At 31.4% G+C, this 557353-nt stretch overlaps 3 protein-coding genes across 3 annotated transcripts; 2 read left to right on the top strand and 1 right to left on the bottom strand.

Annotated features, from left to right (window-relative positions):
* The first annotated feature begins 24324 nt into the window (after positions 1 to 24324).
* On the top strand, positions 24325 to 30346 carry LOC143195260 (uncharacterized). Its single transcript, XM_076402253.1, has 4 exons — positions 24325 to 24465; positions 25984 to 26162; positions 29067 to 29168; positions 30191 to 30346. Exons 1-4 carry the CDS (start codon positions 24399 to 24401, stop codon positions 30251 to 30253), a joined length of 411 nt encoding a protein of 136 aa, XP_076258368.1. The 5' UTR covers positions 24325 to 24398; the 3' UTR covers positions 30254 to 30346.
* A 2125-nt stretch (positions 30347 to 32471) lies between these two features.
* On the top strand, positions 32472 to 34427 carry LOC143196686 (uncharacterized). The gene is made up of 4 exons (XM_076404573.1): positions 32472 to 32633; positions 33815 to 33993; positions 34093 to 34194; positions 34257 to 34427. Exons 1-4 carry the CDS (start codon positions 32567 to 32569, stop codon positions 34317 to 34319), a joined length of 411 nt encoding a protein of 136 aa, XP_076260688.1. The 5' UTR covers positions 32472 to 32566; the 3' UTR covers positions 34320 to 34427.
* A 132880-nt stretch (positions 34428 to 167307) lies between these two features.
* On the bottom strand, positions 167308 to 393399 carry LOC143196091 (lachesin). The gene is made up of 6 exons (XM_076403678.1): positions 393224 to 393399; positions 361553 to 361853; positions 309772 to 309992; positions 268652 to 268862; positions 199358 to 199645; positions 167308 to 168617 (listed from the first exon to the last, which is right to left on the bottom strand). Exons 2-6 carry the CDS (start codon positions 361656 to 361658, stop codon positions 168499 to 168501), a joined length of 945 nt encoding a protein of 314 aa, XP_076259793.1. The 5' UTR covers positions 361659 to 361853; positions 393224 to 393399; the 3' UTR covers positions 167308 to 168498.
* Positions 393400 to 557353: the final 163954 nt, after the last annotated feature.

Genomic DNA, 557353 nt, shown 5'->3' with positions numbered 1-557353 from the left:
TTTAATATGATTAACTTTATAATTTGTAGTGGAATTTAGACTACAGACCGATCAATAATAATATATTTTTATCTCATTTTATACTTCGAGAAATGTCATTTAGAAAGTAATGGTAATAAAATAGCTTTCAGCTAAATTTAAAGTTAATTTCGAGATGGTTAGTTGCCAGAACAAACTGAGAAAGGTCCAACACGTGACTGATATTCCATGTTTCGTTCGTGATGAACAAGTTATTCAAGATAAACATCTGATGTATAACGTTCGATTTTAGCTACGAAATATTTATAGCATTAGTAACACAATATCAAAACTGATAAGCTTATTGTTATTGTCTTCCTCTTAAAATTCTGATGAAAATTCCTCGAATATTCCATTTATGCTCTCATACCCAATGAGCAATCAATATTTTATCGTCGAATACTCGCTAACTTCAAGTGCTTAGTAAACAGTGTCGAGCATCTGTTGCCGTTACGAACCATTAAATATTCACAAATAGATACAAGATTATTGTATGTTGTAGACAGGCAAAAATGTTGTATTTCACTATATTAAGAATGTTGGAGAATATATAGTGGATTGTAACAGATTTTAAATTAAATTTGATTAGTGAGTATTACGATTCTAAGATTTACACAACTTAAAATCGAAACTTATTCTTAATTATATTTAAAACAGTTAATACATGTTGTATAATAGCTCCTTGCATTGATACTTCAGCTTTTCTACTAACATATACTAATATATTACTATGACTATCACAGTAGAAATGTCTTTCAATTAGTTGAATATAGAAGATAAAAAAATATTTTCCTTATACGTCTATTAACATACATTTTGTCAGTTTATAGTTATCTTATTTTGATAATCAAGACAAAGCTAAAAGTATTTTTGGTAAACATAGATAAATTTATGTTATCTTTAGCAGACCTTTTACAATAAGACCAATCACGGGAAGCTTTCGTTGGGCTTTAAACACGTATGATAAAGTTACAATGTTTTCTACACAGTGACTTTGAACATGAATAATTGGAAACATTATTTTATCTCAACTGGCTGCGGCTGTAGATCTTACTATACCAAGCCAAATCATTAAATATTCACAGACATTTTAAAAACACAAAAAATAAGCACAACTCTTTTATGGTTTCGTTTTGATAAACCTATGACAAAAATGCTGACGAAAAATATCTCCTAAGTCGTGACATTGTTTTGTCAGCATACCAAAATACATATAAATCAATAGAAAATACTCAGTTTTTGTGATGGAAGGAAAATTTTGTGTAATGTAAGAAGACATTAAATTAGCAGGACGGGTGTTTTTATTTGATAGAGTTTCCCTTTTCTCAGATCTAAATCCGGCAGGCCCTCGTCCCCTCCCCGTCGCTCCAACTTCAACCGGCCCATTTCCCGATTTCGAAAGAAGCAGAAAACATTGCATAATTAATCTTATTTGTTTTTCATTTAAGGCAATCCTTCAGCATCTACGCGAGTATGCTTTTAACCGAAATTGTTCCATCAATCAGGGTTGTTAATTATGGTCGGAATATTAAAAAGCGGTTTTTCTAATTAACGGGAAATTCGGGTTTAATTTATTATCTCGCCGGAGGCAATAACTTATCCGCTGCCGGTGTTTCTTTTCATTTTTCCCGTTCTTTTGTCTGTTTTATCTCGCGTTTTTCATGTACGGTGTACTGTAGGTGAATTTTAACATATTTTTGTCATTTCTTTTATAAGACTGCGAATATTAGTCTTAACATTGTTTTAACTTGGTACAAATGAATCTGTTTCTTCCAATGTTGTACAGTTTTTCTAATTTTTTTGAGATAATATCCAAATATGATAATATAAAAATTGTTATTTGTAGGCCACCAACGCATCAACGGCGATTAATAACATTTGTCGCCCCTAATTGGCTTTATAGAATTGGGTAAAATCATCATGTTATCAGATCGTCATATTTCATGTCTGTATGCCACTAAAGTATATTCCAGGTTGTTCCTCGCAGGCTCTCTAGGATATGTTACTCCTCAGTCATCTCCGGTTTTGAGCACTAACCTGCATATATAATAAACCATAGAAAAGAATAAATCATATTGTCTTCCTGTTCTAATGACGGTAGATTCTTTTCCGTTTTGATCGGTACAGTCAATCAAGTCAAAACAACAACAAAAACTGAATATTTAGATATTGTGTTACATTAATAATTCTTTGGTAATAATAATTAAATAATTTTTTAAGTAAAACGTGTTATTTTAAAAATTGTTCAATACTTATTTCCCCCCTTATATATAGTTTAAAAATTAAACCAACTATTTATCAATTTCAATCAACAAAAATGTATGCAAATAAAGCTGTATGTACGCATGCGTCAAATTCGGAGATAACTGAGGAGTAATGTATCCTGGCAACTCTTATGTCCAAATATTTTGTGAAACTATTATTAAAATGTGTTAAATCTCTTATAAATATATCATATTTTTAGTTCGGATTTTGAGATCACTATTCAACAATCCATCAAAATCGTAAAGTACCGGCGGCTATTGAAAAGGCGTTTGAAGAAAATAAATATTGTCCAGCAATAAACCTGGACGTCTTATATGCATTTGACCAAGGACAAGAATAATAACAAGGAACCGAGATAATAAATGGTAACTTATAGAAAGCAGTTAGTAGTTATTACAATATTTTGTTGAAATTAATTTACGTAGAAATATCATAATAATTATACTTAAAAATCTTTAAACTATACAAATTGCAGAATATCACCAATATCTCAATTTTCATTCCCCCTTTTCCTATTTTCTGTTTCCTTTGTTATATGTAGTATGTGTACAGAATAGATAAATAATAGTTTATTGAATAGACTGTATTGAGATCAAAAATATTAGTTTGTTTTGTTTTGTATTTTATTGACTATTCGTTGTGAAACAACGAAACCATATATGTCACGCAGGAAGAATACTGTAAGTATCACTACATAGTATAAAACAAAGTCGCCTTTTCTGTCCCTATATCCCTATGTGCGCTTAAATCTTTAAAACTACGCAACGGATTTTGATGCGGTTTTTTTCAATAGATAGAGTGATTCAAGAGGAAGGTTTATATGTATAATACATGCATAATATACTAAGGCAACATTGCTAATTTCTTCATGCTAATTCGAGGTTTCTAACGTGATGTCGTAAATTAACCTATTTTTTTAGGCTTATTTAACAATTAGCAAAAACGCTGCCTAACCCTACGAGTTAGATCAAATTAATGTACTACAGTATTGTACACCATAAAAAGGTCTACAAAAAAGTCCGCGATGGTATATGTTTATCTTTTAGGGATAACCCACATTAACCATTTTTATTGTTTACTTTTTACGTGAGAAAATGGCTTATTTACGAAGCTATTTTAAGCAATACGGCATTAATCCTTATCGAATTAAGTACCTTAAATACAGTGTGCAATTAATATAGATCAATATGGTTCCTTACAGCATGTAAATTAAACAAATATTTTCGGAGATATTACAAATTTAAAATTTGCGCTTAAAAATATGTAATGTAATAAAAATTGTATGAATTTAGATATTCCAAAGATAGCAGGAAATCTTCATAGTAAGTATAGGGGAAGAGGAATTGTTTTACTCCAAATTTAATGCGTGCAGACCAAGGGCAGTAATGAATGAACCAAAAATACTGGATCGATTTTAATCATGTTTTCATTGAGTGACATAGGCATATATATTTTATGCCCGCGCAAAGTCGGAGCGGGCCGCTATGTTTTTATATACAACGTTCATATTTTTTCTGTAGTGTATTTAATTTAGTATCAGCATTGCACCCGTGCGAAGCCGGGGCGGGTCGCTAGTGTATAGATATTCTTAGATTTTGTTCTCTGTCACATTTTTATGCGGCTAAAAAGTTTTCGTTTAATAAAATGACAGGTTGTAATTGTTGTACAATTTAAACCTTAAGCGTTGTCTCTTTGTAAAGTGTTGGATTTCTATGATTCTTGTTCTTAATGAAATAATGATTCAACCCAAAACTCTAAAAAAATAGAGAAAAAAATATACAGATGTAAAATTCCCAGTTTTTCAACTTTTCTTTTGAACAGATGTTTAGACGAATCAATCTTATGATATGGCCTTTTCAGTTACAACATTCACTTGATGAGTGTTATTGTGCGAACGGCGGTTACTTATTTGTACATCTAATAGTAACGAGAGTATAACCTATATTAGAAATAAAGATTGCCCGGGATTTGTAAAAAGAATTGAGGTATCAAAGAAAGTCATTGTGGAATCGAGAGACTAATACTGTTTTAGTACTGTTTAACTTGTACTTCTTATCTCACTACCGAGACGAGTTTAACAAAACGCTCTTTAGATTACTTTTATCTTGGAACATATTTGTTTAAGATTATTTATTAACATAGTCATGCCTGTTTTTAATATTGAAATATATTTAAAATAATTTTATTTTGAGATGATTGTTAAGTTTAATGCTTTCAAGGAAGGTGATGGGCTATTATAGGGTCGACGACAAAATAAGTACGGTTTTTTTGCAGTTTCATGTTTTCTATTTTGTGTAGTGATTTTAGAGGATATTGTGGAACAGTAATCACAGCATTATTATAAAATGTTGGGATTACGTAGGGATAATTTAGACTTTCTTTGAAATAACAAATACAATTTTTGTATTATAATTCGGGTTGTGTTCTTTTATAATATGCCCTTTTTAATGAGATTTTGTGTCAAGATTCACCCCAAGGTACTTAGCATTGTTATTGTATTTCATACTATAATTGAAGATACTGTGTGCTTCGCAGTTATTGTAACATTTTCTATTTTTGGTATGTGACATGTTTAGAGTAGGTAACGAACACAACTCAAAACACTGCTGGGCTTGTTTTTGTTTCTTTCGTTGTCGAATAAGCTTCTTCTTGTTTAACTATAAACATCTTGGCTGATATCTACGAGTTTAAGAGTTCGGTTATATTTTGTGTACTTTACATATGTACTATACATGAGTACCTTATGCCAGATTTTGTCGAAGGCTTACACCACGCCCAAGAATATAACTCAGCAAAATAATTTCTCTTCTTAGGTTGTCTCAGTAATAACTGTGATTCTATGTATCAATTGTTGTAGTTAATTGTTGAATTTTTTCTCATAAAATTAAACTGATGTACAGGAGAAATCGCAATTAAACAATTTCGTTACTTTTAAAAATTGTGATAATAATATATGATATAAAGATAAATCTTTTCCAACTTTACATAGTTAATTGGTGCTAAAGTATATAAGTTCAAAGAAAGTAGTAAAGTAAAAGTAGTATCAATACTTAAGAGTAATAAGTTGATGGTTAATTTACAAAAAAAACGTCTTAGAAAAAGGGTTTTTAAGAAAGTTTTTTGATTTATCTCGAGTTGTTTAAGTAAGTCTAAGAAGAAGAGAGGTCTAAGTAAGTAACCAAAATGTTTTAAAGAATAATAGGATCTTTCAGTTATACCAGGTATACCGGTAAGTTATTACCATTCTTCTTTCGAAAAAAAGTTTTTCGAAAAAAAAGAAATTCGAATTTTGAACGGGAAAAGAAGAAAAGAAAATGAGAAAATGGGAAAAGGTATTTATTTATTATGTATTGGGGTTTGATTCCATACATCTTGCCCATCTTTCAGGCTATTCATGGATAGTCTCAAGAAAAGTGTGTTCTTTGATCAAAACCATTCATCGAGCCGTTTTCTAACGAAATTGGCGAATTGCTGGTCTCTAAGGGGGAGTTATATCGACATGAAAAGTTGATATTGATTATATGTCCCATTCAAGTACTTTCAACGTTTCCTTGGTCGGTTAGCTTTATGGGACTGCCCGTTATTTTGCTGTAAAATCATTTCACCTTGCCCTCGGGCCCATTTTGGATGTTTTTTCGATCAATGTTTGATTTAAATTGATCATTTGTTACCGGTAGCGATCACTATTAATTGTTTCACTAGCTTTTAACAGTTAGTAATACATCACGCCACTCTGGATCAAACAGAGAGCATTGTCTTGCGACCAAAACGATTTGGCATTAGACTCGATCGGCCGGCTGGGCCAAATTGTAATTATGTTTATTTTTATCAAAATAAATCAACTTTTCACCACCATTCAATATTCGATGCAGAAAGGACTTCCGATCATACCTTTGAAGTAGCATTTCCCAACTTCTCATCTCTTGAAATGTCTCCATTGTTCGTAATCGGTTTCTAATCATTTCTTGGGCCACATTTAACGTTTTGGTAAATCGTTTCTGAGTGTGGGTTGGGTCTTCATTCAACAGCTCTTGCAGTTTCGCACCTTCGAACTTTTTTGGTCTACCAAAACGTTCTTTGTCTTGCACATCTATATCACCACTTTGGAATTTTACAAACCACGCCTCACATGCTTGAAAATATTTAGAGCATGCTGCATGCATGTTTATTCCTGCAAACTATGACTTTCACCATTTTTTTTTGATTAAATAAGGAATGTAAAGTAAACCTACGACGATCTTAGTTCCGCAAAACATAACATGTAGGGCTATTAAGGCAGAAGTTAGTCAAGTAAAATTACTAGCGACATTTTTTGGATAAATCGGTAATTACTTTCCTGTACACCTGGTGCATCCGATTCTGAATCTTTGGCATTAGATTGAGATTAGAGCAAAAATATACGTAGTTTTGGATCTTAAGAAAAGCTGTTGTTCATAAGACAAATTGTGTAAGTTACTAAAAGTAATCGCTCCTCATACATTCGTCCCAAAATCCTTGTATACATTTTCGTTTGTGAGCAAATATGAAGTTGTAAACGCGGAAAGTATATTTTGAGGCATTAGAGCTCCAATCTTATGATAATTATGTAAAAAATTGTAGATTATATGTTTGTAATCCAGTGATCTTGAGAAAGATTTGAGGTCAGAAGAGGTGGCAATTTAAATATATATTATGCTAATTTTTTGCATTTATACCGACAACATTCATGAAGTAAATGTCCTACAGGAATTTCAAAGATTGGCAACGCTGGTGGATTAATGCCATGCGATTCCCGGCTGTAAAAGGCCGTGTAAGACTCTTGTAACAGTATCACTTCCACAGCGCTACCGTCCTTCCTTTACATTAACCTAATATCCTGTCCATTCAACCGTCGACCACATGCATTAATTTAAATTGAAACAGACAAGTATTTTTCAACCAGTGTTTTCAGTTCTCGTGTAAATTCCTTCCACAAAATAGTAGTAAGTGTTCGGCTAAACAAACGCATCGATAGCCACACATTCCCACCGACCAGACGAATATTCCTGAAAAAGCATACATATTCACCAAATGAGCACTTGTACAGCTTTAGTCTGTACGCGCCACAAAAAATTTTCGGTATCTTGCCTCTGTTTACTATAGAAAGGCCAAAGTACTTCATATATGTGTTTGTTGTTCACGTTTACCAAGTTTATAACGTCCACAAATGTAATCAGAATACTTTAAATCTACTTTGCCACGTTATATGGGTATTTTCACATTTTCACGGCAGCATATTGATATCGAAAAACAAGTTCCAAATGATGTTTAATGCAACGTTGTCAGCTGTAACAAGACCGCAGTGCTACTATGCATCGAAATCGAAAACTAGAACCAAACTTGACACACGGATGGAAGATTTGAGTAAGGGCTTAAATAACGTTAAGAATCGGAGTTCAAAAGAAGCTAGTTTGAAGATTTGAGGTTGAGGCCACCTGGAAAGAAATATTTTCCGGATATTATCATATCGAGGAAGTGCCAGGTAGGAAAAAAACACGGAGCCTCTCAAAATGATTAAACGAGAAATAGGAAGTGTGCCCCGGCGTCGCTTCATAGCCGCTCTAGCTTTATCCGGTAAGACAAGATAAAGCAATTAAGCCTCGCCCTCGAACAGGGCGGAGGAGTGACACCTAAGATAGATAGAACGCGAGTGTTTTTATCTGGGAAAACGAACGAGCCGAGATGGGAAAAAATCGAGACGAACCGACTAATCAATCAGTGAATTACAAGTTTTCTCCGATATTAGAAGAGTGTTTAGTTTTTGTCGGTTAATAGCTTCTTAATGATCGTCTTACTAGAAGAAGCAATTACCGATGAGAAACGACGGCAGGCAATGGCCGTCGCGGCGCGGGGAGGTGTGAATCCGTATCGATCCGATCACATTAACAACCCATAACTGCAGCCGAAAGACCGAGTCCTTCTAATTTAGTCTTAATCGATTTACTGTTTTATGTTTATTTATGAGTTGTTCGGTTTTTGTGGACAATAGAGGGCACTCATCGTTAATGGCCCGTGCACTTCATCAATGGTTACACCGGTGGCTTGTAAATATTCCTCGCTGAATTTCCCTCTTCCATGGTGTTTTATGTTTTCGCTGATGATTATAGATGTTCCTTCATCTATTCTTAGTTCGTTTATCATCTGGGTGTTTTGTGTGATACAGCTTGTATTTCGGAATCCGTAAATAATTTCTATCCGTGAAATGTGTTTCGGATACTATCGTGATATCAATATTTTGTTCATATAGAATATTTTAAGCTCCCTGGCATATCGCTGGAGTCCATTAGTATTCCAGATGGACATCTTGTATTTGCTTTAATGGCTATCAGTTGTAGTCATTTGTTCCTTAAGTTTACTCATAATATCTTATAATTTACTAATAGTATTTACAGCTTCAGTGGTGACTGGCGTTGTCTGCGTATTAAGTTAGATTCCGCAGGGCAGTATTCTTGACCCATTGTTATATATATATTGTATACAGCTGACCAACCAACCTCAAGAAACACTACTGTTGTCACCTTTGCTGACGATATAGCAGTTTTATCATCACACAAATATCCAATATTCGGCACAAGAAACCTCCAACTTCATCTTAACAAAGCAAAATTGAATAATCACGAACTTCCGCAGGCAGACAACGTTAAATATCTGGGAATGCATCTCGATCGACGTTTGACATGGAAAAAATATAGTGACAAAACGCAAACAATTTGGCTTAAACTAAATGTTTTGGCTGATAGGGCGTAAATCTAAATTATCATTAGATAACAAGGTTTAGCTGTATAAGTTAATACTTAGGCCTATTTGGACCCATGGTATTAAACTGTAGGGCACAACATAGTTATCCTCCAGACGTTCTAGAATAAAATGTTGCGAGTCATCGTCGATGCCCCACATTACGTCTCCAACAAACTGATTTCGCGTGATTTTCCTTTAGAACCCATAACGAGTGTGATTCAAAGTGTTGATGCAAATACTCTGAAAGATTATTAGTGCCTCCCAATGCACTCGCCAGACAGTTACATGTGAGCGATGACAGTCTAGTGCATATGCTTAAACACAAACTACCATACCAACTGATTAATAGACACATAAAATGAGATTTAATAATCTCTAGAACAAGTTAGAATAGTTCTTAGAATAAGTTAGAATAATATATAGAATAAGATTTAGATTATAAGTTGGTAAAGCAGGTCACTTACTGAAACAATCTTCTACATATCAGGGTATATTACATTATAGTCGGACAGATTGTTGCAGTTATAAGAGATTAATAAAAAATCATCACTCATGTATGAAACTACATCTCACAATTGTTTGGTGCGATTTGTACAGATCGCTAATCAATGAGCGTGTATTTTGATAATATTTCTCATTTGGTCAATTTCGTAAAAATAGTATAATCAATAAAATAGTGAACTGATAGTTCAAAACAGTGAAGAGTGATCTGAATCGATGACGTCAAAACGTCGCAATGTTACGACATCAACTCTGAGTTTTAGTTCATTTTGGCTTTGACATACAACAAAATTCTAATCTAAATACAATAATGAAACAAAAATTATGTTATCAAATATCATTTATTTTAACATTATGCACATATTGTCGAGAAAACGATATTTCTTTAGCCGCAATTCAATAATCAATCAATTTCCGCTTTTACACAGCATTTCGAAATCCTGGATAGCTTGACTACTGCATTCATCTGAAGAAGTGGTAGTCAAAAGGCGCTATGATTGGTGAGTACATTGGACTCGAACTAGTTACCTTCGAAGAAGTAACTGAAGGGAAAATAATACATCTAAATCCAAAGAAATTACCGGACTTTGATCTAATCACTGAAGAAATAAAACAACATTCTAGAGAAGCCTACATTTATAATAAAGCTTACAAATTTTTTAAGGCAACAGCTAGGTTCAAATATCTACTTGTATTTTGGAAAGTTGTGTTAGCAAACATGATAACAAAACCTGGGAGATAACACAGGTCTGCAAGCACAAAACTACTTAATCTATGATAAAATGAAAGTCATGTTCGGGTTCAATATTCCCAAAAACAGAAAGATTACAACACAAAATCTACAAAACAGTTATTAGATCTGTTTTGTAGACTTACGTAACTGATATTAATCATCATTATGATACTAAAATTGCCTCGATTTTTTTAAAGGAAATATTGGTCAAGTGTTAAGCTCTCACACTGCTTAGGGGATATAAAAAATGTCCTGCCGATAAATATCTATATCTCTATTATGTATTCATAATGACACGTGTGAAGAGAAAATATTCTATTACGTGTGTAAACATAATAATTATATTTTAAATAACCCAGTTAGAACGTATTTTTCCAGTTTTATCTAATAATACGGTAATTTTTATGGTTGTTAAGAAGAAATTCAGTTTAATATTTAATTTATTTTTTACACCGGTGGGATTATTTTATTATTTAAGTCCGTTAGAGAGCATTTTAAGATTTAAACCGACAAGTTATGAATAATAAATTGCGAGCGTTTTAGCTTTTGCCCGTAATTGCCGGCAGGATCAATAATAGAGTCTTGTTTCTAAAATATTGTGAATGGAGAGATAAAAATGGCAACGTACAACATATATATTTCCAGGAAATATATCTAGCTGGGTTATATCTAAAAATAGTTCGACATCAACTTTTTATGTTCACGGACTTGTAATTAGTTAAAATAGGCTATTTTTATAACAGGTTGTTTAGTATATTTGGAAAAGCAGGACAGGAAAAAAATACTTTATTTTTCATTATAATTTCGCTCAACAATAATGCATTTATTCTACTGATTTATGGATTTTAGAATATTAATACAAGAATATAACAGTGTAGTGATTTGTGAGAAGAGTCAGAAGACAATAAGAACTAAATCTGGTGAATAAACTGGATACCGAAACAATATTCGTATATATTTACTGTTTTAGGCGCAATAGACCTGAACGGATGGACTTCGTAAGGATAGAAAGAGATTACAACTTCTACTAAGTGGTTATGTATAATAATAACAGAGGCTTATAATAAAACAGTGTTTATTCCGAAAGGTGGAATCAATTTATTTTAACATCTTAACATTTCGATATTAACATCTAAGAATATTGTTATTATATATTATATAGTTATATATTGTTACATAGTGGAAATACTTATGTTTCATTCCTGTTTCCCATTCAGTCTATGTGATCGGAAACACATTAGAAAACCATAATATTATAATTTTTCAGAAATTTAACTATTCAATTTAAATTTTGAATTTTGAGTATTCTTAAGGTTCCTTTATAAAAGACGGATATATAAATCTCCATGATATCTACCACTAAGAAGAGAAATACTAAATATTTTTAACAACAAAATTGAACCGACTTCAAAGAATCCATAAGGAGCTCTTTAAAAATTAAAAAATAATCATACTTTTATTTTTAACACAAAAAACATTTTAACATAAAATATGTGCATTATAATCGTTGTAATAACTATATAAACATAAACAAAAACCTTATTTAGCCTGCCTACTACGCATATTTTATATTTGACTATATACAAACAATTCAGCTTAATACAATTGAAGTCAGTGCCGAGCCGAAAAAATGCACAAATAATAATATAATTTTTTGACATATACACAAAATTAAATTACGAACAAAACAAATCTAATTTGTTGCTCGACATTGACTTAAAAGTCGTCAGTTGGTAGTAGTTAAAATAATATTGTAAAGAGATAAATAGGTTTAGGTAGGTATTAAGCTAAATTGTGTGTATATAGTAGAATATAAAATATATGTAGTAAATAGATAAACAAAATTATAAAAAAATTAAATAGAAAAAGGTTTTTGTTTATTTTTATATAGTTATTACAACGATTATTATGTACATATTTTATATTAAAATGATTATAAGTTTGATTAATTTTTAATTTTTAGTGAGCTTCTTATTTATTTTTTGAAGTTGGTGCAATATTTATAATAAATGTGTCTTAATAAATTTCAGTGATGTATCAAAAATCTGAGACGGTAATATAAAAAAAAGAGGACATTTATATCAAACAAGGGTTTATGTCTGGGAGAAAAATAATAACCTCCCACCGCAAAACATTGTTTTTTGTCAAATACGAATTTATGTGCACCGAGGCATTTTTTGTCGCTTTTTCTTTTCATCAATATTTTATATTGCCGACTCCTAGACCTTTTATGTAGACATTTTTGTTTCACGACTCTTATATAAAAGAACTTTTAATATTAAGCTCGGTCTTTTTATTATGCAAGTGCGAAGTCATATTTTGGAGAAGTTTATTAGAAAATTTGCCCTTGCGACTATGCGGCGTTCAATATGACGGTTAGAACAGAAGGATGATTAAGCGATGAAAAAAGTTTTAGAACTTCACTTTTTGATTTGATAGTTATAGCCTGGAGGGTATTTTTTGTGTACCACAGCATTTGTTTTCTCTTCCATAGAGGAACTAATAGAGAGACAATTAAATATTGAGAATAATACTATGACAAAGCAATACAACTTTTGAAGTAAACTGCTTGTATTTCTTTTTCAAATATATGTGTTTAGATTTCGAAACTGTCATTTAGTTTGATTTCTGGAATTGTCCCAGTTTCAGTCTTACCATTCTAGCATTTTAAGATGACAAAACTCGATTAATATTCATTGTTGACAGGTTGATCGTGCATTTGGTCTTTTATATAGTCAATTTAAAATACCTCTCAACTTACTCCATTTAAATTTATGACATCAATACTGCTTTCTGTTTATTTTGGCTTTGATATATAACAATATTTTAATGTAAATAAATTAATACATTAATTGTTTTATAAAATATAATTTATTTTAACAATATAGTACATCTAATGCATACATTATCGAAGGATTTAACTACAACTAATCTACAGCTACAATAATTTGTAGGCAAGAGTTGTTCCATTATATTTACATTGAGCTCTTTTCGAAATCACTTGTGGTATCCTCAGGAGACCTATTCCATCTAATTTATGATTTAATCCCAGCGTTCTCCATAATGTATTCACTATTCTGCAAAATGGTTAGTATTCAGTCATCACTATTCATTATTTTGTCTTGCTAATTGTTAACATTCAATAGTAATCCAACATCCAAAAAGTTTCATTGTGTCAGTGTCAATTTGTAAGCCGCTATACAAGTCAATAACTACACTGTTCACAATTCCACCATTTGTCAATTTCCAGTGAACCGAAAAGTGTTATTGTAGACAATTGCTATTTCCTCATGGTAGTTTATGGTAGTCGCTCTTGGATATGTAGGAAAACATTAACTTAAGGCTTATAATCATTCCTATTTCTATCACGAAGAACAATATATCTTTAACTAATTATTAAACAAATATTATAGATTAGCAAAACCTAATCAAATGTTATACTCTCACTCTACTCTTACTATCTCTTTCGTCTTTTCCAGTAATTATTTTTGTCTTTATACTCTTTTTATTAAGGTATTTATAAGGGTGGCCTAACAAGTTGAATAATAATTTAGAAATATCTATGTTACAGTATAAATTGGAAAATGAATATAACAGGCAATACAAACTTAAAATATGTATATAGTCAATTTAGAACAGCAGTGAACCCAGGTGATCTGTCAAAACCTAGCAATATTGCCGCAGCAACTTCGAGTTTTAGTACATTTTGACTTTGACACAACAAAACTTTAATCTACATAAAATAATCAAACAAAAATATTATGTACTCTAATTTATTTTAACATTGTAGTACATCTAATGCATATATTATCGAAGGACTTTTAATCATATCAATATATCTTATCAATTCTATATCTGAGTAATATATTACTGGTAGAGTAGTATTTTATTTTCATTAGAGAGCATATTTACCTTACGCTTAGTTCTTGATTCCTCCGATGCAATGTTTCCTTGTAATGTTAGTCTTATATTAATATAATTCTGTTTACTCTGTTCTGTTACTACCTGTATACATCTCTCTTGAACTACATTTAATCGCTGTATTCTCCTTAATGCATTTGCCATATCTGCAAAATAGTTAGTATTATTTCTCTCCTCATACATGTTAACCAAACATTCATGTATATTCCGAACAATAACACACATGCCCATAAAGCTTTCATACTTTATAATACAATTTCCTACAGTTAATATATATTGATTATATAGTGACTTTTCGTTATTTCCTCTTTCATCACCCTGTCTTGGTAATAGTCATAAACCAACATTCATAAAGTTATATTCAATCACTGTCACTTTTAGAAACAGTAATAAAGTGGACAACTAAGTTGTTTATTTTTAATCTATCAAAAACTTGCTCTAGATTCTACCATTGGTCAATTTCTTCTTCAATCAATCGAGCTCATCTAAACCGAAGGTGTTATTTTCGACAATGTCTCTTTCTATAAATCCAGACAGTTTTGCTTTGTATATCCACATGTCTACTGTAATAATTCTTTGTAATATCCCATTTCAACTCAATCGGATTAAATATGTAGGGATAGGCAGGAACATGTAACACTCTGTGGCCATAACGTTCAGTAATCTGATCTATCATGTATCTTTTCTCAGGCTTATTTCTAAAAAAGTCTATTACATAATATGCAATTAAATATTTCATTTATATTTACCGAGTAACAATTTGAAATAGTTCATTCTTTAATATGATTTTTTTCAGAACTTTTTCAAGTACTTTAAGTCATTCCTTAATTCAAGCCTTTGGTGGTTGCTTCGAGTTTCTTCATAAGCTGATTTTCAAACTACCGCAAAAACAAATTATGATTAATTTTTCCATGATAGTCACCCTTGAACTTAGATGCAAATACCAAGTTTTCACCAGAAATTAAACTATTCCTGTTCCCAGCATGAAGAAATGTTATGACTAACAACACTTAATCGATAGTTATGTTGACGATGTTGACCTTCTTCCATGAACTTTTTTTATCATTATCCTATACTAACTATCATCTTGCCATGAGATGATGACCTTGCCATCTTGCACCGCGTAAATAAAATCTTCAATAAAAACCGCGGAGATTTGAAATATATCAAAAAAAGTATGAAATGCATTAAAATAATTTTGCAGACGTTTGTCACACGGACAACTTTTGCAGACTCTTTCGGTTACATGTTCGAACTTCTCAAACAGCATTCAATCTCTTTTTAAATAGAATAAATTGAGAAGGAAAATATTGCCTGACTGTAAAACGAATTTACAATTTTCGAGAGCCACATGTTGATGACGTGCCTCACTACTGTTTTGAATACAATATATTTACTACATATATAAACGACCAGCAAGGAAACGACGATTAAAAAGATAACAGCTACTTGTCCGAGTTTAACCCCAAAATTAGGCAACCGCCCGCTCGTTCGTAAAAACAACTCCTAATAAACTCCGCCGAAACTGTAATCTTGTATTTGTATAATGAAATGACCTTGTTTTATGTCAAAACTTATCTCTTTCCGTTTTACGGGTCCCATATTAAAGAGTTAAAGGACCTCGGAGTCGAAATTGCCTTTACGACAAAAAGATGCAAATAAGAGAAAGTTGTCCGGGGGGCTACGGGATAAAAACGAACGCGAAAAAGACCAGTGGAAAAATAAAACTCCGCTGCGAAGCTGTAAAGCTAAAAAGCGAGATCCTTTTTATTCATTTTAACAGTTATAAAATTTATTTTACTTATAACGGAAATATCTATTATGACGAGGTGAACATTTAATTGTAATTTTTGTTTATTAGTATTATATCAAGTATTCTGATTCTAATAAAAATCTGAACTAGATAATTGTCAATGTATTGCTTATAACTTTTGTATAAAAGCTCATATGGAGGAAGAATTTTTAGGCCTAAATGACTGTCATATAAGTAAATTCAATTGAAACGAAATAACATGATTAACTTAAATTGTGGTTTAATTTCGACCACAAGACGATCACTAATTTACGTTATTAATTTAAAGAATTAGTTTGGTAATTAAGGTATAATGTATGATATTTAAGAACGCGGAACCTTTTATGTCGACGAAGCAAATGTTAATGCTAATTAAATTCTATTTTTGTCTTCTTTTTTGTGGATTTATACACTAGTAGATTGGAAGTTGACAGCTTGGTTATTGACTTGAATATTGGGTCAGAATTTGACAGTGAATGAATGAAACTCTCTGGATGTGGGATTACGATTCAATGTTTACAATAACTTAATAATATAATAAGTTGAAATAACTAAAAGTATATTATATAAGAATATTATATATATATATATATATATATATAATTATATATATTATATATAATTATATATATTATATATAATTATATAATTATAATTATATATAAGATTTATGTAGATAGATATGTGTGTCAATCTTCACAATATATTATTACAATATGTATTATTATTATTATTATAAAGAGCGTTTGGTTAAATGTTCGGGGAAAGAATGAATACTAACTGTTTTGAAGATATGGTAATATATTAAGGACAATTCAGTGATTTATTGTAGAGAAATGTAAAAAGAAAATGTAAATATACACGGCTACTAACAGAAGAAACCATGGAGAAATGAAGGATATCATAATAATTTTACAAGAAAGTAACAAGTCAATTGAAAAGTTCCCGGCCTGACATAGAGATGGCGCTATTAGAATTAAATACATATATTTTTGAGTTAGCCCTAATCCTCACAAGATATCTATAAATAATGTCGGATCATTAGTTTGTGAAATGTAGCATTTTGGGTGAGGCAATTTTTGTTATTATGAAAAAAAAATGGATAAAAAAGATTTTTGCGTGTTGATGAAATATTGCTTTTTGAAGGGAAAAAATACAGTTGATGCAAAAACTTGGGTTGATTCCGAGTGTTCGGACACTGTCCCAGGATAATTAACCATCAAGGATTGGTATGCTAAGTTTAGACTTGGTAAAATAAGCACCGAAGACTGTGAACGCAGTGGTAAGTCCATCATTTCACACCAAAGTCCAATCGACAGTCATCCGCGTGGACTGTACACGATGAACCCGCTCCAAAGCGTTTGAAAACGCAATAATGTGCTGGCAAGGTTATGGTGTCTGTATTTTAGGATGCCCATGGAATAATTTTCATTGGCTACCTTGAAAAAGGAAGGATAATCAACAGCGACTGAATTGGACCGTTTGAAGGACAAAACGGTCGCATTTGAAGAAAAGAAAGGGCTGCTTCACCAAGACAATGCACCGTGTCAAAAATCCATGAATTGGGCTTTTCCTGTTCTCAGATCTCAAAAGAATGCTCGTTGAGAAGAAATGTTTGTTGAATGAAGATGTGATCGCCGAAACTGAGGCCTGTTTCGAAGCAAAGGGCAAATCTTACTACAAAAATGCCATCGAAAAGTTGGAGGGTCGCTATAATCAGTGTATCACCTTCGAAGGGAATTATGTTGAACTAAAAAAAATAATTTTGCCCTCTCTTTTCATTTGACCTGTTATAAGTTCACTACTACTTTGGATAAACTATAAATTAATGATAATATTTATGAGATACATTATTAAAATCAACTCGAGAGACAATTTTATTAAACTTATATTTTCGTATACACGACCAGAAGGAAATCTTTTATAGGGTGTCGGTTTGTTCTGCTAACTGGTAAGGGAATTATCCTGGCCGAACTCTGGCAAACAGTGCTTCGTGTTAGCCGTTGCCTTAATAACTTACCAAATAACTGTTTGTCTTTCGAGTTAAGGACCTCCAAATATCGCGAACGCGAATCGTTTTGTTACGGATTAAATTACTGCACAGTTTACGGAGCGGCCGGCTACTCCCTTTCGAAATTTATAATCCGCCGGATTTCCTAATTAGAAACTGAATTTTCACTGTGTGCAACCGCTTCCGCCAACCGAAAACCTTCAGCAGTTTCTAATAATTTATTATCTTTAACGAAATGCCATTGGTTATAATCGTAGAATCGACACCACGAATTAAAAGTGCGATTTTTAGTAAAAAACATATTTTTTATGTATATTTTTAACGCATAACAATCCAGAGCATCTCGAGGAAGCTGTCTGCTTACGAATCTGCCACAGTTGAAATTTTATGATAGCTCCAATTATGGGGAAACAATATTCCCTTTTCTATTAAACGTGAAATTCGTATTAAAAATGGCTTATGCGAGCTAATGCATTCACCGTTGACGCCGAAGATAAAATGGAGGCGAACAGAGCATGCAAGAGAGTCAGGGAAGCCATCTAAATCTGGCGAGTGATGCAATGGAATTCGTTTCTAACCGACCAAAGTCTGGACTGTTCTCCTTCCTTCTGTAGTGTGTCCACATACCTCGTGGGGAATGCGCACAATGTTACCTTGCCATGAAGTAAGCGGCTATAAGAAATTTCACGACTACTGACCTAGAAAACGTCGAGCTTCTCGCTGAGACCTACCACGACCAGATGAAATGCCCCCCTCTCGCCAAAAACAAAAGCCTAAAAAGAGCGATCCTGTTATTAACGATTCTAACTCCATCAAAGCCTCGGAAACTTCAAACAAAAAATCTTTGTTTTTCGACGGAATATGCCGGCCACACATCCATCACGCTCTTACTAACGTGAACGTGACGTGCCATTACTAACGTGAAAAACTTGAAACAACCTTCCTAAACCCAACCAAAGCTTTTGAAAAGGCACGACGGCTTGATCGCAAGATACGTGAAGTTAAATCTCCAAAAAGACCTAACCATTCTCATCAAGTCCTATCTATCGGACAGATCTTTCCAGATCAAGATTAGAAAAACTCTTTTCTGTTGAAAATCAATTAACGCTAGCGTACCTCAAGGTTCCCCGGTGATCCAAGTAATAATGTATTTCTGCCTATGATTTTCCAGTTTTCGCAAAAATTATTTAATTAAGTTTCTGGACTGGCCTCTACAGCCTTCCTCAATTTTTAATTTATGGAATAACTAGTCTTCACAGAATTATTTGAGAATTAATCAGATCACTAAGACTGTTAAAGTAGAGGAAAGTCCAATGTATAGCACCGAAATCACAGATTGAATAACTGTAAGTATAAATTACTACTGTAAGGCTTAGGCTATGCATGTTTAGTCGACGGTGGACATGATATCCCAAATTCTACTTAACCGATTGAACTTTTGAGTATCACTTTTCTAGATTAAAAACTTTCTCTTTTCCTCATTTCAGATTACTAGGATGGTTGAGATCATGTTAGCAACAACAGCAACAATGTCATCAGCCTATAGCTCTTTGGATTTTTCATTCTTCATTTTTTTCATGCTTCTAGACTAAAGTAACTCCGGAAGGTTTTTTCCAAATTTTTTCTGTCACTCATTGTCATTTTTTTAAACAAATTATGCATTCGAACGAATAAATTGTAAATATCAATTCTTAGTCTCAATAGTTTTAGTAAGATTTAAGGGAATTTCACGTGTTTTGAATAGATATTGATAAAAGAGATTTTTTAGTGAATTGTAAAATCGAATTGTTAGATTTCCTAATCCAAGATTCGGTGTAATTTTAAGTGCCATCGATTAGTGGAATGCCAAAACGACCTGGCGAAGTTGCCGGTTGTAAAATGGCGCTCGACGAAAGCAAGCCTTTCGCGCTCATTAACAAGCCTTGGCGGATTTTGTTAGAAGCGCACCTCGGGGACCTCTACACAAACTTTCCGGAACCGGAGTCTCAAATTCGAACATAAAACGTAAATTATTACGTGAATCTTACATCAAATTTGATACGTTACTAGTTTGAAAATAAACTTTACTGTTGTATTAAACGGCTTTTAAATAACTGGCGGAAAAAATATAATCCTTTCAGGTATGGTTTATATATGTTAAAAGCCAAACTCCACTTTTTATTAATATTGCGTAAATTTAATGTTCTGAGAATTACGAATGGTCTACTGTATTAATTTGGATTTTAAGAAAACTGCTATCCAACATTTGAGGAAAGTTACGGTGATATTCGAAACAACCAATGACAAGAAGCAGTTGATTTAGTTTTCTGGTAATACACCGGCACGTTTTTTGACAATTTGAGCAACTATGATAAACAAGTTTTTACGCTAAATCAAACAACAGAAAATCATAGAGAAATTGAGAGACAACTCAATAGGGTGTTATGGAGAAGACGCAGATGCGGCACGTGATAGCCCGGACACGTTTAATTGACCAATAAAATTTAAATAAAATTCATTGAATGCAATAAATATAATATTATGTATAAAATATAAATATAGTATAAAAATAAATATATCTATAATATATAAATATTATCATAAACAAAAAATTTTGGAAATTATCTCTTCTGTTTTTTCCGTTTTTCATATTTTTATGGGGCCATCAATTTAAAAGGATCTATTAGAGTTCTGGCTTTTTGTTTTCTTGTTCTGAAAGCAAACTTTGAGTCTTTCTCTGTTAAAATTCTGTTTACCTGTTTCATCCAAAAGTGTATTGTGCGTGTTGTTTTTAACATTCTATCTGGAAGATCATCAAATAGTGAACAATTAAAAGGTATCAAATTTACTTTTTTTTTAAAGACGTTTGGCAATAAATATGTTATATTATCAACGTGGCAATATCGTGAGGTAAAATCAAAAAATTATTCAAAAAACTACGGACGTGTGATATTACCTTGCCCCGTTTGTTCATATAGGAGCATTTGCAATTGAAGGTATAAAGTGAAGTTACAGTTTCTCAACTGCTGGTAGTTTGGAATTAATCATCTTCACAATTTCCTAAAGGCAAATCAGATGAAAAAAATTAACTTGTGAACGCTTTAAATGATATTCGGTATGTCGTATGTTGTACGTCTGATATTCTTCAATCCATGAACTCTAATAGACCCAAACGAACATTCCAAATTATCTTGATTATGTAGCCTTAAGCCAATCTATTTAATCGGATAATTACACAGTTTTTTAACACAAATTCTCTGTGCTTCTGAGTACACAACACTTTCTAGAGAATTCAGTTTACTTATTGTACTACCGTCTTGTAAATACTATTGAATTAATAATCTAAACTCTAAGCGTTATAAAAATTTAAATGCACTGCTTCTTAGCTAAGGCATACTAAAATGGCGGCAGAAACAAATAAACAATAAATGCGCTATAGAGTTAAAGTGAAAAAAACGGATCCCGTCGCGGCTCATAGCATAGCGATTAAAATAAGTAACATGTTAAAAGTAGCGACATCTACATGTTGGACGTCGCGAAACATTTCCCCAATATTTCCTATAAAGTTAAATCTCTATTTCTCAGAAATTCAGATAATTCATTTGAAAAGTATTATTTTATATAAAAACCATTAATGATACATATCTTTTAATCTAATATATATTCAGTAGCATACAGTAAAATATTTTCTTTTTCCCAATGGGGCTTCATTTTGTACTTTTTTCCTTATGGGAACAATTTGGAAGGTATCTTTGAAGCGTCTAAAAGTATTCTGATATTGTTGAGACGATTCATTTTTCTTGGTATCCTTTCTGCATCTCTTTAATGTCCTGGTGAAATCGTTAATATTGCTCCTCGTTGATATCTCCCAAATTTTCCCGAAGATAGTTGAGGTCGGAATGAATAAAATGTTTTTTTAGTCTCATTAAGCTACCTGAAGCTTGAAATACCTTTTGTATTCTTCTGACGATTTGTTAATGGTTATCTATCGGTCTTTATCGACATTAAACATTTGTCTTAATTTTGCTCAGCAGCCAATTCTTTTTTCGGCAATTTCCTCCACTTTTGCTATCTGATACTTACAAAAATAAGGCTACTTAGTAAGTCCAGCTTATTGTCCGAATAACAAGAATACTATGCCAATTCTGATACTCATATTTTAAGATGTAAATAATCAATTTCAAGTTCTTTTAGATTTCTTTGAATTGTGTGAAATGGTTTTAAGGTAAAAGTGACTTCACTAAAGATATCTCTAAAAATATTTTCAGTGCTTGAGTTGAAGTCTTCATTATTATTAATTACTATTGGTATATCTAAGATTTTGACTCATAAATTATTAACTTTATGTTAATATGTTGCCAATTTGACGAATGATATCCAACACATACCGTAGTTCATAATTATAGTTTTTTGTCTTGATCTTCAGTCCTACAGAATTTTATATTTAAGTAGGAACCGTTTCAAAAGTGTAGAGTTTGTATGTTATATTTTCCAGATAACTTTATCTGAAACATATTACTTAATGTTTTAAAATAAGGATGGAAATATAACCAAATTCATCAATCGACTGATAAAATACGATAATGGGTTAGGTCAAACAATATATGAGATCATTCCGTATGAAAATTTCCAGCGACTAATTTGTGATATATTGAAGAACGAACGAAACAATCGTGTATATAAGAGCCTCATTAATTCGTAGCAATTAAATGGCAGTGTATGTCATTTTGATCGCAAAATTATAATCAGTAATGCTAGCCGTCAATTAAATTTTCACCACTCAATAGACATTTCGAACTTGGCAATGCCGCTGCATTAGCTTTAATATTACTCTGATGATTGTACGTAAATATTTAGTTGAATAGACGAGTTCAGTTAGACGCAAATTTATAGAATATATATAATAATATTATTAAAAATAAAGCAAAAATAAACATTGCAATTAGTAGTCTACAGAATACTAAATGTTTACATAGTAGTAAAAATATACAAAAGTAGTAAGTAAATAAATCACAAGCAGATAGGTAGCAGTCATTTTATACTATGCTTTGTATACTTCATAAGGAATACATAAAACTGAACACTACATTACATAAATGGGACCAGAAACAGAACAAAAATATATACAGGACGGGGAAAAAGTCCCGCTACCATTTTAACGTTTAGCTCAATTTCGCTTTAACCATTGTATTGTGTAGACGTCCAAATTTTATTACTGATAAATATACTCTGCAAGAACGAGTAGAAATGGTGACAATATTTATTGAAAATAATTGTACCATTATTGCCACCCAGCGAAAATTGCGTCAATGGTAGCTGGACTTTTGCCCCATCATATACATGGAATAAAATTTAGGAAAACCGAACACATAACCTGCTAAAATGCACAAGAAATAATGATAGCTAAAGCAAAGATTTCTTTCAAAAAGTAGAATAGAATAGAAAGTTAGATTTTAAACAACTGACTGCTTATAGTTGCAACATTTCATTAACGATCCAAAATGGATTTTAATGATTAAAGTGGGATGAATCATGGCTTTCTCTGAAATGTTAAATATGATAAATATCTTTGATTAATATTTGAATTGTATATGAACTTCAAAATTCTTTCAAAAATAATGAATAATAAAAATAATAATGACGTATTAACATTTTTGAATTAGAGTTAATGCCCTAATAATGTAATTATTATTACTCTCATTGTCTGGAAAACAATGAAACCAGAATGTAGAAATAGGTTGAGATGGTATTTTTAGTCAATTCGTATGAAATCCAATTTCCGTCCTTATCAATCAATTCTGGGATCAATCCCATCGCATTTAAAAGCCTGGAAATAGACGAATCAATAGTTTTGGAGTTTCAAACGAATTTTGACACAATAAGTCTTACAATACATTGTTTTATAGCATATTTGGTTCCTCAGGTCGTTATTTCCCCTTGATATCAAAATAAGAATTTTTATAACATGGTTACAAAATTAACCAGTCGAAATAGTAAAGAGCAGCGTCATCTTAAGTTTATAAAAGTATTCAATGAGCAGATTTCTTCAAATAATATCAAAAAATTAATGTGAATGTTTCATTAGAACTAAATGTAGAAAGTATTATCATCACTGAACATTGCTGATCAAGATACATACAATCATTGAAACGTGGAAAAATGAAAACTGTGTTTTTCATTTCGAGTAAAATAATAATGAAACAACAAAACAAAATGCACACTCATGATCAAACGAAATCATTGTGAGGCTTCATTAACTTAATGCTATTTTAAGATAAACAGATATTTGTCAGAGTCATTATTTGTTTTTAAATTTAGTTTATTTGTTGGATATGACTTTAGAAAATATGGATTATGTAGTTACTTGATACTTTTCATATATAAGACGGTAGGTCGATCTTAAATGTTAAATCAGACCAAACATGTCACTAGCTGGAACTTACGAATTGGTTAGAAACGAAGGTGTTGAAGCCCATTACAAGGCTTTGGGTAAGTAAATTTGTTTTTAGCATATAAAGTTTCTAATAAAATATAATAATTAATAATTTCATGGAAATTTTAAAATTTCTCACATATATGAGAAACTTTTGATAATGGACTATTGTATAGATACTTGTAGAAATTAATTTTTATTGAACCTTAAATAAATAAAAGTATATAAGCTTTGTTTAATGCAGTATATGGAAAGATTTCAAATAATTATAGAGGATGATTGATTGATAACAAATGATTCAAATTACAACTTTATCGCTGTAACTTCATTCATGCCATTCTATAGAAATGCATATAGGTTCGCTCAGGTAACTTAAATTGAACTTAGTTTAATAATTGACGTCATTCGAAGTACCAATAGATGGAAATAACACTCGTATTTGATCCTGCTAAAAAAATATTTGTGATGTGATATATATGATTACAAAATATTTGAGCATTTTGTGACTGTAGTTTATTTAGTTTAAAATTTCGAATATCGACGATGAGGACTTGTATAACACATTCTATCGAAGTTTCTTTCAATTATTCTTGTTTTCAAAATGATTATCTTATGTACCTGATTTATAGCTGATTTTCTCTAAATTCGAACGTAATTAAGTAAGTTCCTTTTCTTCAATAATGTAACCAAGGGGAAATATTGTTTAAACCTAATAAACAAATCTATTGCACGACAATTTTCCAAATGAATCCAATGAAGCTTTATTTAATTGTGATTACTATTAGATTATGCACATTTGGCAAAACAATTTTCTCAAAAACATACAACAATTTATTTGTCAATAATAAAAAAAGATAAGCAGAAATATACACACAAGCCGTTCTGGGAAGAGTATATTTTGAAACAATATTATTACAATTTAAAATTGAAAAGATTTAATTAAAAATAGCATCATTTCAATTTAGTTACTATTAGATTATTTAAATTTCAAGTTTCAAAGTCAGAGTAAATATAATGGTAAAAAAATTAACTCATGTAACAACTTATTTAACAATATTAGATAAATATACAGTATATTTTGTAACAATATTATTATAATTAAAATTAATATAATTAATTTATTAAAATCCCAATTGTATAAATTGTTTTGTTTATTTGTTCAAATACTCATTCGCTACCGTGTTACCAAGTAGTTTAGTAGCTTCACTTAATTTGCTTAATTATCTGTTTTGTTTACATTTTGATAACATTAAGTAAGATAGTTAATTAAATTAAAAACAATTTTAGGCAGCATACATTTATATATTTTGTACTGATTTACAATATTTAAAAATGTAAATTTAAATAATTAATATAAATTGAATAATAACTGATACAATAGGATTCAAATTATAAGTGGTTGATCCATAAATAATTATAATCTTAAGTGTTTTATTTTGATTAAAGAATTACATCATGATAGAGTATGTGTTGCTCTTTATATATTATTATAAATAATAATTAAAAGAAAATTTGATGAGTTAATTATTCTCTTACAATTTATTAAGTTAAGTAAAATGTACTTATTGTCGCAGCTGAGTCCTACAAATCAGTAAGTGAAAAATATGGTTCATCACTACCTCAGTCGAAGACTTTAATCATTTCCCTTGACGGAGATAAAGTGAAGATTGATCGTGGGGATCCGAAGTTCTCTTCAGAGTATATGTTGAATCAAGAGACAGAGGAAACGATTTTCCAAGGATATACCAGGAAGGTTGGTCTTTTGTTCTAAAAATTAATAGTTACAATAATATAGAGAACAGAATATTTCGATTTTAGTGCTCTATTCCTAACTGGTATTTTATATAGTAAAAGTTAAAATAAAAATTTTTATCTAAAAGTTTGTTCTTTATATCTTACTGTAATTATTTTACTCTTGCTTAGTTTGTTTTCAAATTTCAGTGGCACTTCCTTTCAGGACCATACAATTGTTTCTTAGAAAAATATATAGAATTAGTTCAGGGCTAGATTTGTCGCAAATGAACAATTTTTAAAACATAATGTGTTCATATTTCTATTTCCAAGACATAAAATGACACAACAACAATATAAAGATATCTTTTCAAAATTAGGCCCACGGTTTATTATTGGTGGAGACTTTAATGTTAAACATACAGCTTGGGGGTTCACGAATAATAACACCTGGAAAAGGAAACGAATTACTCAAAGCCATTAACCTTACAAATTGTAATTATCATTCAGGGCGCCCACTTACTGGCCCACAGACAGTAACAAAGTCCCAGACCTGCTGGATTTCTACATTACAAAAGGCATTTCATTAAATTAAATTAGTACAGAAAGCTTGTGCGATTTAACATCTGATCACACTCCAGTATTGTTAACACTGGGCGCGACAATCCTAAGAAAAGCAAAAAAGCCTAATCTTACCAACAAATATACTGACTGGGACAAATTCAGATTAATACTGCAGGAACAAATCAGTTTAAAAGTAAGACTTAAAACTATAGATGATCTTGAGCAACAAACCAAACATATAACTGAACAAATTCGGTCAGCTGCAAAAGATGCTACCCCAATAGCAAGAGAGAATTCAGAATATGAAGTACTTTACCCCCTCGAAATTAGAGAAATGAAAAAAGAAAGGCGAAAAGCTAGAAGAGTATGGCACAGGACCAGAAATGCTGCTGACAAAACTACGTTTAATAGAATTAGTAATCAGACGAATCAAAAGATCAAAGAATATAAACAGAATTGCTTTCAAAAGTATTTATGTGAATTAAGCCCACAAGCGGACAAAGATTATTCGCTATGGAAAGCAACTCGAAGATTTAAAAGACCAATTATTCGAGTACCGCCAATTAAAATGATCGAAATGAATGGATTCGACGCGACAATGAAAAAGCTGTATTGTTTGCACAATAGTTAGCTAACATTTTTCGGCCTAATGATATAGAATCTACCATGGATACATCTCCTATTTATCAACCCGATGTAGATCTAAATTTAGTTTCTCCACTGGAAGTTGCCACTGAAATTGATAACCTTCCTAAAAAGGCACCTGGTATAGATGACAGTTCACCTGGATTATTGAAAGAACTGTCACGAAAAGCAATCATCATGTTGACATATATATTTAATGCCTGTTTAAGGCTGAAGCATCTCCCGGAATGTTTTAAAGTTGCATAAATAATTATGCTCAAAAAACCTGACAAACCTGCAGAACAAGTCGAATCTTACAGGCCTATTTCGCTACTACCTGCAATATCAAAGCTATATTGAAAAGCTGATATATAAACGTGTTAAACATTTGGTAATAATACCAGATTTCCAGTTTGGTTTTCGAAATCACCATTCAACTATCGATCAAGTGCACAGAGTAACTGCGGCTATTGAAAGAGTGTTTGAAGAAAAGAAATACTGCCCTGCAATATTCCTGGATGTCTCACAAGCTTTTGGTCGGCTTTGGCATTTGGGATTAATCTGTAAGATGAGCAAATTGTTACCGCGTAACTATTGTCAATTGCTGGAGTCATATTTATTCGGAAGAAAATTTGGAGTATCGCATGAAATGGCGTTCTCGACATTTAAAAATATCTCGGTTGGAGTTCCACAAGGTAGCGTCTTAGGACCTCTCCTGTATCTGCTCTACACTGCTGACATTCCAACAACAAAAGAAACACTTCTTGGAACCTTTGCTGATGACACAGTTATTATGGCAAAAGATATATCTCTGCCTAGGGCAATAGAAAAAGTGCAAGTGGCAGTCAACAAAATCAACAAATGGACAAAAGATTGGAAAATTCAACTTAATAGCTTCAAATCTGTCCACATTAATTTTGTATTAAGGAGAAATAATAAAAACTTAATTATATCACTCAATGGATGCCCGATTCCTGATGCAGAATCAGCAAAATACCTTGGAATCCATCTTGACGGTAGATTAAATTGGAAGCATCACGTTAGACAAAAAGCAAAACACATTAGAACCAAAATAAAACAACTATACTGGTTAGTCGGAAGATACTCTCAACTTGATCTAAAATCAAAGAGGTTGATCTATAATACAATTATAAAGCCAATTTGGACCTATGGGGTCCAAATATGGGGTTGCACTAAAAATGCAAATCAGTTAGTCATACAGCGCTGTCAAAACAAGATTCTTCGATTGATTACCAATGCCTATCGCTATGTAACCAATGAAGAACTGCACGATGACCTGGAAATCAAATGGATTTGCGAAGTTGTGCAGGATTTCGCCTTGAAACACGAAAGAAGATTACTAAATCATACTAACGTGGAAGCAATACAACTGCTGGACAGCGCACAGGATGTCAGGAGACTGAAACGAACAAAACCATACGAACTTGTGTGAACATTTAGTGTGTATTATTAGTGTAAACTATAGCTATACGTTAATAATTAATAAATAATTATAATTTTATAATTGTGGAATACATACTGATGTATTTTCTGGTACTCGTCTTGCTTGTTAATTAATCCAAGCACATAGGAAAAGTAGTAATAAATTAATTGTAATAATAATAATTAAGATTGTACTAAGCGTATCTAATAAAGATGTTATAAAAAATATTTCTATTTGCAACTGATTGAAATATATTTCCTATCGAACAAGGCTTTAAGTTTTTTTATTTTTTAGGTAAAAGCTACACTGTCTGATAATGTGCTGACCATTGAAACGTATGGTGAAAACAGTACTTCTAAAAGAGTTTTCACACTTTCCGGTTCTGAGCTTGTTGTGGTGAGTTTCTATATTCGCATTTTTATGTTTATATTGGTTGTATAAATATGTTAAATGAAAGAAATATTGGACAAAGGCGTAAGAAGTAGCAAAATTGTATTTTTCGTGGAGTTAATTTATTTTTGTTTTTCAACTAATTGAAATATGTTTCCTATCAAACAAGGATACAAAGATTTAATACATTAAATACCATTACATAACATTATATAATATTTACATTATATACGTAATATGTTTTGCATATGTAGGAACTAATCATCATCACTATAATCATCAATATATTGCTGTTTGTACCGCAGAGAATGGAATATTTGTATCTATTTTTCAGATCACTGTCTTTAATTTGGACCCATTTCGTTCGCCATATCAAAATCGTTGCGTCCCTGTGTCTTCCTCAAATGTTCACTAATTGCAGCATCTTAAACGAATGACTTCATAGAAAAATATAGAGAATTGGTTTTAAGCATTGCTTCTGAAATACCTGAAGCTTGCAGATATCAATATGTAGTAGTCTCCATTTTAGAACTTTTAAACCATTATCTCCTACAGATTGGTCAATCCAGATTGTTATTTCTAAATGATACTGGGATATTCAATAAATTTGATGGTGTTAATATAGCTAGAAGAGGAGTAATGGGGATCAAAAGTCCAGACTCGTATCGTATAATTTGTTTTAAAACATCCTAGGATAGGAGTAATAGTATGTTATGTTATACTAGTTCGATTCAACAGATAGTATAGCTTTAGATTTTTACTTATTTTAATCAATGCTGTCAATTTTTAAAGCAATATATCTTTACAGAGAATTCTCAAATTTGATTAAAAATAAGACAAACTAGCTTCGGATGAAAATATGTATATAGGTGCTTTTATGAATCATAAATCATCTTACACATAACACTACATTACCATAAAATACTACATTTTTGACCCACCCAATAAAATGTGGACCGACAATTTAAATATGTTATGTTAATCTATAAATAATATATTAATAATATTTTGTTTTGTTTTGTTTTTAGAGTCTTTCAAGCACCAAACCTGGAATACCGGAAGCCAAAAGAGTATACAAGAAGTTGAATTAATTAAGTTTAAATTCTAACCTTAAAATCATGAAAAAAATATTTATGTGATCGGTACTGGATTACAAAATAAATGTTATTTATGAAATATTTCAATATTATTGTACTTATCTTTCATATAGAGCCCACTTTTCAATTTTAAGAAGCAAAAAAAAATAGTTACATAAAACTAAGCAATACAAATAAATTAATACAAAACTTAAATAAACCATATGTGACAAAAAGAAGCTAACGCTTAACACGATAACTTTCTTCAATATAAGTTTTCTCTAGCAAATGATCAGAACTAGAAATTAATTGACTATTAGTTTTGATGTATTTGATGAATAAAATCATTGAATTCTATAGAAAGATTGTAATTTCTCCTGTGTTATTATGAAGAAATAAAACATATACTCAGTTTATTTATTATGAATAGTTTTTTGTAAGTGCTAAACTGCGTCAATTTAGGCAGAAATGACTTGAAAATAATGATTTTACTATGCGACAAAAATGTCTATTTGCAATATACCGTTAGTAATGCAAGAATTCTAATAAACATAAAATTAGAGGCAAACAATTCAGTTTTGATTTGACTCAGAATTTGAATTTCTTCATTTTTTATTTGATTTATTGGCAACAAGTGTTTCCAAATATAAGAAACGCTTAAAATAAAGATTATACGGGACCATATTTGTACAGTTAATGTAGTAGGGTGTTAATTTCAGTAGAATAGTATGACCTATGTATCAAATCATGTATTATGAATACTGAAATCTGTTACAAATACTGGAAAGTAGTTACTGACACATTGGTATATTGCATGTTTAAAACACACGTTAACATATCAGTAGAATATCTCAAATTTATTTTTCAAAGCCAAAGTCAAATTATGTCTTTAATTGTATAGAAGATGTGAGTAAAATCAAATAATAGCTGTAACTGCGATGACGCCCACGTTGGTCATACTTGCCTATAGAAAATTTATCGGAAACTAGGGTCCTAGAAGTTCGATAAAACATAGAAGTACTTTTGAAATAATAATTTAATTAATTGAAATAATTTATAACAGTTTGTTTAGAAAATTAAATACAATGATATAAATTCAACACAATATACCGTATATACCGTTTTGTTACTTCAACGATTCCCACAGGATATGCAACATGCTGCTACTAACGTCTTATAAAAATTGAATGTCCGATAGCCTTAGTGCAGTTGGCAATCGATTCCATATAAAGTTGTACAAATTTTATCTAACAGTCAATTTAATTGTATCATAGTATCAAAATAAGCTTGATAATGTATTAGTATAATTAATAATGATGAGACCCTTCGTTATAAGAGACTTCTTGAGATATCCAAAGAGTCCAAAAGCATATAGACAAACTTTATTATTCATTAATTATACCGGAAATATCTTCAAGCACATGAGGCCAATTACCAGAATAGAGTACACAACTCTGTCAGGCTCCCAAAGGCACCAAGGCTTATCAGATTTTATAAAATAATATTGTAAAAATAGTTTTCAATGAGGTTATAAAATGCTTTCTATTTTTGTCTACATTTTGAATAAAACTTAATAATTTTGGTTTAATATTTTTGGATTTTATGAATTAAGAAACGTAAGAGCCAAGATAATTTGAGAATTAGCTACTTCACAAACTGTTTGCATTATATTACAAGATTAGATCTTTTGGTTCACATATTTCAGACTGATCAATATTTTTTGTGACATTCGATAGTTAAAAATAATTATAAAAAATAGGAGATATTAGTAACTTAAACAACTAAAAAAGATAAAATAATGTATAACGCAATTTTTTTCTTTGGCGATCGACATTGTATACGTTTTTAAAAATAAAACAAATTATGCTTAAAATTCAAATATTGCGTGTGACATTTCTAAATGTAGTTTTGTGCATTTGCATCGAGGTTTCATCATCAGAAATATGTGCGTTATTATTTTAGCATATCACGTCTTCTATTTTAAAAAATTGTAAGTACTAACACAACTTACGTCAGACTTAATACATCTTGCAATCTCCAATGTAAATTACACCAAAAAATATATTTATCAATGAGTAATAGAATGAATTATCATTATTTTTAAACCTTTTTTATAACAGCACAATTGAATCAACAAAATCTCAAGTAAACTGAAATTATTTAGATTACATTCATTCCGACGTGTATCTGAATGAAATTGTTTAGTCATATATTAAATTATTAAACAATTTGCCTTGTTTGAACTTGACTGTATCCTTGAATGTTATCGATATATACATGTATAGTGCATATAAATGGCAATACTTCACTCGCTGACAGTCACACAACATGTCTCTCAACGGTAGTTACGAATTGGTGAAATCCGAAGGCTTGGAGGAGCATTTCAAGGCTCTGGGTGAGTGATTATTGTTGTTTTTATTTAATTTTAGCGTTACTTGATATACATTAAAGTAGATAGCATTGTCGAGTTATGTAACTAAATTAAGCGAAGGTATTTATTTGTTAATTATTTTAATGAATTATTTTTGTGTTTAGCAATTTAATTAACAAATTATAGTTAGAGAACAGTTATTTAGACATAAAAAAGGTGACTCGATTATCAATATTAAACTGGCTAGTAGTATGAGAACGTGGTTGTGATGAAGATGATTGAGATTGTTCATTGTTTTTCAATATTAATGTACTGTACCGTAATTATACGCTGGGTTTTTAATTAATATTTTAACTTAATAGTTTAACTAGTTAACAATTGTTTGTAGTTTTTATATTACATACACTTTAATACACAACTATAAAAGATTTTTTCATTTTGTATTTTCTTCGGTGTTGTTAATGTATTTCTGTGATTCTGACAGGGGTGTGGATAATTTTTTTAAATCTTGAAGTTTTATTTATTTCGTTAATTATATTATGAATTCGAAATGATATTTCGTGCATTATTTAGGCGCATCTGTATTCTGAAATACATGTATTTCTTTGGATACTCATAGAACATCCCCATTAGCTAGGTTCTCTAGATCCATATAGGTTTTAGTATGTGCCTGTACAGCAGTAACTAATATATGGTTAATATATATGGTATATATGAGTATGTATCTAAAATATATAATTGAATTTGAAATAAAATTTCCACAATGTTAGTACCATAACTGTTTAAAATTGGTAATTAATACACTTTTATGTCATAGTTTCGTAGTTTAGAGGCTCATTTGTGAATAAAATTCCTAAAAAACTTACTCCAACCTTTTCTAGTTGATTTCTATTTTTGAATTCCTTTAAGACCTGATAAGCTGAGTTCACATTATTTTCAACCATTTGTTTTTGATAATGGCGATAGCCAGGTTTCATCGATAGTGAACAAATAATGAACAACCTGATTGTTGAGACGCTGAATTACTGAAATGTGATACAAATTTCTTAATTTTCGGTGGAATATCATTAAAACTGATATTGCAATACTGTAAAATGGTGCAGAATAGGACCTAGGGTCACCTCATAAAAACATTAAAACTGAAATGTACATATTATTGTGGTACTCGGTTTTGAGACATTTTACAATTAAATGATATCCTCTAGCCCCTGAGCACAAAGGACCACAAGGTGAAAGAAAAGGACCCCCACCACAACAAGGAAAAAACATTAGCATCAGCATCTCTGGTAACAAAGTGAAGATTGACCGTGGAGACCCGAAATTCTCACCCGAATATATACTAGGCGAAGAAGTTGATGAACAAGGATTTGGTTCAACAAGAAAGGTCAGTATTATCATCTGTTTTGTTATGTTAATTAATTCAAATTCGTTTAGCGGTCTTAGGTTTTGTTTTATCAAAATAATTTGACAATTTTCATTTTAGGCAAAAGCTACTTTGGCTGATAATGTCCTGACGATCGAATCCAGAGGCGACAAAGATACAACCAAAAGAGTTTATGCTCTCTCAGGTTCCGAACTCGTTGTTGTAAGTTATTTGTATATTATTTTCGCACCAATATCAATAAAACTCAATTACCTTGTTTACAGACACTCTCCAGCAGCAAACCAGGAGTACCAGAAGCCAGAAGAATATATAAGAAAGTCAACTAAACCTTTCAAAAAGATCCACTATTATGCATAGTCTGACTGTCACTGAAATCTGATGCCTTAGAATTAAATAGAATAAAAATATTCAATAAAATGTTAAAACGAGTAAAACTGAGTTTTCTTTGTATATTATTATTATTATTATTATTATTAAGTTAGTATTATTAACTAACTTAATTAAGAAGAATTAAAAGATGTTTTATCTTAAAATCTATGCCGTTTATAAAAAGAAAATTAATTTTAACACAAATATTCTCGTCTTTATTGCATAGAATAAAGGTTTCCTGATCCTGTTCAATAAATTGATTCTGTTGTAAATGCTTTAAAACAATTCATTTCGATATTCTACTTGTTTTTCAATATTCTTGAGAAAAAAACGATAATTATGGTTAAATAGTAATAGGCTCTTCCTTGTATTCTGATAATTTTTTCGCTAGGATAAAGTTTGTCTTGAATATTATCATATAAAATTAACAAGTCAATTGAAAAATCCCCAGCCTGACACATAGATGGCGCTACTAGAATTAAATCTATATGTTTTCTAGATAGCCTACCCTTAAAAGATGCTTGTATAAATTTGACAGCTGTCGGATTATTAGTTTGTGAATTATAGTATTTTAGGTGAAGCAACTTTTGTTATTGTTAAAAAAATGGATAAAAAGAAAGTTTATGTATTGATAAAATATTGCTTTTTGGAGGGGAAAAAACAGTTGAAGCAAAAACTTCGATTAATGCCGAGTTTCCGGACATTGCTAAATTTAGACATAAGCACCGAAGACGGTGAAGGCAGTGGACGCCCAAAACCGACGAAAACATTAAAAAATTATTCTGAATGACCGTAAATTGAAATTGAATGAAATAGCAAACATTCTAAAGATATAAACCGAACGTGTACATCATATCATTCACCAATATTTGGGTATGATAAAGCTTTGTGTAAAGTGGGTGCAGCGCTTGAGCTCAGTTTTGACCAAAAAACAACGACGAGTTGATGATTCGGAGTAGTGTTTGAAGATGATCAAGCGTAATAAACCCGAGTTTTTGCATCGATATATGACAATGGATGGAACGTGGCTCTATCATTTCATTCCGAAGTCCAATCGGCAGTCATCTGAGTGGTGCACACGATGAACCCGCTCCAAAGTGTGGAAAAACGCAACAGTCGGCTGGCAATGTTATAGCGTCTGTATTTTGGGATACACATGGAATAATTTTCATTGACTACCCTGGAAAAGGAAGGACCAGGAGGATCAACAGTGACTATTACATAGCTTTATTGGACCGTTTGAAGGACGAAATTGCCGAAAAGCGGCCGCATTTGAAGAAACAGAAAGTGATATTTCACCAAGACAATGCACCGTGTCACAAGTCAGTGAAAACGATGGCAAAAATCTATCCATTGGGCTTCGAATTGTTTCCTCAGTCACTGTATTGTCCAGATCTGGCCCCAGCGACTATTTTCTGTTCTTAGATCTCAAAAGAATGCTTGCTGGGAAGAAATTTTCGTCGAATGAAGAAGTAATTGCCGAAACTAAGGAAAATGGTATCGAAAAGTTGGAGGGTCTCTATAATCAGTGTATCACCTTTACAGGGAGTTATATTGAATAAAATATAGCTAATTTTGCCAAAAAATATGTTTTACTATTATACTTTATACTCTATGGTATAAACCTATGACAGTGCCACTTTCACAAAATATAACATGTATAACTTTGAAGCTTGGTGTCAGTAGAATAAATGGCATATGTGTCAAGTCATGACACTGTATATTTAAACCTGGTGATATCTGTTAGAAAAACCGTTAATTATATTCTGGTACACCTGGTTTTTTTAGTCATTACTGAAGAACATTGAAGAGATAAGTTATTATTATTAATATTCTCGTAGTTATTGATATCTTTACAAATACAACAACACAACACTATACAACTCTATTACATAAAATTAAAGAAGTTATGTGTTGGGTATAACAAACACACACTGTATATATCGTCACTGTCCAATTTCTTGTAAAATATGTGATAAATAATCTAAAGGTATTTGTATGTATGTTCTCTTTCCGATGCTGTCGATCGCCGAGAAAATCCTCAAGGTCTGCCGAGGCAATAAATAAAAACGTCGGACGTCATTTGTCCGAACTAAACGTCGGGGAATTTAAAATTGGCAGCTCTGATAAAGGCAAGCCCCAAACCGCAACCGACTCCGCCGGAGTTTATTTAGTATGTCCGAATTCGTTTAACGATTTAAAAGACCGCAAAATCCCAAACGAAGACAGCCAACCCTTTTTATCGTGCTTCAGTGGTGCTATTTTTCAATATAAGTCAATATAGTGGATCTATTTGTTGTAGGATATGTTCGAGACTTTAACATAACTTTTAAATACCGTTGTATTTAATGTAGTAATAAAGGAAACAAAAACTTGAAATACAAACAGCCTACATTACACATTAGGTCTAATAAACACAGTAAATATAAGGAACAAAGAAGGAAACTACCATATAATAATCTTGCCAAACGACAGTCCGCCATATATGAATTCCGGGGAAATTAAAATATAACTATATAATAACTATTGTAATAAAATTATAAAAATAATAATAAAATTAAAAAAAAATAGTGAAAGTAATAAAATACCTTTTATTTTTGTATTATTCAAGTTTTAACTGAATATTTTCCAAATAAATGACAAATGAGCAAATATGACTTTTTTCATTACCACAGCAGAATCATTTTAAATGTTTAAATTTTAGAATTTGATATATTTTTTCGATATTAAATAACATTTTGGGATCTGCACCATGTAAATTAATTCTAGTTTATTTCTACAATAGTAACATTTCGTACGATTTTCTATTGTTACATTGTGGTCTTAAATATAACATACATGTACTACTAACATGTCTTTGGTTTTTCATCGAGTCAAGAATATGTTTTTTGAAAGCATTTTCAACTAAATCCAAGTTATATAGATATTGTAAAGAACTACTACAATGGCCATGCAGGTCGAGACGGATATATAAGTAACAACTGTTGGGATTTGTGGAAAAATGCATTTTCCACAATAACCCCCTTAGGCTGAAACTCTATTAGACACATAGAAGAAGTTGACAAATAGTGGAATCGTGAACAACTATTATATACGTTAGAAATTAAAAGTTTTGTAATTAACGTGAATAGTGACTCAGAAATTCAGTAAAACAGTTAATGAATGAAACTTTCGAAATGTTCAGTTAAGATCCTCAGTATTGGATCAGTTAAAAAGACAAGATGGTGAGAGGGGAAACAACCAAAGGTGAGTATACAATTAATATATATATTTGTGGGTTTAGATATATGTGTAAATGTTCAGAATATACATGAGTTTTTGGTGAGAGTGTATGAGGAAAGAATTAATACCAACTGTTTGGCAGATGAACTTACTGATTGTTCACTGTTCAGGACTGGCCATATATTCTCAAAACATGAAGAAAAATATGAACTAAATTCGGGCCTTCAACAAGTTTTCAGTCAAGTTTCATCATGGTTAGATTAAGACAGCGCCAATATCAAATATACGTATTTTTGTAAATCAATAAATTCATTAGATTAAGGGTGAGTGACATATACTTGATTGAACAATGTTATTTTAACACGTTTTTATAGCCTGGTATGTGCGTTATAGTAAATATCACCGTTGATAACATTTGAGGTATATGAGTCCCTAATAATTTTGTTCGACTATATAAAATTAATATTTTGGCATACCTGTATATACTACCATTGGAGAATGGCTTATACTACCATGTGTGCACTACTACCATATGTGTACCTGTATCTTTAAATTATCACCAGAAAATTCCAGTTCCAATTGGCGATTGTGCTGTAATTGCCTACTCTTTAGATTTATTACCACCTTTTATTAGTTTTCTTGCCAAATGTTACGGTAATAGTATTCTAATTAAATGGACTTTAATATCCTACCACATTTCATAAAGTAGCGTCAAGGTTTTGTAGCTTTTTGATGGGTAACTTGAAAATGCGAATTTTAAAATTTTGCGTTTTTTTATGGTAAACTCTTAGTAGTCCTAGCTGTAATTTTAAAATAAATGTATTTTCGTCTAGCTTATTCTTAGCGTTGGTAACTATAGACTGAAAACAGTCGAAACAGTCGATAGTCGCAAAACAGTCGAAACAGTCGATAGTTAAAAAATAGCGCGGTTCGACTGTTTTTTTCCATTCGTGATGCCAGACGAAGATGTACGAATTCTTGTCTGTATAAAATGTGAGAGAGGAAAGTACGGAGATAAATGCTTGGAGCAGTTAATTTTAAATGCCTTTATATTCTACAATGGTAGTATAAGCGAGACAGAGATGTATATATTCATCATTCACGTGATAACTATAAAAAAGGAAAGGAAAAAAAATACTAATTTCTATTATCATATAATAAATAATATAATTTTAAAGGAAGTAGGATTACTTTTATACTGAATGTTCTGTGGATGTGTAAAAAGGAATGGAATAATAACACCTCAAATGTTTTATCGTGTTTTAATATATTAATTGCTATTTTTAAATAACATAGCATAATAAATATAAATAGTACAATACAACTTAAATAAAACCTAAAAACTCAAGACATTCAATAACCATAACTACTAAATAAAATGTAAACGTATACCTAATCATATAATTATATAATTCAGGTAGTTTCATTTTATGGGTTCGCCAAAAATCCAATGGGTTTTCTAAACGCCCAACAAATTGAATTTCCAAATACTGCTAAATCTCTAAAGTTGCTGCAGTACTTGGAGTAATTACTTCTTTCATTATAGCCATTTTTTTATCAAAATATCTCCAGATGTCAGTACATTCTTGGTCAGTAGTTTTGTCTTGAATTTCGAGTTGTGGAACCATATTTATAATTTTTGATGTTAGAATGGAAGACACCTCTTTTGTTACAACTTTTTGTATGGCCTCAGCATTATTTACAATACCAAATCCTGCTTTTTTAAATCTAGGATCTAAAAATGTGGATTTCCCGCATATCGTATTCATTTCTAAAATTGCCAGTCTTCCATTGATAACATCTAATAGACAATTTTGCCATTTTTTCCCTATTCACCAGATAACTCGTTGGTCATTATTTCAATGGGCTTTAAAAGTTGAACAGATTCTGTTAAGATAGTTCATTCGTTAACAAATAAAGACTGTGGTGCTCTTCTTAAGAGCCAATAAAATAAATTGTTGAATATTAAAGTAGACTTATCCTATCAGAAAATGTATTTATTATAAATTTTTAGTATACTTTATTCACCTCTTTACTGTTAAAATTTTTAAAAGAAATTAAAAAACTGTTACTGCAAGAAATTTTTCAAATCTTTTGGATCGATGCAATTTCTGAAACCTTTGGAACCTAATTTTAGTTTTCAAGATTATAGGAAAAAACTTTCGACAAACAAGACGCTTGGACAAAAATCGTGAAAGTTTATCAAAAAAGTATTACTTATTATACCAGTTCAAAGTATTACCTATTATGCCAGTCAAAAGCATTTTACTATTTATCATTTATAATTTAATTTTTTTGCCCTCGAAAACCAGCGTTCCAAAATGCTGCTATATTAAAAATATAAAACCAAATATATTACATATAAATCTATATAAGCATAAATTCGGCGCATTACTTTCAAGGTCGCGGCTAGGACGGAATGTAAAAATCAGTCCAATGAACTAGTAGAACCGAAAATAGTAACTAAAAGTAAACGACTGAAACAGTCGATAGTAAATAGTAATAAAATCAGTCCGACCGAAAATAGCGACTGAAAACAGTTACTAGTAAAAACAGTCGAACCAAAAAGAGCGACTGAAATAGTCGATAGTAAAAAGTAGTTAATTACTGAACAGTCGATAGTCGATTTCAGTCGATTGTTCCCAACACTACTTATTATTAAATATTTATGTTATCGAGTATTGTATGCATTTTTATTTCCTCCAACAGGAGAGACTTTTGCTGAGCTTTGTAAGCCTAATATGTTATCTCAAAAGCGAAAATAAAAAAGTCCCATTCCAGAAACCCTCAGCCGGGACATTTATGTTGCTGATTAAAAGTTCCCTTTGACCTACATCGATTAGCCCGAGCCTCTGTACCGGTTTTATTTTTCGGGAATGGTCTTACGCATGGCCTACCGATAATAAATTTCCGTTTGCCCGTCACCCCCTTCTTTCGCCCTTAGAGCGTGATTAATTAGCTTGATTATGTTCGAGGCATTTAATTTGCTACGGTTTACATTTTTCCATTCAATTTAAGCGGTCCGATGCGGCGCGAACGTTTATCTCTTATCCGTGCGGTCGAGGATGCCTTCCTTCGCTTGATCTCGACCCCCAAACAACGACCGATCGGTTTTATCGCGATGACTTAATCGCATCTACGATGATTGATTCGCCAATGATACGTGCTTCATCAAGTGGGTTTTCATTATGAACGGAACATAATACACCCAGTATTTCATGAATCGGAAAAATAGAAAATTATATACACACTTTTTTCAAAATAATGTTGACAGATGTTGAAAAAAAAGTCACATAGTCACACAGTGGCACAAACGCTACTTGCGAACTCTGAGAATAGTGTTATTGAAATTAAGTGCTCTATATTTGCTAAGAAGAATCAAAGTCACAGTATTTCATGAATCGCAAAAATAGAAAATTATGTACACACATTTTTCAAAAAAATGTTGACAGAAAAAAAAAGTCACATAGTCACACAGTGGCACAATCGCTACTTGCGGACTCTGAGAATAGTATTATTGAAATCAAGTGCTCTATATTTGCTAAGAAGAATCAAAATCAAATCTGCCAAACTATTTTATGATTATAATGTGAAGATATATATGCAAATTTATTTGACAGGGCTACCAAAATGTTCGTTTTATATAGTTGAACCAAATTATTAGAGACTTATATGCAAAAGATACAAAACAAATGAACCCCACGTCAAATGTTATCAACAGTGATAATTACTCCAATACAAAAAAGGTTTAAATTATATACGTTTGATGATGCAGCTCTATTTTGTGTTAAATTATCTTGTAATATTAATAAAAATAAATAAAATGCACAAATAGAAATTTTGGTGTTACAGTGTTAATGTTAATATTAATGTTATGATGTTGTAATGTTATAATATATAGTTGATGTGATAGTACTTCATCAGGTACTTATACATTCAGCTACTACAGTATTATTCGAAATATTTGATATTGTTGTTGTTGAACACTTGTTGAAAGCTTGAATTAATATTTTCTTTGTATTTGGGGTATATATGGCCAGTAATTAACAACAGTGAACGTTCAGTTTCAGCCCATTTTCTTCTGTCTAGTTGGCATTCGAATCATATGACGTTACCTCAACGGCATCAGGTTAGAGCAAACTCAGCAGTATTTAAGCGCCTAATATGCGATGTATAAAATCAGCATGATAAGGCAAGTTAAAGGACCTAATCTTGCTATTTAAAAGTAATTGAAAAAACACAGGTTGCTAACGTTTTAACGTTCGATAAATAATTCATAATCGTATATATACTTTTTCCCCTTGTCAAATTGTCTTTTTAATTATTTAATCATTAAATAAATGTATACAAACAGTCTATAATACTTTATTTTGATCATCTAAAACTAAACATCATTCTTAAATATTCCGTTCTGGCGATACAAGCAAAGCGACCAACCGATGGTAGGTAGATTGGAATAGCAAATCCTGCCGCCATTGTATAAAAATCAGTTTGAGAGCCTCATAATATCGCGTAGCAGGATGAATGACGACGATTTAGTTCGGTGCTCTGAGCTATGTCAACTTCGAAGTAATCACGCCAATAATGGCGGCAATTTGTTATGTGATGTTTGCTTTTTGGATAAAGTCATTTTTATTCCGAAAGGAGCGACGGCAAAATCGGACAAATATCGACGGTAATCTGTAAAATTGAATATTACGCTCGATTGGTTCATTATTCCTGGTAGATTTATCAAATTCGATTTATATTATGTATTTCTTTTTTGTTTAGCTGTAATATTTTATTATTTTTTTATTATTTAATTAATATATTGTTACTAGTCGTTTCCGTCTAACCTACAATTTGTCCTTATGCTAACTTAAATCTAGGTATATAACTAGGAGGACCCATCGGCCCTAACTCAATCTCTGGTGAAATAATGTTTATATATGTCACTGCTGAATTTTTTAATATATTCACCTCACTACACAACACCACACAAGATCAGATGGTTTGATTCTTTTGAGTCTGTGTCCTGTTTTGGTGGTATCCAAAAGTTGCAATATTTCAATATTAGTATGAGAATGGAGTCTTTCCTCATGCCCCCTTGCAATTCTCTCGATTTCTTAACTGACTGTGGGTATCTGAAGGTCTCGATGTAGGTAATCAGTCCTATAGTATTTGGGTGCATCCACAATACCTCTCAGGACTTTGTTCTGAAAAATTTGTATTTTATTAATGTTATTTTTTGCAAAACATCCCCATAATTGAACTCCGTAGGTCCATATAGGCTTCAATATTTGCTTATATTATAGCAATTTATTATGCACTGATAATTGTGATTTTCTTCCAATTAGCCCAGCAATTAGTACATTTTCCTATATTTCAATTCCAGTTCTTTTCTTTGCTTCTTTATATGTTCCTTCCAGCGAAGTTTTGCATCGATTCATTCCGAGATATTTAGCGTTGTTGCTATATGGAATGATAGTATTATTTAGTGTTATTGGTGCTTGTATGGTCTGTTTATAGGTGAAATGCACATGTACATATTTACTTTCATTAATTCTTATTTTAAAAACTTCCAATTATTTATATTGTCACTTGCCTGTTGTAATTTTCGTGAGGCTTCTTCACTATTGTCTTCGACAGCTATAATCGCAGTATCATCAGCAAATGTATTTTATGTATACTTTCCAGAGAGATAATTTGCTCTAAAATTATTGAACAAATACTCTATTAAATATAATTTATTTTAACATTATAGTACGTCAAATGCATTTATAATCGAAGAACCTAAAACTACAATTAATTTTACAGCCACAATAATTTATCGTTTAGAGTTGTTTATAGGTTACGTTTAGTTCTTGTTTCTTTCGATGCAATGTATTCTTGTAAAGTCATATTGATATTATTACATTTCATTTTAGTTTGACCTGTTACTCCCTGTATACATCTTTCTTAATAAAGCTACATTTAATCACTGCATCGTCCTGAATGCATTTGCCATATCTGCAAAGCAGTAAATTACATAAAATGAAATTAAATATTTCATTTATATTTACCCAGTAATAGTTTGAAATAGCTTATTTTTTAACATGATTTCATCGAAACTTATTTTATTTACTTTAAGCCATTCCTTAATTGCATCCTTTGTGGATGAACTTGTTAGGATTTTCTCCGGTGTACTATATATATGGTAGATATGGTGCATTGTACAAAACAATAACTGATAGTTCCTCCAAGTTCTTTAAAAGCTGATTTTCAAACTACTGCAAAGACAAGTTATGATTCATTTCTTCATGGTAGTCACCCTTGGACTTAGAGAAACACTAATGCTTCACCAGGAATAAAATCATTCCTGTTTCCAGCATGAAGAACTATATGTCATAAATGTTATGATGAAAGAAAAAAACTTAACAATAGTTATTCGAACGCTTACCTTTCTCCATGGAAATGTGTTGATTTTATGATATATTTATTATCATCTTCTCATGAGGAACCCAATGTACCATTTTGAGATATTCATGGCTCTTTTAAATATATAAATTGATATAATTCTTCCTTGATTTTATTATATGTTTTGAAAAATTGTATTCTTTTAAAAGCAATCTCTGGATGATCCATTAAACCCCTTCTTGTGTTATCTTTACACCATTTAAATCCTATCTTACCCAACAATGTATGAACGGATGTTCTACATCTCTCAAAGAGCTGTATATCTTTTGGATCTTTTTAGATACTTTCCAGACTCAATTCAAGACCAATTTTCTCTGAAATAATTGTATCAAATTATGTTTCGATTGAAAAAACTACTTACTGTTTTATACATTTCGTATATTTGATCTCTGAAACATCTACTAATATAAAGTGCAGCTGCAAGGTGTAAAGAAATATTTTCAGTAAAAACCGCAGCGATTTCAAATTTATTAAAACAAAGCGTTAAAACGTTTGCCAGTTTATAACCCGTAATTATAATATTTTGAAGAATTTTCAGAACTCTGGCCACGGACAACTTTTGCTGGCTCATTCCGTTACCTGTTCGAACTACTCTATCAGCATTCTATTTCTTTTTAAATAGAATAAAACGACAACGGTAATATTGTCTGACTGTAAAATGAAATTACAACTTTAGACAGACATATATTGACACTCGTGTCACTGCCCTTTTGAATTGACTATAGATTATGTTCGAATTTCGACTACAGTGTGATCCTATATATTAAATGTTAGAATAAGCATGTATTTATAAATTTGCTGAATAAAACAATATAATGATATTTCACAATTATAAATTTCTTGATTTTCAAGAATCACGTTAAAGAATTTGATGAAATCTTAATATGAATTATGTTAATATGTTGACAATACGCATTAGTTTTTCACATATTTGATTTAAATATATCCGATTTTAAGGCGTTATTATGGCTCTTTGTTCGGATTTAATTAATATTCAAGAACCTGCTACTATTTTAATAAGACATTTAACAGAGCTCTTATCTACACATACTACGCCATAAAAACAAATTCACAATCTCAGAACTACAACATTTACGAAGTTAACATGACCGTAGGAACTAAATTCGTTTTTTTTACAAACAACAAACTGCATCATCTCGGTGTCTAGACGAAATTGTCTAAACCTAAATCCCTTGTAGGTGTTACAGTATTAAAAAAGTGCAACGTTGGGATCTACGTTGACATAAGTCTTGGAAATGAACCCGCGGCTTAGACAATACGTTTAATAAACCGGTTTACGTTGTTTTAAGTTCTCAAAATACGCGTCTGCTTTTATATTACCATCGTTCCGACATTTTTATTTGTTTTCCGCAAATTATTCCAGAAAGAATATTTCACCGCTTGTAATTTTACGTACATTTTCGTTCAGCGAGAAATATAATTACGTTCATAAAAATCATAAAATCGTTATGACCGACGTAAAATTTATATTTATTAACGACAACAATGGAACTACCGAAAAAACTTCTGTCATTATTTAAATAACAAATTGCCGTAACAATAAAAATAATTAGAAACTTGGATCAGAATAACTGTAACTTTTTTAATGTCGATTTCGAACACAGAAGAATATAATAAACGTTAATTGTGCAAAAGTGAACAGAAGGAAAAAACACTAATGACTCAAGTTCTTAGGGAAAATATAAAATATTGTTTGAATATAAAAACTTTGGTTATTTAGCTAAAGTTTGGGCCAAAAATATATAATTATTAATTTATATTAATTACAAATTTGAGTAATAATGTAGATTTACGGTATAAAAGTTTACACATAACAGGTCAATTGAAAAGTAACCACGGCCTACCATAGTAAAACACATTTTTTTGACAATTTTTTTTTATATTCAACATAATTCCCTTCAAGGGTGATCCACTGACAATAGCGACTCTCCAACTTTTCATAGTACGATTTGTCCTTTGCTTCAAAAAAGGCCTCAGTTTCGGCGGTTACCTCTTCTTTCGACGAAAATTTCTTCCCAGTGAGCATTCTTATGAGATCTGAGAACAGGAACTAGACGCTGGGGCCAGATCTGTAGGATATGATGGATGAGGAAGCAATTGTGCTTCGAATGCACAATCCATGGATTTTAGCCATCGTTCTCACTGACTAGTGACACGGTGCATTGTTTTGGTGAAGCAGCACTTTTTTTTTCTTCAAATGCGGCCGTATTTCGGCGATTTCGTCCTTCAAAAGGTGCAGTAACGCTATGCAATAGTCGCTGTTGATGGTCCATCCTTTCTCAAGATAGTCAATGAAAATTATTCCATGCGCATCCCAAACGTCATAACTTTTTTTTTGGTTTACCACGCTTTGGAGCGGATTTATGATGTGCAGTCCACTCGAATGACTGTCGATTGGACTTCGGAGTGAAATGATGGATCCATGTTTCATTCGTTGTCACATATCGACGCAAAAACTCGGGTTTATTCAAATACTGCTCCGAATCATTAACTCGTCGTTGTTTTTGCTCAAAAGTGAGCTCACGGAGCACTCTCCTGGGAAAGAGCTTTCTCATGCCCAAATGTTGGTGAATGATATGATCTACATGTTCAGTTGATATCTTTACAGTGTCTGTTATTTCATTCAATTTCAATTTACGGCCATTCAAAATCATTTTGTGGATTTTTTAAATGTTTTCGTGGGTAACAACCTCTTTTGGGCGTCCACTGCGTTCACCGTCTTCGGTGCTCGTTTCACCACATCTAAACTTAGCATACCAATCCTTGATGGTTGATTTTCCTGTATTTTTCCCCTCCAAAAGCAATATTTTGTCAATGCGCGAAATTCATTTTTATCGATTATTTTCACAATAATAAAAGTTCCTTCTCTCAGAATGCTATAATTAACAAACTAATAATTCCACAGCTGTGAAATTTATACATACATCTTTTGAGGGTTATGGCTAACTAAAACTATATGGCTATAATTCTAGTGGCGACATCTATGTGCTCAACATTTTTTACATTTAATATTCACAGTATCTAATTTAGTTATCTAATTTTATATTGGTATTTAATTTTAGTATCTAATTTATAATTTTTATCATATTTTATGTTTACACATCATTTTCCACCAAATAAAAAAATTATTTTCAATACCTCCTTTAACTGAATTGAGCTAATTTCCTATTGTTAGTGTTGGAACTGTGGTTGTCATCATCGTATCCCCACCAACTATAGTTCGTCCAAAATAAGAGTGTATAACGTAATAGCGTCACAATGTTGGCGCATAAATTTTGACTTTTAGTGTATTTCGGATTTGATATTCAATAAATATCTAATAATGATATGAAATATAATTTATTTTAACATTATGATTCATCTAATGACGTAAGATTCAGTTAATTAAAGAGCCACTATAATTTCTCGGTTAAAGTTGTATATTAAGCGATATTCGTTGGATCTTAATCTACTTAATTAACAATTTTATATTCAAGTAATGTATTGTAATACTAAGTAATGTAATACTGTAATTTTATTAGAGAGCATATTTGCCTTTTAGGTTTCTCTTTAGCGTTTCCATGTCAAGTCATTTTGAAATGAACATATTTCTCCTCATTTTCCTACCTGTATTATAGCAAATCGCAATTGCACCGATCTCCATTATATATTCTGATTTAATTTAATACATTTACAACATATTCTCTAAAAGATTTGGTATCAATTCTCTCCTCTTTTGTTTCAACCAAATGCCTATATATATTTTATCCAACTTCATCTTAACAAGGTCTAATTGTGGTCGAAAACATAACGTATCAGGGCAAACGAAACAACAGAAGTTGTGTATTTTCGTTCCAAAGCTGAAACATATTATAAGGCGGGAACCAGTCAATATAGTTTGAACATCGATAATTTATTCATAACACTAATATAGTGCTAATGTAAGTATTTGCTATTTTAAGTATTATTAATTATGTCTAAAGTTTTATTATCATAATATTGAGGTAAATAATAGTGTTTTATTTACTGTGTATATGAACCCCCAATAATTTTGTTCTTTCTTCAGTTACCAAATAACGAAAAATTATATTGAAGAATTAAATATTTGTTAATGTGACTGGTTTAGTGGTACAGGTATATGCAGCCAGTATATATTTCTACAAGGTTTGAATGCCAACAAGATCAAGAAAAATGGGCTACTAATGGAACTCACTGAATATTTACAGTTGATAACTATTGGCCCTATAATTTCAAAATACAAAGAAAAATATTAATTAAATTCCTTCAACAAGTACCGATTAGATCTCATCATGTAACCGAACTCATGTTTAATTGGGGAATACATATTGATGTATTTATCTCGCATTCGTCTTGCTTGTAAATTATTACAAGTACAAATCAAATGTAGTAATTAATTAATTATGTCTAAATTAAGATTGTACTAAGCATATCTAATAAAGATGTTATCAAAAAAAAACTGAAGTCAAGTAAATTAAAAGAACTTAAGCATATAATTAATAAGTAATGCTAAAGCATGTTTAAACCTGGATTTTATAAAATATTTGAAGTATTTTATATACATGACTATGATATTATTAGGCTATTATTAAAATGAACTTCCAGATTAGAATATATGCATTATATTTATCAGCCACAAGAAACCTCCAACTTTATCTTAACAAAGTTGAATTATGGTTGAAAACATGGCGTGTCAGAGCAAATTAAACTAAATCTGTCCATGTAACATTCACCCTTAGTAGAAGACCATCCCCTCGGTAAAATTGAATAATAATGCAACTTCCGCAACGTTAAATATCTGGGAATGTGTTTCGATCGACGTTACTAGCTGATAGGGCGTAAATCTAAATTATTATTAGATAACAAGGTTTTGCTGTATAAGTCAATACTTAAGCCCATTTGGACCTATGGTATTGAAATGTAGGGTACTACTAACAAATCTAACATAGATATCCTCCAGAGGTTCCAGAATAAAGTATTGCGAGTCATCCAGCGCGATATCCTCATAGAACCCATAACGAGTGTGATCGGAGTGTTAGTGCGAAGTACTCTGAAAGACTATTAGTGCATCCCAATGCACTCGCCAAACAGTTAAATGTGCGCGTGACAGTGAAATGCGTAGGCTCACACGCATAGACACATAGAGTGAGATTTAATAATCTCTAGAATAATCTCGAATACTTATTGCCCACGGGCAGATTGTTGATGTTCTAGGAGATAAAAAAATTCATTATATTTACCCAAATTTTACAAATTAATTTGACTCAACACAGAGCTGCATTATCAAATTTATATAATTTAAACCTTTTTTAAATACCTAACACTGTTGGTTGTTGCGAATATGAATCACTAATAATTTTGTTTAGCTATGTATATTGAATAGTTTGGTAGCCTTATCAAATACATTTGTATCCCTATCTTCAATTTATCATCATACATTTTTTCAGTAGGTCTGCCATCAAAACTTAATAATAATTTTTTGCCACCCTCCATAAAATTCAGTGCAGCTGCAACACGCCAAAAATATTTCCAATAAGACCGCAGCAACTTAATATTTAAGAGCATCAATAGTGACCTCTCTAATGCAATTTGCTGTAACTGGTTGAAGACTCAATGGATTTATGACTCTGACTATTTCTTGACGATATTTTCATTCAATATTTTGAAGAATTTTCCAGCCAATTTGACAGCTAGGCGAATTTTATATATAGCATGATTCACTTACAATGTAGAATAAAATAATGAATGAAAGAAAAACATATTATAGGAAATTTGTGCCTCTCTGCGGTTAAAATCTAAGTTTAATAATTTTTTAACTTTTAGTGAGTTCCTTATTTATTTTTTGAAGTCGTTTCAATTTTTTTTTGTTTAAAAAAAATAGTTTATTTTGTAATACTGTTTAGAATATTTCGTAAACTTTTCGTAGTTAGGCCTACAGCAGATATCCAAAAACCACAAGGTGCTCTTTGAGCAAGAGTTCTTCAAAAAACTCTGTGTTAATCCAACCCACGACCTATTGATGACTGGACATAGAGTGGCGTTCATGTGATTTATTTACCTCATCAGCTGAATACCATATGACAAAAAATAAATAAAATTAGATATTTTTAAACAATATACATAATATTAATATAAATATTCGAGAATTGACTAACGGCATGATATAATTACAGAAACAGTGTTCACTATATAACATTTACAAATCTTTTAAATTCATATTCATGAAACAACACATTAAAAGAATGTATGAATCTCATTGTACGAATATAGAGCGCAGCTTTCAGGTTGTCATTCTGATAGAACAATATAGCGCCAGTATATTTGTGTTGCGTATGTATTTAAATTTGATTATGACAACCGAAAATTCCCAGTGGATTTACATTTAATTCAATAAATCCACTACGTAGTAAATTACATACGTTTGGCTTCTACTATTTCCGTTTTTTTTTAACATTTCTTTGAACGCAAAATACATTTCAATTAAAATTTAATATATTACTTTAATAGTGTAATATTATTATTGAATGTATATATATATATATATTTATAGATATATATATATATATATATATATATTAGGTTCACGCATGTATTATGACATTTTACTGACTTTAAAGGCCCTTATTGAGCTAAACTCATATAATATTAATTAATCCATATATAGTCTAACGTGACAAATCATTTGTTGTGACTTTTTCTCATCTTTTTGGTTTTATGGCTACCTGATATATTTTAAAGATCTTCAATTATTGTCAAAAAATCAGTAACTGGTACAATATATCAGATCCAGAGGTACAAGATATCATGTCAAAACCAAACTGAACTAAAAATTGATGCGGCAACATTGATATGTAGTGACGTCACAAATATCCATGACGCATTACTAAAAAAACTTTGAATAGACCATAGAATTAAATCCGTTTGTTTTTGCATAAATAATTTATATTTTATGTAAAGTAAGAGGTCGTAAATTAGTTTTTCAAAAATAATTATCTAACCAACTGCATATTAATCTATGTATTGTAACAATTTTTCTCAGAGAATTGTTTTTTTAAAGCGAACAACTAATTAGAATATTTGTAAAACGATTTTAGAACGTTACAATAACGAAAACACCCGACCATCTCAAGCAGTAATCATATAGCTGCATTTAGTGGATCTTCAGAGGCTCCAGAATAGGTTGTCGTGTTGTAATTTTACTGATATTCGGCGACAGGGTTATGGAAATTTTTTCCCCAGATAGACGAACTTCCGCTATGGATCGTATAAAATTTCCCGGGTTACATAAATGCCTTTTTTTTGTTGGCCCGCTGTCCCCTCTTCTCCTCTCTGGCCAACATTCGCTCCCGCTCTATCTATTTTTTGTGGCAAAGTTTAAGGAATTATTTAAAAATATGCAAATGGTTTTTTTCTTCTCTGGAGGGGCTTATGAAATATATGTCTCCCGGGGTATATGGGGAGAAAAATATTAAATACGTTATATTACAACTTGCCTAAATGGGTTTCCTGGGTTCTGTGACACGTTTTATCTTTTGCTAGTCGTGGAATATCGTTGATAGTTAATTACTGCTTATAATATTAATGATTCCTCTTTAATTTATATAATTTTTAGCAGATACTTATATCAAATAACTGTTTACTTCATACTATACGTCAATTTTTACATGTTGAAAAACTGCCCATATTTCCTTGTACACCTCAATGACAGAAATAACCTAATAATCTCAAGGTCTAGTTATATGTTAATTAGCGTTGGGAACTTCCCACTGAAAATGACTACCGACTACTTTTGACTAACTCTCAGTCGTGTAGTATGCGTGATAAATAGTAAAATACTTTTGACTGTTTTCATGGCAATAATAGGTAATGGTTTTTATTGACTCTTTTGTTTCGATCTAACTCTCGATTTTTGTTCGTCTTTTGGTTGCCAAGACTCCTTTCCTAAAATGTTGAAAACTGAATTTAGATTCGGATGATTCGAGAAATTGCATTTATTCGAAAGAATTATTACAATTGCAGTTAAATTTCTTATAAAAATATTAACCTTAAAGAAGTGATAAACTATATTCAGTATTTATAAAAATATCTAAAAAATAAATTTTGTAATTGGAAAAATCTGTTTTAATATTCAACAATTTATTTTCTTGGCTGTTAAAGAATACAAGAAAATAATGATGGTCGTGACAATTTTTGGTTAAGATTTATTTTATCAGCAGGTATGACAGTGCAATTTTTTGCAATCTATTTCTATTACTTTGTAACTTTTCAGTAGAATGATGCATTCGGCGAGACCTTCTATGGTTTGAGAATATTTCTAAATATAATCCTCAGCTTCTGCTATCTGTAATCTTCGATTGAAAAAATCAGTAGTTTGTATTACAAGCAATCCTGAGGCGATACAAAACATTATCACAAAAGGGAGATATTCGATATTATCTTCAAAAAATACAAATACATTACTACAACTAGAAATTCAAGACACAAATACTGACAATGAATGGATTACATATTAAGACATTTTGATAAAAAATTAGAAAGAACGAAAGCTACAATTACACCACGTTATGTTTTTGTCAACTTCATAAAATGATACATCTTGTATTATGTCAGTTACATTTCAAATATTCTGCTATACCGTCAATATATATCTCCTTGGAACGATCTTTTTACAAAATTTGCCCAAATTATTAACAAACGAAGAAATCACATCACGGGAGAAAAGCTGAACAAGTATATTATATTTTTGATTAGTGATTAAAAATATTTGCGTTCAGTAATAAATGGGTATTTTTTAAGGCTTTGGTAGTTATTGTAAGTTCAATGAAATATTTGGGGTGTCATTATTTCATTGCATTTTACAGATCCACAGAAGATTTTAATATACAAAAGTAATTCTACTTTCTTTAAAATGTAATTATTCACTGCATTATTTGCTGAACATGTATATTATAATTTTGAATAATGATTACAAAATATTTCCGTTCAATAATAAATGAAACATTTATTTTATTTAAAAAGGCTCCGGTAGTTATTGTGCCACCAATTTTAGTTTTGTTATGGATTAGTTTTTTTCTATGATTGGGTATATCTTTTATTTTTATATTGATTATAGTATGTTATTGAAAAAAGTAATTAACGTATTATCAAAATACGATAAACCATTTGTGGTGGTATTATTCCATACCTTTTTACGGATCCACAGAAAATTCAGATATAAAAGTAATTCTACTTCCTTTAAAATGAAATTATTTGTTCCATGCTATATATATATATATATATATATATATATATATATATATATATATATATATATATTATTCCATAGTACATATATATGTTTTATGGTATTGGTACTATCGATATTGGGAACTATAGAATTATCGCTAGTTATTATCAATAAAGCATAATCAATTTAAAAGTCAGAATTAAATAAATTATTGAATTCTTTATTTATTAGAGAAAGTATAGATCATATCCAAATTTAAAACAGAACCTCATGGTGTCTCCTGGTTATCTTCTTAGGATCCCTCGATAGGACAGTTAAGTGAAAAATTGGTAGCATAGTATTTTTCCTCCTCATTTGCTTTTAGGGGATAATTTGGTATATTATTTAACAGTAATAACAGTATTATGGAAGTTCTATTAGGACATTATTTACCTAATAATCAAATACATACCTATTTCCAAATTATGAATAGAATATTTGCGATTACAAAATCATTGTCATATCTTGTCATCCAATTTCGAACAATTAAAATCAACAAGGATATTAAAGTTTTTACATGAGCGCCAATTTCTTGCTTTTACTATTGTCGTTGGCTAAATTTTCTCTGACCAATTAGCATTAGTACAAGCTAGAAAGTTTATTCGTTGTTGCAGTTATTTTTTGGCCATTTTTTTACACAGCATTTGTTTTTCTCTGGTAATATTTTCCAAGTAAGACTATTTTCATCGGCCCTATAAATTTGTTTCATTCATTAGTCAATATAATTACACGTTGTCAGCAATTTTATTTGAACGAATATATGAATTCAGATTGTTCTGAGAATGTCTCACCAGATATAGGCAGCAATCGAAATTCCTATATCGTTTTGAATAGCTATGGTTCGCTGTTACCATATTTAAATTAATTTATTTCGATAAAAACTTTGTACATATTCTGTAATTCCGATGAAATATATAACCAATTATTTTCTTTTATTATTTATGAGTGAATTATCTGCTTCCTTATTAATTAACTGAAACAAAAGCCAATTTATATATGTTCGTATCGTATGTTATCAATTTAATTCATACACTCTATACTAAAAATTTTTCATCGATATTTAAAAAATTTGCAAATTCACAAAGGTATAAACATAAATGTATAAAATAACAGGGGGTGGATAAAATAATATGAACGCTTGATATATAATCAATATTTATTTATCAGTAAGGTCTTGAGAAACCATTATCTTTACAATAGCGGTAATGCTTCGGAACAGACTTGAACTATTGTCACATTTTATTCTAAATATAAACCACTTTATAAATAATATCATTGCGTTCGCCAAAACACACAATCACTGACATTTTTATTTTGGGGTTCCAAAATACGATCATCTTCATGGTCCCGTGAGGCATTAGGTAAAAATGATATATTTGGACTTGTTAGCCCCGACATATTTGGAAAGAAAATTCTAGGGTCTATAAAAAATTCCGGATTATGAGAGACCCAAGCATTAACATCTTCATGGTCCCCAGAACTAGGACCTGGCCTGGGGAAAATTTCTGAAGCAACCGATATATACTGATTTGTTTCATCAGAAATATTTGACGTGTAAACTCTAGAATAAGTTGTATACATTTGATTGTCAGCTTGAGAGTCAGAAGTACTATCTTCATGACTCGGAGTACTAGGTTCTGGCCTGGGGGATGTTCTCGACACAACGATTATATCCGGACTTGTTTCGGCAGAAATATTTGACGTATACAATCTAGGATAAGTTGTATACATTTGATTGTCAGCTTGAGATTCAGAAGTACTATCTTCATGACTCGGAGTACTAGGTTCTGGCCTGGGGGATGTTCTCGACACAACGGTTATATCCGGACTTGTTTCGGCAGAAATATTTGACGTATAAAATCTAGGATAAGTTGTATACATTTGATTGTCAACTTGAGAGTCAGAAGTACTATCTTCATAACTCGGAGTACTAGGTTCTGGCCTGGGCGATGTTCTCGACACAACGATTATATCCGGACTTGTTTCGGCAGAAATATTTGACGTATAAAATCTAGGATAAGTTGTATACATTTGATTGTCAGCTTGAGATTCAGAAGTACTATCTTCATGACTCGGAGTACTAGGTTCTGGCCTGGGGGATCTTCTCGACACAACGATTATATCCGGACTTGTTTCGGCAGAAATATTTGACGTATAAAATCTAGGATAAGTTGTATACATTTGATTGTCAGCTTGAGAGTCAGAAGTACTATCTTCATAACTCGGAGTACTAGGTTCTGGCCTGGACGATGTTCTCGACACAACGGTTATATCCGGACTTGTTTCGGCAGAAATATTTGACGTATAAAATCTAGGATAAGTTGTATACATTTGATTGTCAACTTGAGAGTCAGAAGTACTATCTTCATAACTCGGAGTACTAGGTTCTGGCCTGGACGATGTTCTCGACACAACGGTTATATCCGGACTTGTTTCGGCAGAAATATTTGACGTATAAAATCTAGGATAAGTTGTATACATTTGATTGTCAGCTTGAGATTCAGAAGTACTATCTTCATGACTCGGAGTACTAGGTTCTGGCCTGGGCGATGTTCTCGACACAACGATTATATCCGGACTTGTTTCGGCAGAAATGTTTGACGTATAAAATCTAGGATAAGTTGTATACATTTGATTGTCAGAGAGTCAGAAGTACTATCTTCATAACTCGGAGTACTAGGTTCTGGCCTGGACGATGTTCTCGACACAACGGTTATATCCGGACTTGTTTCGGCAGAAATATTTGACGTATAAAATCTAGGATAAGTTCTATACATTTGATTGTCAACTTGAGAGTCAGAAGTACTATCTTCATGACCCGGAGTACTAGGACCTGGCTTGGGGGAAGTTCTCGACGCAACAGAAACTAAGGATATCTCCGGACTTGTTTCACCAGAATTATTTGACCTGTAAACTCTAGAATCTTCTGAAAATATCTGAAGGTCAGATTGAGACTCCCTGGTATTTATTTCTTCGTGGTACGGAGTATTAACGCTTGACATGTGGAAAATTCCTGACGCATTGTCTACAACTGATGAATCTTGACTTGTTGCCGCATACATATTTGATCCATATATTCTAGGGAATGCCGGGTTTATGTGTGCGTGTGTACATGGCAACATATTCATGCAAGAACTGGCCGAGTAGTTTGATCTATATGAATTTCTGTAAGGCACCTGTGGATTCGTTCTAGCGATCGGTTGATATATAATATTTGAAGTCGGTACTCGTCGGCCATAGGGTGTATAATGAATGCGTGCTTCATTATGATGACTTTGCCACGAAGCCACATACCGGTGATTGGTTAGAATTCTGCTCAAAAAATCTACAGTCATCTCCAGAATGTCAGCTTTGTCTAACTCGGTTCCATGCGGTGAAGTCCTGACGGTGAATTGCGGATCACGTTCTCTTAAAATTGTCTTCAAGGCCTCCACACTTTGATTGATTCGGGTCCGCCTCCGCTCTTCCATTACTTGTTGGCGGATATTCTGAATTTGCACCAACGCCAACAACTGTTCTAGATTACGAGACGAATCAAAAGACTCCATAATTTTTGGCTATCACTTGCTTGTTGTCACTTACTCAGCTCACTGACGAATGGATGGATATCGAGTAACCTCTAGTTTTGTTCAGTTTCTGTAACTAATAGCCCTTCCACCAATATAATAATTAACACGCCCTTTCAATTTCTACCTGTCGCTAATGATACGTTTTATTTATTTATATTTAACGAATTTATAGCATATAATAAACACTCTAATATAATAATAAAATTATGTTAATTTTATTGTGACAAAACCATTAATTATATATAATCGATAAATAATTAAAGTTAGGAATAAAAATAAAATATATATAAATATGTATAAAATACCATAATTATTTACACACATATTTATTATCCATTATCTAATAAGGAGACTGGAAGTATCATGAACCATAATTTCTTTAAATTTCTGAATCAGTCTGTTCTAAACCTTAAAATAATTCAAAAGTCTGGTCTTAATCTGAGATCTTCTCGTAAAATTAATGACACAAACGGGAAAATAATGAGAACCACAAGACTTAAATAAAACGATCAACATATTTAATAAGTTTTTATTTGAATATAAGATTGGTTAACGTGAGAAATCACTACATAGTATAAAACAAAGTCGCCTTTTCTGTCCCTATATCCCTATGTGCGCTTAAATCTTTAAAACTACGCAACGGATTTTGATGCGGTTTTTTTCAGTGGATAGAGTGATTCAAGAGGAAGGTTTATATGTATAATACATGCATAATATACTAAGGCAACATTGCTAATTTTAGAGGTTTCTAACGTGATGTCGTAAATTAACCTATTTTTTTAGGCTTATTTAGCAATTAGCAAAAACGCTGCCTAACCCTACGAGTTAGATCAAATTAATGTACTACAGTATTGTACACCATAAAAAGGTCTACAAAAAAGTCCGCGATGGTATATGTTTATCTTTTAGGGATAACCCACATTAACCATTTTTATTGTTTACTTTTTACGTGAGAAAATGGCTTATTTACGAAGCTATTTTAAGCAATACGGCATTAATCCTTATCGAATTAAGTACCTTAAATACAGTGTGCAATTAATATAGATCAATATGGTTCCTTACAACAAGTAAATTAAACAAATATTTTCGGAGATATTACAAATTTAAAATTTGCGTTTAAAAATGTGTAATGTAATAAAAATTGTATGAATTTAGATATTCCAAAGATAGCAGGAAATCTTCATAGTAAGTATAGGGGAAGAGGAATTGTTTTACTCCAAATTTAATGCGTGCAGGCCAAGGGCAGTAATGAATGAACCAAAAATACTGGATCGATTTTAATCATGTTTTCATTGAGTGACATAGGCATATATATTTTATGCCCGTGCAAAGTCGGAGCGGGCCGCTATGTTTTTATATACAACGTTCATATTTTTTCTGTAGTGTATTTAATTTAGTATCAGCATTGCACCCGTGCGAAGCCGGGGCGGGTCGCTAGTACTACAATAATAATTAGATTATTGGTATATTGGCTTTTAACGCTCCATCAGTGCAAAAGAGTAAATAATATATAAATTACCTTAATTAAGACTAGTCCTATTATCAGACACGCCTATAAACATCAAACAAACGGTACTAGTTTATTATAAGTAGAGTACCTATATATTATGTTTATTTCAACAGGATATTAAATGTTATAAAAAGTGAATATGCTATAGTTTTATTGTTTACTACAGTATTGTTTTACAGTTTTTTATTATGAGACGTTAGAAGCAGTCTCAAAACATGTGGGGAATGTAAAAGAATGTCTGCATTCCAAGCTGATTATAATTTAATAATCTTCAATTAAAATACTACATGCGGCTATTCCCCATGACTATACTCGCTGTAAAACAACAAACAAAAGGAAACCGAAAATAGGGGAAATACCATTTTGAAACAGAAAACCATTACAATTCCAACGAATAAACACTTTTAGCAGTAGAGTTAGTATATTACGTTCAAACCTACAAAAGGAGGCACCGAATTATAATTTAATATCCAGACAAGTGTTCTAAGATATGCTTAATACTAGATCGATTAATGCAGCAATACAACTAAAGTAAGTTTCAGGTCAGAAACAGCACATTATAACTTGATTTAAAATATAAAAATATGTATTGTTTAATTCGAAGAAAATCTTGATTATAGTGGTGTGGCCACATGAATTAAGTGATAGGCAAAAGGAAAATCGAATACGTAAATTCCAAAGGCACGTAGAAAGTTTTCTCCTATTTTTAATCTAAAATAATCTGATATCTGGGTATAATGTCATTGGTGAGCTGATGTGACAGAAAATCGGAAGTTATTCAGGGCAAAAGCCATTTAGTTTGTCTTTTAAGCACTAACTCATTTTAAATAATACCTCGTAGAAATAATGTTGGCAACTGTATCTATTGTGTAATAGTTAGAGCGTTTAGCTCCCAAACGGATGTTACGGGTTCGATTCCCGGGGTGGACGATTACTATTGTTCTAGTTTACTTAAAACATTTGTCAAATCCCCTGGGCTAGGTATTGGACCTCGGGGCTTATTACGTTACCTTATACGAGCTGCACCTTTACTTGGCCTACCCATTGAAATATTGAATGAAATAACTGCGTAATTTATTGAGTAAATATATAACACTAAAAAGAGATACACAAAATATTTTTGATAAAAAGTTGAATCGGTTTCGAAAAATAAATACGGAATTCACTAAGAACTAACAGATAATCAAACTTAATAAAAATAAACACCCACCTTTTTCAACCATTCTATTACACGTATTTTATATTCCACTATGTACACATAATTTAACTTAATACCTATTGAAACTTATTTATCTATTAATATTATTTTAGCTGCGTCCAATTGATCAATTTGAAGTTGGTGCCGAGTCCAAACAATACAAAACCGACTTCAAAGGAATCTATTGGTAGTAGTTATATTAGTATTGCAAATATATAAATAGGTCTCGGTAGGTCATGAGCTAAATTGTGTGTATTTATTAGAATAAAAAATACGTATTGTATACGTATAGTGAGTTGCGTACTTATTTTTTGAAATCGGTTAAATTTTTTTGTTAAAGATATTTTATCTTTATTAAATGATACTATTATGTTTGCAAATATATAAATAGGTCTCGGTAGGTTATGAGCTAAATTGTGTGTATACATTAGAATATAAAATACGTATTGTATACGTATAGTGAGTTGCCTATTTATTTTTTGAAGTCGGTTCAATTTTTTTGTTAAAGATATTTTATCTTTATTAAATTATACTATTATGTTTGCAAATATATAAATAGGTCTCGGTAGGTTATGAGCTAAATTGTGCGTATATATTAGAATATAAAATACGTATAGTGAGTTGCCTATTTATTTTTTGACGTCGGTTCAATTTTTTTATTAAAGATATTTTATCTTTATTAAATGATACTATTATGTTTGCAAATATATAAATAGGTTTCGGTAGGTTATGAGCTAAATTGTGTGTATATATTAGAATATAAAATACGTATAGTGAGTTGCCTATATATTTTTTGAAGTCGGTTCAATTTTTTTGTTAAAGATATTTTATCTTTATTAAATGATACTATTATGTTTGCAAATATATAAATAGGTCTCGGTAGATTATGAGCTAAATTGTGTGTATATATTAGAATATAAAATACGTATAGAATACGTATAGTGAGTTGCCTATCTATTTTTTGAAGTCGGTTCAATTTTTTTGTTAAAGATATTTTATCTTTATTAAATGATACTATTATGTTTGCAAATATATAAATAGGTCTCGGTAGATTATGAGCTAAATTGTGTATATATATTAGAATATAAAATACGTATAGTATACGTATAGTGAGTTGCCTATTTATTTTTTGAAGTCGGTTCAATTTTTTTGTTAAAGATATTTTATCTTTATTAAATTATACTATTATGTTTGCAAATATATAAATAGGTCTCGGTAGATTATGAGCTAAATTGTGTGTATATATTAGAATATAAAATACGTATAGTATACGTATAGTGAGTTGCCTATTTATTTTTTGAAGTCGGTTCAATTTTTTTGTTAAAGATATTTTGTCTTTATTAAATTATACTATTATGTTTGCAAATATATAAATAGGTCTCGGTAGATTATGAGCTAAATTGTGTGTATATATTAGAATATAAAATACGTATAGTATACGTATAGTGAGTTGCCTATTTATTTTTTGAGGTCGGTTCAATTTTTTTGTTAAAGATATTTTATCTTTATTAAATGATACTATTATGTTTGCAAATATATAAATAGGTCTCGGTAGATTATGAGCTAAATTGTGTGTATATATTAGAATATAAAATACGTATAGTATACGTATAGTGAGTTGCCTATCTATTTTTTGAAGTCGGTTCAATTTTTTTGTTAAAGATATTTTATCTTTATTAAATGATACTATTATGGTTGCAAATATATAAATAGGTCTCGGTAGATTATGAGCTAAATTGTGTGTATATATTAGAATATAAAATACGTATAGTATACGTATAGTGAGTTGCCTATTTATTTTTTGAAGTCGGTTCAATTTTTTTGTTAAAGATATTTTATCTTTATTAAATGATACTATTATGTTTGCAAATATATAAATAGGTCTCGGTAGATTATGAGCTAAATTGTGTGTATATATTAGAATATAAAATACGTATAGTATACGTATAGTGAGTTGCCTATTTATTTTTTGAAGTCGGTTCAATTTTTTTGTTAAAGGTATTTTGTCTTTATTAAATTATACTATTATGTTTGCAAATATATAAATAGGTCTCGGTAGATTATGAGCTAAATTGTGTGTATATATTAGAATATAAAATACGTATAGAATACGTATAGTGAGTTGCCTATCTATTTTTTGAAGTCGGTTCAATTTTTTTGTTAAAGATATTTTATCTTTATTAAATGATACTATTATGTTTGCAAATATATAAATAGGTCTCGGTAGATTATGAGCTAAATTGTGTGTATATATTAGAATATAAAATACGTATAGAATACGTATAGTGAGTTGCCTATCTATTTTTTGAAGTCGGTTCAATTTTTTTGTTAAAGATATTTTATCTTTATTAAATGATACTATTATGTTTGCAAATATATAAATAGGTCTCGGTAGATTATGAGCTAAATTGTGTGTATATATTAGAATATAAAATACGTATAGTATACGTATAGTGAGTTGCCTATCTATTTTTTGACGTCGGTTCAATTTTTTTGTTAAAGATATTTTATCTTTATTAAATGATACTATTATGTTTGCAAATATATAAATAGGTCTCGGTAGATTATGAGCTAAATTGTGTGTATATATTAGAATATAAAATACGTATAGAATACGTATAGTGAGTTGCCTATCTATTTTTTGAAGTCGGTTCAATTTTTTTGTTAAAGATATTTTATCTTTATTAAATGATACTATTATGTTTGCAAATATATAAATAGGTCTCGGTAGATTATGAGCTAAATTGTGTGTATATATTAGAATATAAAATACGTATAGAATACGTATAGTGAGTTGCCTATCTATTTTTTGAAGTCGGTTCAATTTTTTTGTTAAAGATATTTTATCTTTATTAAATGATACTATTATGTTTGCAAATATATAAATAGGTCTCGGTAGATTATGAGCTAAATTGTGTGTATATATTAGAATATAAAATACGTATAGAATACGTATAGTGAGTTGCCTATCTATTTTTTGAAGTCGGTTCAATTTTTTTGTTAAAGATATTTTATCTTTATTAAATGATACTATTATGTTTGCAAATATATAAATAGGTCTCGGTAGATTATGAGCTAAATTGTGTGTATATATTAGAATATAAAATACGTATAGTATACGTATAGTGAGTTGCCTATTTATTTTTTGACGTCGGTTCAATTTTTTTGTTAAAGATATTTTATCTTTATTAAATGATACTATTATGTTTGCAAATATATAAATAGGTCTCGGTAGATTATGAGCTAAATTGTGTGTATATATTAGAATATAAAATACGTATAGAATACGTATAGTGAGTTGCCTATCTATTTTTTGAAGTCGGTTCAATTTTTTTGTTAAAGATATTTTATCTTTATTAAATGATACTATTATGTTTGCAAATATATAAATAGGTCTCGGTAGATTATGAGCTAAATTGTGTGTATATATTAGAATATAAAATACGTATAGAATACGTATAGTGAGTTGCCTATCTATTTTTTGAAGTCGGTTCAATTTTTTTGTTAAAGATATTTTATCTTTATTAAATGATACTATTATGTTTGCAAATATATAAATAGGTCTCGGTAGGTTCTGAGCTTAATTGTGTGTATATATTAGAATATAAAATACGTATAGTATACGTATAGCAAGTTACCTATATAGTTTTTGAAATTGGTTCAATTTTTTTGTTAAAGATATTTTATCTTTATTAAATGATACTATTAATTTTGTAGACAAGATGAAGAATATTACGACCATAGAATTTTAAACCATGTAACCATTATTCTCATAAACAATAACACATAAGGACTCTTTTAACTAAAATGGCATTTAGGAATTTTCGGATGGCACTGGCATGCTACTGGTTCAACCGCCACAGCCGGTGTTTTATTTGAAATCAGACCAAATCAACTCTGCTATCTATATATAAATATTCTAGACATACTTAAAATTTCGACTGCAAAAGAGCTAATTTCCATTAGTTTCAAGCAGAGTCAACAGAAACATGCGCAATTTTACGGCGCGAATCTTTCCGATTCACTAATTAAAGCCCCCTTCTTCTTTACGCGCTCCAGAAAAAAGTCGTATCAGTCCGGGAACGCCGCAGAGTTTCATTTCCCATTGGCCGCCGCCATCCCGTCCGCTAGTTTTAATGATGGCCTCCAGTCTTGTTACGAGTGAAAAAGTGCAGAACGTTACGACTTTTATAATGTTTCCTCTGTAAAATTAGACTCGATATTTTTCCAGTTTTACGCGATCATTGGAAACCGTGTTTATACTCTTAAGTTAACAAACGATTGGGCTTAATTAAATTTCGCGATATTCAACGAGAAAGACAAGAAGGAAGGAGTTTTTGGAATGTATTTGTTTGTTTGTTTTGGCGCTATTATTGTCCAATAAATTAGTTTCAAAGGATTTTAAAGAAAAAATCAGTAAAATGTTTTATTCAAAAGAACAGAAAGAATGATGTATATTTTGAGGCTCTCCACGAATCGACTCACTTTTTGGAATCTTCATAAGAAGTGTTGCTCAGACAGGTCACGACTCATTTGTCGGAACATATAGTAATCAGAAGGGCAAGGTCCGGAGTATACGGCGTGTAGGTTACCATTTCCCATATAATTATTTACAGCTATGTTTTCGTCTACATTGCAATATGTGGTCGGAGATTGACATGCTGAAGAATAACATTATTGTGTCCTAGTTCGTATTCTTAGTTTTTAAAACAGCTAAATGTTGAAAAGACTATGAACGAATTTTCGAGGAACGACCAATTTCTATGAGATATTTCCGTATTTTTTCCATCCGAAATGTCTACTTAGAAATCTTGTAATCTAACTATGTTTTATTTGTCCTCTTGTTTTTGAATTATTTAGAATTAATGTTTTATAACTTTAGCAGTGTTCCTTTGTTACTGTGCAATACATGTTCTTATAAACTATTTCTTGTGTGTACGTCTGTTTTCCTCAATAAAAAAATTATACGAGCAACAAGTCTGAAGTGTTCTGTACTTCTGTAACGGTTACCTACGTTAAATTTTGACTATAAAATTGTTTTCTTTTTTCTGATCGATAGTTTCTATTTCCCCATTTATATTTAGAAGGTATTTTACGAATCGATCTACTTTTTGGTATCTTCATAAGAAATGAAGCGCTGCTCAGACAGGTCACGGCTCATTTGTCGGAACATATAGTAATCAGAAGGGTAAGGCCTGGAGTATACGGCGTGTAGGGTACCACTTCCCATATAATTATTTCCAACTTTGTTTTCGCCTATTTTGCAATATTGACTGTTTCTACTATTTTCATTCGATAGTGCTTAACGCTAATATAATTGTGAACTTATATAGTGTTTTTCGTATATTTTCGAAATATTTAGTTAAAATGGTAATCATGTTTAAATATAATGCATTTCATTACTTTTGCTGTGTCTTTATTTTTATTATTATTATTATAATTACTTTATTATTATATTTTAGTTCCCCAGATATTCAAATTTTACTAAAAATCTTTGTCTCAATTAATATATATCACATTTTCTGTCATATTCTACATGTTTTGTGAGTTAATTCGGTGAATTGAGTCACCGACGATAAAGCTATATTTAAAATACATCCCTGGCAAACTTATTCTTGTGAGATTGGTGAATTTTTCCACGTCTTTCACCGATAAAAGGAAATCGGACACAATGGAACTGTTCTGGTCGTCGGATAAGATCAGTTACTAGGACGGCAGCGCAGAGACCCGGACGAAAATGTTTTCCGAAAGTTTTCCAATTAGATAGACGTAAAGTACCTCCAAGTTACGATTGAGAGAATTAAAGTGCAAACACCTTTTTTCTTTCAGTTTGAAATGGCCTATCTCATTAATGGAAAGTGGGGAGTAAAATATAGCGAGGGAACGTGCAATTTCGCAGAGTTTGACTTTCAAAAATTCGTAATATTTCTACTAAATTTCTAGGTTATAGCGAAAAGCTAAGTTTGAAGGAAATTAAAATGAATTCTTTATATAGTGTGTCTTGAGAATGAAGAAAGATCTTTTAATAATTTTCTTCATAATGTCTTATTCTTATATGCCCACATTTATATCATGAAAATTTGTTTTTACGTCGTGTTTAGATTGCTGTTCGTAATGTAGAGGCTCTGCTCTGATATACTTAGACGAATTTTGTTTTTATATAATCTATACATTCTATATATATATATATATATATATATATATATATATATATTATATCATCTATCTATATAAATATAATATCTTATATTATTATTAATTATTATTTAACGACCGTTGACATCTTTAGTAAAATCTCTTTGCAAATTCCCCAACGCCTTCTTCGTGGACTCGCTCCCTCCCCCTCTCGCTCCACTCAACAGCGCCACTGATCACATTCGGCTCTCCGTACGAAGTAGATTTATTGTGTCCGATTTCCTTTCGTCGATCTCGAATATGAAAAAACTTACGGGGCAGCGAGGCATAACTTTCCGAACGATGTAACTCGGACGAGGGAGACTTGGGGGGAGATCCTTTAACGACGACCCGAATGATCGGATTAGCTCGTGAGCAAGACGTGTGGGGTGGGGGCGTAGGGGCGATAGCGTCAGCTATGTCGGGTAGGTATATTAAAAAAGTTTCTGTAGGTAAATAAGCTCGTCCGTTACGGGGGGTTGAGGATTTCTAAAGTTGCTATGCATCGCCGGAAAAAGAGCTCTGAGCTTTGTATGATTGTATCGAGTTCCATATATATGAAAAAGAACGATATGCATTTTCTTCAGTTATATTATTGTATATTATTGCGATAAAAAATAGAAGAACTTTCTTTAGCTAATATGTAAATGAATTAATTTTGAAAATTTATATAACATAAATTAACCGAAACCGGTTTGTTTGCCGCTGGATATGCTGGCAGAATGAGTTTACGTCTATTATTCGCTACTATTTGGAGCAATACGTTGTTCAATTTGTTCAATTGACGTCGGAAGATATCTGAAATAATACAGTTTACCTAGCTGATGCTCGTGAACATTCTACTTTAGTTTTTATTTCGATGGATTTCCGTGACTAACCGATGACATTTTACGCTTGGTATATTCATTGTACATCCATTTTCATCATTGCTAATTACAAAAAACCACAATAAACTCTTCTTTCTTGCCTTACAGGCGCGATGTTTATACTTTTCGGCCATTCTCTCCCGTTCTCTCATCACATGTAATCTTTAGACAACAGTGAACTCATCAACATATGAACTGTTTGGAAGTTATTTGAGATCTTGAGATGAATTTTCGTACAATAGATTTTTCAGTTAATTGTTTTGGATGTTTTTGCTTCTTCAGACTGTTTCTTGTCATTAATATCAAAATTGTCACTTCGAGACCTTGAAACCAAAAACGATATTTGGAATATAATACTGTAGCATCACTACAAGTTTTTAAAGAGGTTGTAATGGGCTTTGATGAGTTTAACATAATAAATTCTTCAAGATGTTAATTTGTAGATATTTTATGTGATCTTTCGTTTGAACAAAAATACCTTCTTGTTGTGATTCAGATACTTTTGGGACAGGATATGGGTGCTCTTTTAATTTCTGGTGAATTTTGTTTGCGTTCTTAGAACACCAATAAATAACTTGCAAATAAATGAATATAGCAAAAACGGTTTTCAGTTTTTTATCCTACTAGGAAGTCACCGAATATGTCAATAACTAAACCCACTAATTGAGCAGTAATTATCTTCTTCAAAACTACTTCTATCCATCTCAAAATCAATTAAATATTTACATTAATTGGAAATTTTAATCACTTTCAGCTTCTTTCGTGGTCAAGGAAAGAGGCCAGTGTGGTAATTCATTGACGGAAAATGTAAAATATAAGGGCCATAAAATATATTTCAAATGGAAACACAATTGTCTATAGTTTATTATAAAGCTAACAGATATGTAAATAAATAAGTCATAGAACGATAATAATTTGAAATATAAATATAGAGCATGAACAGTCATTTAAAGTTAAACGTTTTCTCTCAGAATAAAATTGAAAAATAACGTTAAACATCAAACGCATAGCTATAAAAACTTAAATACAAAAATGTCAACGACAGAACTATTATTTTAAACCCTACAAAAAGATAAGACTACATTTTTGTCTAGACATCATGTAATCGAGCAATACAAGTTTGTTAGTTTGTTAGTTTTTAAACCGATTAGAATAGGATTCGGTGCAAAAACTACAACTGTGTAACGTTAAATAGAAATGTTAAAGGTATGAGAGGCAACACCACAGTAAAAAAAGGACAGAGTGACAACAAAAAGGACAGAGGGACAAGGAGAGACAACTAGTTTGCCGACACCTACGACAGTCTAGTTGGATGTGCTGAGAGATATGGCAAAAACAGTAATTTTGCCATTCGTGGAGATAATTTAAAGTTATATAAAATTTTGATTAAATTGTTGTACTTATATATGTACTTAAAGAACCTCTGGATAATGTTAAATAGCGCTCCCAATAACTGTAAACTAAAATTCGAACGCTTATCTTACTAATCCTTTTGTATGGGCCCAAGATTTGGACACCTGTAACCTTGAGGGTTTCTTAAGTTCTACGTATTTCTCTCCAAAATCATATTAGAAATGAGACTATTCGTTTAACATACGATAATGAGTGCACAATAGAAGAAAATATTCAGAGAGGCAAATTACAATTCTCTGGATATGTTCCTTGAATGAATAGCTCCTCAAGTCCCAAAGAGTTCCTCACTTGATTCTTCGTATGGAAGATACAGTAAACAGACATGGTGAACAGAATCCAAAAAGGACATGGACAAAAATCATAGAAAGGGATCTAAAAATTAGAGAAAAAGTAGAGACTTCTTCAAGCTCCAGCTACCGATGATGGTTGTTATTGATTAACGTTATGCTGATCTTCTTTATCTCTCGTTTCTCTACTCAGCACATCTATTCACCTTTGTTCTTATAGTTTAAACTGCAACCTTTTTCTTGTTTTTCTGTTTCCAAAATGACCAACTACAACCAAATAGTCTTTTCAGTCTAATTCAGTGTATTTATGCCAAGCTTTCCAGAAGATGCCAACTCCTACCGGCCTAAAATTTATTAGCGATAATATCGAAAGTTTTTGAGAAACTATACATAAAGAAGCTAAACTATATAATAGAAAAAAGAAAAATTATTCCAGAAGATCAGTTTGTGTTTCGAAGAAAGTCCCTCATCCGGACTATCAGTTACTAAAATCGTATCTCACTGATAGGCATTTCACTGTAAAACAAGGCGATGAACATACCGAATTACATCCAATACATGCAGTAGTTCCGTAAAGTAGTGTACTGGGTCCAATACTATCGATCTACCCACCACAAAAATAATTACTGTGGCAACATACGCAAACGACACAGCAATCTTAGCATGTCGTGAGTATGTATTTAGAAGTATCTTGGTATGCATTTAGATCGACGCCTAACCTGGAAGAAGCACTTACTCTCTGAACGGAAACAAGTTGGACACAAAATTATATCAAATGTATTGGCTCATCGAGCGCAAATCCAAGTTATCATTAGAGAACAAGCTATTGTTGAGTGCTACTGTATGATCTATACTGAAGCCTATTTGGTCATATGGAATTCAACTATGGGGTACCGCTAGTAAATCTAATATATCCATCGTTCAACGGTTCCAAAATAAAGTGTTGCGTGCCATTGTTGATGCTCCGTACGATATTTCAAATAAAGTGATACAACTCGATATTCCTCTAGAACATATAACGAGTGTAATTCAACATGTTTGTGTGATGTACTTCGAAAGAGTGTCAGTAGATCCTAGTGTGTTCGCTAATCAACTAATTATGCAACGTGACAGTGAAGTGGGTGGACTAAAACGTTTAACACCATCTGATCTGATCATTGGACATATATAGTCTTTATAATAAGCTTTAAAATAAGACTAATTAATTAAGATAGCATTTTATACAGAATATTATTTATTGAAGTGATTTTCTACATGCCATGTATATGTTGAGCAGATTGTGGAACCAGTAAGAGTAATCAAAAAATACACATACAGTTTTCGTAGCTTCGGGCGATTTAACATTTATCCATATATTTTACGGGAGGTAGCCCGTATTTTTATTATATCCACCATTGGAAAATGACCATGGACCATGAACTTATCATGGAGAATTGTTGTATTTTCTTGTGATATTTTATCAAATAATACACCGTTATTTCCGCGTATTTTGACTCGTGATTTCTACGACACCTATGAAAATGCATTTCGTTCGAAATACTTTGTAAATTTTTCCCACAATCCATATATAGATGATAACACACGAAATCGTAAAAGTTGTTTTACTAGTAACTTTGCTATATTTTCGGTATTCGTAAACGTTATGACACATAATAGAAGATGATAAATTACGAGATAGTGCCAAACTGAAACTGTTCTCTATAAATTTCAAACGCTCGCTTTCGTAATAAAAAAGATATATTTTTCAGAACAGTGCTTTTTACTAAGTAAGTTAAACAATTTCATGAGCCGTATATGTTTATCCGTCGTAAACATTTCGTTTAGTCGGTAAAATTTGCGTTTGAAACCGACTAATACTAATAATAAAGAATGCGCTTTGGTGTAATTTATTTTAGTTATGACTCTAACATAAACGGATATAGGATATCAAAAAACATTGATATAAAAAAGTTTCATCGTATAAGGATAAGTTATTTATTCCGAGTTTAATATATGAACAAGTAACTGTTAAATTTAGAACACTGGCAGAGTAGTAAAACTTTTGATATAAAATGTAATTAGGTTACATATTTTCTCCATTCTGTTAACCGACTTCGAAGGAGGAGGAGGTTCTATGTTCGGCTGTATATATATTTTTTTAATGAATGTTTTTAGTGAAATGTTCGCCAAGTGGAGAAATCCTCCATCAATTATGGATCGATTTCAAAATTCTTTCTTTATTAGAAAGAGTGCGCGTTTATAACGTTATTTCTGAGCTGATGTGACGAAAAATCGGAAGTAACTTAGTGTAAACACTATTCAGTTCACTTTTTAAACACTAACCTTCTGATATAAGATGCCGTTGAAACACAAAACTGGCGTTTTGAATGGTGTATCAATTAGATTGTTATGCTGACAAGCGGAGGTCGCGGTCTCGATTCTCGACAGGGACACCAACTTTTTTTGTTCTAGTTTGGTAGGAAATTTTGTCAAAACACCTAGACTAGGTAGCGGACGCCGGGTTCTGAAGCGTTCCTTATTTTTAACCGATTTCGGAAAAGCAGGAGGTTCTATGTAGGGCTCTATATATTTTTTAAGGTATATTCACCGATTTCTCCGTCAATTGTGGGCCGATTTCAAAATTCTTTCTCTATTAGAAAGAGTGCGCGTTTATAACGTTATTTCTGAGCTGATGTGACGAAAAATCGGAAGTAACTTAGTGTGAACACTATTCAGTTCACTTTTTAAGCACTAACCTTCTGATATAAGATGCCGTTGAAACACAAAACTGGCGTTTTGAATGGTGTATCAATTAGACTGTTATGCTGACAAGCGGAGGTCGCGGTCTCGATTCTCGACAGGGATACCAACTTTTTTTGTTCTAGTTTGGTAGGAAATTTTGTCAGAACACCTAGACTAGGTAGCGGACGCCGGGTCCTAAAGCGTTCCTTATTCTTAACCGATTTCGGAAAAGCAGGAGGTTCTATGTACGGCTGTATATATTTTTTAATGTATATTCACCGATTTCTCCGTCAATTGTGGGCCGATTTCAAAATTCTTTTTTTGTTCGAAAGAGTGCCCTTCCGAGGTAGTCCCATTGAAATCAAATCAAGATCTGTTGGCGACAGGGGTAGAAATCTAAGGAAACGCCCAAATTTCAAAGGAACATACAAAGTTTTCAAATATTTTTATCTAAAATAATCAGATATTTGTGTATAATGTTATCGCTGAGCTGATGCACCGGAAAATCCATTCAGGTTGCTTTTTAATCACTAACTCTAGCATATAAGACCTCATAGAAATACTGTACTACTGCCTCTATTTTGTAAAGGTTAAAGCGATTAACTTCCAAACGGAGGTCCTGGATTCGACCCCCAGCATGAAGAACAGTTTTTTGCTGTTTAGTTAGAACATTTGTCGAATCACCTAGGCTAGGCAGGTGACCCCATGGCCTGAAGCGTTCCTTATTTTCAATCATTGTTAATACATAATTCAAATAAGTTTTTTGTTTACATTTATTTAGTTATGACAACAAAAACTGTGGACATATTTTATTTTAAAACGTTTTTTTGTGTTAAAAATGTAAGTTTGATTTTTTTTAATGAGTTCTTTATATATTTTTTGAATTTGGATCATCTTTTTTTTGTTAAAAATCGAATCGTATTTTGGAAGGACCTTTTAAGTCTTCTACGGAGCGATGTTTACAGTTGTCGACACTTTGGTTTGTTGAGCATTCATAATGAAACTGTATATATGTAACCGCATATAATCGAATATGTGATTTAGCAACCTTATTTCATTCATTTGAATACGAGGTCATCGTGAAGCTCTTCGTTGGTTACGTAACGATAAACATTGGTAATTAATCGTAGAGCTTTGTTTTGGGTGCGTCGGATTACTGGCTGGTTTGCTGTTTTAGTGCCATAGGTCCAAATTGGCATTATGAATACCTGATAAACCAATCTTCACACTAACCAGTACACTTTCTTGACTTTGAGTCTAATCTGTTCCGCTTTTTTTCTAACATGCTATTTCTAATTTAACCCACCATCGAAATGTTAAGGAATCGTACATCCGTCAAGTTATTTAATTAGGTTTTAGTCATTTCGCCGCAATGCATATATAAGCTGTATTTTCCAGTCTCTAGCCGACTTGTAGATCTTGTTGACGGACACTTGGATTTTTTTACAGCCTTAAACAGTTAGTTACATCTTTTGACATAATAACTGTGTCGTTGTCAATTGTTCCAAGTACTGTTTCTTTTGCTGTTGGGATATCAACAGTATAAATCAAATATAGCAGTGGTCCTAACATTCTACCTTGTGGAACTCCAGCCGAAATAGGTTAAAGTGTTGAGAATTCCCCTACATGCGAGACTCTTTCGAAAAGATATGATTCTAAAAGTCGCGAATACAATTTGCTCATTTTGTAGATTAATCCCAAGTGCCATTTGATGAAAATGAAGAACATTTAGATTACGTATAAAAATTCAATGAAGATTTTTGAACAGGCATTCGGAAAAAATGAATGCTGTCCTGCAATATTCCTGGACATGTCACAAGCTTTGGATTAGGTATGCTATTTGGGATTAATTTACAAAATGAACACTTTACTCATACCTTATCATCAGTAATGGAAATTCCACTCCAAATGTTATCACTTATTGTTATTAGAACAGCTTTTTGGGCTTGTATATTATCCAGTCAGACGTGTGTTTACCTTTGTCCGAATAAAAAATAATTAGGTTTCGTTTATTCCGGTACATATACCCGACAACAGTTCCCCAATTCTCGACTCCCTCCTACACCGATAACGTTTCCGAATAAGAAAAAAACCTCTTGAAATATGCAAAAGGCGTATTTTTACGAGCACTCGAACTTCTTGGTTTCAATTTTCCAGCGACTCGGCGCGAAATAATTTAATTTGCATGAAAATTATACGTCGTCTAATAGGTTATGTGTCTGCTGAATATTTAAGCGAATGTTATTGTATATCTGCGGTACGCATGCAAACAAGGAACGTCGCTAACCAACCCCACCGTTCCCCGTCGCCGCACCGTCCCCTCAACCACTCGTGTTGACGTGACAATAAGAACATACCCATCCGATGCTGTTCTAATCATTTCGAGTAGCGTCATGTAACGTACATTCTCTATCGGTTAGATTGGGAATTCGTAATTAACCAGTGACGTGGTGGCGTGGATTTTCATGTAATTTACCTGTTAAATAATTTAAATTTTATTAGAGTTAATTAGCGAGGTTCATAAAGTATTCATAAACGCAACACGAACATCTTGTTGAATTAATTCAATATCCACTTGATATCCACAGAAACAAAATATTTTTTATATTTATGTTTTTATTCTTACAATGTAGATTAAATATTTATAACCTATACAAATGTGGTCTAGTAAAATAAATCCATTATTTGTCGAGTGTATGGCGCCAAATATCATAAAATTATAAATACATTTCCAGAGACAAGCTACCTTACGCATTTATTCTTAAAAATAACGAAGAAAATTTTAACTCAGTTACAACTTCTGTAAATAATATTTTAACAGCAAAGTATAAAATATACAATATATTATTATTTAGCTTCAAACAAAGAAGCTTTCCTACGCACTAATTTTTTAAAAAATGTTTTGAACATATTTGTCAATCTTTATTAAGGTCATTTTTTTATAACTTATGATAAAAAAAGAACAAAAATAAGAAGTTCTATAGAAACATCAAGCAAATTTGTTTCACTAAATCGATACATCAAGGAAAGTTGATTTATGCAAAATTATATAGTAATATAATGTGATAATATAATAGAATAATAAATTAACAATTATCCAAATATATATTTCTGAACTGTTTGATCAATTTCTTAAATAACTAGTGACCTAGTTATAACAGATCAATTGAAATGTCCCCGGCGTATCATAGTAAAATATATTTTTTTGGCAAAATTAGTTTTTTTATTCGACAGAATTTCCTTTAAGGGTGATACACAGATTATAGCAACGCTCCAACTTTTCGATACCGTTTTTGTAGTACGGTTTGTCCTTTGCTTCAAAATAGGCTTCAGTTTTGTAAATTAAAATTGAATCAAATAGCAGACACTGTAAAGATATCACTGAATGTGTACATCATATCATTCACGAAGAAAGCTCTGTGCAAAGTGGGTGCCGCGCGAGCTCACTTTTGACCAGAAACAACGACGAGTTGATGATTCGGAGCAGAGTTAAAGATTATCAAGCGTAATAAACCCGAGTTTTTGCGTCGATATGTGACAATGGATGAAATATGACTCCATCAATCAAAAGTCATCCGTGTGGTCTGTACGCGATAAACCCGCTCCAAAGCGTGGGAAAACGCAACAGTCGGCTGGCAAGGTTAAGGCGTCTGTTTTCAGATGCGCATGGAATAATTTTCATTGTCTACCTCGGAAAAGGAAGGACCATCAACATTGACTATTGAGTAGCGTCATTGGAGAGTTTGAAGAACGAAATTACCTAAAAATGGCCGCATTTGAAGAAAACCAAAGTACTGCTTCATCAAGATAGTGCATCGTGTCATAAGTCAGTGAAAACGATGGCAAAAATCTATGAATTGGGCTTCGAATTGCTTCCTCATCCACGGTATTTTCTAGATCTGCCCCCTAGCGACTATTTCCTGTTCTCAGATCTCATAAGAATGCTCGCTGGGAAAAAAATTTTGTCGAATGAAGAGGTGATCGCCGAAACTGAGGCCTATTTTCAAGCAGAGGACAAATTGTCCTACAAAAATGGTATCGAAAAGTTGGACGGTCACTATAGTCAGTGTATCACCCTTGAAGGGAATTATGTTAAATAAAAAAAAACTAATTTTGCAAAAAAAATGTGTTTTACAATGGTAGGACGGGGACTTTTCAACTGACCTGTTATTATAGTATTACTATTACCTTATTCATTTCAAAAAGCCGTAGGAGTATTGTTGTAAATTTTGTTTTGATTTTGTTTGTATTTTTGATGGTCCATAAAATAAGTTACGCCAGTAACCAGGCTGGGTAAATCCGGATGACCAGTCGGTAGACATAATGCTGAGGATAGTGGTTCGGAGCCCAGTTGTTTCAGTCTAGATAATAGGGAACTCTTCTACTTATCATGACTTTTTCTACTTATTTCGAAGCATTTATTTTGTTAATTTACTCATTTTTTTATAAATTATTACAACATTTAACGATTAATAATAATTAAAACGATCTACTTCCTAAGGAGTCCTTTCTTTATGTACATAAATATAGATAAATTTAATAATTATAAAAGTGTACCGTCATATTTCCCTAACCGTATGGGACTCCGAATTCATGGCGAAACAGAAAAGGAACCGTTACTGATTTTTGTTCCCTTTCACTGAAATTTCGTTCTTTCCTGCGTCTGTAAACAAAAGTCGAAAAAGGTTGTTTATTCGAGTCAAACAATTCTGCGCTTGCCTTAAAAGGCAACAAGTTTTTCGGTAAACATTTTGGGGGACGCTTTCGGGCATGTGGGCCAACAAAACTTATTGAATCGACTTTTTTCCGGGGTGTTTTTTTTATTAATATGTCGTGCGTCCTGCTGCTTTATGTCAGCGTTGCTGATTTCAGGTATACGATGCAGAATTTCTAATAGATGGGACACTTTTATATTGTAAAAACAAATATTTTAATATCTCCTTTTTACCAACGAGGGGTTTATCTGAATTGGACCTACAGTTTAACATGGCTTCTGAACCACGGTTCTCGGCAAAAAGCCTACCGACTGGCGAGTGACCAACTTAGAAACCATCCCAGAAGACATACCATACCCAGTCTCGTTACTGGCGTGATTGGGATCATTTTCCTTGTCGGATTTTGCACTCATGCCTAAGGCAATCACAAACATAAAATTACGACCATGCTCCAGCAGGATCGAACCCGCGATTATCATAGCAACCTATGAAGAGTTGTGTACCTGAATGCACAGATATCAAAAAATTACTTTTTTAATTTTAGAAATTAATCCGCTTCTGAAAGAAGCTATGCTAACGGTTATATACTTTTTGATTGAATCGATAGTTGCAGCTGCAATAAAATACTAGCTCTTGAATACAAATTTGTTAAGAGAGGATTAACCGAAATTCAATACATGAAGAATTTATGTGCAAAATTTATTATCCAAGCAAAAACCAATTTTGTTAAAGTGTCATCAATTTAATTACTCCTTTGAGAGGTTCATTTCATTGAAAAAAAAAAAGCGTAATTATCCAAATACATTAACAAAGACAGTTTTTTTTGGACGTATGTTTTAGAAATTGGTCTCATTGGTCTTTAGAAGTGTCTTTAGAATTGTGAAGAGGATGAAAATGAGGGCTCTTTAAATAATTTACATTCTGTACTAATGGGAGATGACTCTATGAATTCAATTCCCGATGTCCCTCAGAAAATTGTTTTATTATCCTATCAGCATATCTCTTTATTTTACAATCCTTTGTTTTATCCTGCGATATTGCCACATCTATAATATAAACAATTTTTGTCAAATATCTTTAAAAAATGTAAATTTAAACCTTTTTAATTGTACACTACATAATGATTTTGCAGAACAAATATTAGAAATAATAAGGAGTACTATATAATTTTGGATAAACCCATAATATATCTCTAATAGATCAAATTGATGGCACTAAACAAATATAGAAAAGGGAAATGTTTGAAAAAGGAATTTTTATTTGTTCCAAAGTTCCTACATGGCAAACTTTATTGAAGAACCAATCAAATGTCTTTACAGCGAAAGGTTTTTTACAGGTCCCTATAGTGTGGATTTGAATTGGCCAATCATATTACTTGAATAGCCGATATAACCCTATCTGGATCTTGGGCAAAGCAAAACTTTTCGCTAGAGATCCCTATTGAGCTGACTCTATTGCTCTATGCAATAAACGCACCATAGGAAGGAAGTGAGGCAATCGGATATTGCGCGACTATTAACATTAAATTAATCTCGATTAAAGCAAGTAATAAGTTAAAAGTAGCCACTTTTAGGTGTTAGGTGTTGCCAAACATTTCCTCAAAATTTCCTATAAATTATAATAATAACTTATAACTCCCTATTATTCTCTCTTTCTCTCTATTATAAAACTTATAATGCTCTATTTCTCTGTGGGTATCTTTCCCTTATTATTTGTGTCATGTTGACTAACACATGACACTTGTCAAAATTACAAACATATAAAAGACATAACAGTAGAGTAATATATAGAGAGTTAACTTAATACATTTAATTTCAGAATTATTTTGCTTGGTCTCAGCAGGAAGGCTGGTTAGTTAGTTTAAATGATTAGTTAAAATTACCATTACAGGCACCTGTAACGAAAATACTTTATAAGGCAGCATTTCATTGGTCGAAAATTTAAAGCGCATTACGTGACTATCCTCTGGCGTCACACTCTACTGACCAATTAAATTTAAAATAAAACCAAAATGTAATTTTTCAAAACGATTTATTAATATAAAATTTTATATAAATACAAATATTATACGATATCCAAAAGCTAAAACTTAAGAATATATATATATATATATATATATATATATATATATATATATATATATATATATATATATATATATATATATATAAATTCCAATAAGATATATGTATTAAAGTTTCTATATTTTTTACTAAACTGTTACTAAAAGCAAAGCACCACAGCTGAAAGTCTGTATTTGTTAATATTTTACTTACTTTTTCAACACAAAAATGAGGCAAATTAGTTCCCGCGCAAATTCCTTCCAAAAATAGTAGTGAGTGTTCTGATAAATAATCGCAGCGGCAGCCACACATTTCGACCGATTGACCAAACCGACCAACATTCCTACAATATAGATCAGAATGGAGAAAGCACATCAAAAAGCAATGCTTTAAAGAAGAGCAACAAAAAATTGAAACATATGATATATTTCAAAATTACTACTGTGTTCTTATTATGATAAAATCGAGGAGTTAAAAAGACAGCTTAAGCATCTATTTACAATATAATAAAAATAAGCATGATAATCTCTTGTCTATAAAATCAAGCTCATCTTGTTGGTTTGCAAATTATAATATATTATTTTGTATTAATGTATTTTATTAACGTCCTTGTTGAACAGGTTATCTCGGTTAAGGAGCCTAAAGCCGAAAGTTAATTATAAATATCTTAACCAATATACATTTGTTTCAAGTAAATGAACACGATTAAAACAATTAAGCTTTAAATTGATGCCACTGTACAAGCTTTTTAAAGGATAACAAAACTTTTCATGTAGTATAATGACATTTATTTATTACACTACAGAAAAAATATGAACGTTGTATATAAAAACATAGCGGCCCGCTCCGACTTTGCACGGGCATAAAATATATATGCCTATGTCACTCAATGAAAACATGATTAAAATCGATCCAGTATTTTTGGTTCATTCATTACTGCCCTTGGCCTGCACGCATTAAATTTGGAGTAAAACAATTCCTCTTCCCCTATACTTACTATGAAGATTTCCTGCTATCTTTGGAATATCTAAATTCATACAATTTTTATTACATTACACATTTTTAAACGCAAATTTTAAATTTGTAATATCTCCGAAAATATTTGTTTAATTTACATGCTGTAAGGAACCATATTGATCTATATTGCGCACTGTATTTAAGGTACTTAATTCGATAAGGATTAATGCCGTATTGCTTAAAATAGCTTCGTATAATAAGTCATTTTCTCACGTAAAAAGTAAACAATAAAAATGGTTAATGTGGGTTATCCCTAAAAGATAAACATATACCATCGCGGACTTTTTTGTAGACCTTTTTATGGTGTACAATACTGTAGTACATTAATTTGATCTAACTCGTAGGGTTAGGCAGCGTTTTTGCTAATTGCTAAATAAGCCTAAAAAAATAGGTTAATTTACGACATCACGTTAGAAACCTCTAAAATTAGCAATGTTGCCTTAGTATATTATGCATGTATTATACATATAAACCATCCTCTTGAATCACTCTATCTATTGAAAAAAACATACACATAGGGATATAGGGACAGAAAAGGCGACTTTGTTTTATACTATGTAGTGAAGTAATTTTATCCTTGCCTCACTAGGACACATCGTGATTTTAAAGTTTGGGTAATATTTTCATGATTTCTTAGTACCAGACAAAAGCAATGCTAAGTCACACATATCCTTAATCTAGCTAACTTGGGGTGTTTCTTCCAAGGAAAACTACGTCTGGTTTTTTATTTCCGCACATACACTGGATACACAACACTTTTGAGAAGGAAGATACATTAAAATAAAATAATAGTAATTATATTTCAGACACAAGAATTCTGATAGTACTTTATGTCAGATTGAAACAAAAAATCGCGTTGTAGAAATGAACCAATCAAATGCCTTGTAGGCCAATTCAAATGAACCAATCAAAAAGTGGTCTCAGTACCACCATTGAATAAACAACGCAAAACATTTCCTCGATTTCGCCTGTTTAAGTAAAACCTTTTTATATACTCTATGGACATAACATATTTCAAACTTATGCAAAATACCGAATATATGTTGTTTAAATTTAACTATTAACGTAAATGGTAATAAAATCTTGTAATATCGGAGTTAAATAATGCTCTATATCACTCACTCCATTAATTACAAAACTTTTATACGTAAATAGTAATTTCGTAATGGCGTCTTTTACCACTACGCTCCAATGAACTGAAATCCGGCCAGAGCTATAAACCAAATAGGCGCATAGACTAAAGCTAAACTTTTACAGTGTTGTCTAGCACAACAGCATTAAAAGTAAAGACCCAATTTAAGGAAACTGTTTCATTTAAGGCATATTGCTCTATAGTTTGTGCTTCCGTTGTTATATGTGTTTTTGTTGTGCTATTGAATATCTCCTACGATTTATTGAATTAGAACGAAATTAGTTAAACTAAATTATGAATTAATTGTGTCAATTTAAAATATTTCTGGTGGTTTATGAACTATACTAACCAAATCTAAACCAAAATAAGCTCCAAGGGCCTGTACAGATTGGCGTAAGTAGTAACATTAACATGATACATTTCTCCACAACATCTTCAGTTCTTCCGCATGCGTATACTGGCTTTTATTTTAAACACAGAGAATAATCTGAGTTTGGCGCATGCGTATATGCAGCTTAATTTTAATCATTTTTTTAGCCGACTTCGAAGAAAGAAGAGGTTCTATGTTCCGCTGTATACTTTTTTTTATCGTGATTATTAGATTTACTGTCGAATATATCAAGCAGGTAAATAGGTTCAGGAGATAAATAAAAATGGTGAACTTTTTTGAAAAACACATTTTTATATTTTTAAATGCCTTTCTGTTTTTATAAAAACATCATATTTGAACAATTAACAAGAACTATAACAACCATATAAATAAATATTACCACGAAAAGGCCAAAATCGTTTAGATTAAACGCAGCCAATATAGTTAAAACCAAACGAAAAAGCCACTACTATATATGAAAGCAGTAAAATTTCCTAAAAACATTCCAAATATTATCGCCACTATTATTACCTCGAGCTTTCGATTAATATATTGTACATTTACTAGCTAAAAATATCTCAGCCAACAAAACAATAATTTATTTAGCTATACTCTTAAATAATAATGCATTGTGTTTTCCTTGTCATTAGATCATTAGGATGTCGTTGATAGTTTTATATTTTCTTTGTTTGATCCAGGTCTGCTATTGTTAACAAATTTCATTATTTCAAAATATCAATGTACACTGCTCTTACATATTAGCAAAATGCGTTCTAATTTCTTCTTCTCTGATTCTCTGAATTCTACATCCTTCGACTTTTACTTCCAACAAATTCTAGCTACATCTTAGCTCTAAAATAAGATTTAAATCATTACTAAAATATATTACGTTTAAAATAAATGTCTAATTATTTCGAGTTACTGCAGTTTTTGCTACTATTCTTAATGGACAAACTTTATTAATGACTTGACTACTTCCAACACGATAGGAATCATTTTCTTCTCTGTTCTTGTTATCAAGTTGTTGTTATCCAGGTCGTTGAAAATGTTGTGTTGTAAATTTAGTAGCTAAAATTCCCACTATAAATATAATCGATGCTGTTTGGATTTTACATCTTTTAAAAATTTAACCTTACATTCTGCCATTATTATATTAGATAAAATGATTTTTAGCATTGATAATATAAACTCTTAAATGAATAAGCAGCATAGTGACATAGAACAGATGAAGAACGGACCCAAATATTCCAAATATAAATATTAATACTAAAATTTTGAATTATTAGAAGGAAAGAATAGGCCATAACACGAACAAATAGAAAATAAACGAGAGGAAGGACGAATTATGGAAAGGAATAACATTTTGTAGTATTAATAAACTTTTGAGACGCCAAAATTTAATTCGTTAATTGACCATGTATATTTAAGAACCAAAAATCTAATTTAAAAGGTTTATGAAAAATATAAAGTGGCAGAGAAGGAAAATATATATATTTGGAGTTTTTTTTCCTTTATTAATATCTTATTTCATTGATCACATGCTTTTGTCCAAAGCTGGCCATTAAGATAGCGCAAACGATATGCTATGTCTCGTTGGTAGACTTCGTGCTCAAGGAAAACATAAAATATCAATCCCCCTTTTTGTGACTATGGCTCGGCTGCAATCCCTAATTTCTCTAAAAGCCACTCCTTAATTAAGAGACACTCTCTGGTGAAAGAAGGTCCGCTTATCGTAAGGATTTTCTCCGCTTCATAGATTAATGCCTAGATTGACGTGCGGTGGTATTATTTGGCAGGAAAGTAATTTTTACGAGTGAGGCTTATTAAGGGCCGGGAAATTAGACGGACTACAGCTCCGAAATTCTAAATGAAAATGGTTACATTATGCTTTCTATTAGGAGTCATTTTATTGATGTGTAAATATATGTTTTCGAAATATCAGTTGTTTTTTAGTTTTTGTGTTAAATTTAACTACTACGGCTCCTGAGAACATAAATAATAATCTGGTTGAACTCAGAGTGTCAAAGATCGGGAGTTAAGAACTCAAACCGAATCAAGTAATCAGTGTGCAAACAAAAAATCGACAAAATTATAACTCTTATTTTAATTTCTTTTGAACTTCTAATAATTAATTTTCTATTGCATTGTGCACAAAATGATACCAAAACATTAGTAAAAACGTCAAATATAACTAAAAGTTTATCAAATTGTGTAGAAACGTGAAATCGTATGTAATATAAATATAAAAATCGACTGATAATAGATAAGAGGTTGATTATAATTCAAGAATTAAAATTGTGAGGAAAGAATTTACAGGGAATCAGAGAGGGGTAAAGGGGGTACAGGGAAGAGGAAAAAATGGCAGAAATATAGTCCATCAACTTTAAGGAGTTTTTAAGGTCAAATCATATAAATAATAAATAAAATAATAAAATAAGTATATCTAAATTTTGATGGCAGTTATATAGATTCCGATAGACTATTTTTTTGAATAAAAACCTACCGTCATCAGGAATACTAATACTTTTGAATAATCTCTTAGTGTTTTTATTGCAGAAATATAGCTCCAGATTATGTTCAGCTGGTATCTGAACTATTGGAATACCCTAGAATCGATTAACGTATGTTTACAGTAAGTTTTTCACCACATCTTGACAAGATACCAGGAGTTTCCTTTTTAGAATATGTTCATAAGTCAGCTTAAAGTATCCCAGTCTTAAGCGACTAAGCCATGGTGTTGCTCTTGTGATATTTTCTTAATATACTAGAGCATATTCTTTCTTTAAATTTCAGTTTAAGATTATCTTTGATATACATGTATTCGGTCTCTGTTTTTAATCCATCCACTTGTTGATTCTGTCATATATCGATGTGAGAAGCGATCAGTCCCTTCAATTTGCTTCAATGAGCCCAGTTTTTACTTGTTGATCCAATACCAACATTTTGAATTATTTGAAGGTAAAGAAATATACGATAATAAATGAAATATTAACGATCCAAGAGGATATAAGAAAGGCGAAGGACGAAGTAGAGAAAGGGAACGAAATCAAAGGAATAAAAAAGGAAGAAGATCATCTAAGGGAGAAAAATGTGGAGAAAACTCTATGAACAACTCAATAACCGAAAAACCCAGAGTACATTAGTTTCCTATTAAAACGTACCTCTAACTCTTATGGTTTTTAAATTGATAGGGATTATGGGAAATTAAAATCTAAGACTCATATTAATTTGTAACATTATTTTAGATAAAATATTTGAAATACTTTAATTACAGTTTATGTTGTGCAGCTAAGTGGCAAAGAAACTTAACTTCATCAAGGTAGACCAACCTACCAGGCAGTAGAACCTGATGCGAACTTTGCAGGAGGAAAATTCCAACGGTTTCGACCTTCTTATCCCGCATATTTTGATAAAGTATTCGAGCGTATATGCAAAGTTGTCGGCCGTATCACATTTTCAAGTTTGTTCGTTGCTATCTGTCCCCCCTGGTCGTCCTAATTAGGACCCACGGCCCAAAGGGAAAGCGAGAGTCTTCCCATTTGGCGTCTTTACAAACATTGTTGTTGTTTGTTCGCTGTATTTAATCTTGTATATGTACGTATCGCGTATTAAAATATAATATTATATTTCGAGCTTGTCATGTTTTATATTCATACGATTGTAAGTAATATGTTTTATGTTATATATAAACTTTAAGAAATTTCGAAAGGCTTTGAAATATCAGGATCTTGTGGAGAATGTTCAGTTAAGGTATTTAGAAAATTATTTTTAAATAGAGTTAGTGTAAACACGATTATACGTTAATATGATTAAAACATTACGGGTAAATTTTGCGTATTTCAAATAAAGTGTGGTAAAGAGTGCACAATTGAGAGACTAATTCCCCGCAGTATTTGGAAGCAAAACTGTTTCAATCGATGGAAGATGCAGGATATTGATTAAGTGTATGAAGATCCATTTGAAAAGTTGACGAGCAAGATTTTCCAGCCACTGGGTCGGGTCAGTGTTGACGAATATACACTATGATGATGGATAAGTAGATTTGAATTAAATAACAAGTGTGTCTGTAATTGATAATGCTTCTCTGTTTTCTGTCTTTTCGCTAAAGGTAACATGTTATTTAAAACGGATGTCTAAAATGTATTCTTGAAAACAATGGCCTTTTATTTTTATATATATGGCTCATCTGTCAGCCCTTAAATGGATATCATGCCCAAAGACCAATTTCTCATTTGAGCTAAAGTATTTATCGACCTATTTTTAACATGTTCGAGACCGGCCCAGGGTTGTTCTCAAGCTCGTGCCCCATCGGCGCGAATAGGTGATAGTCGGATGAAACCGGGTCTGGATAGTATGATAAAACTTACCACCCAAGTGATTTTAACACTTCGTTGATCTGTTTCGCTCTATGGGACTCTATGTATGTTGTCATGCTAAAAAATAACCGCATCATGTCTTTGAGCTATTGTGAACATTTTTCGATCAATTCACCACAGTTCACTCTGAACACTTAGGGCTTTGTCTAAGATTCATCAGTTCAGAATATGCGACACCAACTTAGTCTTACCAGACCAATAGCGTAATCTTGGGACCATGACTGGTTTTTCATTGTACTCAAGAACTTTCAATGTGTCATATTATTATATCAAACAGGAAAAGGAAAGATGTCTAAGAAGTGGTGTTTGCTAGCAGATTTACATTTTATCAGGGTGCAGGTTTATGTTTCGAGCTATGAGAAACTATTAACGAAAATTATAATAAATTATCAATCAAGTTGATAAAAGCTCAGTAAAGTAAATGTCTAAGAAACATGTATGTATGTCTAAATGTACATGTATTAGTGACATTTTAAATGTTATTTTTCTAAAAATACTGTTACATGTACTCTATTTAGAACTTAATAGTACCTGGAAAAAGTTTCTTTTTGAGATACGAATAATGTTAGAACACATTTTCAAACCTATACTCATAATTTCATTCTGTAATTTTCTATAAATTCATCGTTTCGTCATCACCTACCCATCATACAACACCATGATCTCATTCTTCTACATCTATTAAAGTCTTATATAATATTGAAATTAATATTAAGTAGCTTATTAAGTTAAACTAATATTAAGTATGCTAAGTTTAGACGGGGTGAAATGAGCATCGAAGACGGTGAACGCAGTAGACGCCCAAAAGAGGTTGTTACCGACGAAAACATTAAAAAATCCACAAAATGATTTTGAAGGACCATAAATTGAAATTGAATGAAATATCAGACACTCTAAAAATATCAACTGCACTTGTACATCATATCATTTACGACTATTTGGGTATGAGAAAGCTTTGTGCAAAGTGTTCACTGCGTTTACTGCGTCTGTATTTTAGGATTCGCATGGTATAATTTTCATTGACTACCTTGAAAAAGGAGGGTCTATCAACAGCGACTATTACATAGGGTTATTGGATCGTTTGAGGACGAAATCGCCAAAAAATGGCCGCATTTGAAGAAAAAGAAAGTGCTGCTTCACTAAGACAATGCACCGTGTCACAAGTCAGTGAAAACGATGGCAAATATCTATGATTTGGGCTTCGAATTGCTTCCTCATCTACCATATTCTCCAGATCTGGCCACCAGCAACTCTTTCCTGTTCTCAGATCTCAAAAGTATGCTCGCTGGGAAGACATTTTCGTTGAATGAAGAGATAATCGCCAAAACTGAGGCCTATTTTGAAGCAAAGAACAAATCGTACTACAAAAATAGTATCGAAAAGTTGGAGTGGCGCTATAATCAGTGTATCACACTTGTAGGGAATTACGTTGAATAAAAAAAAACTAATTTTGCCAAAAAGATATATTTTACTATGGTAGGTCGGGGACTTTCAATTGACCTATTATGTTCTAAATTTGAATAATTGGGCTTGTTTGGTGCAACGGTCAAGGCTACAGGTTTTCTACTTTTGTGATAGTGACGATTACGAATCCTGATGGGTCATGGTTGTAAATTTATAGTTCACAAGGCAAGAGTGTAAAATCTGACCAAGAAAATTATCCAAATCACGCCAGTAACTTGAGCAAGACCGAATATTTCTGGGATGTTGTTAAATATCTAAGGAAATATGGTAAAATAAATGCTCCTATCGTGCTTCAAACGCTAATACAAGAAAACAGTTTAAATATTCGTAAATATAAAATAATACTGCCTTAAAGAGGAAATATGTAGTATTTTACAAGTTTTTATTCATCGGAATTTAGTACTTTTTCTTAACTTTCAAAAATTATACGATGATTTTAGAAAAACCCTTTCCCCATACTTGTATCATCACTATTTTCTGAGAGTAGATAATTAAAAATAAGAAAATTAGAGAACAATACAATATCAAATTGTATCACAATACTTTTTTTTCCTTAACACGATATTTTACGAGATATTTACCAGTTAATAAATCTTTTCTTGAATTACAACCATAAAAATTAATTGTAAAGTGCGGGGACCGACAGGACCCAACACTATAAAAAAATACATCTAATACATCTTAATTTTACTCGTATATATTTTTATATATATATATCCAGAAGCAGCAAGAGAGCAGTTGCTGCTTATCGTTTAATAAATTCTTGTTTGTTCCGCAACATTTTTCTCTCTTAATGCCTGGAAATCTCCGTCCAGATTTATATTTCTAAAAGAAAATGGGAATCTGGGCTAATACATTTTATATTAATGAACCTTTATACACTGCGTTCCTTTGCTTTATACACGAAATGAAATAAAAGGTTTAGTTGGACTGTGCGCAGAATACTATACTAAATGATTTAAGACCTTTTATAGAAATTGCTCCGCTTGTAGATCGGGCGACAATAGCGTTTGTTACCGATCTGCAGTTCTTTTAAGGGAAGAATTATTTCTTATTCAGAAAGATGATAATTAATAAACTTGTTGAGGATTTATTAACTTCTGCCTAGATTTTAACCTTTTAACCTATCATTTTTATAGTTTTTGTTTTTTTGTTTCTAATGTTACTTATAAACTATAATAGATCTATTCTATAGGTCTATATTCTAGTACAGCACTTGTACAGAAGTTTTATATTTTAAGATTATGTTGGCACTAATATTATAACAACAGCAAGGTTAATACCTTTCACAGTACAATCTATTTTGGTTTTAACATAAAATAAAGCTTTAATTATCTTTTAATTTGACTGAAATTGACTATCGAGTGTTTAGTAATTGACTACTTTTTGATATCGATTGTTTCACTGGCTATTTTTATTGATTTTTTGATTTTATTAATTTTTACTAATGACTCTTTCAGTCACTATTCTCGGTCCGACATATCTTATTGCTATTTGCTATTGACTGTTCCATTCGTATACTTTTAGTTACTATTTTCGGTTCTGGTAGCTTCATTCGACTGATTTTTAACATTCTGGCTCTGTCTTTCTAGCCGTGACCTTAATAAAAAAGGATTTATATATAATATATACAGTTTAAAAAAATTTTTGGTAATTTGGTTATAAATAACAATATATTGTATATTATAGCAGCATTTTGGAACATATTTATTAATATTTTTCAAAATATAAATAGTAAATAACTTTTAATTAATATTCAATTATTTATTTTCTTGGTTTTTGAAAAATATAAGAAAATAATGATGGTCGCGACGCTTTTTGCTTTAGATGTATTTTATCAGCATGTAAGGCAGAGAGATCTATTTTATAATCTGTTTTCATTATTTTATAATTTTTAGTAGAATCATGCATTCTGGTTATCTATTCTAGTTATCTGCAATTAGATGTCATCACGAAAAGAATATCGATATTTTTAGATTCTCGTTTTAAAAACCAGTATTTGGCATTACAAATAATGCTGACGCGATACAAGAAATTATCACAAAAGAGATAAAAATACAGTTCTGCAACTTGAAATTTGGGATAGAAATACTGATGAAGAATATATTACATCTGAAGATATTTAGCAAAAATCTAGCTGGAATGAAATAAATAATTACAGCAGGTCTTACAACAAGTTTACAAATTAAGCAGTATTTGGAATGACCAGTTATTGGGCGTTTAGAAAACACATTAGATTTTTGGCAAGTTCATAAAATGATATTACTTGAATTATGTCAGATTCGTTTAAAATATTCTGCTAGAGCTGCAACATCTATCCCATCGGAACGAATTTTTGTTCAAATCTGGCCAAATTATTAATAATCCAAGAAATCGCATCACGGGAGAAAAGCTGAACATGTATATTATATTTTTGAATAGTGATTAAAAATATGTACGTTCAATAATAAATGAGTATTTTTTAAGGCTTTGGTAGTTATTGTTAGTTCAATAAAATATTTGGGCTGTCATTATTTCATTCAATTTTACAGATTCACAGAAGATTCTAATATACAAAAGTAATACTACTTTCTTTAAAATGTAATTATTCTATTAATTCTCTTAACTATTTTGTTATCTTTTTTAAATTTAGTACAATAATATGTATATTTCCGTCTCGCTTATACTACAATTGGAAAATAAGCACGTTTAACTCCTTGCTTTCCTCTCTTATAATTTTAACAAGTACGAATTTGTACATATTCGTCTGCTATCACGAATAGAAAAATACAGTCGGACCGTGCATTTGACAGAAAATAATAATTGCAATTTTCAGTCGCTAATTTTTTGACTATCGACTGTTTCAACTATTTTGCGACAATCGACTGTTTCGACTATTTTCAGTCAATAGTTCCCAACGCTAGCTGAAATATAATTATGACTAGCATTCATTCATAGTTACAAGGTTGATATAGGGGAATCAATGAACGTTAAATATGGTTCATTACCAAAACACGGTCACTTTAAAAACTTGTGATTATTTGTGAACTTAATATGCACTAATTTGCAGTCGTTAGTTGTTATTCTCCATGTCTGAATGTAGTTATTTATATTGTCACTCGCGTATTGTAATTTTCTAGTTGGTTCTTCGCTATTGTCCCCAACAACAAGTATCGCAGTTCAAAGTGTCGTATCAGAAAATGTAGCCATGGCAGTTTTTTCCATTTGTAGTATACCACAAGTTTGAATTCGGTGAGAAATTTTAGCTATAAAGATAATAGTTAATTTTGCAGTTCCTACTTCTTTTTATAAGATATTTGGGATTAAAGTTCTGATTGTTGAAAGAACAGATTAATTTTAAAAAAGCCTTTCGTTAAATTCACTTTACTCTTAAAAAATATTTTGTATTTTCATAACCATGACATGTCGTTTTATTATGGACAAAAAAAACTAAATAAAAAAATGATAATTCTGCGAATAAATATTTATTTCCACCGGGACCGTAAGGAGAAACGTGGTTCAGTGCACGATATTCGGTTCTTCGAGGTGGACTTTTCAAAACCCCATTCCGGGTAAATAACCTCAATTACTGTTGAGATAAAAACACGGGCTACCGATTCGGGCGTGGTCAGTAAGATGTCCTTTCTGGGACGTCTCGTTCGTTTCCAGTCGGATTCGGAAAGATAATTAAAAGGGCTTCTTCCAGCACCCCCGACCACCCCCCGCCACCGAAAATAAATGGACAAAGGGGAACAGGAGATAAGGCCCAATATTGGTCGTATAATTCTGGAAATTGCGGAAGAATAAATGACGTCCTTTCGGCGGGAAGATCTCTGTCTCCCCTTTCGCTCGTCCTCGGTCCTTACGTGTGACAGAACGACATTTAGATGTGTGACCCTTAAAATATGCCATTATATTCGGATTATGTGTCTCAACGTTTCCAGCGGCCCGACAACAATATGTTTTTGTTTTGTTTTCGGCGAAATAAATAGAAAATTCCAATTATTTTCGGAATCAAGGTATATATAGCCTTGCGGAAAAAGTAATTTCGATTTTTTTTTGAATTTATTTGATTGATTGTAATCGAAAAAGGAACACATTATTAAGAAAAATGAGACAGGTTGACGTAGGATGGGCAATCCATTCGCAATTACTCGAAGCACTTCATGGCATATTTAAGTTCGGTTTGGACAAAGGAATCGCAGATGAAGCAGTAAGGTAACAAAAGGCGGATTGAAGGTTATCAGGGTTCCCCAAACATAAACTGTCACAATTATACTATCAACCAAGAATAGTTATCAGATTAGTGACATCAAATATATAAGCCTTAGGCTCTGGCCAATGTGCTGTCAGCTCCAACTGTTTTCTGGTGGATTATTCGTCATTTCTGTTGTGCGTAAATCAATCGAAGACGCGTAATTTTTAAAATCAAAACATGGCAGGGTTGTACTTCAAAATGCCAGTAGGCAATTTGGAATCGAAAGATGAGTTATTTGATATTACGCAGTGTTATATAAGATTTTGTGTTATTTTGAGTTATTAACGTACTGTCGGAATAATTAAAGGTTTATGGCAATTTTCGATAAAAAAACGATTAAGAATAGTGCGATAATGTAAAGTTGTATTTTACAATTTGTCGTAGAAACAATAAATTAATGTGTTCGCTTTGTTTGAAGGTGTATACGGCGGTGAAAGAAAAACTTGATTTTTGGAAATACTTCATCCAATCATAGATTAACAAAAAAAATCGAGAATAAGAATTTCTGTCCTCTTTGTTTCAAGATATTTACATTTTTAAAATCAACATTTCATTTAATTTAATCTCTAGTGCACACAGAAGACTTAAGAAAAATTGTTCTTGCGTAAAGACTTATAGTAATCTATCAATCAAGTAATTATCAATGATCTATATCTGGTTCTGGATATAATATCATATTACTAGATGCAATTCTAAAGTCTATTAAGATTTTTCTCTAAGTTTTAGTGGTATTAATGTCTGAGTCATTCGAAGTTATATTAGTGAACGCATTTATAACAAAGCACTAACCGAATATTGCAGGCAAAACGTTAATTTATACATCAAATGTTAATATGAAAGTTGGAAATAATAATAATAATTATAAAATAGCATCATAGAATTCTTATTCCTCATTTATTTGATGACTTGTTAGTTCTCACGTGGGATATAAGACAGAGTACAAAGGAGCAACGAAGTTCCTTTTTTAATCGCTTAAATTTTTAAGCCTCTCCTATTTATTTTTTATGTAATATATATTTTAGTTGAAGGTATATTGCAAAATATTAACAAAATATGAAAACTATATGAATGCTTAAATAAGGTAATGAAAATATGCAGCAGTTAAAGTGAAAATAACTGCAGAATTTGTAATGATGGAACCCATAGGACAAATTGAGAAAATTGTCAATTATTAACAGATTACAGTCGACAATTAAAGTGTCAAGATTATATGGTTCTTTATTGTTTAATCAATGCTTTAATTAAATAGCTCTTTATTTTTTAACTTTTATATCAGCTATTTCAATGACTTGCTTTAGATACCAAAATTTTACAAAATCAGTAGTTAATTCAGTGAATGTAAATACACTTCTTTATACATATGCATATATAGATTATTTATGCAATATTTATAAATATATATTTATGTCTATAACATAAAACAAAGAAAGAGCGCCACAAGTACGAGCAGAAATAATGACAATATATATTGAAAGTAATCGTTCCATTATTGCCACTCGGCGGAAATTGCCTCAATGGTAGTGGGACTATTGTCCCACCCTATATTTGACACTTTGAAGTTGTTAGTTCTTAAAATAATTGTACCTTTGATACTTTATTCTAATGTTAAGTAAGTAATTTCAATTTATCCATACTTTGTTGATTATTGTAAATTAATGGGCATTATATTTTATTAAATTCCATTTAACAATATTAGTAAGTCCTAGCTCTTGAGGTGGTTATTTTAATCTGCTGTATTATACTAAAACTTATTATTTTAATTGATGTTATATATCATAAATATATCTGATCTGATATTGGAACTACTATACAAAAAGTAAGTTTTAGTAACATATTGTTTTTAAATTATTCCCTTTACTTTCTTATCGACTGTTTAGTAATTGACTACTTTTTACTATCGACTGTTTCAGTCGCTGTCTTTGGTTCGACTGATTTTCCTACTTTTTACCAGTGACTATTTCAGTCGCTATTTTCGGCTCCGACTGATTTTGTTACTATCTACTATCGATTGCTTTAGTCGTGTAGTTTTAGTTACTATTTTTGGTTCTACTAGTTTCATTTGACTGATGTTTAACGTTCTGGCTCTGTCGTCCTAGCCTTGACCTTGACAAAAATTTACCCAATTTATGCTTACGTAGATTTATATGTAGTATATACAGTTTCATGATTTTTTGGTGGTTTGCTTGTAAAAAAAATACATTGTATATTAATATAGCAGCATTTTGGAACGATATTTTTCAAGATTGTTAATGTAATATGGTAAAAATATTAAAATTGTGAATGATAAATAGTAAAATACTTTTGACTGTTTTTATAGCAATAATAGCAATATTTCGATTACTCTCTCGATTGTTGTTAACAGATATTTCCCTTCCGTAATAAATATATCATTTACTTAATTTTAAAAAGCTCCAGTATGTCATGGATTAGTTTATCTTTTCTATGATTATATGTTGTTTTTTTAATTTAGTATTTATGGTTATTGTACATCTTCAGTTCTTAGTTCTATTCTATTGTTTATATTTATTATAGTATATTATAAAATATTTGTTGGGTATTGCTGCGTTCCATAGAAAAATTCCATTCCTTTTTACAGATCCACAGAACATTCAAATATAAAAGTAATTCTACTTCGTTTAAAATGAAATTATTAATTGCATGTTAATAGTATTCAGTAATTGTTTTTTTTTCCTTTTCTTTTTTAAAGTTAGTACGTGAGGAATATGTACATCTCCATCTCGCTTATACTACCGTTTGAAAATATAAGTACATATAAAATTAACTGCTCCGACCAATTATCTCCGTCCTTTCCTCTCTCGCAATTTAAAAAGGGAAGGGTTCGTACATCTTCGTCTGACATCACGAATTGAAAAAAATACTCGAACAGTACATTTGACGCTAGGTTTTTGACTATCGACTGTTTCGACTGTTTTGCTACTATCGACTGTTTTCAGACGATAGTTCCCTATTTGTTATTAATATAAAAACGTATAAATCTTACATGGAATGATGACAGTTTAAAACCTACAATTCCATTGTATGATCGATTCCGACATCTAATTAAGAAAACTAATGCAGGTTGACTGATGTATCGGTCTATACCATGCATCAATCAACGGTACAGAACCGACGGCTTATGCAATTTTTCCTGCTGTTATTGACATCAAAGCCGACTCTCAATACAGGAGCGATTTTGCTTCTGTTAACAAACCGTTCCCATTGTGTGTCGCTCGTGATGCCGTTCCGTGTTCGGTATTCATTTAATAATGACGCTTTAAAAGGGAACAGATTTCGCATGTTTTCGTGGGTGGATGTTAAAAATGGAGCCGCAGAGTGACATATTTGTTTACGCGAGTAAATTGGCGGTTCGCGAATGAATAATAAATATCATTCAGATACGCGTTTGAAGATATTTGTTATTTTTGGGGAGGCGTTTATGTCTACCCCTCATTTACCTCCTCCGTCCGGTTATTTTTACGTTTCTGCCCGTAAATGTTTTTACGGAAGGTAATTAAAAAATAATAAAGGTTTTTATGCAAAAAAACATTGTTCTTTAATGTTAAATATTAAGGCAATTTAATTAACAAATATGAATATACACATTCTTTTATTTATTTATTTATTTCTTTATGAAAGCATAATTTGAGTTATTGAAATTATCCAAGTGTTTCAAAAATTGATTCGTTTTTTTTGTTAATGCAATATATACTATGTTTACTCTCTGTATCTCGCAACCTATCCTACAGACATTATCTTCAAAACTATAGTCTAGTCAAAATAACAGTGAACTCACGTTATCAAGATGTCGATTGTCTTACCTATCGCAATTTGTAAATTTATATTAAAATGAGACAATATTTTCTTGTACATTTTAATCTAGTTAAAAAAAATACAATGCTGTCTGATACGTTCGAACATATAGTCAATCCTAAACAGTAGAGACACCTGTGTCAATATGTGTCAATAAATTGCAAATTCGTTTTACAGTCAGACAATATTATCCTTCTCATTTTATACTATTTAAAAAGAGTTAGAATGCTGTTCGCCGCGGTTTTTATTGAATATATTTTTTTGGGCGTTGCAACTGCACTGAATGGACACGGTCACTAAAACATCTCAAAAATTAAAAAACAATTAACCCCAAAATCACCAAAAAGAAACAGTATTTATGCGAAACAGGTGAGGAATCAAAATCAGCTTGATGTTTCAGTGGTCAAGTATACGAAATGTATAAAAGCAATAAGTAATTTTATTTAATCGAAACATAATTTAATACAATTATTTCAGAGAAAATTGTTAGTCTGAAAAGTATCCATAGAAACCAAAAGATATACAAGCTATTTGAGGGATGTGGAACATACCTTCATACACTTGGGTAATATAGTATTTAAGAGGTGTAAAGATAACCTATGAAGGGGTTTAATGGAATTTCTAGAGATTGCTTTTAAAAGAATACAATAACAAAAATTTTTGTTTTTATTTTTAAAAACATATAAGAAATTTAAGGAAGAATTACTATATAAATTTATATATTTAAATGAGACATAAATATTTCAGAATGGTACATTGGGTTGCTTATGGGAAGATTATAATAAATATAGTGTAAAGCAACAAAAGTTGATGGAAAAAGGTAAACGTTGAAATAACTATAGACTAGTTTTTGTTAGTCATAACATTTATTAATAATTCATTGCAGACATATAGTTCTTCATGCTTCCTCTAAGTCCAAGGGTGACTACCATGGAGAAATGAACCATAACTTGTCTTTGCAGTAGTTTGAAAATCAGCATTTAAAGAACTTGTAGGAACCATCAGTTATTGTTTGGTACCATATCTACCATATATATATAGTACACTGGTGGAGCAAATCCCAACAAGTGCTTCAAAAAAGGCTGCAATTAAGGAATGGCTTATAGTACATAAAATAAGTTTCGAGGAAACCATGTTAAAGAAAGAACTATTTGAAATTGTTACTCGGTAAATACAAATTAAATCTGTAATTGCATTTTATGTAATTTACTTTTTTATAAATAAGCAGGATATTCAAACCAGAAGTATCTGGATTTATGGAAAGAGACATTGTCGAAAATAACACCTTGGGTTTGTGTGCGCTCGACCAGACACATTGAAGAAGAGATTGGCAAATGGTAGCATCTTGAGCAAGTTTTTGATAGATTGGAAGTAAACAGGTTGGTTATTGACTTGATTAGTGTTTCTGAAAGTGGCAGTGATTGAATAACACTTTGTGAATGTTGGTTTATGGTTCAATGCTGACAATTACTAAAATATGGTGATGAAAAAGGAAACAACTAAAGTTCAGTATACAATTAATAGTATACTGTTAATATTGTGTTTTATTTGTAGGAAATTGTATTATAGAGTGTGAAATCTTTATGAGCATGTATGTTATTGTTCAGAATATACATGTACGTTTGGGTAAATTTTATGAGGAGAGAGATAATACTGTTTTCCAGATACGGCAAATGTCTTAAAAAGAATGCAGTTATTTTAATAAAAAAGAAGTTGAACGTGAGCCATTAGAAGCAAAAAACACAAAAAATGTTTCAAAATAAAATAAGTACATAATAATCGTTGTAATAACTAAATAAAAATAAACAAAACCTTATTTAATCTATTTACTACATGTATTTTATATTCTACTATATACACACAGTTTAGCTTAATACCTACCCAAATTTATTTATCTATTTACAATATAATTTTAACTACTTCTAACTGATCACTTTGATATCGGTACTAGCAACGAATTAGATTTGTTTTCTTCGTAATTTAATTTTGTGTATATGTCACAGTATTATATTATATATACAGGTATTATTATATACAGGTCCATAATTTAACTTTCTTATATAACTTTCTATAAAACACCTTTGGTCAGGAGGTAGTAATTTATGAATGAATGTATCAACAATATAATGAATTTTAAATCATTATGTGGTTTTATCACAGTTTTATTAACTACTTTAAAATTATCAGATGTATTAATAAAAGAAACTTATAGTTATATAGATTTGAGAATGAACTGATATAGGTAGCATTCATAGAAGTATTTCCGGAAAAGAAACGATGCGGCTCATCCGTTAATTCAGAACGGTGGACGATACAGTCTCAGTGGAATTTCGCTTGTCTGTCACACAAAATCATTAATTATGTTACACGACATTGAGATTGATTAGTTCCGTAAGGTCGGAATGACTTGTACGCAGGCAGCTTTGGCGATGAGCTGGATCCTTCCACATGACTTAAGGATTTTCAGTTGTTTTTTTACATGCTCAATGTAATGTTCTTTGATTAAATTGTAGTAATGGTAATATCACTTAAATACAATTATAGGAAATTTTTCGTATAAAATACAAAATGAAACGTCCTAATTGCTAGAGTAAAATAATTTAATCATTCTAAAAGTTGTGTATATAATTTCCATAGAAACTATAATATACAAAAGTAGTATAACGCATCAATAAGTCTTACATTTAGTTTACAAGTTAAAGCAGTGTCAGAAAGTTAATTTTTGTAGTACTCAAAACAATATAGATTAAAATAAGTCCATGTGTTGAATAAATAATGTCTTTGGATCGACAGAAGATCTGTTAAATCAAAACAGTGTCATGTTAGAAGCTTACCGAAATACAATCATTTACACCAATGATACTGATAGATTTTATTAAATTATAAAAATCGTCTACGAGAATATGTTGTCGAATAGTTACGAATTATATTTTCATACATTGTTTTTGGCCACCAAGTAGGTTTATGTCTAACATAACGATAAGTTTAACAACTTTTGGATCTGTCACATATTTCAAATATATTGTTATCAATTTTTGCAAAAGTTATCAAGGTTCTTTAAATATTATTCGATAATAGAAACAATTATAACATAAGCTTCCAATCGAAGCAGGAAGAATTAGGTAAAACGGCGCACACTTAACGAGAATAAGGACTCTTTCATAATACCACCTGATAGAGGAAACGATATACTGTTCCTCTATATATCTATTTGATTATTCCCTGTAAACTAGCGGAAATTCATTATTCTTCTGAGAATTTTACTCTGAAAGGCTTGAAGACGTTCCACCAAAGGTAGTTCACTAGGTGAGACATATCAAAGATTGACACTGGAGCCGTATATAACGACTGATCGAACCAGCATTTATGCAGGAGATATTTTATGGAAAGAGGAAACCTGTTGGTCTTCTTCTGATGCATTTTTTCTCAGTGTCTCCTTCCATAAGTCGAGCTTTTATTACATCATCATATTTTTTACTATCATCATTGTCATCACATTCAAAGCAGATTGCGGGATGGTTGATGGCTGTTGATGACCCTTATTTTTTCAAGGTAATTATAATTATTCCATGCGCATCCCAAAATACAGATGCCATAACCTTGCCAACCGACTGTTGGTTATTCCCACGCTTTGGAGCTTGTTCATCGTGTGCAGTTCACTTGGATGACTGTAGATTCGACTTCGGAGTGAAATAGTGGAGCCAAGTTTCATCCGTTGTCATATATCGATGCAAAAATTCGGGTTTATTACGCTTGATCATCTTCAAACACTGCTCCGAATTATCAACTCTTCTTTGTTTTTGGTCAAAAGTGAGCTCATGAGGCCCTCACTTTGCAAATATTCGTAAATGATATGATATACACGTTCAGTTGATATCTTTAGAGTGTCTGATATTTCATTCAATTTCAGTTTACGGACATTCAAAATTATTTTGTGGATTTTTTAAATGTTTTTGTCGTAACAACCTCTTTTGGGCATCCACTGCGTTCGCCATCTTCAGTGCTCATTTCACCACGTCTAAACTTAGAATCCTTGATGGTTGATTTTCCTGTGGCAGTGGCCGGAAACTCGGCATCAAGCCAAGTTTTTACTTCAACTGTATTTTTTCCTTTCATAAAGCAATATTTTATCAACTCGCGAAATTCCTTTTTATCCATTTATTTTTCGCAATAACAAAAGTTGCTTCAGTCAAAATTCCATAATTCACAAACTAATAATTCGACTGTCAAATTTATACATGCATCTTTCGAGGATTAGGGCTAACTAAAAAACATATGGATTTAATTCTAGTAGTGGCATCTATGTGTTAGTATCCTGCATATCATCTTCCCGATTTGTTAATTATTCATGAGCTTCCAGGATTTACTAGTTGTAGCATAAGGTTGACTAAATTATATTTAATTACGTATACACTTTCATTAGTAACCCAACCCATATAAATTTAATTGCTGTCTCATAATATAGCTAGAAAATATATATTTTTAATGCAAGCTCCGTTAAATATTTTAGTCGCCCCACTAATGGAAATTTCGCAAAGTCTGCAAACGACGTTTATCTTGTAAATACCCTCAATTAAATGCTCTCTAGCCAAATCCAAAAAAATATTGGTTTAATGCCAAGTAAGCCTCCTATATGCCCATGAAAAGGAAAAGGAAAAAGTGGTCAAGTAATTACTGAGACTGGAAATGAAAATATTTACAACTAATGGTACATTTTACTGAATAGAAGTTATTGTAATTAAAAGATAATCATTATAGTAATTAACAAATTTACCACCAGTAAAACATTAGATAAAAATTGGGACGCATTAAATCATCGGTCAACTTCAAAACGTCCCGCGCAGCTTTGTTTTTGACAAATTAAGAGTTTAACCCCCCAATTCCCAATTTGTCATGCCCCGGGTACAAAAGGTGAAATTTATGAAGTTTCGGCAATAAATCGATGACCCGCTTACCCAAAAAAATAACCGTTCACTTAATGGTCCGAATGTTTTATATACCCTGTAATGACATAATGATTAACACGCAGACGCGCACACACATGTATCAAATAAATAAAATCATTATAAAATATTTCCAAGATATTAATGTCAGCGGCGATTCCCATGTTTATAAATTCAATTTTTGTTGATCGATATTATGAAAAAGCCGGCTTGGTTGGCGCAGTGGCAGAGGCGACAGGACAGTCCACTTACTGTAGCGATTCTTGCGGGTTCGAATCGTCGTAAATTTATGTTTGTGATTTTTTAATACCTGTGATCGTCCTAGGCAAGACTGTAAAATTGGACATGGAAAATTATACCAGTAACGTCAGTAACCAGACTGGGTAAGACCGGATGTTTTCTGGAATGGTCTCTAAGTCGGTAGGTTTAATGCCGAGTATCATGGTTCGGAGCCCACGTTAGGCAGTAGGTCCAGTCCAGATAAAACTTCGTTGTTAAAAAAGATACTTAAATTTATACTCTATCTTAGTTAGTTCAGTAATTATGAAGTAGGAAACATTGAATTTGTAAAACCGAATTTTCTTGATATGCCAAGGAGAAGGGAAAAAAGCAAAACGAGAGCAAATGATACAAAATAAAAAATTAAGAAGACATATATTCTATCATAAATTCTTGTACTATTGCTAGCATAGTTTCATATATAAAACGTAGACACAGAGAGTCACCATAGGACGCGAAGTAAGAAATTAAAAAAAGAATTTTATTCAAACATTTCATTTAAATATTAGATAGCCACCACATTCTCCTATCCACATTTCATCACTTATTGCTTTGAGCATAAAATCTTTCCAGACAATTATGTCAATTTCGTTAAATTAATTATTGTACATAATTTTGATACGTCATTATTCTAATAATACCACATGTATTCATAATTTTTGAATAATACTAATTTTGATATACAAACAAATACAAACAAATTAAGTGCTAAATCAAAATCCTTTGGAGTATAACTCATACTGTTTAAGTTCCACATGTATGGAAAACATCCAAGAGGTCTACATAAATTAGGACTACGAATAAATCTGTTCTTTTTTAAATGATGATATAATTGGTGTTTCAATTCACTTCAATAATAACAATTTCTTGAAAATTGTTTTAATCGCCAACGTAGCTTAGCAATTTTTGGTATTTTAATATGTTATAAAATACTACATAGACAGGATATATGTTTTCGCTCCAAGTAATTGGTAATCAGATTGATCATATTCTAGATAACATGGCAGGTAGATTTAAGCGTTTTTTTTTTTAATTAAAACACAACTCAATGGTATTAAATGATTTTACCAATTTTATGTTACAACTTTAAACTTTGTCACGGTAGATGGCGTATTTATCGAAACATGACGGTGTCTTGACGTCTTGAAAGTTGTTAATGAAAAAACAGAAACAACTTTATCCTTAGTCTAATATTTTAATATGATTTATCAGTTCTTTGATTCATTAAACGTGCATAACTTCTTTATATAACAAATACGAAGCAAACTATAGTATATCCTGTACGGAAACATCCGTAATGGAAATAAACTAACGGAGGACAAGCTTTAGCTCTAACACTACCCTTATCAAGATAACTTTGGAATGATTTGGTCGAAAGGAAAATTAAGTTGGTACATTCCGCAACGTCCCTCAGGGTCATTGCCTGTGTCAGGTCAGGGCGTGAACATTCTGTTAAGGGCCATTCAACCTATTAACGGAAAAATTCCCCTTCAAAGGGTCCGAGCTTAAATAGCGTATTTTATGTTTTTAACAATGAGGAGTCGAGAGGGACGTTCTCCAGTAAACATTTTGTTCTTGTTAAGCCATGCTCAATGGGGGCATCAAATAAATTGGTGCTATTTTTAGTTAAGTATCTTACATAATTTTAGAATCTTAACAACATTTTTAATAGTTTATAACTAATTTGATTTTAATGGTATTATTTGGAAAATATGAAGGTAATATGATAATAAAATTGTTATTTTTTAGTTTATGTGTTATTTTTGAAAGTGCATCAGTAATGTTCATTTAAAACAGATAAATATTCTATTGTTAAACTTAAATGAGGTTTATTAGAATGATTTATGTTGGGTCTTGTTGAACATCTGTTGAACATTTGTTATGTTGTGTCCAGCTAAAAAGCACTAACAGTAGAAGATATAAAAATATAGAGGATTGAACTGATATTATGATTAGGTTTTATGTTATTATGAATAAATATTATTTTAAATCAACACAAGTGTAGTGTAGTGTAGTGTGTATTCGGAATTTCGACCCTAGAGTGTGTTAGGGTCTAGAAGGGCTAGTTGTTTGAAATAAAAAAGGATTTTTTCTGAGACTGTTAATGTATTCCTCTGGATTAGCTGAGTGTAAAGTCTGACAAAATTTTTTTATCAACATAATATATTATTTTTAGGTTTCATTGACATTAACATAAAAACTACCACTTTGGAATCATTGAAACCAAACCCAATAATTATAAATGTCTTATAGGCTTCAGAAGTATACATTAATACAATTAGAACTACAAAAGTAATGCATTTTGAAAGATTTTTTTGTTTATGATATTTGGTATTTTCAACAGTAGATATAACTGATCGAAATACGTACGTATTCTAATTCATCGTGAATTGCAAAATGTTATATATACAATATGATACATATTGCCTGTTGTTTTAAGCGGATGTCATAATTATTGAAAAATATTATTATTTTTATTTATTTTACGTTGAGTATCGTTAGCGATAAAAAGGTGGGAAGAAAATTAAACATAATATTGAAAACTAGTAGCAATCATTGGCTTTTCTTATAATTGGAAGGAGTTTAGAAGAGAGGTTAAAAGAAAAAAAGGAAATGGGACAAATGTATATTAAAAGACAATTTTTACCTATAGTGAAAAGGAATTATTGATTGCCTTTATATAACTCCATACATGTAATAAAAAGAATCTGTAAACAATAGACACTGAGATTGAAGGATAATCTGCAGTATTAGACAATTCATAGCTATAGCCTATCCGAAATAAATATAAATCTCACGTCATTTAAATTTGTAAAGTCAAAATGTCGCAATTTTGGATATTAGTTTATTATGGTTTTGATATATACCAAAATTCTAATCTATATAATGTAATTGAACGAAAAATGTTATAAAATATAATTTAATTTAGCATTATATTATACTAATGCATATATTATAGACCTAACCTATAAAGTATAGACTTAACCTATAGTTAATTAAATAAACCCAATATTTTGTAGGTTAGAGTTATTATATTACATTTACATTATTACTTATTTTATTACATTTTCACTATGAACTACTGACACTAATTCACTATTTCTGCACTTGTCAACTTCTTCTTCTGTGTGTATGATGGAGTTCATCTAAACTGAGAGGTGTAGAAAATCCTTTCCACACATCCAAACAGTTCTTGTAAGTATGTTTCACACATTTTGTGTTGTTTGTTCTTGGATGTAACAATGATGTAAGCCATTCTTTAATTACAGCATTTGCCAATCCACTTATTGCGACCTTTTTCGCTATGGCATGCAATAACTGAAAGTTCCGCAACAGTTGATTTTCAAACCAGAGAAAAAGGTATGTCCATTTCTATATGTATGTTGCCGAGGGTAGCATGGTGTTGTATTTCTTTTAAAATCAATCTCTGGAAGCTTCGTTAGAAATCATCGTGGGTTATTTTTGCATTATTTAAATACTACGTTTCTTAATAAGGTGTGAAGGGATGCCTTACGTCCCTAAAAGAATACCTTCTAGGCTAACAATTATCTCCGCTATGATTTGATTAAATTATTTTTATATTGAAGAAATTTCTTAATATTTTCATACATTTTATAAATTTAAACTCAAGTAGAACTAACATCAAGGTAGTCTTGATTCGTCACCCGCTTCGTACGTAAAAGCTTTCTTTACGGCGAATCCAACATTATGTTGCTTTTCTTCTTTTTTCAGAGATCTTATTTACAGCGCCCATATTAACATTCCGTGCAGCTGCAATATGCTAAAATTATTTCCAATAAAAACCTCAGCAACTTGATATTTAATAGTATCAATATTTACCTCTCCAACGCATTTTACCCATAATAAAAATGAGTTAGAATCCCCATTACGTCGCTCATGGTCGAAGTTTTTGTTTAGTGACGTAATGTGTTTCTGATGTAATGGTATTTTCAATCAGAGTAATCGTATATATTAAGCAGCAATTTGAAATTAATCTAAACAAGCAAAGCCCCATAATAATGTTTGTCAGTTTATAACCTCTTATTATCACTAATATTTTGAAGAATTTTACGGACAATTGATAACGAACGGAATGTTTTAGGTTGATTCGGTTGTATGTTCGGACGCGTCAGACTGCACTGTGTCTCTTTTTAGCTAAAAAAAATACGAAATAAAGAAGATATTGTTTGATATTGAAATGGCTTTACAACTTGCGATTCGCAATATATTGGACATCTTGATGACGTGAGTTCATCGGTTATTTCGGATACACTATAGTTAAGGGTGTGCCATGTTAGGGAACTACATAGGCTAATTTATTTACCGCCATACGGCTTGTTTAATAGTCACATAAAATAGTCACTAGAATAAAATAGAATAAGACTTAAAACATTAGTCGCCAATAACGCGCTAGTGCGTATTGTATTGAATTATGCTCCAGCGCGTTATATGTGGTCTTTCTGAGCTTTGTATTTAGTTCGATATTAGCAGTGTACCCGTGCAGTCGTATATCGACATTATTTGAAGGCTATAGTTGGGTTATTTACGTACTTGGTTTCGATTTTTCCTTTTTGGTCTATATGTATTACAGAATTGCGGGAAGAAACATCGATATGTTAGGGCTCTCTTATCCTAAAAGTGGAAAAATATTCCAATTTACGACTTTTCGCCATAAAAAGGTTACTAAAGGCTCCGTCCAAACCTACTTACAGAGCGATTATCAGCGAACATGTTTTGAAAATACGAGAGGAGAAGAAAGCAGGTAACGTAATGAAATAGCAATGTAAAAATTGTTATTTACAAAAAAAAGACACTATTTATGTATGCACTGCATGTCCTGGATATCCTGGTTACTGTTTAAACTGCGCAAAAACTAGTATGCGTGATATTTTATGATTTATCTGAATAAGGTTTTTTGTGAGTTTTAGTGAAAATTTGTATTAGCTTATGATCGTTCATTTATTTCTAATGACGTCTCACTTTACTTAGTTAATTTTTTCTCGTTTTTCTACTAAATGTTTGCTCTCTTATTTACTAGGCTGGATAGACGTTAAAAACGTTATTAGGAATATTTTACTATTGTAATCAGAAAAAAAACGTAGTTGGATTCTAGGGTAAGTGTTTGATCGCCAGCGAACGTATTAAGTTCAAATTTCTAAGTTTTGTTCAGGAGATAACTTAGCATTTTCTTCGGTCTTTTAATTTTATTATTAGATATTCCAAGACAATTAAAGATACTGGATTAATGCATATCATTTCAACCAATAACAGATTTAGGATGCCAATTAAAATATTGTAATTTTTACGATAAACTCCGTCGGCTGGTCCATCAATCGAATCCCCCTATCCAAACAAAATCCGAGCCTGTTCGAGTCGATAAATTGTTTGGAATCGCGAGCGAGTATCGGAAAGAAACGCTCGGGGTTCGTAACTTGAACGGTATCTCGTCCAAACGTCGCGCGACGGATGTGTTTGCATTCGTTTTGCGGCCGTTATTGCTTTCCGAATTTATATTGTCGCTTTATTGCCTATTGAAATCTGCCGAATTAAATGAACGGTTATTTATATAAGTTTTTGTTGCGGAGCCCGCCCGTCCTGTTTAATATTGATCAGGAAACTGTCGGGTTCGCGATACCGGATTTTGTTTCTGAATAGAACTTATTGTAATTAAATAATAATCATTATAGTAATTAACAAATTTACCACTAAAACATTAGATAAAAATTGGGACGCATTAAATCATCGGTCAACTTCAAAACGTCCCGCGCAGCTTTGTTTTTGACAAATTAAGAGTTTAACCCCCCAATTCCCAATTTGTTATGCCCCGGGTACAAAAGGTGAAATTTATGAAGTTTCGGCAATAAATCGATGACCCGCTTACCCAAAAAAATAACCGTTCACTTAATGGTCCGAATGTTTTATATACCCTGTAATGACATAATGATTAACACGCAGACGCGCACACACATGTATCAAATAAATAAAATCATTATAAAATATTTCCAAGATATTAATGTCAGCGGCGATTCCCATGTTTATAAATTCAATTTTTGTTGATTGATATTATGAAAAAGTCGGCTTGGTTGGCGCAGTGATAAAGGCGACAGGACAATCCAGCTACTGTAGCGATACTTGCGGGTTCGAATCGTCGTAAACTTATGTTTGTGATTGTTTAATACTTGTGATCGTCCTAGGCAAGAGTGTAAAATCCGATATGGAAAATGATACCAGTTATGCCAGAAACTAGGCTGGGTAAGACCGGATATTTTCTGGGATGGTCTCTAAGTTGGTTACTGGTTAGTCGGTAGGTTTAATGCCGAGGATCATGGTTGGGAGCCCACGTTAGGCAATAGGTCCAGTCCAGATAAAATATCATTGCTAAAAAAGAGACTTACATTTATACTCTATCGTAGTTACTTCAGTAATTATAAGTAGGAAACATTGAATTTCTACAACCGCAAATTTCCACCAAATTTTCTTGATATGCCAAAGAGAAGGGAAAACGAGAGCAAATGATACAAGATTTTTTTTCTCTTACGGGTATCGTATACGTTTGTTTTTTCCTTTGTTTGCTTTTTTTGTTTCTTTAACGTAAACATTGTCTACAAACCACAGAACAAATAGGGTAGATATCTATATTAAATAATAAAAGCTTTTTTTCTAAGTTTCTTTTTATCAACGAACTGATTGAAATATTATGCGAGTCGTTCTGTAAAGAAAGCCGTCCTATTTATTAACCGTCCTCGAGGAGGAGGAGGAGGTTCTATGTTCGGCTGTATATATTTTTTTAATGTATATTCGTCGATTTCTCCGCCAATTACGGACCGATATTCGTGTCGGTTCAATTTTTGTCGATAACATCATGTGAGATGAAAATTTGATATAACAGTAATATTATAAGAAAAATTTGGACTCAGGTGCTGCAAATATAGAACCGTGCTAAAAAACAAAACCTACTAGTAATACAACAAATTAATTATAGTATCAGATATGAAGATATTCTAAGTGTGAGGGTTGTTTTTTAATATCTACAAAACAGTTAGTATTATTCCTTTCCTCATAAATTTTAACCAAATGTTCATATATATTCTGAACAAGAACACACATGTTCATAAATACAATTTCCCACAAATAAAGTATATTAAAAATATGCTGACCTTCAGTTGTCTCCTCTTTCATCACCTTGTCTTGGTAATTGTCAGCATTGAATCATAAACCAACATTCACAAAGATTTATTCAATTATTACCACTTTCAGAAATACTAATCAAGTGAATAACTAAGCTGTTTATTTCCAGTATATCAAAAACTTGCTCAAGATTCTACCATTTGTCAATTTCTTCTTCAATGTGTGATCGACCTGACACAAACCGAAGGTGTTATTTTCGACTATGCCTCTTTCCTTAAAAACAGACAGTTCTTGTTTCAATATCCTCCTCGACCTGATTCTGTCTATTGTAATAATTCCTTGCAATACCCCATATCAACTTAATTAAATTAAATATGCAGTGATAGGGAGGAAGACTTAGGGGCTTATTTCTAAAAAAGTAAATTACATAAAATGCAATTAAATTTTTCATTTATAATTACGGAGTAACAATTTCAAATAGTTTATTCTTTATCATGGCTTCCTAGAAACTTATTTTATGTACTTTTTGCAGATTTTTTATATATATATTTGAAAGTGTCCTTTTACCAACTATGGGTTTATCTGGACTGGGCCTAAAGTTTAATGTGGGCTCCGAAGCACGGTCCTCAGCCTCATCCCAGAAGATATCCGGTCTTACCCAGCCTGGTTACTGGCGTGACTGGGATCATTTTCCTTGTCGGATTTTACACTCTTGTCTAGAACATTCACAAATTTTAAACAACCACAAACCTAAATTTACGACCATGCCCCAGCAGGATTCTGACCCGCGGCTATCGCAACAGTAGGAGGACCGTCCCATCTCTTTTCCCACTGCGCCACCAAGCCGGCTTTTTGCAGATTTGTTGATGCACTTGTTGGAATTTTCTCCACCAGTATACTATATATATGGTAGATATGGTGCATGGTACATAACAATAACTGATCGTTCATCCTTGATCTTTTAAAGCTGATTTTCAAACTACTGCAAACAAAAATTATGGTTCATTTCTCCATGGTAGTTACCTTTGGACTTTTCTGTGAAATAATTGTATTAAATTATCTCTCGATTGAAAAAACTACTTGCTGTTTTTAAACATTTCGTATATTTGATCTCTGAAACACCAAGATTAATCTTGATTCGTCACCTGTTTCGCATAAACACGGTTTGTTTTTGGTGAATTTAAGGTAATATTGTTTATTATTTTTTGAGATATTTTAGTGACCGTGTCCATACTAATATTCAGTGCAGCTGCAACGCGCAAAAAAATATATTCAATAAAAACCGCGGCGACTGGAAATTTATTAAAACAAAGCGTTAAAACGTTTGACGTTTTATAACCCGCAATTATAATATTTTGAATAGTTTTTCAGGCTCTTTCTGTTACATGTTCAAACTTCTCCAACAGCATTCAATCTCTTTTTAAATAGAATAAAATGAGAGGGAAAATATTGTCTGACTGTAAAACTAATTTTCAACTTTCGACAGACACATATTGGTCACTTGTCCCACTACTGTTTTGAATAGACTCTACATAACATTTATTCTTCTGAATGCTCAGTATATATCATACAACCCCCGTAGAATATCAGAAATTCATCTATATCTGTCAGCGATCCATCCGTCATACCAGATTCATTGCAATTGTTTCTCGGTTTCGATTTTCCACTACAGCAGATAGGGCGTATTAGTTGGTATTTGCTTAATGTTTATTGGTGTTTGTCATTACTGGTTACCGACGCTGTTTGCTCGATGGTTTAAACTTCGGGGGGGATTCGACGACACCGATATATCGGATGATTAACGATGACAGTGCAAGTCGGAGAACGTAAATGCGATTTATATAAATAATGGTTGAAAACTGTAATTAATAAAGTCAACCGTGATGGAGTGGAGGCACAGTATCAGTTACTTCGCCGGTATCGATATTGTAACGTTCGCTGTTCGTTACGTTTGAGAAAATCTATATTTTAACGTCAAATTATAAGCATTTATTTTAATATTTTATCAGTAGTGTCTGTGAATTAACGCTGAAGGTTTTATTTTATAAATTCAAAGGTTTAATGAAAATGAAATCAATTAAAAGAAATTCCGGTAGAATTTGAATTCCTCTTGGTAAATATGATCGAAGTTCTTTATTACATTTCGGGCTTTTTTATACATATTTTATATTTTCCTTTTTACCAATAAGGGTACCGAACGTGGGCTCCAAACCACCGTCCTCGGTGTTAAGCCAAACCAACTCAGAAATCATCCCAGAAGATAACCGGTTTTACCCAGCCTGGTTACTGGCGTGACTGGGATCAATTTCCTGGTCGGATTATACATTCTTTACTAGGACAACAACACATTTTAAACAATTGCAAACATAAATTTACGACCATGTCTGTCGCCTTTACCATTGCATCAACCAAGCAGGTATTTTCGGATTTAAATTTATATTATTAATTGTAGTGTAAGTTATCGAAATATACTGAGTGTGATAGTTGTTTTTTTTATGTTCAGAGTTTAAAAAAGTTATTGTCAAAATGTTCTAAATATGAAGGTTATTTTTTATATTTATGGCTTTGAAACAGGATGCATTAAAAATCATCGTGGCCCGACAGTTTGACTATACTGCCCTGGCGTGCGCGTCCCCAGTGTTAGAAATATTTGAATATTCTCAGCATTGCTTGAGACGTAATGAGTAGGACTGTGTTATCTATAACCAAACTTCTGATATTGGAATAGGTGTTAGGCAAACTTGAAGGCGTAACATATAATATGTATTAGTTACTAAAATAAAGGGTAATGTTCATAAGTTTTATATTAACCTATATATACCATAAATATGTATATGTAGTAATATCATAAATAGTTTAATATCAATAATAAAGAACGGCCTGTAGGATTAAATAAATTCGCCGCCAATGAATTTCAAAACTTTGTATAGGAATAGCTGGCAACCACGAGACGTTTATCTGGGATATTATTGAAGGATATTTCCGATCATTCAGTAACTGAGAGTCGTTTGGTTTAGACGTGCCACCATCGACTGTCCAAGCCTCGTTACCAGGTAACACCGCTACCATCCGTTTTATATATTTTGTATTTATTGTGTCACATAATATAAACACCACTGTTTAATTTCGTTTTACCTCCATTCACCGAGCCATATTAACTTACCCTAAAACTTATTGGGCAAAATAAATCTATTTCAAACTTGCAGTGAACCTTCAGACATCTTAGTAGTTGATGAATCGACTGTTTCCAGATGTATAGAATGAGAAAACTACGATGTCACGACATGTTATGGAAAACTCTTTTTATTGGCCAGTAGGCAAAAAAAAATATCTGGGCCCTCTAGAGGCATCAGACGATATCGCTGATCAAAATAAATTCAAGAACCTAACGGTATAGAAATTACTATTTGAACTTGAAACCTAGAAATTATCACTCACTTAAACTAATTTGGTTACACTCCACAATATTATAATAAGTAGCCACAAAAGTTATGATATTGATGGGGTTTGGTATATTATCAATAATGGTCTCTATTTGAAACTTTAGATGGAGGTTTTACGAAGAAAAATCCTAATTTACAGCTTCAACAATATGCTAGTGTTGAAATTTTCGAGTTTTGAAGAACATCAATCTAATAAAAACGCTAAAGAATATGAAACGTTTTGAGTCAATGACACATTAAGAACACATCAAAACCATTGCGCACTAATGAACACTTTTCAAAGACAAAAATAGATTATCTTTATCGAATATAACCAACTCTAGTTTATAAAAGTCAGTCAGCAAGAGTTTTTCTTAGAAGCTATCTAACATATTAAATAATTTAAATTTAATTTTGTGCTCTGACTTGGCTGTGTAAAAAAATTTTATTACGAAAATGATTTCCATAGTGCAGGGAGGGTATATTGTACATTTAATATACTTCTTAGTTAATTTCAAACTTCCTTTACTGAGCGACAAAATTTATTGAACAACCTAATAAAAACGTTTTCTGTATGCGGAAACAAATTTATCCCTTTTTGTGTATAATAAAAATACCATTAGTATGATCGTAAATTGGAAAAGTATTTTCTTTTCTAACGGGACGACACTGACTGACAGTGGGAGATATAGGAATTTAGGGAACAGATTGCTGTAGAAAGAAATGTCAGGGCGAAATTGCAAAAACACGCAATCGTAAGATAGGAAGGATTATCTTGCTTTCGTCCTTTATATTAACATTTTAATATTAACTTTGATCCCTTTAGAAACAATGTTTATGTAAACAGCTAGTTGATACGAGTATTTAGGTTATACTACATTATTTTATAGCAATGATATAACGTGGAAAAGTAGGTGTTCATTTCAGCAAGGATATCTAGACCCCTTCTTGTCGAGTCTTTTATTGTCATATGTGTAAGTAGACAATAATCGATACATGCTAAATTTGGTAAGTAGGATATTTTGTTTTTATAATCATCAGTGCTAAAAATGTTTAATAAAGCTAGTTGCTCCAAATCTCTAATATCTACTTGAAAAAAGTCTATTGAGAAAATGGTGGATAGAAACATATTAAAAATATTATCTAAAAAATTAAAAATTTTATTTTAACCTTAAATATATGATGTTAGAAGAAGTATTTATTGATTGAAGTAATATTATTTTTCATTATTCCTTTACAAGCTATAAGAGAAGGAACACAACATAAAGGGCAAAAATATATAAATAAAAGAACAAAATAATGAATAAGCTTTACAAGGTTTTTACATAAATGAGAAAAGGAAAAGAAACGAGAGGGATTTTATCTTCAAATATCTTCAAATCAATTTCGCTGCATTCCATAATGTATTATTGAATTTATTCCTAAGCAGTGCAGTATTTTTCCTGGGTACAGATTCGCCTCTTTCAAATTGTTGGGTTAATATTTCTGCATATTTTTGCTTATAATTTAATTCTGTAGCTTATAAGCTCTTACAATTTCCAACTATGTACTTTTAGTGGTTGAATATTTTTATTGCGTAAACTCATTGACTTCTCTTGTTATCAGTATTGATAAGTAGATATCACTCTAGTTCTACTCTACATCTCACTTATCTCCTCTATATCCATATATTTTCTCCTGTTGCCACTTTCTACCTATTATATTGTATATCGTATATTGTATATTGTATATATAAATTATACTGCAATTAATGTATACATCCAAATAGTCCTAATATATATTCCAAACCCGTTATGAATAATAGTAATAACAATTCCTCAGCAGATAAGCCCCAGACAATTTCCTCCGAAATCCTCAGAGATATGTCGTAAATTTCGCCACAAAAAGAAAAATAGTATTTTATCAGGCGATGTATATTTTCCCGTCCAATAAAAAGACCGCGAAAACATATTTCGTTTTCATTTTTTCTTTATTGTTTCTTGTAACGGGTCAAAGATCGCAAACCGGCAAAAGTTACTACTTAGATATCGTATCAGAAAATATTAATGCATGATTAATACATGAAAAAATATTATCGGAAGAGTTTGAGACTTGAGTAATCTCGTAAGAGGACGAGGCAAAAGCGGCGAAAAACCCCAGAAACTGCAAAGAGCGGTTCGTAAAAATCGAGTAAAAAGAAACCAGCGTCGAGAACTTGGCCAACCTACCCCCTCCCCCAGCCGTATGCGGTAACTATTTTCTGATTCAGCAACATTGAATAATAGGCCGCTGGCTTGCCGAAACCGCAGCCCGACTGGAAACTTCCGAACGACAGATGTTGACGCAGATAAGTCGCCGGAAAATCGAGGGAAAAGTTACGGTTGGCGGCGCAAACTAGTTTTAAAATCGGCCCAGGGAAAAGTCGACTGCCGGCCGGTGCCATCGTTCAGCGATCGGTCGTATCTCTTTTCTAGGAGGCGAAAAGTATTGCGGAAAAAGGGACGAGACCTTTTCGAGGGTTGAAATTCTAATTCTATTTTTCGCTGTGAATATTTTCGGCCCAATTTTGATGTAAATTCCAGAGCATTCGTAAAAGGATTGGCATTTCAGTTCATTCTGCACAGTCTTAATTTGGGTCCTTTTTGATTTTTTTAAATATTGCAGACGCTCTTTCAAACCGTTGTTTACATTATCGAAATACTTAAATCATACATATCATATATTTAATATACATCATATACATAATATGATATGTTGTATATGTATATATATCACATGTATCATATATATATCACATATATCATATATATCATATATATCATATATATATCACATATATCATATATATGATATATATCATATATATCATATATCATATATATATCATATATATCATATGTATCATATATATCACATATATCATATATATCATATATATCATATATATCATATATATCATATATATCATATATATCATATATATCATATATATCATATATATCATATATATCATATATATCATATATATCATATATATCATATATATCATATATATCATATATATCATATATATCATATATATCAATTTTTCAAATGCTTTTTAAAATAATCGGAATATATGCAAGAATTTTATAGGTTTAGTATCACGGTATGACACTAAATATCGTCCTGATATAGGAAAAAGGAACTCGTACATTATGCTGAAGAATCATCATACAAAAATGGCAAGTATACCTTTTTCAAGGTTTTCCAATATTCACAAGAAAGGTTCCCATTAGCAATATTTTAAAACTTAGAGCTTAAACTAATTCTTAAACCAAATTCTAGTTTGAATCCATCAAAACTATACAAAACTTTATACGTATATCCTTTACAGTTATATAGTCCTTCTAACCGAATGTAGATATCAACTTAATGTTTCAAAATTTAAGGTTATGAACAAGGCTAATCAAGGAAGGAAGAACAAGAAAGGTTCGCATTAGCAATATTTTAAAACTTAGAGCTTAAACTAATTCTTAAACCAAATTCCAGTTTAAATCCATCAAAACAATACAAAACTTTATACTTATATCCTTTACAATTACATAGTCCTTCTAACCGAATGTAGATATCAACTTAATGTTTCAAAATTTAAGGTTATGAACAAGGCTAATCTTTTCAATTACCCGATATTTTTCTCTTACTCATACTTCAACATAACCTACATTCCAACAAAATTAACGATCTAAACTACACAATGATATCGTTACCAATAGTTATTTTAATATATGGCTGCTTTACACATATAATTTTTTTGTTGATGCTTGTTTTTGATATAATGAGCATTCCGCTAACATTCCGGCTTATATTAACCATTATCATATGTAATTGGTGTTGTAATTTAGGGTAGGCCGTACATTATTTATTGACGGGTCGCTCTATAAGCCTTCTGGCGATCACGTTTGCCGGAAAACCGTAACCGACAAAAAATTATCCCATCCGAAATAATTCATATGGTAAATAAAATAAATTTATTTATATCTGGAACATATTGGTTGCGTGGTTTAAAACAACTATTGTTTATTAATGATTTTATTTATATAATTACATGTTTATTTTAAACCGTCGATTACATATCATAGTTATTAGTATAAATATATCTATTAAAAATCTTTATAGACTATTTTTCGTTTTAGTTTGTGTCTCATGGCCTCCCGAGAATACTAAAACGAAACAGTGTTTCTAAAGAGTTCTTGAAATCACCAAATTTAAAAAACAAGTTTCATATTTCGAATACATCATAGTGCAATTAATAATTTAGACCTTAATACCGAAATATAAAATACATATAATATTTTGAGTACCGATTAGATTTCAATTCTTGAAATAAAAGAATAGTTTTCATGCATAAAATACTTCAGAGTCAGTTTTCAACTTTCGAAATATAAAGAACAACTCTCACCCTCAGAAGGCTATCTCGTATTGTGATCAATAATTTAGCAGTAAATCCTGAAATATATGAAAAGGCTTCATACTAATAATATTTTGCAGAATAATAGAATTACAAATTATAAATTAAAAAAAAAACCTTTATAATTATAATACTTTGCCTTTTAAGCCTCAAATCACGAAGGAACTGTTGGGGCAAAACTCCCGCTACCATTTTGATTGCTCGCCATCTGGGTCACGTGACGTTTAGCTCAGTTTTACTTTAACCAATGTGTTGTGTAGATGTTAAAATTTTATTGTAGGTAAATATACGCCACAAGAACGAGCACAAATAGTGACAATATTTATTTAAAATAATCATTCCATTATTGTCACTTGGTGGAAATTGCGTCAGAAATAACCTAATCGTTCAGTGACTCACAAAACCACAATTTATCGTTTACAGTACGTACGAATTTTCGACAGTACGGTACGACAGCAGACAGGCTTCGTTCTGGAAGACAAAGGACGTCTCGTAACGTTGAAAATATTGCTCTTGTGCGCGATAGGGTTGCAGAGTCTCCAAAAACATCAATTCGGAGACGTGGTTCCCAGTTCACATTTCTGCACGCAGTTTAAGGTGAATTTTGACAACTGATTTGAAAATATTCAAAATTCAATTAGTCCAAAAATTGATACCGAGAGATCCTTATCTGATGAGTTGAGAACCGTAATGCGATCCTAAGGATCAAACTGGTAGCAGGACTTTTACCCCACGCTGCCCAAAAAAATCCGTCAAACTTTGAACAGTTCGATACTTAGCGAACCAAAATTTCCACTTTATATTCTGAAATATAATAATCAACATTTCTAATAATTATGTTTGAGTAGTAATACGATTTCAAATTCCGAAATATTAGACTAATAGACACATAGAGTGAGATTTAATAATCTCTAGAATAAGTTAGAATAGTCTTTAGAATAAGTTAGGATAGACTTTATTGTTAGTTATAATAGTATCTAAAATAAGATTTAGATTATAAGTTGTACAGCAGATCACTTAATGAAGTGATCTTCTACATGATAGGATGATTATATTATATAACGGAAACCATACAATAATACTTATTGCCCACGTTCTGTTCGTTGACGTTCTAAGAGATTAATAAAAAAACTATAATTAATAAATCTTGATATTTATAATAAAATGTATTCAAAACGCCATCTATTTTTTTTGATAGTCTTCGTCTAAATAGCTCTAAATAAAGCTGGACCGTACCGGTCTTATTACAACATATTTGCTCTAATAAAAAGAGCAGATACAAAGTCAAAACGATATATTTGATGGAAATGCCGATTTATAGTCTGGAACAAACAGCGTTAATGTACTGACATTAGTCGGGAACTTTGGTACAGGCGAAGTGCAGCTGGTTGATGACCAAAGTTTCAGCGCATTAATTACCCGACTATTAAGGAAATAGTGCTGGAGTGAACTAGGAGCCAGTAAAAACGGCGAGAACGACAAAACGCCCTGCAATTATTCGAGCTCTTAAGATTTTCCTCGCACGTCATTCGTCTTAATTATTGCCGATTTTTACGCCAAATGAATACGTAAATATTTGTGACATCAATTAGTTTTTAATTGATGTCTTAATGACCGTACATTCGTCCATATTATCACTAAATCATTAGAAATAATCCTCCTCAAAATTTTTAATAAATAATACTGTTTATTATAAATTTACTACATCAAAGTCTAATGTAGAAAATTAATAGAGTTTACAGAGATGTGACTAATTTTTTAACAAACCAATTGCATCCCACAGTATTGTTCATTGAAGCTCGATTAATTGATGCAAAAAATACGTTGACCGACCGTTGACCGTAAATCTACTCGTGGTTATTTTAGCGTGCGATTCGCGTGCTTTTCAGAGCACCAGTTGATTTTTTGCTCAAAAGCAACGAAAAGAAATAAAAAACAACGTTAGTGGTAACATTCCAGAAACTACAAAAATATTCGAAAAATGTGTATTTGCAAATTGATACGTTTTTGTACAACAAACTGTTTATCACGATTCTAGCTTATGTTTGTTGTCAGTAAAGACTATTTTTATTTTATTTAACAAAACAATTCTGTTTTCTCGAACAAATTCTAATGCTTTTTTATTTTAATAAATTTATAATTATATATAATATAATTAAAAATAAATCCAAATAATATCTCAAACTATAATAAGTATAAGGGTTGTTTCTTATATTTCAGGATTTCAAAATAATTGCTAAGTAGGAAGCTTACTTTTTATATTTCGGGATTTGAAATCCAAATAATATCTCAAACTATAATAAGTATAAGGGTTGTTTCTTATATTTCAGGATTTCAAAATAATTGCTAAGTAGGAAGCTTACTTTTTATATTTCGGGATTTGAAATCCAAATATTATTTCAAACTATAATAAGTATGAGGGTTGTTTCTTATATATCAGGATTTAAAAATAATTGCTAAGTAGGAAGCTTACTTTTTATATTTCGGGATTTGAAATTCAAATGTTATTTCAGACTATAATAAGTATGAGGGTTGTTTCTTATATTTCAGGATTTCAAAATAATTGCTAAGTAGGAAGCTTACTTTTTATATTTCGGGATTTGAAATCCAAATAATATGTCAAACTATAATAAGTTTGATGGTTGTTTCTTATATTTCAGGATTTTAAAGTAATTGCTAAGTAGGAAGCTTACTTTTTATATTTCGGGATTTCAAAACCAAATAGTATGCCAAACTATAATAAGTATGAGGGTTGTTTCTTATATTTCAGGATTTTAAAGTAATTGCTAAGTAGGAAGCTTACTTTTTATATTTCGGGATTTGAAATCCAAATAATATGTCAAACTATAATAAGTATGAGGGTTGTTTCTTATATTTCAGGATTTTAAAGTAATTGCTAAGTAGGAAGCTTACTTTTTATATTTCGGGATTTCAAAACCAAATAATATGCCAAACTATAATAAGTATGAGGGTTGTTTCTTATATTTCAGGAATTGAAATTAATTCTTGTGGTGATGGTTGGTTTTTATGTTTCGGAATTCGAAATCTTAATATTATTTCAAACTGTAATTAGTGTTAAGGTTGTTTCTTATATTTCAGGATCTCAAAATAATATCTAAGTATGATGGCTATTTTTTGTATTCCGGGATTGGAACACTTTTTATGTTCCAGGCTTCAAAACTAGAATATTATGAACAAAACTATTACAATTAAGAGTGTCTTTCATGTAGATTTGGGATTGGGAATAGAATTATTTAAATAAATATAATATTAACATATCTATGGCTTACTATATACGTTACTGTATTAATTAATTAAATCAAATGTCGGGAAAAATTTTTAGTTTCAGGAACAGGAAAAAATATATTGCCTATTATTAGCCATTGTTATGATAAATCCATAATTTAGACTACACAATTGACTGTAAATAATGTTTAAGAACTACAGTTAATATAACAAAGAAGTGTTATAATGTTAACTTAACGGTAATTAGGAAATGTTTCATGATATGATTACCTTATAAACATAATGGTTTGGACAATAGGCTTACGCTGGCTGTGCTCTGCTTCAAACAAGCAAAATATCAGTATTGCTCCTAATCAAGTCAACAATTTAGCTTTGGGCCTGGCGTTTGTGATATAATATTCAGAAATGCATTGTAATAGTCAGGAGGTATATGGTATGGTATTAAGCTGTAACGGATTTGAGTTAATAGCATTTATTGATAACTAATAATGTATGAATTATGTGAACGTATTTACATTACAGTTCTGAAACCTTTAAGGACATCTTAGGTTATATTTGATTTTTCGCTAATTTTATGTATAATTTTAAGAAAATTGTAACTAATTCTTTAAATGTAATAACAGAAGCTTTTTGTGCATGGCTGTGAATGTTATGAAAGTTCATATGGTATGAACGGATTGTACTCCATTGCAGAATATGTTATGATAACTTCTACATCAAGGTTCTAGATACAAAAGCTTGTTTTTAGCATCTCAGGCCATGTGATTCTGCACTCAAATGTAATAAAACATTGCTTAACTAACATAAAATTCCTAATATAAGTTGTAAGAGTTTCATTAAATCCTATATCGGAAATTGAATGAAAATACATAATATATGTGTATTCACAGATCCTTTGTCTTAACCTATTTAAAAGAAAAAGTAGCTGTAAGTTAAATGTTTGATCAGCACTACTTCAGCTCACACAAACTATAACCTACAGAAATAATAACAAGTTAGAACGAACATATTGTTCATTTCAATTTAACATGTGTTTCTCCGCAGATTCTTTTGAAATAGAGAATCTGTAGCGTCGAATTCATATATGTGAGCATACGCTATTTATTAGCCGCAAGTAGTTGGGATCAAGCCTCTTTTGGATATTCCAAGAAATACGGACAACGTTCCATACACCTAATAACAGTGAAGCGACAGCAAAATCAGGGCTGTCTTGGCATGATTGTGGCCTGATGAAGAAGGAAGAATTCGAGGACAATTGTATGAGCTTCTGAGCATAGTAGAATCCAGTAGTTTTATTATAAAACCACCTGCCCGTCCTCCATTCTCACATACACATAAGAAACAGGGAGTAAAACACCAGAAATACTAAGAATATAGTGAATATGTGCTAATATTTGAAGTACGATTTGTTAGATATATTTTTATTATTCTGCTATTATGGCTTTGTTCTATTATCTAAATGTGATCAGAAACCTATTTTAATTCTTTAGTGAACAATGCTATATCTTGATATCACTTAATTTGACATATATTTATTGCAATAGGAAAATAACAATTAAGCCTATTCTTGATTTGTAAGATGTCAATATAATTTTAAAAGGCCATTTTAGGTATATTTTCATTTTAAATATCTAATGTTCATTAAAGTTTACGTTATCGGGTGAATTATTTTTTGTGCTTTGAAAATCTTTCGAGTGTTTAGGAGAAAATCAGGATCCTACTTTTTAATGAAGTACTTGAATTTAAGGAGTTGCTTAAGTCTGCCTCCTAACACAGTGTTGTCCAAAAGTTGCAGAACTACGGTGATTATATGGGAACGGAGATATCCTTCTAAATAATCAATATATTTTGTATTTCAATTCGTTTTGATATATTAGTTCATTGTAACTGTAAGGGATAATAGTATTATTCATGTATATGTATATATATATATATATATATATATATATATATATATATATATATATATTTCAGCGTAAATTAACCTCGACGAAACAGTATCTAAAAGAGATAAAAAACTGTAAATAAAAGAAACATAATTCTTTAACCGTGAGATATCATTTTCGCCTACGAGACGAAATGTTTTCGGCAGATATAGTAAGCATAAATACGAAACGAAAATATTTCTATGGAGAAGTGTCTGTCAGTGCCGCCAGTAATGACCTTAAAGTAACGTTTTTCCTTTTTCGCCCTTTGTATTATCGCGCAATTTATATATACAACTTCAAACGAGCGGACGGGAAAAAAGGGGCGACTTCAGCTATTAGGTTTCTGTTTTTGTATTGTTGCAGAAATTGGAAGGTTCAATTTATTTACTCCGGTCGGGGCGGAGAGAGAAAGAGAGCGAGAGAGAGAGAGAGAGAGAGAGGTCGGAAAGGAAAATTGTTGTGAGTGACGATTATTTGAGGAAAACTGCAAATAAATGAGGTCGAGACGCTTTGTGCGAGTATGTTTTTTGATCTTTGGGTGACGCGAAAGGAATTTTTATATAAAAAGGTATTTAAATTTCAGATTAAACTAATGTGTTGTTAGATTAGTAGCACTACTAGGAGGCCCCATAGAGAAATAGTTGCTACTTTCGACTTATCACTTGTTTCAATAGCTATGTTATGAAACGCGATGGGATCCGATTGGTTCACTTTGTCTCAATAGCGCTTTTATTGTTTATTTATTTTGGGGGCCATTTTCAGGCTACCCAACCTAAGGAGCATTATCATAAGTATACTGAATGCTCGATCTAGAAAGTGTTGTGTACCCGGGTACACTGATAGTAAAGAACTGCAGAATGGTTTTACTTCGGATAAGTAATTAGCTGTCTTTAAAAAGTGGCTGATAATATATAAAATTCCAAACTGACAGGATTAACCATCAAAGAAATTTATAATCATTACAGTGTGTTTTGTGTGTTTATTTGTGAACTTTTTTATTTTATCTCACGATATTGCCACGTCGATAATATAACATATATTTTGTCAAACTTCTTTTAAAAAATGTAAATTTAAAACCTTTTAATTGTACACTTTTTAATGATCTTTGAGATAGAATGTTAAATATAATATGAACCATATACTTTTGTATAAAACAGGTAAACAGAATTTTAACAGAGAAAGACTCAAAGTTTGCTTTCAGTATAAGAAAATAAAAAGCCAGAACTTTAATAGATCCCTTTAAATTGATGGAATTGATATAAAAAAATATGATAAAAGGGGGAAAACAGAAGAGATAATTTTGATTTGTTCCAAAGTTCTTTGTTTATGATAATATTTATATTTTATAGGTATATTTATTTCTATACTATATTTATATTTATAATTAATTTGCAGTTTTTAGATTATATTTATTTGATTCATTGAATTTTATTTAATAAATTTATTTCTAAACGTGATCTGGAGGGACCATCAGTTATTATTTCAAACAGTGCACTATATCATAGCACACTAGTGGAAATAATCTCAACAATGATATAAATAGGTTTTCAAAACATGAATTGAGTTTTGAAGAGACTGTACTAAAAACTGAACTATTTCAAATTGTTGCTAGGTAAATATAAATGAAATGTACCCTTGCGTTTTTTTGCAATTTAATTTTTTTTAGAAATAAGCCCGAAAAAATATATATAGTAGATGATATGGCTGAACAATATGGTCACATAGTATTACGACTTCCTCCCTATCACTGTATATTCAATAATATCGAGATGTTATGAGAGTAGCAAGGGTTTATTATAATAAACATGCTGATCGAGAAGAATATATCAAGAAGTGTTTGGATATGTGGAAGGAAGCATTGTCGATCATAACACCTTCAGTTTGGATGAACTCGATGAGCCATATAGAGGATGTAATTGATAAATGGTGGAGCGTGGACATGTTTTAGACAGATTGGAAATTAACAGTTTAGTGATTGAGTTGGACAGTGACTCAGAAGATGAAAGTGATTAAAGGAAACTTTCAGGATATGTGATAATGTTCAATGCTGGAAATTCCTAATGGAGAGTGATGAGAAAGGAAACAACTAAAGGTATGCACATAATTAATGTGTGCATCAATATGATTGTAAATGTTCAGAATTAAACATGAGCATTAGGTTAGAATGTATGTGGGAGAATGAATACTAACTGTTTTGTAGATATGGTAAATGCATTAGGCAGAATTCAGTGATTAATTTTATCTAGAATGGTGTACATAGGTAGTAACAGAAGAAATAAAACATATAATTATATCAGCATGTCTTGATAAGTAAACATACAATCGAAGGAAACCAGAACTAAACGTAAAAAGGTAAATATGCTCTCGAATGAAAGTAAAGTAGATTACTTTAATATATAATTGTTAATTAGGTGGATTAGGCTTCCAGGGGGATACCGCTACTTAAAAAGATGTGCCTAGAACTCTACCTCATGGGTGGTGTGGGAAAGAGTTCAATGTAAATATAATAAATCAACTCTAACCTACAAACCATTATACTTGAGTCCTTAATTGTAGTTTTAAATCCTTCGATAGTATATGCATTAGATGTACTATAACGTTAAAAGAAATTATATTTGGTAACAGTAATTTTGTCTATTTATTTTATTTAGATTAGAATTTTGTTGTATGTCAAAGCCAAACTGAACTAAAACTTTATTGTTGATGTTGCAACATTGCGACGTTTTGACGTCACAACTTTCAATGACGTTTATACAAACAAATTTTGAATTCTTTTAAATCTTTTTTTGTTTAAAGTAGGCGGTCATGATATCAATGGTATGCAGAAGGTTTTAATCAAAATTTTCCAACTAAAAGTAGCGAACATAATCTAACGCCCGCCATAATTATTCGGATAGTCTAATCTCACCGACTAAGACCGAGACGACGGTCTCTTTATAAATGACGAGAACATCCGAAATTCAATCGAAACTAAATCTTCTATCAGGAACAATATAATCTAATAGAGGGCAACTGAATGCTATTCCGTCGCGGCATATTAAGATCGTCCCAGTAAATCTTGGCTCTTTTCGCTCGCTATCGGAGTTTTTCGTAATTAATGCGTTATTAAGACGACTGCTTTTGGCAAAATGCACCATGATTCACCCAATTGCCGAATAATGTCTTTCTTCGGTCGCCATTTGTTCTCCGGTTCTCGAACGCGACCAGACACAGAGATTTATAAGAAGGTCGTTTACGAGACGTCTAGAAAAACGACCACGTAGACAATGAGGCTCATTAATTTTATCGAAAATACTCATTGTTTTCGACGTTTTTTGTTCGGCAACGTTATACGTGCAGTATCTTTTAGCTTGTGGGTTGATATTTTCGCAAAAGTATTATATCATGCTATTGATATTGGCATATTCGTACGAAAATTCGACTTAGAAGTGTAGGAATGTTCGTCTGGTCGGTCGGAATGTGTGGCTGTCTATGCGATTGTTTGTCCGAACACTCACTACTATCTTGTGGAAGGAATTCAATAACTTAAGGAATAAAAAGGAATAAAACTGAAGGAATAAAAACTTGTTTATTTCGATGTTAAATGATACATGTTGTCGACGGAAGAATAGAAAGAATATTAGGTTAGATAAAGGAAGTACGGTAGCGCTGTGGAAGTGGTACTGTTACAAGGGGATAGAGAAAAGAACAGAGAGCGAGACGTCGCCGTGGTGGCCTTTTATAGCCCGGAACCGCATGATACCAATACACCTAAAAGTTGTTGCCTACCTCCATGTGGTGCAGGTTCCTGACTGCACTCACAATCACGCAATCAAACGCCCAGGGACTGCTTATGAGATGGGGATCCCAACCTTATTCAGGAGTTTTACGGGATCAGTTGCCATCGAAGGTGTAGCAGGATGTCCTTCGTCTTCGGGCGTTCCAATTTGTTTTAGGGTACATATAACTGTGGTGCCTTACGTGTCTCGTTTCCTGCTGCGAGGGTGTTCATGCGTTGATGTCATGCATGATAGGTTTCTGTGGTCTTCGTCCATCGCGTTAGTCTCGTTGGATAACGTCGATTATGTGATGTTAATGTGTTTCTCGTGCTATCCTTCCATGAACGTGTCGAGTGGCTTATGTTGAGATGGTTTATTTGTTAGGCACCTCGATTACGTCGAGGTCGCCAATTGTAGGAATGTTCGTCTTGTCGGTCGGAATGTGTGGCTGTCGATGCGGTCGTTTATCGGAACGCTCTCCACTATTTTGTGGAAGGAATTCGCACGGAAACTGAAAACACTGATTGAATAAAAACGCGTTTATTTCGGTATTGAATGATACATGTGATCGATGGGGGAATAGACAGGATATTAGGTTAAGTAAAGGACGTACGGTAGCGCTGTGGAAGTGGTACTGTTACAAGGGGATAGAGAAAAGGAAAGAGAGCGGGAGATGGTAGTGGTAGTCTTTAATAGCCGGGAACCGCATGGTACCAATCCACCACCATTAGCAACCTTTGACTTTGATGTAGGTAAATGCGTAAATATATAAACAAATAAATAACGTAAGTAAACAGCGTTTTGTACCTAAGCAATTAAAAGCCCTTTTCAAAGTAACCTCCAAGTTACCAACTCCAAATCAACAGTCCGTTTTCTAAAATTCGTTCTAATTTTCGAAATGTTCAATTAATTCATATTTTACTGTTTTTTAATATTTTCACTATTTTTTTAAATTCCTGTATTTTTTTAATATATATATTTATATATATATATATATATATATTATAGTTTCCTTTTACCACCTATGGGTATATCTGCACTCGATCTAAAGTTTAACGTGGGCTCCGAACCACGATCCTCAGCATTAAGCCTACCGATTGGCAAATGACCAATTTAGAAATCATCCCAGAAGGTATCCGGTCTTACCCAGCCTGGTTACTGGCGTGACTGGGACCATTTTCGTTGTCGGATGTTACACTTTTGTTTGGAACAATCACAAATTTTAAACAATCACAAACATAAATTCACGACCATGCCGCAGCAGGATTTGAACCCGCGGCTATCGCAACAGTAGGAGGACCGTCCTATCGCCTTTATCACTGCGCCACCAAGCCGGCAAATTTCTGTTAAGGGTTATACAACGATCATATACATTAAGATTGTGGAGAAATTAACTTAAACTTTTCACCACATGAGTTATTTCAATCCCAGTCATTACAAGCCCAGACAGTTATTTGCCGTTTTTTTGAATGCCAACTAATGAATAATAACCGCTTTATTGTTCACTAAATATGACCACAGTTAGAAATCGACCGCGACTGTTCTGGGCCCGAAGCTGTTCTTTGCACCTTCCACCCAAAATATAGATAGAACCATAAAATTCTATGACGATTTTGCTCAGCGTTCATTAGAAAGACTTGTGTAAACATTTATAAAGTAACCCTGTATTCTGCCTTCCTGACTTTGATAATCAACTGTGCACTGATTATCCTGTTCTAATCTAATTACTTCATGTGTTAAACAATATCAGGGAAAAATATGTAGTACTTGCATTACGCATTATATTTTCCTGAATTTTTGATTAATTAAAATAACCGCAACTAAAACATATTAGTTACTGTAACATTAGGTGCTATTCATTTAGTTATAAAACGTGGGGTAAAAGATTCCTATTCTTTTGATTTCCTATAACTTTGCTCAAAGAAAATATAAGTAGGTCTGGTTGTCACAATAAGTTTATTTGTTAGAATTTTTTTGCTATGATTGAAAAATTATATCGGCCAAATGGTCATCGCGATTCGCTATGCAAATTTCAGCTTTTTCTAAAGCATTTTTCATGACATCCTGCAACATCTGAAGCTGAATTTTTTCAATTTCGTGACGAATATTGTCTTATTCATGTAAATTTTTGATTTTAAAAGTTCCATAAGAAAAAGTCTGATGTTGTTATATTCGGAGATCTGGCTGGCTATTCTAAATCGTCACTTCGCCAAATAAGTCTTTGTGGAAAAACGTCATCCAATAATTGAATTGTTGAACGAGCCGTGTCTGCTGTGGCCCCATTTTCTAAAACCACATGTCCTCCATTTCAAGCACAAGAAAATTTCGAATCATATTTTGGTACCATTCAGCAGTAACAGTAACTGTAACACCTTGGTCATTTTCAAAAACATAGGGATCAATGATGTTTCCAGCAAAAATACCACATACAGTTGTTTTTAGTGGATGCAATGATGTTTCATAAATTAATTGAGGTAAATGTTACATAACCAAGATGGCACGCAATCCAAATGGTTGTGGGACTTTTGTCCCATATGTTACTTAAATAAAAACATTATATATTTATGAATTTTGAAATATTTTATATTAATTTAGACATTTAATACACACATAAATTAGACATTTTTTAAAACTTGATCACTTGTGTCATATTAAAGGACGTATTTGAATAATTAACGAAGCAGAATTAAATTGGCAGCATCTAAGGCTTAAGATTGTTGTTTAAGGTAGTTCTATTGCAGTAATGATGGGATGACTTGTTTTTTTTATCAATAATAAAGGAAGTTGAAAATGTTTTACTCTTAATAACAATTTATATTGTATAAAACACTAGTTTTTCATCCTAATTCTCACACGATTATTTATTTCACAGAACTAATAAATTAGCTTTGATTGTATTTCAGCTATTTTCTTTATTCAGTAAAGTTATCGCTAAGCTGCAAGATGATATTACCTACTGTGTTTTGAGAGCTTTTACTCTTTTAAGTCCAAAACTTGATGAAACTGCACATTAATTATTTTTTCGTAAACAATTGACTTTATCAGTTGCCCATATAAAATATAATGTTATACTTTTGGTAACAATCTATGATATATAATAGGTATAATTGTTTTTACTGGTGCTATTTGAAATAAATAGAAATTTTAAGGGGATTTACTCTCGGAAATTGTTCGACAAATAAAAATCCCCGTGCTCGATGCCGGCGTTAATATTAAAAGTTTAAAGAACCCATATAGGTAGAAAGGGCTCATAAATCATTCTGACAGACTTATTAAAAGTTTCCAGTAAAAATGCGAAGCTAAATGCATAGTTTTCGTTGAACTTATCGATTCTGATGTGTGTCAAAGTTCGTTTTGGGGCGTCTTAGTTCGGAATTTATGTAAATTTGACGGGCGAACACTCTAATCGATTCATCAAAAATCACTGCTATAATTTATATTGTGGAATTTCCAACGTCAAGGAAATTTGAAATGCACAATATGCGAAGAAAAACGAACGAACGCTGTAGCTTTGCGGTTTGATATATTGGATGTTCGACTAGGTTTAATATAATATATTTGAAATAAGTGTCGTTTAAAATCGTATTAGGGATGTCTTGTATATGGTTAAGATTAATAATATCTCTATCAACTATTTATATGCGGAAATTGGGTTTCAAACAGTTTTAGTAATACGTTATGACGCATTGTCATACTAAAGATCAATTATCCATGTTATGTAACTCATTAAGTCTGTATTATAATCAAATAGCGACTTAGTCTGTATATAATATATAACATTATCTTCATTCCATAGACAATATTTGGTCTTGCCTTTTTCGGATTTTCGAAACCCCGAAAACCAACAGCAATTTCTATATACCATCAATTATAATATTGGAACAAGAGAAATGAGCAAATAAACTCAAAAGAAAGATATATCTAGCTTTTATTGATTTGCAAAAGGCAGTTGACAGGACAAGGAGAGAAAAACACTTGTAAGAATAATTATATCAATATAAACATAAATATCAGGGCCCTCATTGCAGATAACATGAAATGGAAAATATAGATGGAATAATAGACAAAACAGAACTATATAATGGGTTTAAAAATATTGAAGAAATATCTGATATCTTTAAAAAGCTAGACTATATCTACAAAACAAGATAAACAGATCGGATATAGAGATAAAAGTAAGATACATGCAACAGAAATTAATTATATTGTATCAGCAACATACAAAAAGAAAACAACTCAGTTGATAGGAATACTTATAGTACATGGGCAACCCAAGACTATTAAGTTCGGATACATTACTTAACAAATGTTACCGGATTTGGCGCATGCGCACTATCATGCATAAAAACTATAGAAAAGAATAAACTATACTGCCTTCCTTTTCTAATGGCGGAACATTCGTTTTGAGTGGATTCATACAGTCGATCAAATCTAAACAACAACAAAATCTAGAATATTTAGATTTTGTGTTACATAATTCTATAGTAAAAATATTTTAAATTGTTGTGTTAATCTTGATGGTTTAACATACTTTGGTTTTAAAATATGGAAGAACAAGGGCAAGTGCAGAATGTAAAGCTAAATTTTTAAAAATAATAAAATACAAACAGCATCAATTTTATTTATGGTGGCAATGTTAGCCAAATTTATAAACATCATGTTCAATGACATCGAATAGGTATCAACATATGCAAAAATTTAATGATAACAATAACAGAGAAGAAAATGATTTTTATTGTGTTGGAAATAGTCAATTCATTAATGAGGTTTATTCATCAAGAATAGTAGCAAAGACTGGATAATCTGGTAATAATTAGACATTTGTTTTAAACATGATATGTTTTAGTAATGATTTTATTTTTATTTATATTTTATTTTTTTATTTAATGTCGAAGAATGTGAAATTCAGAGAAGAAGACATTAGACAGGATTTTGCTAGGATGCAAGAACAGTGGAGAGTGATGCTATGAAATAATTAAATTTGCTAAAAAGTAGACCTGGATCAAATAAAAAAAAAATACTAACAACGAGACTCTAATGATCTAATGAGGAACAAGGAAACAACAACGCATTATTATATAAGAGTATAGCTGAATAAATTATTGTTTTGTAAAAATAACGATGTATTGACTGGAGATTTCTTTCAGTTTTCGGCTAGTAAATGTACATTATGTTAGGGAAAGCTCCAGGTAGTGAATTCATTGATGGGGTTTGAGGACGAAGAATAGTAGAAAAATTACAGTGGCGATCATAGTTCATAGCTTTCATATATAGTGGTGACTTTTTCGTTTGGTTTTAACTCTACTGGCTGGATTTGATCTAAACGATTTTGGTCTTGTTCGTGTTAATGTTTATGGTTCTTGGAGTTCATGTTAATTGTCCAAATAAGTAAATTGATTTAAATTTGATGTTATTATAAAAATAGAAAGGCTGGACATATAGTAATTATATTTTTATTATTTCATTTTATTCAATAATTTTTTAAATACATTGTGTTATTTCAAAAAAATTTCAATATTTATTTCTCACATATATAGTATCAACATTGAATCAAATATTAATCAAATTTCTGTATATTTATTTATAAAATATAATTTATATATCAAGAAAAGGTAAGAAAATGAAGCTGTATATCGCAAGCCTGTTCCGTGAAAAATGGAAAAGAGTCGTAGCTAATGGCGGATAATATTTAGAATGAAGTATATTGTACCAATTTCACTGAAGAAACATTAAAAATTACAAAAATACGTAAATTACAATTGTGTAAAAGTAAAGTTTATAATTCAAAATCAGTAATTTTTAGCTCTAATGATTGCCCTGACGCTTTTAATTGCTCATTGTAAAGTTCCATCAATGCAGACAAGTTAATTTCGGAAGATTACATTGTTTAGAACTGGGGTGATCGATATATTAATTAGGAATTACAAATTGATAATCGGAATGTCGGAATATACAACAAGCCAGACGCTGGACAATATTAAATTAAATTGCAGTTCAGCTTCATCATTCAAAATTAGTTCCAAACTGGTAACTATCTAAATTCTACACTGCATACATGTAGGTTTATGTTTTAAGCTAGTTTGGTACAACTTATGGTTAAGATAAATATTAGTTCATAGGAACATTAATATTTATAATCATCTAGAAAAATAATATATAACCGATCAATTAAAAAGTCGCCAGCCTACCATAGTAAAACACATTTTTTGGTAAAATTAGTTTTTCTTATTCAACATAACTCCCTTCAAGGGTGATACAGTGACTATAGCGATCCTCCAACTCCTCGATAGCATTTTTGAAGAACGATTTGTCGTTTGGTTCAAAACAGGCCTCAGTCTCGACAATCACCTCTTCATGCGACGAAAATTTCTTCCCAGCGAGCATTCTTTTGAGATGCTTCTTTTTCTTCTTGAGATCTGAGAACAGGAAATTTCAGCGACTATATAGTCGCTGGAGGCCAGATGTGGAGAATACGGTGAATGAAGAAGTAATTCGAAGCCCAACTCATGGATGTTTGCCATCGTTTTCACTGACTTATGACACGGTGCATTGTCTTGGTGAAGGTCCTTCCTTTTTCAAGGTAGTTAATAAAAATTATTCCATGCGCATCCCATACTGCTGCCGACTGTTGCGTTTTCCCACGCTTTGGAACGGGTTCATCGTGTGCAGGGCAGTAGGATGACTTGGGTTTATTAGACCTGCTCTCTGGACTGCTCCGAATCATCAACTCGTTGCTGTTTTTGGTCAAAAGTGAGCTCGCGCGGCACCCACTTTGGACAGAGCTTTGTCATATCCAAATATACATGAATGATATGATGTACACATTTAGTTGATATCTTTAGAGTATCCTCTATTGCACTCAGTTTCAATTTACGGTCATTCAAAGTCATTTTGTGGATTTTTTAAATGATTTCTTCGAAATGGGCGTCCACTGCATTCGCCGTCTTCGGTGCTCATTTCACCACGTCTGAACTTAGCATACCAATCGTTGATGGTTGATTTTCCTGGGGCAGTGTCCGGAAACTTGGCATCAAGCCAAGTTTTTGCTTCACCTGTATTTTTTCCCTTCAAAAAGCAATATTTTATCAGCACGCGAAATTCCTTTTTATCCATTTTTTCTGCAATAACAAAAGTTGCTTCATTCATAATACTATAATTCACAAATTAATAATCTGAAACCTGACAATTGCATCTCAATAGCTGGTATATGATGGTGTGACATCACCGTAGGACCCTAACAGTGTTTGGGGAGATTCGACATGAAATTTCTTCAAATAGAGCCACACAAGTATTGAATTTTAAAATTGCAATTTTGAGTAATCCATGAGTAGCGTTTGTATACCGATATAATAGCTGAACGGCAACCTGTTATTTTATATATAGAAGTGTCAAAGCCATATAAACCATAAAAATCCTAGTGTCCCAACTCAAGCAATGAGAACCAAGGAGTTCTTATTAACAAACAACAATCTTAAATATTCGGATTTGTAACTGTTACATAATTTTAACCAACTCAAATATGTATTCGCTTTAAAGCACTTAAAGTGCTAATAACTCGCTCGACTGCAACGTACATGCCAAATTTAGTGCCTATAAATATTAAATTGCACGATAAGTGAGCGTAGGAGTTACATCGATCAATATCCGTCATACTTCGGTGGTTCTACCAGAGTTAACCAAATAACTAACCCGAGCCAGACACGGTAAGAGTAAAATATTGTAACGGCAATACGATGGATTATTTGTTCCTGCTGGAATCTGGTGCACGAAGTATCTCAATGAAAAACGCTACCGATATATCATCGCCCGAGCGTTAGAAAGATTTATGCGGCCCGTTAAAAATCCAAGAAGAGGAAAAAAACGCGATATTTTCGCACTTCTGTTGGGCGGAGGAGGTTGCTGAAATTATTTCAGTTAAATTTGATAAAGCTGGTTTTTAATTTGATTTAAAGTTAAATATATCATTGGTCTCAGATTCAAAGTGGTTCTTATTTATATTCTTTATCAAATGAAAATAGAACATTTAGAAAATGCCTGCAGGGACAAAGGAATTCCTTTTGCTTGAACTGTTGAAATGAATACACTAAACTTGAAACAGCAGAATGTTAGTTGCTTGCATACATTTTGTTCAGCGAAATCTATTGATGGAAAACCGGAATTATCATTGTAAACAAGTGTTAAACAATCTAATCTAGCTGTTAGATTCGATGAACTTGATAATTCTCTACATGAAAAACAGTTTTCTATTTAGTATTCATTACTTTATTTGTATGATGTGAGTATATGTGCACTGAAGGCCGTCAAACACATTTAGGAACGTATGTTCATGCTTCTTTATGATATATAATTTATTAGTTTTGATTTCAACGAATAAATTATTGCATATGATCGTGAAGATTCACAAGAAAAAAAACTAAGGTTTTGAAGAAGTTTGCGGACATTTAGTAACACACAACAGACATCTCCACACGTACAGAGGATATAAAGAAAAGAAAAAGTACGAACTGCTATTGCCCCCATATTTGAAGTCATATACGTCGTGCATTGGCTGTTTTATTGGACGTGCTATTTTGATCACAATATTTTATAAGATTCTTCTTAAGGTCTGAAGTAAAATTCCTTCATGTTTTTTTTTAAATATAATATGTTTTGTGTTTAATATACTAGCAAAAAAAAATGTTAAAAAATAATAAAAAATAATTACAGTGAAATATTGAAGTTAAATATTATATTGACTATTAATTCTTTTATGTTATGAGATGTCTAGATACTATTATAAATAACTATATTTAGTTTTAGGGTAGTTTTGTTTAAGATTTTATATTACAAGAAAAGGATTATAATGGACAACAAATAAATGTGTCCGTTTGATCGGAGGGTATATTCAGGCACGAAAGAAAGACATAACAAATGCGAAAATTCCATACTAATATAAATTAACAAAATTCCAGAATAATAAAAATCGTTTATGATCTGTTTGGAAGCGAAGCATATTTTTGATAATATAGACATCAATCAATCAAATTCAGAACAGCTAAGAAATTGTTGTTGCAAGAACTGGTAGTATTTCATAGGGTGCTGGAAACGTAACGTATCATCGTATGAGAGGTCATTGTAACATTTATTAAGATTTTTCTGTAAATTTGATGTTAACTACTAATCCACTTCAGGTTTCCTTAGTAACAAAGCTGTAATCAAATATTGCAGGTAGTAAATACATTAATTTGTGTAACAAGGTAAAGTAGAAAACATAGAAAGATTCCAAAATATTACATAAATTGATAGTTTGAAATAAATAAACTTACTGACAAGAAAAAATATGACACACTAGGTGTTTTAAAGCTTGAATAGTGGAATAAATAATTACAGAATTATTTTTAGTTCGGCCTAGTTTTTTATTCAAATATTTTTTAACATGTATTTAGGCAAAAAATATGTATTAAACATAAAAAAAATATTACTACATAAATGAAATAATGAAAATATGTTGATAAAGTGAACGAAACTAAATAATTTGCTAGACGGAAGGCACAACTATAAAACAAGTGGAAGAAATTATGAATAGGTAAGACTAATTTGGTAAATATTTTAAAAAACTGATAAATATTAAGATGTTTCACCATTAATACATTAACATTTCTAACTATATGCAATTTATTTTTTGAACCTTTTATCAATTTATTTAGTTACTTACTTTCTAGTCCTAAGTTGTGAGAAGCCAGTAGTTCATTTAATGATTATACATATATTACTTTAATATAATTTTCATATTGTAAAACATAAAATGCCTAAATGCTTATAATTATATATTGTACTGTATTGACAATGTCTAGTAAAATATTGTGGTGAAAATAGCACGTCCAATAAAACAGTCAATGCACGTCATATATGACTTGAAGTATGGGGGCAATAGTAGTTTGTATTTTGCCTTCTCATTTTAAATGCCTAAATGCCTATAATTATATATATACATATATACATATATATATATATATGTATATATATATATGTATATATATATATATATATATATATATAAATATATATATATAATATATAATTATATATTGTACTGTATTGACAATGTCTAGTGAAATATTGTGGTGAAAATAGCACGTCCAATAAAACAGTCAATGCACGTCATATATGACTTGAAGTATGGGGGCAATAGTACTTTGTATTTTGCCTTCTCATTTTATCCTATTTAAAAAAAAATCTGATTGATGCGTTCGTGCGGAGATGCCTGTTGTTTGTTCCCAAATGTTTTCAAACTTCTTCAAAACCTTAGTCTTTTTCTTGTGAATCTTCACAATCATATGCAATAATTTATTCATTAACTGGTAGGCTAAAATCACAGCTTTTTTAAGAGTTTGATCTAAGTCTTCGTCCAATTAACTTTGAAAACAGTTATTGTCGAATTTTTTAAATCCTCCAGGTCATTCTTTCACATTTACATTATAATCATGACTATTAAAATCGTTCTTAAATATGTTTGACGGCCCCTCAGTGCACATATACTCAAATGAGACAAATAAAGCAATGAATACATACATTATACATATGAATACATAATTAGATGGGAATAATGAAATTAAATTTAAGGTTCATTGTTCCAGCACTAAAATAAAATTGAATGAGGAACAAATGTTCGAAAGAATGTAATACTGAAGCAACAAAAGTAAAATCGAAAAGAATTGTATTAAAAATATTGAAAGTGTTGAAAAAATATATATAACGGCTACATAAAATACACCATGCTGCAGGTACCCTCTACTCACGAAGTCCAAACCCAATTTTGCGAAAGATCACGTCGGGGTCACCAATCTAGGGTTTCTATGAATGGAGGTAATACGAACGGTGTTGATACAGTGTTTACATTATGTGACTGTTATTTATTGACGATATAAAATAATATGTGGAAAATACAAGTGATAAAAGAATCGGCACTGGGTTTACCTGTTAACGAAGCTTGGGCAGTCGATGGTCGGTTACTTAGTGATCCAAAATACCCTTCAATAATCTCCCAGGTAAACGTCTCGGGGTTGCCAGCTATTCGTTATCGTGTTCTAGTTGGCGCTGCTGGCACCCCGCCCGTGTTCAACAACCAGGATTATATTTCTGGGTTTTTTGTAGACAGTTATTCCACGATGTAAATGTAACGTATAATGTAATGAAATATGGTATTTTTATAAAATTAACTAATTAATGTGTAAATGTGATTGTATGTATTGTATTAACTATGGTCGAAAATTTGATAAGACTTGATCAACCAGCATCACTGCCAACGAAGGACTTATCTCCGCTGATATTTCGTCCTCCGTTAACAACCGTCAGGAGCAAAACAATAACGCATATCAACATTCGAACACGGCCTTAATGGGCTTACCTTGAACCGTTTATATATCAGCGAAAAGATAATTTCACTCGACTGGTAGAGTTATTTATAGAGCACCCCTTTGTAAATCAGATAATATCGGTCCTCTTTCGCTATCGTCTCTGGATTCGATTTTGTAAAGTTAGTATTTGGAACTTCGTGTGTCGTCAGCGTTATTGTAAGGTTCGGGATTTCGATAAACAATTGTTATTGCTATTGTGATGTCATTAAATAGGATTATATTAATCCAGTGGTTTAAAGTTCATTGCTTGGATACAGAAACTTTATCAAGGGTATAAGTTAAGAGAAGAATGGAAACAATATTATACTGTTATTAATAGTAGTATATCAACTGAAGTAAGTGGCGTGTTTATTAAATATTATTCGAACTCTTAAATAACTTAACCTAAGTGATTGACCTTAGCCTAAGTGTTCTATACTTTAAATTCTATAGTTTTTATATTTTGGTTTTGATCAACAACACAGTAGAATCAACAATTTCTAAATGTTTTCAAAGCAACGACAGGTACTGACTCAGTCTCCATTTATTTCCGTTAAAATAAAATTGTTTTATAGTAAATTATATAATATTCTGTCTATGATCAGTTTTCTTGCTACAGCCGGGGTTGTCCTCTCATCTGAATTATTTTTCTGATATATTTATCCCATAGTCGCTTAATACAAAGAGTGTATCTCTGGTTTTTCTCGCCTCCATACTTGCTCCTCGTATTCTCTTTAACTCTCTCTGTGCCCATCAGTTTTCAGTTGACTATTCATTCAGATAGTAGAACGCATCTGGGTCGACGTTTAACTTGGAGGAATCATATACTAATAAAGCATAGACAACTTTACCTTAAAATTAATTACATATATTGTCAGTCCAAACTACCTCCGTATAACAAAGTATTCTTTTATAAGTCAATTATTAAACCCATATGAATTATGGGGTACGACCAGCAAATCCAACATAGCCATACTTCAGATGGTCCAAAAGCGGAGAGTCATTTTCAACTACCGTCCCAGCTAGTCTGTTTTCACTGCTGAACTACTAGCAATATACAAAACCTTATTGTCTATTTAAAATAACCCATATAGTAGACCTGCGGTTATTATCACAAACTCCAAGAGCTTCCTGGAGAACTTCAGATCATTCATAGGTCATCAGGGAACTTCCGACTACCACAACACAGATATCCTTTACTTGTGGGTTCCCTCTCATAGGGGAATCGGGATATGAACGATATGAGAGAGTCGACTACACTGAGGTAAAGGAAGAGGATTAAGCTCCATTGAGTTCCCTTTTTAGAAGTGTGATATAAAGTCCCATTGTAAAACCCTTTTTAGAAATCTTGACCAATTACATTTGGACCTACTGACTAACAATAAATTATGGGAAACCAAGAAAGCCTTTTATCAAAATCCCAATATTCGAGATATAGGAAGACGTAAAATGAGCATCATTTCTCCACTAAGAATCGGGCACTGCAGACCGCTAGAAGGTGAAAAACCTCCTATGTGTAACGAGTGTCAAACTTTATTGAGTGTAAGACATTTACTACTTAAATGCTGTAAGTACAGAACCCTCAGACAACTACTTTGAATGGCGGACACCATTTAACATTTGGTCTAACTGAAAAATCTGAATCAACTAATCAAGTACCCTGTAGCTGCGGATATACTTCAGCTTGTCTCGCCTTATCGAAATTATGTTAAGTATATTTATAAGTCATTCTATGTAATCATGTAAATTGCATTGTCTGCTTACATAATTTCGCCTTTGTTTATTTATATATTTTATTTATACTCTCTATGTCTATGCATCTTGCCTTGTGTTATTAATTGTAAACATTTGCATAGACTGATATATATTATCATTCTTATTAATTTTAATTAAATTTGTACTCGGCCCTAAATTGCCCAAGAGGCTGATGGACCATAAATTAAAAATAAATAAAAGAACCTCCAAAGCTCCAAAATAAAGTGCTACGTACCATTGTTGATGCCCTATCCAAATCTAATTCACCCCCAAGTTGGATTCCTATAGTCATTATTTTGCTTAACCGGTTTCCTGCCAAGGGTGGATGATTTGACGAAAACAAATAATTTTTCTTTGATCCTGTTCTAATTACTCTTAATATACGATAATTCTGTCATTTTGAAAAGGTATCTATTGAAAACACTTGGTAAAATATATTTTAATCAACATGTTTTCTATCATTTTCTGCAACTATTCTCAACAATTCTAAGATCAATTTCTGGCAGTTCTTCAGCATTTTGATACGGTGTCCCAAGTCACGTATATTCATGAACACAACAGACATGATTAACAAAGAAGAGATTTTAAAAACCGTTCAAGAAACCCTAGCTGATTGTAAGTTTCAGATGATTAATGAAGAAATGAAGACCAAATACTATATAGTGAGCTAACTGCAATTCTGTTAAACAGCAGGTAGATGTACTATCGGAAAAATATACTGGTCAAATAAACAAAAGATTAGAACACAAATACAACAATAATAAAATAGGATGGACAGAAAATTGGAGCAAGCTATTCAGATATCTGATGGTATGATATCAACTTAACAAAGGATATAAAAGAGTTTGAAAATTAGCTTGTAATCAAATTAGAGGAAATCACGGTACTGAAGAATTAGTTAGACTTATTGGAAACCATATAATTATTTTAAAATATTCTAACAGGGATTATTAAAATAACGTCTTTGAGCTGAAGTAGAGACATGAGAAAATATCACAATGCTTACGTAAAGATGTCTACAGTAGTTTTTCGCACAACGTTACTGAAGATAAAATTGGAAAGTTGGAGATGCTCATAGAAAGAACTTATTGAGGACAATATCAATATGTCACAAGACAAAAAATTGATGTTAGAAACCAGAAATAATTATGTATTAATGGAACTCATTGTTGTCTTCACTGCCCGCAATGAAAAAGCAATGGAAAATCAACATTCCGGACAACTGAAGGCATTGAAGATGCCTAAATAATTAGAAGACGAAATATTCGAAGATAAAAATATCATCAAGAGATTGAAGATGAAGCTGAAGTAGCAGTAACAGTAACAGCAAAACCTTCGTCATTTTCCAAAAAAAAAGACCAATGATGTTTCCAGCATGAATACCACACCATACAGTTGTTTTTAGTAGATGCAATGATGTTTCATGAATTAATTGAGAATTCTGTGTTCCCCAAAACCGACTGTTCTATTCATTGACGTGGCAACTGAGAAGAAGATAATCTTCATAGCTCAATTTGGACGAAAAAGAATCTTGTATATCTCTCGAATCTAAATCTCCGATAGTCCTTTGAGGCTTCATTGCCTTTGAAGATTTTCGTTCAATAATTTAATATTCAAAATAATTTGAACCAATACCGATAATTGAGATATAAGAGAGCAGTATCACCAAAAGTTTCTTATATCATTTGATAGGCTCCGGAAGCATATTGCTTAAAATCAAACAACGAATTTTACAAAAGCTGAAAGGGTAATTTTGAAGGAATTGGAATTTAACAGTTAAGTTTACAATCTAAGTTAAACACCACCAGTATTTTCCAAAAGCAATGGAAAATCAACATTTCGGACAACTGAAGGCATTGAAGATGCCTAAATAATTAGAAGACGAAATATTAGAAGATAAAAATATCATCAAGAGATTGAAGATGAAGCTGAAGAAGTCCCATGATAAGAGCAAATTAAAATTTCGGCTAATAGTGCTCTAAACGGAAAATTAAAGAACCAAGTCCTGATGGTAGAAGCCCCTAAAAACTGATTTTGAATCAGTATTGGAACTATTAAATTTTGTCTTTCTCGCCGTCAAAGAGAGTATTTTAAATGCCTTTGATTAATTGCCTGTATTGCAAGTAGTGCATAATGAGTAGTGTACTTATATTTGCTAAATGCCAGAGCAAATCTATAGGAAACCTATTGTGGTGCATACTGAATTAATTTTGCGGATTTAATTGGGATGTAGATGAATTCAGAGCATAGAAACAGAACGGAGTCCGACTCAAAATATCTGGAATATCCCGAAAACTATAAGAGATTATATAGATTTAAATGTTATGAACAGTTGAAGAAAGATAATAAATAATCCCCGAAAGTAGTGCTTACCATCAAATTTAAATAGAACATAAAGAAAAATGGTGGAGTGTAAAACTATTGTAGTCTGTATGCCAACCTACCACACACCCAAGTCAAAGAGGACTGTGTGAATATGGGGTCGAAATTCTGCGACAGCAGGGGATAAATGTAGCGGGATTAGAGAGTCTTAACATTCCGTCGCGCGGCAAATCTTAAAGGAGACGCCGAACAGAGCCGTCCCGTTATCAAACTGGTCGCAATCCGACGAAATTGAACCTTCCTCCGGCAACGATATCTTTCCCATTCATGCCGAAATGACGATCAGCCGGCATTGTCACGCTTCAGTTACGTTTTAACGTTAATTACTCCGGGACCGTGTCGGTTTTGTTAATAGATGAGTGTGCGAGTGTGGAGAGTATTATCGAAGACCCGACAAGAATGGGTTTAATCAGACTCGCGATCCAGCGTCTTTTGGTATTAAAATTAATTGTGGAGGCTTTCGAGTGTGCGGCGGTTAAAACGACGCCGAAAACAAGCGAAGGTCGGCCGAGATGTACGTCAGCCAGCCCTCTTGAGCTTTTTGTCGGCATTGACATTGTTGTTCTGCATGATTAAGTGAACGTTACCAATGTTGGATTGAGTCTTCGCTTCAACACCGCTCCCAAGTTGGATTTCTATAGTCATTATCTTGCTTAACCCGTTTCCTGCCGAGGGTGAATGATTTGACGTAAACAAATAATTTTTCTTTGATCCTGTTCTAATTACTCCGATAATTCTTTCATTTTGAATAGGTATCTGGTAAAGTATATTTTAATCAACATGTTTTCTATCATTTACTGCAAATTTTCTCAATATATCTAGTCGATTTGGTAGAGATCCATTTCCGGCAGTTCTTCGGCATTTTGACACCGTGTCCCAAGTCAGTATATACGTATATTCATGAAGACAAGAGATATGCTTAACAAGGAAGATACTTTGAAAACCAATCGAGAAACCCTAGTTGCGGAAGTTTCAGTTGATTAATGAAGGAATGAAGACCAAATACTATATACTAAGCTAACCACGATTTATTTAAACAGCAAGTAGATGTACTCTCGGAAAAATATAATGATCAAATAGACACAATGTTAGAACAAGAATAAAACAATATTAAAGCAGAATGAACAGTAAAATTGGAACAAGCAATTCAGATGTACGATTATTAGATCACTACCTTAACGAAGGAGATAAACTATTTTCAAAAAGAAGCATTCCAAGCTGATTAGGAGAAAACATGATAGTGAAGAATGAGATACATTTATTGAGAAACTATATGGTTGATTTTGCAACATACATACTACAACAACAGTGATAATCAAAATTACTTTTTTGAGCTGAAGCAGATGCATGAGAAAATATCACAAACTTTATGTAAAGATGTCTTCAGCAGTTTTTGACAGAATCTTACGGAAACTCGATAAGGGATAATATATTGATTTGGAAGGACCTATTCAGGACATTATCAAGATGTTACAGGACGAAAAATTGATGCTAGAGACCAGAAATAATTATCTATTAGAGGAACTCAATGTTGTCTACACTGTCCGCAACGAAAAAACAATGGAAAATCAACTTTCTGGCAAGTGAACGAATTGGATGTGTATATATAATTAGAAAATGAAATATTAGAACATGAAGACATCATCAAGAGATTGAAGATGAAGCTGAAGTAGCAGTAACAGTAACAGCAAAACCTTCGTCATTTTCCAAAAAAAAAAGACCAATGATGTTTCCAGCATGAATACCACACCATACAGTTGTTTTTAGTAGATGCAATGATGTTTCATGAATTAATTGAGAATTCTGTGTTCCCCAAAACCGACTGTTCTATTCATTGACGTGGCAACTGAGAAGAATATAGGCTTCATAGCTCAATTTGGACGAAAAAGAATCTTGTATATCTCTCGAATCTAAATCTCCGATAGTCCTTTGAGGCTTCATTGCCTTTGAAGATTTTCGTTCAATAATTTAATATTCAAAACAATTTGAACCAAAACCGATAATTGATATATAAGAGAGCAGTATCATCAAAAGTTTCTTATATTATTTGATAGGCTCCGGAAGCATATTGCTTAAAATCAAACAACGAAATTTACAATAGCCGAAAGGGTAATTTTGAAGGAATTGGAATTTAACAGTTAAGTTTACAATCTAAGTTAAACACCACCAGTATTTTCCAAAAGTACGTGAAAGTAGCTAATATATAAATATTTAAGTTTTACTTTATATACAATAACTATTATTATTATTTTATTGTTGAAAAAAATTAGTACAATATTAAATAGAATAGTTGTCGATGGATTTGGAGTTACTCTCTTACCTTTTGCAATCATAAATCTAAATTTACCTCACCAGCAATATTAGAAATCGCGACTATCACAATAAGCCCGTCCTGTCTCCTTGACTACTACGCCAGCCAAATCGGTCAAACAAATTTTATGATGTAGCCAGCAAAGTCAGCGCATAACAACTAATGTTAAATATAACAAAACGTATAAATATAAAATAAAAATCAAAACTCCTTGAGCATTTTTATTAACCTGAAATTTTATATACGCGGAATATCCATTATATCAATTTTTAGCCAAGAATTGTCCAGCTGACGCTTTAATTAAAATAGTTTTTGCCATGTGTGTTTTTAAAACTTAAAACTAGCGTATAATTAATGAGATTTTTTTAGTTTTATTATACAGCAAAAACGAGCATTATGGTTTTAGCACGTAACAGAAAGTTTTTACTTGTTATAACGTTGCATGTAATTAATTTTAAAATATAGTTCTTGTATGTTAAAGCATATATTTGTATCAAGGCTCCGTCATTAAGATTTACTTTATAACATGTGTCAGTTTTATGGCAAGCAACATAAATAATAACTCTATAATCCAAATAATAATATCGTTTGGTCATTTGGTAATATTGAACATTGTTGGAGATCTATCCAACGATAGCCAGTATCTTTTCCCATCTTTTACACAATAATCTCAGGAAATAAACGATGTAGATTTTGAAGTTATCCACGAATCTGTCCATTGGTGTACTCACGAGAAGTGAAGCGCTACATAGGCATGTCATGACTGATTTTTCAGAACAAGTAATAAACAGAAGGTGCAAGGTTTGGAAAATGCGACCAGTGGGGTAATACTTACCATTATAATGTTTCCACATATGTTTTTGCCGATTTTACAACATATGGTTGCGCGACAGAATGAAATCGTTGTGTCTTTGCTCGTGTTCCGATAGTTCTTCGCGCAGTGTTCGCTTCAAAAGCACCAATTCAATTTATTAGGGAACCCTATTAGTTGGTTCATCGAGGAATGCGTTTATGAGCAGAACACTCTTTGCTGTCGCTGTCAAAATCACCACTTTTAAAACGTAGAATCCATCAGTCTCACGTTGAAATTGATGGAGCTTGGTTACCGTAAGTTTCACACTGCATTCGATGGCCTTAAACCGTCTTTTTCTTAACGTAGGAATAAAAAGTAAAACTGCTATTACCTTGTAGTATTTAGTTTTAATATAATACGTCATACAGTAAATACAGTCTATTTAAAGTTTTGTTAGTAATGCGTGATAGATATTTGTGACTTCGAAATATTACAATGTTGCCGCAACAACAAGAGTTTTAATTCAGTTTGGCTTTGACATACAAAAAAATTTCTAATCTAAATAAAATAATTGATCAAAAATGTTACCAAATATAATTTATTTTAAAATTCATTAATTTCACATTGCCAAAAATTTTTATACAAGCACATGGAAGCATTTAAAGAGAATAGTTATCCTACCAATCCTGTTCACCAGATTATACCTGGCAATACTTCCCTGGGAATTCCTTTTAATTTCCACAATTTTCATCCAATATCACAGAGCCTTACTCGACTGTACTTCAAAAATTCAAAACATTGATACAGAGATAAATTATTGTAATTTTTCAATAATTTATATAAATCGTTATACAGCAATGTTTTACAAGAAGGGATAATATTAAAATTTAATTCATATTCGAATGGATTTCAAACTAAACGGCATTAAAATAGTATTTAAAAATATTAATCTACAAGATATGTATTTAATTGAACATGAAATAAAATTACGGAAAATAACATTTAAACTATTAATTATTCAACGATAAATGTGACAGACACACAGGAAAAATAGATCGTAAAAGATAATCCATTAAAGATAATGAAATATACGGCCAACGGTGCGCAATAATTCATCTCGATTTTTTAGTAAAACCCATAAATTAGACACAAAAGCAGTAAATTTTAATGATATATAAAATTTTGAAATTTCCATATCTATTGTGCGTATATTTTACTATTTTTATTGTTCAATATATCTATAAAAATTGTACAGAATAGTCTCTATATATAATACGTATGATCTATATACGTCTATTATATATAATCTATGTGTAATACGTATAATATCGTAAAAATCCGAGAAATCGATTTTCTCCATAGAATCTAGCCTATACTAAGTTTAGTGTTACTGACCAAATAACCATTACAACTTCGGTATGATGTGTGATGGGTGCTGATGTATGCTGTCTGCATAGAACCTCTACTTTGCTATGGCTTCTGTGTTTGTACTTCAGGTTTATATTAGGAATATAAAGAAAAATTCAATAAGCAAGCAGTTTTTATATTTCTTTGATGTTTGAAACTGAATTCTGTATGCTCATATAGGTTGCAATACTTGTTTGTATAATAGTTTGTAGATATCCAGTTGGGTCTTCTAGCGAAGTTTTGCATCAAGATTCATTCGGAGATACTTAACACTGTTGCTATAAGGAACGATAGTATTAATGATTGTGATTGGTGCTTATGCGGTCTAATTATATGTGAACAGCGATTGCACAGATTGATTTTCATAAATTTATATTTTACAGGCTTAGATACAATTATTTGTATTGTCACTTGTCTGTAGTAATTTTCTTGTGGCTTCGTCCTATTCCTTCCAACAACAAGAATTGCAGTATTGTCATCAAATGTAGCTATTGTGATATCTTTCATTTGTGTAAGGTAGGTAAGCAATTGGTCCTAATACAATTCTTTGTGGTATACCTGCTTGAGCCTCTTTTATTGTAGAGTTGGCTTCATTTTGTTTTACTCTAAACATTCTTTTAATGTTTAAGATTTTAATAGTTCAGTGTATTGTTTCGGTAACATTTTTTGTATTTTATGAACAAGGCCTTCATGCCAAACCTTACCGAAGGCTTGTACTATATTAAAGAATATAGCTATAATTTAACTAAATCTAATTTAACTAACTAAAAGTTGTTGCTTATTAGATTATTTACATCTGTTACTAGTTGCAATATTAATTTACTAAAAGACTAATATTAGCATTCACTCCTCATTTATAATTTTTACTCTTATCGGATTTTTAAACCGTTAGAAAAGAGAGATTTTAACTTGTAATACATAATGTAACACAAATTCTTTAAATGACTCCTAATTAAGTATAATTTTTCTCCATACACGTCTTTGATTCGAGCAACTTTAACTACACATTCGTCGACCACTCTTGTTCGTTGATGATAGCGCTATATTCGCTGTTACAGATGTTGCGGCTTCTATCATTATTCATGATATCCTTTGTACCCCTTATCCATATGACATAGTAATGAATCAAGAAATATTAAATATTGACAACTGATTGATCACCTGCTGTTGTAAAACTCAATAGGATCCTTTTGGATCAACAGGAAGTTTGAGTAAAGATTGATGTAGCCTAACTAAACATGTAGCAGTAGCAGAATCTTATTGGGCTATGCGAATTAAATATCGCGAAAGATTGAGATCGCGACCTTATTGTTGGTCTTTAGTTTTTTTTATGGGACATTGGTTTTTGGGCTAATAACAGTTCAATTGAAAAATCCTCGGGCGACCATAGTAAAACACATTTTTTTGTTAAAATTAGCTTTTTTTTCACCTTTTCGATACCATTTTTGTAGTAAGATTTGTCGCTTGCTTCAAAATAGGCCTCAGTGCCGGCGATCGCCTCTTCATTGGACGAAAATTTCTTCCCTGCGAGAATTCTTTTGAGATCTAAAGACAGAAAATCGCTGGTGGAGTTCATGGATTTTTGTAATCGTTTTTACTGACTTGTGACACGATGTAATGTCGATGAAACAGCACATTCTGTATCTTCAAATGGGGCCGTTTTTCGGTGATTTTATTTTTCAAACGGTCCAATAACGCCATGTAATAATCGCTGTTGATGATCCTTCCTTTACTAAGGTAGTCAATGATAATTATTCCATGTGCATCCAAAAATACAGACGCCATAACCTTGCCAGCCGACTGTTGCGTTTTCCCACGCTTTGGAGCAAATCCATCATGTGCAGTCCACTCGGATGACTGTCGATTGGATTTCTGAGTGAAATGATGGAGCCATGTTTTATTCATTCTCGCATATCGACTTAAAAACTCGGGTTTATTACGCTTGATCATCTTCAAACACTGCTCCGAATCATCAACTCGTTGTTGTTTTTGGTCAAAAGTGAGCTCGCGCGGCACCCATTGTGCACAGAGCTTTTTTATATCCAAATATACGTGAATGATAAGACGTACAGGTTCAGTTGATATCTTTAGAGTGTCTGCTATTTCATTCAACTTCAATTTACGGTCATTCAAAATCATAAACTCGGCACCAAGCCAAGTTTTTGCTTCAACTGTATTTTTTCTTTTCAAAAAGCAATATTTTATCAATATGCGAAATTCCTTTTTATCCATTTCTTTCACAACAACAAAATTTGCTTCACTCAAAATGTTATAAATCACAAATTAATGATCTGACAGCCGTCAAATTTATACACACATCTTTAGAGGGTTAGGGCTAACTAAAAATCATATGGATATAATTCTTCTATTCGTATTAAGCCTGAAGGATATAATTACGATGTTTCATTTTAAAATTCTATATTTGTCTATTAATGCCTCGACGTGTAACTTTTATTAACTGCTCTATAAACTGTAATTATAAATCTTGCATTTTATGCCTGAACAATAAAACTGGACATGTTCATTAGCGACCGTCAAAAGGCATGAAAAAGCTGAACAATATAAAACCGTAAAAACTAATGTTATCTATGATTTATTCGTTGATAATGACCGGGTTATAAACGCGATAAAACTTTAAAAAAGTTGTACAAGGTTAATTCGTTTTTTATTGTAAAGTTCAGTCGTGCCCATTAAAAGAAAACTAATGACACGTTATGGTGAATGGGAATTAAAAATCGTTATTAATATGACTTCTATCCACAAAGTTATGATTTATGATGTTTTAACGGAACATATGACTATATTTGGTATTGTTAATTATGAAACTGTCTTGTGTTCAATGGAAAAATATCAAATATTATATAAGTATGGTGATTGTTTTTTTTTCAACCTTATATAGATTTTTCTTAATGGATACATTTTCCGTAACTGTAGTAATCCTTTATCAAAAAGCCGTACTATAATACGTCTGAAATGTATAATGACAACTCTCACTATTTTTATGGAGTACACGTACGTTAAGATGGAGCTTCCAGAATGCTATATTCGTCACATTCTCGCTCTAATACTTCTGAAAAATAGTGTGCAGCTATCACAAGAAATTTTATAGAGTTTATGGTGATTAGTACATAACTGAATGCTATTCCCAGAATTTGCTTTATTGGGTTTCTTTAAGAAATTGAGGTTCAAAAGGTAAGTCACATCTTGCTCGGCCAATTGTTAAAAAAGTCAACAATATTCTTAAATATGTTGAAGTGGACTAGCATATCTTCTCACTATGAGACTAAATATCGGCAATAATATAGTTTCAAGTCAGTTACACAAGATTTCGTACTAAAACAGTTTCGATACTTGGGGTTCGAACTGGAGTCAATGTTACATTTGTAAGTTGCAGATGAAACGATAAGAAATTTGCCATTTTTGAAACAAATACATGCAGAAGCAGTGAAAACAGACTTGAAATGACAACAATGTACAAGAAATATCGAAGTTGAGGTCTATAGAGACTTCACAAAATGATTGCAAGAACCATCAGACAATTTTAATAGAACATTACTAACTAAATTGATAGCAGTAGACCACACAAGTCTTTGGTTACTCAGTAAAACTTAATAGATATTATCTGAATCTACTACTTTTGCATCTATCTACCTACCTATATTACCATATCCAATACGTCGAAATTAAAACTCGTATATTTGCTGATGGAGCGTGTTCCCAAAGCAAGTCTTTAACAGTATTTTATTATTTTCAACAGCAGGGAAAATAAATGTTATCATTAATTATTTAAAATAGCTCACAACAATTTTAGATTTCCCAAATTAATATTCTGGTAAAAATTAACATTCTTTTGGCAACTTTGATTAACTGAAATAATATCTGTAAATTTACTGAGCTGTATAATATCTTCTAGTTTTCTTTTGAAAATGATAATGTCATGTATTTTGATCAGCCTGTAACTTATAAATTCTGTGGCATTGAAGAGTATCTATATAAAATATCAGTTTTATTGATATATTAGTATTATTGAACTGTATATAGAAGCTAATCAGGTCGTATCCCAATTGTTAGTTTTATTAACAAAGCCAAAAATTCTTGAATTGCAAAACTTAATCGACAAAAACTCACTCTCTCTTTCCTTCGTTTTCTAACTTTCCAGCAGCTTAGCAATTATTGATTTAACTGTTTTCAGAGCTTTATATGTGATGAGAAAGACTGAAAATAAGGCAACATTTCTCCACAAGAATCGACTTAAAAAAGTCTTTGAAATAATGTTTATATAACATATGAAATATCCAAGCCATCACAAGAATTAACTGAGAATTCCATTTCGAACCATCTCAATATGGCGCTTCTAGTTTTTCTATTCATATGATGAGATCAACAAAGTGTGGAACATTATGAGCCATTAAAATCGAATAAAACTGTTATTTCAGATATTCATACACGTTATTTGAACAAGTTAAACAACGTGCGGAGGCAAAAATATCACAAACAGCAATTAAAAAACGCAAATTCATTCTCCTGCATATTACTGCGTATACGCCAGACCTAGGACTTTCTTGTGACTACCTGTGTGTATCGATGAAAGATGCCTTAGCTAGCATTCTGTTTCAAAATGCCCATGAAATCTGAAAATGGATTTCACATTAATCTATAAATATGAAATCGAGAGAAAGATGAAAAAGGTTGTGTCGTCAAGAAAAGATAAGGAATAAAAAATACATTTACCCAGAGAGTTATTTTTATGATTTTTTTGACAAATTTTCTTTCTATTTTTTTCACAGGTTGCAATTGTTAATAACATGAACATTCTGTATAACATTTATACAAATGCAAAAGTAAGAAAACGACAAAAACACCTCTCACAACGAGGATATTAATAAAATCACGTCGAATTATCTCTCTCCAAACATTCCGCTTGAGTTGAAAAGGTAATCGTAAAAATTCCAAACCCGCCTCTAAATCCAGTCGGTCTCTCCGCAGTGTATCTCGCTTCTGCAGCCGCCAATTTCCATTTAGATGAAGTTTTGATGCCAAAGCCGATATTCTTTTCGTTCCTTTGATATACCATCTGTGTAGTTTGGAAACTGTTTTAGTATTCTCGAATTTGCGCCTGTATAAAGTTTTTCGTCTCGCTTGCCAACCCCGTCGATCCACCACCGCCTCGGCCGCCTTCGACACACACAGACACACACACCTCAACCGACACCTCTCAGCCCTCCGCTGGTCCGTTGTCGAATCCGTTTTTCATCTCGGCAGGCGAGAGGTATGTTTATTTTCGAATTTAGTGTAGTGCCTGGCATTATCCGTTTCTGTATTTGTCTCACTTTTCAACTTCTATTACCTATAATGGCTGTTTCTGAAGTACTTTTCGTTATGGTATGAGAATAAGATTAATAGGAAAAGTGGTAAAATTTGGCACGTAATGTGGATGTCCTATAATTGTGATTTAGTTATCACCTAGCTAAGTAATGAAAGTTTCCTCTTATATTTAACTGATTTTGAATTATGGTCTATCCAAAATAACAGTGAACTTGCGTGATAAATATATATAACGCATTGCTTATTGTAGTTTGTAAATTCGTTTTAATATCAGAAAATATATTCCTTGTCATTTTATTTTAGTTAAAAGGAGACACGAACATGTGGGGCGAAAGTCCCGCTACCATTTTGATTGCGCGCGCCATCTTGGTTATGTGATGTTTAGCTCTGTTTTGCTTTAACCATTATGTTGTGTAAACGTCCAAGTTTTATTATGGTTAAATATGCTCCAAAAAACTAGCAGAAATAGTAACAATATATATTGAAAATAATTTAGTGCCACAAAACCACAATTTATCGTTTACATGCGAATTTTCGACAGTACGGGACGATAGCCGACAGGCCTCGTTCTTGAAGGACGTCTCGTAATGCTGAAAATGTGACTTTGGTGTGCGATAGCGTTGCAGAGACTCCAGAAACATCAATTCGGAGACGCGGTACCAGTTACATATTTCTGCACGCAGTTTAAAGCGAATTTTGAAAACTGGTTTGAAAATGTAAAAAATTCAATTAGTCCAAAAATTGCTATCGAGAGATCCTGATTAACGAGATGATGTATAGTAATAGAATTCTAAGGCTGTCTGGTGAAATTGAAGATTTTTTGTCTAAATTGATAATGGCTACGGCAACAAAAAGAGCAGTTGGTTTTGGAGAACACAGAACGCCCAATTAATTCATGAAACATCACTACATCCCCTAAAAACATCTGTATGGTGTGGTAATCATGATGGAAACATCATTGGTTGCTATTTTTTTAAAGCAACCAAGTTGTTTTAGTTACTGTTACTGCTGAACGGTAACAAGACATGGTTCGAAATTTTCGTATGCCTGAAATGGAAGAGCAAGGACTAGAGGACATGTGGTTTCAGCAAGATGGGGTTACAGCATACACAGCTCGTTCAACAATTCAATTACTGAATGACGTTTTTCTATAATAGCATGGCCAGCCAAATCTCTGGATATAATAGCATCAGAGTTTTCCTTATGGGGTTTTCTAAATTCAAAAGTTTATGTGAATAAACCCCAAACGATTTAACATCTTAAAGACAATATTCGTCGTGAAATTGAAGAAATACTGCTTCGGATGTTGCAGGACGTCATGAAAAATGCCTTAAAAAGGACCGAAAGTTGCATTGCAAATCCCGCTCACCATTCAGCCGATATAATTTTTCAGTTATAACGAAAAAACATAAACAAAGACAAAATATGCTTTTTATTAAAACCAAATTTTCTTATCTTTTCTTTGAGCAAGGATATAGGGATTCCCATACGTTGTTTAACAGAATCAGCATACAAAAGATTTCCATTTGTCAAATGTCTGCAAAATTTTTCAAAATATTACTGATAATAATTACAGGTTATAAATCGACAAACATTAGAATTTTGACTTTTTGCTTGTTTTTATATATTTTTTATTAATATAATGGTTGTAAATACCGATAAATAGTCAGTCTGAAACATGTTACGTATCTAGTTTAGTAAATATTGGTATTAAAATCATTCAAAAAAAAACAATACAAGGTTGGATTCACTGAAAAGAAAGTGTCGTACCTTGATGTTAGTTCTAGCCAGATTACATTTATGAAATGAATAAAACAGCTAGTAGGTCTTTCAATATAAACATAATTTAATACAATTATCCCAGAGATAACTTATGTTCTAGAATGTATTCACATAATACACCATACCCATAGCAGACTGGTCGAAAAGATCCCAAACAGTGGTTGGACAAAGTCGATAATTAAGTAATGGCTTGCAGTGTGTATATGTATATATCGTAAACATAAATAAAATGTTTAATCGCGTTTTGCATAATTTACTTTCTTAGTAGGTTTAAAATATATACACAGTTGATAAGTTGGCTGAACGATATGGGCGAAAAATGTAACGTCTTTCTCTCTATCGCTATAATTAGATCACTATCACTGTAATTAGAATGAACTGTTATGGGATGTGGTAAAAAATTAATACAATAAATGTGCAGGTCGAGAAAAATATACATACAGGAACTGTTTGGATATGTGGGAAGAAGGATGATATGAGTAGTAACTTAAAATGTGACAGTGGCTGATTGAAACTTTCTGAATGTGGTATTATGAGAAGTATTGTATGGATTTAATTGAAAATGGGAACAATTAAAGATGAGTATATAAGTAATATAGGATAAATGTAGAAAATCGTGTTGTAGGGCGTAAAACATTTCTTTCTTTGGTCTGATGAATGACATACTCAAATACTGGGTCTAACTGAAAAGAAATACTGATAATTGTTGACATTTCCAAATTTACAAGGTAGGAAAAATTAAAATTTGCGTTCTTGTATACGTGACCTTCAACTAAGGGAACCTTTCTAAATTATTTATGCCAGACAGAAGCTCATTGTTCGAAGAGTAATTTCCACTAAAAATAATAAAATATTTAGTTATATAAAAATTTTTTAGTCTAATATTGAAAATGATGGAAAAAATCGATTTTTCAACCATAAATCCGACCACAAATTCTGAACTCTAATTGTAATGATTACGCTTTTTTCGCTGAATTTTAACATTATTAAGTAAGCTATCAAATAAACATAATTCATTTTTTAATAAAAATCCAGACTAATGACCCTTTATACAGCATCGCACCACGTCAATTAAAAATCAATACTTTGTTATCATTTCACAATAAAATTTTCAACATGTTTGCGCGAAGGCCATCCATCAAATTAGCTGTCGGTCAGAATCGTTCATCCCGAAATATTTGTTCAAACCGTTGGAAGTCCCGACTGATTTCTCTCCTGTATCCCTAAAGTGAAATGTATTAAAGCAAATTTGTTTCAGCGTTTATCAGCGTTGCATTTAAATTTCGAGATTGTCCGATATAATAATCAAATGTTTTAAATTAAATTAAATTAAACGAGAATTAATTGTCCCTTAATTCAAGGTTGTTAGGTTATCCAGGCAATAAGCTAAATATTATTTCAGTAAGAATAATTTTTTTTTGTTTTCTATACGTTGTGTCGTAAAATTGAGGGATTTTTTGACGTGATATTCTGTTTTTATAACATGTTTATATGTTTTATTTTCACAATCGACAATACTCGTGTTCCTTCTGGCAGGTAGTATATGTGTACTTCCACAATGGTACAGTTTTTATATATCAATATATGTCCATTGCTTTTGGAAAATGTCAGTAACATATGCACGTACAGAAGAAAACTCATTAATCATGGATTTGTGGAAATCATATTTTGATAATATATTATATATTATGAAGAATATGTTATCTGTCGTTATTGCTAACATATCAGTAAATATAGCATCTGATTATAGAGAGTCTAGATATATATTAGACGTGCATATGTTACTGAAATTTTCCAAAAGCAATGGACAGATATTGATAAAGAAAAACTATATATGTTTGAGTGAGCCTCGGAATTGCTTAGACTCACAATTGAACGCTAAATGACGTGCATTATAAACTACTGGCTGAACCGCTATATAAACAATGAATGAATAATGAATATATGTATGTATGTATATATATATATATATATATATATATATATATAATAAACGTACAAACATTCAATTACTAAAATATATTTTATGAAGAGTTTCATCCCTATTTTCCTCGATTATTACAATCTATTAAACTTCCAATTATACAACAATTTCAATTAATGATAATATATGAATACAAACAAAGCCATATTGGTATATATATCAATGCTTAAGTAGTAATTATTTATTAATTATTTTTAACAGATATTTATTGTCCGAAAAGAAGACAATGTCAGTCAGCATTACACAACAAATGATCAACATTTTCAGTGCTGCTTACACTTATTTCGGTCGAAAATAATCAATCAGTCTCAGAACTACTTTTGTAGGGAATATTGCTATCTCTAATTAACAATAGCTTTGGATGGTCCTTTACAAAAATCAAATTAGGATGCATTAATTGATGCAGTATTGTTAGGCTTATTCTTGAACTGATATAAATACAATAGCTGAAATATGTGTACAGTTATTTTTCGGTTTTAATTGAATGGAATATTTCTAACCCTCTAACATGAAGCATCTGGATGCCCTACTTTTAGTATTGTTTTAATTATACGGACAAATTAAACATTTTTGATATATATAAAGAGATTTTCTGAAGAACGGCTGAAGCTTTGAAACAAGGGTTGAGAATATTATAATAATGATAAATAACAATTCGTTTTAAAAATATTTATTCGATTTAAATTAAAGCATTTCTTTTTGCAATTTTAGTAGTATGTTGCAGGTTATTATACGTTGTTATATCACGAGACATTGGCACAAAAAATTAACATGAAATACTTTGCGGTGCATTTTGCTTAAGTTGAAAATAGTTACAACCCCACACATTAAACAATGTGACGCTTGATTAAAATATCGCTATAAGCTGCCGATAAAATACTTTTCAAGGGTACTAGAACGTAAAACGGCGAGTATTTAAGATTGTCGTTAAGCTTAAAAATCATTCTATTTCACTTTTATTGCTCACATTTTCTCGTACGCCATAATAAAATCGACGTAAAATAACGCTGCACAGTTCGGCTGCAGCTATTGTTTCGTTTCTGTCGCGATAGCGCGAGGTCGAAACTGAAAAGCGAGCGATGCGAAACCTTGTTACAAATGGTACTCCATTCCGCCAATAAAAAAAATCGATCCAAATTTGAATAGCTAATTTCGCCGAGCTTTCAATCTATTCCAGTTGAAAGTGGAGGCTGTCGTTTTCTTTTTCCGCGAATTTAAGAGCAAAATACATGTATTAATGAACAGAATATTTTAAATTGATTTAGTCGAGTTTTCTGAACGATATAAATAACTCCAATACTTGCTAAATATTCTTTAGTGCTGGATAAAATGAATATTATTAATCTTCATCAAATATTATTCAATAAAACGACATTTTGTGAATTATATTATTCTCGAGGGTTTAGGCTAATAGCACTCCTAAATATTTTGGCCCGATTTTGATGGAGTTTCTGTGAGCTCTTTTGGATTCAATAATGGTTTAAATTCACAATCGGACCCCTCAGATAACGGAAAGCTTCCAGGGACGTTTTAATTATTTTTGATTTCAACTGACGCATATCTATGAGAGTATTATACATGCACATGTTACTGAAATTTTCCAACAACAATGGACATATATTGATAAAGAAAAACTGTATATGTTTGAGTGAGTTCCGGAATTGCTTAGACTCACAATTGAATGCTACATGGCATGAATTAGGAACTGCTGCTGGCTGAACCGCTACGTAAACAATGAATGAATATATAAGAGCGAACGTTCAATTACTGATATACATTTTATGAAGAGTTTCATCCCTATTTTCCAAGATTATTCCAAACTTTTGAATTTTCAATTATATAACAATTTCAATTAATGATAAGATATGAATACAAACCAAGCCATATTGGTATATATCAATATTTATGCTCAAGTAGTAATTATTTATTAATTATTTTTGACAGATATTTATTGTCTGAAAAGAAGACAATGTAAATCAGCATTACACAACAAATGATCAACATTTTGTGTAAGTAGCACACTTATTTCGGTCGAAAATAATCAATCAGTCTCAGAATTACTTTTGTAGGGAATATTGCCATCTCTAATTAACAATAGTTTTGGATAGTTCTTTACAAAAATCAAATTAGGATGCATTAGTTGGTGCACTGTTGTTAGGCTTATTCTTGAACTGATATAAATATAATTCAGCTATATGTGTACAGTTATTTTTCGGTTTTAACTGAATGGAATATTTCTACTCCTCTAACATGAAACATCTGGATGCCACACATTTAGTTTTGTTTTAGTTATACGGACAAAATAAAAATTTTTGATATATATAAAGAGATTTACTGAAGAACAGCTGAAGTCTTGAAACATGGGTTGAGAATATTATAATAATGATATATAATAATTCGTTTTAAAAATATCTATTCGATTTAAATTTAAGTATTTATTTTTGTAATTTTAGTAGTATTTTGCAGGTTATTATACGTTGTTATATCACGAGACATTGGCACAAAAAATTAACATGAAATACTTTGCGGTGCATTTTGCTTAAGTTGAAAATAGTTACAACCCCACACATTAAACAATGTGACGCTTGATTAATATATCGCTATAAGCTGCCTATAAAATACTTTTCAAGGGTACTAGAACATAAAACGGCGAGTATTTAAGATTGTCGTTAAGCTTAAAAATCATTCTATTTCACTTTTATTGTTCACATTTTCTCGTACGCCACAATAAAATCGACGTAAAATAACGCTGCACAGTTCGGCTGCAGCTATTGTTTCGTTTCTGTCGCGATAGCGCGAGGTCGAAACTGAAAAGCGAGCGAAATGCCCCGCCGATTCGAGTCCTTGTTACAAATGGTACTCCATTCCGCCAATAAAAAAAATCGATCCAAATTTGAATAGCTAATTTCGCCGAGCTTTCAATCTATTCCAGTTGAAAGTGGAGGCTGTCGTTTTCTTTTTCCGCGAATTTAAGAGCAAAATAAATGTATTAATGAAGTGGATATTTTAAATTGATTTAGTCGAGTTCTCTGAACGATATGAATAACTCCAATACTTGCTAAATATTCTTTAGTGCTGGATAAAATAAAATGAATATTATTAATCTTCATCAAATATTATACAACAAAACGACATTTTGTGAATTATATTATTCTCGAGGGTTTAGGTTAATAGCACTCCTCCTAAACATTTTGGCCCGATTTTGATGGAGTTTGTGTGAGCTTTTTTGGATTCAATAATGGTTTAAATTCACAATCGGACCCCTCAGATGACGGAAAGCTTCCAGGGACGTTTTAATTATTTTTGATTTCAACTGACGCATATCTATGAGAGTATTATACATGCATATGTTACTGAAATTTTCCAACAGCAATGGACATATAATGATAAAGAAAAACTGTATATGTTTGAGATTGTTCCGGAATTGCTTAGACTCACAATTGAATGCTACATGGCATGAATTAGGAACTGCTGGCTGAACCGCTATGTAAACAATGAATGAATATATATGTATATATATATATATATATATATATATATATATATAAGAACGGACGTTCAATTACTGATATACATTTTATGAAGAGTTTCATCCCTATTTTCCAAGATTATGCCAAACTTTCAACTGACGCATATCTGTGAGAGTGGCAACAATAATAGCAGATGAGGGAAGGTCAGTGTGGTTTCTGAGGCTGTGACTGCGAGTCCATCAAATTTATTTTTGGGATACACTTTGCATTCAATGAAACACCTAAGAAGACTGTAGATCAATATTTTTCAGACTTTCAATTCCGAGAAGGAACATTGATGTTGGAAGAACGTTGAACTAAGTGCATTGAAGTCAAAAGAGATTTTGTAGGAATATAAAATAATTTTGCGTTGAAGATTGCATTGAGAATTTAGACACTGATATAAAATTGCAATATAAATATAAATTGTTATTTCGAATATACAATATAATACATTCAGGTGTTCCCAAGGGTGGTGTTTCTGGTCCACTCTTATATCTAATGTATGCACTTGACATACCGACCCCAAAAAACACTACTGTTGCAACATATGCTGACGATACAGCGAGTTTATCATCACACAAAGATCTAATATCAGCCACAATAACCCTCCAACTTCATCTTAACAAAGTCGAATTGTGGTTGAAAACATGGCGTATCAGAGCAAATGAGACAAAATTTACCCAAGTGACATTCACCCTTTGTAGAAGGACCTGTCCTTCAGTAAAAATAAATAATTATAAACTGCCGCAAGCAGACAGCGTTAAATATCTGGGACGAAAGGAAAACAGCTTGGGCTTAAACTAAATCAAATGTATTGGCTGATAGGGCGTAAATCTAAATTATACTTAGATAACAAGTTTTAGTTTGTTGTATAAGTCAATACATAGGCCCATTTTGACCTATGGTATTGAACTGTGGGACACTACTAGCAGATCCAACATAGATATCCTCCAGAGGTTCCAGAATAAAGTGTTGCGAGTCATCGTTGATGCCCCATATTACGTGTCCAATAAACTGATTCAGCGCGATATCCCCTTAGAACTTAGTGCATCCCAATCATACGAATAAATAAAAGGGGTTCTGTTGTAAATAATATGGGAAATAAATGGGTCTAGTAAGAAAATAAAGAAAAGCCTAGTTTGTTTCAAAAATCCAAGAAAGGTATATATAGTGTCAGTACACTGAAGGCACAATATATGGGTAGCTGAAATGGATTATGCATAGCAAAAAATATATAACAATACACTGCGAAATACGATACACTCCAAATATGTTATAAACTTATAATTTTTTATTCGCGTAAATATCTTGGATATTTTAATATCTCGACCTATAGTTTAAGGTGGGCGAACCAGCACAGAAAACATCCGGTCTTATCCAGCCTGGTTACTGGCGTGACAGGAGTAGGTATACCATATCGGATTTTATACTGTTTTCTAGAGACATTTACGATTGGAATCATAAACATAAATTACATCCAAGCTCTGAGGGAATCGAACTCTATTACTATAGCAGAAAGAGGAATCATCCTGTCGCCTTATCCACCAATTTACGGAGTTGGTTAAATATAATGCATAAATAGTTGTAAAATATCTAGACCTATCAAAATATTTTTAAATAATAAAATAAATAAACAAAAATACGAAAAATGATTTTTCTAGCTATTCAGTTCAGATTTAATTTAAGATTTTTATTCAAAATTTGAAAAAGACCCCGGGGCTAATTTGATTTTTGTAGATAAAGAGCTATCCAGGACTATTGTTAATTAGAGATGGCAAGAGTATCTACAAAACTAGTTCTACTAAACAATTGTCGTGTAGTGCTGATTGACATTTTCTTCTTTTAGAACAACAAATATCTGTAAAAAAATTGATAAATATTTACTACTTAAGCATAAATACTGATATGTACCTATATTGCTTGGTTTGTAATCATATATTATCATTTATTGAAGTTGTTTTATAAATTATGAAAGATTGTAATAGAGATGAAACTCTTCATAAAATATATTTTAGTAATTGAACGTCTTTAGGATAAATTGCTTTAATATAAATCAAAATAGAAACTTATCTTATCTTATCTTCAATTAAAATATCATTGTCCTTGTCCTAAATTACATCTAAATAAAAAACTAAAAGGAGAACTTTAATATTACATTATTATTAAGATAGATTTCCTAATCAAGTCCAAGTTGGTTGTTTATTAGAAATGTTGAATAAGTAATTAATAATAGACCATTTAATTTATTAATTTATTTTATGTAGTGGAAAATGCATTTGATGTAATCAGGTAAAAATATTATAAGAGGTGCCTTAATAATTGTAGATAAATAGGGATTGTATTGCATATAGCAAATACATTATTTTTATAAAAAAATTGTTTGATTCTCAAAGTTTCGGGATATGAGTCATGAAAAAGACGTAATTGTTTTTGTTTTTTTAATTTAACAATATGGATTACAAGTCTGAATACTTTCTAAAAGCAATACAACTTCCACTATACATTTTTAATGGAAATATTTTGTGATGTTATTTATAATAATAACAATTTTTGACAAAACATATGAAAAGAATGGGCGCTTGCTTAGTCCAAGAACAAATGGATAGAGGATATCTCTAGAGTTAAGTTTGTCTCAAATCTGAATTTTTAACAAAAGCTTTTAGAAAAGCCTTCCTGGCAATTTAAAAGAGTGTAGCTTACATAAACAAGAATAGTTGTAGCGAGGCCAAGAGAAACTATAATTTTGATGCTTGATGCCGTTTATAGAATTCTGAGCTTTTAAGCTGCTTTTTTTTATCAAGAAACTTACTTATCAAGGAAATAATCAGTATATTGGACAAATAAGACAAGTTGACGTTGGATTGGTAGTTATTCGGCAGTTACCTGATGCATTCCTTGGTATTGTTAGTTCAAGCTGCATGCTCAGCAATGTGATAGAGTCGTGCTTCCTAAAACACATTCATAATATAGAATATCGGTGCAAGTAGCGCAGTTTAGGATATAAAGACACCGAAAAGAACCTGAAGTTGATCTGTGCTAACATAGTCTACTTACTCGTAATTTTTTTTCACAAGACTTCAGAAGAACTTTAAAGAATAGCTGATGCAACAAAATGCAATTTCTGTTTTAAAAAATGGTACAGATGACTGTAATCACTGAGATGACTGGAAATAGGAGTTTCATTTACATTGGAATAGGATTCAACTGACATTTAAAATTAAAAAAAGAACGTTAAAATTAGTGTTGGGAACTATCGACTGAAATTGACTATCGACTGTATAATAATTAACTACTTTTTACTATGGACTGTTTCTGTCACTATTTTTGGTTCGACTGATTTTGTTACTATTTACTATCGACTGTTTCAGTCGTACTTTTAGTTACTATTTTTGGTCCTGCTTGTTTCATTCGACTGATTTTTTTCTGGTTCTGTCGTCCTAGGCGCGACCTTGACAAAAATGTACCCAATTTATGTTTACATAGATTGATATGTAATGTATATGATTTTGTATATTAATATAGCAGCATTTTGGAGCGATATTTTTCAAAATTGTTAATTTGATAGGGTAAAAAGATTAAAATTGGGAATGATAAATAGTAAATTATTTTGACGTTTTTTGAGGTTTTTATGACAATATAAGGTAATATTTCGAATACACTCTCGATTTTTTTGAAAAATATTTCCGTTCAATAATTAGTAAAGCATTTATATCATTTGATTCAGGGCATTTTTATTTATATCAGCTTTTTTTCTATGATTATGTATATGTTTAATATTTATATAGTACTTATGGTAATTATACATCTTTAGTTTTTAGGATTTGCTTAAGTTTTATTGTATTGTGTATATATATTCTAGTATATTATTTAAAAATAATAATTAACACATTAAAATACAATAAAACATTTGTGGGGTAGTATTCCATTCCATAGAAAAATTCCATTGCTTTTTACAGATCCACAGAACATTCAAATAAAAAAGTAATTCTACTTCGTTTAAAATTAAATTATAAATTGCATGATATGTATAATTATTAAAATAGTATTCAGTAATTATTTCTTCTGTTTCTCTTTTTTAAATATAGTTAGTGAAGGAATTTGTACATCTCCGTCTCGCTTATTCTACCGTTGGAAACCACATATAAAATTAACTGTCCCAAGCAATTATCTCCCTCCTTTCCTCTCTCACAATTTATACAGGAATGGATTCGTACATCTTCGTCTGACATCACAAAAAAAAACAGTCAAACTGTGCATTTGACTGAAAATAGTAATTACTATTCTCAGTCGGTAGTTTTTTGACTATCGACTGTTTCGACTATTTTACGACTATCGAGTGTTTCGACTGTTTTCAGTCTATAGTTCCCAACGTTAGTTAAAATTATATTAAAACATAAACGAGCCTTTTTTTAAATCTAACATATTTCATAACTTCCATAAATATGTCTAAAATATAATCGTTATTTGATAAATAGCGAAAAAACTTCTGAATATACTGTAGCGACCTTGAGGCATGTCGAATTTTACATCGTGGAATAACGGTCTACAAAATACCCAGAAATATAATCCCAGATGTTGAACACGGGCGGGGTGCCAGCAGCGCCAACTAGAACCCGACAACGAATAGCTGGCGGCAACCCCGTGACGTTTATCTGGGATGTTATTGAAGGGTATTTCGGTGATTCAGTGCTGAACCCCCGTTTGGTTTAGACGTGCCACCATCGACTGCCCAAGCCTCGTCTCCAGGTAACACCGCTGCCATCCGTTTTATCTTATTGTATTTTTCACATTTTTTTATATAGCCAATAAATAACGGTCACATAATGTAAACCCACTGTTTCATTACGTTTTACCTCCATTCACCGAGCCGCATCATTAACCCTAAAGTACCATCCAAATTATCATGAACTAAAACATAAAAATATTTACCCATATTCGAACAGAAACAAGATCGTTTTGCTCGATTACTAACATATAGATAATAATCTTTATTCGGCGAACCATACTCAGACGAGATTGTGCTCTTGCCTCACCTCGGCAACACCATTTAATAGTCTTATTAAATCTCGTTTGTATCCCGAGTTGTTTCCATGAAACTGCAACTGAATCCCGGTTCTTAGCGGTAAATTTTATTTCACCGAAAACGTCTCTCGGTCGGGATTTTCATCGAATTTTCTTTTCTAATTAAATGTCCCTCTTACCTGGAACATCTGCTCGAAGCACAATTTTATTTATCGCAGCTAGAGGACGAAATTTAAACGGATTAAGTTTAGTTTGTTCGCTGCGAAATTCGGAATAATTTGCGGAGATTCATTGCGCGAACTGAATACGTGGAACTAATTCTAAAACTTAATACATTTTCGTGTATATCTAGAAACTGGTGAGTCATTAATTGTGATGAAGAATAACAGAAAAAACAAATCAATTTCGTTCGGTAGTAATATTTGTAGGAAGTTATTTATCCACCTTAGATATTTTTCATATGGTTCTATTCCAAATAGGCATCTGTTGAGAAAATTTGGTATTTTATATATTAATCAAAACATTTCCGTCACATTTTTGAACATTTTCACAGCTTTCTAGCCACATGTTGAATGATGGTTTGACACTCATCCAATTTTCCATCGTGCGCAATATGTTGGAAATAGTTTATTGTTTGAAGCTGCCTAAAAGTTCTATGAGAGCTTGTGATGGTGATGGATTTTCCTCCCATAAATCTTACAATAATTGCCCTTGGACTTTTTTGGTCCTCTAGGCCGTTATGTCTCGTTGGATTTAGGATGTCCACACTTAACTGGACAAAATCAATTACTAGCAACAGCTTTCTTCAAATAAAGCAACAAAAGTTATAAATGATGAAAATGCAATTTAGAAGTTCCATTGCTCTAATCACTAGCATCAATATAGTGAATAAGTGAATAATACTATTGAATACAATCATTAGGTGAGGCCGCTTTGTAGTTGTTTAGACTAATACATCTTATATTCACTAAAGATCAAAATACATGCAAGCAAAAAATAAATTTCACGTCAGTTCTTTCAGTTTACCACTCTATCTCAACTAGAGTATCAACACAATACATTCACTACAGGTTGAGACTCATTAGATATTTGTATGTCCCCTATATGACCAGTTATATCTTTCATTCCCTCTGTAGGAAACGAAATCGTAATATAAGATATAAAAGTAAATATGCTGCATTACAGTATTTCTTGGTTGATTGATTGAAGTTTAATTGAAGCAGGTGAAAGAAAAAACGTATATATATATATTTCCTTGCTTGTTTCACTCTACCAGCTTCAGAGTAGTAATCATTAGATCATCAGGTTATCACTGATGGTTATTGTTATATCTTTTTATTTCGTTCAGGTTAAATCTTATTACCAAATTTAATCTTTTCAAGTATTTTCCGCCACTATTCCTATATCTTATTGAGTTCTGTCCAATTTTTTCTTTTATTCTAATTTCGCTTTCTTCAGCTTTTGCTCAACTAATTCTAGCAATACTTTACCTATATTCGGAAGAAAATTTAGAGTATTGCACGAAATGGAGTTCTCGACATTTAAAATTATTAACCTAAGTTCCACAAAGTAGCGTCTTAGGACCTCTCATGTATCTGCTCTACACTGCTGACATTCCAACAACAAATGAAACATTTCTTGGAACCTTTGCTGACGACACAATTATTATGGCGAAAGATATATATCTGCCTAGGACAATAGAAAAAGTGCAAGTGGCAGTCAACAAAATCTACAAATGGACGAAAGATTGGAAAATTCAACTTAATAGCTCCAAATCTGTCCACGTTAATGTTGCATTGAGGCGAAATAACAGAAACTTAATTATATCACTCAATGGCTGCCCGATTCCTCAAGTAGAATCAGATAAATACCATGGAATCCATTTTGACGGTAGATTAAATTAGAAGTATCACATTAGACAAAAAGCAAAACACATTAGAACCAAAATAAAACAACTATACTGGTTAGTTGGAAGATACTCTCAACTTGATCTAAAATCAAAGAGGTTGATCTATAATACAATTATAAAGCCAATTTGGACCTATGGGGTGCAAATATGGGGTTGCACTAAAAATTCAAATCAACTAGTCATACAACGCTGTCAAAACAAGGTTCTTCGATTGATTACCAATGCCTATCGCTATACCAATGAAGAACTGCACGATGACCTGGAAATCAAATGGATTTGAGAAGTTATCTAAGATTTCGCCTTAACTCCACTCCACTAACGTGGAAGCAATACAACTGCTGGACAGCGCGTAGGATGTCAGGAGATTGAAGCGAACAAAACCATATGAACTTATATAAAGTGTATACATTTAGTGTAAACTGTAGCTATAAATTAATAATTAATAAATAGTTATAATTTTATAATTGAGGAATACATACTGATGTATTTTCTCGCACTCCTATTGCTCGTTAATTAATCCAAGTACATAGCAAAAGTAGTAATAAATTAATTGTAAATTAAGATTGTACTAAGCGTATCTAATAAATATGTTGTAAAAAAATACAGCATTTCTGATGGTAATAGGAGTAGAGTTGGCTTTAAAAACTAAAGAGTAGAGCTGAATTAGTTGGACTATCTCTAACAGATAAATATAAACAAATAACAGGAGAAAAGTTAGATGTAGGGAATAGGAAAAGATAAAATATTAACAGAATATATCAACAAAATTCTTTCTTAAAATTGAAAACTTTTAACGAAAAGAAAATATGGGCATATTTTTTCAATTCTTGGGTCCGAAATTGTAGGAAAAAGAGAGAAAATTAGACTTGAATTAGAATACGATATGATAGGTTCACGTAAGGTTAACTTCAGCTCAAATAAGTTAGTTTAATTTAGACAGCAAGTACTTTAGAACGGTAGTAATAAATTAATTTATAAATTAAAATTTACTAGGCATATCTAATGTAAGATGTAATTAATCAAAAAAAAAAAATTAGAAGGCAAGAGACAATAAGGCATTTTCCTGGAAAAAGTAGAAGTGTTTGCAAATATTTTCTAAAGTGTTCTAGTTTTAATAAACAACAGTACATTATTAAAATAATTTTCTGTATTTTAGGGTTGAACATGTAATGAAAGTACCAAATATGCGGTCAATTAAGATACATTGCTTCTATTTATTTATAGTTTTCCCCATTAGGTCATCTATACATTCAGTAATATCTAAGTAGTATCTTCTATTTTGTATAGCGAATTCTTCGACATTTATTTAATTTTTTATCGGTGTAGTAACTAAGACTTCAATAGTATTACATTATTTTTACTTATTAATTGTTAATACTATCTAATAAAAAGTAAATCTGAAATGAATATATAGCTTAAACATTATACTTTGGAAGTCATATTTATATTACTCAACCTTCAGAACTAGTGAAAGGGGTGATATGATTTCACCGACTTAAATACTTAAATATAAAAATCATTCAGTTGATCAAAATAAGATATTTTCTCTAAGAACACTGACGTTGGATAGATCGTCACACTGACATTGCCAAAACACTTTAGGCATAGATTATTGAACTAGGAGACTTTGTGCTCCATACATTGATTGAACCATGATATACACCTGCACTATTTATTAACTATAGATGGCTGTTTTTACCATTTGTGAGTATTGTTACTTAGGAAATATTATCCCCATCCCAAACCTTCGTTCTTACTCTATAATAGCTGGGGCGGAAATAATGAAGTTTTAAATACTTATCGTGGCCAAGAAACATTTATAAACAATAGTTATGGAATATTACATATCTTAAAGGAGCTTCAGACCATTAGATGGGCATATTATAGCTCAGTAGACATAAATTTACCAATTGACAAGAAACAACAACTGATGAATTGATTTAATAGCTAAAGAGAGTGAAGCTAATTTAATATATAACTTTTTTTGACTAACAAAAGAATTAATTTTTAGGTTGCACATATTGACCCATTTAATGTAAAATGTTCAAAAATATGCTCCACTATTATTATCTCTAATTACCACAGCATTAATTATATTACTTACCGGAAAGCAGGACAAAAGTTCCATTCCATATATGGTTTTATGACATTATTCTGATTTAGGAAAGGGTTATTACACTAAAAAGAAACTGCATCGACAACATGTTTATGTACCACTGATGTATTCGATAAAAATAAATTACAGTTATACATAAGTTTTTTTGGCATATTAAGAAGATTTTTTTTTTGTATAGTACAGGTAAAATCGTATTATTTCGTAATATATATGTCTTAAGGATATGTACAAAAATTTACATATGATATTGTTTATTCCACTTAATTTGAGACAAATTTATTTATGTATATCTAGAGAGTCTGAGTAGTTGAAAGTTTCTATTTGTAGTTAGGGTTTAAGTTGAAATAAATAGAGTGGATTTTTAAGATGTGACGTGATATATTTGCTATATCTCTCAGCAGAGTAATAGAACGGTTACATGAGAAGAATTCTTTTTCACCAGGCATCATATTTAAGATTGAAATCCTGCGAGAAAAGACACAAATATTTTTAAATAAATTCGCAGCAGCTTTCCAAAGATTGTTATGAATTACAGCAGAAAATTTTACGACAGTTTGAGATATGTTTTATTTTTATTATATACTTAGTAAACTTTGAAAATCTGATGGACAAAATTGTAGTATATAAGTTTTATTTTGTAATTACAAAACTTGGTATCACCCTGTACATAATTCTGCGGTTTTTATTATCTTATAGAAAACACTGACTAGTAAATATGATTCCTTAACATAACATGATAAAATAGTCCCATTTTTTCTACCATTTTTACTAAATTAATTAAATATTCACATTAATTACTCATGAATCACAACAATTTTTCTAAATAAAGTTTATAGAAAGTAACAAAATATAAAATGATATCTAACCATATTTTTTGCTAATATAAATTAGAATATTTGTTTACTTGTTAAAATGTTGGAGCCTAATTAGTGGATTATATTTTCCGACTAAAACTTTTGCCCGCCTAGTCAAATGCCACGACACAAATTTATATCATTTAATTATTTGCGAGTCATATATCATTTCATGCTCAAATTCAAATATAATTGTCAGTTTGTTTTCGTGCTTTTTTATTTTAATTAATATAAAAGTAGAATTCATAATAGTGAGCAAAAAATTAAAGTGGTCTTGTCTAGAAAACAGGTATTAAAATATAATTTTATTTGCAGACTTGGCGGGTTTTAAACAAATAGAAATATATATTAGAATTAGAAAGCGCAGCATTTTTAGGAATTGATATATTGTTTAGTATTTATTTCATCAACAACCATCAAACAAAGCTACTTAGTCAATATATAAGTCAAGAAAAAAATCGTTAGAAATATCGAACTGAATTAGAACAATATGCCTCATAGATAGCGAAGACAGTTCCATCTACTGGCAACCTATAACCTTACTTTTGAAACAAGGAGATCACAAGACGTTATTATATAATAAAGGTAATGCATAAGATTACATATTTAGTGGCCAAAGGGAATAGGTTAATTTAAATTTATTGGAAAATGTCCAAAAAGCTTTTTTGGTCGAGAAACTGTACCTAGTGAACAAGTCTGCAACTAAATTAGGAAATAAATATGAAGTTGTAAAACAGATCTCTTTAAATTTCACGGACAAAAACGGTTATTCAATTTATAAGGTTATTTTTCTGATTTTTTTTTGTTTACTTTGTACATAGTTACGATACGTATTAATTATTATAAAAAATGTTGGTAATTTGTTGCCGTATATCTGCTGAAGTTTATGTTTCATTAAAAAAGTTTCAAAACTTTCGTAATTTCTCGACTGTTGAATAAAAGTGGCTACTATTCGCAATAGTCTCGTTAGAAACTTTCAAACTCAGACAGTTATAAACAACTTAGTCATAAGAAATATCACAAAATAGAAATTTAATTTACTATGTATACAGAGTTGGTTTAGAACGTTAGCAAACTTTACACTATCCTCAGAATATATAGTATCTTAGTCACAATTCGTATCAGTCTGCAGTAATGAACGCACATAAGCTCACCCAAGTGTAATTCAACAGTTCCTCTTTGTTCCTGCAAGTGTTTAAGTGTTGCATATAATTTTCGATAGAGTTTGTTATACGTAAAAATAAATAAGTAATTGTTAATTAACTGTATTTAATTTTATTACACTAAATCTATTTTTAGTCTTTTAAATTTAATTTCTTTTCTAGATTCCTTGATAATAATGATATTGATAATAATACTAATAATATTCATAGCACCAGCATTATATATATATATATATATATATATATATATATATATATATTATGCTGGTGCAATGAATATTATCTTGGAGATAATATTGTCATCTTTTATTGATTTTAATGAATAAAGATGACAACAAAGCTTGATTAATTCTGCAGATATTTGCTCTTTTCTATGATCTTACTGTTTTTTTTCTCATGAATTGAACTCAAAAATGCCCTTGAATATAAATATTGTGTTATTATTGCCGCTAAAAATGCCATATTACTCTTAAACGACTTAGCCAATTGTAACTATATTGTAATGTAATACAAATAGTAAATATTTAACTATTATCTGTAAAATTTGATTGATAGATCACAGAGGGTGTTATGAAACTTTTGAAGTAAGATATTGAATATTCAATAAAGGATATGAGAATGATCTGATAAATGCTTTTCTTACAGTAAAGCAAGTTTTTTAACAGAAAATTGCTACTAACGGTAGCATATAATGATCTAAATTAATTATTAGATATGAAAATTATAAAGGCACCTCTAATGGGTGGCCTTTTCTTATGATGGTGTACTTAATTTTGGTCCTCTACATATTTTTAAATATTAATGATTTGATTAAAATATAATTGAAAAATAAATGAATTATTAAGTTTTTGGTGGTTTAATAAATAAATATTTCAATATTCCTAAAAAGCAAACTGTATTAAAAGAAAATTCGACAAAAAATTAGTAAACAATTGTGTCAAACACACTGTATCTTGAAAATATAAATCATTATTAAAAGGAATCTTTTAAAGAAAGATATGAGACATACTCCTGTAAGTCGTTAGTTAGTGGTAACACAGAGACAAACATCTTAAAAAATGCCGAGAATGACATTGTTAAGATTTTAAATGGATTTAGAAATTTTCTATTTTATTCCACTTAAATATATAGTTTATTAAATGTATACTAGCTTCTTTAATTTATAAACCTACTTGATTAGTGTGAAATTTCGGAATTTAGAATTCAATTAAAATTTAAAGAAGTTAAATCGCTTTATCTAACATATCGGTTCTCTATCGAAAATCACACAAAATACTGGATGTCGATCTCCAACAAATATTAAACCTATTGCTCGCCAAACCTCAAGCAAACATCATCCGTGAATAATTCCTGCTCTATGCCTCTCCGGTCTCCATGACGTATTGTGCCATTGTTTGCGGATAGTGAATATTCGCTGCGATTCTCAAATGTTTATTTGTCCGCTATTTACATCACGACGCCGACAGCAATGCTGACACCATTATCGCCATAAACAGGCCGCAGTTTAGCAGGAACGTGGAGCAGGAGCTTTTCGTTGAATTGGCGTGTTGCATCGCCGCTGGCTTCTCTTCTGGAACCAAAACAGAATGGAAATTGATGGGATATTGTTCGTTATCTAATAACTACCAATCAATTATTAATAAAACAATTCTGAAGCGACATCAAATGTGGACATCAGCAAAGAAAAAATATGTTATATTTTACAGTTTTTATTCAGTATAGGTGAAAATACGCATGTGCATAATGTTAATGGTTCATATTTTATAACAGTCAGTCAAGTATATGCTCGATTTTCTTAATTCTGTTCAGCTGACATTTAGATGTCAATTGTCGAAGAGGTGGTTAAAGTTACCAAACTCTTAAACTATCACATAGCGTTATTGGACGGTTCGAACAATGTTTGGTATAAATACATTGTATTCAAAGCCAATTATTTTGAAAGGGATGAAAACATGTTTCAACTTTAGCATTATGTTTACAAAATCAATCAGATTATAAAAACTCGTGACCTGTTCATAAAAGAAATCATCAATACTTTTTTCCAGGCTCATTATAAATATTTACCCGGAGACCAAAAAATAAAAAAATACGTTGTTCATTAATTTAATTAATTAATTCGTCACGAAGTCTGCGTACGGGACTATCTAATCCGAATAAAAAATGTTTTTATTAAACGTCAAAAGTTTTCTACTTATTCCTTCGAAAATAAATAAAAAAACTCGGCGGAATTCGTACGACAACAAAAAAAGTTTAAATAACGTCCCTTTTAATCAAGGATTTTTCGAACTCTTGCCAACAAATGAGGATGTCGCTTGATTTATAATTAGGAAAATACCGAACACTAATGACGCAATCTCGGAATTATTTTATAAAAACAAGAAAATATCGATGGAAAAATCCTGCTTATAAAATGCACAGGCTTGAACGAAATAACAATTTTCCATGTGGTTCCAATGGCTCTTCAGTTCCTGACACTTTTTTAAAAATCTAAATTTAATTCAATCTAAATCTAAATTCTAGAAAAGAAGTGGCATCAAATATCTTTCAGCTTGTATCTGTTTCTAATCGTTTCTTTTTTCTTGAATATATGTTAAAAGTGGTGTTTATATCAGTAATCTAGCGACAGTGAAGAAATATAAGTTGGGACAAAAGTCCCGCTACTATACCCGCTTTAACCATTGTGTTGTGTAGAAGTTCAAATTTTATTGCGGATAAATAAATGGATACACCACAAAAACAAGCAGAAATAGTGACAATATTTATTGAAAATAATCAAGAATTATTAATAAGCATTATTGCCACTCAACGGAAATTGCGTCAATGGTAGCGTGGCTATTGCATAGGATATATATGAAATAATGTACAATGAAGTGGTAGACAATATAAGTTCCCATTTCAAGTTATATCTTTATAATATTTAACGATATATTTTTAAGCAATTACTAAAAGAGCGTATAACTTAATGTCTGGAAATTCATATCACAATTAAATAAGTAAAATGTAATTGTTCCAGAAACTGGAAAGCGAAAACCTAAACGAAATGTTTTCTTTGTGCTCATTGCTATGATCAATGGATGTTCAGAAGACCAATTCTGAGAGGGCTAAATGAAAAACTAATTGTGGTGGTATTAATAAATTAACGTTAAGATGGAATATATACTCTAATAATAGTCTATGCAATGTAGCTAATAAGTTTATCTTCCATTTTATATCATTTATTTTCGAATTTCGGGCATTGCCGAGTTTGCAGAGACAAGACACAAATTAGAAGGTAGAAATCGAATTGAACTACTAATAACAAATCGAAACATTTAAAAAGAGGTTTTCTTAAAATAACCATGACAATGCAATAATCTCAGGACTAATTTCAAAGAAGGAAGAATGCGAAATTACGATAATAAATACTATTGATATTGATAGTATAGTAGACATTGATAGTATAGTAAACAAGGTATGAAGAAATAATGAAAAACTCATCATCATAAATTATTCAATGAACAAAACATTAATGAACTAGTTAATAATTATATTATTCATCATAAAGCACCTAATAAGTGAGTAATAAATTGAAAAAAGTTAATGATAAATAGCTCGATGAGTGTAATGCAATTGATGTAAGAAATATATAATTTATAATGATCTATTTTTATATAAAACTTATAAAATATAATAAACAGTTCTTGAGTTACCTAGAACATTTTGTGTGAACTTTTTTCTCTACCATTTCTGATTCATAGAATTTTGATGTACTTCATGTAATATTCTTAACATAATAATAACATGGAAGGTTGGACTAAACCTGAGAATTAAGTAGAGCTGTTATTATTAGGCGTAAAAAAAGACGAACAAAAGGAGAAGTAAAAATATAAGAAACTATGAGTATATATGAATATTGAATCAGAGAAAGAGTACGTAAAAGGATACAACTTAGTTAGAGAGAACAGAACACATAGAGGACACCACGAAGCAGATAAAGGGTATCTGGGAAGGGCTAAAGAGTTGAGAAATACAAGTTGGCGATTTGTATCAGGGAACACTGCAGAAGAAGTAAAGAGCCTTGACAGAAAAAAATGGATGGAATTTGTACATACTGGGCACTTTCAAATAATACACCATTTACAATATTTGTAATTATATGCGACATCATATTGATATGTTATTTGAAAGTTTACTGTTGATTGTATTTGAAAGTAATTGACAAATGGTAGAATCGTTAAGAAATGTTAGATTGAAGTGAATTTGAATTAAACTTTTAGGATGTGAAATTGTGGTCTAATTCCAAATCCCAATTATCAAGATAGGGTGATTAGAGTAGAAAAAACGAAAAGGTGAGTATATAATTAATATACAATAACTGTAGAAAATCGTCTGAAAGATTATTGTCAGTAAGTATTTCGAACATTCATGAGCATTTACTTAGAATGTTTGAGGAAAGCTCGAATACTAACAATTTTGCAGATATGGCAAATGGATCTGGGAGAATGTAGTGATTTAGTTATCAGTTAAATTATGAATTTTATTAAGAAAAATGGACACATGTTGAAAATAAGAAAATTCTAAGAATAATCGCAGTAATATCCAAATGACTTGACAAGCAAACACAGCAATGAAACAAGAACAAGGTCTAAACGCAAAATTCTAATTATATTCGCTAATAGTAGCCATCAACATAACTTGAATAGGTGGATTAGATCTCCAAACAGGTAGAATTTGAGAACAGAGGAAGGAGAGAAGAGAGACCAAAGGGCGACCTGAGAGGAATTGGGATGAATGTGTCAGAAAAATCACACAGAATAGAGAACTCTGATTTAGGCAAAAATATAGAGATTGATTGATTGAATGATTGGATTGAGACAAACTGACGGAATTTGTAGATGGAGAAAGCCAACGTACGCTAAACATAACAAACCAATTTTATACGTAATACATATGTAATAAATATTCTCAATGATGCAAAAATTACACTATTTCAACAAAAATCATCCTCAATTATCTTCAACAGGCAAGTAGCTCAAATAATAAAGATTCTCGAACCAGGGAAAACACCAGAAGATATCCTACCGGCCTATACGTTTATTACCGATAATCACAAAAGTTTTTAGTTGTATATAAGGGGCCTCAATTATGTAATCTTAAATCTTACCTCACATATTATCATTTTACTGTGAATCAAGGCAATGAATATACCGAATTACATACAATATATTCAGGAGTTCCGCATGGTAGTTTACTGAGTACAGTACCTATATCTTCTGTACACAGCCAATCTACCTACAAAATAACCACTGTGGCAATATGCGCAGATCACACGGCAGTCTTAGCCTCTCATGAAAACACCAATTAACCTAAAATCAAATACAAATGTGGCTGAAAAGATGGCGTATAAAAGCCAACGAAACAACATCCAATTATATAAATTTTCCCTCCGTAGAAGAACATGTCCACCAATCTACAAGTCTCAATAATTGTCAACTCCCGCAAGCAGAGGATGCTAAATATCTTGGTATGCACGTAGATTGACGTCTAACTTGTAAAAAGGACATACTCACCAAACGGAAACAACTTGGACTTAAAATCCCAAAATGCATTGGCTTAAAGGGCGCAAATCCAACTTATCATTAGATAACAAGATATTATTGTATAAGTCTATACTCAAGCCTATTTAGTCATATGAATTCCAACTATGGGAACCGCTAGCATGTCTAATATATCCATCATATAACTTTCTAAAATAAAGTATTACGTGCCACTGTCGATGCCCCGTACCATATTTCAAATGAAGTGATACAATGCGATATTCCTCTAGAACCAATAAGGAGTGTAATTCATCGTGTTTGTGGGAAGTACTCCGAAAGAGTGTTAGTACATCCCAATGTACTCGCTAATCGGCTAAATGTACCAAGTGACAGTGTGCGTAGACTAAAACGTCTAACACTATCCGATCTGATTATTGAACATATATAGACTTTAGAATAAGCTTTAAAATAAGACTAATGAATTAAAATTGTATTTTATATAGGAGATCACGTAATGAGGTGATTTATACATGTCATGTATATATAATATATACATAACAAATACACATTGCTCTCTGGACAGATTGTGGAACTACTAAGAGTAATAAAAGAAATATCTTCTATTTACGCAACAATCAAGCTCAATTATTGAGCACCACTGACTTATCAAACTTCCCTTGTATATAATAATAATATGGAGTTTATTTTAAGAATATTTGTTAATCAATATTTTATTGAAACATAATTATCTTTGCAATACAATAGAAATTCTAAAAGATCTCTTCTAACTTTGATCCGAACAATTTGTCATGGGCTCAGAGAGGGTACGTAAATAAAATATAAACCCACATACCCCAATTTTATTAATTGTTTTCTTTTCAGTGTCACGGGAAGGAAAAAAATAGGTCGGTTTTGTTTGCCTTTTCGGGTCAAACGACGACGGAGGAAAAAATCTTTTAAAACCGGCAACGATAAGAAACATAAATCACGGCATTATATTTCGTTTATTTTTGTGGCATAAGTATAAAACATGAATGGGAGAGGTATTTGTCAAGGGCGGATTTCTAGGTCAGTTGGGGATTTCGAACGAACGAAAGATAATAAAATATATTTTTTCCGAGATTGTTTTCCTCTTTTCCGATGTCGAGAATAAAGTTGCCGCGCCATCAGGAACGAAGAAAAACGGTTATTGGTGTAATTTGATACCGGGAGAAAGGACTGTCTCACCTGTCAAACCTCCGGATGACTTACGATTACATCTATACGATTCTATCAAAAGAGTATCGATGACTCTTAAACAAAGCGTTGAATTTTCATTTGTAATTGTATTATTGTGGTATTGAATTGTTAACTTAGCACCTTAATCAATAAGTCTTCGGTCTAAGAGTTCTTTTAAGGATGTTTGTGATGATGACTGAATGGATCTTTCATGATATGGATTTATGATCCAATACTGACAAATCCTAAGAAATGGTGATGTTAGTAGAAACAAGTATAGGTGAGTATATCATTGAAATATGATAATATATGATTGGAGCTCAAAACGGGTAAAATTTGAGAACAGTGGAAGGAGGGAAGAAAGAGCAGAAGGCGACATAAGAGAAATTAGGACGAATGTGTCAGTAAAATCCTGCAGAGGAGAGAAACAACTCCGATTTAAGCAAGAATACTGAGCTGTGATTGAGAAAAATTGACAGAATTTGTAGATGGAGCAAGCTAACGTATGTAATAATAATACAAAAATTATATTATTTCAGTAAAAATCATCTTCAATTGTCTTTATTTGGAAAGTAGCTCAAATAATAAAGATTCTTAAACTAGGCAAAATAGCATATAAAAAAAACACCAGAATTTATCACTTCCTACCGATAATCTCAAAATTTTTTGAAAAACTGTACATAAAGAGGCTCAACTATATAGAAATTAGATCGGTAGATCGAATAGATTTATGATTCATGACATGGGGATGTGACTAGAAAGGACTATAGGTGAGTATATAGTTAATATATTATAACCGTAGGAAATCTTATAGATTTATTTGCACCTATATGTGTTTAATTGTTCAGAATACACGTAAAAATTTGATTAAATGTACGAAGGGCAATTAATACTAACTCTTTTGCAGATATGCCAAATACATTAGGGATAATATAGTTATTAAATTTAATGTTACCAAAAAAAATGTAGACAGGTGATAACAAAAGAAACTAAAGAGAAATAGAGTGATATCAAAGAGACTTGACCAAGAAACACATCAACGAAGATAACAAGAACTAAACCTAAAATTGTAAATATGCTCTGTAATTAAAGAGCATACATTACTTCGACATATATACAACTGCTAATTAGTTGGATTAGGCCTCAAGCGGATATCACTATATAACACGCGTGGATCTCATTGGTGTTGTCTAAAAGTGTTCAGAATACATATAATCTAACCTGTAAGGTGTATCTGTAGTTTAAGCTTTTCGATAACACATGCTTTAAATATACGATAATGTTAAAATAAATTATATTTGAAAAGAATTATTTTTATTATTACGTTAGTTTATTTCCATTAAATTTTTGTTATACGCCACTGCCAACATACAGTAAAAGTCAAAGTTGATACGGTGATATTGTAACTTTTTGACATCATAGATTGTGATAGTGTGAAATCTGAGTTCTCTCTTTTATTGAATTGACTATTTGGTATTTAGTTTTCTTAATGGAGCTCCCTTGTATTAGCTTACCTATTTCATGAGTAATATTCCAGAACAAAAATAGTAATAAATTTTTTAGTTATTGATGGAATGACATACAATTTTGACACATTCGCAGACTTATTGAGTGATATTTCACATACTGTTTCCATCAAGGTTTACACAAACCAAGCATACATAACCACATAACCCCAGAAGTTAAAACAATATTTATGACATATGTTATAAATACTTTTAAGAGTTCATAATAGGTGAAAAACATGGATAGACATTTTCTTCTAGGCCTCTTTAATTCTGACCAGACATAAAGACGTATAATGGAAAATTGCTTGTTCCCACTGTATATTTTGGACACCACAGGGCCAAAAGCTTAAGCACTTATGTTATTTTTATGCAACTTTTTACTGCACTTTATATTAGTTTTCTTATTTTTCCGTATAACTAAGGATATTTTTTGCTATGACGTAATTTTTATATATTTAAATGTAAAAATAACTTTTTTAAAATCTATAAACAAAACGAATGAATTGTATTACAGAATAGGAACGTTAAAATATTATTCTTATCCAAAGGACCCTGCATTAGTCCAGAAATGGTTACTGAAACCAATTAGTGATAAAATTAATAGAATATTTGATGAGCTTCTTTATATGTAAAGGAATTCGTGGTCGACGTTCCTTGCGAGCAAGTTCAATATTGAAATCAGCAGAGGTTGCTCAGTCTACATTAGAATCTCAAAATAAATTAGAAAGAAGTAGAAATAAAATATATTTTTTAAATGAAGTAAACTGTGAAGTTATATATATATATATATATATATATATATATATATATATATATATATATATATATGTGGAATCCTCGAAAACGCAATTTCCTTGACCTAATGTTTTGTTGAAAGTCATCCAGACAGAAAAGACACCCACATAAGCCGGCCAAAAATCTCCTTACTCATTGTCGAAATTCACATGCCGAATTAACAAGTTAATTATATTTTTTGCTAAAAGAGCGAATCACTCGTTACCTTAATTATTAAATGAGCGCGGCGTCCTAAAGACCTAAAAACCTGTTTGTTTTGTCCTTGAGTCTGTTTTCCCGTTGAATTCGGAAAACTTTCCTGTAATTAGCTTATCTGGCTGCAAAACGCTCAATAGGCGTGACGCTTTTTAAACGCTTCATTAAAATACCCCTCGTTTTTCATTTGTTTGGTTTGTTCGTATTTCTAGTCGAAAAAAAATCCCGTTTCTGTCATTATTTATGTCATTATTTTTCTATCATTATTTTAATATTATTTAGTATTTTATGCATAATTCATCGGCAATGAAAATCTAGGATCATTATCTTTATTAAATTTTTATTTATGTTTATATTTATCCTATACAGTGGATGATGTGTGTCATTGGATTGGAAATGATGAAAATCCATTTGTCACTCTAACCGAAGTTAAACTACAAATAAAAAATTACATTCAAAAGTTACTAGTTTTGACCTAATTATTAGGAAAATTTTAAAGAAATATCCAAGAATAGGTGGATGAAGTAATTAATATTCCTAAATCAGGAAAGCCACCTCATCAATCAGCATCATACCAAATTATTTCAAAAAACTTTTATTGAATAGGATAAAATCAAATCATTGTAAAAATACCCTTATCCTGGATCTGGATCCGCAATTTGATTTCAGTAAACAACACTACATGACTGGTCAGGTTCACAGAATCACTGGTGTCATAGAAAAAAAAATGTTTTATGATATTATTAGATGTTGCTTAAGCTATTGATAAAGTTAAGTAAAGTAAAGTATAAATCAAAAAGTATTAACGAAAGGAAATATAGCCTTGAAGAAACGTGTTAAGAAAAGATATGAAGACCTCAAGCTGTTGTAAAATAATGTAGTGGTTATAGTATATATAATAAGCATTTACTTTTCCAATAAGTCTTGAAACTAGCGGGGACTCATGTATTTCAATGCTAGGGTTTTACGAGCCAAATCAATAGAAATATATTTTTAATATTCAATTTTAAACTTAATGCACATTAAACATTTTGACATAGATGGTAATCCCAAAGTGTCCATCGTAGTATGTAATTTTAAAATCATAGGAAATTAGGTTAAAAACAAATAGCTTGTTAGTGTTAATTTACTAGATTACTATCGTAAATAATTATATAAAAATTACAATTTCAAACTGATTATTTAAATTTAAATTTGTTTTAACTGTAGTGTCATTAACATTCAACCCCAAAACCTGGGAAGTCAGCAAACGAAATAAAAGGCTACAGGCCTATATCACTGCTGCCAGTAATATCTAAGGTTTTTAAAAAACTCCTGTTGAAAAGGATAAAACCGATCATAAGGATAATAAACTTAATTCCAACACACCAATTTGGGTTTATTAACCAGCAACCAACAATTGACCAGCTCCACAGAATAACAGATGTTATTGAAAAAGCCTATAAAAGTAAAAAAGTATGTTCAACTATATTTTTAAATGTAGCGTTAGCTTTTGATAAGATTTGGCATGAAGGCCTTATTCATACAATACAGCAAATGCTACCAAACCAATACATCAAACTATTAAAATCATATATTACAACCAGAATGTTTAGAGTCAAACAAGAAGAAGCTTTCTCTACAATAAAAGAAGCTAAATCAGGTGTACCACAAGGAAGTGTACTGGGACCAATGCTTTATCTAATCTACACTTGTGATATACCACAAATGGAAAATATTACGATGGCTACAATTGCTGATGATACAGCGATTATAGCTGTCGGAGACAATAGTGAAGAAGTTTCACGAAAATTACAACAGGCAAGTGACAATATAAATAATTGGACACAAGCTTGAAAAATAAGAAATAATGAAAGTAAATCTGTACATATGCCGTTCACCTATAAACAGGCCGTACAAGCACCAATAACATTAAATAACACTATCATTCCATATAGCAACAACGCTAAATATCTCGGAATGAATGTTAACGCAAAACTTCGCTGGAAGGAACATATAAAGAAGAAAAGAAAAAACTGGAATTGAAATATAGGAAAATGTACTGGCTAATTGGAAGAAAATTACAATTATCAGTACATAATAAATTGCTATTAAATAAGCAAATATTGAAACCTATTTGGACATACGGAGTTCAATTATGGGGATGTTCTGCAAAGAGTAACATAAATAAAATAAAAAAATTTCAGAGCAAAATCCTGAGAGGTATTGTGGGTGCACCCAAATATTATAGGACTGATTACCTTCATCGAGACCTTCAGATACCCACAGTCAGTCAATAAATCAAAAGAGTTGCAAGGGGGCATGAGGAAAGGCTCCATTTTCATGAGAATATTGAAATATTGCAACTATTGTATACCACCAGAACAGGACAAAGGAATGCCTTACACTATTAATTGAAACTAAGATAAAAGGAAAAAATTCATTCACATCAACAACAAAGCTCAATATTCATGTCCAGTTCCTGTTTACATAATATGAGATCAGCAAAGTGTATGAGCCGTTAAAATTGACTGAAACTGTTACTGCAGGTATTAACCGACGTTGCTTGAACAAAATAAGCCACATATCAAAAAAGAGCAACAATAGCAAGTAATTAGCGCTAGTGGTATACGCTGTTCAGCTGCAATAAGACCTCCTCATTAACACTTGTTCAGATACCTTCAGCACAGCTTATTTTGTAAACAGTCCCGAAATGCTGATGAATAGGTACCGGTGATTGGAGTGCTGATCTATTTAAAGTAAAAAATGATCAAAATACATTCAAATACCTAACAATATTAGATCAATCTCTATAGGCCTAATTTATTTCTCAGCATATCAGCCGAAGTAACACGGTTGAAACATTACATTCACTAACAAGAAATAATGCATACAAAGATAAACCCGAAGCTAGTAATAGGACAAGTTTATACATATAAATGTTATTACGTTCATATATAATAATTATGGTAAATAGATATTATTAAAATAGGTCGACAGAGGTTCAAATAATTACTCCAAACCAGCAACCCTGGGGAAATAATAGAGCCCTCAAACACACTAGCCGTTATCATTCTGGACAAGTCCACGACGCGCATATAGAAACATGTCACCAGCTACGTAAATTTCCATAAAAATATTATCATTTACATTAGTCCTTTATGCCATGTACATACATTCAATTATAAGATTTTTATTTCATTACTTTAGTGTTAATCTTTTCTAGTTTCTCTTATTAAATCAAAATCCATAATATTGAATAAAAAATATTTTATTTTTAAGCAAAAATTAATGTTCTTTTAACTAAGTTAATTTTTTTGAAAATTAATTGTTATTTTTTTTATCTATTTAAATTAATATTCCTTGAGCTGATTATCCTACCAATGATTCACTTTTGTTATTATTATTCTGGGTTTGATAACAATAGATTATTACTAACATATTATTACTATAGAAGCAGTTAATATTCCATTTTGAGGTATCTTTTTTATTCTTCAATGGTATAATTTTTTAACCTAATAGTTGTGTCTCGTTCAAGAACTTTCACAGGCTCCCAAAGAAGTTTATGAAAAACTCTTCATTCATGAGGATTTAAGTTAAGCTATAAGAAGAATTGGTAAGGCTGCGTAGTATGAAAATATTTCGGATTCACATCGAATAATAACATAAGGTGGGGCAAAAGTCCCGCTCTATGTTATAATTTGATGAATTGAATATGAACCGTTTTGAATATGACCGTTATAACTTTGCTCAAAGAAAATATAAGTAAATTTGGTTTCCATGAAAAGTTTACTTGGTCTTTACGTATTTTTTTCGCTATGATTGAAAAATTGTATCGGGTAAATCCGCGATTCGCCATGCAACTTTTGACTCTTTTTAAGACATTTTTCATGACATCCTGCAACATCTAAGGCTGAATTTCTTCAATTTCGCGACGATTATTGTCTTTAAGATATTGAATCGTTTGGAGCTTATTCATATAACCCTTTTATTTTAAAAAATTCCATAAGAAAAAGTCTGGTGCTGTAAAATCCGGAGATCTGGCGGTCCATGTTAAATCGCCACTTCGTGAAATTATTCTTCGTGGGTAAACGTCATTCGATACAAATAAATATTCAATAAAATTTCTAGTCATGTCTTGGTACCGTTCAGCAGTAACAGTAACTGCAACACCGTGGTCATTTTCAAAAGAAATAGGGGCTAATGATGTTTCTAACATAAATACCACACCATACAGTTGCTTTTACTGTGTTCAATGATGTTTCATGAATTAATTGAGCATTCTGTGTTCCCGAAATATAACTGTTCTGTTTATTGATGTGGCCTCTGAGAAGAAAATGGGCTTCATCCTTCATTATCAATCTAGACGAAAATTTTCAATTTTACTAGACAGCCTTAGCATTGCATTACTGTAGTCAATTCGTTGATCAGGATCTCTCGGTAGAAATATTTGAACTAATTGAATTTTGTATGGGAACATTTTCAAATCAATTTTCAAAATTCGCCTTAAACTGCGTGCAGAAATATGTAAATGGGAACCACATCTAAAAATTGATGTTTCTAGAGACTCTGCAACACTCTCGCGCACCAGAGCCACATTGTGTTACGAGATGTCTGTTGTCTTCCAAAACGAGGCCTCTCTACTGTCGTACTGTACTGTCGAAAATTCTCATGTAAACGATAAGTTGTGGTTTTGTGAGGCATTGGACGATTAGAATGATTTTAACGCTTTTCCGCTGAGTGTCAATAATGGAACAATTATTTTTAACAAATATTATTACTATTTCTGCCCGTTATTGTGTCATATATTTATCCATAATAAAATTTAGACATCGACGCAACACAATAGTTAAAGTGAAACTGAGCTAAACATCACATAACCAAGATAGCGCGCAATCAAAATGGTAGAGGGATTTTTGCCGAATATGTTCGAAGTTATTCTTCTTTATACTCAATTGCAGAATTCAAAAATCACTATAAGATGGTCGTTTTTAATCATAATCATAATTAGTACAATTATTTAACTTTGTAATCAATTCTACATTTTGAACTTTCATTCATATTCGTAGCATATCCGTATTTCAATTTCATCAAGCAAATAAGAAGAAATATGAAGATGAAGGGGAGTAGCAGTAAATTTTATAATATTTTTGTTGTAGATATCTACTTCTGAAGTAGCAGTATTGTGGTACTGAATTTCATAGAATGATGATGATGTTTAGTCAGAGATATTATGCGTTAACAATTGATTTTTTGAAGGCTCAATTAATTACCAGTTTTTTCGGAAATTTAGACTGTAAATGTCATAAAGAAACGATCAGAATTTTTTTGAACAAAAATTAATTTAATTTTTTGTACATGACAAAATTAGTGTAAATATATATTCTTTACTCCTTGCTCTTTATTGGACAGTAATATTCAGCCAGCTAATAGACATATCAATAATAATCGGCTAAACCGAGTTACAATCAATTATTTTTACTATATAATAAATATTACAGTTAGGACGAAAAATTGCTTTTACTAAATTAGTCCCTAACAGAATCAGTTCTAATTACATATGGTGGCTGAGGTCATCTAACAATTTATTTATATTATTACTCTCAAACATAGACATTTTCCCATAAAACAAAACAGTGAAATCACTCAATTACATGATACTGCGTCCCCCATATATAGCTGATTTATCAATCACAAAGCCCACAGCTTTAAATGCAATCAAACAGTATCAAAGAACTTCCAAACACATCCCAATGAAATGAACTGTGCCTGAAAACACGGTAAATCCAAGCAAACGAAACAGCATCTACTCATAAGCTTTACTGTGCTTAGAAGAATATACCCACAAGTAAATACTAATATTTGCGAGATCATCATTGCATCTGGGTACTTTTTTTGATATATTTCTCCTTTTTATCAACGAGGGTTTATCTGGACCGGACCTACTGTTTAACATGGGTTCTGAACCTCGGTTCTCAACATCAAGCCTACCGACTGGCCAGTGATCAACTTAGGGAACATCCCCAGAAGATATCCGGTCTTACCCAGCCTAGTTACCGGCGTGACTGGGATGGTTATTCCTTATTAGATTTTCCACTTTTATCTATAAAAGTACTTGCAATTACTATTACAAACGTAAAGGACATCAATGCCCTGTGAGAAACAATTTATTTTGTAGGGATAGTTAGGATTGTTGTGGCCTGCAATTACCACATTTTTGGCCCTAAAACAAGTTTTCGTTCGTTTCTTTTAAATATTATTTAATCATTAATTAATCAATTTTTGATACTCTATTAATTACTGAGAAATTAGTGTACATTTTTCTAGGGCAAGTTTTAAAAATTTAAATATAAACAAGGTGTATCGAATTCAAAGATGGAAATTGTAACGGCGTCCCCGCTCCCTTCGTCTACCGACAATTAATTATAAATACAAAATCTTCGGTTAATTACTTTAAATAACTTAAAGGCATTCCCGCCCTATTAATTTCTTATTATTAATTGTTTTCCAGAAACTTTTCGAGTGTCCTGTACACGTGGCTTGCTCGCAGCAACCCTAAATAAAGACTAATTATCCAGCCATCAGTCGAAACTGATAACGAAGCCTGACAATTTGCCGAAAAGTTATTCGTATAAAGAGCCTTAAAATAGGCGAAAAACGAGGCGGCGTGACGTTAATATGCTACAGAACAGAATTATAAATAATTTATGTGGGGGATTATGTTGTGTTTCATACGCGAACTTTTGCTTGTTAAGCATACGTCAAGTCGGTTGGAAAAACATCGACGAGTGCTTTGTGAAGCTGATTAAGTTGCCCGGCTGGGTTTGACTCCAGTAAATCGTAATCCAGATTTTCTCTTTCAAAAATTCATGAACCTAGTTAGGTGCTTTACGTGAATTTCGATTACAATTTAGAAGCATAATGTATGTCTACATGCAAAAAATGTTAGCAAATATTTTTGGTATGTTTGCTGTTTTACAAAGCGTCTAAGGTTGTCTCATAAATTATCGAGGATTTGTGAAAGTTTGGATAACTTCATAATTTCAACTCAGGAAAATATCAAAAAGCAATAATGTTATTTACCCTTGTTGATCACTATTCTAACTCATGCAATATGGAATGTTCCCTTAAACTATCCGATAACTTTGATGATTGTGATGATTTATTTCCCTTCATTCTTCTAGTATGAAAGTGAAATATTGCGAAACTGAAGCCAAACGGTATTATAAAACTTACCAACTTGATCAATACAGCATTTAGATTAAAACATGTCCCAAACATTTGGAAGATGGCTGAAATTATAATGATCCCAAAACCTGGGAAGTCACCAAGCGAAATAAAATCCTATAGACCTATATCACTGCTGCCAGTAATATCTAAGGTTTTTGAAAAACTCCTGTTGAACAGAATAAAACCGATCATAGAGAGAATTAGTTTATTCTCCAACACACCAGTTTGGGTTTATTAACAAGCACTCAACAATTGACCAGGTCCACAGAATAACAGATGTTATTGAAAAAGCCTACGAAAGTCAAAAAGTATGCTCGGCTATATTCTTAGATGTAGCACAAGCCTTCGATAAGGTTTGGCATGAAGGCCTTGTTCATAAACTACAGAAAATGCTACCAAAACAACACACCGAACTATTAAAATCATATATTACAACCAGACTGTTTAGAGTCAAACAGGAAGAAGTTTAGTATACAGTAAAAGAAGCTAAAGCAGGCGTACCAAAAGGAAGTGTACTGGGACCAATACTTTATCTGCTTTACACTTGTTATATATTACAAATGGAAAATATCACGATGGCTACATTTGCTGATGATACAGCGATTATAGCTGTCGGAGACAATAGTGAAGAAGCCTCACGAAAATTACAACAGGCAAGTGGCAACATAAATAATTGGACACAACCTTGGAAAATAAGAATTAATGAAAGTAAATCTTTACATGTACAGTTCACCTATGAACAGACCGTACAAGCACCAATAACAATAAATAATCTATCACTCCATATAGCGACAACGCTAAATATCTCGGAATGAATCTCGATGCAAAACTTCGCTGGAGCAAATATTGAAACCTATGGACATAGAGATACTAGAAACCTATAGGACATAATATATGGACATACAAGTTCGTTATGTATTCAGTTCAATTATGTTCAATTATGTTCATATTGAGTTTAATTATGGGGATGTTCTGCAAAGAGTAACATAAATAAAATACAAATTTTTCAGAGCAAAATCCTGAGAAGTATTGTGGGTGTACCCAAATACTATAGAACTGATTACCTACATCGAGACCTTCAGATACCGACAGTCAGTCAAGAAATCAAGATACCACCAGAACAGGACACAGACTCAAAAGAATCAAACCATCTGATCTTGTGTAGTGTTGTGTAGAGAGGTGTATATATTAAAAAATTCAGCAGTGACATGTATAAACATTATTTCACCAGAGACTGAGTTAGGGCCGATGGGTCCTCCTAGTTATATACCTAGATTTAAGTTAGCATAAAGACAAATTGTAAGTTAGACGGAAACGACTAGTAACAATGTATTAATTAATTAAAAAAATATTATAGAACAGAGATCTAATTTATTAGACCATATTACTGGTCGAGAAGGATACTCCATCAAAAACTGTTTAGATATGTGGAAGGAAACATTTTCAACCATAACACTTTCGGTTTGGATGAACTCTATAAGACATAGAGAGGAAGTAATCGATAAATGATGCAATCGTGAACATTTAGATCTATTACAAATTAACAGTTTAGTAATTGAATAGGACAGTGAGTCGGAAAGTGACTGAAGGAAACTTTTAGAATGTGACAATGCTGTGTAATGCTGGAAATTCCTGAGACAGAGTGATGAGAGTGGAAACCACTAAATGTGTGCACATAATTAATTGAATATAATTGTAGAAAATCTTATTGTAGGGCGTAAAAAATTAGTGCACAGATATTATTGGAGTTGCTGAGACTTAATCATGAGCATTAGGTTAGAACGCATGAGGAGAGAATGAATACTAACTGTTTTGTAGGTATGGTAAATGCATTAGACAGAATTCAGTGATTAATTTTATGAAAAATGGTGTACACAGATTGTAGCAGAAGAAATAAAATATAGACTGATACCAATATGACTTAACAAGTAAACACGCCATCGAAGGAAACAAGAACTTAACATAAAAATGTAAATATGCGCTCGAATGAAAGCAAAATACGTTTCTCAGATATAAAATTGTTAATTAGGTCGTTTAGGCTTCAAGAGGATACCACATCACTACATAGTATAAAACAAAGTCGCCTTTTCTGTCCCTATATCCCTATGTACGCTTAAATCTTTAAAACTACGCAACGGATTTTGATGCGGTTTTTTTCAATAGATAGAGTGATTCAAGAGAAAGGTTTATATGTATAATACATGCATAATATACTAAGGCAACATTGCTAATTTTAGAGGTTTCTAACGTGATGTCGTAAATTAACCTATTTTTTTAGGCTTATTTAGCAATTAGCAAAAACGCTGCCTAACCCTACGAGTTAGATCAAATTAATGTACTACAGTATTGTACACCATAAAAAGGTCTACAAAAAAGTCCGCGATGGTATATGTTTATCTTTTAGGGATAACCCACATTAACCATTTTTATTGTTTACTTTTTACGTGAGAAAATGGCTTATTTACGAAGCTATTTTAAGCAATACGGCATTAATCCTTATCGAATTAAGTACCTTAAATACAGTGTGCAATTAATATAGATCAATATGGTTCCTTACAGCATGTAAATTAAACAAATATTTTCGGAGATATTACAAATTTAAAATTTGCGTTTAAAAATGTGTAATGTAATAAAAATTGTATGAATTTAGATATTCCAAAGATAGCAGGAAATCTTCATAGTAAGTATAGGGGAAGAGGAATTGTTTTACTCCAAATTTAATGCGTGCAGGCCAAGGGCAGTAATGAATGAACCAAAAATACTGGATCGATTTTAATCATGTTTTCATTGAGTGACATAGGCATATATATTTTATGCCCGTGCAAAGTCGGAGCGGGCCGCTATGTTTTTATATACAACGTTCATATTTTTTCTGTAGTGTATTTAATTTAGTATCAGCATTGCACCCGTGCGAAGCCGGGGCGGGTCGCTAGTACTACATAAAAAAACGCGCCTAGAAATTCCTCATGGGTGGTGTGGAAAAGAGTTCAATGTAAACAAAACAAATCTATCCTACAAACTATTATACCTCTCTTTTTGTTGTATTATTTTATTTAGATTAGAATTTTCTTGTATGTCAGAGCCAAACTGAACTAAAACTCAGAGTTGATGCGGCAACATTACAATGTTTCGTCGTCGCAAATATTCATGACGCATTTATAAAAAAAAACATTCAATAAACTATAGCTTCTCTACTAATAAGGTGTGATATTAGAAATATCAATAACCTGTGCATACTTAATAGATCCGTTTCCAGTTGGTGTTCTTTGAAGATATGTAATTTTTTGAATAGTTTATTCCATGTCCACGTCCGACTGAAGAAAAAATAATAGCTATATAGCAACGATCCGATGCCAATCTGATTCTAGTGATACCGGGGATACGTAATAAGCGTAATCGATAGCTTAAAGCTTTCGCCTGCATTATAATTTCAAATTTTTCCGTTGTAATATTTATAAAACGAACGAAGCGATATTCGTTTGAGCGCGCAGTTTATTTTGCCGGGGACTAGCATATTTTCAACTGGCTTTTCCTGACGGTCCGATGAAATTGTATAACGTAGTACTCGACAAGGTTTCGATATTTTCCTGTTCGCTAAATATCAAAAGAAATAATTAGGTGCCTGAATGGTCGGGTGGATATTTATAATTGCTTGACTATGTCAATATGCAAGTCATTGATTATTTAGTTATTTCCTCTCTATGCGCGTATATGTTATTCAAAATAGCAAGCTATTCAGAAAGTATTGGCATGTTAATTGTTATATGATTTCATTTTTCGACTGAATACACAGGTCAGCATCAAAGGGCCGATTGAGCACTCTCTTTTTATTTGTATGTATTTACCTATACTAAAAACGAAAATAAGAGTGGAAAAAATTTCAGGGCGTCAGTGGTATTCTGATACCATCAAATACGATACAGATAATGGAGTATTTTGATAGATTCCTTAAAGCTCGAGTAAAGGCCAATCAACTTACTAGGGCAAACTGGGATGTCGAAAGAGCTTAAAGTTGAGAGAACCTCTTGCAAGAAACATTGGTACCTCCGCATAAAGTTCTTTTACGATCGCTGAACATAGCTTCTCAAAGAGAGAGAGAGAGATAGAGAAAAGGTCAAATAAAAAAGCCCCTAACTATTAACAAATCGTTACTAGAATATTAGAAACATTTAAAGTTTTACACGTCTTTAAATGTCACTCGATTACTACGATATTGGATGTTTCAGGGAGATGCTTCAGATTCTTTTCATATGCGAAAATATATAAAGAGGACCCTCACTGGGAAAGGAAAGGTTTTAATGTATGTTAGTGAAGGTATTTATCATTAATTGAAAATTAAGAACATAGAGAGACGACTCAAGAATAGGACGTCCTATGATGCATGGAAAGTTACTAAGCCTCCTAGTAGAAAGACTGATGGGGGATGGGTGGTGGAGAAAGACTCTACCCTAACTGTTCTAAGAGGATTGCGATGGTTACTCCTAATGAAGTCTCGGAAGAAATTAAGCACAAATTCAATATGAAGAAAGCACCAGGCCATAACATTGTTACAGGAGAGATTCTCAAAAGGCTCTAAAGGAAGCCATTGGATAAGTTAACTAATCCGTCTAGTGGTTGCTTTCGGTTAAGCTATATACCAGATATATTACATTGCTATATATACCAAAACTCGGTAAAAATCTATGTGAAGTTAAATTATTGAAGTTGAACTAATTGAGAAATTTAATGTGAAACGCCTCAACCCCATTCTCATTTTGGTTTCAGGAATGCCCACGTAATAATATGCAATGTACCTGTTTTACTCGAGCTTATACAGACATTTGTCAGGGTATGGCATGAAGTCCTTCTGTATAAAATAAAGCCACTTACCCTTGAGAATTTCCAACTGTCATTAAAATCTTATTTATTGTGGAACCAATGGTTTATATCCTTCACATCACTGATCTCTCCACAACCTTATATAGCACAATAGCTCCATTTACTGCGAATCAAATTGAATGGGATAATATACAGACACATTGAATTCACAAATAGGAGAATCTCTATTAACGACATGCAACTTCCATATGTCAAGACTGCAAAATACCTTGGCATCACCCTGGATGTCAAGCCGAGATGGAAAGGAGCATACGAAAAAGGAGCGCGATGAACTCAATATCAAGTTTAGAATAGTATTGGTTGCTTGGCTTAAACTCTTAGTTATCAACCTATAACAAGCTTATTTTGTGTTAACAGATAGTGAGATCAATGGAGAGCTATGAAATACAACTGTGGGGCTGCGCCAGACTCCAATGTCTAAGTAATTCAAATATTTAAAAACAAGGTGCTGAAGTGTTTGTTTGTGACCTTCATCGCGACCTAGAAATTGGTATGGTTATGAACGCCATAAGAAGGTTTCCGGTTCCTGTCAAATGAGTCTTCAGAACCATGTCAATACGAGAGTGTCAAGACTTGAAAATGTTCGAACACTAAGCCATTGAGTGGAAAATATATTATTTGTAGTTATTTGTTAGTTGGTTAAGTCAGATTAAAGATAATTATTAGGTGTGTTACTAGTATAGCGACCTTGAGGCATGTCGAATTTTACATCCTGGAATAACGGTCTATAAAATACCCAGAAATATAATACCCAGATAACGTATAGCTGGCGGCAACCCTCAGACGTTTATCTGCGATGTTATTGAAGGGTATTTTGATTCATTCAGTGCTCAACCATCGTTTGATTTAGACGTGTCACCATCGATTGCTCAAGCCTCGTCTCCAGGTAACACGGCTGCCATCCGTTTTATCTAATTGTATTTTTCACATTTTTTTTATATAGCCAATAAATAACGGTCACATAATGTAAACACCACTATTTCATTTCGTTTTATCTCCATTCACAGTGCCACATCATTTACCCTAAAGTTTTATTAAATAAGTTTAAAAAATGTATACATCAAAGTATACAAACAAAAGGAGATTTGCCACAATTAAAAGTGTTAATTCCTCAATTTATCTAATAGGAAACGACTGCAACATTAAATAAGTGAAAAATATGAGGATTTAGTTCTCGATAGCTACAGACGACAAGATTCATTCTCCTGTTGTGTATCGTAGAGAAACGTAAACAGCCTGTAAATCCCACTTGACCTAAAATTTTCAAAACAGTATTATTCCGGCATATCCCCAAAGGTTTTAATTAAAACACTACCGCTATTTTGTTAATAAAAATATCCTTGTAAAAGTATCCGTAATAATTGTTAAGGAATAAAACCAGGAGTTTATTTAATTTTATATATATCCGCGAAAAAAATGATGCTCTGGAATAACATCGCTCGGCCACAGGTCGTAATACATTGTGAAAGATATATTGTTGAAGCATGTCGACACAGCATACTTATAGCGTCTTCCATTTACCACTCATTTTGATAGACGCAACATCTAGGCTAACACAGGGTTCGAAAATGCTGAAGAAGTCTAAAATTGATCGATGGCTGTCTAATTAACATCGTCTATTCGAAAAGGTATCGTAAAGTAGCTGGAAAGTTGTAGAAAATAATAGAAGATATATTGATCTAATTTATATTGTACTAGTTTTTCTTAATAAATGTCTTTTTAAATTGATAATTTTACTAGGATGCATGTAATCACTTAATATAATATATATTTGTGGTACAAAAAATAGAAATTTAGATGTAGATATGTAATTGTTACAGTACAAGGTTACTCTTGATTAAGAAATACTTATTACCTTGGATGTATGGACTTGGTATTTGATCGGATTGTTATGAACTTCGATTAGTTTAGTTGCTGTAGATTTATGCTTCTGTTATGCCCATACATTTTAGCACTTCTTGCTGTTAATCAATTGAAAAAGAAATTAATAATTTTATATGGTGGCTCTTGTGACTAAGTTACGAAACAAGTCATTCATAATTTTTATTTCAAACTTTTTTCGTCAAAGTTTCATCATTAATGAGGTCGAGAATATTTGGAATTACGGAAATGTTTTAAACAAAAATTCTGGTTATTTAATTTTATAGTTGTTTTTTTTTAAACAAGACATTCCAGGTTTATTTTTCCTATATTAAGAGCAAGTTTTCATCGAAAGTTAGAAACAAATGGAGATTTACCGCAATTAAAAGGAATACTTACGACTAAATGGTTTTTAATTCCTCAATTTATTTAATACGAAACGAGCTTAACATTAAGTAAGTGAAAAATATAAGGATTTAATTCTCGACAGGGACTGACGACAAGATTCATTCCCCCGCTGTGCAATATACAGAAACGCAAACAGCCCGTACATCCCACCTGGCCTAAAATTTTCAAAACAATATTATTCCCGCAAATTCCCAAAGGCTTTAAATAAAACACCACCGTAATTTTCCGTTAGCACAATAAACAAACCTGTAAATTTTTGTCCGCGCATATTTCCGAAAGTACGACATATTTGTCCCGGTGGCGAGGGGACGGGATAAACGACGAAAAATCCCCATTTTCGTTTAAGTCCTCGCCCGAAATTCAACGGCCGTCGCCTTCCCCTACCCTCGTTCGCATTGTCATTTTATTTCGGTGGCGTAGAGATGATTTTTCGTGGGAAATAAAAACTTATAAAAACAAATCTGCGGAGTTGAGGTGTTGGGACGAATTTTTCTTCATTGTGGCTCGTTGCGCGTATTGTGTTCATAGGACTTGATAGATAGGAATAGAAAGGTACAACGATATGGTTATTTTTGGTTCGATTGAAAAACAAGAACGAAAAAACACGAAAATATTAAGAGATGAGGATTTTGAATCTCTTGATTTAAAATTGATAAAATCACCATATAATACTGATGACATTGAGCCAGGAATCTAAAGGGAAAACTATCATTTTATAAACAGAAATGATACAAAAAGATTTAGAAAAATTTGGATGTTTGACAACATGTTATTATGATGACTATCAAATAAAAATTGTATTAATTGTTTTAAAAATATTGAAAATCTTAAACAAAAATCCTAAATAAATATGCTTGTTTTACAAATAATTGTAGAATAGCCGGCTTGGTGGCCCAGTGGTTGGTGTAAAGGCGACAGGACGGCCCACCTCCTGTTGCGATAGTCGCGGGTTCGAATCCTAGGGTATCGTCCTAAATGTATGCTTATGATTGTTTAATATTTGTGAATGTCCTAGGCAAGAGTGCAAAATCCGACGAAGAAAATGATCACAGTCTGGGTCTGGTCTGGTCTTCTGGGATGATTTCTAAGTTGGTCACTCGGCAGTCAGTAGGCTTAATACCGAGGACCGTCGTTCGGAGGCCATGTTAAACTATAGGTCCAGTCCAGATAAACCCCTAATTGGTAAAAGGAAATTTATAAATAGAAAATACAATATATACATATAAAAATTGTAGAAAAAACTGTTCCTGGTATATTTGTTATAGCTATTCCCACAATACTGAGGGCGGTGAACCATATATTATATGATAACCATTCCGTAAACTATCTGATTATTCTTTGTTTCTGTTGTTCGTAAATCAATCGTGAGCAAGTAATTTTCAATTTTGAAGTTCTGGCCACGTTGTGCCGCGTTATAAGATTATTAAACAACGTTATTTAAGCACTGATATTTTCAGTTAAATTGATTAAAAATAGTACGATGATGTGAAATTATATTTTACATTTTTTCTAGAGAGCACTACTTAATGTGTCTGATTTACTGGACGATATATGCAGCTGTGAAAAAAATCTTACATATCCGAAAATTTAACTACAACATAGATTATTAAGATTTTAGTGGTATTAGCGTCTAATTAATTAAAATAAATTTTGCAATGAATGATAACTACTATAAAATTCACTCATACAATTTGAATTCCGCATGTATTGGTGAGTTGTTAATTCTCATGTCGAATATAAGATAAAGTAGAACCCAATATACTAACGAAAGTAATAGGAGGCAAATTTAAATTGAGCTACCTGCGAGGGCGAAATTCCAGACTTACATAAAATATATAAAATACTAGCTTGAATTAATTACATTTACTGAGAGAAAAACATCACTGCTTCTATAAATATCGCACTGGAATAAATAAGGTAACAACGATGCACTTTTTTTAAATTTACGTCAAGAAATTAGTCTTTAGATCAGCCTGGGATAGTTTTTTTTTCAAGTAATGGAAATATGCAGCAGCAGCAGTAGAAATACTTTTTATAGATAGAGCACATCGGAGAAATAGAAGAAATTATCAAATATTTACATTAATTTTATAAATATTAATAAATACTAATGTGTTTGGCGATTAACACAATAAAATACGTAATCCGGAGCCCGATGTAGCTGTAGATCTGATTTCTCCAATGGAAGCTGCCACAGAAATTAATAACAACCTCAATCCTAAAAAGGCTCATGGAATTGATTATATTTCATCAAGGTCATTAAAAGAGCTGCCACGAAAAACAGTAATTATGTTGACATATATATTTAGTGCCTATTTGAGACTGAACCATGTTCCGGAGCCTCTTAAGTTAGCTCGAATAATTTTGAAAACCCTGACAAACCGGCAGGACAAGTTGGAATCGCTGCTACTTGAGATATAAATATTATTTGTGACACTGCCGTTAAGACGAATTAAACTATTAAAAAAGAGAAATACCAGATTTCTAGACCAAGTGCACAGAGTGACAACGTTTGTTGAAAACGCTTTCAAAAAGAGAGATACTAAACTGCAATATTCCTGGATGTCTCACAAGCTTTTGACTGGGTATGGAATTTGGGATTAATCTACAAAATGAGCAAACTGCTACAGCGGATTTACTCTCGACTATTGGAATCATATCTTATCAAAAGAAAATTGAGAGTGTCGCATACACTAAAACCTATTTCGGCTAGAGTTCCACAAGGTATTTATATTGTCTTTTGATTATTTATATCTGCTCTATGATGCTGATATCTTAATGAAAAAAGCAACAAAGAGTTCAGTTGGGACATTTGCTGACGACACAGTTATAATGCCAAAAGATGTATCTCTGTCTAAGGCTGTAGAACAAGTACAAGTAGCAGTCAACAAGATTTACAAATTGGACTAGAGGTATTTATATTGTCTTTTGATTATTTATATCTGCTCTATGATGCTGATATCTTAATGAAAAAAGCAACAAAGAGTTCAGTTGGGACATTTGCTGACGACACAGTTATAATGCCAAAAGATGTATCTCTGTCTAAGGCTGTAGAACAAGTACAAGTAGCGGTCAACACGATTTACAAATCGGACTAGAGACTGGAAAATACAGCTTAAGAGCTCAAAATTTGTTCATTTTAATGTTGCGTTCCCACGAATTGACAAAAACTTAATTATATCACTCAATGGATGCCCGATTCCTCAAGCAGAATCAGCTAAATACATCGAAATATATCTCGATGGTAGGCTAAACTGGAAACATCATGTGAGACAAAGAACACAGCAAATTAGACTCAAAGTCAAGCAGCTGTACTGGTTAGTGGGAAGATACTCTCAACTTGATCTAAAATCAAAGAGATTGGTTCATCAGTCGACTATGAAGCCTCTTGGGACCAATATGTAAAACATAAAACCAACTAGTACTCCAACGCCGCCAAAACAAAGATCTACGATTAATTACAAATACTTATCACTACATAACCAACGAAAAGCTGCACGATGATCTCGGAATGAAATGGATACAAAAAGTGATACAAGATTTCGCTCTAACACATTAAACTACTGGATAACACGCAAGAAATCAGAAGATTGAAGCGAACCAAGCCACACGTTTTAACTTTATCTTAAGTAGATTAGTTTTATTCTAATTTGCCATTCTAACTTGTACAAGCCTTGCTTTTATATTAATGCAAGTACGACAGAACAGCAGTAATAAATAAATTTGTGAATTAAGATTTGAAGATAGAATACTATGCATATCGAGTGTAAGATGTAATTAATAAAAATGTATTCTTTAAACTTTGCTTCCATTATTTTGATTATATAGTTATTGTAACTGCTTTCATTTAATACACATTTCTAAATCGTAAAAGTAAATTATCTTATTGTATTCGTTATTGTTTTAATATATATGTTAAAGTCAAATATCAATTTCAAAATTATTTTCTTCATATATTGCCTGTTTAATGTACAAATATATATTACTTTATTTATTATTCTGTTTGTATATTTATAACGTATAAGTAAAGAATGATAATATATATTTCTATTTGATACTCTGAAGTAATTACTTAATTACTTACTTAACTGAAGTTGTTACAATTCTGAAAATAAATTTACCTACGATAATTTAGTTATACTATTCAGTGGTGTAGTACCTTAAACTCACCAATACTTTATTAATTATTGAAACTTAATTGAAATTATATTAAATTAAATGCAGTTTAAGTAAGGTTAGTAAATTTTAGTTCTTGAGCTGGATTGCATATACTTTAGTATGTTATAATATAAGGACATATATTACATTATGATATTATGTTGAATATATTCAATATAAGTGACAATGGCCCAAACAAAGAACGAGATTTATAATAATTGGAATGATTTAACAAAAGGGGATATCGAGGACAATATCTGGAGACCGCGCGCGCCCCGGGTTTAGTACGAGATTTATAATAAAGCGAAATCGATAGGAACCGCAAAGCGTCGCGGAACCCGCACGCAAACCCATTACCATTTCAAATTTAGCGAGCGAACTTTATAAAGTGACCCCCGCGCCAAAAGAATATTCGACGGCGAAAAAGGATTTTATTTACATGATATAAATTTTAAACGGCACGTCGCGGTCGGCTTAGATCCGAACCCGCCGCATTCCCGCGGAGGAAGATTCCTCGCGGCCCCACGGATTTGTTTTTATAAGTTTTTATTTGACGCAAAAAATCTCCCAGCGATAGATATAAAAACGGCAAGGTGAATGATGGGAGGAATTGAATTTGCGCAAAGATATTTTTCTTAGTGTACTTGCTTCAGTAGCACATATACAAACGAGTCAACAAAAATTAAAAAATAATTATATAAACTTAAATTTCTAACACAATACACAATAATATAATACATAATATATACAATAATAAATACCATAATAAATAATAACTAACTAATAATAAACAAAAACCTTACTTAACCTATATACTACACGTATTTTATATTCTACTATAAACACATTTTAGCTTAATACCTACCTAAACCTATTTATCTATTTACATTATTATTAGAACTACTACCAACTGATTAGTTTGAAGTCAGTGCCGAGCCCAAAAGATACAAAAATAATATAATTTTGTGTCGTATACACACAATTAAACTACGAACAAAACATAGTGACATTCAAAGTGATAATAATCACGATAAAGAAGTTTAAGAAGAAGTTCAGTTAAAGAAGAGAACAGTAGATAATCAGGATAAAGCAGAGCAATCAGCAGAGCTCCTCCGTCAAGAGATCACTTGTTTCTATCAATTCCTGTTATCCTCATCACCTTTTGAGCTTATTATCAATCTTAGAAAAACACCCGCAATATGGGAAAGCCGTCGGCTTATGTCGGCTTCATTGGTAATAAATGAGAGCATATTCTGACAGGTCGTCCAGAAGATTCTTTGATTGTAAATGTTTCTTTTTCACTGATGGACCTTAACGCTCACGCAAAAAAGCACTCACGAAAAGCTAAATCATAGTAATCATCATATATATATATATATATATATATATATATATATATATATATATATATATATATGTATGCACACTATTAGATCTTCACACATAAAGAATAGAGAGTCAGTTAGAAGCTATGTGACATTATTTATAGATCCCAAAAAGCCCAATCGGATGACGGGTCCATAATTAAAAAAATTAATAAATAAATGTACTTTTCTTAGCTTTTTTTAGTTGTATTTTAAAGTCTGCTTTATGTTTTATGCAATTAGGACTTATCTGGACTGGATCTGAGGTATAACGTGGTTTCCGAACCACAGTCCGCGGTGTTAAGCCTACCGACTAATCAGTGTCCTACTTAGAGATCACCCCACAAGACATCGAGTTTTACCCAGGCTCCTATTCTCATCACTCTAATAAATATTGTCTAAGATGCGACACCTGTTGGTACATTCTTAAAAAGCTAAGTTGTTCAATAACTTCAGGGAGATCTATCACTAACACCAATCGTTCAAAAACCATGTTTTGAAGATACCTCATAAAGAATGGAATAAATGCTTTGAAAATTGGTTTAAGCATATGCAAAAGTGTATCGATCATCGTGGCGAGTACTTTGAAACTCTATATATTTGCCCACAATATATCTCGTCATCGCTGTGATAGTTAATGCTGGTTGATTAATTTGGGGGTATTTTTTAATTCGAAATGGGATAATTATTGTTGAAACCGTTGACGCGAAATCAAATATTTGATTAAATTCGATACAGAATCCGGATTTATCTCTCTCGATTTATTAAAAATCAGCAATTTAGGACATGGCCAGCTGACTAATCCCGTTATTCATTGCGTCGACGTTCGAGAGAAGACGGACGTCCATGAAATCAGTCTTATTTCGTTGACAATTCGCATCGGGCCGAATTATTAGAAGCCGATGCCCGTCATTCCGTCGTAAAACGACAGCGAGGGAGGCGAAAGAAGAAAAAACACAATTCTGTTTCCTGCCCGGCTGGAAATTCAGTTTCGCCAATTAAGGAGCGTCTTTAATTGTTAGCATCAATTAAGCGGGCGGCCCCATTCTTCGTCATTAGCAGGATTTGCGTAAATTGCACGTTTTCGGAAGAAATCCCCTTCAATTTTTTTAACGGGAAACTGCGCTTTTACGCCGCCAACTTATTCGTTAATTTGGATTTTTCCACGGACGTTTTCCGAAACAACTGTTATTGCCATCAATTTACGTTTATATCTGGCTATTGGTTTTATTAGATGCAATTATATTAATTGCATAAAAAAGTCTATTTAGGACCTTTGTTGGTTCGAATCGATGTCCTAATTGGGACCGTTGAATGTCGTCGATGGTAGAGGTGTTGAAGATGATTTTGATGCAAGAAAATATTTTTTAGTTCAACCATCTTTTAGATTGAGTTTTTCCATTTTCAATTAAATATATAATTTGTTAAATGTTTTGTTCTATATCATCAAAAATAGCCAATAATATTAAGAGATCATACCAGAAAGACGATGAAAATCAAAATATAACCACAATGATGGATAGTTCTATTATAGATACATATTAAAAGGACAGGATTTTCTTGTTTTGGACAATTTTAAATGTAAATTCAGCGTATAGCCTATTCACAGTTTTTTTTGTACGTCATCAAGATGTTTAGTGTATTGCCTGCCGCAATTTGTAAAATCGCTTTAGAATCAGACAATATTTCCTTCTCATTTAATTCTAGTTAAAAAGAGACAGAATGCTGTCTAATTAGTTCGAGCATATAAAGAATGGGCCTGTCAAAATCGTCTGATAAAAAATAATGATAAAAATCGTCTAACTTATAATTTATTTTGTGGCTGTATAATTAACCGTATTAGATGTACTATATTGTTAAAATAAATTATATTTGCTAACATTTTTGTTGTAACATTATTTTATTTAGAATAGAATTTCGTTTTGTGTCAAAGCTAAACTGAACTAAAACTCAGAGGTGATGCGGCAACATTGCGACGTTTTGATGTCACAAATTTAAATGATATATGTACTAAATAACTTTGAACAGGCTATATATTCAGCATATACCAACAATGAAGAGGGATTCTAGAGTTCATATATATCTGGATCATTTTAATGCTGCACAACATACATTTTTTTTCATACATCAATAATTACACACTAAATATTTTAAATTTGAAGAAGAACGTGATAAGAATCATGTCTTAATTTTGTAAGAGCGTTAACTTTTCAGATCGGTTTATTATTTTTGTTTATTGATATTTTTTCGTTAATTCCAAATGTAGCATAAGATCCCTCGATTCCACTGTCTCAGTTAGTGTAATTTGCAATATTATGCCGCAGAACACAAACTAACAGACCTGGAAGTCTCTTCTACTATGAGAAGTCTATGAGAAGTTTTGGTTGAGGCTACATCATTTTCGAGACTAGTAGCAGATGAACCATTATGGTATTTAACAGTTTTTCTTTTATTCATTGGCAGTTTCACGAAATAACAGAAACAGCAATATGTTCAGCTATATTTCCATTTCAATATAATGTATGGTAAAATGCTGAAATTAATTTTATTCTATGTAAACACTTGGTTGGTCAGGTGTCTGTTGTGGGCTGTCTTCAAGGAAAAATTCCACAAGATGATACTAGATTTCAGTCATATATAATTTATTCATTCAAATATCAGCAGCTATTTTAATCAATTGGAATAAAATCCAAAGATCCACAGCAAGATACTGATTAGAAATCAGGTGTTCAAACCAATACATATGCTATATGATACAGAGCTGTGGGACTCATCAATGTGAATAAGTATTGCAGAATAATGTGTTGCGTAACACAGTGGAGATATTCAGACTTGGAAATTCCTACAGTCAATGAAGAAATCAAAAGCTTTGCTGGGAAATACGAAGATGTGCTGTATTTCCTCTGTATATGAAACCCCAAAGGTACTTGAGCTATTGCATGGACGACACTCTGTCAGCTATAGTTCCGACGTGAAGATGTGTAAGGTGTGAGAACAAAACTATAAATTGTAGCTGGATAGGTTACATTGTGTAAATTGTAATAATTACTGTTAGCAGAAAATTAATGGTTGACCCGGGAGTCCAGTTTTAGTAAATATGTGTTAGTATCAGCATTATTTATCAACCAACCATAACAAAATTACAGAAATATTCACCGATCACATCTTCAAATTGTTTTGCACAAATATTAATAACTTTACCTGCAGTTGCATTTAGAACATGTACGTTGATCGACGCAGGAACTGCGTTGCTCGGGCTGCAGGTATAGTTCCCGTTGTGAATCTTCTCGGCATCCTGAAGGTGTAAAATACTGGAACTCCTTCCCTCCTTGACCGTCACTCCCGGATCGTAGTTGATCATCCTCTGTTCATGGTACCAGAAGACGAAGGCTGGTGGTTCAGTCGAGTGCTTCAGTGTGCACACTAGGCGAAGCATGGAACCAGATCGAATGTATAGGTCGGGTGCTCCTTGTATTTCGGCTTGTGCTTCTGCAATGAAAATAAAGTTGTAAATATTATTGAATCATAGTCTTTATGGTTTTACATTCTCAGTTAATATTTTTAGTTTTTCTTCGAATTATTCTGTTACATTGAGTATCTTCTTGTCTGTATATGTATCTTGTCAGTATTCCTTTAGGTATAATATTTGATCGCTAAAAAACTTATTTTAGATTTTGAAATACTTAGTGTAATGGGTAGGAAATTAAATTGACAATAGATAAGAACTTATAACTTAGAATACAAGCCATTTTGAATAAGAATAAACAAAAACTTTTATTGGTTTAAAATGTTTCATTTACATCGAAATTAAACTAAATTAAAACGGTGGCTTCAATTTGGACAAACTTGATAGCAAACGGATGAAAAAGCAGATCGCACTTTGTAACAAGATAGAACTCCTTATTGTTGATTCTATAGCTATTCAGTAGACTCTGAAAATATAACAAGAAATATTTTTAAACAATTATTTTTAAGTTGTAATTGTAGGGAACTACTTTATTTATACGATATGATTTCTGCGTGTCGCTGTCACTTCTCTACTTTGACTTACAGCGTCACTTGTAAAAAATATAAAATGGGTATCATGCATACTTAGATTATGAAAATGTTAATACATAAAAAATATTGAGTTGATTAATATCTGTGTATATACAGGTTTGGGCTATTTGTATATTAAATACTAATACATATTTAGTATTGATATTAATTACTTTTTAAATAGGTAATTTGTTATTACTATTTCAATCATGTGACGCTAAGTAAATTGTAATTAGGGCTTCATATGCTTATGATTTCAAAATACATTAGAACATAAGTACATTTAGCGATCTTATTAATGGGTGTATTCTGAAGAAAATAACGCTTTTGTAAGCAAAATGGCGACCGGTAAGTATGTTAATATTGAATGTCGACAATACCTCATCTGTTCTGTACGTCAAATTGTTAAATATTTCCTCAATTGTCGTTTTCATTCTCAAACTGGAATCTTTACGAAAATTCACCTCACACGTACACCTATGATGCCGAAAGGTGGCGGCGATCGAGTGAATCTAGTGAATTCTGTAATATATTGAAGATTGCAATTTGATACACTTTACTGTTAGCGCATAACAACACAAAATAACTTAGAAAAAAATTTTGTGAATATTTAACCGGTCACCTGAAACAAAAAAAAACCATAGTACCTCCCTAATTACAAAATTAGATAGTTGTCAGAAAACATCACAAAAGATGAGAAGCAAAGAATATATATATATATATATATATATATACATATATATAGATGCAGACGAAAAGTCAGAACCTACGATGTAGTAACATTACAGTACTCAAACAAGCGACATTATTTTACTTTCGTTCCGTCATTTCCTTCGTTTCCTCTCACCAGTATGATAGATGTCGAACTTTTACGACCCACCGTTTAGTCAAAATAAAGTCACAAAGTATTCAGCTGGTCGTTGAGGCGAACCTAACGATGCGTGTTTATAAAAGAGGGGTTGACAAATGGCAGCTACGGCGCCAGTTTCTCCAAACCAAAGCTGAAATGCCAAACGAAATATCTTGTTTTATTTATGTTGGATTGGCGTACGACGGTTGTTCAACTGTCGGAACTAATTTGAAGTTCCGTATAAAATTTATATATTTACGCTGAAAGTTTTCTATTTCTTTCTATTATTAATAAGTACGAATGCACGAATAATGATTTAGTGCGAGGAAGATTTTCAAAACCGTTATTTTTTAATAACAGATATATTGAGTGTTCTTATTAAGGCATTATTCTGATTTAGAAATTTGAATAAACCAATTTTTCATATTTCCAAAGCTTAGCCCTTTAACAATATGCCATCAAAACAATTTTGATTGATTTAATTTAATTTCGGAGATACAGCTGTTTTAGGGACGTAGCATCTGGACTGCGCGTTAGTTTACTTGATTTTAGGAACTATTCTAGTCTAACAATTTCAAAAAATTCACATAATTTAATTAAAAGCGAAACTTTATACTATCCTTTCAAAGATTTTGACAAGATATTTCAAGTTCTAATGAACCGATGTACTGTAAAAAAAATGTAAATGTGTAAATCATTTCTATATATTCTTCCATCATATCAACGTATAAATAGTATGGATTTCTATTTTTTTAAGTTTAGAAAATGTAAATAAATATCAATAATATTATTTTTTCAAAAAGTCATAATTTTCTCAAAGAAAATTAATTCTAGTCTAGATTCTTGTCTAGATCTAGTAAAAATTGGATAATTAAAATATTATTTGGTTTAATTTTTAACATTCATACTTTTAAATTAAAGTTCTTCAAAATTAAGGTCAAAATTGATGTTTAAATATTAAAGAAAATTATTTTCTATAATTCATAATAATATAAAATCAAGAAATATGTCTATGGTTGTATTTTAAAGTGTTACTTTAATCAACTAGGGTTTCTCTTCTGATTATTTTCGAAATATAAATATTTCTTGCAAATTTAAAATGTTTCAAATTTTGTAATATTTCAATTTCATAATCTATATATATATATATATATATATATATATATATATATATATATATATATATATATATATATATATATCATAGCTACTTGTATTATGAAAATTTTTTAGTAATATTGCTGAATTTTATACAATGCTAATGCCATAACAAAGGAAATATTTATGTTTGACAAAATATTCTTCTAGAAAACTCATAACTTTTAATTCGTTTTCCTCATTTTAAAATTCTATAAATTGAACTTTCCGATATTAGCGGCTCATCACATTGGTTAACTAACTGCAAAAATATGATCCAGGATGCACACTTTGCTAAATAAGAGCATGTTTAGTTTCACAGTAAAAATAATGCTGTATATATCATAACAAAAAGCAATTATTATATTTAAAATCCAGTGAGTGTGTTCTAGAATACACTCACTGGATTCAGGCTATGAATACACTGATGATGATGTTCTTATGATGATGCTCAGAATATTTTACATAGTAAGCGACTTCAAACTTTAATTTTGGTTGTTTTTTGAAAATAGGATCGATTAGAGTCATCTATTTCAAGGACTAATAGATGATCTGACCAGTATAGATGGCATGGAAGGTGAAGACTTTCATAAATATTCTGAATCAATAAATATTTGGAAAATATAAAAAATAATATATTTGAGATAAAATTGATAAAATGTGTAGACAAAATATATTTCAGCTTCATATATTTTTTCAGACGTTTCTCCACCTTAAACAAAATAAATCTTCACAAGGCCTCCAAAATTGGAATTTCTTTGTGATGCAATTTTCTTAAACGATGACCGACTAATGCCATAATGAGGAAAATAGATACAGGTTTATAAATTAAGGTTGAAAGATTTTTTACATTTTTGATAGTTTTATGGAAACTAATTTATCAAAATGATGAGGAAGGCGAATTTATGATTTTATCACTTACTGTATCTTACTGGATGATACAAATATTGCTGCAGAAATTCTATTATTAAGAGGGATACACAAAAACCAGAGTAGGAGTTTTAAGTAGTAGAAATTTAAAAATTAGTCTAATTTAAACATATTCAAATATTATAAAGGGAGAATCATGCTTAGTTATATTGTGAAAATGAATTTGAAATTCCACTGATTATATTTGGGGCTAATAGCGTAATTAAATGAGTTTTGAAGAATTTCTTAAATTTTTGGATGGATTTATGGAATTTTTTGTTATTTAGTTACATCTTACTTACATACGTTCAGTAAATCCTAATTTACAAATTAATTTGTTACCAGCGTTCTGTTTTACTTGTATTAATGCAAAAGAAAGTCGAGCACGGGATTAATACATTAGTATGTATTTCCCAAATTTATGAAAATGAATCTACGAAAATAATGAGAAAAGGGATTTTATTATACCTTGAATTTTATAGCATCTTATTGAACCGTCCACGTATTACTGTGGGAAACAATAGGTGAATTTTACGGAATAAAAACTTTCCGATGAAGTTCCATTATTAAGGGAGATTTGTCTGAATTCTAATTCGAATTATGTACAGGCGGTAGAATAAGCGAACGTCGAACAAACTCAACAACGTGCAGGCCAAAACACGGCCCGGAATTATCCAACAAGTTGTTTCCGAACTTGGACTGTGCCGAAAGTTGGAGAGTACGAGGCGGCAGTTCACTGCAGCGAACTGGTTTGTTAATTTTTAGCAAAACATGGCGGAACATTTTCTATTCTAGCATGGAAGTTTGTGGGATATGGGGGTTCATAGCTAAACTGTTTAATTCCGTTAATTTATATATCTTTCAATGTAGCAATATTGAATTTCTAGTGAGATTAAACTAAGTTTCGGTTTCTATGATGATATAACTGGGACAGTCGGTAGGATTTCGGGAAGATCAAAAGACTGTTTTTTTGAATTCATTCAATTAACCGGAATCAAAATAATTATCAGAATAACAAGACACGTTGGCGTTGGATTGGCACTCGCTTCCCAATTACTTAAAGCGTTTCTTGGTATAGTATAATGGAGTTTGGGAAAAAGTATCGCAGCTGAAGTTGTAAGCTCACAGACGGCGGACTGAAGGTGCCCAATGGCCACTAGCCATAAACCATTAAGATGATCACCTAAGAGGTATTCAAGCTATGACAGCAATAGTCCGTGGATTTCTGGCACATGCATCACAATTCCAGGCCATCACTCTACTAGTCTACTGGACCAGTGTACTACTACTACTACTACTACAAGCTTGAAATTCAGGGTGAATGGCCGCTAAAGTCGAATTACAGTCCAGATTCTTAGGCGTTGATAATTCGAAATAGGCAATTGACCCAATTAGAATGTCACCTTCTCATAAAAAACAATAAATTATAATAACATAAGTAGACACAAGTCAAGCGTCCTCGCACGGCTGCGAATGGGGCACTGTAAACTGACACATGAATATTTGTTGAAGGAACAGAGCCTATCCTTACGTGATTTGTACCAGATGCAACTTAGCGTCAGACATATCCTACTGCAATGCCAGAAATATGACGATTCGAGGAGACAACTTGAGCTGCCGACAACACTGGAACAATTGGTCCAACCTAAGCAACTGAATCTGCTGATTGGCTATCTAAAGACTATAGACCTACTTCAACACTTGTAACATACATTTATTATTGTGTAATTGAAACATTTTATTGTATATACTCTACTGTTTATAATCTACTCTGTAGTATTTTAAGCTGTTAATGTTCATATAATGTATTGTAATTCAACCTAACTCTTAACTCTTAACTTCACTCTTCACTCTTAACTCTTAACTCTCTAAAACTCTATGTTGATGCGATAACATTGCGACGTTTTGCTGCCATCAATTCAGATGACGTGAGTTGGCTATTGTTTTGAAAAGACTATGTATTTGACATTATTTCTCATTGTCATTCCCTTCATAATTTCAAAATGTCTTAAATTTCGGTAAGGTGAATTAACTGTTTTATTGAATAGGTTATATCAACATCAATATGCGATTGTTCGAGACTTAACTAGGATATAATGATAAACAACGTTATAATTTTTGTTACCGGTAAGCCAATTTGTAGATATTCGAGATATATTTTGTGTCTAAGTCAGCATCTGCCTTTCTCTCGTCTGTTAAATTGCCAAAAATCGTTTGCCTTTCTTGTCGTTATTTTCTCGAAGACGAAAAAAAGAGTAACTAATGGGAAAAAAATTAAACAGCCAAGAGATTTTTATTCTTGCTGAGCTGGCTTAATAACTCGTCGTCGTCGTCGGCAACGTTCAGAAAATAAAACAAACCGCACGGAAGCGGAATATTTTATCGTGGTGTAGTGGGTCCGCGGCCGAATGGGACGACTCCGACGAAGAATTTCGCTTTTATGGTGGGCTTAAGAGTAACCTTTAAAACGAAGTAAACTTTCAGACAGACAAACTCTCCATAATATGGCCATTACGGCGGTGTTTTCTTAATGTTACGCGGGTAAATGCGGAAACGAAGATGCGGCCGGTATTAAAGTAACAAAAGAAGAAGTTCTTTTGCCGAAACTTTACGTCCAGCCGATGGTATAGAGTGGTAAGAAAAATAAGTTTATAATGGATTACTTGAAGAGATGCTGAAAATCATCGTTTGCTAATAGAAATAAACGGTGAGAATGCTCTAAACTTAGATATAAGTGACATGTGATATGGATATGCAAGGCAAGGAACGTTCCAGTAGACCGAAATAATTTGAAGATACAAAACTGCAACTGCTATCGGATGAAGACCCAACCGAAACCTAAAAGCAATTAACAGAAGCGTTAAATTTGTCCCAAGAAACGAAATAAAATGGAAAAGCGAAAAATCGTCTGTTAGATACTGTTTCAAGGGTATGATCGGAAGTCATTTCTGCATCGACTAGTAATGAGCGCTAAAAGTCATTGCCGTTACCTGGTAAAGCCGGCCGATCGATCGAGTCATGACCAAATCGTTTTGGTTGCAAGACGATGCTCTGCATTTGGTGGGCCCCTTAATAGTGGTTGCTAGTGACACCAAGTGATCAACTGGAATCACGCATTAATCGTAGAACATCCAGAATTGGCCCGAAGATCCGTTAAGATGGTTTTACAGCAGTATAGCTTGCGTTTCATAAAGCAAAACTGGTCAAGGAAGCTTTGAGAGCACTTGGATGGGACTAGTCGGCAAGAAAAATTACCCCAGATACGCCAGTAGTCATACTGGGTAAGGTAGTATGTCTTATGAGATAATCTTTGAGCTAGTCATTTGCCACTCCGAAGGCTTAATGCTGAAGACAATTGTACGTTAAACAGTAGATGCAGCACCGACAAGCCCTGGTTGGTAAAAAGGATGTTCTAAAATATAACTATAGTATATAGTAAATATAACAATACTATATACTAAATATAACTATAATAAAATATGAATTAATTGAAAAAATATAAGTTAGCAGCTGGCCCTCAGTTTTTAAACAGGTGTATATCTTGATATTCAGATATGATTTTATTAAAAAATACATATACACATAGAAACATTCTTAGAAACTATGAATTACGTATGGCCACGAAGCCATTACAACGTTCTTATAAATATTTGTACATATGAGCAATTTAAGAAAATTACGGCCTATTCATGTATCGCCATCGGTTTATTATCATCACAATGAGAAGCAGACTCAAGCTAAATAAGCTACCATGTTACTAATTACAAAACTCTCGGCATAGAATGTCTTTTTTTTTTTCGGTAAATAATCCTCGTAATGTATTGTATTCGAACTTTTGTGTTTCTTCAGGTTCTTCAGTTTATCTGATGACTAGCATCTGTCTAAATGATCTGTCTGTCTAAGACGTGACTAGTTGTCCTCCGTTTCCATTTTCGTTTTTCCGAATCCCGAAATAAATCGAGTCCAGAGACTAAAGCACAAGAACAACCTAAAAGTGCTAATATCGCGAAGCACAGAGTATCCCGCTGAAAATGTCCCGGAGAGAAAAAAGCTCATACGCGAACGGTTTCTAATAAAAATACAACTTAGTACGGCAGACGCAGAAATGTATTTAATTCAGCTTTATTCGGTATTATTAAAAAGTTTTGTGCGGGCGAGTGTTTTCAGCCTTCTCTCTGGTCCGCACGGTGTGCGAATTCGGAAGGATTTTCTTGAAAATCTGAATACGAATGAGAGATAGGCTTTATCTGAGAGCAAGCAGCATTTAGCGTATTTTCGAATAAAAAATGATTCGGTTTTTTATTCGGATATTCCCAGTGGCGATAGGGAGCTTCCGCTTCTTTTATAATAGCTAGACTTCATTACTTACGTTTCAATTTTCGCGCGTTTTGTTTAAAAAAATAATTCCTAGTCCTATAGAAATGACATTATTCATTCCGTTACTGATGAGATAGTTAATGTTTCAGTGAATTTTTATTGATATTCTGTTGACAGAAATATTTCAATGTTTTTAAAAAACTGGTAAAGATGATCTAACAAGTATAAAGCCATTAAAATATGAGAATTGTTAAAAATTATCATTGTTTCCATTTAAAAAGGAGGGTGAGTGGCGAGATTGATAACTATTTATATAATTTCAACGAACTACGAAATATTTGATTGTGATTATTACAATATTGTAGATATTTTGAATGGGTTAATTTAAATAATATATAAGTTAGCTGACTATCCGGTTCTACGTAGGTATTTTCTTTCTGTGTTGAAATTCATATTTCTTTTGTTAAAATAATAATTTTAAATGATAAATCGGAAACAGAAAAAAACAAAAAATTGGAATACTTGCATTTATTATGTAAATATTTTTTTTTAGGGGAAAATAATCATTTTACTCTATTCTACGAACTTTACGCAGTTCAAGTACATCTGTTCAAAGGCAAATAAAAAAAAAACAATAATTGCATATACATTTCAACGCTAGCTTTGTTTAGAACACGTAACTAGCTGGCCTCCGTTGCTTTTTTCGTTTTCACAAATCCCGAAATAAATCGAGCCCTTGGATTCAAGCACCAAACGTTACCCAACTAATAAAAAACGAAAACAAGAACGATATATCTAAAAGTGCTAATATAGCGAAACACAAAGTATCCCGCTGAAAATATCCCCGAGAGAAAAAAGCTCATACGCGAACGGTTTCTAAAAAAAATACAACTTAGTCCGGCGGACGCAGAAATCTATTTAATGCGGCATTATTCAGTTTTATTTAAAAGTTTTGTGCGGGCGAATATTTTCAGCCTACTCTCTGGCCTGCACGGTATGCGAATTTGGAAGGATTTTTAAAAAAACTGAATGCGAATGAGAAAAAGGCTTTATCTGAGAGCAAGCAGCCTTTAGTGTATTTTCGTACAAAAAATGATTCGGTTTTTTATTCGGATATTCCCAATAGCGATAGGGAGCTTCCGCTTCTTTTATAATAGCTAGATTTCATTAGTTACGTTTCAATTTTCGCGCGTTTTGTTTAAAAAAATAATTCCTAGTCCTATAGAAATGACATTATTCATTCCGTTACTGACGAGATAGTTAAGGTTTTAGTGAATTTTTATTGATATTCTGCTGACAGAAATATTTCAATGTTCTCAAAAAACTGGTAAAGATGATCTAACAAGTATAAGGCCATTAAAATATGCGAATTGCTACAAATCATCATTCTTTCGATTTAAAAAGGAGGGTGAGTGGCGAGATTGATAACTATTTATATAATTTCAACGAACTACGAAATAATTGATTGTGATTATTACAATATTGTAGATATTTTGAATGGGTTAACTTAAATAATATATAAGTTAGCTGACTATCCGGTTCTACGTAGGTATTTTCTTTCTGTGTTGAAATTCATATTTCTTTTGTTAAAATAATAATTTTAAATGATAAATCGGGAACAGAAAAAAACAAAAAATTGTAATACTTGCATTTATTATGTCAATATTTTTTTTAGGGGAAAATAATCATTTTACTCTATTCTACGAACTTTACGCAGTTCAAGTACATCTGTTCAAAGGCAAATAAAAAAAAACAATAATTGCATATACATTTCAACGCTAGTTTTGTTTAGAACACGTGACTAGCTGGCCTCCGTTGCTTTTTTCGTTTTCACAAATCCCGAAATAAATCGAGCCCTTGGATTCAAGCACCAAACGTTACCCAACTAATAAAAAACGGAAACAAGAACGATCTAGCTAAAAGTGCTAATATAGCGAAACACAAAGTATGCCGCTGAAAATATCCCGGAGAGAAAAAAGCCCATACGCGAACGGTTTCTAAAAAAAATACAACTTAGTCCGGCGGACGCAGAAATCTATTTAATGCGGCTTTATTCAGTTTTATTTAAAAGTTTTGTGCGGGCGAATATTTTCAGCCCATTCTCTGGCCCGTACGGTATGCGAATTCGGAAGGATTTTTAAAAAATCTGAATGCGAATGAGAAAAAGGCTTTATCTGAGAGCAAGCAGCCTTTAGCGTATTTTCGAATAAAAAATGATTCAGTTTTTTATTCAGATATTGCCAGCAGCTATAGGGAGCTTTCGCTTCTCTCTTTTACAATAGCTAGGCTTCATCAGTTATTTTCCAGTTTTCGGGAATTTTGTCTAAAAAATTATTGAGTCCTATAGGAATGACATTGTCCATTCCGTTAGTGATGACATAGTTTTAATGTTTCAGTGAATTTCGATTGGTATTCTGTTGATAGCAATATTTCAATGTTCTTCAAAAACTGGTAAAATCGATTTAACAAGTATAACGCCATTAAAATATGAGAATTGTTACAAATTATGATTCTTTCCAATTAAAAAGGAACTTGGGTGGCGAGATTGATAACTATTTATGTAATTGCAACGAACTACCAAATATTTAATTGTGATTATTACAATATTGTAGATATTTTGAATGAGTTATTTTAAATAGGATATATATTAGCTGATTATCCGGTTCTACGTTACTACATTAGTAGCATATACATTTCAACGCTAGTTTTGTTTAGAAGACGTGACTAGCTGGCTTCCGTTGCTTTTTTCGTTTTCACAAATCCCGAAATAAATCGAGCCCTTGGACTGAAGCACCAAACGTTACCCAACTAATAAAAAACGAAAACAAGAACGATCTAGCTAAGAGTGCTACTATAGCGAAACACAAAGTATCCCGCTGAAAATATCCCTTAGAGAAAAAACTCATACGCGAGCGGTTTCTAAATAATACAACTTAGTGTGGCGGGCGCAGAAATCTATTTAATTCGTCTTTATTCGGTTTTATTAAAAAGTTTTTTGCGGGTGAATGTTTTCAGCCTTTTCTCTGGCCTGGATGGTATGCGAATTCGGAAGGATTTTTTAAAAAATCTGAATACGAATGAGAGATAGGATTTATATGAGAACAAGCAGCCTTTAGCGTATGTTCGAATAAAAAATGATTCGGTTTTTTATTCGGATATTCCCAGTAGCGATAGGGAGCTTTCACTTCTTTTATAATAGCTAGATTTCATTAATTACGTTTCAATTTTCGCGCGTTTTGTCTAAAACATTATTTCTAATCCTATAGAAATGACATTATTCATTCCGTTACTGACGAGATAGTTAATGTTTCAGTGAATTTTGATTGATATTCGACTCTCAGTAGTATTTCAATATTTTTAAAAAACAAGTATACGTTTTAGTTTCTTAAAGTTATTTAATAATTAAATCCTGATTAGTTCTGTTCATAAGTAATTTTATATAAACTTATGATTTGTTATTTTACAGTTCTTAAAGTACTTATACTACTAGCAAGTTCTTTTTCTAATAGCAACATAACAACTATATTAATAAACTTTATTTGCCCCTCACTTATTTTCTTTACTCACTATTCTATGTTAGTTTGACTTTTATCTATTTTAGTTACCATTTCGAAGTCTGGATAAAAGATACTGTTTGCAGAGTAACGAAAAGCATCAACAATACTCCCTAGTATTTTGATTGAAAATCCTGGGATATTCTGTTCATGAGCAATTTTATAAAAACTTATGATTTGCTATTTTCCATTTCTTAAAGTATTTAAGATCTTCCACTACCACCAAAATATTTTAATTAAAAATTTTCTTGTCAGCTATTTTCATTATTCATAACAGAGAATAGTTGGATTGACTTCAATCAATTCTGGTAACCATTTCGAACCATTGATAAGTTACTATTTACAGATTACCAAATTATTATAGGTCAGTTTTAATTGCTGATGTGGCAATTGAACTGAAAATGGGCCTCGCCACTAAGTAATCCTTTAAATGAAAGTTACCCTTTGGGAATCATTTAAGCATACATCAGATTTATGGTTTTCACGGTTATTATTCGGTTTGAATTTGCAGGAATGATTGAGGACTAAAAAGTATTTACAATATAGGTGGCATCTGACTCCATTTTACAACAATAACTTTATCTGCACAGACTGTAGGACATCTCTGCAGATGTGTGTTATCATTTAGGGTTAGCGTAGCGTGAAAACGTTCCATCGTTAATCGATTAATTGCTCTGGTGGGCGATTATGTAGTATATAAAATGGATTTGGTATGTAATACGTTTCTTCGTCCAACCCGTGGTGTGAATATAACATAAATCGCCTAATAACCCAAAGCTTTATATATCGTATATTTTGTTAATCATGTTAGTAGAAAAAAACCACATAAATTAATAATTAAACATATGAGTAAATAAAAGAAAATAGTCAAGTCCCAAGAGTACATTAAAATAAAATGGAACGAATATTTTGCCTATAATTTAAATAAAAGCTATTAAAATAGCAAAAATTTAATAATTTCTATTAGAGTAATCGAAATCACTCGAATTTAACATGCGTTTAAATATTTGCCTTTTGGTGGGCGACATAATATTTTATTTTTCGAAATATCCGGACATACATTAAACCATTATCTGTATGTGTTCCACAAATGTTGACAGTGTATTTTTATTAAAAGCCGAATTATTTATTCGACGTTACCATCTGCCTTTATTTATTTTAACCGAAAATTTCGGAATAAAATATATTTACCGATGGTAATTCAGAAAAATATAGATTTTGATCCATTTATTATTGATAAATTATTGTTTTATGTAGTATAACGGTAAACACAAATATTTTTTATGGTCTAGATAACGAAATATTGTAAATTATTTTATGCTAGTTATATTTAAAACTATTTTATATAGCGCTGGTTAAACAATACTTTATATACTAGTCTTTACTGTGTAATAATATAACTCAATTAATACACTAAAATATTAAAACACATAAATCAATCAATCTTCAATAATTTTGTTGAGCTAATACTGGTCACTTATAATTTCATTGTACAATATATTTTGACATTCTTAGGCATATGCATATGCGAACATTAAATGATTTTATTCATTCATTTTTTAATTTAGTCTGGTAAAAACTGAAACATATTGTAGTCCAACGAGGCAAAGCAGGTTGAGAAAGAATATTTCTTAGATTCCTAATTAAGGATTTCCTATAATTAATTAATGTGACCCCTACTAAAGCTTTTTGTACCATTGGGAAATGTTATCAGTTAAAGGCATATTAGGAAGAGATGTACAAATTTCGTTACATATTAAATTTGAGAGACAAAATGGTGGAGAAAATTATTTGGACCTTAGTGCGGATGATAAAATTTCGTTTTGAATGTCAGTGGTAAGACTTTAAAGTTCTTATTCGTTCTGATATTAATTTTAAGTTTCATCTTAAACGTTATTAAAAATATATTTTTATACATAAAATCAGTTTGGTTTGGTATATTTGATAACATTTTCTGTTTAGTTACTTTGAATTTGCAAAGATAAATACTCAGAACTCTTAAGCAAAGATCCAGGATCCAGAACGCCTGATAATTTCCAAGGTAACAATAATAAAGTCGAAAATATATTACTATTTATCAATAAAAATTTTATTCTCATGACCCTATTAATTAATGCATAATATTGAAATATAGAGATCTAAGTGCTACTATAATAACAGAAATAATTATTTACAATCATATCATATATTTATATACAACCTAAAACCATATAATTAATTAATGCCGTAAATTTGGCACATTATTTAGAAGTTCAGAGCTAGGACGAAAAGCCAAAAGGCTAAAAACCAGTTGAATGAGGTAGTCCCAACTAAAATCCGAATGAAACATTCGATGACAGAAGGTAGTCAATTACTAAATGGCTTATGATATTTTCATTAGTGCCATAGTTTTGTATTAGTACATTTATCACGAGAAATTCTAAAGAAGATTCTTTATACTTCTTGAAACTAAATATCAGTTACTTAATACCTTATACTCAGTATAATTACTAGTCTCTACCTTATTGTTGACGGTAGGCTGAAGATACATATTGAATTTCTCGAGACCAAATTAGGTAAATAAATGGCAAAAACTCTCCAAAAATAGCCTCATCTGACTATATCTCTTTTAAGCAGATATTTTGACAGGTGATTTTCAACAGTAATTGAATATTTAATTCTATAATCATTTTTACTGACTCCTTTTTGCAATAATCGCCAGTTTTCTTCAAATAAAATCAACCAATGCAAAAGGGAAAACTCCTATTTTATATAGAGAAACGGCAAAACCAACGAAATTTAATTATTAGAGAGGGTTGTTTACGAGTCGTTTAGATTGATATTTCGCATGTTCATCAATAGATATAGCTAGCCAATATACATACAAGCTCCTAATAAAATAAAACAAATGAAACACATCTTAAAAATTAACAAGTCGAAATTGACCCAAAAACTGTGGTGGCTTCTTAAACGACAATTTAAATTAAGATTCTACAACAAGTTATTATTATAGACACAAAGAAACCTAATGTTAGCGTGATCTGAACATACCTAACCAAAGTTCTCCCCATTATCGTTCACCCTTATGGTAAATTAGAACTGAGGTCATCTAAAGAAGACAAAGATTCGAAGGTACCAGCAACCAGCGAATAAATTAAATTGTTTGAGAAAAAAACATCAAGAATATTTCGATCATAAAAACACCAAAGTATTAAAACAGCTTAAACAGAGTAGACCCGGAGGTTGAAGAGAAAAAAACCCTTAGAACTAATATAGTGCCGAGTTTTAAAACTATATTGGGTGTACCAGTAGGAGACATCTATCAAATGCTAATTAAGATTAAGACTGAAATTCTAGATTAGGACCTTTAAAACAATATGAGGGAAAATTACTAGAAAACTATAGTTAATATGTGTGCAATGTATATTAAAAATGTCTAATATATAAGCAATTTGGTATATTGGCTAAGGCATTGACTTCAAACTGACCAGTTGGTAGTAGTCAGTAAATTATGCGTATATAGTAGAATATAAAGTATGTGTAGTAGACAATTTATATAAGGTTTTTGTTTATTTTTATTTAGTTATTACGACGATTATTATTTACATATTTGATTTTAAAACGTTTTTCTTTTTGTGCTAAATATCTAAATTTGATTTTGAGTTCAATATTTATCCTTTGAAGTCAGTTCAATTTTTTTAAAAATGTTTTTCATTTTCCTCTTTTAAGAATAATGTCTCACGGTATCGTTCCACTTAGTTTTTTAGTCAGTTGTTCATGCGATTTTAATTTGTAAAGAATTTTGTGGTCAACGGCCCTAATATTTTGTCATGTAACTTGTTATATTTCTAAATATATCAGTTGTTGTTACAACATGTTTTTAAGGGATTCTATTAAGATAGAGCCTAACAGTTACTAAAATAATTCCTCGAAGCCTAAACATCCTTTTTGTTGTTGTGGAAACAGTGATACCGCTCTACTAATATAGTTGGAATTGTTTTGCCGAAACATACTGCGTAATACTCACTAAACTTTATAAACTTCTATATAAATGCCGTACCTCTATAAGTGTGTTATTTTAATGGCATCTTAGAAAATTTTAGGCCGTGCAGACGTCAAATTAATTAAATTGTTCCTCCCGTCGCGAGTGTGTTGAAAGTTCATAAACTTGAGACTTCCATCACGAAAACAACGGTCCTATTGACATACAGGGTTTCAGGAGAGCACTGTTTAACCGTGTGTTCTTTTCTTAAATTGTTTTGGCGTATAACTTGTCATTCTTCGCTTAAACTCAATAATTTCGATTAGTTATATATGACAAGCGTATGTTTAGAATAACTACCCAACTAACAGAGTTGCATTATCCTGGCTATTTGTTTATAGCCAGTTAATTGTCGTTTGAATAGTTAATATGAATAAATTAACATTTTTGTGTAGATAATTAAATTAACAATAGTTAAATAAAATCAACATTCAACAAAATTTTTCCAATAATTTTTGTTAATATTTAAATATATAATTCATCGGCATTAAGCCTACCGACTGGCGAGTGACCAACTTCGAAATCATCCCAGATGACATCCGGTCTTACCCAGCCTGGTTGCTGTCGTGACTAGGTTCACTTCCGCTGTCGGATTTTTCACTATTGCTTACGGACAATCACAAATGTTAAACATTCACAAATATTAATTTAAGTTTAGTTTTACTAACCAAATAACTATTACCTGTTCGGTATGGGTGTTAATGTATGCTGTCTGGATAGAACCACTACTTCCTTACAGTTATGTTTATTTTTAAAATATATATGCACTATTTATACTTTTAGCCCCCCTGTTATTTATTTATTAATTTATTATTTTATATATACACTTTATATCTATCCCCGTCCTTTTTATATCATTACCGTATTATTGTATAGTCTCGAAATGACGGCACCCATTAAAGCGGCAAAAAGGACAATAATTTAAGACCATGCCCTAGCTAGGATTCGAACCCGAGACTCTCGAAATTGTAAGAAAATCGTTATGTCATCTTGACCACTGTGCTAACCATTTCACCAACTTTATTGTTTTTATCTATCCATATTTTCTGATTCTAAAAAGGCGATTTTAGTGGCGATTTTAATAATATAACGTGACGTTATTTACTTAAATAAAAAATTGTATTATATTTAGTTTTCTCCTAATCCAAATTTATCAGTAAATAAGTAAATAACTAACAAATGGTTACTGTCGGTAAAATAAATAATTAGTTAAAAATACACATTATTTTACCCAGAATATAAATTCAAAATTATAATTACATGATATTTAAAAAAATAACTAGAAATTTTCCACATTATTTTGCAATTTTTTAAATCTTATCTCTCAACTGCTACTACAAGTAGTATTTTAGTGAACTGTGGAGTTTTTAAATCGTCTAACCTCGATTTATTACAAAAACCTATTAAATATTCTCTAAAATTCTCAAATGTCTTTAGGCTAGTCAACATTCACTAGATACCGACGAAAATGATCAAAATTATGCTAAAATAATACACTAGGGCTACTATTGGATTTTGGAAACAATAGTTTCTGAAAAAGTCTTGATATATAGAAAAAAAAAGTTTAATCAACACAATGCATCTCTTCATAGGGCTCAAAATCCCAACTAAAATCATATGTACAAATTCCGATGGACCTGTTTACTTAACAGATTCTTCCACAGAGAACTTCCACTCTTGTAAAAAGTACTTCCTAAACTATTTGTTAATAAATAAATATATTTGAATATTATTTTAATTTTTATTTATTCGACAGTTAAACATTATAAGATTTCTTTTACTTGTTGATTGCTGCTAAAAAATTAAATATCGATCAAAAGAAGTAAGCACAATTATAACATCTTTGGACAACAAAATTGCTGTTGAAAGAAAATGAATTAACTGGAGAAAACAAGTTCAGCTTTCCACAAGGCTTTCTTGTTTATCAGAAATTTCTTCACGTCACCATTTACTTTAGCAATGTTAATTTTAATAGATTGCTGACTCTGGCCAAGCAAATTGACTACTTTTCATTTCGTTCCTCGATTTTTTTTGACTTTTTCGAACAGCATTATAAAACTAACATAAATTATAGAAAATTTTGAATATTAGAGTGTTTTAGAGACACTTCTTTAGATTAAGGATTTTGTTATTTGTTTTGATTTCAGATAACTACCATTTTATATAGGTACCATTTTTTTAACAGTCCCCTCATTCATTAGCCTGTAACTTATAGGATTTTAAATCTTTCCCTCTTATTTTTCTATTATATATTCTTTAAACATAATAAAATAATAAGCTCTAAGGATAGTAAATATTACGTTATAATTTCTACTAGCTGCCGGGAATATTAGCGAAGGCACCATATCACAATTGGACAAATTACACCAAAACTACACCAGGCAAGTGCCAATATAAATAAATGAATCTAAACCTGGAAATTAACGGGACTAAATCTGCGCAAGTGTAGTTCACGTAAAATTGCAGAAGCACCAATAACATTAAATAAAACTATCATTCCATAGACCAACAACGCTAAACATCTCGGAATTAGGAAGAAACGAACATATAAACAGAAAACATTTAAAGATAGATATAAAGAAGAAAATAAAATAACTGGAATTGAAGTATGGGAAAATGTATTGGCTAATTGGAAGCAAAATCACAATTATCAGTTCAACCAAGTGTTATTATGATAACTGTATCAATTATCAATAAAATACTAAAACCTATATGGACATACGGAGTTCAATTATGGGGATGTCCGGCAAAGAGTAACATAAACAAAATACAAATGTTACAAATGCTTCAGAACAAGTTAGACTAGTAGACTAGTAACAATGTAATAATTAAATATATATATATATATATATATATATATATATATATATATATATATATATATATATATATATATATATATATATATATATATTTCTATATGCTAACTTGAATAATTTTTATTTTGCTTGCGAAAGTTTATTAATACAATTTAGATATTCAAATATTCATAACGATTTTACTAGCTATTGGCTTCGCCTAAAAATCCAAGAAATAAAAGAATTTAATTTATTTTTGAATGAATGAAGCAACCGTTCATATTCTCGTCTGCATTAAATCTCATACGGCCGAATGGAAAATCAATTCATTCGAAGCGAGCTTAAGATACAACCGGGATTATATCGTTGAATATTTCCATTTTTATGTACGTCGCACCGTCAAAGGCGATAATTCTGAATGTATCTATTCGAAGGGATGAGAGACGTGTTACATAAAAGAAAATTCAGATATTATGTGTCGATTCCTCTAGTTTGGCGTGTCGAGGTGGTACGGTGCGGGGGGCGCCGGGGACGACGGAAAAAACGACACTCATCATTTGAGCCTGAGTGTGTGTGCATACGTGTGCGTGTGTTCGTTTCCGTCGCTGAGGACGGAGAAAGATTTATATCTAAAGCATATTCATTTATTTTGTCAGCTTTTGACGTGAAACGTTTGCCAGTAAATGAGAGCACTTTAACAACTTATGTATTATTGATGCTTCCTTTTATAGAGCTCTCTTTTGTGTTGCTTTATCTCGTTTTTACTAGTATTTGCGAGCATTTTATCGTTTTGTATTTTTTATTTACATAAGGCTATACAAAAATAGTTGTTAAATACCGTGTGACATATAGCAACATATGTAGCATAATACATCAGTATGTATTTCCGAAATTGAAAATAAAACTGATTTACTTAATTTAGTTCTATATATTTATTTATTTTATTTTTATATATATATATATATATATATATATATATATATATATATATATATATATATATATATATTGAGATCTGGAAATAGGAAATAGTCGGTGGGGCTAGATATGGAGAATATGGTAGATGAGGAAGCAATTCGAAGCCTATTCATATATTTTTAACACGGTGCATTGTTTTGGTAAAGCGGCACTTTCGTCTTCTTCAAATCGGGCCGTGTTTAGGTGATTTAGTCCTTCAAACTGCCCAATAGCGCTATGTAGGATTAGCTGTTGATGGTCCTTCCTTTTTTAAGGTAGTTAATAGAAATTATTCCATGCGCATCTCAAAATACAGACGCCATAACCTTGCCAGCCATCTGATGCGTTTTCCCATACTTTGGAGCGGGTTCAGCGTGTACGGTCCACTCGAATGACAGTCGATTGGGCTTTGGAATGAAATAACGGAGCCATGTTTCACCAACTGTCACATATCGACGCAAAAACTCGGGTTTATTAAGCTTGATCATCTTCAAACACGGATAGAATCATCAACTCGTCGTTGTTTTTGTTCAAAAGTGAGCTCGCGCGGCATCCACTTTGAACAGAACTTTCTCATACCCAAATATTCTTGAATAATATGATGTAGACATTCAGCTGATATCTTTACAGTGTCTGCTATTTCATTAAATTTCAATTTACGGTTATTCAAAATTATTTTATAGATTTTTTTATGTATTCGTCGGTAACAACCTCTACCTTTGGTGCTCAATTCACCGCGTCTAAACTTAGCATACCAATTCTTAGTTGTTGATTTTCCTGGGAATGTGTCCCAAAACTCAGCACCAAGCCAAATTTTTGCTTCAACTATATTTTTTCCCTTCAAAAAGTAACATTTTATCAACACGAGAAATTCTTTTTTATCAATTTTTTTCATAATAACAAAAGTTGCTTCAATCAAAATGCTATAATTTACAAACTAGTGATCCGACAGCTCTCAAATTCATGCATGCATCTTTTGAGGGTTAGTGCTAACTAAACAACATATGGATATAATATTAGTGGCGCTATCTATATGTCAGGCTGGAGACTTCAAATAACCTGATACTGAAAAAAATTCGGTATAAAAATTGATGCAATATACTTCATAGAAATCAATATATTACTCACCAATTTTTGCCAATATTTTACAACTTTATATGCTTCTTGCAAGACTACAGCCTCTTGCAAGTTGCGAATGAGCGTTGTCATGCATGTGATAGCAACAGTTCTGAAGGATATAGTGTTGAAGTTGAAATGAAATACTTGAAATACTCGAATACTAGGAAATGTGATGCAACAGAAAATAATTAAAGATACAAAATAATTAAAGGGTCGAAGATTATCCACTTAAGGTATAATCTATATATTAATCGGCTTGATGGAAATATTGCTCTTTTTGTAGAAAACAGACACACCTTCAGATGTGAGATTTGGCACAGTTAAAGCGTGTATTTAGGAATAATTTTTGACCTAAATGTTTTTCTGTAATACGCACTACAAATAAGTAAATTCTATTATGACAAATATTTTAGGCTCTATTTTCATAGTTTTCGTTTCTGTTGTTTGTAAATCATTCACGAACATGTAATATTCAAGATCAAATTCAGGGAGCGATTTTAATGTGGAATATACATTTAAATATTTTAAAACGGAATATGAATGTGTTAAGATATTTTTAACCCAAGTTGTTTAACTTTAAGCAGTGCTGTTTAAGATTTTTATTGACCACATGTTAAATGTTTTATCCTAAAATAGATTAACAAAATTTCTAATCAAAATCAATCACGAAATTGTATTGCAAGATCATTATGTGACCTACAATGAGATTTATATATGTTGGATTCCTCATCACTTGACTTGAACAGTAACCACAATGAGATGGAAAAAATGTTAAGATTGATCATAATGGAATATATATATATATATATATATATATATATATATATATATATATATATATATATATATATATACCATACATGTTCTTCCAAACTGATTTTTTTAAACATTATTCTAAATGAGTCTGCCCATAACTCCGAATAAAGCAACAAATAATATATCTAGTATTTGAAGTTCGTATCGAATATGGTGTGACTTGTTAGACATAATTTCACATAAATATTATTTTACAATTATTGTTTTAAGTTTTTGTAAAAGCTATATCAAATAAATAATGATCGAAAAGCGAAAATATATTCCTGGACTGAACTTCTGGTAAGTTTCGAGAACTTCAACAAAGCATAGTGCAAAAAAGAAATGAAATAAAGAATATTTCCCTTACCAGCACATTTAGTGACTTTAATCTTATCAAACAGCAAATTCAGTCAAATTGACGTAATTTCGATTGCATCTTTGGATTATCAAAATGATTCTTGCAAGATTGGTCGAAGCATATTGATATATTAGCAAAAACTTCTTATAAATTAAAAAATCTCTGGCAAAATAATTTGGCAAGTCTCTATATAGAAGAAATCCATATCTGATAAACAAAACAATTTCTCGAAATTAAATTTATATTTTTATAAGATGCAGTATAAGTCTATATTTAGATCCATTTGTTTATACGTATAGCACAACAATGACGTATTGCTACCAAGTGTAATATACAAATTAAACAGATCTGTAACAATAAAGCTGATTGAGTATTTTCAATTGATATTTATGTATTTTAGAACACATGAACTTGGATTTGGGATTATAATAATTAACTAAAAAACGTATTGATGAGATAGACCGGAGACTTTTCAGACAACCTGTTACTTTTAAAATAAATTCGGTATAAAATTTGATACAATATACAACATAATATTCTGCAAATCTATATGTTCACATATACAGTTTCAAAGTGTCTAGACGTCAGAAGCAAAGCTTTTTGTCGCACCAGATATTAGTCGGCTTATGAGAAGTTTTTATGCAATCATAAAGATTATATTTATGTAAAAAACCGCCAAAATAGTGCTAAAAGTATTTCAAGTTTTAGATTTCCTAGTGAGACTACTTTCGGAAAATTTTAAAGAACTATTTCATCATAATATTAAAGAGTTGAAGAAGAGAATCCAATGAGCCTCTTAATGATATTAAACCACAAATACAAAAGGTTTCAGTGTTTTCCAGTGAAGGTATATATATATATCGTAAATTATTTATACATGGAATAATGTTTTTAAGTTTATACTGTTTCATTTTAACGTAACAACGTGCTGTCACAGGTCTTTTGTAATTTGATGAAGAAACAAATTTATGTTTTGACGATAAATATGGACCCAAGATGTGTGAGCATCATAAAGAGCAAAATAATATTGAAATTATTAGTCAGAAATTGATTTAATTGGTTTTCTATTAAGAGCCAAAGACTTAAGTATTAATACCTGCATTATTACAACAAATCTTTAATACTATTATGCCGTAACGTCCTGATGTGTTCTAGCGGGATAGTTTTCTATCACCCTAAACCTAACCCATTGTGATTCTAATGAATTAAGCACTGAACATAAGTCCTGTTGACACAATTTCTCCCGGAAACTCATCAAAACAGTTTACCATAACGGATTTACACAATTATTTGCTTTTATATCAAAAGGGGGGCCTGTTAACCACACGCACGGAAGTGGAAGGCTGAATAGGATGGGGTAGTTTATTCCATAGCGTTGACACATTTATAATAACACCACAAATAAGGGAATCTATAAATGAAGTTTGTTCACCATCCCCAAATAGATTAACAGAACTTTATCAAAAATTAAATAAATGTATTAATAATGAAGTATATGTAAATAATATTTGATTGGGCATAATTTAATTTTTCCAGTTTCTATTTAAAAACATTGATTTGGTTAAGAAAGTATTCAAACCTAAAATTCAAATAAAATTATGTTGCATATGAATTCATGTTTCTCATAAAGTTCTACGAGAGTATGAGTGGAACAAGAATAAATAACAAAATATATTGTGTTTAAAGCAATAAGTAAGCGATATTGCGATAAAAAAATAAAAGACAACATTGTTGAATGCATATAATTTTATTGCCTAAAAAAAGTAATAAAAGTTTAGGTGTTGCAGACAACAATATATGATATAGGAACATATTAGATAAGTAATTCATTGGACTATTTTTGATATGTGTTCCAAGGGTTTATAGTGCTGAATTAGTTTATTAGTGCTAGTTGTATTCTACACATCATACAGTCACCTAAACTAATTAGCTACTTAGACCTATTAAGAATTGATCGGTACAGCAATAAGTTATTATGTAAGTCCAATATATTGGTCCAAAGATAAGTTGCATACGCTTTATTCATATGTGTTTCTTCTAAGTTAAAGTTCGAGCCAAATGCATTACTAGATATTTAACAATCTCTTCTTACGGGAGTTCATAATTATTAATATTTATTAGGGGACAAAGTTGACGGGATGAGAGGAGATGTTTGCCTATTCGCCTTGATAATGCATATTTATAATCACAAATAGATTTCGATCGAAAGAAGTAAAATAATAAGTTTGAAAAGGAGGAATTAAAATATATTAATTATCCTGGAATAACATGATATTATAGGAGGTGAAAGATAAATGAAGACATATATATTAAATATTTTTCATTGCTATAGTAATAAATTTAAATAAAATAAAGTTACCGTATTACTGTAAATTTGATTTGGCTGGAAAAAAGCAAATATCCCCAGCGTTTGATGTTCCTTTTCACTGTGTGGTGCCCTGGGCTGTTTAAAAGTTAATAATTGCGTAAATCCGTTTCTGGAAATTGTTTTGATGAAGCGCCTCAAGAAATTTTGTCTACATAATAAATCCCCACTGTTTAAAAACAATCTTCTCTTAAAATTTCAACATGAAAACCGTTGTTTGCGGGAGTTGTTGAACTTTGAAACAGGTACTAAAATCTAGCAGAATGTTTAATGGAATTTTTGTTTGAATACTGCCGTGAAAATAAGAGTTAGACTGATGACAAATGTGTAGCAAGCAGTGCATTAAAGTAAGTAAATAAACATACAATCAGAGGAAGGAAGAGAAATACCATCGACAGGTACCAGCTGGAGAATTTTTAATAGACAACTCTTTAGAATTCGCAAAAATAATTAAAACCCTAGTTCCAGATCTTCCAAAACCAATATTAGAAAGGCCTCACGCCTCTTAGAAAGGAAGCTGTTGACGAAACCATAGTAAAGACATTTTAGAAATGTAAAGAAAGTTAAAAACCTAATGGTTTCTGTCATACTTACCTAGTATCTAACATTATTTTGTAAAAATATTTTTGTATTTTTGAAGTAATGCATTTTTTCAATATTGGATCTAAATCTTAATAGCTTTCGAAGAAAAAATACTCGAAAGATGTTTTTTTGTAGTGTTATATAAATGACCAAAATTAACATTGATATTGTTTATATTATAAATCTAGGTTTCATTATTATTTTAGACCATATTATATATAATAATCGGCCTCATGAAATAGACATTATTTATAAACACAGAAAATCTCTTAATCTGATAAATATATAATGCGACAGAGATATGGAAATCATGTTAAATCTCTGAAATTATTAATTATTTTCTACATAATGATTACGGAACTATTGTAATAATAATAATTTATGTGTTAATTTAAATACTTATATTAAATTTTGGATATTGTTGAAATTGTAAAATTTACTTTAATAGAAATTTGAGACTCATTAGCCCACAAAATTCCTTTTTGTCATACAAAAACAGGTGAACATTAACTAAAATTTCAAAATGATATTTTTCTAAATGTTATATATTCTAAATGGCTATTAATATTATGACCATTTTCCAACACTGTAAACTCTTCATTTATTAAGGCGTGCTGCATTGATCAGAACAAATGGTAGTCCAAGTCTGGTAAATACGAATAGGCTTTTCTGAGTTATACAGTTGAATGTTGTTATGCAGCTTTATTGGCACAACTTACGTCTTTTTGGCATTGAAAAAATGAATTCGGATGCAAGGAATAGATAATATAGGAATGTAAATACAATGAATATGATGGATGGAAACTTTTGGTTGAGTTAGAGAAAAGTGGGTGTGTATTACTGAAAGAGTGCCTCAAATAAATGAAGGTTAAATTGAGCGTCAATATTAATCAGCATTACACGACACATAAGAATTCTACTATTCCTGTTCCTTAGCTTCCATTATTTATCTTTCTCCTCAATTCTGATTAACACTTGTCTGTCTTGGCCGTTATTAATGCATGTTCTAATTGATCCTAATTCTGTACTCTTGATATTTCACTCTTTCTAGTGTCTGTTCTATAAAATCTCATCTTTCTTTGATTCTTTCTAATTATTTTGTCAATTCGTTGTTCTTCTTAGATCTGATTCTAAAAATTCTTTGTAATTCTGTTTCCTTTTATCCCGTTGATATCACTGAAGATCCTGCATCCTGTTCTTGGTGGTGGTTGAAAAGGCTGGTTAAGGAAATCCTTTCTTGTATCCCGAATCATTCCAGAATTTCTGGTAGTGAAAGACTCTTCCAGCTAGGAACTTCTCACGCCGATAGGACAGGTGCGTTATGCACTCTTGAGGAATGCTCGAAAATTCCACTATATCGGACCATCTTGATGCTTATGGTTATAGCTACCATTAGGGGTCCTCTACCAGGACTAACTTCTTCCCATTATACTGAACCTTGACAATGAGCCGATGAGGCATATATTTTGCTAGACACATATTTTCTGTTCGGTCATTTTTATATTCAATTAGTTTCACCAGATATTCGGTACAATTCTATATTTAAATTGTCTTAAGTCAGAAGTCTTTTCCCATATAACAAATATTAGAAAACCAGGTGAAAGGTCCAATAAATTAGACCACTAATCTAAACAAAAGAAAGAACATTATAATTCTGATAAACTTAAAATTAAGCAATTTTCTTAACTATAAATAAGTGTAACTACCACTCAACAGTAGCATTCTTCTTCCTTGGACGTTCCGATTTTTTTCTCTAGAGGCACCTATTGTGTTTTCACTGACTATAAATTCTATTCTAGGTTATGACTATAAATGGCTTGTACATCCTTTACACCCATTTTTTGGTTCAATTTCAAATAAGAGGTAAATTGTCCCCAGCCTACCATAGTAAAACATTCCCTTCTAGGGTGATACTTTTATTGTACTGATTATACCGATCCTCTAATTTTTCAATACCATGTAGTACGATTTGTCCTTGGCTTCAAAATAGGCCTCAGTTTCCTCAGTTTCAGTCCATCACCTCTTCATTCGACGAAAATTTCTTTCCTGAGAGCATTCTTCTGAGATCTGAGAACAGTAAATAGCCGCTGCGGGCTAGATCTGGAGAATAGGGTAGATTGGGAAGTAATTCGAAGCCCAATTCACGGATTCTTGATAAGATGTATTTGGATATATTTGGATTCTTGGTGAAGCAGCACTTTCTTTTTCTTCAAATGCGGCCGTTTTTAGGCGATTTCGTCCTTCAAACGGTTGAATAACGCTATATAATATCAGCCATGTTTCATCCATTGTCATGTATCGACGCAAAAGCTCGAGTTTATTATACTTCATCATCTTCAAACACTGCTCCGAATTATCAGCTCGACGTTGTTTTTGGTCAAAAGTCAGCTCGCGCGGCACCCACTTTGCACAGAGCTTTCTCATACCCAAATATTCGTGAATGATATGATATACAGGTTCAGTTGATATCTTTAGAGTATCTGCTATTTCATTCAATTTCAATTTGTAGTCATTCAAAATTATTTTGTGTATTTTTTAAAATTATTTCTTCCGTAACAACCTGTTTTGTGCGCCCACTGCGTTCACCATTTTCAGTGCTCATTTTACCACATCTAAACTTAGCATACCAATCCTTGATGGTTGATTTTCCTGAGTCAGTGTCCGGAAACTCGGCATAAAGCCAAGCTTTTGCTTCAACTGTATTTTTTTCCTTCAAAAAGCAATATTTTGTCAACACGCGAAGTTCTTTTTTATCCATTTTTTTTTACAATAACAAAAGTTGTTTCACTCAAAATGCTATAATTCACAAACTAATGATCCGACAGCTGTCAAATTTATACACGCATCTTTTGAATGTTAGCGCTTACTTAAAATATATATGGATTTAATTATAGTAGTGCCATCTATGTGTCAGGCCTGGGACTTCAATTGACCTGTTACATAACAGTGAAACTATTACCATGTCACCTGTTTTAATTGATTGGAAAAAAGTATATGGAGTGACTCAATGAATATAATGTTTATTAATGAAAATTGTTTATACCGTAATCATTGTACGGTTTACCGGCCGTTTGTTAACTGAATATCATAATTATTGCTCTGTCATTTTTATATATCGCCGACTAATTAACAAAAACCAACCCAAAACTCGCCCTTAGACAGTTATAAACACGCAACAACGCAAATTGCGATGCGGTTTTGGGGCCGGCGATGGGGCCTTTACAACAATTTTACGCTTGGCAAATTCATATTTTAAAAGTAGCGGCGTCAGGACGTAAAATCATGACGAAAAGATAAATTTCAGTTTACGTCCTGCGTATATGTTTTTTTCTGGGCGTTCGACGTCGAAGAAAAAAGAAACTTCGCTTGCTGCGGGAGAAAGTCTCGTAAAACCAACTGAAAATTTTATTTGTTTCGTGTATGTAATGAACAAATAAATGTAGTATGTTGTTCCTTTTTTCCTCGTTCGTTATATTATTCATGATATTATATTAAACAGTTATATTTACTTTGTTGGGATGTATTTAATATATATTATTTAACACAACCTTAATCTTTCATGATATTTTACTCATAAGTTTGTGAGTTATTGTGTTAAGAGCGACACTACTTTTGTTATATTCAAAACAATGGATCAAAAGAATTTCGTGTTTTAATCTAACATTACTTCTTGATGAGAAAAATATCCTTCAAACGAAGCAATGGTTTAAATACTCTTGTCAGGACTCCCCATCTGATTACAGGCCAATCAGCCTTCTCAGCGTCATTTTCAAGCTTGCCGAGAGGGCAATACTCCACGCTCTCAACTCTTACATCACACTCTTGACCAACGTAGAAAGCTTGGAGCAGTTCTTATGGACCAACGGATTGATCGCAAAGTGCGTGCGGTTAGGCCTCCCAGAAGACCTAACCGCTCTCATCAAGTCCTATCTCTCGGACAGATCTTTCCAGGTCAAGATCAGGGCATCACTTTCCAGTCGTAAACAAATCGATGCTGGCGTACCTCAAGGTTCTCCGCTGGCCGCAGCCTTATTTAACCTCTTTATTTCAGATCTGCCAAGAAAAGAGCACATTGACGTCGCGTTTTACGCTGACGACACTGCTTTCTTCACGGCCGCCAGGTTCGAAGTTACAATTAATGAACGTTTACAGAAACAGCTCGATCAGCGGTCAAGTGGGTCAAATTTTGGATTCAAGTTTAGATTCTGCCAATCAGCCCCCTGAAAACCGAGGCAATCATTTTCCATAAGAAGCGTTACGCACTGCGCGTCTCGCAACTTAATATCGACGTACCTAGGTCTTCACTTCGACCGGCGGTTCGGTTGGCATTCCCAAATCCAGAAAGCAATCCAAAAAGGTTCGGGGATAACAAACCTGCTATCTTCTCTGATCTGCCCTTCTAGCAGACTTCCCATCTCCATCAAATGCTTATTTTACAAGATGTTAATTCGGTCCGTACTCCTCTACGGATCTAATGTCTACTTCAAGTTTGTTACACCCAACCAGGCCAAACGGTTTCAAGTTTTTCAAAATAAGCTCCTCAGGAAAATATTAAACCCTCCATAGTTTGTCGGAAATAATCAAATTTATAGGGAAACTGACACTCCAGAAATCAAGCACTTCATATCTCAATCAGTCCACAAACAACAACTCAGCTCAAAGTTCTTCTGAAGACGCGCTTGTTAGCGAGCTGGTCGACATGCTGGGAGCTTAGCACCGCGTCATCGCCAAGCTCCACCCCTTTTCCAGGCTGAAACGACCTCATCCGTCGCTACAGCCATAACTTTTGCCCCCATACAACAGTATCCAGTTGTGTGTTAACTCAAGTTCGCGAATCAATAGAATCGCCGGCCCCTCGTTGTCCAATAACGGCTGTCCGATCAGCGGGTGCCATATCCCCAAATTTAATGCAGTAGCAGTAGCGATCCACAGAGGTCAACTGTGAGGCGGTTTCAGTTTAGTGTATTGGTAAGCCCAGAGGCTGTCCCACATAATCCGGTCCAACTTGTCACTCCAGGGCAAGTCTCCGCGACCAGGTATGCGTCATGCATTCCACCGCCTGGGTTTTAGGCCTGAACAAAAAAGAATCTTGTCAGGACTTCTATACATTAAGGGTAACAATAAAGTATTGGTTTGCTGACTTCAAACGTAGAGAAACACCGATGCTGTAGAACGCAATCGCCGTCCAAACGATAATGAGGTAACAATAGAAAATATCAAAAAATCCACAATATCGTTTTAAATGATCGAAAAATGAAGCTGCGTGAGTTCGTTAACATTGTAAAGGTATCAAAAGAATGTGTTGGTTTTATAGCATAAGCATTTGACTATGGGAAAAGTTTTCTCAATGTTGACCAAAAACCAAAATCTGTTAATTATTCTGAGCAGTGTTTAGCCATGTTTAAAGGCAATAAACCAGAAATTTTGCGTTGATATATGATATTGGATGATTCACGAATCGACAACTTTACCCCGGAATCAAAACAATTGTCATCTGAGTGGACAGCAACTGGTGGGGACGAGCCTATTTTGAGGCAAAAGATAAATCGTTCTACAAAAGTGGTATGGAAATGTTAGAGCGGTGCTGGAATAACTGTGTCGCTCTTTATGAAGATTACGTTGATGAATAATGCCAATTTTGAACAAAAAAACGCGTTTTCTTTGTTACGCTCGGGACTTCTCAGGCCATATGTTACAATAGCAATTTTGAAGAAATAGAGGTTCAAAAACCTCAAAAGATTCTCACATTACTCGACGGCAATGAGAGGTGTCTTTTAAAAAATATTATTCCCATCATATAAATCCAAAAATACAATTCCAGGTAGCAAAATAATATGCCCTTTGATGGTTGGACGATACAAAAAAAAACAGTGCAGTGAAACAGAGTGCAGGATTTATTTACAGGTATTATTATTTTATACGGTTAGCTTATGATAATAATTGAAAACAAGATAAAATGAATACATGAACTTTTGTCACATACCTCTGTTTCAACCCAATTATTCCAATTTACCTGTACAGTTAGAGATGATCTCTAATATGAACTGATACAATATTACCAACCTATCATTTGTTTTAACTTAGATCTTTTATCGAGAACCGAACGTTTATAATATCAATGATGAATGGGTATTTCCTTAATTAATGGATATGAAATTTTATTTCTAGGAATAATGTTGTAATCAATAAAATATATAAGCCATTAAATACGTGATTATATTAATTCTTGCAAATGGTTATTTCTATTTTGTTTTTCTGTCTAAATATTTAAGTATTTTTGCTACAATAATAATGAATGGAATATCTACTAATCAATAACTGGTTTTAATAATAGATTAGGAAATATAAATATAGCATATGCTTAGTTTACAAATATAATATTAAAGATAGATACCAATACTAAAATTACAAAGAAACTAAATAAAGTGTTTAGGAAAGTGTTTTTTAATTTTCAATTACTTATTACATTGTTACTAGTTGTTGTCAACTAACCTAGAATAAGTCTTTATAATATCTTAAATCAGGATATACTTTGGAGGACCCATAATTCCAAACTCAATCTCTAGTATAATAAAATTATCTAATGTACGTTAACACTGATGTTACTTATTACATTAAATGCACTTCACTGCACTACACTCCACAGGATCAAGTGGTCTTAGTATTTTGGGTTTCTTTCTGTTCTAGTTTTATACAACAGCTGCAATAACTCTATACTAACATGGCAATGGAGTCTCTTCTAATGTATTTTGGTGATTCTCTTAATGAGTGAGGGTGGGTATTGCAAGTCTCGATGTAATAATCAGTCCTGTAATATCTGTGTACACTTACCATGCTTTTTAGAACCTCTGTTTTCGGAAGCATGCTATATTTATGTTGCTTTTCACGATAATATACCTATTAGTGATTTCCGTAGATCTATATATATTATACTTGTGATTTTCTTTAACTCTAACACCAGAAATATAACTAACAAGTTGGAAAATAACTAACATCGTGTTTTTTCGTGTTATTTAAAAAGATTCCTATGCTCTTTGGTGAATTTTCCTCAAATTTCTAGTTAAATCATCATACCGTCTTTACAGAACTTTTAATATATCTGTTCGGAAAGCAGATCCACGTAATATTTGCTAACGTTTTTTAAAGCCGCTAAACTACCATAATTCACTGCTTAGAACAAACTGGAAAAGGTAAGCATAGACTAGACGGATGTATCGATATTTCACAGCCAATCTCAATTTCGTGTGAGCCACTAAAATGTCTTGTAGTTAACAGCTTTCGTGATGAGAGAATTTCTTCTTTAGCATCAAAATTTGAATAATAAAACAAGCAAACTATAAATATTACCGGATCTGCAGCTGTTAAGCTGTATTTTCCAGTCTCTAGTTCATTTGTAGATTTTGTTAATCGCTACTTGTTCTTTTTCTACAGCCTCAGACAGGGATATATCTTTTTCCATGAAAACTCTATCGTTGTTAAATTTTCCAGATTTTATTTCTTTTGTTGTTTGGTTATCAGCAGTATAAAACCGATACAGGAGTGGTCTCAAGACACTACTATGTTGAACTCTAGCCGAAAGAGGTTTAAGTGTTTAAATGATATAATTCCAGCAGTAGACAATAATTGCGCGGTAACAATTTGCTCATTTCGCAGATGAATCCCCAATATCATAAGTTTATGAGGTGCCTAGGAATATTGCAGGGTATTATTTAATTTCTTCTTCTGTGCATATGGTCGATTGTCGAGTGGTGATTTCGAAATAGGAACTGGAAATCTGGTATTTCTGTAAATGGTAATGTTAATGTACATATTTAATAACAGTTTCTCAAATAAATTTGATATCATAGGCATCAGCGATATAGTCCTGTAAGATCCAGTTTGCCTTGCCGCTTTGTTAGGTTGTTTGCTTAATAAAGAGAGAAAAAATTCCATATTTTGACGCGAACTTATATGTTCAACAGAAGACATGTTGATTATTATCAAAAAAGACGTGGAGGAAGGTCGTAGAGCCTGATCTAAAGAATAGAAGGCTAAGGTTGAAATAACTTTATTAGAGATGCGCGACTTTAAAGCAAATTATTAGGAAAACCCAAAATAGCCTTTTCCGTATCCTCTCTTGTATTGTCTAGCATGATGTGCTATGTTAAGTTTCAAGGATATTCTAATTAACAAAGTCTCCGGCCTGACACATAGATGGCGCTACTATAATTAAATCCATATATTTTCTGATTAGAAGATGACCCTCAAAAGATGCGTGTATAAATTTGAGAGCTGTCGGATCATTAGTTTGTGAATTATAGCATTTTGAGTTGCGTTTTGCGTGTTGATAAAATATTGCTTTTTAGGGAAAAAATACAGCTGAAGCAAATACTTGGCTTGATGCCGAGTTTCCGGCCACTGCTCCAGGAAAATCAACCACTAAAGATTAGTATGCTCAGTTTAGACGTGGTGAAACGAGCACCGAAGACGGTGAACGCAGTGGACGCGCAAAAAGGGTTGTTACCGACGAAAACATTTAAAAAATCCAACAATCCACAAATTGATGACCGTAGATTGAATAAAATAGTAGACACTCTAAAGATATCAACTGAACGTGTACATTATATCATATCACGAATATTTAGGTATGAGAAAGCTCTGTGTAAAGTGGGAGCCGCACGAGCTCACTTTTGACCAAAAACAACGACGAGTTGATGATTTGGAGCAGTGTTTGAAGATGATCAAGCGTAATAAACCCGAGCTTTTGCGTCGATATGGGACAACGGATGAAACATGGCTTCATCATTTTACTCCCAAGTTCAGTCGACTGTCATCCGACTGGACTGCACATGATGAATCCGCTCCAAAGTGTTGCAAAACGTAACAGTCGGTTAGCAAGTTTATGGCGTCTGTATTTTGGGACGCGTATAGAATAATTGTCATTGACTGCCTTGAAAAAGGAATGACCATCAACAACGACTATTACATAGTGTTATTGGGCCGTTTTAATGGACGAAATCTCCGAAAAACGGCCGCATTTGAAGAACAAGGAAGTGCTGCTTCACCAAGACAATGCAGCGTGTTAAGAATCCATGAATTAGGCTTCTAATTGCTTCCGCATCCACCGTATTCCTCAGATCTGGACCCCCATCCCCTCCATCGACTATTTGCTGTTCTCAGATCTGAAATTAATTCTTGCTGGGAAGAAAAAAATATGTTTTACTATGGCAGGGTGCTCCAATTGACCTGTTAGAATCCAAAAAAACAGTAAACAAAAGCCATCTCGGTCTCCCAATTTTTTTTTGATCCTAGCCGATCGGTCTCCATTTCAATTAACATAATAAAAAAATTAAAACAACAATAAAAATTACGGGAGATCGGAAACTCTCGTTACCTTGAATCCCACAACGGCAACCTTTTCCATCCATCCACCATTTTTTTCCTGCCTACAAGCAGGATATAACATCACGGTTGAAGCAGCGAGTCGAAAAAAATCTGAAAGACTCGGGGAGGGTGTAGCAATTTTTTTTCTCTTGCTTCGTAATAAAGGGGAAATATCGTATAAAAAACACACGTGTAACATAAATTAAAATTTACCCTTGCCCCAGACTCCGTGTCCCCGTCCTGCCCCGTTTTCTCGGTGACCTTTTTATTACTTTTACGATATAAATTCGTACGGGGCAGAATTATTATAAATGCGACACCCTTAAGGACTAACGCGGGACACTTGTGTGTGGTCTGCGCCCCGACGGCGATGTCAAAACACATAATTGCGTGAATCCGTTACGGAAAATATTTTGATGGAGCCCTCAAAAGAATTTTGTTTATATAATATTCTCTTAGAACCGGTGTAATTATGAGTGGAATGAGCTGAAGTTACCTTTCGCGGAGATTAATTGAGAAATAAGTAAAAGAAGGTGGAGAAAAACTGAACCAAAGTTAAATTTTCCATCTCTAACGTCCGAAATTATCTAGCAAATAATATAAGATATAGATCCATATTATAAACTAGTGAACTTTTCGCCACGATTTCCAAGCAATATCCACAGATTAAAAGCCTTATAGTAGTGTAGTAAATAATAAAAACAAACTACTTGTTTTTATCCTAATTTGTTACTTATTCTACGATATACACTTGGGGCTTAACGCCTATGTCACTATTTTTAGTGAGCACTGACTTATAACTTCACTGAAGTAGATCAAATGGTTTTAGCTTCCTAATCTTGCGATTAAATCATCATTATCTAAGAGCAGCAGAACCTTCATATTGATACCCTGATGGAAGTTGTGCTCATGTCTTTCATCATAGACCTTGTTAACTATATCATCAGTTTCTACCTTCAGGTCCTTATGCAGATTGTCGTTACAAGTGTACCATGGAAGATCAACAATACCTCGTAATACTTTATTTTATAAACTGTGTATACTATTTTTAATGCTTTAACTGATATAAATCCAGAACTGTATATTTTAACTGACTATCTTATATTTACACCTGAGTTTGACATTAAGTCATGTTTAGATATTTGGCTGCATTTCCATACGGGACTACTTGTTGATTTATATATATATATATATATATATATATATATATATATATATATATATATATATACATATACTGGCTAGTGCTTGATTCCTTTATTGGCAAAATCATTTATCAATTTGCTGTACTGATTTATTTTGATTCATTTCTATGCCCATTTTCTGTCCAGCGTTCTATTTTCGATGAATTAAATTATACTCAAAATTAGTTCGTTATAGTGCAGTGATAAAATAACAATATATATATAATATATATATATAACTGCTGACACAAACTAGTCTGGCCTGTATTGTAAATCTAAAATGTATGTAAATTTAATATCTAATCATATGCCTTTACAATATCTTTTGCTGGTGATTATAGTGAAAATATATACCAATCAAGTTACTCGAATGAAGATCATAGTACCGTCCCTCTACTAGACGCTGTGAAACTTTTCTCGAGAGATCCTTTATGAGTTGTCACTCTACTACTCTATGATCATAAAAGAGATAATTATAAAAGCGGTAAGTAAAAAAACCTGGTAAAATATTGATTTTCATGGAGCGAATAAAATATCACACTTACTAGAAAGTTTTCAAAAATATACTGATGATTGTTTACCCTTCAAAACTTAAAACAGATAAATAATTTTTAAAAAATATTTGTTGTTACATCTCCTTTTCTGCTTCAACACAGTTTACTGTTAACAAGATTGAATTCAAGCACAAACAATTGAAAGTTTAGGACATTTAGGGTGCAGTACTGTATGAAAGAACAACAACAAAAATAACAACGAATGAATGCTGATATTTTAAATTAAAATGATCAGGTAAAGCTCATTTTTACTTAGATTAAATAGCTAAAAATTTACATTGGGTGATAAGAATATCCGCATGAGATACGAGAATCTACATTCACAACGTGTCACCAAGGAAAATATTGTACTGAAGTCATTACTAAAGTCAAAAAAGGTTTCACCAGGAGGGTGTCAAACGCCATACAATCCGTGAACAGTTCAAGTGCTCCATGAAATATTTCCTTGTCGTATACTGGATTTGGATTATTTTTATAGGATTGTTCTACGCTAAACCTCCAATGTACCGGAAAAAAAGATTCAATATTCTATAAATGGATCTTGGAAAACTTGAACAAAATGTTTGTTTATATAAATACATCTGTATCCATATAATCAGCACAAAATACAACACTCAATAAAATAATTATAATAAAAATGATGTGCTTACTGCTACATCAAATTTAACATATTTTGTAAAGATACATGATTACTAAAATATTCTCAAGATTTTTTAATCTTCTATTACAATTTTGACCAAGTATTTCATAACTTATACTTTTAAAATATTTTTGCATGAATACTTATGCAAGAGGAGAACGGGATAAATGCGTCAGTAGGTATTTCCTAAATTAAAATTAAATTATATTATTTAAGTTAAAGGTAAGAATACCGTAACAAAATTCACGTTGCTGTGATTGACAAATTTGTTTTGCTAGCGTTGGGTTACTAGTGTGATTGATGCGTTAGTACAATACCATATGTGCAACTCATAAATCCAAGTATGCTTTGTAATTGACCGATAAACTAATCTTTTAAACCTTAGGTCAAATTGAGGGTATCAGCTGACTAACTAATATAGTTTTTGATTTTGAACGAAACAGAAAACATCTCTAAAAGAATTGGTATTGACCTAGCAGTTAATGACAAACCCTATAATATCGTCATTCAAATCACTTTCATATATTATTGTTATTTTATTTTACTGAAATATCTTCACATATGCTTTATTTTAATATTTTTTATGTTAGTTCGAATACTGAAATAATGAAAGTGTAATTCTAAACCTTTAAAGTTTTCCTTTGAAATCGCTTTCTCTGTGTATCTCTCTTTGTGTCAAGAATTCATAATCTAGCAGCAAATCTTTATCATTTCTATGTAAATATTGAATATCAGTGGAAGATTAGATGGTTTTCAGACATATTTATATTTTCTAGCTTGGCAATTCATGTGTTTTGACAACCAAAGTGCATAAATACCAAGAATAATTAAACAGATTTAAGTGATTGTAATAAATTTCTAAAAAAGTTTCTAATTTTTTTGTTTTTCTTTTACATTATTTTGTGAAAGCCATCAAAGAATGTCATTATTAAAATAATATATTTTTAAATTACTATGTATAATATGCGCGTCATACCGCTTGAATGCAGTATAAAACCAATTTAAGACAGACAACAGATTTAAGTGATTGTAATAAATTTCTAAAAAGTTTCTAATTTTTTTGTTTTTCTTTTACATTATTTCGTAGAAACCATCAAAGAATATCATTATTGAAATAATATATTTTTAAATTACTATTTATAATATGCGCGTCATATTGCTTGAATGCAGTATAAAACCAATTTAAGACAGACAACAGATTTAAGGGATTGTAATAAATTTCTAAAAAGTTTCTAATTTTTTTGTTTTTCTTTTACATTATTTTGTGAAAGCCATCAAAGAATGTCATTATTAAAATAATATATTTTTAAATTACTATGTATAATATGCGCGTCATACCGCTTGAATGCATTATAAAACCAATTTAAGACAGACAACAGATTTAAGTGATTGTAATAAATTTCTAAAAAAGTTTCTAATTTTTTTGTTTTCCTTTTATATTATTTTGTGAAAGCCATCAAAGAATGTCATTATTAAAATAATATATTTTTAAATTACTATGTATAATATGCGCGTCATACCGCTTGAATGCAATGTAAAACCAATTTAAGACAGACAACAGATTTAAGTGATTGTAATAAATTTCTAAAAAAGTTTCTAATTTTTTTGTTTTTCTTTTACATTATTTTGTGAAAGCCATCAAAGAATGTCATTATTAAAATAATATATTTTTAAATTACTATGTATAATATGCGCGTCATACCGCTTGAATGCAATATAAAACCAATTTAAGACAGACAACAGATTTAAGTGATTGTAATAAATTTCTAAAAAGTTTCTAATTTTTTTGTTTTTCTTTTACATTATTTCGTAGAAACCATCAAAGAATGTCATTATTAAAATAATATATTTTTAAATTACTATTTATAATATGCGCGTCATATTGCTTGAATGCAGTATAAAACCAATTTAAGACAGACAACAGATTTAAGGGATTGTAATAAATTTCTAAAAAACTTTCTAATTTTTTTGTTTTTCTTTTACATTATTTTGTGAAAGCTATCAAAGAATGTCATTATTAAAATAATATATTTTTAAATTACTATGTATAATATGCGCGTCATACCGCTTGAATGCAATATAAAACCAATTTAAGACAGACAACAGATTTAAGTGATTGTAATAAATTTCTAAAAAAGTTTCTAATTTTTTTGTTTTCCTTTTACATTATTTTGTGAAAGCCATCAAAGAATGTCATTATTAAAATAATATATTTTTAAATTACTATGTATAATATGCGCGTCATACCGCTTGAATGCAATGTAAAACCAATTTAAGACAGACAACAGATTTAAGTGATTGTAATAAATTTCTAAAAAAGTTTCTAATTTTTTTGTTTTCCTTTTACATTATTTTGTGAAAGCCATCAAAGAATGTCATTATTAAAATAATATATTTTTAAATTACTATGTATTATATGCGCGTCATACCGCTTGAATGCAATGTAAAACCAATTTAAGACAGACAACAGATTTAAGTGATTGTAATAAATTTCTAAAAAAGTTTCTAATTTTTTTGTTTTCCTTTTACATTATTTTGTGAAAGCCATCAAAGAATGTCATTATTAAAATAATATATTTTTAAATTACTATGTATTATATGCGCGTCATACCGCTTGAATGCAATGTAAAACCAATTTAAGACAGACAACAGATTTAAGTGATTGTAATAAATTTCTAAAAAAGTTTCTAATTTTTTTGTTTTCCTTTTACATTATTTTGTGAAAGCCATCAAAGAATGTCATTATTAAAATAATATATTTTTAAATTACTATGTATAATATGCGCGTCATACCGCTTGAATGCAATGTAAAACCAATTTAAGACAGACAACAGATTTAAGTGATTGTAATAAATTTCTAAAAAAGTTTCTAATTTTTTTGTTTTCCTTTTACATTATTTTGTGAAAGCCATCAAAGAATGTCATTATTAAAATAATATATTTTTAAATTACTATGTATAATATGCGCGTCATACCGCTTGAATGCAATGTAAAACCAATTTAAGACAGACAACAGATTTAAGTGATTGTAATAAATTTCTAAAAAAGTTTCTAATTTTTTTGTTTTCCTTTTACATTATTTTGTGAAAGCCATCAAAGAATGTCATTATTAAAATAATATATTTTTAAATTACTATTTATAATATGCGCGTCATACCGCTTGAATGCAATATAAAACCAATTTAAGACAGACAACAGATTTAAGTGATTGTAATAAATTTCTAAAAAAGTTTCTAATTTTTTTGTTTTTCTTTTACATTATTTTGTGAAAGCCATCAAAGAATGTCATTATTGAAATAATATATTTTGTGAAAGCCATCAAAGAATGTCATTATTGAAATAATATATTTTTAAATTACTATTTATAATATGCACGTCATATCGCTTGAATGCAATATAAAACCAATTTAAGACAGACAACAGATTTAAGTGATTATAATAAATTTCTAAAAAAGTTTCTTTTTTTTTCTTTTACATAATTTTGTGAAAGCCATCAAATAATATCATTATTGAAATAATATTTTTTAAAAGTATTATTTATAATATGCGCGTGCTTGATTGCAGTATAAAGCCAATTGTTTAAAAAACTAAAAGACTAAAATTAATTTTAAGGCTTGCGACAAAACCCTTCACATCAAACCACGAGAATAATTCATTATCGATTGCCGACAAGAAAATAGGACCGAAAGCCTTCCGCGGAATAGCGGAAATTACCTTCGGCCCCCGATAATTTGAAACACCAATCCAACTTCATTCGGTCGAAAATATAAATAACCTATTTTTCTTTAGAAACGCGACGTCCTTTTAATATTAATTTATTATGAATATTCATGTCGGACGTATGAAAACACGACAAACCGTTCGACTATACATTAAAATATTTAAGGGGTTTGTTTTAAGTCTTACCTCGATAATTTTTTGTTTACCTTCATGAAGCGGGACCTGCTACCTGGACGACGTCGAGGGGATTCGCCGTCGTTCGTTTCTTTTTCGACGGACCAATAAAACTTTTATGAAACTACGAAGTTGGTCGTAGTTATAGTTTTCCAATCACGCGACAATTGAAATCATTGAGAACTAGTCGAAAGTACGACAACAAGTTTTTGTTAGACTTTACTTCATTATTAATCCATTATCAATATTTAATTTGTAAGTTCTCGATATATACTAGGCTTTTCAATTGACTCACCCTGCTTAATTTATTTTTCAATAGAGGAACTAAAGAGTTCAAACCACTTTAATATTTCAGATTTAATATCATTAAAAATATTAAACCTTAAACAAACATAACATGAATATTAATATTGTTGTTCAAGTCTAGTGGAACTCTACTTACAGGCGACGGACAAAATAATCTGAACACCTGACATATACACAATATTTATTTATTAATAACGTGTCGAGCCAGTTATCTCTAAAATAACTGTCATTCTTCGCAGAGTAGACTCCAGATTGTCTGAATGGTTTCTAATAGCATATTGTCTCATACTTCTACGAAAACATCCGTCAATTGTCTCGGATATTGAAATATACTCCAAACTATCTGCTCTAATAATTCAACTATGTTGAGCTTTAGCTCTTGTGCTGGTCAGGGAATATGCTTGAAGATGAATATGTTCTGGTGTTCCTCAAACAAAGACTACAGCCTATCCAAAGTAGCAGTGAACTTGCGTCATTAATATGTATAATGTATTGCCTATGAAGTTTGTATATTCGTTGTAATAACAGACAATATGTTCCTTCTCATTTTACTCCAATAAAAAGAGATGCCTGCTTATGATGTTGTCTCATACGTTGGGACATATAATCGAATCGGCCTACAAAAGTCGTTGGGTTGTTAAATGTAAAATTCTTCAAAACATTTATGATAATAAAAGGTTATAAACAAGCACCAGTCAGGTTTCAGTCAGAAACAGATTACGTCTCCAATAATTAACATCGAACAAGAACGAGGCCTAATACTATTAAATATTACGCAGCTGGGGTCTATATTGGAAATAATTTTAATGCGTTGCAGCTGTATTGAATACTATGGACACTATAAGTAAAATCTCTCTCAAAGAAAGAAAAGCAATATAATTTTGGATTCACCGGAAAGAAAGTATCTACATAGTTTAATGTTAGTTCTATTCAAGACTATATTTATGAAATACTGAAAAACGGTGTGTAGATTTATTCATATAAACATAATTTAATGAAATTATTTATATATAAGACGACTGTTAGTATTGAAAGTATCAAGTATCCATAGGAAACTTAAGGATAAGGCAGCTCTTTGAGGGATATAACTGGTCACTTCGAACACTTAAGAGACATAGGATTTAAATTGCAAAAAGACAAGCCACAAAAAAGACAATTGCAACAAAGAATATAACAAAATTAAGGGAGACTTATTTCATTTTCTGTTCAGCCATAGGTTTTTTTAAAATAAAAGATTAGGCCACCCTGGCAAGATGTTAATAAAATATTGTAAAGACAACAAAAGTTGATGGAAGGTTTTTGTAAATCATAATATTTTTTTAAGTAGTTTAGTTTTATTTTAATTTGTGAAATATATACTGATAATTACATATTTATATACTATATTAATGCAAGTACAACAGAACAATAGTAATAAATTAACTTATAAATTAAGATTGTACTCAGCATATCAGTTAACAGTTCACTACAGATATAGGGCGAGGCAAAAGTCACGTTACCATTTTGATTGCGCGCCATCTTGGTCGTGTGAAGTTTAGCTCAGTTTTGCTTTAACTATTGTGTTGTGTAGACGTCCAAATTTCATTTCCAATAAATATATGCCATAAGGACGAGCAAAGATAGTGATAATATTTATTAAAAATAATTGTTGCATTATTATCATTCAGCGGAAAATGCTCCAATGGTAGTGGGACTTTTACCCCACCCTATATATTGTTGTTCATACTAAAAACAGGAATCCAACAAAAATATATCAGCAAGTAGTCAGCAAAGGCTGTGATTGAATAATGAGTTGCAAAATATAAATTAAGTTTTGAAACCATGCGGAAACGAGAATAATTTCAAATTGTTACTTGGTGAATATAAATGGTTGTTTAATTATGTTTTACGTATATTAATTTTTTAGTAATAGAGCTGAAGAAAAGATACACAGTGGTTCAGATATCTCAACAATCGTGTAACACCTTCTTCCTTATCATTGCATATTCAGTAACATTGAATTGTTATGGGATGTGACAAAGGAAAACTACAGTACACATGCACACAGTCTAATTATGTGGAAAGGATTCTCTACTATAACACCATTTGGTTTGTATGAACTCCATCAGGTACACACACAAGAAGAAGTTGACAAATGGTAGAATCTTGGAGTAGTGTTATATTGAAAATCAACAGCTTAGTTATTGAATAGTGTATCAAAATATGTCAGTGAGTGAATGAAAATTTCTGGATGTGGGATTAAGAACTAAAGTTAAGTTGTATAAGTATGTGCATTTAAATGCATAGATATATGTAGGATTCAGAATATGTAATATATGAGCATTTGGTTAAAATGCACCAGGAGAGAATGAATACTAGCTGTTCTGCAGATACGGCAAATCCTAATGTATTAGAATGCGGTTATTAAATCCAATTTTATCAAGAAATATGTACAAAAGTAGTAACAGCAGAAACTAAGAAGAAATAAAGTGATATCAGAATTATTGTGCATTTATTTATTAGGTGTATTAAGCCTTCTGCAGATATCATAGGTGGATAAAAGCTCAATGTAAATAGTTGGACAGAGGATGTCCAGATATTAATTTGTAATAATCCTGCAAGCAATGTTAATGATAAAATCAGTTGAATAAATGTTGTTTTAAGTATTTTTTTGGACAATCTATAAAATGAAACCATTGTGCTATATCATATTGTATTGTACATGTATCCTGGCGTCTTGGAATCTTTTCCATATTACTTTCGTCTTCAGCATAACAAAATACATGGAACCGGCTTGTTGGCGCAGAGGTAAAGGCGACGGAACGGTCCACCTACTGTTGCGGTAGTTGCGGGATCGAATCCTGCTGGGGCATGGTCGTAAATTTATGTTTGTGATTGTTTAATATGTGTGATTGTCCTAGGCAAGAGTGTAAAATCTGACAAGGAAAATGATCCCAGTCAAGCCGGTAACCAGGCTGGATAAGACCGGATGTCTGCTGGAATGATTTCTAAGTTGGTCATTCACCAGTCGGAAGGCTTAATGCGTAGGACCGTGGTTCGGAGCCCACGTTAAACTGTAGGTCCAGTCCAGACAAACCCCTAGTTGATAATAGTAGACTTTAAAATATGTATTATAAAAATACATGGAAATCCCATGAATCCCATTGAAAATACCCCAATGTTCAAAGATGCTCAAAAGATGCGTGTATAAAATTGACAGCTGTCGAATCATTAATTTATGAATTATAGCATTTTGAGTGAATCAACTTTTGTTATTGTGAAAAAGGAATGAATAAAAAGGAATTTTTGAGGGGAAAATATACAGTTGAAGCAAAAACTTGGCTTGATGCCTTGAAAAAACTGCCCCAGGAAAATCAACCATCAAGGATTGCTATGCTAAGTTTAGGTGAAATGAGCACCGAAGACTGAACACAGTGGACGCCCAAAAGAGGTTGTTACCGACGAAAACATTTAAAAAATCGACAAAATGATTTTGAATGACCGTAAATTGATACTGAATGAAATAGCAGATATTCTAAAGATATCAACTAAATGTGTACATCATGTCATTCACGATTATTTGGCTATGAGAAAGCTCTGTGCAAAGTGGGTGCCGCGTGAGCTCAATTTTGACCAAAAGCAACGACGAGTTGATGTTTCGCAGTAGTGTTTGAAGATGATCAAGCGTAATAATCCCGAGTTTTTGCGTCGATATGTAACAATAGATGAAGCATGGCTATATCATTTTACTCCGAAATCCAATCGACAGTCATCCGAGTGGACGGCACACGATGAACTCGCTCCAAAGCGTGGGAAAAAACAACAGTCGGCTGGCAAGGTTATGGGGTCTGTGTTTTGGGATGCGCATGGAATAATTTGCATTGACTATCTTGAAAAAGGAAGGACCATCAATAGCGTTATTGGACCGTTTAAAGGACGAAATCGCCGAAAAACGACTGGATTTGAAGGAAAAGGAAGTGCTGCTTCACCAAGACAATGCACCGTGTCACAAGTCTATGAAAACGATGGAAAAAATCCATCCATCGGATTTTCGTCGGATGAAGAGGTGAATTTTGCCAAAAAAAAAAATGTGTTTTACTATGGTGGGCCGATTGATGAAAAAATTGAAATCGTTCACCCCTTGTACCACAAACCTTTTCAAATCATTCTGCGTTCTTGCATGTATTCTTCATCTGGACCTTGATTACTGCATCTTTTTCGTAATTTAATTTTTAATGTATATGTCACATATTGGATATCAAGCATATGTCAAGTTAAAGAGCATTATCTTCCTTCTAATATGATTTTTTCACCAAATTTTCAAATATGAAGTTCTCTTATTGTATTTTTTATAGGTTAATCAGCATACATGGTCCATCATTCTAAGCCATTTAAATTTATTGGTCCAGGCAACAAAACTCCTAGCGTTTGTTGGGACTAAACAATAAATATTTGTAACTGTAACAATCTCTCATATTTTCTTCTGCAAATACCCAGAGATTATTCAAGTTTTTGAATGGACGTGGCTCCAAGTTTCCTTACTGTATAGAAAAACGTTTATACAAACTAAATTTAATGAATGGAATAATTCGCATTCGCTGTGTAATAAATGCACGGGCGGAACTAGGAAAACTTCCATCAAATAATTCGGCGATTTTAATAAATCCTATTCCAAGTTTCGGTAATTAAGTAAATGTTTGCGCAATTAGTCAGCGTCCGAACTAATGGACTCGCCTATTCGCTCGGTAAGTTTTGAAAGTACGATTTATCAGTAAATATTTGCCGGACCGCCATAATGGATGCGTAGGAAAAAATGGAAATCCGTGGGACGTGGGCTAACTTATTCTTTGATCAGTTTTTATCACGCCATATAAATGATGGAAAAATTAGTATGAAGAATTATACAATGTTGTTAACGTTTTTAATAGTTAATTTGAAATGTCCCGGCCTACCATAGTCAAATATGTTTTTTTAGCAAAACTAGTTTTTTATTCAACATAATTGCCTTCAAGGGTGATACACTGATTATAGCGACCCTTCAAATTTTCGATGCCAATTTGTTGTACGATTTGTCCTTTGCTTCAACATAGGCCTCAGTTTCGGCGATCACCTCTTCATTCGACGAAAATGTCTTTCCAGCGAGTATACTTTTGAGTTCTGAGAATAGGAAATAGTCGCTGGGGGCGAGATCTGGAGAACACGATGGATGAGGAAGCAATTCGAATCCCAATTCATGGACTTTTACCATAGTTTTCACTGATTTGTGACACGGTACATTCTTTTGGTGAAGCAGTACTTTCTTATTCTTTAAATGAGGCCGTTTTACGGCTATTTCGTACTTCCAACGGTCCAATAACGCCATGTAATAGTCGCTCTTGATGGTTCTTTCTTTATCAAGGTAGTCAATGAAAGTTATACCATGCGCAGCCCAAAATACAGACCCCATAATCTTGCCAGCCGACTGTTGCGTTTTCCCACACTTTGGTGCGCATTCATCGTGTGTAGTCCGCGTGGATGACTGTCGATTGGACTTCGGAGTGAAATGATGGAGTCATGTTTCATCCGTTTTCACATATCGACGCAAAAACTGTGGTTTATTATGCTTGATCATCTTCAGACACTGCTCCGAATCATCAAATCGTCGTTTGGTCGAAAGTGAGCTCGCGCGGCACCCACTTTGCACAGAGCTTTCTCATACCCTAATATTCATGAATAATATGATGTCCACGTTCAGTTGATATCTTTAGAGTGTCTGCTATTTCTGTGTTCCCGGTCTTGGGTGCTCATTGCACCACATCTAAACTTAGCATACCAATCCTTGATAGTTGACTTTCCTGGGGCAGTATCCGGAAACTCGGCATCAAGATAAGTTTTTGCTTCAACTGTATTTTTCCCTTCAAAAAGTAGTATTTTATCAACACGCGAAATTCCTCTTTATCCATTTTTTTTCACAATAACAAAAGTTGCTTCACTCAAAATGCCATAATTCACAAACTAGTGACCCGACAGCTGTCAAATTTATATACGCATCTTTTGAGGGCTAGGGCTAACTAAAAAACATACGGATATAATTCTTTTTCAATTGACGTGTTATTCTTTGATCAGTTTTTATCATACCATATAAATGATGGAAAAATTGGTATAAAAAATTATACAGAATTTTTAACGTTTACATTAGGGAGTCTATATTAATTCGTTCAATTATTATCAAGAATTAATGAAATCTTGTACAAAAACCTAAATCTTATATTTTCCTGTTTTTAAAGAATGTGTAGTCAAAAGTTATAGCATATGACCAAATGTTTTTTGTTATATTTTAAAGTATTTTCAGCCAATTACAATTTATCAGTACTAATTCTAGAGCAGTTAAGAAACTAATTCATATGCACATTATAATTATTGAAAAAAAGTTTTAGGAATTATTGTTGATGGATTTGTTATGACGATAATTTAATTAGATTTTTAATATTGTAGGCTCGACCGTTATTTGTAATAATATTCAAGATAATTATTTAGAAGGAACCACTATAGTTTTGTTAGGTATTCCACTGTGCTATTCGTTTACATATTAAATCTACTGTTATTAAACTGCTAAAACCATTGAAAGACAAATTCGGTCATTGAAGCTAGTAATCAGATCAATATTATATATTACAAATCAGATATCATTATGACATATTTTTACAAGCAGTTGTCCAGTCCAGTCTTGACCTTGGAATTTAAAATATACACATATATGGGAATAAATTATATGTTCATGTGGTATAGATAAATAGAAAACCTTATATAAGACTACTATATACTCTGCTAAAACCAATACACAACAATTTCTCTGACTTAGGTTGACAATCAAGTCAGTATTATATATTTTATATCAGATATTAGTTTTACATAGTTTTACAAGCAACAGTGTTGATCAGCTAGGTTTCTTCAAATTAAAGGCATTTCTCACTAATTCAAAAACTTTCAAAAAATATATTGGTTATATTTTAGAGCCTTCTTTTTATCAGCTTTTTATTCTGATTGCACCTACTGCGTAAGTTGACCTCCATACTACGGTCGACAGCATAAAGTCTACAGCGGGGATCATTTTCCTTGTCCGATATCGTACTTTTGCCTTAAGGAGAATTGTAATTATAAACAAAAATACACATGTAGTTAGGACCATGTCCCAGAAGCATATTTTAATATATTCTGCTGATGGTGTTTTCGTCTGTAGAGCAATAAATGGTTAACTAAATTCTGCTAGAATTGGCTTATTTGGCGTTTCTTCGCAATTCACTTGCAGTCAAGACATACTGCAAGATTATATGTTAATAACTCTGTGAGGAGCCATGTATACGTTATCATGTCAGAGATGTTTCTCTGATTTAACCTGTAATATGATGTCGACCAAGTTATCATTGAATGAAGTTGTCATTTCTGTAGAACACAATATTTGTATCTATTATTTATCTATATCTACATCTATATTTCATTAAATGAGGCGGCATATAGTTGTCCGATTTCTCCGTAAACTGTATGATATTCAAACGTTTTCGGGCAGTTGACACATCACTATTGAATTCATCTTCTGAAATCTCTAAAATAAGATTATAGATAATTTAACTCCCAACCAGGTATACAAAATAATTGATGAGAACGTCGAATACTTGATATATTTTTGGCTTTTCATTAACATTATTATTTTTTATATAGAAAATAAAAAGAATCAAGAAAGTAGTCCGAGTAATAATTTTGATCTCATAGACAGATATTCAGAATGGTTAAGATATTCATCGTTCTCTAGTTACATATACTCTGTTTTCTTTTAAAATGTTGCTACGGTAAAAAAATGTGAGGTTCGGAATAGAAAATCATCATCAAATGTTGAAAAATTTTGTTCTTTCAAAGAATGTTTCACAGTTATATAACGCTCAATGTTGACAGTTCATTTTAAGGGTTTTTTTTTTAAAGATAAAATATCGACAAAATGATTTTTTCTCAATTTTGCATTATAATGATATTTAATGACAATTTCCAGGTAATAATTACGACTGACTATACGCAAAATTAAATATACTTGTTACTTTCCTATTTCTGTTAAATAATACAAATCCGGAAATATATTTTCTTACTTAAAGAAAGTTTCCTCTTATATCCCTAAATTAAGTAAATCCTAAATGAAGCGTTTGAACGGCCACGAAAAGGACGAATTCCTTAAATTGACTTGATTCGTTAGATAATTTCGGGCTACGCAGAAACACTATTTTTAGCCTGGAAATGTGGAGGCTAACGGCTTCAATTAGTCTCCGACGAAATAACCTGTGAAAGTAACCATCAATAGGATTTGCTTCTATTTTTAGATAACTGTGGCTTTTGCTTTATATTATTGTACATAGTGTCGTTCTATCGCTTGTTAAATAAATCAATTTTGTATAAAAACATTTCTATAAGCATCAAAAATATCATTCCATTAATAGAATTAAGCTTTATGTTAACTAAGTATGAATGGGTGTACTACAAACGGAAACATGGGTAGCTGTCATTCGAAATATTAAAACTTAAACAAGGGACCACCCTATTTTCATCTCTGCCTTTGAAAGTTGTTGAGTCAGTTGAGACTGGCAGATTTTCGTAAAACCTTGAATTAAACTGAATGAACTGATTCAAAAAAGCTTGGAATCTTGCTAATGTCGTTATTTATGGACGAGTTTAAGTTAAACTCAGTTAACAGTAAACAAGAAATTATTTCGATTAAGTTTTTGATAATATACGAGGTGAATATACACAAGGTATGATCATATCAACAAACCTAAGCAAAAGTTTATTCTTTAAATTATGAAACTTGGATTTACGAATTTTTGAAGATTGGTATCAAGTCATTTTTTTGGTTCTAGAAATTACAAACCGGTTGGAAGTTTGAAGGGTTTGTTCCGATTCTATTTCCTATTCGTCCATTCAATATTTTCAAATGTCCATGTAGTACTTGTTCTAAAGCTGTTCTATATATTTGTTACAATATAAATAAAGTGCGCTAATGGACCAAATAGTTTTTGTGAAGGGTTATATGAAACTCAGAGATATTGCTAATATCTATGATCGATATTACAATTAAAAACATATGTTATTGGTGAATCATTGTAGAAATAATCCAAAAGCTAAAAGTGCGCACAAATCGACTTATGCCGACTAACTTGGCTTTCAGAAAAATAGTTCTTTTGATCGATTTTTGTTTAATCTTATATAATTGGAGATCATATATGGTTTTAATATGTTACAATTTCGGATTAAGGGTCTCAAATCTAAACTGAAACTTTCTAATATATCATTGACTGCCGAAAATAATGTCGTACGTTCATATATTTTATTATATTGATTTTTTTCCACTTATCCTTCCTATAACTTCCATATTCCTTTGTATGTGAGCAACAATCTTCATTCGCTATCCCTGATACTATTCGCACTCATTAATGCATACCAAAATAGGCTCCTAGTCATTACTAACCTATTAAAAGAAAGTTACAAATTATTTTGCTCCTATATGTCTAATTTTAGGTAATATAATGACATCAGATCGATATTTTCTCTTCAAAATATGTTTAAAATATATCCTATAACTTGTAAGTCGCTGAATTCAGCTCGATTAATTATAATTAATTATATAACAATTATCAATTATATATAATCCATGCTATAGTTATTTTTCCCTTTGTCTAAATTCCTACAAGGTTGAATATAAATTGTTAAAAAACTGGTTGAAAAATAGATTAACAACCACCATAAGGAATAAAAAATATTCAAATGCAAATTATGAATTCTGTCAACTTTGGAAAACAAAGAATGGAATTGGAATCTAAGAAAATAATCTTAACACACTGCAGCAAAAAGGGCATTGGAAAATTATGCAAAGGATAAATGTGACGAAAGGAAAAGATTATTAAAATAGTTCTTTGCTACAGCAAATCGTAGAACATATTGAATATAAAATATACTGACAAAACATTAACTTCTGACAAAACAAGAAATGTATAATCATGCAGCAAACTCATATGAAAATCAATCTTGCAACTTAAGCAAAACCAGCCAAGCAACTTAAACCAGTAATCACGAGCCAAACAAATCAGTCAAATCGTGCGACCTCACTTTAGTTTGTATACAGCAAAGTAGGAGGTCAGGAAATTAGCTAAAGTCGTATTAAGTAAGTAAATAAAAAAATATCTTAAGATTTCAAACCAAATTATTCCGAACTATATTCGTCAAGCGAATAACAACCCTCTTAAAAATGCCAAGAGAATATTGTGACTAATTTATATGCCATTAAAATACCAAGGCGTAGAAATAAACAGATAACAAAAAAAAACTTCCCAGGTATTTTTCTGTTATAAACCACCAGGGTAGCGTCAGTTTACGGCGAACAAAGAGCTTTTTAAAATTCCAGACTATCCTCTAAATTTGCTTTCGATTCGAGACCACTCCGGACCGAGCCGTAGCATCTGATGTTGCGCGATGAATTAGGAAAAGGGCTTTAGCTCGATACTGCTCGAAAAATTCCATTCTCGGTCTGCAAAGTTTGTCTGTTTGGTCAACGTGCCTCCTCTATATGTATGATCGAGCCAAAGAGACAATTCCAATAAATTTCGTTACGGATATCCACGAAATTGTTCTCTATGTGCATGCGATAAGTTTCATCTTCTAGAGCTATATATATTTCTATTAATCTTTGATAGTTGTTTCTGTTAGGTTCTTGTATGAATTCTAACTATCTTTTTACTTTAAAATAGTCAATTGTCGAGAAAAATTAGTACCATATGTTTTAAAGCAATAAAATGTAACTTTTTTTAAAATTTAATTTAAAACCATTTTAATTGTTTATTTATTTATCATTTTTATTTCTAGGCATTTATCCTTCAGTTTACGTGCAATGTTCTTCTGAATGGCACTGCTTCTAGCCCAATTTCCATATTATTCTGTCCAAATTGTATTTCTTTTCTTAATCTGCTAGGACGTCAACAATCTGCTCGTGGGCAATAAGTATTATTATATGATTTCAGTTATACAATATAACTCTCCTGACATGTAGAATATCATTTCAGTAAGTGATCAGTTATTTTTATGTCTATCCTAACTTATTCTAAAAACAATTGTAACTTATTCTAGAGATTATTAAATCCTACTCTATGTCAGTTCGTATGGTAGTTTGCGTTTGAGCCTACGCACTTCACTTTCATCGCGCATATTTAACTGTTTGGCGAGTGCATTGGAATGCACCAATAGTATTTCAGAGTACTTTACTCTTTAGTACTTTATTCTATTTATATTTATACTTTCAGAGTACTTTATTCTAGCTAAACTGTAATAGATCATATTAGATTAAGGCAACTTACACGCTTAACTGTGATTCAGGTGCAGGGAATATGTTGTATAGAGGAATAGTTTAACCTAGATGCCTGTCAGCCCCTTCGTGACCGTAGAGCTTCAGTTGCTATATTTTTGCTCGGATTTTTAACTTCATCAAGGGGTATTTCCAGTAACTGCAGAATGGTGGAAAATCCAACGTTAAATTCTCTTCTTATTAGGATGATTAATTTTGTTCTTGTTAAACCAATTAGTTTGAAAGAAAGCAGCCTTATGGTACTCTCAAAATCCTACTAACTGCGTCCGTTTGATATATATGCCATATATTAAAGTACTGAAAGGATTTTTTTTAAAGAAATACTAAATTTATCTAACATAAACCAAACGACGTCTCTCTCAGTTCCATCATTCTAAAAAAAAGCTTGCTGATTTCCCTCCTTCGTTTTGCCTATTTTGGAAAATATTTCTATTTATTTGCTTTTTATTTATTTATTTTACTTATTCATTTCATCCTTTTATTATTAATTTTCGGTATGATCTTCCTTGTTCGTGTTATTATTTATACCAATTTGTTCCCAATCTTTAACCTGTTATTTATGCTAATGCCATTTTTCTACTCCACCTATCGTTCAACTGTTTCACTCTATGAATCATTCTGTATATGTGGATAGCCACAAAATCAATATTAACATTAAATAAATTAATGTTTCTAGTCTCCGAATAGCATAACTGTTATACTATAGAAAAAAGACAAAAACAGTTTTACCGCCTATTTTACACAAGCTATAGAATTGATGAAACTTATTTATCAAAGGTCCGTTTAGTGTTCAACCATTTTTGGATCATTTCCTAAAGCCACTTAAGTACACATAATCTATCGTTTAAGATAAAGGTTACTCTAAAAATATTACCTCATATATCAGGAGTTTCGAAAGCTTCTCAGTGTTTCGGCCATTTGGTTTATAAATATTCAGAGTTTTAGGCCTATTTAGGCAATTAGGCGTATTTGAACGATTTATTGATCTTTATTATTTGTACAGTTCAAGGTAAACTGGTTTAATTTTATTCAGCTTGATTTTTCGTTACTTATACTGACTTATATTGACTGAAGATAAAGGTTACTCTAAAAATATTACCTCATATATCAGGAGTTTCGAAAGCTTCTCAGTGTTAAGAAGACTTATTACGTACCCCTCTTTCTCCAATAAGATAATATACCGTTAAAAATGCAGATAAAAATAATAATTTTAAGTAACATTTTTATATAAAACATAAGATGAGTAAAAAGATATCTTTCATTAAGTATAATTAACCGTAATATTCAAAGATAACGTATATTGAAAAATGAAACAAAAATTAGAAACAACTCAAGTTTCGGCCATTTTGGTTTATAAATATTCAGAGTTTTAGGCGCATTTAGGCAATTAGGCGTATTTGAACGATTTATTGATCTTTATTATTTATACAGTTCAAGGTAAATTGGTTTAATTTTATTCAGCTTGATTTTTCGTTACTTATACTGACTTATATTAACTGAAGTTAAAGGTTACTCTAAAAATATTATCTCATATATCAGGAGTTTCGAGAGCTTCTCAATATTAAGGAGACTTATTACATACCCGGCTTTCTCCAATAACACACTATACCGTTAAAAATGCAGATAAAAATAACAATTTTAAGTAATATTTTAATATAAAACATAAAATGAGTTAAAAAATATATTTCATTAAAGATAATTAACTGTAATAATCAAAGATAACGTATATTGAAAAATGAAACAAAAATTAGAAACAACTCAAGTTTCGGCCATTTGGTTTATAAATATTCAGAGTTTTAGGCCTATTTAGGCAATTAGGCGTATTTGAACGATTTATTGATCTTTATTATTTGTATAGTTCAAGGTAAACTGGTTTAATTTTATTCAGCTTGATTTTTCGTTACTTATACTGACTTATATTGACTGAAGATAAAGGATACCCTAAAATATTATCTCATATATCAGGAGTTTCGAATGCTTCTAAGTATTAAGGAGACTTATTACCTACCCCTCTTTCTCCAATGAGATACTATACCGTTAAAATGCAGACAAAAATAATAATTTTAAGTAATACTTTTATATAAAACATAAGATGAGTTAAAAAATATCTTTCATTAAAGATAATTTACCGTAATAATCAAAGATAACGTATATTGAAAAATGAAACAAAAATTAGAAACAACTCAAGTTTCGGCCATTTGGTTTATAAATATTTAGAGGTTTAGTCCTATTTAGGCAATTAGGCGTATTTGAACGATTTATTGATCTTTATTATTTGTACAGTTCAAGGTAAACTGGTTTAATTTTATTCAGCTTGATTTTTCGTTACTTATACTGACTTATATCGACTGAAGATAAAGGTTACTCTAAAAATATTATCTCATATATCAGGAGTTTCGAATGCTTCTAAGTATTAAGGAGACTTATTACCTACCCCTCTTTCTCCAATGAGATACTATACCGTTAAAATGCAGACAAAAATAATAATTTTAAGTAATACTTTTATATAAAACATAAGATGAGTTAAAAAATATCTTTCATTAAAGATAATTTACCGTAATAATCAAAGATAACGTATATTGAAAAATGAAACAAAAATTAGAAACAACTCAAGTTTCGGCCATTTGGTTTATAAATATTTAGAGGTTTAGTCCTATTTAGGCAATTAGGCGTATTTGAACGATTTATTGATCTTTATTATTTGTACAGTTCAAGGTAAACTGGTTTAATTTTATTCAGCTTAATTTTTCGTTACCTATACTGACTTATATTGACTGAAGATAAAGGCTACTCCAAAAATATTATCTCATATATCAGGAGTTTCGAAAGCTTCGCAGTATTAAGGAGACTTATTACATGCCCCTCTTTCTCCAATAAGATACTATACCGTTAAAAATGCAGACAAAAATAACAATTTTAAGTAATATTTTTATATAAAACATAAGAAGTGTTAAAAAATATCTTTCATTAAAGATAATTAACCGTAATAATCAAAGATAACGTATATTGAAAAATGAAACAAAAATTAGAAACAACTCACGTTTCGGCCATTTGATTTATAAATATTCAGAGTTTTAGGCGTATTTAGGCAATTAAGCGTATTTGAACGATTTATTGATCTTTATTATTTATACAGTTCAAGGTAAATTGGTTTAATTTTATTCAGCTTGATTTTTCGTTACTTATACTGACTTATATTGACTGAAGTTAAAGGTTACTCTAAAAATATTATCTCATATATCAGGAGTTTCGAGAGCTTCTCAATATTAAGGAGACTTATTACATACCCGGCTTTCTCCAATAAGACACTATACCATTAAAAATGCAGATAAAAATAACAATTTTAAATAATATTTTAATATAAAACATAAGATGAGTTAAAAAATATCTTTCATTAAAGATAATTAACCGTAATAAACAAAGCTAACGTATATTGAAAAATTAAATAAAATAAGAATCAACTCAAGTTTCGGCCATTTCGTTTATAAATATTCAGAGTTTAATTAGGTGTATTTGAACGATTTATTGATCTTTATTATTTGTACAGTTCAAGATAAACTGGTTTAATTTTATTCAGGTTGATTTAACGTTATTTATACAGACTGTCAGATTTACACATGTTCTAAATTAATTGCCCTTTAAATATCTGGATCTAATAAAATATTCTTAACATTTATTGATGGGAAGTATGCTCCATAACAATTTATAGATTTATGAATGATGTCAAAATAATTAAAGGTAAACAAGAAAGATGAATGCACCATAATTAATTAAAAACAAAAAATCCACCCGCCATCCTAATGTTAATATTTCGAACTTGCAGATATTTGTAATACTGTAGTTGTCGAATACTTTAATAAGTTTCAATCTCATACGCAATAATTGGCAGCTGCAAAAGTACTGCTGCTGGCTGTTTTTTAATTCTTGGTAATATTTCGGTTATTATTTTTTAAAATATATTTTAGTCTTCTTTTTGCCTATTAGGGTTTATCTGGACTGGACCTACTACTAACGTGGGCTTTGAACCACGGGCATCAAGCCTACCAAATGGCGAGAGACCAACGTTGGAGATTATCCCAGAAGACATCCGGTCTTACCCCCCACCTCTGGTTACTGGCTTGTCGGGGATCATTTTCCTTGTCTGATTTCGCACTCTTGCTTAAAGACAATAACAAATGCTAAACAATTACAGACATAACGACCATGCCGCAGGACTATTCGAACCCGCGACTATCGCAAAAGCAGGATGGCAGTCCTGTCGCCATTACCGATGCTCCAGCAAGCCAGCTATTTTTGATCAAACATTGAACTGTAAACTTTCCAATCCCTGAAATTTGTATCAGAAAATATCCAATATCATCTGTAAATATCTAATCTGATATTGTGAAAGAAATGATCATTTCGATACACTTGACAGATTATTCTCCATATTATTGGATGAAGTTTAGATACTAAGGCTAAGATTCATATTACATTCAAAATACTTTGCATAGTTGCAAGGGTTATGACCTAATTTCATTAAATTAGTTGATTGATAGATACATTTGTAATTACAAAAAATATATATCTAGAGCCTTATCCGTTATATAAATAAAACATTTTGTGATAATGCCAACTAAACTTAAATAATAAAGAGTAACAAAATTAGAAGATATAAAAATAAATTATAGTCGGAATACAATTCGTACGCAAGATATCTCTTTGATGTAAAAGCAATTAAATATGTATGAATTAATTTATAGCCGGAAAGTTGAGGATCATTGACATAGAAACTACAGACAGACTAGATTTAAAAATTAGAAAGGTATATTGGACACTAAATTACAAAGTCAAAGGAATCCTTTTGATTCTGTTTAATTATTAATTTAGAATACTGCTAACGATATTTTTTAAAACATATCAGCAAACATATACCAGAAATCTAATGGAGAGACAGTTTCCTAAATTTTCCAGTATTTTATAAGCCATATAATTCCCTGATAATTATAAAGTAAAATATAAAATTTAGTTACCGTTTATTTTATACTACTGAAAACTGAAATACTGAACGGAACTATTAAGCCTATAAATTAGTTTTTTAGTGATATTTTTTAAGATAAATTAGTACCATATATTTTACTTTTTTCCCATCTTTCTTGCAATTTAGGGATTCGATCTCTGAAGAACTATGCATCTTTTGAGAGAGAGAGAGGGAGAAAGAGAGAAAGATATTGACTAAAATTGAATTTTTATCACATATATCATTAAAATCAATGCTTTCGGTAAAAGGTATTTTGTTGAAGATTGACTAAGTTAGACGAATGATTTATTTTAAAAAAATATTATAAGGACCACATTACCTTATTAAAAATTGAAAAGGATCTATGATAAAGTCTATAGTTTTATATATTTTTTAATTTATTTTCGTTATCGATTTTTCCACTTATATTGATTAACTTTAATTAGAACTTAATTATTCATCATATAATTAACCTCGATTTTTTCAATAGCAATCGTAAATAGCATGTCAAATACTACACTATTAAAAAATTGGAACAAAATCACATAATTGATACTCTGTATTATTTTATTTTTTGGAAAATAGATTTATATACAAAAGTTGAAACCGAGAGTTTGAAATTGTTGTTCCTATCTGCAATACCTGGGGCACTATAAGGCCATTTAAAAATCTATCGAAGCGGTAGGTTTTTCAGTAGGTTGCAACGTCACTTGCAGAGCCGCGTTCCTTTTTCATATACCATACAATCCGGAATAGACTAAACGAAGTTTCAATTAAACGACGCTTTTGTGTTTTAGGTCCAAATTGGAAAAATATTGAACTGGAACGTCAAGCCAAACGTTACATGACATCGACAGAACGCTTGATTGATTACGCCAGCGCGAAACGAATGGAATCGCCGACAAATTGTTCCTTTCTCGTTTTGGTCATCCTCTCTTGTTTGTAATTTGATGCAGCATTATCGTATTGCTATCAATACTTTATATTACAGATTGTTAACAATCTGTCGAGCTTTGCTTTGAATAATAATAATAAAATTATTAGGAGACTGAAATATCAGATCGAGAAATAAGTATTTTAGATTTTCCTAAATAACGATTTCCTTTCACAATACATATTCCTCTAGAAGAGTTTATTCAATGAAGCCATACTATAGCGCGATTGAAAGGCAACTGTCATTAGTTTATTGAGTCAACATTGGTTACACTTAAACATCTTTAGTGACACCTATAACTATAAAATTATACTGAAGACTGAAATGTCAGATCGAGAAATAAGTGTTTTAGGTTTTCCTAAATAACGATTTCCTTTCACAATACATATTCCTCTAGAAGAGTTTATTCAATGAAGCCATACTATAGCGCGATTGAAAGGCAACTGTCATTAGTTTATTGAGTCAACATTGGTTACACTTAAATATCTTTAGTGACCCCTATAACTATAAAATTATACAAATATTATATGTATATTTAGTGACAGGGTGAAAATCTTGAGAGATTGACTGAGGAGTTTCTAACCAACTACAATTTGTTTCGAAAATATCGTTTAATGGTTTAAATCTTGGTTCAAAATAGGACACATGTATACCATCACGAATTTTAAGAGTTTCAAGAATTTTAATTTATGTAACTCTTTAATCATGTCTTTACCTTTCGCCACAGAGATTGTTCCCAATTGTTTGAAGAATTTGGGAATGATCCAAAACCTTAGCTATGCTCTGTCGTATGAATTTAGCATGGCAATCGGAAAGGCCTTTTGCATGGTATTGTTACTGGTGATAAAAAATGGATCCCTTATGATAATTCAAAACGAAATTAGGATTGGAATGGCCTAGTTATGAATCAACATCAACACCAATGACAGAGCTAATATTCATGGCTCCAAGCTAATGCCCTGTATTTTGTGGGATCAGCTTGGTGTGATATTAGTATTAGTATATAGTGAGCTGCTAAAACCATCAATGACAATCGCTGTAGACTACAACTGAAGTTTCCGATCAAACACTGCTCAAGAATGATCGAATTACGAGCACCAATAGACACAACAATATTATTCTTCGGCAAAATAATACTCCAAAAACATTGACTGATACAACAAGTGATTTACTACTACTTATTATCCTTTACTACCTTCTTACCTTTATTATCCCGACAAATAAATGGTGGGCCTAGCGTCAAAATGCAATATACGATATATGTTGTACACAAATAGGTTTTGATGGTCATACAATAGGTGGCGTTGATAAGGCATCATCTACATCCATTGTTATTATTATCCTCCTAAAAGTTAGTATGTGTCATTGACTATGCCATTCTTTACACCAAGAAAATATAGTTCCTCGAAAGAACATGAACAGTGGCCCAGCAAAACATGTGGTGATTCTTACAAAAGGTTAAGAAAGAATTCAGTACGACCAGCTTAAAAACGCAAAATATACTAGGCCATGTAATTTTTGCCAACATTATTACAAAAACTTTATCAAGAACCATAGGGAATACTGAACGCAACAGTAGCTGTATGAAATATATAATACCAAAAATATCTTAAACCACAACATCAGACCATTGAGTTTAACCGAAAAATTTTACCATCAATACGGAATCAATTAACAGGTAGTTTCATTAAAATACATTACACCAATATCTCTGAAAATCTTCCAACATTATATAGGATCTACTAATAGATAAAAAGAATTGCTTATTTGGCATTCTCTTTTTTAAATACTTTGGTACAAGTTTCGATAACATAGTTACTGATAATTTATCTATATATCAAATTACTAGTCAGCAAAGGAAAGCAATTTACAACATCGACAAAAAATGTCTCCAAATTTTATTATTGTTTTCCTTTTGATATTATAAACATTATCACAACATTTAATGTATAATAATTATAACAATAATTTTTATTACATAAAGTAACATAATTAATATAAATTATCTCTTACTCTATATATATCACATATATCACACAGCCTGCAAAAAAATAGGATAAAAAAGTTTCCAAAAATAACGTTCCGTATGGAAGTCCTTCGCTATATCTCTCTTTGATGTGAAACATATTAAATATGTATGAATTAATTTATATCTAGAAAGTTCAGGGTCAGTTGCAAAGAGACCACATGCAAACTAGAGTTAAATATTAATATCAAAAAAGAACCTAGATTAAAAAATGACCATTGGGTCTTAGTAAGTGAAAGCATATTTATAACGAGAAAATGAAAATGAATTAATTGAAAGTATTGTGGCTTATATATTTGTAACGGGGACAGAATTTAACTATAGTCAATTCAAAATAGTATCAATATATGTCTGTCTAAATTTGTAAATTCGTCTTACAGTCAGACAATATTATCTTTGTCATTTTATTATATTTAAAATGAGATAGAATGCTGTTAGAAGAGTTCGAACATGTAACGCAATGAGCCTGCAAAAGTTGTCCCTTTGTTAAACGTCTGAAAATTCATCAAAATATTATAATACGGGTTATAAACCGACAAACTTTCTTTCAACCCTTTGCTTTGATAAATTTGAAATTGCCGCGGTTTTTAATGAGAATATTTTTTCCGCCTTACAGAATGTTATGGCTACAGATAATTATGCCTTCCTCCCTATGACTGCACTTTTAATCCAATTGAGTTGCAAAGAATTATTACAATAGATATTCAGGTCGAGGAGAATATTCAAACCAAAACTGTCTTTATTTATGGAAAGAGGCATTCTTAAAAATAACACTTTCGGTTTTTGTGAGCTCTATCAGACATATTGAAGAAGAAATTGACAAATGGTATAATCTTGAGCTGAACAGCTTAGTTATTCACTTGATTAGTGTTTCTGAAAGTGACAGTGACTGGATAAAACCTTATGAATGTTGATTTATGATTCAATGCTGACAATTACCAAGACAGGGTGATGAAAGAGGAAACCACTAAAGGTCAGTATACAATTAATATACTTTAGAGGTCGGGAATTGTACTGTAGAGTGTGAAAGATCTATGAGCATGTGTGTTATTGTTCATAATATACATGAACGTTTGGTTAACATGTATGAGGAGAGAAATAACACTAACTCTTTTGCAGATATAGTAAATGCATTAAGGAGAATGCACTGATTAAATGTAGTTATATCAAGAAAGATATCTACAGATAGTAACAGGGCAAACTAAAGAGAAATATAGTAATATCATAGTGACTTTACAAGGATACATTGCATCGAAAGAAACAAGAACTAAGCCTAAAACATAAATATGCTCTCTAATGAAAGTAATATACATTACTCAGGTATACAAATGTTAATTATGTGGTTTACGCTTTCGAGGGATATCACTACATACAAAAACGCGCCCTACCGATATTAGTGTGGAAAGAATCTCAATCATAATAAATGCATTTGTTTTGTTCAAATTTACTAAAACTCAGAGTTTGCGACGTTTTGACAGTTCTCCCGTGTCACTGCTATTTTGAATTGATTATAAATAATCTTCGAATTCTTGTAGAATTATTAATGAAAATAATCCCAAAAGAGTATCTCAATTTATTTTTGGTTCATTATCTTTGCTTTAACGGCATATTTTTTGATCCCAGTCAAATCAAGAATATTTTCTTGTAGATATTCTGGCTAAATTCCCGTATATCTTATAACTCTTAATCAGAGTATTGCCTTAGTAGGCTATGCCAGACCATCAATAACTTAATATTACGTAACTTTTCCTGATCTTGAACTTAATAATTTTCTGTGTTTCCCACATTATTGGATATTGTTACTTTTAATTGTGCTAAACCAGCATTTACATATCGACATTGATATTATCTTTTATCTTTTTATTTTTAATTTTATTTATTTTATGGAACTCTCCATGAGCTGTTTTCACTAAAATATTATAAACAGTTTCAATATAACATTCTCAAGTAGAAATGCTTCCATACTGGTCTTTATACCCGATAAACTAGTGTCCAATACATAATTTATTAATGAATACAAAGAAATATTTTCAAATATAACGTATTATCTACATTCATCTAGATAATCTTTTTTTCCCTCATGGATATAATAGTCCAAACGAAAATAAATAGGAGGTAGGAGGCCTTATATCTAAATTGCTTAGTTCGAGTTGCACTTTGAATTCAACTGTCTCAGAACAAAAAATAGTATTAGGAAAAATTTGTGCATGAAATATGTGTTAAAGTCTTAGCCATTCTTTGAGAAAAGCTTCAAAATTAATTTGTACACCAAAAACCAAGAGAAAATTAACCAAATTAAGAAAAATGCTAACTACTTACAGATGTGTAAATATATTTATTGGTATACATATGAATCACATTCTAGCTCATTTAAGTTATCTAGACTATCACAGTCCCAAAACTTAATACCTCAAAAACATTTCGGATAACATATTGACACTAATTCACTTTACAACTAAGAAAGTGCTATAACTGAAAGAATATAATGGATATGTTAATGATGCTACAAGTTGTAGCCTATTTGGAAATTCCTCAATATAGCCAATGGTTAAATAAAGATATGAAGAAAAATACTAAGATGTAGAGCTAACTTCCTCATAAATGAGATCTAGGGAAGTTTGATACGAACATATATTTTGAATGAAAAACTGATTTGCATAATATTCATATTTTGTAAAATTATAGTATATATAAAACCCATCAATTACAAAAGTATCCTGTAGCAGATTTTTATATTTCCTTGGTGTAAAAGATCCTACTAGTTCTAGATATTACAAAGTTCAAATAGAGTCACTAATATATCTTATTGAAAATTATTATTGAATTATAAGTACATTTTGAAAATATAATTAAATAAAATTTATTTAATCTTTATAATCTTATAATAACATTCCATAATTATTTTAGAATATCGCACTAGCGTAAAACATGTTTATATTTCAAAATAAAATCAATAGAGCTCTTTTTGTTTAAAAGAAGACATATTTTCCTTCGAGTCGACTTCATTATACATCTGGAAATTTGGCCGAGGCGTCGAATAGAAAGAACAAGCTTTTCCGTGTACACGGGTCGAAGGCAGCGCCATCTGAACGGAATTATTATATCGAATTTTTATGCAAATGGCCTAATAACAATGCAAAGTGGCGCTGTATCTTGCCTGAATAAGCTAGTTACGATCTTATCGAACTGTACAGCTGTTTCTTCCACACATTGGGAGTTTAACATTCTGATATTATGAGCTGGTACGCGAAAAGATTGCGGCTATGGCAATTTTCCAGCAAAATAACTGATAATAACTCCTAAATTAACATAGAATTTAAACTGGAAACAACTTCCGGTTATTTAGTAGTTTTAAAATGGGATACAGCGGTATCTGGCGCAAAATATACAAGGCTTGGTTTTATTAATTATATGTTTCGGATTACTAACCTTTCTAGATTTTTATTCCTTATCATATTTTGATAAGGCATTATCTACAGGTTGACATCATTATCTACAACCAAAGTTTTAGCAATATCACATACAATGAAAGTATATATTTATTGGAACTAAATAAGTTTGATGATTTTTTGTTTTATTTTTAAAAGTTTCGTCGTTAACCATAATTTCTTCGTATATTTCAAATGGTTTTATCGTGATAAAATTGTCTATATAAACCTTTCCGTGTAGATTTTATATTAATGTGGATAATATTGTGATATTGCTAAATATCTTCTACTAGAGTAAGATGGCTCACTATGCTCTCTAACTTTGGTTTGGTTATGTTAATAATTTGGTATGAAGGCAATGTATATATTCAAAGCCAGAAATAAGTGTTGTGACAAAAACAAAGAACATGTCTGATTATCAGATGTGGGTCATAAAATGTTTTTTATTTGTTATACTCAGTAAAAAAACGATGGTACATGAGAACGATAAATGATTTTTTTAGATCAAAAGCATCACTGTCGTGTTGTGTCGCTGCTCAACAAGCCGCCTCTTCTTTCCATTAGATAAAATCATACTTAAGTAATAATTATAAGTAAATTAATAGTTTTTGTTCTCCAAATTATTTTCACTTATTATAGTACCGCAGTCGGTGGGATTCCTAGGAGATCATAAGACTGGACTAATTATTAAGAAAAGAAGACAAGTTACCGTTGGATTGGCAACCGTTCCGCAGTTACTCGAAGTGTAGTTCCGGTAGATCCGGCAAAATATCGCAGCTGAAGCTGTAAGACCACAAAAGGTAGATTGAAGGTGCCTAGCGACACCTGCCATAAAATATTCCTATTATCAGCAGCGTTTCTTGGCGTAGTTAAGTAGAATTCATGCAAAAGTATCGCAGTTGTAAGGCCATGAAAGGTAGTCAACGACTCCTAACCATAAACTATTCCAAGTAAGAAATATTCAAGCGTTTAAAATCACCCCTAGCCCGTGGAGTACCGGTACAGTCGAATCAAAGTTCAAGGTGTAATGCCTCCAAATGCGGACTGATGTTGATGCGAGTTAACATAGTTCATTGAAATTTCAACAAAAACTTTCAGTTCTGCGTGAATCTTCACCAAATGTGGATTATAGTGGCTCAGTTTCTTAACCGTAGATTATGAGATTCTGGAGTCAGAAAAGCTGGGAGACCATTCAATAGAGACATGTGGAAAGATTGATAACATTGTGAGGATCTTGAAATGTACAAACACCTAAACAAACTCAACAGAGTCTAGACCAGCAACCTTACCTGCTACACAATCCTCCTATTTTTCAACTATTTAATTAAAGATGAATTTGATTAACAATAATGATTATTTTCGGCACTTGCATCACAGTTCCAGGTGTAAGTCCATAGAAGGTGAACTGACGTTGATGTGAATAAACATAGTTGACTGAAATTTAAACCGAAACTTGCAGTTCTGTGTGAACGACCGCGAAATATGGATTACAATAGCTATACCCAGAACTAAACATGAATGACAATTGGTTTATATCATTACACTTCATGTTATATACTTATAATTTATTCCTTTTCGAAACTTTCTTGAATTATATAATAGTCCTCTAAGTATTATAAATATTCCGATATTATACCGCTATTTTTACTAACTAATAAAATAAACAATGTAAATAGGAAGTAAAACTAAAAGTAAAAGTTGTATTTAAATCAATAATTTTGTATTTTTGCTTTTTTAGATATATTTGCCTTGAGGACCAGTATTGCAGGAAATATTGACGGCGTAATTCGACAAACAATGTCTCTCTATGTTTACTTGAAATATACTTGTGGTTGTAGGTATATTTAAATTTACTTATTAAAAAAACAAGGTAACGGACATGAGATTTGAACAAGTAATTATTCACTATATAGTAATTTTTCTGATAAGGGGTGCGGCAAAAGTACCCCTACCACTTTGATTGCGCGCCATCTTGGTTATGTGACCTTCAGCTCAGTTTCACTTTAACCTTTGTGTTGTGTAGATGTTCAGATTTTATTGCGGTTAAACATACATCACAAGAATGCCCAGAAATAGTGACAATATTTATTGAAAAGCAGCGGAAATTGCGTCAAAAGTATCCATATCGTCCCGTGCCTCACAAAACCACAATTTATCCTTTACATGCGAATTTTTGACAGTACGGCAGAACAGCAGAAATGCCTCGTTCTGGAAGAAAACGGACGTCTTGTGATGAGATCGATTTGAGGACAGTAATGCAATCCTAAGGCTGTCTGGTGAATTTGATTTTTCGCCTAAATTGATAATGAGTAATGCAGGCGATGAAGCCCATTTTCTTCTCGGTGGCCATTTCAGTAAACAGAACAGTCGCTTTTGGGGGACATAGAATCCCCAATTAATTCATGAGATATTGCATCTACTAAAAACAACAATATGCTGGAAACATCATTGGTTCCTTTTTTTAAATGGTTAAGGTGTTACAGTTAATGCTAGTGCTGAACGGTACCAAGACATGATTCGAAATTTTCTTGTGCCTGAAATGGAAGAGCAAGGAATAGAGGACATGCGGTTTCAGCGAAAACTATTTTCCTGAAGTGGCTATTTAGCATGGCCAGCCAGATCTCCAGATTTAGCAGCACCAGACTATTTCTTATGGGATTTTTAAAATTTTTAAAAGTTTATGTCGATAAGCCCGAAACGATTCAACATCTTAAAGACAATATTCGTCACGAAATTGAAGAAATTCAGCCTCAGATCTTGCAGGATGTCAGGAGAAATGTCTTAAAAAGCCTAAAGTTGCATAGCGAATCGCGGTCACCATTTAGTGGATATATTTTTTCGATTACAGCGGACCAAATAAACTTTGTACGAAACCCAAACATAATTATCATTTCTTTGGGAAATGTTAGAGATAATCAAAATTATAGCGGGACTTTTGCCCCACTTTGTCCTAGCTTAAAGGGTTTTTGTTCTTTCAATCTATGGATATGTTCATTCTTGTCTAATATTTGTAGTACTTCCATATTTTTATGCTCACACAATCTCACTCGGTGTTTTGAGTTTGTAATTATTCCAGAACTAATTATAACTGCTATAATTTTTTGTACGTGGAGTTTCATTTCATAGTCCACTCGTTAATGTTATTGACAGTGAGTGACAGTTTTGTCAATGCTGTTACTCCTTTACAAACGTTTTCTCAATATGCCGAGTGATTATTTCTAAATTTGTTTGTTAAAATCTACAAATCAATAGATCAAATCAACAGATCAAAACAGATCTGTAGTAATTTGTTTGAATTCTAAACTAATAAATGAAACTTAATACAGGGTGAGTTGACCTACGAAACTAAATATTTTATGAGCCGTATAAAAATTACAGTTTTCCTGTTGACGCTGGACTGCAATCAATTTCGCTCAAATAATTTCCTTTGAACTTTTTTTGTTTAGGCGTTGAAGCCATTAGCTAACAAATATATCGGCGCCGGGGCGATATATCACCGTCACCGTGTGCGGAATGCAGCAAATGATCAAGCGATAGGTCAGAAATTGCGTGCAGCGCGTGTGTACATTGTAGCTGACGCCCATTTCCAATCTATCACACAGAATGCAGAATGAATTCCTCGAGATTACGATAACGTTATTAACCGTAATTGCGTTAGCTCGAATTGGATAACGAGAATGGTCATAGGTTGGACGCTATAAAATTATTGGTTTAGACATTTTTAAAGTTTGGTTTTGTTTTGTTACTTTGCCGGTACCAAGAAATATTATTATATTTATTATATATATATATATATATATATATATATATATATATATATATATATATTAAATATTAGTTCTTAATGTTTTGTAATTAGATACGCGAACTGTTATCTGTGTTTTTTTTTGTTAAAGCAACAATACTTTAACCAAAAATACATTCCGTAAATTCAGTATTTATAGTTTATTCATCAGTGAATTCACGTCAGCAGATGTTCAGTGAATCGACTGCCGTAATTTGTAAATTCATTCTATAAACCGGCAGCATTTTCTCTCTCATTTTATTCTAGTTGAAAAGAGATACAATACTGTCTGGTACGTTCGAACAAGTAATCAAATCACCCTGAAACATTCGCCAGGTTGTCAAACGTCTGCAAAATTCTTCAAAATATTAATTTTAATAAGCGAAAAGGTACTATGCTTGTTGATAAATTTCAAATCGCTGCTTATTAACAGCCCATTGCCAGAAAACTTTGTTAGAGCGTTAAGCAGTTTTACTCTTAACAGATCAGTTGTAAAGTCCCCGACCGCACACATTGATGGCGCTACTAGAATTAAATCCATACGTTTTTTAGTTAGCCCTAACGCTCAAAAGATGCGTGTATAAATTTGACAGCTGTCGGATCAATAGTTTGTGAATTGTAGCATTTTGAGGGAAACAACTTTTGTTATTGTGAAAAAAATTGAAAAAAAAATTCGCGTCTTTATAAAATATTGCTTTTTGAACGGAAAATATAGAGTTGGCAAAAAGTAAAGTTTTTGCTAACGTGGCTTGATGACGAGTTTCTAGACACTGCCCCAGGAAAATCAAACAAGGATTAGTATAAGTTTAGACGTGGTGAAATGAGCACAAAATACGGTGAACGCAGTGTACACCCAAAAGAGATTGTTACCGAAGGAAACATTTTAAAAATCCACAAAATTATTTTAAATTACCGTGAACTGAAATTGAATAAAATAGCAGACACTCTAAAGATATAAACTGAACGTATACATTATATCATTCACGAATATTTGAGTATGAGAAAGCTCTGTACAAAGCGGGTGACGCGCGAGCTCACATTTGACCAAAAACAACGACGAGTTGATGATTCGAAGCAGTGTTGAAGATGATCAAGCAAAATAAACCCGAGGTTTTGCGTTGATATGTAACGATGGATGAAACATGGCTCCCTCATTTCACTCCGAAGTGCAATCGACAGTCATCCGAGTGGACTGCACAAGATGAACCCGCTCCAAAGCGTGGGAAAGAGCAATAGTCGGCTGGCAAGGTTTTGGCGTCTGTATTTTGGCATGCGCATGGAATAATTTTCATTGGCTACTTAGAAACAGAAGGATCATCAACAGCGACTATTACTTAGTATTATTGAACCGTTTGAAGAACGAAATCGCCGAAAAACGTCCGCATTTGAAGAAAAAGACAGTGCTGCTCCACAAAGACAATGCACCGTGTCACAAGTCAGTGAAAACCATGGCAAAAATCCATCCATCTACCGTATTCTCCAGATCTGGCCCTCAGCTACTGTATTTCCTGTTCTCAGATCCCAAAAGAATGCTCGCTAGGAAGATATTTTCGTCGAATGAAGAGGTGATCGCCGAAACTGAGGCCTATTTTGAAGCAAAGGACAAATCGCACTACAAAAATGGTAGCGAAAAGTTGGACGGTGGCTGTAATAATTGTATCACCCTTGAAGGGAATTATGTTGAATAAAAAAAACTCATTTTGCCAAAAAAATAGGTATTACTTCTAAATATTAATTTGGTACGGTTTCTATTAAATACCCTTTAGCTTGTTGCACTGAATATTACTGTGGGCATGGTCACTGAAATATTTCAAAAAGTGAGAAGTATTCATGGATTCACCGAAAATAAACCGTCCTCATACAATGCGAGTGACGAATTTAGCTTTGTCAGCTCTATCAGAGATCAACTATATTAAATGTATAATAACAGTGAGTAACTTTTTCAATATCAACATAAATTAATACAATACAGAGATATGCAGATCTTGAGTGTTGTAGAAGATCCTAGCTTACACTGTTGGGTAATATAGGAATTAAAGTATGTAGAGATAACCCACGAAGAGGTCTAATGGAACATAAAAAGAATAAAATATTTAACAGCATATAATGAAATCATTAAAATCATTTTCATATTAAATTTGGTAAATGGTATTGTGTTAAATATTTCACAATAAAGAAATTTTACTAATTTATTGATTGATTTCATTTCCTATACAGACGAAGAACTTACTTGTTACTTTTAACTCTACAACGATACTTGTAGGTGGATGGGTTGATACTTGACATTCGTACAACCCAGCGTCAGATGGTTGGACGTGTTTTATCAACAGGCCCCAATTTTGTAAATGTCGGACATGCTCCACCATATATCGATCATCCGCATTGTAAGTGGCTACACCCACTGTGAGCAGATGATAATCCTGTTTTCTTATCCAAGAAACCTGCAACAAATATTTAATTGTCAAAAATAATGAATAGTTTCACAATTCAGTCAGTTGAAAGTTTCTGTTCTTATATATGATTATTTCTTGCTGTTAATATATTTGTTGAGCTTCTTAACGCACATTATAACAGGAATTACGAAAATAGAAGTTTTGTGGTTCTGCAGTGTAACTTAGCGACAAAACATTAGCACACCATACGTTTTTAATAATAAATCTTAATAAAAATAAATTTGTAGCTTATGGATTCTACAATCAGAGGTCGTTAGCTATGGTATCGATGAGATAGAAAAAATATTTGTATTATCAGACTTAGAGTTAAGAATAATCGCTATTTGATGCGTGGTAAAAACATACACGTATAAATTACTGGTGTACTATATATGTTTGTTTGATACAATTTTGTTACCAGATTTCTTATTCAAATTTTTTTCTAAAAGTATTATTTTAATGTCCAATTATATTCTCTGGCCAAAATCAATTATTGCAACGCGACAAGGCCAAAAACGGGACCGAAATAATCATTAAATTGTCCGTGAACGTGGAAACGTTCTTAAATAAACATCTAAGGGCTGATGCCGTCGAAAAAAATCGCTTACAAAGTACTGTTTTGCACTCATTAAATTTTTCTGAACCATTTACCCCGGCGAAAAGTTTCAATTGTTGCCTACCAAGACATGGTCGACAGGTTATGGAAATGAGATGTTCGTCTCGTCTCCGCGTTCCTTGTTTATTTCGAGAAAAAACGTTGAGCTTTTAGCCTTCAATTACGTTTAGAAATTCTGGGGATTTGCGTGATGGTGTTATGTCATACTGGACATTATAGTTTTACATTTATTATGTGTTGATTTCTCTTCATGGAATATACTCAATGTACGTTATCGTTATCAAAAACATAAGCTATGCTGTCTGGAATATCTTATTTTGATTTTACTGGAATATATATGTATATATATATATATACACTCTCATTCGAAAGTTGGAAAACATCAAATATTCAGTTAACATTAATATATTACGATAAGTCTTTAAATAAATATTAATCAGCATAATCTGCAAAATTATTATAGCCTTTTACATCTAATGCATATAACAGGTCAATTGAAAAGTCCCCACCCTACCATGGTGAAACACATTTTTTTTGGCAAAATTAGTTTTTTTTTATAATAAATTATAGCGGCCCTCCAACTTTTCGATACAGGAAGGCTTAAGTTTATATAGAAACTTACATTATTTTTTATTATTTTACCGAAGGAAATTATGACCAAAAATGATGCGGACGTCCCAAATCTTCTACCGAGCAGGAAGATAGGATTATTGTAATGTTATCGAAACCAAATCGATATTTAACTGTACCTGAAATTGTATCTACATATCAAATGAATCATAGAGACCCGAATTACAAACAGATATTCAAAATAATCTTAATAATTGTTCATATTTTAGGTTATCTAATGCATTTAAACGCATATTTGTTCATTTCCGACGAACGAGAGCAACGTGAATGATTTCACCAGGACAGGGAAAAGATGCCAAGAAACATGGAGTATCACAATGATACTAGGCAACTGTTTGACTCTTCAGAGGGTCCTTCCAAATTCTACCCATAAGTGAAAATGTTGAATGAGGAACCTCCCTAGGAAAAGGAAATGGCTTTTGTGTGTGTTAGTAAACATATATCAGATCAAAAAATCTGTATCGCCAATGGTTTCTATATTAAATAATAGTGCTTTTACTTTATTTTATGTGATAATTTGTTCGGATTTAGGATACCGAAAAAAACAACAGTTACGTCACAAAGCCTAATTAGCTCTTAGAAATATATTTACACACCTGTGTGATTGGCGTTCACAGGTGAATGAAAGAAAAAATGACAAATCCCCTGAATAAAATAACATCATTTCACATTTATCTAATTAAAATATGCAGGGAACTATCAATATTTTTTGAAATATAAAAGAAAAACATTAAGTTCCTCAAAAGAAAACTTTAAACTCCATAACCTTAAAAGAGGGAAAGCTATAACCAAAGGAATAATCTAATTTCGTGGCCATCAAAAGCAAAAAAAGAGTATCGGAGATGTCCTATTTTTATCGATGTGTAATTGAAAGCTTAACCCTCTGACTTTTTCTGATATATCTTTTTTCTGATGCCCGTTTGTGTCACTGTTCGACAACGGAAAACTGATTTTCACACATCATTGGGTTTGAAAATGCGACGGAGCATAATAATTCGGCTAGTTTGAAAGGTACGGACACATTTCCAGAATGCTATAAATACAATAATGTGATCCTCTCAAAGGACTGATTAAAACCAGGAGATAAAAAATTATAAAAGGTTTAGAAAATGTCATTTTGATTTGTTTATATTTTTTTAATTTTATTTCTTTTCATCAAATCATATAATTTATAGATTCTTTGACCAGATTTTTTAGAAACTCACTTCACTCACTAAGACCATTTGTTTGATTATTTCTAAAGTTGGGAACTATCAACTATATTCGACTGTTTAGCAATTGACTACTTTTTACTATCGACTGTTTTAATCGCTATTTTTGGTTCGACTGATTTTACTACTTTTTACCAGTGACTGTTTCAGTCCACTGCTTTCGGTCACTATTTTCGGTCTGACTGATTTTGTTACTATTTACTATCGACTGCTTCAGTCCAGTTCCGTACTTTTAGTTACTGTTTTTGCTTCTACTAGTTCCATTCGACTGACTTTTAACGTCCTAGCTCTGTCGTTCAAGCCGCGACCTTGACAAAAATGTACCCAATTTATGCTTACATAGATTTATATGTAATATATATATATATATATATATATATATATATATATATATATATATATATATATATATATATTCACATTTTCATTTTCATTCCTTCAAAAAAAGTTAGTCTCGCTTATACTACCGTTGGAGAACATAAGCACATATAAAATTAACTGGTCCAAGCAATTATCTCCGTCCTTTCCTCTCTCGCAATTTATACAGGAAAGGGTTCGTATATATTCGTCTGACATCACGAATTGAGCAAAACAGTCGAACCGTGCATTTGACTGAAAATAGTATTTATTGTTTTCAGTCGCTAGTTTTTTGACTATCGACTGTCTCGACTCTTTTGCGACTATCGACTGTTTCGAATGTTTTCAGTCGATAGTTCCCAACGCTAATTATTTCCATAGAATTTTATGTTCCAATCATATAACATTTAATGCTGATTATTTTCGATTGGTCTTATTACAATAAATTTATTTTTCACTGAACTGGGTCAATATAGAGTTCAGTTTAATGGTCAGTAACAAATACTGTTCTATTAATATTCTGTGGCTATAAGAACATAAATACAAATATTTTTACGTAATTTACAGTTTATTTTATTATTTTTGTAACAGAGAGATGCATCCAGTATATGATCTGACACTTCTGGCCTTGCGGTTTTATGCAAAAAAAACATTTGAAGATATGAAGGAGTCAAATAATATTAAATGAATTTAATCACAGAACAGTAAAAATTTGTTCTTATTTGCGGGTTAATATTGTTTACAAAAAGGGCTTAAACTGTATCGGAATTTGAGTTGAATTGAGATTAGTCTTCATTGAATCTGTCGAAAAGTTAGTTATATTTTCTGAGTGATTATCATTTGCAAGCAAGCAAACTTAATTGAATTGAACTATATATTGATATAATGTATTCTAGTAGTTTATTTTTTCATAAAAAGTTTCATAAAGTTCCTCGATAGAAAACTTAATAAAGATAATAAATAGTTAAAAATTATAGTAATTAATATTGCAATTAATATTGCATAATTATATTCTGCAACCATTGTTTAAACTTCTTATAACAAGTTACTTAAAAAAATTCGGGATTTTCAGCATTAAGATTGTCTAAAATACCATCACCCAGTTTAGAGAAAACTGTTTTCAAATTTTTCATTAAACCAAGCTTTATATATATGGAGGAATCATATATTATTGATTTGCACAAATAAGCTCACTTCTTTTCATCAATATTTAACTCTATAGTGCTCTATGGCGTCTCTAGTGTCCAACAGACAGCGAAAACAACACTATTTCGTGAAATCTTTCTGTAGTCCAAGTAATATAGCAACAACTTTTACATAAGTTTAAAGTAAGTTTCATGTTTTCATACTGTTCTTTTAAAATTATTGAATATGCAATAGGTGTGGAAGTATATAGGTTGCCATTGTTGAGTAATTACGTTAATTAAGGAAATAGACTAGGGTTCTGACAATGGAATAACACGTCAATTGAAAAGTCACCGGCCTGGCACATAGATGGCGTTAGAATTAAATTGAAATGTTTTTTAGTTAGCCGTAACATTCGAGAGATGCGTGTATAAATTTGACAGCTGTCGAAACATTAGTTTGTGAATTATAGCATTTTAAGTGAAGAAACTTTTGTTATTGTGAAAATATGGATAAAAAGGAATTTCGTGTGCTGATAAAATATTGCTTTATGAAGAGAAAAAATACAGTTAAAGTAAAATCTTGGCTTGATGCCGAGTTTCCGGATACTGCCCCATCAAAAATTGGTATGATAACTTTAGACGTGGTGAAATGAGCACCGAAGACGGTGAATGCAGGGGACCCCCAAAAGAGGTTGTTACTGACGAAAACGATGTAAAAATCCACAAAATGATTTTGAATGGCCGTAAATTGAATGAAATAGTAGACACTCTAAAGATATCAACTGAAAGTGTATATCATATCATTCACGAATATTTGGGTATGAGAAAGCTCTGTGCAAAAGTGGGTGCCGCGCGAGCTCAGTTTTGACCAAAAACAACGACGAGTTGATAATTTGGAGTAGTGATTAAAGATGATTAAGCGTAATATACTCGAGTTTTTGCTCACTTTCACTCCGAAGTCCAATCCACAGTCATCCAGGGGACTGCAAACGATGAATCCGACTATATCATAGCGTTATTGGACCGTTTGAAGTACGAAATCGCCGAAAAACTTCCACATAGAATGAAGAGGTGATTACCGAAACTGATACCTATTTTGGAACAAGGGATTTGAAGGGAATTATGTTGAATGAACAAAAAAAAAACTAATTCTTCCAAAAAAATGTGTTTTACTGTGGTATGCCGGGGACTTTTCAATTGACTTGTTAAGAGATTCAAAACACGTAATTTTGTTTATGTAGAAAAATTTTGTCCCGCAATGTAATCATTTTAAATCTCAAATCCCCAAATATAAAACGTAACATCCACTCCCCATAATGCTCCTATGATTTCTAGTATTGATATTTTAATTTGTGACACGTTGCAGTTTTATTCTTTCAAAATGATATATTTCCTGGTAATTTTGAAATGGAGGACTGTTTATAATCTGATATTTCCTTTTCTTCAAGTTAATCGATGTACCAGAAAAAAGCTAACGACCCTTCAATCGAACGCAATACCTAAACACGTCGCATTACCTCGCAAACGCCCTTTTATCCGCGTCTCATTAAGATAACAAAGTTCGGGAGTGTTCAATTTCTCACGGAGCGCCCTTTGGCAGCTTTTAAAGGGAGAACCATGGCAAAAAGTCTGGAAAGTTTCTATTGTTCAAACTGGATTATTACTCGACGAATACGGCATAATCCTATTTGGATAATAAAACCCTCTATTTTGTATTAAGTTAATTATTTACGACGAACTTAATTGGGGGCCGGCTAATTTTAAAACGGTTACGTTTGTTATTGGCACAGCGGTTCGGAGTAAGTGATTTAGGGACAAACTTGTTATTTCAGAACTGTGAAACCTATATTGTAGCATATAAAACTAATAGCAAATAAGGAGATTTTATTTAATACTTAATTATGTTATAGTATTTATTTATACTATAATATTTAGCCACGTCTTGCCCAGTGTCGGACTCAGACATTTATAATTAAAATTTATATGCAGATTATATAAATAAAAGCTATATAAGAATCAATAAGATCTTGTAGCTTTTCTGGGAGTTATCCTATAGCCTGCGGGACTTGAAGCACTCCTTTCGTGAATAGTTTATCCTTGGTAAACCAGTGTTCCCTTAAGCTACATGGTTATACCCAATTTGAGGCCAATCGAAAGCAGAGCGAAAATCACTTTCCTCTAATTGTTAGGTTCTAAATAGACTAATGGTTATTCAATATATACAAATACGAAAACGTAACGTTGTTTTCAACTCATTCCTGAATTTGCAGCTAGCTTCCAATTGATTTACTAACTGACTTTGGATTTTTTCATGTTCTCTATCACTGATGTCAAATTATGTCTATTTATTAATGGAAAACCTTTTCTATAGATTTCACAAAATAATCCATGTTCAGCAGCTATAAAATGATAATGCTTTCCACAAGATATTCTTTATTAGCTTAATGGTTACATAGTTAAAGCACAAAGAACAAAGAAATAATTATATTCCTCAGCGAGATGACGTATACTGATAATGGCGAAAAAATTATTATGTTAAAGCATATGTTTTGTTGAATAAAACACCATAGGTCAATCTGCTTTAGTAACTGATAATGATGGTGTAAAAATTAGCTTGCTCTTCAATAGTCTTAACGAATTATATTATTATTACATTATTTTGGCCCACAATAAAGTGCTGCCAATCATCATCGTCAGTGTCCCATATTACGTCTCCAACAGACTAATTCAGCGTGATATACCCTTAAAACCCATAACGAGTGTAATTCAAGTGCAAATTACACTGAAAGAATGTTAGTGCATCCCAATGCACTCGTCAAACAGTTAAAGGTGAGTGATGACAGTGAAGTGCGTAGGCTCAAGCGCAAATTACAATATGAAGTGATTAAAATACACATAGAGTGATATATAATAATCTCTAGAATAAAATAAGATTTAGTTATAAGTTTGTACAGCAGATAATTTATTGATTTATTGATTGATTTTGTGACGGAAATCCTAAAATAATGCTTATAGTATAGTTATATTTTAAAAAAAATATTTTGAAACAGATTCTATTTCAAATAATCATAAAATAAGAACCTATACTTTAAACCGCTTATTGCTTTCATCAGACTATTTTACAATATAGCCTTGAATACACAATATTATCCTAAGTACTAGTATAGTTTAGTGAAAATTTTGATGAAAAGTTAGTTTGCCAGTGTTCTTATAGTGTAAATTTTTGCAATATGAAATTATGTTATCTATTTATGATATCTAAATAATTATGCTGAAGAATATTATAAAAATTAAACAGTATATCTAATAGAATTCAGTTAAGGTGAAGTATACAAGTTAAAGTGAACTATACGATATGAACGACTAGAAAGTTGGAATAGAGCTTTTGTATCTGTTGTCTTGTTTGTTGCTTGTTTGTATTGTTATAATTTTGTTTCTTTTTGGTTTAGCCGTGTCAAATAAAATCCCTATTAATATCTCATAACAATTTCACTTGACTATATTTTACAATCGTCGAGTTTTTATATAAACTGGTACAGTTTGTATATTTAAATGAACAGTTCTAGAACTTCGTTATTATAATATTTGTAAGGATATAATATATTCATTGTTGACACAGAACACTGTTAGCATAATTAAGCGTATCTTCAGTGTGAGTATTCAAGGGATAGAAAAATTATATGAACATCATAAAATATAGTATATCCTGTTGCATATCCTGTCATGGTATTCCGCTGGTACTTTCATTTGCTTAACAGGCCGTATTACTGTGAATAATCATCCTGACATCCCCAATAGTGAAGTGCTTACTAGTGCTAGCATATCACTACCAAACATTACCAGATTTTAGGATGATATTACGCTCGTATCAGCCAAAAAATTTTAGTCTTGATGATAATCAAAATATCATCAACAACAACAACATACAACTCTTCCCCCCTAGCGCAATCCCCAAATATAATTGAACCATTATTACCATCGAGTTTTAGAGCAGAGAATGAGGACATCCGACATTTTTGAAGCAATTGGCAGATGTTTTGATGATAAAATTCTATTGGAGACTATTCATGCATTCGTATCAATTCGGCGATGAATTAGAGCTGTTTTAAAAAGGGCTGTTAAAATGGCGTCTCAGGAACTTATTAATAAGTAAATATTAAGAGCATGTTAAGTGTTCATATTATTTTGCCCGTCCTTGTAACTACAGACAAATTTTAATAAAACCTCTACTTTGTTTCAGGTCAGCTTAAGATATTTAAAATCATTTTCACTATTTCTTTATATCAGTATTTTTTAAACAGTGACATGACAAACTCACTGAATTTATTGTGCATTCTCATATATATCATCGTAAAGAAACAGTTAAACATTATCTAGAATTTGAATTTTTAAACTTATCTTGATATTTAATGATTATCTTTCGGATAATTAACTTCCGACACATCTTTAGGATCATTTAACGGTAATCTTATTATGACCAAGACAATTCCTCGCCCGAAACCGGATATATTAATGTTTTTTTTTTGATCTTGCGACTTTGTAGTATTATGATACTAATAACAATAAAAAAAGACGTTGTCATTAACCGAACTGGTATCATAAAGGCAGTCTTTTATGATACATACAAAAAGCGACCACATCCACGTAATAGGAGCATTACCGCAAGTGTGGGAGGGATGGGAAGCCTTTTGTCTCGAACGGCAACGAAAAAGGAATAACGAAGCCATTGTTAAAGACGCTTTCAAATACTAATCCTATTTTCTCTCATTTTTGCGCCAGAGCACAGTCGAGTGTTGGTCATAACGAAAAACCCTTAAAAATAGATTTTAGAAATAAATTAATTTAACTTTAGACATGTTTCAGTAAATCTAAGATGCGTTTCAGAGTAAACAGTATCTTTTGAAACGTATTTTATATACAAAGTTCAGAACATCAGACACAAAATTAAGCAACTCTACTGGTTAGTTTTACTGTTTGTTAGCATACATAATCTACAGTCTCGAATTATCTGTATAATCAGGCCCTCATTGATTGTTTAATTTCTTCTCAGTTATTGATAAAATAACCTATGCTTTGGTACTGCTAATTATTTTACATTTTATATAAACAGAGGATAAGAAAATTAGCATATTTGTTTAAATTGTGTACAATGTACCAAAGTGTTAGAACATATGTAAGCAAGTGTGGATGAACATATAGAAGTTGGATAATATAAGTTCTCGCACTCTAACAACAATATTAAATGTAGTAGTAAATCAGAGCATCAAAGAAGATCATATCCCATTCGTATACATCTGGCCTAACCCCCCTCGAAGAACCAAATGTTCCAAAGGATGATTTGTGAATAATGATGATAAGTGAATAAGATTCAAAGGAGCCTATTTTGTAAGGATGGAATTTAGGTAAATAACTTTAAAAAAATTAAAGTATAATTTTACTTTATTCTCTGAACAGACATCGTATGCACGTAACCTAGTATTCATGAAACAATGAGTATAAATCAAAATCCGACAAGGGAAATAATCTCAGTCAGGTAAGTAACCAGGCTGGGTAGGACCAGATGTCTTCTGGGTTGATTTCTAAGTTGGTCACTAGCCAGTCGGTAGGCTTACTGCTTAATGCCTAGGATCGTTGCTCGGAACCCACGTTAAAAACTATAGTTATTAATAAGAAGACTAAAATCAATAAAAAAATTATAAAGTTAAATCACAATATTATTGATTCTATATTGGTTGATTTTGAGTTCATATTCAGGTATTCTAAATATCCAAATGATTTGAAAAAAATTGAGAAAATTTTCTCATGGATTATGTCGAAGAAACTATAAACAAAAAGCAAACTGTAGAAAATAGAAAATCCAACAAGTCACAATAAAGCAAGGAATCAAAAACTATATTATAAATTAGACCTACGGGAATCTAGTAGACATTTAATTTGTTAATAGTAGAAAGCAGTAGTCAAAAAGTGTTTTATTTTAACGGTGGAGGCTCCATTATCAGCCCCAAGGAACCTCCAATCCAGTTTCGTCTAAACAAAGTTGAATTGTGGTTTAAAAATTGGCGTATCGAAGCAAATGAGGCAAAATGTACCCAAGTGACATTCACCATTTGTAGAAGGTCTTGTACCCCAGTAAAAAATGAATAATTATGAACTCTCGCAGGCAGAAAAGGTTAAATCTCTGGGAATTCATTTTGATCGATTAACATGGAAAAAATATATAGTGACAAAACGAAAATAGCTTGGGCTTAATTAAACCAAATTTATTGATTGATAAGATGTAAATCTAAATTGTTCTTAGATAACAAGGTTTTGCTGTATAAGTCAATGCTTACGCTCATTTAGACCTACGGTATTAAGATGTGGTGTACTACTAGTAAAGCTGACTTAGATACTCTTCAGAGGTTTCAGAATAAAGTGTTGCGAGCCATTGTTGGTGCCCTATATTAGCTCTTTGATACACTAATTCGGCGCAATATCACCTTGGAACCCATAACGAGTGTGATCCAAAGTGTTAGTGCAAAGTATACTGAAACACTGTGGGTATTCTGATACTAATGCACTCGTCAATCAGTTAAATCTACACGATAAGTGAAGTCCATAGGCTTAATTGATTAATAGATACATAAAGTGAGATATAATAACCTCTAGAATAAGTTGGAATAGTATTTGGAATAACTTTGGATAGAAATTTAAGTTAGATTAACAGATCAATTGAAAGCAGTCCCCGGCCTACCATAGTAAAATACTTTCTTTGGCAAAATTAGTTTTTTTCATTCAATATAATAACCTTCAAGGGTATACACTGATTATAGCGAACCTCCAACTTTTCGATACCATTTCGGAAGTACGATTTGTCCTTTACTTCAAAATAGGCCTTAGTTTCGGCGATCACCTCTTCATTCGACGAAAATTTCTTCCCAGCGAGAATTATTTTGAGATGGGAACAGGAAATAGTCGCTGGAGCGGGTTCATTGTGTACAGTCCACTAGGATGACTATCGATTGGACTTCGGAGTGAAATGATAGAGTCATGTTTCATCCGTTGTTTCATATCAATGCAAAAACAGGGGTTTATTATGCTTGATCATGTTCAAACACTGCTCCGAATCATCAACTCGTCGTTGCTTTTGGTCAAAAGTAAGCTCGCGCATCACCCACTTTGCATAGAGCTTTCTCATATATTCGTGAATGATATGATGTACACGTTCAGTTGATATCCTTAGAGTGCCTGCTGTTTCATATAATTTCAATTTACGGTCATTGAAAATTATTTTGTGGATCTTTTAAATGTTTTCGTGGGTAACATCCTCTTTTGGTCGTGCACTGCGTTCACCGTTTTCGGTCTAAATTTAGCATAGTCATCTTTGATGATTGATTATCCTTGGACAGTGTTCGGAAGTTTTTGCTTCAACTGTATTTTCTCCCTTCAAAAAGCAATATTTTATCAGCATGCGAAATTCCTTTTTGTCCATTTTTTTTTACAATAACAAAAGTTGCTTCACTCAAAATGCTATAATTCACAAACTAATAATACGACAGTCGTCAAGTTTATACACGCTTCTTTTGAGGGTTAGGTTTAACTAAAATATATATGTATTTAATTCTAGTAGCGCAATCCATGCATCAGGCCGGAGACTTTTCAAATGACCTAATAGTCTCTACAGCAAGATTTAGATTATAAGTTTGTACAGCAGATTACTTACTGAAGGGATCTTCTACATGTCAGGATAGTTATATTATATAACGCAAATCATATAATAATACTTATTGCCCATGGACAAACTGTTGTAACTTTAACAGCTTAATAAAAATAATTACAAAAACACTGAAACCTGTTGATTATTAAATGAATTATTAATTTCATTGGAAATAATTGTCTTTGGACTTTCGCATTTTATAAAAATGTACGTATAAACAGAACAATATACTAAATGGAATTGAAATTCAGCCCTTAGAAGGTACACATTAAGGGTGGGAAGATAAAAACTCTACCTTGAAAGCTATTAACCCTACTACAGAAGAGGGGCTTTCTGTTTGTCGAGACCCAGATACTCTGTTAAGACAATTTCATCCCTGCTAATCTATTGAGAAGGGAGTTCAAGGCGAATTTGCCTGTCTGCTATCAGGACGGGCCGATATATTGACAGCTGTTCCTTGGGTTATTATTTCCCAACAAAATTCTGCCCCTTTCACAACTGCGGGGCGAACTATTAATGACAGTTATCCTAATTTGCCTGACAAAGGGACAAATTTCAATATCCGGCACGTAAATTTCGAATTAACGGAATTATTTATTTTCTATTAATTGTCGATTTGTGGTTGTACTTATGGAGATTTCGAGGTTTCGGTTAGATTTAATATCTCCCGCACTGTGCGGACTTTTTAAAGACTGAACTTTTTAGAACCTTTTAAGAAAATACAAATTTAGAGTTTTACTTTTTTATTTAGATTACTGTTCTGATGTTCATAGGTATTATCTGTAAATCAACCCCAAATATAGTCTCCCATCATTTCCTGTATCCATTTGATTCCGATATCATGGTGCAGCTCTTCGTTGGCTACGTAGCGACAAGCATTGATAATTAATCGTAGAACTTCGTTTTGGATTTGCACCCCATAGGTCCAAATAGGTTTTAGGATTGACTCCTGGATTTTAGATCAAGTTGAGAATATCTTTCGACTAACCAGTAGAGTTGCTTGACTTTGAGAGTAATCTGCTCTGCTTTTTGCCTCACATGATGTTTCCAGTTTAACCTACCATTATATTCCGAGGTATTTAGCTAATTCTGCTTGAGGAAAGGGGTATGATATAATAAAGTTCTTGTCAATTCGGCGCAACCCAAAAATAATTAAAAAATGAGAAGGAAAAAAGGGGAGGTTGGAAGGAAAAAACGAAAATAAGAAGTGTAAAAATAATTTATATAAAGACAGAAAGGCATGGAGGAAAGTGTATTACCATTGGCTGTTAAACCATCGTACTAAATTTACAAAAAAAATCACAGACTCTCAATAATAACTTGATAAGTTATACTAAGTGAATTATCCCCCCCCCCAACTCTAATTAATTATTCCATATTGCTTAAGTATTTTTTAACTGTCGCTGTCGAGGATATAATTTCTGAAACGGAATAATTCCGGAGGATGAAATTTGATAAAATATTAAGACTCGACAATTACCGCTCTTCTCGGGAGCCCGACGGATGCAGTACAAGTTATCCGACAAAATCTGGGTTTTATTCTTTCCAATCTTAGTTAAGTGAAACGCTCTGCTCAAATTTCCATTGGGCGTCGAGAAAAAGATGGCGGCCGCGAGAAACACAACCATCTGTTATGCAAATACACGGCAAGTTTTAACGTCCCCCGCCAAGAAGAAAAATCCTAATTAAAATTTAAATACGGCGATGTATACTTTCTTTCGATTTTTATACGGTTTATTATACCAGATGTATAATTTAGTTTATTCAGTTTTTTTTTGAAAATCGGTATATCGTAAAAAATAACGTCATGATATACAGAACACAAAGTAGATCAGAATCAAAATTAAACAACTGTACTGGTTAGTCAAAAGATACTCTCAACTTGATCTGAACCCAAGGAGACTGGTTTATCAGTCAATTCTAAAGCTTATTTGGACCTTTGGGTGCAAATATGAGGTTACATTAAAACATCAAACGAACTAGTAATCCAACGCATTCAAAACAAAGTTCTAAGATTAATTACCTATGCTTGTCGCTACGTAACCAAAGAAGAGCTGCATCATGATATCGGAATCAAATGGATACAAGGTTGCAAATGCTGTGTTGACCACCGGAATATAAAAATGGTTTCTGGACTAATTTAGTATGAGAACACAGTAAAATAAAAAAACACAATTTTTACCAACATCGATCTATTAGAGATTGTGAAAAATCGATACAATGTATTTCTACATTTTACGGATTCTCCAATAAGTTGTATCTTTTGAGGCTATCCACGAATTTACCATTTTTTGGGTATCTTCTTAACAAGTGAAAGGCTGCTTAGAGAGACTACGATTCATAAGTTGGAACAGGTAGTAACCAGAAGGGCCAAGATCTGGATAATGTGGAGGATGGAGCGAGCATTTTGATTTTCCAAGGTTTTTTTCAAGGACTGTTTAACTGGTGATTAAATTTTGTCATGCTGAAGAATTACGGTAGGGTGTCTATGCTCGTATTCCGATCGTTTTCACAAAAACCCATTATACAGCGATACCTACTGATGGTTTTATCGAGTGGTGCCTTCAAGTCCTCGCATTCAAATGTTGTTGGCTATCGAAAACATGTTCATCCTTTGGTAACAGAATTATAACCTTTAAAACGCCGAAACTGGTATTCGCATCTTGAAATTGATCCAGCCTGATTCTCATAAATTTCGCACTTCAACCAAATTGCACATACTGAAAAGTGATTGAAAATGTACTCATTACGAGTTAATACACAGTAACAAATTGTCTTTTAAATCCTTCAAAATACGTATATACTACATAATGTATATACCTGATAATGCAGTTAAGTTATATATGACAACTGTGCCGTGTCCTCTAGCTATGTGGGGTGCACTAGCGGGAATACATCCATCAAACTTAATTAGTTTACGTATGAAATCATGGATCTGGATTTGGAAAACAGCATGAAGAAAACATGATTAGTTATGTTTAGCAAATAGTCATGTGTCATGTGCATATTTATGCCCATCATCCAGCGCTTTCAAAGGGTTATCCACTAAAGAGTGTTGTATTGAGCTAATTAAAAGGCATAGAGATGGGACTGAAATGGAATTCAGATATATGTTGCTAGGGTGAGAATTTCCCATCCCTAGATGGTTTGAGTGTATGGATAGTTTTCTTGTATAAATATGTGCTCTATTTGTTCAACTGCTTTTACACCTGTATTATTCCCCAATAACCTAATTAATCAGCAACTGATTTCCCGATTTTGATGTCGATATACTGCTTAATATTTTCATAAAATATTTAGTTGTCATCGTCATTTCTCATTATTTAATCTAATCAATCATCATTTTATTTAATATAATTTAATTTAATCGATCATCAGAAATTCCAATAAAAAACATTTGTTTATAGTTCTCTAATGCATAAAAAGCAAGTGTGTATAACTTCACTTAAGTTTACTTCGGGTACAACTTCGGGCAATGTGCGAATAGCCCTAATTTTTTGATTTTAATTTATTTGATGTAGCACTCGAAAATTTCTTTTGGGAAAATCTATTAAATTCTATTAAGAAAAAATTAGGTTATATATAGATGGGTGAAATATTTCATCAGTTCATCAGTTTTTATTTAAAATTTATGCAGTTCGTTTTACTTTTCATTGTAGAACATATGACTTTGTATTTGTTCTTTGACATTGTTCTTTGCACTAAAGATGTAGTCATAGTTCCTTATGTATTGTAAAAAATGTCTAGGTATATACCTCTCAATAAGCTTCAGGAAGCTGTTTATGAAAATGATTCAAAAGGGACTTCAATGAGCTCGAGAAAATACAAGCTAAGAAGAGCCTCTGTGGTTTAGGTTGAATCACGATTATATAGATAATATTTACGAACGTACTTAAAGACAGTGCTCAAAGAAAATGTGTACTTTCCAAGCAATACTCTGCTAGTGATGCCTCAAATCACAATATGCTGAGCTTAACATCTTCATATAGATTTTAGTCTTGATAGTAACATTTACTCTATTGTGTAAATACCATCTTAGAGAAGCAAAAGCTCTTGCAGCTTGGCCGAGTTAGTATATTACTTCAGCGGTAAGTGCTATTCTCATTCCTCCAAGGAAGATTCGGTAAAATAGTAGGTAAAAGTGCATTATATCGTAGGTAAAAGTGCATTATATCGTGATGAGTACAATTTAAGAGCCATATAAGAAATTTGAATAAATAATAAATATTTGTTTGTATATTATTGTACCGAAATAAATCTAAATAAAGAACGTTTTCCTACCGTATAATTTCATTACGTGGTGTGAAGTGATCGAGAGTAAGACAGAGATAGGTTGAGAGAAAAAGAAAGAAAAACGATGAACAATAAAATATTTAATGGTGTTGTAAAAATGGTTTAAGAGTGCTTGTTGGATCGTGAAACGATAATAGTATATTAAAGAGCATAATCCCGCTTTATACTTCATTAATTTTTACTTCTGAGCACGAAAAGTTTCCATCGGGTCCGTAATAACTCTATTTATTTCCGGCGGAAAATCGTTTTATTTATGTTTTTTCCTTGTCCGAGCTCGAGTAAAAGTTCTAACTTTTATTTCAGTTATTTGCTTATATTTTATTATTAATAAGTTTATAATATATATATATGTATATATTATATATATATATATATATATATATATATATATATATATATATATATATATATATATATATATAGCTGAGTTCTTTCCATCTAAATCTGGTAATACATATGAAATATAAGATTATTTCATGTATTTTATAACTATTTATATCGATAACTATTAATAAATAATTTGAAGCATTAATGTAAATAACTTTTAAACCACTTAGTTTAACTCCTAAATTTGCTGCTTTTGAAGTTTCTCTAAATAAAATAACATATTACACGTATTTTATATTCTGCTATATACACAATTTAGCTTAATACCCACCTAAACCTATTTATTTATTTACAATATTATTATAATTATTACCAACTTGTCAGTTTATTATATATATATAAATATATATATATATATATATATATATATATATATATATATATATATATACAATGTTTCGTATTGGAAAATATAATTGACTTTTGATTTAATATGGCGAATTTTTTTAACTTTTTATTATAGTTTTTACACTCATAATCTCTAAGTTCTATATTCCTCCTCTTTGTCCTCTCCTGAGATATATAAATTGAATGAAATGAATAAAAAGATTGACTACCTGTCTATAACAATTGTTGCTAGAATAATTCCGTAAGCAGATACAGTAAACTACTTAGCAAAATAATGTTTTTCACAACATTTTTAACGCCATATGATATATTAGAAATGAGAAAATGCACAGAGATCCAATGATACCAACGATCAGGGATGAGAACAAAACGATTAGGGATAAACACTAAGAGAGTTTGCGTTACTATAAATGGAATTGTAGCTAGGAAACCTTAAGCCATTGTCTCGTAGTGGGAATTGTAATTAATATTTGACTTAATATGACGAATTTTTATATTTAGAATCTCTCTATCCTATATTATTATTATCAATCAAAAATTATAATTTTCTCTATTGTCAACATCACAATTCATCATCACATCCAAGATAATCCGAACTTCAGATTAAACTGGATTATTTGTTAATTTTTTATTAAATATTTCGGTTGAATTTTTCCGATTCAAAATCCGTTTAAGAATAATTATGAGAGAGTCAGAATTAGATCCCTTGAATACCAATGATAGATTAGGTGAGTTCTTTCCATCTAAATCTGGTAATACGTATGAAATATAAGATTATTTCATGTATTTTATAACTATTTATATCGATAACTATTAATAAATAATGTGAAGCATTAATGTAAATAACTTTTAAATCACTTAGTTTAACTCCTGTATTTGCTGCTTTTGAAGTTTCTCTAAATAAAATAACAAATTACACGTATTTTATGTTTTACTATATAGACATAATTTAGCTTAATACCTACCTAAACCTATTTATTTATTTACAGTATTATTTTAATTATTACCAACTTGTCAGTTTATTATATATATATATATATATATATATATATATATATATATATATATATATATATGTATATAATATAATATAAAATTTTATAAGATGTTTGCACATATTTTGATCAGCGATATCTTTTAATAAATATTTGAAGCATTAATGTAAATAACCTCTTAGTGTAACTTCTAAATTTGCTGCTTTGGAAGTTTCTCTAAATAAAATAACATATTTTTGACAAAAAATTAACCGACCGCAAAAAATAAATAAGGAACTTACTAAAATGTAAAAAATAATCAAACTTAAGCCAATGTTTCGTATTGGAAAATATAATTGACTTTTGATTTAATACGTCGAATTTTTTTAACTTTTTATTATAGTATTTACACTCAGAATCTCTAAGTTCTATATTCCTCCTCTTTGTCCTCTCCTGAGGTATTTAAATTGAATGAAATCAATAAAAATATTGATTACCTGTCTTTAACAATTGTTGCTAGAATAATTCCGTAAGCAGATACAGTAAACTACTTAGCAAGACAATGTTTCTCGCAACATTTTTAACGCCATATGATATATTAGAAATGAGAAAATGCACAGAGATCCAATGATACCAACGATCAGGGATGAGAACAAAACGATTAGGGATAAACTCTAAGAGAGTTTGCGTTACTATAAATGGAATTGTCGCTAGGAACCTTAAGCCATTGTCTCGTAGTGGGAATTGTAATTAATATTTGACTTAATATGACGAATTTTTATATTTAGAATCTCTCTATCCTATATTATTATTATCAATCAAAAATTATAATTTTCTCTATTGTCATCATCACAATTCATCATCACATCCAAGATAATCCGAACTTCAGATTAAACTGGATTATTTGTTAATCTTGTATTAAATATTTCGGTTGAATTTTTCCGATTCAAAATCGGTTTAAGAATAATTATGAGAGAGTCAGAATTGAATCCTTTGAATACCAATGATAGATTGGCTGAGTTCTTTCCATCTAAATCTGGTAATACGTATGAAATATAAGATTATTTCATGTATTTTGTAACTATTTATATCGATAACTATTAATAAATAATTTGAAGCATTAATGTAAATAACTTTTAAATCACTTAGTTTAACTCCTGTATTTGCTGCTTTTGAAGTTTCTCTAAATAAAATAACATATTACACATATTTTATATTCTACTATATACACAATTTAGCTTAATACCTACCTAAACCTATTTATTTATTTACAATATTATTTTAATTATTACCAACTTGTCAACTTGTATATATATATATATATATATATATATATATATATATATATATATATATATATATATATAATATAAAATTGTATAAGATGTTTGCACATATTTTGATCAGCGATATCTTTTGATAAATAATTTGAAGCATTAATGTAAATAACCTTTAAACCTCTTAGTGTAACTTCTAAATTTTCTGCTTTGGAAGTTTCTCTAAATAAAATAACATATTTTTGACAAAAAATTAACCGACCGCAAAAAATAAATAAGGAACTTACTAAAATGTAAAAAATAATCAAACTTAAGCCAATGTTTCGTATTGGAAAATATAATTGACTTTTGATTTAATACGTCGAATTTTTTTAACTTTTTATTATAGTTTTTACACTCAGAATCTCTAAGTTCTATATCCCTCCTCTTTGTCCTCTCCTGAGGTATGTAAATTGAATGAAATCAATAAAAAGATTGACTACCTGTCTATAACAATTGTTGCTAGAATAATCCCGTAAGCAGATACAGTAAACTACTTAGCAAAATAATGTTTTTCACAACATTTTTAACGCCATATGATATATTAGAAATGAGAAAATGCACAGAGATCCAATGATACCAACGATCAGGGATGAGAACAAAACGATTAGGGATAAACACTAAGAGAGTTTGCGTTACTATAAATGGAATTGTCACTAGGAAACCTTAAGCCATTGTCTCGTAGTGGGAATTGTAATTAATATTTGACTTAATATGACGAATTTTTATATTTAGAATCTCTCTATCCTATATTATTATTATCAATCAAAAATTATAATTTTCTCTATTGTCAACATCACAATTCATCATCACATCCAAGATAATCCGAGCTTCAGATTAAACTGGATTATTTGTTAATCTTGTATTAAATATTTCGGTTGAATTTTTCCGATTCAAAATCGGTTTAAGAATAATTATGAGAGAGTCAGAATTAGATCCCTTGAATACCAATGATAGATTAGCTCAGTTCTTTCCATCTAAATCTGGTAATACGTATGAAATATAAGATTATTTCATGTATTTTATAACTATTTATATCGATAACTATTAATAAATAATTTGAAGTATTAATGTAAATAACTTTTAAACCACTTAGTTTAACTCCTATATATGCTGCTTTTGAAGTTTCTCTAAATAAAATAACATATTACATGTATTTTATATTTTACTATATACACAATTTAGCTTAATACCTACCTAAACCTATTTATTTATTTACAATATTATTTTAATTATTACCAACTTGTCAACTTGTATATATATATATATATATATATATATATATATATATATATATATATATATATATATAATATAAAATTGTATAAGATGTTTGCACATATTTTGATCAGCGATATCTTTTGATAAATAATTTGAAGCATTAATGTAAATAACCTTTAAACCTCTTAGTGTAACTTCTAAATTTTCTGCTTTGCAAGTTTCTCTAAATAAAATAACATATTTTTGACAAAAAATTAACCGACCTCAAAAAATAAATAAGGAACTGACTAAAATGTAAAAAATAATCAAACTTGGGCCAATGTTTCGTATTGGAAAATATAATTGACTTTTGATTTAATATGGCGAATTTTTTAAACTTTTTATTATAGTTTTTACACTCAGAATCTCTAAGTTCTATATTCCTCCTCTTTGTCCTCTCCTGAGGTATATAAATTGAATTAAATCAATAAAAAGATGGACTACCTGTCTTTAACAAATTGTTGCTAGAATAATTCCGTAAGCAGATACAGTAAACTACTTAACAAGATAATGTTTTTCGCAACATTTTTAACGCTATATGATATATTAGAAATGAGAAAATGCACAGAAATCCAATGATACCAACGATCAGGGATGAGAACAAAACGATTAGGGATAAACACTAAGAGAGTTTGCGTTACTATAAATGGAATTGTCGCTAGGAAACCTTAAGCCATTGTCTCGTAGTGGAAATTGTAATTAATATTTGACTTAATATGACGAATTTTTATATTTAGAATCTCTCTATCCTATATTATTATTATCAATCAAAAATTATAATTTTCTCTATTTCCATCATCACAATTACTATAGTTTTTACATAGTACCTAAATTTTATTGTTAAAAGTGAGTTAAATAGTTTTACACACAAAAAAATAATAATTTAAATTAATTCCGAAACTATATATCTCGTAACCGCTCTGGCAAACGCAAAGGAAAAACCGACAGCATGGCCACATCTAAGCACCCGCAATACGGACCCTGGAACACAGAAGACGAACAAAAAGCTGTTCGCTCTCCATCCACGAATTTTCCATTTTGGAAATTCAGATTGGGGGGATGTAAAAGTTGGAGCCGTGTGACCTCGGCTGTTTCCGTTCGCACACAGCCCTCCCCGCGCCGGGTCGGACTTTTTTCCCGTATATATATAAACACTAAACAAATGCTAATGACATTTCACCCGAAACTCGTTTAATATTTACGACATTTACGGCTTTGCAACTTTGACGATTTCGAAAATAAATTTCGGCCGAGATTTTTTCTCCCTACTCCCGCGGATCCGACAAAAACGCAAAATCTTTCGGGATAAGTACGCGAATATATAATGGTTGGAATATCAAAGGGAATATTTAGGAAGCCGCGCGTATACGGTGAAAACGAATGGTATCTTGAAATTATTTATTTATACCTGGAGAGGGCGGTCATGTAATAAATTTTTGGTTTCTTGGCAATATAGGTAATTGTTTTTGGCTTACTGTCAGAACTGATTTTGGGGCATGTGCAGTAGATTCTACTGCACCCATTATTCTCTGCACGCATACATTCTCCCATATCAGGTTATATCAATTAGTGAAAATATGAAATAACAGCGAAAAAAGCATTATTAGACTAAGTATTATATTTGATAATTTGGACATTTCTTTGTACAAATTAACAGTTGATATTATTGAATTATTCAGTGAAAATGATTACTAACGTAGACATTATATTTCTCGTCGTTCCTACATTGTGGTTTACTGGTTAAAAAAAGCAGTTTTCTAAACAAACGGCAGGACAATTATTTTATTAATCCAGCTTAGTAGGGCCATAATGTAGGTCTTCTACGTAATAGCTTGACAACAACATGCTGTTGTGAGGGTTCGAATCCTGCTGGGGCATGACCGCATATTTATATTTATGTTTGTGATTTTTTAGTATTTGTGATTGTCCTCAGCAAGAGTGCAAAATCAGATAAGGAAAATGATCCCGGTCACGCCAGTAACCAGGCTGGGTAAGACTGGATGTCTTTTGGCTTGATTACTTCTGATAGTTGATCACTCGCCAGTCGGTAGGCTTAATGACCACGTTAAACTGTGGGTCCAGTCCAAATAAACCCTCGTTGGTAGTAAGGAAACTTTAAAATATTAGAAAAAAACATAATAACAACGCAATAAGAACTATCCATTGATATGTGAAAACTCTAAACCTGTTCTATAAGCGGAAATTATAAAATGAATTATATTTATATGCGTTCTTTTGTTTCAGCGAAACAAAATGCCACAAGATAGCATCTAGTAGGCCTACGAATGTAAATTTTCCAACGGATGTGTAACTGGGATACAAGAGCGAGCATTATTCCCCAAAAAATATAATACCTGCCGTCGGCATTCACTTCTTTTAGGGCAAATTTTTCACGGTATAAAATTATCCTAACCATTCCTATTCAGCTTTTACGGCATGTTTAGCAAGAAAAAACTAGCCGGCGAAGTTGAATCTCGAATTTGTCGTTACAAAGAAGAATACGTTTAGTGCCCGTGCGTTTTGCATTTGTTTGGCTTAACTCGTAAAACTCGGCAAATGGGTTTTTGTCATACGGGAATGTATATCTCGTTATAAAGCATGTGATGGCGAGATGTTTACTTTGCGACTTAGCTATTTAAATTTGGGTTTTGTTATGGGTGTTACTGTCACAAAACATAAAAATGTAGAGTGGGAGCTAAAAATGTAGGAATCACTAGTGGGCGAGAGATCACCGATTTCTGTTTCTCCATTGGATCTACTGAAATTTCGTAGAAAATTTTCGGTTTGCTTTTTTAAAGTGTGTTCGCCTATTCAAGAAAAGCTATTTAGTGCTAATAATAATAATTCATCAACATAACAAGTGCTTCATTTAGAGTACAATTTACCTCACCTACCACAACTGTATATGAATAGCTGAATGAGTGTAGCTCGTGGAACAGCATCATAAATCTTGAAATAATGTGCACAATTAGAGTGTTCAACTCTGGGGTTATTCCTTCCAAAGGAGTAGAGTGTCAAAGACATAAACAGAGACCTCATCAGCACATTAATGTTGAGGTTCTTCAGTCCCTATATAATGATGGCTTAATTCAAAGATTAATTAGAGTAAAAGCACTTGATATACTTCACTGGAGTTATAAGTAAAATTCAGTGTACATTACAAATAGTGACATATAGTCTACCGCAACTTGTATATTCGTTTCAGAATCAAACAATATTTTCCTACTCATTTTAGTATAGTTATAAAGAGACACAATGCTGTCTGACTAATTAGAACGCGTAAAGGAATGAGCCTGTCAAAGTCGTCTGGTTATCAGACGTTCTGCAATTCTTGAAAGCAATAGTGATAAGAAGTTATAGCTCTAATGTATAATCTATTCAAAGTTTATTTATATATGCGCCATCGAAATTTGTGACGTCAAAACGTCGCAATGTTTCTGCAACAATTCTGAGTTTTAGTTCAGTTTGGCTTTGGTATGCCACAAAATTCTAATCTAAATAAAATAATTAAACAAAAATACTGTTTTCAAATTTAATTTATTTTGACATTATAGTACACCTAATGCATATATTATCGAGGGACTTAAAACTACAATTAAGAAAACGGGTATAATGGTTTGTAGGATAGAGTTGTTTTATTATATTTACATTGAATTTTTTTCTAGGCACATATTTTTAGGTAGTGGTATCCCCCGTGGAAGCCTAATCCACCTAATTGACAATTATATATCAAAATAATGTATTATACTTTCATTTTAGAGCATATTTACCTCTCTACGTTTAGTTTTTGTGTCCTTCGATGGTGAGTTTACTTGTCAACTCATTTTGATATCACTGTATTTTTTATTTCTTCTACCTGTATGCACCATGCTTGATAAAATTAATCCCTGAATTCTGCCTAAGAAAACAGTTAGTATTCATTCTTTCCTCATACTTTCTAACCAAATGCTCATGTTTAATTCTGAACAATTACAATCATATCTGTGCACACAAATTTTTACTCCCTAGCATACCATTTTCTTCAGTTATATTCCATTATGTTATATTCCATTATGTGCATACCTTTAGTTGTTTCCACTTTCATCACTCTGTCTCAGGAATTTCCTGCATTGCACAGTATTACTATATATCCTGAAAGTTTCCTTTAGTCATTTTCACTTTTCGAGTGACAGTCCAAGTGAATCACTAAACTGTTAATTTCCAATGCTTATAAAACATGTTTCACGATTCACCATTTATGAATTAGTTCCTCTGAATGTTTATCGTCTTTTTCTAAAGAGAGAGTGTTATGGTCGACAATGCTTCTTTCAGCATATACAAAAACAATACAAACTTGATTATATTGAATATACAATTAGGGAGGATGTCATAAGTCATAGTATATGACCATATTATTCAGGCATCTGATCTACTGTACATCTTTTTTCTGGCATATTTATAAAAAATTAAATTTTTACAAACTCAAAACGTTTCAGCTTTATTTCTTTTATACCTAGTAATAATTTGAAATAGTTCACTTTGTAGCATAGTCCCTTTCATGTTTTGAAAGCCATTCTTTCATTACTGCCTCTGTTGATTCTATTGTTGGTATTTTATCCACCAGTGTACTGCGATATAGCGCAATGTCCAAAATAATAACTGAGAGTTCTTCTATTTTTACTGCGTCGATGACGCTTATATAAAGAAAGTTTGAATAGACTAATATATAAACTATTCTGGTTTTATAACTAACTGTAGTTTTTAGAGGCATTATAATGTTAAAGTAAATTATATTTGATAACAATATGTTTGTTTAATTATTTTTATTAGATTAGAATTTTGTTGTATGTCAAAACCAAACTGAACTAAAACTCGTTGATACGGCAAGATCGCGACGTTTTACGTCATAAATTTAGACGACATATGTACAAAAGAACTTTGAATAGACTATGGATGTTAAGCCCAAAGTTCTTTGTAATATTAAAACCAAAAAGTCACTAGTATAAAAATAAATAGTTTATTAATATTATTGCATAGATTTCTATAATAAATAGTCAACATGAAATGATAATATTTTAAAGTGGTAAAGCTTTGAGAGACTTAACTTAGTTGGTTTTGCTAGAATTCGTATTACTCCAAAAATATTTCATTTATATCTTCAGAAGCTGGCACCAGTTAGAGATACACCGGACTCTCTAAGAAAAGGATATGTTGAGACACAGACTGAATTAATAAAGATACGAATGACGTTTTTGTCAGGTCATTGTACGAAATTATTAGAAATATTAGAATATTAAAAAATATATATTATAGAAATTAAAAATTAAATTAGGATATTAAATTTCCTTAACTATAATTGGCTTTTACCTATCGGAAACACCATCGACTTCGGTCTTAATGCTGAACTTTAACAATATTTAATTTATTATTAAATTAGAGATAAAAAAATTAATTATGATGACGTATAAAATGCACGCAATAAAATATATTCCATCCCGGTAGAGCGCGTAAGAGTTCATTAACTCGACTGTTACGGTCGGGGAAAGTAAGAATCAGAAAAATTTTGCATAATTTAACGATTTCTTTCTTTAAATTTCGAATTCAACGACCGAACTTTTGTAATTAAAAATTTCGGAGAAAATTAGCAAACTTCCAGGGGAACGGTAATTTATCTCTCGTTTTTTTCTTTTCTTGGCCGGTAGGGAAAACGCCTACAAAGTGTTTTCTTACTTTCGTAGATGTTTTCATTGCTTAATAAAACCATAATTCGTTTAGATTCAAACCTAAATTTTTCAGTATTTATTCTTTAATATTATGTTGTTGCTCAGAATTGTTCATGGCTTTCTAAATGTTAATGAAACATAACTTAAATAACTTTGGATGCTGAAGAAGTGCGTAAATTAATCTATGATTATGGATTGCTCCTAAACCAGTATTATTCTTCCGACATTTTATGGCTGTATTTTAACAGAAAGATTTTTTTGATAACATCTCTATTAGATATGTTTAATACAATCTTAAATATAAATTAATAAATTACTACATTTCATTTATACTTGGATTAATTCACAAGCAAGACGAGTGCGAGATAAATACACTCATATTTTTGTTCCCCAATTATAAAATTATAATACCGTAAGCTACAGTTTACACTTAAGGTATACACTTTATATAAGTTCGTATGGTTTGGTGCATTTCAATCTTCTGATTTCCTGCACGTTGTCCAGTAGTTGTATTGCTGCCACGTCAGTATGATTTAGTATTCTTCTTACGTGTTTTAAGACAAAATCTTGTATAAATTCGCAAATCCATTTGATTTCCAGGTCATCGGGCAGTTCTTCGTTGGTTACGTAGCGATAGGCATTGGTAGTTCATCGAAGAACCTTGTTTTGACAGCGTTGGATAACTAGTTGAGTTTAATATTTAGTGTAACCCCGTGTTTGTAAAATTGGCTATTTGGTTTTTTTGACTGATAAATCAATATCTTTGATTTTAGATCAAGTTCCGACTAACCAGGATAGTAGTTTTATCTTGGTTCTAATGTGCTTTGCCTTTTGTCTAATATGGTGTTTCCATTTTAATCTACCGTCACCATGGATATCGGGGTATTTATCTGATTCTGCTTGAGTCATCGTTCATCCATTGAGGTTTTTCTTAAGAAGAAATATTGTTATCGTCATGTAAACATTACTTAATTTAATTTTATTTTTGTAAGACTAATATTTTTTTTGAATCAATATGTTTGTGAGTTCTTATTATTGTTATTTATCATGCCCATTCAAATAGTTCATAACAGTATTGCTAATATCACTGTCTGATACTGTTCCTCTAACAGAAATAAGATTACGTATTTTGAATTCCCTTTTCCACCGTTACAAATAATATCTACTAAAATGGTTGCCTAACACGTCACGTTCCTTAATATTAGTGTGAATACTATTTAGGTTAAAAAGCTATATTACTTCACAATGGCAGCCAGTATCCGAAACCAGTAGCCAGCGAAAACATGAAAGTAGTTTTAGACTTATTCAAATACAAAGAATACAACTGGAAAGTTTGTGTTGATTTAAAAGTTGTTGCTATATTGCTCAGACTGCAGGGAGGTTTTAGGAAATATTGTTGTTTTCTTTGTTTGTGGGACAGCAAAGACACCAAAAACCACTGTGAAATTAAAGTTAAGCTAAAAATAACTGACTTGGTTTGTGGTAAATAAAATGTTGAATATGTACCTCTTATTCCATAAGAAAATGTAATTCTTCCACCCTTAGATATTAAACTTGATTTAATGAACAATTTTGTCAATGCCATGGATAAATATGATAAAGGATTTTTGTTTCCTGTAAACTAAGGGATGCTGAATTAAAATTAAGCATTTTCATTGGCCATATCTTACCAGAAAAGAGTTAACGACTTGGTTATATCTAAAGAAGGTAGTTTATGGATTTCTAGCCAATCTTAAAGCAGACAATGTAGTGTTTTCAGTGAATGATTTGTTGCATAAATGAAAAGTTAAGAAAAGAAAACGATGGGGTGCAGAATGTTTTTAAAGATACGTTTCTTGCATTCCTTTTCATGTCCATTGTACCCCCTAATCTTGGAATGGTGAGTGCAGAACAAGATGAATGCATTCACCAGGATATAAAGCAGATAGGAGAGCGTCATCAAGGAAGACAGAATGCTAAAATATTGATAGATTACGTCGTCATATTTTTTCAGCTCGTTTTTTTCTATCTACCACATAAACCTGAGTTAATTTTGAATCATTGTCCATTTGTAAGTGCATATTATAATTTTTGTATAATATTCATAATGTAAATAAATAAATATGATTTAAACATATCATAAAGTCTTTATTTTTTTATAATACTTTCATTTATCCTAACTTGGTACATGAAATGGTAAGTGTTACAAAAAATCCGATTAACTTTTTGTGTTCAGCAGGTTTTCAATTTTCTATGTAAAGTTTCAAATCAGTTAATTTTACATTAGTTAACTGGGAATATTTTCTTTTGTTGGGCGGAAGATACTTGTTTGTACATATATGCAAACATGCAAACAGAATTTGCACAAGCGCGATTCTTAAAACTTACTCTTCATTTAACATCGGAAATTCTTATTTGCAACAAAAAGGGATCCCTGCAATTCTCCTGACCCAAAGTTGCATCCACAATGGCTTCGTCGCTTCAAAAGCTTCCGCTTTTGTTCGAGACGCCATCCTTTGTTGTTCTGACAAAACAATTGCTTCCCTCCTCTGTTGGTCGTCGGAAACTTTCCGACGTCTTGGAATAATCAAGTACTAAAAAATGTCCATTTTTGAATTTTAATTATTATAAAGTTTGCAAATATTTTCCGTATTCAAATCGCGTAATTTATTTATGAGGAATAACGAATAATACGTATAAATTTTAGTGTTTTAATGAACTAACTCCACTATTATGGAGATGATAACTTTTTAAAGAGATAAGTTTCAGTTTGTTTAGTCATTTATACTCCTAAGTTTTTAAGTTTTATTCAGTGAATGGATTTATTAATTTTAATTTAATTTAATTTACTGCTCTTCGATAATAAACTATACGGGGGAGAGCTGCTATTTGATATGTTTGGTAATACATTTTATTTTAACTCTATAACATCTTCTGCGCCGTCGTGCTAAATACTGATAAAGACCTTTATGAAGCCAACTATATAATTACATTACATTTTAACATTTGTCTTCCTTGGTCCTTTATCTTTTTATATTTCTTTTAAATGTGTTAATATATTGTTACTCTTCGTTGCCGACTAATCTAAAATTTGTCTTTGCAGTGACAGAAAATTAGGTATTTATCTTTAAAGACCTTTACTTAGACTCTAATAGAATGAAACAAAATAAAAGTTATTAACAATTTTCTGTGGTTTTATGATTTAGTAATTTTCAGTACACAGTTATACAAGATCACACGGTATTTTTTTCTTCAGTTTTTGTCCTAGTAAAGTTGCAACACTTCAGTGTTAACAAGGGGGTAGAGTTTCTCATCATGTCTTGTTGTGAATCTTTTAATATCCACTATACGAGTTGGAATATGAAGGCATCAATGTTAGTAACTGTTTCAGTAATATCTGATTTTAAGGAATTTCCGATTTTTTTGTATTATGTTGATATTTGTTCTTACAGAATATCCCCATGAATTAATTCTATAGGTCCACATAGGTTTTGGTAATTGCTACAGCATTATGTATCGATACTTTGGAAGTTTTCCTAGTAACCAACACATTTTTGTGTAATGTTTTTGTAAGGCTTGACAAAAAAAATATCCAAATATAAGAAAATTAGTCACTGAAATAATCTACAGAGCGTCTTATAATATTTAGTAAATAGAGGAATATTTAAATGTCATTCATATTGGATACTACATGAATTTGATTAAATAAATTATAAAAAAGCTGAAAACTATTTACTAAGTATTATATGAAAAAGAATTTTTTTTAAATATACTACAATTTTTATGTAATACAATTTACAATTATATATAAATTATATATATATATATATATATATATATATATATATATATATATATATATATATATACATTGATTTTTTCCGTCATTGTAATAATTGTCTACATTGTTTTGTTCCTCAGTGAATAAAGAAGTCCTAAAAATTATCTCTGAATCTGTAAAAGTATGTGTACAAATAATTTGTAATTATTGGAAAGCTTTACCAAATATTACGATCATCTTTTATATAATTCATCAAAATTTGCTTGGATTCAACATTTGATTTTTTAACATGAACCGAATTAGGATCTAAAATAACGGACTTACTTCATAACATATTGTCCACAAGGCTCCCGTTTCGATGCAGAATATTAGTGGTAGGCTCACCATTATCTTGAGTCAGTAGTATCATCAAAATAGTGATAAAACTATGTAGAACTCTATATAATTATTTCCAAATTGGTTCTGGAATGGGTCTTCATTTATTTGTCAGCAAATATGTAGCCCATTCTTCATTACTAGGTTGTTCAATAAGTACTGATGAGGCCCCGTAGTTCAACGAACCTCGTCATACATATGTAAACACGCCTAAATCACTTGTTATATAAACAGGGTATGATTTAATAAATAATTATTTAATGGCAAGGGAACAAAGAAACATTTCCCACGTTGGACTGCTCTAGGTAATGGAGATATAGTATGAGAATCATAAATATATAATTCTAAAATATTGATAAAGCCACATAAGCCATCAGGATCGTGACAAAATAGTTATTTAAGCACTAAATTCTCATTAAGAGAAGAACAATAAAACTATTTATTAAAAATAACAATTGTTACGTAATTACTAGAAGCATTCCTTGACATAGAGTGGTGGAAGCTGGGGCACTAAAACTTTGGAAACTATTACATACGATGAAAATTTATTGTAAGCACCAGCTAGCTGGAATGAGATGACTAGAACTAGAATAAAGAATATACAAACATATTGCAAAAACAAAAAACAGTGTTTATTGTAATACTTCTTATTGCACAACATTGTTAATACTCTTTTCTGGTATTTCGGATAAAAATAATAACGGTTCTCTATCTTTTGAACGAATATATTCACATTAAGCGTAACATTTCTGTGTCTTTGCTCATTGCTCATATCTATTTATCTATTTGACTTGCATCGCTGCAAAAACCTCAACCCAAGTTGGTACGTCTAATTGGCGGCATTTTGTAGAATTCCAATGAAAACAACATTTTGCTCCCTTAGTGTTTCTATATAGTTTCTATATATGTTTAGTCTGTTAAAATTTGCTAAATATCGGCATATATCATTTTTTAGATGACATTTTTTAACTATCAAAAGCACGAAGTTTAAATATTCGTTAAGTTTTCTTAATTTTCCTAATTTTCTGGGAAATTCAAAGCTTTCTCTCTGTAGAAACCATCAATGTCAAACCGGTAAACAAAGGTATAATTGCTGTTATTGTTTCAAAAATGATAATTCTACTAAAACGTATTAGTTTATACAAGGAGCGCGATTTTGCACTACTAACAGAGATGATAACGTTATTTTTATTCCCTTAAAATTAATTCACATTACTGCTATTAACATTCGTTCAAAATAAGGCGTCTCTGTTGAATACTCTATCAATTAAATCAATAGATATCCAACAATTATTTCAAATTCTTCATAACTAACTTGAAACACCAACTTCTTATCTCGCACGTGTGGAGGAACTTAAAAAATAAATTCGAGACACTTCTAAAGTTACGTCCGACTGATATATCATATGAAATGGGAATCGGAATGTATTTTCTGTACGTGACTCTTTGTCATGAGCCCCAAAAATATTTTGATGTTGTTTTCCAGATGAGAAAACCGGAACTAATTCAAAACCGGAAAATCGAATACGGTTTGGAATTGGAATACGGAAAAAAGTTTATAAAAGCACGTGTCCAATTTCCGCCGGTTTGTTTACCACCCCTAAAAGGGTCACATGTGAATGTATACTTTAATAATATCAAATATTGTATAATATTATTAAGGGAATGAACATTAAGTGTAGATATATTTAATCAGAGATATGTTATGTATTGGTGATCAGCATTAAATTATTATAAATATTCCAAAAAGTGTTATTCAATAGAGCTATGAAAACCCAGAAAGAGTTTGAAATATATAAATTTACTAACAAGAAAAAGTATAATAATAAAATATGCTGGCTTGGTTGGCGCAGTGGTATAGGCGACAGGACGGTCCACCTACTGTTGCGACAGTCACGGGTTCGAATCCTGCTGGGGAATGGTCGTAAATTTATGTCTGTTATTATTTAATATTTGTGATAGGCAAGAGTGCAAAATCCGACAAGGAAAATGATCGCAGTCACGCCAGTAACCAGACTGAATATGACCGGATGTCTTCTGGGACGATTTCCAAGTGGGTCACTCTCCAGGTCTAGTCCAGATAAACCCTCGTTGGTAAAAAGGAGGCTTTAAAATATTTTTAAAAAGTAAAAAATAAAATATGACAGCTATTGTGTTAAAAAAATCGAAGATATTATGAATAGGTGAATGTAGTAATTAAAATATGCAGAAAAATTTAAACTAATTCTATAATTTTCATAGATAGAATAGATAGGACAAATGGAATAAATTATTTATTATTTACAGTAATTTGGTAAAGCCATTTAATCGTTAATAGATTTTAAGATGTTTGACTGTTAATGCTTTAAAATGTGTAACTATAGGATACATAATTCTTTAAACCTTTCATAAATTATCTTTATTATTTACTTTATATATCGATCTAAGTTTTTATCGTTATTTCGCTATACAGTTGTGCTTTTGCGTTTAAATCAGGATACTTTGACACAACGAATGTGGACAAAGTCTTATAGATAAAATTTGCGCATAACTATAATTAGCTTTAGAAGCGAGATGTCAACGTTCTGGATAACACGAAGTTGAAGAATACAAGGATAAATGATAATTGGGAGTTAAAGAAATGGTTCTTATGTGTTAAATTTTGTAATAATAACCAATCTCTCGTAAAAACTGATCATTATTGTTGCTGACCAGAGTGGAGCCTAAAATTATTTAATCCATATCTTATTGTAATAGAGGAAGAACGACGGAAGTCGCTCAATATGAGGCAGACAGATACTGGGAATTGGTCAAAGAATTCACAGCTCGCTGCAGCGCTTGACGACATCAGGCAGCTGTGCGAGAAATAACAGCGTTTATTCAATAACAAATTGAATTTCAACAAATGCAAATGTATTCCTTTAATAAACTTTTTTGAATTCTAAAAACAAATGCGAAATTGGATTCGTTATTTTTCCCTAAGAATAGTACCCAATACTCTGATTCACAGAATTTCAACCTTTTATCGGTACTTGATAAATCAATAAGTTACTAAATGATTTAATTATACATTCCCTTCTTCTATATTCTGTTTTCTAAACTACGGAGAAAGAGACCATTTGTTTGTTAGTTTACATACAATAATTACTTTAATTAATACTACATATCTTATATACTTTTAATTTTTGATCATGATCTTATATTGAAAGTATTATCAAAACAAGTTTTAGCTGGCGCGGTTGGCGCAGTGGTAGAGACGACAAGACGGTTCACATATTTTAGCGATAGTTGCGAGTTCGAATCCTGCTGGGGCATGGTCGTAAATTTGTGTTTGCGAGTGTTTAACATTTGTGATTGTTTTTGGGCAAGAGTGTAAAATCCGACGACAAAAATGATCTCAGTCACGCCACTAACCAGGCTTGGTAAGACCGGATGTCTTCTGGGATGATTTCTAAGTTGGTTACTCGCCAGTCAATAGGCTTAATGCCGAGAACCCACGTTAAACTGTAGGCCCAGTCCAGATAAACCCTCGTTGATAAAAAGAAGACTTTAAAATAAGTCTGCATGGTATGTTAAGTTATATCATTTTAAAATTATTTTTACTCCATTATTAGAGAAACATGTTTAAATTAATAAATTGTGATCGAAATTTTACCACTGGACTTCTTCGTTCATATATAATTAAATCTAGTTTCGATAATAAAATGGCTGACCCCATAAATAATCAAATAAAAATCAAATATAATAATATAAATAATCGAATGTTGTGCCAATGCTCTATCCCATCGTAATTTGTTAGAAGACTATATGGAAAAACATCTATATTTATATATACGACAAGAATGAAAGATATCGAAAAATAAACCCGGAAAATAAGAAAAAAATAAATAAACACATATCTCGTCGCGTGTATGTTGGCCCCGCGGTCGGAATAATACATAATAAATAAGTTGCATTTGCATAGAAAGAAATCACAATATTTTCGTATACTATAGCAAACATCGACGTCCCTGGATCGTCGAAGATACCAAACAATAAAAATATTTGACTTTTTCGCCATATATTCCCCGTTTTTTTATCTGTTTCAAATTCCACAATCGCCCGCCGATATTTCTACAAGAGTGGAGACGGTCTTAAAATAAACTTCGGGATTATTTAGAATTTTCTTTCCGTTTCTTGTGAATACGTTTCGGTATATATAAACAATCCCGCCGTTGCCTTTCGGTGATTTGGTTAATGCTGTGTCGTATACTTCGTTACCTATTTTGTTTTATCGATGCCGCTGTATTTGCGTTATTCAATTCTTCTGTTGAAATACAGTGGGGACGTTGATCTTTGAAAGCGGAGATAATTTGGGTTATTTACAATAGTCAGGATCTAAATCCAAGTAGGTTCTTTTTAAATCGGGTCTAATAAATCGATATAATTTCAAGAAATCTATTAAACATTTGACTATAGTTTTCACTATCAGTTCTATATCATTTGTTTTAATATAACATCTATTTTTACATACGTTTAGTAGCATCTTCGATCAATACAGAAGCAAGACGAAGACGGAACATATACATCAGTATGTAGTTCCTAAAATTATAATTAATTTGTACTAAACTATTCAAAAGTGAACTGTCGCACATATTTTTTATGAGTTCGTGTATAGCCAATCTAAAATAGCAATACTCCCACGCCATTATGACGTCGAGTTTTTATTTTTTAACTATTTTACAGCCTACATTATACCAACGAGGGTTTATCTAAACTGGACCTACAGTTTACCGTAGGTTTCGAACCGCGGTCCTCGGCATTAATCCTACCTACTGACCAGTGACCAACTTGGAGATCATCCCAGAAGAAATCCGATCGTATTCGGCCTGGTTGCTGGCGTGACTGGGATCATTTTCCTTGTGGGATTTTACACCATTTTCTAGGATAATCACAGATATTAAACAATCACAAACATATATTTACGACCATACTACAGCAGGATTCGAACACGCGACTACCGCAAAAGTAGCTCTTGTCGCCTTTACCACTGCGCCAACCAAGTCCGTGACGTTGATGATTCCTATCAAATGTCAGCAAAATTCTTCACAATATTAAGTTTCTTTGGCGCTTTGCATGTTTTAGTACATATAAAATTGCTGGTTAATATTTGTTGTTAATCTGATTGAGAATGTAAAATACGCTAGAGAGTTATTGACACCAATAAATATTAGATCTCTAAAAAACTGAAGTACATTAGAAAATTAGATTCACCAAAGATAAACCGCGCCCACGCGAAGCGAGTGACGAATCAAGATCATCTTGATGCTTGCTGTAGTAGGAATCAAATACAACGTGGGACAAAAACCCCATTACCATCGACGCAATTTCCGATGAGTCGCAATAGTGGAATTATTATTTTCATTATATATTGTCACTATTACTACTCGTTCTTGTGGCATATATTTATCGACAATAAAATTTAGACGTCTACAAAATACAATGGTTCAAACGAAACTGAGCTAAACTTCACAAAACCAAGGTGGCACGCAATCAAAATGGTAGCGGGTCTTTTGCCCCATATTATATATGAAACATATGAGTAAACTGAGAAAGTTTTTTTCTATATTATAGTCCCGATATAATCATAATTTAATACAAAGCAGTTAAACTGAGGACTATTTTCAGAAATTCCAGAAATTTGCTCTCTAAGGAAGAACTATCTGAGATGGTCGCTCAATTAATATAAATCAAATGTATTTGTGTTATGTAATTTATTTTTGTTAGAAACAGGCTTGAAAAAAGATATCCTGTAAGTCAGATGACAGAAAAATATGGCCATATACTGTTAGGCTTTCTTCCCAATCATTGCATATTTAATACTAACGAATTGATATGTGGTTTCCAAAAAATTATTATAAAGATTCTGCTGGCGGAGAGGAATATATACTGAAAAATTGTCTGAACTTCTGGAGATGCATTGTTTGTAATGACATCTTTGTCTTGGATGAAAGCCCTTAGATACACAGAAACTTCATAAGAAATTGACCAATATAGGAATCGCGAACAACTGCTTAATATATTAGAAATTTAGTAATTTCCTTGGGTAATGGATATAATAGTGAAAGCAACAAGCATATCACTATTGTTTAAGAGATTTAGAAAAAATATGTATTTTCTTAGGCTAATTTGTTAAAATATCGATATATTTTTCCCCCCGATATTATATACACATATCTATATTTTTTTAATATATATTTTTTTTCGGTGGCCAACACTCCTAGTCTGAACGAAACTTTCCTGATGTTGAATTATAATCCAGTATTGACAATTATCAGAAAAGAGTCATGAGGGTGAAACACTATTATAAACGCATGAGTATTTGGATGTAATGTACTTTTACAGATAATATGGCAAATATATTAGGGAGAATGCAATGATTCAATAGGAAGATTCAAAGGAAATCGGTAAAATTTTGCAAAAAAAACTACACAGGTAGTAATAGAAGAAAATAAAAAGAAACGTACTTATATCAAAATGACTCCAGCAGGAAACCCACGATAGTAAATACGCTCATCACTAAAATTGTTACATGGGTAGATTAGAAAAGTTTGGATATAAGAAGTCTCAAAAGTCTTAGAATATTGTGTCGACTTTAAAAAAATATCGTGGAAATCTGAGTTCTGAACTATAAGGTGCATATATTGTGATACAAACCATAAGCCTTGAATCTCCATTATGGTAATTATGTTTGTTGCACGCGTATGTCAAACGAAGATATGCAGTTATACCATAATTAAAATAATAAATAATAACCAAATATAATGATAAGCTTTTAAATTTCAACTAAAATATGCAAAACAGTCTTACAGATTACATTAATATATCATTCTCTGTATATCATAACAAAGGTTTAAAATTAAAATTAAACACTTTAAAAAAAGGTGAAAAATATTATTCAGCTTAACTCGATTTTTATTCGACTTGATAAATATGTTTTGTTCTAAATTTTAATTTTGCCCGGCGGATTTTCGCCATTTGCAAGTTTCTCGAGTTTTGTGGTGGAATTATCGTGAAAACAGTATGAAAAATTGAAATAAACCGGATTTATATAGCCGGCCGCTTTTGTTCCTTATTTTAAGTTTCAACAACTTTAATCTTATTATATTTTATGTACACTTTATACGATATATAATATGAGATTCTTGAAAAATACAGAAAATATTTATAATTTTATTAAAAGTAGAACAAATTGTTTGATTTCAACATTGTCGACGAATAGTATTTTCGTAAATTAATTAAAATAGATTTGGGGTTGTTTTCTTTCGGATATTTTATTGTAATTTATTATAATATAATATTATATTAGCAAATGTGATATTTACATACAAAATAGTATTTGTGTCAGGTCTATAAATTAATTAGAAAGGTTTTATATTAGTTGGTGTTACTGTGTATTATTCGCATCGAGTATATTTCTAACCAACTTTGTGCTGAAGCCTCATCAACTTTTACAAGGTTTTATTTTTTAACTTGTGTCATTTCATCGAAGTGTAAACAGAATTTTCAGTGCGTTGGAAATGTTAGAATGTGTACCGAGTAAATCGCCCTAGCGGGAAGCTTTACTTTTTTTCCATTTGAAGAGAAACACGGCTGATAATCATCGAATGCTGTGTGAAGGTTATGAAAAATATACTTCATCGAATTCAACATATGAATACCAGTTTTGATACTTAAAAAGTGGTGATTTTGATACCGAATACAAAGAGCATTCTGGACAGGCAAAAAAATTTATGATGAGGATTTGTAGGTATTACTAGATGAAACCGTCAATGGAGATCGCCATCTACTACAATTGCTGCGTTTGAGCTGAACTCTGCGCGACGAACGGCCAGAATACGAGCAAAGATACAACAGTGTTATTCTTTAGCATGACAACGTCTAACCACATCTTATTAAACCAGTGAAAAATGCATATATTGGGAATACTAAATTGGGAAGCGTTACTCTACCCATCGTGTCCTCCAGACCTTCCTCCTTCTAATTGCTACCTGTTTCGATTTAACAGTCGTGATCTACCTGAAAAGCGCTTCATTTATTAGGAAGACATCAAAAAATGGTTCTATTCGTAAATAGCTCTAAAATGACATCGTTCGAGACGCTCGAGATGGAAACCGTATATTGCCTGAAAGATGGGAAAAAGTAGCGGCTATTGAAGGACAATAAGGTTTCAAATTTTAAAAGAATTCACTATAATTTAAAATTAAAAAAGCTGTACAAATAATTATCTCAAAAATGGTATTACGGAAAAAGGCATCACATTAAATCACTTGCTGATTGAATTGTTACATGGAATTGAAAATGGTTTCGGTATGATACACAATTATCTCGGTAACGGGTGGTAAAGGTATATCTTTGTAATAATAAGGGTATTATCCTAAATATTGTTTACTAAATTTCGCCACGGTTAGCGACAGGCTGCAATTATTGTGGTTTGGAACAATATTATTATCGTAGTCTTCATATTCTCTATATCACATTTAGTGATTTTGATCCATGTTTGTTTCGGGATTGTTCAAGGCTCCTCCACCTAAGGAGTTAATTTCAGTATAGAGTTCTGTTACTAATATTGAGTTTGAGATCCGCCTGTCAAAACATTTTCAATCTGAGTGTCTGAATTTGATTTCTCCATTATTATAATCGCATCTTAAATGAATAATCTTTGAGAGAAAAATGTAAAATTCGCACTTGAAGGTGAGATACGTTTTCGAAAGAGGCGATGTTTAGTTTTTTTTATTTTTATAGCTTACTACTTATTTAACTGAAACAAACACTTATTATTATATACAGTAACTAGCGACCCGCCCCGGCTTCGCATGGGTGCAATGCTGATACTAAATTAAATACACTACAGAAAAAATATGAACGTTGTATATAAAAACATAGCGGCCCGCTCCGACTTTGCACGGGCATAAAATATATATGCCTATGTTACTCAATGAAAACATGATTAAAATCGATCCAGTATTTTTGGTTCATTCATTACTGCCCTTGGCCTGCACGCATTAAATTTGGAGTAAAACAATTCCTCTTCCCCTATACTTACTATGAAGATTTCCTGCTATCTTTGGAATATCTAAATTCATACAATTTTTATTACATTACACATTTTTAAACGCAAATTTTAAATTTGTAATATCTCCGAAAATATTTGTTTAATTTACATGCTGTAAGGAACCATATTGATCTATATTAATTGCACACTGTATTTAAGGTACTTAATTCGATAGGGATTAATGCCGTATTGCTTAAAATAGCTTCGTAAATAAGCCATTTTCTTACGTAAAAAGTAAACAACAAAAATGGTTAATGTGGGTTATCCCTAAAAGATAAACATATACCATCGCGGACTTTTTTGTAGACCTTTTTATGGTGTACAATACTGTAGTACATTAATTTGATCTAACTCGTAGGGTTAGGCAGCGTTTTTGCTAATTGTTAAATAAGCCTAAAAAAATAGGTTAATTTACGAGATCACGTTAGAAACCTCTAAAATGTTGTCTTAGTATATTATGCATGTATTATAGATATAAACCTTCATCTTAAATCACTCTATCTACTGAAAAAAACCGCATCAAAATCCGTTGCGTAGTTTTAAAGATTTAAGCGCACATAGGGATATAGGGACAGAAAAGGCGACTTTGTTTTATACTATGTAGTGATATAAAAAGTTTCTTACAAACGGTTATTAAATACTCATAGTTAAGAGGCTCAAAACTAGGAGTGTGGAACCCTCGTTATGGCTTATATTAAGTCTTCAGAATATACTTTTAAAGTGTACATAATACTTAAATTCCAGTATGTAAAATACAGTTAAAAATTGTAGAAATTGACATTGAAAAACAACATTGAACATTGAAAAAGAAAAACATATTCCTTGAATCTACAACATTCAGCATGTTCCACGAATGTATATATTTCTCATTCATTTATTGTTTTTAAAACACAGAAGAGATCTTCTTAAGTGTATTATTGAAAGAGCGTTCTTAAATAATGTTGTAGTTTTACAAATTTGATGATATACTTAGAAATATATGTTAAGAGTTAAAAGAAGATTATGTAGGAAAATAATAAAATCCACATAAAATAACTTGACGTCCATTGCTTTTTTATACAATTCACATAAAGTTGGTAATCATTTAACCGCAAAATCAAACTATTAATTCATATTGTATGTTCTAGTGTGCCATGACCAAAGATGCGCAGAATAACACATATAATGCGTTTGTTTAAAATACATTTTGTTATTTTATGACCTGAACTTGAGAGAAAAAAGTTTTTGAGAGAAAATTTCAGGTAAACTAACCTTTTGACATATCATCTCTTTCTATTTATAGGGTATTGTATGTACCTTGGTCAGCAATATTATTTGGTGAAAATGTAAAGTATTAACATTAACAGCTGTTAAACAACCTTATTCAGCTCTTAAATTCATTGATTTTGAAGATCTCTTAACATATGAGAAGATTATTCTTATTGAGTTCTTTACTTCGAAGATATCTGTTGCAGAAACAGGAAGTAAAAGGAACAAAAAATACAAAGAAAGAACTTTCAGATGTCTTTTCATTCGATGGAAAAGACCATAAGATATGTGTGCTTGTTTTGAAAATTGACTCTTTCTGAGCAACCAATCATTACTTTTAGAACCATAATAAAAAGTACTCCTTCCTTGATACGTATTTTGTTGAGAACTGTTGATATCTAATATTAAAATCAAGGAAATATAAAACAGTGATAAATTTCAAGGCCGTTTTTTTTTAAATTTTCCTTATTAAACCAAACGAGAATTGAACGTTGTTAAAGGCGCTATAAAATAGATAATTAAACGGGATAAATACGATTACTTACCACGCCGTTGCTGAACTTTCGTACTACGCAAGGGAGTGTGGCTGTGCCGCCAATTTGGGCCACCACTACGGTACAGTTTTCCGTAATAAATACCGTGGATTTCCCGCCATGCGCCGCGGATTTCACCGCATTCCCAATTCCGAGCAAAGCCTCTTTGCTTTTCCGGTGTTGCTCGCTGTAGCTTCGACGGTGCCGCACAAACAGCGAAAAATCGAAATTTTCTGAAACAAAGGAATACGGAGTTAGACGACATGAAAGTATTTCGCGTGGAATCCACTCACATATTTTACTAACACTATAATTTTATGCAATAAATTAAATAATATATATATTTTTATATATAATGATACTAAACAATATATTTTCTTCAAGCAATAATCTAATATATTATCTAAGTAGTGCACCCATTGATGCCGTACTCTTATTTGGTCTGCGAATCCAGATGTTAGATCTGATATGCCATTTCTGTTGTGATGAGAGTATCTTAGCACTCCCTGCAGTTAAGTAGTTAACTAGTTAATGTGTTGGTATAGTCTGGCTTGATAGTTCTTGCTCTATTAAACAATTTCTTCCTTCACTGTTCGCCGAATCAAATCTAGGTACACATATTTATTTTTTATGTACGGTGAATTCTTTTATGTTCGGTATATTCTTCGTAGTTACGATCCTCTTCCTTTGAAACCTTTCTGGTATTTCGATGTTACTGTAGCTAGTTGTGCCCCATAGTTCTATGCCATCAATTTTTTTTAGATGGTCATTTTACTGGCATCTGACAACGGTGACTTGCGCTCGATGATCTAGTGCATGCTCCGGAACTTTCAGCCCAAGTGTTTCCTTTTAAGATTCCAATTTTACTTACGTATTTTTCCAGATTATTTACATGATGTCTTATGTGCTACTGCTTGATCTGCTTTTATATTTGGTCCACTCTACATTTGCTTTAAACGGTTCGATCATCTTAAGACATCTTGTCATTTCATTTAAATTTCTTTTAAAGATCTGGTTAAATAGTACCACTTGGATTTACTAGTACATTAAGTACAACTTAATACTTTGTATATATATATATATATATATATATATATATATATATATATATATATATATATATATATATATATATATATATATATATATATATATATATATATATATATATATATATATTGGATATTTTGATATTGTAAAAACAGGGACTAGGATTCTCAAACGCCGATTTTATACCTTGTTATATTTAAAATACAATTTCCTAATACCAAAACTAAATTAACTTAAGAGTTTTTGTCACATTTTCTCCAAGCTAACGAGATTATTACAACATCATTGTTCTTCTAGAAGCCTCTTAGTTATTAGAAATAAACTCAATAATAGAAATGCATTTTCCAATTCATACTTAAATTAACTTCATCATCAAAACTAATCTAAATGCGTTACCACTGGAGACTTGTACCACTTGTAGTAATAGTAGTTATAGTAGTAATAGTAGTGTAGTATAGTATAGTAGTGTAGTCAGTTTTGAGGAAAATAGATTTTTGATTATTATATATAACAGAAAAATTGTACAACAAAAATAATTATTTTACAATAAAACTATAATCCTTTCATATATTATATACATAAAAATAATGTTCAGCCATCTATAATAAAGTAACTTAAAATATGTATATATTTTAGCAATATTATATATTATAGCTCAGTAAATATCGGATATTTTTTCTTTCGACCTCTTTATCTGAATTAAAACCTAAACGGCTACTAAAACTAAACTACAATGCGTTCCCAGAATGAAAAGTTGCTCTTGAATAACGAGAACTTATAAATAAGTGAAATAGAAGCTTTCAGAATAATTAGAGAAAGCTCCAACTGAAACTAAACAGTCATTTACACCTTTCATTAGGCAAAACTCGGGCTAAAACTGCCACTTTTCCGGCTCTCCGGAGCGCTTAATCCCACAACTGAAGAAAATCGAGATAGAAACGCTCCGCGACTGTATACTGCTTCAAAATGAAGGAAATGCTAATAAAAACGTGAAACGAAAGTCTACAAGGAAAACCGTCAAAATCAGCATGTTAAAACTTCTGTTAAAAATGTTAAATATTAAATAATTTGTAATGACCAACGCTAAGTCAAATTACGTTTATTGTACTAGCGAGTAATCGATTTAATTTTTCTTATTTTAAAGTTTTATTTCACAAAAACCATCATTGTCTACAACTTTGACCTATCTGCAGATTGCGAGTTGATAAAATTTCATGCGATCAAGGAACGGATGAAACTTGAATTGATATATTCGAAAGAATGAAAGTGATTGTCAGATATACCGTGTGAAGAAGAAGCATATCTCGAGAATCTCGCTAGTAAGGTAAGGTAAGATGTTCCCTTTATTAGTAAACCGCCCATTTTTCTTTTATTATCAGACTAAAAAGCCTAAGTTGAGTTCGATATTGGAATTTTATGACCGTTTCACCTTTTTTGAACAACTAATAACACACCATATCGAGTTGATCCTACACAAATATCAAACGCCGACTTGGTGGTGCAGTGGTAAAGGCGACAGTAAATTTATCTGTGTGATTGTTTAATATTTGTGACTGATTTAGGCACGAGCGCAAAATTGGACAAGGAAAATGATTCCAGTCACGACAGTAACCAGGTTGTGTAAGATCGAATGTGTTCTGGGATGATGTTCAAGCTGGTCACTCGTCGGTCGCTAGGCTTAATGCTGAAGACCGTGGTTCCAGGCCCACGTTAAACTGTAGGTCCAGTCAAGGTAAACCTCTATTTGGTAAAAGAAGACACATATAATTTCATAAGACATATTTAACATAAGACATATTTAATAAGAAATATTTAAAAAAAACCAATATCAAATAGAGAATAATGAGACCAGATAACAAATAACATAAATCTGTTATAATAGATTAATAAAAAATTTGAAATGTCAAAAATCACTTTCAAAAAATACTAAATTACTAGCTACATTTAAAACTTACATAAAATAATGAGCCAGTGTTCTGATGCAATATTATGAGAAAAAGTGTAAAATGTATTTGCAATAAAACTAGACATGAACAGCAAGAATATTTTGTATTCACCATCGCTTCTTTAACTTCTCCTTCTTACATTTTGATAAATCATTATATCGTTGTATTTTACTGGTACCTTTTATTATTTAAGTAAGAACACCATCTCTTACACTTTTATTTTTCTTATCAACCTCTATAAGTTCTGTGATCACCGTACTACCAATCCAATATATTTCATATTTGTTTTTCTCTAAAATGGAGTTTGATAAATAGTGTAACTTATTGTTGGAGGAGCTTGATCACTTTTCGTATATTGTTGATGACGACCTTTTGCAGCCCCTTGTAATGTATTGGAAATCTTCAATACTTTGATTAAGATATATACACGTAAATATGTGGCCTTGGTTGACACAGTTGTCAAGGTAACAGGACGGTCGTCTTACTGTTAATAATAGCAATAGTCTTGGGATCTAATCCTGCTCTGGCATGGTTGTAAATTTATGACTGTGATTGTTTGTAATTGTGACTTCCCATAAGACAACATTAAACAATCCGACAAGGAAATTAAATCTCAGTCACGCCAGTAACCATGTTGGGTAAGACCGGATGTCTTCTGGCTTAATACCGAGCATCGTGGCTCGGAGTCCACGTTAAGAAGTAGATGCAATCCAGGAAAACCCGATATATATTGGGTGGATTGGTACCATGCGGTTCCCGGTTATACAAGGCCACCACAACGGCGTCTCGTTCTCTTTTCTTTTCTTTATTCCCTTGTAACAATACTAGTACCATAGGGCTACCGTACTTCCTTCACGTTAACCTAATATCCTGTCAATTCTTCTGTCGATTACGTGTACCGTTTAATATCGCAATAAACAAGTATTTCGTCAATCAGTGTTTTTAGTTCTCGTGCAAATTCCTTCCGAAAATAGTAGTGAGTGTTCGGACAAACAATCGCATCGACAGCCGCACTTTTCGACCGGCCAGACGAACATTCCTACAAACCCATATGTTTTTTAGTTAGCCCTAACCCTCAAAATATGCGTGTATAAATTTGACAATTGTCGGATCATTAGTTTGCGAATTATAGCATTTTGAGTGAAGCAACTTTTGTTATTGTAAAAAAAATCGATAAAAAGCCATCAAGGATTGGTATGCTAAGTTTACATGTGGTGAAATTAACACCGAAGACGGCGAACGCAGTGGAGGCCAAAAGAGGTTGTTAAAGACGAAAAAATTAAAAAATCCGCAAAATTATTTCGATTGACCGTAAATTTAAATTGAATGAAATAGCAGATAGTCTAAAAATATCAACTGAATATGTACATCATATCATTCATGAACATTTGGGTATGAGAAAGCTCTGTGCAAAGAGGGTGCCGCGCGAACTCACTTTTGACCAAAAACAACGACGAGTTGATGATTCAGAGCAGTGTTTGAAGATGATCAAGCGTAATAAACCCGAGAGATTTTGCGTCGATATATGACAATGGATGAAACATGGTTCCATCGTTTCACTCCGAAGTCCAATCGACAGTCATCCGAGTGAATTGCACAAGATAAACCCCCTCCGAAGCGTGGGAACACGCAACAGTCGGCTGGCAAGGTTATTGCGACTGTATTTTGGGATGCGCATGTAATAATTTCCATTGATTACCTTGAAAAAGGAAGGACATAATTAGCTATAATTAGTATATCTTCCTTGAAGGGAATTATGTTAAGTAATAAAACTAATTTTTCCAAGAAAAATGTATATTACTATGGTGGGCCGGGGACTTTTCAATTGACGTATTTTATGATTTTTATAAATTTTAGATTTGATTTATGTGTAAGTGTAGATGTAAACAATATAAAGTAAAACATGTGTGATTAAGAAATTTATATTTCCAAAAGCTTTATTAGTTTTTGGACAATATTCGTTCTAAAAAAAATAAATTAAATTATCTGTTTTATCGTGGTGGATAGAGCAGTGAGAGTTAGTGTCTGTTTTGTAGCTACTAGGATATCACAAGGAGCAGTTATTCTCACTATTATGATATCTTGCATTATCATTTTCCCATAGGATACTAGCCTGTTGGTAGGTGTCAGGAATTGTTAAACATATAGATTAACTAGCAGTTGACTATTAATTAACTATTAATACCTTACATTAACTATAATAAAAGATTTCAATCTGATCACACATTTGATAATGTGAGGTTGTAAAAGAATAGTCATTAAAGTAAGTTATTAAATTTAAAAGGAAATAATATTTTATTAAGCAAACATAAACTTTAACAAGTCATAAAAGTACCCCGATATTATAGATGGGAGATTGAAAGACATAAAATCTTCAATAAGCAACTGAAAATGGCCTGGGGCATATCTGCTCGATTATGGCCTTCCAGACTCTTAGGCCTTCATATTCAATTTGTCCAGATTTTGTCCGAAATTTCGTTCCGACTTTATTATAGCGGATGAATTTTTTTCTTGAAAAATAAAATACGTCCAGCAGAACGAACGGGCCCGTATTTTATTACAAAATATTACTCAAAATATCTAATAAAAACGATATGTTAAGCTAAAGTTACTTAATATTCAGGGATGTCATAAATTCGAGCTTTTAATATGAATAATAGGGTTATTATAATTCATATATATTATTTTTACATTTTCAGGTGACTTTATAAGTACGTCCTGTGTGAAAAGTCGCCTCAGACTAGAATATCTTTAACGAAAATAATAATGGTTTACCATTAACATATTACTTAAATAAATGGCAATTAGAAAAATAATAACCAATAAATACAATATCTGAGATAGCTATTGAAATTATGATACATTTGCAAAAACACTTTCGCCGTATTTACAATCTTACTTTCACCAATTACCACTACTTTCATAACAGTTTCGGTTTATTTAGTCTTCATATTTTAAAGATTTTCAATCAATATGATCATCTTCAAAATCCCAAAACAAGTATATATATTCTGAAAACATCATTACTGACATCAAATAAAATAAATAATGTTTCAGATTTCATTCAGTAAATTTTGGCTAAATACGGGATTTATATCAGCCGTAGCATTTAGTTCAATAGATCTACGGTTTTTATTTTTCCACAGGACTGTTTTGAGAAAAAATATCGAAATTATTTTGAGATATATTAATCCAATCATTCAGGTATGAGCGCTTGTATAAGTATAAAACTAAATCTTCGCTCGTATTATTTTTTTTTGTATTTACTTGGAAATACACGATGTTGTGGTAACAACAGTAATTAAAATATGTTTACATCAAGAGAGACTCTACAAATTGAGATATTATAACAAAAGATATAATTAAGATGCCTCAAAATTAAACATAATATTAATTATTGCTAATACAACGCGCGTTAACTTTTTGATGAATTTTCTGTAGCCTTTTTCATTTTATACTAATTATATTTAACTTTTTCTGTATACATGGCTTTTTCTTGTACAATTTATAGATAAAATTGGCCTTTAGCATGAACCGAATGTATTCATATACAATACCTATATTAATTTTAATGTTTAAAATGCTACTGGACGTTATGTTTAAGGACTTACTAAGTCCAAATCGCTCATGTAACATAATCTTCTTATAACTAACCAACTAATATCTCTCTCTAATCCTACCAGATACCTAGGCTAGCTCTTACAGAAGGTTGACATATTTGTAAGTAGTTTTGGATGTAATCATTATATATATTTCAATAATTAATATGATAGATAAAGTCGTTTTAATTTATCAGAGAAAAGAAAAACCGACGATATAACAAGATTTCAGTCATTATAACCGAGTATGATATATCACAATCCTATATAAATTAATAATGGAGCAATACTAATGTCTATGTTTTTTTTACAATTTATTTCCTTATTGCCTTTTCAATATGCTCTTTTGAATTTGAGCGTATAAACATATCAAGTGCTGTACATGTTCTATGATCATTCATTATTCCAAAAGTATGTTGTAGCCAAGCTATGCTGTGTCAGTCTCAATAAATGTTAATTAAAAGTGCTATCTATGCAAGCTCCAGTCGAGCGTTGTTATAAAATATAATAACTTTGTGTCTGTTGTATTTGTCTGTTATGCAACAACACGTAACTCAATATGTTCAATTAACATCGGTAGACATCTGGAATAACTGTTTCTTTATGTTTGAGCAGCTTGTAATGCGTTACAACTTGGTAATCCCACCCAACTGTACAGCAAGGTCTCATGGGATAATCGAAGACTGTTTGCAACAACTTATAACAAATCCACTTATAATCGCCGGTCAGTCACCAAAAACTATTTTTTCTGCCTAAGAATTAATAAAAAATGAAAGCTTGGAAACAGTTCATTTATTAACTGTTGTTTGAGACTGAGGTGAGCTTTCGCCAAGTAGATCTTGAAATGCATTATCTTCAAAGACATTTGCTCCATCAGGCTGTTCTTTGTCAATGAATTCACAATCACAGCTATTGAACTCATGACCACTTTCAACAGAAGAACTTGATAGAGAATTTGAGGAATTGGTTAGTGATATACAACAGACGATATGGAACAGTACGAGACCAATAAAACAAAAATTGCTATGAATTATTATCCAACTCAAATAAGAAATCTCGTAGCAGAGAAAAGCATACTGAGATTATGGTAAAATAATAAAATGCTAACAAATTAAAATAGATTAAATAATATCACACAAACCCTGAGAAGAAAAATAAAGAAAATAACGAAAAAATATAAAAAACGAAACAATAAATCCTTACCTTCAAGGGCTTACATATGAGAAGGACATTTCTCTGTAAAAGACCAGTAAAGGAATAAAAAGACCAACGCCACTGAGGAGCAGTCTAAAAAAAATACTTTTATTTGCCAACCATTTGGAAAATGCTTTCCAATCAAATGAAACATAAATATCTGAAACACTACCTCAAATAAATGAAGTAACCTCCAAGGAGAGAGAACCAGTAACACCAAAAGAAATAACAAAAGAATAAAAACAAATATTAACCCGAAATAAGCACTTGGATATGATCTGATTACAGGAAAAATTCTTAAACCCTTGCCAAGAAAAGCAATAGTAAATCTGGCATATATATTTAATGCAACAATTAGATTAAAATATGTACCTACTTGCTGGAAAGTGGCGGAGATCATCATAATTTACAAACTCGGAAAACCCGTAGGTGCGGTTTCATCATATAAACTGATAGCTTTGTTACCGGTCATATTAAAACTCTTTGAAAAAAGTACTTCTGAAAGGACTTAATCCTATTATTGAAGAAACATGCACAATTGCACTGCATCAGTGTGGTTTTAGAGAAAAGCATTCAACAGTGGACCAGATGCTATATACTTACTGATCAATTAGAAAAAGCACTACAAGAAAAGAATATATGCTGAACAGTATTCCTGGATGTAGTTCAGGTCTTCGATAAGGTCTGGCATAGGGGACTCGAACATAACAAGCTTAAACAATTTTTGCTCGAGCAATACAACTTGCTGTTAAAAAAATTATATTAATGAAAGAGTGTTTTACATTATATGCGAAGATCAATATTTGGATTTAAGGTCAATAAAGGCTGTTGTACCACAAGGCAGTGTTCTGAGTTCACTGCTATTTCTCCTATATACCTATGATATACCAGTAGCAGAACACACTACATGACAGTTGGAAAAACGGAACAAGAAGCTAATAAAAAAACTCTAAGAGGGAATAAGCAATATATGGATGAAAATCTGGCGCATTAGAAAGTAAATCAGTGCATGTAAATTTTAATAATAAACATACTATTCAAATGCCAATAATTATTAACAATTGTATTACACTATTTGTAAACATAGCTAAGTACCTAGACATGAACCTGGATGCAAAGTTATGATGGAAAGAACACATTAAGAAGAAAAGAGAAGAACTGAGTATAAAAAATTATGTTGGCTATTAGGTAGACACTCTGAGCTATCAATTCGAAATAAGTAGATGATATCCAAACAGGTACCAAAGCCTGTGTAGACATACGGCTTACAGCTTTGTGGGTGTGCTTGTACAAGCAACAAAAAAGTTATACAAATATCCCCCAATAAGGTTCTAAGAGGTATTGTCAATGCCTTTTGGTATGTAAGAAACAGATCTACCCAGAGACCTGGGAGTGGAGATGGTGGCAGACCAGATAAGAAATGTTGTTAAGATAGCATGAAGAATATAACCATGATAAAGTCGAAGCTATCTAGCTGCTAGACCAAAATGGAAAAGTGAGATTTAATAGGACCAAATATTTTGAGCTAGTGTAGTACAGTAGCTTAAAAGCATAGCATAGTGCGTGTTGTGTGTATTGTAACCAACAGTGAACAAAACTGAGGAAACGCCAGTGGGTCAAACTCGGTAAAACACCTTTGCTTTAAGATTTTACTCGGGAAATATTAATTTCGTTAATCTTATTGCAGACTAGTTGTGATTAAAAATGAGTATTAATAAAAAAAAATCCGTTAAGCTACAAATAACAACATATAAAACAAATCCTTTAGCGCTCTATATTTATTCAAATCTTAACGAGAAATGATAAACTTCCAAAGGGGAACACTCATAAATATATACGAAACACTTTATGTATATATACACATACACACATCAAGGGGGATTTGGGAAAGAAACGGCCACCAAATCTCTGAATGAAAATTGCCAATTTGATTTTACGCATGGCTCGTTTCAATTGCTGACCGAAAAGCAAAAAAAATATAAAGAACGGTGTCGAAAATTCCGAAAAAGAAACTTCAAAGAGCTTCGGAACGCACGTAACAGGAGATGAACTGTTGGAATTAACCAAAATTGGATCTATATATTTTTTACGAGGAAAATATGTATTGGTATAAAAGTAAATCGCTTTTGTGAGTCATGTTAACTGGTCCTCCACATATTTGGAGCTTCAGTGAAGGCTTCGCTTTTGTCTGTGGGTGTTTAAACATTTGCTGAAATAGTATCAAAGTTATTTTCTGAACATTCGAACAACTTGAAGAGATTTTAAGCCTTATTATGAGATATTGTCGGTAATACTATTTTTTTCTATACGATCTATTGCCACTCAAGAATTTTCCGGAATATCCTGACGAATGTGTATGTCAAGATCAAACCATATCACCTTATAGATTATCTAAATATCAAATTGTTGTCAGATATGTTGATATTATAATAGGCTAGGCGTAAATTTGGGTCATCATTTGAAGAAAGTGTAATTCGAATATTATAATGTTATCATCTAAAATTAATTTATATTTAACTAATATTTATTAACACAATGTTTTTTAACCACTTGTTCTACTTCTATTCAATTTTATGTAGTGTGATGTAGTGAATCTTGATTATTTTCAGGTGCTCCTTAGGTGTCCTGTCTTATAAAAATGGTTCAAAAACTGTTTTTATGAACTTTTGTAGATTCGAAAACCAATTCTAATATTGGCCTTTGCATAAATGCTCGTAGCATACATACCACTACATACACTACATATATGGTTACTTATATATGCGTTACTTACTAGATATGCTCGAAAATATATGTTGTAAAGCGGTGTATTGAAATGTTTGAAAATATAGCTTTATATAAAAAACATTAAAATTTTTGTTAATATATTGTTACTAGTTACTGTCGGCTAAGCTAAAATTTCATTTACAATAACGTAAAAACTAAGAATTTATCTCTATTTTATCTATTGTATTTAAAAGAACTTACATCAATTACGTCCAAGTCCAAGTTCTATAATTTTAACAAGGCTTCAACACCTGCTAAGACATCAATCTATTATATACTTATTATTATATAATGTATTAGAATTGAAATTATCTTCCACTTACTCAATATATTTTTTATATTTTAAATGCAATTTTTTGTTTTTAATGTGGACTATATATCTCAACTGGACTATTGCAATTTTCAGGTTGCTTTCTCGCCAATATCTCCAACAGTAAATATGGCTGTATCTAATAGTGCCACATCACATATGTTATGTAAATAATTAGTCCCAATACACTCACTTATAACACATTCGCGACATTTTCTTTTATTATAAAGTAGATTTTCTCCTGTTCGATTCTAATCATACTAACCACGATATAAGGGTTTAATAGTTGATAGTGTTTGATAACATTTTTTGGTCAATAAGTGAGTTTGCTGGTGCCAACAATTTGGCTTACTGAGACTAGAACCTGTTTTTCTATAGTTTCTTCTGTTATGTATACTTTCGTTGCATAATAAGTCATTTTAGAGCTGAAATAAGATTTTCATGTAGAATTACCATTTTGATATTTGACGGTTGTTGATTGACTAGGAGTTACTCATTTTATATATTAATGTTGTGTTTAGCGTAGATTTCCGGTTCAACCGAAAGTTTGTACCCTTCTAATCAAAACTATTTCACATTAAATTGATTTTTTTAACCGTACTGGTATAATATAAAAGTTTTGAGTTTGACGATTTACAATTTGATAAAAATATGTTTTAAGTATAGGGGCTTTCACAACAATGAACAAACAACAATAGTTGAAGCTTTGTTTTATTATTCATTTTCAATATAGTAAGTTTAAATGATATATCCTAAATGACGTGCAGAGCTAGTATTGGACATTATTTTTGTGTGATTTACAACAGATATTATACTATGTTGTACATTCGAGTAAGTATTCTGATGGTAACATCCTAGCATAAAGTTTATTCATTAAGAAGACCCTAAATTTATCTAATTAACGAAAATAATTTTAGTTTTCACATAATTTAACTTTAAAAATCATTCGTCAAAAATACTGGTACTGTATATATATTGATATATTTAACTATAAAACATTTTCCATAATTTTCTATAACTTTTTACTATTTTTGTGATAACATGGCGATACTGCTTCGAAAGAATATTGTTGGTTTGGCAGTGATTCGATCTGGTTCGACGATTTTACCACTTCTTAGGCGTTAACAAACCGTCTATCCATCAGAGCAAGTGGTGCACAGAAGGCGCTATGTCTGGTGAGGACGATGGCTACCAAGTTTCTACTCGAGCTTACTTTACAAATCTTACAAAGGTGTGAATCAATGATTCAGATCAATGCATATATTTGATTTGCGTTCATATAGTAGCAATTTTCTATCGTTTTGATTGATTTTGATTTGTTAATTGATTGAATTCTGAGCTATTTGTCTGTTAGCAAACGAAATAAAAGCCTATAGACCTATATCACTGCTGTCAGAAATATCTAAGGTTTTTGAAAAACTCCTGTTTCAAAAAAAATAAAACCGATCATAGAGAGAAAAAACCTAATACCAACACACTAGTTTGAGTTTATTAACAAGCACTCAACAATTAACCAGGTCCACAGAATAAGTATGCTCTGCTATATTTTCAGATGTAGCACAAGCTTTCGATAAGGTTTGCCATGGAGGCCTTATTCATAAACTGCAGAAAATGCTATCAAAACAACACACCGAACTATTAAAATCATACATTACAACCAGAATCTTTAGAGTCAAACAAGAAGAAGCTTACTCTACAACAAAACAAGCTAAAACAGGTGTACCACAAGGAAGGGAAGTGGGGACAATACATTATCTACTCTACAGTTGTGATATACCATAAACGGAAAATATTACGATGGCTACATTTGCTGATGATACTGCGATTATAGCTGTCGGAGAAAATAGTGAAGAAGCTTCACGAAAATTACAACAGGCAAGTGACAATATAAATAATTGGACACAAACTTGGAAAATAAGAATTAATGAAATGAAATCTGTACATGTGCTGTTCACCTATAAACAGACCTTATATGCACCCGTAATATTAAATAATACTATCATTCCATATAGTAACAATGCTAAATATGTTGGAATGAACCTCGATGCAAAACTTCGCTGGAAGGAACATATAAGGAAGAAAAGAAAAGAACTGGAATTGAAATGTAGGAAAATATACTGGCTAATTGGAAGAAAATCACAGTTATCAGTGCATAATAAATTGCTATTATTTAAGCAATTACTAAAACCTATATGGACATACGGAGTTCAATTATGGGGATGTTCTGCGAAGAGTAACATAAATAAAATAGAAATTTTTCAGAACAAAGTCCTGAGAAGTATTGTGGGTGCACCCAAATACTATCGGATTGATTACCTACATCGAGACCTTCAGATCCATACAGTCAGTCAAGAAATCAAAAGAATTGCAAGGGGCCATAAGGAAAGACTCCATTCTCACACGAATATTGAAATATTGCAACTACTGGATACCACCAGAACAGGATACAGACTCAAAAGAATCAAACCATCTGATCTTGTGTAGTGTTGTGTAGTGAGGTGCATATATTAAAAAATCAGCAGAGTCATGTATAAACATTATTTCACCAGAGACTGAGATAGGGCCGATGGGTCCTACTAGTTATATAACTAGATTTAAGTTATCATAAAGACAAATTGTAGGTTAGACGGAAACGACTAGTAACAATATATTAATTAAATAATAAAAAAAATTGTCTGTTAAAAAAGTCCTTATTAAAATCATAACATTTAAAACATTGAAATCAAAACAGAATATTGAGATATCACGAATCAGCACTACAATAATGTACTAAAAGTATTTGGTGTTCAATTTGTAATGTGAAAAGTGTTCGATATTAAACTTTGATTAATATAAAGTACCAATACGTTACCTACTCTCTAAAATTTTGATACTACAAACAAAATTCTTTACATTTTTAATTATTATAATTAAACAAAAGAAACAATATATAATTAAAATGTAATTATAATATATTACAAAATATTAAACCACGAATATATAATTTTTTATAATTATTCCTTTAGCAGTCGGTACAAAACAAGATAATACGTAAGTCTCCGTTTCTATATTTAGGCACTCTTGCCATGTTATATTGTTAATAAACAGACTTAGTGAAAGAGAAAAGGACTAACGAGTTGTTTTCGTGACCACGTTATATTATCTCGTTGCGCGAATAAAGCTCATTCCAAACTCGAATGGAAACAAACACCTCTTAAGTTCATAATCCAGATTTATTTGGCTCCATTTATTCCGTACAATTTAACCATTTGTAACTAGAAATCCTTGTATCATCTTATTAAATCATTTTATATGTATGATATTATTTGAGCTAAATTATATATTATATGATCTTGAATTATATGATCTTGAATAAATTACTACTTCCTCAATTAGTATTTGATTATCTTCAAATCTTCAACCATTGGTTTCCTTAAAAGATATATTCGCATGTGATAAATTCGCATATTCCTTCCTTAAGTGGTATTATTATCAATTATTGGACTTATTACCGTTGTATAGCATTTGATGGATGTACTTCTACTGATACACCTTCACGTAAGTTTAAAACAGGGCAATTTTTTATTTAATTTTACTAGTTCAAAAATTCCTGTGTTGTCCAGTTGTTTTAGTACTTTAGTATTCTATGTTTTTCGGAGTTATTGGGCGGTTAACTTGATCTTATCCCTTTTCTTTTGATTATATTCAATTTTTAACTGTCTTATAAGGAAAATATTTTGATCATCTGTTAAGTTATTTAGAAATTCCCTTAATTTTTTTAATTTTTTTTGGAATGTTTTGTTTGTACGTTTAACATTAAGTCTCTCTCAATAATATATCATATAGTCAAGCTAAGATAGTCTTCTCATTTCTAGTCGATATACAGATAGGTAGTTTATTGCAACAATACTATACATTTTAGATTTTGTACGATCGAGATTTTGATGTTTACATAAATTGCTTGCATCTTACATGTTTCGTATATAATTTTATTTATGGTTTGTCATTTTTCTTTTTAGTTATCACAAATTCACTTATTGTTTTTGTGCATGGTATGGTACAGCTTGTAAACTTCCTATTTTAGGTAAATATCTTTAGTTTTTAAACATCGAAATATATTTTTATATCCATCTTTTTCTAATATTTTTGGAGCATATTATTTATTGCATCTAATTTTCTTTTTCCAGGTGTACTTTATTGCTGCTAGCCTTTTACTATATTTGCAAACCTTTTCTGTTATTATACTCTACTGGAACTGTTTTTAGTAGGGTAGAAGAATTCGGTATGTGGTTATTCAATATCCAAGTCTTGTTTCCTGTCGTGTGGCATTTTTCCAGTTATTTATTTCTTCTTTTAGATGCTCTTTTTTTCATTTTTGATGTTCTTTTGCTACCACACCACCGGAGTTCAGAACGACTGAAATTTTATATATTTTGAAAATATCTAAGATATATTATATGATTATGTTTAATCTCTAAAAAAACTAAAAGTAGAAACACTATGACGTAAGTAATAAAATTGTAAAAATAATTTTAAAAGCTATACAGGATAAATATAAATTCTGCCTTTGTAGACAACATGCTATTTCTCTTCAAACCTCGAGCAGAAATAAGACAATTCGTTTTAGCCCAACCTTGTATATAAGAAAATTGGATGAAATAATAAACACATTTTAAGTAGATAAAACACAATGCTGTAAAAGATGTAAATCTATGGAAGAAATAGAAATGTCTGTAAGAGCTTTTACGGATGACGTAATACTGACAATTTATAGGGCAAAAAATATTACTTAGATGGTCATGTTAAGAGAATATGGAATGATATTGAATAAAAACGAAACAAAAATCATGGTGATGGGAAAGCCAGAACTAAGTGTCTTAAAATAGAAATGAAATTGAAATAAAGGCCGTAAATGAAAAAACTATGAATGTGTGTTGTATCAAGTATAGTAGACGTCTAGGCATAGGCTGCATGGTTTATGTTCGGATAGATTTAAATCATTAAGTGTTGTTTTTTATCGCTGTCCAACAAGGCACCTTTTCTCTAAGTAAATTAATAGTTTAATTGTTTTAATGCCCTTGGTACTTCTTATATTATTATGTGTTCTTTGGTGTAAATATAAGCAAATGAAAATATACTACAATTTACATATCATCTCTAAAATAAAAGTAAGATATCAGCAACAGAAATGAAATATTTTAGAAGGGTATTAAACAAATAAACAAGGATATTAATATTGAATCATTGGAATAGTACATAGAAAGAAAATAACTGAAACTTTATTACAACAGCATATGAAGGATCAAGACTGATAAATATAACATGATAAGCAAGAATACAGAGAAAAATGGTGTGAATGTATCAGGGAAATATGTCATAAAAATAATCTAGTTATAAATAAATCAAGACTTTAGTTATAATATTGATTTTAATGCCTAACATTTGACACCGAACACATCAAACGTAATAAATTCTTAATACTTTTCCAAAACCTCGATAGCAAAAACTTACGAAATCGCACTTAAAAACTTTTATGGGGGACGAAATAACCACCACGACACAGAAAGACGGTCCGAAATTGCCAATTTAGTTTTACGCAATTTCGCTTCGGATCTCGCGCCAACAAATCTACGCGAGCAAAAAGAAAAAAACACGAACAAGAAGAAGACTACGACGGCAACCGAAAAAAATCACTTCGAAAAATGCGAAAAACTCTCGGTTTGTCAAAGTAATATTTTCCCGATTTTCTATTCAATCGTTCCTGCTATCACGGCGCGTATAACATCAACATCGGCGGTCTCATGTTCTGCATTTATATGGCGTTTTTATGCGGTGCCGGATTTAGGGTTATGGTGTTCAATTGGCGAGGCAATAAATCGGAATGAGACATTTTCGCTTGTGGTCTCGTCCACGGAAGGAATATCTGAAAGGTTTTATTATACGACGGAAGAAAAAGGCCGTTCAATTTATATCATATACATAATTAAGATACCCTTTGATTTATTGTTACGTCATGTTAAAATACAGACAAAAAGTGTGTAATAATGATTATTAGTAACACCTAAAGATATTTTGTATAACGTATTAGATTGGAAAACCATTTTATGTTTTAATACATGGCTGAATATTCCCATATATCTATTCATATTTATTCAATAAATATATCATTTCTATAACACGTTGTTTCTATAACACAAGTTTGGCATAACATGAAATGAAAATAATCCTAATTTAAAATGAATGATTACGAGTGAGTGAAAATATATAAAAAAGGTCGTGGACGAGCCCAAAGCAGCTTATATTGCTCGAACTTGGAGAAACTGTTTCTTAAACTCGCTCACCCCGAACCTTCTACATCATACCTTCTCCAAGCTTTTAAAAATTCCCACATTGGAGTTCCAACGCCCCTTTTATCAATATCTCCCACATTCAATATTTGACGAAGAGTCACAGACTTTTCTTCGCCAAATCCAGGTTGTAGGAACAGTTTTCCTGATATCCGAAGCACACCCATACCCGTATATGCACAAACACCTCCATACCCCGTGGCAGACTTGGTGGTTGTTTCATCGCTCATGAGCCACTTCGAGATCTTCTACCCTCCTTATCGTGAGTTTCTTCCACCATCATAGGAATCTAGAAGCTACGACTAAAAAGCATCACTGTATCAAAAATGATTTCTTCGTCTCCCTTCCATTTAGCCCTATTCCCCTCCACGCAGAACTCTCACAACTCCCATTTCACACTCGTTTAGCTCGGCGACTACAGGGGCTACAATCCTCGCTTTTTTCCCTTAAATAAGGTTTGAATTATAACAGATCAATTGAAAAGTCTCCGGCCTGACACATAGATGGCGCCAGTAGAAATAAATCCATAGGTTTTTTAGTTAGCCCTAACTCTTAAAGATGTCTCCATAAATTTGACAACTGTCGGATCATTAATTTGTGAATCATATCATTCTGAGCGAAGCCAAGCTTTTATTATTGTGAAAAAAATTGATAAAAAGGAATTTCGCGTGTTAATAAAATATTGCTCTTTGAAGAAAAAAAATTAAGTTGACGCAAGAACTTGGCTCGATGCCGAGTTTTCGGACAGTGGCCCAGGAAAATCAATCATTAAGGATTGGTATGCTAAGTTTAGACGTGGTGAAATGAGCACCGAAGACGGTGAACGCAATGGACGCCCAAAAAAGGTTGCTACCGACGAAAACATTTAAAAAATCCAGAAAATGATTTTGTATGACCGTAAATTGAAATTGAATAAAATAGCAGACACTCTAAAGATATCAACTGAACTTGTACATTATATCATTCACGAATATTTGGGTATGAGAAAGCTCCGCACAAAGTGGATGCCGCGCGAGTTTACTTTTGACCAAAAACAATGACGAGTTGATGATTCGGAGCAGTGTTTGAAGATGAACAAGCATAATAAACCTAAGCTTTTGCGTCGATATGTGACAATGGATGGTTCATCCAATTTTAACTCTCTATGTAATCTGGTAAAACTCGCTAATAATTTTAGTATTATATTTTGGTATTGCTTCTGTTATCTTCTAAAACCTTTCATTAGTACTACATCAATTATAGGAAAAAGTATCGGTTAACTGAAATAAAATAACATTTATAAGCGTATAGTAAATTACTATTATACAAGTAAACCCATATGGACATACAAAATTCAATTATGTGGATGTTCCGCTAAAAATAGCATAAATACAATAAAAAATTTCCAGAACTAAGTACTGCGAAGTAGTGTATGTGCACCCAGATACTATAGGACTGATTATTGACTGATTATTTACACCGAGACCTTCAGGCTAGACTCCACTCTCATGTCAATATAGAAGTAATACAACTTTTACATAACATTAAAACAGGACATGGACTCAAAAGAACCAAACCATTTGATTTTGTGTAGTGTAGTGTAGTGAGGTGCATTTAATTAAAAACAGCAGTGATAATACCTAAGTATTATTAGAAACAGATGTATTAATAAGACTGATGAGTCCTCTTAGATATATACCTTGATTTAAAGTAATGTAAACAATGTAATAAATAAATTATAATAAAATTGTATTAGTTGATTTTTAGAAGAAATTAGTACATTTAAAAAATTGTAGATCATTCTAAATCTTGATAAATCCAAAAATAAACAAATGCAAATAATTTATTTATACAAAAGCAGTTTAAAGATATTTCTAAACATTCCCTAAAGAGGGGGTGTCAAGTAAATGAAATGTAAGCTTCCTCTCTATTTATTTTATTTGAAGTTAGCTGAGGATTGAGAATGTGGGAAGCATCTTGAGGTATTTACGTCATGAAATGTAAAAGGGTCGACTGAAACCATGGTAAGAATGTAGCTCTGACTCAGTTGCAGGCTATTCGTTATTTTCCTTTTAGCCTTGCGATATTCCGACTGGTGTTGTTTTAATTTGTACTTTTCATGCTTGGAATTTATTTAATAAATAATACTTTATATAATTATTTGAGTTTAATTTTTAAAAGATCATTTTGAAGTTCTAAACCTTTTTTATGATTTACTCTTTCTGTATTTTAAAATACTAATGGACGATATTTGACCCCAATTTAACAAAGTAATCATGTTTCTTTCATATCACAGTAAAGGGTATAATTCAACAATAATAGGTTGTTAAAACTTGTTTTTAAGTCTTTCAAATAATTTTTTTTTAGTATTTTCAGATTACAGCTTGTATATAAGAAGAATTTCTAGGTCTAAAATTTTTGTATAATATGTATTATTACAATTTTTGTTAATTCAACAATCAGTTATTTTTGTATTATTAGAACTATTAAAGAGATCGAAGAGTTATGGCAAGTTTACATAAAAAATGATTAGGAATACTATGTTCATGTAAAGAAATATTTTTAATATTTTGTAGAGAGGACAAATTAATGTTACCTCTATATCGGAAGGTATATATATATATAGCTGTGAAATAAAAACACAATATTTATGAAAATTTCTATTCAACTTACTTAAAAAAATTCGAGAATAATAATAATCGATTATTCTTTTTGCCTTCAAGTTATTTAGATTTTCGAAATCTGCTTTTAATTTAATTTGATGCCTATTGAACAGCTACGAAAAAGTGTCCTTGGTTATTGTGCTAGAGGTAATACTAAAGGTTATTAAGATTATTCTGTAAATCTTAGTCGTATTGGCTTCTGGTTCATATCATGTTTCATTAGTAAATGCATGTCTTAACAAAGCACTAACTCAATATTGCGGGTAACAAAGAGTCTAAAAAACTTAATATGTGCATCAAGTACGTTGTACATTTATTCCCTATTTGTTGGTGAGTTGGTAGTTTCTACGTGGGACATAATACAAAATAGAAAGCAGTAAATAAATGATATAGAAAACAATAGAAACAAGAGAAATATAGAAAATAAATTAAATATTCAAGGGCTATATCAACATGTAGATTAAATAGGCAAAGGAGGATGCAATTTTATTTTTATTCATTGCTGCACATTATATTTTAGGTAAGAAACATTGGTAAAAAATAAGGACTTTGAAAATTTGTATGTATGAAGCACGTAAGACAAATTTTGAATTATTGACAGTAAATTTGTAAACTTATTAAGGGGTTTAAGGCTATGATATGTGACTATATGACATTTTATTATTTAAACCTTGTTAACTTGATTATTTACTTATTACTTCATTTATTATTCCATATTTGTATATTTATATTTCATGCAGTTTTGAAAATAATCTTACTTTTGATATTTTGATATAATATTTAGTGTAATTTACACGTATTAATACTTATTTGATTATAGAAACTTAATGCAAATTGGATTTAATTAAATACCGTTTAAAAAAAGTTAGTTAGTGTTAGCTCTTGAGACTGTTTGCATATATATTAATGTTTTAATATACATACATTAATTATTTTAGTAAATGTTATTTATCAAATACATTTCTAATTTTATATTGAAAACACTCTGAAGACAAATATCTGTGACCTATAATTTTTAATTTTTCTGTTGACCCTATTATGAGAATAAAATAATTAATATAATAATTTGTGGTCGAGTTTTAACAACAGGAATAACCAAAAAAAATTAATATAGATAGACAATATTCAATTATGATATTTTTAATAAAATTATTGGTATTTTTCAGGAAAAATATTTCCTTTTGGAAAAAATATGTCTATTAAATCAAGTTATGACGGTGCAAGAATTAACAACAGAAGCGTTGGTGTAGCGATTCTACCGTGGTCTAATGGGCATTTTTCGTGACCGTTCAGTATTATGTTCTTTCTGCGTGGATGACTTGACAAATTGAATGATAACAGAGATTTTGGTTCAAATAAATTGCACCCTTTCAAGGAAGGGTCGCCTATAGTTTAGCTAATTATTATGTAGTTAAAATCACTGACGAACACGTTTGATGCTTTTTATACGCAGAATGAAACAAAACTAAGTTTTATTTACTTTTAGTTATTCAGATACTCATTGAATTTTATCCTTTATTGCCTTTGTTTAGCTGGGTAAGTATTATTATAATACTATCTTCATTTTTTGGCTTCTAATATTTCTTTAATTTAACTTTATACTAGGAAAATATGCATTTATTGTATCTTCGGTGAACAATAGTGAACGCTCTGTTCTTGAAATTCGAACACAATTTATTTAGTTAATCATGTTTATCCCATAACAGAACAAAAAGGAGCCGGCTTGGTGGCGCAGTGCTAAAGGCGATGGGACGGTCCTCCTACTGTTGCGATAGCCGCGGGTTCGAATCCTGCTGGGGCATGGTCGTAAATTTATGTTTGTGATTGTTTAAAATTTGTGAATATTCTAGGAAATACAGTAAAATCCGACAAGAAAAATGATATATAATATATATAATAACCATTCTCTAAGCTATTAACTCATCGAATGGCATTTAATTAAATCTAATTTGATTAATCAATAGCGGGGTTTAATTTTGGGTATATGTCAGATTGTTCTTCCACAACTGTGCACACCTTCTGATAAAGCGCACACATTATTTTGTTGTCTCTACAAAAAATGTAAAATACGTAGTGATAGAATATAAAATGATTTTTATCAAAAGTGGTCATAACTCATAATTCTTTCATAGTTCCAGAAATACGTGAATAACACAAAACTTTAAATAACATTACTTAAAATTAAGTACATTCGTTTATAAATGTTTTAATACACTCGCTTTATATTTTATTATCGCTTCAGAAGTAAAGTTTAGGGATTTGCCTTGCCAAGGTTGCCAGATTTTGATTTAAAAAACTACGCTCCCGTAGTGGATTTATATACAATAGAAACGACGAAACATCTACCGTGTAAGTGTTAGAAGTGGCAGCGCGTCGATCAGAGAGTAAAATATTTGTCTACATATTTTGAGTCGCCGATCAGACTGCGATTGCTGGTTGCTTGATTTGGGCGTATTTCGTTTTATTGGAATTTATTTATTTGTAACGCATATTTCACAGAAAAATTTAGGCATAAAATTCTTCCTTGGTATAAGCTTTAAGCGTGCCAAATTGCACTACTCCAACATTTTCGCCAAGTCTATTAATGTATAGAAGAAGACAATTTGTAACGCACCCTTCTATATATATTTTTTGTTCCCCAATGTGTTTACTATTACTTGTTGTACATAAAAACAAATTACTCAATTATTCTTCTATTGCATAGAGGCTCGCTACGTTAACTGAACAAATTTGTACAACGTTTTCTTGCAAAGAAGGCCAAAGCTAGCGAGTAATAAACACAAAGTCATCATTTTGTATAACAGCGTTCGGACAGATGTGAAGGATACATTGTTGCAGATTGAATAGAAAGTTCTACCGCACTAAACCTTCACACAACATCTGCTTTTCCAACTTGTTGGTTGATTTCCACTTGTTTAGTTTTAGATACAGCAAGACCGATGGATATGCCGAACTAGCATCGTTCTTTCTACATGATATGGCCATGTTATGAGAAAGATGGGAAGCGTTGATATATTATTTTATATTGGTGTTTCATTGACTTCACATAATTTTGATATGTAATCTTATTAGTCATTAGTAATAATGTTTTTTGAATGCTATCTTGTGGCAGGAAGCCCTTTATCGCAACTTTCCTTGTACTGCTATTTTAAAAAATAGTATCGTACAGATTGCAATGTCCATTATGAATTCCTTCAAGTAGGTTTGTTATCAACAAGTAATATTATTTATGCTTCGTATGTGACGTTGTTTGCCTTAAGGTGTTTACAACACATGCTCTTGTACTAAAAGTACTGGAGCTAGCAATGCAGAGAAAACAAGAATTTCAGGTAACTAATCTTTTCCCGCACCCGGTCAATCTGGCATGTGCCTGGCGGCGGGGGTTGCGTTTACCAGTGCGTCTCGTACCTGTACAGGTAAAAATACTCAATTTTTAAATTAATTAAGAATAGATAATTGTTTTTAATGAATTTTGATAGGCTTAACATCGATATATATCTATATACACCACCCGAGAGCGTGAAAGCGATAATATATCAAAAAATCAGCTTACCTGAACCTATCTCTCAAAAACGTTGCTGGCTCTTAGATTATAAAGTTAACGGGAGAAAGTATCGACATAAATATTTGTACATATTGTATATACGGTTTATTTAATATTTGAGTAGAGCTCATAAAATAAAAAAAAACATAAAATAACATCATTATGTGCAAAACCAAATGGACCAAACGATTTCTAGTCAATACACGAAAATTAGCTTTGTTATTTCGCCATTGATTTTATGCGCAACGTATATACGAGTTATATTTTACGTAACACGCTGCAAATAAATAAATAATTGTACTTACCACCGCGAAACGTTTTATATAGTTATAGCTTTTCATCCGTCAACCACAAACCGCGAAATTTTCGACTATATATATGTTTATTCAGTTAGTATCTCGTTATATTATATTACATATTACATTACATTTATGTACGGAAAAGTTTAATATTTCTATTGAAAAAGAACGGGATGATTATGATAAATGAATGATTAAGAATAATTTAAGAATTTGACGTTTGTGTGTCTAATAAATATTATATATGTACTAATAGTTTTATTTATAATATAAATATATGTTAATATCGAAAATCTCCGAACTCATTGCTTTCAATTCCAAAATTTTACTAACTATGCCAAACTACGATCGGGAATCTGTATCCTCAATAGGGACACACTTAAAACAATATAATCAAATTCAATAATTCGAATTTGATTTTACCTGAAAAATAAAAAATGGTTAATGGTCCCATAGTGTGTCAATATAATACAAGATTTCTTGTGTTTCGAACAGAATTCTCAAACAATCAAGTCATAACATAGCCAGCTTCTTTGGAGCAGTAGTTAAGGTGGCTAGTCGTTGCAATGGTCGAGTTCGAGTCCTGCTGGGTCGTGCCTATGCTCATGTTTGTAGTTGTAATTGTAAATGTTTCTATAAGCAACAGGTGATAATCCGACAAGGAATAACCATCCCTGCATGCCGGCAACCAATGTGAGTGAGACCGGATGTCCTCTGGGATCGTCTCTGAGTAGGTCCCTGGGCAGCTTCTATACTTAATGCCGAGGACCCTGGTTTGGAGCCCACGTTAAACTGTACGTCCGGTACAGATAAACCCTCATTCGTAAAAAGGGGGCTTTAAAATATTTTTAAAAAGTCACAACATAGTTTCTTTGTGCAATATAGATTTTATGAATATTTGGTCTCTGAAGCTTATTCTGTTCATGCTTATTAGACCTAAATGTGAGGATATTGGAAAATAAAGTTTTTTTCAAAAGCTGGTTAATACCTACTAAGTTAATTCAATCTTATATATTATAACTAACATAAATGCACCATAAACCGTTAATATTAAACGTTAAACTGGCAATATTTGGAAAAATGAATATAGGAAGTGATATTACTTTTGCCATATTTTCCTGATGCTACTGGTTTTAATTATTTATACATAAAATATCTATGCCTATTACATTTTTTTAAGACTTTATAAATAAGTTATATTTCATTTATTAACTTAATTATTTAATAATTATAACTTATTCTGAACTAAAGAACTAGAACCTTTTTCCATAAATTATCTATCTATCTATATATATATATATATATATATATATATATATATTTAGTTATAACTTAAGTTCAGAAACAAAGGATTGAAAGATAGCTGGGTATTCCCTTTAGAAATAACACTTTAGTCAATAAAACTGAAAAATATTATGGAATAAAAATCACACAATAATGATTATTTATTGATTCATAAACATCATTTAAAAAGGAGAAATTATTTCATGAGTTTGTTTACACGTTTCCTAAGATATAAAATAAACTTTTTCAAATTTGTCTCCGGATTATGGGCTATTAAAATTTTACAAGTAGGTGTAAAACAAGGTCATGAATATATTGAATTACATGCAATATGTTCAAGAGTTCTCCAAGGCAGTTTACTGGGCCCGGTACTATATCTTCTAGGCGAAGCTGATCCACCTACAACAAAAATAACCACTGTGCAGACCACACGCAGTCTGAGCCTCTTATGAAGATCTAGCCATAGCAACAATGAACCTACAAACACACATAAAACAAATACAAATCTGCCTGAAAACATGGCCTATCATATCCAATGAACCGAAATCCACTCATATAACTTTTACGTCCCGTAGGAGAACATGTCCACCAAATCTGTACCAATAGTTCACACAACATATTTTTTTCCACCTTGTTGGTTGATTTCCACTTATTTAGATCAATGCAGCAACACTTGGTTGGCCCTTGTTCCGAAATGCTCAAGAAGTACAAATTAATTACTTTTCTACATGGTATGTCTATGTATATATGCTTGAAAACATGGCCTATCATATCCAATGAAACAAAATCCACTCATATGACTTTTACGTCCCGTAGGAGAACATGTCCACCAATCTGTATCAATAGTTCACACAACATATTCTTTTCCACCTTGTTGAATGATTTCCACTTATTTAGATCAATGCAGCAAGACTTGGTTGGCCCTTGATTCGAAATGCTCAAGAAGGGCAAATTGATGACTTTTCTACATTATATGTCTATGTATATATGCTTGAAAACATGGCCTATCATATCCAATGAAACAAAATCCACTCATATGACTTTTACGTCCCGTAGGAGAACATGTCCACCAATCTGTATCAATAGTTCACACAGCATATTCTTTTCCACCTTGTTGAATGATTTGCACTTATTTAGATCAATGCAGCAAAACTTGGTTGGCCCTTGTTTCGAAATGCTCAAGAAGGGCAAATTGATGACTTTTCTACATTATATGTCTATGTATATATGCTTGAAAACATGGCCTATCATATCCAATGAAACAAAATCCACTCATATGACTTTTACGTCCCGTAGGAGAACATGTCCACCAATCTGTATCAATAGTTCACACAGCATATTCTTTTCCACCTTGTTGAATGATTTCCACTTATTTAGATCAATGCAGCAAGACTTGGTTGGCCCTTGTTTCGAAATGCTCAAGAAGGGCAAATTGATGACTTTTCTACATTATATGTCTATGTATATATGCTTGAAAACATGGCCTATCATATCCAATGAAACTAAATCCACTCATATGACTTTTACGTCCCGTAGGAGAACATGTCCACCAAATCTGTTCAATAGTTGTCAACTCCTGTAAGCAGAGAATGCTAAATATATTGGTGTGCACCTAGATCGACGCCTAACCTGGAGGAAGCATGTACTCGCTTATGGTTTTAACTATGGCGAACCGCTGCAAGACCAATATATCAATCATACAAGGATTCCAAAATAAAGTGTGCCATTGTCGAAGTTCCGTACTATGTTCCATATGAGATGATATAACGCGATGTCCCTCTAGAACCAATAACGAGTGTAATTCAACGTGTTATGTGAAGTACTTCGAAAGAGTGTCAGTGCATACCAATGTACTCGCTAATCAGCTAAATATACAATCAGCATATTATATAAAGAAAAGAAACAGCTGTTGCCCTCTGAGCAGATTGCGGAACTAATCAGAGTAATAAAGAAAGCGTCGTAAGCAAACGTTTTTTATTACAAAACGCTACGAATTAATTCCAAAAATATATAATTAACAATTTCCTATTATATTTTTTTCAGAACGTGTATAATCTATTAACGACCAATAAATATTAGCTACGCAAATTAATTAAACGCAAAAACAAATTAAATAATCGGATATAATAAATTCCGTATCACACACGCCAAAGCAATAATTCACGATGATTCCATAAATTTTAATTCGGCCTTAATTCAATAGCGGAAATAAAATAGGGAAAAAAAGCCCCTCGACCACCACCGCAACAAAACAATTTATCCATTGCGCGATATCAAAATAATATAAAACGTTTCCCGTTTTTTTTCGGTTGGTTTTTTTTTTCGCGCAAATACTATAGCGCATTAGAACCGATTTTTCCACTGGGCGTATTTTCGGCGTTTTCCGTTTCCATTATTTTTCGGCCGGGAAATGCGCTGATATTTAAATAAATTGTTCGAGGATTAATGCCGCACTAAAATATGCGCAAAAATTCAAAGTTTATATAGCGGACCGATGCGGTCGCAGAAATGCACGACACGGAAACGAATGTGTCGTTCGATATAAATAAAATTGTTTCGGGTTCTGTCTGGAATGGGACGGGAAGGGATAAAAAGTGCAGTAACAAATGAAAAATGACGTTCTATTTTAATGGTGCGTTCGGATTTATTTACAGCGAATCTGCGTAAAAACAATTTTGATGGCCTTTTACCAACGTACAATATATATATATATATATATATATATATATATATATATATATATATATATATATATATACCGAAAATTGTTAATTATATATTTTTGGAATTAATTCGTAGCGTTTTGTAATAAAAAACGTTTGCTTACGACGCTTTCTTTATTACTCTGATTAGTTCCGCAGTCTGCTCAGAGGGCAACAGCTGTTTCTTATCTTTATATAATATGCTGATTGTATATTTAGCTGATTAGCGAGTACATTGGTATGCACTGACACTCTTTCGAAGTACTTCACACAACACGTTGAATTACACTCGTTATTGGTTCTAGAGGGACATCGCGTTATATCATCTCATATAAATATAGTACGGAACTTCGACAATGACTTGCAATGCTTCGGCATAGTTAAAACCATATGAGAGTACATGCTCCCTCCAAGTTAGGCGTCGACCTAGGTGCACACCAATATATTTAGCATCCTCTGCTTACAAGAGTTGACAACTATTGATACAAATTAGTGGGCATTTTCTTCTACAGACGTAAAAGTCATATGAGTGGATTTTGTATCATTGGATATGATAGGCCATTTTTTTAAGCATATATACAAGCCATATCATGTAGAAAAGTCATCAATTTCCAACAAGGTGGAAACGACCATTGCAACGACTAGTCGCCTTAACTACTGCGCCAAAGAAGCTGGCTATGTTATGACTTGATTGAGAATTCTATTCGAAATACAAGAAATCTTGTATTATATTGACACACTATGGGATCATTAACCATTTTTTATTTTTCAGCTAAAATCAAATTGGAATTATTGAATTCAATTATATTGTTTTGAGTGTGTCCCTATTGTGGATACAGATTCCCGATCGTAGTTTGCCATAGTTAGTAAAATTTTGGAATTGAAAGCAATAAGTTCGGAGATTTTCGACATTAACATATATTTATATTATAAATAAAAATATTAGTACATATATAATATTTATTAGACACACAAACGTCAAATCCTTAAATTATTCTTAATCATTCATTTATCATAATCATCCCGTTCTTTTTCAATAGAAATATTAAACTTTTCCGTACATAAATGTAATGTAATATGTAATATAATATAACGAGATATTAACTGAATAAACATATATAGAGTCGAAATTTTCGCGGTTTGTGGTTTACGGATGAAAAACTATAATTATTTATTTATATGCAGCGTGTTATATATATATATATATATATATATATATATATATATATATATATATATATAGGAGAGATACATTAGATATATATATATATATATATATATATATATATATAAACAATTTTGACGGTATTTGCTGTATTTTCGAGAAACTCTGTTTTTCTTACTCTAGTTGGAAATGGTGAGGTCGTTTTTTGAAAAATTCAGTATATATGACAGTACTAAATATAAACCACAAAAAACTAAACGTTCTTCGTCAAGGCTTCACTTATAAATAATAAAATGTCAAGTCGGCTTTATTGGCTCAGTAGTCAAAGCAACAGGACGGTTCTCCTAATGTTACGATAGACGGGGCTTCGATTTCAGCTGAGGCATGGATGTACTTTATGTTTGTGATTGTAATAGTAAATGGTTTTGTAGGCAACAGTGGTAAATCCGACAATGAACAACCATCCGAGTCACGCCAGTAATAACGCTGGATAAGACCGGATGCTCTTTAAGTCATTGGCCAGTCGGTAGCCTTAATGACGAGGACCGTAGTTCGGAGCACCACCACGGAACCCATAGTTGGCAAAAGGAGACATGGCCTTTTACCAACATAATATATATATATATATATATATATATATATATATATATATATATATATATATATATATATATATGAAAAGAGTAAAATATATGAAAAAATTAATAAAAAAAATTTAAACAAATATCAAATATTATTTATATTAATTTTATGTTCCATCAATTCGAATTATGTGGATAGATTTATATATTCTTGTCCATTTTTTCATTCAAGTGAACTATTAAAAAATGTTATACTTTATATCATATCATATTTTACAGTTAAAATAAACAATAAAAATAAATTAATATATCACCTATTTTTTATAAAACGAGTTAGTTACCTATAATCTTAAATGAAAATTAACTTTCTTCCCCCTTTTTATTCCACTATTCCAATATCATTACCATGTGCTATGTTATATTCCTCCACTTTGGTTAATAGTAACTTAGTTTGGCTATTATTCATAATTATTTAACGATCACTTGATCTTTTTATACATTAACATTTGATGAACGAAAACATATACATATAAATTATGTTTTTTATATTATAAACCATATTTTGTTAAATCTTGTGCATAGTCGTTGTAGCTTGAAACAAATGCTGTTATTCATGTTTTTAAGATTTATCTGGCAAAGTTGATCTATTAATCTAATATAACAATCGTAAGTGGACTGAAAAATATTAAAAGGATATACAAACATTATATATATATATATATATATATATATATATATATATATATATTATTAATTATATATTATTATTATTATTATTTATATATAAACATTATATTATATATATAACCACGTTAATAACACGAAATATCTAAAGTTCTTTATGAAATATAGTTAAAATATTAGACTGGACCCATTTTTTTAAATTTAAACAATATGGAAACGATATGACAGTTGATATATAAAAAAAAACTTGTTATAGGCTATAAGTTCGGGCAGCAAACATATAAAAAAATATATTAAAAAAAATTAAACATGGTGAATCATATTCCAATAAATTATGACTATGATATAATTAAAGTAACAAAATATTAAACCTTCTTAAAATATAAAAGCCTGCTCTGAACTAATTTTTATTATTTTTTAACTCTATATCAGACAATAATAAACAAAAATAATTATTTCACCCATACCGGTAACTACGTTGGGTAATTAACTTTGATGGGTTTGTTGATAGACGACAATCGTTATAATGATTTGGATTCGAAGTCTTAGAGGCAATAGTTAGTGCAATAAATATTTTACACTCCAATATAATTTCCTTTAGTTATGCTAGTTATTTAAAGCAAATTGATAAATATTATTCGATAAAATCACCAATAATTGATTCTTCCACTGGGGCATTAATATAATGAATTAAAGTTCGTAAGTTATAAAATAGTAAAATAAGTAAAATAGTTGAAAATCCAAAGTAGTGTTAAATGAAATGCTCGGAGTATATTCGTAGAATCATCAACATCATTTATTTGGTCATTATTAATTAGTTCACTGTCTCTGATATCTGTTGAATTTCTTAGACAAATATACAAATTGATAAGGAGTAATAAGGACACAATAGTTATGTTACTGAATATTAGGGGACCGAATGCAGAAGAAGCTCTTTAATATGACCTTATATTTTTAAATTACAATCAGTTGCTAGTATATCCAATATATTGCTATATTTGACCCTCAGTGATTACACAAAGGGAATTAACTAAAATAAGGGAGTTCAGTTCCAACCTTCGTAGGGTGAAGACGTATTTTCAATACGGTCCAAGCTATAAAAAGATACCGTTCTTTAAAAAAACCCAGTATTTTATTACGGTTATTTAATTGAGTGTTAAAAACGCATAACAGATGCGGCTATCCGTCTCTCAGTGGACCTAAAGTATAGTGAATACGTGTTTACGTGACCAGACAAAAGGACTGCATCTCATTTTTATTAGTGTTTAAAATTATTTCATCTTATTTTACAACAGTCCTTTTGAAATTCATTTATAGTATTTATAGTAAAAAACTAGTGCTAAAATAACGTAAGTGAAAAATGAAGTGCGTGAAATAAACAATGTATTTATTTTATCATCTGGAAGTAAATTAAATAAAATATTAAAATATTAAAAAATGGCAAACCATAGCGTTTCAACCAAATCACCTGCACACTTTGATATAAGATTAGAACAAACAGCAATAACGCAAACTCCACCATCAGAATGGACTACAGTCATTAACAAAAAACGATTGAGAAGTCCAGAAGAAGAAATCGCGAGGAAACAAACAAGAATCAGTGACTATTGGTTGCAGAAACCGATAGAGACAAAAAACAGTTTTAGCAACCTGTCGGAAGAAATTGAAGAGAACATACAACCAAGCCCTGAAAAAGTTGTTCCCAAACCACCACCAATAACAGTCTATAAGGTAGGAATAATAAAAAACATCCATGACTTATTGAAAACCATTACTACGAACTACACAATTAAAACAGTCAGCTATGAAACAATTAAAATCCAATTGTTCGAAGCGGATCACTTTAAAGTTCTTATAAAAGAATTAGATGAAAGAAACACCCAATACCATACATTCAGGCCAAAATCCGAGAGAACATTTAAATTCGTATTAAAAGGATTACATCACGGGACGGACTTTAACACCATCAAGGTAGCACTAGCTGAAAAAGGCCACGAGATCGTAAATATTCACAATATACGACATCACACGACAAAAAAACCTCTGCCTATGTTTTATATAGACATAAAACCTAATGGAAATAATAAGGCGGTGTATGAAATCACCAAATTGGAAAATAATATTATTAAATGCGAACCACCACATATAAAAAGAATTATACCACAATGCACAAGATGTCAAGCGCACGGGCACACAAAGACTTACTGTCGCAAATCATATAGATGCGTAAAATGTGCAGGAGAACATAAGACAGGAGATTGTACTCGTAAAGTTCGCGATGAAAAAGTGAAATGTGTTAACTGTAACGGAAATCATCCAGCGAACTACAAGGGTTGCGCAGTTCACAAGCAACTACAGCAGAAACTCTATCCTGCCTTAAGGGAAAAAAGGCATCAACAAAAACAATCCACTACTACCAATCTACCACTACCCACCAGAACAAGTCAACCAGACATAACTTATGCCCAAATAGTTGAAAATGGTTCAGCACAAAAACGAGAGACAATATCTCAACCTACTGAAACTAGCAACATCTCAAAATTAGAAAATATGATGGCCAAACTAATGGATCAAATGAGTACGATGCTTGGTCTACTCACAACCGTCGTCAGCAAACTTGCCTAATGCCTGAAATCAATAGCTACAAAATCGCCGTCTGGAATGCCAATGGGCTCCAACAACACGCCAGGGAACTAAAAATGTTCGTAAATGAACAAAATATTGACATTATGATGGTTTCCGAAACACACTTTACGGACAAGAATTATCTGAAAGTTCCTAAATATAAGATTTATCATACAAATCACCCTGATGATAAAGCACATGGAGGTACAGCCATAATAATTCGAGATGATATAAAGCATTTCGAAAAAGAAAAATTCCGCAAAGACTACCTGCAAGCCACCAGTATAACCATAGAGGAAGCCCATGGACCATTAACAATTTCTGCGATTTATTGCCCACCCAAACATAACAACAAGGCAGAACAATTTCAAGAATTCTTCAGTACGCTAGGTAATAGATTTATAGCAGGAGGAGATTATAATGCAAAACATTTAATGTGGGGTTCAAGAATAATAACCTCAAAAGGTAGAGAACTGCTCAAAGCCATAAGGAAAGATAACTTACAACATATCTCTACTGGTGAACCAACATATTGGCCTTCAGACAGAAATAAAAAACCAGATACAATAGATTTCTGTATTACAAAAAATATTGATCCAAAAAAGTGTCAGGCAGAATCATGTTTCGACCTGTCTTCTGATCATTCACCAATAATAGTAACAATTTCTTCAAAAATTACCATCAAAGATAAACCCCCTTATCTGTGCAATAATAGAACTAACTGGCCCTCATTTAGAGAAAACTTAGACCAAAATATCTCTCTAAACTTACCGCTACAAACTGAAATGGATATAGAAATAGCAGCAATAAATCTTACAAAAAATATACAGGAGGCAGCATATTCCGCGACTCCCAACAGTGAAACATTTCCAAGAAAAAATACACATATATCATGTACAATACAGAAAAAGATAGCAGAAAAAAGAAAGTTACGACGAAATTGGCAACAGCAAAGGACTGAAGAGAATAAAAGAAAATTTAATAGGGCCATAAAAGAGCTGAGAGATCTAATTCAAATTGAACAAAACCAAGGCATTCAAGAATACCTAGAAAACTTGACATCAACTGAGGCTACAGACTATTCGTTGTGGAAAGCAACAAAAAAGCTTAGGAGATCCCAGCAGCATAACCCACCTATTAAAATAAGCGAAAATAATTGGGCGAGAAGCAATAAAGAGAAGGCCGACATTTTCTCAAAACACTTAAAAAATGTTTTTAAACCTTTCCAGTCTCAGCTACATAAAGATGACGAAAATAAAATTACTAGCTTTCTAGATTCGCCATTTCAAATGGATTTACCGCACGAGAAATTAACGGTCAAAAAAGTTAAACATACAATAATGAGAGAGATTAATATTAAAAAAGCTCCTGGTTATGACTTAATTACTGGCAAAATTTTAAAAGAACTATCAGGAAAGGCTATAAAACTATTAACATATATATTTAATGCTATGCTACGAATTAATTATTTCCCTAGTATCTGGAAAGTAGCTAAAATATTAATGATACTTAAACCAGGAAAAATACCAGAAGATGTGACCTCCTACCGACCTATAAGTTTATTACCAATAATCTCGAAAGTTTTCGAGAAATTATACATAAAAAAACTAAACTATATAATAGAAAAAAGAAAAATTATTCCACAACATCAGTTTGGCTTTCGCAATAAGCATGGGACTATAGAACAAGTGCATAGACTTGTAAACCAAATAAACGCTGACCTAAATGCCAAAAGATATTGTTCGGCTGCTTTCCTAGACATATCTCAGGCTTTTGACAAAGTATGGCATACGGGCTTGCAGGTTAAACTAAAGAAACTTCTCCCTCATCCGGACTATCAGCTATTAAAATCGTATCTCACTGACAGACATTTTATTGTAAATCAAGGCGATGAACATACCGAATTAAATCCCATATATTCAGGAGTTCCGCAAGGTAGTGTACTGGGTCCAGTACTGTATCTTCTGTATACGGCTGATCTGCCCACCACAAAAATAACTACTGTGGCAACATATGCAGACGATACAGCAATCTTAGCATCCCATGAAGATCCAGTCACAGCATCAATAAACCTACAAACCCACCTGGATCAAATACAATTATGGTTGAAGACATGGCGCATTAAAGCCAATGAATCAAAATCCACGCATATAACGTTTACCCTGCGTAGAAGAACATGTCCACCAGTAAATATCAATCATCGTCAACTCCCCCAAGCAGAGCATGTTAAATATCTTGGTATGCATTTAGACCGACGCCTAACCTGGAAGAAGCACATACTCTCTAAACGGAAACAACTAGGACTAAAATTATATCAAATGTATTGGCTCATTGGGCGCAAATCCAAGTTATCATTAGATAACAAGGTATTGCTGTATGAGTCTATACTCAAGCCCATTTGGACATATGGAATTCAACTATGGGGTACCGCTAGCAAATCTAATATATCCATCTTTCAACGGTTCCAAAATAAGGTGTTGCGTGCCATTGTTGATGCTCCGTACTATATTTCAAATAAAGTGATACAACGCGATATTCCTCTAGAACCTATAACGAGTGTAATCCAACGTGTTTGTGTGAAGTACTTCGAAAGAGTGTCAGTGCATCCCAATGTACTCGCTAATCAGCTAAATATGCGACGTGATAGTGAAGTGCGTAGACTAAAACGTTTAACACCACCTGATCTGATTACTGGACATATGTAGAGTTTAGAATAAGCATTAGAATAAGTCTAATTAATTAAGATAATATTTTATACAGAAGATTGCTTATTGAAGTGATTTTCTACATGCCATGTATATATAATATAAACAGAAGAAATACTTATTGCCAATAGGGCAGATTGTGGACTCACGAAGAGTAATAAAAAAAAAAAAAAACTAAAATAAGGAAGTCATAACTGAATTAAATATCTAATCTGGAATCTGAAATAAGCTATATAGCACTGATATTCAAATATATATTGATATCCAATATAACAAAATGTTAAACTATAATTCTTTAATGAAAATAGAAAACAGGTTTCCAGGTTTCAGAAGACGTAATTTCGATGTAGTTGGCAAGGGGCACTCTAAATTTCGTAAAAGTGAAAATGGCGAGTTATCAAATTTAAATTATTATTATTCTCTTTAAATGAATATAATGTCAAGATTTTAAGGTAGAATATAAATGTGGCATGAAATATTTAAATAACGAGAATTTACAAAACATGGTTATCAATATTTGGTGAACAATTTTGTTTATTAGTTATATCGGAGATTTTACATAGAAAAGCTCAAATTGCTTTTAAACTTTTAATTGGAATCTTGATGAAATAAATATGATAGACGCTCTCTAAAGTCCTTAATAGTTTTAGAGCCTTATTGGGTTGGCCGGGCGAGTGTTGATTATTTTCGAAATACATCGTAGAGAAAACTTTCGGCGAACCACAAACGACGGGAGATAAATGGTCGCGTCTTTTAAAAACACGAATCTTGCAAGGAGTCGACAAACACCACCGTTCCTGCCATTGTCTGGCGCCTGAACTTTCTTTTCCTTCTGCTCAAAAGAGCAGGAAAAAAACTACTTTCGGCTTTCAATGACACCTACAGATGTTTTTAATGCAACCTGCGCAGATGTGATTAGAGTCGGATCGAAAAAGGTTTCTCGATGGGAAAAGTTTTAGGAGAGGGTTCTGTTTTATGTTTGACGTTCTAAGGTAGCGATTTTTGTGGTCTTCTTTCGTTAATACATCTTAATTGTTTGTTCGATCTCTAGGGCTGTAGTCTCCATAAAGTATTAGTTAATGTTTTCAAACTTTTTACACATGCTGGGTCGAATTATCAGGAAATTTAGGTGATGTAAATTATACTAATAATCTACTAAATTATTTATCCTTCTTCTGTAACCTTAGCAGAATTAGCGCTACGAAAATATGTAATGGATGGATTAACGCCATTGATTTACATTTTTTTCAACATTCTTTATCGGTTTTACATTTCTAACATTATTATTGAATCAATACCTTACTAGCTACAATATTTAATTGGTGCTTTGTGCATTTTCCTACGAAAGGTTAGAAAGAGGCGAATTATTTATAAGTGAGTCCTAAAAATATATATAAAAGCGTTAGTTAATGTTATTTACAATTAGTTCTAATACAATACTATATTGTAGTATTAATTAGTGATATTTACAATTAAGTCTAATATAATGCTATATTGTGACATCAGAAATATTTTTATTCACCACGTCCTTCTGGAGATACCAAGTTTGATAATACTTAAAATTGAATTCTTTAACATTTATAACATGAATATGAAAAATATATCAGCAGAACTCAAAACGACTTCTTATAAAATGATTAGGAAGTGTTATAATACAAAAGTTAAACAGTTAAATTAAACAGTTTTGGTTAAAATATAGCAAACTTATTGTTTTATTCACTTACTGTTCATAAAAATTGCAATTTTCGTCTACCAACATATTTGAAATATTACAAGTTCATCATAAACAGTCAATATACCTCATAACAAATAGAGGTGGCAGTACTGCATAGTTGTTTCAACGCTTCGAATAAAATAAGGCGAAAAGGTTGAAAATTTTGTTTATTTTTGGTTTTTCTAAAATAACAATAAATGCCTAAAGAAGTTTTAATTAAAGACTCATATTGACATATTAAATTAGACATACATTCGAGGGAAGAAACATCGTTTATTCCATAGGAAATAAAATATATTGCTTGTTTTCGATTTAAATAGAAAAACCGTTTTGAAACTAAATAATAATCTTTCCTACTAAGACTTTATCATCAAAAAACTTTCGGGTGCTAATTTCAACTATCTAGAAGCTCTAATATTAATTCAGTTATCAATATTACAATTAAATCAGTTAAGAAAGTGTAAATATATGGAATCGTAAGTCTTTATGTTTGGTGGGTTTGGTTTAGTAAAAATGGTTGTTATAGATACAACTATGCAGCGGCATGTCAAAAATTCATAAAAATCTACGCGAAAATGTCTAATTATCGTGTAGTTTCATGGTAAAATGCAACCGGATGCCTGTATTATAGGACTTAGTACCCCAGCATTGACCAGAACTCTTGCAACTTAAGTTTAAAAAAAGGAAGATACCAGAAGGGCATTTTCGTTATTTTTTACATCCAGTACAGCGTAAATACCGTTGTGTTTATGATGATGAGTGCTTAAGTGAGCACCAGTTCCAAATTTATATATTTTAATTAATATTTGACAGAAGGGATTAACTTATGAGGAGATACTTATCATGTATATGTTATAATCATAAGAAATTGTTGTTGTCCAATAGGCAGATTTATTTTCCAATAACATATTTATTTAATTTTATGTCTGGTGAACAGAGAATAACTAAAAAAAATGTTCTTCCTTAAGGACTTATAGTAGTAGAGGCAATTGTAAAGGCAATTAAGCTTTTTCTGTACATTTTAATGGTATTAGTTTATGATTTATTTCAGGTTTATCTAGTAAATGCATTTTTAACAAAGCACTAACCAAATATTGCAGATAATAAAGATGTTAGATTGTGTATTTGGACATGAGTTAATATATTAATGTTCTTAAGAATATTAAAAACTATAAAATAGTTTAATATAACTTTAAGTTCTCATTTGTTGGCGAGTTGTTAGTTCCGATGTGGGACATAAAACAACGTAGAAAGCAGTGGACAAACAAAAGTAATAGAAGGTAAATTAAAAACGATCTATCGAAGAGTGAAATAAATCAGCAGAGAACGATGCAGTTTTATTTTAAAATGTAGGTAAAGATATAATTCTTTTAATAAATTTAGTGTATTTATTGTTTTTCTATACATATTTTGTATGAGAATTATGGATAACAGATGCAGATTATATGAATACATAAATGAAGTAATAAAAATATGCAGTAGTTAGAATGAAACTAACTACATAATTTGAAGATGGAACACATAAGACCAATAGAAGAAATTATATTCATAATTAGTAGTATATATGTAAAAATTGATAAATATTAAGGTATTTAACTATTAATATAATAATATATGTGTGTGTCATTTTAATGATTGTACATACACATAAAAATAATGAAATATCGTGTATATGATATTTATATTTGATATTCTGAAGTTGCTATAGTAGTTCTGAATATATTCTAACTTAAAATAAAATTAATAAATACTTAAAATAAAATTTAATTAAATTAAGTAAATTAAATTAGTAAACGTTAGTTCTTCAGATAGTTATTTTAATATTTTAATGTACAGAATTTTATTATTTTAATTAATATTATATATCAAATATATGTCTGATTTTATATTAAAAATACTGTAAAAATGTGTTTTAGTAATATGAAATATACAGCTTTTTTAGATATATTACTTAAATTAACATTAATTATCATATACATTTTGTATTGAAAATATTTTGAATACAATTTGTAATAACCTAACCTGTGCATTTTAAATTAATCTCTTTGCCTTATTATGAGAGAAAAATGAGTAATTTAATAAATTGTTATCGAATTTTGACCAAAATAGTAATAAAAGCTAAATTAAATTTATTTCAACTCACTACATGTAACTATACGCGCAAAACCGAAAGTAGTCATTTACTCCCTATTGTATTTTTTGGGTATGTTCTGGTTTCCAATTATTGTTGATATAATATTGAATACTACAAATTAAAAAAAAATTATCAAACTCTGTAGCGACCAACCTATTTCATAATATTTCGAGAGCAGTATCCAATTTTGTCTTTACCGGATAGAAGCCAGCAGTAAAACGCGGACGAAGCCAATAACTGGACGGCTCCCGTATAAAATGTCTGATTGGAAGTTGAAAAGCGGCGCTTCGTCAAACGGATCCGGGCGGGTGGATGCAATCCGGAGACGTCGTGCAGCCCGTACCGGTCCGGAGCCGTGACGAAAAATGATTTGGTCCGTCGCAATATTTCTACTCGAGAATGAAATAAATTCGGCGAGGGGGAAATGGAATTTTATATCGGCAAATCGACGTCCGTACCAGCCCAGCAATGTTTCACGTTGGACGAGGAATGGCTTCTTCGTTCTGCTGTATTAAAATATATTTCGTAGATAACTACCGGTTAGCACGATAACAAAAACGAATAGAGGATATTTTTATTTATTACTATATTAATTTTTTTTAATAACAAAACTAGTAATACCATGTTACAATATGTGACTGCAATGTTATTGTGAAAACGATTCATTATAGCATTCTAGTGAATTAACACTAACTAGCATTTTATCTTTGTCGGAATTTGTTCTGTTTCGTAATGTGCACTGAGCTTTATTTATAATTTCACTGAATTAGATCAAATAAAATGTGGAGCAAAGTCCCGCTAACATTTTGATTGCCTATCACTACATAGTATAAAACAAAGTCGCCTTTTCTGTCCCTATATCCCTATGTGCGCTTAAATGTTTAAAACTACGCAACGGATTTTAATGCGGTTTTTTTCAATAGATAGAGTGATTCAAGAGGAAGGTTTATATGTATAATACATGCATAATATACTAAGGCAACATTGCTAATTCTAGAGGTTTCTAACGTGATGTCGTAAATTAACCTATTTTTTTAGGCTTATTTAGCAATTAGCAAAAACGCTGCCTAACCCTACGAGTTAGATCAAATTAATGTACTACAGTATTGTACACCTTAAAAAGGTCTACAAAAAAGTCCGCGATGGTATATGTTTATCTTTTAGGGATAACCCACATTAACCATTTTTATTGTTTACTTTTTACGTGAGAAAATGGCTTATTTACGAAGCTATTTTAAGCAATACGGCATTAATCCTTATCGAATTAAGTACCTTAAATACAGTGTGCAATTAATATAGATCAATATGGTTCCTTACAGCATGTAAATTAAACAAATATTTTCGGAGATATTACAAATTTGAAATTTGCGTTTAAAAATGTGTAATGTAATAAAAATTGTATGAATTTAGATATTCCAAAGATAGCAGGAAATCTTCATAGTAAGTATAGGGGAAGAGGAATTGTTTTACTCCAAATTTAATGCGTGCAGGCCAAGGGCAGTAATGAATGAACCAAAAATACTGGATCGATTTTAATCATGTTTTCATTGAGTGACATAGGCATATATATTTTATGCCCGTGCAAAGTCGGAGCGGGCCGCTATGTTTTTATATAGAACGTTCATATTTTTTCTGTAGTGTGTTTAATTTAGTATCAGCATTGCACCCGTGCGAAGCCAGGGCGGGTCGCTAGTAACGTAATAAGTTCGGTTTTCATAAAAAGTTTATTTGGTCTTTACATTTACTTTTAGTTATGATTGAAAAATTATATTGGCTAAATAGTGACCGCGATTCGCTATGAAATTTTCGGCTCTTTTTAATGCATTTTTCATGACATTCTGCAACGTGTCACCACGTGATTGTCTTTGAGATGTTGAATCGTTTGGAGCTTATTCCCATAAACTTTTAATTTTAAAAGAACCCCGTAAGAAAAAGTCTGATGCTGTTAAATCCGGAGATCTCACTGGCTATGCTAACTCGCCACTTCCCGAAATTAGTCTTCGTGGAAAAACGTCATTCAGTAAATGAGTTTCCGAACGAGCTGTGTGTGCTCTGTCCCATCTTGCTTAAACCATATGTCCTTGCTCTTTGATTTCAGACACAAGAAAATTTCGAAACATGTCTTTTTATCGATCACTGCAATACTTTGGTAATTTTCAAAAAAATAGGGACCAATGATTTTCTAGCATGAATACCACACTATAAAGTTGTTTTTAGTGTTTGCCATTCCTTAATTGCAGCCTTTGTTATTGCACTTTTTGTGATTCTCCAGTGTACTATATATATGGTAGATATGATGCATTGTACAAAGCAGTAATAGATGGTTCCTCGAAGTTCTTTAAAAGCTGATTTTCAAACTAATGCATAAACCAGTTATGGCTCAATGCTCCATGGTAGTCAGCCTTGCATTTAGAGAAAAACAACAATTCTGCACCAGTAATAAAACCAATTCTGTTTGCAGCATGAAGAACTATATATCTGCAATCAATTATTAATAAATGTTATGACTAACAAAACCTAACGGATAGTTATTCCAACGTATACCTTCTTCCATCAATTTTTGTTGTCTTTACACTATATTTATTATCATCTTGTCGTGAGCTACCCAATGAACTATTCCGAAATGTTGTGTGTCCTATTTAAATATACAAATTAATATAATAATTCTTCCTTGAATTTGTTATATGTTTTTAAAATTCCATTAAACCCCTTCGTGGGTTATATTTATACCGCTTAAATCTTATATCACGCAACAGTGTATGAAGGGATGTTCTACATCCCTCAAATAGCTCTATATGTTTTAGCTTTTTATGGATATTTTTCAGATTAACAATTTTCTCTGAAATAATTGTACTAAATTAAGTTTCGATTGAAAAAACTACTTACTGTTTTTACTTTCGTGTATTTGATCTCTGATATAGCTAACAAGCTGATCTTGATTCGTCACCTGTTTCGCATAAACACGGTTTCTTTTTGGTAAATTTAAGGTTATTTTGTTTTTTATTTTTTGACGTATTTTAGTAAGCGTGCCCGTACTCGGTGCAGCCACAACGCGCAATTTGGTTGTTTATAACCCGTAATTATAATATTTTGAAGAATTTTGCAGAAAGCGGCAATTTTTGCTGGACCTTTCGGTTACATGTTATTTGAACTTCTCTAAAAGCATTCTATCTCTTTTTAAATATAATGAAATGAGAAGGATAGTATTGTCTGTCTGTAAAACGAAGTTACAACTTTAGACAGACACATATTGATACACGTGCCACTACTGTTTTAATTGACTATATATTGTGTGAAAAGAGAAACGAGGGTACAACAAACAAATATTTCTATAGAATTAATAAAACACCACAATATAAACCTATAAGAGGAAAAATATAAATGAAGCATTGTCGTCGGAAGGAGATAGAACAAAAAAAAACTTACGACCTTCTTCTTGTATGGCGCAATTATTTTTTTCTACTTCACAGACGGGCTTAACGTTCGGAAACAAGAGATGTTGCCGATCTTCTCTCCGGTTGAACTTTTTCCCGGATTCGCCGTTTTAAAAGCAACCGAACCGCCACACGACGGCGGCAGCATTCTTTCTCTTGGAAATAATTTATGGTCCACAACTGTATATGGGGATACGATACCGCATCTTTTACAATTTAGCCGGTCGGTAAACGAGGCGCGCAAAAAGACATAAATAATGAAGCGACGCGATATTTCTCAGTTCGCGTCTCATTCTCGTTCTGTTCCTCGCTGGATCTCATTTATATCCTGCCGGGTGGGAGATATTGCATTATGCAACCAGTAAAGGTGTTCGGGGATTTCTGAGCAAGATTCTGTACTTTCGGTAGCTGATGTAATTGCTTGCTTTCGCATTTCATAAATATTCGAAAACGAACGTTATTATTTTTATAATAAATACAAATTTTTTACCGGAATACATAGATCGAACCAAAGCCTTATATGTTCATATAGAAAGTCGTTCTTTTACAAAAAAAACGGCGTGGGCTGAGCACGGTTAACGGTCAAGATGGAGAGCGAGAATCAATCGAGGCAAATTGTTTGTCCAACGTATCTCATCATCGAACGTGCGAATAAAATATACACTCCGCGAAAAAACTTTAGCACATACTTTTTTACAAATTCTGAGACTGTACGATTAAAGATAGTCGTAGTATTTATGTAAACAATAAAAAGAGACAGATACAGTTTACTTAAAGATTTGTCCTGCCGCTCGCACAACGCGAGAAATCTAAAACACAATTAGGAAAATTAGAACAAAGAAAAAAGAACTGATTAATATTTTTAATTTTTATTTCAGTAATGGGTACGTCCTTCTTGATTTTTTATAGCTTCGACCAGCCTCGTCGACACGTTTTATTATCGGTTTTTCATATAATTATTATCTAGCTTTTCCCACTCAGCTTGGATAGTAATTTTTAGTTATTCAATATTGTTAAACATTTTGCTGATTTAGAACCTTGCGTGCGTGCCATTTTACTCCAACAATTTTCAATAATATCGAAAACAAGGGAGCGTGCTGTCAACTTTAAAAGGTGAATATTGTGTTCTAAAAAATAGATACGATAGCATAATATTGCTGAATATATTAATTCTGACCGGTATTTGTATTCCATATTTGGCTAACTCTGTGAGTTAAATCTTTTGATGTCCTCTTAAATTATGATAGTATTTCGAGTAAATAACGTGTAATATTTGTACTAGTATACACTAATGCTTCTTGGCTGCACATTTGTGTATACCGTAGCTAGATTTATGTATACCGTATACATAGAACGTTAATAGATATTTTGGTAACAAGCATATTCTCGAAATAATTTTCCGGAAAAAAAGACGCACAATTTGATGTCAAAGTTAACAGGTACTCGATCACTCATTAAGGATTATTCGACAAGTCGTTGGTCATTGATTCAAAGCCTTAAGAATGATTCAAAAATTAGGATATGAAATAATTATATATAAGAGTGTATATAGAAAAAAATCATGAAATAAACCTGGTCGTCTTTCTAATAAATATTCGTGATGCAAAGATATTGTTATGTATCTTGTTGAATTAACTCGGATTGGTGTACTATGAGTTGCTAAAAGCAGGATAATTGATTACAGAAGCTGATTATGGAACTCAGTGTCGGACATTAAAATAAAAACGACCTTTATAAAAACGAGGATGAAAAAGTAATATTGTGATAAAACAATGGCCATCCCTATATAGCTCAAGGAGTTGCTGCTTCACTAATGCTGCATCAATTCCAGCCAATGTTTTATTCAATTTCTGTTGGCCTACGGACGCTTGTCAAAAGTAAAGTGAATTTCTCTGAGACTTGTGTGACAAAATGGACATTTTGGATGCAAGAGCTCACTCTATCAGCTTAAAAAAGGACATGGATCGTGATCTTAGAGAATGTTTTGATAAACAGAAGACCAGTATTATCCAAAGCCAGAACGATTGAGGCTGATCATCAATAGTGTCGAGAATTTGTGAAGAATATCCATCAGTGAACGTCAGCGGTTAACTCTAATTCATTATAATTAGCGTTGGGAAATATCGACCGAAAACAGTCCAAACAGTCGATAGTTAAAAAAATAGTAATTACTATTTTCAGTCAAATGCATGATATCAGACAAAGATGTACGAATCCTTTCCTGTATAAATTGTGAGAGAGGAAAGAACGGAGATAATTGCTCGGGGCGGTTAATTTTATATGTGGTAATATTTTCCAACGGTGTTAAAAAAATTACTGAACATTATTATAATAATTATACATAACATGCAATTTATAATTTAATTTTAAACGAAGTAGAGTTACTTTTATATTTCAATGTTCTGTGCATCTGTAAAAAGGAATGTAATTTTTTATGGAGTGGAAGAATACCCCTTAAAGATTTTATTGTATTTAATGTGTTAATTGCTATTTATAAATAATATACTACAATAAATATAGACAATAAAATAGAACTTAAACAAGACTTAAAAACTAAAGATGTGTAATAATCATAAATACTATATAAACATTAAACATATACCTAATCATAGAAAATAAATCTATGACATAATTAAAAATGACCTGAATGAAATGATATAATTGCTTTATTTACCATTGAAATTAACAAAAATCGAGAGAGTGATCAAAATATTACCCATTATTGCCATAAAAGCTATCAAAATGTTCTACTATTTATCATTCCCAGTTTTATTCTTTTTACTTTATTATATTAATAATCTTGAAGAATATGGTACAAATATGCTACAATATTAATATATAATATATTTTTGTTTACAAGCAAACTACTAAAAATCATAAAACTACATATATTACATATAAATCTACATCTAATCTAGCCAGAACGTTAAAAATCAGTCGAATGAAGCAAGTAGGAGCAAAAATGGTAAACAAAAGTACGACTGAAACAGTCGATAGTAAATAATAACAATATTAGTTGGGCCGAAAATAGCGACTGAAAACAGTCACTGGTAAAAGCAGTAAAATCAGTCGAACCAAAAATAGTCGATAGTAAAAAGTAGTCAGTTACTAAACGGTGAAAATGCAAGCCGCAGACTGCTGAAAATTCGAATGATTATAATGCTGTAATAGCAAATGAAGCGCAGTTTTGGATTCGTCAATTACATTTTGAATGTGATTTATCAAGAAAACGTCGGTCTACACACCCAGAAACTCTATTAGTTTGATTCTTATGTAACCTCCTTATGGTCTAGACTTGGTACCAAGTAATTATCGCCTGTTACTATCCTTACAGAATTAATTTGACAGTGAAAAATTATCAAGAAGGGAACTTTTATGAAATATCTACTGTCTTTAAAGGTTACCTGAGCTTGAGCTATAAATAAATTATTGTAAATAAAGTTTTCCATTATTTGCAAAAAGAGTACTAATAAAATAACGAAACTGAATTAGACACTTAAGCACTTATTTTTAATTATGGCTTCATAAAATTAGTCTCATGCTTTAAATCAATTAGCACTAATGGGAAAGTAAATTATAAACAATTTTGATCAACGCGTCTCTGATATCCCACATGGACGAGGGGCCTGAAGGGATATGAAAGGGTGTCATGCAAGCTGGCGGCGCTGAAATTATGAAATATGGCGTCCCAAGCACCAAAAAAAAGTTAATTCATAATGGATTAGTGGAAACCGCCTACGATATAATTTGGTAATCTGATATCAGAATTAGTCGTTGGACGTAAATATAACAAGCGGTTTTGGAACCTGCTAACATGTATTATGGATAAACGAAAAGCCAAAGTGCTACTTTACATGTATTTCCGACTGTGTGCTCTGATATTTGGTTTCTGATAAACAGTTTATTATTTTTATTTTCTAATATTTGTTACTATTTTTTTCGTTCAGTTAGTTTTTTGTTGTGTTTATCTATGTCCTTTGTATGGAATGTCCTGTTTTAAGCACAATAGCACAACTCTCTAATCGCGAAATTACGATAAAATCGTCGAAAGGGACAAGAAAGCTAATACTCTACACCAAAGGTAGTGTTATATATTTACGCAATGAAAAATTGTTGTGAATTAAAAATTGAGGTAATTTTCATCCTATTTTGCTTTTTGAACTCCGACATAGTATTAAAAATGTCGCCCATCTAAGGAGTTTAAATTTGGCGAAAAGAACATCCTCCAAGAAACGTTGGTACCTCCATATATAGTTATTTTGTCAGCGCTATACATAAAGTTGTAAATGGTGAAGAAATCTATAAAATCGTTTTCCAAACATAGAAATTGCTTGAAATATAAGGTATCAAATTACGTAGGTCTCCCAATATACAATTCGAGGCCTTTCGAAGCCTCAAAAAGAATGTAGATAGCTTTTAAGGAGGAGAATCTGTCCAAAAAAAATTGTCATAATTATACTAAAAGCGCTTCAAGATTTAGACTGTCTAATGAGTACAAAAGAAAGTACATATATTTTCTTCATTTCCACAGCGACTATATCCTAGAAAATTTGAGGATATGAGTGAAAACCAAGGTAAACTATTTTACCATTTTATGGAAAAAGATGGGAAACAGATGCCAATGAAAATGGAGCATCTTAGTAGTATCGGTCTATTGTTGGAGACTTGAGAAAGATATTTAGGTTCTTGCCATTAGCGAAAATATACAAAGAGTACTAAAAGAAACAGGAACTGCAAATTTGAATCAAAAAAAGAAAATGAATGGTGTAGCTATATTATAAAATTTATTCACAACACTTAAAATATATCCACAACGTATGGATTTACAAAAAGGATCTTACATATAGAGGATTGTAGGAGTGTTAAATATATTGAGAGCGATAAATATATCTTATAATTATATTTTCAAATTCAATTTCATTACCATTTCGTCAGTTATTATATTTCTTTTTAAATTCTGAGTTAGACTAGAAGATTATTAGGCAATTAACTAACTGAGTCAATGTTATGAAAATATGTAGAATTTTGGGAAAATTTATGGTGGGATATCTTTGCCCTGAAATCGCTCTACATATATTGTTTGCTTTCACTTTCTTCTATCATTCTCGATATACGATTTTGTCAAAGTACCTTGTATTTTATGATTATTTTCAGATCTATAGCGGAAATAAATAAAACAAAAGATATAAGGAATTATGAATGTTTCGCAACTTTCCGGAAAATATATATTACCGGTTTAAAATATATTCCTACACGGCGTTATATTATCTAACCGACAGCATAAATTTTGAAAAACATGCAAACCCAAAGCCTTGATAATCCCCAAAGCCAATTTACATCCTATAAAAGTAAGGGTTGGAAAGCTATATATCAAAAACGTAGTAGAAGGAGAAAAATACAGAAGAGTAAGCGGTTAGATTTTTGGGAAACATTTTTTTATAGCGTACCGAATGTTTAAAAAACCGAAAGCTCAATAAATAAAATTTTATTAGAATGAATATTATGCTATGTATATTTATTAGAACCTCACTGATTTTTTTTCAGATTCATTCGGTATATGATTAATGCTATGAAAGAAATATAACTAGGTAAATAATTCTTAATATTTTAAATTTTCTGGCTGGATTATTTAATTGAACTCTTTCAAAAAGGTTGGCTTGATGTTGATGAATTTTGTGTGTGAATCTATGTAGTTTCTAGCCGTTTGCAATACTTTACAATACGACGACTATATTATCAACATGATACAATGCAAAATACCATAAGGAGAGAACGTAGGAAGATACAATAAACCCATTACAGGTGGCCCATTTAAACGTAGAAATTTATATTATACAACTCAATGATAACACCTTGCAGACGATTTAATATAATCATCGTTCTTAGAATGCTTCAAAACATACATTGGTATTTTGGAAAGAAGATGAAAATACTTTAAATATTAAGCAAAGAAATCCGGTAATAATTACAACATATACATTATTTTATCTTGATTTATTTCTTGTAAGTATTTTTAATTCTTACTTATTTTTTATTGTTCAGGCGTAAAAGTTAACAAGAATGTTAGCGTGATGAACTTCTACATATCCCGACTGATGATCTGTGCCAATAAAGATAACAACACTCTCCGATGTCAGCAGTTGTTTCATCAGTACATTATAGATATATGTGCGAACATTGACAATGAGCGGTACAGTTATATTCTTCCATCATCATACACTGATAGTTCGCGTCGTCAAAGTTTATACTCAAGTTGCCATGACTTTTGTGCCTATATACGGTCGACCAGATCTGGTCATGGCATTTAAGTGCAATACAAACAGATATAAATGTAAAATTTTGTTTTCGCTAAGTCATTCAATTCTCATATCGAGTGATGAGTGATAAACATCACTTGGTATAAAAAATTATGGTATTATTGTCAAAGCGCGACTTTTGTTTCTCTACTTTTGTTGTTAACAATGTCTAAGAGTGGTCTTCTCTTTACTTTTTGACTTAGATCGTTGAAGTCAATCAAATCTTAACGAGCAACCTTACGTGCTACCCGTATTGATTACCAGCGAAGAAGAGAATTTCAAACTTGTCGAATTGATATATCCCAATTGCGTTCGATAGTGACTCGAACATATGTTATATTAGGCTTATATTCAACGTGACGCAATGTAATTGAATAATTCTGGAAGTGCAATGCTACTGTGGTCCAGGAACAAAATCTAAATATCAGAAATGACTTAAAACAATCTTAAATAATTACAGATGCGAGGAATACCTAGTACGGGAGCTAGCAACGTAGAGAAAACAATAGTATCTGGTAAGCTAATATTTTGTCATTACATCTCTTTCACTTTCTCGGTCAACACCCGTCTCATCTGGCTGGCGGCAGGCTTTTCCAGTGCGCATCATATCTGTACAGGAATTTTTAAAGTGACGACCTGTTAGAATGAAGGAGACGATATGTTAAAAGATCAGATAACCAGAAATTCTCTCTCAAAACGTTGCTAGGACCACATCCAAATCATCTATTCTTACAAATTTATTTTACGGCCAATCCGAATGCGCAAATTGATAGGCATTGTTCATTGTGTAGCATTGTTTCTTCATCAGAACAACGATTTAGTCAAAATATATAAAAGAGAATTGGATCGGATGTCATTTTAACAGGTCAATTCAAAAGTCCTCGGCCTGACGCCTAGATGGTGTTACTAGAGTTAAATACATATGTTTTTTTGGTTAGCCTTAACCCTCAAAAGATGAGTGTGTAGAATTGACAGCTGTCGGATAATTAGCTTGTGAATTAAAGCATTTTGAGCGAAGCAACTTTTGCTATTGTGAAAAAAAGTATAAAAAGGAATTCCGCGTGTTGATCAACCATTAAGGATTGGTATGCAAAGTTTAGACGTGACGAAATGAGCACCGAATACGGCGAATGCAGTGGATGCCCATAAGAGGTTGTTACCGATGAAAATATTTAAAAAATCCACAAAATGATTTTGAATAACCGTAAATTGAAATTGAATGAAATAGCAGGCACTCTACCTATATTAACTGTACGTGCACGTCATATCATTCATGAATATTTAGGTATGAGAAAGCTCTGTGCAAAGCGGGTGCCGCGCAAGCAACTTTTAACCATAAACAACGACGAGTTGATGATTCGGAGAAGTGTTTAAAGATGACCAAGCACAATAAACCCGCGCTTTTCAATCGATATGTGACAATGAATGCAACATGGCTCCGTCATTTCACTCCGAAGTTCAATCGACAGGCATCCGAGTGTACTCTACACGGTGAACCCGCTCCAAAGCGTGATAAAACACAACAGTCGGCTGGAAAAGTTATCGCGTCTGTATTTCGAAATACGCATGGAATAATTTTCATCGACTACCTTGAAAAAGGAAGGACCATCAACAGCGACTATTACATAGCGTTATTGGACTGTTTAAAAGACGAAATCCCCGAAAAGCGGCCGCATTTAAAGAAGAAGAAACTGTTGCTTCACCAAGACAATGCACCGTGTCACAAGTCAGTGAAAGCGATAGCAAAAATCCTTTGGGCTTCGAATTGCTTCCTCATCTACCGTATTCTCCACATCTGAACCCTAGAAACTATTTGCTGTTCTCAGATCTCAAAATAATGCTCGCTGGGAAGAAATTTTCGTCGAATGAACAGGTGATCACCGAAACTGAGGTGTAATTTGAAGCAAAGGACAAATCCTACTACAAAATGGCATTAAAAAGTTGGAGGGTTGCTATAATCGGTGTATAACCATTGAAGTTAGTTATGTTGAATAAAATAACTAATTTTGCAAAAAAATGTGTTTTACTATGGTAGGCCGAGGACTTTTCAATTGACCTGTTACAGCCATAGTATTGTCATCAGACTTGACAAAATATCTTCCAGTCAGCAGACGAGGAATTTTAATTCACCAATAATCGACAAAGCTGCTATGGTTGTTGGCGGAGAAGCCAACAAGACGCAAGAAGAAGAAGAGTTTTAAAGACAGATCAACGTAATACGAAGATCACCAGGTCATCTCGTTTAATATATAAATCTTTATTATTTAGAAGCTATTTTTAATACAAAGTGATTAAACCTTTAGCGTTTTCTAACGTTCAGAGAAAACATATTCCAGTAACCTGGACCGAAATCAAATACACATAACACACCTCCATCCCAATTTTCATATCCGTCTTGATAATCAGAGACATGTGATTCAAAATGCGTTAATGGTTTTAACTTTTGTTTGAACACACATGAATTTAGTAATTATGAGGCGTGATATCTTAGATACTGAGATTTATGAAGCAAACTTCGTGATTTTACAACATCTGATTATCAGATTTTTGACGCGATTGTATAAGCTAACCTATTTTACATTTTCAGTATCCCGAAAAAAATTAACAGAAGCAAAGTTGTACACTTCGAGAAAACATATTCCCGTAACCTGAACCGAAACTAATTACCTACACGTAATACACCTCCATTATTATTTCCATATCCTTCTTGTTAATCGGGGATAAGCGGTTCGGAGCGCGTTCGAATCCCGGACGGATCGATACGGTTCGAAATTAGAAAACATTCCCACTTACCAGACATAAAGGATCCATTCACCGCGTCCAACAGGTACACGAAAATCACAAAGCACGTCAGAAAGTCTCGAAAATGAAATGCCATTCTCGTCGGAATATTAGACATCCTTTACATCTCCGCCGCCATCTTCACGTTCCGCATTCTCGATACGAACCTTCCCCCGGCCCCAAGACTCATTGTCTACGTGGGGCGATGCGATAGAGCCGCAGAGTCTTCGTCAGTTTTTGCGCTATCGCATCTTCCGACGTCGGCTCCGTTGACATGTACCCCACGCGGTTCCACGTCCTCGTCTCGGCCTATCTGTAAACAAAAAGGGAGAAGTTATTATTCGATTCTATATTCGATATTAAATTTTTACAAAATGACGTTTGTTATTTTTACCATTAATAGTTCAATAATCTACCCAGTGGGCAATAAGCATTTTTTAAGATCTATTAAGATCTTTAACTTATACTATGCTATCGCCTTAGTATACTATGAAACGCCTTGGTATAGTTCCAGTCCGTTTTCTTCGTTTTTAACGACGTAGGCCTGACGTAATAGTGAAAATAAATCTTTTTCAACAGATAAATTTGATAAATTGTACCCGGCAATCTAAATGTCCGATTGATTTATACTAGAAGACGTCAAGTAGTTAACATTACATTTTAGAAATATTTTTTGCCAGTTTTATAGATGTCTGACATACACTTATGGTCTTAATTACACTCTCCATGTCTATGTCCACAAAACATAGAAATCTAGAATGGGCACACTATCAACCATACATTTTAATCACCGAGTGCAAGAACCGGCAGATTTTTCCTTTTTTTATCTATTATAACTATTAGTATCTAAATTTTGTAAAATATCTTAGGTTATATTTGTTTTTTTTTCATTTTTAAGTATAACTGTAAGGAAAAATTTTTATGGCCTTATTTTTGTAGCATATAAGATAAATGTTATTTGTTTAAATTCAAAAATATAGCAGGAATGTTGTTTTCCGGGATGTTAATGTCCAAATAAAATTATTAGTATTCCCAAGGATTCTGTTCTAATTCAAAAACGGTTTTTGAAAATAAGCAACGATAAACTTCAGGAAACTTCTTAAAATCTCGTCCAGAATTTTTACAGTCTAGATAATGAAGGGCCCAAATGAGGAAGATCATTGCTTAACAAAGATGCAATTCATAATTGCAATTTTAATAGTAAGTCTTTAATTACAATCCACACCGAAAATGGAATTGTTTTACATAATATATATAACATCAGAGATTAATTACCTTTCGAAATCATTCATCAATCGATCATCTATCGAAAAGGAAAATATGTCTGCAAGTTTGGAGATGGCAATATAGAAATATAGCTCGAATTAGAATATTAAAAAAGAATTGGAAGGAAATACTAAAGTGCACAAGGAGAAACGTAATAAGAATTATAAAAAATTGCATAGTTACATATAATATGGTTTGTTTATCGTTATATACAAAAAAAAACATATAAATGGAAAAAGAAGTTTTGTAATCAGATTCAAATATGTAATTATTATATTCAATAAATTTAATTCCTGTATTTTTAAATAAAATTTGGAGAAATTTTTTATCATTTTTTAGACAAATATTTTATTAAAATCCTATTTTTTTATAGCTCACTCTAATATTCCAAACAAATAACAAATAAAACATTTTTTTTCAATATACGGCTTTTATAAATAATTCCTAGTGCTCTAAAAGTCCATTTGATTTACACTAGAAGGCATCAGAGACCTAAAATTTCGTACTAAAAAGCGGTATCTAAAAATTGTGAGAGGATTATTAAGTTTGTTTTGAATTCACGTCAAAGGGCTGACCAGCAAAGACAAAATAGGAAAATATAATAAATAGGAAAACAGAGAATATATATTTACGATTATTCGTCGACAGAGGAAAATACGCTAGCGAAATTTTTGGAAATGTGGAAAATGTTTATTGTTCAGTCAGTGTTAGAGCCAATTAAATTAATTTAGTTTTGGTTTTGCCGATTTTGTCCCATTAATATACCTTAGGCTCTAGAAGGCCATTTGTCCAAAGTGTGGAAAAAATAACGGAAATACCTAAAAAAACTTCCACGTCAACACTCTTTTTATTTCTCAGGATATAAAAATTGCATAAAAAGCCGTTTCGAACTATATTCTGGACGGATTCTGATTGGCGATGAAAACTTAATCATTTATTACAGGTGCGGCAGAAGTCCCGCTACTTTTTCTGAATTTGAGTGAGCGCCATACTGACTATGTGACGTTTAGTTCAGTTTCGCTTTAACCATTGTGTTGTGTAGACGTCCAAATTTTATTTTGGATAAATATACCCAAAAAGAATCAGCATTTTATGCTTTTTTAAATCAAAAGTTTATGTGAATAAGTTCCAAACTATTCGACATCTCAAAGACAATGTTGGTCACGAACTTGAAGAAGCCTCAGATGTTGCAAAATGTCATGAAAAATGCCCTAAAAAGCCGAGAGTTTCATAGCGAATTACGGTCACCATTTAGCCGATATAATTTTTCAATCATAACAAAAAAAACGTAAGGACCAAATAAATTTTTTATGAAAATCTAACTTACTTATCTTTTCTTTGAGCAGAAATATAGACAATCAAAACGGTAGCGGGACTTTTACTCCACGTTGTCCAACTCGATGTATACGTGGGTATATGTAGCGCTATCATACCCCCATAAGAATATATACTTGTCTCGTATATATTATTACTAGCGACCCGCCCCGGCTTCGCACGGGTGCAATGCTGATACTAAATTAAATACACTACAGAAAAAATATGAACGTTGTATATAAAAACATAGCGGCCCGCTCCGACTTTGCACGGGCATAAAATATATATGCCTATGTCACTCAATGAAAACATGATTAAAATCGATCCAGTATTTTTGGTTCATTCATTACTGCCCTTGGCCTGCACGCATTAAATTTGGAGTAAAACGATTCCTCTTCCCCTATACTTACTATGAAGATTTCCTGCTATCTTTGGAATATCTAAATTCATACAATTTTTATTACATTACACATTTTTAAACGCAAATTTTAAATTTGTAATATCTCCGAAAATATTTGTTTAATTTACATGCTGTAAGGAACCATATTGATCTATATTAATTGCACACTGTATTTAAGGTACTTAATTCGATAAGGATTAATGTTGTATTGCTTAAAATAGCTTCGTAAATAAGCCATTTTCTCACGTAAAAAGTAAACAATAAAAATGGTTAATGTGGGTTATCCCTAAAAGATAAACATATACCATCGCGGACTTTTTTGTAGACCTTTTTATGGTGTACAATACTGTAGTACATTAATTTGATGTAACTCGTAGGGTTAGGCAGCGTTTTTGCTAATTGCTAAATAAGCCTAAAAAAATAAGTTAATTTACGACATCACGTTAGAAACCTCTAAAATTAGCAATGTTGCCTTAGTATATTATGCATGTATTATACATATAAATCTTCCTCTTGAATCACTCTATCTACTGAAAAAAACCGCATCAAAATCCGTTGCGTAGTTTTAAAGATTTAAGCGCACATAGGGATATAGGGACAGAAAAGGCGACTTTGTTTTATACTATGTAGTGATACAAAGTATATAATGATTGGTAGGGACATTTGGGAGCCATAATGGCAAAACAACAACGAACCAAAAAAAAAACGCGACGGTCTCAACTTTAATCACCATATTTCACCTGCAGGTTAAACGTTCCAACAAAAGATAACGCCACAATTCAATCTAAAAACCGATTTAACTTTAAACGTAAAAGTCTCCTTAACCCAAACGATAAATCTCCACGTATTTGTGTGTGTGTTTTTGGCCGTCTTGTTGCGAGAGAAGTCCGCCGAACCCTGCGCCATAAAAATAAGTTGGAAACAGAGGTAAAAAAGGGATAATGATATTCGGAGTGAAATGGTGGGAGCTTTAGTGTGACCTATTATCTGGGAGAAAGCGTACTAATGGTAAATCATTCTGATATATCGAGAATCCAATAGCTGATGTAAAATTAATTTTAAAGTATTTGCATTAAAATATTTTTGTTTTCTTTATTTACTAGATATATTCTCTTTGTGTGCTTGCGTGTATTTTAATCAGAGATATCTTCGGTGAAAATAGGGAAAAGTATTGGTATAAGCAGCTCTTGAATGCGATGGTAATCCTATGACTATTTTCCACTTAGTATTATTGAGTAATTCGGTGTATCTATATATTAATCGTGACCTACAAATAAGTAGTAATAAACCCTATAAAGATAGGTGACACAAAACATATTTTTTATTATTTAATTAATATATTGTTACTAATCGTTTCCATCTACCTACAATTTGTCTTTATAATAACTTAAATCTAGGTATATAACTAGGAGGACCCATCGGCCCTATCTCAGTCTCTGGTGAAATAATCTATGCACATGTCACTGCTTAATTTTTCAACTACACAACACTACACAAGATCAGATGATTTGATTCTTTTGAGTCTGTGTCCTGTTCTGGTGGTATCCAATAGTTGCAATATTTCAATTTTCGTACGAGAATGGAGTTTTTCCCCATGCTCCCTTGCAATTCTCTTAATTTCTTGACTGACTGTGGGTATCTGAAGGTAATCGATGTAGGTAATCAGTCCTATAGTATTGGGTGCACCCACAATACCTCTCAAGACTTTATTCTGAAAAATTAGTATTTGATTTATGTTACTCTTTGCAGAATATCGCCATAATTGAACTGCGTATGTCCATATATGTTTTAGTATTTGCTTATATAATAGCAATTGATTATGTACCGTTGATTGTGATTTTCTTCTAATTAGCCAGTACATTTTAATATATTTCAATTCCAGTTCATTTCTTTTCTTCTTTATATGTTCCTTCTAGCGAAGTTTTGCATCGAGAGTTTATAGGTGAATTGCACATGTACAGATTTACTTTCATTAATTCTTATTTTCCAAGCTTGTGTCCAATTATTTATATTGTCACTTGCCTGTTGTAATTTTCGCGAGGCTTCTTCACTATTGTCTCCGACAGCTATAACCGCAGTATCATGAGCAAATGTAGCCATCGTAATATTTTCCATTTGTGGTATATCACAAGTGTAGAGTAGATAAAGCCTTGGTTCCAGTACACTTCCTTGTGGTACACCTGCTTTAGCTGCTTTTATTGTAGAGTAAGCTTCTTCTTGTTTGACTCTGAACATTCTGGTTGGAATGTATGATTTTAATAGTTCGATGTGTTATTTTGGTAGTATTTGCTGTAGTTTATGAACAAGGCCTTCATGCCAAACCTTATCGAAGGCTTGCTCTACATTTAAAAATATAGCTGAGCATACTTTTTTACTTTCGTAGGCTTTTTCAATAACATCTGTTATTCTGTGAACCTGGTCAATTGCTGAGTGCTTGTTAATAAACTCAAACTGGTGACAAAACATGTAAACAAATATTTTGCGCTCTGCTTTCATTGCAACTGATCTACTTGCTGCGAGCTCCAGTTCTAATACGGTAGATTATTCGACGTTTCTGTTGTACGTAAATATACCGTGTGACGTAAATTTGGCAGCGCTACACTACAAGACATCGCCACAGTAATTTTATATCGTAATACAAGTTATAAATCGATTTTATTTCATTTTAAGACCGGCTTGGTGGCGTAAGGCGACAGGACGGTCCTCTTACTGTTGTGATAGTCGCGGGTGTGAATCCTGCTCTGACATGGTTGTAAATTTATGTGTGTGATTGTTTAATATTTGTGATTGTCCTAGACAAGAGTGTAAAATCCGAAAAGGAAGGTCCAATCACTAAAAAACCCAAGAAATTAATGTGACTAAAAAAATATAGCATTTTTATTTCATTTTAAGTATTGTTGTTTAAGATTTTGTATTACTTGTGTTTAGTCCCCTGATTGTTGGAACTATTAGAAGAAAAAAATGATCCTATGAAGATAAATTTTACATTACTTGTAGCGAAAATAAGTTAAAGGGTCTTTTATCAAAACGTATATTTAGCTGTAAAAGATAAACACGACATATGCGAAAATATCATCTTAATATAGATTAACAACATTTCAGAATAAGAAGAATTGCCTGCGCTCTGTTCACGGGGTATTTGAATTTTCGCAAGCACCCTTTTCAGATCTATAATTATAAACATCAATAAACCCATTTTTATTTTAATAATTTGTATGTTGGACACGTCGATGTAGATCCCACCCTATTATCCCGCATTAACTATCTCAATTTTAACCAAACCTCGTTCATAATTACGAAATAATAAAGATACTTATTCGAAATTAAAAATATTTAACAAGAACATCGCGGGGCACATTGGCCTTGATTAAAATCCCCGAGCATCTAAAATATGAATCTCCGCTCTGATGACGGAAATCAAGTAAGAGACCACATTTCGAAATTAGGGAAGTTTCGGGATGTAATTTTTGGTACGGCTTTTTGCCACAATGTAACATAAAGCTGTCGTCCCGGCCGCGTCGTGAAATTTCGTTAATAAAAAATTATGCCCGCGCGAGGATTTAAAGTTTCGTAATTAGGACTTAGGCCTTCACTAATTTATTAGGTTTCTTATGCGACAAAACTTTTTACGGCGCTCTAACTCGCGAGAGGCGTCGCCGCTGAAACATTTTAAAGAAAACGTTATAGTGGCGAAATTGTCCTTTAATAGCGGGGATGATATTAACAACACTCGGTCGTAAAATAAATTTAAATATGGTTAAAGTGTGGAAGCATCTCGAATCTTCAGATAACTTCAATAAAATTATAATTAATACTATTTCATATTTCTTAGCTCAATATGAATAATGAAAAGCTTTTCGTCATAATTATAACTTTTTGATAACGCTATAAAAATAATGATATTCCAAGACAATCCAATTTTTCTTTAAAGAAGTAATAAAAGCTCAAACTCTTCATTGGAAATTAAATTACGCAACAAGTTAGGTAATAAAAAATATAAATTTTTATCATATGAAAGTATGGTAGGACAATATACAGGACCTAGAAAAATCAAAATGTCAAATACTTTGGTGTAGGGTTTAAAAAAATTACTGGAAAACTTTTATTCCAATGGAAAGGAGTGGTAATTTTTGGAGAGACTGTACTGACAGCACTATCACTTTAATACTTTAATTTAACTAAATTTCAATATAAACTAAATTCTTAAATCCAGAAGCACACTGATGTTTTCGAACAAGCAACACCGTATTAGTTGCGTTAACGTCTCTTTCCTGAAGAAACCACGAAAGAATGTTTGCCTATTTGGACAGCCTACTGGAAGTCTTGATGTCTTCAAATTCATCGGATTAAACATCACTTAGTAACACTCATCAAGTCATGCAAAACTGTAAAATTATTGCAGCAATATGAGGCTGATTTTTCAAACATACATTATAAAGCCATACTTTTTTTAACTTATAATTCTCCAAGTAATCAGTAGTGATTAACTAGTCAAGTTCTTGTAAATTACGCTTATTCAGCATAAAATGCCTAAAGAATAAAATAGTAAAACTATAGTTTGTCCAGTTATTGTAAATCAACAACGGTATGTTAATTTCTTAAGTAAATTCATGGCAAGTGTCCACAAAAGAGTGTGTATAACACGTCCAATAAAACAGCCAATGAACGTCATCAAAATTAATAACGTCAGCACCTTACAATGTTGTCGCATCAAATTTGACGTTTAGTTTAAAACGTTTGTCAGTTTATAACCTATAATTAATATCACTAATGTTTAGAAGAATTTTACAGACATTTGGCAACGTGGCCTACCAGACAAAATCGTCTTTTATGGACTCATTCTGATAAAATGGGTTTAAAATGAATTTTACATTTTTACAAACTGCAATCTTCAATATAGTTTATTCAAAATAACAGTCGAATGCATTGCCTATCGCAATTTGTAAGACAATATTTTCCTATTCATTTTACTCTAGTTAAAAAGAAATACAATACTACGATACGTTACTACGTTACTACGAACTCACCTCATGCAAATTTATGACGTTAACATGTCGCAAGGTTGCCGCATCAACTTTTAGTTTTAGTTCATTTTGGCTTTGCAACATAACAGCATCTTAATTTAATTAAAACAATGGAATAAATGTAATATTATAAAATAGTTTTAGTTTTTTTTCTATCATTATAATTCACTTAACGCATGTATTATCGGAGGACTTAATATACAGTTATTTACAGAGCGACAATAGTTTGTAGGTTAGACTTATTTTATTATATCTACACTGAACTATTTTCTACACCCCCTATGGGGTAGAGTTCTAGGTGTGAGTTCTAGACTTTTTAGCATTTATAACTGCTTTCAAACTTTTCAACGATATTTAAGATGTAAATCAAAAATATTATATCTTGAGTTACTTTATTCAAAAAGAAGGCAAAGCAATATATTAAAAGTAGTTCAAAATTTAAAATTCTGAAGACCACAGGCTCGTAAGCAGCTCGTAAAGAACTCGTAGCAGGAATATTAGACAAATTTTTTAAACATACACGGTCCCGGCATTCTCCTTACTAAGTTCTGTCTACATACATCAGCTCAAGCTTGGAGTGTTTTAGGAATCATTTATTGATCATTTATTGAAGAATACTCTAGTGTTTTATTGTGTTTAGTATGTGTGGTAATTATTTGTGAATATTTTGGTTTGATAATTTAAGAAATTTTGATAATTTAAGGATATTATCCATATGGTGATATATTTGGGTTTTATATATTCTAATTATATTTTCTATAACATAGATAACTCTATTTTGTATATGGACAACATTTATTTTCAGTAGTTATGGAAATCACAAGACGAAGGTATACTTTTTGTTGGGAAAGTAATATATGTCAGATAAAGCATAAAAACCTGCAAGGTACAAGAATAGACAGAACAAAAAGACAATAATATGGAAGGTGTAAGGACTATTTTTTATATTAGCTAGAGTTTTATATAGATAATTGGTATAATCTATAATGAATGACTAGCTAAATTCAAACCAGTAAACCTATTTCAATAAATATGCAGCCGAAGTACTTATTGGACGAAAATGTGTCATTGGCGCAGAAAAGGAATATTTTTGCTCTCAAAATATTTCTCTACGTACGGCAAATTTAGTGAGACGTGGTGTATTTCGAGTTGCTAAATTACTAATAGATCCAAAGTCATTCTCTGATATAATAACACTGGGGCGTAGGTTGCAGGAATTTTAGGAAGGATACATAGTTTCAGCTCGGATGGTAACTTCTACCGCACACAGCATATGGTTTCTAAATGTTGAAGAAGAAAATGGACCAAATATCAAATCAACATCGTTAGTTCGGCACCGCATCCCCATATTACCAGAAAAGTGCATTGCATGTATTTTACCAATTTTGAAAATATTAAACGAGAACCTGCATACAAAATTACGTGAGTAATGTTAAATTTAATTCAGATTCAGAGTCAGCATAGAGAATAGTTCAACTATCGACATAGCGTTAACAACGCGCGTTTTAAATGACCAATTTCTAGTACTTTGTTCCATAGCACATACTCCTAATAAGATTCGTTTAGACTCAAACGCACGAGGACTATAAAAAGGAACTGAACAAACATATTACGGCATCCAGACGACAGTAATGAAGAAAAATACTGAGGAAAATGCACGGGAAAGGGGAAAAACTAATTTAGCACGTTGACGCCACCAAGAAGGGAGGGTAGAATAGGGGAAATGAAGGAGATTAACTGTAAGCAAATAAGGCGGCGTTATAATTTAAAATTAAGGACCTAATGAAATTTTTTCGGGGTCCTTTTACGCCATAGTCCTGGATAAAGTTGCCACTCCAGATGCATCTTAATTTCGGTAATTAAAAAAAAATACACCCAATGAAAATAATTAAATTTTGATTAGCCCTATCTGTATAATCCCTTCATTATGAGGACAATAAAGAATGGTTTTTGGTTTATTAAATTACATCACTGATAATTAACTTGATGAGTAATTTTTATCAAGAATTAAGGTCATTTATTGTGAAAGAATATTCACGTATTGTGATAATAATTTGCCACTGTTGATTGTAGTTGTAGGAGAGGATACACCTTTCATATGTAAATTAATACGAAATATATATATAGTGTTATTAGAGACTTGCATGTATTTTGATTATTTTTCATTCAATTCTTCTGCACCAAATTCAAAACGAATAAAGATACGAGATTAGAGCATTTGAGATGACTTCAGAGTAAGATTAGTTTTCTCAATAAAGATAAATGCAACAAGCCTATGGAAGAAAATAATAAAGCTCATGATATAGACAAAACAGAGATTGGCATTTTATTTACACCATCAGAGGTTTGGATCCAGTGACATGTATGCTAAGAACAGTGCCACGAAAAATGTACAAATATGGAAGGGAAGAGGGCCCGCTATATTTATTTAAAGCCACATCAAGAAATTAACATTATTAGTGACTGAATAAATTACCCTAAATTAGTAATAATTTTTAACCTGCAATACTACTTGCAAAACGTACTAATAATATCTATAATCTACATTATGAATTAATATTAAAAATATTAATAAACACAGCATTTATCATTTTAAGTTAGCCACAGACTAAATATAAAACGTATGATTTATGTAGTAGTGAATAACATTAATATAATTATTGGTTATTTAAATTTAAGCTTATAGTGCTAAGAGACTTTTAATTTATATATATGTTATATAGGATCCTATTCGCCCTGATAATTGGACCAATCCAGATGTTAATCTAACTAGTTCTCTGGCCATTATTCTAGAACTTCTTCGATAGATGTCGTGGCAAACTGCCTTTGGAGGCTTTTTATTTGTTTTATTGTTAGTACCAGCGATTCACAAACTCAAATTAACTTAAATTTTCATCGATTGCTCATAGCTGAGGATTTTAACTTGATTTAGATCTAAATAATAAAACACTCACTATATTTTCATGAGGTGCACGGGTATGTTGGACCATTAGATATATTTGAGTCTTCAGGTAGAAAAATAAGGATGGAAAAACTATAAGTCCAAATATTAGTTATTTCTGCCTTTCAAGTTTTTACTTAATACCAGATGACCCAGTTTGTATCACCTATATATCTTGTAATTTTTTTCCGAAAATAATATTAACTACTTGCTATGTAGCTACCAGATGTTTTGTCAGATCTATTGACGATGTTATGGCCATGGTCAGATCGTATTCGGCTCAATGCTCTTTTAAATATTTGTTTTATCTCTTATAAGTGTTGTATTTGGCCTTGTATCCTTATTTGTGTAAGATGTTTTAAATTAATCTTTATTATTCAATATATTTCTGAAATTCGAATGAACCGAAAAACTGTGGCAATTATAATTATAACACCTGTACAACATAGCCCAGTAAATTCACCGCTGTATTTGATGCCATACTTTGATAACGTTATCGAGAATTTCTACCTCCAGTTCCTTATGCAGATTGTCGTTACATATGTACCATAAAACATTAACAATGTTTTGCACGACTTTGGAATACCTGTATAATATTTACAGAAACCAGCCTAACAACAGTGATTGGCTGGTACAACTTCAGAGTTGAACACTATAAGTCCATACGGGTTTCAAGTCTTGTTGGTAAAAAGCAAAAGCTTATTATATACTGACAGAGATGAATGACAACGCAATAACTAGCACGTTTTTTGTACTTCAGCTTCAATTCGTCACATATTTTCTGAACATGTGGCTTGCATCTGAGTTTAACATTAAAGTCAATGCCAGCATATATGTTTACATGCTGATTTATATATACTGACTTGCGCTTGATTGTCTTGTTGGTAAAATGAAAATGCACTGATTTATATTCATACATTTTGATGTGCCATTTTTCTGTTCTGCATTTTATTTCGACAATAGCTGCTTATAAATTTTTGGTTGATTCAATGTGGCAATCTGCAATGACTAGGATTGTAGCGTCATCTTCAGGTGTAGTAACGAATTTTCATTGACCGTATGTCAGTCCCGAGTATACAGTAGAAAAATGGCTGTGCCCAATACACTTCATTATGGCACTCCTATTTGGTAAATTCACCGCTGTATTTGATGCCATACGTTGATAAGGTTATCGAAAATTTCTACCTCCAGTTCCTTATGCAGATTGTCGTTACGTATGTACCATAAAACATTAACAATATCTTGCAGGATTTTGGAATACTTGTATGATATTTACAGAAACCAGCCTAACAACAGTGGTTGGCTGGTACAACTTCAGAGATGAACACTATAAGTCCATACGGGTTTCAAGACTTGTTGGTAAAAAGCAAAAGCTTATTATATACTGACGGAGGTGAATAACAACGCAATAACTACTACGTTTTTTGTACTTCAGCTTCAATTCGTCACATATTTTCTGAACATGTGGCTTGCATCTGAGTTTAACATTAAAGTCAATGCCAGCATATATGTTTACATGCTGATTTATATATACTGACTTGCGCTTGATTGTCTTGTTGGTAAAATGAAAATGCACTGATTTATATTCATACATTTTGATGTGCCATTTTTCTGTTCTGCATTTTATTTCGACAATAGCTGCTTATAAATTTTTGGTTGATTCAATGTGGCAATCTGCAATGACTAGGATTGTAGCGTCATCTTCAGGTGTAGTAACGAATTTTCATTGACCGTATGTCAGTCCCGAGTATACAGTAGAAAAATGGCTGTGCCCAATACACTTCATTATGGCACTCCTATTTGGTAAATTCACCGCTGTATTTGATGCCATACGTTGATAAGGTTATCGAAAATTTCTACCTCCAGTTCCTTATGCAGATTGTCGTTACGTATGTACCATAAAACATTAACAATATCTTGCAGGATTTTGGAATACTTGTATGATATTTACAGAAACCAGCCTAACAACAGTGGTTGGCTGGTACAACTTCAGAGATGAACACTATAAGTCCATACGGGTTTCAAGACTTGTTGGTAAAAAGCAAAAGCTTATTATATACTGACGGAGGTGAATAACAACGCAATAACTACTACGTTTTTTGTACTTCAGCTTCAATTCGTCACATATTTTCTGAACATGTGGCTTGCATCTGAGTTTAACATTAAAGTCAATGCCAGCATATATGTTTACATGCTGATTTATATATACTGACTTGCGCTTGATTGTCTTGTTGGTAAAATGAAAATGCAATGATTTATATTCATACATTTTGATACGCCATTTTTCTGTTCTGCATTTTATTTCGACAATAGCTGCTTATAAATTTTTGGTTGATTCAGTGTGGTAATCTGCACTGACTAGGATTGTAGCAGGTCATCTTCAGGTGTAGTAACATGTTTTCATTGAACGTAGGTCAGTCCCAAGTGTACAGCAGAAAAATAGCTGTGCCCAATACACTTCATTATGGCACTGCTGTTTTATATTCCCCCAGCTAGAATAGGTGATTTCTAGCGTTGGGAACTATCGACTGAAAACAGTCAATAAAAATAGTTAAAAAACTAGCGATTGAAAATAGTAATTACTATTTTCAGTCAAATGTACGGTTCGAATGTTTTTTTTTTTAATTAGTGATGTCAAACGAAGATGTACCAACCTATTCCTGTATAAATTAAAAGTGATTAATTCATTTTATATATGTTTATATTTTCCAATAGTAGTATAAACGAAACGGAGATGTATATAATCCTTCACACTTTAAAAAAGAATACGAAAACAGTAATTGCTGAATACTATTTACATGTAATTAATAATTTCATTTTAATCGAACTAGAATTACTTATATTTATATTTGAATGTTCTGTGGATCTGTAAAAGGGAATGGAATTTTTCTATGAAATGGAATAATACCCCGTTAATTGCTATTTTGAAATAATATACTGTAATAACAAAACCTAAAAACTAAAGATGTATAATAAACATAAATACAAAATAAAAATTAACCATAGGTATATGTCATAGAAGAAACTAATTAATGTAATAATTAAAAATGATCGCACAATAACTACTAGAGCTTTTTTAAATAAAGTAAATGCTTTATAAAACTAAAAGTACACGACTGAAACAGTCGATAGTAAATAGTAACAAAATCATTCGGACCGAAAATAGCGACTGAAACAGTCACTGGTAAAAAGTAGTAAAATAAGTCGAACCAAAAATAGTGACTGAAACAATCGATAGTAAAAAGCAGTCAATTACTAAACAGTCGATAGTCGATTTCAGTCGATAGTTCCCAACTCTAGTATTTTCTTTTTTGACTCTGAAGTATCGATTAATTATATTTGTCTATAGTAAATATCTAACTTTTAATCTTGCAATAATAATAAAGCTTGAGTAATATCTAAAAATATTGCAGGGCTAATGTTATTTCTTTCTAGTCATTTTTTATAACATTTGTAACATATTATTAACCTAATCAATCGGGGAATGTTGTTTCTTGACACCAAATTTTTAATTTGGAATATGTTTCTCAGTAGAAGTTTTTAATATAATTTGAACATTGTCGGGCCGGTCTGACGTTATTTGACAAGAGTCAATTTTTACGATATAATCTTGATGACGTTGTTGAATTATCCACACTAATATATAGTAATATAATTAACTGATTATTTAATAACGTTCGAATGTTCGATATTAGAAACGAACGAAAGAAAAATATTAAATTTTACATTATGATAGCTTTTACCCGCTCCCGGAGTTTTCCTTTCGTCTCCCGCCTTCCCCCGTCGGGGCCTCACTACCACCGAAACTTTTTCATTTTATCATCGCAGGACTTGTTTGGAAGTTCGACCAGGGCCTGGAAAAATTGGCAAATAGATTTATTGGTTCTTTTAAATCTAATTTAGAGGAGGGAATTTCCAAGTTACTTTTTATGGGGTAGGTTTCGGGCGGGGTGGGTCGGATAGACTTTCCGATAAAGCCAATAAATTTCGTCGATATGACAGGTGTTTTTAGGTTTATTGAAAAGTTTCGTTCGGTATCGTCGCTTATTGTTTGGTTTTTGATTTATTTAAAATGGACGTATATTAAGATGACTACTAAAGACGTAAATATCGTATTGTTAGAATTGTTGGTGAATAAATACTTTTAAATTCTTGGTCCTTTGCTACATTTTCTGCAAAAAATTATTTCGCCATTTTGTTCTCTTCATTTAGCTTCCTCATAAACCTGGATTCAGATTAGATCTCAATCACTTTGGCGATTTGGATACTGGCTTTTTTGGCTAAAGATATTTCTGTAAAGGAAGCCGAACATATTTAGAAGCGTTAAGGACAGTTTTTGTTTGGCTCTAAAAATCTTATTTTATACGTATCTTAGAATCACAATAGTGCATTTTGTGATAACAGCTAGAATAGTAAAGATAATAGAATAAAATTACAAAGAAAATTCTACCTAGCTAACGTTAAAACCGAAATTGCTGGCTCTGTCCTACCTCTAAGCCTGTAAAATATGGCGCCAAAAAACATCCCAGTTATGTCTGTAAGACCTCTAGTTATTGCTATTAGCCCCTAGTAACTTGTCAGCTGACAGTAGTCAGTCGAAAATTTGTTTCTAGGCCATATATATAAATGGTAAAGAATTTTTTTATATGAATACTGTTTTCTCCGAAATAGGTGATGCTGAGTTAAAAGAAAATATTTTTGTTGTCCCACAAATAAGAAGACTTATAAGAAAGAATTAATACGATGAAAACCTTACGGCCAAAGAGTTAGGTGCTTGGTTATCTCTGAGGAAAGTAATTCATGGATATTTAGGCAATCTTAAAACTGAGAAAGCCGAGTTTTCAGTGAATGATTTGTTACAAAAATTTAAAACGGTAGGATGCGGAAGGTTTTAAAGATATAAAACGGATAGAGGAGCGTTTTCAACGAAAATTTAGTGCTCAACATGTTAGCAGATTACTGCTGGATTTTAGTGAATAAGAGGTTTCTACTGTTCACAGGATGAAAATATTATATGGCTCATTTTTTTTTCAACAACAGCATCTATTTGTAAATATATATTACTAGTTTTTTAAATAATATTAATAGTAGCCTTGGCTTGGTGGCGCAGTGGTAAAGACGGTCCACCTACTATTGCGATAGTGGCTGTTTGGAAAAATCGTCAGTCGGTAGGCTTAATGCCGAGGACCGTGGTTCGGAACAGACGTTACCCCCAGTTGGTAAAAAGAGACTTTAAAATATGTACAAGAGAAAATAATAATATAAATAAGTAAATATTATTAGAATTTTTCATACACACATATTAAAATGGCACGTGTTACAAAAAACAGTTTAAGTTTTTGTATTCAGTAAATACAATTTGGACAGGACAAAAAAAGTCATTTTATTTAATGTTATAAAACAAAACAAATTGTCGCAGTGTAACGGTTGAAGGAAGTCGAAAATATAAAATGAAAAATGGATGTGTTACCAGCATTAGGTCCTATAACAATCCAAGAAGTTTTAATAAAAATGACTGGCGTTAAAAAGAACCGTCTCCCTCGAGGGATAAAAAATTGATTAGGAGTATATTTCACACTTTAACGTGGACATTCACAACGACAATTATGAAGACAAATTCGCGCGGAAACACGAAATGCGAGGAAAAAACTTTATGACCTAATATAGTACGTTAACGGCGACGGAGAAACGTTATATAGAAGAGGATCAGGAGATAATGGCAGGAGTGGATGGCAAGCAAATAAGCGAGAAAAATAATTCGTATTTAAGGAAGCTAATTATTTTTTTTAATGGACGTTCGGTATAGTACACGATCAACTGATATCGTAAAATGAAGTTAATGAAAATGAAAAGCGCATCGGATGGTATTATATTGTCAGTTAGATTCAATCTGGTATACTGCGAGTTTTTATTGAGGATTTTACTACGGAAGTAGAGTTGCAAAATAAATCTGAGACAATGTATTTAACGGCGGGGTAATTATCCGCGGAATCTAAATTTCACTGAACACATTTTGATAGACTTTTTAGAACGTTTTAATAGACTGTTTTTATGGATATTGGTTATATTAGTTTGTTCTCTTTAAATTCGCTAGATGTTGGGAAACGTTTGCATCGCTTCTCACTACAACTTTATTATTATAGTCTACTCTTAATAACAGAACTCACGTAATCAAGATGTTGATGATGATGGTGGCAATTCGTTTAAAACTAGACTACAATTTTCGTCCCATTATATCGTAGTTAAAAAGAGATTCAATTAAGTCTGACAAGTTCGAACTGGTGGTCAAATATTCTTCAAACTCACTCATTCATTCTGCGATGTTTTTCAAAACTTTAGTGACAATTATTACAGGTTATAGACAAACGTTGTTTTGAAGCATTTCTTGTTATGGAAGATGCCAAATGGCTGTTTTATATCACTGCTATTGAAATTACCGATGCCATTGTATAGTCTGAGTCAGCAATGTATTCCATCTCCAATAGAGTTACTTCTTACCAGCAAAATGCATTTGAAAGGTAAGTAGTAATACTGTTAAATACTAAGATACTTGGGTTTATATTGGAAATATTTTTTAAGTTGTTGCAGAGATGCACTGTGACTAAAATTATCTCAAAAAAATAATAACAATATAATCTTGTATTAACCAAAAAATAACCGTCCCCATAGTAAGCGGGTTACGAATAGAGATTATCTGGATATTTGCTCCATCAGAAACGGTGCTTCCCTAGTGGAACTTCAACATATTAATTTCAAAAGAATACAATTTTTGAATGGTTACAATAAAATCTAGGAAGACTTGTTATTTCAATTTGTGTATTTATGTAAGACATTTCAATATGGAAAACAGTATAAAAATAGCTTAAACACAACAAAAGCTCTTCGAAAAATGTAAACGTTAGATTAACATTTGAATCAGATTTCGTTGCTTATAATATTTACCAATAATTTTTGCAGATATATTTTTCTTCATGCTGTAAATAAGAATGCTAATTCCTGGCGCAGAATTAGTGTTTTCAATCAAGTCCAAGGGTAACTACCATGGAGAAATGAACCATAACATGCTTTTGCTATGGTTTTAAAATCAACTGTATACTGGTGGAAAGATCCTAACAAGTATATTGAAAAAGGCTGTCATTAAGGAGAGCTTTGCAATATATAAGTTAAGTTTTAAGGAGACTATGTTAGAGGATACACTTTTCAAAATTATTACACCGTTAATATAAATATATATACAAGTGATTGATACTTTTCATGAAAAAATATAGGTAGTAGGTCAGATAGCTGATCAATATGGCCACAGGGTATTACGTCATCCTACTCAACACTACATATCCAATCAAATAGATGTAGCAAAACATTACTGCGATAGACAAGCAGATTCAGAAAGATATACAAGCAAGAACTGTCTAGTATTCTAACTTAGAGTATTCAAGTAGTTACCAGTTTTGGAACGAGTGAATGAATATTAGGGTACTAAATATGAATCAAGCTTGTTTTAAAGAGCATTTAACTCTCTCACATAGTTCGTTCAATGCTGAGTTGGTTTTATTTGTTTTTGTCAGCATATATCTCTGTTCTTAGAATAGAATTCCATCCTCTTTTGTTATTGACACAGTAAGTAGGAAATAATTTCGTGCATGAGACAATTTCCTATTATTCCCTAAAACTCGGAGCATCTAGATGCTTCCCCAATGTGGACAAATAAACTAATGTAGCTCTTTCGGAGATTTTTTAATTTCCTACACTGAAACAAATTCAATACATCATATCAAAAAAGTACAAAGAGAATTCTAGAATATTTTGAAGGTCATTCCACGAAAACATTAGACTATAATGACTAACATAACAATTTAAATTCATTTAGCTTGAAATTTATAGTACATCCGACACACTTCTGTAAATTACTTTATTTAAAAAGTCAAATATTTTACCTAATTGTTTATTTCAAAGGTGTATATATTAGTATATCATTGTAAGAATATTATGATAATTAAACAGTACAGATATTACCCATGTAGATTTACATTATTCTAACAATAAGCTGTTCTTTTATTGGTTTCAACACATTACATTTGCCAATATAAATATATACGATGTTAATTAACAAATGGACAAATCTGACTATGTTTGAATATTCAACGTGTAACGATATACTTTATATCCTCTTACCACTAAATTAAATTTTATGTATATAATACATGAGTTGTTTTTGATTTATGCGTCTTTATTGATTTAAAATTGTCATTAAACTTGATGATGATTGATATTTTGACAATATATTTACGTCAAAATAAAATAATTACTAAGCTCAACAAGTTTTATTAAGTTGTTATTGTATTTACAGCTCTAAGGCCTGTCACATAGCAAAAACAAGAATAGACAAAATTTTACCAATATTTTAATCCTAAGTATATTTATCTGATATTTATTGTACCATTCATAATATCCCTGCTAAATTTTAACAATATATTTGTAGAGATGGTATTATTAATTGATGAAATATAGATTTGAAAGTACAGGCCGAAATTAAAGCTCACAAAACTTTTCGTGAAATTGAATAATGATATTTCAGTAATTCAAGAAACTAAAATATTATTTTTGGTTTATATTCATGATGTATAACTTCCACTAAATAACTTATATTATTTCAAAATCAAATAACTCGCTTGATTTAGGTCTGCTAATATAACAATTAAAATTAATTTACCTTAAAGTTTATAGTACATCCGACACACGTCTGTAAATTATTTTATTTAAAAAGTCAAATATTTCAACTATTTGTTTATTTCAAAGGTGTATATACCAATATACTATTGTAAGAATATTATGATATTATATATTTTTAATTTAATATTGTCAATGGACACAATATTATGAAGATTGATAATCTATAATTAAACTGTATAGATATTGCGTATGTAGTTTTACATTGCTCTAACAATAGGCTGTTCTTTTATTGGTTTCAACAGATTACATTTGCCAATGTAAATATATACGATGTTAATTAACATGGGACAAATTTGAATATATTTGAATATTCAACGTGTAGCGATATAATTTATATTCCCTTGCCACTAAATTAAATTTTAGATATATAATACATGAGATATTTTTGATTGATGCGTCTTTATTGATTTAAAATTTTCTTTAAACTTGATGATGATGATTGATATTGTGAAAATATATTTACCACAAAATAAAACAATTGTTAAGCTCAACAAGTCTTATTAAGTTGTTATTGTATTTACAGCGCTAAGGCCTGTCACATAGCAAAAACAAGAATAGATAAAATTTTACCAATATTTTAGTTCTAAATTTATTTAACTGATATTTATTGTACCATTCGTAATATCTCTGCTATATTTTAACTATATATTTGTAGAGTAGGTATTAATTAATTGATGAAATATTGATTTTAAACTACAGGCCGATATCAAAGCTCAGAAAGCATATCGTGAAATTGAATAATCATATTTCAGTAATTCGAGAAACTAAAATATTATTTTTGAAATAACTTATATTATTTCAAAACCAAACAACTCGCATGATTTAGGTCTGCTAAAATAACAATTAAAATTAATTCACCTTGAAATTTATAGTACATCCGACACACGTCTGCGAATTACTTTATTTAAAAAGTTAAATATTTCAACTATTTGTTTATTTCAACAACAATATACCATTGTAAGCATATTATGATATTATATGTTTTTAATTTAATATTGTCAATGGACCCAATATTATGAGGTTTGATAATATATAATTAAACTGTATAGATATTGGGTATGTTGATTTACATTGCTCTAACAATAGGCAGTTCTTTTAATGGTTTCAACAGATTACATTTGCCAATGTAAATATATAGGATGTTAATTAACATGGAACAAATTTGAATATGTTTGAATATTCAACGTGTAGCGATATAATTTATATTCCCTTGCCACTAAATTAAATTTTATGTATATAATACAGGAGATTTTTATTTGATGCGTCTTTATTGATTTAAAATTTTCTTTAAACTTGATGATGATGATTGATATGGTGAAAATATCTTTACCACAAACTAAAATAATTGCTAAGCTCAACAAATCTTATTAAGTTGTTATTGTATTTACAACGCTAAGGCCTGTCACATAGCAAAAACAAGAATAGATAAAATTTTACCAATATTTTAATCCTAAATTTATTTAAATGATATTTATTGGACCATTCATAATATCCCTGCTAAATTTTACCAATATATTTGTAGAGTTGGTATTATTAATTGATGAAATATAGATTTGAAAGTACAGGCCGATAATAAAGCTCACAAAACTTTTCGTGAAATTGAATAATGATATTTTAGTAATTTGAGAAACTAAAACATTATTTTTGGTTTATATGCATGTTGTATAACTTCCACTAAATAACTCATATTATTTCAAAACCCAATAACTGGCATGATTTAGGTCTGCTAAAATAACCATTAAAATTAATTTACCTTGAAGTTTATAGTACATCCGACACACGTGTGTAAATGACTTTATTTAAAAAGTCAAATATTTCAACTATTTGTTTATTTCAAAGGTATATATATCAAATATTATTGTAAGAATATTATGATATTATATATGTAAAAATATATTTACCACAAAATAAAATAATTGCTAAGCTCAAGCAAGTCTTATTAAGTTGTTATTGTATTTACAGCGCTAAGGCCTGTCATATAGCAGAAACAAGAATAGATAAAATTTTACCAATATTTTAGTTCTAAATTTATTTAACTGATATTTATTGTACCATTCATAATATCGCTGATATATTTTAACTATATATTTGCAGAGTAGGTATTAATTAATTGATGAAATATTGATTTTAAACTACAGGCCGATATCAAAGCTCAGAAAGCATATCGTGAAATTGAATAATGATATTTCAGTAATTCGAGAAACTAAAATATTATTTTTCGTTTATGACATGCATGTTGTATAACTTTCTCGATATAACTCGTATTCTGTTAAATGTTAGACCATTCCATATATTTAAACATTTCGTTCAAATACTATTCTGTTTACTGACAGCCAAGGATATTAAACCTGAACCCAAAATATGGAAGCTCAAGCACGAAAACGACAAACTCAATTCAGACGCAGTTCACTTAAGTACTCATCACCATAAAAACTATGAAATTCTTAACGAGAAACAAATAAAATATGACAAAAATAACCTTGTTGGGTTGTTTTTTCTAAACGAAATAATATTTTTCTACGAAAATAAATTTCCATCACATATTATGTCCATTATTATCACCAATTATGTATAGAATCCAAAGAGAACTACTTTGAATAAAACGAAATAAATTTAAACATATCTTAGGACAAAAATTCATGAAGACAATTAAAAATAGCATCAAAGTTAAGGTACCTCTCCTCCAGCTTACTGGCTACATTTAGTTCTCATCGAATAATTCCATTCGTTCAGAAAACTTCAACAGTTCGCTTCGAGATAATAAAAAACGACCCGATCTAAGAAGTAATATTGGAAATAAAATATACCGAGTACTCTTCAGCTATTCGACTTCTTATCGTCCCAGAGTTAAGAATTAAAAATTAAATTTACTGTTAGGATTTCAACACGATCCCCAGAAGCGGAACACAAAAAAGCGGATCAAAGTCGCCATAGCAATAGCGGTGGGCATAAAACATAAGAAACGGCCGGATTTTAATCTAGTAGAGTGGTTTAAAATTACCGGTCTTTTACTATAATTTCCATCTTTCGTTATTCGACGGAAAAGAATATCGATCCTCCCTCACTTATAGACAGGGCCTTTTATTTGAATCAAATTCCTTCATAACAAATAGAGTACAATTTATCGTCTGTAACTAAAGTATTACGTTATTGAATTTTTATTGAGCAAAACCAATCGGTTGAAAGACTTCTACTCGGGCTAATAAATAGCGTCATATTGAGTTGAAATCTGGAATGATAGAGACTTGTCTACATATAAATAAAATATATCAAAAGATTTTTATTAATATATCAGATATATCTGTTTTTAAATGTAAAACTGGTACTTTAATAAATAACAGACAACAATTCGAGCCTTCAATATAATTTATTCTCTATTTAGAAGCTATATAGCTAATACCCTCACGATGGATGATTCTAGAATAGATTTCTACACCATTTGCTAAACTTTTTAATAAATTTTTTTATTTATTTGGGTCCTGCCTTCGCCTTATTTTTTGGATTGTTTTTATTTCTTCCATTCCTATAACTAATTTTCACTCCCTTTTTCACAGTTCTTCCAACTTCCACTTTTCTTTCAATATTTTTCCAATTTCCACACGATATCGTTGTAAATTTTTCTTTATAACATCTTTATTACATACGCTTAGTACAATCTTAATTATACATTAATTTAGTAGTACTTTTCATATGTACTTGGTTTAATTCACAAGCAAGACGAGTGCGGGAAAATACATCAATATGTATTCCTCAATTATAAAATTAGCTATAGCTATAGTTTACACTATAGGTATACACTTTTTATAAGTTCGTATGGTTTTGCTCGCTTGAATCGTCTACATGAAACCTCTTTATTGTTTTTTCTGATTATTTAAATTATTTGTTCTTCTCCAATCAATCTGATCATGTTTATTTTTGTCGTCAGAGGTTGTCGTTGTAATTGGTCTCGCTGCTTGTCTTACTTTTCTTTATAATATTTTATCTATTAACGTAAAAGTCCGCAGTTGATATATCACCAGGTTAATTTTCTTGTCTTTCCTTTTTCAAACAGATGGAATTTCCAAAATCACTGACAGTTTAGCTTTTTGAAAATATTTGAATAATATTTGCTTGATTTTATTAGGAATTAAGGTACTCTAAGACTTCAGGAATAATAATATGCTTTAACAAAGTTAGCCATGGGTATCATAGGCATCACTTAACCATAAAAAGGCAAGTTTTATATCGATTGAAGTATATGAGGACTAGGATACTTCAGTTCGGAAGCTAAGGATCTAGAAATTGGCCAGAAGGTGTTATCATAAGTAAGTATATTTACATACCAAAGGAATTTGGCTCATTGACAACTTAATATTCTGGCATCATAAGTTTGATGACATTCTGAGTAATTATTATAAGTAATATTCCTAGTGGTTCTCAATAATCATGATTTTGTAAATATTAGCAAGAAATTCTGTATCGAAATTTAATTTTGATAACAAGTGAAAACTGATATATTAAAATCTACTGAATTGACTTAAGTTATTCAGTTTATGATATCTGCCAAGTGTTACTTGATTGATTATTTATAATTTGATATATTTAACTTTGTTCTTATTGACAATTATCAATACTTTAATACTTTTCTAGATAAAAGAGATCACGGATATCTAAATTGAGTAAATAAATATTATATTGTGATATTTGTATGCAAATTGCTGCTCTATAAAAGCCGATACAACCAAAAAGAATCATTATAAATGTTAACAAACCAAACCTTAAGATTATGGCAACTCATTATATCGTAATGGAAATAGAACACGGGTTAAAATAGAGTTGTTTTCACAAAGCAGTCTGTTGAATTTTAATTAACATTGGCCTTGTTTGGGCGTTTTCTGAAATAATAACCTTTATAATAGGTTACTATAATAAAAATAACGAGTCCTTTTTTATTACATCTTGTTATGATGAAATTGTAGGGAGGCCAAATATCTTCATCCGATATATTTTCAAATAATATGGTATTAGTACATTTTTATTACGTGATATTTACGTGAAAATTATAATATAAGTATAAATATAGTGAGAGACTATTACATATTAAATCCTAAATAATTTATAAATTACCTTAAATACAGAGGCGGGTAGTTGGGACTAAAATGTAAGTAATATTTACTATAAATAAAATTTTTTCATTAATTGATTATGTTTAATTATGTTAATGCTAATTATATGATGTTGTATTTATTTTGTAGTGTTTATGCTTTAGATATTACGAGGTAGGACAAGTTATTCCTCAGTCGTCTCCGGATTTGGCACATGCGCACTATCCTGCATAGAATAAACTATAGAAAACAGTGAATGTAAGTACAGAATGTAAGGTTAACAGCATCAATTTTATTTATAGTTGGGAATGTTAGCAGCTAAATTCATAACACATCCTTTTCAACGACATCGAACAGGTATCAACATATTTTAAAATTTAATGATAACAAGAGACAAAAGAGCAGAAAGTGATTCTTGTTGAGTTGGAAGTAGTCAATTGATTAATAAGGTTCGTCCATCAAGAGTAATAGCAAACATTGTAGTAACTGGTAATAATTAGATATGTATTTTAAACAAAATATATTCTAGTAATGATTTAAATTTTATTTCATCGGTAAGATGTAGCTAGAATTTGTTGAGAGTGAAAGTCGAAGAATATGAAATTCAGAGAAGGAATTAGTAAGCATTTGGCTAAAATGAAAGAACAGTGGACAGCGATACTATGAAATAATTAAATTTACTAACAAAAGGAAATTTGAATTAAATAAACAAAATATAAAACTATCAACGACATCCTAATGATTGAGTGACAAGGAAAATGCAGTGCATTATTATATAAGAGTAGAAGTAAATAAATTGCAGTTTTGTAAAAATAATAATGTATTAACTGAGATTGCTTTCAGCTTACAAGCAATACAAAACACAACAGCAGTACAAAAATATAATAATCCATTCATTTTAGGCTAGTAAATGTTCATTAATTGTAATTAACTCATTAATGGGGTTTGTGGATCAAGAATAGTAGCGATCATAGTTGATCATATTTAGAGATATTTAGGAGAATTCCACTGCTTTCATATCCAGGGGGGGCTTTTTCATTTAGTTTTAATTATATTGGCTGGGTTTGATCTAAATGATTTTGGTTTTTTTATGATAATATTTATTTGTACGGTTCTTGGAGATCTTGTTAATTGTTCAAATATATAAATTAATTTTAATATGGTGTCTTTATAGAGATAGAAATGTATATAGAAATTATTTTTATTATTTCATTTTATTCAATAAGTAAAATGTGTTATTTTAAAGAATTTTCAATTTTTATTCCCTCTTATATCCTAGACGAGGCAGATAATATAGCTTTCTGTTACTTTTTAAGGAGCTACTGAAATTCATTGTATTTGAGTAGAAATTATACTCTAGGTAAAGGAGCATATAAAAAACAGTTTCTGCCTTTTAAAAGTGGCTATTTTGATTTGTACAAATAATAATAATATAAACGCTCCAAAGAAGTATTTAAAAAGTAAAAGGTTCTTGCATCGAAATTTCCGGTGACGAGAAAAGGAACCATTACACCAATTCAAAGTGTAGCATGTCTTTGTACTCATCACACTTTTATGTAGATGCAAGCAGGGAGCAAAAGCAATATTGCAAACTAAATTTATACGTAACGTGACACCATAAAAAATGTTTTCTAACTATATAAATTATCGCATTAAATAATAACATTTATATTGTATAATTAAATAATTCATAACTCATTGCAGAATTTTAATACCTAATTAATAAAGTTAATTAAACAATTTATATGTACATAATATAAAACATATTTATATCCTAATGAACTATTCTATGGCTGCTATGGACGATGTGATAATTTAAACAAAAATTTAATTAATGTAAAACCCGTATTTTCAGAACAATAGAAATTGTCGTGTTATAATTGAATTTGAATTAAATCATTTTTTAACATTCTTTTTTTTATTTCCTTAAATTTACATTATTTTTTAACATTTCTTTTATATATATTTTAAGGCCTCCTTTTACCAACTATGAGTTTACCTGAACTGGACCTACAGTTTAACGTGTTCTCCGAACCACGGTCCTCAACATTATTAAGTATCGACTGGCAAGTGACCAACTTTAGAAATCATCCTAGAAGACATCCGGTCTTACCCAGCCTGATTACTGGCGTGACTGGGATCATTTTCCTTGTCGGATTTTACACTCTTGCCTAGAAAACTCACAAGTTTTAAACAATCACAAACATAAATTTACGACCATGCCCCAGCAGGATTCGAATACGCGGCTATCGCAACAGTAGGAGGACTGTCCCATCGCGTTTACCACTGCGCCACCAAGGCGGCTTACTTTATTTTATTGTGCCTTTGCAAACGAAAATATAAATTTTTGAGCCTTAACATCATAAGAACTGTAGATCCATTATTTATCTCTTGATATTTGAAGGACATGAAACATGTCTAGTGAGAAAATAATGGTTAACTGAAATTTTGCTGGGGTTCGATTGGTTTAGGATGTTGCTTTAATGGTATAGATTTTAGAAAATGGAACAATAATATACAAAGCCAAGGATAATAAATAATTACTACATGATATATTATCCCATAAGAGTTCTATTGAAAGTAAGTTGTAATATATTTTTATATATACTTTATTATGAAAGCACTGGATATTATATTATATACACAAATATATAATATAAACTATGTTTACTATATTTGTTACTTTTATATAATTGTTTTTATTTCGATAGTACGGCTAGACCTCTAAAATTATTTATAAAATTAATACTGTAAGTATAGGGCGGGGCAAAAATTCCGCTTCCATTGACCCAATTTCCGCTGAGTGACAATAATAGAATAATAATTTTCAATAAATATTTTCGCCATTTCTTCTCGTTCTTGTGGCGTATATTTATTAACAATAAAATTCTGACGTCTACATAATACAATGGTTAAAGCGAATCTGAGCTAAACCTCACATAACCTAGATGGTGCGCAATCAAAATTGTAGCGGGACTTTTGCCCAGCCCTTTATATTATTTTATACGAGTTATATCATCATATCATGATATAATATTCAAAGAACCATTTAGTTATGAGTATATCAAGACAATTTTTCTTAATTTTTAATAAATATTTCTAAAATAAAATGCTTTTATTTCATGGAACTACTTTTAAACGTAACTATTTATTAGATCAATCAATATTCCAAAAATTATTTACATATTTTGTTTTATAGTAAACTGATTTTTATATCTATTATATATGTGATTCCAAACAATTTATACTTTAATAAATTGCTTTATTTCATTTCGGGTAACTGCTAGTACACTGTTCATTATATGTTTCTAATTCAATTTCCTCAAACTTTTAACCGCTGCATATATCTGTAGACAATTTGTTAACTACTTAGTCTTAAATCAAGCTCATATTGCTGCAGCAGAAAGCTAAAAGGAAGTTCTCAATATTTCCACATGTATGAATCGTCTATTACTTTGAAACTTCATAAAGAATATTCGTTTAACTGATCATAGTATAATTATGTCAATAAATAATTTTTTACTGGAATAAGTCGGTATTTGACGAGTGTCGAAAGTTAGTTCTAAAAAAAGGCACATTTTTATTAAGATAATGGAGACATATTTGGCAGGTTCAAAGTACTTGCTGATATTAAAAATACATTTTATTTCTAATACCACATATAAAATGCGTAGGTTTCCACGAGTACTGTATATTATGGTTTTCTTCCGGGTTCTCGTTTGCGTACGGTTGTGAGATGTGATTGTTTGTTGTTGTGATTGGTCAGAGATCAGGGGTAAAATTCTAAAACCATTCATCTCCATTTTTGCTAATGCTGTTTTTTATTTCAACAGACTGGCCCCTTTTCTAATTAAAAAAAAAATATTTTAAAAGAAAACTCAATATATAAATCCCGAAACTATTCTTCAATCGTAGTTATTTCACATTCTGAGAAATAATTCACTCTAAATGTAATGTGTTTATGATTCTATTATTGAAAAATTTTTGGTTGACAACATAATATTTAAATATATTTCTTTAACCAGATCTTTTATCTGGTAGAAGGAAGTCACAAAAACAACACGACTTAATAAACAAATATGTTAGAAATATCATAAAGCTAGGTCCTGTTACAGTAAAGGTAAATGTGGAGGAAACTAATCGGAATTGGTACCGATAAATGATTAAAATAATGGTTTCCATCAACGTATTTGTTAATAATGTAAATTGCTATGTGATAAGTATAAGAGATATTGATAAGTTTTTTTTTCACTTCAAAAAATATATAAAATATCAGGTTTTACCTAAAAAATCAATCAATTTCATTAAAATGGGCGATATTTCGTCACAGATCAATAAAAAAAATAAATGGTTCGAGTACATTATTTCATATACAATATTATTTATTTTTAAACATATGTATTCAAGATACGGTTTAAGCGATATTTTAATTAAGTCATTTTTTCTCCTGCAAGACTTACATTTGAAAATCTAAATACGTTGTTGTATCAATGTTTTTTAGTGCTTATATAGTTTCTAGCCCAGTCAAGATACTTACAAAAGCAATAGAAAGCAATAGAAATATGATTTTGCTTGTTTTTGAAAAATATATATTTAAAGTATTCTAAATACGAAACTGTATCTCGGAAATGTTTAGAATAGTCCCTAGGGAGCTTGTGCGTCAAAAGTACAAAAATTCACCATGACGTTGGAACTATCATAGTACACTTAGGTGAGTTTAGATTAGGTTCTTATACTTTTTTTATTTGTTTTTGTATAAATTTCGTTTCAGTTCTAAAAATATACAAAATTCCAGATATTGACTAAAAAATACCAATTAAAATCTTCATTGCTTTGAGCACCACCTTGTTTAAAATAAAATATAATTTATATTTAATTGAGGTTTTAGCTTTTAACCATATTTTGTTCCTTGTTGTATTCGTAATTATTTTAGATATTTTCCCCTACAGGAATTAAATTTTACAAGTTTAATTCCGTTCCTTAAAAAATAGAGTTATATATAAATTATTATATAAATAACTCTATATATATATTCATCGAGTAATTATAACAAATAATAGTGTAGTATAAGCGAAATAGAATCTAAATTGAAAGATTATTATAGAACATCATTTTAAGTCATATGCAAAAAGGATTTAAAAAAGTGTATTAACAAAACCCATTAAAAGGTTTAAACTAACGAATAATCCCATACACTTCCCTTGCTCACTCTGAACTAAAACACAAACAATATAAAGGAATAAATATATTAGATAATATATGTTGTACTGGAGAACATTAACGATATAGTTTAATAAATTTCTTCAGGAGATATGTATTTATGTAAAGTTTATTGTAGATCAATATTGTGTCATATAAATCTTACAACTTCAAAAGAAATATGCATTTGCTCGGTAATATAATAAACACAAGTTCTATGTTCTAATGTATGACATGTTTGACAGAGAATATGCATACTAATATTATTTGAAATTTTAAATTGAACCTTAGAGAAATTTTAGAATGGTTCAGAAAAAACCAATAACGCGAAAGTAGGATGTCATCAGTATGACATTAAAAGGGACATTTCTATTAAATTATATATTAATTAAATAAAGTTTAACATGTTATAATATTTATGCTTAAATATTCTATTCTTATTCTTATATTTTCAACTACATCACATAATCATAGTTAATCAAATAATAACTATAAAATAGGTAACTATTTGTGAATAAAAATCTACTCCAGTTTCAGTAATATTAAAATAGAGTGTGGTAGAAACTTCTAGGAATAATTACAGGCACACTTTCCGGATATTTGAAGCATGGAGCAAGATAACGAGCTGTATATTAACTTAATAGTATATAAAAAAACGAGTCTTTTGTTATTACATCTTGTCATCATGAAGTAGTAGGAAGACTAAATATCTGCATCCGATATATTTTAATATAAATAAATAAATAGAGTTATATATAAATTAATATATAAATAACTACATATATTCATCGACAAATTATTACAAAGAACAGGACAATATGAAAATAGAATCTAAATTGAAACATTATTATAGAACATCATTTTAAGTCATATGCTAACAGGATTTAAAAAAGTATGTTACCAAAACCCACTTCCCTTGCTAACTCTGAACTAAAACGCAAACAATACAAAGGAATAAATATATTAGATAATATATGTTGTACTGGAGAACATTGAAGATATAGTTTTATATATTTTTCAAGCAGAATTTTTCATATTAAAACTGTTTTTATGTAAATTTTGTTGTTGATTAATATTGTGTTATATAAATCGTATAAGTTCAAGAGAAATGTACATTTGATCGGTACTATAATAATCAGAAGTTTTACATGTAGTTTCTAATGTATTGCTTTTTTGTCAAAGAATATTTAAAATATTTGAAATAGAATCTCAGAGATATTTTAAAATGATTCACAGGAAACCAATAACTGCAAATTAGGAGGTAATCAGGGAAATTGGCATTATAAGGGAAATTTCTAATAAATTATATGTTAATTAAATAAAGTTTAATATGTTATATTACTTATGTTTAATTATTCTATTATGGTGGCTATACTTTTAAACTACATCGTATAATCATAGTTAATAATATCCTTATTGTGAAACACGTAACAGTATTTGAATAAAGATCTGCTACAGCATCAATAAAATTAGAAAAGATAGTGATGAAAAACTTATGTGAATAATTACAAGTAGATTTTCCGGAAATTAGTAGCCTTGGGCCAGATAACAACTTGCATATTAACTTTTTTTCGCATGTTTTATTACAAGAATTCTAATCATATATGCACGGAATAACCAACAGTAATTGAATACATATTTTGTTAACACGACTTTTATTAAAATTATATTCGTTGCATAACTTTTCTTCTCAAATAAACTTTCCCAAAGTTTACCCGAACCCACCTGTTCAAACCACCGAATAATCCCATACACACAAAATCCAGAGTCCCGGTCCACCACCCAGACAAAAAAGAATTGGTTCACCAATAATTATCACCAAACGATTTGAGTTTCGCTCACTGACTCGACTGGCTAGGAACCTAGATGCGTACGGTTCGCGGCGCGCTACGCTGAAATTGTAGGCATCGCAACGTTATCAGACACACTGAAGTTTCGGCGACCGACGGTGGTTGCGACGGGTGGCAGGGCGCAAACGCCCGCCGTATTCCCGTGCTGCGACCGCCGCCGCCGCCCCCTGCCTGCGAAAAGTGGAAACGTTCCGGCGAAAAGACGCTAATTTATGCGAAAAGATGCGTATTTATTGTTTAGTTGGATGTAATAGGTCGGGAGAGGGTTGCCGGTTCCTTCGCAGGAGCGGGTGCTTTTAACTGGGTGCTGTGGGAATTGTGTTCTTTCAGGTTTCCAAGGCATGATTTTCCATTTCACCGATTAAACATATTTCGATCTGGATTGTACTAGGATATTTTGTAACTCCAACAGTATAGAATTAAATTTGCAAGGAACAAGCATAGATTAACACTGAGACTAAAATTTTAATGCATTATATTAGGTACTTGCATAAGTCATGATCAATTTTTGCCCTCAAAAAGGCATTGATTGAGAAAAGTTGCTATAACATTTATAAATATATATATTTTTCATAATTTTAACATAGCGATACAGTTTAGAAAGAACGAGGTTGACCAATTGTTGAACTTCTCCAGCATATCGAAAAGACGTGTCTGTAAGCCAAGCCATGATTGCACCACATGGACAGCAATATTTTGTGGTCATAAATATTCTGCCTCATGATAGATGCGGATGACCCTCCTGAATTAGCCCATGACATTTTGGGCGCGGAATCGTTGTAGACGATTTACTTTCTATTGTCATTAACAATATCCCAGGGAAACCTACTCTTTTTTTGCATCATAGGTAATAAAACTGTGTTATCCTTCTTTTAGATTTTACCATTCTTATATGAATAATATAAAAGATTTATTTTTATTAAGGAATAAATATAGAGTAAAGAAAATGGAAGTCGATAGAAAAAAGTAAACGTTGGTATAACTATCGATTAGGTTTTGTTTTACAGTTCTTCACGCTGGAAACAAGAATCGTTTTATTCCTGCTACAGAATTAGTGTTTTCCTCTAACTCGAGAGTGACTACCATGGAGAAATGAACCAATGAAGTTTGCAGTAGTTTGAAAATCAGATTTTAGAGAACTTGGAAGAACCATCAGTTATTGTTATGTATAATGCACCATATCATAGTACACCGATGGAGAATATCCCAACAAGTGTATCAACAAAGCCTGCAATTCAGGAATGGAAAGTACATAAAACAAGTTTCGAAGAAACCATGTTATAGAATGAACTATTTGGAATTGTTACACGGTAAATATAGATGAAATATTTAGTTCCATTTTATATAGTTTACTTCTTTTGAAATAAGCCTGAGAAATGATACATGGTAGTTCAAATTGCTGAAGATTATGGTCACAGAGTATTACGTCTTACTCCCTATTACTGCATATTTAATAGAATTGAGTTGATATGGGGCGTTGCAATGGATTATTACAATAAAAATTCAGGTTGAGGATGATATTTAAACCAGACCTGTCTGGATTTATAGAAAGAGACATTGTCGAAAATAACACCTTTGGGTTGTATGAGCTGGATCAGACACATTGAAGAAGAAATTAGCAAATAGTAGAATCATGAGCAGTATTCTAGTTATTCACTTGATTAGTTTTCCTGAAAGTGACAGTAATTGAATAAAAGTTAATGAATGTTCGTTTATCATTCTATACTAAAAATTACCAAGACAGTGTGATGAAAGAGGAAACAACTATAAGTCTTTATACAATTAATGTACTTTAACTATAAGAAATTTTATTATAGAGTGTGACTATGACCATGTGTGTTATTTTTGAGAATATATATGAACGTTTGGTTAAAATGTATGAGGAGAGATATAATACTAACTCTTTCGCAAATATAGTAAATACATTAGGGAGAATGTTGTGATTAAATGTAATTTTTTCAAGAAAGATGTATACAGGTAGCAACACAACCAACTAAAGGGAAATATCATAATACCAAAATGACTTTGCAAGGAAACATCACATCGAAGGAGACAAGAACTAAGTGAAAAAAGTAGATATGCGCTCTAATGAAAGTAAAGTACATTACTCAGATATACAGTTGTTAATTAGGTGGATTAGGCCTTCGGGGGATACCACTACATAGAAAAACGCGCCTATAGGACTCTGCCTATACTAGTGTGTAAAAAAGTTCAATGTAAATATAATAAAACCACTCTAACCAATAAAATATTGTAGCTGTATCATTAATTATAATTTTAAGATTATAGATAGTATATGCATTTGATATACTATAATGTCAAAATTAATTATTATTGATAACATTTTTGTTCAATTATTTTATTTAGATTAGAATTTTTTTATATGTTAAAGTCAGAATGTACTAAAACTGAGAAATTCGGGGCAACATTGCGATGTTTTGACACGTCACGTGGGTACTTTGCTGTTATAAACGTCTTAAAACAAAACTTGATATTAATTTGCATGGTTATAGCAGACGAAAGTTTGAATCTATAATAACCTATTTTTTCTCTTTACTTTAGAAAAAAAAACAACAAAAATCATTACGTAATTATCACCAATAACAAAATCATCTCGTTCCCCATCACGACATCTCCTTCTCGATTGTTTTCCAAATAAAACGGCTCTTTAAACCATCAAACCAGCGTCGATCGACTTGTTAAACATTACGATTTCCCTCACCATTCGGGGCCATTTCGATCGTAAATTCGCCGCCGCTCCCGTTTTTCATCCCGGCGCGAACGATCGCCGCCTCCCCTCGCACACCGCCTTCCACCCTTCCGACGAAAATCACCGCGACCGCATCAATTATTTCTGTTTGTCGTTGGCTTGAATGACGCGACTCGAAGGACCGCTCTCTTTTAAATCGTCCATTAAAAACCGCACAATCCCCCCCGTCGGTCCCCCTCTTCAATCCAATACGGCTAATTAAACAATTAATACCGCTTCTTTTGAATAAATTAACATCCGAACGTTCGAGCTTCCATTATCTTTTCTGAAAGGGGAGGGCGTTTAAAAATTGATGATTTTTGTCAGATTTGTTGTTAAACGAAGGTTGAAATAGGGGGGAAATATGTTCCGTAAACTGGTTCGTCTAAATTAGTAACTATCTGTAATATTGCCGCTTGACGAAGATGTATCTGGTATCATTTATAGATGTGTTATATTTAACCTACGTGTAGAATCTCGATCCCAACATTATTAATTCATCTGAAACATTTCGATTTTGTTGATGTAGTATGATTTAAATTGTACAGATACAGATACATTCTTTATTGCTTCAGAACAACAAGCAATAAAAGCTGCGTGAGTAGAATAACTTCTTAGAGGGGTCTACGAACGTAATTAATCGGTATTGCCTCTTATACAAGTATCAATAAGGGATAAATGTTCTGCAGTTTGATAGTTTATTTGTAGTGTTGTTGTTATCGATGATGTATCTTATAAAACGTCAGAAGGTGTACAAAAGTAGCACCTAGAGCTAGAAAAACAAGTCGAATGGAACACACTGCAAGGTAGCCCGTTCTCTGAACTTAAACACTGCTATAGCCTAACTATACTCAAAACGAATTATTGAGGTCTTCGTTGAGGGGTAATTACATTTATTTACATCTAAGAAATATGTTTAATTTCAAGTTTAGAAAAATTGTAATAATTTTTCTTTTCTATGGTTTAAAGGTTTAATTTATTAGGTTTTCGTCTCTCCAGACAGACGCTTTAGTAAGTGATTTCCATTCAATTCATAATTCTTTTCACCATTACGTATCTTTTTAACAGTTTTATTTATATTATTCATTTAAATAAACAAACTGGTCTTTGTGCATTCATTTACGCAAGGTAGAGAAAAAATAAATTGTGTTTAATTTGCAATATTGTTATAAATACAACTACAGCATTAATATGCGTCAATAAGTGCAAGTTAAACTGTTGAAAAAATAAGTTATTATATTTTTTTGTTTGGAAATCAAATAAAAGGTTGAATTAAATATTTATTAAAATTAGAACTCTCAACAGTGGATTTATAGCACTCACTAACATTTATACAATGATATAACAGTATAGTATCTAACTGTATAAACATAATTGTTTAATATTAACTAACTTAACATTTTCGACTTCAAGGCTCTGGCTTTCACTACGGCACTTGCAACTGTTTGATTCCTGTTTAATGTGTTAAGGGACAGGATGGTTCTCTGGTGTTGCAATAGTCCCGGGCTCGAATCCTTCTGGGGTATGCTTGTAAATTTGTTTTTGTTCTGTTATTGTTCGGAATTGTGCTTGCCCATAAGGCGAAAATGCAATATCCGACAAGAAAACTAATCCCAGTCACGCCGGTAACCAAGCCGGGTAAAACCGGATGTCTACTCGAATGATATCTAAGTTGATGACTCGCTAGTCAGTAGGCCTAATGCCGAGGACCGTGGTTCGGAGCTAACGTTAGATAGTATAACCTTTCTAAATAAATCCTCGTTGGTAAAATGGAAAGCCCAATGTATCCATATCAAACCAAACCAAAACACACGCTTTTTCCAAAACTATAATTTTCAAATTAATCAATATACCTCTCCGTTCCTGAAGTTGAATAAGTGAATGCTCTATCTGGATGTTATTAGTGTTCGAACCAATGTAAAATGACCTATTTATTCTTAATATTTTATAATTTATTTCTACAATTTATGAAGAATGCTCCAACCTTTATCTTCTTGGGAACCAATATTTTTATATATCGAATAGAAAGTTAATAATATTCCTTAGGCTCTTACATTCCCATTGCTATTGTTATGGTTAAAAACGTATTATATTTTTAATTCTTATATAAATAATTAACCCATCATGAATGATGGGAAGCACATGCCCAATGTATAAAATGTAAAAGGGCTTTCAACACAAAACCTTTTAATTTACTTTGATTTTAATTATATAATAGAAAAATGAAGGAAAGAAGAGGCGACCTGAATAGCAATACGAAACGTCACTGAGGGTTTTTAACCATTACAAAACAAACTAAACCCATATCTTGACGATTAATATTAAACATCCCACTGATTCTATTTTCAATCATAATACAAACAATTGAACATGGTGGGGTTTGCTTGAATATACAGTCCATAGCCAAGCTCGTAATACTTACAAAACATAACTACTATTACATTTACACACATTTTAATAAGATCTGATAAGATCATTTTTTGATTTTTTATATTAATAATATAATTATTATTTACTCTCAAAACCAGTTTGATTATAATGTTTTTATAGACTGATAGTAGGGTGCGGCAAAATGACAAAAAAATAATTATATAATTTGACGGATGCCCGATTCCTTAAGTAAAATCAGTAAAATACCTCGGAATATATAGGTTAAGAAGTAAACATCATGTTAGACAAAAAGCAGAGCAGATTAGACTCAAAGTCAAGCAACTGTACTGGTGAGTGGGAAGATATTCTCAACTTGATCTAAAATCAATGATCAAGTTTTATGATTAATTACCAGTGCCTATCACTACGTAACCAACGAAGTGACAAAGTCGCTAAATCACAGCGACTGGACAATGCATATAAATCAGAAGATTGAAGCAAACCAAACCACACGAACTTGTTTAGTTTATAAATGTATTCTTAACTTTAGCTTAAGTAGGTTAGATTTATTTTAATTTGGGATAGACATACTGATGTATTAATCCCGTACTCGGCTTGCTTGTGTATTAATGCAAGTACAACAGAACAGCAGTAATAAATTAACTTGTAAATTAAGATTGTACTAAGCATATCTAATGTAAGATGAAATTAATAAATAAAATTGATTGAGTCTGCACAAAACCTATCCACTAAAGATGTCTTATAATGATCCCATAAATTCTAGCAACATATGAAGCTATGCAACAGCGAGTGTATACGGTTGTCGAATAAATCGATATAAATTTATAATGAAAATATCGCGAAGAAACATGTTCTATAACACGGTCCTTATCGCATTGAAAAGAACTCGTAATTCCTGCCTTTTGAAATAAATATCTTCATGCAGATAATATAAAAAACTCAAATATTTCTCATTGATTGCGCTTGAGTTAGAGAAACGTCTTACTCTTTTTGATCAGTATAATATATGAAAACATAATTATGTTAGTTAAGATCAATACAAAATACAAAAAAGACTACAAAAAATATTGATGTTAACGTTGTCTCTATATTTTGAAAAAAAGTTATATTAAACAACCTTCAAAATGATAATTAAAACAATATTTACAATAATCCGATCATAGAAAAAAATATTGATATTACTCCAGATGAAATCCCAACCAATTTACGTAAATATATTCCTTTCAAACATTTTAATTTATTCGGAACGACTCCATGAAAGCAATAAGTGGATTTCACCTAAAGACCTTATTTCTTTGCTTTGATAGCAAAAAATTTATGATAGAAATTCTCGTCGTAATAGTCGGTAATTTTTTTATTAAATTATAACGGGTCGAACTTATTTTTCGGCCAGGAAAGTTAATACAATGTAATTTAACGTACTTCAGTCAAGGGTATCGATTAACTTTGTTTTACCAGAAAATAGAAATATCCATTTTTTGTTGGTATTATATGTTCGAACTTTGAAAGTAATGTCTGTGTTTTCCAACCAAGTAAAATTCTTTGGATCGCGTGTATGGTGTTTATAATAATAATTCATGACAAGAATGATAATATACAAACAAGTTTTTGTGTGACTTTTCAAATTACACGTACTAATTGGTTATCATCATGGTTTTTGCAATTGTTATGCTCTATTGTAGATACAGAGGCTGACAACGTAGAGCGGTCCTATATGAAAACCCTGTGTTATAAGCAAGCTTTAAGTTCGATATGATATTTTTTGAGCTCTAAATAACACAATTTTATAAACATGTTGAATTTTGTATTTATTCTAAAGCTATTTTATGTACAAAAAGACTGACAAATAGAGCAAACTTCTTACTGAGTCTTACAATGATTATATTACATGGTTAAATTTTGTTGGCATTGGCAAATTAATGCTTTTTATATCACTACATAGTATAAAACAAAGTCGCCTTTTCTGTCCCTATATCCCTATGTGCGCTTAAATCTTTAAAACTACGCAACGGATTTTGATGCGGTTTTTTTCAATAGATAAAGTGATTCAAGAGGAAGGTTTATATGTATAATACATGCATAATATACTAAGGCAACATTGCTAATTTTAGAGGTTTCTAACGTGATGTCGTAAATTAACCTATTTTTTTAGGCTTATTTAGCAATTAGCAAAAACGCTGCCTAACCCTACGAGTTAGATCAAATTAATGTACTACAGTATTGTACACCATAAAAAGGTCTACAAAAAAGTCCGCGATGGTATATGTACCCACATTAACCATTTTTATTGTTTACTTTTTACGTAAGAAAATGGCTTATTTACGAAGCTATTTTAAGCAATACGGCATTAATCCTTATCGAATTAAGTACCTTAAATACAGTGTGCAATTAATATAGATTAATATGGTTCCTTACAGCATATAAATTAAACAAATATTTTCGGAGATATTACAAATTTAAAATTTGCGTTTAAAAATGTGTAATGTAATAAACATTGTATGAATTTAGATATTTCAAAGATAGCAGGAAATCTTCATAGTAAGTATAGGGGAAGAGGAATTGTTTTACTCCAAATTTAATGCGTGCAGGCCAAGGGCAGTAATGAATGAACGAAAAATACTGGATCGATTTTAATCATGTTTTCATTGAATGACATGGGCATATATATTTTATGCCCGTGCAAAGTCGGAGAGGCCGCTATGTTTTTATATACAACGTTAATATTTTTTCTGTAGAGTATTTAATTTATTATCAGCATTGCACCCTTGCGAAGCCGGGGCGGGTCGCTAGTTGAAGATAAAGATTAAGCGAACAGAGCAAAAATCGCACTTAAAACCGTCTCTTCTATGTAAGGATTAATATTTTTTAAAATATATAAAACATACTGTGGGAATTCTTAGTTCTATATTATTTCTTCCAATTATTACTTTTAACAAAAGATGACATGTATTCGAATTGAGAATAAAAGGGCAATATGAGCAAAAGTAGCCACTAATGATAAGTATTACCTTCAGTATTTTTCACATGAATCTAGAGAATAATAATAGAATAATATATGCTAAATAAGTAATGTGTATATATAGGAAATATATCGAAAAGTTAGTATAAAAAGAATTAAATATGTAGAAGAAATCAAAATAAACAACTATGATAAGAACGAGAAAACCTAAAGAATCATTAAATATTATAAATTCGTCAATTTGATTGGTGCCAAAAGTTTCTTCTAGAGTACTACAGGATTTAAAAAAGTAATTTATATAATCAGGTTGTTAATATTTGTTCTAAAATTTGACATATATAGATTTCTAACAGCATATGGAAACATTTTAAACATTGAATGCTGCCTTGAGAAATGAAGATATGCTCCTGCAACTAGATACCTATAGGCTGAGTTACCATGCTGTCCTTTTAATCACTCTTCAAATGCTTTAAACTTTTTGAACTAAAAAAATGTTAAACATATAAATTGTGTTAGTCTATGACACTGTTATCTAGATAGTAATTTTACCTACCTTCAAATGATACGGTTGATGAAAACATCTGAAAAATCCGGACGAAAACCTATTCTTAAAATCGCGATGATGTAATTTTAGATATAATAATACCTGACGACTGGTTTCATTAGAGCTAAATTTCTGAGTACATTTTTAATAAAAAAGCCGACAAACGTAGCCAGCAAAGGCAACGGCGTGTACAGTCTACTATTTCGACTCGTCTGCAGAAAAAGCAAACTCCCAATCACCTAGAAAGTGATTCTGTACAAAATGTCCGTCTAGTTTGCCTCTACGGGGCTCGGGTGTAGTACAGGTACGTCTACGAGAGACAACCCGCATTACTCCAAGCGTTCCAATCCAAAAAAGTCAACGCGTTACTCAACGCTACATGGTCTATAAATAACGCGAATACACACCTAGAATCAGACATCCCGTGCGTGAAAACTCTCACGAACATGCTCAGATTGAGGTTCTCCCTAGGCGCCTTAGGACTCCTTACAATCCCTACCCATTTATAAACCCCGGAAGTTAAATCAAATAAGACAATCCCAGTCGTAACCCAGGGTCTTTGTCGCCCGCAAAACCTTTCTATCCTGAACCCGAAGTGACGTCAGCAAAAGACCATTTAACTCTAGCTGGTCATCTTGGAAAACGAAAACAAAGCTAGCCAAACTCTGCTCTCATCTGGTATTCCTCACGTAACTGCTAAGGTAAACATTATTTCATCAAATCAAAAAGCATAAACGCCAAAAAGTATCTCGGTCAAGAGTTATAATAGTTCGTATTGAATATTGTTAGTACTTTAATAAATTAACTTTTATGTGATATGTGTTTTATTATTTGTTATATTATTTCCATATAGATTTTTAAGGCAAAATTGGTTTTTTAAGTTGAAGAATAAAATGATGCAATGTAGTAAAAATAAAGAATTGGGTATCATAGCTGAAGACCTCCCTTGTCAGGTCTTTTATTAACGATTTGCAACAGCAATGCTGACGATGACAATTATTATAAGTCTAAATTGTCATACTAACTTTAAATTAAACAAGATAGTTTACCTAGACAGTTTGTAGATTTGTTCCTAAATTTCAAACAAAGCGTTCAGGGTTAAGTACATTATGCCTATTCAGAACTGAAAGGAATCCTTTACTTGATTTGTACCGGTAATATTCTTGATATATGGTTCCAATATAGCACAATATGGATCTTAAGAGCATAATGTATTATATCTATATATTAATCAGCTTATTTTTTTTGTTCTGGCCTAAAACCAGGCGGTGGAATGAATGAAGAAAACGACCTGGAGTCAATAAATAAATTATTCTTTTAATCAGCTTGGTGCATTTATTGATTTTGTAATATATATTTTAGGCGAGAAATATGGATAAAAGATAAGGACTATATCAATACATAAATAAAGTAATGTATGTAGTAGTTAAAATGAAACTAACTACCTAAAATATTTACTATATTTAAATAAGGTTAGTTCTTCAGATAGTTATTTTAATGTCTTAATATACATACATTTATTACTTTAATTATATATTGTATTATACAAAAAATAAATTTCTGTTCTTATATTGAATATAGGGATGTAGCAAGTTTAAGTAACATATGAATTTTAAACTATTCCCTTTACGTTATTAGAGGAACATAATTAGCATAAGAAATAGTGATCAATTTCGACCACATGGCGATCACTAGTAGCTCATAATAAAACAAGCAAATTCAGATTGTGAAAATGCATGTAACCGGAAGTATAGCCTATTTAAAACAGCAGTGAATCCACGTGACCTGAATTGATTACGCAATGTTGCCGCGACATTGACACATTCTAAACTAAATTCTAAACTAAATTAAATAATTAAACGAAAATGTTATCGAATAAAATTTATTTTAATATTATAGTATATCTAATGCATATATTATCGAAGTACTTAAAACTACAATTACTTTTTTCCACAATAGTATAGGTAGTTAGGGTGAGTGACCCAATGTACCATTGTGAAATATCGATATCGCATCTAAATATCCAAAATTGCCATAAGAATTCTTTCATGATTTTGTTATATGCTTTTAGAAATTGTAGTCCTTTAAAAGTAATATCTGGAGATTCCATTATACACTTCGCGGGTTTTTTACACCACCTAAATCCTATATTACCCAACAGTGTATGACGGAATGTTCTAGATAGATTCTAGATCTAGTAATGTTCAAATAGCTGCATATCTTTCAGCTTTTTATGAATACTTTCAAGAGTAATAATTTTCTCTGGTAGAATTGTATTGGATTGTGTTTTGATTAAAAAAACTACTTAATGTTTTATACATTTCGTATATTAGAACCCTGATACAACTAACATCAAGATGATCTTAATTTGTTATCCGTCTCGCAGAAAGACGGTTTCTTTTTAGTGAATTTAAACATATTATTCATAAAACATATTATTAATAAAATCCGCCGCAATTAATATTTTGCAGTAAATATGCTTACCTCTCTAACATATTGTACTAGCAAGAGGGTCTATTAGCTCGTTCCTGTTCGAAATAACTGATTACAGACGCAATCAGTTTTAGACTCTGAGTGTGTAACAGATTCGGCATTTTAAACTAGTGTAATAATAAACGGCGATTTAAAATTTACTAAAACAAAGCGTTAAAACAACGCTTTCCGGTTTATATTAACAATTAATAATAATATTTTATAGAATAGTTATAACATTCTGAAGAATTTTTTGCAGACGTTTGAGAAATTGACGATTTCTGCTGGCGCATTCGGTTACACTATCCAACTTGTTAAACAGCGTTCTATCTCCTTTTAAATTTAACAAAATGAGAAGGAAAATACTGTCTGACTGTAAAATGAATTTAAAACTTTCGAGTCATATATTTAGAACGTGTATTGTCACTGCTGTTTTGAATAGACTATATCTATCTCACTTTCCCAACTTGCTGAAACTAATTCGAACAAATTCCAACTCAATCTGGTTCGATTGATAAAGTTGTGATTTTTAAAGACCATTTATAAGAGTGGACATTCCGAACCGTCTCATTGCGCCAAATAACAAACGAAAATAATTGAGGCAGTCGTGATTTCGGCGGGGTTAGATCGGTTAGAATGAAAAACGGGAACGACGATGGTAGATTTACGATCGAGGAGGATGAAGGGGAGATAGGAGATTTAACAACTCGGTCGAATTTGCTTTAATGGGTTATAGAGACGTTTAATTCGAAAGTACACAGATGAGTTTCGGGTGATAAAATCGAAGACAGAAATTAAGATTGCCTTAAATCATACAATAAATATAAAAATTATCGCAAACTTTGTGCTGAAGTTAGATTAAAGAGCGGTTTAGTAATATAACACTGTACCGGAAAGTCATTACCGGTTTTTCAAACAGATCTCGCCAATCTTAATTAGACAATGTTATAATTTGACACAAATCTCATTTTATACTAGTAACATCAAGCTTCAAATCTATATGTGTTATATTTTGCTAAATTAGCACTTCCGTAGATTTATACCTCTTTGAATATACCTTGGTTCGTACCTGAAAACGCGCATTTGCGACATGCTTTACATATATAATTAAATCAAGAGAAGAAAGCTACTAAACATCATTATTTGTTTGTAGAAACGGTGATCTTGCTCCAAGACATGTGAGGTGTGGTTTAAAAAATTTAGAAGTGTAAGACAAAGTTCTGGTAGACCATTATTGGATGAAGACGCAACCTGAAACCAAAAACAATTAGTAGAAACCTTAAATGTAGCCCAAGAAACGATTATCGACTGATTGCGGGCATTGCAAGTAATATTAAAAGTTGAGAAGATGGATGCAGCAATTAACTAAATAACAAGCAAATAGAATATCAAGAAATCGTCTGTGAAATGCTGCTTGCAAGTCATAATTGGAAGCCAATTCTGCAACGAATAATGACGGGCGATGAAAAGTGGATTTATTTTGAAAACTCTAAGTGCAAAGAATTATGGCTCTCACCTGGCAAAGCTGACCAATCACGAATTACGAACTGAAACCCGGTGAAACAGTTAAAAGTGATTGCTACCGACAACAAGTGATCAATGTAAATCACCCATTGATCAAGAAATATCCATAATGGGAACAAAGAGATGGTAAAGTGATTTTGCAGTGATAATGCGTCGTCCCATAAAGCAAATCCGGTCAAGCAAACATTGAAAGCATTTGGATGGGACATATTATCGCACCCGGCACACTCTCCAGATCTTCGTCCGTACGACTATCAACTTTTCGCATCAATGGATTACCCGCTTGCAGAGCAACTATTTCGAAGAAGTTAGAAAATGGCTTGATCAATGGTTTTACTCAAAGGATAAACCATTTTGATGCTGCTGCTGCCGACTTACTGAAACACCTGGTATATAATGAATGAAAGTTAAACGGAAAGATCATATTATTTTTTAATATAGATTCCTTGTGACTTGCCAAATGTTGAACACAAAGTATTGTTTCATACGAATTTCATACGTTCACAGATCTCTTTTTTAAGAATCCAACTGAAATGATTCATCTGATTTACTTGCCTCGAAGTTCAAGTTATATCTCATTCTTTGAAGCTTGAGCTTGAAGAGCTTTTTTCTTCTCAAGTAAAGTGATTTCAATTAATTCAAAGAAAACGCCAAGGAATACTCTATTTAACAAATGTTCCAAAAATTGGAAAAAACCTGCTTGGAATATACTTGGAAAATTTTTTGGTGTAAATATAAAATTGAAATCTTACCATATATCTCTATAGTGGCCAGTTTACCTCTAGCTAGTTTTAATGCTACTTATTGACACTTACTTAATCTCCAGTAAAATGAAATAAAATAAAATTACATTTCAGTGTTTTTACAATTTCGCGCACTTCTCTAAACACAGGATCAAAGGTTGGTTCTCTTGAGTCTGCGTCCTAGTTCAGTGTTATCCAAGAGTTTCAGTATTTCGGTATAAAAACGGGAGTCCTTCCTCATGTCTTGTGAATATACTAATTTCATCTAGGACCGTTAAAATTCTAAACTCGTCGTGTACAAAATTGTACTCCTCAGGACTTTATCCTAATAATTTATAGTTATTAATTATATTATTATTTTAGGACTTCTTCTTCTTCTTATTTATTTTTATAATTGTCTTTATTCACATAAGTTTTAATATTTGCCTGTACATGCAAATGACCGATACATTTTTTGTATTTTACTTCGAGGTTTGTCTTTTTTCTTGATATGTTCTTAAAGTGCTTAATATTGTTACTGTATGAGCTAATATTATTCATATTTATTGGTATATGAACGAATTTGTTGTATATGAACTTAATATGTACTCGTTGCTTTCGTTGACTTTTATTCTCCCTATCTTGATGCACTTAATTATATTACGTAAGGGTTTCAACTTTCTGGTTGCTTGTTGCTATTGTTTCCAATAGTGTATGTTCCAGTGTTGTCAAAAATATATCCATAATCATATTTTCTATTTGAGTGACATATAACTTGATTTATTATTGAGCTCCTACTTGTTTAACTCTTCATATTTTTCATAGGTGTAACTTCTTGTCTAACTTTAAAATGTAAAAAAATCTATTTATATTACAATAATCTTACTGTTTTTTTGATCATATTTGTACATCAACCTTAACGCTCATGCACCTAGGCACTCGTGTAACTCAATTTAGTTGATTAGTTAGTAAAAATACATACACGTATGTAAATTAATAATTTAATTAAATACAAAAATTACAAATTACAATAATCTGACTTTTTTTTGATCATATTTGTACATCAATCTTAACGTTCATGCACCTAGGCATTGGTGTAACTCAATTTAGTTGATTAGTTAGTAAAAATACATACACGTATGTAAATTAATAATTTAATTAAAAAATTATTGAAATTTGTTTTTCTGGCATAGCTTCAAAGTTTTAAACTGGTTATTGTATCTAAAGGCCATTTAGTTGATATTAAAAATAGGTTAAAACAATATATTTCAATATAGTACCCGACTCATTAATCTAAATCAAACCACTTAAAATTACAATGAACAATTAGTTATAAATGGGAGTGTTAAAATACCATAAAATATCTAAAACTTTAAGACAGCTCGGTAGATGTTTTATAGTTACTGATGATTAATGATTAAACTGTTATAATTAGACAAAGGAAAAAGCTAGAAGACAAAGAAATCAATTTATTTTAAGGCTTCTATCATGCAATCGGTTCAAATATTTCGGAATGTATGCCAGTTACCGATCAGAACCAGTAAATCATAGGGATTTATATCGAGAGTGTGCTTTATGGGCCATTCCTCAAGTAAAAATAAATAAAATCAAAATAAACGAGTTAGCGGGGTTAATTTAATTTTGTCCGGATTTTACTATTTTGATGCAATAAAATTGCACAATGTTGTCTGGTGCTTACACAGAGTGCATCGATGGTTTCCTTTTTTACGAGGTATATCGTATAAAAGTCAACAATAAACTAGAGAATTGAACGGAGCACAATTTGCATTACAAATGTTATGAAACATCCACAATTCGCGTTGAAAGTGTCGTTAGAATTCCACCGAATATTTAATAAAAATACTAGTTTTTACATTATAGCACATTGTTTTAATATTCATAGATAGAGAGGTCTGAATATTTTAAGAACACTTGTGTCAAACGTTATTTTAACGCCTTGATTATTTTGAAAAATTTTAAATCGCTCTGTAATATATGATATCATTTCGTTTAAAAATGCCGAAAACAATAGAACGTCAGGATTACAAGTTGATTGCGGCTTTAATAAAATATTTCGAAAGGGAACGAGGTAATGGAAGCCCCCTTTTGCCTATACTTTACGTTAGAGAGGTAATTATTGATGATATTAAATAATATAAGTCGTTACAATTTTATGAAAATACTTTTTAGCGCGTTGCTGTCGTGCTAAATATTAGTATGGGTACTGTGAAGTAAAATGAAGAATAATACGTTAGATTCACCCAAGAAAACTCGTCTACATATAAAGTGATTGACGAATCTTGATCATCCTGATATTGGCTCTATTCGAGATCAAATATACGAAAGGTATAAGAAATGTAAGTACACAAACCATTTGATTATTATAAACATAAATTAATAAAATTATTTTACGGAAAAATATCTGTCTGGATACTATACATAAAATAGTTAGGGACATGCAGTTATTTGAGTGATGTAAGACATCGTTTCATACACTATTACAGGGTATGAGATTTAAATAGTGTACATATAACCTTAGGAGTGGTTTAATGAAACTTAGAGATAAAATAATTCAATTTTTAAAGGCATAAAATAAGACAAAGGAAGATAAACTATTTGAATTTGTGTATCTTGATGAAACTTGAATATTTCAAAATGGTTCATTGTGGTACTCTTATCAAGACAGTAACAAAAAATGTGTATATGTATAGACAACAAAAATTTATGCAAAAAGGGAAAGTTACAATAGCATTCGATTAAGTTTTGCTGGTCATTGTATTTACTAATAATTAATTGCAGATATATTGCTGGTCGGGAAGGATATTCCATCAAAAACTGTTTGGATATGTGGAAGGAACCATTGTCAACCATAACACCTTCGGTTTGGATGAATTCGATAAAACACACAGAGGAAGTGATAAACGGTGGAAACATGAACATATTTTAGACAGATAAGAAATTAACAGTTTAGTGATTCAATTGGACAGTGAGTCGGAAAGTGAAAGTAACTGAAGGAAACTTTCAGGATATATGATAATGCTGTGCAATGCTGGAAATTGCTCAGATAGAGTAATGAGAGTGGAATCAACTAAAGTTATGCACATAATTAATTGAATATAACTGTAAAAATAGTATTGTAGGGCGTGAAAGATTTGTATGCACAGATATGAATGTAATTGTTCAAAATTAAACATGAGCATTTGCTTAGAACGTATGAAGAGAGAATGAGTACTAACTGTTTTATAGATATGGTAAATGTATTAGGCAGAATTTAGTGATTAATTTTATGAAGAATGGTGTGCAAAATAGTAGCAGAAGAAATAGAATATACAGTGATACCAAGATGACTTGACAAGTAAACACACCATCGAAGGAAACAAAAACTAAACATAAAAAGGTTAATATGCTCTCGAATGAAAGAAACATACGTTTCTCAGATATATGATTGTTAATTAGGTGGATTAAGCCTCCAGGGGGATGCCACTATATAAAAAACGCGCCTAGAAACTCTACCTCGTGGGTGGTGTGGAAAAGAGTTCAATGTAAATACAACAAATCTAACCTACAAACTATTATACCTGTGTTCTTAAATGAGGTTTTGAGTCCTTCGATAATATATGTATTAAATATACTATAATATTAAAATAAATTAGTTTTGATAACATTTTTGTTCAATAATTTTTTTGGATTAGAATTTTCTTGTATATCAAAGCCATACTGAACTAAAATGCGGCAACATTGCAATGTTTCGAGGTCAGATATATCCATGACGCATTACTAAAAAAACTTTGAGTAGACTATATGTCATATAGTGGTACTACATGTTCTAGAAACTCATGGCGCCATTTGAATCGATATGTTTATATTATAAAAGTTTCCTTTATATTAAAATTGGATTGTCGGTACAGTCGTTCCAATAACTCGCCACTTCATAAGTTGAAACTGAATAGTTTTCAAACAAACTAAAACTTTTTCCTAAACACGCTACGGTTCATAATTTATATAGGCTAACTTGAATATCCTCTTTTATTTTGGGTAAAATAATAATATATTTATTTAGTTTAATAGCTATATGATATTGTTGGAAAAGAAAAAGTTTGATTTGCTGACTTTTATTACCATTTTGAGATTTATCAATTGTTTATAAGTTAACGGCACAAACTATAAACCACATAAAGATATGTTTCGTTTCAAATCAAATTTTTTACTATATTTTTTCAAAACAAAAATACTAAACACTAGAAAATAAATTTGTTAATTGGGCAAAGTAAAAAATTTTTCAAGCTTTAGGGATAAAAGAGGATGTATAAATAATAAAATTATAAATATAGGCAGAAAATAGACAACACAAAAAAGAATTATTTGTAAAACAAAATAATATGCAAAAGGATTCATTTATTTTAGGGTAAATAATTTGAAATTATGAAATAAGAATATAGTCTCCAGTCAGTTTATCCAGTAGAACTGTCTTGAATGGGATCTTAAGTTACTGTAGATTATGAATCAATATTATAAATAATAAATATATCGAACTTTGTTTAAATACAGAAGAAAGACGATGATCTTAACGATCTAAAGATTGTTTTCGCCCTTTTGTATATTCCATTGAACTACTAATTTTTAAGCAAGAAGGTATTTTCAATAGTCTCCAAAGTTTCAACAGTTATAATATAAAAAAGTTCCAATCCCATTAAATATGTTGTCAAAAGACTTCATCGTTTTACTGATGTTGCTACTATTATATTTTGTTTAAGATTACTGAAATATTGTTTTAATTAAATTTTATTTGCTGTCATAATTTTTCAAAGTATGGTACACAATAACTTATATTTCCTCATTTATTAATAATTAGAAATGCTGAAATACTGCTTGTGTCAAATACGGATTTAGGAATGGATCAGCGTCTATTAAATAAAACTAGCCACTTTTACGCAATAGCATTCTTCAGGTCCCTTCATTTTTGAAGATCTATTTATTATTGGAAAAACAGGGAGAATGATATGACAAATAGGATTGGTGTTATAGCCCTTGCATTTAATAAAATTAGTTTGGCTTGTTACCATTTGCTTTTATGAATACGTATCTACTATTTTATCTACATATTTCAAGGTGTTTCAAATTTCAGGAAATATTATATGACAACCTATTAGATAAATTATTAATTATATATAAACGCATTAAGTAAATAATTTAATTTAGGTATATAATTTTTTAAAAACCAAAGATATTTATAAATTTTTTATGATGTGTAAAATGCACCATGACAAAAATTCAAGATGCAATCAATTTTTACGTTTGTTTTCCTCTGCTGTCCTGCAAATTCAACTTAACTTTAAAATCTATATCAGTTTTTAACATGAAATAAGCATAAAAAGCTAGATATTTAATAATTTAAAATATTTTTTTAACTAGTATAAAAAATCAGTTTAAAATGAAAAAAGACCCTTTTCTCTTAATATTATAGTATCCGAAAACGTAGGTCCATTTACTTGTTTATACAAGCCAGAGGAATTTTATATTTCAATTATATAGTACAGAAAAATCCTTTTAAAGGGATTTTTATGCGACCTATCATGTTTATTCATCATTTATCAAATCCTAAAAAAATATGAAATTTCCTAAAAGGGTCGGTTAGACATTTGAAGATGCAAAGGTATGAAATATATTCGAAAGAATAAATATTTAATAATATAACAGTGTGTCCTTTTGTATTTTATGGGATTGTGCCAAGAATTATGTGAAAAAATATGTTAAGACTATTTTATAAAATATTTTTTAAGTTCAGCTTAAATTTTAACGGTTGTACGTTCGAGTCCCTTTTAAGACATTGATGTTTTAAATTGTTTTTATCGGTCAATAAATAAGAACGTAAAATTAGACAAGAAACAATTTTAGACACGCCAGCAACCAAGCTGTGTTAGACAGGATGTCTTTTGGTATAGCCTCTATATTAGTTACCTTGATTATTATTGAACTATCAAGAATAGCAATAATTAGCAAAATACTTTCAAAAACGTAAACAAATAGTGTCTTGTATGAAAAGTTCAGGCATTCTTCATAGGCCACAATACTTGTTTTAGATATTTGCTTAACTTATCTATTCATAATCATCGTGTTATTGATATATATTAATAACAATTTATGTAATATAGGTTATCAAGCTTTAGCCACAAATATATATTACATAACATATAGAATATTAAGAAATGAGCAATCAATCAAAATGTCATGAGAATTAACTTTATGTTTAAAGGTAATTCAATTGAAAAGTCCCCGGCCTGACACATAGATGGCACTACTAGAGTTAAATCACTTAACCATAACCTTCAAAATATGCGCGTGTAAATTTAGTTTCATCATTAGTTTGAGAATTATAGCATTTTGAGTGAAGCAACTTATGTTATTGAGAAAGAAATGTTTAAAAAGGCATTTCACGTGTTGATAAAATATTGCTTTTTGAACGGAAAATACAGCTGAAGCAAAAACTTGATTTGATGCCGAGTTTCCAGATACTGCCCCAGGAAAATCAACCATCAAGGATTGGTATGCGAAGTTTAGACGTGGTGAAATGAGCACCGAAGACGGCGAACGCAGTGAACGTTCAAAAGAGGTTGTTACCGACGAAAGCATTAAAAAAATCCACAAAATTATTTTGAATGGCCGTGAATTGAAGCTGAGTCCATCATTTCAGTCAGAAATCCAATTGACGTGGGAAAATGCAACAGTCGGCTGGCAAGGTTCTGGCGTCTGTATTTTGGGATGCGCATGGAATAATTTTCATGAACTACCTTGAAAAAGGAAGGACCATCAAGGGCGACTACTACATGGCGTTATTGAACCTTTGAAGGACGTCATTGCCGAAAAACAGTCGCATTTGAAGAAAATGAAAGTGATGATTCACCAAGACAATACACCGTGTCACAAGTCAGTGAAAACGGTGGCAAAAATCCATGAATTGGGCTTCGAATTGCTTCCTCATCCACCATATTCTCCAGATACTGCCCCCAGCGATTATTTCCTGTTCTCAAATCTAAAAAGAATACTCGCTGGGAAGAAATTTTCGTCGAATGAAGAGATTCGAGAAGAGTCGACAACTGATGCCTATTTTGAAGTAAAGGACAAATCGTACTACAAAAACGGTATCGAAAAGATGGAGGGTCGCTATAATCAGTGTATCACCCATGAAGGGATTTATGTTGAAGAAAAAAAGCTAATTTTGCCAACAAAAATTTGTTTTAGTATGGTAGGCCAGGGACTTGGGCAGGACTACTATGGCAGGAAGCAGAGTCAAATCATGATCAGAGTCCTAAGGGGAAAATATATTACATTCATAACATAAGACAAAAACTATAAAACTAAATACCTAATTTCAATAAATGCAACATTGTGTATCAACAAATAAAATAAAATAACCCATAAATTATATAACTAAAATCAAATTTAATTATGGAGACATATTGTTATAAATGATCTGTATTCCATTTATATAGGAGATATGGTAAAACAATACGACGACATGCCAAAGCGTAAAAGCGCCAAGCTCATAAATTTTTCACGATCTATAAAAGTTCTGGTTTCCTACAGCCTCCATGCTTATGTTCATATTTATTCCCTTTTGAATATATTGTATACTTTTGTGTGTTGGTTATTCGAGGGCTTGAGACATGTGATTTTTGTTTTTCGCTAACAGTGTCTTTGTAAAAAAGTCACATTAGGATTTGAAATGGTTATTTAATATAATGAGTCTGTTCTGATTTATTGATTTTCTTGTAAAATAATCTGAGATATTATTTTTTGTTATGTCTGTGTCTCCTTTTTATTATACTAACAATTGATCTATATCAATTCGTGACGTGACTACTAGTTAATTATTTTCAGCATAAAACCTACCGACGGGCCCTAAGATTATCAAACAAACAAATTCGTTCTGAATACCGGCAGTGTTTTTATTTTGGTTTATAACAAAATCTCAATTCTTCCTCATTACACCTTCGTCTCCTTCTTTTAATTATACAGGGTGTAAAATTTTGCTATTGTAGTGCTATTCTTCCTACCTGGTCTTCTGTTTTTTTTTTTATTTTTTATATTTCATTGATAGTGGTCTTCGTGGATGTTTCTTTTTATATATGCCAGGTATTTTCCCTTCCTTATTTCCTTTTCCTTATTTTTCTTTATATATGTATATATATATATATATATATATATATATATATGTATATATATATATATATATATATATGTATATATATATATATATATATAAATGAATAAGTTTCTCAATTGAAGACGTCAAAACCTTGCAATATTGCCGCATCTGTTCTGACTATTAGTTCACTTTGGGTTTGACATACAACAAAATTCTAATATAAATAAAGTAAATAATCAAAAGTACTATTCTCATTTATATAATGCATATATTTTCGGTATAAAACCACAATTAACATTTATAATAGTGTGTGGACTAGGGTTAGGTATGGTTATATCTTTGAACTCCCTATACCTCCTATGAGTTGGTCTATAGCGTACACACATATTTATGCACATAAATCCTTCACGATCTACAATAAATTTCCTATAGTTGTCGTATATTAATTATATATCCACCTTTAGTTGTTTCCACCCCATCACCCTGTTTTGGAAATTGTCCGCACTAAATCACAATCAAGTGAATAATAAGCTGTTAAATTTCAATGTATCTAATATTTGTTCACGATTCCATCACTTGCCAATTTCTTCATCGATGTGTCTGTTTGATGCGATCAAGTTCATCCAAAACGAAGATGTGATATAATCCTGTGTTCAGCGTGTAAATAATATATCTGCAATGAATTATTAACACATGTTATAACCGATAAATCTTTATTCCGACTTTTACCTTTTTTCATCAAGTTTTGTTGTCTTAGCACTGTTTTAGCATCTTGCCATTAGTGACCACTGGGTATATTAGTTTCATTTTAAAATATCCATGTCATATAAATTCTAAAATAATAAGCCTTCTTTGATATTATTATATGTATTTAAATATTGTATTCTGTTAAAAGCAATATCTGGAAGTTCGATTAAACCTCTTCGATACGTCTTCGGATAGTTTCCTTTGAAACAATTGTATTAAATTATGATTATATTGAAAAAACTTTTTTTACACATTATTAATCAGTATTTAATCTCTGATAGAGCAAACATCAAGCTGCCTTTTCAAAAGTATTTAAATTTAATATTAAAAATGGTTACACCTTTAACGATTTTTACTCGCAACAGCCTCCATTATCTCGTTCCTGTTCGAAGTAACTGATTAGATATGTAATCTGTTCTGTCTGTACGGCATTTTCAACCGGAGTAATAATAGACAACGATTAGAAATTTATCAAAACTGGCAAAGCGGTAAAAAAACTTCTGCCTGTTTATAATCTGTAGTTATTACATTTAATATTTTGACATACGTTTGACAACCTCATTACTTTTGCAGGGTAATTATATGCTCAAACGTATCGATCAGCATGGCGTCTCTTATTAATAAAATGGAAACGAAAATTGTGTCTGCTACTAAAAGTATTTTACTAATTACGTCAGGCAATGCATTAAATATTTTGATGACGCGAGTTCACTGTTATTTTGGCTATATATATATATATATATATATATATATATATATAGCCTAAATATATATATATATATATATAAAGTAACTCAGTTTCATGAAGAACGCAAATAATATTGTAAAATACTGCTATGGATATATTTCTATTATCCAACTGTACTTGCAGTAAAAGCCAACGATATATCCTTGTTTTATTTAATACACATAACGGCGTAGGTGTATTTTTTCGTTATAATTTCCTAAATGCACGTTAAGTATGTTTATGCAAAACCATAAAGATGACATGGAAACCCTTTTAAAAACCTTTCGTCGCTATTTAGCTTTAATCTAACCGAATTTCGTCCGCGTTATGTTATATTTTATGACGTCTACGAGACGCCGTATCGTTTCCAGTCAATGTGAAAAGCGCGCCGCGTCCCGAAAACTCTTTTCCCGATACGACGAACGGAACGATTCATAGTTCGACGATAATGCCTGTTTAATGGCCCGCATGGTCTTATCGACACCGAAACTTCGACGGTAAGCCGTCGAACTACACTTGATTTAGAGCGGCGCCTTCGAGCTGCCCTATTTACAATTACCGCGCCACTAAATGTTTAGCATTCATAATTAATGAAGCGTTATAGGCCGAACAGGGCGATGATTGTTTAGCGAATGATGTTCCCGATTCGAAATCTGTTTTACTGTATTATTTTTTCTCTCTACTCTACTCAAAACAGTAGTGACTCACGTCATCAATAAGTGCCTGCTGAAAGTTGTAAATTCGTTTTACAATCACACACTATTTTCCTTCTCATTTTATTCTATTTTAAAAAACATAAAATGCTGTTTGAGAAGTTCGGACATGTAACCGAATGCTCCTGCAATAGTTGTCCATTTGTCAAAGGTCTGCAAAATTCTTCAAAATATTATAATTACGGATTATAAACCGGTAAACGTTGTTGTACATTGAAAATATATTTGCGCGTTACAGCTGCACCGAATATTAGTACGGACACGGTCACACTAAAATATCTCAAAAAATTGTAAACAATTTAACCTTAAATTCACCAAAAAGAACCGTATTTATGCGAAGCAGGTGACGAATCAAGATCAGCTTGATGTTAACTGTATCAGCGATTAAATATACGAAATGTATGAAAACCTCAAAAAAATATCCTCATAAATCTCAAAAAATAATAAAAAATATAACCTCAAATTCACCAAAAAGAAACCGTCTTTATGCGAAGCAGGTGACGAATCAAGATCAGCTTGATGTTAACTGTATCAGAGATTAAATATACGAAATGTATGAAAACAGTAAGTAGTTTTTTGAATCGATTATAACATTTATTAATTATTTCAGAGAATATTGTTAGTCTGGAAAGTATCCATAAAAATATACAGCTATTTGAATGATGTAGAACATCCCTTCAAACACTGTTGGCTGATATACGATTTAAGTGGTGTAAAGATAACCCACGAAGGGATTTAATAGAACTTCCAGACATTGCTTTTGAAGGACTACAATTTTTAAAGACATATAACAAAATCAAGGAAGAATTATTATATTAATTTGTATATTTGGATGAGACATGAATATTTCATCTTGCCTTCATGGCAAGATGATAATAAATATAGTGTAAAGACAACAAAAGCTGGTGCAAAAAGGTACCGTTGGAACGCTACCTATGCTACTGTTCAAAAAAACTGTGGAAAAGTTCAATGTTGATACAATAAAATAACTCTAAACTATAAATTATTGTGGCTGTATAATTAATTATAGTTTGAAGTTCTTCGGTAATATATGCATTAGATGTACTATCATGTTAATGCCAATTATAATACATAACATCTTTGTTTCATAATTTTATTTAGATTAGAATTTTGTTGTGTGTCAAAGTCAAAATGTACTAAAACTCAGAGTCGTTGCGGCAATATTGCGACGTTTTTACAGGTCATGTGGGTACATTGATGTTTTTAATTGACTATATATGGAGCGGGAATTAGTTTATTTCGTTTTATAAGTCGCCTCAACGTAAATATTAGAATTTTATGGATTAACAATTACAATTTACAAGAATATTTTAACACGTTGACTTCCAACTACGAAATAAATCGCAGATTGCCCTTTTTATAGGACGACAACTACGATTTCGTCCTGTGTTTACTTACCATTTTTGTGCAGTAACGATTGAATTCGAAATATATCAGTATTAATATCGATAGATCGCTTCTGTGCCAACAAAAAAATCAATGCTGGCTTAGTGTAATCTTAATCTACAAATTAATTTATTACTACTGTTCAATTGAACTTGCATTGAAAAACTATTTAATATCGTAGCGAGCTTGAGGCATGTCGAATTTTATATCGTGGAATAACGGTCTACAAAATACCAGGGTGCCAGCAGCGCCAACTAGAACCCGATAACGAATAGCTGGCGGCAACCCCGAGACGTTTATCTGGGATGCTATTGAAGGGTATTTCGATTCATTCAGTGCTCAACCATCGTTTGGTTTAGACGTGCCACCATCGACTGCCCAAGCCTCGTCTCCAGGTAACACCGCTGCCATCCGTTTTATCTAATTGTATTTTTCACATTTTTTATATAGCCAATAAATAACGGTCACATAATGTAAACACCACTGTTTCATTTCGTTTTACCTCCATTCATCGAGCCACATCATTTACCCTAAAATACTAATGCTTAATAAACTACCTAAGCTAAAGTTAAAAATACACTTATACGCAAAACAAGTTTGTGTTGTTTGGTTCACTTCAATCTTCTGATGCTTGCATGTAGTCCAGTAGCTGTATTGCTTTCACGCTGCTGTGATTCAACAACGTTATTTCATGTTTTAAGGCAAAATATTAGATCACTTTCGTAAATCCATTTCATTTTGAGGTCATCATACTGCTCTTCATTGGTAATTTAGCAGTAATCATTGGCAATTAATCGCAGAACTTTATTTTTGACCTTGTTAATTGTTTTAGATCAGATTGAGATTATTTTCCGACTAACCAGTACAGTTGCTTGGCTATGAGTCTAAGATGCTCTGCTTCTTGTGAAAGATGATGTGTCCAATTTAACATACCACTGAAATATGTTCCGAGATATTTAGGTGATTCTGCTTGAGGAATTGGGCATCCGTCAAGTGATATAGTTAGGATTTTATCATTTCGCCACAGGCAAACATTAACATGGACAGATATTTTCCTATTAAGCTGCATTTTCCAGTCTCCAGTCCACTTCTAGATCTAGGAACTCGTAGTCGGCTTCCGCTAAGAGATTTCTGTAACAGATGCCAATTATGAGATAATTCGTAAGGAATTTTTTAATATGGTAACACATGCTTTTTGAAGACAACTGTGCATTTGAATTGATTTGAATAATTCAGTTATCGATCAATCTGTGATTAGTCCCAGAAATACACTGCCGGTTAGATTTCGATGCATTATCGGATTTATAAGAAGATGAGATAGAAGTAGAAAAGAAGTAGTTCTAATTAGATACAGTGTGGTTTTTGTAAATAATGCTTGTGTCTATTCCTAAATAATATAGCGGCCATTAATTATCAAGACACATCAGCTACAATGAATAACCTTCACGAATGCTTTCAGTAGTATATTATGTACAGCCCTAAACCGTTCCGAGATTTTTTTAAAAATGTTATGATCGTTATTTTTAAATATTTAATTTTAATACCGTGTAGCATTAGACAAGTATATTTACAAAACAGCATAATAAAGCAGATATAAAAATAAAATAATTTTCCCTTATCGATTGGTTATGGTATTGAATAAATAGTCCCTGTGATGTAATAAAACGACGAAAATGTATTGAGGGTCTTTATATTTTCCATAAATCCGAAATTACTTTCTTATTAATCTGATATTAAACCGAAATGATAGTCGTTATCCGAAATTACCGGTGTTATATTCCGATTGAATTAATAGAGGAGTATTAATACAGATAATGAAAAATTCACGGGCCGAATAGACCATTTACTACCGACGTCTAAGTGATTAGTGTGACTATCACGCCTAATGTTCAAAGGAGCGCATACGGTTATTGAATCTCACTTTAGTCGCTGTGGCGCGGATAATTTGCAAGTCCCTCCGATTGGAAATTATTCAAGCCGAAGCGTTCAGTCCAAGGTAAACACATACAAATGCCAAGTAATTATATAAATTAATGGGTATCGTTAGGATGTCTCTACCGCTATACCCGCAGAGCGGCCCATAGCACATTTATTGATTTTCGGACAGTTCCTTTATAAACGCGTTTGATGTGTATAGCGTTCCTGTACATTATACAGGGCGTCTCGTGAGAATTATAATGTTAATTTAGTAACTTTGATTAGTGAATTTCTTAATCAAAACTATCTAATCTAGTAATTTTCCCTCATATTGTTCTTAACCCAGATATGCTTGGCACTACATTTTCCTATATATATTTTTTTGAATTTTTGAAATATTAGAACACCTCACATAGTTTTGCTATTACACTAAGGAAAATTAAAAAAAAAGTATATTTTTAGAAATAAATATTGGCGTTTTTTTAATCGTACAGTAGGTACTTGAGGAGACCAAACAATAAAAAAGCTATGAAACAGTATTTATTTTATAAAAAAATATATAATACCGCTTGCATTTTATGCAGATTACCTTTACGGCTCTTTAGGGCACTCTGCAATGCGTTGTTTTTTCTCTTGTTTCCACAAGGGAGATCGATTCTGTTAAATATCGAATATACATTATGAAGGGATGACGACCTTGGTCTTTTACGACTCTTTCAAGATCACTTAACACCCTTAAGTCGTACTGAATTGGAAACGGCATAAGATACTTTAAAACTTACCAGAAAGAACTTCAACAAACAAAGTTTCCGAAATAGATTAGTATCTATTGTTACATTTGACATAAAGTATGTTACAATTATTAAAAATTATTGAAAATATTGTCTTAATATAAATGTATCATGAGCGATTTCAAAAAACAATTAGAATTACAATTTGTTGTGAAGTTTGCAAATATTTTAAACGTACAGTAGGTACTTGGGGATACTAAACAATAAAAAAACAGCTATGAAACAGTATTTATTTTATAAAAAAAATTATAATACCGCTTTGCATTTTATACAGATTACTGTTACGGCTCTTTAACGCACTCTGCAAGGCGTTGTTTTTTCTTGTTGTGTCTACAAGGTGATCGATTCTGTTAAATATCGAATCTACATTATGAAGGGATGACGACCTTGGTCTTTTACGACTGTTTCAAGATCACTTAACACCCTTAAGTCGTACTGAATTGGAAACGGCATAAGATACTTTAAAACTTACCAGAAAGAACTTCAACAAACAAAGTTTCCAAAATATATTAGTATCTATTGTTACATTTGACAAAGTATGTTATAATTATTAAAAATTATTGAAAATATTGGCCTAATATAAATGTATCATGAGTAATCAAAAACAATTATAATTACAATTTGTTGTCAAGTTTGCAAATCTTTTAAACGTACTGTAGGTACTTGGGGATACTAAACAATAAAAAAACAGCTATGAAACAGTATTTATTTTATAAAAAAAATTATAATACCGCTTTGCATTTTATGCAGATTACTGTTACGGCTCTTTAGGGCACTCTGCAATGCGTTGTTTTTTCTTTTGTTTCTACAAGGGAGATCGATTCTGTTAAATATCGAATCTACATTATGAAGGGATGACGACCTTGGTCTTTTACGACTGTTTCAAGATCACTTAACACCCTTAAGTCGTACTGAATTGGAAACGGCATAAGATACTTTAAAACTTACCAGAAAGAACTTCAACAAACAAAGTTTCCGAAATAGATTAGTATCTATTGTTACATTTGACATAAAGTATGTTACAATTATTAAAAATTATTGAAAATATTGTCTTAATATAAATGTATCATGAGCGATTTCAAAAAACAATTATAATTACAATTTGTTGTGAAGTTTGCAAATCTTTTAAACGTACAGTAGGTACTTGGGGATACTAAACAATAAAAAAACAGCTATGAAACAGTATTTATTTAAAAAAAAAATATAATACCGCTTTGCATTTTATGCAGATTACTGTTACGGCTCTTTAACGCACTCTGCAAGGCGTTGTTTTTTCTTGTTGTGTCTACAAGGTGATCGATTCTGTTAAATATCGAATCTACATTATGAAGGGATGACGACCTTGGTCTTTTACGACTGTTTCAAGATCACTTAACACCCTTAAGTCGTACTGAATTGGAAACGGCATAAGATACTTTAAAACTTACCAGAAAGAACTTCAACAAACAAAGTTTCCGAAATAGATTAGTATCTATTGTTACATTTGACATAAAGTATGTTACAATTATTAAAAATTATTGAAAATATTGTCTTAATATAAATGTATCATGAGCGATTTCAAAAACCAATTATAATTACAATTTGTTGTGAAGTTTGCAAATCTTTTAAACGTACAGTAGGTACTTGGGGATACTAAACAATAAAAAAACAGCTATGAAACAGTATTTATTTTATAAAAAAAAATATAATACCGCTTTGCATTTTATGCAGATTACTGTTACGGCTCTTTAACGCACTCTGCAAGGCGTTGTTTTTTCTTGTTGTGTCTACAAGGTGATCGATTCTGTTAAATATCGAATTTACAATATGAAGGGATGACGATCTTGGTCTTTTACGACTGTTTCAAGATCACTTAACACCCTTAAGTCGTACTGAATTGGAAACGGCATAAGATACTTTAAAACTTACCAGAAAGAACTTCAACAAACAAAGTTTCCGAAATAGATTAGTATCTATTGTTACATTTGACATAAAGTATGTTACAATTATTAAAAATTATTGAAAATATTGTCTTAATATAAATGTATCATGAGTAATTTCATACAGTTTTTTGTGAAGTTTGAAAATGAATTTTTGTGTGTCTTGTCATACAAGTTATTTTAATAAATATTTATAGGAACAGGTGGGGCAAAAGTCCCGCTACCATTTTGATTGCCCGCCATCTTGGTTATGTGACGTCTAACTCAGTTTTGCTTTAACCTTTGTGTTGTGTAGGCTTCCAAATTTTATTATATATAAATATACGCCACAAGAACGAGTAGAAATAGTGACAATATCTATTGACAATAATTTTTCCTGGTACTGGAACTCACCGGAATTAAAACACAATTTATCTTTTACATGCGAATTTTCAACAGTACGGTATGACAGTAGACAGGCCTCCTTCCGGAAGACAATGGACGTCTTGTAACCACTCGTGTCCACTTAAAACAACTCTATGGTGTGATATTCATGTTGAAGGCATCATTGGTCCCTATTTTTTTGAAAATGCCATAGTCTTGCAGTTACTGTTACTGCTGAATGGAACCAGGAAATGATTAAAAATTGTATTGTGCATGAAATGGAAGAGCAAGGACTAGAGAACATGTGGTTTCACCAATTTCAAGCCATAGCACACACACAGCTCTTTCAACAATTCAATTATTGAATGACGCTTTTCCACGAAGACTATTTTCGCATAGTAGCGATTTAGCATGGCCAGCCAGATCTCCGGATTTAACAGCACCAGACTCATTCTTATGGGGTTTTTTAAAATCAAGAGTTTATGTGAATAAGCTCCTACCGATTCAACATCCTAAATAAAAAATTCGTTGCGAAATTGAATAAATTCAGCCACAGATGTTGCTTTAAGAAAAATACCTTAAAAAGAGCCGAAAGTTGCATAGCAACGAATTGCTGTCATGATTTAGCCGATATAATTTTTCAATTATAATGAAAAAAAAACTGTAAAGACCAAAAAAACTTCTTTTGAAAATCAAACTTACTTCTCTTTTCTTTGAGCAAAATTATAAGCAATCAAAATGGTAGAGGAAATTTTGTTCCACGTTGTATATAATTTAAATTTTCTCTCTGTATTTTAATTATAATAAATCTTGGAATTTGGTTATTATTTTTTAATATATTTTGTTGATTATCTGCTGATTACTGATTTTGTTGATTAAATTGTCCTGAAATTGAATACATTTTCCTGAACAAATATGCAGTCATTCTACTGATTTAAAATATCTGACAACTGAGAGGTGTGAACGACCTCTACAACACAGCACACATTTTCGAGAAAGCTTTTCCGATGTTATTACCGAATACAAATTAAAATTTTAGATTCGGCTCTCAATAACCTCATTTCCTATATAAAGCCTTTGCAGGCAATATATTTAAAAAAAGAAGGAGGAGAGAGTGAGGGAGAGAGAGAGAGAAAGAGAGAAACTGGAACGGAAATTTGCGAGTTTTTAAATTTAATTTCGGCCTTCCCTCGAGTCGAAAAAATCGGCATTTATTGAATCAATCAATTCGCCATAATGAAATTCCGCCTAAGTATTTTTATCGTGAAATTTCAAAAGGTAGAATTAAATTCTTCTTGTCTGCATCCGTCTTCGGCATTTTAAGGTCGCAGCTTTCGAGTTTCTTCCATTAAGTATTCATTAGTGCATTTATTTTCATTTTCTTACGAATCTAGATAAGATTACTATAATGATATCAAGGTCTAGGTAACAGGTCAATAGAAAAGTCCCCGACTTACGATAGTAAAAAATTGTTTTGCAAAATTAATTTTTTTATTCAATATAAATCCTTTCAAGGATGATACACTGATTATAGCAACCCTACAATTTTTCCATACCCTTTTTGTAGTACGATTTGTCCTCTGCTTCAAAATAGGTCTCAGTTTCGGCGATCGCCTCTTCATTCGACGAAAATTTCTTCCCACCGAGCATTCTTTTGAGTCTGAGAACAGGAAATAGACACTTGGACCAGATCTAGAAAATACGGTGGATGAGGAATCAATTTGAAGTCCAATTCATGGATATTTAACACATTGTATCGTCTTGGGGAAGCAGCACCTTTTTTTCTTCAAATGCGGCCGTTTTCGGCAATTTCGTTCTTCAAACAGCCCAAGCACGCTGTGTAATAGTCGCTGTTGATGTTCCACCTTTTTCAAGGTAATCAATGAACATTATTTCATGCGCATCCCAAAATACAGACGCCATAACTTTGCTAGCCGACTGTTGCATTTTCCCACGCTTTGGAGCGGGTTCATTGTGTGCAGTCCATTTAAATGACTGTCGATTGGACTTCAGAGTGAAATGATGGAGCCATGTTTCATCCATTGTCATATATCGACGCAAAAACTCGGGTTTATTACGTTTTATCATCTTCAAACACTGCTCCGAATCATCAACTCGTCGTTGTTTTTGGTCAAAAGTGAGCTCGCGCGGCACTAACTTTGCACAGAGCTTTCTCATACCCAAATATTCGTGAACATATCTCTATAGTGTCTGCAATTTCATTCAGTTCAATTTACGTTCACTTAAAATCATTTTGTGGATTTTTTAAATGTTTTCGTCGGTAAGGTTGTCTTTTGGGCGTCCACTGCGTTCACCGTCTTCGGTGATCATTTCATCACGTCCAAACTTAGCATATCAATTCTTAATGGTTGATTTTCCTGGGCCAGTGTCCGGAAACTCGGCATCAAGCAAAATTTTTGCTTCAACTGTATTTTTCCCTTCAAAAAACAATATTTTAGCAACATCCGAAATTTCATTTTATCCATTTTTTTCACAATAACAAAAGTTGGTTCACTCAAAGTGCTATAATTCACAAACTAATGATCCGGCAGCTGTCAAATTTATACACGCATCTTTTGAGGGTTAGGGCTAACTAAAAAATATATGTATTTAGTAGCGCCATCTCTGTGTTAGGCTGGGGATTTTTCAATTGACCTGTTACATCAGTCGAATTGTTATATCAATCAATTCAATAAAAATTCTTACTTTTATGAAATAGTGAAACACAATGAAATCAAAATTAATCAACAGAAGTAAGAGGTTTGCATAAACATCTTCGCCAATTTTATGTTATAATTGGTATCTAATGCGGATTTTCATCTATCTTACGGAAATACAACATAATAATTCGTTATAATTGTAACATTCAAGATTGAAAATAACGCGAGAAAGATCTTAATTACTGACGTACGTGACCGGTTTCTGGAGGCATCTCGTCCGAAGATTGTCTGACAGGCACGGCTGAAATTTAATTATTGCTTTGCTCGTCTGGAAAATGGTTTCTTTTTTTTCGGTTCATGTTGACTCAGCGTTCCTCCGTCATTTTTGTCCTTTGTTGGGATAACAGAAAAAATGGCGGAGTTGATTTTTGGACTTTGCCGCGGGTTGAAATAACAGCAGGAGATTATATTTTAACATCATCGATGGAGTTAATTAAAACGACAGAAGAAATTTATATTTAGACTTTGAAAATATAATTATAGTTAAAATAGATCTTCTAAAATTCATGGTACATGAAGGTTTCCTTTAATATTTGGGGATTGTGTTTTCTAAAACCAAAATACAGAGGAATTGGAAGTATACCTGTGAACAAGTTTAGTGTTCATTTACCACCTGAGGGCGCGACTGACAATATGACTAGCGGGAAATTTAAAATATTTTACTAATAAAAATATATTTATCACTATATTTTTGTCACTATATTTTATCTCTATTAATATAGTGTAGAATTTATAGCTAAGTATGTAAATATTAACACCAGCATTCTCTCAGACTTTCTAGGTTGTTAATAGATAAAAATCAATCAGTAAATAAGCTCTTTCAAAGCATTTTTTCATTAATTTACTGTAAGTTAAAGATAACACTAAATCAAAACTATTTTCTATATAATTAAAACAGCATGTATTAAAATATAATTAATATTTTAACAAAAAAAACACACAGAAAAAATATAATCAATATCACAAAAGGCATTAACTTCGCCCTACATTATTCAGATACTCAATTAAGTTTATTGTATACAAAATTTAATCTTAATATTTCGGCCAATATACCATTTAATTATAAGTACGATATATTCCATTAGATCAAATGGAGATGGGGAGGGAGAGAGAGAGAGAGTTGCCAAAAGGAAATACATTTAATTATTCTGAAATAATTAGAGGGATATTGAACGTTATGCTCTATACCATTATCCTATGGCATTATGTTGCTATAAAACAGACGTACTAAATAGTTAATTGAGTAATTAAATATTTAAACTATTAGGATAATTATCTTAATTAAATAAATACCTTTAACGAGGAAGTGATTTTAGGGGTGCTTTAAAATGAAGTTTCTTTTGTTAAAAATTATATTACTCTAAATTGTATAAGATTGTATTTGAATAGAAGTTTGGCAGACTGGCAAATGTTATTGAGACAAGTTGATTTTAAACTTTTTTAATTTTGCAATGATTTTCTTGATAAGATATTAAAAATTTTACTAAGGTGGCCAATATAATTTAGAACAAATAATTTCAACAGTTAGAACCTGAAAGTTCGGTTACAAATGAAAAAAATTAACTTAAATGATTATATTATGTTTATGGCTCTAAAGAAATATAAAATAAGAGCAAGAACAGTTAAATTAGCCCTACAGGTAAGTTGTGTTATTTTGTATTTGTTTATATTATATTGATTTTTGACTTTATTCCCACGTCGATTATTATCCCTAAAATTTGGAAGATGTAGGTGAACATTTAAGGATGACAGATGGAGAAACGATACCAAGGAAAAGTCCCAATGTAATCAGGCTACTTGGACTCTTCAAAATCCTCCAGGGTTCTTGCCACAAGAGAAAATATGGGAAGAGATGCCTTACTAGGAAAAAGAAAAGATTTTAGTATATACCAGTGAATGTATATTAGATTTTAAATATAGTTAGTGGTTTGAAAATAATATAATATTTCACAAGGGAATCCACTTTTATTTCAATTCGTTCAACACACTTACGGAAATTGTCGATAAACGTGACGCCGTGTGACAAAAACATGTCATTTTCATATTCAAAACACCAAATATTATAAAGGTAACATGGCAAAACATAAATAGTTTTACAAGTTTTGCTGGTTGTGGACATTTGCTATTTCATAAAAACATTATTTCAAACCACTAAACATACAATAAAATCCAACATAATTAATCGAATATTATTTACATAATTAACAATAACTGACAACAATATTCTAATCTGATACGTATTTCTTGAAAAAATCGTTACGTTCGTTAAAATCTTCAGTACAATAGCGCAGCTTGTTTGTCGTCAACAGGAACCCCAATGAATAAATTTTTAATTAAAATACCTCAACATCCTTTAATTAAGAAACACGTTCTTTCATAAGCTACCGAAATACCCTGAATGGCCCCCTAATACCATTCTTGTCAAACAATTTTAGTCAGATTCGAAATACCTCCATGTTTTACTTAATATATTTATAGATAATCGACATTGTTCCATTTTAATTAATCGTAAATTAGTTAAAAATTTAATATAGTTTCGGGCTTCGAGATAAAAATAACTTGGAGTAAATTTCCTTTTTTAATTAAGGACTAAAAATTTACCTTTTTTAATTTTCTGATTAGTACTAATTAATGTGTAACAAGGCTCAGGGATTTGTTAGCTATATTTTAAAATTATAACAATTAATATGTAAGGAAATGTGTTTATATAGAAATTAATTTTTCAGTCTTTTCAACCAATATTTACGTTTTAGTAGCTTTTTAATATCTGTATAAATAATGTCTATAAAAATATGACTATAAGGTAAAAATACTAGGCATCACAGACATACAGACATACACAGACCAGCACACATTCATTTTGTTGATATCGAAGAAGTATTCGGTGGCATACTGTTAAAAGAAATTAAAATACGTCATATTTCTTCACAAGAGGAATAGCACACATAATGTCATCAAAACCAGAGAAAATAAGTATGAAACAAATTAGATTCAAGCTAAAAATTGGATGCAGAGTGAAGCTGCTATTGTGGTTTTTGACAAGGACATCTCTTCTTCATTTCTCTTGAACACCATCGGGGACGAAGTAATAAGATATTTGTGTTTACTGAAATGATACAGGATGATAAAAATTAATATAATTTATAGCGGTTTTGACATCCTACATTTATAACTGCATTGCCAAATCTCTTAATATGCATATGGCGCGGACCAGAACGCTGTTATTAATTATATCCCCTTAATATTTGGGTACATACATGTCAAATTATGGTTCTAAAACAAACACAATTATTGACGAAAAATTAAAATTATTAATACAGAAAAAATAAAAAATTTACAAAGTCTTAGTTAATTTACACCTATGAAGCTCATCCTGAGAGAACTGCTAGAGACAAGCAAAACGAAGATACTTAATGTAATAACTGGAGAAAGAAGCGAAAATATAAGAAATATGCGATATGCTAGAAATATAACTATTAAAGCCATGAAAGTAGGGAATGTAAGCAGGTAGTTAATGGAATAAAACGAAAGGCGGAAAAGCGGGGAAGAAAAAGAAGTAGAAATAAGGATGGAAGAAGATGAAAGAAGGAAGAAGGAAGAAGGAAGAAAGAAGAAGGAAGAAGATAAAAGCAAAAGGAAGGAAATGAAAGTATCAGGAACGAGAACCAAGATGGAAAGAGAAGGAAGGAAATTTAAAAAGGAGGAAGAATAAATAACAAGAAGCGAGAAAGAAAGAGAAAAACAAGTCCAACTAGAGAAAAGGGTAAGACCAAATCAGAGCAAATGAAGTTGTAACACACATGACCCAATATAATAAAAACAATATACAATATAATAACAGGTAATGTTAGATGCAAAATAATCAAGATTGTGAATATAAAACAAAAAATATGTACCCAAAATAAATGATAAAAATCATTGTTTGTTCGACTTATAATTCTCCTAAGTTTCAATAAACTTATTCTAACAATCCTTCAATTGATGTACCTTATCGTTATAGTAAGTTTCCGTAAAAATCAGCAAGCTTTGTTTAATTTGGCATATTGTTTTACTTTTTTGGAAAAAACCTAGTTTTGAAACATCAGAAAGACGAGATGAATGTTGACGAGACGAGATGACGAAGTTGAATTTAATTATTTTATTACAAATGACTTCAGTATGAAAAATTCTCTAAAGGTCATCTAGACCTCTAGAAATTTCAACTCTTCAATTTCTGGATCAAGTCAAATGAATGTCATGTTATTAAAGGATTATATTTCCACCAAAACTGCATGGTTGTTTACAAAGTTGTTTACAAACTTTTTTACTAGAAAAGAATTATAATATAAAGCCCCTTTTCCTAAAGTATGATTTATTTGTGGTCGACCCTTTGCTTTTCTCTCACTAAATGTTTATTCCTCTCTAATGATATTTTAAAAACAAATTAATTGCTTATATTATATTAACATTATAACTTTCGCTCTGTATAAAACCACTATGAAATTAAATATATGGAGGTTTCCATCTGTCATACGGCGACCGCTCAGTAAAAAGTTTGAAACATCAGGCCCACAATGAAAAAATTTCACCCGCCATTTCACTTGGACATTTATAGCGCATTAGGTCCAGGGTAGGGATTAAGTAAAAAACGGATATATGTATATTTTTGCGTTGGTAAGGCGGCCCAGATTCATTTTTTGCCTATATCCAGACTTGCCGCGGACCCTATTTATTTTTATTCAATGGACCAGGCCGATCCTTCATATGTGCTTTTTTTTCTTCTCGTCCAATATGTTTATCGAACAAACTAGTATTCGGAGAAAGGTTTATTGATTTCGGCTTAGATAATTTTCATTATAGTTTAACTATTATGTGGGCCTTTCATCTGTTTCCGTTTGGTTTAACCTGGTTTATTTTTGGTTCCTGTTATATATAGGGTTGAGATGTGTGTTGGATGCCAATTATATTACGTGTTTCTTTGTTCAGAGATATCTCTTGATATTAAAAATCCTCACCTTCCTATTACATTTGCTGTTTTTAACATTTCCCTACATAAAACAACAGTTTTAGATTCCACAAAATAATATTACTTTTTTGTATTTATTCAGTTTGAAGTTAAATTTTGTTGGCCTGTTCTAAACAGGATAAAACAAGTATAGCAGTGGAAATTCACCAAATCAATATTACCGACTTGACACAAAGCAATTATAAATAAAGTTAACGATGAGTAGCAGGAGCTTCAATGTACCTAATAGAAGCGCGCTGTTGCCAAACTTACTTAAAATAATCAGAAATGCACGAATTAGAAAACCGCGGTGGTATATTTATTCCAAAAATTATTAGTTAAAAATCACAGTAAGCTACACATAAAGATCAAGGGAAAAAGCTAAGTAAAGAGTGTGAGAGAACTTAGATAAAGTGGAAAAATATAGAAAAAGCATTACGATAAAAAATAACATAAAAGGAATTGGATATGATCATTGTCACTATTTAGTTTTTTGAATTCAATCTTTTAGAAGAAAGAGCTGAACAAGATAAACAAAGAAAACACAAAAACTGAATATTCAGAATAATATATCTAAAATTAAAATACAACAAATGAGAAATATTATTGATAATATGGATAAGAAAGGAATGCAAGAAAATTGAGAATGAATTTAAAATAGATATAGAGATTTTAGATAACATAAATTGTACATAGAAGTACAACTGAAAAAAGATACGGAAATAGTATAAAATTTGAAATTACAAAACACTAAGTAGCGTAAAATATATTTCTGGATAGAAGAGTTCAACTTCAGACAAACTTAAGCTGAAACTCTGAGTAAATCTTAAGACGGTTTAGCAGGTAGTGAATTATGTGTTTCCAGATATGTATGTGCTACGAAAAAGTGTAAATGTAATAGTGTCGATTGAATGATGCAAAAGTTGTGAAGAAAACATTGTTCCAGTTGGATGGAGATGTTTTGTTACAGCCAGCGTAGTCACCAGACATAGCGCCTTCTGATAATCAGACGGTTTCAAAATTCTGATGAAGTGCGAAAACGAACTTATATTTTTATAGCCACTAAACCAGCATCTTTGTGTATCCTCATATTATCACAAAAATGAGAGGAAGTTGCAAGAAGTTATCACAATATTGAACAATATACATTGTATCAATTTTTATCAATAAATTCCTGTGTAGAAAAGCGCGACATAGTTATGGCCGATAAATATTGCCTCTTGAGCATGATTGAAGCCCAACTGTGAGTTGGTAAGTGTTATGGAGATACTACACAAGTGAAATAGGCAAATGTTATCTGATCTGTTAAAACGAAAGTCAAGCTACGTAATCTGGTATGTCATAACTAGGTAGTATATTTACACTCGGACACAAAAATCGGAGTAAGCAATATGTTGTTTTTGGCTGTACCACATATAGTACGGCTACAATTTATAGAACTGTGGAGTAACTAAGATTGTAACAAAAATTGTTACGTCAATATGTGCAAACACTAATGGTACATATCAGACAATCAGCTGAGCGGACAGCATTGGCAAAAAAACCACCCAAAGCGAGCCGATACCACAAAAGTCGTTGAAAAGTTTATATTATTCTAATTTAAGTTCGTTTAGCTATTTTGTTTGTCAATAGCGAATATTCCATGGTGTTATTTTATGGTATTCTACTGTATGATGTATGGTTCAATTGCAATAAGTGCAAAAATAAAAGAAATAACCTCACCTATGAATGAAAAGTGTTCTTTTATCATGATAAGACTACACAGCACAGTTAAAAACATCACCGAATTTAAAGCATTACGATTCGAATTGCTTTCGCACCTATTAATGTACCCAAATATATAAATTCCAGTGATTACTGCATTTTTCCAGAGCCAAAAAATTACTTGTGTTGTAAATTTTACACGAAACAATCGCATAAGCCCAAATTCTAACAAGATATTGGTATTGTCCCACAAGCCAATTGGTCGTTATATTAATCAATCATCTAAAAATCTTACAGTTGCTGTTCTTCCATCTCGTTTTTGACGAACTTAGTTTCTCACAAACCCAATTGAAACCCTTGTTCGAAACCTATTAATATTACTCATGCCCTATTAATATCAGAAAATATAACATTTTTATCAAAAACATTCGAAACAATAATATACCATAGAATTTAATATTGAGTCTATCTAATATTGTCTAATAACAAATACTTTGTGCTTCATATATGTTACAGAATGTTAATTTCTGTATTAGTTTCCATAATTAGACCAGGAAAGAAGACACTTGCTTAGAAATATTTTGTTTACAAAATCATTGGAATGTTTAATTTAACACACATTAGTACCTGTTAGCTCTCGGAGATATATTTAGTAAGATCGTAGGTTGTACCTTTAACATTTGCGCGAGAAGGCATGAAATGTAGCCATGAACTTCGAGCAGTAGATCAAAATATAACTTGATCCCCTTACTCCCTTTCCTTAGAGTAGCAGTGTTTCAGTTCATATCACTGAAACTGACTTCATTTTCTAAACTTGTTCTTTTCTGATACAATCTCGTTTATCTACAAGGTGTAGCTTTATATTAATCCCATAGTACATGTTTTATATCAGTTTAAATACTACTGTATTATTAGATGTAATCATTGCTCGTTTCTCCACTTGTCGAAACATTAAAAGCCAAAAATATATATACATATAACCGGCTTTGTTGGCGCAGATGTAAAGGCGACAGGACGTTGGGATAGTCCGGGTTCGAATCCTGCTGGGATGGTCGTACATTTATTTTTTCGATTATTTAATATTTGTGATTGTCTTTAGGCAAGAGTCCAAATCTGACAAGGCAAATGATCCCAGTAACGCCAGTAACTAGGCTGGGTAAGACCGTATGTCTTCTGGGATGATTTCGAAGTTGGTCACTCGCCAGTCGACAGGATTAATACCGAGGACCGTAATTCCGGGCCCACGTTAAACTGTAGGTCCAGTCCAGATATAGCATCGTTGGTAAAAGGAAACTCTAGATAATAAATGGTATTTTATTAATCATACTTTAAATTTTACTACAACAGCAGCCATACATTGAACAATATATCATAGGTTTATTTATAAACGAAACGGAATGATAAAAAATGTGCCTACACATTTCCTAATAAAGCGAAACCAGAAGAACATATTCTAGATTTCGTTTTTTTTAGTCTTTGCCTCTGCGCTAGCACGACGGACAACAAGACAAATAACCGGTCGTTGGAACAACACGTAAGAATGTGACAAACACGGTCGAAGTCCCAATAAATACTGGAAGAGTAGTCGGTAAATTATTTGGCAGGGGTGCATATTTTACACAACATTCGTGACTGAAAGTAGTTAAACAAAAAGCGGATGGCGCAAGATTAATGGCAATCTTAACTAAAAGAACATTTCGGTCGAAAAGTGTAATTAAGCCGAGTGAGACGGTAAATTAGATGATTCTTCATGATTTAGGTGTTAAACGATATTTAAATTAGAAACGTGAAATTGTTCTGGAGAATGGAGGCGACACAGTTTTATTTCACACTAAAGAAAATTATCATAAAAGGTCTATTAAACATAATAGAGATGTTTCGGTTTATTTTGCAACATACAAATATACTCCCATCAACATTGGAACTGATTTCTTTCGATTTTCATAGGCTTTTGAGATATCGGTTTGGTTGCTGATTTTTTGCAATGAAAGCAATGAAGTGGCAATATTTGTAAAAGTTTCATCAAATTTACTTAGTAGAAGTCCGGAGAATTTTCATAAATTGCGATTTCATTGCGATTTGTGATTGCTTGGCTTGGAAATAAATTAGGATGAGCAAACCCTTAATTATTTTCTTTACAACGCTAGAAAACACACATATTTAACTAAAGCAGGAAAATTGAGAGATTGATTGTGAAGTTTTGACATATCCGCAGTCTCTGCAAAGCTCTTTCTTTCAAATGAAGATTATAAAAATCACCTGGTTCAATTTTTAGACCTGTTATATCTGCAATTCGTCTATTGTTCATGTTGAAACTTGAATGAAAGAAATCAACTATTACTGTCAAAACGGATGATGTTGAAAGCTTCTAGTAACACAAAATCCACAGATGGTGTAAGATATATACAAAATCTCACAAAACAATCCTGGAAAACTATGATATAAAGTTGCATGGTATGGCTGATATAAAATACCAATAAAATATATATTAGATGTCATTTGAAATGTTTAGGATGTTCAGCGAATTTTTGCCTCTCTGAATATCACAACGAAAGCCAGTTCTTGACCCAAACTTCTATATCACCACGAGAGACCCAAGAAAGGGCCATCAGGGTCTCCGTTCTAAGTGTGAATAGCAAGAATAGTAACGCATGTAAGAAACAAACTGAGCCGAATACAAGGAGGCATTTAGTCTCTAGTACGAGTCTACATCCTGTAACACTTGTAATAAAGTAGAATTTTCATTAAAATCAGTCTAATCGTAGCGGTAGATTATTAAGTAATTTACGTCAAAACCTCGCAGCTCGGCCTTTTAAAAAATCGTTGTTATAGTAATTTCAAGCTTAGTCATCATAATTATCTCTCTAATAAATTACTTGTAACAGGACTGAGATAATGCATTAAAGAGATAGATTATTGAAACTATTAAATATTCTGCTGCTTTTTAAATATATTTTTAACATATTAAAACGTAGCTGCCCTGAATATTGGTACTGTAACTAAAATATCTCAAAAAAGAAGAATAACATAATGTTAGATTTACCACAGAATAACCTGCATGCATGTTGCATGGTATGGCTGATATAAAATACCAATAAAATATATATTAGATGTCATTTGAAATGTTTAGGATGTTCAGCGAATTTTTGCTTCTCTGAATATCACAACGAAAGCCAGTTTCTGCACCAAACTTCTATATCACCACGAGAGACCCAAGAAAGGGCCATCAGGGTCTCCGTTCTAAGTGTGAATAGCAAGAATAGTAACGCATGTAAGAAACAAACTGAGCCGAATACAAGGAGGAATACAGCCTGTATCACGAGTCTACATCCTGTAACACTTGTAATAAAGTAGAATTTTCGTTAAAATCAATCTAATCCTAGCGGTAGATTATTAAGTAATTTACGTCAAAACCTCGCAGCTCGGCCTTTTAAAAAATCGTTGTTATAGTAATTTCAAGCTTAGTCATCATAATTATCTCTCTAATAAATTACTTGTAACAGGACTGAGATAATGCATTAAAGAGATAGATTATTGAAACTATTAAATATGCTGCTGCATTTTTAAATATATTTTTAACATATTAAAACGCAGCTGCACTGAATATTGGTACTGTAACTAAAATATCTAAAAAAAGAAGAATAACATAATGCTAGATTTGCCACAGAATAACCCCATATGAGGGTGACGGATCAATAGATCACCTTGATGACGTTGAAACTTTTAATCTCAGAACACTCAGGAATATGCAGCTCTTTGAAAGATAACCATTTCAGATTTTCGCGCGGTAAATTTGAATAAAATTATTTTAAATAAATGTGTTTTATGTAATTTACATTTTTAGAAAGATACGCCTGAAAAGAGATACGCTATTGATCAGAAGCCAGAAAAAAATCAATACCATTATATATATATATATATATATATATATCTAATATATAATTCCTATATCTAATATATATCTAATATATATAATATAATATATTATATATATATATATATATATATATATATATATATATATATATATATATATATATATATATAGATAATTCTGTCGACTTGATATAGAAGGTGGCAAAGAATTATTATAAAAACTGTACTGTTGCAAGAAAATTTTGCACCTACACTAATGGAAGAAAACAAGGAAACTTGACAAGAAGACGTGAGATGGAAATACAGCAACGAAGGAAGTACGAACTAAATAAAAAAAAGCAAATATGCTCGCCAACGAAAATACAATTCATAATTTGGATATAAATTGTTAATTAGGTGGAATAGGCTTTCGGTGGAAGCCAGTGCTTAACAAACTCATCTGGAACTCCTAGGTGGCATGGGTAACAGTTCAATGTAAATATAATAAAACACAACTCCATATAATTGTGATTGTTGGGTTATTTTGATTTTCTTTTGTTTGATTATTTAATTTACATTAGAGTCTTGTTATATCTTGAATATAAAATAACCTAAAGTCAAAGTTAATGCAATATGCGACATTGTGACGTGAGTTCACTGTTCTATCCGCGGCGATCTTGCGGCATGTCGAATTTTACCTAGTGGAATAACAATCTACAAAATATCCAGAAATATAATCCCAGATGTTGAGCACGGGCGGGGTGCCAGCAGCGCCAACTAGGACCCGATAACAAATATCTGGCAATACCGAGATATATATCCGTGAGATTATTGAAGGGTACAGCGATCATTCAGTAACCGACCATCGTTTGATTTAGACGTGCCACCATCGACTGCCCAAGAACCTCGTCTACGGGTAAACCCAGCGCCGATCACTATTACCATTTGTATTTTCTTAATATTTTATATCATCAATAAATAACGGTCACATAATATAAACGGTAAGTAGATTTTTTAATCGAAACATAATTTAATTCATTTACTTTAGAGAAAATTGTGACTAAAAATGTACGTTGAAGGATATTCAATCCAGAACTGTCTGGATTTATGGAAAGAGACATTGTCGAAAATAACACCTTCGGTTTGTTTGAGCTCGATCAGACACATTGAAGAAGACATTGAGAAATGGTAGAATCTTTAGCAAGTTTTTGATAGATTAGAAATAAACAGCTTAGTTATAAACTTGATTAGTATTTCTGAAAGTAACAGTGATTGAATAAAACTTGTTGAATGTTGGTTTATTATTCAATGTTAACAATTACCAAGAAAGGGTGATAAAAGAGGAATCAACTAAAGGTCAGTATACAATTAATATTCTTTAATTGTAGGAAAATATATTGTATGTTACAGTGTGAAAGCTCTATGAGAATATGAGTTATTGTTCAGAATGTACATGAACATTTGGTTAACATATATGAGGAGAGAAATAATACTAACTGTTTTCCAGATCTGGCAAATGCATTAAAGATAATGCAGTGATTAAATATAGTTTATCAAGAAAGATGTATACAGGTAGTAACAGGACAAACTAAAGAGAAATATTGTAATATCATAATGACTCTATAAGGATAAATTGTATCAAAGAAACAAGAACTAAGCATAAAACGTAAATATTCTCTCTAATGAAAGTAAAATACATTACTCAGATATACAATTGCGACAACATAGTTGATTAGACCTTCGGAGATACCACTACATAAAAAAGCGCGCCTAGAACCCTATCTATACTAGTGTGGATAAAAGTTCAATGCATATATATATATATATATATATATATATATATATATATATATATATATATATATATATATATATATATATATATATATATATATATATAATAAAACAACTCTAATCTATAAATTATTGTGGCTGTATAATGAATTGTTTTTTTACGTTCGTCCATAATATATGCATTAGATATACTATAATATTGAAATAATATATAATACACAAGATTTTTGTTTCTTTAGTTTATATATATATATATTAAAATTTTGTTATATGTCAGACGCAAAATTTACTAAAACTCAGAGTTGCTGCGACAACATTGCAACGTTTTAACTTCTGTGTCACTACTGTTTTGAATAGGCTATATGTTATAATTATTGTGGTATATATCTCATCTTGAATTGAATTATATGTTCGATACAAATATTCTAACAGGTGATTGTAGCGGACATTGATACCGGGACATGAATGGTCGGGCAAAATTTACAGCGACAGTTTTATTGTCCATCTGGCCGATGACAAATAGTTGATATCTGTCATCAGTTAAGTTATTGTTCCTGAACGGGTCCAGACCGGCCAGATTTATGGCGGTACGCGCCGGCGTCCAGCAGCCCCGCCAACCACCACGACGCACCATCGACGATAACATGACAAATTTCTCAATTAAGATTAGCGCCGGCTCCTAAGCCATTGTGATGATATCCTATCTCGATTAATTGCCGTCTAATCTTATTAAGGCGCGCGGTGAATTAAATGACCCGTTCCGGGCATTAATCTACGGAGGGCGACCGATGTGTCGCACAATACAGCGCCGGCTATGACGAGGTTCGTACCAATTCGACGGCATAGTTTTGGTGCGGGCCCATATACAGGCCGCGCGCGCTAATGGAGTTTACTTGTTTGTTGCGAGTGTAACGCGATGTCGTTAAACGATGGAAGTTCGCTGGATGTGGAAGTCCTTCGGGAGGACGACGCCGCTTGAAAAGTTCGTCTTGCTTTATTGATTTATCAGTGGTATAAACGGTTATGTCCCGCACATCGTTTCCTCTAATAATTTATTGGGCTTTGTCTTAATATTCCATCAAGATCTCTCACCGTTCCTAAAGTCACTTCACAAAGACCATTAATGAGAAACATCGGTACAATATATGTAAAGTTATTAAGGAGAGACAATAACGTTGTAAATAAGTACAACTTATTCTCTCTCTTCTTTGTGTAAGTTAATGCACAAAGACAAGTTTGTTTAGTTAAATGACACACATGTTACATTATACAAATTTAAAGATTTTACAAATAAATATTTTTGTCCATTTCCTAAAACTAATTTTCCTAAATCTTGTTCCGTTCTTAGCTCAATAATCCTTTAGTTCTGATTCTCATTCTCATTACAGGGAGCTTTATTTCTGAAGGGCTTCCCTCGGTTTCTTCATACCGATTCACTAAAAATTTTCAAGAGGAAAAAATTCTTGTAGCTAGTTATTCGAATATTCCACGATGTACGGTTTTCTTGAAGCTAATGACTACCATAAAGGGTACCCAATTAAGACTAACTTCTTACATGCTTTATCTAGCTATGGTACCTGCACCCGAGCCGATGAGACATGCTTCTTGCTAACGACCTCTTTCCTGTTTGCTTGGTATTACAAAATTACTTTATATTAAAAAAAATTGAATGTCCTATTAAAATAGATCCCTAAACTATTTAATAGAAAAAACATTTCCTAATAATAAAATTAAACAATTTTGTTAAATATGGATAACTGTAATTACGTACCAATAACATATATTAATCAAAAGATTTTTGACGCTTTTTAGATTATTCTTCCAATCCCATCATTTTTGCCGGTCATTCGATTCAGCATAAAATTCCTTATAAACCTGGTAATTTATATTAACCTGAGATTACTTGATCAGAAATGGGAACAAAAATATTGAAAATGGCAAAAAAATCGCAAAATTTCCGACCGTTTGCATGGAAAAACTGCGATATTTTTTAATATCTCGAATAAAGATAAAATTTTCAAAATATATGTATTTTGGGGTGAGAGAAACGAAATTCCATGTTAAATTGCTTTAGAACTAATCGTTTCAAAGATATATAAGAAAAACCGAGATGAATCGGTTTTTTTTTAATTCACTTTTTAACATATATCATATAAACTAAACATTGTGCACAATTAATTATTTCACCATTCGATTCAGCGTAAAATTCTTTATAAACTCAGTAACTTATATTAACCTGAGATTACTTGATCAGAAATGGGAACAAAAAAGTTGAAAATGGCAAAAAATCGCAAAATTTCCGACCGTTTGCATGGAAAATCTGCGATATTTTTTAATATCTCGGATAAAGTTAAAAATCTCAGAATATATGTATTTTGGGGTGAAAGAAATGAAAATCCATGTGAAATTGCTTTAGAACTGACCGTTTCAAAGATATGTAAGAAAAACCGCGATCCATCTGTTTTTTGTCATATATCTTAGAAATTAAACATTGTACACAATTTGTTATATCATCATTCGATTCAACATAAAATTCTCTATAAACCCAGTAATTTATATTAACCTGAGATTACTTGATCAGAAATGGGAACAAAAATATTGAAAATGACAAAAAATCGCAAAATTTCCGACCGTTTGCATGGAAAATCTGCGATATTTTTAATATCTCGGATAAAGTTAAAACTCTCAGAATATATGTATTTTGGGGGAAAGAAATGAAAATCCATATTAAATTCCTTTAGAACTGACCGTTTCAAGGATATGAAAGAAAAACCGAGATCCATCTGTTTTTTTGTCATATATCTTAGAAACTAAACATTGTGCACAATTTATTATACCACCATTCGATTCAGCGTAAAATTCTTTATAAACTCAGTAACTTATATTAACCTGAGATTACTTGATCAGAAATGGGAACAAAAATATTGAAAATGGCAAAATATCGCAAAATTTCCGACCGTTTGCGTGGAAAAACTGCGATATTTTTTAATATCTCGAATAAAGATAAAATTTTCAAAATATATGTATTTTGGGGTGAGAGAAACGAAATTCCATGTTAAATTGCTTTAGAACTAATCGTTTCAAAGATATATAAGAAAAACCGAGATGAATCTGTTTTTTTTAAATTCACTTTTTAACATATATCTTATAAACTAAACATTGTACACAAGTAATTATTTCACCATTCGATTCAGCGTAAAATTCTTTATAAACTCAGTAACTTATATTAACCTGAGGTTACTTGTTCAGAAATGGGAACAAAAACATTGAAAATGGCAAAAAATCGCAAAATTTCCGACCGTTTGCATGGAAAATCTGCGATATTTTTTAATATTTGAGATAAGGATAAAACTCTCAGAATATATGTATTTTGGGGTGAAAGAAATGAAAATCCATGTTAAATTACTTTAGAACTGGCCGTTTCAAAGATATGTAAGAAAAACCGAGATCCATCTGCCTTTTATCATATATCTTTGAAACAAAACATTGTTCACAATTTATTATATCACCATTCGATTCAGCGTAAAATTCTTTATAAACCCAGTAATTTATATTAACCTGAGATTATTTGATCAGAAATGGGAACAAAAACATTGAAAATGGCAAAAAATCGCAAAATTTCCGACCATTTGCGTGGAAAATCTGCGAAATATCTTAATATCTCGGATAAAGATAAAACTCTCAGAATATATGTATTTTGGGGCGAAAGAAATGAAAATCCATGTTAAATTACTTTAGAACTGGCCGTTTCAAAGATATGTAAGAAAAACCGAGATCCATCTGCCTTTTATCATATATCTTAGAAACAAAACATTGTGCACAATTTATTATATCACCATGCGATTCAGCGTAAAATTCTTTATAAAACCAGTAATTTATATTAACCTGAGATTATTTGATCAGAAATGGGAACAAAAACATTGAAAATGGCAAAAAATCGCAAAATTTCCGACCATTTGCATGGAAAACCTGCGAAATATCTTAATATCTCGGATAAAGATAAAACTATCAGAATATATGTATTTTTGGGGCGAAAGAAATGAAAATCCATGTTAAATTACTTTAGAACTGGCCGTTTCAAAGATATGTAAGAAAAACCGAGATCCATCTGCCTTTTATCATATATCTTAGAAACAAAACATTGTGCACAATTTATTATATCACCATTCGATTCAGTGTAAAATTCTTTATAAACTCAGTGACTTATATTAACCTGAGATTACTTGATCAGAAATGGGAACAAAAATATTAAAAATGGCAAAAAATCGCAAAATTTCCGACCGTTTGCATGGAAAATCTGCGATATTTTTTAATATCTCGGATAAAGTTAAAAATCTCAGAATATATGTATTTTGGGGTGAAAGAAATGAAAATCCATGTGAAATTGCTTTAGAACTGACCGTTTCAAAGATATGTAAGAAAAACCGAGATCCATCTGTTTTTTTGTCATATATCCTAGAAACTAAACATTGTGCACAATTTATTGTATCACCATTCGATTCAGCCTAAAATTCTTTATAAACCTGGTAATTTATATTAACCTGAGATTACTTGATCAGAAATGGGAACAAAAACATTGAAAATGGCAAAAAATCGCAAAATTTTCGACCGTTTGCATGGAAAATCTGCGATATTTTTTAATATCTCGGATAAAGTTAAAACTCTCAGAATATATGTATTTTGGGGTGAAAGAAACGAAAATCCATGTTAAATTCCTTTAGAATAGGCTGTTTCAAAGATATGAAAGAAAAATCGAGATCCATCTGATTTTTATCATATATCTTAGAAACTAAACATTGTGCACAATTTATTATAACACCATTCGATTCAGCGTAAAATTCTTTATAATCCCAGTAATTTATATTAACCTGAGGTTACTTGTTCAGAAATGGGAACAAAAACATTGAAAATGGCAAAAAATCGCAAAATTTCCGACCGTTTGCATGGAAAATCTACGATATTTTTTAATATCTCGGATAAAGTTAAAAATCTCAGAATATATGTATTTTGGGGTGAAAGAAATGAAAATCCATGTTAAATTCCTTTAGAACTGACTGTTTCAAAGATATGTAAGAAAAACCGAGATCCATCTGTTTTTTTGTCATATATCTTAGAAATTAAACATTGTGCACAATTTGTTATATCACCATTCGATTCAGCATAAAATTCTTTATAAACCTGGTAATTTATATTAACCTGAGATTACTTGATCAGAAATGGGAACAAAAACATTGAAAATGGCAAAAAATCGCAAAATTTCCGACCGTTTGCATGGAAAATCTGCGATATTTTTTAATATCTGAGATAAAGATAAAACTCTCAGAATGTATGTATTTTGGGGCGAAAGAATTGAAAATCCATGTTAAATTCCATTAGAATTGGCCGTTTCAAAGATATGAAAGAAAAACCGAGATCCATCTGTTTTTTATCATATATCTTAGAAAGTAAACGTTGTGCACAATTTATTATATCACCATTCGATTCAGCGTAAAATTCTTTATAAACTCAGTAACTTAACCTGAGATTACTTGATCAGAAATGGGAACAAAAATATTGAAAATGGCAAAAATCGCAAAATTTCCGACCGTTTGCGTGGAAAAACTGCGATATTTTTTAATATCTCGAATAAAGATAAAATTTTCAAAATATATGTATTTTGGGGTGAGAGAAACGAAATTCCATGTTAAATTGCTTTAGAACTAATCGTTTCAAAGATATATAAGAAAAACCGAGATGAATCTGTTTTTTTTAAATTCACTTTTTAACATATATCTTATAAACTAAACATTGTACACAATTAATTATTTCACCATTCGATTCAGCGTAAAATTCTTTATAAACTCAGTAACTTATATTAACCTGAGGTTACTTGTTCAGAAATGGGAACAAAAACATTGAAAATGGCAAAAAAAAAAATTTCCGACCGTTTGCAAGGAAAATCTAACACTCTCAGAATATATGTATTTTGGGGTGAAAGAAATGAAAATCCATGTTAAATTCCTTTAGAACAGGCTGTTTCAAAGATATGAAAGAAAAACCGAGATCCGTCTGTTTTTTTTTTGTCATATATCTTAGAAATTAAACATTGTGCACAATTTGTTATATCACCATTCGATTCAGCGTAAAATTCTTTATAAACCCAGTAATTTATATTAACCTGAGGTTACTTGTTCAGAAATGAGAACAAAAACATTGAAAATGGCAAAAATCGCAAAATTTCCGACCATTTGCATGGAAAATCTGCGATATTTTTTAATATCTCGGATAAAGATAAAACTCTCACAATATATGTATTTTGCTGTGAAAGAAATGAAAATTCATGTGAAATTGCTTTAGAACTGACCGTTTCAAAGATATGTAAGAAAAACCGAGATCCATCTGTTCTTTTGTCATATATCTTAGAAATTAAACATTGTGCACAATTTGTTATATCACCATTCGATTCAGCATAAAATTCTCTATAAAGCCAGTAATTTATATTAACCTGAGGTTACTTGTTCAGAAATGGGAATAAAAACATTGAAAATGGCAAAAAATCGCAAAATTTCCGACCGTTTGCATGGAAAATCTGCGATATTTTTAAATATTTGAGATAAGGATAAAACTCTCAGAATGTATGTATTTTGGTGTGAAAGAAATAAAAATCCATGTTAAATTCCTTTAGAACTGACCGTTTCAAAGATATGAAAGAAAAACCCAGATCCATCTGTTTTTTTGTCATATATCTTAGAAACTAAACATTGTGCACAATTTATTATACCACCATTCGATTCAGCGTAAAATTCTTTATAAACCCAGTAATTTATATTAACCTGAGGTTACTTGTTCAGAAATGGGAACAAAAACATTGAAAATGGCAAAAAATCGCAAAATTTCCGACCGTTTGCATGGAAAATCTGCGATATTTTTTAATATTTGAGATAAGGATAAAACTCTCAGAATATATGTATTTTGGTGTGAAAGAAATGAAAATCCATGTTAAATTCCTTTAGAACTGACCGTTTCAAAGATATGAAAGAAAAACCGAGATCCATCTGGTTTTTGTCATATATCTTAGAAACTAAACATTGTGCACAATTTATTATATCACCATTCGATTCAGCGTAAAATTCTTTATAAACCCAGTAATTTATATTAACCTGAGATTATTTGATCAGAAATGGGAACAAAAACATTGAAAATGGCAAAAAATCGCAAAATTTCCGACCGTTTGCATGGAAAATCTGCGATATTTTTTAATATCTCGGATAAAGATAAAACTCTCAGAATATATGTATTTTGCTGTGAAAGAAATGAAATTCCATGTGAAATTGCTTTAGAACTGACCGTTTCAAAGATATGTAAGAAAAACCGAAATCCATCTGTTTTTTTGTCATATATCTTAGAAACTAAACATTGTGCATAATTTATTGTATCACCATTCGATTCAGCCAAAAATTCTTCATAAACCTGGTAATTTATTTTAACCTGAGATTACTTGATCAGAAATGGGAACAAAAACATTGAAAATGGCAAAATATCGCAAAATTTCCGACCGTTTGCGTGGAAAAACTGCGATATTTTTTAATATCTCGAATAAAGATAAAATTTTCAAAATATATGTATTTTGGGGTGAGAGAAACGAAATTCCATGTTAAATTGCTTTAGAACTAATCATTTCAAATATATATAAGAAAAGCCGAGATGAATCTGTTTTTTTTAAATTCACTTTTTAACATATATCTTATAAACTAAACATTGTACACAATTAATTATTTCACCATTCGATTCAGCGTAAAATTCTTTATAAACTCAGTAACTTATATTAACCTGAGATTACTTGATCAGAAATGGGGACAAAAAAGTTGGAAATGGCAAAAAATCGCAAAATTTCCGACCATTTGCATGGAAAATCTGCGATATTTTTTAATATCTCGGATAAAGATAAAACTCTCAGAATATATGTATTTTGCTGTGAAAGAAATGAAAATTCATGTGAAATTGCTTTAGAACTGACCGTTTCAAAGATATGTAAGAAAAACCGAGATCCATCTGTTCTTTTGTCATATATCTTAGAAATTAAACATTGTGCACAATTTGTTATACCACCATTCGATTCAGCATAAAATTCTCTATAAACCCAGTAATTTATATTAACCTGAGGTTATTTGTTCAGAAATGGGAATAATAACATTGAAAATGGCAAAAAATCGCAAAATTTCCGACCGTTTGGAAATGGAAAATCTGCGATATTTTTTAATATTTGAGATAAGGATAAAATTCTCAGAATATATGTATTTTGCTGTGAAAGAAATGAAAATCCATGTTAAATTACTTTAGAACTGGCCGTTTCAAAGATATGAAAGAAAAACCGAGATCCATCTGTATTTTTGTCATATATCTTAGAAACTAAACATTGTGCACAATTTATTATATCACCGTTCGATTCAGCGTAAAATTCTTTATAATCCCAGTAATTTATATTAACCTGAGGTTACTTGTTCAGAAATGGGAACAAAAACATTGAAAATGGCAAAAAATCGCAAAATTTCCGACCGTTTGCATGGAAAATCTGCGATATTTTTTAATATTTGAGATAAGGATAAAACTCTCAGAATATATGTATTTTGGGGTGAAAGAAATGAAAATCCATGTTAAATTCCTTTAGAACTGACTGTTTCAAAGATATGAAAGAAAAACCGAGATCCATCTGTTTTTTTGTCATATATCTTAGAAACTAAACATTGTGCACAATTTATTATATCACCATTCGATTCAGCGTAAAATTCTTTATAAACCCAGTAATTTATATTAACCTGAGGTTACTTGTTCAGAAATGGGAACAAAAACATTGAAAATGGCAAAAAATCGCAAAATTTCCGTCCGTTTGCATGGAAAATCTGCGATATTTTTTAATATCTCGGATAAAGTTAAAACTCTCACAATATATGTATTTTGGGGTGAAAGAAATGAAAATCCATGTTAAATTCCTTTAGAACTGACCGTTTCAAAGATATGTAAGAAAAACCGAGATCCATCTGTTTTTTTGTCATATATCTTAGAAACTAAACATTGTGCATAATTTATTGTATCACCATTCGATTCAGCCAAAAATTCTTCATAAACCTGGTAATTTATATTAACCTGAGATTACTTGATCAGAAATGGGAACAAAAACATTGAAAATGGCAAAAAATCGCAAAATTTCCGACCGTTTGCATGGAAAATCTGCGATATTTTTTAATATCTCGGATAAAGTTAAAACTCTCAGAATATATGTATTTTGGGGTGAAAGAAATGAAAATCCATGTTAAATTCCTTTAGAACTGACTGTTTCAAAGATATGTAAGAAAAACCGAGATCCATCTGTTTTTTTGTCATATATCTTAGAAATTAAACATTGTGCACAATTTGTTATATCACCATTCGATTCAGCATAAAATTCTTTATAAACCTGGTAATTTATATTAACCTGAGATTACTTGATCAGAAATGGGAACAAAAACATTGAAAATGGCAAAATATCGCAAAATTTCCGACCGTTTGCATGGAAAAACTGCGATATTTTTCAATATCTCCAATAAAGATAAAATTTTCAAAATGTATGTATTTTGGGGAGAGAGAAACGAAATTCCATGTTAAATTGCTTTAGAACTAATCGTTTCAAAGATATATAAGAAAAACCGAGATGAATCTGTTTTTTTTTAATTCACTTTTTAACATATATCTTATAAACTAAACATTGTACACAATTAATTATTTCACCATTCGATTCAGCGTAAAATTCTTTATAAACTCAGTAACTTATATTAACCTGAGATTACTTGATCAGAAATGGGAACAAAAAAGTTGGAAATGGCAAAAAATCGCAAAATTTCCGACCATTTGCATGGAAAATCTGCGATATTTTTTAATATCTCGGATAAAGTTAAAACTCTCAGAATATATGTATTTTGGGGTGAAAGAAATGAAAATCCATGTTAAATTCCTTTAGAACAGGCTGTTTCAAAGATATGAAAGAAAAACCGAGATCCATCTGATTTTTATCATATATCTTAGAAACTAAACATTGTGCACAATTTATTATATCACCATTCGATTCAGCGTAAAATTCTTTATAATCCCAGAAATTTATATTAACCTGAGGTTACTTGTTCAGAAATGGGAACAAAAATGTTGAAAATGGCAAAAAATCGCAAAATTTCCGACCGTTTGCATGAAAGATCTGCGAAATATCTTAATATCTCGGATAAAGATAAAACTCTCAGAATATATGTATTTTGGGGTGAAAGAAATGAAAATCCATGTTAAATCCATGTTAAACCCAGTAATTTATAGAAATTTATTAAATTAATTTATTAGAAAGAAAAACCGAGATCCGTCTGTATTTTTTGTCATATATCTTAGAAATTAAACATTGTGCACAATTTGTTATATCACCATTCGATTCAGCGTAAAATTCTTTATAAACCCAGTAATTTATATTAACCTGAGGTTACTTGTTCAGAAATGGGAACAAAAACATTGAAAATGGCAAAAAATCGCAAAATTTCCGACCGTTTGCATGGAAAATCTGCGATATTTTTTAATATCTCGGATAAAGATAAAACTCTCAGAATATATGTATTTTGGGGCGAAAGAAATGAAAATCCATGTTAAAATACTTTAGAACTGGCCGTTTCAAGGATATGTAAGAAAAACCGAGATCCATCTGCCTTTTATCATATATCTTAGAAACAAAACATTGTGCACAATTTGTTATATCACCATTCGATTCAGCATAAAATTCTTTATAAACCTGGTAATTTATATTAACCTGAGATTACTTGATCAGAAATGGGAACAAAAACATTGAAAATGACAAAAAATCGCAAAATTTCCGACCGTTTGCATGGAAAATCTGCGATATTTTTTAATATCTCGGATAAAGTTAAAACTCTCAGAATATATGTATTTTGGGGTGAAAGAAATGAAAATCCATGTTAAATTCCTTTAGAACATGCTGTTTCAAAGATATGTAAGAAAAACCGAGATCCATCTGTTTTTTTGTCATATATCTTAGAAACTAAACATTGTGTACAATTTATTGTTTCACCATTCGATTCAGCGTAAAATTCTTTATAAACCTGGTAATTTATATTAACCTGAGATTACTTGATCGGAAATGGGAACAAAAACATTGAAAATGACAAAAAATCGCAAAATTTCCGACCATTTGCATGGAAAATCTGCGATATTTTTTAATATCTCGGATAAAGATAAAACTCTCAGAATATATGTATTTTGCTGTGAAAGAAATGAAAATCCATGTGAAATTGCTTTAGAACTGACCGTTTCAAAGATATGTAAGAAAAACCGAAATCCATCTGTTTTTTTGTCATATATCTTAGAAACTAAACATTGTGCATAATTTATTGTATCACCATTCGATTCAGCCAAAAATTCTTCATAAACCTGGTAATTTATTTTAACCTGAGATTACTTGATCAGAAATGGGAACAAAAACATTGAAAATGGCAATATATCGCAAAATTTCCGACCGTTTGCATGGAAAAACTGCGATATTTTTCAATATCTCCAATAAAGATAAAATTTTCAAAATATATGTATTTTGGGGAGAGAGAAACGAAATTCCATGTTAAATTGCTTTAGAACTAATCATTTCAAATATATATAAGAAAAGCCGAGATGAATCTGTTTTTTTTTAAATTCACTTTTTAACATATATCTTATAAACTAAACATTGTACACAATTAATTATTTCACCATTCGATTCAGCGTAAAATTCTTTATAAACTCAGTAACTTATATTAACCTGAGATTACTTGATCAGAAATGGGAACAAAAAAGTTGGAAATGGCAAAAAATCGCAAAATTTCCGACCATTTGCATGGAAAATCTGCGATATTTTTTAATATCTCGGATAAAGATAAAACTCTCAGAATATATGTATTTTGCTGTGAAAGAAATGAAAATTCATGTGAAATTGCTTTAGAACTGACCGTTTCAAAGATATGTAAGAAAAACCGAGATCCATCTGTTCTTTTGTCATATATCTTAGAAATTAAACATTGTGCACAATTTGTTATACCACCATTCGATTCAGCATAAAATTCTCTATAAACCCAGTAATTTATATTAACCTGAGGTTATTTGTTCAGAAATGGGAATAATAACATTGAAAATGGCAAAAAATCGCAAAATTTCCGACCGTTTGGAAATGGAAAATCTGCGATATTTTTTAATATTTGAGATAAGGATAAAACTCTCAGAATATATGTATATTGGGGTGAAAGAAATGAAAATCCATGTTAAATTAATTTAGAACTGACCGTTTCAAAGATATGAAAGAAAAACCGAGATCCATCTGTTTTTTGTCATATATCTTAGAAACTAAACATTATGCACAATTTATTATATCACCATTCGATTCAGCGTAAAATTCTTTATAAACCCAGTAATTTATATTAACCTGAGATTATTTGATCAGAAATGGGAACAAAAACATTGAAAATGGCAAAAAATCGCAAAATTTCCGACCATTTGCATGGAAAATCTGCGATATTTTTTAATATCTCGGATAAAGATAAAACTCTCAGAATATATGTATTTTGCTGTGAAAGAAATGAAATTCCATGTGAAATTGCTTTAGAACTGACCGTTTCAAAGATATGTAAGAAAAACCGAAATCCATCTGTTTTTTTGTCATATATCTTAGAAACTAAACATTGTGCATAATTTATTGTATCACCATTCGATTCAGCCAAAAATTCTTCATAAACCTGGTAATTTATTTTAACCTGAGATTACTTGATCAGAAATGGGAACAAAAACATTGAAAATGGCAATATATCGCAAAATTTCCGACCGTTTGCATGGAAAAACTGCGATATTTTTCAATATCTCCAATAAAGATAAAATTTTCAAAATATATGTATTTTGGGGAGAGAGAAACGAAATTCCATGTTAAATTGCTTTAGAACTAATCATTTCAAATATATATAAGAAAAGCCGAGATGAATCTGTTTTTTTTTAAATTCACTTTTTAACATATATCTTATAAACTAAACATTGTACACAATTAATTATTTCACCATTCCATTCAGCGTAAAATTCTTTATAAACTCAGTAACTTATATTAACCTGAGATTACTTGATCAGAAATGGGGACAAAAAAGTTGGAAATGGCAAAAAATCGCAAAATTTCCGACCATTTGCATGGAAAATCTGCGATATTTTTTAATATCTCGGATAAAGATAAAACTCTCAGAATATATGTATTTTGCTGTGAAAGAAATGAAAATCCATGTGAAATTGCTTTAGAACTGACCGTTTCAAAGATATGTAAGAAAAACCGAGATCCATCTGTTCTTTTGTCATATATCTTAGAAATTAAACATTGTGCACAATTTGTTATACCACCATTCGATTCAGCATAAAATTCTCTATAAACCCAGTAATTTATATTAACCTGAGGTTATTTGTTCAGAAATGGGAATAATAACATTGAAAATGGCAAAAAATCGCAAAATTTCCGACCGTTTGGAAATGGAAAATCTGCGATATTTTTTAATATTTGAGATAAGGATAAAACTCTCAGAATATATGTATTTTGGTGTGAAAGAAATGAAAATCCATGTTAAATTACTTTAGAACTGGCCGTTTCAAAGATATGAAAGAAAAACCGAGATCCATCTGATTTTTGTCATATATCTTAGAAACTAAACATTGTGCACAATTTATTATAACACCATTCGATTCAGCGTAAAATTCTTTATAATCCCAGTAATTTATATTAACCTGAGGTTACTTGTTCAGAAATGGGAACAAAAATATTGAAAATGGCAAAAAATCGCAAAATTTCCGACCGTTTGCATGGAAAATCTGCGATATTTTTTAATATTTGAGATAAGGATAAAACTCTCAGAATATATGTATTTTGGGGTGAAAGAAATGAAAATCCATGTTAAATTCCTTTAGAACTGACCGTTTCAAAGATATGAAAGAAAAACCGAGATCCATCTGTTTTTTGTCATATATCTTAGAAACTAAACATTGTGCACAATTTATTATATCACCATTCGATTCAGCGTAAAATTCTTTATAAACCCAGTAATTTATATTAACCTGAGGTTACTTGTTCAGAAATGGGAACAAAAACATTGAAAATGGCAAAAAGTCGCAAAATTTCCGACCATTTGCATGGAAAATCTGCGATATTTTTTAATATCTCGGATAAAGTTAAAACACTCAGAATATATGTATTATGGGGGAAAGAAATGAAAATCCATATTAAATTCCTTTAGAACTGACCGTTTCAAGGATATGAAAGAAAAACCGAGATCCATCTGTTTTTTTGTCATATATCTTAGAAACTAAACATTGTGCACAATTTATTATACCACCATTCGATTCAGAGTAAAATTCTTTATAAACCCAGTAATTTATATTAACCTGAGATTACTTGATCAGAAATGGGAACAAAAATATTGAAAATGGCAAAAAAATCGCAAAATTTCCGACCGTTTGCATGGAAAAACTGCGATATTTTTTAATATCTCGAATAAAGATAAAATTTTCAAAATATATGTATTTTGGGGTGAGAGAAACGAAATTCCATGTTAAATTGCTTTAGAACTAATCGTTTCAAAGATATATAAGAAAAACCGAGATGAATCTGTTTTTTTTAAATTCACTTTTTAACATATATCTTATAAACTAAACATTGTACACAATTAATTATTTCACCATTCGATTCAGCGTAAAATTCTTTATAAACTCAGTAACTTATATTAACCTGAGGTTACTTGTTCAGAAATGGGAACAAAAACATTGAAAATGGCAAAAAATCGCAAAATTTCCGACCGTTTGCATGGAAAATCTGCGATATTTTTTAATATTTGAGATAAGGATAAAACTCTCAGAATATATGTATTTTGGGGTGAAAGAAATGAAAATCCATGTTAAATTCCTTTAGAACTGGCCGTTTCAAAGATATGTAAGAAAAACCGAGATCCATCTGCCTTTTATCATATATCTTAGAAACAAAACATTGTGCACAATTTATTATATCCCCATTCGATTCAGCATAAAATTCTTTATAAAACCAGTAATTTATATTAACCTGAGATTATTTGATCAGAAATGGGAACAAAAACATTGAAAATGGCAAAAAATCGCAAAATTTCCGACCATTTGCATGGAAAACCTGCGAAATATCTTAATATCTCGGATAAAGATAAAACTATCAGAATATATGTATTTTGGGGCGAAAGAAATGAAAATCCATGTTAAAATACTTTAGAACTGGCCGTTTCAAAGATATGTAAGAAAAACCGAGATCCATCTGCCTTTTATCATATATCTTAGAAACAAAACATTGTGCACAATTTATTATATCACCATGCGATTCAGCGTAAAATTCTTTATAAAACCAGTAATTTATATTAACCTGAGATTATTTGATCAGAAATGGGAACAAAAACATTGAAAATGGCAAAAAATCGCAAAATTTCCGACCATTTGCATGGAAAACCTGCGAAATATCTTAATATCTCGGATAAAGATAAAACTATCAGAATATATGTATTTTGGGGCGAAAGAAATGAAAATCCATGTTAAATTACTTTAGAACTGGCCGTTTCAAAGATATGTAAGAAAAACCGAGATCCATCTGCCTTTTATCATATATCTTAGAAACAAAACATTGTGCACAATTTATTATATCACCATTCGATTCAGCGTAAAATTCTTTATAAACTCAGTAACTTATATTAACCTGAGGTTACTTGTTCAGAAATGGGAACAAAAACATTGAAAATGGCAAAAAATCGCAAAATTTCCGACCGTTTGCATGGAAAATCTGCGATATTTTTTAATATCTCGGATAAAGTTAAAAATCTCAGAATATATGTATTTTGGGGTGAAAGAAATGAAAATCCATGTGAAATTGCTTTAGAACTGACCGTTTCAAAGATATGTAAGAAAAACCGAGATCCATCTGTTTTTTTGTCATATATCTTAGAAACTAAACATTGTGCACAATTTATTGTATCACCATTCGATTCAGCCTAAAATTCTTTATAAACCTGGTAATTTATATTAACCTGAGATTACTTGATCAGAAATGGGAACAAAAACATTGAAAATGGCAAAAAATCGCAAAATTTTCGACCGTTTGCATGGAAAATCTGCGATATTTTTTAATATCTCGGATAAAGTTAAAACTCTCAGAATATATGTATTTTGGGGTGAAAGAAATGAAAATCCATGTTAAATTCCTTTAGAATAGGCTGTTTCAAAGATATGAAAGAAAAATCGAGATCTATCTGATTTTTATCATATATCTTAGAAACTAAACATTGTGCACAATTTATTATAACACCATTCGATTCAGCGTAAAATTCTTTATAATCCCAGTAATTTATATTAACCTGAGGTTACTTGTTCAGAAATGGGAACAAAAACATTGAAAATGGCAAAAAATCGCAAAATTTCCGACCGTTTGCATGGAAAATCTGCGATATTTTTTAATATCTCGGATAAAGTTAAAAATCTCAGAATATATGCACTTTGGGGTGAAAGAAATGAAAATCCATGTTAAATTCCTTTAGAACTGACCGTTTCAAAGATATGTAAGAAAAACCGAGATCCATCTGTTTTTTCGTCATATATCTTAGAAATTAAACATTGTGCACAATTTGTTATATCACCATTCGATTCAGCATAAAATTCTTTATAAACTTCGTAATTTATATTAACCTGAGATTACTTGATCAGAAATGGCAACAAAAACATTGAAAATGGCAAAAAATCGCAAAATTTCCGACCGTTTGCATGGAAAATCTGCGATATTTTTTAATATCTGAGATAAAGATAAAACTCTCAGAATATATGTATTTTGGGGCGAAAGAATTGAAAATCCATGTTAAATTCCATTAGAATTGGCCGTTTCAAAGATATGAAAGAAAAACCGAGATCCATCTGTTTTTTATCATATATCTTAGAAAGTAAACGTTGTGCACAATTTATTATATCACCATTCGATTCAGCGTAAAATTCTTTATAAACTCAGTAACTTATATTAACCTGAGATTACTTGATCAGAAATGGGAACAAAAATATTGAAAATGGCAAAAAATCGCAAAATTTCCGACCGTTTGCATGGAAAAACTGCGATATTTTTTAATATCTCGAATAAAGATAAAATTTTCAAAATATATGTATTTTGGGGTGAGAGAAACGAAATTCCATGTTAAATTGCTTTAGAACTAATCGTTTCAAAGATATATAAGAAAAACCGAGATGAATCTGTTTTTTTTTAATTCACTTTTTAACATATATCTTATAAACTAAACATTGTACACAATTAATTATTTCACCATTCGATTCAGCGTAAAATTCTTTATAAACTCAGTAACTTATATTAACCTGAGGTTACTTGTTCAGAAATGGGAACAAAAACATTGAAAATACCAAAAAAAAAAATTTCCGACCGTTTGCAAGGAAAATCTAACACTCTCAGAATATATGTATTTTGGGGTGAAAGAAATGAAAATCCATGTTAATTTCCTTTAGAACAGGCTGTTTCAAAGATATGAAAGAAAAACCGAGATCCGTCTGTTTTTTTTTGTCATATATCTTAGAAATTAAACATTGTGCACAATTTGTTATATCACCATTCGATTCAGCGTAAAATTCTTTATAAACCCAGTAATTTATATTAACCTGAGGTTACTTGTTCAGAAATGGGAACAAAAACATTTAAAATGGCAAAAAATCGCAAAATTTCCGACCGTTTGGAAATGGAAAATCTGCGATATTTTTTAATATTTGAGATAAGGATAAAACTCTCAGAATATATGTATTTTGGGGTGAAAGAAATGAAAATCCATGTTAAATTCCTTTAGAACTGACCGTTTCAAAGATATGAAAGAAAAACCGAGATCCATCTGTTCTTTTGTCATATATCTTAGAAACTAAACATTGTGCACAATTTATTATACCACCATTCGATTCAGCGTAAAATTCTTTATAAACCCAGTAATTTATATTAACCTGAGGTTACTTGTTCAGAAATGGGAACAAAAACATTTAAAATGGCAAAAAATCGCAAAATTTCCGACCGTTTGGAAATGGAAAATCTGCGATATTTTTTAATATTTGAGATAAGGATAAAACTCTCAGAATATATGTATATTGGGGTGAAAGAAATGAAAATCCATGTTAAATTAATTTAGAACTGACCGTTTCAAAGATATGAAAGAAAAACCGAGATCCATCTGTTTTTTGTCATATATCTTAGAAACTAAACATTGTGCACAATTTATTATACCACCATTCGATTCAGCGTAAAATTCTTTATAAACCCAGTAATTTATATTAACCTGAGGTTACTTGTTCAGAAATGGGAACAAAAACATTTAAAATGGCAAAAAATCGCAAAATTTCCGACCGTTTGGAAATGGAAAATCTGCGATATTTTTTAATATTTGAGATAAGGATAAAACTCTCAGAATATATGTATATTGGGGTGAAAGAAATGAAAATCCATGTTAAATTAATTTAGAACTGACCGTTTCAAAGATATGAAAGAAAAACCGAGATCCATCTGTTTTTTGTCATATATCTTAAAAACTAAACATTATGCACAATTTATTATATCACCATTCGATTCAGCGTAAAATTCTTTATAAACCCAGTAATTTATATTAACCTGAGATTACTTGATCAGAAATGGGAACAAAAACATTGAAAATGGCAAAAAATCGCAAAATTTCCGACCGTTTGCATGGAAAATCTGCGATATTTTTTAATATCTCGGATAAAGATAAAACTCTCAGAATATATGTATTTTGCTGTGAAAGAAATGAAAATCCATGTGAAATTGCTTTAGAACTGACCGTTTCAAAGATATGTAAGAAAAACCGAGATCCATCTGTTTTTTTGTCATATATCTTAGAAACTAAACATTGTGCACAATTTATTGTATCACCATTCGATTCAGCCTAAAATTCTTTATAAACCTGGTAATTTATATTAACCTGAGATTACTTGATCAGAAATGGGAACAAAAACATTGAAAATGGCAAAAAATCGCAAAATTTTCGACCGTTTGCATGGAAAATCTGCGATATTTTTTAATATCTCGGATAAAGTTAAAACTCTCAGAATATATGTATTTTGGGGTGAAAGAAACGAAAATCCATGTTAAATTCCTTTAGAACAGGCTGTTTCAAAGATATGAAAGAAAAACCGAGATCCGTCTGTATTTTTTGTCATATATCTTAGAAATTAAACATTGTGCACAATTTGTTATATCACCATTCGATTCAGCGTAAAATTCTTTATAAACCCAGTAATTTATATTAACCTGAGGTTACTTGTTCAGAAATGGGAACAAAAACATTGAAAATGGCAAAAAATCGCAAAATTTCCGACCGTTTGCATGGAAAATCTGCGATATTTTTTAATATCTCGGATAAAGATAAAACTCTCAGAATATATGTATTTTGGGGCGAAAGAAATGAAAATCCATGTTAAATTACTTTAGAACTGGCCGTTTCAAGGATATGTAAGAAAAACCGAGATCCATCTGCCTTTTATCATATATCTTAGAAACAAAACATTGTGCACAATTTATTATATCACCATTCGATTCAGCCTAAAATTCTTTACAAACCTGGTAATTTATATTAACCTGAGATTACTTGATCAGAAATGGGAACAAAAACATTGAAAATGGCAAAAAATCGCAAAATTTCCGACCGTTTGCATGGAAAATCTGCGATATTTTTTAATATCTCGGATAAAGTTAAAACTCTCACAATATATGTATTTTGGGGTGATAGAAATGAAAATCCATGTTAAATTCCTTTAGAACAGGCTGTTTCAAAGATATATATAAGAAAAACCGAGATCCGTCTGTATTTTTTTTCATATATCTTAGAAATTAAACATTGTGCACAATATATTATATCACCATTCTATTCAGTGTAAAATTCTTTATAAACCCAGTAATTTATATTAACCTGAGGTTACTTGTTCAGAAATGGGAAATAAAACATTGAAAATGGCAAAAAATCTCAAAATTTCCGACCGTTTGCATGGAAAAACTGCGATATTTTTCAATATCTCCAATAAAGATAAAATTTTCAAAATGTATGTATTTTGGGGAGAGAGAAACGAAATTCCATGTTAAATTGCTTTAGAACTAATCGTTTCAAAGATATATAAGAAAAACCGAGATGAATCTGTTTTTTTTAAATTCACTTTTTAACATATATCTTATAAACTAAACATTGAACACAATTAATTATTTCACCATTCGATTCAGGTAAAATTCTTTATAAACTCAGTAACTTATATTAACCTGAGATTACTTGATCAGAAATGGGAACAAAAAAGTTGGAAATGGCAAAAAATCGCAAAATTTTCGACCGTTTGCATGGAAAATCTGCGATATTTTTTAATATCTCGGATAAAGTTAAAACTCTCAGAATATATGTATTTTGGGGTGAAAGAAATGAAAATCCATGTTAAATTCCTTTAGAAGAGGCTGTTTTAAAGATATGAAAGAAAAACCGAGATCCGTCTGTATTTTTTGTCATATATCTTAGAAATTAAACATTGTGCACAATTTGTTATATCACCATTCGATTCAGCGTAACATTCTTTATAAACCCAGTAATGTATATTAACCTGAGGTTACTTGTTCAGAAATGGGAACAAAAACATTGAAAATGGCAAAAAATCGCAAAATTTCCGACCGTTTGCATGGAAAATCTGCGATATTTTTTAATATTTGAGATAAGGATAAAACTCTCAGAATATATGTATTTTGGGGTGAAAGAAATGAAAATCCATGTTAAATTCCTTTAGAACTGACCGTTTCAAAGATATGAAAGAATAATCGAGATCCATCTGGTTTTTGTCATATATCTTAGAAACTAAACATTGTGCACAATTTATTATATCACCATTCGATTCAGCCTAAAATTCTTTACAAACCTGGTAATTTATATTAACCTGAGATTACTTGATCAGAAATGGGAACAAAAACATTGAAAATGGCAAAAAATCGCAAAATTTCCGACCGTTTGCATGGAAAATCTGCGATATTTTTTAATATCTCGGATAAAGTTAAAACTCTCACAATATATGTATTTTGGGGTGATAGAAATGAAAATCCATGTTAAATTCCTTTAGAACAGGCTGTTTCAAAGATATATATAAGAAAAACCGAGATCCGTCTGTATTTTTTTTTCATATATCTTAGAAATTAAACATTGTGCACAATATATTATATCACCATTCTATTCAGTGTAAAATTCTTTATAAACCCAGTAATTTATATTAACCTGAGGTTACTTGTTCAGAAATGGGAAATAAAACATTGAAAATGGCAAAAAATCGCAAAATTTCCGACCGTTTGCATGGAAAAACTGCGATATTTTTCAATATCTCCAATAAAGATAAAATTTTCAAAATGTATGTATTTTGGGGAGAGAGAAACGAAATTCCATGTTAAATTGCTTTAGAACTAATCGTTTCAAAGATATATAAGAAAAACCGAGATGAATCTGTTTTTTTTAAATTCACTTTTTAACATATATCTTATAAACTAAACATTGAACACAATTAATTATTTCACCATTCGATTCAGGTAAAATTCTTTATAAACTCAGTAACTTATATTAACCTGAGATTACTTGATCAGAAATGGGAACAAAAAAGTTGGAAATGGCAAAAAATCGCAAAATTTTCGACCGTTTGCATGGAAAATCTGCGATATTTTTTAATATCTCGGATAAAGTTAAAACTCTCAGAATATATGTATTTTGGGGTGAAAGAAATGAAAATCCATGTTAAATTCCTTTAGAACAGGCTGTTTTAAAGATATGAAAGAAAAACCGAGATCCGTCTGTATTTTTTGTCATATATCTTAGAAATTAAACATTGTGCACAATTTGTTATATCACCATTCGATTCAGCGTAACATTCTTTATAAACCCAGTAATGTATATTAACCTGAGGTTACTTGTTCAGAAATGGGAACAAAAACATTGAAAATGGCAAAAAATCGCAAAATTTCCGACCGTTTGCATGGAAAATCTGCGATATTTTTTAATATTTGAGATAAGGATAAAACTCTCAGAATATATGTATTTTGGGGTGAAAGAAATGAAAATCCATGTTAAATTCCTTTAGAACTGACCGTTTCAAAGATATGAAAGAATAATCGAGATCCATCTGTTTTTTGTCATATATCTTAGAAACTAAACATTGTGCACAATTTATTATATCACCATTCGATTCAGCATAAAATTCTTTATAAACTTGGTAATTTATATTAACCTGAGATTACTTGATCAGAAATGGGAACAAAAACATTGAAAATGACAAAAAATCGCAAAATTTCCGACCGTTTGCATGGAAAATCTGCGATATTTTTTAATATCTCGGATAAAGTTAAAACTCTCAGAATACATGTATTTTGGGGTGAAAGAAATGAAAATCCATGTTAAATTCCTTTAGAACATGCTGTTTCAAAGATATGTAAGAAAAACCGAGATCCATCTGTTTTTTTGTCATATATCTTAGAAACTAAACATTGTGTACAATTTATTGTTTCACCATTCGATTCAGCGTAAAATTCTTTATAAACCCAGTAATTTATATTAACCTGAGATTATTTGGTCAGAAATGGGAACAAAAATATTGAAAATGGCAAAAAATCGCAAAATTTCCGACCGTTTGCATGGAAAATCTGCGATATTTTTTAATATCTCGGATAAAGTTAAAAATCTCAGAATATATGTATTTTGGGGTGAAAGAAATGAAAATCCATGTTAAATTCCTTTAGAACTGACCGTTTCAAAGATATGTAAGAAAAACCGAAATCCATCTGTTTTTTTGTCATATATCTTAAAAACTAAAAATTGTGCACAATTTATTGTATCACCGTTCGATTCAGCCTAAAATTCTTTATAAACCTGGTAATTTATATTAACCTGAGATTACTTGATCGGAAATGGGAACAAAAACATTGAAAATGACAAAAAATCGCAAAATTTTCGACCGTTTGCATGGAAAATCTGCGATATTTTTTAATATCTCGGATAAAGATAAAACTCTCAGAATATATGTATTTTGGGGTGAAAGAAATAGAAATCCATGTTAAATTCCTTTAGAACTGACTGTTTCATAGATATGAAAGAAAAACCGAGATCCATCTGTTTTTTTGTCATATATCTTAGAAACTAAACATTGTGCACAATTTATTATACCACCATTCGATTCAGCGTAAAATTCTTTATAAACCCAGTAATTTATATTAACCTGAGGTTACTTGTTCAGAAATGGGAACAAAAACATTTAAAATGGCAAAAAATCGCAAAATTTCCGACCGTTTTCATGGAAAATCTGCGATATTTTTTAATATTTGAGATAAGGATAAAACTCTCAGAATATATGTATTTTGGGGTGAAAGAAATGAAAGTCCATGTTAAATTAATTTAGAACTGACCGTTTCAAAGATATGAAAGAAAAACCGAGATCCATCTGTTTTTTGTCATATATCTTAAAAACTAAACATTATGCACAATTTATTATATCACCATTCGATTCAGCGTAAAATTCTTTATAAACCCAGTAATTTATATTAACCTGAGATTACTTGATCAGAAATGGGAACAAAAACATTGAAAATGGCAAAAAATCGCAAAATTTCCGACCGTTTGCATGGAAAATCTGCGATATTTTTTAATATCTCGGATAAAGATAAAACTCTCAGAATATATGTATTTTGCTGTGAAAGAAATGAAAATCCATGTGAAATTGCTTTAGAACTGACCGTTTCAAAGATATGTAAGAAAAACCGAGATCCATCTGTTTTTTTGTCATATATCTTAGAAACTAAACATTGTGCACAATTTATTGTATCACCATTCGATTCAGCCTAAAATTCTTTATAAACCTGGTAATTTATATTAACCTGAGATTACTTGATCAGAAATGGGAACAAAAACATTGAAAATGGCAAAAAATCGCAAAATTTTCGACCGTTTGCATGGAAAATCTGCGATATTTTTTAATATCTCGGATAAAGTTAAAACTCTCAGAATATATGTATTTTGGGGTGAAAGAAATGAAAATCCATGTTAAATTCCTTTAGAACAGGCTGTTTCAAAGATATGAAAGAAAAACCGAGATCCGTCTGTATTTTTTGTCATATATCTTAGAAATTAAACATTGTGCACAATTTGTTATATCACCATTCGATTCAGCGTAAAATTCTTTATAAACCCAGTAATTTATATTAACCTGAGGTTACTTGTTCAGAAATGGGAACAAAAACATTGAAAATGGCAAAAAATCGCAAAATTTCCGACCGTTTTCATGGAAAATCTGCGATATTTTTTAATATCTCGGATAAAGATAAAACTCTCAGAATATATGTATTTTGGGGCGAAAGAAATGAAAATCCATGTTAAAATACTTTAGAACTGGCCGTTTCAAGGATATGTAAGAAAAACCGAGATCCATCTGCCTTTTATCATATATCTTAGAAACAAAACATTGTGCACAATTTATTATATCACCATTCGATTCAGCCTAAAATTCTTTACAAACCTGGTAATTTATATTAACCTGAGATTACTTGATCAGAAATGGGAACAAAAACATTGAAAATGGCAAAAAATCGCAAAATTTCCGACCGTTTGCATGGAAAATCTGCGATATTTTTTAATATCTCGGATAAAGTTAAAACTCTCAGAATATATGTATTTTGGGGTGATAGAAATGAAAATCCATGTTAAATTCCTTTAGAACAGGCTGTTTCAAAGATATATATAAGAAAAACCGAGATCCGTCTGTATTTTTTTTCATATATCTTAGAAATTAAACATTGTGCACAATATATTATATCACCATTCTATTCAGTGTAAAATTCTTTATAAACCCAGTAATTTATATTAACCTGAGGTTACTTGTTCAGAAATGGGAAATAAAACATTGAAAATGGCAAAAAATCGCAAAATTTCCGACCGTTTGCATGGAGAAACTGCGATATTTTTCAATATCTCCAATAAAGATAAAATTTTCAAAATGTATGTATTTTGGGGAGAGAGAAACGAAATTCCATGTTAAATTGCTTTAGAACTAATCGTTTCAAAGATATATAAGAAAAACCGAGATGAATCTGTTTTTTTTAAATTCACTTTTTAACATATATCTTATAAACTAAACATTGAACACAATTAATTATTTCACCATTCGATTCAGGTAAAATTCTTTATAAACTCAGTAACTTATATTAACCTGAGATTACTTGATCAGAAATGGGAACAAAAAAGTTGGAAATGGCAAAAAATCGCAAAATTTTCGACCGTTTGCATGGAAAATCTGCGATATTTTTTAATATCTCGGATAAAGTTAAAACTCTCAGAATATATGTATTTTGGGGTGAAAGAAACGAAAATCCATGTTAAATTCCTTTAGAACAGGCTGTTTTAAAGATATGAAAGAAAAACCGAGATCCGTCTGTATTTTTTGTCATATATCTTAGAAATTAAACATTGTGCACAATTTGTTATATCACCATTCGATTCAGCGTAACATTCTTTATAAACCCAGTAATGTATATTAACCTGAGGTTACTTGTTCAGAAATGGGAACAAAAACATTGAAAATGGCAAAAAATCGCAAAATTTCCGACCGTTTGCATGGAAAATCTGCGATATTTTTTAATATTTGAGATAAGGATAAAACTCTCAGAATATATGTATTTTGGGGTGAAAGAAATGAAAATCCATGTTAAATTCCTTTAGAACTGACCGTTTCAAAGATATGAAAGAATAATCGAGATCCATCTGTTTTTTGTCATATATCTTAGAAACTAAACATTGTGCACAATTTATTATATCACCATTCGATTCAGCGTAAAATTCTTTATAAACCCAGTAATTTATATTAACCTGAGATTACTTGATCAGAAATGGGAACAAAAACATTGAAAATGGCAAAAAATCGCAAAATTTCCGACCGTTTGCATGGAAAATCTGCGATATTTTTTAATATCTCGGATAAAGATAAAACTCTCAGAATATATGTATTTTGCTGTGAAAGAAATGAAAATCCATGTGAAATTGCTTTAGAACTGACCGTTTCAAAGATATGTAAGAAAAACCGAGATCCATCTGTTTTTTTGTCATATATCTTAGAAACTAAACATTATGCACAATTTATTATATCACCATTCGAATCAGCGTAAAATTCTTTATAAACCCAGTAATTTATATTAACCTGAGATTATTTGATCAGAAATGGGAACAAAAACATTGAAAATGGCAAAAAATCGCAAAATTTCCGACCGTTTGCATGGAAAATCTGCGATATTTTTTAATATCTCGGATAAAGATAAAACTCTCAGAATATATGTATTTTGCTGTGAAAGAAATGAAAATCCATGTGAAATTGCTTAAGAACTGACCGTTTCAAAGATATGTAAGAAAAACCGAAATCCATCTGTTATTTTGTCATATATCTTAGAAACTAAACATTGTGCACAATTTATTGTATCACCATTCGATTCAGCCTAAAATTCTTTATAAACCTGGTAATTTATATTAACCTGAGATTACTTGATCAGAAATGGGAACAAAAACATTGAAAATGGCAAAAAATCGCAAAATTTTCGACCGTTTGCATGGAAAATCTGCGATATTTTTTAATATCTCATATAAAGTTAAAACTCTCAGAATATATGTATTTTGCTGTGAAAGAAATGAAAATCCATGTTAAATTCCTTTAGAACTGACCGTTTCAAAGATATGTAAGAAAAACCGAAATCCATCTGTTTTTTTGTCATATATCTTAGAAACTAAACATTATGCACAATTTATTATATCACCATTCGAATCAGCGTAAAATTCTTTATAAACCCAGTAATTTATATTAACCTGAGGTTACTTGTTCAGAAATGGGAAATAAAACATTGAAAATGGCAAAAAATCGCAAAATTTCCGACCGTTTGCATGGAAAAACTGCGATATTTTTCAATATCTCCAATAAAGATAAAATTTTCAAAATGTATGTATTTTGGGGAGAGAGAAACGAAATTCCATGTTAAATTGCTTTAGAACTAATCGTTTCAAAGATATATAAGAAAAACCGAGATGAATCTGTTTTTTTTAAATTCACTTTTTAACATATATCTTATAAACTAAACATTGTACACAATTAATTATTTCACCATTCGATTCAGGTAAAATTCTTTATAAACTCAGTAACTTATATTAACCTGAGATTACTTGATCAGAAATGGGAACAAAAAAGTTGGAAATGGCAAAAAATCGCAAAATTTTCGACCGTTTGCATGGAAAATCTGCGATATTTTTTAATATCTCGGATAAAGTTAAAACTCTCAGAATATATGTATTTTGGGGTGAAAGAAATGAAAATCCATGTTAAATTCCTTTAGAACAGGCTGTTTTAAAGATATGAAAGAAAAACCGAGATCCGTCTGTATTTTTTGTCATATATCTTAGAAATTAAACATTGTGCACAATTTGTTATATCACCATTCGATTCAGCGTAACATTCTTTATAAACCCAGTAATGTATATTAACCTGAGGTTACTTGTTCAGAAATGGGAACAAAAACATTGAAAATGGCAAAAAATCGCAAAATTTCCGACCGTTTGCATGGAAAATCTGCGATATTTTTTAATATTTGAGATAAGGATAAAACTCTCAGAATATATGTATTTTGGGGTGAAAGAAATGAAAATCCATGTTAAATTCCTTTAGAACTGACCGTTTCAAAGATATGAAAGAATAATCGAGATCCATCTGTTTTTTGTCATATATCTTAGAAACTAAACATTGTGCACAATTTATTATATCACCATTCGATTCAGCATAAAATTCTTTATAAACTTGGTAATTTATATTAACCTGAGATTACTTGATCAGAAATGGGAACAAAAACATTGAAAATGACAAAAAATCGCAAAATTTCCGACCGTTTGCATGGAAAATCTGCGATATTTTTTAATATCTCGGATAAAGTTAAAACTCTCAGAATACATGTATTTTGGGGTGAAAGAAATGAAAATCCATGTTAAATTCCTTTAGAACATGCTGTTTCAAAGATATGTAAGAAAAACCGAGATCCATCTGTTTTTTTGTCATATATCTTAGAAACTAAACATTGTGTACAATTTATTGTTTCACCATTCGATTCAGCGTAAAATTCTTTATAAACCCAGTAATTTATATTAACCTGAGATTATTTGGTCAGAAATGGGAACAAAAATATTGAAAATGACAAAAAATCGCAAAATTTCCGACCGTTTGCATGGAAAATCTGCGATATTTTTTAATATCTCGGATAAAGTTAAAAATCTCAGAATATATGTATTTTGGGGTGAAAGAAACGAAAATCCATGTTAAATTCCTTTAGAACTGACCGTTTCAAAGATATGTAAGAAAAACCGAGATCCATCTGTTTTTTTGTCATATATCTTAAAAACTAAAAATTGTGCACAATTTATTGTATCACCATTCGATTCAGCCTAAAATTCTTTATAAACCTGGTAATTTATATTAACCTGAGGTTACTTGATCAAAAATGGGAACAAAAATATTGAAAATGACAAAAAATCGCAAAATTTTCGACCGTTTGCATGGAAAATCTGCGATATTTTTTAATATCTCGGATAAAGATAAAACTCTCAGAATATATGTATTTTGCTGTGAAAGAAATGAAAATCCATGTGAAATTGCTTTAGAACTGACCGTTTCAAAGATATGTAAGAAAAACCGAGATCCATCTGTTCTTTTGTCATATATCTTAGAAATTAAACATTGTGCACAATTTGTTATATCACCATTCGATTCAGCATAAAATTCTCTATAAAGCCAGTAATTTATATTAACCTGAGATTACTTGTTCAGAAATGGGAACAAAAACATTGAAAATGGCAAAAAATCGCAAAATTTCCGACCGTTTGCATGGAAAATCTGCGATATTTTTTAATATTTGAGATAAGGATAAAACTCTCAGAATATATGTATTTTGGGGTGAAAGAAATGAAAATCCATGTTAAATTCCTTTAGAACTGACCGTTTCAAAGATATGAAAGAAAAACCGAGATCCATCTGTTTTTTTGTCATATATCTTAGAAACTAAACATTGTGCACAATTTATTGTATCACCATTCGATTCAGCCTAAAATTCTTTATAAACCTGGTAATTTATATTAACCTGAGGTTACTTGATCAAAAATGGGAACAAAAATATTGAAAATGACAAAAAATCGCAAAATTTCCGACCGTTTGCATGGAAAAACTGCGATATTTTTTAATATCTCGGATAAAGATAAAACTCTCAGAATATATGTATTTTGCTGTGAAAGAAATGAAAATCCATGTGAAATTGCTTTAGAACTGACCGTTTCAAAGATATGTAAGAAAAACCGAGATCCATCTGTTTTTTTGTCATATATCTTAGAAACTAAACATTGTGCACAATTTATTGTATCACCATTCGATTCAGCCTAAAATTCTTTATAAACCTGGTAATTTATATTAACCTGAGATTACTTGATCAGAAATGGGAACAAAAACATTGAAAATGGCAAAAAATCGCAAAATTTCCGACCGTTTGCATGGAAAATCTGCGATATTTTTTAATATCTCGGATAAAGTTAAAACTCTCAGAATATATGTATTTTGGGGTGAAAGAAACGAAAATCCATGTTAAATTCCTTTAGAATAGGCTGTTTCAAAGATATGAAAGAAAAATCGAGATCTATCTGATTTTTATCATATATCTTAGAAACTAAACATTGTGCACAATTTATTATAACACCATTCGATTCAGCGTAAAATTCTTTATAATCCCAGTAATTTATATTAACCTGAGGTTACTTGTTCAGAAATGGGAACAAAAATATTGAAAATGGCAAAAAATCGCAAAATTTCCGACCGTTTGCATGGAAAATCTGCGATATTTTTTAATATTTGAGATAAGGATAAAACTCTCAGAATATATGTATTTTGGGGTGAAAGAAATGAAAATCCATGTTAAATTCCTTTAGAACTGACCGTTTCAAAGATATGAAAGAAAAACCGAGATCCATCTGTTTTTTGTCATATATCTTAGAAACTAAACATTGTGCACAATTTATTATATCACCATTCGATTCAGCGTAAAATTCTTTATAAACCCAGTAATTTATATTAACCTGAGATTATTTGATCAGAAATGGGAACAAAAACATTGAAAATGGCAAAAAGTCGCAAAATTTCCGACCGTTTGCATGGAAAATCTGCGATATTTTTTAATATCTCGGATAAAGATAAAACTCTCAGAATATATGTATTTTGCTGTGAAAGAAATGAAAATCCATGTGAAATTGCTTTAGAACTGACCGTTTCAAAGATATGTAAGAAAAACCGAGATCCATCTGTTTTTTTGTCATATATCTTAGAAACTAAACATTGTGCACAATTTATTATATCACCATTCGATTCAGCGTAAAATTCTTTATAAACCCAGTAATTTATATTAACCTGAGATTATTTGATCAGAAATGGGAACAAAAACATTGAAAATGGCAAAAAATCGCAAAATTTCCGACCATTTGCATGGAAAATCTGCGATATTTTTTAATATCTCGGATAAAGATAAAACTCTCAGAATATATGTATTTTGCTGTGAAAGAAATGAAAATCCATGTGAAATTGCTTTAGAACTGACCGTTTCAAAGATATGTAAGAAAAACCGAGATCCATCTGTTTTTTTGTCATATATCTTAGAAACTAAACATTGTGCACAATTTATTATATCACCATTCGATTCAGCGTAAAATTCTTTATAAACCCAGTAATTTATATTAACCTGAGATTATTTGATCAGAAATGGGAACAAAAATATTGAAAATGGCAAAAAATCGCAAAATTTCCGACCGTTTGCATGGAAAATCTGCGATATTTTTTAATATCTCGGATAAAGATAAAACTCTCAGAATATATGTATTTTGCTGTGAAAGAAATGAAAATCCATGTGAAATTGCTTTAGAACTGACCGTTTCAAAGATATGTAAGAAAAACCGAGATCCATCTGTTTTTTTGTCATATATCTTAGAAACTAAACATTGTGCACAATTTATTGTATCACCATTCGATTCAGCCTAAAATTCTTTATAAACCTGGTAATTTATATTAACCTGAGGTTACTTGATCAAAAATGGGAACAAAAATATTGAAAATGACAAAAAATCGCAAAATTTCCGACCGTTTGCATGGAAAAACTGCGATATTTTTTAATATCTCGGATAAAGATAAAACTCTCAGAATATATGTATTTTGGGGCGAAAGAAATGAAAATCCATGTTAAAATACTTTAGAACTGGCCGTTTCAAGGATATGTAAGAAAAACCGAGATCCATCTGCCTTTTATCATATATCTTAGAAACAAAACATTGTGCACAATTTATTATATCACCATTCGATTCAGTATAAAATTCTTTACAAACCTGGTAATTTATATTAACCTGAGATTACTTGATCAGAAATGGGAACAAAAACATTGAAAATGGCAAAAAATCGCAAAATTTCCGTCCGTTTGCATGGAAAATCTGCGATATTTTTTAATATCTCGGATAAAGTTAAAACTCTCACAATATATGTATTTTGGGGTGATAGAAATGAAAATCCATGTTAAATTCCTTTAGAACAGGCTGTTTCAAAGATATATATAAGAAAAACCGAGATCCGTCTGTATTTTTTTTCATATATCTTAGAAATTAAACATTGTGCACAATATATTATATCACCATTCTATTCAGTGTAAAATTCTTTATAAACCCAGTAATTTATATTAACCTGAGGTTACTTGTTCAGAAATGGGAAATAAAACATTGAAAATGGCAAAAAATCGCAAAATTTCCGACCGTTTGCATGGAAAAACTGCGATATTTTTCAATATCTCCAATAAAGATAAAATTTTCAAAATGTATGTATTTTGGGGAGAGAGAAACGAAATTCCATGTTAAATTGCTTTAGAACTAATCGTTTCAAAGATATATAAGAAAAACCGAGATGAATCTGTTTTTTTTAAATTCACTTTTTAACATATATCTTATAAACTAAACATTGTACACAATTAATTATTTCACCATTCGATTCAGCGTAAAATTCTTTATAAACTCAGTAACTTATATTAACCTGAGATTACTTGATCAGAAATGGGAACAAAAAAGTTGGAAATGGCAAAAAATCGCAAAATTTTCGACCGTTTGCATGGAAAATCTGCGATATTTTTTAATATCTCGGATAAAGTTAAAACTCTCAGAATATATGTATTTTGGGGTGAAAGAAATGAAAATCCATGTTAAATTCCTTTAGAACAGGCTGTTTCAAAGATATGAAAGAAAAACCGAGATCCATCTGTTTTTTTGTCATATATCTTAGAAATTAAACATTGTGCACAATTTGTTATATCACCATTCGATTCAGCATAAAATTCTTTATAAACCTGGTAATTTATATTAACCTGAGATTACTTGATCAGAAATGGGAACAAAAACATTGAAAATGGCAAAATATCGCAAAATTTCCGACCGTTTGCGTGGAAAAACTGCGATATTTTTTAATATCTCGAATAAAGATAAAATTTTCAAAATATATGTATTTTGGGGTGAGAGAAACGAAATTCCATGTTAAATTGCTTTAGAACTAATCGTTTCAAAGATATATAAGAAAAACCGAGATGAATCTGTTTTTTTTAAATTCACTTTTTAACATATATCTTATAAACTAAACATTGTACACAATTAATTATTTCACCATTCGATTCAGCGTAAAATTTTTTATAAACTCAGTAACTTATATTAACCTGAGATTACTTGATCAGAAATGGGAACAAAAAAGTTGAAAATGGCAAAAAATCGCAAAATTTCCGACCATTTGCATGGAAAATCTGCGATATTATTAATATCTCGGATAAAGATAAAACTCTCAGAATATATGTATTTTGGGGTGAAAGAAATGAAAATTCATGTGAAATTGCTTTAGAACTGACCGTTTCAAAGATATGTAAGAAAAACCGAGATCCATCTGTTCTTTTGTCATATATCTTAGAAATTAAACATTGTGCACAATTTGTTATACCACCATTCGATTCAGCATAAAATTCTCTATAAACCCAGTAATTTATATTAACCTGAGGTTATTTGTTCAGAAATGGGAATAATAACATTGAAAATGGCAAAAAATCGCAAAATTTCCGACCGTTTGCATGGAAAATCTGCGATATTTTTTAATATTTGAGATAAGGATAAAACTCTCAGAATATATGTATTTTGGTGTGAAAGAAATGAAAATCCATGTTAAATTCCTTTAGAACTGACCGTTTCAAAGATATGAAAGAAAAACCGAGATCCATCTGTTTTTTTGTCATATATCTTAGAAACTAAACATTGTGCACAATTTATTATATCACCATTCGATTCAGCGTAAAATTCTTTATAAACCCAGTAATTTATATTAACCTGAGATTATTTGATCAGGAATGGGAACAAAAATATTGAAAATGACAAAAAATCGCAAAATTTCCGACCGTTTGCATGGAAAAACTGCGATATTTTTTAATATCTCGGATAAAGATAAAACTCTCAGAATATATGTATTTTGCTGTGAAAGAAATGAAAATCCATGTGAAATTGCTTTAGAACTGACCGTTTCAAAGATATGTAAGAAAAACCGAGATCCATCTGTTTTTTTGTCATATATCTTAGAAACTAAACATTGTGCACAATTTATTATAACACCATTCGATTCAGCGTAAAATTCTTTATAATCCCAGTAATTTATATTAACCTGAGGTTACTTGTTCAGAAATGGGAACAAAAATATTGAAAATGGCAAAAAATCGCAAAATTTCCGACCGTTTGCATGGAAAATCTGCGATATTTTTTAATATCTTGGATACAGTTAAAAATCTCAGAATATATGTATTTTGGGGTGAAAGAAATGAAAATCCATGTTAAATCCATGTTAAACCCAGTAATTTATATTAACCTGAGATTACTTGATCAGAAATGGGAACAAAAACATTGAAAATGACAAAAAATCGCAAAATTTCCGACCGTTTGCATGGAAAATCTGCGATGTTTTTAATATCTGAGATAAAGATAAAATTCTCAGAATGTATGTATTTTGGGGTGAAAGAAATGAAAATCCATGATAAATTCCTTTAGAACTGACTGTTTCAAAGATATGAAAGAAAAACCGAGATCCATCTGTTTTTTTGTCATATATCTTAGAGAATAAACATTGTGCACAATTCATTATATCACCATTCGATTCAGCGTAAAATTCTTTATAAACCTGGTAAATTATATTAACCTGAGATTACTTGATCAGAAATGGGAACAAAAATATTGAAAATGGCAAAAAATCGCAAAATTTCCGACCGTTTGCATGGAAAATCTGCGATATTTTTTAATATCTGAGATAAAGATAAAACTCTCAGAATGTATGTATTTTGGGGTGAAAGAAATGGAAATCCATGTTAAATTCCTTTAGAACTGACTGTTTCAAAGATATGAAAGAAAAACCGAGATCCATCTGTTTTTTTGTCATATATCTTAGAAACTAAACATTGTGCACAATTAATTATATCACCATTCGATTCAGCGTAAAATTCTTTATAAACCCAGTGATTTATATTAACCTGAGATTATTTGATCAGAAATGGGAACAAAAATATTGAAAATGGCAAAAAATCGCAAAATTTCCGACCGTTTGCATGGAAAATCTGCGATATTTTTTAATATTTGAGATAAGGATAAAACTCTCAGAATATATGTATTTTGGGGTGAAAGAAATGAAAATCCATGTTAAATTCCTTTAGAACTGACCGTTTCAAAGATATGAAAGAAAAACCGAGATCCATCTGTTTTTTGTCATATATCTTAGAAACTAAACATTGTGCACAATATATTATATCACCATTCGATTCAGTGTAAAATTCTTTATAAACCCAGTAATTTATATTAACCTGAGATTATTTGATCAGAAATGGGAACGAAAACATTGAAAATGGCAAAAAATCGCAAAATTTCCGACCGTTTGCATGGAAAATCTGCGATATTTTTTAATATCTCGGATAAAGATAAAACTCTCAGAATATATGTATTTTGCTGTGAAAGAAATGAAAATCCATGTGAAATTGCTTTAGAACTGACCGTTTCAAAGATATGAAAGAAAAACCGAGATCCATCTGATTTTTATCATATATCTTAGAAACTAAACATTGTGCACAATTTATTATATCACCATTCGATTCAGCGTAAAATTCTTTATAATTCCAGTAATTTATATTAATAAATTAATATTTACTTGATCATAAATGGGAACAAAAACATTGAAAATAGCAAAAAATCGCAAAATTTCCGACCGTTTGCATGGAAAATCTGCGATATTTTTTAATATCTGAGATAAAGATAAAACTCTCAGAATGTATGTATTTTGGGGTGAAAGAAATGGAAATCCATGTTAAATTCCTTTAGAACTGACTGTTTCAAAGATATGAAAGAAAAACCGAGATCCATCTGTTTTTTTGTCATATATCTTAGAAACTAAACATTGTGCACAATTTATTATATCACCATTCGATTCAGCGTAAAATTCTTTATAAACCCAGTAATTTATATTAAGCTGAGATTATTTGATCAGAAATGGGAACAAAAACATTGAAAATGGCAAAAAATCGCAAAATTTCCGACCGTTTGCATGGAAAATCTGCGATATTTTTTAATATCTCGGATAAAGTTAAAACTCTCAGAATATATGTATTTTGGGGTGAAAGAAATGAAAATCCATGTTAAATTCCTTTAGAACAGGCTGTTTCAAAGATATGTAAGAAAAACCGAGATCCATCTGTTTTTTTGTCATATATCTTAGAAACTAAACATTGTGCACAATTTATTATATCACCATTCGATTCAGCGTAAAATTCTTTATAATTCCAGTAATTTATATTAACCTGAGGTTACTTGATCATAAATGGGAACAAAAACATTGAAAATAGCAAAAAATCGCAAAATTTCCGACCGTTTGCATGGAAAATCTGCGATATTTTTTAATATCTGAGATAAAGATAAAACTCTCAGAATGTATGTATTTTGGGGTGAAAGAAATGGAAATCCATGTTAAATTCCTTTAGAACTGGCTGTTTCAAAGATATGAAAGAAAAACCGAGATCCATCTGTTTTTTTGTCATATATCTTAGAAACTAAACATTGTGCACAATTTATTATATCACCATTCGATTCAGCGTAAAATTCTTTATAAACCCAGTAATTTATATTAAGCTGAGATTATTTGATCAGAAATGGGAACAAAAACATTGAAAATGGCAAAAAATCGCAAAATTTCCGACCGTTTGCATGGAAAATCTGCGATATTTTTTAATATCTCGGATAGAGTTAAAACTCTCAGAATATATGTATTTTGGGGTGAAAGAAATGAAAATCCATGTTAAATTCCTTTAGAACAGGCTGTTTCAAAGATATGTAAGAAAAACCGAGATCCATCTGTTTTTTTGTCATATATCTTAGAAATTAAACATTGTGCACAATTTGTTATAACACCGTTCGATTCAGCATAAAATTCTTTATAAACTTGGTAATTTATATTAACCTGAGATTACTTGATCAGAAATGGGAACAAAAACATTGAAAATGGCAAAAAATCGCAAAATTTCCGACCGCTTGCATGGAAAATCTGCGATATTTTTTAATGTCTGAGATAAAGATAAAACTCTCAGAATGTATGTATTTTGGGGTGAAAGAAATGAAAATCCATGTTAAATTCCTTTAGAACTGACTGTTTCAAAGATATGAAAGAAAAACCGAGATCCATCTGTTTTTTGTCATATATCTTAGAAACTAAACATTGTGCACAATTTATTATATCACCATTCGATTCAGCGTAAAATTCTTTATAAACCCAGTAATTTATATTAACCTGAGATTATTTGATCAGAAATGGGAACAAAAATATTGAAAATGGCAAAAAATCGCAAAATTTCCGACCGTTTGCATGGAAAATCTGCGATATTTTTTAATATCTCGGATAGAGTTAAAACTCTCAGAATATATGTATTTTGGGGTGAAAGAAATGAAAATCCATGTTAAATTCCTTTAGAACAGGCTGTTTCAAAGATATGTAAGAAAAACCGAGATCCATCTGTTTTTTTGTCGTATATCTTAGAAACTAAACATTGTGCACAATTTATTATATCACCGTTCGATTCAGCGTAAAATTCTTTATAAACCCAGTAATTTATATTAACCTGAGATTATTTGATCAGAAATGGGAACAAAAACATTGAAAATGGCAAAAAATCGCAAAATTTCCGACCGTTTGCATGGAAAATCTGCGATATTTTTTAATATCTCGGATAAAGTTAAAACTCTCAGAATATATGTATTTTGGGGTGAAAGAAATGGAAATCCATGTTAAATTCCTTTAGAACTGACTGTTTCAAAGATATGAAAGAAAAACCGAGATCCATCTGTTTTTTTGTCATATATCTTAGAAACTAAACATTGTGCACAATTTATTATATCACCATTCGATTCAGCGTAAAATTCTTTATAAACCCAGTAATTTATATTAACCTGAGATTATTTGATCAGAAATGGGAACAAAAACATTGAAAATGGCAAAAAATCGCAAAATTTCCGACCGTTTGCATGGAAAATCTGCGATATATTTTAATATCTCGGATAAAGTTAAAACTCTCAGAATATATGTATTTTGGGGTGAAAGAAATGAAAATCCATGTTAAATTCCTTTAGAACTGACTGTTTCAAAGATATGAAAAAAAACCGAGATCCATCTGTTTTTTGTCATATATCTTAGAAACTAAACATTGTGCACAATTTATTATATCACCATTCGATTCAGCGTAAAATTCTTTATAAACCCAGTAATTTATATTAACCTGAGATTACTTGATCAGAAATGGGAACAAAACATTGAAAATGGCAAAAAATCGCAAAATTTCCGACCGTTTGCATGGAAAATCTGCGATATTTTTTAATATCTCGGATAAAGTTAAAACTCTCAGAATGTATGTATTTTGGGGTGAAAGAAATGGAAATCCATGTTAAATTCCTTTAGAACTGACTGTTTCAAAGATATGAAAGATAAACCGAGATCCATCTGTTTTTTTGTCATATATCTTAGAAACTAAACATTGTGCATAATTTATTATATCACCATTCGATTCAGCGTAAAATTCTTTATAAACCCAGTAATTTATATTAACCTGAGATTACTTGATCAGAAATGGGAACAAAAACATTGAAAATAGCAAAAAATCGCAAAATTTCCGACCAAAGGCATGGAAAATCTGCGATATTTTTTAATATCTGAGATAAAGATAAAACTCTCAGAATGTATGTATTTTGGGGTGAAAGAAATGGAAATCCCTGTTAAATTCCTTTAGAACTGACCGTTTCAAAGATATGTAAGAAAAACCGAGATCCATCTGTTCTTTTGTCATATATCTTAGAAATTAAACATTGTGCACAATTTGTTATACCACCATTCGATTCAGCATAAAATTCTCTATAAACCCAGTAATTTATATTAACCTGAGGTTATTTGTTCAGAAATGGGAATAATAACATTAAAAATGGCAAAAAATCGCAAAATTTCCGACCGTTTGCATGGAAAATCTGCGATATTTTTTAATATTTGAGATAAGGATAAAACTCTCAGAATATATGTATTTTGGTGTGAAAGAAATGAAAATCCATGTTAAATTCCTTTAGAAATGACCGTTTCAAAGATATGAAAGAAAAACCGAGATCCATCTGTTTTTTTGTCGTATATCTTAGAAACTAAACATTGTGCACAATTTATTATATCACCATTCGATTCAGCGTAAAATTCTTTATAATTCCAGTAATTTATATTAACCTGAGGTTACTTGATCATAAATGGGAACAAAAACATTGAAAATAGCAAAAAATCGCAAAATTTCCGACCGTTTGCATGGAAAATCTGCGATATTTTTTAATATCTGAGATAAAGATAAAACTCTCAGAATGTATGTATTTTGGGGTGAAAGAAATGGAAATCCATGTTAAATTCCTTTAGAACTGACTGTTTCAAAGATATGAAAGAAAAACCGAGATCCATCTGTTTTTTTGTCATATATCTTAGAAACTAAACATTGTGCACAATTTATTATATCACCATTCGATTCAGCGTAAAATTCTTTATAAACCCAGTAATTTATATTAAGCTGAGATTATTTGATCAGAAATGGGAACAAAAACATTGAAAATGGCAAAAAATCGCAAAATTTCCGACCGTTTGCATGGAAAATCTGCGATATTTTTTAATATCTCGGATAGAGTTAAAACTCTCAGAATATATGTATTTTGGGGTGAAAGAAATGAAAATCCATGTTAAATTCCTTTAGAACAGGCTGTTTCAAAGATATGTAAGAAAAACCGAGATCCATCTGTTTATTTGTCATATATCTTAGAAATTAAACATTGTGCACAATTTGTTATAACACCGTTCGATTCAGCATAAAATTCTTTATAAACTTGGTAATTTATATTAACCTGAGATTACTTGATCAGAAATGGGAACAAAAACATTGAAAATGGCAAAAAATCGCAAAATTTCCGACCGCTTGCATGGAAAATCTGCGATATTTTTTAATGTCTGAGATAAAGATAAAACTCTCAGAATGTATGTATTTTGGGGTGAAAGAAATGAAAATCCATGTTAAATTCCTTTAGAACTGACTGTTTCAAAGATATGAAAGAAAAACCGAGATCCATCTGTTTTTTGTCATATATCTTAGAAACTAAACATTGTGCACAATTTATTATATCACCATTCGATTCAGCGTAAAATTCTTTATAAACCCAGTAATTTATATTAACCTGAGATTATTTGATCAGAAATGGGAACAAAAATATTGAAAATGGCAAAAAATCGCAAAATTTCCGACCGTTTGCATGGAAAATCTGCGATATTTTTTAATATCTCGGATAGAGTTAAAACTCTCAGAATATATGTATTTTGGGGTGAAAGAAATGAAAATCCATGTTAAATTCCTTTAGAACAGGCTGTTTCAAAGATATGTAAGAAAAACCGAGATCCATCTGTTTTTTTGTCGTATATCTTAGAAACTAAACATTGTGCACAATTTATTATATCACCGTTCGATTCAGCGTAAAATTCTTTATAAACCCAGTAATTTATATTAACCTGAGATTATTTGATCAGAAATGGGAACAAAAACATTGAAAATGGCAAAAAATCGCAAAATTTCCGACCGTTTGCATGGAAAATCTGCGATATTTTTTAATATCTCGGATAAAGTTAAAACTCTCAGAATATATGTATTTTGGGGTGAAAGAAATGGAAATCCATGTTAAATTCCTTTAGAACTGACTGTTTCAAAGATATGAAAGAAAAACCGAGATCCATCTGTTTTTTTGTCATATATCTTAGAAACTAAACATTGTGCACAATTTATTATATCACCATTCGATTCAGCGTAAAATTCTTTATAAACCCAGTAATTTATATTAACCTGAGATTATTTGATCAGAAATGGGAACAAAAACATTGAAAATGGCAAAAAATCGCAAAATTTCCGACCGTTTGCATGGAAAATCTGCGATATATTTTAATATCTCGGATAAAGTTAAAACTCTCAGAATATATGTATTTTGGGGTGAAAGAAATGAAAATCCATGTTAAATTCCTTTAGAACTGACTGTTTCAAAGATATGAAAAAAAACCGAGATCCATCTGTTTTTTGTCATATATCTTAGAAACTAAACATTGTGCACAATTTATTATATCACCATTCGATTCAGCGTAAAATTCTTTATAAACCCAGTAATTTATATTAACCTGAGATTACTTGATCAGAAATGGGAACAAAAACATTGAAAATAGCAAAAAATCGCAAAATTTCCGACCAAAGGCATGGAAAATCTGCGATATTTTTTAATATCTGAGATAAAGATAAAACTCTCAGAATGTATGTATTTTGGGGTGAAAGAAATGGAAATCCCTGTTAAATTCCTTTAGAACTGACCGTTTCAAAGATATGTAAGAAAAACCGAGATCCATCTGTTCTTTTGTCATATATCTTAGAAATTAAACATTGTGCACAATTTGTTATACCACCATTCGATTCAGCATAAAATTCTCTATAAACCCAGTAATTTATATTAACCTGAGGTTATTTGTTCAGAAATGGGAATAATAACATTAAAAATGGCAAAAAATCGCAAAATTTCCGACCGTTTGCATGGAAAATCTGCGATATTTTTTAATATTTGAGATAAGGATAAAACTCTCAGAATATATGTATTTTGGTGTGAAAGAAATGAAAATCCATGTTAAATTCCTTTAGAAATGACCGTTTCAAAGATATGAAAGAAAAACCGAGATCCATCTGTTTTTTTGTCGTATATCTTAGAAACTAAACATTGTGCACAATTTATTATATCACCATTCGATTCAGCGTAAAATTCTTTATAATTCCAGTAATTTATATTAACCTGAGGTTACTTGATCATAAATGGGAACAAAAACATTGAAAATAGCAAAAAATCGCAAAATTTCCGACCGTTTGCATGGAAAATCTGCGATATTTTTTAATATCTGAGATAAAGATAAAACTCTCAGAATGTATGTATTTTGGGGTGAAAGAAATGGAAATCCATGTTAAATTCCTTTAGAACTGGCTGTTTCAAAGATATGAAAGAAAAACCGAGATCCATCTGTTTTTTTGTCATATATCTTAGAAACTAAACATTGTGCACAATTTATTATATCACCATTCGATTCAGCGTAAAATTCTTTATAAACCCAGTAATTTATATTAAGCTGAGATTATTTGATCAGAAATGGGAACAAAAACATTGAAAATGGCAAAAAATCGCAAAATTTCCGACCGTTTGCATGGAAAATCTGCGATATTTTTTAATATCTCGGATAGAGTTAAAACTCTCAGAATATATGTATTTTGGGGTGAAAGAAATGAAAATCCATGTTAAATTCCTTTAGAACAGGCTGTTTCAAAGATATGTAAGAAAAACCGAGATCCATCTGTTTATTTGTCATATATCTTAGAAATTAAACATTGTGCACAATTTGTTATAACACCGTTCGATTCAGCATAAAATTCTTTATAAACTTGGTAATTTATATTAACCTGAGATTACTTGATCAGAAATGGGAACAAAAACATTGAAAATGGCAAAAAATCGCAAAATTTCCGACCGCTTGCATGGAAAATCTGCGATATTTTTTAATGTCTGAGATAAAGATAAAACTCTCAGAATGTATGTATTTTGGGGTGAAAGAAATGAAAATCCATGTTAAATTCCTTTAGAACTGACTGTTTCAAAGATATGAAAGAAAAACCGAGATCCATCTGTTTTTTGTCATATATCTTAGAAACTAAACATTGTGCACAATTTATTATATCACCATTCGATTCAGCGTAAAATTCTTTATAAACCCAGTAATTTATATTAACCTGAGATTATTTGATCAGAAATGGGAACAAAAATATTGAAAATGGCAAAAAATCGCAAAATTTCCGACCGTTTGCATGGAAAATCTGCGATATTTTTTAATATCTCGGATAGAGTTAAAACTCTCAGAATATATGTATTTTGGGGTGAAAGAAATGAAAATCCATGTTAAATTCCTTTAGAACAGGCTGTTTCAAAGATATGTAAGAAAAACCGAGATCCATCTGTTTTTTTGTCGTATATCTTAGAAACTAAACATTGTGCACAATTTATTATATCACCGTTCGATTCAGCGTAAAATTCTTTATAAACCCAGTAATTTATATTAACCTGAGATTATTTGATCAGAAATGGGAACAAAAACATTGAAAATGGCAAAAAATCGCAAAATTTCCGACCGTTTGCATGGAAAATCTGCGATATTTTTTAATATCTCGGATAAAGTTAAAACTCTCAGAATATATGTATTTTGGGGTGAAAGAAATGGAAATCCATGTTAAATTCCTTTAGAACTGACTGTTTCAAAGATATGAAAGAAAAACCGAGATCCATCTGTTTTTTTGTCATATATCTTAGAAACTAAACATTGTGCACAATTTATTATATCACCATTCGATTCAGCGTAAAATTCTTTATAAACCCAGTAATTTATATTAACCTGAGATTATTTGATCAGAAATGGGAACAAAAACATTGAAAATGGCAAAAAATCGCAAAATTTCCGACCGTTTGCATGGAAAATCTGCGATATATTTTAATATCTCGGATAAAGTTAAAACTCTCAGAATATATGTATTTTGGGGTGAAAGAAATGAAAATCCATGTTAAATTCCTTTAGAACTGACTGTTTCAAAGATATGAAAAAAAACCGAGATCCATCTGTTTTTTGTCATATATCTTAGAAACTAAACATTGTGCACAATTTATTATATCACCATTCGATTCAGCGTAAAATTCTTTATAAACCCAGTAATTTATATTAACCTGAGATTACTTGATCAGAAATGGGAACAAAACATTGAAAATGGCAAAAAATCGCAAAATTTCCGACCGTTTGCATGGAAAATCTGCGATATTTTTTAATATCTCGGATAAAGTTAAAACTCTCAGAATGTATGTATTTTGGGGTGAAAGAAATGGAAATCCATGTTAAATTCCTTTAGAACTGACTGTTTCAAAGATATGAAAGATAAACCGAGATCCATCTGTTTTTTTGTCATATATCTTAGAAACTAAACATTGTGCATAATTTATTATATCACCATTCGATTCAGCGTAAAATTCTTTATAAACCCAGTAATTTATATTAACCTGAGATTACTTGATCAGAAATGGGAACAAAAACATTGAAAATAGCAAAAAATCGCAAAATTTCCGACCAAAGGCATGGAAAATCTGCGATATTTTTTAATATCTGAGATAAAGATAAAACTCTCAGAATGTATGTATTTTGGGGTGAAAGAAATGGAAATCCCTGTTAAATTCCTTTAGAAATGACCGTTTCAAAGATATGTAAGAAAAACCGAGATCCATCTGTTCTTTTGTCATATATCTTAGAAATTAAACATTGTGCACAATTTGTTATACCACCATTCGATTCAGCATAAAATTCTCTATAAACCCAGTAATTTATATTAACCTGAGGTTATTTGTTCAGAAATGGGAATAATAACATTAAAAATGGCAAAAAATCGCAAAATTTCCGACCGTTTGCATGGAAAAACTGCGATATTTTTTAATATCTGAGATAAAGATAAAACTCTCAGAATATATGTATTTTGGTGTGAAAGAAATGAAAATCCATGTTAAATTCCTTTAGAACTGACCGTTTCAAAGATATGAAAGAAAAACCGAGATCCATCTGTTTTTTTGTCATATATCTTAGAAACTAAACATTGTGCACAATTTATTATATCACCATTCGATTCAGCGTAAAATTCTTTATAATCCCAGTAATTTATATTAACCTGAGGTTACTTGTTCAGAAATGGGAACAAAAATATTTAAAATGGCAAAAAATCGCAAAATTTCCGACCGTTTGCATGGAAAATCTGCGATATTTTTTAATATTTGAGATAAGGATAAAACTCTCAGAATATATGTATTTTGGGGTGAAAGAAATGAAAATCCATGTTAAATTACTTTAGAACTGACCGTTTCAAAGATATGAAAGAAAAACCGAGATCCATCTGTTTTTTGTCATATATCTTAGAAACTAAACATTGTGCACAATTTATTATATCACCGTTCGATTCAGCGTAAAATTCTTTATAAACCCAGTAATTTATATTAACCTGAGATTATTTGATCAGAAATGGGAACAAAAATATTGAAAATGGCAAAAAATCGCAAAATTTCCGACCGTTTGCATGGAAAATCTGCGATATTTTTTAATATCTCGGATAAAGATAAAACTCTCAGAATATATGTATTTTGCTGTGAAAGAAATGAAAATCCATGTGAAATTGCTTTAGAACTGACCGTTTAAAAGATATGAAAGAAAAACCGAGATCCATCTGATTTTTATCATATATCTTAGAAACTAAACATTGTGCACAATTTATTATATCACCATTCGATTCAGCGTAAAATTCTTTATAATTCCAGTAATTTATATTAACCTGAGGTTACTTGATCATAAATGGGAACAAAAACATTGAAAATAGCAAAAAATCGCAAAATTTCCGATCGTTTGCATGGAAAATCTGCGATATTTTTTAATATCTGAGATAAAGATAAAACTCTCAGAATGTATGTATTTTGGGGTGAAAGAAATGGAAATCCATGTTAAATTCCTTTAGAACTGTCTGTTTCAAAGATATGAAAGAAAAACCGAGATCCATCTGTTTTTTTGTCATATATCTTAGAAATTAAACATTGTGCACAATTTGTTATAACACCATTCGATTCAGCATAAAATTCTTTATAAACCTGGTAATTTATATTAACCTGAGATTACTTGATCAGAAATGGGAACAAAAACATTGAAAATGGCAAAAAATCGCAAAATTTCCGACCGTTTGCATGGAAAATCTGCGATATTTTTTAATATCTGAGATAAAGATAAAACTCTCAGAATGTATGTATTTTGGGGTGAAAGAAATGAAAATCCATGTTAAATTCCTTTAGAACTGACTGTTTCAAAGATATGAAAGAAAAACCGAGATCCATCTGTTTTTTGTCATATATCTTAGAAACTAAACATTGTGCACAATTTATTATATCACCATTCGATTCAGCGTAAAATTCTTTATAAACCCAGTAATTTATATTAACCTGAGATTATTTGATCAGAAATGGGAACAAAAACATTGAAAATGGCAAAAAATCGCAAAATTTCCCACCGTTTGCATGGAAAATCTGCGATATTTTTTAATATCTCGGATAGAGTTAAAACTCTCAGAATATATGTATTTTGGGGTGAAAGAAATGAAAATCCATGTTAAATTCCTTTAGAACAGGCTGTTTCAAAGATATGTAAGAAAAACCGAGATCCATCTGTTTTTTTGTCGTATATCTTAGAAACTAAACATTGTGCACAATTTATTATATCACCATTCGATTCAGCGTAAAATTCTTTATAAACCCAGTAATTTCTATTAACCTGAGATTATTTGATCAGAAATCAAAAACATTGAAAATGGCAAAAAATCGCAAAATTTCCGACCGTTTGCATGGAAAATCTGCGATATTTTTTAATATCTCGGATAAAGTTAAAACTCTCAGAATATATGTATTTTGGGGTGAAAAAAATGAAAATCCATGTTAAATTCCTTTAGAACTGACTGTTTCAAAGATATGAAAGAAAAACCGAGATCCATCTGTTTTTTTGTCATATATCTTAGAAACTAAACATTATGCACAATTTATTATATCACCATTCGATTCAGCGTAAAATTCTTTATAAACCCAGTAATTTATATTACGCTGAGATTATTTGATCAGAAATGGGAACAAAAACATTGAAAATGGCAAAAAATCGCAAAATTTCCGACCGTTTGCATGGAAAATCTGCAATATTTTTTAATATCTCGGATAAAGTTAAAACTCTCAGAATGTATGTATTTTGGGGTGAAAGAAATGGAAATCCATGTTAAATTCCTTTAGAACTGACTGTTTCAAAGATATGAAAGAAAAACCGAGATCCATCTGTTTTTTTGTCATATATCTTAGAAACTAAACATTGTGCACAATTTATTATATCACCATTCGATTCAGCGTAAAATTCTTTATAAACCCAGTAATTTATATTAACCTGAGATTATTTGATCAGAAATGGGAACAAAAACATTGAAAATGGCAAAAAATCGCAAAATTTCCGACCGTTTGCATGGAAAATCTGCGATATATTTTAATATCTCGGATAAAGTTAAAACTCTCAGAATATATGTATTTTGGGGTGAAAGAAATGAAAATCCATGTTAAATTCCTTTAGAACTGACTGTTTCAAAGATATGAAAAAAAACCGAGATCCATCTGTTTTTTGTCATATATCTTAGAAACTAAACATTGTGCACAATTTATTATATCACCATTCGATTCAGCGTAAAATTCTTTATAAACCCAGTAATTTATATTAACCTGAGATTACTTGATCAGAAATGGGAACAAAACATTGAAAATGGCAAAAAATCGCAAAATTTCCGACCGTTTGCATGGAAAATCTGCGATATTTTTTAATATCTCGGATAAAGTTAAAACTCTCAGAATGTATGTATTTTGGGGTGAAAGAAATGGAAATCCATGTTAAATTCCTTTAGAACTGACTGTTTCAAAGATATGAAAGATAAACCGAGATCCATCTGTTTTTTTGTCATATATCTTAGAAACTAAACATTGTGCATAATTTATTATATCACCATTCGATTCAGCGTAAAATTCTTTATAAAACCAGTAATTTATATTAACCTGAGATTACTTGATCAGAAATGGGAACAAAAACATTGAAAATGGCAAAAAATCGCAAAATTTCCGACCGTTTGCATGGAAAATCTGCGATATTTTTTAATATCTCGGATAGAGTTAAAACTCTCAGAATATATGTATTTTGGGGTGAAATAAATGAAAATCCATGTTAAATTCCTTTAGAACAGGCTGTTTCAAAGATATGTAAGAAAAACCGAGATCCATCTGTTTATTTGTCATATATCTTAGAAATTAAACATTGTGTACAATTTGTTATAACACCATTCGATTCAGCATAAAATTCTTTATAAACTTGGTAATTTATATTAACCTGAGATTACTTGATCAGAAATGGGAACAAAAACATTGAAAATGGCAAAAAATCGCAAAATTTCCGAACGCTTGCATGGAAAATCTGCGATATTTTTTAATGTCTGAGATAAAGATAAAACTCTCAGAATGTATGTATTTTGGGGTGAAAGAAATGAAAATCCATGTTAAATTCCTTTAGAACTGACTGTTTCAAAGATATGAAAGAAAATCCGAGATCCATCTGTTTTTTGTCATATATCTTAGAAACTAAACATTGTGCACAATTTATTATATCACCATTCGATTCAGCGTAAAATTCTTTATAAACCCAGTAATTTATATTAACCTGAGATTATTTGATCAGAAATGGGAACAAAAATACTGAAAATGGCAAAAAATCGCAGAATTTCCGACCGTTTGCATGGAAAATCTGCGATATTTTTTAATATCTCGGATAAAGTTAAAACTCTCAGAATATATGTATTTTGGGGTGAAAAAAATGAAAATCCATGTTAAATTCCTTTAGAACTGACTGTTTCAAAGATATGAAAGAAAAACCGAGATCCATCTGTTTTTTTGTCATATATCTTAGAAACTAAACATTGTGCACAATTTATTATATCACCATTCGATTCAGCGTAAAATTCTTTATAAACCCAGTAATTTATATTAACCTGAGATTACTTGATCAGAAATGGGAACAAAAACATTGAAAATGGCAAAAAATCGCAGAATTTCCGACCGTTTTCATGGAAAATCTGCGATATTTTTTAATATCTCGGATAAAGTTAAAACTCTCAGAATGTATGTATTTTGGGGTGAAAGAAATGGAAATCCATGTTAAATTCCTTTAGAACTGACTGTTTCAAAGATATGAAAGAAAATCCGAGATCCATCTGCTTTTTTGTCATATATCTTAGAAACTAAACATTGTGCACACTTTGTTATATCACCATTCGATTCAGCGTAAAATTCTTTATAAACCCAGTAATTTATATTAACCTGAGATTATTTGATCAGAAATGGGAACAAAAACATTGAAAATGGCAAAAAATCGCAAAATTTCCGACCGTTTGCATGGAAAATCTGCGATATTTTTTAATATCTGAGATAAAGATAAAACTCTCAGAATGTATGTATTTTGGGGTGAAAGAAATGGAAATCCATGTTAAATTCCTTTAGAACTGACTGTTTCAAAGATATGAAAGAAAAACCGAGATCCATCTGTTTTTTTGTCATATATCTTAGAAACTAAACATTGTGCACAATTTATTATATCACCATTCGATTCAGCGTAAAATTCTTTATAAACCCAGTAATTTATATTAACCTGAGATTACTTGATCAGAAATGGGAACAAAAACATTGAAAATGGCAAAAAATCGCAAAATTTCCGACCGTTTGCATGGAAAATCTGCGATATTTTTTAATATCTGAGATAAAGATAAAACTCTCAGAATGTATGTATTTTGGGGTGAAAGAAATGGAAATCCATGTTAAATTCCTTTAGAACTGACTGTTTCAAAGATATGAAAGAAAAACCGAGATCCATCTGTTTTTTGTCATATATCTTAGAAACTAAACATTGTGCACAATTTATTATATCACCATTCGATTCAGCGTAAAATTCTTTATAAACCCAGTAATTTATATTAACCTGAGATTACTTGATCAGAAATGGGAACAAAAACATTGAAAATGGCAAAAAATCGCAAAATTTCCGACCGTTTGCATGGAAAATCTGCGATATTTTTTAATATCTCGGATAAAGTTAAAACTCTCAGAATATATGTATTTTGGGGTGAAAGAAATCAAAATCCATGTTAAATTCCTTTAGAACTGACTGTTTCAAAGATATGAAAGAAAAACCGAGATCCATCTGTTTTTTTGTCATATATCTTAGAAACTAAACATTGTGCACAATTTATTATATCACCATTCGATTCAGCGTAAAATTCTTTATAAACCCAGTAATTTATATTAACCTGAGATTATTTGATCAGAAATGGGAACAAAAACATTGAAAATGGCAAAAAATCGCAAAATTTCCGACCGTTTGCATAGAAAATCTGCGATATTTTTTAATATCTCGGATAAAGTTAAAACTCTCAGTATATATGCATCTTGGGGTGAAAGAAATGAAAATCCATGTTAAATTCCTTTAGAACTGACTGTTTCAAAGATATGAAAGAAAAACCGAGATCCATCTGCTGAGATTATTTGATCAGAAATGGGAACAAAAATATTGAAAATGGCAAAAAATCGCAAAATTTCCGACCGTTTGCATGGAAAATCTGCGATATTTTTTAATATCTCGGATAAAGATAAAACTCTCAGAATATATGTATTTTGGGGTGAAAGAAATGAAAATCCATGTTAAATTCCTTTAGAACTGGCCGTTTCAAAGATATGTAAGAAAAACCGAGATCCATCTGTTTTTTTGTTATATATCTTAGAAACTAAACATTGTGCACAATTTATTATATCACCATTCGATTCAGCGTAAAATTCTTTATATATCTGGTAATTTGTATTAACTTGAGATTTCTTGATCAGAAATGGGAATAAAAATATTGAAAATGGCAAAAAATCGCAAAATTTCCGACCATTTGCTTGGAAAATACTGCGATATTTTTTAATATCTCGGATAAAGTTAAAACTCTCAGAATATATGTATTTTGGGGTGAAAGAAATGGAAATCCATGTTAAATTCCTTTAGAACTGACTGTTTCAAAGATATGAAAGAAAAACCGAGATCCATCCGTTTTTTTGTCATATATCTTAGAAATTAAACATTGTGCACAATTTATTATATCACCATTCGATTCAGCGTAAAACTCTTTATAAACCCAGTAATTTATATTAACCTGAGATTATTTGATCAGAAATGGGAACAAAAATATTGAAAATGGCAAAAAATCGCAAAATTTCCGACCATTTGCGTGGAAAATCTGCGAAATATCTTAATATCTCGGATAAAGATAAAACTCTCAGAATATATGTATTTTGAGGCGAAAGAAATGAAAATCCATGTTAAATTCCTTTAGAACTGGCCGTTTCAACGATACGAAAGAAAAACCGAGATCCATCTGTTTTTTTGTCATATATCGTAGAAACTAAACATTGTGCACAATTTGTTATATCACCATTCGATTCAGAGTAAAATTCTTTATGAACCCAGTAATTTATATTAATCTGAGATTACTTGATCAGAAATGGGAACAAAATTATTGAAAATGGCAAAAAATCGCAAAATTTCCGACCGTTTGCATGGAAAAACTGCTATATTTTTTAATATCTCGGATAAAGATGAAACTCTCAGAATATATGTATTTTGCTGTGAAAGAAATGAAAATCCATGTTAAATTCCTTTAGAACTGACCGTTTCAAAGATATGTAAGAAAAACCGAGATCCATCTGTTTTTTATCATATATCTTAGAAACTAAACATTGTGCACAATTTATTATACCACCATTTGATTCAGCGTAAAATTCTTTATAAACATGATAATTTATATTAACCTGAGATAACCTGATCAGAAATGGGAACAAAATTAATGAAAATGGCAAAAAATCGCAAAATTTCCGACCGTTTGCATGGAAAAACTGCTATATTTTTTAATATCTCGGATAAAGATGAAACTCTCAGAATATATGTATTTTGCTGTGAAAGAAATGAAAATCCATGTTAAATTCCTTTAGAACTGACCGTTTCAAAGATGTGTAAGAAAAACCGAGATCCATCTGTTTTTTATCACATATCTTAGAAACTAAACATTGTGCACAATTTATTATATCACCATTCGATTCAGCGTAAAATTCTTTATAAACCCAACAATTTATATTAACCTGAGATTACTTGATCAGAAATGGGAACAAAATTAATGAAAATGGCAAAAAATCGCAAAATTTCCGACCGTTTGCATGGAAAAACTGCTATATTTTTTAATACCTCGGATAAAGATGAAACTCTCAGAATATATGTATTTTGCTGTGAAAGAAATGAAAATCCATGTTAAATTCCTTTAGAACTGACCGTTTCAAAGATATGTAAGAAAAACCGAGATCCATCTGTTTTTTATCATATATCTTAGAAACTAAACATTGTGCACAATTTATTATATCACCATTCGATTCAGCGTAAAATTCTTTATAAACCCAATAATTTGTATTAACTTGAGATTACTTGATCAGAAATGGGAATAAAAATATTGAAAATGGCAAAAAATCGCAAAATTTCCGGCCATTTGCATAGAAAATCTGCGATATTTTTAATATCTCGGATAAAGATGAAACTCTCAGACTATATGTATTTTGGGGTGAAAGAAATGAAAATCCATGTTAAATTCCTTTAGAACTGGCCGTTTCAAAGATATGTAAGAAAAACCGAGATCCTTTCATCAAATTTTCTATAATCCTGTTTAATTTCTAATATATATGATAAAAAACAGATGGATCTCGGTTTTTCTTTCATATCTTTGAAACGGTCAGTTCTAAAGGAATTTAACATGGATTTTAATTTTTTTCACCCCAAAATACATATATATTGAGAGTTTTATCTTTATTCGAGTTAGGAGATAGGAAACTATTTTGTTCATGTCCTCCAATTTAATATTTTGATATAATCATAATAAAAATATTACATTATACATTTTAATTACAAAATTTTTCGAAATATTTTCATAATTATCACGTATATGATATTCATTTCCTTGAATCGTAGTCTCGCAATTATCCCGGTCATTTGCCGAAACGTAACCGTTTTCGTCTACTTAAAATCCGGGAAATAATTTAAGTGAAGCCGAACGTGCCGAAATCGCCTAGCCGGAAAGAATAAGAATAAGGACCCAACCGAAAAATAAAAAGGGAGAAAAACGAGATCGCCACGACAAATTACGGAATGCAATAAAACTAACCCGTTTTCGTGGATTCTTTTCATTCGACGGGCGGGGAGAGCCCAGGCCGAATGCTCGAGTGAAATATAAGTACGCGTCAGCCGACTCGTCAGGAGAGGGCGATAAGGCCTTTAAGTGGAAATTCGCACAATGGTAGCGAGTTCTCATTTCCTTATAACGTCAACAGAGCTTTTAACGGTGAAATATACCTGCGACATTGTAATTGTGAAGTTTTCCTTTTTTCGTTGGTAAGATAACGTCGTATGAGTTTTGTTTATAAACACGTTTGAGTTAAATTTTTGTTGCTTATTTGTTCTTGCTAAGTCTTGACAATCGTAGAACTGTACATCATTCCCAAAAAGAATTTTATTGCAAATATATTGAGCGTATTGCAACAACAATGAATATTAGTATACATAAATTCCCTCAAATAGTTAAGAACAACGTAATGGTAAGATTAGCTTGATGTTGCCTGTATGCGAAATAAAATATATAAAATGTTCAAAATTCTTTCATACAATACTATTAATCTGGGAGGCATTCTTAGAAAGCTTAGTAATCTAGTGGCACTTGAGTGAGGACTGTTTCAAAGTTTTGCTAAAAACTAAATATAATACATATAATTCAAAAAAAAGTTTAGATCCAAAACCAAAATTAAGTTATACACCCAATATAAAACGTTAACTAAGCGTCGTACTGTTACATGTTGGAAAACAACGATAGCATATACAAGATACCGATAATTACAATGGTCACAAAATGCTTAATATATGAAAAATATATTATAAATAAAATATATGAAATATTCAAAATTCTTTCATAGAAAACTATTAATCTGGAAGGCATTCTTAAAAAACTTAGTAATCTAGTGGCACTTGAGTGAGGACTGTTTCAAAGTTTTGCTAAAAACTAAATATAAAACATATAATTCAAAAAAAAAGTTTAGATCCAAAACCAAAATAAAGTTATACACCCAATATAAAACGTTAACTAAGCGTCATACTGTTACATGTTGGAAAACAACCATAGCACATACAAGATACCGATAATTACAATGGTCACAAAATGCTTAATATATGAAAAATACATTATAAATAAAATATATGAAATATTCAAAATTCTTTCATAGAAAACTATTAATCTGGAAGGCATTCTTAAAAAACTTAGTAATCTAGTGGCACTTGAGTGAGGACTGTTTCAAAATTTTGCTAAAAACTGAATATAAAACATATAATTCAAAAAAAAAAAGTTTAGATCCAAAACCAAAATAAAGTTATACACCCAATATAAAACGTTAACTAAGCGTCATACTGTTACATGTTGGAAAACAGCGAGAGCATATACAAGATACCGATAATTACAATGGTCACAAAATGCTTACGCAAAGCTTATATTAATAGAGATTAGATCGGACATAATAGGGGAGTAAACAACGCAAAGCAAAACGAAATTACTTTTCGAATGAAACTTACGCCTACGCCGGCAAAATTCCACATTGGATCTGATAGCAGCGCATTGAATAGCCATTCTCGCAGAGGTCAACCAATTTAACATCGGACGTTGTGGAATTAGCGACATTTAAAACGGGCCGGGAGAATACGTTTTGGAAATTGAGGATTAGGTCGTGAGATTGGTGACGTTCAATCTAAATAATTTAAAAAGCACTATGTCAATTTATTCGAAATAATAAGGAACTCACGTCATCGAAATATATCACGTCACAATCGACCTAATTATAATTTTTTTCATTTGAGAATATAGATACTTGTTTTACGTTTAGTTCTTGTTTCCTTCGTTATTAAGTTTTCACCTTACGTTTACTTGTCAAATCATTTTAATTTTGATATCGCTGTAATTCTCCTTAGTTTATTCCAACGGTATTAACGTACATTGTATATTTACTTGGTAAGTTAGACTTAAACACGATAACATACTTTTCTCCGTAATTTCAGAAAAAAATCGAAATCCCATGTGGGCTTTTCCAATTATGTGACAAATAATAATCAATTTTTAACATAGGGAATACTAAGGGAAACTGAAAGGGACAAAAAATTTATTTCCAAAACGCGATGTGTCATATGTGTCCAATGAAAAAACTGGAACCTCTTTGGAAATAGTAATATATAGTATGTTTTCCTTGCATTTCGAAATTAAATGTTTCTTCTTCTTGCCTTAGTTTTCTATTCACCAATATCCATTTTGTTGATAAAATACACATGAAATAAATAAGAACGCTTCGTATTTTTATAGGAATAGTAAATTTGGCAAAGTTTGGTGATACGCTAAAATTTATGACATCAAATAAAAATATATTTTTATATAAGTTCATTTCTATTTAACTTTTTCGTAAAAAATAACATTTAATTCAAATAACAATATTTATCCAATATTATTACTACATTGTAATGACGTAGAATAGAAAGCTTAATTGTAAACAAGGAGGAAAATTGCCATGAAGTCATGATCAATCATGAAATATGATGAGTACGTTTATTTTCAGAACTGCAGCAACTTCAAATCATCAAAAATAAGTACATATGACCGTTTTTTACTTTTTTACTTAAAACATAAGTATGGAATAATAAATAAACTAATATATGTTTGTGTATTAAATAGATATAGAAATTATATTAAAGTAATGTATTTATAATCTTTAAATGAACTAATGTCTTCTCAAAAGTAAGTCTCTAAAATAACTAACAAAAATAAATTTAAATAATGCAAAGAACAAATTGTCAAATAATTACATACTTTATTGCATTAATCGTTAAATATCTGAATATTTATCAGCGTTTTAAAATATTTACCAAATTACTGTTAATAATTCATAATTTCTTCTGTTAGTCTCCAATGTTGCATCCAGTTAAATTATGCAACTAGTGTCACTTTATCTAGATATGTTTGTTACTTCATATAAGCTTTAATATTATTTTTATCTTTTATACAAATATTTCACTTAATATATACTGAAAAAGTATAAACTAAATTAAATTTCAGGGTTATTTTATAAAGAATTATTCCTTTACCTGTAGTTTTGTAGTAGTTAATAATATTGCATGGTTCTTTGCTAATGTGTTCAAATATTCAATCTTTAGAAGATTATTTATCATATTTTTCGTGCCAGTAAATTCATTTCTTTCAAACTATAATTTTATGTAATATTCTCACTCATCACTACAGATAGCTGACCTTTAATTTGTTTCCAATGGCATTCGTTAATCTACTGTTTTTGACATTGCCTTATGTCCCACATGAGGGCTACAATCTCGCCAACAAATGGGAATATAAAACATTTATTTTAACTATAGATGTACAAATTTATTTATTTACTACTGATAATAAATTTTTATGGCTTTGTTACGAAATACTTTTACTAATGAAACCTGAAATGGATTAGAACTTAATGCAATTAGAGATTGAAGATTTGCTGAAAAATTTTACTGGTTATAGATTGAAATTAACAAACTAACTTAGTTATTAACTTGAATAAAGGTTCAGAATGTGACAGTGAGTGAATAAAACTTTCTGGATATGGGATCATGTCAGAATGCTGACAATTTGCAAAACAGGGTGATGATAGTGGGAACAACTAAAGCTGAATATATAGTTAATATGGGATAACTATAGAGAATCGTACTGTAGAGTGTGAAGGATATATGTGCATATATATGTGTGTAATTATTCAGAATATGTATGATTTTGGTTAAAATATACGAGAGGGAAATGAATACCAACTGCTTTACAGATATTGCGAATACATTAGGTAGGATGCTGCGCCTAAATCTAATTTTATCAAGAAAATAGTACACAAGTAATACGAGAAGAAGCCAAGGATAGATATAGTGATACCAGAATTATTTGACAAAAAGTTAAGCAATGAAGAAAACATGAACTAAACTTAAAAAAGTAAAAATATCCTGTAATGAACAAAATGTATGTATGAACGTAATGAAAAAAGACATTGTAAAATTGTTAATTAGGTTTATTAAGCCTCCAGAGTATACCATAAGTGCTTTAGAACAAAAATTTAAAGAAAATGTAATTAAATACCACTAACCTACAAACTATAGTGGCTGTTTAATTAACAGTAGTTTAAGTTCCAGAATAATATATTATTTAGATGTACTATAATGCTAAAATAAATTATATTTTTATAATTTTTTCATTGTTTTATTTCTAATAGTATATTGTTATATATTGAATACAAAACAAACTAATTATTAAAGTTAAATGCGGCAACATTGCAAAGTTTTGACGTCATAAATTAAAATGACGTGAGTTCACTGTTACTTTGGATAGACTATAGCATCATGTTTTACAGATATAAGATGCGGATGGCTTCAACAGTTGTACTTAAATAAATATATATCTATCGATGACAATCTGACAACCTATTGGATTATTGCCTCTAGGAAACTGATTACTAAGTTTCGGGATATATAAACAAACTTAAGAAACATATTATTGAACCAAATTAGACACTGGAATAAGAACTACAAGGTATATGAATGTATTTTCGTCACAATGCTCTCGACATCTCCGAAATGCGATCGGCGTATCGATTATCGATCTTTAAACACAATGGCGAAAAATCGGTTTTTATATCGGCATCGGAGAACATAATTCCGATATGGAAAGGCAGTAATCTAGTGCCGATAAATCATATTAAATTGCCCAGATACTAGTGTTCCGCGTTCGGTTTTTGATGATAAACGGTGACGTGATGTGAAAAATTTGGATTTTAATGAGATTTTAAACTGGGACGACTCTTCAGTAGATGTGAAATATCGGACAAACTTGTAATTGATAGCTCGTTCGGTTTACATACGACATAAGTTAAGACGTTTTACGTCATATTTGTCATAAGATATCGATATTAATATTGAAGTAAGTCCATATATTCAGTAAAGAGATGAAGGATGAAGTTAAAAGAGTTTTTATATTTAGAGATTGTTCTAGTTGTATAGAATTTTTATATATCTGATGATAATGATCATTATATACCGAAGATGATAAAACTTCCAATATAAATTATATCGTAAAAAATAAGTAACCAAAGGACGATTTTAAGATATTACTTAGTATTTGAAGTTTATTTGTTAAACATTCTATCAGATGTTCTCTAGACTGTCAATAACGTTTATTTAAATGGTCAATTGTTCAAAAGTCACTATGGAGATGATCCTTTTTCTTTCTTTCTTTTATAGAGGTCTTCATTAAGGATATAGGGAGGTGCCATTGTAATCACTCACTCATTTTTGAAAACACTTTTCCGGAAAATATTACGTGTGACATATCGGCTCCCTCTAGTAAGTCTTTGGAATATTATAAAACTCGTGGGGATTACCATTTCTCTATTATTTTCGAAAATACACTATCAAATAAAACCAGTCTCCAAATAAATATTTATTAGGTACTTGCGTGTATTTTAGTCATTTATTCATGTTCCTCCACCATTTCCTACAACCATTTTCCAATCTTTCTAGCCACATATACCCTATCGAAATAATACTATTGGTTCGATAGCGATCCTCTTGGCCAGCCAAGAATTGTTGCATTAATCTCAGCAATTAGTACAATTAGTACATTGACATCGGTAGATATCAGTGGTAATAGTATCATTGGGTTTTAGCTACTAATACACAACATACAGATGCCACATACACAGTAACATCGTGTTTTGGGGAAGATATGGATGGAATTCCTATACTCACTCATGAATTTCACTCGAGTTGAGATTGTTGTACTAAATCCACTTTTCGTCATTGGTCACAATGCGCCATATAGAACTCTTCTCTTTCTGGCTGTCAGGCAACGAAATTCCATCCACTTGGTCATTTTAAATGCTTTTGGATCATTTCCTTCATTACAAATATCTGGAAATTATTGACTCTTCAGCCGTTAAGTTGTCTGAAAATTCTTTGAAAATTTGTGCTATATATATATATATATATATATATATATATATATATATATATATATATATATATATATATATATATATATATATAGAGACCAGCACCAACTATAACTTAAAATATACTGTTGAGGTGCGGGAGATAAAACAAGGTTGTAAATGAAATATAATTTATTTTATCTCTTCTTGGAGTAAATTAATATCCAAAGACGAGTAATATATTTAGCTTAATAATTTCTTCAATCAATTCAACTCAATACGTTCCTCAATATATTAAACTCAATATTTCTTCAATCAATTCAATACATTCTTCAACTAATTCAATGCTTTCTTCAACCAGCTCAATACTTTCTTCTTCTCAATTCTCAACAACATTTTAAACAATACTTTCTTCTTCTCATTTCAACTCGTTCCTTCATTGCCGATGCAAAAAAAAACTGTTCTCGTCGATGAACGTTGTTTTATCTCTGGAGCTCCTCGCTACGGTTCTCGGTGGTTGAGGACAAGGCTGGTTCAAGAAACCCTTTTCTGTACCACAATTCGCTGAGAACATCGGTGTGGGAAACACTCATTCAGCTTTCTCACGCTTATAAAACATGTGCGTGTCGGACTCTTAAGGAACTCCCGAAAATTCCACGATTTCGGGCGTTCTTGATATTTATGGTTATTGGCGCCATAAGGAGTTCCATACCAGGACCAACTTCTGACACGTTTCGTCTAGACTCGCTACGTCAACCCCCGTTATCCGAAACACTCGACAACAAGCCGATGGGATTCATCTTTGTTGAACATGTATGTTATCTTTACTCGGTACGTTTTTGGTTGGATAATTTCATCACATGTTCAATACAATGCAATGTTATGTTTTGTATCAAGTCATAATTATTTTCCCATGTCATAAATATTAGGAACATCAGCTAAAGGTCTAATAAATTAGACCCGTTAACCATACAACCGAAAGAATTCTATAATTAACGTAAACATTAATTTACACGACTGCCCCAAATATAAGTAATTAAATTTGCATCGCAACATATATTATGCAGAAAAATAGTCCAGTATTATTGTTTATTGAGTTAAATTATGTCTACATAAAATGTTGTTCCTAAAGTCCTTTGCAGTATCTATGTTGTAGATCGTTTTAATTTTTATAAATAACCAAAAATAGCCAAAATTTACTAAATAGATTAAATATGAGGGAAATATGTTGAACAAGTTACGCCGTGTGTACATTTGGTATGATATGGGGAGAGAGAGAGAGTTGCACAAAGGATTTTATTTTCCTTTATTATCAAATGAAGAGCTAAAATATTTTTTACAGTTATAATTTACCGATTTGGTATATAAAGCGACTACTATAATATTCCAGTCGAGCAATTATGAACACTCCTAATGATTTCTTCGAACACATCAACATCTAGTCGTTTCATTAAATTTCACTTAAAAATCGCCCGCTAACAAACTTCTAAAACCAACATCTAAAAGCATCAAACAAGGGAAACCACCTAATAATATCGCTATAAAACCAATATGAAGCGAACACTCAACGAAATATAAATAAAACATACTCTACCCCAATCGGAGATATAAGATTTAGCCTGATATTTCCAAACACCAGTTAAAAGCTTAAACTCGAACTGGCCCGAAAGAAAAGGGACCATCGTTGCGAAATAATTCACGAACTATATCCCGGAAATGTCCTTTATGTTCTTGTTAATTAACAAAGTTGGGTTAAGATTGTCGAAAATATGGTTGAACTCTGGATATAACTAAAGGGTTATATCTAGGCAATACTGTTAATATTTTTTCAAATAGCTGTACGTGTTTCGAGAGTTTGGTCGTTAAGAGTGTAACTAATAAATAAAGAAGCTCGACAGAGCAGTGGTCGAGGTAGTTGAATCCCTCTCAGCATTGAACAGGTAACTATCATTTATAATTGATACTATTTATAATGTTTTGATATAATAGACTAGATCAGATCTAGAACATCCTATATAAGTCAATATGATTTCAAAACAATTTTGAAATTACTCCTTGACTTTAGCAAGTATATTAGAAAAATAACAAATACAATAAAGCATTTTATTTTTTACAATTTATATAGGTATCTTAAAATAATTTATTTACAATTAAAATTCTAAATTGACTGACTGAAGTTTCTGAGTGATCATGAATTTGAAATAACCTGCAGAATCAGCAAGAATCAGCAAGATGGACTTAGAAGCCCCTTTGTAGGAATGTTCGTCTGCTCGGTCCGTCGGAATGTGTGGCTGTCGATGCGATTGTTTGAACACTCACTACTATTTTTATGGAAGGAATTCGCACGGGAACTGAAAACACTGCTTGACGAAATACTTGTTTATTTCGATTTATATTGATACATATGGTCTACGGAAGATGGGACAGGATATTAGGTTAGGTAAAGGAAGTACGATGGTGCTGTGGAAATGGTACTGTTACAAGATAGTAGAGAAATGAAAATAAAGCGAGACGCTTTCATGGTGGTGTTTTATAGCTGTGAACGGCAACCACTAGAACCAATTCACTAGCGTTGCCAACCTATGATGTAGGTGAATACGTGGTGGCCTAAAGAGTTGTAGCGATAGCTACACCTTTATAGAAAGAAATATGTGTTCCACTGTCTAACTCGATGTAGCTCAAACTTTCCACAATGTGTGGCTGAAGGGCCTCTTTTACAAACTAAACCTCTATCTAACACGGCACATACACACGACATTAAGTCTGCAGACTTATATTTTAACAGTAATCTGAAGCAGTACTTACTTAACATATTACTATAACAGATAATATCCCTTTTATGATTCACTTAGCTGAATCTGCCAATGACCTTAGATGATATACACCGCTGGAAAGTCCATGTCATAAAGAAACAAGAAGAGCTGAGCATCAAATTGTCTAAGTTTATATGTACTTGTGTAAGAGATCAATTGAAAAGTCCCCGGCCTGACCAATGGATGGGGCTACTAGAATTAAATCCGTATGTTTCTTTATTTAGCCCTAAACCTCAAAAGATGCGTGTATAAATGTGACAGTTGTCGTATCATCACCTTGTGAACTATAGCATTTTGAGTGAAGCAACTTTTGTTATTGTGAAAAAAATGGATGAAAGGAATTCATCCATCATAATCGCGTGTTAATAAAATATTACTATTTGAAGGGAAAAATACAGTTAAGGCAAAAACTTGGCCTGATGCCGAGTTTCCGGAGACTGCTCCATGAAAATCAAATACTAAGAATTGGTATACTAAGTTTAGACGTGGTGAAATGAGCACCGAAGACGGACGGCCAAAACAGGTTGTTATCGACGAACATATTTTAAAAGTCCGCAAAATGACTTTGGATGACCGCAAATTAAAATTGAATGAACTAGCAGACACTCTAAAGATATCATCTGAACGTGTACATCATATCATTCACGAATATTTGGGTATGAGAAAGCACTGTGCAAAACGAGTGGCGCGCGAGCTCACTTTTGACTAAAAACAACGACGAGTTGATGATTGGGAGCAGTGTTTGAAGATGATCCAGCGTAACAAACCCGAGTTTTTGCGACCGAAATATAATAAAAATGCATGAAATATGGCGCCATGATTTCACTTCGAAGTCGAATCTACAGTCATTTGAGTGGACTGCGCACAATCGCGGAAACTGAGTCCTATTTTGAAGCAAAACACAAATGGTACTACAAAAATGGTATTGAAAAGTTGGGGGGTCGCTATAATCAGTGTATCACCCTTGAAGGGAATTATGTTGAATAAAAAAACTAATTTTGCAAAAAAAATGTTTTGCTATTGTAGGCCGAGGACTTTTCAACTGATCTGTTGATAAGAAAATGTATTGGCTATTTGGAAGAAATTACTAGTTGTCTACATATAAAAGACTACTCATATGTAAGCAATTTTTGAAACCCATTTGGACATATTGAATTTAACTCAAGGGATGTGCCAGGAGGAGAGCGACCTCCAAGTGGTCCAGCTCTTTCAGAATAAATAAGAAACATCGTACATGCAGCTTGATATTGCCGAAATAGAGATATCTATTGAAACCGTTAGTATCGAGACACAAACCGTCGACTAATTTGCCAGTAATCACAAAAGTTACTCAATCATATTAAGGCCATGAGTTAGTGAAACTGTTGGTGTAACAAAGTACGAGTTATTATAATACAGAAGAAATCAGTGAGTAAGTTTAGTATTTTTTTACAAAATTGCCTTAGTTAAAAAACGCTACAATTAGGAAACATCCATGCTTCGAAGAATGCTAATTTGTGAATTCTTGGCAGAAGCATCACAATTCTGGCTGCAGGGCTACCAAAGACGGATTGAAGTTGCCGTTAATTAATATCATTCCATGAAGGTTCCAGTTCAAGATGTACAGCCATCAAAGGCAGACCCATTGATTGTTGGAATTTGCAGTAATAAAAACATTGACACCATTTCATTCAAGGTCAACGTCAAATCAAAGATAATCAACTTTCCCATTACCTAATCACCACCACTCGATCGTAGCCCTCACAACTTGTTCATCTCGTAAAAATATTTTACAAAAATCATTTCATGTTTTTGTAATTTTTACTGACACCCCAAATTACTTAACACGCAATGAAGAATCTTTTATTCATGTTTACCTGAGTGTTATTGGGGAAATTTCTCGTCATTATCGAGGATTTTCGCCTTCTTAAGTTATTTGAAACATCGATCGGCTGTTATTACACGTTTTCCTGTAAAGCCCCCCGTTTCTTTGGTAAATTTACCTCAAACACACCGTCTCTTTAATTAATTCAAAGGCGAATATTTTGTTTGATACCCGAGTTATTTTGTGAAATTATTTCGGGATATTTTTCCACCTAAATAAGTTACCACCTACTAATGTGGGTGTTTGTATAACGGGCATCCTTTTGCCGAAACTTTCCATTAATTCAATTTCTTTCTAGAAAACGTAGGATTATTTCTCGAACCCTAGACTTCACAAATCAAAGTAAACAACAGCGTTAAAATGTAAAAAATTACCAGTGACGTAATTTAAGGGTTTATGGTATCACTTTTCTAGAAGCACATGTTGCCCACAATTTTTTAATATTAGCATAAAAATAATGCAACATATCAACAAGAAACCTTATTATAGTCCTCATAGGAATAGTTTGAAGACACCTTCACTCGAAATCTTAATTTCTAGATTTTATTTTGTGTACTCTAAATATAAGAATTTTGATGACCAATTTTTATGTTTATATAGCTCACTTAATGATAGTTTCTCAGTTGTTAAAAGATTTAATATATGAATAATTTAGAATTTGTAAACTGATTTTTCTAATAGTCATTGATTTGTATTGATTTATCTTCATGTGGCTTTTAATTAGCAAATGATGGATGAGTTCGCACTGGTTTAACATAATTTACCTATATTAATTCAAAGGTTATTTTTCTTTTTAATCTCAGTGTAAGTTTACTGTTGCCGAGAAGTTGTAGGACTTCGATATTTTTAAGTTCACGGATTTATATTGGAGTTTTTCGCAATTAGATCAATTTTTTTACAGACCGTTAGTACACCAACATCTTTCTGGAGATCCTCATTTTTAATGTACCATGGACGTTCAAAATGCTGAAAAAACTATGTTTTGGTATATTTGGATTATGTTTATAATAGATTTCTTTGTGTAAAACCACATAATTGCAACCAGCATTATTTTATCCAAAATAATATCCACTATGTTTTAGAACATTTGGAATCTTTGAAATTTTTCAGGAATCTACCAAATTGCCGCTCTGAACGATGGTCTGTGACATAGAGTGGCGAGTGATAAATATATAGACCATCAAGGAAGTCATCAACGTGACTGAGATGTCTTTTCTTGAAATATTGCGCCTCATATTTCGCCTATAAGGCGTATCGTTGCTTCTAGAGATATTTTGTAGACCTTGTGAAGACTTTAGACTCCCTTTCAGTTTTTTTGTCTTCAATTTTAATGTCTTGTTACCTTTCCCTTAATTTTTTTCTCATTTGAAGTTTTTTCTTAGAATGTTCCTGCTTTTCTGTTAAAATTGTTACCGGTAGTGTTAACTCCTATATTGATAGCTCCGTTTGTACTCTTTTGTGATTTTCCTTGCATTATTTTTGTTCTCCCTTATCTTCTCTATTCCTTTTCTCAGTTTCTCTCTTTTTGTCTCTGTTTTCTCTTCGTAATATAAGGTGAGATAATTTTTTTTTGGCTAGACAAGGGGACAGACTATTCGAGATCCGATTTGCAAGGCGAGATTCGAAATCGGATTTCAGTTTTACATCTCAATTTTTAGTGATATCTTCTAAATATATAAATAATGTATATATATATATATATATATATATATATATATATATATATATATATATATATATATATATATATATATATATATATATATAATATTTCGAACCATTTCGACATTGCTGGTTAATCGCTTTCCAGACCTAAAGAAGGATTTCTTGAGGCATATTGTAATGGGTTGCGAAAAGCGGATCTATTATGACAATATTAAACCCAAAAACTCATGGGTCGGTTGAGGAGAGGCGTTCTCGTCGATCCAAAGTCACTCAGAGATCAGCAATGTGGAATATCTTACGAGCTGCTGCATTAGGATTTAACTGTTAATGCTGATATCTACCGACATCTATTTGCAGAGGTAATCGTCATTAGAAAATAGTTGTTATTATTAGCAATAGTTACCAAATATATTATTTTGAAGCTCGAATTGGAGGTTCTAAAAGACTTATGTTAACGTACCTTCCAGACATACCGCCTTCTGATTACCATTTGTTCCGTGTACCAACACGAAATGCTGAAAAACTGCAATCACAAAGAAAGAATAATATTTTCTATAAATTAGATTATTTAATTTATGAAACTGAATTGATTATTGACATAAAGTAAAATTTTAAAAATGTTGATGATACTTTACCCATCCAATATTTCTCCATGTCGCACTACATCGCGATTCTACTTTTGTTGTAATAATAAACGTAATACAAAAAAAATATTTTAATCAAATCCGAACGATGAGCGGCCGCCTGTTTCACATCTCTCGATGGCGCGTCGCTTTATTAAATCCAGAATCATACGATTTCGGACCGGCACCGAACTGATACCGGAATTAACGTATTATAACCGGAAATTGCTTTTGCGCCGGGGCGCAATTGGGACCCCGACAATGTCGAATATCGACTCCGAGGGCACTACTTTGCCCGACGAATTGTTATGTGTGTTTGTGTCTTTTTTCTCGTTCGTCCGGTTCGCCGTTCGCCGATTCCAATTGGCGCTAGTGCGCCCCGATTCTTCGAGACTAAAGAGATTTCAATATGTCGACTCGGGAAGAGACTGGAAAAGAACGACGAGAAAAATTAATATCGCTTCGAATGTTTGACTCTGAATGGTGATACTGAAGTCATCAAAAGAAACGAATTATTTCCTGAGTGAAAAGGCGTAATCCAACTTTCCAATATCATCGTTAAGCAAATGAGAGTATAGAATAGTAATAGTTTCAATGAGTATTTAAGAACTGAATTACAATGTTGTGGGTACACGGAACAACTGGTAATGAGAAGGCGCTATGTCTGGAAGGTACGTTAACATAAGTGTGTAATTAATGAATTACACAAGTATACACGGTTTTGAACCTGAGTGATCGAAAGGTAAATTGAGAGGCCGAACAAATATCAGCAGCCCGTTTTTCAAAATTGGTTCTAGTTTTCTAAATATTCAAAATATTCATTATAGTACTATTTTTGACCATTTTCGCAATATCTTGGTGTAGCCGCTCCCCTTACTCTGGCTCCAGTCGCCCAAGTTTTCTGTAAAAAAAATCCAGATGTAAATACACCACATGTGTTTTGAAGGGCGTTCGAGCTCCAGTCATTTTCGGACACGCGAAAGTTGTCAACAAAACTGAAACGATGAAGATACTGTTGCTTCATCAGGCGTTAAACGTTTTGTAAACTGTACGTCATTCATTATTTCTTGAATATCGGGACCGACATACATTCCTTAATAAATTAAATGCTTTTTTTTAATGACGAAATGTCTTTCATTGCTCGCCAGTGATGAAAACGGATGGAATACTGTACGGTTTTGCATTTACCCCGACGATATTCACAACATTCTCAGTTCTCTCCGTAACATTGGTACAGAAAATAAAAACTATAGAGTTTCACTAAGTGACTAATTTTACAACTTGTAAGTGTTTAATACAACAATAACCCAAGTATTGCAAATATACATCTTTGAGTGCATTTTTCCTACATATACCCTTAATACATTTATAAAATTTAGCTCTGCTAAGTTTAAAAATGGTAATAATAAATCTCTTCCTCTTTTTCTCCATATCTTCCTAATCTATTTTAAAATATTAATGTTTTAAAAACTGTTTTTTTTTCAGGTGTTATGGTCCAACCTTGATAACCTGTTAAAATTAGTAGAACAAATATCAACTATATCCAAACATTATTAAAAAAATTTCAGAAAAAATCACGGAAGAGGCAGTGATGGTTTCCCAAGTCAGGAATGCAATAATTAAGGATCATTTACTTTTTCAACATAACCATATTTTAAGGGTTATTTTTCCACGATAATTGCACATTAGCTTCATTATTAGCGACACGACATTATTATTAATATTATTCTAAATAGCATAAGGCGATAATTACATTAAATTCCAATAATCATGGAAAATATCCCTAAATTCAAACTACTACCCTATTAAATATTATGAAAACTATTGAGTTTTTAAAAATCCATACAAGTTTCAAAAAATAAAATTACATGATACGATATATTGCATTGCAATAATTAATGAAAACGTCAGACTTTTTGACAAAAAATAGTTTATTTAACATATATTATATTATATGTTTTTTTTTATTTTTCCACATCATATTATCAGGATCTTTTTTTATATTATAAAATCTACTTTGTACCAACGAGGGTTTATCTGGACTGGACTTAGTGTTTCACATGGGATCCGAACCAAGGTTTGCAGTATTAAGCCTACCGACTTGCGAGTGATCAACTTAGCCATCATCTCAGAAGACATCCGGTCTTACCCAGCCTGGTTACTGGCGTGACTGCGATCATTTGCCTTGTCGGATTTCACTCTTGTCTAAGGACAATCACTAACATAAATTTACGACCATGCCCCTATATGATTCGAACCCGCGTCTTCCGCAAGAGTAAAATGACCGTCCTGTCGCGTTTACAAGTGCACCAACCAAGTCGGCATTTTATAGTCTTTAAAACATTTATTTTTATTATTTAAGTACAAAATCACATTAGGTTATACTACAATTAGGTTATATCCCTGAATTACTGCGAATTTAATATCGAATTTGACTTAGACTGACAAAAAAACACAAAAATTCCAATACAAATATAAATTGCATTAAAAGAGATGTAATGAGTTACAAAGATATGCACATCCCTCTGGGGGGACTCTTGCTTTGGTGTAATTGAAACAGAAATTGAACAATGAAATGTTATCGTTAATTATGTGGCCTGCAAAAAGTGTTTTTGTTTATGACTTACCTCTAAGCTAGTAAAACGATACTCAGATTATTACTATAATATTATTGGCTAGATCTAGTTCCTCTTTAGTCTTAGTTACCACACCACACCCTATCGTATCAAATGGCTACAAAATTGAGAAGAATAAAGAACTATGATTGTGTTTCCAAAACGTCATTTATAAAATAAAAGCCATATTATATAACGTGTTCATGAATACCCTCTGTAATAAATATAAAGAAGAAGAAAAAATAAGGAAAATTAATCACAATTGACACATACAATACATTCCCACCAAAACAAATCACTATCGATTCTTTCTGCGACCTCCTAATTGAAAAGACGAGTGATCGTCCTGAGGGAATCGTTGGCAAATTAACCTGCGTTACGGTCCTGGTTAGTTATTAAAGGACGCCGGTGACTATCCGGTCATTTGAGGCGATTTAACATCGTCTAGGACAAGGTTATTTGAGGTGTCAACAAATTAACTTTTTTTTCTTTGCATACAGTTGTTCGTCGTCGAGTAGACAAATGTAATTTTCATGGATGATAAGTACGTCTGAAGGTGCTTTGAAGAAACCTAATTTGTTTTTGTGTTGCTTTGTGCATGCTTGAAAGCGGTGAACGACATCTAAATGGGTTATAGTCAGTGTCTTAGTTCATTAAGCATGCCTCTGTTTTAATTCTTGTATATAAATATATATATATATATATATATATATATATATATATATATATATATATATATATATATATATATATATATATTAGCAAATAACGAACAACTGATCTGTTGAATAAGAACAAAAATAAGGTAAGATAGATATTCAGTTTAAACACGACTGATATATTAAGAAGACTTGTAGTTGCCCATACCGCTTCCTTGTTAATCTTCAAATTGTTCAACTTTCGTTCAATAACGTCGCTTTAGGGAACAAAATCTATAAAGCAAATAAAAAAACAGGTTTTTGTAATGAAAACTTGGATTTTTTATCACGACAACGAGCCATCTCAAGGCTCTTAATGTTGATGAACTTCTTCAAACCTCAACAAATGTACGGTAGAATTTTTTTTCCTTCTAATCTTCATGTAATAATTCGAGGCATCTGTTCACAATAGATAGAAAGCAACATAGAATGCACAAGCATATGTGGTGGTAAATATTGATAAACAATAATTATTTTTTGTTTTAATGATCAATTCTTGGTACTTTTAACGGAACATAAACTTCAATTCTCTATCAGATTTCTAGATTTCTTAGATTCGATCTAATATCTACAAATATTTCGCATAAAATACCTATTCTCAGTCCTAATATATGTGGTAAACTAAATTACAAGACAATCTCCAGACATTTGTGAAACCGCATTCCAGAAAATCGGCTCATTTATATCCTTTTGACTCCGCTCTAAACAGAAAGACGCGCCTTAATCGCTTTATAGCCGAAAACAATGTCACTAAATCTAAACTGCCAGTTTTGCATCAAATTATCATTAAACCATGTCTGCTCCTAAATTCTCCATTCCACGAAATAATGAAGTCGTATAATCTGGGATGTGGGGAGTGAGGACACACTGGCAATCTTCGAAATCGGGTTATTAACTCGATCTAAAATAATTGCTGTAGCTTGCTTCGAACTGGACTAGATCCCTGGCTGATTGTCTTTTCGCCGTTACGATGTACTAAACCCCCGAAAGTCTGATAGAAAAGACGACTTAATTATAATGAGGATCTTCATATTATTCGCTCTATGAAGCGTTATGATCTCGTTTACTAAATCTCAGTAAAACTTACTCTAAAAGATGATATATTTATTATTTTTATACACAGATAGTATATAAAATACGTTCTGAAATTAGTAGAATTGAAATCAAAACTTCAATTGTGTTTGAAAACTATTTAAATTTAACGAAAACAAGTGCAATAACTATAATTATATAAGGAACATTCTGGACGATAGTATTAAACTCGTCGTTGTATCGCCTGGAAGGCTTATAATTGCAGTTAAACCATTTAAGGGTATTTACTCTACATTTGTCCCATGTTTGCCTTTGATGATCTGATTTTGACTAGTACTGATTTTACCCAAATTTCTATGGCATAGCCTATATAGAATATCTTCTACCCAAATTCCAACATAACGTGGTTTTCTAAGAATTAAAAGCAGATGGAACTCCAGAGTATCACATCAACATGCAGCATCTTTAGTCATCACAAACAAAATAAGAGAAAACCGTCTTTAAAACATAAAAAAGTCGAAAAAAGTTAATATTCATTCAATTCGTCCAAACCCAATAACAAATATTGAAATAGTAGGGAAGGATTCGGACTATCCTCACTAATACAATGCGCAGTAGTTCCTTTCATGAAATAGACCTCGAAATAAAAGAAGTCAACCTGGAGTGAATATATAGGAGAATTATACGACAAGAAAGAGATAGGAAAGGACTCTATAAACTCGAACACTAGACAGGACAGAAAACTCTTGCCAAAACCGTGAAAGCCTATATTTAAGAGTTAAGTGTTTGTGCTTCATTAATACGTTTAAATAATATTTTGAACATGTTACCATTCTATGCTTCAATGGACCCAACATGTCACCATTTTTTCAAACCAAAATATTTCAACATATTCAACAAAACGTTTATTCATTAAGCAAGGTATTATCCAAATCACAACAATCATCATAATGGCGAATTAATAAATAATAAGGATATCTTATATATACATATCTTATCATAATTAAAAATTCAAGTTGAGACAAGATCCAGTTAGAGCAGCTACAGGAGTGTGTGTATTTGCGGTTAGTAATATAGAAGAATATATATCTACTGCCGTAGTAATACGTAGAATATGTCAAGTTGCAGATGCGTAAGGAAGAGAGGAAATATGATAAGAATCAGAAGTAAAGTCCTCCTTATCTTGCGAATCCTTCTTTATGGCTTCGAAATTGATATATTGGTATATATTGGTACAGTCTGACATTCCCAAGCTTGAGATCTTTCAAATCCTACATGTTTCCCTCTGAGGTTGTATTAAAAATAAAGTCGCCTGGCTTTTTGAGTTCATTCTTGAAACTTTTCTTGGTGTCCTGTTAAAATGTTTACTGCTATCCTGTGATCTGGAGATAGTCGTTTTTTGTTTGCTCTCTAACTTGCCCTTATATGCTATTTTCTTTGTTCTTCTTTATCTTCTCAATTCTTTTTAAATTTTTGCTTTTTTGCTCTTTGTGGTACTTTTAATTTGTTTCCTCTAGATTGATAATTAGTTTCTTAACATCAATTTTGTCATAATTTACTTATTTTACTTACTTTAGATATATTTTTAATAATCGTTTGATAACTCTAGACTTTTTGTTTAGATATTCCTGAAGTTTTATTGATGTTCTCTTTAAACTCTTTTTGTCCTTTATTCTTTAAGTACTTTTTTAAGTACGAGACAAGCAACAGTTATAATATTTACAATAAAAAAACGCAGAAATGGTCCATCATTCAAGGGATCCAAATTGGTGACTGGGAATTATGTTGGTTTATTAAATTAGGTGCTCCTTCATTCTGTTTAGAATTGTTTTATTATATTGCCAATTGCTGGTAGAAAGCTTATAGATCTATGCGAGGTCTTATTCTGTGGTAGTTTTTACTAGTTTGGGCACCATACGACTTAGGCAGTTTTCCATTGTTCTAGTAAATGACCGAAAACAATGCAGGAATTAAATATTTTGACTAGGTTCAAGATTCCCTTATTTGCAGATTTTTCAACATTATTTCAGATTTGCAGAAGTTATTTAAGGTATTCTTTTATTTCATCTGTATGTTCAGAATCGGAGAATGTTTGAAAAACACTACCCACAGTCAACAAAAGCACTGGTTTTGCATTTGCTTTATCACTTGCTGGCTTGCTCACTGTTCTTGCCCACCCTACTTGTTGCCCCTAATGGCAGTTACTACAGGGTTGTTTTATGGTTTTAGTTATTTTCCACAACCAAAGATTAGTGTCCAGTATGGTAGTTATATTTAACAAGTAGTTCATCGAACCATTTAACCTATATTTTTAGTTAACAAAGGCCTTTTATTTAAACAAATATGGCCATTCAGATGTATTTTATAGTAAGGGAAAATATTCACAATTTATAATGATAATATCGGCGTGCTAATCCAGAAAACCTGGCAAAATTCTAGACGTTTTTTCACAACATAAAAATGTATAAGCCATAAATCACTTTATTTCGGCAAAATTTGCATAAAAATATTAGAAAAGGTTAAATATTCATGTTTTTTTTTGTGAAGCAGGGTGGAGGAAAAATTGAGTTAAAACAAGACCATAGAAAATTAAGTTACACTTAATGGTAACAGCATGATATTTCTAACTAGTAGATGATGTCTTTATTATTTATTAATTCGTCATTATGATGATTGTTGTGTTTTGAATAATACTTTGCTTAATAATGAAAGTCTTGTTGAATATTTTAAAATATTTCGGTTTAAATAAATGGTAACGTGTTGGGTCCATTGAAGCATACATGTTAATGATGGTAACATGTTCAAAATATTATTTAAACGTATTAATGAAGCACAAACATATAACTCTTAAATATAGGCTTTCAAGGTTTTGGCAAAAGTTTCTGTCGTGTCTAGTACTCGAGTTTTTAGAGTCCTTTCCTATCTCTTTCTTGTCGTATAATTCTCCTATATATTCACTCTAGGTTGGCTTCTTTTATTTCGAGGTCAGGTATTTCATGAAAAGAACTACTGCGGATTGTATGAGTGAGGATAGTCCGAATCATTCCCTCCTATTTCAATATTTGTTTGAATATTAACTCATCACATGATATACTGTTTTCGATTTTTTTATGTTTTAAAGGCGGTTTTTTCTAATTTTGTTTGTGATGCCTCTAAGGATGCTGCATGTTGATGTAATACTCTGGAGTTCCTTCTGCATTTGATCCTTAGAAAACCACGTTATGTTGGAATTTGGGTAATTTGGTCTTAATCGTTTTCAAATACATTTTTTAGATTATATTTGCCAATGAATCTGTTCCAATTAAGCAATTTGATTTGGCTGGTAAAAATTTAGAGCTTCATACAAGTTATATTATTAATAGTAAGTTATGGTATTTCTTCCTGAAATAATCGCCTAGTATACTTTAAAAATAATATCATATTTCACAGTTTTTTATTATATATTACCTGTAGATATAATACGTAAAAATTGTTGATATTATTATAGCATATCTGAAGTTTAGCTCCTATGAAAGGGTATGTAACCCAACTGAAGAATAGCTCAATCCCTCAACACAAGCATATCTAATAGCCTTCTAATTACATTTTGAAGACTATATGCTACAATATTTAGGTTAAGTAAAGTTGTTTATTGTTTGATAGTTTCTTATTGACCCGTTGGTGTCCCTAAAATATTTATTTTATAGGCACTTCTATGGAAAGAATAGAGATACCATATGAATACAACGGTAGAAAATGAAAATTATTCCATGCGAATCCTAAAATTCAGACACCATAAACCTACCAGCTGACTGTAACGATTTCCCACGCTTTGAAGCGGGTTTATCGTGTGCAGTCCACACGTCTACAAGTACTACTCCTACTCATCAGCTCGTTGCTTATGGTCAAAAGTGAGCTCGCGCGTCATCCACTTTGCAAACAGCTTTCTCATACCCAAATATTCGTGAATGATATGATGTACACGTTGAGTTGATATGTTTAGGGTGTCTGCTATTTCGCTCAACTTCAATTTACGATCATTTAAAATCATTTTGTGGATTTTCTAAATGTTTTCGTCGGTAATAATCTCTTTTGGGCGTCCACTGCGTTGGCCGTCTTCGGTGCTCATTTCACCATGTTTAAACTTAGCACACCAATCCTCGATGGTTGATTTTCCTGGGACAGTATCCGGAAACTCGGCATCAAGCCGAGTTTTTGCTTCAACCCTATTTTTTCCCTTCAAAAAGCAATACTCTATCAACACGCAAAATTTTTTTATCCATTTTTTTCACAATAACAAAAGTTGGTTCACTCAAAATGCATACATCTTTTGAGGGTTAGGGCTAACTAAAAATATATGGAGTTAATTCTAGTAGAAACTAATTAGATCAGATAGATTAAAAAACTCATTTTATGTAGATAAGTGTCAAAACCATCATATTTAAGAGTTGTTGATACATGTATCCTTGGCATTTTCACTAATGGATATCGCTAATAAAAACATGTAACATCTAATATATGACTATCAAGTGAACGAATCAGTTAAGGGCAGGTCGGCTGTACGACATAACATACATAACACCGTCCTCATTTCCAGGAAGAAAAAAATAACAAAAGGGAACGAAAAACATAAAAGAGCATTAGAAATACAATGGAAATGCTAAAAAAATGCTAATTTCATTCTACGTATTCGGATTCCAATTTTACACACGTAGATCTCGGAACGGCTGGCGTCATAATAAATACGTGCGTTTTTACGTGGCTCGGAAAGAGCACAATTGCGGTTTCCTGAACGGTCGCGCGGAATCCCACCCAGAGCCCGCGACGGCCGACAACCCCGGAAGATAAGTCGACGTTGAAAAAAATGTAAATTACCATGAACGAGACGAAAGAAAAGTCCTCGACCACGTTGCGTCTTTTTTCAGGCGGATCTTCTTTGAAGACGTTCACTTTATTTTATTAATTGTGCTACAAAAAGAATTATTTAATCGGTAATTCTGCTTGCGAATGGGATTTTCTTGAAAAACAAAACCCGTATATAAAGTACAATATTCTATTTAACGTCAAAAACTTCTTAGTCATTTGCTTAAGTGTTCTTTTTTATTCATGGAACAGAAATAGTACAAACATTCAAATTTTCAACACATTTTTGCGTAGCTGCAACTGGTGCTAGTGGATTTTGACTTTCTACGCTTCAAAGCATTATCGAATGTTCATCTCTTACCGACAATAATAAGTGGCTTCCTTTTTGGTCGCGTAGACAAAATGTCTAGACAAAAGAAACCGTTTTAATGGTCCCTGGTCCCTCCCTCCCATTATTTACTATATCTGATACTTTTAGGTATTTCATCAATCAAAAAGAATGTCTAGTTCACAAACGACACCATGCTGTTGATTGGCTTTTTCAGGATACACACAAAAATCGACTTCGCTTCAGAAGTGTGTGAGGAATTCATTTACCTTTCATTTCACAAGTATGTCCAAAGCATTGCAATCTACGTTTCAGAATTTATTTCTCAAATGTGCACTGTTTTTTGCACCTTATATAAATTATTGCATTTATAATACTATCTCGTATAAAAATATGTAGAATTTAACTTAACCATCACATTTGAAAAACAAACTAAATTTGATAGACCAAAGCTTACAGATATCAGAATGTTACATTACTCAAATTTTGACAGGACTACAAGCTAAGCATTCGAGATAGTCTTTCTTCTCATTAACATTATGCTACAGAAGCAAAGGATCCTGCATTTAGACCGATCAGCTTTATTACTTCAGTAGTAAATCCCACTTTTTCTCCTACGTTAGAAATCCCAAGTAGCTGACTGCACTTGCTCTAGCTATATTTTCCGTTGAGACTTACAATAGGAAGCAATCCATCTTTTGTCAGTACCTTGGATCTTTCTTTATTAACGATGAAGCCTTATACCTGGGCAAAGCAAACTATATCATAAAGAACTAAGAAAACGCAACATCTGCTTCAGCGAATATCAGATTGGTCGATGGGTTTGCATTATTGGACACCATGTCTGATACTCTTTGGAGGACTTGATGTGTGTTCCCACTCAACTTTATTTGCCATATCTAAATCAATAATGCTGCTGACAAAAATATATAATTAATTTGTTGATATCTTAATGTAATTAGATCTACGGCCAGTGTATATGAACATCCAAGTGTTACTCAACAACAATGAAGAAACATGTATGTTGAAAACGCAGAAACCTTTTGCACTAGTTAATTAAAATAACATGGAAAAATTGTCTAGTTTTAAAAGTATAAGAATCTTATAAATATTTCCACCAAATACCGTTGTTTGAGACAGACCACATTATCAAGGCAAATTTATGACAGCTTTTGCCTAATTTTTCGCGGTGAATTATTTAATTAAAACAGTTTACAAAGCACTGCATCTACCACAAGATCTAAGATATTCTAATATACTAGTAATGAAACTAGATATGAAAATATAATATTATATTTAGCAACACTCTTTCTTATAAAAAAAAATTACGATGAAAGCGCTCTGGTTAAAATTGTACAAAAAATAAAATTTATTGGGCTTTTCTCATCAAAGTTAAGTAATGAAATGTCAATATAAATTAATAAATTAGTGTTGAAAGCATATACTGGTATGAGCAATTTATAGATCAATGGGGAATTAAATTACCCATTAAAAGTAATAATATTTTGGGCATGAGTTATGCTTCTTGATTAAATGGTGGATATTATCATATGATATAAATTATTTTGATTTACTGTAGTTAAATCGTAGGATATTCCTATTTTTATCCGATATTTTATGTGTGTTACTTAACACAATTTCAGAAAAACCTCAATTTTTTTTTTCAAATATTTTCTCACTGAAACAAGTGATTTTTCAGATGCCTTAGTTAAAACAAACTTCCCATGCCCCATTAGAACAGTTTTGTGTGCATCTAAATTTCCAAGGCAATCAATTTCAACATATCTACCTCATAATTTCGGTTAAAAGCCGTGAGACGCTTATTTCCTATTGACTTATTCATAGCGTTGATTTAATGATTTAGCCAGGTTCGAGCATCACACACTGAACAATTCCTTTTCAACTAGAGCAACGCACTTTGCATAACCAATCTTGGCATCCATGCGAGTTTTGTGAATCCATCCGCAATTAACTTTCCATCGTACAAAGTAACTCATTTCAAACTTTGATAGATTTCGTTTCGTTTCAGGAGTAATTCACAAAAAGAAACTTAATTCATTGGACATTCACTGTGAATTAATGTATATCTATAGTATTGAGCTTCTTTCAACATCCAGTATTATGAGTTATTCGATTATCCAGTACTATTTTGAGTTATCCAGTGTAGCGATTATTTTCGGTTTGTAACCTAAACATAGACGTTGAACACCTATAGGCACAGCAGAAAGGCGCCACGTGTCACACAATGGACTATGAACATTTTATGGGAAAGATTTCACGCTATTATTACACGACTCGATTTCGTTCTTTGTCCAAAAATTTATTTTATGATTTTCCGCTTAGCTATGAACAAAAATTTACAATAGTTATTTTTTATAAATTTTAATTATTTTTAATACATTTAAAAACACAGCGCGATCAGAGTGGGGTTTAAACATTCACACAGCGTTGACAAATGGCACAAGAGTGATAAACTACGATCAGGTGTTTTGGTGTCCCATATCATTGTCCCATAACCAATACCTCAAAATGTCGTCGCGAAAGTGTAAATATGATGCTGATGCATTTTGTTATATTGTTTGTATGTAGTTAGGGTTGATGAAAGAATTTGTTAAAAAACTGGATCAAACCTCAGAAGTGTTTGAATCCTTGAGGAATTTTTTTCCGAAATTATCAGAAACAATGTTTAAGGTTGGGGTTTTTGTTTGTCCGCAAATCAGACAGATCTTCGCAGACTAAAAATTTCCGACGCAGCTGAATCGTACTCAAAAAGCGAGTTGGAATAGTTTGAAAACAGTAATTTCTGGATTTTAAAGGAAATAACAAAGCGGAAAACAAAAAGCTAGTTGAAAATATGCTAAAAAAATTTAAGACCATAAGCTGCAAGATGTCATTGAAAATTCATATGTTGCATGTTCATTTAGATTAATTCAAAAACAACATGGAAGCGTATTCAGAAGAGCAAGGAGACCGTTTTTACCAGAACATTATGAGTCTCGAACAATGTTATCAAGGCCAATACAATGAAAACATGATGGGGTTTATTAAGAGATTGTTTTTGTTGTTTGTTTCAAGTTATTTTGATATTAAAACTTAATAAAAATAATTAAAATGTTCATTTGAATGGTTTCATTTTCAATTAAAAATTAACACCACAGGTTTTGAAAAGTTTTTTCGTCTAATTACGGCCTAAAAAATTGGAATTTAATGCTTTGAAGTCTAAGTTAAATTTTGTGTTGACCCGTGTTATCTGTCGATATATGATTATTGAAACAACATTGTTACTGAAATAACAATTCTGAATTTAGTATCATTCAATTATTCAATGTATACAGATGTTAATGCAAGATCATGCAATTTGTAATAATTTTTCGTGTGAGGTTTTCTGTCAAGAAAAGTTCTATACTATTAGGCTGTAACCTTGAATATTTATCACCACAATTAAGGTTATCTCTCAAATTTACCCGGATCCATGCATTGAAGTTATTAAGAATGTTAAACAGCCTAAACCATTCCATGTTCTTCCACAACAAATATCAATTCCGAATTTAGTATCATTGAGTTATTCAATGTATACAGATGTTAATCACGAGAAGGCTCAAAACTACATATTCGACCCTCATTGCTTTTGTTGTTGGTATTGAAGGTATGTGCTGCCAAATACTTCAAAAGAGAAACAAGAAAGGTGGATGATAATAAAATGCAAAACCTACAGCACTGTCTACTAAAAACTTGAAAGAACCTAACGAACAGCTTAACAGTTGATGAATAAAAGGGCGTTAAGTAGATTTACATTTAGGACTAAGTATAGAGTATAAAAATATGAAAAAATAGAAATGTCGGTAGGAGCTACTGCAGATGAAGTAATGATAGCTGTTATAACTTTAGCACATGGAAATATAATTAAAACAATATGGCGATTAAATGGAATATTAGGGTGATGGAGTCAAAATTGCAATAATATCCAAATTTAGGCTATAGAAATCCAAAACTAGCGAAACCACACGATGGTTTATCATCATCAATAAAAAGGAACCATCAAGCAAAACCATAATGGTATCAAAGTGAGATAAAATTACACAAGCGATTCATACAAAGCACAAGAATGTTCCTCGGGATCTGGAGTCCAAACCAAATGGGCATAATAGTAAGGGAATTAGAAATGACGTGAATATATAATTAGTGGAAGAGTAAATGGAAAGGAGACAATTCAGTTGGTGGAAACACTTGCAGCACATAGACAAGAAAAGTAAATAGAATATGGGTGGCAAGGAAAGGGAGGAAGAAATCAGGGAAAACCTCAGCAAACTAAAAAAATGCTTTAGAAGATGGCAAAAAACCTGTAAAAGCAAGCAGACTGAGGAGAGCCAGAAAAATTGAAAACATTTATACACAGAGAAAGAGATAACACACCGTCACTAACAAGTGGCACAAAAGGTATTTTTAATTAAATACATTTTTGTTGTTAGATACGTTTTAGTTTATTCTTTAGTCACTTAATTTCTGATCTTTTGATTTGACAGAATGCTACACTATCATAAATTATAATATATAAATGAAACTATTATTTAACGGAAAACAGTAATAAATTATTGAAAACCACCAACAAATTTGCATAATATTTCGTAATTTATTTCAGATACCCTAAATCAAATCTTATTAACACCTGCCGATGCCTCTTCCAATAAACACCATCCAGAACCATAATAAAATCGCCGATTAATCAATCAACTTCTTCCGGCGGAACTTTTTCCGTCGAAAATTAAAATTTCCACAAGCCAACTTTTCATGGATCTCGCCCGACTGATCCAATATTTTTTCCGCTAGCGAGAAAGACGAACCTCCAACTTCAGAATGTCAATAAATAACGGTCCGTAAATTACTTTTGCATTCTTTTTTACTTTTACCCGATGGCCAAACAACATTCCACAACGATCAATAGAAGAATGGCGGCAATTATTTTAATTAATACTACGGCTAAATTAACTGTAACGATCATTACCCGGAGGAGATTTATTTATTTGCTGTAATAGGGTTTAATTAGCTTTATATAGTTAGATAAAATTTAAGTAGTTGGTGTTTTTTTGACGTCGCGAGAGATGTTCTAAGTTTGAGGAGTGTTTAAATTCGTTCGAGTTATAAGTTTAACTAAGAGTAACTAATTAAATTTGGAGTATTTTTTCTTAATAAGTTGTATTTAGGAATTAGATACAAGCAGCAGAAATGAAGTATCTCAGAATGTGAGGTCCATAACGAATTGGCTAATGTTTCTCGGATAATTACAAGTTTGAATTCATTATATTTCTTGTTTGTTTTTCAGAAATTTGTTGCCGAACTGTATAAAATTCTTGCAATTCTTGATGATTTTATTGGTGATGATGCTTTAAAGATTTAAAACTAATTATTTTGTGTCAGTGATAAGGAACTTGCTAGATAAATAATTAGTACGAACTGCAACTATAGTCAACCCAAAATAGCAGTGAATTCACGTCATTTATATATAGTGCATTGCCTAGTACAGTTTGCAAAGAGACAATGCTGCCTAATACGTTCAAACATCTAACCGAATTAGCTTGCAAAAGTTGTCAGGTTGTTTGTATGTTTCGAAAATTCTTCAAAACACTAATGTCAATATATAACAATATAACAACTATAGTTTAAATTTTTAGTTAATATATGTATTAAGTGTACTGTAATAAATTATGTTTGATAACATTATTTCTGTTTCATGTTTTTTTACACCAGAATATTGTTATACGTCAAAGACAAAATAAACTAAATAAGTTGATGCGGCAACATTGCAACTTTCTTAAGTAGATATAGATGCCGTAAGTTCACTGCTATTTTGGAAGGACTAAAACTACGAACTGTGATTAAGTACATCATTTGTTTGGGAAGTTTTATGCGGCTTGAAAAAGTCTATCTCCATTTAGTCACTTTGCAGACACATTTTAACGATGAAAAGTAGTAATGGTCATATTGAGCATGATTCAAAATGTATGTTTTTAATTGTCCAAAAAGGCAAGAGTGTAAAATCCGACAACAAATGCTCCCAATCATGCCAGTAACCAGGCTGGCTAAGACCGGGTGTCTAATAAGATAGTTTCTAAGAGAGTCAGTCGCCAGTCGGTAAATCCTATCTGAATAGTAAACCAGTGGTAGAATACATAGGAAGAAACAACTCAATTGGTGGGAATGCTTACAGCCTACGAAGGACACAAGATACATAAAGAAAGTCAAGTCTTCTTCAAAGTGTTATATAATGTCTGAACTAAATATTTATAATTCCTTAAAATTATTGAATATTATGAAAATTTAATAGTTAATTACCAAAAAATATATTTCTGTTTCGATCAATTTTTAATCGGAAAATAAGATTGCTTTTCCATATTTCTTTATTAATATTTCTTCGTTTTCGGTATTCAGGTATAATAAACAGATGGAGGAAAAGATCAATTCATTTCATCTAAGCCATGTTCTTATCAAAAGAATTTGACATCACATCTGTATGCAAGTCCGAATATCTTATCCTTTTTATCAACTGAAAATTATATAGTTAATTAAAGCAATTGCCTATTGAAGAGCAAAATAACAAGTATAAAGATCTGATCCCATTCCATGTTTAAATAGTAAGAATTTAAGTTTCCTGCACAAATGATAAATGATGAAATAATCTAGGCACTATTGTTAACATCGAAACACTCAATAATATACAATACATGGGTGCATTTAGATGTTCTAGTCAAAGGTTTATCAATAACTAAGATATCATCATTCTTTTACCGATATTTTAGTGTGTCTTCTTCTCTTTTCGAAAAAAAAAGCACATCTCATAGTGTAAAGGCATTCATATAATTAAGTGATTACCTTCAAAGCTATGGAAAACAATTCGAAGAGGATCATTGCCTTTGAAGAGTGAGGAACTAAAAGGAAAAGGGTTTCAAAACTGGAAATTATTTTCGATCTTTACCCTTACTCGCATGCCCTTTAATATGAAGGACGTTAACGCAACCCTTCAGAAGTTTTCCCTGGAAATTGCGTATGCTGGGGACACACGAAATGATTCTGCTTGCAACGGTGTAAATGTGTCTCTCGTTTAAATTTAAGAGAGTTAATATATTAGACGACCATGATTATTCATTTATTTCTTACAAATACGAACAACTACAAAATATGAATCTATACCTATATATATATGAGATATGTAGAAGTTTGAAATATAGAGTAATAAAAGATTTCCTGAATCAACAGTCATAAAAAACCGATTTGTAATAAGAAATACAAGGGACGACTTATTAATTCTGCAGTATCCACGATACCTATTCAAAAAAAGACCAAAGAGATTCATCTAGCCATTATCCATTTTGGATATTGCAATATCAATTGTACCTTGGCCTGCATTATATCTTCGTTGATCCTCTAAACTGCAACCTTTTATCCAAATTTCCATGGCGTTCATAAATTCCAATACTTAAGAGACATGCAGTTAATCATTGCTGAGTAACTGCATCATTTCGATTCATCCGTGGGTCTTATCCATGTAGATACAATGCCTCGATCTTAATCCCATTCCAGCCATATTGAAATCAAAGCATCAGTTTTTACAAATTCTAAACAAGCGTCAATATGTTTTCTCTTCATGATATATAAGTTGATTAACAGCTGTGCTAGTTATGAAATTTGTAATGGTTAAAACAAATACTTTAATTTACCTGCAACTGTATAATTTTAGCGTACAGAAGTGGCATGAATTTTTATTCTAACATAAAAAAGCCTTGTATTCTATACGTTTTATTCGCAACTTCTTAAAAAAGATACAAAGTTACCTACTTTTTAAAATAACTAGCATATGAAATCATTTCCATGAGATCCAAATATCTATATGTAGAAAACAAAAAAGCAAAGAACAAGAAAACCAGCTGATTCTGATTGAAAGCTATATGGTATACCAATAAGGAGGGCGTTCCATTGAAACAAATTGTGAGATCTGTTGCATCGACAGTCCGACATCTAGCCAGTTTCCTAGTCAAGCTACAACGATAAGAAGATGAAATTGAATCGTTTGTTAATTTAAATAAATTCGTTGAAGGCATAGAGAACATCACTGTTTATTCAGGAAACCTACTACTAAAATTCAGAACAAAATAATAAATACCATACAAATAATATATAATACATCTGAAGAGACAATGAGTCCAATAAAACATTAAAAATTACAGTATTATCTAAAGAAATCTGCAAAGAACAACGCCACAGATAAATGGAACATATTAGCAAAATGTATATTCTTAGATGTAGCACAAGCCTTGATAAACAGAATATTTAGATCCAAACAAATGGAAGCTTACTCAAAAATAAGATAAGGTAAAGAAAGTGTAGTACAAGGAAGTGTATTGGGACTATTTCTTTACTTACTCTACACATGTGATATATCACAAATATAAAATATCAGGATGATTACATTTGCCACAAGCTATACAAAAATCATAAAAGGCAAGTGACAACATAAATAATTGGATACAAATCGAGAAAATAAAAATTAAGGAGAGAAAATATGTACATGTACAATTCACGTATCATCAGACTACACACGCACTAAGAAAAATAAATAGTACTATCATTTCATAGAGTAACACAGCTAAGTATCTCAGAATAAATCGTTCGCAAAACGTCGCCGAAAGAAGCATTCAAAAAAGTAAAGAAAAGAGCTCGATATAAAATATAGGAAAATATATTGGTTACTTGAATATAATAAGTTGCTACGGTACAAGCAAGTAATGAAACCTATATGGACACATGGAATCCAATTATGGGGATGTTTCACGAAAAGTATCGTAGGGACACCCAGATACTACAAGATTGACTACTTCCACAGAGACCCTCAGTGATTCAGCAAATCTCCAGAATAGCAAGGAAACAAGAGGAGAGAATTCATACTCATGTACATATCGAAGAAAACTCCAAAGAATCAAAATATTTGACCTGGTGTAGTCTAGTTTAATTCAGTGCATTTTATAGAAAAACAGTAGTATTAACTCATAAAAATTACTAGAGACTAATATAGAGCCGATGGGTTCTCTAAGATATATACCTAGATTTAAGTAATTTTCAAAGATAAACTGTAAGTTAGTCGGCAACAGGAGAATATTTCGAAAACCAATTGAACCATTTTTGTTATTAGACTTAAGATAGTAATAGCTACTCCTACAAAGAAAGACATGTGGAAATAAAAAATGGTTGTTGATTCAAACACATTGAAAAAGCAAATCGTTGAATCATTCTAGAGTATTTTATAACATCTATACTTCAGGCAAACAAACTGTTCACCATATTTGGATCTGGCACAACTACCTGCTTATTAACAACATAATAAATTCCGAACAGAAAAACATCAAACATCATTAACATACGAGCCGTAAATTATCAGACTCTATCGAGTATTCATATCTCCGTCATACCCGAACGAGACGAACGATAAATTCGCCCAATTCTAGACCGGTTACAATAATAAACTCTATCGCGCTACATTACAAAGTTGTGAGTGACAATATAACGTTAAATTTCGGTTAGAACATTCAACAATGCGTGGGGAAAATTATTTTGGCCGACGGCAACTCCCCCGATCCGTACCTAACGCGTATTTATTCAACATATATAAATTACCGGCGGCTGCGACGTCGACGCCGTTGCCTGAATCAAAATAATTGCTTTTTTTTCGAAATCGCTGTAACCAGTCGATTTTTTCTTCCGCCAGGCAACTAATTCCATCGGGTCGGATACGGCTTAAATATATTCTAAAATAATTATTTCCAAGACCAGCAAAAAATATACAAAACGGAAATCATTTCACTAAACTATTTTCTTCATGTTCTAAAAGATCAATTGAACGGTAGGTCCCCGGCCTACCGTAATAAAAAATATTTTTTTTTTGCAAAATTAGTTTTTTTTTATTCAACGTAATTCCCTTCAAGGGTGATTCAACACTGAAGATAGCGACCCTCCAACTTTTCATACATTTTTTGTACTACGATTTGTCCTTTGCTTCAAAATAGGCTTCAGTTTCGACGATAACCCCCTCATTCGACGAAAATTTCTTCCCGGCGAGCATTCTTTTGAGATATGGGAACAGGAAATAGTCGCTGGGGGTCAGATCTGGAGAATACGATGGATGAGGAAGCCATTCAAAGCCCAATTCATGAATGTCTTGGTGAAGCAACACTTCCTTTTTCTTCAAATGCGGTTTTTTTTTGGGCGATTTCGTCCTTCAAACGGTCCAATAACGCTATGTAGTAGTCGCTGTTGACGGTCATTCCTTTTTCAAGGAAGTCAATGAAAATTATTCCGTGCCTATCCCAAAATACAGACGCCATAACTTTGCCAGACGACTGTTGCGTTTTCCCACGCTTTGGAGCGGGTTCATCATATGGAGTCCACTCAGATGAATGTTGATTGACCTTCAGAGTGAAATGATGGAGCCATGTTTCATCTATTGTCACATATCGATGCAATAACTCGGGTTTATTACGCTTGATTATCTTCAAACACTACTCTGAATCATCAATTCGTTGATTTTGGTTAAATGTAACTCGCGCGGCACCCACTCTACACAGAGCTTTCTCATACCCAAACATTCGTGAACGATATGATGTACACGTTCAATTGATGTCTTTAGAGTATCTACTATTTCATTCAATATCAATTTATGGGCATTCAAAATCATTTGGTGGATTTTTTAAATGTTTTCATCGGTAACAACCTCTTTTGGGCGTCCACTGCGTTCACCGTCTTCGGTGCTGATTTAACCACGTCTAAACTTAGCATACCAATCCTTGATGGTTCTTTTACCTCGACCAATGTCCGGAACCTCGCCATTAGGAGCAAAAGTTATAACTGTATCGACGGATGATGTCGTTTCAGCCTGGAAAAGAGGAGGTTAGCGGAGACGCGGTGTTAAGCTCCCCATCTCTCGAACAAGCTCGAAGAAGAACTTCAGCTGAGTTGTTATTTGTGGAAGGATTGAGATATGAACAGCTTGATTTTTGGAGTGCCGGTTTCCCTGTGAATTTGATTGCTTCTGACAAACTATGGAGCGTTTAAGATTCTCCTGAGAAGCTTATTTTGGAAAACTTGGAGCTGTTTCACCTGGTTGATTGGTTTGACGAAACAAACTTAAAGCAGACCTTCGATCGGAAGTCTGCTAGAATGGCAGATCAGAGAAGATAGCAGGTTTGCTATACCCAAACATTTTTTGACTGCTTTCCGGATTTGAAAGTGTTCCACGAAAAGTAATATAAATACATGCTTTATATAATAGACTCCTGTGAAATATTGTATGGGTACTCTATATGAATTGTACGGGACTGATTACTTACACAGAAATCTTCAGAAACCGATTACCACTAAGAAAATCAAGACAATGGCATGTAGACATGAGTAGACTCATTCTCATATCAATATTCAAGTGTTACAAATCTTGAATAACATCAGAGTAAAACATTCAATCTATCTGATCTTCTGTAGTATAGTATAGTGTAGTGAGGTGTATTTAGACAATCAGCGGTCTTAATATGTAAACAGTTTTACACCGGAGACTAGGACAGGACTGTTGTATCTTCCTATATATATATACCTAGATTTAAGTTATTGTAAAGAAAAATTGAAATTTAGTAGACAACGACTAGTAACGAAGTGATAAATAAATTTTTAAAAAAGTTGAACCAGAGAGTGAGAAGTCTTGATACAGAAATGGGACAACCATCAGCTGGAAACTGTTCAGATACTCTACTAATTTATTTCGAGAAGAATTTCAGCTATTCTAACAGCAAACGTTGTCTGGATACCTCATTAATACACAAACACACACACACACACACACACACACATATATATATATATATATATATATATATATATATATATATATATATATATATATATATATATATATATATATATATATATATATATATATATATATATATATATAAATGCTTCTTTCCATACCAGACTTTGTAACTATAAATGCCTTTTTAAACTTGTGACATGTGAAACTCTAATATTAAAACAATTAAAAACAACTGTAAGGTTTGGTATTCATGCTGGGAACTTCATTGGTCCTTCATTGGTACCAAGACTTGATTCGAAATAATATTTTACCTGAATTGGAAGTGCAACGACAAGAGGACATGTGGTTTCAGCAATTAAAAGCTTATGTGAATAAGCCTAAACGATTCAACAACTTACAGACAATATTCGTCACGAAATTGAAGAAATTCAACCTTAGATGTTGCCAGATGTCATGTAAAATAATTTAAACGAGCCGAAATTTTAATATCAAATCGCGGTCAGTATTTAGCCGATTAGTTTTTCAGTCATAAAGAAATAAAATTGTAAAAACCAGATGAACTTTTTATGAAAACCAAACTTACTTATCTTTTCTTTGAGTAAAGTTATAGGCAATCCAAATTGTAGCGCGACTGTTGCCCCAAGTATATACTTATAACATACATATTTATATACTTACAAAAATATTTAAAAACTCTACAACTTACTACTAGTTTACTAGTTTAAAAAAAATTGGCTTCTAGCGTTTAAACACTTTCAGGCACAGTTCAATACTTCCATATTGCGAACAACTTTTTTATGTTTCAAGAAGGGTCTGTCGACATCATCTCGGATAAATCGAAACGATATCGGATTTTTTGACGCTCCAGATTATAGTCACCCTCGCAGATACGTAAAAAGACGGCGGCATAATAAAATTCTACATTGTGTTACACTTTTACGAGCCCAGATAGGACAATATGTGGCGTTAAATATATACTTCTGTCTCAGATGGGCACGTCTGCTGAATACGATAACTCGAATCTATTTTTTCCCGCTGTTGTTACACCAGTGTTACTCGGCTATGGTGCTTATTACTGGGAATTCTATTTCATATTGGGTCGTAAAGTGAAAAAAAACAAGCAAGAAAATCCGAAGGAGTTTATAACTATATTTTCATATATAAAAGTTCTTGCTTCGCTTTTTTGTCTGATTGTATTAAGGAATTGTTACACGATGTTTATTATTTAACTATTTTTATTCTGCTGAGTGAAAAATTTACTGAAATTGGATGCCTGGTTTTATGAGACTCATTAGAACTTGTTTATTCATATTTTCTCAGAGGGCTGATAAGGCCTAAATCTAATTTATCATTAGATAACAAGGTATTGCTATTTAGGGTAAACTGATATGGCTCGGTGAGTGGAGGTAAAACGAAATGAAACAGTGGTGTTTACATTATGTGACCGCTATTTATTGGCAATATAAAAAAAATTTTGAAAATACAAAATAGATGAAATGGATGGCAGCGGTGTTATATAGTGATGAGGCTTGGGCAGTCGATGGTGGCACGTCTAACCAAATGATGGTCGGTTACTGAATCAATGGAAATACCCTTCAATAATATCCCAGATAAACGTCTCGGGGTTGCCAGCTATTCGTTATCGGGTTCTAGTTGGCGCTGCTGACACCCCGCCCGTATTCAACATCTGGGATTATATTTCTGGGTATTTTATAGACCGTTATTCCACTATATAAAGTTCGACATGCCTCAAGGTCGCTACAGCTATATAAATCAATACCTATGGTACTGAATTGTAGGGTGCTACTAGCAAATCTAACCTGGCTACCCTCCGTCTCCAACAAATTGATTCAGCGCGATATCCCCTTGGAACCAATAACGAGTGTTATTCGGGGTGTTAGTGCTCTGAAATATTTTCAGTACATTCCACTGGCCTCACTAAACAGTTAAATGTGCGCGATAAGAGTGTAGTTCTTACGCTCAAACGCACACTACCGTATGAACTGATTAATACATAGAGTGAGATTTAATATTCTCTAGAATAACTTAATTATTTCCTCAGAACGGAGTTACTGCTTATTATGAGTTAATCACTGATAAAAATGGTTCATTTTCTTGATATTTTGTTTACTACTTTACTTGTACACCGACTCTGGACTCTTGACTCTTTGGATACATCTTATTTTTATCCCTGACGCTGCTACCTCGGATTTTTATTGAAGACTTGTTCAAGAAAAAGCTTAAATTTTAGTTTGTTTTTTTTGTATATCGCTCCGTTGTAGTTATATTTACCTACATGGAATTAGAAAGCTATAGTCAAACATATGTTATGATAAGGGAAGCTCTAATACTTCTTTAAGTGGTGGGAGCTCGTTCAAAAATTAGAAAAGATAGTAAAATGAAAGGTTATTATTAAATGTGATAATTAATTGTGGAAGAATTTGAAAATCATAAGTTATATTCTATTGAATTGAAAGCGAGATATGTAACTTAAGATGGTTGAAGTTTAATTGAAACAGGTGAAAAAAAAAACGTATATATATATTTCCCTTGCTTGTTTCACTCTACCTCCTTCAAAGTAGTAGTCATTAGATCATCAGGGTATCACTGATGGTTAATGTTATATTTTGTTTATTTCATTAAGATTAAATCTTATAACCAAAATTGAAATATTCAATTTTTTTCCGGTCACTATTTCTATATCTTGTAGAATTCTGTCTAATTTCTTCTTTTGTTCCTATTTCGCTTTCTTCAGCTTTTGCTCAACAAACTCTAGCAACACCTCACCTATATTCGGAAGAAATTTTAGAATATCGCACGAAATGGCGTTCTCGACATTTAAAAATATCTCGGCTGGAGTTCCACAAGGTAGCGTCTTAGGATCTCTCCTGTATCTGCTCTACACTGCTAACATTCCAACAACACAGAAACACTTCTTGGAACCTTTGCTGACGACACAATTATTATGACAAAAGATATATCTCTGCCTAGGGTAATAGAAAAAGTGCAAGTGGCAGTCAACAAAATCTACAAGTGGACGAAAGATTGGAAAATTCAACTTCATAGCTCTAAATCTGTCCACGTTAATTTTGCATTGAGGCGAAATAATAAAAACTTAATTATATCACTTAATGGATGCCCGATTCTTTAAGCAGAATCAGCTAAATACCTTGGAATCCATCTTGACGGTAGATTAAATTGGAAGCATCACGTTAAACAAAAAGCAAAACGCATTAGAACCAAAATAAAACAGCTATACTGGTTAGTCGGAAGATAATCTCAACTTGACATAAAATCAAAGAGGTTGATCTATAATACAATTATAAAGCCAATTTGGACCTATGGGGTACAAATATGGGGTTGCACTAAAAATTTAAATCAACTAGTCATACAACGCTGTCAAAACAAGGTTTTTCGATTAATTACCAATGCCTATCGCTATGTAATCAACGAAGAGCTACACGATGACCTGGAGATCAAATGGATTTGCGCAGTTATCCAAGATTTCGCCTTGAAACACAAAAAAAGATTACTAAATCATACTAACGTGGAAGCAATACAACTGCTGGACAGCGCGCAGGGTGTCAGGAGATTGAAGCGAACAAAACCATACGAACTTAAATAAAGTGTATACATTTAGTGTAAACTATAGCTATAACTTAATAATCAATAAATAATTATAATTTTATAATTGAGGAATACATATTGATGTACTTTCTCGCACTCGTCTTGCTTGTTAATTAATCCAAGTACATAGGAAAAGTATTAATAAATTAATTGTAAATTAAGATTGTACTAAGCGTATCTAATAAAAATGTTATGAAAGAAAACTTCACCTATAAATAGAAAATTATATAGTTACTATAATATAGCATAAAGCCAAAAGCTTCAGTAAACAATTCATTTCTAGGGCTATTTTCCTTAGTTACTGCGGTATTTTTGCTACTATTTTTAGTGGACAAACCTAATCAGTTGTCTACAGTAATCTTTTTGGCTTTTAGTTGACATATTGTACATTTAGTAACAAAAAACGAATGGATGGCTAATTTCTAGAAAATCCGTATAAAAGTTATAATTACCTTTAATAATATTTCTGGTATAATAACATAATTTAATATTTCTTTCATTTGCAATGATTTTTTTAACAACAAAAATAATATTCTTCTTTGCTTTTTGTTATAGTTTTGAACTCCGAAGCTATTTTGCTGTGACATTGTGGTATATTTTAATTTTTATTTGATTTTGTTGAAAATGTGTTGTTAATTTGGCAGCGTTTATTCTCACTCTAAGACGAATTGATGCTGTTTGAATATTTTTACTTTGAAACATTTACCACACTTATCTATATTTTTCCACATTCTAAAACCAATATATGTTACTGAGAATAAAACTATATTGTAATTATTATTGTTATAGAGTTATTAATATACTAGATAAACTAAATAGTGTAGAGTTTAAATTTTTTTCACTAGATCGACAGTTAATTTCAAAGAGGTGAATCATGTACAGTATAGGTAGAAAAAGAGGGCCTAATATAGCCGATTGTGGGCATGAGCTAAAGCAAAAATTGCCTTTTGAGTATTGTGTACTCCCAAAAATAGTTAATTGACCTAATCAATTGACCCCTAGACCTATCTAAACTAACATATAGATAGAAAGTTACGTTTTTACTAAAATATATTTCGAATAATATTATTGCAATAGTTTGAATATAATCAATTTGCCGTAAAAAAATAATATTCTAAATCACAAAATAACGACGGGTCACGGAAATGGCAAATAATTGATTGATGCTCGTTACATATCAATTTCCTTCCTCGAATAATTGATGGAATAAAAATGAAACGATTTAACAGCACTCCATTCACCATTCGCTCCAACTTCTCATAATACGAGGAAGCCGGTGCCGATTCGACGTCATGCACAATCTCCAAAATCAGCACATATTCCGTCGAGGATCTTCGTAACTTTAGATAAAGCCGACTGCATGGACGAGGAACAGGCAATTACCATCTGACAGACGATGCATAATACATAAAATAGAGAACCGTCGAAGTCGAAGCATGATTACTCGCAGGAATTGGAAAGGGTCGGTCAATACTAGTCAGTTTAATACCGAGTACTCGATGGACGCGGAGATTGTCGAAAGGAATTTGGCGAATTGGGCGAGAATCGCCTATATTTTGCCTGGAAGCGATAAGAGGGAAGCTTCTCGTATGTCCTTTTTGTCTTCAATTATTTTAAGTATATCCTATATTTTGTCCAATTTAAATCAATGGCTTAGGGAATTTAGATGCCTAAAAAAGCAATAATAATGTTCCACATTTTTAGGTAGCTACCTTATAGTGTTAAGTGAACATTGAATTGTGTTTAATTATGTTTAATTGTAATTATGTTTAAGAACAAATAAAAATTGTGAAACATTTGGAAAAATAAGTCATATTCTATTGAAAAGAAACAGAAATATGCAACAAATGCAGAAATCGTTGACTGAACTTTAATTGCAACATTGCAAAGATTATGTAAGAAATATTATACTTATTATACTAGAAATAATATTAAATGTAATTATAAATTTTATACAGATTAGGTGGCAATTAACCATCCATTCGCTTTTCGTTTCTAAATGTACAATATGTAAACCAAAAGCCAAAAAGATACTTAGTTCAGTAGACAATTCATTATTAGGGCTTGCCCATCAAAAACCGTAGCAAAAATACTACACTAAGTAATGTAAATATATAATTATTATAAGTTACTAGAGTATTTTCGCTACCATTTTTGATGGACAAGCCCTAATAATAAATTGTCTACTGAAGTAACTGTACTACGGCTTCACAAATCAGGCTATATTTTGATAACTATATAATTTTCTTTTTATAGGTGAAGTGTTGCTAGAATTTTTTCAGCTAAAGCTGAAGAAAGCGAAATAAAAGCAGAAATTAGACATTATTCTACAAGATATAGGAATAGTGACGAAAAATAGTTGAAAAGATTAAATTTGGCAATAATATTTGACCTGAATGAAATAAACAAAATATAAGATGAACCATCAGTTTTACCCTGATGATGTAATGACTACTACTGTGAAGGTGGTAGTGTGAAACCAGCAAGGAAGTATAATAACATATAGACGGAAAACCTATACAAACGTGATCCTATTTCATTCTTACCTTTACTACAATCTTAAATTTCATATTATTTAATATAAAAATATATCCTTTGTTCCATAACAATCTGCAAAATTAGTGATATAAGATAATAATAACTCTTTTACTAATGATTCGTACCTTATACACTTATTATTTAAAAAGACATAAAAATGTATCCTCTGTCTATATAATTCATATCTTATACGCTTATTTTCGCAATAGCTGCTGCATATTACCTCAACAAACCAATAGTGACTGTGAGTATGAGACTGTGGTACGAAAGGTGTGGTAAAAGAGGACGCGAATTTTTTGATCAAGCTATTATACCAATTTCTTTCAATGAATATTTTCTTAAAATGAAAACATATATATATAAATATATATATATATATATATATATGTATATATATATATATATATATATATATATATATATATATATATATATATATATATATATCGCCCTTGTAAATACACAGTAACAAAAATCATTACCATGAATAGCAATATGATGTGCAACCTGAGTTTCATCACATTGTGAGTTTTCCGTCACAAAGTATTCCGGAATTCGTTTTTTTTAATTTCATTCCATTCAATTTATTAAATACATTCGCTATATTCTACTTCTTAATTTCTTTATTTATGTATTTGTCAAATTATCATTATTATTTTATTTTCCTCTCTTTTATTAAGTTTTCATTCCGTTTCCAGAAATGTCACCAGACCACTTCGACGTCAAGATCTCGCACGGTTAGAATTTGCTTTATTTATTCTGGCCCTTATTGTGTAAGTAGCTGTTATATCATTCATTTTGGGATGTGTTCTTATTTGTTTAGTATGTTAAATTGTATGGTATTTTTTGTTTAAATGTAGTTTTTATTTTACGCCTGTTATTTAAGGTTTCATTGTATATTTTCCAATCGTGTAACTTCTTTTTCCATAGAACAACATGCCCACCAGTCTATATCAATAATTGTCCCGCAAGCAGGGGATGTTAAATATTTGGAACGTAACTTGGAAGAAGCACATACTCGCCAAACGGAAACAACTTGGGGTTAAAGTTTACAAAATTTATTGTCTTATCGGACGCAAAATCAAGTTATTGTTAGTAAACAAGACATTATTGTATAAATCTATACTCAGACCTATTTGGTCACATGTCTACTATAGGGAACTGCTAACAAGTCTAATATGTTCATCATAAAATGGTTCCAAAATAAAGACTTGCGTACCATTGTCGATGCTCCGTATGAAGTGATACAACGCGATATTCCTGTAGAACCAATAACGAGTGCAATTCAGCGTGTTTCTCTCAAGTACTTCAAAAGAGTATCAGTGCATACTAATATACTCGCTAATCAACTAAATATGCAAAATTACAGTTATGTACGTGGATTGAAACGTATAGCACCATTCGATCTGATTAGTGGATATATGTATCTTTAAAATAAGTTTTAATATAAGACTAATTAATTAAAATAGTATTTTGTACAGGAGATCACTTAATGAACTGATTTTCTACATGCCATGTTTATATATAATATACATACAACAAATACTTATTGTCCTCTGAGCAGATTGTGGAACTACTGAGAGTAATGTATACTGTAAATTTATATTTCAAATACATGACTAAAAATGTGTAAATTTATATTTCAAATACATGACTAAAAATGTTTTGCATTTTGTATTTTAAATACATGTGAGTGAGTATTTTGTAATTTGTATTTTAATTAAGGAAAATCATGTATTTTCCCCATCTCTAGTTCATAACAAGTATCTGAGCCAACTCATATACAGCAGAAAACAACGGTTAGACTGGAATGGGGCCGGTTGGCTGTTTCAATTACTCTACTAACAGGAACTGTGACATCCCACGGAATTCCAATGGTTTTCAGATCGTGTTGGCGTACGAACAGTAAAGTTTATGCGACGATGTTGATTTAGTGACGTTTCGCGTTCAAATTCTGTATACGTGACTCTAATAAGATCGGATGGCTGCAGGAGCGGATATAACTTTTGTCGCCGTAGGTTTATGGGTAATTTCCGATAATTGCAAAGTTGTTCCGCGGCCGCCACTACGAAAGCAAGTGGCGACACGGCGTAAGCGCCACGAATGAAGCGATGACGAAAATATAATTAAGATGGATATACGTGTACGCTGAAACTGATAATATGTGGATGGATTTCTCTCGTAGTTTCCATATAACGTTCAATAATTAAGTGGAAACAATATTTCTTCATTATAAGTTGTTTTAAGTTATATAACCAAAAACGTTGCGAAATAATTCCCTCCTCCATAAGTTAAGCAATACACAGAAAATGTGTTATTATTTATTCGTATTTGCTTTTTTAATCAGTTTCACAGAATATGAGAACTATTCTTAACATTATTTGTGTGTATCAAGATTGGTTATAATTTTCGTGCCTGGTAACGGCACTGTATTACACATCATTTGGAATATCGTTCTGTGATGTGATTGTGCTTCAAAACATGGCGTTATAGAGACAATGTTCCAAAATCGATTTAAAATGGAAATTTGTGAAAAGGAAAAAGATGTCTTCTAAAAATTACAATTTAATAAATGTTCAAGTTTAAAAATAAATCCATAAAAATAATCATATAATAATCACTATGATTGCAAATATAGACAATACAATAAAATTAAACTCAAGGAATAAAATCGTCTTAGAATTTAAATTTAATTCCAATTCCATAACAATAATATTATAAGCTGTACCTGTACAAACCATATCTTAAAGTAGACAGTAACTGTAAAACTAGAAAAAGGAACAAAACCCTAATTCTAACTTATTTACACAGATAAATTAATGTTATTTTATATGCAGGAGGACCGAAATACAAACTCGCAAATAGCAATTAACTAAATAGAAACAATCTGACGTTTAAGAAGCATCCTTTGTCGAGAAAGTAAACAATTCGATCCAGTAATTAAACAGTAGCAACACAAAATCCAATATCACCAGTTTTAATTGTTTTGGCAACGGGAAATAATAAAAAGGCTAAAGAACAGATCGACAACAAAGGAGAACGAATTCAACTGGCATAACGGGAGAACCGAAGCGAAGAGGAGTGGAAGAGATGGACTAATGTAAAAGTAATTAGATTTTCGGTTGGAATAATGTCGATTATCGAACACTTTTGTTGGAAATAATTGGACATCTTTTTTTTGAATTGATTTTCTCATAAATTAGTATATTTTTTAAACAAACCGAGCTTGCGAATTAATTTATGATGATAGAAATTCTGTATTCTTGATATAGAAAAATTTCCATAATATAAAACTAATCCATATATGGAATATTATTTGAAAGAAAGTAAATATTTAAAAGCAGCATCACTCATGGCTTTCCATCGTAAAAATATCATAAGAATCTCGAAATATGAAAAGCAATCCATACAATGACTACAGTTTAAAAGAAAGTTATTGTATTTTGAATAAGTATTGTAAGTAGAATCATTCACAAATTAAATGAAATAGCATATTTTATCTACAAACTATAATATTATTTAAAAAACCTTAATATAATAAGCATCTCGACATACATAAGATATCTCATGTGTCCAATATGTATATGCTACTCTTTAAACACAACCAAATATTTTAAATAGAATTGTTGTTCTAACATATTTTGTGAATATCATGTGTGAAAGAATCCATCTAAAGCTCGAAACATAAAAGACAACGCTTTTGTGGACTAGCTCTAACATCATTTTCGAAATATTAAAATAAATAGTGTTAATATAGTGTTATAACTGCTTACCATTTATAATTAAGATATACATACAAGAACAAATAATCTATAAACAATTTTAACCTTACAAAACGGAGCTTCTACCAACGAAAAGGTCAAATCCTAAATTTTTTCCTGTTTTTTATTTTCAATAAACCTATCCCTTCTTTTTCATTTTATCTATACAAGGTATCTGCTTTTTACTAAATTTCCTAATTTTAATTGTAACATTGTTTAATTATTAAAAAGTGTCTCTAAATATTGACGTTTCTATATGCTTTAACTGAGACTTTATATTTATCAAACCAAGTCATTTTATAACTAAGTGTGGTATATTCTAAGACACCCAAGAGACACACCTATAGCAACACAAAAGGGGTATCGAATTATGTCACTTCCATTATGGGGCCCTAATAAAAAGCTTAAAACGGTATCGTATTTCGCACCATTAGCGAGATCGAAAGGCCATTACAGTCTGTCTTTTGCTGGAGCGCCGAGGGCAATTTGTCGATTGTTTCGTTTTCCATTATTGACAGAGAGCGAGAGACAAGACCCGTCGATTTCTGGCGAAATTAAGTTTTCACTTCGTCTGGAGCAGAACAAACGGCATAAAACATTGATTTCGTTTTACTTACTTTAATTGAATGATTACGGGGAACGGAGTTCGGCGTGATGGAGACTGTTCAGAAGTTTTAAAGGGATCCACCCGGGTTCGTTTAGGACGAGCCGTGCCCGAACTGATGACGGGGAAGATATTTTCCGTCGACAAATATTAGTGTTATAGCAAATTGGAGAGAACATTTTTTATTTTGCGTTCTTATGATTTCTTTACTACATTTCTAATACATAAATGATGGTATTGCCTATAATAGTTAATATCTTTTCATAAATAATAATAACATGGGTTGCCTTTTATATTACAGGATTTCTATGTTTTTTATGTTAATGCATTTATTACATTATGCAGCATTTAGTTTGACTCAAGGTTGATTCCTTTTATATTTCAGGATTGCTATGATATCTAGAAAATTACGAATTCAAATCAAATTCAATTCAATAACTGGCTCATAATGGATTGTCTTTTATAATTCAGGATTCCTCCTTTTTCAATTTATTATATAATATATAATAATACTAAGTCAAAGACTTCTGTATAGAATATATAGCTTCATTCAATTCAATGTATTGTCCAAAATTAGTAGCCTTTAATATTTCGGTATTCCTACCGTTGATTTTCAAACTTTTTGTGTTAATTTGAATTCATAATTTATGCTGTAATTTGTATATATAATATTTAGTATTCAAGGAGTAGTTAATTTACGGGATGCCTTTTATATTTTGGGACCCTAGAATATTTCTACAATAATACATAATTTCATATTTTAGTATAATCATATATTATATTTGTAATATTATACAGAATTTAGTTTCATTTAAGTAGTAGTTCTAGAAATAGTAGTAGATCTCTAGAAAATTATGAATTCTAAAGAGATGTTATAATGTTTATTTATGATATTTAATTTAGTTCAAACACTGGCTCATAATGAATTGCCTTTTATAATTCGAGATTCCTCTTTTTTAAATTTAGTTACATATACAATATATAATCATATTAAGGGAAAGACTTCTGTATAGAATATTTAGCTTCTTTCAAATAATGGAGAATATATGGGTTCTTTTTTATCTTCTATATTTTCTTTTTTATATACACGATATAGTAATTTTAAATTGCGTTACGGTTTATAATTGTAATATATAATTCAAAGTATTGTCCAAAACGTGTTGCCTTTAATATCTCGGGATTCCTATGATTAATTTTCATACTTTTTGTGTTAATATGAATTCATAATTTATGCTATAGTTTGTATACACAATATGTAGTGTCCAAAGAGTAGTTAATTTACGGGATGCCTTATATATTTTGGAATATTTCTACAATAATACATAATTTCATATAGTAGTATAATAATAGATTATATTTATTATATTATACAGAATTCAGTATGATTCAAGGAGTAGCCTTTTATATTTCGGTATTTCGATGATTTCTAGAAAACTATGAATCCAAAAGAGAGGTTTACTTATAATATTTAATTTAATTCAAAGACTGGTTCATAATGGATTGCCTTTTATAACTCGGGATTTCTCTCTTCTCAATTTAGTATATAATGTATAATAATGTGAAAGACTTAATATAGAATATTTAGTTTCATTCGAAAAATGGACTATATATGGGCTGTTTTTCATATTTCAGGATTTTATTGATATATGTGATATTGTAATTTTATAAACCATGTTACGGATTATATTTACAATATATAATTCAATGTATAGTCTATAATGAATTGCCTTTAATATTTCGGGATTCCTAGGATTGATTTTCATATTTATTGTGTTAATATGATCACAACTGTATGCTATCGATTTTAGATAACTAAATATTGTTCCGTTAAAGGGGTCGTTAATTTCCGGGATGTCTTTTATATTTCGAGATTATTAATATTATTACAACAATATAGTTTAATATTACAGTTCATGAATTCCTGTAACTTTTTGTCCAATTTAGCATTGTGATGTCGTAAATAATGTTGAGAGAATATCATTTAGTTTCGTTTAAAGAATAGACTATGTATGGGCTGCTATTTATATTTCGCGATTTTTATAATTGATACAATATTGTTATTTTATAAATGATGTGACAATTTCTATTTGTAACAACCTCTTTTGAGCGTCCACTGCGTTCACCGTCTTCGGTGCTCATTTCACCACGTCTACTAATCTTTGATGGTTGATTTTTCCTAGGGCAGTGTCCGGAAACTCGGCATCAAGCGAAGTTCTTGCTTCAGCTGTATTTTTTCCCTTCAAAAAACAATATTTTATCAACACGCGAAATTCCTCTTTATCTATTTTTTTTCACAAAAATAAAAGTTTCTTCACTCAAAGTACTATAATTGACAAACTAATGATCCGATGGCTGTCAAATTTATACATGCATCTTTTGACGATTAGGGGTAACTCAAAAACATATGGATTTAATTCTAGTAGCGCCATCTATGTGTCAGGGCGGGGACTTTTCAATTGGTCTGTTATGCGCTAACAATTTTATCATAACTTATTAAATATATCTTGGTTTGTTTGAGAACCAGCGATGCTAATCTATACTTAAGATGGAAAAATTGATTATATTAAATTTTATTTTCTCTTAATTGTAGAAAGTACGGTTTTCTATTTTAATGGCATACTAGCCGTGCAAAAATTCAACTTTCCTCCGTAGCATTAAGCGAACCGGAACCGAAAGCAGGTGTAAAACAAAAACTGCGTCGTAATTTATGTATTAACCGAAATAATTAGGAAATTGCAACCGTAGCCCTCCGTCTTTCCTGGAACCAACATCTCGGGCGTAATATTATTTCCCCAGATTCCGCCACGGTTTACATTTTAATATGGACAGAGCTGGCGAACGTGCCGCTTATTTGACTGATGTTGTACACGTTTTCTGTTATATACATACGTCCCCGGAGACATTGTTCCCTGCAAGCGCTGCCCTGCGATGTGTCCTCGCTGACGGCGTCTTTTTGTTTCGCCACAATATTCGGTTGTCTGCCGAAATAAATGACTTATGACGGATGTTTCGTTTCGTTTTTTTTTATTCCCGGGATTCTACATAACCATGGTTTACAAATAAGCTTCAGGACTTATTCTAAATCCATCTACTATTTTAGAATGAATTCCTAAAGGCTTGCTCCGTGCAGAAAGCACATAAGTTGTGAAATATCTTGAAAAAATTCGCGTTTATTTCATGGACTATGATTGTTCAAGAATGATTTGGATGATAAGCATTATATTTCTGGAGTGGTTTTACAAGCACTTTATCCTTCGGATATAACTACGATTTTGTAGTCACTTTTAAGGGTTAAGATTTTAAGGTATATATGCATTTAATTGAAGTAATTTCTAATAAAAGAGCATCTCCAATAAAAACGGCCTTACTACCAAATAAGGCACGCAATCACCTAACGTAACAGCAAGTGAGAACTGAGAATATGTGCGCTTGGGGACTAGAATATAGCAGTTTTGCTGTACTTCCCTAATTGTCTAGTTCAATCAGGAAAAAATTAAAAAAAATTGATGTTTAGTTGATCCCATATTTGTGTCCCTTTGATTTGTCACTTTTCTCACCACCAATTACTACCATTTTAGTAGCCTATATTACATTATTTCTGAGAGGTTGAGCTGGGTTTTTACTCAATACAGTAAAGACTTACAGTTTTTGGTCTTTAATTTCTTTTGACCCTATAGGCTGTTCTTTATTTTTACATTAAAATCACCACTTTCGATTCGAATGAAACGTTGGTGCAGCATAAGTTTCTAAAGGTGTCTAGTGGTATTTAACAACACATTTTTTCATATGACACAACACAATATCGAATGACTAAAACAATATTTTTAGCGTTCCATAACTGCCGTCTGTATATAATGAATAACTGAATAAAAGTAGATGAAAATCTCTTAGTTTATGTAGAGGAACGTTAAATAAAATTTTAATATAAATAAAATAATTGAACAAATACTCTATTAAATATAATTTATTTTAACATCATAGTACATTAAATGTGTTTATTATCGAAGAATTAAAACTACAATTAATTTTACACCCACAATAATTTATAGGTTAGAGTTGTTTTGTTATATATACATTGAGCTTTTTTTACACTAGTATCGGTAGGAATCTAGACGTGTTTTGGTATATAGTGGCATTCCCTTCCGTTCCTTTAATCCACTTAATTAACAATGATATATCTGAGTAATGTATTTTACTTGTATTAGAGATCATATTTATGTTTTAGGCTTAGTTCTTGTTTCATTCGATCCAACCCTTGTAAAATCATTATGATATTACTAGATTGTTCTTTAGTTAGTCCTGTTCTGTATCCTGTATCTGTATACATCTTTCTTGATAAAACTATATTTAATCACTGCATTATCCTTACAGCATTTGATATAGCTGCAAAACAGTATTATTTCTCTACTCGTACATGTAAACCCAACGTTCATGTATGTTCTGAACAATAACACGCATACTGATAAAGCTTCTTATATTTGTTTCAGTGTCTGTCTTGGTTCAGTTCAAAACGTTCATAAAGTTTTATTCAATCACATTCACTTTCAGAAATACTAGTCTAACCTTTAGTTCTTTCCTCTTTTATCACCCTTTCTTGGTGATTGTTAGTTTTGTTGAATCACCGTTACATTCAGAAACACTAATTAAGTTTATAACTAAGCTGTTTATATCCAATCTATTAAAAACTTTCTCAAGATTCTACCATTTGTCAGTTTCTTCTTCAATGTATCAAATACTAATAACGAGCTAATATCGAAGGTCGAAGGTGTTATTTTCGACCTCTTTACCTTTTCGAATACCTCTTTACCTAAATCCAGACAGTTCTGGTTTGAATATGCTCCTCGACCCGTATATCTATTGTAATAATTCTCTGCAATACCCCATATCAACTCAATTAGATTAAAAATGCAATGATAGGGAGAGTGCTGTAATAATCTGTGGCCATAATATTCAGTAATCTGATCTACAATGTATCTTTTCTCAGGCTTAATTCTAAAAAACTAAATTACATAAAATGCAATAAAATATTTTATATATATTTACCAACCAATAATTTAAAATAGTTCATTCTTTAACATAATTGCCATTCCTTAATTGCAGACAATATGGTCCATTAGTTTATGGTAGTCACCCTTGGATTTAGAGAAACACTAATTCTGTACCAGGAATATAACCATTCCCGTTTACAGTATGAAGAACTATATATCTGCAATGAATACATGCTTTGACTAAAAAAACCTAATCGATAGTTATTCCAATGTTTGCCTTTTTCTATGAACCTTTGTTGTCTTAATACTATATTTATTATCATCTCCCCCCTTTGTGGGTTATCTTTACACCACTTAAATCCAATATTATCCAACAATGTATGAACGGCTGTTGTACATCACTCAAAATGCTGTATATCTTTTGGACCATTGTGGATACTTTCCAGACTAAGAATTTTCTCTGAAATAATTGTATTAAATTATGTTTCATTTCAAAAAAACTACTTACTGTTTTATACATTTCGAATAATTGATCTCTGAACACCAAGATTGATCTTGATTCGTCACCTGTTTCGCAGAAACACGGTTTCTTTTTCTCGAATTTAAGCTTGCTTTTTATTTTTTGAGATATTTTAGTGGCCGAGTCCGTACTAATATACAGTGCAGCTGCAAGGCGCAAAAAATATTTTCTATAAAGACCTCGACGATTTCAAATTTATTAAAACAAAGCGTAAAAACAACGTTTGCCGATTTATCAACGGTGATTATAATATTTTGAAGAATTTTCAGAAGTTTGGCAAATGGACAACTTTTGCGGGCTCATTCTATTTCAAGTTCGAACTTCTTTAACATAATTCTATCTCTTTTTAAATAGAATAAAATGACAAGTATAATATTGTTTGACTGTAAAACGAATTTACAACTTTAGACAGACATATATTGACACCCACGTTACAATATTTTTATTATATATATATATATATATATATATATATATATATATATGCTAGAGAGTTTAATATTGAGATTTCATATTTTGTCCAATAGATATCGCCGATCAAAATACATGCAAGACAAAATATATAGCCGAAACTAGAGGTTCCAATTAAAATTTATCTTGTACTTTACTTAACGGCGTTTAGCGAAGACCGAGCCTTTAATATTAATTATAAAATGATGCGAACGTTTAATAGGCAGAAATATTTGTGCGATTTACGTACCGGCAATTTACCTCTTGCCGCTCCGCCACGTCGGAGCACGCACTCTCATTTAATATCCGACAGCCCAACGTTCTCCGAATTGATGAGATACACGATCCGCAGAGAACGTCTGTCATAAAATATCAAGGTTTTCGCGGTTCCGATGTGTGCCGCCCTCAACTTGACTTATTATCTGGGGCTCGTTAAACCCATCCCCATTCCCCCCTCTCTACCTCTCACTGAACATTTTACTGATATTAATTAAGAACGTTTAATGATTACGATATCGATCGAATAGATATACCCAATATATACACAGGGGATTGACAAAATAATGTGAACATATAGTCAATTCAAAGTTTTATTGTACATACGTCTTCAAGATGTTTAATGCATTGCCTGTCGCAATTTGTATATCCGTTTTAGAATCAGACTAATTAAAAAGAGATACAATGCTGTCTGATTAGTTTGAACACGTAAATAAATGAGCCTGTCGAAGTCATCCTGTTGTCCGACGTATGCAGAATTCGTGAAAGCAATAGTGATAAAAGGCTATAACTCTAACCTATAAACTTTTGTGGCTGTATAATTAAATGTAGTTTTTAGATATACTATGATGTTAAAATAAATTATATTTGATAGAATTTTTGGGGCATTATTTTATTTAACTTGAAATATAGGAAAACGTACTGGCTAATTGGAAGAAAATCACAATTATCAGTACATAATAAATTGTTATTATGTAAGCAAATACTGAAACTTACCGCCAGAATAGGACACTGACTCAAAAGAATCAGACCATCTGATCTTGTGTAGTGTTGTGTAGTGATGTGCATTTAATAAAAAATACAGCATTGACATGTATAAACATTCACCAGAGACTAAGATAGGGCTTATGGGTCCTCCTAGTTATATACCTAGATTTCAGTTATCGTAAAGACAAATTGTAGGTTTGTCGGAAACGACTAGTAACAATGTAATAATGAAAAAATAAATAAAAAAATTTGTTTAAACTAGAATTTTGTTGTATGTCAAAGCCAAACTGAACTAAAACTCAGAGTTGTTACGGCAACATTGCGACGTTTTGACGTCACAAATTTAGATGACGTATGTCCAAAATAACTTTGAATGGACTATATGTATATTTACTAATAGGGTAATATTTGCTTTTAAAAATGGCTGTAATACCTTGCAAAATATATTCGTAGACTGTCTCAACAGAATGTGGTTCCATTATTATACCAAAACACTGCCCAATTATTTCCATTGCGTTGAAGATAGAAATCTCCTCCTCACTCTCTGCCATCTTGTATTGGCTCATCTTTTGTGGGTCCTGACCATTGTGTTGGCCATGAGAAACATTTAATGAGGGTCCGATACTCCCCAAAGCAAGCCTGAATTATTTTTGGCTATGTGTATGTGCGCATATATATGGTCATCTTGGAATATTGCAGTGCTTGGCAGAAATATGCTAGTTATAGTAAAAGCGCCATCTTTGAGGATATCGAGATATTTACTTTAAGTTAAAACGGTAATAACAGCCTCCATCATTAACTGTAGGAAATAAACGGTTCGAAACGAAGGCTTCTTTTTCTATATGTCTTATCTATATTTTCTATTTATAAACGCAGCTGTGTGTATGGCAAAATTTAAATGCTTTCTTCGACCATACATTCGTCCAATTATCAAATATTTAGGATTTATAACCGCGTCACCACTTTAGCTTTGGTCTCCATTTCGCAATTCTTTCCCGATTCCCGCTCTTCCTTGAAACTTTGTGGATCTCCCGCTCTACTGTTTTTATCTACACAGTATTACTCAAGTGAGTATTGAGTTCTGATGTCACTTTTACAGCGTTAGTTTAATGTTATCTGGCCACAATTTTATTTAATATTAGTTGGTCTTGGTCAGTTACTTTTTGCTTTCGCCCGCTATTCCACGTTGCCGATGATGTTTATGGAACCTGTCGGGTTCAAAATAAATAATATTTAATAAAACAAAGATACTTTTAATGCAAAGGAATTTTAATCCATATTATTAGTACAATTGTAAATGTAATATTGCAAAACCAATCATATATTAATGACATAATTAATGATATGATATTTATTATATGGTTAATCATATAATAAAAACTAGCAAAATAATAAAAAGATATTGCACATACTTACTTGTTCTTTTTAGTGTTATGTGGTTTGGCTACCCCTTGCCTGAAGTTGAAGTAACATATTCTTCTGTTTATATATAATATAACCTATATGAACACATAATATAATTTCAAGTATTGGATCACCCCAATATTGAAAAAAATGGACTTACCATTTACACTATATAAGTTCCAACTAGGAACTGCATCTTTGTTAAGTGTTAAGCAGTCGTCTACCATATCTGGGACTATGGTCTTCTAATTTAAAATGTAAAAAGCAAACCCTTCAGTGCGTTGATAAATATTCAATGATAAGTTACTTACTATTAATTACTATAATACTCGTTGATAAATTCCTAAAAAAATCGTATCGTATTTATAACAACTTCAGCTGAGAACATACGGAAGTAATTTCTTCCTAAAAGCTAAAATAATATGGATAACAACTTCGATAACAAATATAAAGAAATAACAAATTTGAATAAACACTACACCCAATATTTTGTATTTTGTTTTGTAAATTTCAAAAAAAATACACTTACTATTTACACTATATAAGTTCCAACTCGGAACTGCATCTTTGTTAAGCAGTCGTCTACCATAGTGGGTCTATGGTCTTCTGATTTAAAATCTAAAAAGCAAACCCTTCAATGCGTTTACAAATAGTCAGTGATAAATTACTTACTATTAATTACTATAATACTCGTTGATACATTCTTAAAAAATCGTATCGTATTTATAACAACTTCAGCTGAGAACATACGGAAGTAATTTCTTCCTAAAAGCTAAAATAATATGGATAACAACTTCGATAACAAATATAAAGAAATAACAAATTTGAATAAACACTACACCCAATGTTTTGTATTTTGTTTTGTAAATTTCAAATAAAAATACACTTACTATTTACACTATATAAGTTCCAACTCGGAACTGCATCTTTGTTAAGCAGTCGTCTACCATAGTGGGTCTATGGTCTTCTGATTTAAAATCTAAAAAGCAAACCCTTCAATGCGTTTACAAATACTCAGTGATAAATTACTTACTATTAATTACTATAATACTCGTTGATACATTCTTAAAAAAATCGTATCGTATTTATAACAACTTCAGCTGAGAACATACGGAAGTAATTTCTTCCTAAAAGCAAAAATAATATGGATAACAACTTCGATAACAAATATAAAGAAATAACAAATTTGAATAAACACTACACCCAATGTTTTGTATTTTGTTTTGTAAATTTCAAATAAAAATACACTTACTATTTACACTATATAAGTTCCTACTAGGAACTGCACCTTTGTTAAGCAGTCGTCTACCATATCGCGGTCTACGGTCTTCTGATTTGAAATGTAAAAAGCAAACCCTTCAATGCGTTTACAAATAGTCAGTGATAAATTACTTACTATTAATTACTATAATACTCGTTGATACATTCCTAAAAAAATCGTATCGTATTTATAACAACTTCAGCTGAGAACATACGGAAGTAATTTCTTCCTAAAAGCAAAAATAATATGGATAACAACTTCGATAACAAATATAAAGAAATAACAAATTTGAATAAACACTACACCCAATGTTTTGTATTTTGTTTTGTAAATTTCAAAAAAAATACACTTACTATTTACACTATATAAGTTCCAACTCGGAACTGCATCTTTGTTAAGCAGTCGTCTACCATAGTGCGGTCTATGGTCTTCTGATTTAAAATCTAAAAAAGCAAACCCTTCAATGCGTTTACAAATAGTCAGTGATAAATTACTTACTATTAATTACTATAATACTCGTTGATACATTCTTAAAAAATCGTATCGTATTTATAACAACTTCAGCTGAGAACATACGGAAGTAATTTCTTCCTAAAAGCTAAAATAATATGGATGACAACTTTGATAACAAATATAACGAAATAACAAATTTGAATAAACACTACACCCAATGTTTTGTATTTTGTTTTGTAAATTTCAATTAAAAATACACTTACTATTTACACTATATAAGTTCCAACTCGGAACTGCATCTTTGTTAAGCAGTCGTCTACCATAGTGCGGTCTATGGTCTTCTGATTTAAAATCTAAAAAAGCAAACCCTTCAATGCGTTTACAAATACTCAGTGATAAATTACTTACCATTAATTACTATAATACTCGTTGATACATTCTTAAAAAAATCGTATCGTATTTATAACAACTTCAGCTGAGAACATACGGAAGTAATTTCTTCCTAAAAGCAAAAATAATATGGATAACAACTTCGATAACAAATATAAAGAAATAACAAATTTGAATAAACACTACACCCAATGTTTTGTATTTTGTTTTGTAAATTTCAAATAAAAATACACTTACTATTTACACTATATAAGTTCCTACTAGGAACTGCACCTTTGTTAAGCAGTCGTCTACCATATCGCGGTCTACGGTCTTTTGATTTGAAATGTAAAAAAGCAAACCCTTCAATGCGTTTACAAATAGTCAGTGATAAATTACTTACTATTAATTACTATAATACTCGTTGATACATTCCTAAAAAAATCGTATCGTATTTATAACAACTTCAGCTGAGAACATACGGAAGTAATTTCTTCCTAAAAGCAAAAATAATATGGATAACAACTTCGATAACAAATATAAAGAAATAACAAATTTGAATAAACACTACACCCAATGTTTTGTATTTTGTTTTGTAAATTTCAAAAAAAATACACTTACTATTTACACTATATAAGTTCCAACTCGGAACTGCATCTTTGTTAAGCAGTCGTCTACCATAGTGCGGTCTATGGTCTTCTGATTTAAAATCTAAAAAAGCAAACCCTTCAATGCGTTTACAAATAGTCAGTGATAAATTACTTACTATTAATTACTATAATACTCGTTGATACATTCCTAAAAAAATCGTATCGTATTTATAACAACTTCAGCTGAGAACATACGGAAGTAATTTCTTCCTAAAAGCAAAAATAATATGGATAACAACTTCGATAACAAATATAAAGAAATAACAAATTTGAATAAACACTACACCCAATGTTTTGTATTTTGTTTTGTAAATTTCAAAAAAAATACACTTACTATTTACACTATATAAGTTCCAACTCGGAACTGCATCTTTGTTAAGCAGTCGTCTACCATAGTGCGGTCTATGGTCTTCTGATTTAAAATCTAAAAAGCAAACCCTTCAATGCGTTTACAAATAGTCAGTGATAAATTACTTACTATTAATTACTATAATACTCGTTGATACATTCCTAAAAAAATCGTATCGTATTTATAACAACTTCAGCTGAGAACATACGGAAGTAATTTCTTCCTAAAAGCAAAAATAATATGGATAACAACTTCGATAACAAATATAAAGAAATAACAAATTTGAATAAACACTACACCCAATGTTTTGTATTTTGTTTTGTAAATTTCAAAAAAAATACACTTACTATTTACACTATATAAGTTCCAACTCGGAACTGCATCTTTGTTAAGCAGTCGTCTACCATAGTGCGGTCTATGGTCTTCTGATTTAAAATCTAAAAAAGCAAACCCTTCAATGCGTTTACAAATAGTCAGTGATAAATTACTTACTATTAATTACTATAATACTCGTTGATACATTCCTAAAAAAATCGTATCGTATTTATAACAACTTCAGCTGAGAACATACGGAAGTAATTTCTTCCTAAAAGCAAAAATAATATGGATAACAACTTCGATAACAAATATAAAGAAATAACAAATTTGAATAAACACTACACCCAATGTTTTGTATTTTGTTTTGTAAATTTCAAAAAAAATACACTTACTATTTACACTATATAAGTTCCAACTCGGAACTGCATCTTTGTTAAGCAGTCGTCTACCATAGTGGGTCTATGGTCTTCTGATTTAAAATCTAAAAAGCAAACCCTTCAATGCGTTTACAAATAGTCAGTGATAAATTACTTACTATTAATTACTATAATACTCGTTGATACATTCCTAAAAAAATCGTATCGTATTTATAACAACTTCAGCTGAGAACATACGGAAGTAATTTCTTCCTAAAAGCAAAAATAATATGGATAACAACTTCGATAACAAATATAAAGAAATAACAAATTTGAATAAACACTACACCCAATGTTTTGTATTTTGTTTTGTAAATTTCAAAAAAAATACACTTACTATTTACACTATATAAGTTCCAACTCGGAACTGCATCTTTGTTAAGCAGTCGTCTACCATAGTGGGTCTATGGTCTTCTGATTTAAAATCTAAAAAGCAAACCCTTCAATGCGTTTACAAATAGTCAGTGATAAATTACTTACTATTAATTACTATAATACTCGTTGATACATTCCTAAAAAAATCGTATCGTATTTATAACAACTTCAGCTGAGAACATACGGAAGTAATTTCTTCCTAAAAGCAAAAATAATATGGATAACAACTTCGATAACAAATATAAAGAAATAACAAATTTGAATAAACACTACACCCAATGTTTTGTATTTTGTTTTGTAAATTTCAAAAAAAATACACTTACTATTTACACTATATAAGTTCCAACTCGGAACTGCATCTTTGTTAAGCAGTCGTCTACCATAGTGCGGTCTATGGTCTTCTGATTTAAAATCTAAAAAGCAAACCCTTCAATGCGTTTACAAATAGTCAGTGATAAATTACTTACTATTAATTACTATAATACTCGTTGATACATTCCTAAAAAAATCGTATCGTATTTATAACAACTTCAGCTGAGAACATACGGAAGTAATTTCTTCCTAAAAGCAAAAATAATATGGATAACAACTTCGATAACAAATATAAAGAAATAACAAATTTGAATAAACACTACACCCAATGTTTTGTATTTTGTTTTGTAAATTTCAAAAAAAATACACTTACTATTTACACTATATAAGTTCCAACTCGGAACTGCATCTTTGTTAAGCAGTCGTCTACCATAGTGGGTCTATGGTCTTCTGATTTAAAATCTAAAAAAGCAAACCCTTCAATGCGTTTACAAATAGTCAGTGATAAATTACTTACTATTAATTACTATAATACTCGTTGATACATTCTTAAAAAATCGTATCGTATTTATAACAACTTCAGCTGAGAACATACGGAAGTAATTTCTTCCTAAAAGCTAAAATAATATGGATAACAACTTCGATAACAAATATAAAGAAATAACAAATTTGAATAAACACTACACCCAATGTTTTGTATTTTGTTTTGTAAATTTCAAAAAAAATACACTTACTATTTACACTATATAAGTTCCAACTCGGAACTGCATCTTTGTTAAGCAGTCGTCTACCATAGTGCGGTCTATGGTCTTCTGATTTAAAATCTAAAAAAGCAAACCCTTCAATGCGTTTACAAATAGTCAGTGATAAATTACTTACTATTAATTACTATAATACTCGTTGATACATTCTTAAAAAATCGTATCGTATTTATAACAACTTCAGCTGAGAACATACGGAAGTAATTTCTTCCTAAAAGCTAAAATAATATGGATAACAACTTCGATAACAAATATAAAGAAATAACAAATTTGAATAAACACTACACCCAATGTTTTGTATTTTGTTTTGTAAATTTCAAAAAAAATACACTTACTATTTACACTATATAAGTTCCAACTCGGAACTGCATCTTTGTTAAGCAGTCGTCTACCATAGTGGGTCTATGGTCTTCTGATTTAAAATCTAAAAAGCAAACCCTTCAATGCGTTTACAAATAGTCAGTGATAAATTACTTACTATTAATTACTATAATACTCGTTGATACATTCTTAAAAAATCGTATCGTATTTATAACAACTTCAGCTGAGAACATACGGAAGTAATTTCTTCCTAAAAGCTAAAATAATATGGATTACAACTTCGATAACAAATATAAAGAAATAACAAATTTGAATAAACACTACACCCAATGTTTTGTATTTTGTTTTGTAAATTTCAAAAAAAATACACTTACTATTTACACTATATAAGTTCCAACTCGGAACTGCATCTTTGTTAAGCAGTCGTCTACCATAGTGGGTCTATGGTCTTCTGATTTAAAATCTAAAAAGCAAACCCTTCAATGCGTTTACAAATAGTCAGTGATAAATTACTTACTATTAATTACTATAATACTCGTTGATACATTCTTAAAAAATCGTATCGTATTTATAACAACTTCAGCTGAGAACATACGGAAGTAATTTCTTCCTAAAAGCTAAAATAATATGGATAACAACTTCGATAACAAATATAAAGAAATAACAAATTTGAATAAACACTACACCCAATGTTTTGTATTTTGTTTTGTAAATTTCAAAAAAAATACACTTACTATTTACACTATATAAGTTCCAACTCGGAACTGCATCTTTGTTAAGCAGTCGTCTACCATAGTGGGTCTATGGTCTTCTGATTTAAAATCTAAAAAGCAAACCCTTCAATGCGTTTACAAATAGTCAGTGATAAATTACTTACTATTAATTACTATAATACTCGTTGATACATTCTTAAAAAATCGTATCGTATTTATAACAACTTCAGCTGAGAACATACGGAAGTAATTTCTTCCTAAAAGCTAAAATAATATGGATAACAACTTCGATAACAAATATAAAGAAATAACAAATTTGAATAAACACTACACCCAATGTTTTGTATTTTGTTTTGTAAATTTCAAAAAAAATACACTTACTATTTACACTATATAAGTTCCAACTCGGAACTGCATCTTTGTTAAGCAGTCGTCTACCATAGTGGGTCTATGGTCTTCTGATTTAAAATCTAAAAAGCAAACCCTTCAATGCGTTTACAAATAGTCAGTGATAAATTACTTACTATTAATTACTATAATACTCGTTGATACATTCCTAAAAAAATCGTATCGTATTTATAACAACTTCAGCTGAGAACATACGGAAGTAATTTCTTCCTAAAAGCAAAAATAATATGGATAACAACTTCGATAACAAATATAAAGAAATAACAAATTTGAATAAACACTACACCCAATGTTTTGTATTTTGTTTTGTAAATTTCAAAAAAAATACACTTACTATTTACACTATATAAGTTCCAACTCGGAACTGCATCTTTGTTAAGCAGTCGTCTACCATAGTGGGTCTATGGTCTTCTGATTTAAAATCTAAAAAGCAAACCCTTCAATGCGTTTACAAATAGTCAGTGATAAATTACTTACTATTAATTACTATAATACTCGTTGATACATTCTTAAAAAATCGTATCGTATTTATAACAACTTCAGCTGAGAACATACGGAAGTAATTTCTTCCTAAAAGCTAAAATAATATGGATAACAACTTTGATAACAAATATAACGAGATAACAAATTTGAATAAACATTACACCCAATGTTTTGTATTTTGTTTTGTAAATTTCAAAAAAAATACACTTACTATTTACACTATATAAGTTCCAACTCGGAACTGCATCTTTGTTAAGCAGTCGTCTACCATAGTGGGTCTATGGTCTTCTGATTTAAAATCTAAAAAGCAAACCCTTCAATGCGTTTACAAATAGTCAGTGATAAATTACTTACTATTAATTACTATAATACTCGTTGATAAATTCCTAAAAAATCGTATCGTATTTATAACAACTTCAGCTGAGAACATGCGGAAGTAATTTCTTCCTAAAAGCTAAAATAATATGGATAACAACTTCGATAACAAATATAAAGAAATAACAAATTTGAATAAACACTACACCCAATGTTTTGTATTTTGTTTTGTAAATTTCAAATAAAAATACACTTACTATTTACACTATATAAGTTCCTACTAGGAACTGCACCTTTGTTAAGCAGTCGTCTACCATATCGCGGTCTACGGTCTTTTGATTTGAAATGTAAAAAAGCAAAGCCTTCAATATGTTGATAAATACTCAATGATAAGTTACTTAGTATTAATTACTATAATACTCGTTGATAAATTCCTAAAAAAATTGTATCGTATTTACAAGAACTTCAGCTGAGGACATACGGAAGAAATTTCTTCCTAAAAGCTAAAATATTATGGATAACAAATTTGATAACAAATATAACGAGATAACAAATTTGAATAAACACTACACCCAATATTTTGTAAAGCTTATATTTCAAATTAAAATAAACAAATCTGTAATATAAATCAAGAGAAAGAAATCTGTAATCTTTTTATCGGCGGCACTCTAGCGGCTTAGAAGTACACTAAGATCATTGCTACAGCTGTGCTCATTTAAGTTCCCATTCTATATTTCAATGTTCTGTCGGCTCGATCAAACGTGGTGATGAAGAATTATACTTAAAAAAGTACAAACAACGATCTGGATAGGCAGCATTCCCTTGACCCATTAAATATATTTCGGACAACGCGAAACAAACACGTATTTCCACGGACGTCTTGATTAGATCGACAGATAAACAGCGATAAAGGCAAATCCTGTCCATTAAAGTCGGAATGAGGCCGCGACCAATAACGGTCCTACCCCCGGATCACGTAAACCTAGAAATTGGAAAGACGAAATGTAAACTATTGAATATGCAATCGGTGGCTGGTTTAGGCCAAAATCCATTTGCCATAATCCTGAAAGGGCGCCGGGAACTTTACGTTTAATGAACAAATAGAGGTCGCCGAGCCCTTAGGACCCTAATAGTTCCGACCTAACTGACCGCGGCGAACTTTACAAATTTACACCATCTATAACTTAAACGACGGAACAAAGTAAATTTCGTTTCGCCATTATGTTAATCGAATGCCGATCAAGACGCACATATATAAATATTTGTCTTCGCCATTTTCGCTATCTTACAACTTCATAGTAAAGAACTAACAGTTTTGTACGGTTTTGATTTGAGCTGGGTTGTTACTTGTGGAAGTATTGAAATATGAAAGGAGTGTTAGGTGTTGTTAGCTGCTTCTGTTAACGTCTTTGAATGATATCCTCGAACCTGAAGGCCGTGAAGAAGCACTTTTCTTGGCAGATCTGGTACCACACCGTCGTGCCAGACCTTGTCGAAAGCTTCGGTTATATGCAGGAGAATAGGAGGGCAGGAAGAATTGTTTCCTTTAGAGAAAGAATTGAGATCGTAGAGTATTGCATTCTCGGCAAGCTTCGAAATGGCACTGGGAAGACTGATGGGCCTGAAATCAGGTGGAGATATCTTTCTAACCACACCATATGCATAGCGAGGCTTTATGAATGTGAATATTCCACTTCGGTTACGATATGGATGAAACACATGACTTTGTGCAGTTGTGGTTGTCATAGTAGATTAATGTTTACATTGTCAGCTATAATACCCAACAAAACCTAATCTGTTTTGTATGGCAAGTATTGAATCCGTGATGTTGAACCAGTCGGAAATAACATTTACATTAAATTGGTGTAACAACCATTTTCCATATCTTTGAATCTTTCCCTACATATGTAACTATCTGCAAACTGTTTATTCCTTCCATCTGCTAAGCTGTCCAAACGTTTTTCGGGAATTTTAACTGAGGTTTCATTTAATAAGTTTCACCACTTTTAAATCATTGGAATCCAAAACCGACAATGTATATATGACAGACGCACATCATCAAAACTGTCCAAAGGTATCTGATGTGTTTTCTCGGCAGATTTCATCAAACCGAACAATAATTTTGATAATCCTAAGAGTTTATTGTTTATATATACTGAATAAACGAATAATACTAAATAGAAAGTCGTTATTTTATGTAGCACAAAGTTGATTATATTGTTACTTCACATTTTCACTTATATTAGGTATTACATTTAAAAGTACAATCAAGCTTCCAATAATTATTAATTTTCCTGAACTACGCTCAAGGAAATCAGTTTAGAGTTTAGTGTTAAATATCATTCTGTTATTATTTACTACGGCAGTTTTGCCCATCTTTCCCTATACTCGCATTATTTTCGTTGATTTAAATGTTTTTTGGAAAGAATTTCGAACCAAATGAGCGACAGTCTTAAATTAAAAATTACCGATCTGAGTTGCTTTTGTCGCATTTGATCATAATTATATAATGACTGGACTACTTCTAACACATTCGATTTTCCTGGAACAATCACGAATAGCGAGGAAAATTTAAAAATTCTCGCTTAATATAAACGATATGTCGATATTTATTTTTACCTTAAAATTTTCGTGTGATATTACAACAAAACCTGAAACCTTTTCCGTTTCATTCTAATCCCCAGAAAACTGTTGATTTAGATTGACTTTGAAGTTGAGGGGATCTTGAGGAGGAGTTTAAAGAATATTCGTATAAGTTATGACAGTTAAGTCTTGGATAAAGAGCAAAACAACAAGTACATAGCACAAAGTAATAACATAAACACGATACGAAAAAGTTACTAAAAATTACAAAAATTGTAGTAGAAGATGATAAAAAGTTAACCTGTTTTCTCAAGGAACAATATACCTTATTTTAAAAATAATAAAGAAACATAATATTAAAAAACGAAAGTACACACACAAAATAAATTATGCATGGAATGTGCGAGCCACTTTATCTGGATACTGGCCATAACATTTAGTCAACAAGCTCGGTTTTTAGCCAGACCACAAAGCTGTTTTGAGATAATTTTAAGGGGGAACAGTTAAATCCTGTATATTGCAACGATATTTGTAGTTCAAAATCATATAAGAGTATACATGTTAAGTGTTAAGCAAAGATTTAGTCCAAATAAATATTAACTAACAAAGAGAATTCCAAAAACATCTTTAAAAAATATATAAAAACACAATATTTATCAATTGCGTTATTTTTATTTTTCAAGATGTTGTTTATTAACTGGCGTTATACCTTTGGTTGAATTTATTAAAATCGAAAGAACAAGAGCGTGAAGAGAAGATGACAACAAAGCGGACTCATTACGATTTCATTTTCGCAAGACGCATTTTATTAGCAATATAGAAAACCCTCGATATAAAAAAAACAGTTCCAGTCGGACGGTATACGAAGTTTTCATCATTATTTTTTTTGTTTCAATAATTCATGACTGTTATTAACGGGCAAGTCAAAACAATAAAACATTTAAGGGGGTGTTTTTGTGAATACTAAGTAAAGATTTCATTTTACTCTATTAATAAGAAAACAACAAAAAAGTAAACGGTTTTAAGAGTCGTTATAAAACGAGTGTTATATTACATTTTTATTTATATTTGTTGTTATATTTTGGAGTCGGCTTTTACCAATTAAGGTTTATCTGGTCTAGACCTACTATTTAACGTGATCTCCGTCACAGACAAACGTAGATGCCATCCCTGAAGACATCTGGTCGGATTCTACGGTCTTGCTTAAAGAATAATCAACTGTAATAATACTAGCTATAGCCTAGCTAGTATAGCCTTGTTTATATTTATATTGAAATACAGACACATAAAAATTGGTGTAAAAACCGACCTTAAACTGTTCATAGCAAGTATCAACCATTTTTCCCAATATTAAAATTGAAAATGTTATAGAACTGCTATAGTTTACCCGAAAAGATATACTAATTTGAAAAACATTCAAGGAAAACTCTACTTACTATTTGAAAATGTCGAGAGAATCTTCTATGTCTTAAGTTTCCGAACATTCGGGAATCAAGTAACACATGTTGTCCATTGAGTTGAGGAAAACACAACTGGACATGTATTTTGTCCCTAGGGAATTTACAGGAAGGCACAAGGGAACTAGTGGTATGACTTATGTGACGGCCCAATCGGTACCAAAGTTTGAGATGAAATAACTTGTAGTGAGTGATATCACCGTCTTCTTTCTATAAAGCACGATCTGCAAGTCATTGAAACAAATCGTACATATACTGATAGTACATATACTGAAACAAGAAATATAAGGTTTTTTTAAATTTATTATTTATTTACGATTCCATTTGCCTGTCATTTACTTGATGTGGCACCCATCTTTCCATCTTTTGGATGTTCCCCATGGCTCGTATTCGGTCGCTAATCGTTTCTTGGGTCACATCTAATGCATTTGCCAATTGTTTTTGAATTTAGGTTTGGTCTTTATACAATAATTCTTACAGTTTCTCATCTTCAAAATTTTTGGGTTTACCACATCATCCTTCGTCTTCCACATCGAAGTCACCACATTTGAATTTTCGAAACCACGCCATGCTTGTTTTTAACAGAAAACGATAAACTTTCAGCGACTCTTTTCCTCAAATTAAATATGGAAAATAATGTCTGCGACAAATACACGTTTTCTAGCATGAACTTGACATTTTTATTTCGATCTATGATGGCGTTATAGTGGAATAAAATAATGTATGTGTCAAATCATAACATTGTATAGTTAAGCCTAGAGATATTCTTAAGTGATACTCGCTAATAATTAAATAATATTAACAATGTAAAGATAGAATACATACACTTGCTTCATCATAATGTCTACTAATGCCTATAGATGCCTCTAAACTTCCTTAAAACTGGCCAAAATGTTGTCCTTGAAAAACCGCAAAGCCGCAAGCCGCAAAATATTCACGAAGGGTTGAAAACTGGCCGAAAACTATTAGTCCTCGAAACGAAAACGTTTTTCGAACGTTATAAATTACGGGCCAGAAGTTAATAAGTACAGGGCCGGAACGAGGGCCCGTCTTAAAATTGGCCCAACAAATCAAAGTCTTGAATTCGGCATTTCGCCGTTCCGTATCGGACCCGGTACAAAATATCAGGGCCCGGATGAAATACGCCCCGCCGCAAAATTAGTTTCGGCTTCTAGCTTCGAAACGGGTCCCGAAATTTGAATTTATGGCGAGCAGTCTTGAGGGTACGGTCGTGTAGACTTTACGAATCAGTGGCGACGCCTCTAACCACCGAAAGAACTGTTATTTCTCTACAAGAGACCGAAAATGGCGCAGAGACTACAACTATTCTTCATAGACACGATCTACACTATAGTATATAGGATGTCGGCAGCCAAGAAAAATATCAACATTTTAAAAAATATCTCATTATATAACCAAGCACAAAATGTCCATAACAAAATTCGCTTGATGTCCAACGGAGTTCGATACTTGAAAAAAACATGGAAAATCATTGACCCAAAAATATATATATG

Source organism: Rhynchophorus ferrugineus, unplaced genomic scaffold (assembly GCF_030347505.1).
Source record: "Rhynchophorus ferrugineus isolate W39M unplaced genomic scaffold, kcgeb_rfMv2 rfM4, whole genome shotgun sequence".
NCBI classification, from domain to species: domain Eukaryota; kingdom Metazoa; phylum Arthropoda; class Insecta; order Coleoptera; family Curculionidae; genus Rhynchophorus; species Rhynchophorus ferrugineus.
This window is presented reverse-complemented; position numbering and strand designations above follow the sequence as displayed.

Coding starts and splice junctions, on each gene's coding strand:
- LOC143195260 (XM_076402253.1), top strand. CDS start 24,399: ATGTCACTAGCTGGAACTTACGAATTGGTTAGAAACGAAGGTGTTGAA. Junction 24,466..25,983: donor AGCCCATTACAAGGCTTTGG/GTAAGTAAATTT, acceptor TTATTGTCGCAG/CTGAGTCCTACAAATCAGTA. Junction 26,163..29,066: donor TCCAAGGATATACCAGGAAG/GTTGGTCTTTTG, acceptor TTTATTTTTTAG/GTAAAAGCTACACTGTCTGA.
- LOC143196686 (XM_076404573.1), top strand. CDS start 32,567: ATGTCTCTCAACGGTAGTTACGAATTGGTGAAATCCGAAGGCTTGGAG. Junction 33,994..34,092: donor GATTTGGTTCAACAAGAAAG/GTCAGTATTATC, acceptor TTTTCATTTTAG/GCAAAAGCTACTTTGGCTGA. Junction 34,195..34,256: donor CAGGTTCCGAACTCGTTGTT/GTAAGTTATTTG, acceptor CCTTGTTTACAG/ACACTCTCCAGCAGCAAACC.
- LOC143196091 (XM_076403678.1), bottom strand. CDS start 361,658: ATGTCTAATATTCCGACGAGAATGGCATTTCATTTTCGAGACTTTCTG. Junction 309,993..361,552: donor GAATGGATCCTTTATGTCTG/GTAAGTGGGAAT, acceptor CCTTTGTTTCAG/AAAATTTCGATTTTTCGCTG. Junction 168,618..199,357: donor TGTTCTAAATGCAACTGCAG/GTAAAGTTATTA, acceptor TTTTGGTTCCAG/AAGAGAAGCCAGCGGCGATG.